This window comes from Drosophila takahashii, chromosome 3R (genome assembly GCF_030179915.1).
Source record: "Drosophila takahashii strain IR98-3 E-12201 chromosome 3R, DtakHiC1v2, whole genome shotgun sequence".
In the NCBI taxonomy this organism is placed as follows: domain Eukaryota; kingdom Metazoa; phylum Arthropoda; class Insecta; order Diptera; family Drosophilidae; genus Drosophila; species Drosophila takahashii.
The window spans coordinates 16,183,373-16,651,038 of NC_091681.1; the positions used below are offsets into that span (position 1 = coordinate 16,183,373).

A 467,666-nucleotide genomic window follows, 5' to 3' on the forward strand; every position below is an offset into this window, starting at 1 on the left:
GCTTGTTATGGCTGCAGCTGCTTTTTATTGCGCGGTAAAAGATTTACCAGCTGAAGTTTATTGGCTTGATTAAGTCGAGTTAAATCAGGTCTAAGGAAATAGATTGCTGTAAGTTGTAAGCACTTACTTTCGTCAACTTAGAATTTTAGCTAATTCAATTGATTGATTTCCATCTCAACTGCTCATATTTCATTTTTCAAACCTACTAATAAAGTTTTTTTTTATTTACTAGTTAGAAAATGCGCTAAAAGCACTAATCTTCGAATCGGTGTCCACATGAAGTGCAGTTGCTTGAATATTCATGACCCCGGCAACGCGTCGTATGCTTGATATTAACCGAAGCACGCACTCTCATGTAGAACTGCACTCAGCGGCTTTGCTTTTGTGTGGTCTGGACAAATCTTCGCCCGGGTATCAAGTAATTCCCATTAATTTCGCAGTCTGCATAATTTTTTTTCAATTAAGCCTCTCCATCTTACATCCGGCATCGCATCTCGGTTTTGCCGAGCTGCATCCTTTGGTGGTTTGGTTGGGTTTCGAATGTCTAGAGCAGCATGCAGGCGCAGACAAGGAGATGAGATTGCCTTTTCATTAAGATCCCAGTTCGGCCGCGGAATGTCTGCTCCCAAGTGCTTCATCTTTTTGTGCGTCTGCTACTCTGTTTCCGTCTCTTTCCGCCGGCCAATGTGCGTCTCTTTCTCGCCGTTGTTTGCTCGCTGGCAAAGTTTTTGCATGGCGTTGATGGAGTTGGTCTACGGCTTCTGCACTCGTCTTTGCTGATTGCCTCAAGAGCAGGCTCTTTATCATTTTTTTTTGTGACCCCTCACCAAACCCCCCTCTATGCACACACTTGATTATGTGCATTTACAGTGAAATTAATTTCTACTTTACAGTTGCTGGCAAACACGGCTCACACACAAAAAAAAGGAAGAGAGAAGAAAGTAACTCGCAAAAAGAGGGAAAACTTTTTATGCCGCTTGCGGCTTTGCACTGGCAATTAGCAAAACGAAAACAAAAGTTCGAAATGCACATGGAAAAGTTACTGTGCTACCAAAAAAAAAATATAGAAGGGAAAAGGGGGCGGTGGAAAATGGTCACAAATGCCCGTTTGTGACATCAGCTAAGGGGGCGTGTCGTAAGCGGCTTATCAAAATACTTTTTTACGTCCCGGGACCGCTCTCCGTTTTTATCATATTAGCTGTGCGTTCGAGTGCATAAAATTTATTTTCGAAAAACTTTTAACGAGATTTTATTTTATTTTTTGCAGGCTTTAATTTTTTCGGTCCAGTCCAGTGAGTCAATCTAATGCATTTATTTGATTTTCCCCTCGCAGATATTAATTACAAGTGAGATTTATCGAATTTCAGTGGCATGCAATTGAGACATCGAAGTCAAAACAATGAAACCGCGCTTGGTTGATCAGTTGATCCACTAAAATTTAACTCCCGTGACCTTTGAATGATGTATGTGAATGTATGCAGAGCAAATAAAGTCGAATGTAATACAAATTTCGGGCTTTTCTCCTTATTTACAACCTGTTACGGCGTCAATTCTAACACATACTTAAATGTAATTTCCCGTAAAACGGCCCAAAAACCGAAGGCCAAAAGCCAGAAACGATGGCCCGGCGCACTCAGATGAAATATAACCCCCGAGTTTGGCCAAAAGGATAAAGCGCGGTAGCAACAACAATGAGGCCGGCGATAAACAGAGTCGGAAAAAAGAAAATAATGGGGGTCGATGGGGGTGGGGCAATGATAGGGGGTTGGGGGGCGGAAAATAAACCAGCCCGAAACCTTTTTATTGATGCTTTTTACATGTCATAAAATATTTTTATAACATACTTTCGGGCGCAGGCGAAAAACATTTTGTAAATGCTCCGCACAGGAAGAGGCATTAAGCACACAAAACCCACACACAGCCATAGTGGCATTTACATTTACATGATGAAAGGCAACCACGAATGAAATTTAAACAATTTAAGCTCTGTTTTTTAGTTGTGCGAACGAAAAAAGAACTTCTGCCAACCCCCGCCTTCCATTAAATCAACTTGTCAATTTACAAAGCATAATTTCCAAGAGGGTTGGGGAGGGGAAAAAATGAATTTGTCTCAGGAAGGACTTTCTGGATTTTTGTTTAGCATACTTTGATGCCCTCATTTGTAGCATGTGTGCTGTACTAGAGAGAGATGTCAATGAATATGCTCTGCTGCGCCGGAAAATATGCAAAGGTAGGCAAGAATGAGGCAAAAAAAAGGTTGCCCAGATCCACAGATACATTTGTCGAATTCCGAATGCGGTAAAATGCAAATGTTTGTCAGACCTTTGACTTTTTCAACTTTCTCCCCCCATTTTTTGCCACAAAATGCTACTTTCGTTTATTATTGAAATTTGTTTAAATATTGTAGCATAGTTGGCAAGCCAGAGATTTGTGAAATTCATTCTTTGATGTGGAATATTTACGATTCGAAAAGCTCTTTATCCACCACTCCACCCATATATGGGTATTTAAAACTGGCATGGCATATGGCTTATGGAAACCTGAAGCTAAATTCTAAGCTTCTTTTCTTGCTTTGATTAAGCCTGTGGCCTCTGTCTTTCCGCCTTGCCGTATAATATTCTAATCTGCTTGTTCGCTCTCTCTGAGCCAGCTTTAATTTTTAGCATGGAGATTTTTTTTTTCGTAATACTTTAAGTGACTGACAGGAAACGTCAGACGACGGGGCGTATGCTTAATACGCAAAATACGTGAGCCTGCTCCGAAATAAGCATAATAAATGCCAGAGTGGTGGGCTTCCGTCAAAGGAGCCCAAAAGCCATGCGAAAGTTAAAGGGTTGCCATGCATCGTGCATCAAAATGCCATAAAGAACATGTTGGCCGGCCAATAAAGCGTAGACAGGAGGAGAAAAAACCGGGGGGTTGGGGTGACTTGAACATCTAAATGAACTTCGCAAGGGATGAAAAAGAATAGGGGCTTTCGGCTGTGGAAGGAGTCACGTTTCAGGAAGGACGACATGCGACATGCAAAAGGCCACAGGACGATCGAGCGATAGCACAACACACACTCGCACTCGCACACACACACACACGTTTGGCTACGTGAGGTCATTTGGTAAATGTTTTAACAATTTAGATAAAGTTAACACATTTCGGACTTTTTTCTTCTTCTGCTGCTGCTGTTGCCCCCGAAATTGTAAAGGGCTTATGCCGCAAGGCATCGCCCTGCAAATGGGCATAAAATTAGTTGGGTCAGTCGAGGGATGTGACCAGAGTCGAAGTCGAATGCCCTTGACACAGCCACACTCACACACACGCAGATTGTGAACTTGGCCTTCAGCTACCAGCGTTTATTATTCCGATAAGGAAAGTATAAAAAAATCAAAATAGTATAAAAATACAAAGGCAAAAAAACACTCAACTCATTTGCCCGAAATTTACTGCTCTAAGCTGTGACTGATAGCCGGAGGAAAAGAGATTTCCTTCTATTACTTGTCATGCAGATGGCTGATTTCAAATCATAATTTAGACAAATTTACACGAAATCCTTGACATCGACCAGCGTCCACTTAAAGCCTTGCTGAAAATTATAGTAAATCCCGTGTTTAATATTAGCAATTTGCATAATTCAAAGTGCTTAGCTTAGCCTGTTAAAGCAATAAGCAGCGAAAGCACGTTATTCTAGCAATTAGTGAAGATTTCGATGCCAAATGAAGGAAGTTACACTTAAAGAGACTGCCTGTATTTTTGGCAATTTCAATATTCTTAAATTTTTAAGAACTAAAACAACTAAAATATTTTAGTTGAAATGAAAGTAAATATTTTATTTGTTTTATTTTTATTTTATTATATTTCTAAGGTTCTACCAGTACACTTTTTCTGATTATCTCTTAAACCTAATTTTGGCCCTAAAATCCAGTGAATGGAATTTCCTTTACTAAAAGTATATCCGCATCTATCCTTCCTTCACGAAAGTGCCTTTCATGATGCTACCGAATAATGCTCGCCCACAATATGCCCACAAATTGCGCTTTTATTTCGCATTGTAATCAACATGGCGTGGGGGCCAAAAACAAGCAGTGTAAAACGCAGCAGTAGCTGAAAAGGAAAATTAAACTGCAAAAACAACCGCAGAGAGTTTGGCCGGGCGAAAAGGCTCTCAGACACATTCCCATTCATTATGCAGGCCATGTGCAAAGGGCAGAAGTCTTCGAGTGGGCCTGGCCAAGTGATTCCGGGCCAGAGGCAAGGATGCTGTGCATCGCAGCTCCGAAAATGGGAGCTGTCCGCTGCCCACCGACATTAGCATCCGAGCGATTTAGACAGGCGAATCCGGCATCGCTGTTTGGAGAGTGCTTAAAATATAATTTTATGCTTTCCTCTTTTTCAAACCCATCTCTGCCCGCCTGTTAACATTTCGATTATACTTTTTAATGAAATTTCCAGACACTCTGAATACTGCTGCTCCATAACTGCATTCAATTATTAAACAGGCAAAATATCCAGCAGCTCGTTCAATGACCCAGCTCTATAAAAAGGAACTCAGCACTTCTCGAGTATTCAACTTCGATTGTTCGGGTTTACTTTATTTCTCTGTAATTTTTTTGTTTTTGGAAAATGGGTTAAGTACATCGTCGGCCATTGAGCCACTCGATTCTGGTTGTTATTTTGCATTCCTCGGTTTTTGTTTTTCGGAAGTTTTTGTTATTCCTGCATCCGTCAGCAGGCTTTGGGGGCCCCTGGTCTCTGACGTCCTGTCCGGTTCGGCTCTTCCTTCATTTTGCATGAAGTGGCTGGCAGGTCGGGGGAAATAGAGAAACAGATATTGTGTGTGCGACTGGGAAAACTAACTGGCAAATCCAAAACAAAAAAAGTCCAGAATTTCTTGCTGTCCTGGTCCTATTTTTGTTTCGATTCGCACTTATATTCCAAATTTCCTACATTATCCCTACTTTATTCGTTGGCAAATCCAAGGTAACTGCAAATTAATACAGTAGATGGACGAGCAAATTATAAATTCATATGCAACCTTTTGACTTCCGGCATGGCCAACTCTTCTCGAATTCCTCCACTTGACTGGGCCTAATTCAAATTCAGTTAAGCTTGCAAGTCTGTTTACCAATAGGATTGCCCAGCCTGAGATACTGGGGCTCAAAATTTACATAGGTGGCCAGACTGACCAGCTGCATGGAGTAAACGATTCGAGGAAAAAGCGTTTACTCTCCATCGGACGCAATTTCCGTTTGGACGGCATCAAAATCAACCTAAGAGCTTAATTATTCATTTAACATTTGATTAGAAATTACGGATATGCTTGGATGGGAGTTAACTACCCCGATGTTGATTAGCAGCAAGTTTAGTCATCGGTAATAATAATAAGTCAACAGATTTTGAAGACACACTCTTCCTTTGACTAAGTTTATCTCGGAAACTTTAAAAGCTAAAAAGCTGAGATGAAACACGCAGATTCTTCGCCCACAGTCGCTTTAAACGACCGTAAAATGTGTCAAGCACCCACATCTTTAATAATTTTAAAAAAGTGTAAATGCAATTTTAATGTGTTTATTAATATCTATCGAAATATTAATGCAAAAATTCATCAATTTGCATGGACAGTCTACAAAACTCTCCTATTTGAAAGAATTTCTGTCGCAGTCACATATTGACTGCCTTCAATTTACTCGCTCGCAATTTGCGACCCGTGGCTCCGTGATATTCTTTGGCATGAAAATGAAACTGAAAATTCGCCACGCGCATTCAATTTGCGTTGTTTGACAAGTGGCGGCTGAGTTTTTGGGCCGCCGGGCCTAAGGCCGCAATTTTTGGATGCTAAATCACGGGACGGCAATTGGCGACGCGTGTCTCGGGCCTGTTGACATGGCATCATCATCGTTGTGATTCTGGCCTCCTCTGCCTCTATATCCTCCATCATTGGACACCCGCATGCTGTAGCCGTTTTTCGCATTTCATAAGCCGCAGGTCAAGTCATTATGCATGCCCTTTGCTGTGCGGGAGGTCCGATGGAAATGAAGCTAATTTCGTTGGTTTGATGGGTGGTTTGCATGGGCTTAGTGTCTGGCCAAACTACTTGAATTAATTTATCTTATCGCCGGCTGCAGTGGAACGGATGATGGGGATTCTGGGGAAAAATGGGTCCATGACGAGGGCCGGCCTCATGCATTGTTGACGCTCAAGTTCCACTTATCAGCATCAACAGCAATAAAAGCGAGAGCAACAGCAACAATGACTGGCAGCCATCACGAGCTTCATTTGAGGGCATACATTTTTATGCCATGCGCTTTTCACGCGACCCGTTTTTCTACGCCATTAGCCGCTCAAGTGGAGTCCTGGGAGGGGCAAAAAAAAAAGTGTTGCATACTTAGGCGCGCCGTTCGTCCTTCGCTGGAAATTCAATTTGCTCTCTTTAAGACTGCTGTGTGTGTTTGTGTGATGTGTCTGTGCGGCTAGCATGCCTCACATTGTGGCAAGTCAATTATTTTCTTGTTTAGCAAATTGCTACACATTCAGGTTTAGTGTAGACATTGTGGCCCCTTGCTTTGCTTAACTTTGTTTTACCCCCAGTGTATCTGTGTGTGTGTATCTGCCACATCCTTCCCTTCACTATCATCATCGTCATCATCTCGGTTTTGTTAAAGTTCCTTCATCTTCGCATGATGTTTTGGTTAACAGACACGTTTGTTAAGCATAGAAAAAAAGAAAAACCATCCATACAAAATTGTAAAACAAAAACTAAACTTTTGCTGAGGTTTCGGCACAGCATCGTCTGCAGTTTGACGTGCAACATGTTATCCCCAGTCAGATGTAAATCTGTGAACTTCCAATTAAAAGTGATATCAACACATTTAGTTGCTGCACATAAAAGTCCGGTATTAGAGAGGGATAACAAAGGACTAAGACCGACTAAAGGGGCTTATAAAGTTTGTTGGGACTAAGCTTGACTTTAATTTTTTGGTTATATTTAAAAGGCATAGCTACGGCTTGACCCCCAACTCATATGCAACGAGAAAATTAAAAATAAAGTTTTACTACACAAAGAAAAATCATAGTTTCGATATATTAATCTATTAAAATATTTATTAAAATTTGCTAACAAATGCTCTTTATTTTATACACACAAAAAAAACTCGCCGGAATCAAATCGATATGCGCATGGTAAATTTCTGTTTATATATGGACATATCGTTTTTACCATGCAATACCGATTTCTCTATCTCTATTTATCTAATAAATTGCTTATGTCAAAGAAACTTACTAATCTTAGCAATGACCCAATTTTCTTTAGATTTTTTCTCTGTACTCTAAAACATAATACATGCCTGGATTGAACTGAAGGAGATTTTGCCGAAAGCCGAACTCTAATGCCTGATAGATGTCCTTGGCAAGTGCTTTGCCAGCTTATTCCAGCCATCCCTTGCCATCCGACCAGTCAGAATGACAAAATGCATCTCGAACGCAACTCTGACAACTCGAACGCAACCCATGAAATGGAAAAGGTTCAGGTTCAGGCCACAGATTGAGCCTTAAAAATCGCTCAAGAATATCCCATTTTGGGTCGTCAATGGGGCTAAGAGAGGGCAGCAAAATTGACCAATTAAGGGAACTGGGGGTGGGGGGTCGAAATAGTTTTAGGTTGTTAAGCTTTGCATAATTTTTATGCAAGCATGCGTTGTTATTTGCCTTGTTAACAGCTGCGTCAGCAGGAGTCGGGTTCGGGTTTGGACTGGGAGTCCTGGAGTCCTGGCCCATGCATTCATGGCAACCTCAACGACAAAGTCAACGTCATTGTTCAAGTGCACCATGAAAAGGACACACACGCTGCCAGGAGGTGGAGAACGGAGCAGAAGGACCCGGGCAGCCAGGCAGCAGAGTCATAATGCAAATATGCCATAAACTCAAAATGTCAGAGCAAAGTGCAACAAGAACAGAGGAGCATGGAGCACACAAGGATACACATGCACATACGCAGGAGGCAGAACGCAGGACGGAGCACGAAGGATAAGGACAACAGCACTGGCAACATCTCAACATGATGTGCCTTTGTTGCTATTGCTACTCAGAGAGGACCAGGCTTGCAGGATGGCCAGGAAGCCGGGGTCCTGCGATTGATGGATGCCTGCTGCAAAGGACGAGAATGAGACGGAAGAAACGACCAAGGAGATGCCACAATCAACGTCATTATCCGTTGGCATTGAGCGTGCTTAAATTGTCACCTCAAGGAAGGAAGGCAGCAGGTTGATCAGACGAAGGACGAAGGAATTTCAATTAAACTCCCTGCAGCCGATGGAAATATTTGCACATTTATTTTAAGTGTTTAAGTAAATAACACCAAATCTGTTTAATGAAACACAAAGGAAGCCGCTTCGTCTAAATTAATCTTGCCAGCACAAGGACATGGACAACCTGGCCGAAGGGAAAGGACAACGGTCAGTTTGACAGTTTTCCGTGTGCGTGTCAGCCTTAATTGGCTTAATACATTAAAAATACCCATGTATATATGCATGTAAATTGAGCCAAGGACAAAAAGGATCAGACTGGAAATTTAATAAATCAAAGTAAATTGTGCATGAAAATGATGGCATGCTTGAGCTAATTTTTGCGTTTTGAAATTCCCGAGAAAGCAGAAGCTACATAATCAACGGCACTAAAACGAGTCGTTTCCTGAAATGAAAATGAAACATTTTATGATCCCTAATGAACCCAAAGCGAACCAGGGGATTACTTCGCCGAGGAGGAAAATGTGCTGGATAAACAAACACACGTTAATTATGAAAAATTATCTATTGATGTGACTGACCCGAGGGTCCAACTTCTGGCCAAATCACGTGGCGAAAGTTCATTTCCACAGCCATTAAAATGAGCAATGTGCCCCCTGACAGCTGGACACTGGCCACACGGGCATATGGTGCGTTCCTCCATCATTTTGTGGCTTTCACATAATTGCAGTTTATTAAGTGGCTTCAGAGAATACGGAAAATATTTTGTTACACTAAAACCAAGGCTGCTTATTTATTATTTGTTTATTATCCGATATGAAGATTTTTAGTTTAATTGGCGTTATTTTATTGAAGGAAATAAGTGAAAGCAATAGTAGTTAATAAATTTTATTTTTCCGCAAGTTACAATTGAAGTTGTATTTTACTTATGTTTTTTTAAAAACAAAAACTTTTAATTTAATTTACAAAACAAAATTCTTTCTATTGATAATAACAAAATTCAAGCAAACAAATTTTTCTCAATTTTTATCTGCATTCTATATTGAGCAATGAACGCCAACCAAGTTACTACTGCGGATAAAATCATTAAAAAAAGCTCGTTGGTTATTTCACAGAGGCCCAAAATGCTAACTCGGAACTGACAAAGGTTGAGATGGGTATAGAATATTTCCAGCTAAAAAAAATAAATATGGAAATTAATTATGAACAAATTCGTTTCATACAAATGAACTAACCATGCGGCGAAATTCCTTCAGATCTTCCGCTTTAGGGATCTCCAAATTCGGCCTTCGAATAATCCTAAATTGATTCAATGCACCCTGGACGGAAGTGGTTAGCAGTAGAAGATCTAATATGTGTTTTCCGATAAGTATCCAAAAAACGCAGCCGCAGAAGTTCAAATCGGTAATCATTTTAAGGCCAATCGTGACGACTAACAACACCTTATTTATCAGTGCCAAAAAAAGGGGCATCACAAAAAGCCTCTGAAAACCAGTGTTGATTTGATATATCTCTCTGTACAAATATGTGCACTTTTCCAGCCTATTTTTCAGTTTTCTTATTTGTTGTTCGCTGGCCGAAGTATCCAGATTCTGCAGTTGGGTTCGCAAATGGGTACGAACATATCTATTGACCTCCGAATAAAGAACTCCAATACTGAGAAAGGCCATAACATTTATGTGGATGAACATGTTGGTTCCTGTGACAACAAAAACGTCACACCACCAATAGATAGCAAAATGCCAGGTTGAAATGTTTTTCACAGTAATCCAGATATATGTTAACTCATGGAAAAGGCAAACCAAGTTGAGTAGGATCAAAATCAGTTCACGTCGGCCTCCAAAGCCAATGGTTTTCGGTTTAAACAAATGGCTCACTTGCCAGAAGAGTCGGAAAAACTTATTGAAAAGCTCAATAATTTCCGGGCCTCGCAAAACCTGATATCCCAATAGAAACAAAATGATTGGAATGCTCAGTAAAATCCGCAAAATATGAAGAACTTGCTCGCCGCGATGACTTGCTAATATTATATTCCATGAATATGAGTATAAGAAAATGCAGAATGTTATAAAACGATGGGTAACACCCATCCACTTGAGCCATTTGCAATTCGATACTTTTTCTCCTTCTTTACTCTTCTTTAGGCGAAAAAAGAAAACTCCAATAAACTGTGCGTATCGGAAAATGAAACGCAGAATTCCGGCGGAAAGTTTCGGAACACTCATCTTATGAAAGACCCCGAATATGACCGCTTTGGTTTTAACTCCGACTGGAATTGGGAATTAATTGCTCTAAGCACTTAAATGCGCAGAGCATTTGGTTAATGAAAACTTAAGCCAATGCGCGATGATATCATTGTATGGCAGGTGACAAGCGCAGACATCAAAATTATTGCTTTTAAGTATTCGAATCGAGATTAATTTTCTTAATGATTTGGAATCTAGATAAAGGCACTTCTGATCCCGTCAAACTCCCTGAATAAGAAAATAACACTAAAAGTATATTGAATGATTACATATGTAAAGATTATTTTATTTGGTGTCGGTCCTGAATAGGTTATAGTCAAAACAATAACATTTTCTTTGGAATACCATTGCAAATGTAATAATTAAATTAAAACAAGAGGGAACGTTATAGTCGGATGCCCCGACTATCAGATACCCGTTACTCAGGTAAAGGGAGTGCGAGGGAGATGGAGATAGAGATAGAAAACGTTGATCACGCATAACTTTTTAACGAATGGTCCGATTTGAAAAATTTCTTCTACATTTCGATAGGTATTGATAAACACAATAAAACTGCATTTTTACTTTTCCAAAATATTAAAATTTTTAAAATCGTATATAAGCGATGGTGGGCGTTAGAGGGGGCGTGGCACCATTTTGAAACAAACTTGCGCTGCGTAGGAATTCCTAGAATCTGCATGCAAAATGCCAATCTTCTAGCTTCTATAGTTTCCGAGATCTCAGCGTTCATACAGACAGACAGACAGACAGACGGACAGACGGACAGACGGACATGGCTAGATCGACTCGGCTAGTGATCCTGATCAAGAATATATATACTTTATGGGGTCGGAAACGCTTCCTTCTACCTGTTACATACTTTTGCACGAATACAATATACCCTTTTACTCTACGAGTAACGGGTATAAATATTAATTGGATCTTAACTGTATTACACATTGAATGATGAAAACCAGATAGCTTATGCTACCAGATACTATAATAATAAATAGCCTGTTAGAAATATTAAACAGGCCAAGGACAACAACCCTAAACTCATACAGATACAGATGAGTGATAAAAAGTTCCACCTAAGACGAAGAAAATTGTAATTTAAATACAATTGATTGAAATGTTATATTCACCCTTTTCTTCCAGTTATTAAACTCTGCAATAAAGAAAATCTCCAGATTGAGTTCGCGAATAAATATAAACTGTTTAAGTGATTCTTGAATAACCAAACAAAAACTAAGGAAGTCTAGAATAATTCTAGCGAACGCAAACCATATCCAAAAAGTACTAAATCGTAAGTCGATTATCATCTTGTAAAAGATCATGACTATGTATGCAAATGATTTAAGAAAGTTAAAAAACAGGTGAATGCCAGAAAGCTTTTGCAATGAGGCAACCACATAAGAAATCTCCGTAAAAATGGTCATATTTCTTCTTAATCTTCGGATTCGGACCGTCTTTTGATGCGAGGGATTGCAACTTTCGGTCAGTGCTTGAGATTGCACTTCGAAACATATATTTTCAATGAACTCCGAATAAAGAACATTTAAGCTGAGGTAGAAAATAAAAGTGGAACGCGTGATCGCACTACTGGTAATATTTACAAAGGCGAAGCTCACTAGACCGATAATATTTTCCTTATTGGCTTTCGGTGCAAGTACTGCCCAAAAGTGTACGATTTCCTGAACCTGGCAACCCAAGCAAATGAGAAGCATCAGTAACTCGCGTTTATTTCCAAATCCGTTATTTTTCCTGAAGGACAGGGATCTCACTCGACGAAAGAGTTCCAGATATTGTTTGAGCAACGTAATCACTTCCTTACTTTGGAAAATATTAAAGGTCACTGTAGACAGATAGCAGGGAAATAACAACAGAAGACATATCGAATGTAATATTTGTTCGACCAATACGTTCCTTCCCAGGATCCACGTGGCGTACGAAAAACATTGAATTCCAAAAGGCAAGAGTCGCAGGATCACCAAAAGCCACTTAAGACTGGAACTATTTCGGAAACTTTCCACAAAGACCAAATCACAATTATTTTGCTTTTTAAGTTGAAAGAAGATTGCGCCCACATATCTGCCGTAGATTAAAAATCCGCATAAAATTCCGACGGACACTTTTGATGCACTCATTTTCCGAAAATGCTGCTGGACTTGCTTGCGTTGAACCTTGATCAAAATGAAAACCTATTTGCTTTAATCGAGTTCCAACAAAATTAATTTTCCTAATGGCAAGTTAACTTCTGTTCAGATCTGTGGTCTCCGTGGCCCAGAATAAATAACCGTTGGTGTCAGGCAACGCTTCTTTTTACAAAGTACTGCGTAGTAATTTTATAAAAAAAATGAAACATTTTCATATTATTTTTAAACTTTTATTAAAGTTGTATTATATATTTCTAACATTTATGAGACAATTTAAAAAATTAAAGTCACTTATCTCTCTTAGTTAGTAGTAAAGATCCAAGCTTAAAATTATTTGAGCTAGAGACAGAATTAAAACAACATGAAAATAAATTTAAAAACTCCGTAAAAAAACTTGTTAACTTAATTTCTTTCCATTTCGTATTGTATGAAAAAGGTAAAATAGCAGGTCATTGTGGACAGGAATGCCAAGAAGAGTTCCTTGGATACAATAAAAAGGCCAAGCGGACGCACCCGAAACTCGTCCACACTAAGTTGCAAGTAGAACATTTCCATCTGTGTGAAAAAATTTGTAAAATAGTTTCTTATTTTGTATTTAATTTTCTTCACTTACGGTTTTGTTCCAGTTCGGGATTTTAGAAAGGGTGCAGTCATTCAGCATCAGCAGTCGAATTTCAGTCGATTTAACCACTGCTCTTTGTACTGACCATGTTAGGAGAAACATGTTCAAAATCTCAACCACAGTCTTTGAATATAAAAAAAGGAAACCATATCGGAGCCTGATAATGACTACGTATGCAAGAAGAACAACGCTCACGCTGCTTTCAAACATTCCACAAAGAAGTGGAAAATCATATATATTTTGGAATTTGGATGCCAAGGAATGAAGATCCCTGTGACAATCCAAGCACTTGTCCAATCTTTTTCGTATTTTTCTAAGTTTTCTGTTAGTGGGCTGTAAGTCCACGGACTTTAGTTGGGATCTAACAAAGTCGTTAAGATCGCTGTATAGAACGCCCAAACTTAAATACCACAAGCAGGCGATAAATGTAAGCATTTTAGAACCAAAGGAGATAAAGGCATCAGCAAACCAAAAAATAAAGTTAGAAGAGCTGGAATAAGGTTTTACTAATTTTAGCAGGAAGAGTTCCTCGTGAATCCAGTAGACTGGCACACAAAATAAAATAATTATTTCACTTTTTCCTCCAAAGCCATTTTGATTGCGGTTACAAAAGGCTTGAGCTCTTCGAAACAGTTGCAGTAAACTATTGACCAGCTGAGTGACCTCTACTCCTTGATAAAGCTGCAATTTCAGGATTGACATGCAACAGGAAAATTGCAGTAACGCACGGGAAATGTGTAGAAATGGTTCGGTCAGGTCAATGAACGACAAATTCCATTTTATGTACATGTAGGTAAAAGTAGATAAACATCCTAGGCGAATAATGGCAAAGCACCACTTCCACAAGAGAGGACTATCCTCCATCATCACTCGGTCATCAGAAGTTCTTTTGAATCTGAAGCCAACTGCACCCATAAATCTGGAGGTGTAGAAAGTCCAGCGCAGAATTCCGATAGATAGTTTTGGAATGCTTAACTGACGAAGTACCCCGAACATTATAGGAGAGGTTATAGCCACGATTGAACTGAAGAAAATTGTGGTACACCAAAATACCCAGTTCTAAGTGTTTTTCACTAATGAAAGCTTGAACCAAATAGATTGATAATATTTGTGGTGGCAAATACCTGTCAAGTTTATAGGTATCTTCATCTTTTAAAAGCAACAATGACTTACGTAGCTGTCGCTTTATAAAATTGTTTACCAAAAACAAAAGACAAAATGTTTATTTCCTCGAAAAAAACTACATTAACAATTTAACAATCTTAACTTAAAAAATAGGTAATTAGTTGTATTATACTAAAAGATCTTGTAAACATTAATACCAAAATATATATACAACCTTTTCTTCTAGTTAATAAACTCTCTCATGATTGATGAATTGATTGCGTTATTTCTGAGTAACCACATTTAAACAAACTGATACACAAATTATACTTAGTTATTAGTATTTATTAGGTTAAATATTTATTCTTGATACCACATTATGGTAAATTGATATGTTCTTAATGTACAACATAAACTTATTAAATATCTGCAAGTCAATATTTTCAACCTATTTCAACTGCATTCTGCATTGTATAAAGAAGATAAGATGGCAAACTATTGCCGAAAAGAACGCCAAGAAGAGTTCATTGGATACTTCAAAAAGGCCAAGCGGACGCACCCGAAACTCATCCACACTCAGTTGCATGTAGAACAATTCAGACTGTAAAAAACATATATTCTACAATGTTATTATATTTGATTGATATTTGTTTCTGTACTTACTGTTTTGTGCCAATTCCTGATATTACTGAGCTCGCTGTTATCTAGCATCAGGAATCGAGTTTCGCCGAACTTAACCACCGCTCTTCGAACCGACCAAGTCAAAAGAAACATGTTGAATACCTGAACCACAGTATTCGAATATAAAAGAAAAAAGTAAAATCGGATCCTGGTGATGACCAAATATGCAAAAAGGAGTATGCATACACTATTCTGGGCCATGGCAAAGAAAAGAGGAATTTCATAAACTTTTTGAAATTTCGCTGTCAAGGAATCAAGTTTCCGATAAAGTTCCAAGCACTTTTTTAAACGTTTTTGAATATTTCTTTTTTTTTCGTTAGTGGGTTGTACATCCAATGTTTCAAGTTCCGATCTAATATGATAGTTTAAGTTACTATACAGAAGGCCCAAAGTTAAATACCAAAAACAGGCCATGTATGTCATCATTTTTATGCCAAAGGAGATATAGATGTCAGCTAACCAACCAGCCAATTTGAGTGCGTTCCAGTGAGGTTTTATTAATCTCAGCAGGAAGATTTCCTCGTGAATCAAGCAGATCAGCATGAAAACTAAAAATATTAGGTCATCTTTTCCACCAAAGCCATTTTGATTGCGGTTGCAAATGCTTTGAACTCTTCGATATAGCTGAAGAAAACTATTGACCAGTTGTGTAACCTCTGGTCCTTGATAAAGATGCAATCTAACAATGGACATGCAACAGGCAGATTGAAGAAACGCACGGTTGAGCTGCAGAACTTTTTCGATCAAGTCACTGGAGGGCATTTTCCATTGTGTGTACATGTATAGATAGACAGATAGGCTTCCTAAGCGAATTATGGCAAAAAGCCACTTCCACATGAGAGGATTATCCTCCATCATTACTCTTTCGGTAGATGTGGTTTTATATCTGAAGCCAACGGCACCCATTAATCTGGAGGTGTAGAAAGTCCAGCGAAGTATTCCAGCAGAGAGTTTGGGAATGCTGAACTGACGAAGTTCCGCGAACATTACACGAGAGGTTATAACCACGATTGAACTGAAGAAAAATGGGTTACACTTCGAGTACCCAGTTCTAAGTGCATTTCACTAATGAAAGCTCGAACCTCAAGGATTGACATTAACTGTGGAATAAAATACGTGTCAAGTTTTTGGATATCTCCATCTTTCAAATTAATTACTCACTCAGGAACGTAGCCTCGAATTAAGAGGGTTATACGTGTTAAATCACCCCCTTTCAGTTAAAAGTCTAGGAAAAATATGGATCTAAAAATTTTATATTAGTACATGAATGTACACCCAGAAAAAAAAATGACCTAAAATGTCAAAAAATGGCCTAGAATTTAGGTAAAATTGGCCTAAAACTGGAGCTAAGTCCTTGAATGGCCTAAAATTTAGGATTGTATGACCTAAAATGTTAGGCCATTAATGGCCTAAAATGGGGTAATTTTTGGCCTAGATTTTAGGTAATTGGCTGCCTTAAAATATGAGAAAACCCCTATCCAAAATTTTAGGCTTTCTTTGGCCTAAAAATTTGTACTGAAAATGTTTCATATTATAAAGTAAATACAGATAAATTTATAGCTAACTCGAGGTCAATGTCGGCTTAGTCTTCAAGAAGTCGTCATTATTCCAACACACAAAAACGAGCGAAGAGGCTTCACTGTTCAGCAGTGAAATCGCTGTTTTATTCAACGATGGAAGTGGGTTACCATGCAAGCCGCGCTATAACTGGTTGGGAATTATAGAGTCGCTAGAACGGTATCAGAGTTCCGTGCAAATTTATTTAGGTAAAATGCATTAATTTTAAGGCCCACGATGACCTAAAATATTAGGCTATACGGGACCTAAATAGTAGGGCAAATATACCAAAAATTAAAATTTTTAGGCAGTACATGACCTAAAAAGGAACTTTTAGTCCATTTAAAATGTTTTAGGCTATGTATGACCTAAAATGTTGTCCATCATTTTTCTGGGTGTGTGTTTTTAAACTTGAAGCCGATTTCACCCATTATTGTGGATGAGTAGAAAGTCCAGCGCAGAATTCCGGCGGAGAGTTTCGGAATGCTTAACTGACGAAGAAAACCAAACATTATAGGAGAAGTTATGGTCGCGAATGAACTGAAGAAAAACGGGTTACACTTTGAATACCCAGTTCTAAGTGCATTTCACTATATTTAGCTTGTTAGGTTGGAGGGAGTATTATTTTATAATTGCAGATAGAATTCCTAATTAGTTCAAATTAATCCCATTTGCAATAGCTAGGAATACAATACCTTTATAGCATTTAAATTCCTGCGTGAAACTAACTGCGCCCTAATATATCAATTATTGCTATCAATTTCAACAATTAGTCAAATCAAGCAGATTTGCAATTTACAGTTATGCATGTCTATGTGAATTATTTATTCAATGAATGCGGCTTTAATGATAAATGTGATCAACGAAAACCGCTTAAATGCATTGCGTGTGTTTGTGAGGTTGGCTAGTCTGCCTGTTTCACATTAAGTGTAAAGTTATTTATGAGCGTTAATGCATATTCAACTAATGACCCTAAAACCCATACACATTCGATTTTAAGGCTCTTTACATTGTGTGCAAACATTGTCATTAAAACCATCTCACAAGTAAAATAGAAAGAAATTAAATGGAATAGTTTGCAGCCTAAGCGTTCATTGATTTAAGCAAATATTAGCTCAATACATACGCATCGAAAGTTTGTGGCATAATTGCCAATTGTTAATGAGCGTAGAGAGCCTGTGAAATTTCAACAACTGTCATAAACAGAAGGGGACCGTTGCGTCAAATGACTTGAAGGCGCCAAGGGGATCAAAGTGTCCCTGTCCTCCCCTCGACCTTTACCACCCTCTTTGCAACCGCTCACCACTTGCCCCATTATATGGTATGTCACTAATTTTATAATGCAAGCCGCAAGACATAAAATCTACAAGGCCAAAGTGCTTGAGAATACAAGTCAAGTATCTGAAGTGTGACAAACATACAGATATATGAGTACAGTGCGTTCCATGAATTCAAAATTAACAAAACATTTTTTAACAATATTCAAAAGAATATTAAAGCTGTCTTTATAGTGTAAAAATTAATTTTAAAATCCATAAATCATTTATGAAAAATATATAAATATTTGTAAAAAAGAAAACAAAAACTCATTTTGACTATTTACAATTAATAATGATGCGTTAGTAGGAGATTACTAAATATTTTGGGAATACTTCGATTTAGTCCAATTACATTTACATTTCTTGCGGCAATCTCAACATATGATTTCAGTTTATGATAATTTCTTGCACTGTACTATAGTTGTCCCATTCTAATCGTCTGTCTTGGTCAGCATTTAGCTTCGTTTTTGCGGTCTCTCCCTTCTCGTCTTTGTGGGAATGGATATATCTGGGCTTTTCAGTGCGGGTCCTGTCAAATTGCTGCGTTGACAACTGACATGTGCCTACTGTCACCCTCTCTCTCCGCCTTCTGCCTCCTCGAGAAACGTTAGCTTTATTATAGCCTTTAATTACTGTTGGCCAGTTAGCCAGTTTGCCAGTTGTCACGGCCAGCAAACTTAATACCGCTTTCACTTGCTTGAATTTCAAAACCTTTCGTGTTTACGGCATTTGCTTGTAATTTTATTACATTCCTTTCTCGCTCTCTCTCTCTGTCTCCCTGTCTCTCTTCCTCCCAAGCGGAGGGCTTCTATTTCAGCCTGTCTCTTCATAAATAATTAATGCCTTTGAGGTATGTAAACTAACAGGATACGGTTGTTCAACGGCATGTCCTTGCGCCTGTGTGTGTGTGTGTGTGCTGGCGAAAAGGAGTGTCTACTTTATGTCCTGTAAATAAATTTGAGTGCGTAAGTGTAATTGTGTTTGCTTTAGCTAACAAGTATGGCCTACCTTCCTGCATATGTATAATGGCTATAAAACCAAGACTTTTGGGTTAATGAGTGTATCTAGTTAACGGTTGTTAGTGGTCAAAATAGCACCAGGTTCATCAGACAGAGATAAGAATTTGATATGGGTCGAGCATAAAAAGTTTGATAGGTACTTTTTATACCCTTGTAGAGAGTATTATAATTTCAGTCAGATGTTTGCAACGCAGTGAAGGAGACGTTTCTTGATCAGCACCAATAGCCGAGTCTATCTAGCCATGTCCGTCTGTCCGTCTGTCCGTCTGTCTGTCTGTCCGTCTGTCCGTTTCTATGCGAACTAGTCTCTCAGTTTTAAAGCTATCGCGATGAAACTTTCCCGAAAGTCTTCTTTCTATTGCAGGTAGTACATATGTCGGAGCGAGCCGGATCGGACCACTATATCTTAAGGCTTCCATAGGAATATTCAAACAAATATAAGAAAATTCATTGTAACTTTGTAGGAAGTAGGCGTTTTGATTCTTGACTACTTAAAAACAAAATTGAAATAGAAACGCTGAATCTGGAATCGCTGGAATTGCACCGAGTGAGCATTACTTTATCTGCAATGGTATATAAGCTTCGGCTGGCCGAAGGTAGCTTCCTTTCTTGTTATTTTATGAGATTATAATATGTTTTGTACTTATAATAAAGCGTAAGCTTTGAGGTTATTAATTTTAAAAACTTTGTTTTTTTTTTTAATTAATAATCATTGATTTAAATTACTAACCCAGTTAGGCACATTTCAAGAGAATAATCACCTTTGCTCATTGAAGCATATTTCATACATTTATGTTTCTCAATTTAAGGACTGTAAATTTGCTAAATCCACTAACACCTAATCTCAGTTCAATAGAATCAATCGATAGAACATGACACTTCTCCAGTTTCAGCACTATTGAAATAATTGCATTTCAAAAGGCTCAGGCTATTGTGGAAGGCCAAGCATTCTCTTGTTTAGATGCAGGTAAACCGACATATGATATTTATGACAATGGTGTGGAATTTAAATACGCCAGCCAGCCTAAATGAAAAGCAAAATGTGCCGCCGGAGAGGAGAGGCCACATTGCAACATTGCAGCAGGCGTAAATTGGTGTCTAATAAACACATAATCAAGGTTCATTTGCTGCAGGAGGCACTAAATTGCATTAGCACAAAGGCTGACATGCCACCACCCTTTTGAGCACCACCCTGCCTCAAGCCACCCACTTGCCACCTTTCGCCCGCTTAGTTTGCCAACTTGTCGACAAATATGTGTGCAAGATATTTGGCCTACGGGCGTGTCGTGCGGCTGCTCGATTTTCCGCCCCGGCCCGAAAATCCGTGACAGTTTAGTTTATGGCCCAAAGCATGTTTGGGGCGTATCTCAGTTACATTCGAATGCATTGCCCCGGCTGCAAAGGCAACAACAAAGCCGGAGCATTGTAATGAGCTTATGGGCTCCTTTGACTCACGAAACACCAAGCTCCTAGAAGCTCCTGATCAAATTTCACCGGTTAAATGAGCAAACACAAGCCACAGCATTCAACCAAATAACGACTAAATGCATCGCTCAAATCAATAATGCTGAGCTAAAAATTAATTAATCCACTTTTCAGCTCAGATTTGGTTAAGATTAAAAGAGTGGTAAAGGTGGAAACATTGTAAAAGATTATTGGTACCACACACAACAAAAAACACGTTGCTGTCAAATTGATATGAGCATGGTAAATTTCTGGTATTGCAGACGCACATCGTTTCTACCGAAATCTATCTCTATTTCAGATTATCTGAATTCGAAAAATAGAGGAAGAAGCAATGTGGCGACCTAAATTACGTGAGTGGAAGCGAGAAGTACAAGCTCTCTCAATTCGAAAAAGAGCTAGATAGCGCTTAAAGTTACAGTGTGAGCATATCAAGACAAAATTGATACTAATCAACATCAAAAATTTTTTCATATCAAGTTTTTTTTAGGTGCACATAAACTCGAACTGTTCAAATCTTACCTCACTGTGAAAAGGTATTTTTGTAGGAAATTGAAACTGAGTGACCGAAAATATGCAACTGGTTTCGGAAGTTTGAATGGCTGTGATGCAGACAGACAGCTTTTGGGCCTTGACAAATATAAAGTTGCAATCAAAGAGCTGAATCCGACTGAGCCGTTGAGCCCCATGCAGCACCCCACCCAATTGCCACATAGTCCACCACCCACGAGTCCAATCTACCAAAAACACCAGGCAGCCAGTGCAATCCAGTGCACCTACCCACTAATTGCTTTGGGCGTTGGAATGCCGGCCAGTTTGGCAGTCGGACAATGGCATTTGGGTTAGAGTGCTCCTCTCGCTGCAATCACGACCCCATTGTGACCTTAAGCAATTTCTGTTCAGCTCTGCACGGGCTACTAATGTGTGCTACACTACACTGCTGCTGCCACGCCCACTAATTACGGCAATGGCCTTTTGCGCCCAGCGTGGGGGCGAGAAATTGTTAATTAATTATCAGCTGCAGCTACTCTTTGTAGTGGGCTGGCCTAATGCATTATGTTTATTGCAATTTCGTATACAACGGATATTAAATATTTTGTGTTTAATCGGGGCTTGAATAGACCAACTCCTTGGCCTTGCGTTTGGCATCTCTGATCTGGAGACCCTTGGAAGTGTTGCATCTGGGTTCATCGGACAATTCGGCGTCATTTCGATCGTCTTGGAATCTAAACGATTCATAAAATCCTCGCGAGCCTGTTCGTCCTTCAATTCATAGGACTTCAGAAGCTCTTTTTTTTGCGATGTAGTGGTCTCAAACGACAAACCGGTAATGACCAGAAAAAGGGGAAAGAAACATTTCTTTAACACGAATTGGACAGCAATTTATGCATTGTCATCTGACAACCAAGTTAGTGGACTGTTCTAATCGTTTACTCGCGCAGGGTTGTCACCTATGCTTTAAAAATCAGTATTGTTTGAGAAACAGACGTTGCAACTCTAGTAAACACTCTCGAATATAGTATTGCAAGCCTGGTAAAACAAAAAAATTAAATTTGAAACCGAAAGTAAGGGCCTTCTTATTTTGGTGAAATTCTGAAATTCGAGAATTCAAGCCATGACATAATGCCTCCAATTATAAAACACAAAAAATAAAAAGCAGTTTTAATTTAATATGACGCAGACAGCAAGGACCTCAGCGCTTTATGCCTTTTGCCCACTCATATACTCATATGGCATGCCAGGGCAATAAAACATGCATCGCCATTTCCCACTCGTCATCGACTCTTGACGATATGGCCCAGCCATTGCCATTGCCGTATCCCATATAAGCCCTGTGCTTTTTTCCATTTTAATATTTTTATGAGTTCTCGATTAATTAAAACTCAACAACAAGCACCTGCCTGGCGAATCGGCGGCGCCACGGAAATGCATATTGCATATTATCCGGCGAAGAGGTCATCAACTCGAAAGCAGGACAGCCACTGGCGAATGCGCGGGGATCAAATGATTTATTCATAAATTCCGCATACGCTAAGGGCACAAAAAATGCTTGTAAGCCGCAAATAATTATTTACAATAAGTCGACGGTAATGAGGTTGCCGTGGCAGCCGTAAAAACATGAACCTGTCGTTAAGGATTTTCAGCGTAAATTAATAAACGGCGAATTAAACGAATGTGCCGAGTAGTTGATGTCCTTATAAGGGTGCAATAATTGCCTGTCAACTGCTTAACGCTTAACTTGGCCAGAAGCACTGAAAGGTCAGTTGAATGGTAATCAAATTAAAAAGAGTGGTGGACTTAAAAATTTAATATTCGGTATTTCTCAAAATTTAGCCACGAAAAATATGTCAATTTCGCTCCAAAATTCTGTTTTAATAATTTCAAAATTAACAGAGTTTTTTTAAAATTACAACTTAAATTACAACATGGCTTACAACGGCGTCCGGCTACCGGGTATTTTTTGTCCAGATGTAAGATCACATTTTGTAGAGCTATTGCTTAAACAAATATAATTTATTTGGGTTTAACAGGAAAGCGTTGAGCAGTTTGCAAGACTTTACGGAAGTGATAATTTTAGCAAATTTATGATAATGTCCTCGAGCAGTCCTTATCCAAACTATCAACCGAGTAACGAGCACGCTCCAGTTCATAATCAGCCACCGGGAATGATGGAAGTCGGCCAGACCAGGTTTTATGGAAGTCCATCACCAACTGACGAGCGACATCTTAAAGTTAATCCTCGATATTGTGCTCAGTAAGTACTGCAAATATGGATTTGTTTATTTTATATTAATGTATTATTATTATTTAGTGCCGTTCAAGGATCTAGGCCCATTACGCATGGAGCCTGTGGTGATCATTATAGGTCCTCGCCAATTTTAAAAAACCATAAGCATGAATATCCCCAGCGGGGAGTTCAAAATCATCAAGAGATGCATTATCGGCAGTCTCATCACGCCCATCGAGGAGTTCAAAGTCAGCCAGGTAGGCAATATCATCACGCCCAACCAGGAATCCAAAATCATCGAGAGATGCAATATCACCCTGAGCAAAATCGGCACGCCCATCCTAGAATCCAAAATCATCCGGAGATGCAATATCATCATGAGCAGGCTCAGCAACTGAATTTTATGTATCCACCTCCACCTGGACCCAGATTTCCCTGGCTTTAAATCACGTTTTCCGGCTAAATCCATTTAAGCAATCGACTTCGCTTGTTTGTAAGTTTTTGTTGGTAACAGTACCGAAGCATGACGTGAATTTCTGTATCGAAAATCTTATTTTGTATTACAATTATGAATAAATCAATATTTAATTCCGTGTGGTAAGACTTTTTATTAAATCCAATAAAAAACCCGATTTTTCCACTAAATGAGATAAATGCACAAGAGGATAAATGAGAATAATGCAAAAAAATAAAAAGCTTTAACAGTTTAAAATAATTTTCACAAAAGTTTTCGCGCAAAACAAGGGGCAAACAAGGAGTGAAAAAAGCGAAAAAGAGCTGAAATCGTTTGTATTTTCTTGCTGTTTGTTTGGGAGCTCTCAACTGCGCCATTCAAGTTTGTTAAACATTAAAATGGAGCTGCAATAGAAAAACGCTAACTAAACGCGAGCAGACAGCAAACAAAGCATCCAACGTTTGAGCATGTGTGTGTGTATGTGGGTAAAATAAACACAAACACACTTCAACCCACACACTGGCATCGCCTTCCAGGCATAGTGCAAAATAAACCAACAGCAAAAATAAATATTAAAATTTGTGCAATAAAATGCCGAGCAATAAAACTAAAATAAGTGAGAGGGAAACCAAAAATAAAAAAAATAAATGGAAAGCAGTAGAAAAGTTTTATCCCCTCAGCGAGTGTGTTAGTGTTTTCTTATAGACCGCCAGCGGAAGTGGCAAGCGCCTCAAGTTGCGAAATACATACACATGCCGCCCCGCACACCAACCACTACTACAGCCACCCACTGCACCACTTACTGTCTGTCTGCCAGTGTTGAAAAGCACCCAGTGGGAGGTGAGGGGAGGGGGGTTCTGCCAGGCAGTTAGTTTATCGCTCTTACCAAATCTGAGGAACCGGCAGGATATGGCAGGCACAAGGGCGCGGCACCAGTATTACAAAGTATATGAAAATAAAGAATCCAGATTGGTGAGGAGCCCAAGCAATCGCCGAAAGAAATGCTGTAAAAATAAGTTTAATATATCCGCATTAAGATTGCCCAAGATTACCACTCTGCCGAGTTAACACACACTCACATACAGTGCTGCCAAATTTTTAGCTTGAAAAAGTGCATTCATTATAAAGATACAATTTTTATCAAGCCAACAACAACATTTTTCTGCGTTACTTTAATATTAATGTTTTCTTATGTTTTGAAACAAGAAATATACAAAAAGTCTTAATATTAGAAGGAACCAAAAATTTTATATTTTTTTAAATTATTTATTCATTTAAACTGAAATTATTTGTAAATATAAATGACCACTAATTTATAAAAAACAGACCGATATTTTTAGTGTTTTCTAATTTTTATTAACATACTAAAGTAAAATTCTAAAAATCTGAAAAACGGCCAAACTGGTCACACTTACTCCGACAAGATGGCGCTTGTCGATGGCGAAATTCACTTTGCGGTTGACTTTCGCCTTAAAGTATGCAACGTTCTTCTGCACTTTTTGGCCAAGCAAAGCAGGCAAACAACCGACATCACGAGGCAAGCAAGAAGCCAAAGCAAAGCAAGCATGTGATGTGTGGGAAAGAATAACAAGAGGAAAAAATCGAAGCGGAAAAAGCGCTTGGGGAAAATGCCAAGTGAAGGACACCGACGGGGAGGGATAAGTCGGCGAGGGGCCGAAGGGGAGGAAAAGCCAACACCTGCTAGCGGAAGGCGGAAGTGGGCGAGGCTTGTTGTGCGGGCTGTTTTCGGTTGCCGCTGCCGCTTGGAATTCAATAAAGTGCCGCAAATGATTACTGCATAAAAGAAATGTGCAATCCTGTTTGCCGGTGTTTTTGCAGCTTGTGCATCCGGCAGCATTTAGTCGATGAGAAATGGTGGAAGAAGATAAAAGTTATGTGAGCACAATTGCGGTTAAAACAATAGAGCTGCCAACAGAATAAAGAGTGCTTTCATAGTTTATTAAATGGTTAAATAAAGCTTACAAAGCAAACATAGAAATGTACTATTTAATTAAGGTAATATTTAATTATAAATTATAAATTATAATAAAACACTTAAAATTCAATAGATCACTTAAATGTCGTTTTATTTAAAACAAGTTTGCTTAAATATTTATATATAATATTAAATATATTACATATTTTTTGATTTTGTGAAAACATATCTATAATTTTCCCCACATCTGTGGTCGTGCTATGCAAAGGAATAAGCAAATGACGAATGGCTATGCAGCGGTAATAAAAATTAGATTATTCCATCGGGACTGAAATTGATTTTCCTCCTTCTTCCTTTCCTGGTCCAACTTAGAAATCGATTTAATGTGCACCGAGGTCTTTCGTTTCCCGTTTCCACTTTTCCGCCACCTAACCTATCCTCGATTCACCTTGAAGATTTTCCGCAGATAACCAAGCGGAACTGTGGCCGTTTTCCACTTTGCTTGGCGGCTGCTCGCCCAGTTAGATGGCCATCAACATCAACGCCCTCCACAGAAAGACAGACAGACAGAGGGAGTTGGGAGGATATATCGCATTGGCATTGGGACGAATGTCGCAGCAAATGCAACGGAAAAACGTCAACTTAATGGTCCACAACTGTTGTAATGTTCGCCACGTTGCTGATGTTGCCGATGTTGGCTGATGTTGCTGCTGGGTTCGTGTTGCCGTGGTGTCAGCATTAGTCAATGCTCGAGGGCTCGAGGGGTGGCACAAATGATTTTATGTATGGCTTGAAGCATTGCAGCAGCCGCGACAATAGGACGACACCGACAGCAACACGCAACAATAAAGTTTTATGAAACAACAGCAGCAACTACTGGAAAAGTGCTTTTTGCTTGTTGTTCTTGCTGCTTTCGTTGCTGTTGCTGCTGAAGTTGCTGCTGCTGTTGCAGTTGCTATAGTTGCTGTTGCTGTAGTTGCTGCTGCACCTGACGCTGCGTTGAACTCATCTCCGACGTTGCTGTCGCCGTTGTTGCTTTCGGCCATTTCCGTCAGCCAGCGCACTTAGTGCCACGCAGCGATACAGACATGAATACACAAATGCACTTAGCAAATAAATTTTAATTTTTACAAAGCACCTTTTTTATCCCCAGGTATTTTAAAAATTCTAATAAAAAAAAAAATCAAAGACAAAACAACAAAAAAAAACCTATAGAAGACACAGAAACTAACAAAAATAAAATTAATATTTTCAGTTGTGAACTCAAAAAATATAAAACCATTGCATATACTACAAAATGGAATGTAATAATAATTTTATATTCTCCTGTTCTTATTAACAATACTATTATAATTTTTAGAAATTAAAAGAGAGTAAGCTGTTAAAGCTAATCTTTATATTTATTGTAATTAGCCCAAGATACAATGTAACATTTCAGTGTACGGACTGCAAAACTGCAGACGAGAGGCGCATGCAAACTTCCCAGTTAATGACGCAACTGTGGCGTGTTTGTAAAGTGTTGAAATTGAAATTATACCTTTGGGGGCTTTTGGAGTTGTTGCTATTATTATTGTTGTTCTTACTGGCGGTGTTGTTGTAGCTGTTGCACAAAATGCATTCAAGTGTAGTTGCGTCAATGTTGGTTGTTGTTGCTAGACGAACAACAATAGCAACAATAATGTTAATGAAAACAAACATTACCGAGAACAGCAAAAGCAAGCAACAGTAGCAGCAGTAGGGAAATATAAAGGATCGCAGCTGAAAGGCAGCAACAATGCAGCGCCGTACAACAAAACAGCAAAACGCCCTTAGCCAAATTGCCAAAGCAAAGACATTAGACCTCACAGACTCGACAAAGTTTTAGCCAGCATCGGCAACTAATGCATATATGAAGGCAATTCCAGTTTCGTTGTTGCTTAATTAAGTTATGAAAAGTTCAATATTGAGTGAATAAAATATATACACCCGGTGCACTAGGAGAAACTTTATATACAAATGGAAACTAAAATGCTGATTAGAGATTTTATTAGATTAATCAATTGATCAATTCCTAAAATTAAATCATAATAACAATAAATTATTTAAATAGAGGTTTAAATATCAAGTTGAACAGTTTAATCATTAAACTTTAATGTGACCAGCCTGAGTTACTTTGCTTCTTTTTAATTAATGTGACCATGCTGTTACAATGCCGGTTAATTATTGCGACAACAGCTGCTGGAAACTTTATTTTACAAGCTTATTTGCCATTCCTAAGAAAAAAAAGTTCCGCCATTTAATTAAGTTCAAATAAAATTGGCATTCAATTTGCCTTCGCCTCGCGATTCGTATTCATTGTCTGCGCAATGCCGTGGACATCATTTAGGTACACTAATACCGATTTACGAGCCCACATCTATGCAGAACGCCTCGGCCATAAACACGCTCCACCTCATCTCTCAGACGGCACTCTCATTCGCATTCTCATTCTCATTTGCCATTGCCAACCAATAAACTAAAATAAAATGCCAACGCAGGACACTTAAAAGTCTGTAACTTTTTATGGCCAACGGACGAGCGCTGATGATGGCTGGCCACATCATTATCAACGTCAACGTAGCCTCGTCCTTCGTCCTTCTTCTCTTCATAGCCCACCATCACTCCACTCCACTCCAATCCAATCCTCTTCTATCCACGTTTTCCCGCTCGCATCTCATCTGCTGATGAACCGAAGCCGGAAAGACAAAGGCGACAGAAAAGAAAAAAACCTACTCAAAGTTAATCAAATTAAGTTTCGGCTGCTTTTGTAAATCTGGGCAAACAATGAGCCCGAGTCCCACTGAAGGAGAGCTACGGAGTCCCAGGAAAGGACAACGAATAGACCAATGGACGCGTAAATTAATCATCTTTTTTTGCCGCCCTTCTCGTTCTCCTACGTTTTTGTCTAGCCTAGAACTTTGGCTTTAGATGGCGGTTTTGTGGTTCGCTGACAGTTGAATGATATTTCCGCTTTCAGCTGCGAAAAATAAGGGAAAAGAGCAGACTAATCACTGCAGTACGCAGTTTCAAAATAGGTAAAAAGCTGGTAAATAAAGTTTTGATTAATATAATTCGCTGCCTTGCGTTTTCAGTAGGAAACAATTGGTAGAAAGCGGACTTCCCAAAACAAATATACTCCTTTTCTAGAGTATTTCCTTAACCCCTACTAATCAGTCTTCTTAAATTCCATTTGCACCACACTTTTTTAACCCGCTTTCTTGGGTTATTTATGCCCTTGCGGTTTGTGTTTATATCCTTGGACATCCTTTAGCCTGGCCGGCAACTTATTACGAAACTTATTAACAAAGTCAACAGGCTTTGAAGGCGGCAACAACAAAAGCTCCCCAAAAAAAGAAGCGGACAGTTTATTATGCCAAGCAGCGTTTCCCATTAGGAATAACCCCGAACAACCCTTTCCTGATAATCCCCGTTACTTGAGCGGAAATGTAATGGCGGACTAAAAGGGGTGGGGATGGCCAGACTTCCGCTCACTTCCGGTGCGACATTTATTCATTATGATTTGCTCATTTTTCGGTGGGTACTTTTCGGTTCTTAATTGCAAGACTTCGGACGCCTTTTATTTGCAAATAATTAAAAATGATTTTCCCCGGCTCCTCTCCCGTTGAGCTCTAATTTATTTACCCAAGGAATTGTACAAAGTTTTTGTGGCACAAATCGGAATGGAAATCTTGGGTCTGACCGACCCCGAAAAAACGTTGACCCGCATTCGCAATTGAATCAGCAATTTGGTCCGCTGATGTGGGTTTGGTGTACTCTGAGTTATGTGTGCCTAATTGAATGGGAAGTCTGCACCAAATCGGGTGAGTGAGGTCCCCTAGCAAACTTTGCTGTCATGGCAAGTATATATCTGTCTACATCTACTAACCAACAGCCCTGCTCCTGCTTTTGCTGCTGCAGCCTTTCCTATTCAATCTTCTGGTCCCCAACAAAATTGTAATAAATATTTATAGACACAGACAAACACAAAAACACACACGCACACAATCAAAATAAAAATGGTAAAATAATAGCCAAAGCCATAAAAACGGACTTTGTCGATGTGTTTGTGTGGTTTCCATACACACACTGCACTTTGCGTGAGAAGCCCACTCATTTTTAATAGAAAACCACAATTGCCCATTCAATTTACTATAAGTGTGTGTGTTTATATGGCCCAGGATTTCAGCGGACTCCACAACATTAGTGTATATATATTTGTAGTGGGCTCCGGTTCGGTTACAGTTAATATGTAATATAAATGTCTGGACGGAGCGAATAGTGTTTGCATTGCATAATGAAATAATTGAATCAATTGAATCAAAACAAATATTTGATAAATATGTGAGTAATAACTTGGCCCATATACATTTAATTTCAGGCCATGTATTTGGAAACGAAATGATAATTGAGAAACAAATATAGAAAAATTAATATAACAGTCCAGTTGGAAATTGTTAAAATAATTATAATGCATTTAATTAAATTGTTCAACCAACAATATTTAAATTTTTTTATTTTTATATACAACATAAAGGCAATTTTCGATGTTAGTTCAGAATGAATTTTTAAATAATATTAAATTGTAAAATTCTTGTTTTATACTCCACATATTGGAGTATTTAAAGTGTTAAAAGATGATGAAACTTAATTATATTATATTCTTACACAAATTGAGTATAGTGGTTTGCAGTACGGTTTGCTAGTTTCGTTTGAAGAATCCTGAATTGCTAAAAGAATTTCCTCAATGCTTTTAATTGTTTTTCCATGGCAGACAAGTAAAATATTTATATGAAAAGCCTTTTTATTACGGCCGCCACGCTTAGGCCCTTTTCCAATCCCTTTTCACACGCAACGTGTGTTCAAGCCGAGCCAAATTAAATTTTACATTAATTGTGAAAAGAATGCAAACGGAAAAGGCCAAAAACAAAGGGCAGGCAAACAGAGAGTCACTTAAAATTCATGACTCGGCACAGGATGGCATTGGAAAGTCTTTTCGGCTATAACACTTAAGTGGCGGAGCAATCTGTGTTTCTGCATGTGTATTGTTGTAGGTCATAAATTAACTCTACGCGGGCAGCAGGAACCAAAAACAAAAACCAAAAAAAATATTAGGATAGAGTCGCTGAGGGGATTTTATTTATAGGGGTAGGCAGTAGAATTCTTTTGCTGAGTGTGTGTAACGAGGCCAAGCTGTAAATGTATCTTTGCTGGTGCTGCTTCTGCTCCTTCTGTATCTGTATCTGTTTCGGATTTGGATGCTCTTGCTGTTGCTGTTGCTCTTACCACTTCCTGGCCTTTTTTACGGCCTTGCACATCTCTTACAGCTTCACTTTATGCTCCAATTATAAGCGGAGCACGAGCATATCCTGTTCAAACACAAGCACATGCCAAGTACTGAGATTTCAGCCTGTTTCGCAGCCTCCACTTTGCCCTTCCCTTCTACTCCCTTCTGCGGTTTACTGTTTCCCCGTTGATTTTGTTTGTTTATTTCCGCTAAATTAATGGCGTCCACTACTGACACTTCCGGCTCACTCACACAAGCATGAACACACTCTCTCACACATACACACACAAACGCACACAAGTGTGCTAAGAGAGAGCTTAAATGAAGTTGTGGCTTGCCTTCCTTGTTAATCAGCCTTTTGCCATTATCCTTTTACATGCCACTCCGATTATGAACATCATTAGTTACCGCTCGCTGATTCTCCAGGCTAGCACATTGAAGATTTATGGCCCGCCCGCAATGCTCCTTCCTTGTCTTCTATTACCCCCAGCTGATTCTATTACTTGGGCGTAGTTACACTTAATTTGACATGCATAATTGTGCGTGTGTTGGGTGATACACTTCTAACTAACTATGGCAAACAACTCAAATTGGGTTCTCAAGGTGGACTATATTTGTAGATAAGTTTATTATTTACGGGCTTAAATTAACAGATTAAATATTTTTAAAAAAATCTAGAAAAACAGAATAATCATTATATATTAATAAAAAAGTTTTTGTTACATTTTTAATATATTTTCCAACTTAGAGGAAAAAATAAATATTTTGTAAATTAATTACCAAACATAAAAATTTAATATTGTACTTGAACATTTGATCGGATGTTTTAATGGTTTAATAAATAAATAAAACCACCAACTGAGGTCCACCCTAGGGACCGTATGAGGACTGCCTTATCATCCTCATTATATACGCCATTATCGGAGATTTACTTCATTTACGAGTTGAGTCATCGCTGGGTAAGGGGTAATATTTTTCTGCAAACACAGCCGACAGCTAGTTAGAGGACAATAACTCTGTGGGGGAAAAGAAGAAAGTGGCCTGTCCATGTTAGCTGCAACTTGTTTTTATGTGCCGTCCACGGTACAATTGACCCCTGCACAATTCAACAACTTCTGGGCCACTCCTCACCGCCACTGCCCCACTGCCCCTCCCCCTGCCGCAGAACCATTGACCATTTTGGCCATTTCGTTCAGTCAATTGACGCCAACTGTGGCCTGGGCTACTACGCAACGTGTCGCTTAATTGATAACGACGTCAACAAAATGGATGCCATGGTCGCAATTGGGTCGAAAACAACAATAACAGCAGCAGCAGCATCAGCAGTAGGAGCTGAAAATAAGGCTCAAACCGAAACGAAACAGGGCTGAATCGAACAATCAAAAGGGAGGACAACAGAAATGCGTTGGCAGAAGCGAAAAAAAATCCCAAACACACACACATTTAGAGAAAATTGTTTTCAAGTAGACGGCCACTTGACATCAAAAACATGCACATGTCGAAAACAATATGGCGACCAATACGCTTGTGTGAGTGGTCAAACCGGAAGTAGCAAACACGAACGCACACACACACGGAGCCCTTTATTTCTCCCACGAGAGCAAAAAAAAGCAAAGAGTGAATGTATTTTTAAGAGCTACAATTTTCCAAACAATTATTACAATTTGTATTGGCCAAACTGCCCGAAAGGGAAGTCGATATATATATAGGGATGTATAAGTGGGGACAACGTGTAAATAGGCTATCTTCAACTGTTAAAGGTCACATTTTTATGGGGAAACACTTATGAGCCCATTTGGTCTATTGATTTCTGGCAGTTTAATAATAAAACCAAATACATTACTGGAGGATTTATAGCGAAAAGTAATTCTTAAAATTAAGCCAGTAAGGCAAAATTGTAATAAATTTTTAAATATTACTGCATTTTATCGAACATTAATTAATATTGTTAAACACTAGTCAAAAAAAGACAAGATGGATTGTTACTGAACGACAGTTAAATTTTTTTCAAGTAACAACTTTTGGCAATATTATTGTTTCATCAGCTGACTAGAAATGATAATATTTACGTAACACAAAACTGATTAATAAAAACACATTAATAAAAATATTTGTACAACCATAGTAAAAAATCAAAAACAAAACAATTTGGAATACCCTCCAGAAAGAATTAAAGTTTCGGTTTATAAGTCAAATTTTCCCTGGAATTTTCGCCATTTTTTCGCGCTCTCGTGTGAAATTTTAAAATGCCTCTTGTATGCCCACAGGCTTTCACTAGCCCAACGGAACGGAAAAATATTAAACAGAAATATATCCATGGCTCCTGTTTCATCGCCCACTGGCTGCCGCCCAGAATTTATCTGCATATATTGCAAAACCGTTAAAAAACGAAGGGAAGAGTACAAAAAGACTTGTTATATTTGAATGAAATTTCACCACAGGCGCTGAAAATTTATGATTTTAATTGGTTTGGTCAAGTGGAAATTTCAAAAAGCGTTTTTAATATGTTGGCCAAAAAGGGCCGGAGACTTTTTGGCTTTTGTAATATGCTTTTCAACAGCCGGCTCTCCATTTCCATTTTCCCTACCCTGCAGCCATATTTCTGCTGTTGTTCTTTATAATAATAATTTCTCGTGGCCATGCATTTCTATTGATTGCCTTGTTCAACTGGAAAATGCGTTACAAAGCAAATAAAAGAAAACTTTTTCGCCCCCAATTTTTCCTACATTTTTTTTCTGTTTGCCCAATTGGGTAGACAAATTTGCTCTCAGAGCAATGAAAAAGTTTGTTTGGAAAAACAATATTAAAAATGCATAAATACATTTGCATATGGGTATAAAACGCGATATCTGCATAATGCTGGATGATGGTGGGCTCCCGTTGGCGCAGAATTGGTTTAACTTCGTTTCGTTTTTACCCTTATTAAATTATTTACATTTTTATTTCATTATTCCGGCGAGTCATGACTGTCTGAAATGAAAATGTCATTCAGGGTTTTCGGAGCACTAACTGATAAATTGATCAGTCATATTGAATACCCCTCGGTGAGTTTTAAAGGAGTACCCCGTTAAATTTAACCAAAATAGCCACTGTTCATGCTTTTAGCAGGTATTATGTATTATGTTTCATAATGTGAATACAAATGCAGAATGAATGAATGACGTACACAAAAGGCAACTAACTTCCTTTGAACAAAGCCATAAACCTAAATAGAAAGCTCTCATAAATGAGAACAATGCGAAAAATCGAATGTAACAATTAGGTCTGTCATATGAGTACATTTAAAATCCGCTGATGTACAAACCAAATCCAGCCAAATTGGTTAGACCCGTTAATAAGAATACATCTATATTTTAAAAATCAATCCTTCTGCTAGATTTTAAAAATCTGTGTTCCCTATTACCCTGTAATAAGTTTATACCAAGTTTCGTCAATTTAAATATCCTGTAAAAAAGGTTAAAAATAAAAGGTAAGAAAATATTTGACCCACATATTCAAATATTATATTTAGCGTTTACAAGAACTTGATTAAACTTTAAATTTAAACACATTTCCCCTTTGGAATTCCATTGCCGATTTTTCTGTTGACCAACAAATAAAGCGTGCTTTAGTTTTTCTTTCCTTTTTTATATTTGGCAAAAAAACATACAATTTTGTTTTTAATCCTTATTTAATAGCGACATAAAGGGTAGGCTTGGTTATATCGGCGTTATTCCCAGTTTATTTGTTTTATTGGTTTTTGTTTTCCTTTGGCTTCTGCGTGGTGGGTGGGGGAAGCCCTTTATTTTATTTCTACAACCGCTGAACATGAAGCAATTGTTGGATATAACAATGCCATATAACTGACCATTAACAACAACAGCAACTGCAATAAAAGTCTTGCTGCGAACGAATATATGTGAAAAGTTTGAAGGAGTAGAGTGGGTAATGGGCTGGGGGTTTAAGGCCCACCCACACACACAAAAACACAGGAAAATTGCTTTCGTTTTCCGGCATTTTACAGAGAGCATTCGACTTTGTTCTTTTTCGGTTGCTTTAATTTCAAGTATGAGTATCTGTCCTTGGGCCTCTCGAATGGCGATTAATACGCCTTAACTTGTTGTGGCCCACACCACCGCCCACCCACAGATGACACGCCCAATGCCCCAGGCATTTCACGTTTGCTTGGACAAGGTCCTCAAATTAAATTACCCCTCGAGAAGAAGCAAGAAATAAAAATTGCTAGCAGATCAATTGATTTGCAGTCAGCGGCCAGTGGCAAATTCATTCAACCGGAATTAGTTATTCGTGTGGGCCAGGGGAATTTGGGTGTTTCAGTCCCAGGACAACTCCGCCTCACATTACCGCTCGCAATTAATCAAGCGAGTTGCGTGTCCTTCGAAGGATTGCGCTTCGGGCTCCACCGCTCCAACGGAAGCAGCCCGGGCATTAGGTTTCCTTCCTATCCGCCTGCGAATCGTGCAACATTTTGCGGTTCCGTTGACAACCAATTTGATGACGGCAATTTTACCCACATCCCACTCACTCGTTGTGATGTGATGTGATGTGATGTGTTGTGTGGGTGGATGGGTGGGTGTAACAATCTCCGCTGACCGAGCTCTGATTTGCGATACAATTGGAATAATTATGTGTTTACGGCATTTATATGTCGCCCGTTTGAATATGCTGCAAAATCGGTTTGTGGGTTATAATTTTGATGGGGACTCGGACTGCAAATAAGTAGCAATTATCACGGGATTTACAAGTAACCGGATATTGCATTCAATATATCAAGGGGATATTTAAGTATTTTCATGATTTTAATTGGACACAGAAAATGAGTAAACGTATAGGAGAAAAGCGTAGGAAAATTGTTAAATTAATTTGCTTTGCGTTAAATAACTTGATATGAAACGATGATCGATTTGATATTATGTGTTATCAATTTTGACTTGATATGCGGGCACCTTAACTTGATATGCTCGAAATGTAAGCAACAGGCCAGCTAGAATTTCGAGTGTGTGTTTCTCTCTCCCACTCATATAACTTTAAGCGCTATCTCCAATACAAATATCCAATAACAATACCAATTTACCATGCGCATATCAATTTGACCGCGTCGTGTATTTTTGTGAGAAGGATTTCATTAAATATACACACCTTTGTGCATTTCCCTTTCAACCATTCCAATCACGGAGAATTTAATGCTTACTCTGCTAAACACTAAAATCTTGGTCTAATTCGAACATCCTTTGACACCTCATGCGAGCAGCCTTAACCCCCCACTGCCTGCCAAATTGTCAAAGACAATTACAGAGCTATCGATGTGAGCTAAGCTCTACTCGGCATTTGGCTCTTCGGCAATGAAGGCGCTGATTGATTGTGTGGCAGCGATTCATATATCAAATCATCATGTAAATGCGTTGAGGACAGAAAACGGGAGTGAGAGATCGAGAGAGTGAAAGGGCGAAAGGGGTGAAGGGATGTATAGGACAGGCCAGACAGCCAAGACATCCGAGACAGACAGCTGGCTACACGCAAGCAATTTAAAAGGCCATTTGTCTGCATAAAGCGAGCGGCGTAGTGAAGGAGGATGGGGAAGCGGCCAGTCGAATCAGGGAAGTGCGAACCCTTTTTTCAACAATTTCATTTTTTAACACTCTTTCAAAGGGTTTTTAATTTTGTTCAGAGATCTGGCTTTTAAGAGGTTATAGAGGCCTCTTAGTCACTGTTCTCCTCATTCAAGTAACTTATATAGGGAATTCTTAAGGAGAATCATTGAACCAAAAAATTAAAATACTATATCATGAGAATAATAATTGCATTGATTTCTCTTAACTCGTAACCCGTCATTCCTAAAATCACCTATAATAATTAATAAATAAAATAATACCGTCTTGAAGAAATTGCAAATAAAAATAATAAAAATTACAATATCCAATATTAATAGTACCTATATTATTTAATGGTAATATTTATAAGCTTCTCTAAACATCAGATGGAAATGATCTTGATATTATTAAATATCTGTTTTAGCCAAGAAATTCTATTAATAGCTGTTCAGAATTTTCAAAAGCAGTGTATACCTCTATTCCATTTCGAATTTTAAAGATTTCCTCCAATTTTTATTCACAGTCGGACATGACCGTCACATGCTGGCGCGGAACGTGCTGGGGCCCAAGATAGTGAATTGTTTGCTGGCCCGCGGGCATAAAACATGGCGGACGACACGCCACATAACAAGATGGCGAACGGAATCCCGTCCAGACTCTGGGAGCCCGGTTCAGTCAGTGGGCCGCCAGTGGAAAAATGGCTGTGGCTCTGATTCAGAATCTGAATCTGAATCTGCTGCTGACGCAGTCGCTCCTGTGGCTTTTTGTGACTGGCTGCGTGTGAAACAACTTAATTTCCGCTTAGCCCCGCCTTTTGGCAGGCCACTGAAGTTGGTAGTGGGGAGTCGGGAAGTCGGGATGTCCGGAGTTTGCAGTCCGATGTCCTGGGAACCCAACACTCCTTCAGCTCTCGCCGTGTTCACATGCGTGTAACTATGCATGTCTGCGCTTGGGGAGGAGTCGTTGTGACTTGGTGTTAAAAATTCAATTTACACTATTTGGAACGCAATTAAATTGGAGCTATGCCCACGTTCTGCTTCTTCTGCAACCGACATCCTTTTGGGCTTCGCCGTTTAAGCCATGATGCACGCAACTTGCTTGCGGTTTTATTTTGGTTTATGGCATTTTTTCGCGAAACGCTGTGGCTCTCGACTGCGCACACACGGGCTTGGTAACTTTTTATGCTCATATTTTATGCATTAAGTGCTCTATTAAAATTTTTGTTGTTCTCCTCTGCCTCGCATGACCCATTCAGAGGATGTATGATATAACCAGTACTTTCCTTTCTGACCCTCGTCTGAAGTCTTGTTTATTGGACGTAGAAATGACAAAATTATATGGTTCTTGGCATGTCTGATGGCCACGCGACGTATGTGTGATATTTATTTGACTTTCATGATTCATAAGCGGATTGGGATCAAGAAGGGAATTTTAAAACTTTTATTATGCAAAATGTTTTAGCTCTGAATACTTAACCTACAAAAATTGGAATTAAACTACAAAATAAGAAAATATTTATATTGATAATTTATTAATTTAATGTTAAATATTATAAATGCTTGTAAAAAAATAGGGTTGGTAAACAAATCCACAATCGATGTTTTAACAACCCTAGTAAGGAATTCAATAACTTTAACTCTCTCTTTCGTTCAGTGTATTTCCTCGACCCCTGTCAATATTTTATAGAAAACTCTTCGATATCTTGCTTCTGCCTTCCTTTACTATAAACTTTGACCCCATAAACTTTGACAACAGGATCACGATATCTGTTTATTTGTTTGCCTTGTTATTGTGAACTTTATGACCGCAATGGCGTTGATGGCCAACATGCGACTCACACACATAGTATGGCTTTCGGCCATGTAGCGGAAATCGGCTTAAAATTTACTCCATCACACACACACAAGTGCAGACCAGCACCAAAAGGCAACGCGTGCATGATTTATGGTCTCCTTGCAGCCGAAAAATAAAGGAAAATCGGGGAAAGGCGAAAGCTGGTGAGAAATAGAGAAAGGGAGCCAAAAACCGGGCGGGTTTTGGCCAACACTTCGGAAAAGTCTAAGCCTGATCCTGGTTTATGCAGCTAATGCAACTGAGCGCCATTGTTGCTGTCCCGCTCCAAGTGGCAAAAGAAAGGAAAAAAGTTATTTACGGCAAACTTCCGCCAAGAGTGGCTGGCCGGGGTCATTGTTGACTTGAGGAGGCTCGTACCTAGTTTTTAAATCATTTCTCTTTTGCATTTGTAACTTTTTTTCCCGTTGAGCCTAACTTGGCCGCCATTTTAGCCATTTTGCCCTTTTGGCCAGGCCACTTTTGCAATTGCACAATGGCGGCCGCCATGGCGTTTTGGGTTCGCGTTCCCGTTATTTGCAAATTATGTTACTTTGGCCAACTCGAATAAATCTTGGCGTAAAGTCTGTGTGTGTGTGCAAGGAGCTGCCTCCCACACAAATCACAGGCAAATTAGTTGCCAACGCCCCTCTCGCTCGCTCTTTCCCTGGGGAAAACTTGTTGAGCTGCAAGTTTGCACTCTTCTAATATATATGACCGAAAACTTGCTGCTAATGAGTAAATGTGGGAAAAGTTTAAATTAATTTTTGAAATGTGTTCCACTCTAAAGATTTTCAATTTCCTCTATGGCCAAGCCGTGCAATCTCGGCCTCAGTTTAATAGCACTTTCTAATTATACTTTCGATACTTTCCGTTGACCCCGATACACTTTTATGTCCATACTTTGCAGAGCTCAAGAGCTCCGCTCTTTTCTCAGGTGGCAGTGCGTCCCCGGAAGTCCATTCAGATTGCCAAAGAATGAGGTGATAATCTAGAATGACGGGCAACGTTAGTGAAAGAATGACAATTTTTATAGGTAGCCATAAAAACAGATAGCTGTTTTTTATATTCCACCTATTTTACCTACTAAATATGTGCATATTTGATCCTTAAATTGTATGTTTAAAATATTTTTATATTATGGATAAATTTTTATGGAGCTTTGCATTTAAATTTGTAAAATATATTGATAAACCGAAGTGTTGAAAATTGTAAAACTATAATTGGCTCTTTATATTATTTTATTCCAATAATATTTTATAATCAATAAGTATACAAAACCTGTTGCTCTGCGAAATTTCCTAATTGGTTGTTTAAACTTATCTATAATTATTTTGTTTCATCTGTAAATGTAGATATGCTTAACTTATAGCCAAAAGCGAACTTTCATAACCAAGTGTAATTTATTAAATCAACTAATTTACTTTCGAAATTCTATTTGTACCATAAATTGCATCAATTCAGGCAATTGACCAAGATATTGATTCGAAGTGTCTTTCATAATAACTTGAATTTGCAGACTGGGCCGAGGCTGCTAGGTAATAACAATTTGCTTGAATCTATTTGTGCATTATTGAATATTAATTGCGTACGCTTCGATTGCGCTAACTTTTGCATTATGGCAACAGCAATCGAATTTCCCTCAAATTCTCCAACTTGGTTGGCTTGACTCCTTGACAAGCCCGTTGGGCATTTCGGCTCATGTGTCACCATTTTGTTTATGTTGCGAATTTCCGGCCTCTCTTCCTAGGTGCCTTTGTGTGTGAGTGTGAGTGTCCCTGCCGGATTTGTCTGTGTGTCTGTCTCTGTGTGAGTGTGTGTGTGCTTGTGGCTCGATGCCTCGCTTTAGCTGCCAATCACAACTGGTTGACAAATTGCTTTTGGACACGACTGACATGTTGACAGGCTTACTCAACTGTTCCGCTACCACCCCTTCCACCGCCGATTTCTTATCTCCCGAGTATCGTTCTTTACTTAAAGCTCAAAACAAATAGTTATTTGATACAGCTTGAGTAAAGATTCATTTAGAGCATTCGAGAAAAATCAATAGTAAGCCACTACACCAGGTTAAAGTTTCAATAAATTAAAGCTTTTCGAAAATCTACCCACATAATAATGATATTCAGCATTTTTAATTAAGTCACATTGCACAGAGAATTTACCTACACTGTTTTTATTGTCTTCATTGTCATCTTACCAACACTACAATTGATGCAATAATTTTCCTTAACCCTTTTTATTAAACATTTTCGAAGTTACTTTAGTACCTGAATAGGTGAAAGTATTAACATCCTTTTTTCCCCTTTTTATACCCTTGTAGAGGGTATTATAATTTCAGTCAGATGTTTGCAACGCAGTGAAGGAGACGTTTCCGACCACATAAAGTATATATATTCTTGATCAGCACCAATAGCCGAGTCTATCTAGCCATGTCCGTCTGTCCGTCTGTCCGTCTGTCCGTCTGTCCGTCTGTCCGTTTCTATGCGAACTAGTCTCTCAGTTTTAAAGCTATCGCGATGAAACTTTCCCGAAGGTCTTCTTTCTATTGCAGGTAGTACATATGTCGGAGCCAGCCGGATCGGACCACTATATCTTAAGGCTCCCAAACAAATATAAGAAAATTCATTGTAACTTTGTAGGAAGTAGGCGTTTTGATTCTTGACTACTTAAAAACAAAATTGAAATAAATCGAAACTCTGAATCTGGAATCCCTGGAACTGCACCGAGTGAGTATTATTTTATCTACAAGGGTATATAAGCTTCGGCTGGCCGAAGGTAGCTTCCTTTCTTGTTCATCATCATTAAGCTTACAAAAAATGTCAACCAGTATTTCACCGTTTTATATAGCACTAACCAACACTGGCACACCGAAGCGACCCACGTAATTCGGTTTCCCCCTTTACAGAAAACTTATCCAACCGCCAGCGGGCAACATTTTCAGTTTTCCAGCTGAGAAAACACAGACAAACGCGCAGCCGACCCAAGGTGCAAAAAAATACTCGTAGAAGATGAAGCAATTCACGTAAAATTTAATGTCACACGAACCCAAAAGTGAAAGTTGCATTTGGCCAAAGAAAAACCGGAGCGAAAGATAGACAGCAGAATGGAAAAAAGAAAGGATGGGTAAAAAATAGGAAAAAACAAGAAAGGAAGCTAGCTTCGGCCAGCCGAAGCTTATATACCCTTGCAGATCATTCCTATTAATTAACAAATCGCAAAAATGTTAATTTTCTAATATTTCTCATTAATTTTCCGATCGTTCCTATGGCAGCTATATGATATAGTCGTCCGATTTTGATCAAATTAAAATTGAAATTCGGAAATATTTAAAAAGAGTCATATCCTAGAGTAGAAGATAATACAATAAAAATCAAAGAAGCTAGAATTTATTTCCTATTACTTTTCCATTAATTTTCCGATCGTTCCTATGGCAGCTATATGATATAGTAGTCCGATTTTTTAAATAATTAATTCGAAATTCAGAAATATTTAAAAAATAACATCCCCAAAAGTAGAAGGTAATATTTCAAAAAACACCGAAGCTAGAATTTTTTAAAGTTTTTTTCTTCCGATCCTTCCTATGGGAGCTATAAGATATAGTTGTCCGATCCGGTCGGCTCCGACATATATACTACCTGCAATAGAAAGAAGACTTTTGCGAAAGTTTCGTCCCGATAGCTCAAAAACTGAGAGACTAGTTTGCGTAGAAACAGACAGACGGACAGACGGACAGACGGACAGACGGACAGACAGACAGACGGACAGACGGACAGACGGACATGGCTAGATCGACTCGTCTTGTGATGCTGATCAAGAATATATATACTTTATGGGGTCGGAAACGTCTCCTTCACTGCGTTGCAAACTTCTGACTGAAATCATAATACCCTCTGCAAGGGTATAAAAAGGAAAGTGGTGCAGTTAGAAAATTACTTTTACTTAATGTCATTGAAGGGTTCCCCAAGGATATTCGAGTGTTCTAAGTGCGACGTTTGCATTTCCTTCGCTGTTCCAACAATGTGAAATAGTTTCGCTCCGCCATTGTTTCGCTGTGAATTCGAATAGGAATACGAGTTCAAGGACCACTACTCCTACACCGAGAGCTGTGTGCTGTGTGCAATGGATATAGGACATGGTATATATTCCCATGTCAAGCGAAAGTTTTTCTTTCGTGAAAGTTTGTCATATGTGACAGTGTCGCAGCGAGTGCGCATTAGGAATGTACGAAATTTCGAATTCTCGAGCTGAATTTAAAGCGGAGTTTCATAAAAATGATGCCAAGTATGTATAAATGCTGCCAAGTATCTAAACAATGATGCCAAGTACGTTCCATTATCAATCAGTTAAAGATTAGCAAGCCTAGTAAAGTCCTCAAATTGAATTATATATTTTTCAGGGGCCCGATCTTTATGAAAATGTCAGGGCATATGCTTCAGCTATCTTGTCATATATCAAAAGACGTCATTATTTTTCAGGCAAAACTCCAGGTTCAGGGCGAGTTCAGTCTGGGTCAGAATGGCCTAGTGTGTCTCCTCGGACTGTTGCCAGCGAGAGGGAGAGTGACATAATGTGATAAATGATGATTTTATAATCGTTTGCATGACAAACACCAGCGGCGGACCAGCAGCGCTCTCCTCCCATACCATTCGAGCCCCTTTCGAAAGAGTGTCCGTTTTCCTTAGTCAACTATCCTTTGCAGACATGTTTGTGTCAGCCTCAGCTCAAGTGACAAGCCCCGAGGCTGAGCCAGTTTGCATGTAACGAGAATTTTCGGCTTTGCCCAGGCTCACGACGCAGGCCGAAGGACTCGGGACATGTCCTACACTTCCACCTGCTGGCAAAGCCTTTTTGCACATTTTCATTTGCGCTTCCAATTTCAAAATCCCGAAACTCGAGCCCCGAACCTCATGCCCGGCAATTGTATTTCCTGGTCCTGAAAATGATAAATTATCGTTTGTCTACGTTCTGATGCAATATGATGTCGTCTGCTGCTGCTGTGCTCGAAATCTTCATGGGCCCCGCCTCCACCTTTCGGCCCATCTAATTCACATTTTTGATTAATTGGATTTCACTTGGAGACAAATAGAAATTTCAAGTTTTCATTTCATTTTCTATTTGCTATTTGCTCTTGCAGGGCCGACTGTTTGTTGTGACAACTTTGTCGCTGTCGCTTTTTTGGGTGAGAAATATCAAATTGAATTATGGCCAGGGTAAAAATGTAGATTTAATATTCCAGATCGGATTGCCCATGAATACCCTACATCTTCATCTTGATGCTGAGAGAAATGGCAGAGAGTTAACTGCACATAAACCGAATATGTCTCTATACGAAGCCATTATCGTTGTCCTCGACTCGAATGCATTAAAGTGCATTTTAAAATAGAGCTATAAATATTTACTGGGGGCGGGTGTTGCGTGGAGGGGATGTCTGATTGCCAACCCATATCGTAATTGCAGATAAACTTTATGCCATTAACCTTAGCGTTGTCTAGTCAGCCTCACGTCCCCCTCGGTGCGCCGTAAAGTGCTTTAGAAACATTTCATGATAAGCATTTGGCCCCCATTCACATTCCCTTTCCCCGTTTTCCCCTTTTTGCCCTTTTGCGCCGTCAACAACTTTACATTTGCGGTCCTCTACTCTCCTTTCCTTTCTCGGGTGGCTAACGAAGAAATATTCAGAATGTCGGGGAGTTGGGCCATCCGTGCGCTTGCCATCATTAAACTTGTGCGCAAACATCGGCAAAATGCATTAAACTTGGCAAATATCATAAAAATTAACGACAACATTATGTGGCAGCCGGCGAACTTCGACTCTTGGGCTTTGCCAGTCGTCCTGGCCAAGTTCAAACTATAAATTTCACCAGTAACCGAGGCCAAAACAAGTTTAAAATACTTATATTCGGGACGGGGCTTGCAGTTGATTGGTACGAGTAATTGGTATTACGATTAGTTTCTGTGCGAAAATTGTTTTTCAAGTGGACTATTATGCAAATTGAAAGAATCATCTTCTGAGCTGTGCGAGCCAGCCCATCAAGATAGCCCGGCTTTTCGCACTTTTCCCGGCTTATCCGTGGAAAATCAGCACAGAGGCAAACACAATCCGTAACAAACTGAAAACAGTCCTGCAGGAAGTGACAGCAAAGCCATCGTTGGAGGGCTCCTCCTTCTCTATTTCCCAGTTCCCTGGGCTGAAATGCATTTGTGCACTTGCCTGTTGACATTCTCGCATGTGTAGTGGGCGCAAATTAAAGGAAATCCAGACAGGACAACAACAGATACTACTGAGCGCACATAGAAAAAAGCTTTGAAATATCTTTTAAATTTTTAGCTGATCTTCTACAAAAGAAATAATACTATCAAAACAATGTAAAGCTCTATATGGATATTGGTTCGAGTATATTACAAATATTATTTTTAAATTCGAAATCCAATTTTAAGCCTTTAATAATTTTTTTTAAAATGTGTAAACCCTACACTGTAAAAATTTTGTTAAGCCTTTAAATTATAAAATAAATTTATAATAACTTTATAGTTTTTACTCCTGTCCAAAAACTATAGGTATAAAAATCTTCAGAAAAAAACCTATTTCTCCCAATTAGGCATTTTAAAATAACTTTATAATAACTTTAATTCAGGGTACCTAATATTTCTTATATTCTATAATTTAATTAATATAATACTTTTAAAAGGTTTTAAATTTCTTTAAAATATTTGTTCTAATATTCTTACTTAATTCAATTTAATTATTTAAAAGTTTGTAAATATATTTAGGCGGTGAAGGGCAATTTATAATGTTGTATTTTTTTTACAACATCACAATCTTTTAAAATGAAAAACGAACTTTCCAGTGCTGCTGTCACTTTGTTGCTCTGTGTCCTTGGCCATGTGTGTGGGCGGCTATTTGGGCTGTTTGTTTAGCGCCAGCATAAACAGTTGTAACAGTTGGCCGTACAAGCCCGCCCGGTTTGAATCAGAATTCAGAATCCAGAGAACAGAGTACAGAATCCGAATCCGAATCAGAGTGCGAATCCAGGGCTCGTCCGCAGTGGTAATTACATAACAAAAGTGCACACACAAACAAACTGGCAGTGGACCAGTGAAACTGGGAAACAGTGAAACAGCATCAGCCTCCTAACCATGGTCATCTGCATCTGGGCCAGCACTTAAATGAGTTATACAAATAATTGTACCGTGATTATTCCACTGACCACGTACACACACGGGTACAAACAAGCCGGTCACAATGGTCATGTGATGAGTTGGCAAAGGGCACATAAACAAGCCGCAAAGAGGATGGAGCGAAAACATATTAAAGATACTTTGTGTAAATATGTAACAAAAATCAAAGGGGATATGGATATGCGAAAGGGACAAAGTTGAAGTTAATCATCTATTGACTCAGGGAAAAATCTCAATGCTGTACTTTAAGGATCATCATAAATCGCCCAATTCGTAATCGGATAAGCGGAGGTCATCTCGTCAAATGACGTATACGCCCCATGGGCCAGCACACAATTGTCTGTAAACATTGCAATTTGTTACAACTACAACACATCTAGAGTTCGAGGAATACAGTGGACCTTGGCTAGTGTTATTTTAAAAAACTTTAAAAATATTGTTTAAAATTTTTACTTATTCCGCTTAGTCTTCTATACACCCGAAAAAAAACGTGATATGAAACGACGACCAATTTGATCTCGACTTTTTTATTTGAGAATACTATTTAGGTATTGTAGGCTTAGCATTAAAATTAACATTAACATAAAGTGAAGAGATAATTATCTTAATTATTTAATAGGTCCTCTAGCGAATAAGTAATATATTTGAGGATAGCACACTGTATCTGCAAAATCATCTGTGGTACAATTTCAATTTCAGCGGACCGCATCGCCTTTGATGGGTCCATGGGTCCACTTGTCCATCGAGTGGAAAGCCATGACCAGAGGCGTGTGATTTATAACTAATTGATGAACACAATCATGCAGTTGATGGCCACATGGCGAAGAGCGGGGGGCTGCGTCGTGTCGTGTCCTTGTGGCCGCGTACAGTTGTGCTCAAGGTCACGAGCTGGAGTTGCCTCAAGGACTCGAGTGCTCGCTTGGAAAACTGATTCAATCAAGCGTTTCGCTTGAATAATTTGCGGCATAACCAAGTTTATTACGTTTTGGAAACGACGAACGAGGGGAAAGTTTTAGCCGGAGGCTCGCCTAAATGGCGTGCTCGCATTTCCGTTTCCGCTTTACGTAATCAATTCGAAATTCGCTTTTTATGTTCGCCCCTTTTGTTGTTTTTGTTATCCGCCGTTGCTTAGCTTTTATTTTTAATTGATGAATAAATTTAATTGAACTAAATGGATTTCGTTTTCCGTCATGTAACTGTTTGGTGTTCTGCCTAATGGCTTCCAAACAAACACACAAACACTTATATATATATAGGTTCAATACACACCCTCGCAACCCCCTCCCACTGGCCTAACCCTTAACCTTTTCGCATTTGTATTTGTGGGCTTTCTACAATATCTATAGCCAGCTGGCAACGTATTTTAATTGAATTTCAATTGATTGCAAAAATGTTCAATTTGGTGCCGCAGCCAAATTTCATTTTAATTAATTAGAATTGATAACAATAACGGGTTTCCATGCACTTTTTTTTTTTTGCCATTCCGCCCTTGCTAAATAATAGATGTCTTAATGGCTTTATTTCTGTATTAGCAGGCGGTGAAGGGAGGTTTTATTTTATGGACTCACCATCAAGATCCAACCGGAAAAGTTATTACTATTGGGAAAGCGCGGGGAGGGGCTCAGAAATGAATACCCACGAATGGCCGGGATAATTATTGATTGAAAGTGTCGAGATATAAAACTAATCGAATTGACATTGCAGCCATATTAAATGCTGACAAAATAGTAATTGTATCAAAGGCTGTGCGCAACTATATAATTAACCGTAAATTGCGTTAGCATGTTCTTGATTTTCTCATAAAAAATAAACAGAATATTAAATGGCAACTCTACATATGTATTTGCCTCGATTAATACAAGCAATGTTCAAAAATAAATTGGTTAAGCGTGTCCTTGATTTATTTCTGCAAATTTATAATGGCTGCTCATTTAATTTCAACTGGTTAGATAAAAAAAAATTGATAAATATTATACATTTTCAAATGGGAACGTGGAATAGAATTTAATGTTTAGTTTTAGCCTACACCCAAAAAAAAACACGCCGGGATCAAATCAATCTTTGCATGGTCATTTTCTGATATTTATAAATATTTCAAGTTTTTTTTGGTGTATGTTTTGAAATCCTTTATTATTTAAAACACAAATTAAATACTGTTAGGCCGTTAAAGAGTTTTGCTAATGCAGGAAACACTTATCAAAAGTTTTTCACATAAGCTTTCGCAAAGTGAATTCACATCTTTCGCTTTGCCGCTGCAGCACACACACCAAACACACACGCACTATAAAATATGTTCACCAAACTGCAATCAAAGCGACATAGCACAAATTTCACAGATTTTTGCACATTAAAAATATGTTCGCTACTCCAGCAGCAGCCGCCACACAAACACACACACATGAAGCCACGCCTCCCATGAGCCCATTTTTAGCATGCCAAAAAAAAAATGAAAATAGTGGAGTAAAGTTTTTATGCCAACGAGGGGGAAAAAAAATGTGAATGTGGAAATGTTATCGAGGAGCGGGAACCACAAGAAGCTGCCGGGCAAAAGGGGCAGAGGGACTTTATGGAAAATGCTGCATCTCAGACCCACCCCCTTCACCCCCTTGCAACCTTTTATGGCCCGGAGCCATGGCAAAATGCAACGCTGAATTTGATAATCAATTACCGTGCCATAGCCCGAAAGGATGGGTCCAACCAAAACCGAGGTCCTCTGGAGCCACACATATGGGCCACATTTAGTACGGACTGCAGACAGCCGCAAACACAAGTAAATGCCCTCGAATACACTCGACTTTGTACAACGTGGCGTATGAGTAATATGCGGAATTGTCTATGCATGAACGCGGCAAGTATGTGAGTTGCAGGTGGTAAGGCAAATAAATATTCAAATCCCTTTCAGATTTTCGGAAATTTTTCATTACAAACTGCAAATTGGTTTGTATCTGCTCAGCAGCTGCTCCCCGCTGGCCATGTTCATGTAAATATATTTACATGAAATCCTTGTCGTTGCATGTCTTAAACCAATTAATGGATTGCCAACCATAAATGCTAAAAATTCCACAAATCTTGTTCGCATTTGGAAAGCCAGAGATTTATTGCTGGCAGCAGTTTAAGCCAAAAATTGAAATTTTTGCCAATCTGATATGCAGGATTGAAATCCTCATAAAAAACACTTTACTTTTAATTTATTTATAAACTTACTTTAAGATACATTTTAATTTGATGTCTTTTTTAAGGATCATGCCGAGATTACTTTGGCTTTCGATTTGTAAAACATTTACTTGCTAGAGAAAATTATATTAATCACTTAATGATATGCAGGATTGCAATTTTTATAAAAAACACTTAACTTTGATTTTATTTTAAGATACATTTAACTTGTTGCCTTTTCAGGATATTTCCGAGATAACTTTGACTTTCGATTTGTAAAACATTTAATTTCTAGAGAAAATTATACAGCACCGAGCTGTCCTTTTGCCACTTCACTTTGCAATTACATTTTCTCCCCCGTTTTTTTTCAACAGCAACTTCTATTTCCGCTTGTCATTAATTGACGCCGTCTGCCCTGGCAGCAATCACTTAATGAAATCATTTAATCAGTGCCGGCGACAATCGACAAAGTGGGTAGTGGCAGCTCCACCTTTCGTTTGGCCAGGAACACATGTTCCATTTATGCTCCACACTAATCAACCCGGCACCGAGAGCTCAGTTCTATTTGGCTCCCCATCTCCGTTGGCTGCTCCAATGACACTAGGGAATTGTGGGCCGGCGACAGCTGTCCTTAATTACATGGAAATCCACAATAGATTCGTGCCCCTCACACCGAACTCCCAAACCGAAGTCCCCACAGAGTCATTCACCTTGCCACCAAATAAGAAAAAGGCAAACAACTAAAGCGAAAGTTCGATTGGAAGGCTAAGGAATACCCTAAAAGACCCATTTTCTGCTTTATATAGATCTATATTTTTTAAAGGTATTAAAAGATACCATTTAAAGTTAATCAACTAACTTTATCATACCTAAAAATATCCTACTTAAATAATATTAATATTAGAAAAACTAAAAACCTTATAGAACGAAAAAAATCTTGTAAAAACTTAATTAATACTAATCCAAAACACCTGCAAAAATAGTCTTATAGCTGAGAAAAACATTTCGCTATGCCTTTTGTAAAATCTTTTTATACCATAAATATTTATTATTATTAACACGATTAATACATGTAAACGATTTTACACGTAAGAAATAGAAATGGAAATTTTTGTATTAGCCTGGGCCACTTTTGATTGAACTAATAATACCCTTTGTTAGGGAATGGAAAAAATATAGCGGAAGGCAAAAGGCGCAGGCAAAAATCGAAATCAAGTGAATATAACATATTATTTCAACGGGCAACTCATTCAGCATATAATATTACCACCCATGGCGATGTATGCAGTTGATGTACGTAGACCATGAGGTTGATTTCGCGATGGGGGATCTGTGGATGGGGTTTGGGGTTTACAGGGGGTGTGGGTTGAACGTTTGAGGGTTTGGGGGCCTTTTCTATAGCATGGCATCGCATAGGCTTGCGGAATTGAGGTGAATAAGCGAGGAACACATTCACACACTAAAAGGCAAACAAAGGGAAATCAATCTTTGTACATACTTTTAGCATATGCACACGTATGATCCCCTCCACCACCACCACCCCTTTTTTACCACCCATGCCACATTCACACACACACACACCAGACACACAAACCCATATATGTCGGCTTGGCGGGGAATTGGGGAATATTTGCATGCCTTTGTGTACTTTTTCCATATGATTTATGACCTAAATTGTTGCTGCTCGCTCACATATAATTACACACACATCGGCTGTGTGTGTGCGAGTGTGAGTGTGTCGTCTTGGGACGCGCGCCAAAGTATGCTACACTTTTTGTTTTATGAGTTAATAAGTAGGCGTGGCCCCAGCCCAATTGCTACACTCTGATTATGGCGCCGGATACTGAACCGCCCATCCAGCAAAACCCACCCACTGTCAGATTGGGGAATATTCAAAACCTACATATACGTATGTTCAGATCAGATAGGATAGCACAAAACTTTTTCAAGTATACTTTTGGGGGCAGGCAATTTAGAAAATGTACCTCCGTGGCAGCGAAAATTATTTTTACACTCGACTGAGCTGCACTCGCTCATGGGATTGAAAGTGGTTTTGATATGGCAAAATCTTTGAGTTCAAGTTTAAACGAAACAGCTGACTACTTTTTATGGCAGTTTGAAGAAAGAACTGGTTTTCAGAAACTGTTAAACAAAAATTTTAAAGACCATGAGACAAAAAGTTAATTTTAAATTAAAAGTGATACTACATACCATCACAGAAAAGCCGAATAATAATATTAAAGTATAGGGGTGTGCCTCAGAGGCAGCTAGGTCTTTCAAATCCCTTCTAAATGTCAAAATATGTTGTTAAAAGTATGCAGTGAATAAACGATAGTCGTCTACCTGCATGAATTCAATCACTTTTGGGTTAAAAATATATTGTGGCATACTTTTAAACACCTCTTTGACATTCTTTAAGGAATTTAAAAATCCAGCTGTTTCTGTATCACACCTTTCATTAAAACTAAAATATAACCTTAAATGATAAAGACTTTTTTAAAACATTTGTTTTATTCAATCAACTGGTTCACAACAGTGACCTTCAGGTAAGCTGCACCCCCAATCGAGAATCAATGTAAATGCAGTGTTAGCGAAAATGTCAGCAAGGGATTAGGCCAATCCCGCAGTGGTTAATCCCTTTGGCTGCTAAGCTAATCCAATTCCATGGGGGCCTAGGCCCTATAAAAGCCGCTATCCGTGCTGGCTGTGATTTTGTCTTGGCCCAAAGGCCGGAGCATGGAGTCCTCCGCTAACGTGTCGTCGTCGCTGAGTCTTTTTGGCAACGTGTCCACCGCGCTGCGGCCGGAGGCGCGACTCTCGGCCGAATCGCGTCTGCTGGGCTGGAATGTTCCGCCGGAGGAGCTGCGTCACATCCCCGAGCACTGGCTCACCTACCCCGAGCCGCCCGAATCGATGAACTACCTGCTGGGCACCCTCTACATCTTCTTCACTCTGATGTCGATGCTGGGCAATGGACTGGTCATCTGGGTCTTCTCGGCAGCCAAATCGCTGCGCACTCCCTCCAATATACTGGTCATCAATCTGGCCTTCTGTGACTTCATGATGATGGTCAAGACGCCGATATTCATCTACAATAGCTTCCATCAGGGCTACGCTTTGGGTCATCTGGGCTGTCAGATCTTTGGGATCATTGGCTCCTACACGGGCATTGCTGCTGGGGCCACGAATGCCTTTATAGCCTACGATCGATTCAATGTGATTACCCGACCCATGGAGGGCAAGATGACGCATGGGAAGGCCATTGCCATGATTATATTCATCTACATGTACGCCACCCCCTGGGTGGTGGCCTGCTACACGGAAACCTGGGGTCGTTTTGTGCCCGAGGGTTACCTAACCTCCTGCACCTTTGACTATCTGACCGATAACTTCGATACCCGCCTGTTTGTCGGCTGCATCTTTTTCTTCAGCTTCGTGTGTCCCACTACGATGATCACCTATTACTATTCCCAGATTGTGGGCCATGTGTTTAGCCACGAGAAGGCTTTACGAGATCAGGCCAAGAAGATGAATGTGGAATCGCTGCGCTCGAATGTGGACAAAAGCAAGGAGACGGCCGAGATCCGGATAGCCAAGGCGGCCATAACCATCTGCTTTCTGTTCTTCTGCTCGTGGACGCCATACGGAGTGATGTCGCTCATCGGGGCCTTTGGGGATAAAACCCTTCTAACGCCCGGCGCCACCATGATCCCCGCCTGCGCCTGCAAAATGGTGGCCTGCATCGATCCGTTTGTGTACGCCATAAGTCATCCCAGATACCGCATGGAGCTGCAGAAACGATGCCCCTGGCTGGCGCTCAACGAGAAGGCGCCGGAATCGTCGGCAGTGGCGTCCACCAGCACCACCCAGGAACCGCAACAGACTACCGCCGCCTAGTGCCAGTCATCCAGATGTCCCGTTCCACCCCCCCGAAAATGCTGACAACGATGATGAACTGAAACGGCAATGAACGCGTAATACAAAATGCCAGGGAAAAATTCTATAAATACTTCAAGGAGTCAAAAGCCACGGTGCAAGAAGTAAAAAATGTTTTAGCATTATTATTTGTAGTCACTTTTTGTTTATAATCGAAATATAGTCAAATTATTGCAAGCAAAATGGAGAAAAACGTACTGAAAAGTGGTATTTTAATTGTATTTTTGGGAATTTTTGAAAATAATCTTTACAAAGAGAAAACTGGCATAATTTTAATTTTTCAAATGACAGCAAACGTCGCATTGTTAAGCAAAACTTTCTCTTTGTACAAGAAAATATTGTTGAAATATTTATTAAAGAGGTAAACAGAAAAAGGATTTTAATTTTAAATTTGACCCATTTTTTGAACGTAAACCGTCGCTATTTTATGCAATATTTTCTTTGTATACAAGAAAGTATTCTAGAAATATTTATTAAAGAGGTAAGCAAATAAAGAAAAAACCTAAAATATTATACAATTTTAGTTAATTAAACATAAATATTTGGATAAGTTGCTTTAATGGTCAATAACTCATAAATTTATTAAAATATTTTAAATACCACTAAACACACATAATATTCTATACTACTTTATATTTATTTATTTTACAAATTTAAAGGCATCCCGTCGAAATGTATCTTAACTTCAGTCTCATGCTTATGATAAAAATGTTCATTTATCCTGTGGGAAAGTAACATTTCCTCTGCGTACGCGGATGTAAGGGATATAAAGGATATAAGCCCAACCCCGTTTTGAACTCTGCTCCGTTGTCAGTTGTCAATCGGCCACTTGACGCGGCCATTGCAGGTCACTCAGACGAAGAAGCGAAGAAGCCGCCTTCGTGCTCCCAGAAGCGGAGATGGCCAACAACAAAAGAGTTGGCCAAGAACAATGGGTAAAAATGTGCTAGTTTCAATGCAATCCACATGTGGAATTTCCACTCTCTCTCTTACACTCTCTTACTTTCTCCGCGAGAGCGAAAGCTTTTTCAGCTGGAAGGATCCTGCGCAGTTTTTCGAAATGAAACGAAATGGAAATGAAACATAGAGAATTGAAAACTGTCGGAATATTACAGGAATTTTGATAAATAACAAAACTTGGCTTCCACACACACTTAAATACCTGCACGTGGCACCCGAGGGAATTTGCATTTATTTCCTGGCCATAAAAGTAAACAAAATGAGTGCCAACTCCATCCAAATGGAGTCCACTTGCGATCCAGCCTCATTAATCACGCTTCCTTGGGATTTTTAAGGTAGCAAGGGGCGGTAAATCAGCAGAGGCCCATGCCCCATGGCCACAAAGGATGCCTAGATTTGTTTGTGGTGGCGGCTCCTTTAGCTTCCACATGGCCTCCACTTTGGCTTATGCCCACCAACCATTCCCACCCAGAATGGCATTTAACAATTTGTTGGCCAAAGTGTTGCACCGTGTGTTTGTATGGCGCCTCATTATTATTGTTTTCCCAGCTACCCATTTCTTTCGCACTTTTCCCCGCCTTTCTTTCCTTGGCGCCTAGCACGCTTTTCCACTTATTGCCTGGCGGGCATTTGCCAGAGCCTTTTTCCTGCGTCGTTTTGCGGCGAACCCAAAAACCGCACACAGACAGCAAGCGCGAAAACGAGCTGGGGAAAACGCTGGATGGGAAAGCCAGTGGGGAAAATCGGGGGAAAAGCAAGGGAAAGCGGGCGAAAAACGCTGAGCCGGGTAGCGAGGCCATAAACCAAAATCGGCCGCAGCCACCGACGCTCGCAAATGGTAAAAACGAAGTAAAATTAATGAAAATCACACACATACACCATGCCCTATATATATAAATATATATGTATATACAGAAAAACAGACAGGCAGCCAGACGGAGCGGTTGGCGGGCAGAGACAATTAAAATGGCACCCACAGAACGTCCTTGCAACGCTGAGTGAATGCCGCCAGGCAGATCCACAGCCCCACAGAAACCACCAGAACCCAGAACCCGAAACCACCCACCGCTCGACAGCCTGACACATTTGTCTTCCACGAAATTCGCTTTGGCTCTCATTAATTAAGATAATTAGGCCTTTTCGACGCCTTCAAAGTTCAGCGTGCAAAAAAATGAAATAAAGGAAAAACGCACCGAGTACGAAAATACAACAAATTGTGGTCCGCATTTAGTGACAGTTCAAAGTTCACCATCGCATGTTGCATGGGATCCCACGAAAATTTTGGGCTCTGCAATTTACCCTCGCACACACACACACGCACACTCTCAACTCCCCTTAATGAGTGGTTAGCGGCATTCTTGCGTTTGATTGCCCCACATGGTCGCCAAACCACTCACTCAAGGACCTCCATCGTCCACATCCTTATTTTGAGGAACTCTCAACGGCCAACGGCGAATGGCGAATGGGGAATGCAACCGCAACAGAAACAGCGGCGATGGTGGTTACAATCCAAAAATATGTCATCGCCAGAGTTTTGGAGAACAGTGAAGCCAAAGTTCTTAAAAAGTTTGCAACTACAATTACTAATGCGGTTATTCCACTACATTGTTCGGGTCATTCATTAGTGCAATTTTTTCTCAGCATATACAATTTTACGTAGGTGCGAGCAAGACAGATATATGTCAGCTGCAATAAGCAATCAATGAGCAAATTGTAAAAACCGATGGGCACTTTTGGTATTTTTTTTTTGGTATTGTAAAATGCCTCAATACGGTACTACCTGAACCGATGAGCAATGAGCAAAATTGAATCTAAAAAGTACAATTTTGCTCATTTATTAGGGCTACTGTGAAATGGGATCAATAATAAAAATTGATTTGATTTTTTTTGGTTGAATTGCCAAACCTTTTGCGTCTAATAAGGTGCTATAAACAAATATGAACAATACAAAAATTATTTTAGTGGCCTAATTACTCCGTTGCCAACTAAAAATGACTCGCATATTTCTATATAAAGACATAACTGCATCTATAAATTTATATAAAATTGCCTTCCTAAAAATTAATGCCGGGTATGATAAAATTAAAAACAATTACACATGTACTTTAAACAGCCCAAAACAATTTAAAAACTTGGTAAAAGTGTCTGATTTTTTGGCAACACACACTATTAATTTTACAGCCTTCAACCTTAATGATTTAACCAGTCAAAGTTATTTGAATTATAAAGTTTAAATTTAACGTCTAAATTTTAAGTGACCATGCCATCTTATCCAAACAAATCCCAAAAATAGCATATATATTTGTCCCTTTCTAAGCCTCCAATGAATGCTCTAATGAATGAGCCAAACAATGTAGTGGAATAACCGCATAACGATTTTCTTGCAAAGGACTTAAGTTATATTTTTTTTTAACCCAAAATTTCGTCGAATATTGTAAAATATTGTATTGTAATGTAATTACATTAAAATATTTGTACAAAATTGTTTTATTGAATTCGAAAATAATTTTACATTTATAAGAATTGATTTATCTAATTATAATTAGTATCCTTAATTTCATGAAAATATAAATTCTCCTACTAGGTTCCTATAAAAAAAAATATAGAACCAATTTTAATCTTATATCGATAAGAATTATTTGTTTAAGATATTGCAAAAACCTGACTAATATTATAAAGTATTCCTACATTTAAATAACCAACTATTCCTTGGGGTATACAAAGTATTATGCATTATAAAATCGCCTGAAGTCGCCCAATTTGCATTGCATACTCTGCCATGTTTATATTTCTTACTCCTCTTTGATGAAGCGAAATTCGATTTCCTTTTGACTGGCAAAATGCAATTTCTTTTCATATTTTTGCATATTGCCCCGAACTGATTAAAATCACTTGCAGCTGTAGCTGCACTCTCGATGGCTCATAAAAATGTCAGCTAAATTAGTTATAAATCAGCGGGGAGCGCAGAGTCAACTTGAAATGCACAAGACACAAGGCGGCAGGCAGCTCACAACTTTGTGAGCCAAAATGAAGCCATAAATTATACGAACTAATAATTATATGCCATCAAATTGTTGTAAGCAGAAGCTAAAGGCAAAAGCCATAGCGAAAGCTCCGGCAGTCAGGAAGGCTAAAGTCAGCCAGCGAGTTTAACGGCCAACATAAATTATAGACATTTAAAAACGGGGTTTGCTGATGGTGGTGGCTGTTGGCTGGTGGGCCACGTTCATCTAGCGGCGGAAGAGCGGGCAATGCCGCGTGGAATATGCGATTTTTATCACAGTTTATGCACTGCACACACAAAGTCAACATAATAAGGTCAACACGCACAGGACGCTAAGGACGAGCGGTGGGTGGTGGGTGCTTGCTAGCTGGGTGTCGCTTTAATTAAATGGCAAACATCCCGCGCGTCAGAGAGCAAAGTTCGAGGTCAGCTGCCAGTCGTCGTCGCTACACGGCAATTTCGCCGAGCTACGAGCCATAGCTCACACCATCACATTTTTTACAGCCGAGCAATTTGCAACAAAATTAGCCCGAAAAATGTTACGCGGCCATGGCCGTGCCTCATTGAGAATCCACATAAACAAAAGATTGGGTTAAGCGTGGTCCTGGTTGGGAATTCTGTTACTGAAAATGGAGCATACGTCTAAGTGACTCTCCATGGGCCATCATGACAAATGCCTCGTTGCCACCTCTTTTTGCCGGCGCAACATCCCCATCCCTCGTCATCCAACCTCCTCTGCATTCTCATCCATATCTTGGCAGTCGTAAAGTTCCTGCGATGGCAACAAAAAAGAGCGTTTAAATTTTGTAATTTAAATGCAAATTGACAGGCAAATGACAAACATTGCAATTAACGAGGGACTAGCGGGCGTATACGCAATGTGGCCACAGACTCACAATGGCCGGACTCAACCAACTCAGCCAACAGCGAGACTCCACAACAGGACATAATTTAGGCCCTGCTACGTGGAGCTCTAAAATTGCCAGAGCCTCATCTGCGGATAAAGGGCAGCGGGATGCGGGTTGTGGGTGTTGGGCAGCAGGAGGAGTCGGTAATGGTCTGGACTCGAAATGGGAATATGCAAATCTTTCCACTGGTTAGCGCCTGCATTTGCAAGTCATACTTGAAGCACTGGGTCCGCTGGGGGAAGCGGTCCCTAACAATTGAATGACTCGCTGAACTGAGCCATTGTTGGAACATCGATTGGGGATGGTGGCGGTCTTAAATGGGGATATTAAAGGAAATTTCTGACATTAAAATCCATAAATAGAAAATATTTCTAAATAATTATAATTGCATCCAAATATTTATATTTTGGTAAAGATTAATTAAATGTAATGTAATGTGTAACTTTTCTTCATTTATGTTCTCCGAATTCCCATACATTTCCAATGCTTAACCCTCAGTTTAAATTTAACCAGCAGACGAGCAAACGTCCCTTAGTTTAATTTAGTTCACATAATTCATACCAAAAGTTTAATAACATGTTTTCTTATTTTCCTTCCTCTTCAAAATTTGTTTATTGGTTTATAGTACCAGCAGCGTAACTCAAACTTAGAGAAAATAACTTCATCAAAAGTGACGGAATTTCGTTTAATTTTCCTGGTGGACTGTTGCAAATTGGAATTGGAACCCTTTGCAAATGAAAAGAGTTCGTTGGCCCGCATGCAAATTATTTTGTAAAAGTTTACACGAAATTTGACCAGTGATGTCAGATTTTTAGAATGGAAAATGTAGAACAAGTATTGGAAAAAACGCAAATTATTATAAAATGTTAAATTTTCAAATAACTTAAAAAATGTACATTATTTAACACAAGCAACAACATTTTTTTAATCGAATAATAATTCCTTATAAATAAGAAAAGAAAAGCAAATCAAGCATTTTTATGATCTTTGAAACGAATATTTTGAGAGGTCAAAAAATGGCTAAATTGGCAACATTTGACATGACCTCATGGCTTCATTGCCTAACCTCTGCCACCAAGTTCATTTTTGGTTAGGAAGTTGAAATGACACAAACTGCATTGCGGCCCAGGCGCGTCAAAAAGTATTCGTTTGAGAACTTCTTATTCACAGTTTGTTTTCGTTCCGGGTTTTTCCTGTTGTTTTTCCTTGGGAAACTCGGCTTGCTGTTGCCGGGCAAACAATGAAGAAAAGTGTTGGCCTGTCTGAGGCAGGCACTTGGCTGGCGGCCAAGCAAATCCATGAGAGATACACATAAACACATCCATTTCCTGCGCTGCCAAGTAAGTCAGGGGAGCACGAGGTCTCGAGCTCGAGGACTCTATCGGGCCGAACTGTATGTCTTTAAAGTCAAAGTCCCCGGGAATGACGTCGCCAGGCATCATAAAAATGCCAACTATGCGCATTAATTATACGCAAATTGTTCATTGTTCGCCGCTGTCTCTAATCGCATTAACCATGGCAGCGAAAGCGGGCTAAACTTGTGGTAGACTTTTCTAATTTATGCGCCTAATTGACTCAAAGTAAAATTTGCTCTTGCTTGACATATTTTGCGTGGGCTCGGGGTTCGGTATTCGGGATCCGTTCGGGTGGTTGGTTCATCTGCCCCTCAGCGCTACGTTCCGCGTGTCATGTAAATGTCAAACTTTGAGCCAGATCCTTAGCGGGGGAAACTTTCGCTTTATAAATAAATTTACAAGTGGCAGAGAGCAGAGCAGATACAAGCTACTAATTTATGCAAATTGTTTTGTTTGACAAATTAAATGAACATTAAAATTATTTTCCCCTGCTTTTTAGGGCACAATATAAATATTTTTAATTAGCTAAATGTCGAAATTTTGCGTAGTCGGCAACTAATGAGTGACACGTCTTTCGGCCTTTGGATGATTTTAACCCATTTTGATAAGCTTTGAAACCCATTAGTTTACTAAATATAGAAATATGATATGTTATTTTTATAACTAGTCCTATAAAAAAATTCATAAAATATATTTACGGCATTTCTTTTTGTTCATAAGTTTTATATGGTAAAATAAATATATATGTTTGTTAATTAATATTTATTAAAGCATAAACTTAATTTTTCTAAGATAAAATATTTTACAAGTAAAACTAAAATAAATTTTAGATTTTTAATGCTTTTAATTTTATGTTTGTTTTCTTTAACGCAAAAAAACAATTTAGAAAGATTTTTAAAAAATGTAACAAAAGTAAAATACATTTCTTTAAAGATCTTAAACAGGTTAAATAAAAGGTCAAATGCAAGACACCCGAAAACCAAGTTGGAACTCCCTTCATATGAGGCAATTAACACACCTGAGTGATGGGAGATTAGCCCACACAAACACACAGTCATTGAGTTTGAGCCGGGTTACGCATACGCCCCGGTGTACGTGGCCCCAATGGTGATTGCCTACGTTTTGCTAGTCATATGGCTCATACGCCACGTTGTATTTATTTGTTCTACCCTGCAAACTGCAACTGAAACTCGTTAGCCAGCCTCGTAAAAATCAAATTGCCCGATCCAGAGTCAGCCAGGCTCAATCTGCTCGGCAGCTAGTTAGGCAGGAAGGCAGGATGGCTCCCAGCTCCCACGAGCGGTTGTTAAAAAGTTATACTTGGGCGGCAGTTTTACGAGCTCAAGTTGGTATGTAGTTGCCTGCCATTTTCTGCTTGTTAGCATCGAGTTTTAGTTGACAATGTTGGCAGCTGCATTAGGCAAACATCGGTGGCCCGAACGAGGAGGAGGAGGCTGAAGGAGGGGGTATCCTCAGTTACGGACCCGCATGTGGCTTCTGGTTCGGAGGATGGAGGTCTTTGATTTGCGTTTTGCCTTTTATGCTCACTCAACTTTCAAGCAGTTCGATTTCAAGTTCAAGTTGCACAGATGACACAGAAAACCTTTAGCTTGTTATATTCTTAATGCAGGAGGGTGGGCCGATTTCACCAAGTTTTTATTACTTTCCTTGGCTGCTGGTTTTGATCGAATATTTTTTTTTTGTTCGTTCGGGGAGTTTCCTTCGCCCTCGGGCACATTTCAATTTTCCATGCGTTGCAATCCCACAAACGAAAACAATATTTTATATATTTTAAGCGCCTTGTTATAGTTTGTGGCAACAATAACAGGAAGTTATTTCCTGGCCAAAAGCTTATTGGGACTGGATTGAGAGGACCCGAAGTCTAATGCGAAATTGATTTGTTATGCCAAAAAGTATAAAAACTTGGCCCCGAGCTACTCTCAAATCGAACGACAAAGGAAACTGAAACTTTTGCCCTGCGACTTACGAGTATTCCCCAAATTAGGAACAAAAACTTGGATCTGCTTGGTTTGCTCGGTCTAAAACAGGAAATGGCCGTTGTCTTTGAGCTGGCAAAGCAGATTTTCGGCTTTATATTTGCGAAACAATTGGCGATTTATTGATATCATGTAAGATATAACAATATGGATGTAAATATTCTATTGCAGCAATTGAATAAATATTATTTTTTAGCTCAAATTCCCTGGCCACACTAGCACAACTAATTTACAGAGCTTATAAAATCATATTTCCATAACAAAGCTCTGTACTCCCTGGCCTCCGACTATTTTGCATATTTTCTGCAAGGAAAACCAAAAAAACAAAAAGCGTACAAAGTGAAATACAAAATACTCTTACGTGCTACAAAAACCCAGATATCTACACATGCCAATTCCTAAATTCCCAGTACAGATACAATCAATAAATATGCAAAATCTCTGGTAAAAACATTTTCTTTTTAATCCCTTAAAATAGAAAATCAATATGCTGCAGTGCCATAGAGAAAGTTGGGGTAGTAATTTCCACAATGAGACATAGAGGGATGGGGGGGTTAGACACAATGCCTGCATGACAAGTAGCCCCACAAGTTACATATATGAGAATATATATATATTCCAATTCAGAGCACTGCATATGCTGGCAAGTGTTGCCAGAGTCGAGTAAAAACAATTTATTTTTATGTGTCTATGTATAAAATTAAAATTTGCATATAGCCCACCAGTGGCTGTGGCTCATGCCGGCTTTCCCTGTGGCTCAGCGTCTGGGCCATCATCTCCCAGTCTGGCTAGGGAAAAGTTCACAGAATCGTGACGGGAACTGAAATCGCTGTCTGTCTGCCAGTCTGTCATTTTGTCAGTCTGTCAGTAAGTCGCTTTGGCGACGCTTTTGCCGCTGAGTGTGTGACAACTGATCTGATGGTTCCCAACTACTCCTACTTCTTTTTTGCAGAAACGGTGGTGAGTTATGGGTAACGCAAAACCATTTAACGAAAAATTACTTGTTAGGCAATTTAAAAATACATTTTTAATAAATTAGGAATCAGCTTTAGATATATTGTTACAAACATTAGGGAGAAAATTATTCTTGATGTCAAAAAAGGCGCAGAATTAAAATGATAATAGTAACTAACGTCATTTAAGTTTCAAAAATATTTTAATAATTAAATTAGCATGAAATTATTAAAATGAATCTTTCGGATTCTGGACTGGTCCGCCTGTTAAGTTTCAAGGAAGCTTTAAACTCTGATTTCCCATACAATTTCAAGGTTCTAACCATACTTTAAATGTAACAAACGGACGAAAAAAGGGCCCTTAAAGTTATACACTTAATAAAATTTAGAACGAAATTAATATTGCAGACCATAAACCTTATAATATTAAGTATTAAATCAATACCAAATTTTTATACTAATGTTATGTTATTGTAATATTAAAAGTAAATTTTAAACCTAAACGATCTTTTTTATTTCTGAATAAAATTTTAAATTCAAATACAAATATTTCATTAAGTAAACTAATTTTTACAAACGTTTCAATTTTTTCAATTTACATTTACCATTCTTATCCACTTCTAGCCACTTAATCAAAGCTGTTATCTCGTTTTACACTATTCCAACCCACTGTGCACCTTAAATGCAGTTCTGTAAATGACTACGTGATGTCTACTAGGGATTGTAAAGCAGACAGTCTGAATGCTGGTCGGTCTAAAGTCAACGGATTTTGGTGACTATGCGTTGGCTTATGGCGCATTTAAATGATTTCAATAACTTGCCATTTAGTATCATTAGCTAAGCCGCCAGCCACTTGAGTGTGGCTTTGGGAGGTGGCCACATAGAGATACATGCTCTCACTCTCTCCCCCTTGTAAGTCAGACTCTGGTAACCGGATCTGGATTTGCTGTCATTCGAATGATAAAGCCATTTTACAAAGGCACAAAAAGCACACAAGCGGACAAGTTGAGACGCGAAAAAATCCCCTTCTCCCCATTCACCATTCCCCATTCCAACTTTCCCCTTGGAGCGATGCAGCAGCTCACAGGACTTGTCTGGGCGATAACAAAGAGCCAGCGGGGAAAGGAAACGGATGGTGGGACTGGGACTGGGAATGGTGGATTCCAAAAGGGAGCGAAACAAAGGCGACATATCAACAAATGTTGCCGGCATAGAAGACGCAGCTTCCGTTACAGCCGCACGCCTGTCAATGAAGCGACAACCACCAGGGGCACAAAAAATAGAAAGATACCGTGAATCCCAGACCTGGGGTTATCCGGTATTAAAAGAATTTATTTGCTTTTCTTGTAAATATTTTAATCCTTGATTTATTGAAGCTACTATGGCTTGAAACATCAAATATCGAACCATGCAACCTTAGGAAGGATAATTAATTTGAATATTTTTTGCTTTGATTTTTATTACATGTTGTTTTATTAACTTTAAATGTGAAAATGATAGTTCTAACAATCATATATAATATACATATTTATACCCGTTACTCATAGAGTAAAAGGGTATATTAGATTCGTGCAAAAGTATGTAACAGGTAGAAGGAAGCGTTTCCGACCCTATAAACCATATATATTCTTGATCAAGATCACCAGCCGAGTCGATCTAGCCATGTCCGTCTGTCCGTCTGTCTGACGATCGCACCTTCAACATACAAAAGTTCTGATATCAACACTTGTGACGAAAAATGATTACACTCGTCATTAAATAGACTTTCTAATATTTTCTCATTCGGCCCGCCCTAGCATACTATTTTAGCCTTTTTACCTTCATAGGCATTTTCTATTGCAGCGTGCCGAATGAGAAAATCTTAGAAAGTGTATTTAATGACGAGTGTAATCATTTTTCGTCACAAATGTTGATATCAGAACTTTTGTATGTTGAAGGTGCGATCGTCACTAGTTTTTTACCTCGTTAAGAGGTGTTTTTATTTGATATCAGAAGTTTTTGTTTGTTTATATTTGCTCTCATAGGAGGTAGTATATACATTTAAATTTAAATTGGTCAATCATAATTTGTAAACCATTGTATTTAAACAAATTAAGTTAAAAAGAAGTTTAAGTATTTCAAAATACCTTTTAAACGAGGTATAGCACATGTCTGTAGCTTCAGTAGTGTAGAACTTACGAACTAACGAAATTTAGCTATTTCTAGCTTTTTTTTCCGCTAAAGCAGCGGGTTTTTCCAAAAGTCGTAAAACAAAAGTTTCCTATTTGGAACTCCTTAAAACAATTGAAATGATTTAATGAGCCTAAAATACAGTTTGGATACCCACGCACAAAATTAGACACTCAGGAAGCGTTAGTTGTTCTGAGCTGGCAAAAGTGGCTCTTTTCGTTTCTGAATAACTTTTAAACGCGATTTTTTACATAAACATGATATATACCAAAATTTAAGGAATCTCAAGGGCTATACAGTTTAAAGTTGTAAGGAAAATCGTTAGAGCCGTTTTTGAGAAAATTAAAAAAAAGCTGAAAAAAAGGTTAATGAACGTCATATCAAATTTTCAGAACTTAAAAAACATATTTTGGACAAGTGGACAAGTGGACAAGTGGACAAACTGACAAACAGAATTAAATTTTCATTTTGGGAAGAAGAAGAAAATCTTATTTTGGCTATAACTTTTGAACGGAGCGATCATTCAATGCAATCATTTAAGTTTTTGCAATACCTTTCGATTGGTGTATTACTCATTACGATCGGACTATCACAGCAGATTTTCAATTTTGCGGCTATATAATAGTAGTCGCCTTCGCACACTCTCCTGGTGCGCTTCGTCACTACATGGACTGCCGTCCATAGTGATAATAAAATAAATGATGTACCTTTCCAACATGTAATCCTTTATTTATTTAAGCAACTAAACATTTTTTTTTTACATTTTTATTTCATTGAATTCAATTGTCTATGAAGACACAACTATGCATCTGATACGCTATACATGACTGTATAAACACACAAAACACACAAAGGTTGGAGGATAACAATTGAAGAACAGGACTCTGCTGGGGCATCAACCAAATGCAAATCACACGAATACGTTAGCCGAACGTGTTTAGTCCCCCAACATTTCATTTGGACCGAACGAATGGAGGGGAGTGCCAGAATGTCATGGACAAGCCCGAAAAAGGAGACTATAAATTTATTGTTAACGTGGCTCATGCAAATTGAATCCTTTCGCTTGTCCTTGTCGACTGTCCAGACCGGTTGCGGCACTCGTTTTGCATTTCTTAGTCGGCAAAGGGTGGAATAAAACTGTTTTGCTACTTAATAGGCCACGCTCGTCGTTATCTGGGCGCTTGGGATTAAATGGGACTGCTTAATGCGAGGCACCCAGCATAGCAATAATCGTATTTTAAGGATGAACAATTGACCGGGAATATATTATGGGGCTCTTGAAATTTGAATTATTAATTGGGGACTGTGTCCAACAAAATTATCAAACAGCTGTAATGTTTTGGTAAAATAGTTTAATTGTAGGATGTCGATTTGAATAATTTTATTTACAAATTAACATTTTAATTTACTAAAACATCAAAAACATTTAATTTTTTCAATTAATTGTTTTTATAAATCAACAAAAATAATAAATTATTAAATGAAATAAATCTCTAGTCCAATTCCTATTTTCTTCTCTTATTTAAATAATATTAAAATGCCATCTACCATCCTAAACCTTTTTCGGAATTACAATTACAATGTATTTCAATTAGAAAAAGTAAAGCTAACAGCAACTGAAACTAAGAAAAACAAATCCAGTATTGACCATAGAGCCACGTGTATGGAAAATACGAATAAAATTGAACTCCTAACCGCCCAAAAATAAACCAATAGATGTTACTTTGATTGCCTGATCAGAAATTCCGTACTGGCCTGGGCAATTGAATAAGATTTTTATATGACAACAACACGTGACCGAATAGAACATTTTTTTCCCCCGAAAATTGTGTTGTTATCCATCAAAAACGTGTCGATGATTCCCCAAAACGAAAAGAGTGCAAATCTCTAGAAACGTGGCCTGCCTCACATTATCCCAGAAATTAACATTCTATGTGGCCACGACGGCCCACAACAGTTGCCGTTTGCCATCCAGTAGCCAATTTTAATGGCAGTCGCAGCACAATTGAATTAAATTATCAATCGATGGCCCGGGCACAAGGGTCGAGAATGGGAGGACCAAAAAAAAGGACAGCACAATCAAATTGATTGTATTTACTTTGACACCAAAGCCAACAACATCCACAACGGTCACACCTCCAACCGATACCCCCCACATTCACTCTCCGAACATTTTTGGGACATGGGTTTGGTTTGGGTTTTGTTTTTTGCCGCCTCGATTTGACTTAAATACGGTTTTTGGCTCGTTAAGTGTAACTAACAAGTTGCTGGACGCCTTTATTGTTTGCCCTCTTGTTTCAGCCTCCTTTTTTCTTGTTTTTCCTCTTGTTTTGTTTTCCACCAACTTGAAATGTTCTACGCCAAAGGGGGGTGGCCATATTGATTGGCCTTCTGTTGGGCGCCAATCTTTAAAGCAGATGTTCGAATTTAAATGTGCCATTGGTGACATATGGTAAAGTCATAAAATTCGCCCTTAAATAAAATAATAATCGGGATTATTTTAGGAGATTTAAGTGAAATTAAAGCCTATTCAACAAGTTTAGGCCTATAAATGTAGAACTTGAAGTGAATTTGATACATTGTACATTTTAATAGATTAGCAAGTTCAAATTAATAGTTTTCCTTTCTTGTTGTTAAATAAATATTTTAATCTTCTTAAACCAAGTGTAATTATTTCTTGTCTCTACGGAAATATTTTAAAACAATTTTTTTGTAATACCAAAGATGTTTTTTAATAAATGGTCCCATTTCAGACTCCAGATTTAACCAGTATTTCCTTTTTTTGTTCGCCAGAATGTGACAGGCATCACGTTATGGTCGCAGACACTTTTTTTAAGCGGTACAAGAAAAACAAGCAAAAGGTATAGGAAAAATAAATAAAATAAAATAAAATGCATACACCATAAATAAATAAAAACATAAAATAATCATGTCACGTGCGAATTGATTGAATTTCTTCCTCGGGCGCCTTTTGTTGCGTTTCGTACGCACACTTTTTGGTCAACGTTGCCATAACCCTTGGCAAAAGCTCCGACCCAAACGGTGGACATATCCCCACCTCAAAAAAAAACCCACCCTTTGGAGCAAGACCAAAGTCGTTTCATTTAATGGCCACAGACAAAAGGTATTTAATTTAATGCCCGCGCCACTTGGCCAGGTAATTTGAGCTATGAACACTTCGCGTACACTGACAAAATGTTGCTAGAAAAAGCGGGTAAATCGACCTGGAAAAACGCTCAACGAAATTGAAAAGCCAAGAATGCCAATATTCATGCGAGTCACAACGCACAGCGGGCAATCGGAACAGAACCGCAGCTTAGATCGTGACAAAAAAGCCAAAATCCCCATGGCCATATACGGGCTCTTAAGTCATAAAAAAGAGGAATTGAAAGCTGCCATCAGCCTGACAGCAGCAAAATGTTTTCAGACGAAATTTTCGAAAAATTATCTTTCACTTTTTGTTCGGTTTTGGGTTTTGTTTGCGTTCGCTTCGAGAGAAATCTGGCCGTCAGTGCAGTGCAAAAATGTTCCAAGTCAGCGTGCACACAAAAGCCCCAAAAAAGGGGATTCCCCTGCACTCACATGCGCATACAAAATCACACAGAGACCCATTCGTACACACACAAACGCACAGCGGCATCCATTGTTTCACTTGCAATGAAGGTGTCATCATATTTTTTCAATTTCATGGGTATTTTTTCATTCATTCTTTGCCTTTACCGCTTGGCCATATCACTGAAATATTAGTAGTATGTGAAAATGAAAGTGTTTGGTTTTAAATCTTAGTTAGGGTCATCAAGAAAATGTTCTCAAACGATCCTGAAAACTGTGTCAAAGAACTCATCGTTATAAGCGGAAACTTTTAATATTTGAGTTGGCTTTATGTAAATTTCATAGGCTTTTATTTATTTATTTTTACATCATATCATTTTGTTTAGGAACAAAAAAATACATACAACAAATGTATAAGAATGGATTTTTATTACTGGTGTTAAATAAAAAAAAATTAAAAAATTGCAAAAAGAAAAAATAAAAAATAGTCGTTTTTAATCTACTATATATTTAAAAAAATTAAACTATAGACACAAATGTAAAAATGTGAAAAAGTATTACCTTTGGCCATCTCCAAAATAGCCTAATCGAAGGAGGAATAATCCTTATGCGACCGGAAAAAGAAGGGTATGGTGGTATGTTGGTTGGTTGAAAAATTCTCCCACTCATCGGCCCTAAAAAAAAATAGAAAAACGCAACCGAAAGTCAGCAAAAATATGCGCGCGTGTTTGTAAGGGCGGGAAAAAAGCGAAGCCGAAAGAATGATTGTTGCAGTTTATGGGAAAAACTCCAACCGAGCTTCAGTTTTCCGGGAGGCCTGGGAAAAGTGGCTGGATGTGTGGAAAAGAGAAAGTAGGCGACACTCACGCAGGGATAGAGAAACTAAAAATGCGCACACTTGCAGTATAAGCACGAAAAACTCGTTACAAAAACCGTTAGTTTTTCAATTATAGCGCGTAGATTAGTATTTGAAAGCAATGCCTGGGTGTCTGTGTGTGCGTAAATCCCCATTTCACTCGCTTTCCCTCTCTTTCTCTCTCTGAGCCATTATTGGATTTTGGCTCGCTACTGGCCATTTTCTGAAGGTGGGTGGAGAAAAAAAAGGGAAAACTTTCCTGACAGCAGCACAATAACTTTTGAATAAGAAAAACGTGCAACGCTTCAGAAAGAGGAGACGCAGGAAGTGTGGGCGGAATATTCGCATCAGGACCGGACTAAAGAGGTTCGAGGTTGATCCAATACAGTGACAACAAACGACAGAAAAGAACTTTTGCAGCTGCAATTTTCTATTCAACTTGAAGCTTTTGCCAACATCAAGGGAGGGGACAATCAGTTTAGGAAGTTAGCAGTTTTTATGAAATGCCCTCTGCCCCCAGCTTCCGCTTATTTTTGCCATCCTCCAACCCGTCGTCTTAGCTCCTTCCGTTTTGGGCTTGTGAGAGCTTTTGCTAATTTTACAACGCACATTACGTATACGACGTGGTGGAAGCTGCAAATTTTTGCCAGGAATAACAGTTAGCCAGGTGGCTCATAGTGATGCCAAGCTGGGATTTCTTATTTTTATAAAAACGGATTTTTAGAGCCATTTAAATACGTTTTTTAATCATTAATATTACAATTTTGTTACGAAAAATGTATAGTGTGAATGCTGATGAATATTTATAAAAACAAGAAAACACAAAATCAAACATCAATAGTTCCGTGTGAAAATTATCATTCGTATATCAGACATCTCTGTGGGATCTATTCAGTTTCTTGCCTTCTGCTGTGCGGGCTGGGTTTTGTAACTGGCAAAAAAATCAAAATATTTAATTAACAACTAGAAAAAATGGAACACCTTTTAAGGGAAGAAGACCCAGAGCCCCCGCGACGATTCGATTTAACCAAGATGAAACGAACAGTCTTGATCACTAAACTCCGCCAGGAGCAGAGGAGGACCCAGGCCATGGGCAAACGCAAGGACGAGATGAAGGCCGCTTTAGTGCAGTGCAACAAGTTGCTAACGGACACAAGGCAGTTGCACCAGCAACAGATTCAGGAACTGGCCAACGAGAGGGATAGCCTGCTGCAGCAACTTCAACAGGAGCTGGGCAAAAACGAGTCTCTCCGTCAACAGATTGAGGAGCAGGACCTGTCCAGGAATATCATCGTGGAAAGTACACTTCGCGAGAGGGAAGCCCAAGAATCGCACCTACATGTGCAGATCGGAGAACTCGAACTCCAGAAAAATAATTTAGAACAGAAAGTGAACGAGGTGAATGAAAAGTTAGGGAAGATACACGAGGAAAATTGCTGTTCGATTTGCCTCATGCCTTGGGAGACTGATGGCGCCCATCGCTTAGTTTCCTTGAACTGCGGCCACTTGTTCGGGGACAGCTGCATCCGCCAGCACTTGGAACGCTTAAGAGAATGCGCCGTCTGCAAGCAGACTGTTTATATGGAGGATCTTCGCTGTATCTTCGGGTTAAGCGTCCTAGTGGCTGTACAGGCTGCTCCTTCGAGATTGGCTGCTCCTCCGGGACAGACTGACCCTCTAGAACAGGGTGATCCTCTAGGACTTCGCTATCCTTATCCTTACCGTCACCATCTGGCAGGCTAGCAATAGACTACGTTATACTTTACAGTTAATTTCGTTTAAATGTTAATATTGATAATTATTTGTTGTAGCTTTTCACATTGAAACACAATTTATTTCGGCTCATTTATGTTACACCTAAAATAAAAATTTAAGTTCAATTTGGTTTATTTCATATTTTAAAGACAAAGGTTTGTGCACTTTTATGCACTACTTTACAGAACATTTTTTTTAAATAATCGGTTTGCATAAATGTTTCATAATTATACAACAAATTGAAAAAAAACATAAAATGGACGGCACTCTTTGATAAAAGTAAAAATTATACGGAAGCCTTGACAGCTACAAAAAAAGTGCTCGAACTACAAAGGCTCCTGAAAGGCTTCTCCATTCGCACGCCGGCACTCAGTATATCACATTGCCATCTCTGAGAATTCCCGACAAAGCCATCGCCTTGATTTTCTTTTATGGGTTTTCATTGTTGTTGGCCAACACCGGGACCCCTCTTTTTTTTGTAGCGTCTTTAGCGCTGCAGCAACGTCGTTTTATTGTTGAATGAACGGACTTCCGTGTGAACTAGTAGGCGACAACAACTTATGCCATTTCCGTTTCCGCTCGCATCGCCATTCAGCGCGCAAAAGCAAACCAATGGCAATGGGAATGGGAATGGCGGCTGAGGCAGAGCAGCCAAGGAACAGGAACACAATTGTGAGGTCATGTATGTGACAAACAATAAAGACGATAACTTAGTGCATGCAACACAACGGGGCGGAAACGGAACTGCAACTGCAACTGCCTTTGCCTTGCCTTTCCAAGCCTTCTCCATGGATTCCTGGCCTTCCTGTGTAGGTGTGTGTGAGAGTGTGTTGGTGCTTTAAAAATAGAATTAAGTTTTTCGTAAACTTGGACTTAATGCGCCCCTTTCTTGGCTTGGCTTGGTTTGAAAGTTTGAAAATATATTTGAAAAGCAAAGTTTATTCTTGTGTTGAAAGAAAATATGTCTGGCGTCTTTTGTATACATACAAGGTGTCCCGCCGGCAGCACAAAGCACCAGCTGCCAGTTGCATGGGTTCTGCTTTTGCTTCTGGTCCTTGGAAGTCCTGGAGGTCCTGGCACGGGACGAAATGGGACTCCCACGGAAAGTTTTGTTTGCCCTGACACTTAAAAAGTCGTAAAATGCACATTCAGCATAAAAACCACTGTTGGAAATTATGGCCACACTGCATCTAGTCGTACTCTCTCTGAACTCCCCCATTCTATATTCTATTGCTCACCCCACAACTCTGCTCTGCCATCCAGTGTTGCCTTTTGTATCATATTTTCCAGTTTGAAGTTGCCCGAGCTGCGGCGGCTTTTATCTTTAATGCATTCTACGTGCACTTTGCCCACTCGCAAAAGAACACACATACGATGGAGATGGAGTTGGGGCGTGTGGTTGTCCTGCTCAGTATTTATTGAATGAAAAGTTAAAACCATTCACTTGACACTGATTTTAAATTGGGATTTATGACTTCGCCAAGGGAGAATTGAAAGAAATCTATAAATTAATATTATCGTTGGCGTTCCTACAAGAAATCCGATGAATGTCATATTATTTGTTTAAACTATATGTTATTTAAACAATTAAAATTAATGGAGTAAAAGCAATATACGTATCAAAACACAAACAGCAAGAACAGAAGTCATTTATACAATACAACATACATACAATATTATACAACATTCCACAAAATAAATAATATACAAATTCAAAGATTACAGAATATAATATTTGTAATACATTACACTTAAAAAACCTATTTATATATACAATAATTTTATATGTACAACATTCCAATGAATAATATACATAATTAAAGATTAGAGAATATAGAACTGTTTATACATTCCAAGAATCGTTGAGCAATTAAAAATGAAATAAAGCCGACCCAAGCTTTCTTTAATTTCACTGATAAGCCATAAGCTTCAACTTATCATTGCTCTCGCTCTTTTGCTTATGAATATTTAGTCAGAGGCTGGCAGCTATGAGTCTCAGTTGTCGTCAAGAATCGGCCGCGAATAGAGCTTAATCAGAAAGGAATGTCACTCAAATCAGTAATATTAGTTTGCTTCTTTGTGGGCGTCACCGTGGCCGTAGTTTTTCCGGAACACAATTGCTCCGAATATTTTACATATGGCATAGAGGCCGACGGAAGTTTCATAGGCGTTTTTACGGCAAAGGAAACGGGCGTTAGAAAGTTAAATTTTACTGCTAAATTTGCTTGGAGGGGCTCTAGAAATGTGAGTGGAAAGTAAATCAAATATCCTAATATACTAAAAAAATATTTTCCATTTTTTGGCTCTCAGCAAATATCTAGTATCCGAGCGTATCCCAACGAAAACGAAAATTCAATTAATATTAACAGGGGACTTCGTGGCCAGGCGTTTGTTCGATTTTTTAATATCACCGATTCACTGCCTACACTTACTGAATTCTACCTAAATGATGAGTTACTATGCAACTCAATGATAAGTGAGTATAACTTGAGTTTCGACAAGGAATTTGTGACGTTGCATATTGCCATTATCTTTGCAGGGAATTCTTGGAAATTTCATTTTAAACAAACATTCGAATTAGTATTATTCAGACCACAATATATACGAAAAGTGGAAAACACTCGCCCGAAAATGCATCCAATCTTTCCGCAAATAAAACCCAAAATTGAAAATTATTACGATCCAATAAGAATTAGACACAATACAAACTATAATTTATACTAAAATATTTTTATTGTCATGGTTTGTCAAAAATGTATGTAAACTAAAAGGCAATTATTTGATAACTCTTATAATTGAAGCTTAAAAATTATTAATAAACTTAAAACTGGGTTTTTTTTGGCCTGATAACATTATGATAATAAGAATAATAGATGTAATAGTCTTTCAATCATATTTTATGCTTTACAAATAAGAATAAAAACCAAACCCGCTTTAGGAACCAGATAACCATGAAAAACACTTCCCGTTCATCAGAAAGTAGAGGGCAGTGAGCCAAGAGCAGGAAGGAGAAAACCTTTGGCCAAAAACAAGAAGGTAGAAGAACCGCAAAGAAAAAGAGACAACTGAGAAACACTGAGAGGGCCACTAGGAAACCACCTACTTTGTATCAACAGATAAAAGTAAAGTTTTTCAACATAATTTACTCAGAACCAGAATCGTGGCAGTCGTGGAGTTGGAGTCTGACTTAATTCCATGCTCGAGAGGTGAATTTCCTCGGAAACCTAAAACAAAATACATAAAAATGTCTTCTTATTTTGTTCGGGGGGTGTTCTTCGACTGCGGTTAAAAATGTTGTACGAGTACAACCTGTTGTCGGAGTTCAACTGGCAGCGGAAACTTTTTTAATACGTTACGAAACCTCGGCGCCCCCGCTGCTTCGTTTAGCGCCACCGAACTTATTTCACTTCGGGCTCCATTAAGGTAACGAAAACTTTACTTTCGACTGCTGTCTAACGGTAATGCCGGGGCATAAACCATGATTGAAAGGTGCAGACATATACACCCCGCCTTCGAAGACTCCCTCAGTTTTTTGTGGGGTGGTATAAATATTTTGACCGCGGGGTCACTGGGTTTCCTGTGCTTTCTTCCTTCTCAGTTACCTTCCTTCCTCCACCCTGCGGTTGTTATTGTTATTGCGCCCGATATTAGCAGGACATTATTGAAATTATTTACCTTTCCACCCCTCTCAGCACGTCCTATCACTTCCCGGCTCTTGTTTTCGCCCCCCCATCCTCGTTGAAAAAGTTGCATAAATTGTTTTGTTATTAATCCCAGGCCGGGCCATTGAACGCTGAAACGACTGACAGGTGTTTAAATTTCAAAACTTTTAATGGCAGCGGCAGCCACAGCAATGATTATTATTATAATTATAATGGATAACAATAAGTTTTGATTGGATGATTATTAAAATATCTTAGGGAGAGGAAATCAATGGGAAATTAAGCTAAAATGTGTAGACAATGTGACACAATGAACGCATTGAAGAAGATATAATTGGATTAAAGTAAATGAATTTATATTTAATTGACTAGTTTTTTCCATTTATTCTGGTAGCTAAAAAAAATAAACTTCTATTAATATAAATATTTGAGTGGATTCGATTAAGGAAAATTAACAAAATTAAACGTACAATAATTGAATTTATGTTGATCAATTTTTGGTATAAATATTTTTAATATATTTTAAACCTACTGTAAATTATATTTAATAGTTAGATATTGCGTTTTAATTAAAAAAGCTATAAACTAGTTTATAAACCTAATTAATAACCTCAAATTAAACAGAATGTTCCCGAAAACTATGAACTTCTTTTGGGTCAAGCAATTAATAATTTTAATTTGTCTTCGGGCTTTGTGACACTTTCTCACTATCAACTTTCAATGGACTCTTTAAGCTGCCCCTATCAACGCCCGGCACACTGTCAATTTGTCAAGTTCTCACTGTCTTGTCCACACATTCTCGCTTTCTCGGGCTTAGTGCCATTCCCATTCCCATTCTCATACCCATTCTCATTCCCGTTCTCATAATCGCACTCATCTGGGGGTTGAGTGGGAGTCAACTATCAACTATCAAGTTAGAGCCCGAAAGGAAGCATCGGTCACTTTGCACAAAGACCGGGAACATATTGTAGCACGATTTTTAAAATAAAATTAACTTGAATTTGCTCTCTTTCTCTCTGTGTGCTGGCTGGCGGACTGAAAGAAAGAAAGGCTGTCCCCTTTGGCATGTTGTCCTTGGCTGTCACACAATCACCCGCAGACAGAAGCACAATGTGGAGAAAAGTTCTCCTTTGGGCGGCGAAAGAAAAGTGCAAAAAGCCAAGTCAGTAAGTAGCAAAGAATTTTCAACACAAGAAAACTCACGTATATGTGAAAAAGGCACCGCAATAGACTGTCTGTTGTGGGTGGAAAGAAAAAAAAAATATGTATATATATATGCCACAAATGCAACATAACTTTGCAGCTTATTATTTTTTATTGCTGCTAATAAGCTTGACTTGCCAGTTAATGGCGCATTTCCGTTTCCGTTCACCGACACACACACATTTAGAGGGTAAAACCTGTCGCAAAGTTTATAATGAAAATATTTTCAGCTTAGCAACGGCCAAAGAAAGTCCGGAAAACGGAAAACGGCAAATGGCTACTTGTTGTTGTTGTTCGAAAACTCTCACAAAACTGTCAAAACCAAAAAACCCTTGTGACACACCCTAATACACACATTCGCTTAAAAACATTTTGCTTTTTGTCTTTGCCATTCTTGAGCTTATTAAAGTAACATTTTTTAGACACTTTTCATTTATTTTATTTGTCCATATTTCCTTATTGAAACTTTTTAGACCGGACAATGGTTTTCCTTCCTTTTCCACCGCCTCCGCCACTGGGCTTATCCCAGCAAAATGGCCTCATTTGCTTAGAGTGAAAAGGACATGGAGACCAGTCAAGCATTCTATTGTTGTCTTAGTGCCTCCTGCTCATTGCAGGCATTTTGTTATTGCTGTGGCTCTGCAAAAGTATTTTGTAGCTCATTTGTGTGTTTGGCCGGAAGTTGTAACTGTTCACAGGATACGTTGAGTGCCCCGATTTCACACGAGAATGGCCGGACCCACAACATTCGTGCTGGACATTCACGGGCAAGGTGCTAACATTACATGCGGACCTAGATTTTTAATGCTTCTGCTTTTAGGACAATTGCCTGTGGGGGCGGTCATTTAATTGACCGCAGTTTTCTACAAGCAGATTATCCATTTTACTGAATTTGTGTAGGTGCGCTTGCCTTTGTGTAGGTCTAATTATGCCTAACATCAACCTTTTCGCGCACTATGTAACAAGTACAATAGCCTATACAACATTTTATCTTTTGAATTACCTATCAGCACTCTTCCGTCTAATATTTTAAGTCACCTCGAATCGTTAGAATTGTAATAAGTTAGTGTATCCCTAGTCAAGCATATGTTAGCAGATAATTGTTAACCAACTAAATAAATAACAAATAACAAATTAGTTGGGTTTTTAAGAATGCAATAACTGGATTCTCTGGATTCCCCAAAAGAGTTAGTGTTATGAATTCCGAGAACATATATAGAACATATTAACATAACCGAAAATATCTTTAGAGATCCAGAGAATTGGAAGCTGTGCATACATATATGATATGTGGTGAACTTTCCAAAATAAAAATTTATATTTTACCGGAAGTAACGTGATTAAGAGCTATCCTAACCTTACTATTCATTTCACCCCGAAAGATTTCTGGGGAAATTTCATATTAGTAAGACCGCTGATAATACAAAAAATTCCCAAAAGAAAAAAGCTACAAAAAAGTTAGACTAATTTAAAAATTTAAAAAAATTAGCAATTTTGTATTTTATTTATGCTACTACAATCTTTTCGGGCTAACCACAACACAACTACATTATATCCCTTATAAGGATTATCACATTGCTTAGCCTGCAAGAATTTCAATTTGTTTTTTTACGATAAAGATCAATTTTTACACATCAATAAAGAAAGTATTGATTTTAGCTTTCTCTGCTGGCACTTGCAGCAACTTTTCACACAATTGAAAAAACGTCAGACGAAATGACAGAAACTTTTGTTACCTTCTTCTTATTATTTTTGTGTTGTTCCGTTCTTATTTTTTTGAATATATTTTTATACGTTACGAGTATAATAAACATCAATATGATGGGAACGGCAGACATAAGGCATCTGGTCCTTGGCTTCAATAAAGAAAAGGGCGACAAACAAACCGAAAGCCGAGCTGACAAAAGTTTGCGCAAAAATCATAAAGTGCAGGCAAAAGTTTCTGGCCAAAAGCGGGCAACTCTCGTAAAGTCGTAAACCAGAAAACCGGAGGGGGGAGGTTATCCCGGGACTTGGGATCCAAGAAATCGACCAACATCAATTCGAAAATGGCGCAAAAGTGGCAGCGATTTGTTTGCATGCTGCTGTAGCTGCTATTGTGGTTCTATCAAGCATCCTCGGTGGCCATCGGTGGTGCATTTGGCCAGTTTTTGCATTTTGCATTTTGCCCACTTTGCATTTTATCTTTATTTGCATTGCGGCTAACCAGCGACAAGCATTCTTGTGGCCGGACATGTCGAGTGGTTTTTGTTTTGAAGAAAACTTTCTTTTTCTGTTCGGGGGCCTTTGGATGAATGCCAGTTCGCAGTGCAAGTGTCAAAGATTCTTTGGGACATTGGAGCATTTCGGAACATCCAACAGAATGTTTGTTATAAATTAAAGCTGCGGTCGTGTCTGCAGGGGCATGTACTTTTATCAGAGCGCAGATTTGTGGGCCATAACTTGTGGTGCTCAGCTCAGAACACACACACATCGCATTTATTCGCTCGGGGCCATGTTTCCGCTTAGAAAATGGTTTTTCTTTTCAATTGCGGATTTTCATAAATTGTTATCTCTTTAAATTGGCTTTTAATTGGTCGGCAGGGGCCTCGTCGCCGTGCAATTGTTATGTTTAATTATTCGGGACTATTAAGTGAAAGATTAATGAGCCTGGGGTTTTTGCGGTGGCTTTATATTGTTGTTGTCTATTATTTATGGCCAGCAGTGTGGGGTTCATTTACACAATAATTACACAGCGTTATAGCGTGCTCTCTTAATTGTTCGATTTCAAACTAAAGTTAATCCTTAACTGCAACATAACTCCTGGTCCCAACGAGCGAAACGTAATATTCAATGGACAATAAATTAACGGGAGTGAAAGCATAAATACAGATGGTAAAGTTTGGAAAACTTTAAGAATGTCAGGACAACACACGGTGTTGCGTCCTCGATGTCCTGGCGATAGAACGCACAGGCAATAACAATTTATATGGCCGAGGGTGACATTTCAACATGGCCAGGACACGTACTGAAAGTTGGACGCAGCCCAGGGCGTAGCGGTATCATTCAAAAAGGTGCTACAACCTTGGTGCGGACAGGAGAGCATTTAGAAATTAATGATAATTGACACAATAAGCGACAAGTTGAGCTCGAGCCCTGCTGGCAAATCCAAGGGAAGGGCATCTCGGCCTGGACTCTCCTCTCCGGCCCGTGGGATAATAGTCAATGACATTAGAAGCCAATAAATAAAAGCGAATGAAAACAAACAGCGTGCAGCCCAGCAAAACGTGCAGACATCTGCCCTTGAGTAGACAAATACACAAGAAGAATATACCTAGAATTAAAAAAATGTAGATATACATGTTAACTTTAAGATATTTAGAAAAATTTTAAAAATATAGTAAATAAATTTTTAAAATTACAAGAAAATTCCTACGATTGTTATGTGAATTTTTCAGGGTGAAAAGGAAAATAAAATGCTTAATAGTAACCAAAATCCAGTTAATTTGGAAGGCGGCAAACACATTTAACGCTTAATTACTTTGAGGCAGAAAGGCAATCGTGTGAGCAACCGCACACAAATTTCTACTTCCTAATTAGGCGGAAAAATTAACAGCCCTTCTCCAAAAAGCCAGCCAAACCCACACCACTTATTGCGCTTTGGCAATCAAAGCCACTGACAGAAACTATAAAATTTCAGAGCTCACGTATGCCGCTCACTTTCGCATTTATGGAAATAATTAAAACTGATTTGGCGCCCGTTTTATTGGAGCCTTAGCTTTAAGCCGCAACAATCATTGCCGCCCCCTCAATTAAGTTGCGTTCATCATGCACGACTTTGTCATTCAATTAACTATTGCACTGCCAATAAGTGAGTGGCACATAAAATGTGAGAAAATGCGAACGTGACCGCGCGCCAAAGTTTGGTAATGTACTGGATTGCTATCTTTGAGTAAACCCTCAATTTTAGTGAAGTACTTATTAAGATAGCTTTCTTTTGACTGCAGTAATTAACAGCATCTAAACATCATTGTTTTCTGAAAATTATGTAAGTGTCAAAATCATCTGTAAAATAAATGAAATAAAAACCAGTTAAAAAGAAATCAACAAATTTAATTCAATTAAATTTTGTGAAATTAAAAAAAAAAATTTTGTTGGTTTGTTTTTTTAAAAACATATATAAAAAAATATCGGTAATTTTTGTTACCTATTTTTCTGATTAATAATGGTGGTAAAACAAATCAATATTATTAATACTTTTCTGGTTAATATTTAATAGATAATATAGGTACATATGTAATACTAAACTCTTATGTTCATTTAAAAATCAAAATAATCTCTTCTTTGAAATAGTAATTAAAATTTCACAACACTTTAGGTTTTATACATTTTCTATTGATCGAAAATGTGACCTTTTATCACAGGGAAACATTCAGAAACCCGGTAGCTTCCCTTGTGAATAATCCCTTTCGACTTTGCGGCATCCAAAGGCGATTTTTGGCCAGGAAAATGGTAGCTTCAACTTTTCGGCTCAGCCTGGGCAGCTGCTTTGTTTTTGGAAGCTTATGTGCTCATATTTTGCATGCCCCTGAACTGGGGGAAAGTCGGGGAAAAGGCTGGCGTGGCCAAAGAAGCCGGAATGGATTCTGGAATTTGTGGCTAAGCTTCGATTCGTTACAATTGGCCAATATTTCGGCTTTGTGCTGTGAAACAATGCGGCCTAGAAGTTTGGCAGGAGATTTTTGATTTTAGCGGTGCAAAGTCAAACGAATTCCCTTATGTACAAAGTTTTGCCCTCTCTATGCCTCTAAATTCCCTTTCTCCCCATCACACTTTCCTCTTACTTTCTTTTGTGCCTGTGCTTGTTGATGCGAACGAAACCGGAAATGAAAGTTCTGGCAATTGAGTTATGGATATAAAATTGCGCTTGACTTTCGCCGCTCCAGGGAGACGCTAGTTTTGGTTCAATTATATGATTGGCCTCACAGGAAAGGTCAGAGTTGGCTCTGCATCATTCGGAACGTCAAGCAGTACTCGATCGAAATCCCCAAGTTATTTCCCTCTCTCGTAAACACTAGCGAAACACTTTAAGTGGCTAGAAGCCACTGGGCATGGGAAGATATTTGGCGCGACTGCCAAGTGTGAGTGGTAGAAGTTCGTTTGTATATTCCATAACCGCGTTCACAAATCTTCCCAAGCGAGTCAGCGGAGTACTCAGTTTTGGCTACATCATGACAGAGGTGAGTATGATTTTAAGAATTATTACGAAAAAGATTCGTGAAACCACGTTTCCTTAAGCTAATCTTCAGAATATTTGAGTTTTTATTTCCTAAAGGTAATTCCTACATAATTGTTTTATTAGATTAAACATAAATTTACTTATACCTGGGGTGATTGCATCGTAACATCTAACCATAAAGGTTAAATCTAGATTTTCCTTATAACAGTCATTTTAAGACGCCATCTATCACTGGTGTGTATCCTACATTATTTTTACATGTAATATTAGAGGTAATGGAAAACATTGGTAATCATATAGGTAAATATAATCCCAGAGTTCCTAAAGTTTCTACAGTACGTGTAGAATTATTATTTTTTGTTTTAATTCTACTTTAGAGGAATTTCAAAAAAATATGCCCACCATTCATAGAAAAATATCATATAAAATATGTATAAAACGTTTAATAATCTTTGAAATATTCGCTTACCACAGAATCTCTCAAAGTTCTTTAAAAAGTTGGCAGTGGCGAACTGCAAAGCTGAAGCTCTTGAAACTGCATAAACTTGCTTTCAAATCAATTTTAATCACTATCACCGGAGGAAATCTCCTGAGCCTCCTCAGCTCCAGGTTTTTCCTCCCTTTCTTCCATTTGCTCCTCATCGCTATCAGAGTTTTCCATGGGATTTGACTTAAGTCGGGCTATCAGCTCCTTGGCGGGATTGAAAATGCCATTTGTTTGCTGCGAGCAGATGATGCAGCGCTGTGACTTTTTGTATTGGGCCAAAGCGCATTTTTCACAGAAATAGTGTTTGCACCTAAAAAAAAAATAGGAGGAAATGGTCAATGATTTCCTAGACTAACTGATTCTTAAGACTCTACTCACTTGGTTACTACGGGATTGACAAAGCTTTGTCGGCAGATGTGGCACTTGAAAGGCAGCGACTCCTCGTCCGAGTGAATCTCGTACTTGCCATCATCGCCATCTGAATCGGCATCTCCTCTCCGCTGATTCTCGTGATCCGCCTCCAGTTGCCAGCCTGCCTTGTAATCACTGCGATCGTGCAGAAACTTGCAGCTGTCGCCGAAGCCACAGTAGCCCGTCTCCTTGTAATCCTTGCAGATATCCGGCTGGTAATCCCACCTCACCGTGGCCCTGAGATGAGCAGGCGCCCTGATGGGACCGCTTCGCACCATTCCGGAGCTGGCATTTCCTGCCGCCGTGTCCTGCTTCTTGTAGTACTGCGCATAGTTGTTGATTCCGCGATAGATCTTGTCGTCCGCCTTGCCCTCCAGTTCCTCGTTGATTTTCAGGGATCGCGCATGGATCGCCTGGGCATCGCGATCCAGTTCCGTGTCCATTTGATTGACGGACGTGGCGCCCTGATCCTGTGGTCCACTGGGCAGAGCCTCGCGCTTGGATTTGTAGGCTATGCCCAGCTTATCATCGTCGGAGGCGGAGGATGTGGCATTCTCATCGGCTGCTCCCGCCTGGCGCTTCGCTTTACTTAGTGTCTTGGTGCTCTGGAAATTGGGATTCGTGCGCTTCCTGCGGTTTTCGGCTCGCACTAAAGCACTGGCCTTGCCTTGGGCCTCCTCATCGCTGCTTTTCGCTGGAATATTTAGAAATATTAACCAATTTTAAACAATTTCTTCCATTTGGCGGTAATATTTTTTGCACTCACCTGATTCGTTGCTGCTGCTTTCCTTTTTGCGGCGAATGGCGGCTCCTTTTTTGATGTTTCGTTTTTTGAAGCCAAAGGCCGAGGTGCTAGCGGGTTCTTCCGACATTCTCCGGCTTTTAATGAGGCGTACTTTTCTATTAATTTACGTTAAAAACAATAAACAATCTATTTCGCCAATTTGTCATCCGCGCTTCTTCTTCTTCAGGTAGCTAGCGACGGGAGTTTGGTAACTATCGTAATTAAAGTTAGTATTTTTGTGGTATATGCGGGCACACTGAAATGGTATTTGGCGGGTGGATTGAATTTTAAGAAGGAAAAAAACTGTTTATTCAGAAAATCAATTTATGTTGAAGTAAATGAGAATTTCACAAGCAAAATATATCTGAAATTCTTACATTACAAACAGTCTATAAACACAGGCACACAACTTAACAATCAAGTGCTAACTAATGGCAAAAGTCGAAAATCAAAGTTTCTACAATAAAAATATGAATAAATATAATTTGGGGGAATCAGAAATGTGAAGACCAAGCAAAGAAAAATGTTTTCAAAAACAAATATTTTCAAAACGCCGATACTATCGATAGATCCATCCAAGTTTTGAAAGCTCCACCAACAAGTAGGTTTATTTGGCGCTCTGCAAACGGTCACTCTGTTTATTATCGTTTATTTTTAGAAACCAAACCTCAAAAACACGTAAATTTAATGATTATTAATTATTATTATTATTATTTATTAATTCTTATTGTTTTACCCGCAGAACATGACTCTGGAACAGGTCTCATCCTCCAAGTGCTTCGAGGGCGAGCAGCGCGTGTATCGCCACCGATCCGGCACCTTGGACTGCGACATGACCTTTGGCGTCTTCCTGCCGCCGGCGGCTCTGGAGGGCAAACCCTGCCCGGTGCTCTTCTTCCTCAGCGGACTGACCTGCAGCCACGAGAACTTCATTCAGAAGAGCGGCTTCCAGCAGCACGCCGCGCGTCACAATCTGATTGTCGTCAATCCGGACACTTCGCCCAGGGGCGTCGAAATCGCCGGTCAGGATGACGCCTACGACTTTGGCAGCGGCGCCGGGTTCTATGTGGATGCCAAGCAGGAGCCGTGGTCCAAGCACTACAAGATGTACAGCTATGTGACCCAGGAGCTGGTGGATGTGGTCAATGCCAATCTGCCCGTGGTGCCCGGCAAGCGGGGCATCTTCGGGCACAGCATGGGCGGCCACGGAGCCCTGATCTGTGCCCTCAAGAATCCCGGATTGTACCAGTCCGTCTCGGCCTTCGCGCCCATAACCAATCCCACCGAGTGTCCGTGGGGCCAGAAGGCCTTCGCCGGCTATCTGGGCTCCAATACGGCTGATTGGGCCCAGTGGGATGCCACGCTTTTGGTGTCGCAGTACGAGAGTACGCCGCAGGAGCTCTTCATCGACCAGGGCGGAGCGGACAACTTCCTCGCCGGCAAGCAGCTGCTGCCGGAGAACCTTCTGGCCGCCGCCGATGGCAACGCGCACATCCAGACCATCTTTAAGCAGCGCGAGGGCTACGACCACAGCTACTTCTACATCGCCACCTTCGTCGCCGAGCACATCGCCTACCACGCCGCCCTGCTCACCGCGACTGCCTGAATGTCTCTTTTTGCTCGTTATTTTCCATCGGTTTGTATTGTACTAAAACGCTAATTCAGTCATAAATCAAGAGTAAATAAACTAATCTACACGGAGTTTCTAAAATGTGTATTTCGAAATGGTATAGAATATTTTTAAATAGGTATTGTAGTATTCTTATAAGGTTTTAAAATCGGGTACAAGAATTTATTATTTTTGTGTGCTAGTTCAAGGTCATTAATACGCAAAAATGAATGACATACCCCCATAGTTTCCATGATCGTTCCTATACCAGCAACTACTTTATTAATAGACTTCTTATAAGATTCTTAAACTATCTTTAAAATTGCAAGAAATAATTATATCTCGTGGAACAACTATGTTTTCTTAACAATTGAAATTCAAATAATTATTATCATTATATCATTATCATTAAGTATTCTTATAAGGCTTTTAAAAACGGGTTCAATAATTTATTATTTTTAAATGACAGTTCAAGGTCATTTATACCTAAAAATTAATTTTCTTTATTCATTTTTTTAAAATTTGTTTATTATTACATAGACGCATAGTTTTTATGGAAGCTATCTGATCGTACCTATAGCAGCTATGTATAATACTGATTTATTAATCAAATTTGTATTAAATTCTTAAACAATCTATGCAGGAAATAACTATATATCAGCGAACAACTATGTTTTCGTAACAATTTTCTAATAATTACACAATGCAACATAGAAAATTTACCTCGATGGATGCTATATTTTTGAATTCATTACGAATTCCCAAGTTAAACTGCGTTTTGCAAAAAAGTTCGTCAAGATTATTAGCACAAGAAATTGGCCAAGGTATCACAGGCAAAGGGTTTCATTATTTGTTTTGATGTTAAAGTTTTTTTAAAGTGACACTGTTTATCTTTCAAACCTCCTACTCAGAATAATTTTAGGATTTTTTGTAATAGTCAGGATATCATAAGACATTCAAGAATAGGTATCGCAAGTTCGTAGCATCGCTCCGGACTTTGGCTTCATCGCGGACTGGGGATGAAGGTAAAAGCTTGCATCGTAGTAAAAGCTCTCCGGCTGTTGGTCCACCGCATGCTGGGAACTTTCCGCATCCTGGCATCCTTCGAAGGATTCATTCATCAGTAGAACTAACGCCGTCAGATGGGACAGATGTGCTAGTGGCACACACAGGGAACCGAACCGAACGGAGGCTCCAAAAGGCGACATCCTCTCGACTCGTTTGGCGCCATATTTACTCGGACCAATCGGAGGCGGCTACTCCGTATTTACGTGACTGCGTGTGTGCGCCAGATAGTCCTGTTTTCGGGGTCCCCCGTTTGTTTGTGTAATTTCGCGCGCTTTTGTGTCGCCCGCTGGACGGAAGTCTTATATACCAACGGGTCGAAAAATCGGGTTCCAAAAAAAAGCAAGAAGGGATTTAAAAAGGCGTGAGATTTGCGGCCAACTGCTGGACGACTGCCAGCGGACTGAAATCTTAATTAGCCATTTAATGGCAGTTGGCAGACAACAAAGGCTGATGGTAAGCCTCACCCCCACCTCATCCATATGGCAAATATAAATCAATTATAGACCGCGCACAGATCTTGGCAGTCTGTCAGCCAGCGAAAGGTGTGTGGCATTGGAACCACCTTTCCTCGCTTTTATGAGCAACTGTACGGCTTGTTTTATGACCGTCGTTTTACTGCATGCTGGCGTTTTTACACTTCCATCAGCACTCCATTTTTCACAGTTCAGAGTCAAGTTCACGCTCGGTATACCACTCACCATTCATTAAGCTTGTCTATTTCTCCACGGGTCCTGGGCTTTAAACTTATTTAAATTATTTAAGCCCTGTTTTTCACTCGCCATCATTTGCATATTATGATTTAGCTATTGAATTTTATGGTTTTTATTATCAAATAAAACTTTGAAGAAGTGCTTGCTTTTGGGCCTTCTTGGAATTGTTATTCCACTCATTATAAATTGTCTTTTATCTTAAAAGTATTCGTCATTTTTGCGCTAGAATTCAGCCGAAAGAAAAACTTTCTGCTTCTGTTTGGTTTCTCATTACCAAAGCTTCATTTAAATTTTGAACAATTTGTTTTGGATTCGGATTGTTGGCATTTAATGACAAACAGCCATGAACTTGATCTTTCAAAAGAGTTTGCAAAATGTTCTTGGCAGCTACAAAAAGGTTCCTTCCTTGACTGTTAAGCAAACAGAGATTACTAAGAATTTTCCAGATTTCTTTGGCATGTCAACGTCAAATTGTTCAGCCAAAGCAAATTAAGTTCTTTGTTAAATTTATAAAATAGACTTGATGGACTGGAAACCATGAGAATATTTTAAGAAAGTTATCGAATTTGGCAAAAATTTTACGTTTCATGAAACAAATATAAAAGGCATTTAAAATCGAGTGAATCAAGATGATAAATAATATCCTGCACGAGCTGGACTTCCCCACTTAAAATTTGCATTAAAGAGCCATATTTCAAATTTTATTTGACCATAAAAAAAAGTACTCAAGCCAACCTAATCATCGCGTTACCATAAAATATCTTTCCATTATAACAAGTTTTTCTCCAAATGTTTTCTTTGTATGTATATAAACAGAGTTTTTAATTATTAAACACATGGATTTGACACGTTTCTTAATTGACATTCAGATAATAAAACTCAACAGAATAATAGAATAGATTGTGTTGTACGTGACATCTCTCATCAGTATGCTCTTTTCTTTTCCAATATCGTATTAAATTTCATTTTCGGTCTTTAATGTCTGTACTTTGACGTGTTTAAACTAAAACTTTTATAGTATAACCGCAGTTTAAAGCCTGCATAAAATGGTAATAAAAACAGCTTGTTCACGATGACTTACGTCTTAAAAATTTGCATTAAAGAGGAATATTTTACATTTGTTCCGACCATTAAAAAGTTTAACCAACTCCCATATTGTGCCAACATAAAACAGCTTTTAACTATTAATCGTTTTCTAGTTAAATCTTTTATTAGCATTTCCTACGCTCACTTAAGGTAGACAAGTATTCTTCCAATGTGGAGCATCATATAAAATGCAACCGACTTGTGCAATATTTCCATTTATATAGTGCTTACCGGTGCTTAAGGCACTCGAACCACTTTTTATTTCTCCATTTTTCAAGAAAAGCCCCAGCAAAAGCCGGCTAAGACATTGAAAGCGTCGATTTTCTTTCAACCTCCTTGCAGTTTGAAAAGCAGATGCGAAACGAGTGAAGCTGGGAAGTTTCTTGAAGCCGGGCTGGCTTAAATTTGTTGCCCACACATGTGCAATTAATAAACATCTTGGTTGGAAAGTTTTCCCCAGTCTAATTACAGGTAAGCCTGTTCGACCATCTTAGCAAATCCCCGGTGGATCAAAATATTGTGTACCGAGGTGGCCAAATGTGGTAGGTAAATAAAAGTGTTTACCTGTGCAGTTGAAGGGGAGAACTGATTTGTGTTTGGCAAGACAATACACGGGAAAATTCCAATAAAGTGAAGGGAAAATCAATAGAAGCCAATATAAGGAAAGTGAAAAGGAGAGCGTAGTCATTTATTTGCAAAACTCTGAGACCAGGCGAATACGATTTATCTATTTGAAGAATAATATCCGTTTATTTGTCAAAGTTGCGTCGCTTGATGAGAAACTTTTTTATTTGCCGACTCCGAAGTTGCGATTGAATTCTACTTAAGTGAAAGCCACATTTTTAATTAAAAATATTACAGTTTGGTTTACTCAACGTTTCCATCGGTCCCTGAATTTATCAATATATAGGGTATGCTGCAGCCTACCTTATACTGTTTGCAGTCCTATTCCAATTAAATGGCTTCGACACAATATAAATAAGAGCCGTTCTAAAATAAAGCATCCATTAGCACATCAATTAACTCTATGTACATATTGTACCTGGAAACCAACGCACACATAGCACGTGCCTGGTGGGGTGGACCTCAGTTATACGTTTATCACGCATACGCAGTGTTGACACATTTTATTAAATTCACTTCCATGCTGGGCCTTAAAATGTTACTGTCACAACGTAATAGGCGGCTTAGTTTTTGAGATAAATGTAATATTTATGAAGACCTAAATGTATGTGTCCCAAAAGGGCATTTATTATCTCATCTAAGAGGTTATTTCAAGAGGAAAGACAAATTAATTATTTAATATTTTCGACAATTGTAATAAAAACTGTTGATTTTTAGTGTTTGTGTTGTACACAGAATATGTGGTGGTCAATTATATATTTTTTAAAGATCAAGATCAATATATAAAAATGATATGAATTAAGATTCTGTTTATCTTATTTTACATCATTTGTTTAAAATATACTACATTTGATATTTTATATGACATGATAAAATATTAAGTTGATATGTTTGAATCCTAAGTTTGACATAAATAATATCGGCTTTTTAATAAAAGTTTTTATTGACATGAAATAAGGTAGAATTGACCCTATTTCATATCGATTTTTTTTCTGTGTAGAAATGTTTTGTAATAAAATATAAAATTAAATTTTTTCCATGAGGTAATTTTTTAAATAATGGTAATTAAACACTTAAGTAACTTTAGCCAAATATCTATTAAATTAAAAGCTTCAATGTAACTTTTAAAAGTCCATCCCAGAGCCACTCACTCACCCACTCAGTGTAAATATGTGTGCAAGTGCTTGATGTGTGAAGGGAAAATGGAAAGATCGAATCGGTTTTCCATTCATGGTAGTTGGGGAAGGGGATGGGGGCGTTTCTGACCTGACTGACAATTAGGCCAATCATGAGGAATCACTTGCCATGACAAACGCCTGGGCCACGTGCATACGTACAAATTGATGTATTGTTTTTGGGGCGTCGAGTGCCCCATCAGATGCCATCAGGGAGTTCTCCGGAGGCAGAAGAAGAGAAGTAGGATCCATGGACAGGTCCTCGGTGCAGGGCACGCAAATTCAACGGAAAATGTACGCCATCCAAATAATTTAGACAATGGCACTCGTGCGCACACGCCATGCCCAGGAAACAGGATGTCAACACACACACATTCAGAAACGCCATCATAAACACACGCACACCACTGAGAAAATACGCAGACAGACAAAGCCTGACTGAATGCAGAGAAACAGAGGCGACAATTTTAGTGCTATTTTCGGTCATCACTTGGCTTTACAGGAGGTCAGAGCCAGAAACGGAACCTATTGGGACCCCACATGGAAGCCATCACTCCGGACAGCCTCTGAACTCCTATCTCCTTCCGCCCTGCCCTCCCCATTTCCCCTTTATCGCTATCGCACTCCTATTATTTCTTATACGCTGGTGTGTATCTGCTGTCCAACATATGTTCTCACTTAGACTGCGGTCTTCTTCCTATGGCTTGTGTCCCAACAGCTGCAACTACACTTAAGGAAAAAGAGATATTAAACAAAAGGAAACAAAAAGGCAAAGAATGCGGCCACTGAGAGAAATTGTTTATTAAAACTAGAAGATTTATTCTGTAGAGTTTTAAAAAGTCTATTTCTTATCATAATACTTTAGTTTTATTTATTTTAAAACTTTAATAAGTGTATTAGTATTTATTGTATTTATTACTATAATATTTCTTTAATTTGTATGTCCTTATCCATTAATTTGTATGTCCTTTTAAAGAATTCCTTCAAAATATATAGATAGAACTTAAATAAAAATAGTTGAAAAATAAAATTGTAAAATTTCGAATAAAGGTAAATTTAATCAAGACCTTTTTAATTTCTAAGAATTTTATTCATTTTTTTTAATAATTTATTTTTTTAGATGAATTTGCTATTTTAAAGTACAAATATATTATGAAATGGTTCCTTAATTTATTTAAAGGAATTATATTTTATTTCATTTAAAATAACGACGCAGCTAACAATTAGATTCACACATAATCTTCTAATCTTTATAGCATTTTATTTCTTAGTGTGAGCCAACATTGCAATAGCAAATACAAAACACACAAACAGCAAAGCGGAAAAACTTCTATTATTTGTTTGCCACCTTGCTGAAAAGGAGGACCGACCAGGATGTTCGGTTTCGGGGGCGTAAGAGGAATTGCTCTTTCAACGTGTAATTGAGTTTTCACGCAGTACGTGCAAGAAATTTTTAAACCCGATCCAGTGAAAACTTTAGCTCATAATCAAATTTGGAGGCCCCCGAAAGTAGATGCAAAAGGATGTGTACTTTAATTTGAATAACTTTACGGCTGCAACATATTGTTGTGCGTGGGAGTCGATAAATTTCATTAGGCCAGGAAAATGGACCAACAGAAAAGTTTGCCAGACAAAAGTTCGTCTCGATTGGCAGAAATCTAATAGCTCAGCCTTAAATGGATTGTTTCTATGTGAGTGATGTGATATGGTACACAGATTAGCTGCTCTAGGAGTTTGGACTACGTTCCAACTTTCCCTAGCTATTTAGCCAGACGGCAAAACTTGCTTTGATTGATGGTGTTTCATGAGATAAGTTGGTAGTGGCAACCTGAGTGTATCAGATGGGGTTTCACAAAATTAATTTACATTTAACGAAATTAATAGAAAATCGCTTTTATCTCACTTAATAATAGGAAGCGACTGTTGAAAAATGTATGATTTTGTGATAAATATGTAAAAAATGGTTTGAAAAGTTATTTGTTGTTTAGCGACTTTTAATTGTATTAAATTGTATTTTCAGAGGATATTTTCTTTGCCCTTTTAATGGTTATTTAAGGTTTATGATGTTCCAAAAACTTAGTCCTGAATCAATTAGTTTACAGTTTACAAAATAAAATAAAATCACTTTTGTCTCACTTAAATATAGGATAATGGCCTTATAAATAAGTAACAGAAATGTATTGTCAAGTGAATTGTTGTTTACCGACTTTAAATTGGATTTCAGAATGTCCTTTCAGAGGATGTCTTTCCTTCCCCGTTAATGGTTATTTAAGGTTCATTATGTCCCACAAACTTGGTCCTAAATCAATTGTTCTGTCTTAACAGGCTTTTAAACTATCCGATAGCACCGTTCTGCCACTTGATTCCAACAGCTTTCGCTAAGTTTTTAATTAAGTTATAGCCACACTTTACATACAGCCCACAAAGGAGAACCAATTTGTGCTAAGCTCAGATTTTAACTGGAAATTTATCGTCAGCAAATTGCAATGGCAAATCGCAGAGCTCATTTGGCCAAATCCGCCCTGTTGCACGGGTGGGTCTCATCGAAAAAGGCCCCGAGCACAGTAAATGGAGCGGACTAACTAGAGAAATGCATCAGGCATCGGGCATAAACCAACCGCACAGCCTTTACATTTAACCCCCTGTGCGAATCCCTGTGCATGCAATTTCCAAATTGCTTTCTCTAAGCTGGGAAACAATTTATGTGTATGTGTGTAAATTGGCCTGCCCCTCCCACTAGCACACAATTGCACACAGTTAAACCACCCACCGCCCCCCATATTCACCTTTGGCTGGCAAAGCTTCTTACACTAATTACACAAATTGAACACAATTTATTGTTGCCATGGGAGCAAAACGCTCGATGGTTACTCCTGCTGTTGCCGTCGGCGACACGCTCCAAGTGGCAGCAATTTGGTTAATATTAAATAAGTACTTGCATATTAATTATATGCATAATTACACGACCAGACGAGGCGAGCTCTCCTGTTTGGGTGTTTGCTGTAATTAAAACATGCTGACGTTGCGTATACGTAACGTGACTAGCGGCTAAGCTAGCGTGTTCCCAGAAATGAATTCCATTAAAGCCGAAACAAAGGAAACGGATTTATTTTGCATATTTCAATGGCTTTAGACTTGGTTTTAATTACAAATTAGGTTTTTCGTCGCTGTGGGAAAATGTCAATTAGAAATGTCTGTTTAAAAATTTATTAATTTTGTTTTAGCTTGTTTAAAAATGTTTTTTTTTAAATCCTTGAGGTTTGTTTTATGGTTTAGTATATTTAGAATATTCCACAATTGTTTATTTTAAGGTTTAAAATATTTATTTGTATTTATTCACTTTTCGTAAGTCCTAAAAAAATATGAATCTTTCTTTGCCACACATTTGGCTCACTTAGGCTTATGCCAAACCCAGAACACTTTGCGACTTATTTCCATATCCTGTTTCCCTATGCCGTCGGCATGTGAGACTTCTGATTTCTGTTTCATACCCAAGTTGATTATATGCTTCTGACAGAGTCATTAACAATTTGTTGGTCTGGATTTACTCAGATTTTATTTGCATTCCTTTCTGCTTCTCTCTTCTCCATCAGTTGTTTTCCCGGAAGCATCCGAAGAAGCAGCAAAAGGAGGAACTTTAGCACAGCCAAAAGCCGATCAGCAGACCATCCAGCTTTGAGTGTTTTATGGTCCCGAAGTGGCAGCTACAGTCCCTAACAACTAACTAACAAGAACAACATCGGCTTAGGGCAGCAGGAAGTATCAACACGAGCCAAGGAAACAAAGCAATCTATAAAGATGGCCGGCGGGGGCAGGACAGCCGGCAAATACGGTTATTCGGACAACAATTATTACAGTGGTGAGTAGATAAAGATAGTGCGGATAGTGACGAAGAAATCCTGATAAGAATTTGACATTAATAAGGGCTTTGTGTCGGTCATATTTAATACTTATTTTATTGTTAGATCCTTATAACATTTTCCTTTACTTATTTATGGTTTGCATTTTTAATTTCAAAATATATGATTTAGTGATACACAGAAAACAAATTCGATATGAATAATGTTTATTTCTAATTAATTTCATATCAATAAAAATCCGATATGATTAATGCCAAATGATTATATGATATATTTATCAACTTGATATTTTATCATTTTGTAAAAGTTCTGAAAATACTTTTATAATTTAGTATGTTTGAAAAAAATATTGTTAAATAAGATAAACATAATCTTTATTCATATCAAAATGATTCGAATAACTTGATCTTAAAAAATATTAAATTAACTTGCACATATTATTCTGATCTTTTGTCAATTTTTTTTCTGTGTACTGTTTTTATTTTATCCATAAAGTCAAAGATCTACTGCTATTTTAATGGCCATCAAAAAACAAATAAGGTCGTGTAAACGTTATATTAGTTTTATTTTATTTCTGCCAAAAAAAGAACTGAATAAATAAAGATTAGAAAGGAAGGACATTAAGGTCCTTTCTCAATAAATAAATTACAAGACCCTGCCTATAACCAGCGGGCCTTGAAATTCCCTTGAATAATAAATACATTGCTGAAAAGCTTTAAATAATGCACGATATTTTTTCGGAAAGCTATTATTGTTAATATTTTTTGATAAATAATTCATTACTTCCATTCACCTGTCAGCGTGTCTGGCAGAGCTCCGAAACAAGCAGAAGTAAATGTCCAAATAATAAAAAATTATGTTTATTGAAATCTGTCATTATTATTGGTGTATGAATAAATGACAAGCCTCATTGTTGTTTCAACCCCCAAACCCACTGTACAGCATTCCATACCCAGCAGGCATTTCGGGATGGTTGAATGGGTGGATGGGTGGGTGGCTCGTTGTCCGCACTGTCGCCCATTTGGCGGGCTTATGTTGTGGCCCCCCCGACGGCATCGTCGTCGTCGTCCTGACGTCCTGCTGATGAAGTCCTGCCGCATGCCTCACCGTAATCAGTGTTGAAAAGCGTGTTTTTATTCGTGTCTTGATTACGTATGTATATTCCGCTTGTCAGGGTTTTTATTACATTTATTTCGGTGCGTTTCTTATACACATGAGTACTTACCGACTCGCATCGGAATTTTCCCTGAGCTTGTACATTATTTGTTTATGCGTGTGTCGGCTGGGGATTTGAGCGCTATAAATGGTTCCTCGGGTGCTCGGCATACAATACATATCATTTACGCATGGAACGCAATATAATTCAGTTCAGCTCAGAGTAATGATGTTTGGCTTGATTTTATATTGCCATATGAAGCGCTCTGCGAATGTGAATGAGTTCAGGTGAAGGACCAGCCGAAGGACATCTTGCTGTGTTTGCATAAAGTTTTTGTTTTCTCCTAAGTGAGTTGGAACTCCCCACCCGTAGGCTAGATTTCCGCCCCATCCCAAGTTATCAATTTGGCCATCGAGAAGGCTTTTGTACTTTTAAACAAGTTTCACGTACAGTTTTTATTGCCACAAATTGTGCGTTATGTATTTATTGGTCATTAAAACAAAAACTGAACATGTCTGGTATAAAAAGAGCAACAACTGTGCATTGTCATCTAAAACTAAAATGGGAAAATATAAATTAAATTGGGAAAATTCGGAAAATTGAAAGCGATTAATGTACTTACATTTTGCAAGGCTTCGGCATTCATGTCAACAATTTTGCTGCCAAAGCGAAAACACCATTCTTTTAACTTAAAGGGTACGAATATTTTGATTTGACAGGAAAATTATTGGGAATATCGGAAATTTCACAAATGTATTTTCCATTCTGATAATTTTGTTAGCATTCTATTCTGGTTGTTGTAATACTTTTGAGGATATGGATAAACCTTTGCGGAAAAGTTCTGAAAATTAGTTAGACAAATATATAACTCTGTCAAATTTAAAAATGTTCTGTGGAATAAATCAAATCTCAGTATTACATTCCATTTTTTCCATTTCTATTTTTTTATTGAGCCCATTTGGGGAAATCGGTGGTAGCTGGATAGATCACCATTGTCCACACGGTTCCAGTGAATAGCAGACAGAAGAAGGACCAAAATGTTGGCAAAATACCGGCAATAGCCATGTACTTGGTCTTCAATCCCGTATAGCCGGAGATAATTGCATTGGGTGGAGTGCTCACGGGCAGATGAAAGGCCAAGCTGCAGGCCAGAGCAGAGGGAAATGTCAATACAATGGGATGCACTTTGATGGCTATGGCCTAATAATATTAAAAATTTTATTAATAATAAAATTACAAAAATATATGAGATCAATAAAATTTTTACCATTTCCGAAAATATCGGAATCAGAATGTTGCAGATGGCCACGTTAGAAGCGAAGGCTGTACAAAATAGGGAAATGGCAATGCACATGGCCACAACCAGGACATAGTGCATACTTCCCGCGAATGCCAAGGACTGGCCCAGCATTTTGGCCATTCCGCTTACCCGACTGCCCTCGGCCAAAGCAAATCCTCCGCCTGTGAAAGAATTAATACTTAAAATATATTACTTCTTAATAAAAATAAAATATAATTTATGTGTTTACAGAGAAAAAAAGATCAAAAATAGTCATCAATCGGATATTTTTTTATTTTTGGTCAATTTTGGTCCGTTCTGTGTTCATATCAAAATGATATTTCCGAATATATGATTTTGTACCATATTAATATGAAATATTACCATTTACCAATTTTTTCATATTAATATGAAACAATATATATTTCATATTTTTTTGTTTTTTCTCTGTGTAATTATGAATGTTCTATTAACAGATATAGAATAGATATAGAATATACATTTATTTCATAGATATAAGTCTAGTGAAATCTAATTGATAGAAATAATCCTTATGAGCACTTACTTACCCAGCAAAAAGCACAAGCCAAAGGGCGTATACTTGTGGCAGTAGACCCACGAAAGGCAGGCATCCAGCGTTTGTCCCGGGAAAGGAGCCTTTCCGCAGCAGTACTTGAAGAAAGTATACTGAGTGGGCAGGGCGAAGAGCAAAAGGACAGCGAAAAATACCGGTGGCCCACTTCCTATGGGTCTATGGAAAGATCAATAAAAAATACGAGTAACTCGATACAACCGAAAGGTGTAAAAGAAACTCACTGAGCGTTCAAAAAGTCAGCCCATCCGGGAAAGAAGCCTGGCTTTCGAGTGAACAGTAGGAAAATCATGAGGATAAAGATCAGTCCCACTTGAATTTCATGGCAGCTCATCGATCCCAACTCCTTCTTGCGCTCCTTGATCACGGCCTTGACCACGTCCTTGCTCTCGGCGCCCTTCTTCACCTCCTGACCAACCTTGCTTTTGGGTCGAAAGAGACCCATGTGGGTGATTTGCAGCGATAAGAAGGTGAGAATTATTAGCACGACCACCACAAATGGAATGGCGTAGGCCATGAAGATGGGAAAGTCGATCTTCTCCTCGGAATTCGGAAAGCGCCTATGGGTTTTTTGATAAGATATATGACATCAGAACAATCGGAAATCCTTACGTATCGTATAGGCCCTTGTAGGTTAGATTTGTGCCAGTTCCGATCAGAGTCCCACATCCGCCGATTGACGAGGCATATGCGATTCCAAAATAGAAGGCCATCGATATGGTGGATGGATGCGGTGGGCTAAAAGTTAAAATGGTTTCGGCGTAAGATTTCGATTTCCCATCTCCCAGCATATTTCACTTACTCGCCCTCCTCCACTGGCTCCTCTTCCTGTGTCTTGTAAATGGCAAAAATATTTTGCTAAAAGTAAAGAACAGGTAAAAATGCGTATCAAGGAAGATAAAAATCCGGCTCGAAGGACCAACAAATATTTTGAAAGTAACTATTATAAGTGATTTAAGTTCGTGGCCAATTTTATATCACATTTAAAAATAAAGAAACATTTCTTACCGCTTCCATTTCGTTGAGAACGGCCTTAACTATGGGACACATCATGGCCGTGGCCGCCGAATTCGAGATCCAAAGCGATATGAAGCAAGTCACCATGACCAAACCGAAGTGCAAGCTGTCGAAAGGGGCCCTTATTATTTTTGAAAGGGCTTTTGGACAAAAACTTACCGCCTTGGACTACAGCCCACTACCAAAATGGTGGTGAGTGCGATGCGCTGATGGAGATTACTATATTCGATGGCCAGAGCGATCAGCAAACCGCCAAGGAACATAACCACGGTATCGCTGAAGTAAAAACTGCATACCTTATCCGAGGGCTAGAATATGTCAGAAATTAGTTGTAGTGCCAAATAATTAAGTGTACATACCAAAATCCCAAAAAGAGGCAAGAAAACGATCGGAAACAGAGCTGTCAAATACAGGGGAATGGCCTCCGTTATCCAAAAGAGCGCCATATTGGCCACCAAGTACATGCAAACCCATGGCTGCAGGTAGGAAAATTATTAGATTATCCACTGTGGAATGTGGTCTATCCAACTTACCAACAAGCCCGTCATTAATCCATGAACCAAGAGCGGCAATGTGACGAGAGGTATGATGATGGTCGCCTTGCCCCTCCAATGGAAACCGCAACAGCGCTTCATGGCCCTGCCACCTCCCAATCTATCCTCAGCACTGCAAGAGGGGATATAAAGTGAATTGGTTATTTAACATACCTTTTTTTTTTACTTACTCGGCCATTTTGTTTGTCCTTTAACTCATTTGTAAAATAAATGCTGTATTCAAAAGAACAATTTTTCCAAGGCTCACTCTTTGGCTGAAAATAAGTTTTGAATCAATCAATATGATCATCGTCCTTGCCTTTTAACCACGACTATACAGTGACTAAAAAATAACACAACACATAATATTTCTTCTCATAAAAAAAGAGTGATTATATTTACGCAAAACTTTTGTAAGATTCTTCGTATTTTATATTAAAGCAGCCTTATTTTGCATTTTACATTAATTAATACAATACATATTTTATATTCTTTAAAAAAGAAGAATTGGTTCCATTGTTAAATATTAGTCTGATTCTTGATATCCTTAGCCCAATCTGGAAAGCTACCGGCTTTCGGGAATATTACCATTCCCCATGTGTTCGTGTTCAAAATGGTCAGGAGAAATCCAATAATGGTGGGCAGTACGCCGCAACAGGCCTAGAAAATGTTTTCTTAAAAAAAGGGGGTCTTAATTATGTGGAAGGGATAAACTTACAATGTATTTGGTCTTAATGTGGGCATATTGGGCTACAATGGCATTTGGAGGCGTGCTGACTGGCAAAAAGTAGCACATACTGATTGCCAAACAAGATGGCAGAGTCAGGATCAAAGGATGGATTTCGAGAACGAGGGCCTAAGGAAACAGATCAATATTATTTGTTATACCCTTGAGAAGGTATTATAATTTAATTTAGACATTTTAGTAAATAAAAAATATAAAAAAAATAAATAAATATATATTTCTTACCATTTCGCATAAAATTGGTAGAACAATGTTTGCTACGACCACGTTTGAGTTGAAGATCGAGAAAAACATGGACAGAAGGATCGTGATTATCTGCACCACAAGACTAGGCAGTCCGATGAGGATTTGCATGGCCCGTGCTATCATTATATTAACACCAGTTCTTTGACTGGCCTCGGCCAAGGCGAAGCCCCCACCTGAAATTAAGTTTGGAGAAATAATATAATATCGAAGATAGTTTAAACCTTAGAAACCCTACCCAGTAGGAGCAATAGACCCCAGGCTATGTTGTCATGAACAAATCGCCAGGATAATAAAGCATCTAATGCCTGGCCGGGAAAAGGAGCTGTGATTTAAGTTATAAAAAGGAATTAAATTTTCATTAGGTTTTAAGTCACTCACGCTTGCCGCAGCAGTACTTGAAAAACACATATTGAGTGGGCAACGAAAACATTAGAAGAATTATGAAGATCATCGCAGCTGAACTTCGAGCTTGCCTAAAAAGTGTGAATCAAATTTGGTTTATAGAGGTCTATTTATAACTCTGTTAACTCAAACTCACACAGCGTTAAACAGATCGCTCCAACCGGGAAAGAAACCCGGTCTATGGGTGATTAGGAGTAGGATCATAATCGCAAATAATACGGAAATTTGGATCTCGTGACAGCTCATTGGACCCAAATCTTTATGACGCTGTCGCAGAACTTCCTCCAACAATTTCCGGTTTATATTGGCCTCCTTAATGAGCCGCCCGGTTTTACTTTTGGGTCGAAACAAACCCAAGTTGGTTATCATTAGAGCGATTATAACGAGCGTTATATTGCACACAACCATTATGGGGATCGAGTAGAACATGAAGTTGGCAAATGTGATCTCCTCCGTGGAAGTGGGAAATCGCCTGGGTAAGAAAATCAATTTGAATTTTTGTCTTAAGCTAGATTCACTATCTTACTGATCATAAATTCCCTTAAAAACCAGATTTGTTCCCGTGCCAATCAGAGTTCCCAGTCCGCCAATTGTGGAGGCGTATGCCACGCCCACGTAAAAGGCAATCGAAACCTTGGACGGATGAGGTGGGCTGCAGGTGTTTTAGAGAAGGAAAAAACCATATATTATAAAAATCACTATTACTTACTCTCCCTCCTCCACCGGCTCTTCCTCTTGCGTCATATATACCGGAAATATATTGTTCTGAAAATAATATGGTAACCCCAGAAAAATGGGTATTACAAATTCGAAATACTTACGACATCCATTTCATTGATGATCGCCTTGACTATGGGACACATCATGGCCGTTCCTGCCGAGTTCGATATCCACAGACCCATGAACACGCTTACACTTATCAATCCCACCAATAAACTGGAAAAAGAAATCCCTAACTCTATTTGAAAAATAACTTAAGGAATTAAACTTACCGTCTTGGACTTCCACCGACAATTCGGATAACTCTCAGGGCAATTCTGGTGTGGAGATTGCAGTACTCTATTCCCAAGGCCACAATAAGTCCGCCCAAGAACATGACAATCGTGTCGGTGAAGTACATTCTACACACATCTGCGGAATCCTAAAAATGTAATTTTAATGTAAAATATAATTTTTAGTTTTGATTAAAGAGATTTCTATATTATTGGATAAACTTTAGAAGACCAAGGTATACTCACCAAAAGACCAAATAGTGGACAAAAGACAATGGGCAACAATGCAGTTATGTAGATGGGTAATGATTCGGTCACCCACAGCAGAGCCATTGTGACTATGATGTACAAACACTTGTACTCCTAGAAGATCAGGTGGTTTTTAGTAGACTACAAATGGATTAAAAACACTTACATTCATGTCGTTCTTGAAGCCAAGAATAAGGAGCGGAGATGTGATTATGGGTATCATTATAGTGATCTTTCCTCGCCAGTGATATTTACAGCAGGGGCCAACTGCAAACTTCCTAGGAGAATCGTAGAATGTCAATTCCATGGGTTACTTTCCAATATCAACCAATCTCACCTTGGTTCCTCTGGCTCTGCCATCTTCTTTGGTCTTCAGGCCCCCAAATGAGATTATTAGCCCAACATCTGAGTCTTTTGTGTACTATGTGTATTAAGTGTGCGATAAAATAAAACATAAATAATCGGATCTAAGTATCAGGGAGTACTAAGTTATTCAAGCATATTCCAGGAAAATATCATCGCTGCTCCTTTGGTGTCCTCTTAGTTAAGGTTCGCCGGCAATCAGCGGCACTTCAGAAAGGGAAATTTAAATCTGAACGCACTTTGATGTCATCTAATTGATAATTTCCTCTCGCACCCCCACAGTTGTACAATCAGAGGAGGTCAAAACTGGAATTAAAGAAAGCCACATAGAGAAAATAAGGATATTAAGGACAAAATTCAACTGAAGTCTCTCATTTTCAAACAAAATCCAGGCAATTTTCTATTCCATTTTGTTTGTCAAAGCAATTAGTGTCCCAGAAAACGCTTTTAAATTCTATTCTACTCGATTCTCTATTGATTTTCAAATCAATTGTGTTTGTCAACACATTGAATGCTTTTTGCTAGTTTTTCTTCATTTTCTAAAGAGAACACATTTAGCAGTATCTAAAACAGTTCGCATTCTAGTCATGCTCTGCTGGTAATTTATTCGAAACTTAGAGGTCAAAAAATCTTTGGCTCAAAAATAATTATTAAATGTAAATTATACAACATTACTCTTAATAATGAAATCAGTGTCTAATCTTATGGTCCTAGTAAATTTTTAATAATTTTTAAGTGTATGCAATATAAAGATTTTAGTTCAAAGTTTGCCATTATATTTGTGGAACTTTTTTCCTGTGTAGCATTAAATATTTACTTCAAGCGGTCGCGTCCTTGTCGGAGTGTTCGAGAAGTCCTGCTTCAATCTGGCCCAAATGAAATTCCTTAATGTTGGCCCAATCCTTGTGGCCACAAAACATTTCGAAAGATGTCAGAGACAGGACAAACAGGACGCACACACACGCACTCGTGGAGGGTATTACATAATGCTAGATGAATGTGAGACCCAAACTTTCCTCCACGCTTTTATATTTTTTTTCTATAGTATTCTGTCTATTCACATAATCTGTCAAATGACTTTATTGACTGGATTTTCGGTCGGGAAGAGAACAATAAATGAAATTTAATACATACATATCGGCTGGCAGCAGGACATGTGTCCTTCGCCGGAGCCCCGAAAGCGGTTAGGCTCATCCAGTCGTGAACCTTAATAATTTACGCTCAGTTTAGCCCAGTTTTGTGCCCATGGGCCACGCCACCATTTTCCATTTCGTATTTCAATTTGCGGCTGAAGATGAGGCGTTCGTCTCCTGCATTCGCTTTGCATATTTCACGCTATCATAACTTACATTTTGACAGCCCGAACTGTGTGAATTATTGTTTGATATGCCAAACTTTTGTTGCGCTTTTGATGTTTTAAGCAACCGCAAATTCGTGGTCTTCAAATGAAACTTATAAATGCCCGAAGAATCCCAAAGAAGTGTGTACATGGCAAAGGCCACAAAACTTTGACCGCACTTGAATGTCACTTGAAACTTTTGCAGAATAGCCAAAGTGGCTAATGATACAATTGTCGGTTGAAAGTTCTCCTTAATTGGTATAATATGGCACTAAAACTCTTGCCAAATCCTATTAGCCATGGCCTTTTAAAGAGACGGGTCATTTTACATCAGCTAATTGAAGCAGATTTCGGTTCATTTAGAAGTAATAACACCTTTCATTGAAGATATATTTTAAATAGAATTTAACTGAAATTCATCCCCAGGTTTTGTGAACAGAAAAAGTTTTGTGAAAATTAAAATAAAATTGTTGTTTATGTTGTTATGTGAGCAACTAATTCTGGCATCTGGATGAAAATATGGGTCCCATATGTATGAAGCACTTTTATGCCGAAAGCCAAGAGAAATTCTTGTGTGCAAAACTAATTAACAATGGGGTCAACCGAAATGTGAACACCTCGCCTTTAAAGACGAGAAAATTACCCAAAAATCCTAGTTTAGAATCACCAACATGAAATAACAGAAAACATTAAGATAAGAAATGTTTTGGTAAAATTTTCAAGTAGTTTCGTTATTTGTTAGGATAAAGATGAGAAAATTTAAGATTTTAAAGATGAGAAAATTACCAACAGAAAGCAAAAGGATACACATATAAAATATTAAGATACGAAATCTCTTAGTGAAATATAGTAGTTTTGCATCTAAATATCTTGTGTTCATATGTTATGGGAATACATATCTCCCATAGGTCGTATTTTATCTTCCACCATTTTCCAAAACACTTTCTGCATCCTTTTGGATAAAGATGATACAATTTTAGATTTTAAAGATGAGAAAACAACCAACAGAAAACAAAAGAAAACACACATGATATATTAGATATGAAATTTCTTAGCCAAATATTTAAAGTAGTTTTGCATCTAAGTATCTTATATTCATATGTTTTGGGAATAGAAATCTCCCATAAATCGTATTTTATCTTCCGCCATTTTGCTGAACATTTTGCTGCATCCATTTGGATTTTATGGCCTGCACGGCAGGTAAGGCTTTTGGCCAAGGGAAAACAATCGAAATGATTGCCTATTTATCCGGGGGCCTAGTGACCGTGAACTGTGAGCCACGAAGAGCACTCAACGCCTCGATGCCGACAATCAAACACATTTAGCGCTCAAACCCTTATATGCATATGTACTACACACCAAACACCACATATAATATGTATTACACAGGAAAAGGAGATTTATGGTGAACCTTAGCTTTGGGACATGGGCCATTGGGCTTTGAGCCCTCGTAATGCGAGCCGTCTAATTAACAAATCTGTGACGGCGTCGCTTTGGCTGCCTGTAAACAGGATTTTAATTTGTTTGATGTGTGACGAGGAGCGAGCGCTAAAGGCGAGTTGTGAATGCTCGGCATCGATTATGTGTTAAATTACCCATAAAGCAAACATCTGGCCCAAATGGACCCGAACAATGAGAGCCTATTTGCAAAAAGGCGGCTGTGTGGAAATGGCTTTGGTTATGCCAAATTGAAATTATACCGACCGCGTTTAAATCGAATGATTTAAATTTGCAAATGCCGCATTTGCATATAATTAAAGTCAAACCCCTAACCGCATTTCATCCTTTTTTAACGAATTAAGCATGAATTGAGATTTAATTTGGCGGGATGGAAATTTATATGACCATAAAATAAAGCATTAAAAAATGCTTTATTTCATACAAAATTAATCCGAATTTGTGGTTTTTTTAAAGAAATAATATGAAAACTACAGAAAACATAAATTAACAATTTAAAAAATTAAATCATCAAATGTCTCTTGAATTAAATAAAACAAAAGTGCAAAATCTTTTTTCGTTAAATTTAAGCAGCTTTCATTTTACACAGAAAAAAGTTGTCAAAAAATAAGTTCGATATGTGCAGGTCTATTGAATATTTTTCAATTTATTTTATATTCGTCTAATTTTAAATTATATGTTCGAAAAATTATTAAATTGTACCTATTTTTTAAATAAATTATGAAATAACTGATATGATAAAATATGTTGATATATGTATGTATATATCACATTTTTTACTGTGTATAATTTGTACTTATCTTTTTTTGCCAAATCGTGAAGTCAAAATTTTTTTCTATAATTCAATCGTTAGTAAATCAAGCTTAAAAGTTAATCCCAGTCATGCTTTTTACAATACTGTTGGCCGATAATTGCGTTAATAATGCAAGGCCATATGTGGGGAGATCGTAAAATGTTGGAACATCTGCTGCTGTAAAAATTCGAATTGCAAATCCAATTTTCATATTATTTTTGTTTATTACGAGTTTTTATGTCTCCTTTTTCTGTGTGTGCGTGGGTTGTCATCCAGATTGCTTCTGGCATATGGCCATCGTTTATTCTTTACAACAGTGCATTTGTCATGGTCCGGCTAAATTTGTTTTTGTTTTCCGTATTGTTTGAATATGCATGGGTACTGAGCCCTTAAAAAAATCCCTATCCCAGATGTGTGGATTGTGGATTGGCAAACAACAGGGAGTCACCTTTTTTGTGGGTGGCACACCCACATTTCAACCACCTGACAAGAATAATTGCCTGTAATTTGTTAGCGAGGCCTCTAAATCTTGTTTCTTTCCCTCTGCTTTCTATTTTTTTTCAGGTCACTCGTACAAGAGCATCAACGATGAGATTATACTGGTCAGCATCATAATGGGGATTACCATACTGGTGCTCATCACCATCGCCCTGTGCTACATTGCGTATGAGAAATGCCAGAAGAAGCGGGAATATTATATCAACGCCTAAGGGATTTCGGTATCGAAGGATGAATGGGGCGACTTTCTTTCCTTTTGTCCTGCGTTTGTTTTCCTTTGCAGCGGTGCAGGCAGTGCAAGGCTAAATGTCAACACGGTCTGCGACAATGTTGACGTTGACGATTTAGTTGGCCAACAAAAATAACCCAGAGTGGCCTCCCCTTTTTTCCAACCCCACATACCACCCAACCCAACCAAAATCCCCCCCAGACACGTACACAAATCGGAAAGCAGTGGAATTTGTGCTGTTTAAACGTTGCCGCCATTCTCTGTTGGTTTTTTGCCACAGTTGCAGTTTTCTCAAGTGTCAGGAAGCATGGCTCTATTGTTTGGCCACTGTGCACAGTGGGTTCCTACCCTGGCACTTGACATTTGTCCAGCCAATTAGGCGTTTGTATTTTGCCATTTCGTATTTTTCTTACACCCCGGTCGTTAGAAAAAATAATCAACACAAGGAGGCTAAAGGATATGAAAGCGTAGAGAGCCTTTTAAATTTTTCACTATTCGCTCCAGACAATTTCAACTTTTTAAGACTTTCATAAATTCGAGTTTTTATGCCGCACCCTGGCATTTCAATTTAAAATGCAATTCACTCGAATTCCACCATGCAGCAGCCACCTTTTGTTTGTCAAACCGAGGAGGAATAATAAAAAAGAGCCAACCGAAACCTCACACCACGGAATAATGGCAGCGAAGGAAATATAAACGATACTTCTGCAAGTGCGCTGTGTCGATATTGTTGCCCCCAAACTGAAATGCTGGAAACATTGTGCATATGTACATGGTGGAAAAATGTTGCAAATAGTTAGAACAAAGGGTCGCAGATAGCAGTCATTGTTTTCAGAAACCATACAAATTTGACCAACATTTACTTTAACTTTTTTTGTCTTTTTTAAAACTACACAATTAAATGGTAATCGAATTTTTTGGTCAAATACCCATTTAAACAAAATTTAATTGGGCTGGATGATATTTGAAATATTAAAGCTACATCTATTGACGATAAATAATCTAGAAAAACATCTTAACTTTTTAGGTAATACAAACAGAAACAAATAGATACATAAAATTTATTTTACATTTTGCTACATTTTTATTAAATTCTCAAAGTAAAGAGACAAAGTGAAAAAAACTACATTTTTATTTATATTTTATATCATCATAAGTCATAGTCTACATTAATTCCCACAATTTTTTCTTCTTTGAAAGTTGGATTTAGATTATTGTTGATTTTATTTTTTGTTTATATATTTTTTTTCCATTGTAATATTTTTTTCTGTGTAATCTTACACACATATTCCAATTTCGAATATTGACAGCGCGGGAGCATTTAACCAACCAATGGACGGGGAGGCAGGGAGACATTCCCAGCTAGTGAGTGACTTTTCTTATATCCCTTTTTTGTGGCCCTTTTTGTCTGATTTTCTGGGTTTTTCCTGCTCTTTTTTTTTGGATGGGAGTTCAAGACCGTGGCTCGAGGCTGTAATAATAAAAACAGTAACGGAAACTGGATGCAGTGCACACGGACAAAGCGTAAAGGAACAATAAAGAAAATCGCCCAGCGATTCAGTGGTAGCAAAGCGATTCCGAGCCGGAGATAAAAGGCCAGAAAGAGTTGGTATTAAATTAGAGCAAAATGGACCGCATTTAAAGGATCTTTGGCCGAACTGAGCTGTTGTGTGAGCATAAATTAAAGCTTATGTCGTCGTCCGGAAGGCCCCACAAAAATATCTATTCCGGCTCACAACCCAAAAAAAAACAAAAAATTGGGGAAAACCAACACACATCCGCCTTTTTGCCAATGTGTCGGGAACTCAATGTTAATCAGCTTAGACAACCTCCGTCATCGGTTTCGAGGCATTTTGTTGTTTTTCCTGCTTTTTTAGGCACATCAAGAGGCCCAAGAGCAAACAAATAACTCGATTTTTTGGGTATGGGGCTGCCACTTTATCCCCTGGAAATGCTTTTAAAAATTAAACAACTGATAAATGACAAAGTTCGTTGGACCAGAAATTATCGTTTGACAAATTGGCAGGCCATGATGAGAGCTCATCAATTGCCTGGCAACCACGTGGAGACCGAGTCCTCTCAGATCCTGCGGCTACAGGGCACTTACGGCAAAGCCAGACGAATTACTTATGACCAAATGGGTCTATTGACATGGAAAATTAACTCGGCGAAGATTTTACGTTGAAGGATTTACGATGAAGAACGCTTCAGTTAAAATAATGTCTGGAAATTTATTTTTATTAGGAAAGTTTCTTATGTTTATTTGCTCATGTCATATTATTTTACAGCTTTAATAAATTTGTAAGTTTGACTAACAGTAGTATTAAATTATTATTAAATTAAATAAGTTAAAATTATTATATTTATTTTTTCAAGTTATGCCGATCTGAGAGTTGTTTTAAAGTTTTTAGAATTTATTATTCATAGAAGACATCTTGAACGCTTGTAAAAAATCCTCTTCTTTTCACAACACAAAACTTTGACCACAAACCGAACACAAAAGTTAACTTGACACTCAACCACCGAAATGTAGTTTAATATTGCATCATCAACAATAGCCATGCAAAGGAAAAATATGGAAAGGGCGAAAACTTTACTAATTATCCGTTAAGCAAGAAAAATCCCAGCATAAAAACGCAGACACGCTCAAAGAGCAACAATAAATTTTACGACGACCATAATAAAAAAGAAAAGATTGCAACACGCGGAGCACAAATTTTAGCACTTGTCGTGTGTCTGGGTTAGGAAAAAAAATTGAGTTTCGGGGGCACGGGGTTAGCCACTCAAAATGCATCCCTATCCTTTGAGGGGAAACTCACTTTCGCTGCGTGCGAAAAGAATGACTCGTTACTTTTTAAGCGGACTTTCAAATACACAGAGAAACCTCCCATAGCACACGTAGTGAACTTTACGTCCGGTTTTATAGTTTTTTTTTTATGTATGGCTGTCTCACTAATTGCCACATGACTTGGCCAAAGATGAAAGGACGCTCCAGGACGAAACGAAATTAATGAAATTACTTTAGTGTTGCCGGAAGGGAAGGGGGGCGGATGTATGGTGTATTGTATATGCATTTATCCAATTGCACTTCGAGCGTAGCATATAGATATCTATGTAACCAAGATAGATGTGACCACTTATACCTAGTAAACTATTGAATTTGTAGCTAATTCGAGGGCAGTGCATCCTTTTTTGTCATGAAAAGGGGGACCAAACGTACAATGAAACAAAGAATTCAATACGAAAAAAACGTGTACTTTATTTTAACTAATTAAATCTAACCTAAGTGAGATCTATAAATGTTAAAAGTAGTGTGAAAGTTGTTAAAACTATATACGATATACTTTATGTACAACAATACAATAAAGAAATGTTTATGCATGTTATTGAACTAAAACTGGGATTTTATTCAAACAATTGAAATAATAATGTTACTTTCAAAATTAGAAATAGAAACTGAAATATAAATTGAATTCTATAAAAAATGTAGTCTTTGTCTTGAATTTGAATTTGGCAATGGTTTTTGCTGGTAAGTTTGCTTACTTCCATAGTTTCTACCATTCAACAAATAAATAAGTTAATTGTAACTTGGTGCACATGGCGTATGAGTAATATTCTTCAATTGCTTTTACATGAGTTATTTCACTTCAAAATGTGTTGATTAATATTGATAGCGATTAAATAATCTAAAAACGTATGCATTTAAAACTGAAATCTCAAATAAAAAATCTAAACCAATTAAGTTTTTCAATTAAAAGATCTAAAAATAGTTTTTGATTTAATAAGTTTTATGATCTAACATTTTTTGTTCTAAAATACATACTGGGAACAACATTTTTAAGAATAATTTAAGGATTTTTAAAAAATAGGTTTAAAAATTGTTGAAAAAATTATAAATAGTTCAAAAGGATTAAGTATGTCAAAAAGTTTTTTAAATTTTACCTAAAGTACTCCTAAAGTTTTAAGATTTTACATTTTACAACAATTTTAAAAATAACACAGGCCGACAAAATGTGACATGGGTCGATGTCCAGGCCTGCCACCATTTTATTTCGATAAATTAGGCTTTTCTAAGCATAAGTTGCCACTACGCCTATAGTCCATCAGCTCTGGTATTTGGTATGCGGTATCTTTAATTTAAGAAAATCACAAATTTTCTTCGTCTTTTATGATATATCTTCAAGAGTGGTTAACCAATTTTGGTAATCTTTTCGGAATTAAATAGTTACATGTCTCTTTTATACGGTCGTTTTGGAAAATTCAATCTAACTCAACCACAAGAGGAGGTAGGCGCATTAAAAATTTTAAAGTCACAGCAAAGTTTAAAAATCTTCATTTGTGAACAGCGTTTAAAAATTAAATAAAAATATTTTCTTCTACAATGCATTCTTGATCCAAAGACACCCTATGTACTTAATTTTTAGGACACTCATCAGGTTTTTGTGAATTGTTTTGGAATTTTTAAAATTGTTTTTCTTCCTTCCTTCACAGTGACAATTCACAAACAGTGCCCAAACCTGTCACAATTTTAAATAACATATTTCTAAACGATCTAAGTAGTTTTGCTTTGAATATAAGCACATGAGCGTAGCCTACTAATCTTTGGGGGCTGAAATGACTGAAGTGTAATCCCCCTCCAGCTTTTAACTTACGCCCATGTATAAATATTTTCAAAGCAAGGGTCACTTGTGCTCAAAAATAGTTATGCCTTACGTAAAATAGTGACAGGATTGGGCACTGTTTGTGAATCGTCACTGTGAAGAAGGGAAGAAAAACAATTTTAAAATTTCCAAAACAATTCACAAAAACCTGATGAGTGTCCTAAAAATTAAGGACATAGGGTGTCTTTGGATCAAAATTGCATCGTAGAAGAAAATATTTTTATTTAATTTTTAAACGCTGTTCACAAATGAAGATTTTTAAACTTTGCTGTGACTTTAAAATTTTGAATGCGCCTACCTCCTCTTGTGGTTGAGTTAGATTGAATTTTCCAAAACGACCGTATAAAAGAGACATGTAACTATTTAATTCCGAAAAGATTACCAAAATTGGTTAACCACTCTTGAAGATATATCCCAAAAGACGAAGAAATTTTGTGATTTTCTTAAATTAAAGATACCGCAAATACCAGAGCTGATGGACTATAGGCGTAGTGACAACTTATGCTTAGAAAAGCCTAATTTATCGAAATAAAATGGTGGCAGGCCTGGACATCGACCCATGTCACATTTTGTCGGCCTGTGTAATTTAAGGATTTTTAAGATATACATATATGTAGGCTTAAAAATATATAAAAATATTAATATTATTTTAAATTTTACCGGTAATTCCTTACTTTAAAAATCCTATATAGGTTAGTTATAAATTAACTCCCTCGACAAACACTTGAAATATTTGCGAAACTAAATAAATGGCTCGCAAAATTTGAAAATCCTCAAGCCGCCATGTGACCAACTTTTGATTTCACAGCTTAGAGGTATTTTCCAACGCTCAGCCATCGGCCACACTGCCCACCAGCGAGCGCAACAAGAACAACAACAACACGGAAGTCTGTAAATGTAAATAGACGGAACTTGCTGCAGAGACAGCTAAAAATACAACGAATCGGAGTTGCGAAGCCCCAGAAGCGAGCAGCCGAAGGAAAGCCAGCCGCTGGTCAGTTAAATGCGCATCAAAATGAACTGTGAAGTGCAGGAGCAGCAAAAACATGAGCCACAGCAGCAGCAACAACAACAGCAGCAGCAGCAACAGCAACAACATCACAGCAGCAGCAGCAACAAGTTGCCAGTGAGAAAGCAGGAGAGCTGCTCCGACGACGATGATAATCCCAGCCGGACGACAACGACGGAGCGCCAGAATCTGGAGTTTGCCAAGAAGCTGGGCTACAGCGAACAGTCCATCCACTCGGCGTTGACGCGTCTCGGTTCGGAGGCCAAGCAGAATGAGCTGCTGGCGGAGCTGATCAAGCTGACGGCGGATGCACCACGACCCGCCCACAATCCATCATCAACCGCCACCATCTCCTCCTCCTCCTCCTCCCCTTTTGGTCTGCGCCACATCGTCATCGATGGCAGCAATGTTGCCTTGTCGCATGGCAACAACCTGATCTTCTCCTGCCGCGGCATCCGCATCTGCGTCGATTGGTTCCGGCAGCGTGGCCACCGCGACATCACCGCCTTCGTGCCCAACTGGCGCAAGGAGATGGCCAACAACAACATCGCCGACCAGGAGCTGCTCTACGAGTTGGAGCATGAGAGATATCTGGTCTTCACGCCATCGCGTCATTTGGATGGCAAGCGGGTTTCCTGCTACGATGATCGTTTCATACTCAAACTGGCCGTGGAAACGGATGGCATTGTCGTGTCCAACGATAACTACAGGGATCTGATCCTGGAGAGCAACGAGTTCCGGCGCGTCGTGCAGGAGCGCCTGTTGATGTACTCGTTTGTGAATGATATCTTCATGCCGCCCGACGATCCGCTGGGCAGATCGGGTCCAAATCTGGACTTGTTCCTTTGCTCGCAGACGCAGCAGAAGATGGCCGATGCCCAGCAGTTGTGTCCGTATGGTAAAAAGTGCACCTATGGGCAGAAGTGCAAGTTTCGTCATCATCCCGGTGCGCTGCTCCAGCGTCTGCCGCTCCAGGCTTCGCATAGTGCCCCCTTGCACACGAATGGTGGTCAGCAGATGATCAGTCCGGGTGGCAATAACAACAATGTCAAGATCAACTCACTGATTAGCAGGGAGCCACTGGGTCGCACCAAGTCCAATACCATTGAGCAGGTGTGCCAGGGCTTCTCGGAGGCTTCCTTGGAGTCCAGCCAGCCCAATCGCCACAAGAAGCTGCAACGCCAACAGCCGCCGCCCGCCTATCGCCTGCTGGTGCCCACCTACAGTGCTCCCCTTCAGCAGCAGCAGCAACAGCCTCTCCAGCAACCGCAGTCCAACTCCAACTATCACCACCAGTATCTGACGCGCACGCCATCCGCCCCGGTCACGGATCAGGGATTGGGTCTGCCACTGCCCGCTCACAACTTTGCCCATCTGTCCGCCTCCGATTCGCGCATCAACGAGGATGCGCACGCCTCGCAGCAGCTGCCGCGGGAGGAGCAGCGGCGATTGCTGCGCTATCATTTGGGTAGCCTCTTTCCGCCGCACCAGGTGCACGCCGTGCTGCAGCTCTATCCGGAGGAGACCGACGCCAAGACCATCTGCGCAGCTATACTTAATTTATTTCCGCATAATTAGGCTAGGCTTAAAGTTCATCAATATACTTAGATGTGTAATTACACGCGTGTGTCTGTTTTAATGTTTAAAGTGTCGCTTTGGGGACGACGAGGAGGAGTAATCCTCGCTTGAAATTTACATCTCCAGGCCCACAATGTTGGCCGTGTCGTAGGGCAGCAGACCGCCGACGGATTCCCGTGTGGACTGGCCGCGCCGCTCGTGGATGATCCGGTGGTTGCGCAGCTTGTACGCCTGCGGGAAGCCTTTGCCGCAAATTTCGCAACTGAAGGAGAACGGGGAAATTTAATAAATTACACTATGCAGCATCAAAAATTAACCTCGATGAATGCTATATTTTTGGATTCGTGACGAATTCCCAAGTTAAACTGCGTTTTCCAAAGAGTTCCCCGACGCAAGGATTCTTAGCAAAAGGACCTCAAAGTTCGAAAAATGCTGAAATTGACCAACTTTGCGGAGCTCTCAGAGGCAAATGGATGCATGGCTTGGTTCGAAGTTAAAGTTTTTTAAAAGATACACCCTTTATCTTTCAAACCCCATACATAAAATAATTTTAAGATTTTTTTTAAGGCAGAAATAAATTCCAAAAAACAACTGAAAAACATACAGCTGCGGTCAAAATAGTAGCAGTGTTGCCGCCTTGTGTTTTTAAAAGTTTCATGTTGTAATTTTTTCTTATCCAATTAGTCTAATAGTAAAATTATAATCAATACAATATTACCAGGAAAAGATCAACTACAACAACAAACTTTTAAATACACAGGGCGGCTACACTACTACCATTTTGACCGCAGTTGTATACTTTTATGTTTTTTGACTATGTTTTCTAGAATTTGTTTCTGCCTTAAAAAAAATCTTAAAAATTTTTTAATTATGGGGTTTAAAAGATAAAGGGTGTATCTTTTAAAAAACTTTAACATCGAATCAAACCATGCATCCATTTGCCTCTGAGAGCTCCGCAAAGTTGGCCAATTTCAGCATTTTTCGAACTTTGAGGTCCTTTTGCTAAGAATCCTTGCGTCGGGGAACTTTTTGGAAAACGCAGTTTAACTTGGGAATTCGTAACGAATCCAAAAATATAGCATCCATCGAGGTAAATTTAAAAAGCACTAAAAATGCTGCACAGTGTTATTTAGCCCACTGAATAAGAATTCATGAAATCTAGTTTAACCTTTTTTCTTAGTTAAATAAAAATAATATAATTATCTGAGATTCTCAACAAGCTTAGCTCTTTAAAAAAAAAAGTACTACTGTGAAGTTTAACATTTTAAGATTCAAATAAAATCTTTTAAAATAAATTTAGTTCAGAAAATCTACCTTTTTTCTTCGGTTTAATTAAATACTTCTTTTTGAAGTGAAATGTTATCTTTTAATTTAAATTTCTATAAATTTCTGTATGAATCTCATTTAATAATAGAGTTTATTAAAAAATTACCATTGAAAAAATATTACTACTTCAAAGCTTAACATTATTGGATTAAAATAAATCCCTTTTTCAACAAACTTAGTTCAGTAAATCTAGTTTTTTTGTTTGGTTTAATAAAATACCTCTTTTTGAAGTGAAATGCTATTAGAAATGTTCTATTTTAATTTAAAATTTCTATAAATTCCTGTGTGAAACTCATTGAATAATAGAGTTCATTAAAATTTCTTGAGTGAAGTAATTGAAATTCCTAAGCTTTTTGAAAGCAGACTGTACGCACAAAGAGTCTCAAATAGTGAAAGTTCGTGCTAGAGAAGTTCGACTGTATTTACTAGGGGAAAGCTCAACTTACACATGCGGCTTCTCGCCCGTATGAATCATCTTGTGGAACTTCAAGGTGTTGGTGTACGTGAATGTTTTGTGGCAAACATCGCACTCGTAGGGACGCTCGTTGGTGTGGATCCTGCAGGAGGTTTTTAAAGAATTTAATTCACATTTTGTTTAACCGATAAATCAACTCACCTGTGGTGCTTGTTTCGAGTGGAGAGATCCGCAAAGGCTGCCGGGCAGTAGCTGCATTTGTACGGCCGATTTCCCGTGTGGGTGTTCATGTGACGCGCCAATTGCTGCGCCTGGGCAAAGCAGTGCCCACAGATCCTGGAAAGAAATTTAGTTTAATAAGAGCTTTCTTTAAGGGGGAGATACATATAGAAAAAATACAAATTCAATTTTTGTTTTTTACTTAAATTGGTAGAATAACTCTTTAAAAATGTCAAAAAGTAATGCCTCGATCATCATGCTGCTTTTACAGAAATGTTTATAATAAAATTGGCCACTGTCTGAAATTTTAACGTTTAAGTATTTTTTGTTAGCCAAAAACAACAACAAAAAATTATGAAAAAAATAGATTTTTGACTTTGAAATAGTGCCACAACCATAGTGTTTGAGATATTCCTTGTAAGTTAGGTTCAGAAAGTTTATACATTATTTCCTAACAAAATATACTTGGTTTCATAAATAGCTTTATACTTTTTTTTTAATATAGCCTGACAAAAAAATTACCACGGATGCCATTTTAAAGGATAAAAACAAAAAAAAATGGTTAAAATTATAAAAGAACAATGTAATCAACATGACAAGTTGCGAAATTCCAGCGCAGTTCCTTATTGGTTAAAAAAAATAACGAAAAACTTGAAAAAATTACAGTTTTGTATGTATCTCCCCCTTAAAGAATATCTCAGAATATGTAGAAAATGGTCTGAGTTCTTAATCTTCTTTAGCAGCTTTAAAAGAAGGAACACATAACTTACTCGCACTCGTGCGGCTTCACGCCGGAGTGGACCTTGATGTGCTCGGTGAGGCGACTCTGGGAGGGATACATGTTGCCGCAGACGTCGCAGATGTACTTGAACTCCTTCTTGTCGCCGACGAGGATTTTGTGGCCGCCCTTGGTTTTAATGCCGGCATGCTTCCGCGCCAGCACCTCGCCAATGGAGATGCCCTCCTCGGAGTTGATGACGATTTTGGTGGCGGCCGCATTTGCCGCCTCACTGTTGCCCCGCCGGACTTTTAGGGGATTTCCGCGGGCCGCTGTTGTCTTGGAGGTTCCCGAAGCGGCGGCCACCGATGTCGTGGATGCAGCCGATCTGCGTGGATTCGCTCTCCGTTTGGTGGCCCCTCGGGCATTGATCGACGCTCGAACACTTTTGGTGGGCAGGAACTCCTCCTCGGTGGAGTTCATATCCCCGTCACCCTCGTCCTCGTGCGCACTTTCGGTCAATTGATCCTGATCGACCTGCTCCAAGTATTCGATGTCCGCTGAGAGTTCGGAGAGCGATTGATCGGCCATTTCCTGATCGTAGGCGCCCTGCTCGGCGAGAATGTCGCCCTCGTAGGTCTCGTACACGTCGTACACCTCCTCGATGATGCCGTCCTCCTCCACCTGCTCGCTCTTCACGTGCACAATGCGATCCTTTTCCAGTTCCACAATAATGCCCTCCTCCAGTTCGTCGTGGAAGACGCCGGGAGTGGACTCCTCGGCCTCCGCCTCGTTCTCGGCATACTGGCTCTCGTCCAGGTCCTCCTCCTCCTCCTCCTCCGCCTCGTCCTCCTCGTGTTCCGGCTGCTGCTCCGGCTCCTCCTCCTCGGCATCCTGCTCCTGTTTGGTGGCTGGCTCTGGGAGCTTCTTCTCCGGCGTTCGCTGCTCCACCTCCACGGGGCCCACGAACTGCCGCAGGTGGCCGTAGGAACGCTGGCAGGTCTCCCGGAACTTGAATGCCATCTTGAGCACCCTGAAGCATTTTTCGCATATCTTGTCCGGATAATGATCGAATTGCTTGATCTGCGGGGGGATTATAGATTACAGATTACAGATTACAGATTACGACTGGGGGCACTACACTTACGGGCACTCCGCCGCACTCGCGGATCATGTTGGTCAGATCCTTCTCGGAATCATCGTTGAAAATGCTCGCCATGGGCTCCTTGGGCTGCTGCAGGCAAACCCGGCAAACTATCCACTTCTGCGTGGCCGCTGGCGCCGCCGCCGGACTCGCTTGTGCCGCCGAGTCTCTCATTGTCGCTAATGGGGCCTTGATCTTCTCCTGGTTGGCTATAATCCGCCTTTATTTCTCAATGAACACGCTCGCTGGACGAAGACGACGCCAAAAAAATACAAGGTAGTCTGGAGCCAAGATGGTGGCGTTGCAACGCGAATGGCCGCGGCACAGGGTGACCACGGCATCGGCGCTTCTTGCATTAGGGGTGGTTCGTTCTCCAGGGAAATAAATAAAACATTAAATAAATATTGTTTTTAGAAGTTTAAATAATTAATTTAATTAATTATTTACTTAAATGTTCTTCTTTCTTGAATGTTATACAAGCACATGGCCTTTTTGGAGTCTGCATTCGGAGTAGTGAATTCATGGAATCAAACTGTGTTCACTGTATTAAAAGAAAGATTTAAATAAATATGTATTAATACTTATAGTTAATTATTTTATTAACTTCTTTATATAAAAAGCTAACTTTGAGGGCTTCCTACTAACCAGGTATATGGTCTTAAGTATTTTAAGTATTAACAAATAATATATTTTCCTAACTGAAATATTTAACAAACTTATATTACTATATTACTATACCCTTATAAGCATGACACAAACTATAAATGTTTAGTAAATATTGTTTACTATAAATTTTAAAGACCAATTTGTTATCCCTTTTAGCCGATACTCACCGTATCAACCAAAAAGACCGCGTTTCGCGGTGAATGCCCATTGACCGCGGACGCTTGCATTCAGCTGTTTGTATTTTTAGCGAGAACCAAAACTGCGTCCGAATAGTAGGAAATACCTCCGAATTAGCCATGAAAACGGAGTCCAACGAGAAGTGGGTGGTGTGCCGCGTCTGCCTGAACAATCCGGCCGAGGGCGATGAGCTGCTCCACGAGATATTCAGCCAAACGGCCAGCACGCGCCTGGATCAAATGCTGCACATATGCGCAGGCATACCCGTAAGTACGAATTCCGGATTAAAGGGGCTCCTTTAATGGTCAGAATTCCCAACCAATAGGTCAGCCTGGACGACAAGTTTCCGGACAAGATGTGCAGCAAGTGCGTGCGCTGCCTGCGGCTGTGCTACAAGTTCCGGCTGACCTGCCAGCGATCCCACCAGCACATCATGGACATGCTGCTCCGCGAGGCCAGCAATGCAAGTGCCGCCGGCGAGGAGGAAATCCTCAATCTCTCGGACGACCTGACGGTGGAGAGCGTGGTCAAGACCTGGGAGGATGACGCCAGCCAGATGGATGGCGGTTTCAAGGTGGAGGAAAGCGAGTTTCGAGCGAACGAGGAGGAGGAACAGGAGCAGCAGCAGCAGGTTATCACCTATGTAGTAGAGGACGGCGATGATGGCGATACCATTTTGTTCGAGGAAGAGAATACCAACCAGACGGTCTACGACGTGGAGCAGCAGACGGTGATCGAGGAGTCGGTGTACGAGGAATATGAATTGCTCACCAGCGAGAGCCAAGCGTCTGAAATTGTCCAGGAAAATCGCTCAAACAATAGTAAGCCGTGTCCCGATGACGACCTGAACGAAGATATACTCAGTTCCGACGAGGATTACGTGCCGGAGGGCAAGCCAGCTCCTATAAAGCCGGCCAGTCGTCAGCGATCGAGCAGAAAGCCCGCTCCAGTCCGACGAACCTCCGCAGAAGATGAGCCTGCCAAGAAGAAGTTGGGCCGGAAGCCGCGCAACAAGCTGAGCAGCTACATCTGCGACGTGTGCGGAAATATCTATCCCACTCAGGCTCGTCTCACCGAGCACATGAAGTTCCATTCCGGCGTAAAGCCGCACGAGTGCGAGTGAGTTTTGTTTTATAAAATAACACTAGTTTAGAGCCGAAATGATCCCCCAAATTCTGTTAGTGTTGGAGACCTAGATCACGAAAATACCCCTAATTGTTTTTTCGATGGCACAGTTTTTTTTAAGATTTTTTAAAGTTCGAAATGTTAAATTTCTGACTTTTTTCGAGTTTTTTCTTATCCCTCGGCAGCTCTCGTTTTAAAGTCAATAGATCAGAGCTTAACTTTGCCATACAGATCGATATGATTGGATAAGTAATGGCAGCGCAGCAGCTCGACAAAGATGAAAAATGTGTTTTTTGGTCGACTGTAAGTCGGCTGTATATATCGTAAAAACTCGAAATAAATCCGTTGCAAATTTGTAATGGATACAAACTTAAAGATTACATTCTACCAAATAAAACAAGCCGAATATGGTTAAAATCCATAAAAAATTCGATTTATGGTGAATTTTTAAAGTTCAGATTTTTCAACTTTTTTCGGTCAACAGAGTCTAAATTTAAGTTTTATCATGAGTGGTGACGGCAACGGGGTCAAAAAATAATTATAATATATAAATAATTATAATTAATATATTTATGCTTATATCCTTATTATTTATAGGATCTGCGGACGAGGCTTTGTCCAGAATCAGCAGCTGGTGCGGCACATGAACACGCACACCGGGAATCGGCCTTACAAATGCAACTACTGTCCAGCTGCCTTCGCCGACAGATCCACCAAAACCAAGCATCATAGGTACTACAATCATACATCTTACACTTGATTTAATCTAATAAAATATAAATCCCCGCCAGAATTCACACCAAGGAGCGGCCCTACGAGTGCGACGTTTGCTCCAGAACCTTTACCTACTCGGACAACCTGAAGTTCCACAAGATGATTCACACGGGCGAAAAGCCGCATGTGTAAGTTGTTCCCTCAATTAATAGTGAATCATTAAATAATTCCCATCCTTTTCCAGCTGTGATCTGTGTGGCAAGGGCTTTGTGAAGGCCTACAAGATGCGTTTGCATCGTGGAACGCACGAGAGACGTGGTGCTCCTGGTTCATGGAAACCTGATGTGGAGATAATCAACGAAAGCGAGGGAGTCAAGGAGGAGACGACAGAGATGGTCAGCTAACTCCCCTGCGAATACTTAACCAAATAAGGACATTTTCTTTTATGTTGATATGAATAAGACACTTTAATTTTAGGACTTAAAAGCCATTGTTATAGCTCTTCCATTAAACAGTGTAAACATGGATTTACATTAAAGCCACGACTGTAACAAAGAGTTTTACCGTTTGAAAAGGGGGTAATTTATTTAACTACATACTTAACAAATAATATAGTATACTTTATATTTTCTTTTTAATTTTGCAATTGTTTTTTATTTACACATTTAAAATCTATACGGCAAACAGAGTCAAAGTAAAGTTTAATTTACAATTTTGTATCAGGGACCGAAAATTATCATTTGAGATTTTTATTTTAAAAAGCCTACTTAGATGTTTTTTTATTTCTTATGAAATTGTCTGATTTTTTAATATTTTTTATTAAAAATAAAAGCAAACATTTTTTAAAAATGTAAAATTTTTATTTAAAAAACCTACTAAGTTATTTTTTATTTCTTATGAAATTGTCCGATTTGTTGATATTTTAAATTTAAAATCAAAGCAAATTTAAGATTTTTTTTTAAAAACCCCTAATTAGATATTTTTTATTTCTTATAAAATTGTCTTAATTTTTGATATTTTTTATTAAAAATCAAAGCAGTCTATTTAAAAATTTAAAATTTGTATTTAAAAAAGCCTACTTAGATATTTTTTTATTTCTTATGAAATTGTCTGATTTATTGATATTTTTAGTTAAAAATTAAAGCAGTCTTTTTAAAATAAAACTCACAAATAATGATTATTTTCGGTCACGGATTTGTACTATAAAATTAGGCTAAAATCACTTGAGCCACGTTTCCACTACGTCGGTCGTTTTGTGCGATTTCTCATGGGCGTTTTTGTGGTGCAGCTGGGAGAAGCTCTTCTGGCAGAACTGGCAGCTGAAGGGTCGCTCACCCGTGTGGGTCTTTAGATGAACTCTAAGGACATTCGAGTAGGCGAAGGATTTGCTGCAGAACTTGCATTTGTACGGTCGTTCGTTGGTGTGGATCCTGAAATGGGTTTCCAATGAGATTAGCATGTAATTTATAGATAATATAGATCCCAACCTCTGGTGCTTGATGCGCGTGGAGGGATCTGCGAAGCTGGAGTCGCAGTAATCGCATTTGTAGGGTCGATTTCCGGTATGCGTGTTCATGTGCCTCGCCAGCTGCGGCGTCTGCCGGAAGCGCTTGTGGCATATTCTGCAAAAAGAGTATATGAATGAGGATTCGAAGGATAAATAAACCTGGGATGTAGCTTACTCGCATTCGTGTGGCTTTTCCGAGCTGTGAACCTTCATGTGGTTGGCCAATTTGGCCCGCTCCGCGTAGACATTGCAGCAAATGGTGCAGGGAAAGCTGGGAGCCGCCTCGTCTTCCTCTCCCGTTTCCGGTTTGGGACTCAGCGAATAGACAGATTCCTCTGGCGCTGAGTTAATCGGTTCTATGCTAACCATTTCATCGGCACTGCAGGCCGCATCTTCGCTGCTCTCCAGCGTTACATCGTAGGACTCCAGGTACTCGTACTCCAACTCTCCGTCTGCAGGCTCCTTGCTGGGCGGATCCTTTGCCTCCTGGTCATCGGGCAGTATCTGTATGTGAATCTCCTGCAGCTCCATGTCCGCCTGCTCCAGCAGCTCCTTCTCTTCCAGCTCATACACGTCCTTCTCTTCCTGCAGCTTCTTCTCCGCCTCCTGGCAAAGGGATCGCAGCTTGAGCGCCGCCCGGAGGAGCAGGGCGCAGCTGGTGCAAATGCGATTGGCCCATTCGGGACTCTGTCTCAACTGGGAATAAGAAAACCCATCTTTACTAGATAAAGATCCATCATAACAAACCCACTTGGAAAACCCACCTCAATCCCCGTGCAGCGTTTGATTTGTTCCGGGAAGTCCGGCTCTGTGGGCATGAGGGACTCGTCCTTCGGCTGCAGCAAGCAGATACGGCATTGCAGGTCCTTGCCCTCCATTTCGGGATGCATCCTTCTGTTAGCAGGAGGTCAAAATTTATATTTTCCGACCAAAACGAAACAATTAAAATTTGTGCGGCTTCGGGGTGAATGGCAAACTAGCCTGCCGATAGATTGCGATGAATGGCAAATCGGCAAGAAGAAGAGCGTTATTTTGATCGTTAATTTTTGTCGGTGCATTTGTTTGATTTAAAATGGAGCTCAGATTGGACATGTTAACCCTCTGCAGGACCTGCCTGCAGGATGGAGAGACCCACATGGTGTCCATCTACGAGGCAGCGGATGATAAACAGCACGGTGGCATTTCCCTGTGCGAGAAAATCGAAAGTTTAAGCGGAATTCAGGTGGTGAACTATCTAAAATGCTCAAATCTTTATAATTAAAATACAATCTATTCCTACAGATAAAGCCCACGGCGGAGGAGGTGCTGCCCACCAGGATCTGTCTTAGATGCAAGGCATTCCTAACCCTGGCCCACAAATTCCGGCAGATTTGTCAACGCTCCAATGAATTTCTGAGGGAATATGTGGTTAAGGATGCACTGCAGCCAGTGGATGCTACACCGGAGTCCACACCTCCTCCACCTGTGGAAACGGAGCAGTATGAACCCGTGGAGGTGGAGGTGCTCGAGGAGGGGGCTTGGTCCACCGAAGATCTGATCGAGGAGGCAGAAACACCGGTGGCGGAGAAGGAGAAGTCCATGGTTCTGGCTGTGCAAATGATTCCTGGCCCTGATCCTGCTCCCTCGACCGCTCCTCCTGCAGTCCCGTCTAAGCTCCATGTGTGCGAGATGTGTGGCAATGGTTATCCCAGGAAAAGCACCCTGGACACCCACATGCGACGGCATAACGATGAACGACCCTACGAATGCGAGTAAGTGGAATCCTGGAATATTGTTTAATTCCATCACTGTATAAAATTCATCCTTTAAGGATCTGCCACAAGTGCTTCCATGTCAACTACCAGCTGAAGCGCCACATGCGTTATCACACAGGAGCAAAACCATACACCTGCCAATATTGCCAACGCAGCTTCGCAGATCGCACTTCCCTCGTTAAGCACGAAAGGTGAATACAGTTTATTAAATAAGCTAACTTATAACTTATAAGTTTACCTTAATTTTTTTAAAACCTCTAAAGTAATTTATTCTCCTAGAATTCCTATTTTCCCGGTCTAACATGATCAAATTCAACTTCGTTTCTCATTAATTTCTGGAGTAATCTATTATAATAACTAGACATTGGATTTTAGGTGAAATCGTTTTTTTTTAAATATGATTTAAAGCCACATTTGATTGGTTACAAATTTTATTTAATAAGTTATAATTAGATTTAGGCCAATCTTAATTGCGGATTTTGTAAAAAAAATTTTAACAAATCAAATGTGGCTTTAAATCATATTAAAAAAAAACCATTTCACCTAATATCCGATGTCTAATAATAACTCCTCTTGATACTTACTCATATATATTAATGATTGTCCTTTATAGAACCCATCGAAATGAGCGTCCCTATGCCTGCAAAACATGCGAAAAAACCTTTACTTACGCCAGTGTCCTTAAAATGCACTACAAAACGCACACGGGCGAGAAACCTCACACGTAAGTGGCTAGTATTATAAATAAATATATATTTCAAATAAAAACATTACTATATTCCATTAGATGTCGACTGTGCAGCAAAAACTTTGCTCGCACTCACAATTTGGTGGCCCATTTGCAGACCCAGCAGCATATAAATGATCCACGATTACCTGCCTATTTAAACACGTTTAAAGTGGGAAACCCAGCAAGTATTCCCTAAGGAATTTTTACCTATTTCTAATAATAATGATATAATATAAGATTTTGACAAACTAGAAAAGTAAGTAAATGTATGTAAAAGTAATTTTATGACAAAAGTATGTTAAATGTTTAATTGTTTAACCAATTTATGATTTTATTTAAATAACATGTTTACCCATAAGCCGTCTAAATAAAATAAAACATTTTATTTAAATTTTTTACAATTTCTTCTTTTATTTAACTTACTTGCAAGCGGTACGCAATCATTTTTTCTTTGTTTTTTGTCCTTTTTTTTTTAAACGTTTCTTTCACAAATTTTACAACTTGTTATTTGTTGTACGAGGGAAATGCCGAAAATTGATTGAAAAGTGCTAACTGGGCTCTTTTGTTCGAGTTAATTGTAGTAGTGCAGTTGGAGTAGGAGGTCGGTTGTATTCGTTAACAAAATTAAATAACAAACTATGAACTTGGATCGTGATTGACCGGACTGAACTGATGGCCTTTGCACAGCAAAGAAGCCTCTACTTGGCTACCATGCGTATCTTGTCCTTTAGCAGATTGCGCAGCTCGGTGACCATCAGCTCGTGGGAGTCCTTGAAAGTGGCCGAGACATCGCCGATGAGCGTGGCCTCCACCTCCGGCTTCAGCGACATGTCGGACATGAAGGAGCTGAGGTCGCGTGGCAGCACGGGCGCTTTCCAGGTGCCTGAGGATTAAGTATAAATTCATTATTATTTTATCTTCCAGAGATTTAGTAGAATAACTTACGTATGGCCGCATCGCAGGCCTCTAATTTGTGCTTCAGCTGTCGCATCAGCTCCTGCAACATCTGACTTCGCTCCTTCTCGCTAATCGGCTGCGGACCATCCACCTTGTTGTCCACTGGCCTCTTCTTGGTCTTGGCCTTTGAGCTGACCTGCAGCTTGTCGTTTAGCACGGAAAGCAGGAAGGCATAGAGGGAAAGCATCTGGAAAAGCAATGATTTATTTAATATTAAAGTAGGTGCTTTTTATTGTCTTATTTATAAGTTATAAATTATAACTTACCTCCAGACTGGCAGCCACTTTCTGCTGCTGCCCCCGCCGCTTCCACAGGCCATCCATGCCGTTCCACTCGTTGCTCTCGTTGATAGTCTGCACGCACAGCTCCATGACCGTAATGACGTTGTCGCCCACCCGTTTGCACTGCTCGGCCAGCTTGCCGGATCCGCTTTGCAGATCGAGGACCAACTGGGCCAGGTCGTCGAAGAAACGTTCGTACGGCAGATCGAGCAGCAGGTGCAGGCGTGTGGGCAGCAGGTTGACTAGAAACTTTTGCGCCAACGGCTTGTAGTTCATGAGACGCAATCGCTGGAATAATCCCGTCCAGGATTCCCGCAGGAGTTCCAGAGTGGCCGCCTCCGCTCCCGCTGGCAAATCTTTCGCGCCATTGCCATGATACAAGTCAATAAATGAGGCAAAGAGTCGAAGCATCAGCGAACGCACTTGTAGAACCTCAACTTCCTGGTCGAAGGACTCCTTGCGCTCCTCCGCCGAATCCACCTCGTGCAGGGGATCCCAGCGGATGACGGCCTCCAGGTCTCGATTGTCGCTCAACTCATGCCAGGCGATCCGATCCTCCGCCGGCTCAATGCTCATCGCGGAATAGGCCGTTAGATTCTGCAGGATGTTGCCATAACAACTGACCAGATCGCAGATCTGCGCCTCCACCGAACAGGCCACATACTGCAAGCTATTGGTCAGCCGCTCCTTGAAGTTCATGAACTCCTCCATCTTGGAAAACGTGCAGAAGCGATAGGTCAGAGCGATATACTCCAACCGCTCCTTGTAGCTGTTGGTGAAGAACTTCAGCGTGGCATCGTAGACATTCCGGGTGCCCGAGAAGCGACCGCCCAGCGGCAGCAGCTGGCAGTGCACATAGCCCATCGAGTCCAGCTGGATTTGCTTGATGTCCAGATACTCGTACATCTCCTGGGCACCCACCTGGCAGCCAAACAGATGATAGATCTTCAGGCTCAACAGCTTCACGTGGAAGTTACTCGTGCTGTTGCGCAGGACGTACTGCAGCAGGCACAGCGCCTCGAACAAATGATCCGACTTGTTCTCCCGCCTACTCAGATCGTACATCACATTTGCCGCCAGCAGGGCGTACGCATCCGATGGTCCCATCTCCGTGCTTAGAAGCTTCTTGCCGAAAGTACTTCTCCCATGCTCGTAGTGCAGCTTGAGGGCCGTGTAGAAGGCAAGCAGGTGGTCCACGGGCAGCTCCATGTGGGAGCCGCACATCCGAGAGATTTGCAGGGCGCACAGGTGCTTCTGCAGCTGCTCTTTCTGTGGGCAAACCAGTTAATTATAATTATAAGTTACAGGGACTCTCTGTCAGAGAAACCTTTATTATACCCTTGCAGAGGGTATTATGATTTCAGTCAGAAGTTTATAATATCTGTCCGTCTGTTTCTACGCAAACTAGTCTCTCAGTTTTGAAGCTTTCGGGTTGAAACTTTCCCAAAAGTCTTCTTTCTATTGCAAGTAATATATAAGTCGGAACCAACCGGATCGGACTACTATATCCAATAGCTCCCATAGGAATAATCGCAAAAATAATGGAAAAAGAATTCTAGCTTCGGTGTTTTTTAAAATATTACCTTCTACTCTTGGGAATATAATTTTTTTTATATATTTCTGAATTTTGAATTAAATATTTAAAAAATCGGATCACTATATCATATAGCTGCCATAGAAACGGTCGAAAAATTGAATGGAAATTAATAGGAAAAAAATTATATCTTTGTTGATTTTTATTACATTGTCTTCTACTATGGGATATGATTATTTTTAAATATTTCCGAATTTCGATTTTAATTTTAAAAAGATCGAACTACTATTTGCCATAGGAACGATCGAAAAATTAATGTGAAATATTAGGAAATTTAACATTTTTTCGATTTGTAAATTAATAGAATGATCTGCATGGGTATATAAGCTTCGGCTTCTATTCTTGTTTTACTTACATTCTTGGGAAGCGACGTGGAGGTGACTCCACTTTCCAGCAACAATTTGTTGGCCAGCGCCTGTCGCTGCTTCATGCTAATCGAGGGCAAGAACAAGGCGATATCATGGGTGCAGCATGATTTGTCGCCAAACAGACGGAAGTACTCTATGACCATTTCGTCAAAGTCGCCGATAAGCTTCTCCGCCGGCAGTTGGTCTGCTCGCATCCGCTTGTGGAGCTCCAAACGCGCCAGATAGGGACCACGTTTCTTGCGCTCCGACGAATCGATGATGCCCTGAAGGAACTCCTGACACCTGGCCAACGAATCCTTTTCCCCATTCTGCTCCGCCTGAGGCGGAAGCTTAAGTAACTCGAACGAACTCTGGATGTACTCCTTGTAAAAGTCCCAGCGATCGCGACTGAAAAAGGTAAGGAATTATAAGATATGTATTTATCCAATGTACTATTGGTAATTTAACCATTTTTTTTGGTCAAAACCCACTTTTTAAAAGTCGTTAAAAATTGGTTTTGTCAATCACAATGTAAAAAGTGCACTTTTGCGCACTTTCTTTGAAATAAATGTTTTAAGACCTTCATCAAAACATGAATATTTCACGTATTTTTGTATGGTGAATGTCAGTTACGGTGCAATCTTTGCAAAAGTGGTATGCAACTATCTTTGTTATTAAATATTAATTATTTAAAAATTATGTTACATCACTGTTTCATTGAAATAACTTTGTTATAAAGGTTTATAGTATTTTTGTTAAAAATTATAATGGTAATAATTATAAAAATAAAATTTCAATCCAAAAATAGAAAAATGGAAAACTTTGATAGGTAAATTTTTAAAAATTGAATACGTTGTTCCTATTAAAATAAATTAAAAAAATATAGTTTTTCCTTCACGTTTAGGCCTAGTACTCACTTCAATCAAAAAGGCAACGAAACGAAAATTTGTATACAAAAATGACACGCGAAAAATTTCGTAATCTAAATTTTGTATGGAGATGTTCATTTCGTAGACTTTTCAATTGAAGTAAGTAAGCCTTAGGAAAAAAAAAAATTTCCTAAAAAAAGGCGGGACTCCGCCTATTTTTCCAACAAAAATTCCTTTAAATTTAATATAGCAATATTAAAAAACCGAGTTGTTAATTATTGGGTCGTTTTTAAGTTATTAATAAATGCCACAAAAAGTGGTAAAATATCCCATAGTGCAATGGCAAATAAAACTCACTCTGCATCAAGAAGCTGCTGCAACAGCTCATTCAGTTCCCGCCAGTTACCCAGTTCCTTCAGCAGCTCGAACTTCATGCTGACCGGAGCACCCGGATAGAGCTTGGCGCACAGCTCGCCGGTGAGGAATTCCCACGCCTCCTGGTACTTGTTCTGCAGCTTGAGGATGTGCAGATAGAGGAAGGCCTCCTGCTCCGTCTCCAGCTTGCCCTCCTTGATGTGCTTGTCGACCATGCGCTGTGCCAGACCCAAATAGATTTTCCTCTTCTCTGGCAGCGCCGATTCGGGCCCCCGGATTCCCTGGAAGACCACGCTGATCACGGACCAAAAGTAGTAGGCATTCTTCGGCTGAGCCTTGTACAGCTGCAGGGCCACCGCCTGCTGCGCCTTGTAGTCCTCCACCCGCACGTGCGAGATGAAGAGGTGGGCGAGCAGCTCCTCGTTGCCCGGATTCTGCTTGACCGCATGCTGGTACAGCTCCACAATTTTGTCCACTGCAAAAGGAGGCAAAAGATGTATATATAATTAGCAATTGGCTTTGCAGGTACAGGTATCTATATATTCAGATCGTTGGCACGCACTTGCCGACCGTCGTCCGACTAAGAGAATGCGATTTTAATTAGTCGGCCGAGGTGCGCGTGCCAAGAAAATACGAAAATATGAATTGTGGGCACTTCGTGTGCGTGCCAGGGGCGTCGGGCGCCTCTGGGGGATAAACTCAGTGGATGCCATGTGGCGGATGTGGGAAAAAGTAGATGTGCGGATCCAGATGGTTTTGGTTTAAGAAATAAGAATTTGTATAAGTTAAAATTCTAAGTCTAAGACAAATTTAACCTTTGATCTGTCACAGTATTTTAATTACTTGACGGTTCATTTAAACTTTGGTCAGGCAAGTAAACAAAATTGAAATCGCACGACTTGTAATAAAATGTTAATTTAATTAGAAGCCATTTTGTATTAGAAATTTAAATTTGCAAAAAGTGTAACATCTGACTATTGACATTCTCTCTGGAAATTCCATGACTTCTTATAACAAATGCAATCTTTTAGCTAATCTATTGGTTTTATCTAAAAAATTAATATAAATTAAAAACTCCAGAATTTAAATATTTTATATAAAAGGGTTGAATTAAGATATTTTTTTAAAAATACCAATTATAAAAAGATGTATTTATCTCAGTAAGTAATCTCAGAAGTAAACAAAATTGATATCGTACGAGTTCTAATTAAATCTTAATTCAATTAGAAGCCATTATATTAGAAATTTAAATTTGCAAAGAGTGTAACTTTTAACTATTGACATTTTTTCTGAAATTTCTATGACTTTTTATAACAAATGTAATCTTTTAGCGGATCTTTTAATCTCACAGTAATTGGTTTCATCTAAAAATTTAATACAAATTAAAAAAACTCAAGAATTTAAGTTTTATTCATGGGTTTAATGAACATTTTTTCAAATAATGGAAATTTTAAAAGGATTTAATCTCAGTTTGATAGTTCCAACTTATCTTCTTGAACACATTAAAAAACTCAAGAATTGAAATATTTTATCCATGGGAAAATTTTAAAAAGATGTATTAGTTTTAGTTTGATAGTTTTAGCTTGACTTCTTTAGCACACTAAGGGCCGTTTGTTTAATTTAAAGTAGGGTTAAAACAATGATTTCCCATACGATTTAAGTTTAACAAACGGACGAGAAAGCGGCCAAAAAAGAAATAATAACTTATATGTTATAGCCCTTATCGACTATTTGTTCTGGAAATTCTTTCTCTTATCTCTTGTGATGTTTACACTTCCCTAAACTGACATTTTAAATGGTTAGATAAATTATTAATATTTTAAGACAGTTCTCTAAAATGAGGTTAAATTGGGCTCCCAGCATTGGATTTCAAGGCGATCCTAAAAGATTAGACAGTCCCCATTTAAAAAGCTATCTACTATCCATCAAAGCTATCTATCCTGGCCCCAATTGTATATGTTTCGTGCTGAATCTATCATTCAAATCCCCGATCCATACGTACGTTGTTCCATTTCGCGGTAGCAGAAGGACAGCACCTGCAGCGTGGAGTCATCCGTGGGCTTCTCCTCGGCGACGGTCTGGAGGCAGCCGTGGCTCTCGTCGTAGCGTCCCAGCCGGAGGAGCGAGAGGCCCTTGAGGGCACGGGCGCAGAGCAGGGTGGGATGTTTGCGGAGCAGCTTCTCGGACTCCTGCAGGGCCTTGCGGTTGTTGCCCACCTCCAGGTTGTCTGCGGAGGAGGAGGAGGAGGAGTTAGTCCAGTGGCCATTAGAACAACACGGAAAGCACTCACCGTAGACCGGCCGCAGTCGCCGCTCGAACAAGGCCGAGTCCATGCCCTGCTGCTGTGCCATGTTATGATGTTATGTGGTGCTGCTGTATGCTGCTAACCTAATTACAACGTGCTGCATGCACCTCGCACTCGGATTCCGCTCTCTTTTGTGGTTTGCGGCACGCTGTCGTCTTTTGAATTACTTCCTTCAACCTTTTGGGGCTCTCCTTGGGTTGCCCGCGGTGCTTGGGCGATCGGGGGACGGGCGGCTGGCTCTTGGGCACTCGAATCACTCGGTCAAAGGCTAATTAAATGCTTAATTTCATAGAAATTAGTGACTTTAAATTTGATTCAAAATAAAAAAAACCTCAGACTGCATATTTTGGAGAGGAGAGAGCGGTCTCCGGTATTTTCGGAGGTATTTTCTTGGTATTTTTCGAGGGGGAGCATGGCAGCATTAGGGGTGTTCACATCAGTTATAAAAATAAATAAAACATTTTAATGTTTCTTATTTTAGTTCTCTAAAAGTATATGCCCAGTTTGTATAATTCAGTTTTTAAATATTTTTATAATTATAAATTAGGCTTTTAATAGATTTTCAATTTATTTTTTAATGTTGACCTATCATTTGATTTTTTTCTCAATGAATAAGTCTTGAAACACGTAATAAGCCTCGAGTTTCTTTTACTGAAATTTCTGAAAGTTGACGTTGTATAAAACAGCTGATTAATCTCTGACCAAAATTCAACAATTCAGCAGTTTTGGGAATAACCAGACTATGTTTTTAGTATCATAATAAAGCGTATGGAAACATCTTATCAGAACAAAAGTATAAAGCTTTCTAGGGATGCCGGAATTGAAAAATATATTTTATGATCTTTAGGTAAAAACTATTTCGTATTTAAAACTCCCTAAAGTTAAAAAAAAAGTGACATGAGTACCCCTAACGCCTAGCACTATGTCAAACAGCTGACCGCTAGAGATGGACCAAACCCCACTCACGACGCGCAGTTTGCGAACGAACGATGAATGGCAGAAAAGAGTTTATCAATTTATTCGAGTGCTAATTGGATGATTGCACCTTTACAAATGCACGTCGCACCTGACACGCAAATAAAAAGCGTAGCGAAGAGCCCCGACGAATCGCCGTGAGTCACGCACCTGCCACGCACCACGCCAGTCGCCCATCTCTAGCTGCTGCCCCCGAAAGGCGAAAAACACGTAAAGTTTTCGATTAAAATGCAGAGATTAGCCGATTAAGCGGCGCGCGGGCTCGTAACCAGACGTTTTCAAGTATTAAACTACCGATTAAGCAACACCGCCACTTGGTGACATAGTTTAAGTAGCCGCCCGAGCACCGTTATCGCCGCTTTTCTCCGCTTTTCCTGGGCCCATTTGCTGCATGTCCATTTTTGGTGAAGAATTTCTCGCCAATATTCTCGCCCTTGGCCGGACGCAATGAGCGATGAGATTTAACTGGCTGAGCGAGTACGTGGCCAGCATATCAAGCATATCTCCGTGGCGCCAACTGCAGCAGCAGGTGCAGCAGCTCGTCCCCAATCCGCAGGCCATCTACTGCCGTCTCAGGTCCTCATCCGCCGAAGCACTGGAGCACGTACTGATCGCCTGTGCGGTGTACTTGCTAGTATGCCTGGGCCTCTACAAGCTCACCTTCTGGCTCTCGGAGTGCGCAGCAGGAGCACAAAGCCCCCGGGACGAGGACAGCAACAATGCCGGATCCGGCGACCAGGAGGAACTGAATCCCAGTCCGGATGGGAATCCCCCGCCCAGTGGCGGCCTAAAACAGGCCCTTCAATCGGGTCTCCGGCTGCGTAGCGTCCGGCTGCCCAAGACGGCGCACATGGAGCGCGTCCTTCTGATCACCGCCCATCCGGATGACGAGTGCATGTTCTTCGGACCGCTGATCTACTCGCTGACGCAGCGCCAAGGCTGCCAGGTGTACATACTCTGCCTGTCCAACGGTGAGACTCTACCAGCAGTGACATCATCTTATAAGTCACAATAGATATGCAACCATTAGGCGGAATTACACGTTTCGAAATCAGTAGCTTCTCCGTATTTAGCTTTAGTGCTTCCGTATGGGAAGAACCTTCTTTTTGTAGTACCCATCAATTGATTCCCTGCAATTTAATCTCTTAGGGAATATTTGTTTTCGTCCAAAATAATATATTGCAAATGGTAACAGAATATTATATTAGTCATTGAAAAGGTTTCAGCTGTTTTTTTTACCAGAAATTTACACTCGGTTATAGAGATTGTTCAAGTCCATTTCGTAGATTTTGTGATTGAAATTGCTGCATTTCAGTGATTGATGGAAATTGTATTCAGATAGTAGGTATCTAGTAGAAATTTTTGTATTAGGTAAAATTTTTTTTCTAGCTTCAAAATGCAATAAGGTATATTTAATAAATATTACAATAAGAAAATATTATTTATTTTGATCCAAAGTTTTAGGTATATTTATTTCGTTATAAAATACATTTTACTATATCCAATAATAATAGTTTTTAGAGACATAGGGTTAGTGAAGTTCCATTGTCTTTTTGAGAGTAAGAAAACATCTATTTATTTTACAAATATAAAGTCTAAAACATGCTTTTATTTATTAGCAAATAATATATTCCTTAACTAGTCATAATCCCATTAAGTCATAATACCATTGTCACAAAAATTAATTTTATTAGATATAAAAATTTAATAGATAGTTCTTTAATAGGTGTTTCTTAATACAATTACTAGGAAGCTCTGTAAAATGTATACTGAATATATATATTGCATGACATTATAGTCATTATAGATGTAATTGAAACGTTCATACTTAATAGCAAATCTCTTAAACAGGTCGTTTATGATGCTTTATAACTATCCCCTGATATAAGTATATCCCAATCAGAATTATTAATCAATTGCATTCCCCAAAACAGGCAACTTCGAGCACAAGGCGAAGGTGAGGCGGCAGGAACTGTGGCGCTCGTGCTCCAAACTGGGCATACCCGAGTCCAACATTGTGCTGATGAACGCCACCAACCTGCCGGACGACCCCTATGTAGACTGGCGCCCGGATGCGGTGGCCAGTTTGATACTCCACACCGTCGAGAGCCTCGACATCCAGGCGATATTCACGTTCGATCGCGATGGCGTCAGCTCGCATCCGAACCATTGTGCCGTGTATTACGCGGCCGCCTCGCTCTGTTTGGCCAACCTTTTGCCCAAAGGTGAGGAGGCGGCGTCTGAGTCACGCGGGCGGCGACGGATGCAAACAATGGGTGCACGTTAATTGGCGTGCCCATCGCTGCAGTTGTCGCTATTAATAGTTTTAGATATTATAGTATACAGCAATTTTTTACGTCTCTTCCCAAATGCAGATTGCAAGTTTTACACCTTGGACTCGATCAATGTGGTCAGAAAATATCTGTCGATCTTGGACCTGCTGTGCACGTGCTTTATGTCAACGCATTGGTATGAAATAGGGTCCAAAATCTAAATACAAACTCAAATTTTAATATTTTATTTAGGTGCATACTGAACTGGAAGGAGGCTGCAATTGTGAGGAGCGCCATGAAGGAGCATCAGTCGCAGATGAGATGGTTTCGTTGGCTGTACATCTACACTTCGCGTTACATGTTCATCAATTCGATGCGGCAGATAAATCTCTCGGATGTGGAACTGGAAATGCAGATACATGACAACTAGCTAAGGAAAAGGGGATACGATTGAACACCAAAAGACAAACTACCTTCACGATCGGATGCTCCGGGTGGCAGAGCGAGTGGTTTTTATTTTAGACTCTGACGATTCTACTAGTATATATATATGTATGTAACTACTGTTGGCCAAACGATCGATAGTAATTGGAAAGCTATAGAGTATATCCAAACCAACCAGGGAACAAAGAACCAGCAAAAGCGGCAGTACCATAGGCAACCGAAACCACAAAACAGTCCATTAATTAGTTCCACACTCACATACAAAATGGCATATCTTTAAATCTTATTAGTTAGCTCTAATTATTATTATTTATACTCAGTCCAAGCAATGTTCCAAAGTGTGCGATGTAGTCAAATGCTTAACAAATTAAAAATGTATGCGTTATTGATAATTGTTGTTAGCTTATGTTTTTCTCATTTTCGTTTTTTGTGTACATTGATTCCCTACTTACCCCCTTAGCATACACACCTTTAGTCAGTCACTTTCGTTCTTGTAAAATTGTAAAATAGTTTGTTGTAAGCAGCGAAGTACAATAATAATTTTATAAAATATATTTACATAAATATATAAATGAATGTATGTATACACATATACCGATGAGCCAGAGAGGATAGATTCTAGAATGCTGTTAAAGAATATTTATTTAAAGTATTTTAATGAGCGCACTTTCAAATTAATTGTTTTATGGGCCCACGCAGAACTTAGTAAAATGCGAAGCGATTTTTGTTGCAATACTTAAAATTTATTTGTTTTATTTTAAATCTAAATTTAAAATCGAAAACACACGAGAATTAACTTCAAGTATAAGGGAATTCATTGAAGTGGTTGTTTTCTTTTCTACACAGCTTTGACTACCATAATTTTCTACGATGCCGATTTGGAATTTCTCCGCAGATTCTCCTCGCTTTCCGCTTCCTCCGCACAGTTAACAATGATCTTCCCCAGCCCAATGTTGGACTCATGCTGGGCCGTTCGGAAGGCCTCCGCCGCCCGGCTCAAAGGATATGTGGCCGTGATGAACTTGTGCATGAGTGCTCGACCAGATCGCATGAGTTGGATGGCAGTGGGATACCTGAGGAGATACAAGATTAACTCTTTAAGCTTCACATTTAACCAGGGACCGTAAAAAAATCAGTTATTCTCTGATTTGTAAAGTAAAACTTAAAGAATAACTGTTATTTTTTTGAGTTTTATAATAAAAGTTGATCAAAAATAAAACTTAAACTTGATTTATGGCGATTCAGTGGGTGCGGTTGGCTTTTTTTTAAAGATTTTTAGTAAGTTATATAAAACACGGTTAGCAAGTTTTTTTTTTCAATTATTTCCTTTTTTCAAGAATGTCAAGGGAATAACTGTTACACATAAAAATCAACAAATAAGTTATTTTTTGAGTTTTATTATAAAAATCAAAGAATAAAAATCATTACGGATTTTTAAACTACAATGGCTAACAAAAATAGTGGTGTATTTAAAAAAATCTTAGGACTCTTCTATGTTCATGATTTTTTTTGTAAGAAAAATGTACAACAGTTATTATCGGTCCCTGATTTCAGTTTAATAGAATTGAATGAATGACATGAATTCCGAAATAATTCAAGCGACAATTTCTTTTGAAGAAGAAAGAGCTATAACTTTTTTTTTAAATCTGCCTGAATTTTATTTACTATTAATTTTATTTAACATTAATTTGTTAAAAATTGTCCACTTTTTGTTCTCAAAAGAAAGCGCAAAAAAACTGGCAAATTCAAAAAATGCAAAAAAATTATTCATTCATTAATTCAATTCCAAATGAATTAGAAAAATATAAAATAACAAAAATAAGTTATTTTCGGTCCCTGCATTTAACTCCCCGATAAACTCACATATTGGCGGACCGAAAGCTGGGCACCAGGCGAATGTTCTTCATCAGGACGTCCAGGGCATTGAAGCTGGCACACTCCGAATCGCACTCGGCCAGCACGCAAACGCCAGAAGGCTGCAGAGCCATCACCGCCAGATTCATGGTCATGGCCGAAATGGAGCAGTTGATCACGCAGTCTGGCCAGTCCTTGAACTTGCTGTAGATGGCCTCGAGGACCTCGCCGAACAGGGCATTGCTGTCGAACTCGATGGCCTGAAAACCAAAGTCGCGGGCAACCACATCCAGTGCGGGAGCCATGCATCCTGCGATGGCCACACGCTTCGCTCCGATGGCCTTGGCGCAAATGCCGGCGGCCACAGCCGTTGGGCAGGATCCCAGGATGAGGACATTGCTGGTGGGTGTGATGTTGCCCTTGAAGCAAGCCTGACATCCCAGCGCCAAGGTTTGGGTCAGCGATCCCTCCTCCATGCTGATGGACGGCGGGAGACGATGACACAGGTCGGCCGGATGCGTTTGGAAGGTGTTCAGAAAGCCATTGTATACCAAACCGGAGCACATGTTGTATTGGCCTCGCTTGCACAAGTCGCAGATGCCGCAGGACAACGCAGACTCTACGACAACACGGTCACCCACGTGCAGATGATGAACACAGCGACCCACTTCCTCCACGAAACCCGTGGCATCGTGGCCCAGGGACATGGCCTCCATGTTGCGACTGCCGTTCTCGAAGACATGGATGTCGGAGTTCGAGATGGCCACCGATCCCGTTCGAATAAGGACATCTGTTTTGAGGGAAGGAATTCATAAGGGGGTTATAACCCGGTTTACCGTTTGCCATCAAATAAACAATGAATAAAATAAGAAAAAAAAATTAAAATTGACTAAACGCCAGAGCATGTAAAAACAAATATTTAATAATATAACTTAAAAATAATATAACTTAAGGCACTCATTTTAGAAAAGGTGATACCAAAATATTTTATTGTTTTCATTTGCCTTTCTACTTTTCAGAAAATAATTTATAATTTTAAGGGAATTTTTCTACATTTTAGGGTTATTTTAGTTCATGGTAACCATTAATGGCACTCATTTTTAGAAAGGGTGATGCCGAAATATTTTATTGTTTTCCTTTGGGTTTGTTTTTCTACTTTTCAGAAAATAATTTCTAATTTTAAGGCAATTTTTCTAGTTTTCAGGGTTATTTTAGTTCATAACCATTTTCTACATTCAAGAAAAACTAGCTTGAAAATCTTTCTTGATTTTAGAAAAATTCTTATTTTTAGAAATAACTTTCGTGTATTTAGAAAAAAGAAATTTTAAGATGTTTTTTAAAATTTAGGTTAAAATTTATTTTGAGTGTAATTTATGAAGCAGTGTTTGTCTGCAGAAGCAGAAAAATTCTCTGCCGAATCTCTGCTTCTCCCAAATAAAAGCTATAATCTAAGGACTGATCAAAAGGAGAAGCTTACCGAAATCCTTGGGACGAGGTCTGGAAGCGGGAACCACCTGCACCTCGTAAGAATTTAAGATACGCAGCTCATATGCCTTATCCTCAAGGAGGCGCCTTTCTTCAGGTTTTGGTGAAGAAGACGATGGGTTACGACAGACCCGTGTGCTCAGCAATCTTCGTTGTGGCTGCAGCTGGACAAGGGTGTTCCGGGCCAAGAGACTGCCTATTCTGTCTTGGAAAGAGAGAGGATTGACCTGGAGAAACTGTTACCCAAAACAAATCTCAAACCTACGCACCATCCTTCTTTTTGTCCTTGCGTTCGCACTTCTTCTTGGGGAACTTGACCTTGGCGCACTTGCCGGTGCAGCTCTTCACCCCACAACCACCGTCGTCGTCGCTGAAGCAATCCTCTCGCAGACCCGTCCGCTCCTTGATGTCCTTGCCACGGCTTTTCGGGTACTTGGGCGCCATCTGGCCGCACTTGCCGCCGCTCTTGCCCTTCTTCTTGGCGTATCCTCGATAGCTGATCCTGCCCCCAAGGCCACCGAAGCGTCGTCGCAGGAGGGTCGAGTTGATTGTAAAGCGGGCAGGAGCAGCTGCCTCGACCGACAGACGACCCTTGCACAGGGAGCACTGGCAAGAGTTGGAGGTCCTCGGAACGGGGACACGATAGTGACGGCGCACCAGAGTGGAGTAGACTTGGAAGCGGGGAGCTTTTGGAAGGGAATCGGATTCCCGGAAGACTTGACTTAAGGCGGTGGACAGGTAGCGTTTGCTTGGATCCGGACGCCTAGAAAAGGTGGAGAACTTGCACTTATCCTTGCCATCCTTGCCGCCCTTCTTGAACTTGGCGCAGGGATCCTTCTTTTTCTTATCGCCCTTTCCGCCCTTGGCACAGGGATCCTTCTTTTTCTTGTCATCCTTCTTGGCACAGGGATCCTTTTTCTTGGCACAGGGATCCTTCTTTTTCTTGTCATCTTTCTTGGCGCAAGGGTCCTTCTTCTTGGCACAGGGATCCTTCTTTTTCTTGTCATCTTTCTTGGCACAAGGATCCTTCTTGGCACAAGGATCCTTCTTCTTGGCACAAGGATCCTTCTTGGCACAAGGATCTTTTTTCTTATCGTCCTTCTTAGCACAGGGATCCTTCTTCTTGGCACAGGGATCTTTCTTCTTATCATCTTTCTTGGCACAGGGATCCTTCTTCTTGGCACATGGGTCCTTTTTCTTATCGTCCTTCTTGGCACAAGGATCTTTCTTCTCGCCCGACTTGAACTTAGCACAAGGATCCTTCTTTTTCTTGTCATCCTTCTTGGCGCAAGGGTCCTTCTTCTTGTCCTTATCACAGCCGCCATCCTTCTTGCCACCATCTTTGCCACCCTTCTTGAACTTGGCACATGGGTCCTTCTTGTCCTTGCCCTTGCCGTCCTTTTTTCCACAAGAACTCTTTCCGCCTCCCTTGGCGGCCTGGGATGTTATCTCCGTGGTCTGAACGGCTTTCTTTTTGGGCGCCTTTTTCTTTTCCGGACGCTCGCAGGGATCGTCCTTGCAGGGATCTGTAATCAATGGACACTTGCCAGGACACTTGCGCTTGGGCTTCACGGGCGGATGCTTGCAGCCGTCCTTGTCCACGGGAACTGGTACCTCCACCTCCTGGAGGCCTGGCAAGGCGGATGCCTCCTCCGCCATCTTCTGCTGGGCCTCCCGCTGATGTCCTATTTGTGTAGCCGCCGACATATGGGACGCATCGATGATCCTGGTCTTGGAGGCCTCCTCATCCTTGGTCAGTTCCAGATCGGCTATGAAGGTTTCCGAAGATTTCGAATTGCCGGCGAAGCCCTTTTCCAAGGCGGTGCTGCAGAGATTGGCAGCCAGCGAAGTGAGATCATCGTTGAAGCCCGGCATCTTATCCTCGGTCAGCTGGGCGGGATTAAGCTTCTGGGTGTCGATTTCCACCACACCCGAGATTAAGGCGTTGAACCGGAGTGGGAGAGTTTGTCCCGCAGTTGCTGCCGCATCCAGTTCCACCTTGGTGTGCATACAGATCATGGGATCCTGCGGAGCCACAGCCTTGGAATCCTTACTTTCGAGCGCACCTTGCAGGCTGGTCATGTCCATTTCGAAGGACATCTCCATGGAGGCAACGGCCATCTCGTTTAGGCGATTGCTCAGATCCTGTGGGACATCCACTCGCACCTCCTCCACAAAGTCACCCTGTTGGTTGGCGAGCTCTTTGAGATTGGCATCCAGTTTGGAGTTCTGAATGGTTTCAGAGGGTAAAGCCATCGCCGACATGGACTTGGTGGTTTTCAGGGAGGAGCCTGGATTTCCCAGAGCATTCTGAAGGCAACTACTGACCGCCACCTGGCGATGCAAGGGAAGATTGGCACCCAGACCCGCATCCACAGCGGTTCCCACGGCATCGACGTCGGAGGAGTAGCTCTCCCAGATCTTCCGATCCTGCGACTGATCCTCCGATTCCACCTCCTGGATGGCTTCATTCAACGCGCCATATTCCTCGACCATGCTGCTCGAGAAGGTCTCGATGTAATTGGCATACAAACGCAACTGGTTGATGGTATCCAGTGTGTCCTTCAGCGCATTGGCATCCATGCCGGCAAGATCCAAGGGCACGATGACTATCTTCAGTTCCTTGCCATCTTTCGTTTCGGGAGTAATCAGCCCGATGGGCAGGATTTTGGGTGAATTACCGGATGAACCCGAGAAGCTGATCCGTTTGCGCAACATATCCACATTATCGCTGATCGAGAAGACATTGTTGCCCTTCTGCGAGTATTTCTGCACACGAGTATTTCGTCCCGATTGAGAGGTCCTTTGGGTTTGGGTTGTAGAGTTCGATCCCGAGGTGGCACTAATGCACAACTGCCTCAAACGGTTGGAGGAGAGCAGGCTGCGCGGTCGGAAGAGCGGAGCGTGGTAGCTAAGGCATCGGGATATCTGCAGGAGATGCGGCCCAAAGCGATTAGACGGGAACTTCCCGAATATTACAGGCATTTTTTTGTTAATTTTGTTTCACTTTTTCAAAAATACATAAGTCAAACACGGAAGAATTTCAATAAAAAAAAAAAGGAAGAAACCGAAATGGTGTATGGAGTGTTAAACGTATTGAAGGGAAATGAAGTACAAACCCTATCAAATGTTAACTTAAAAATAAGGAGCCTACTAATTTCTAAGTTTAATCGAAGAAGACCCACCTTAAAAAAGTTGTTTACTCTACCAAATAATCGCATAATACCAAATTTTTCACTTGTGTAGAAAAAGGTCCGGGAACTAAAATTTAGAAATTTAGAATTTTGTTAAAATTTTTTTGAGGTTTTAAAATTTTATGTGTGTGTGTTAGCTGTGGGCTAGGTCTAGAGAATGACCCAAAAACCAGACGAAATTATTAACTTAAGTCAAAAAGCCTACTGTTTTCTCGAAATTTCATTTCGTTTCGACATGGAAATCCTTGATAAAATAAGTGATACATTTTGATGCAGATATGAACTCATATCATCATCATCATATCTTTCCAGTCCCAGAGAACCGACTTTTTCGGGGCCTCTAAATGCATTTTGAATTTAATTTAGGTACTACAATTGCCCCTACCTTTGTTGCATATTAATTAACAGCCGATTGGACAACTGCCTTCAGCTGGGCTCCGGTCACCCAAGTATTTGTTGGTCATTCAATTGGGTTTAGTTCGATTTTTGCTTTTGCTCGCAGCGGTTTCTATTTCGGTTTCAGTTTCGATTTCTAGCCAAGAGCTAGATCCGTGTATTCCATTGAACATGTTGCGATTGGCCAGTTCCACATATAGTTCCATATGTTTAATTGTACTTTTGAATGTAAGCTTGATTAAAAGGGAACTTGATGATGGCTAAACTAATAGTGGGAATTTTTATTAGAAACATTAGTGACTCATAAAATAGTAAAGGAACTGACATTTTTATATTGGTGTAGGTCAAGTAACAAATTTGGTTGGAAATGAAGGCTAACCATCTTTAAGGTGATATTTATAAAGTGGAAATCGGAATATTTCAATGGGTTTCAATATTTAAATACAGTTAATAAGTTTGGATTTAAAAATAATAAGTTAATGTTGAATTAAGGTGATATTTATAAAGTGGAAATCGGAATATTTCAATTGGTTTCAATATTTAGATCCAGCTAATAAATTTCTATTTAATAAATATCAAGTTAATGTTGAATTAATGATCATACTTGTAGGTAAACCATATTAAATTTTCAGTCTATAACTATCATTCGTGAAATACTGTTTTAATTTTTTTATGAAATTTGCAAATCTATAGTAAGGTTTCGATCATTCTTTTTTTTATTTGGAACGCCACATATCACATCTCCAAAAAGGCATCTTTGATTTGCAGTATTGTCATAACTTATAGAACGATTTCAAGGTCCAGCGACGCGTGTGCGTTGGGATTTGAATATAGAAAGCCTCATTATCGATCGTAATCAATATTCATTAGCGTACGTGAAGCCGGTCATTAAGTGCCAATTAAAGCTACAATTTCTCCCGTATATATCCCTGCAGTTTTTGTGGCTGCTCCTGCTGACGACGACGTCCGCCAAGCCAACCGAATCCAGTGATTCCATTACCAAGAATGAAATGCAACATGTGACCAGCTTTGTGAACCAGAAACCCAAATCTGGAGTCCGAGAGGAGTTTGATTTCGAGCAGAATGAGGCTGAAGCGACCAACTCGGCGCATTTGCAGCAGCTCTTCGGCAGTTTGTTGCAGTTGCCCGGCAAGGGAAATATGAGTTTGGAGTTATCCCTGGAGACGGATGACGATCCAGTCAGTGAACGCAACAAGCTGGATGATGAGATGGAGGCCATTGGCGAGCAGCACGAGGGCTTCACCGAGTCATCCGATGAATGGCATCGCATTAAGTTGGCTATTCCTGTTTTGGAGCCGGTGAAGCACCTAATAAATGCAGTGGGAGGCGGTGGTGTTAATGATTCCCATGTCAAGAGCAATACCCACCGGCTGATTGGACACCATGGCGTCCACGAATCGCATCATGCTGCCAGCAACATCAGCTCTCCGGCCATCGAAACGGAGGAGGATCGGGAGACGGCCATCGACAGCACCAGCTTCGATCTGCTGGAGACATTGGGCACTGCCGGTACAGTGCTCATTGGCATCTTGACGAATCTACGGAAGCTCTTTGCCGCCAGCGCCGGAAATGCCAGCTCAGCTTCCTCCGGCGGCGGCGGTGGAGGAGGAAACTAGTTGGCTTCTTGCGAAGCTTGTGTTCTGTGATTAATATTAGCCCTATGTAAATTGGATTTCCCTCACTTTTTACTTTTACTAATTTAGGGGAGGTTGGGTCCTGCAAAAAAAAAAGACGATTTAAAAAAAAAAAATTTTTTTCTTGTAGATTAACATTCTAAGATTATACAAAAAAAGTTTTAAGTCAATCGAACAAATACTTCTGAAGTTTTGCTAAAACTAGTACCCTCGCCTCTTAAACTTTAGGTACATAAGTGCATCTTTAAGTGCGTTTTTCTGGAAACCACGTTTTGAATATCCGTGTTCATCGGCATTTCTAAACGGCTCAACCGATAGTTTTCAAATTTGTCGCATATTTTCCTGCATAAAAAAACCCGCCCCCTAGGAATGGTTTTTTTTATTTTTTAACTTTAAATATTTTTTTAAGCCGAAAATCAAATTTTTTTGGTGAAAAACGCATTTTTAGCTTTATAATATCGAAAAAAAATTTTCAAAAATAATAAAATAAAAAAAGGGCTTTCCCAGGGGCGGGTTTTTTTTTTAGTTCTTAAGCGAAATGTAAAAACAAAATGGAAATCCGATCACTTTTAACGGAGGTACAGTGAACACCGCAAAACGCCTTTTTTAATAGTGTTCCAGCAATCGCTATGCCACTGATATAATAGCCGATAGTATCGGCTATAAAAATTAGTGGATGATATTTAAATGACACTTAATAATATACAAAAGGTTTAAATTAAATCCATCCAACCACTTTTTATAGAATAAATCGCAAAATTAGTCGATTTTTTGGTGCTAAAGACCCTACACCCCCCTTTAAATAAACGAAATATGATGAAAATGTCGAAATAATTTTCGGTTTTATGTTTGAGTTTGGGTGAATAGGAAATAAAAAGCTTATGCATACATTTATGCAGGACATTTGCAGGACTTCTTAAGTAGAGACTTCGAGTTGGACTGTATAAAACTCTAGTTAGCTAAGCAATCTTTTGAAGGAGCCTACATAAACTCGTAGCTGCCGTCGTCAAAGTTGCGATTGCCGACCATCGGGCCGCCAGCTCCCATTTGGTTGGGATTCTGGCCGCCCATCTGCGGACGGAACTGGTTGCCCGGCGTGGTCTGGTGCTGCAGCAGCTGGCGAAGTCCCGGATTGTTGTTGCTCATCATGGGACGCACCATGCGCTGCTGCTGTTGCGCCTGCTGTTGCTGCTGTATGGCGGCCACATTGGGCGCCACCTGTTGCAACTGCTGCTGCAGATTGGGAACGCCACCGGGTCCAACGCCCACGCCCACGCCCAGTGGCATCCGCTGCTGCTGCTGCATCATGTTCATCTGCATCTGATTCTGCTGCATGCCGGGCATTCCGCCTGGACCAGGACCAGGTCCTCCGCCTGGACCTCCTCCGCCGCCCATCTGCATGTTCAGCTGGTACTGATTGTAGTGCTGCTGCTGCTGTGAGTTGTCCTGCTGCATCTGCTGCTGCTGTTGTTGCTGCTGCAGCTCCATGGGCGACTTGCCCTGCTGCTGCATCATTTGCTGCTGCTGCTGTTGCTGCTGCTGCTGCATGTTGCCGTGCTGCTTCTGCTGGATGACCTTCCGCAGACGCTCCACAAACATGGCCTGATTATTAGGAATAAAGCCCAGGAAGGCATTGCGATCGGGCGTGTAGAGCAGAATGAGTACCTTGAGATCGCAGGCGGGTGAGTTGGGAATGGAGGAGAAGTGGACGCAGCCAGCGTAGCCGGAGGTCATCATCTTGGCCAGCGAATCGAGTGCTTCTCCGGGAGTGGGTCGAAAAACGACCATCTTTGAGTCCTTTAGGAACTGACCGCCAATGTTGCCGACCAAATGCTTCGGCATTAGCTGCATCAACAGCTTGGGCGGCCAGTTCTCAGCCTTGATCTCCGGTTCGCCGTCTTTGATGTTGGTGCACACGGTGCACTGCAGTGTGTGTGGAATCTTCTGCTGATCCGATTTCGGCTTCTCTGACCACTCCAGCACTCCGGTCCAGATCTTTTCCCTCAGGGAGGCCTGCTCCTGCTGCGAGTTTGCCTGCTGCTGTTGCTGCTGCTGCGGATTTCCCTGCTGTTGCGGATTGGCCACCTGTCCCACTTGCTGCTGCTGTTGCTGCGGATTGCCAGCCGGCATCATGTTGTTGCCCGCATTGGGATTGCCCTGTTGCTGCTGCTGTCCCTGCTGCTGCTGCTGCTGTTGGGCGAGTTGCTGCTGCTGTTGTTGCAACTGTTGGTGGTTCAGCATCTGCTGCTGGTTGATCATCTGCATTCTCTGTTGCTGCTGCTGCGCCTGTTGCTGCTGTGCCTGCTGTTGTTGCTGCTGCTGCAGCGAGGTAACCGTTTGGTTCGGCGGCGGCGCATTAATGCGCGAGATTAGCGCCGAATTGGGATTCTGTTGCATGCCTTGGCCTTGGCCAACACCGCCCACATTGCCTGCTCCCTGCATAAAAGGCGGACGCGCCTGTCCCGGCTGATTGGGATACATCCAGCGGTTTTGTCCGGGTCCCACGTTCTGCTGGAAGTTCGGATTCTGCATCTGGTTGGGCACAAATTGATTCTGCTGCTGCTGCTGTTGTTGCTGCTGTTGCTGTTGCAGTAGCTGCTGTTGTTGCTGCGGATTGAGCAGGCCCGCCTGGGGATTTGGACCAGGCTGCTGCTGTTGCTGCATGGAATTCATGTTCATGACTTGCTGCTGGGGATTGCCCTGTTGCTGCTGCTGCTGTTGAGCTGGTGTGGTGTCCATTGGCATGCCCTGAACTGGCTGCTGCTGACCAGCGGGATTCTGTTGTTGCTGCTGCTGCACTGCAGCTTGTGCAGTATTTGGAGCAGCCATCTGCGCCGCCATGCTATTCGGACTGGGAGCTCGCTCCTTGAGACTGTAGCCCTTGAGCAGCACCAAATGCCGGATGTTCTTGGCATAGTTCTTGCTCGTTATCGGCTGATCGCCGTCGGCCTTCATGAAGAGCTTGAACAGCACCGGCATCTTGCGCGGCGCAATGATGGAGAGATTGATTTTTCGCTCGTTAAAGAGAGCCGCCAACTGCTCGCAGGATTTGCCCGGATACTTCCAGGACTCCGTGGTGGGCATCTGGTACGGCGGACTGTTGCAGATGAGGATGCAGTGCCGCTGGACGCTGGTCTGGTCGAGCAGCTGGCGCCGCTCGCTGATGTCGTCGAAGCAGCCGTGGGCCGCCGCAAATCCCTCGGCCATGTGGGCGCAGGACTCCATGCCGCCTCCAACCAAAGGCAACCTTTCGATCGTCTCCATTACTTTCTGGGGCTGCAGGAAGGGTCCGTAGGTGGCGCACACGGGTTCCAGCAGATTGGCCGCCGTGCGGTAGACCACAATGCCGTAGAGCGTGGCAAATCGCTCTGCAATCAGGTATTCCCGCTCGTCAATCGAGCCAGTGGTAAAGTGCTCCAGTGTCGGCAGGATGTAGTTGGTTTTCAACTCATTGATGTACGCCCCATTGATGGCGCTGCCCTCGATGATGAAGACCACGTCGGCCAGGGGCATCTGATCCACCTCCATGGTTAATACGGAAGGGGGAAATTGGCTTTAAATGGGGAAAACCTTTTGGAAAAATTCCAAACTTTTTCGCTGTAACCCGCTCTTCTTCTTCTCTGTCAGTTTGTTATGACTATCGGTAAGGGACTATCGATATGTCGATTTGTAACCATCGAATGGCGGTTAATAGGGCTGTCACTTGCTACAAAATTAAAAAAACTTTTAATTGGACTTCCCGACCAACGTAAAAAATGATTCTTTTCTGGATAATTAAAAATATTATCAAAAAATAATTAAAAATTTTGCAACTACGGTATATGATATGATTTTTTTTGAGATAATTGCATTATTTTTCTACTAACTGAAAAAGCTTCTAAATCTTTTTTAACTAAGACCATTTAAAAAACCTGTGGATTTTTTCTAACAGTTTAGAATGCATGAGAAATAAATTTTTTTTAAGGTTTAAATATAGGGAAGTACAGCTATTTCCCAAATAGAAGGTCAATTGGCCCAATATCTTTGGGTGGTAAAAAAAATTTGTTTAAAATATTAAAATTCGGCACACCACAATCAATTAAATCTATTTTCATTCTTAATTTTTTATTAGTTTTAAAAAGCGCGTATTTTTATATCGATAGTTTCAAGGGCTGCCAGATACAAGCAGCGAAGCACCTGCAGCTGTCTGGCAGCCCGATCAGCTGCTGCTGCTGCCCAACTTGCGCAGTTCCGTTTTGTTCAGTGATTCGCTCGCCGGATTTCGAAGAAGAAGGACGTTGCCTTAAACTCCGCGTTGTTTTTCCCCGAAAATTCGTCTAAAACTCACGCAAATCGCAATAAAAGTGGTAAATTCGCAAACAATTACCAGTGAACAGTGCAAGTGCATGGAAAACGATCCCAAAGATAGTAAAAAATAGACGCAAGTGCGAATTGCGGGCTTTTTTGTGTGGCCGTCGCAGAATGTGTGGCACAAAGCGGAAAGCGCGCTAAGTGAGCGTGCGAGCGCCCAAATCGCAGAGAAATGTAAATAAATAAACGTGTAAAGCCGCGACAATTGTGAAAAGTCAACAAACGCGCCAGTTGGCCAGTGAAAAGTGAGTGAAATCTGGTTTAAATTGCTCAAATTGGCAAATTCGCATTTGGCCAGCAGAACAGCTGTTGTTTTGCCTCTCGCTCTGTCTGGCTGTGCTGTGTCCCTTTCTCTCTTGCCTTCTCTCTGTTTTTGTTGCTCCTCTTTGTTCGTGTTCTTTTTACTGCAATGTTGCTAAATCGTTTGATTCTATTATTATAATTATTCTCTTTGCACTGACGTCACTGCGACGGAGAAACTGATAATTTGGTTTAGCAATTAGCAAGATTTAAGTATAGTTTGGAGCACAGCGAAGTGAATTAAACGACCATGTGTCCGCCGTTTGTTATTGTTGCCTGGCAACATGTTTCGCCACATCTGCTTTTTTGTTCCCCTCCAGTAGTTGTTCCCATTTGTTTACAACAATTGCAATCTAGCCAATAGCAAAGATCGCGAATTTAAAGCGCCTACATAAAAAAACAGCAGCCGCAGCGGTTTGGGCGTCACTCTGACTGCCGATCGCCGGTCGGTTGGGTGTTTCTACATTTAAATACACTTCCGGGAGAGGTTGGTGGCACAACTTTTAGAAAGCAGGTGTTAAACCCTCAATGTATTTATACCCACGCGGGAAATACCTATATCATATGTATATCATATAGTATGGGCCCTATTCCTATAGAATTATGGTCATAAAATGATTTTTGCACCTATCAAATTCTGATAATTTCATAGTATTGATAGTATTTTATATTAAGCTCTGTTATATGATCTTACATTTCAATATGATATATCTAATGGTATTTTTTAGTCATCCAAGGATGAAATCCACTCGAGAATTCTGAGTATTAGCTGATATAAATATGATCTATTTTAATAAAAGACTTGTGATATTTTAGGCTTTGTAAACCTTTACTTTGTGTACTGATTTTGTCTATAATTATGTTATTGCCAAAGTAACATTTCAATACATTTCCTCATCAAATTTCCTAGAAAGTCTTTTTCAAAAGCTATGTAATACCGAGATCGTAAAAAAATATTGTAGAATGTAGGTATTAGAAAATATATCTAACCCCGATAAAGCGATTCATAATAAACAAACAAACTGATATCTAGAGAACCATAAAATAAAGGGTGTTCACTATATGTTTGCTGTGTCCATATTGAAAGTAATAAATAAAAGGTATTTGCTATCGTATTGTTACCACTATTATTCTGATTTTAACGTACCATTTTTATTTCCTAAAAAAACGTGATTTGAGAAAACTATTATTAATTATAGCACAATTATTATCCCAATATGTTGTAGGGTATATTAAATGCATTGTTCTTTGGCTACCAGTTTTTCTTGTATATTTTACTATTTCTGGATCTTTTTTTGATTTATGTATTTAATCTTTTAGCCATATATTTTGCAGTTCGCATTTGTTTGTGCTGGTTATTTCAAGATTTCCCACACAAATAAAGATACTTTTTTATTGCTCCAACGCAAAATTCACGCCTTTCCTTAAATATTTACTTGTGGATTTGCCAATTAAAATAGATTCAGATTGCAAGAAATAAACAAATTTAAACTGCGTTTTAATTGTGAGCTTGTTATCAGTCAGTCCTATAATTAAAGTCTGTTGAATTATTTGTGTTTGATGTGAAAAGCTTTCACTTACCGAGTAAGTGGCTAGATAAGAGATAGACAAAACCCCCTTATCTGGCCGGTCAAGTGGTAACTAACCGGAATTAAGTGCTCCCAAAAAGTAATGCTTATTTAACAATTTTTCCCTCTACTTCACTTGCAGCTACTGGAAAACCAGAGACAAGGAAACCACCCATACGATGGTCGAAGGTGTTCCCATTTTCAGAATTCTTATCGGGCAACGACTGGAGTATGATTGAGTTGGCCTCGCCACCGATTCGCGTCTGGTTCTGGCTGCGGTACGGTAATACCAACACCCGGGTGGACCTGTGATGTTCTAGTGCGATCCCCACAATTCGCAGTTCGCTGGAGGACGGGGGAATGGAACATGCCCGTGGATATGCATAAGAACGTATCAGTTCAAGTCGATAGTGATTTTGCCTTATTGCTACCCAGTGGAGTTTATGAAATCAAGAAAATGGAACCGCGCTCCAAAATACGAACAATCATTGTATTTTGTCTCTTTCTGGCCATCGCCGGTATCATCGGATTCGGTTACTTTTGTCAAGATCAGGTAAGCCCCAAAGCCCCTAATTAATTCTCATTGCGTTAACCATAAATTACTTTTACCATGTTGAGTTTGTTGTGTTTTTTTTCTGCCCCTTGGCGCCAATGCAAATTAGCACACCCATTGGCAAAAAATTCGGAATTTCATAATTTATATTTGCCGTTTTGTGTTTTTATTGAAATTACCAGTCATTCTTTTTTTTTTGAGGGGGGACCAAACTTGTTTTTCTACGGCCCATCAATAAATTTATTAGCTCGTGGTTCGCATATATTCATATCAAAATATGCTTCGGAATTTGTTTCCCAGCGGATTACAGACAGCTCTCATAATATATAGAAAATCCTACCGACTGTTTATCTATTTTTGTGAGCTTTAATTAGACAAAACAAAATGTTTTGTTTACAGCCTTTCGGTTGGCGCCTTCGAAACTGGGAAATTGTTTACGCAAAGGTGCTAGAGAAATTCGCCCTGAATGAGATGTTCGTTCACTGTTGGGAAATCTGTAATATTATAAAGTTTAGTACTGAAGGATTGTGTAGACTTTTGATTTCACTTTTGAAAGAATCATTCATAAATCTTTGACACGCTCGCCCTTTAATTAAATTTGTCTAATCTTAAACATACAATTTTATGGGAAACTATTTTTGATTGGTATTTTTAGGTCACTGTTCATAATCAGTAGAGACCATAAATCTTTTACCAATGCGCTTGATTGAAATTTGTCTAATCTGTGGGACTAATATGGCTTCCTCCCCTCTCTTATTTAATGAATGATTTAATGGTCGAGGTGTAAAGTGCATTCGTGGGCCATAATAACAGAACCGAGGCAAAACAGCGCATAAAATTCCACCCTGGGGACACATAAAGCCAGACCAGACAGTATTAACTCAACTTTGCTATCTAGCGGTGTGCATATAGCTTCAGATATGTAGATTTAACAATTAATCCCGCTCGTGCCAGTCATCTCTAATATTAGCCTCGATAAATTCGTTAAAGGAGGCCATAAATTTCCAAATTGCAGCCGGAAAAATTCGATATATGTCTGTATTTGATGAGTTCTATGTATAAACTATATATGTAGCTGCTGAAATATGTTTCAATTTCAATTTTGGCGATCTTTAATTAAACAAGAAACAAATTCGTTCCTTCTCCAAAAACAAAAAACCAAGTGGGTGTGACTTTTAAATGAGTTCAATGTCGAATGACTCTGCTTATGATATAGATATATTTTTGAATGTTTATTCAGTATGTTTGTATAAAATATTTTCCAAATTGAAATAGCCTGCAATATGACATTAATTGAGCGCAGCTGCCTCGCCTTCTTTTTTTTTTGTTCCGCACGCGATCTTGGCAGACATAGTGACTAGTAGGGCGTGGCCACGCCCCATTTGCCGATGCTATGTTCGTGCGTTGGAAAATTCGCCTTCTTTTAAAAATAGCTTAATTAGTTGTACGCGCCATAACAGAAAAACATGCTTAAATGAATAGTGTGGCGAAAGCCAAACATGAAAATGAGTCTGATGCGTTGCGTGTCCAATGGAAAACAGACAGATTATTCTATTATTTCGGATGCGAGGGCGGCCCATTTTTGGGGGGATACTCAGATTTGTATTCTTCTTAATGGGCCAAGTTGAGCATAAATTACTCGGACTCGGTGGGAGTATTTTATTCCCGGAACACTTGAACTCTCTGGGCACTTAGTTTGATTAATTACAAGCGATTTTTAATTGTCCTGCCTTGGGAAATTTTTTGTCTCCTTTCGGATCATTAAGTCAGTTACTACTGTAACTTGGGTCTCTTTTTAAGGCTCTTTAGGGCTCGTAAATTTGTATTATCTCAAAGTGGTTTATTATTTTTGATTTATGAACTATAAATGTCTGAAAAATAATCTATTATTGAGAAATTTAATTTTTATGTACATATTTTAATGTTATTAAAATATTAAATGTTTTTAAATTCTATGATTTGTGATTATGTGTGTGCAATTAGAATTTCATATAAGTAGTCTCCTTAATAGTTCCCCTATATCTTCAAGTATTAAGGCTCTTTCCTAATCTCCTTTTTATACATCACAACTTTAAATCCCAGCTCGTAATTCAATAGCCTATGGCTTAAATAAAAATGCTAATAAATGTGTAAACTTTATCAACCACCGATATTTACAATTCCCTTGCCTTTCCTAAGGTAGCCACAAATGTGTAAGCCCTATCAGCCACTTTAACATAAACAAAATCGTTGACTTTTACTCTGAATATTCAATGCTTCGGCTTTTCGTGGCTGCCAGCAGCAGCTCTGGTTTTAATGCTGTATTTTTTTCTAATTTGGCTTTATTTATTTCAATTTATGCAAATTTTAAATCACTGAATATTTATTCGGTCTTGATAAAAAGCCATTAATTAAATGCCGCTGTTCGAGTGGCTCGATCTCGAGTTGTTTGAGTATGTTTGAGTTGTAAATAAATTGTGGTTGGAGGATTGGTGATTTTGTGATTGTTGTAACGTCCGGATCCGTAATTGTTTACGCAATATTCGAAATAGGGTCCAAAGTACAATTACAGGTGTGTGTTTTTGTTTATATAGCATAGTGTATTCTTCTTCGCCTCTTTGGTTTACCTGATTGAATAAACAAAATCAATGTTTATTATTTCGGTACGCTTGCATATATTCGCTTTCATATTTGTTGCAGTGCTGCTTGTTCGAATTTCGGAACAATTCACAAAGCGCAGCTAATGAAATGAAAACTATTTATCACTTTTTCGGTGTTGTCTGGCCAATTGTTTTCCCAAATTTATACTCGTGCCCGCAATCCACAATGAAAATGTTTTGTTTTTGGTTTTTATGGCGCCTTTTCCACATATCTACATAGTACGTTTGTGTTTTGTTCAACTTTTTTTTGTGGGCTTGGCTTTGGTTTATTTACCAAATTACAGGGGGAATGAACGAACAGTATATGAAATTCCTATATTTATAACAGTTTTTATGTCTCTATTAAAACTGCAAAACACTTGTCGTTACCGGCTAGATCGTGCCAAACTTTGGCTTCAGCTTTCGGGCCATAAAAAGTTTACTCCATGAATACATTTTTTGGGTTTTTGTTTATGCGTTTTATTAGCCAAGATTTGTTTGCTGCTGCCTGCATTTTATTGTCGTCTTTTTACGGCAGTGTTAATCAATTTAATTGAGTGTGGGATTTATGGATTCGAACAGAGTTTTATGGGGAATTTCGTAAAACATTTTATCAGATTTGTCACAAGATATCACAACATCTACAAGGTACTCAAAATCTTTCCGGGGAAATAGAGGCCCTGCTGTGTCTTAAATGTCTCAATTACCTTTAACTCTTCGCTTTTGATCGTGTAAACGATTTATTATGTGATTTAATACTGCCGTCTAAGAAATTTATTATTTTGATCTCTGTGTGTGGGTTTTCTTAATAATTTTCAGTGTTCTTTTGTGTCAAATGCCCATAAACCCCTCGGAGAATTCCCTTAATTGTTTGTGGCTGCACGATCAAGATAAGTTTCAGAGCTGCCTTAACTATTTGAGGAACTTTGGCATAATCAATTAGCATTAATATGCCTGCCATGTGACGTCTTCATTACACTCGAGTCAAAGACCAGTAGCTAATGGAGAACAAAACACAAAAAAACAAGAAAAAAGCATAAAAGCAGCCAAGAAATAAGAGGAAGGCAAACAAAAACCGCAAAACACATAAAGTCCAGACCAATTAAACTATCAGCCATCTGAAATATGTGCCGAAAGGAAGGGGAATAAAGAAATTCAAGCACCGCACATGCCGCAAAAAATCAAGAGCCGCTCATAACTCAAACCGCACATGTCATAAAGCTTGTCGAAGGGTAGGGGTACGGCAAATCCCGGGGGAAGTGTGTCAGGCGGCACTTTAATGTGGCCCCACTGCTTTTTTGGGGGCAAAATGAATTTCCAGATTCCCGAAAAACAAAAGACAAAAGATCAGCAGGGCATTATTCACGCCTGTTTGAAGTTAATTCGTGCGCAAAAGATCAAAAAAATGGTCAGCTTGCAAATCAGATGCTCAGATATCGCTTCTCTTTCCACCCAAAATAAGAAAAAGAAAAGACCTCTAAGGATGCAACGTCTCGAGTATCGAAACCCCTGGACAAATTAGCCAACAACAAAGGCCCAAAATAAAACCCGTTGACTGGTTTAGCTTTTCTTTGTGATAAAAGTTTTTTGATAGCCCCAGCTTGCTGTGTCGTTCCTCCTCTTATTCTCTGCCGTGAAACAGGTTTTATTTCTGTCTCGGCAACTTATAATTTGGTGTACGTGCTTGGGTTAGGTGCTTATAAGGAATACTTGGTTTTGGGAATTTCTTTTGAAAGAAATCTAAAAAAATGTAAATAAAAAAATTATTTCTTAAAGAAACCCAAAATATACTTTACAATTCTGATTGATAAAAATGCTGTTTTTTTCCAAATATATTTCTTTCCTTAGAACATTATAAAGTAAAGGTTCTAAAAACTTTAAAGAGCATTAGGTAGTCTTCATATAAGCATATTCTCTTGCACCTTTTATTGAGACTCTAAAGCAAGGTCTGATGTTTTGAAAGCGCTGTAAACTGATAGCCGTTTATGATCTTAAATGGCAATGCAGGTAGATATCAAACCGCCTATGTATAAGGTTTTAAGAGCCTTAAGGGCAGTTCATGAAAGCGGATCAAACGTTTGCATTCGGCATCATATTTATAATTATTTGTAATGATTCATTATGCAAAATCCGAGGTCTAGTAATGAACCATTTTAAATTTCCTACATTCCATTCGTGATGTCTGCAATCAAAAATAAATCCAAATTTATGATGCCCTAAACTGTGTTCATTGATTTTGTTCGAATGGAATCGCAACACCATATATTTTTGCCGAATTTGTTTCATCCGTGGTGGCAACAGATGTGCTCGGCGAGAAGAATTTTACAAAATTTCCATTCGTCTGCGTTTTTCCACTCTTGGCGTTTCGAAATCCATTTAGAATTATTCATTTATGTGCAAAATCATTGTGCCGCAGCAATTGGCAATTAGAAATTCAATTCAAACGTTTTGTAAAATGCAATTAGCGTTTTGTAATACTAATTGGAATCATTTCGTCGTTGCAACATCATGTGCATTTAAGTCCTGGCTAATTGGATTATTTTGGGCTCAGCATTATGCAATGCGAATGATAGGGAGGCGAAGGTGAATTATCATTTCGGTGCAGAAATTGCAGGCAACAATGAAATGTAAGTCGGATTTTGTTCGTGGCACTCTCAAAATTCTCTGGGCTAAAATGCTGTATGTTATTTAATAGAAGTTTTGTGGTAAATATACATTTAAATACTTCTAAAATATAATATTCTAATATTTTTATAGGCGATAACCCTATTGTTAGTTCTTACTTTAGTAAACTTCACTAACATCTCATTAATAAATAAATAAATATATAACTATATGATGATAATATGATGTTAATATTTAAATATGGTTACAGTTTATAGACGTTTTTTAGAACTTTATTGGGCTCAATAAAACATTAAAACTCACTTACTTTTCACTTTTTTTTTCTGCATATTTGGCTTCTAACTTGCAAATACAAATACCATGGCAAACAACAACAACAGCAGGGGAAAAAAATGTGTGGAGCAGAAAAGAAAACGAGCAAATTTGTGTAATAAGCATCCAATTAAAACTTTTTCACACAATGCAACCCAACCCAAGCAACTAAAAAGTCTACGGACTAACAATGAATGCAGAGTGTCTAAAAGCGGGAAAAAGAGGGGCAACTTTGCTCTCTCGACTGTCGCCTTATTTAACGAGCTGCAAAAATGTGAGTTGGCTGGAAAAGCCGGGAAAAACCGTTAGTATTTATTATATGATGGGTGAGGGGGTTTAGGTTTTGGGTGGCTTGAGGGAGGGGCCTGGGTAGGTTGATGAGTGAGCGGTGGGGCATAAAGGATTTCCGCTTGGTTGACTGAAATATGAGCAGATTTTCGACAATGCTATACTTTTCTAAGTACATCTATACCCAGGCGCTCAGTGGAAAAAGAAAAACCAACAATTCATTATTCTGTGTGAAATGCGGCTTTATATTTCATTCTACACACTAAACTCAATCATCGTCGTCATCATCGCCGTAATGACAGCGATAATTGCAATCATTGTTATTGTGTCTATGTCTACCCCGTATATGCATATATATAGATCAAGTTGTGCGACAATGTGAGAGGCGTGTTTGGGTTTCGCAATTGCAGAATGTTTCGCTTTATGGTTTCTATCTATGTTTCTCCCCCGTTGTTTTTTGTTTAACTTCTTCGTTTCGTTCTTTATGTGGGGGGCTGTTTGTGAGCTGTGATAAAAATAATCCATTGGCAGACGTTGGCTACAGAAGCCCAAAGATGAGAAACAATCTGAAGTTTTTGCACACTCTAAATGTTATGATGGTTGCCTCGTTTTTGTACACGGTAACATTCGAGGTATGATGTTTTTGTGCAGATCTATATTATATATTGTAGTATAAATACTTTAATTGCTTACTTAAAAATCTATAGAATAGTTTTAAGCTCTTATAGGATAAATAGAAATTTAGAATCGAGAAGTTTAAATTAAAACTTAAATTAGAATCTCTAGAAGGAACAAGGCACATTTTGATATTATCCATCTCATTTAGAAATAGAAATTTAGAATCTCTCGAAGAAAAGATTATTTCGTTATTATCCATCTAATTTAAAAATAGAAAATTCGAATCTCTAAAAGGTCATTTACAATAATCTGATAAATTCAAAATTATTTATTTGGGTGTTCAGAACTTTATAACAATGACTATGGGGTAGATCTTATTCGTGGCTTTCGTCTAAACTTTGCTTTTTTTTTTTGGTAACAATACAACACTTGAACATTGTTTTGCACTTGGCTAAGACGCCGTTTCTCTTTCTTTACGACTCCCCCTCAGCGGCACCCAATCCCCCACATCTTTGACATATTTTTCAGTTTGCTCACGTATTAATTGCTCAAGTGGAAGCGACAGGCAAAGTGAACACAAAAAAATGGTAGCAGTATAAAAAAAATGGGAATTGGTATTGACCGAAACATGTTTTTGATGTTTCCCAGCACTTGAACTCAAGAAAAAACCTTAGTATACACTCGTAAGTAATGTGGATATCCTTAATGGGGGTTTTTTCTTTATGATTTATGAAGGGTTTCTGTAGGTGATTAATTGGGTGTGCCGAGGGAGGGAGCATAGCAAATTAGCTGAAATTAATGACAGTATTGTGTCTGAAGTGTTGGAGTAATTTAATTAGTCGTGGTGTGCAAGGGAGAGGGTCTCGAGATAAGAGGTTTAATTATGAAATTTAATTTAGGGTTTTCTTATATTATTAAAATATTGTCCAATCATCCTGTACTCATACTTCCATTAAATCCACTGCCAACGTTTCGCTTTCCATATTCTTAAGCGACTTATTCCGCTTCAATCTTTAACATTCGTTTTCATTGGAATATCTTTCCCTTATCCTCTTTGAATTTTCTTTTCGCACAAAATCTATTTTCAGACTGATAAATCAGATTAGCTTCTCCTTGGACCTCCCATACGGATTTGAGTGGGTTTCCATCACCATCGCCACCACCACACTCCATCTCATATCCATCTCACCCCGCTTCTTTTTTTTTTAACCCAATGCCCTCCCCTAAACTTACAATTCCAATGTGCGAGAGTTGTTTGTGATATGTTTGAGGGAACAGTACTACTTCTGAGACTCAATCTGCTAGTTATACAGACTTCAATTTAGCTAGGTTTAAAAAATATAATACATTTTTTTAAATTTATAAATATGTATTTGTCAAGGAATATTTTTAAACACTTACAATCTTACAAATCTTACAAGTCTTACAAATTCTTGAAATTTTTAGGAATTGTTTTTTAATTTGTCATAGTCGATAGGATCCGAAATTTTCGATAAACATAATGTTTTAGCTTATAAACTTCTTCCAAAAAAACCTTTAATCTCTTAATTAAATTGAAGATGCATTTATTTAAACATAAATCCCATCCAGGAAGGCTTTACTGTATATTTCTCTGCCGTGTTGGATACTCCTTGCAATTTCCATCAATGCAGACATCCGAGACATGAACTGCATATCAAACACGCACAGGCTTCCAGACGTTTAGGTGTATGTCTGAGGATGAGGATTTGTATATTTAAATCGGAGGCACTCCGTGAATGCCGATTGCATACTACTGGCCACTGAAAGTGCTTCACGGAAGTCGTAAATCGTCCCAAGAAATCGAGCTGACCGAGAGGACTTCTTCTTCTTCTTCTTCTTCGAAGGGGGAGCGGTGCAAATGTCAATAGTGCGAAGCTAAGGCTATTTATATGGAAATATCAAACGATTCCCCAGATAGATACGATACCCAAGCGCAAGTGTATTTATAGGCCCAACCCATTAATGAATACCGAGAAACGGCCTTTCCCGCTCGGAAATCTGACTATCTGTTATGGTTCAATAGCATTTGCCACTCATCTTTTCATCTTGACCGACAGGCCATCAGCAGCTGCCGTCTGCCACTGCTTCAAACAATTCATCATCGCAACTTCAAAAAGTGCAGTCAACTTTCAACGCCCCATAACGAATGGGCCACTTAGGCAGCTTCGATGCGATGTGCCACACATTCAGCAGACTTTCCAAAGGGACTGCCGGAATTGTTAGAAAAATGTGTTTGCCTATTTAGCATAAGCCGCTCAAGTGGCCGAGAACAATACGAAAACAAAGAAGGCACTACAGAAAACCGAAAGAACCGAGAGATTCAATCCAACTCATCGAAACTCCTCAAATTAAATTCCAAATGCAGCAAATTGAATTTCGGCTCCCACTCCTTTGCCTCTCGAATTTGTTTCTTTTCATCTCCTTCGATGATGTTTGTGTTAAAGTAATACCCTAGCTTGTTTTTGATTATGTTGAACATATGTTGACAAAATCGGCGGCGAGGAGGGGGACACCCAAGCCAAAACCAAACATGGACCGCACATGAGAACAGAGAAATGCAATTGAGACCAAACGGAAGCAGCTTCTGTCCTTCTTTTTTGTCTTGCTTATGCTTTATTCTCTTATTTTTCCTTTGCAACTGAAGAATACATTATAGTTATGCGTATAGCATATCGTTCGTGGCTGCCAATGCAATGCAGTTTGAGGTAATGGGATCTAGGGATATTACTTATTGATATTTATTTCAAAATTTACATAAAAACCTCAAGCTTGAGAATTTCCTATGAGTTTCGTAGAATTTTGTGTTTAAAAATATTTGTATTTTGTTTTTTCCCAATAATTTATGATTCACAATATTAATTCCCGACTTCCTGCTATAATAATTTTTTTATACCCGTTACTCGTAGAGTAAAAGGGTATACTAGATTCGTGCAAAAGTATGTAACAGCTAGAAGGAAGCGTTTCCGACCCCATAAAGTATATATATTCTTGATCAGGGTCACTAGCCGAGTCGATCTAGCCATGTCCGTCTGTCCGTCTGTCTGTCTGTCTGTCTGTCTGTCTGTCTGTCTGTCTGTCTGTCTGTCTGTCTGTCTGTCCGTCTGTATGAACGCTGAGATCTCAGAAACTACAAAAGCTAGAAGGTTGAGATTTCCCACACATATTCTTTGGCTTCCTACGCAGCGCAAGTTTATTTTAGCCGAGCGCCACGCCCCCTCTAACGCCCACAATCGCCCACTAACGATTTTAAAATGGGTCCTGCGCCCACATCTTTAAAGATTTCCGAGAAGTATAAATGCAATTTTGTTGTGCATATTTATACCTATCGAAATGTAGAAGACATTTTTCAAATCGGACCATTCATTAAAAAGTTATACGCAATCAAAAATTATATATCTATCTCCCTCGCACTCCCTTTAGCTGAGTTACGATTATTAGTCGGGACACCAACCCGACACAGCGTTCGCACTCCCTTTAGCTGAGTGACGGGTATTAGATAGTCGGGACAACAACCCGACTATAGCGTTCTCTCTTGTTTTCTTATCAGTTAATTAATATTTCCAACAAAAATGTTGCTTCGATTATAAATATTTATAATTCTTGAAATAATCGGATTTCTTCTTAATCTGTCACAAACAATTCTAGTGTTTGTGCCAAAAAACTTTGCCCATTCAGCAAAGTTGTTTCTCCTCTTTCGTTGTATTTTTAAATGGGAACATAAATTAGAAAAAAATTGCTTTTTCAGCATAGGAGAAAAAAGTTCTATGGAGACTTCTACTCATATTATGGCCTCATTGTATCTCATGCAAATTGTCACATGAATATGAATGCAATTCCGCTGTGTTTGTTGTTGCTGCAGTTTTATAAATGCGTACTGGGGTTACTGGAACTGGAAATGGAGATGGAAATGGAATTGGGCTGGGGTTTTTTAGGGGGAACGGGGAACGTAGGAGACGGAGAGCTGGACAAATGGGCGGCCAACGAGGCGTTGAGGCCCCGCAGGAGACATGCAAAATATGTAAAATATATACAAAAACCAAGGGAAAAAGAAAGTTTGGTAAGATAGCGCGGGCTACAAATACCCTAAGGAAAGATTATTACATTTGATTATATATTAAAACATGGTACTTTGTTTTTACAGATATTATCTGGTAAAAAACCATTTAAAACCTCGAAAAAAAATCAAAATTTAGTAATTCCCTGGTTTTCAGTTTATTTTTCCTTTAAGTTATTCTTTCGGGACTTTTTTCTTTTATTTTAATTTATGAAAAATAGAAACCAAATGCTTTGAGAAACAAAATGTCAGACTGATAAGGGTGATGTATTTGTAAATTGATAACACTGAACTTTTGCTTAGTCTGTAGTCCGTGTTGACCAGAAATATTCCCCTTGATAGTGTATTCCAACGAGGGGCAGAAGAATTAAATCGTCTCTATGCGTCACGCGGCATTTGAGGCAGTTTAGTGGAACGAAGAGTGAAGCTGACTCCGTTGACTACGGCCTGGCATTTGGCATTCGGCATTCGGTCGTTTGTCGTCACTTGAGAGCTAAACGAATGCGGGTTCAGGGAAAATAAAAAATAAAAAAGTAAAAAAGAAATGAGACAACGCAACAACAGAGGCAGAGAAGAGGAATTAAAATTGGCATGGGCTGCCAATGAATTTAGCAATGTGGCAATGTCAATGCACTTTTGGTGGGCTACGAAAATAGACAACCCGGAGATGGCGATGTGGTAACGGGTTTTCAAGAGGAACTCCATTTAAGTGGCGCATTTTAAATTGAATAGCAGCCGAACCCAATTGAGAACTATCGGGCCAACTTATGCATAGCAATAGAAGTTCTAACCCTCTACTTTAATCGTTCTAAACCTTTTTTTCGGGAAGAAATTACGTATGCCAGACACATAAGGAAATGTTTAATAAAATTAACAACTTTGATTCAGTGAAAAAAAATCCGCAGGTTAATGTGCTTTGAAAATTTCGGGGGAACTGAAAAATAGTATTTACAAATTTCAGTCACGCCCCGATTTCCTGTCCTCAGAACAGGGACAACAACAAACAACCCGCCTAATATCTATTAACACGTTCTTTTCCGTTCCCCTACACTTGGCCTGAGTCTCGGATAAGATCTCCTGGCCGTGTCCTGTGGTACGTGGCCATTGTTTGCAGTCCCCACAAGTAGACCCTTACACTTGCACACACCCTTCCGGGGCTTAGGCATTGTTTCTATTGATTTTCCCGGACCTTCTTTGTGGTTATATCTTGTGTTTGTGCCCCCGACATTTGTGTGTGTGTGTGGAGTACATCTATCTACCTGAAAGTGCAACCAGAAAGGACATCAGCTGCCTGCCACAAAGACAACGGAAAGGTGTCAAATCAGGAAGGAAATATCGATTTCTATTTATCCATCACCGTTCAGGGACAAAAGACCCTTGTATATTTTCCTTAAAAGTATTAGAGCGTGTCCAAAACGTATAGGAAACATATAGGATATAAAATTCTATGCAATTAGCTTTATTAGTTAGAAAATGTTAATACTTTTTTTTACACAAATGATTTTATTTAATATAAATTTTATTAGCTTTTTACAAGGTTTATTTGTTTTATTTACTGTACATAGTGCTCTTATTAACCTGCATTAAATTGAACTAAATCTCAAATGAAGTGGAGGTAATTGCAATTGAAGTTCCTGTGGGCTGTAAAATCAGAGTCATGTCAAAGACAGCTTGAGTATTTGTGATTATAAATAGAATCAACTTGGGACTTACAATGCAGATAGTTTGCTGTTATTGACTTAAACAAAAAGTATCGTTAAATTTCATAAAATAAGTAACAATTCAATGATAATTATTATTGCATTTATTAAATAACATTTAAATTGCTAAACAGGTAATACAGAATTTTATGTACTTCATTTAACGAAATCCTAATCTTAAATGGTTGTAATATCAACAATTCCAATCAATCAACCATTATTGAGTACAATACACTTAGTTTGGCCACACATCCGTTAACTCTTGACTTTATTAATATTTATTCAATTTGCGTAGTTATGGCTGCTCTCCAAATTCACTTAACCCGCAGATCGTCAGGACTGGGAAATTGTATTATACAAATGTCGATTATCTTAATCTCGCACTCGTCGTCCAGGGCATCCATCAATCATGTTTGGCTGTCTGCCCGGGGCAAATGCCACTTCAGTGTGTCCCCATCTTGTTGTCGTCATCTAGTGGGTTCCAAATGGGGGTTATAGATATATGGGGGTTGCGGGATGATATATATACGCATATTACATATATCCGTCCCCAACTGAGTCGTCCGTCCCAGTGAACTCCGTCGAGTGATGGGTGGTGGATTGAGGTAGGAGGTTGGGAAACATTGTTCTCAGGCCGGACAGACGACGTTTGTCAACATTAACTACACTTAATTCAAATTGCCAGCAGACATGTCACATCACAACTACCCATTTTCCCCCGCCTTTCACCGCCGCCCCGTTAACGTTGCATAAATTATGCCATAAAGCTGCAAATTGTCGCCAACAATTGAAAAGTTGCGAGCTGTGCGTTAAATTGCATAAAAACTGCAACAATTATCGCATGTGTTGCATGCCCAAGGAGGCATTTTGTACAACAATTAATGGCCAGCAAGTGATTAGAGCTCCTCAACTGAACTCAACTCGGCAGAACTCAACCCAAGGGAACTGACCTGGGGCAAAAGTGAAGAAGTGAAGAGTTTGCATTTCCACAATTTGCATTTGCAACGCGGCTTCCGTGGGGCGCGTTTCTTTAATTGCCGATAAGCTTTTCTGTAATTGTTCTTTATGTTTGTTTGCTTTCCCTTCCTCCTCCTCTCGCTTTTCCCCATTTTCCACCGCTTTTCCTCCTGCCCAGTTCTTCTTGTTCGCTCCTTAGTTCTTTATTATTTGCATGCCTGGGAAGTGTTGAAGTGCAGCTGCAGCTGCTTCAGCTGACTTCTCTTCTCCAAGTGGTTCGAGTTGGAGGCGGGGAAAGTCTGGAATGGATCCAAGTAATTACCAAGTGGAGGAGCCCATCTCCGGCTCAATTGAGTGTTTTGCATAGTTTATAATGATTTTACACATTTTATTGGTATCGTTTAATAGCTCAAGCTATTTGTACTCGAAGACGTTTAATGTCGTTTAGGTGACATTTGAAATCTCTAATTTAGCACCTCTTTAGATAATATTTTTCCTTTATTATTTGAAAGGGCTTTATCTATTTACCATCATTAGAACGGAATGCTCAGATATGATATTATTATTATATCTTAAAGATTTTAACTCAATCTCTTAAAATAAAGTTAAAATATTAAAAATGTTTATTATTGTAAGATAGAAGCCTGTTTATATTGCCTTATCTAGAATCTTAAATCGATCTAGGAGTCCTTTAATATTGCTCTGTTTCGGCATATCACCACCATATCAACCAATTAAAATATTTAGACATTAAGAAGCAACATTTAACTTTCTTAATAGTACAATTTAACGAAATTCCCTACCTGGGAATTTCACGCACTTTCCCAAAATGTCGTATCAGTGGCACACGTGTCAGCGTCCGTGGGGCAATTCAATTAACCCGTACGACATCCAGTAATTTGCTTATACGACGACCTACCTTTTTCGTCAGTTGCGTTTCATTACAAAGAAAGGTGTGCGCTCCGTTCGCCTTTCACCTTTTCTGAAACATTTCACATTTCGCACATAAAACTAATTTTCTACGACTGAATATTAAAAGCAATTTTCAGCCTAAGATAAGATGGTTCGGCCTTTGTGGGGGGTTGGTGTGTAATCCCAAATGAGGCGAAAACCCAATCTTGGCAAGACGCTTTATTATGGAACAGTGGGCCGTCTAGGATTGGTTCACCTTTCTCGACCTTATCAATATTCATAACTTTTGCCAGTTGTGCAGGGGGTATATCTCTCAGACACTTTAGCCGTTGGAGTTGAGAAGAGCGGTACTAAAAGAGATTTATGCTTTAAGTTGTGCTGCTCCCCCGACGATTGATAAAATTTAACACAAATTGACTGCGGCGGCGGCACATAAGCCTCGAACAATTTCTGTCTTCTGCCCCAGCACACCGTGTCTTTAATTTAACGCCACGCCTAACTTCAATCTGGGGCACTCACTCACATACCGAAAAACCGAAAGAAATGAAGAAAACATTGAATCAGCATAAAATGTACATTATGAAAAGCTTTAGCTCTACGCTTCGAGTACGAAAATTTTATTAAAATTACCCACCCCATCTGGTGGGTGCCTGTAAAACGGCATGCGGCAGACCGATTTTGGTCCTGGACTTTTCTACCTGGCCCGGTGATAAAATTAATAGCCTACGCCTGGTTTACGACAGCCACACAGACGACGCCGGCGAACAAAAAAAAATAGCAATTGCCTCGAAAAATGTTCAAAAAGCTTTTTTGGGGAATAATTTTCAGTCCTCCAGTCTTTGTCAGGCTCAAACAGTCCCGCTCCCCTTCTCCCTTCATCCCTTTGATGGCAATCATTTTATGGCGAGGCAGACACGAAAATATTCTAAGTAATTTCGGCTAAAATATGTTCACGATAGCCACGGATAGGCCATGACTATGACTATGGCATTTGGCTAATTTAGTTGGCTGAAACGAAGGCAGCAACAAAAATGTTAACTGCCATCCCAGGCAAAGATTCTATTTAGGCGGTATGCTGCCTCCAGATTGTATCAATATAGGGCAACATCTAGGAAAGATGCCAAAGCTGGGCTTTAGTTTTGGGGTGACCCGAAATATTTGTAGATTTTACAGAGTCTAGTCAAGTTTTAAAGAAAAGCTAATAAATATTTTAATAAAATTATTTTTAAATATTTATAATGCTTTTTAAATATTATTTTTAAATTAAACTTTTTGATGTTTACAAAATTTATGGAAATGCAAGTGAATTTAATTTCGCTTTAAACCTAAAATTAAGTTTTTAAACGAAATCTGGATTTATAAAAAATATATTTTACTACATAATCCCTTAATACTAATTTCCGAATACAAGCCAATCTCTTGAGTATGAACAGATGAACGAAAAAACCAAAAAGCTTATCAATTTTTAAACAGAACTTGGCTATGCTAAAAAACGAAATACAAGAATAACCCATAGCACAAATATTTGTGTGGAAATGAAAACCGTTTTCAATATTATCCCTCTTTTTTAAAATGAAAGCGGCAATAAAAAATTCATCTTTTTTGATACAAGTCAGTGAATCCGGCAGTCAAACGGGAAGGCTGGCTGAAATGCGATGGGTTGTTTGCTTGTGGGAGAGAAAACAAATTGCAGTTGCATCACAGGCTTCAACCGTTCGTTCGCCCAGAGTTATTGCGGCAAGAGTTTCCATTTTTAATAATTTCCATTAACTAAATACTCGTTGAGGCCAGCAATTTGTTGTTTGGTTTCTTTTTAGTTTTTTTCTGATTTTACCCTGACCTCCATCGGGTTGGAAAATTCCAAATAAAAGAATGGCACCCCAGAACAAAAATAGGGAAAAAAGGAATTGCGTAAGGAAAATTTCGTTTTTGTAGGAAATGCGGGCTTCAAACTGAGGCATCGATGTAGGTCAGTGTGTGCAGTGTATGTGTATATGTATGTGTATATTGTTTGTTCACACTCACACACTGGGAAGCAAAGTCAACATGCACTTGCACCGCACGATATTACACATACGCCGCATGGTACGAAGGAAAAATGGGGCGACAGGCGGTCTTTGCCAAAGACCATTACCCACAAAAGTGTGTTCGGGTTTTTAGCGCCTTCGCCTTGCCCCAACAACAACTAAATTCGAGTGTTTGACTTGCCTCACTCACTTCTCCACTTTTCCACTCCTCACTCTTTTCACCCACTTTTTGGTTAATTTTTGTAGTCCATATTTCCCTTTTATTTTTATTTTTTTGGGGCCATGCCAGCGAAAGGGGCAAGTGCAAGTAATTGTTATAATGGCCCAGGAATATTCATGGGACTGTGTGTGTGTGTTCGCCGGTTATTTACCTACTTTACAATGCGCCACAGTTTCCGCATTGGGCTTTAATATTCCCTCGCAAACTGCGTCTGCTCCTCGGCTTTTTGCTTCAATTAGCAGCAGCCATAATTGCGGCTTATTTACATTCTTTTCGGGTGCAAATTTTAGTTGCGAGCTGAGTTAATTAGACGGCTCGTAAATTATGCAGTCGATAAATGTGCAAATTTGTCGGGGGCACAAACTCTAACTCAAGCGAAATTGGTAAGTGGTGTTCAGTTATTATCAGATAATTGGCCGCTCCATTAAAATGACAACACACACACAAAAAAAGTCGCGGTCAAATTGATCTGCGCATAGTAAATTTTTTGTATTGCATATCATTTTTACCGGAATTTCACTCCGTGATCAAGTGTTTTTTTTTGGGTGTATAATATATATACAGCAAGCCCATTCAAAACTCGAATGATGCAAGTAAGCCAACGAACTTCTCTTACCAATGGACATATTTGAACATTATAATTAAATTAGCCAAATAATAAAGCCTTGTTTGTTTATATAATTGACAGGCAAATAATATCCTTATTTAATGGTAAACACACAATATTGCTGCGCACTTGCCAATTGAAAGCATATTTAAATTTGATGATTAAATTAGACGAAAATATGAGGGTGGTTTGATAATATAATTGATAACCAAATTAGATACTTATTTTATGCTAAAGAGATGTAATCACAATTTTGTATTTTCCCATAGCCCGGCACAAAAGTTCTCTCACAAGTAGAAAACATATTTGAATAGCAATAGGATACACACTCCAATGGCCATTGAAAATCAGCAACAAAGCTTTTGTGTTTTTCATTCAATATTGTTGTGCAAATGGGCGCCAACTGCCTAAAACAATAATAAAACAAAAAGAGAGGGAAGGACAGAAAAATCAAATATCCGTGTACAATTTATGCTGGCGCCAGATTTTTCGCTTCCATTCGCGAGGCACTCATTAAAATCGAATAAAAGTTGGCTAGAAAATCTAAAAAAAACCGCAATCGCAAAGCGAAAATGTGTTAAGCATATGCAAACTGTTGGGGCGATAAAAACGTCACAACGACTAGACAGACAGAGAGTCAAACTGACGGGTTGACAAAGCCACAACAACAAAAAAAGGCAGTAATAAGATAACTAAACAAAACACCGAACTCAGAACATCGCCACAAAATGTCATTAATTATACGAGTATCTCATATTTACTTTAATATTTTTCGTTTTGCCCCGCCGATTGCAAATGATAATTTATCTCTGCGATATGCATTGATAGCATCGAGCCATCTATCCATATGTGAGATGATATAGGGGCGTGGGGACGCGTTAAGCGGCTTGTTGAGTTGAGTTGGTTTGGTTTCGGCTCTGATATCTCTCGCCTTCTCCGGCTAATAAATCATTTCGTTTATGACCGCCGACGTTGTCGTTGAATTATTGGCGACAATGTGGCAGCTTTTTTCTGATGATGGCGCCGACACTCCCGACTCTCCAGCTCCCATTCTGACAATGACGAAGGCTAACTGGAATCTTTAGCCCCTCTTTTTGTACATCTACATATGGCTGAGTTTATGCGATTGTGTTTAGGGTGTTGCCTGCCGATGACTTGCCATTTAGACGCTTTTATAAGGACGCACTCAATTAAGGAGTGTTCGGCTAGTATTAAAGAGTTAAAGCAGAAGAGGAAATAATTTTTTGCACTATAAAAAGTAGGAAAAAAATGCTATGAATATGTATGCTTGAATACGTAATTTATGCATTTAAGGAATAGAATTTCAATAAAACGTCTGAGGGTAATTTAATATTTAACATTTTATATAAGTATTTATGGATTTTTATAGGAATATTATTGTTTATGGTTAGAAATGACAAACTTTTAGAGTAGAACTATTAACTAGTCAGAATTAAAGGAAGTTTTAAAAACCTAATAAGCAACGGTGATCCCAGCCAATCATTAACTTAATTTTTCCATTTTATTTTCTAATTAAGGTTGTAAGCCTAAGCGAAAATACCTTTGAACTTGTTTTCTATACTAGCCTGGCCCAACAACCCTTTCAAGCCATTTGACAAAGCTGTGACCCAAAAAACGTAAATGGGAAGCAAAAACTGAAGACCCAAAAAAACTTTTTTACCTTAAGCTTTTAAGTACTTGGAAAAGTTAGACAAATCCCTATTTTTCTGGTCGGTGGGGTTAGGTGGGGATTGCGTACTTAAGTAAACTGAATTGAAATAAAACTAATTGCTAATTGAGCGGCGTGGAGGGAAGGGCGGGAGTGAATCAAAAACCCAAACCAAAATCCGACTAATGGCCCAGAGTCGTCGTCATCGTTGTGATGACGTGTAAGGGGTCAGTTCAGCATGGAGACACGTAATTACCATGTTCGGCGGAAACAGTTCCCAACTTTGGACTGTCCTGTCCGTCCGTCTGTCCGTTTGTCCGTCCGTCCGTTGCTGTGTCTTCCGCTCCCATTGCCTCTAGTTTGGTTATTGTTTCGACTTGGCCTGTCCTACTTCAACGTTTTAAATCCGTTTCTTCTTCCCCTAGTTGGCTGTGTTATTGCTCGTTGTTTTCGGGTACAACTCGTTCTTTTTTCTTCTCGGCCATGTTGTTCGTTTGGGGTTTTCTTGTAATTTAATTTTGCGGTCAACCGACATGACACAGGAAGCATGGAGGGCATAAAGTAGCTGGCAGCCCGGAGACCACAGGCCATCGCCACAGAGCATCCTTTTCTAGCTACTTTCCTCTAATTTCATGCCGTGCCTGCTTTGGCTGCTGATTTTCCTCCTGATGCACTCACAAGATATGTTTTCTTTGGGGAGTAACAGAACCTTTAATAGATAATAGAATTAAATAATAAATACAATTTAAAACACAAATATTTTTAAAACAATTCTGAACGAAAATACCCTTAGAATTTTAAGTGTTTGTGATTTTTTAATAGTTTATCAGCCTTATAATTTAAGTATTAGTTGCAAGTGCATAATTTTAGAATTAGTTACCTATTTTATTATCTTTAAGTTTTTATAAAATTTAAAAATTAAAAATAATTATTCAACAAACTACTTTAAACTACCTCTTATGATTTAAGGGTTTGTTGAATTCTGAGGTATTTTTGCATATACATTTTTTTTTTGTTTTTTTGTACATTGGCCAGAAGACCAATTGCAGCCATTTTACAGCTCTTGCCAAAATTCCGTCAAGTGCGTTGGCGTCGACGTCGATGTTCGCGTTGACGTTTCCGCTGATGTTGGCACGTGTAGCGGCAACATTTTGCTTTTCCTTCACGCTTTTCTTACCCAAGGGTTTTTGGGTTTCCCAGAGGGGGCGAAGGCTTAGGAAGGTCTTTGTGTGTTTTGACACTCTTTTCGCATTAATGACGTGGCACGAGCGACATTGTTGTCTACTTATGAGGTGAATTTAATTTATAAGCAGATAAAAACTTTTGATAGACATATTAAAAGCCTTATATTTAAAAATTAAAAGCTGTCTATAAATACTGTACACCCAAAAAAAACTCGATATGAATCGTAGGTCAATTTGACCTTTTTTAAGATCATTTTTAACTTGATATGGGGCCAGGTAAATGTGATATGTTCGAAATGTAAAAAATCTTATTTCTGACCAAAACGTACACTAGTGCGAGCGAGAAAACATGCTTGAAGTACGTCAGTTCGAATTTCGAATCAGTCTTTCTCCCTTCCACTCATGTCATTTTGCTCGCCATATTGATTCTTGCGCTCTTTTTCGAAGTTAGAGAATCTCCGAGAGAGAGAATTCGGCAAAATGATATTATTTAATGTAAATTTATGAATATTTCAGGTAAAAACGATATGAGTAGGAATAACCAGAAAATTACCTGGACTTATCGATTTTACGGCGACGTGCTTTTTTTTGTGTGTACTTATTTAGTTGTTACATAAATAATTAACTCGTTTCTACTAGTTACTAACTTATTTTATAATCTGAAACTTGCTTAGAAGTAATCAAAGTAGTCCAAAGGTTCCAAATAAAAGTAAATAAATTATTTTAGTAATTACCATATAATTAAAGAGAGACCCGAATAAGGTTTCTTTTTCTAACCCAAGGAATCGTTGGTACTTAAAATTTACTTTGTGGACTTAAATGAGTGGCGCCCCCTGGCGTTGTTTTTTTTCTTTTTGGGTAAACGTGTGCTAACGTTTTAGCGCCTGCTAAAAAAAGATGCATGAAAAATAATAAGGGTCTTCTTTGGGTCTTTCTCCCCAGTATTTGTTTCGCCAACTTTTTCTCAATCTCATTTTCTCTGTTTTCCTTTCCGGCCATCCTTTTTGTCCCTTTATGACTGTGTGTGTGTTGGTTTTAATAGGCTTTTCGCTTGGTCTCGGTTTGCTCGTCTTTGAGACAGGCCAAGCAAAATGACCCAGGCTGAATTTATTTTTTCGTTTATATATTTAGAATACATAAACCAGATTTGATGACCGAAAATATTTTTCTCTAATTTGTATTTTTTCTCTTATCTTTCTTTTCAGGTGAGCTATGAATAACATCTAAAAAGGGTGAGATCAAAATATGCATTAGTCTCAAAAAAAAAGCCTTTTAAGGGCTTTAGTTCTACACAGAGAGAATTTTTCATGAACGGTGCACTTAAATTGAGAATTTTCTACTCAAAATAAAACCAAGTACTCACTTTAAGTACAAAGTCCTTACTTTCAGTACCAATTTTTTAAATAAAATACCTTGGAATTGAGTCTTTTTAGAGATTTTTTTCTCAAAAAACGGGGACAAATAAGAGAGAAACAACATGGTGAAAGAAATAGGCTTCTTTTTTCAAAATTTGTCCACAAAATCAGTATTTCCTCAAATTGAGAATACAAATACTTAATTTGAGAACGTCAGTCTTCTTGCTTAATTTTCTCTGTGTAGAAGCTTAGTATTTTATTTTTGCGTGTATTATACATTTTTTTTATTAATATAAAAATAAGGAATATTTTCTCGAAAGTTAAGCCACCATCTAAGCACCTTAATGAAATTAAATTGCAATTCCCGTTAATGATTTCCCGCTGTGACTGTGGCTGAGCAAACGCGTCAACGCCCAATTCAATTTGAGCAGAGGAGACAAACCCAGTAATGTGCTTAAGTGCCAACACAATTAAGCAAATCATAAAATCAATTAGGCGAGCATTGCATTTCATCTTAATGTCCACTGACTTGACAAATAAAATGGCGAAGCCAAAGTCAAACAATTTGATATGGAGGCACGCACACCACGCCACAGACACCCCATTAAACACAAACACACACAGAGCACACGCACACACACGTGATAGAGCGGACAAACATCTGCCCAATTAGAGCATTAAACCTAATGCCAACACGATTGCAATTAATTACCGAAGAAATTAAATTCCATGTTCAACACGTAAATGGCGAATATAAAGCGCGCATCCCCCAATCTTCTTTTTCTTCCATTTTCACGATGAAATGGGCCACCATTATGTGCGGTTATTCCGTCGCCTCTAATGCCACGCCCCCTTTGCCACCTGCCTCTGGACCCACCCCACCCCCTCCCCCTCTTGTTCCGTCAAACAATAACGTGTTGCCACGTTAATGACGCCACATGGCAGTGGACTAGACGACCAATCCATGGTTGCACTTAACGTGTCCCGCGTTTTATGTCTTTTTTCCGCTTTTCTCGCGTTTTATCGGAAACTTGACGGCGCAAAAAAAGTTTTCATGAGTTTTGGTGGAGAGGCAGGTAAACGGGGAACGACTAGTCTATAGATTGGGTGGGTAAATCGAGGTATTCAGTGGCCAATCGAAAATATGACATGACCCTCGGAAGTTATTACGTGTGCTCGGTTACGGTTATGTTTGCCATTTGGAGCGCCATTTTATTACCATTAAGTGTTCAGAGAATCGTTTGTAAATACTTTGGGCAGTTGGCCGTTGCAATTTAGAATTGCATTGCCATTTCAAGGGCAATTGAATGTCAATCAAATTGCAATTGCCATTATAATTGCATAAGTTTAAAGAGGAAAAGTAGTTAAATTAGATTTAATACAAAAAAATGCGTAAATCATTTTGATATTAATATGTTTGTATATATTATATTAATATATACATAGTTATTTAAAGCAACTCCCAATTACTACTAGCCTACTACTTAGCCTACTACTATTTAGCCATCTCCCATTTACTCAAATTAGACTGCCTCTTAGTCTGATTACTATAATTACCCGCAATAAGGTTAGGACCTGTGTGTTTGAGTTCAAAGCCCTAATCTTGTAATTATGTCAAGTCCATGCTTCCATATTAGCAAAATCAAAGGAAGGGGTTTTCGTGATGTGTATATTTTGGCATTGACCACGCGATGGATGTGCTCGGTTCCCTGTTTGTTTTCTAAATATATACCCAAGCTGAAATTATTGGCTAATTGGTCAAATGCCAACTTGTCAACAAACTCGTCGAGTTAAGGGTGCATTAGAACCTTGGGTTTGCGGTCAGTGAACCCCAGGGGTCAACAACTGATGAATTCTTCGGCGGTTCGTGTTTAAGTGTTTTTTACAAGGCAGTTAAAAAAACTCAAATGTGAAAAAATATGTATCAGATATATTTATTTATTTATATACACAAGAAACCTTTTTAATTTCCCAAAAACCTTTTGTAATAATTACAATTACTATAAAATATTTTTCTGCTTTTATGGCAATTAATACCATTCACGTTTTGGTAATTTGAAACCTGAACAAGCCTATTGTCTGCCCTTAAGGGCAGATTACCAGGGTCCATTACAAATGATTAAGTTGATTGAAAACAAATAAATGGAGGATTATAAGCGAAATATGGGCTAGACATTTGGGGGCAGGAGGTAGACGCCGCAGACGGGTTGCGATAACATTTGAGGGCAGGTTCATATCTTTTGACAGGCTTTGCCTTTGCCTTTGCCTTTGCCGTCCATTTACAGTTCATTTACTAATGAGCCAATAAGGCCACGCGACCGAGAACGATTCAAGGCCTCAATACCTCAACCCTCTCTCCTTTCTTATTGCCCTTTGCCAAATGCGGCGGTGGGTGTCCGTTCAGTTATTTATGTTTTGGGAAAAGCTTTCCTTTTGTTCTTGTCCCCCGAAGGGTTGTGATTGCCGGTGGATGTGAATGGACGGTGGTTGTTTGCTGCCTTTTGTTTGTTACTGCTGCTGCATTGTGGGCACGTCTCATACTTTGCACTTGTTGTCGTGGCGCAAAAGTTTTCGGTGCAAGCAAATCTGCTGCGGTCACATCTGCAACCACGTTGCAAGAATTCAAGGAACAGTAACTTAAGCTGATGTCAAAATAAGTCCAAAGTGGAGACAACCAGAGTTTTTAAACAGATTCCCCCTCTATCAGGTTCAGATCGATCATTCTAATTAAAGAAAATCCAACTCAAGTTCAAGCAAAACATCTGAAATATATCCCCTTAAATTCATTTGCCTACAAATAATTATAAAATCATAAAAGCGACTATAATTGCCAAGAAATAAAATTGTTGTAAAAGCGAAATGTTGTCAAGCCTTTACCAAATTTCCAAACAAGTCAAACAAGAATCATAAGAAAGTTTTATGCTAATTGTAATTACAATTTCAATCAAGTTAATTGCACAATTTCCGTAAGCTGTGAGGGAGAAGCACAATTTCATGTTTTATTCAATTAAAATTGAGCCAGAAAAGGAAAGTCTTCAATAGGAATATTGGTTTACATACACACAAAAAAAAAACTTGGTAAAATCAACTGTAATAATTGTCAAACAGGCCCCAACCAGCAAAATTGTCAATTCTACTAAGTAAATAGTCATTTCACAACAACAAAATACACACAATTAGCAAAGACACAAACCCAAAGCAAAAACAAAATACACGTAACTATTTTAATAGTTACGTAACTATCTTTGTTGGTCAATTTTACCAAGCAAATTTTTTTGTGTGTAAGACAAGGGCAAACTAAGTTTAAAAGGACATCAAAGTCAGTCTTAAAGCAGATCAAATTAGACTTTAAATTAAGAAAAACAAGAGTTAAATTATTCCACCGGCAGTGTTTAACCCAATTATGAGAGGCTTAAAAAGTTTCGTTTGCTTTTCCGTTAAAGGGGGGATTTTATTAACTTCAGACTTTTATCCATATAATATGCATGTGTTCATGTTACACCAAGGCAGGTGTGCAGCTGACAGATGTAACAAGGCGCATTAAAAAAAATAAAAGAAAACATCGAGCGGAAAGTTTAATAATGGCGGGGGAAAATAGCAGCAGCCAAAAAGCAAGCAAGAGAGTGCCTCTTTTCCTCTTTTACCTTGGTTTTTTTGGGGTTCCCCGCCAAATCATGTGAAAACGCTTTAAGCTAAAAATTCGCTAAGCAGAAAGAATTTATCGTGCTTTTTTCTTGCCAATTTATGTGCGCCAAAAGAAGGGAGCAAGTGGAGCGTAATGAGGGATAGAAGGGAGGTGAAAGTACCTGTGCTGCATTCTTTAAAGTTTTCCAAACTGGAAAAGTTTCTGTGCAGACTTTATGTTGCCTACTTTGTAAGGCAACATTTTAGAATTCTTCGTACAACAAAAAATGGTTGCAATCTTGCAAACGGTTTTAGCTTGAACAATTTAGCTAGAAAAACTTTAATGAGCTTTAGATCGAGTGGGACCCTACAAAAAAGGTTTTAAAAACCATTTGAAATGTTAAATTGCTTAAAAGATTTAAATTAACATTTTTATTTAATTTATTTGTCTGTAATATTAATAGTTTTTAAATTAATTTTTAAGTTGTCTAAAAGAAAGCAATAAAATATTAAATACCGCTGTTCGTTTGTTTCTTTACTGCATACTTTTAGACACCTTTTTAAGTGATTTCAATTAAAACACAGTTGATGCGTAAAGTTTAACCGGTTCACTACCGACTGCCATTTCAAATGATTGGTGAATCCCAAAATGCACAGATGACAACTGACAGCACATGTGCATGGTAGTACCAATTTGCAAACAGATGCTAAAAGCGCATAATCACATGTCAAACCGAGAGTCTAGAAGTCGTGGTCTTTTCACCCCTCCTTCTCACTGTCTAACTCTCAGACACAAGTGTAATTAATTACTAAATACGTGTTTGCCATGCTTAACTGAGAACACTGACACTGAACAACACACACACTCACGAATGCGAATACGAATGCCTAAACTATTCGCACTTCAAACGGAATATCCCGTCGAGTACTCCGGAGTCCGGACTGTCTCAAGTGTCCGTGCATGTTGGACCATCTATCCTTTTCCACCTCCTCCATCTCCTCCTCTTGTATGTGCACTTCTATTCTATTATATATATCGCATATATATGTATTTTAACAGCTATGACCACGCCCAGTTGTCAGTTCGCCTCTCCTGAAAAGTGTTAAATAACAAGTTCAAGTCAAAGTTTCCCATTCCTCCGGCAGGCGGCAAGCCAAGAAAAAAAAACAACTTTTTGCCTTCCAGCCTTATAAATGACTCTCGAGGCTTTTGAGTTATGAAATGAGCTCCTGTTCTCCACATCTACCACCCACTAGTTTCGCCCACAGCTGGAGCGAAATGATAAATTGTGGCTCGGTGCACCCCGTGAGACATTCGAAATATGCTGGTAATTATTTTGTTGAATGTCGCTCAGGTTTTAGTGCGAGAATTTATTATCTTCATTCGCTTGCCGGACGACGACCATAGACTAGACCAAAATAAATTTGTACGGGTTAGTTGGCATTGCCCAGGATCGCAAATTATAAATGACTTTAAATAGTGTCTACGTAGTGAAGGTGAATTAGGTGAAGGTTCTTAGATCTTAGGAATATGAGAAGAGAGTAACTTAAAAGTTCACCCCATTAGCACGCGGGTCAAATTTGTTTCTGTAAAGTTATAAAGCATGCCTGCGGTTACACGCCTATTTTGCATTGGGCACACGTTGATTCTTCTTTGTGTCGTATTGACTGTCATAAGCCAATTTTGAGCATCCCTGTTCTAATATATTAACAGATTTCACAAATTCGATGGAAATTGAATTAAATTTTAAGAAGTTGATGTGAAACATCTGACTTATTTATTGCCTCTTTTGCGTGACAGAGTGAAAAAGGGAAGAACTTCCTGGGGTACCTGTCAAAACGCAATAACAATTAGAATATAGTGGTTTTGGCAGCTGGCTGTGGAACAAAATATGACAGCAAAACCAGGTTGAATCCAGTCGGCTGAAGTCAGGACAATTACAGGCGCTAGCCAGCTGTGAATAACGTCAAGTGCAGGCAGGCAGAAGAGTCAACAAAAGCCAACTGACAACGAAAAGAAAAAAAAACCGAAACTTGAGGTTGAAATTGTGTTTTCTTGTGACGGAAATTTGTACACTTTGGCCATAATAATATTGCGGTTTTCGCTGTCCATTTCTGTCACATTTCTTTTATATTGTCAGAAATCTGCTGTCCAATACAATTAAAAGTGTTTACTCGAAAGGATTCTTGTGCAGAGAAACAATCCCACACAATCCAATTTAAAATGCAACTTGGCTAACTGCCAATCGTTGAATTAATTAAGTAAATTAGCAAATTTAATAAAACATTTTGTGGCCAGGGCAATTTCATCATTGGCGGTTAAGTGAAACACTTTTTGTTGCCTACTTTTGGAATTTGCCACCTCCATGAACTGCTGAAATAAAAGTTTTTATTTGACCCCGTCCCATCCCGAGTTTAACAAACTAGTTTCTCCGCTTTTTTTACTCTACTAATTGCTTGTCCATTTTACGGGTTACGGATTGTGGGTGTACGGGCTTGGGATTGGGATTGGAAAGAGAACTGAGGAAAGCTGAAAGCTGGCTAAGAGCAACTTTGAACCAGGTTGCTATGTAGGTCGCCAATTGGATTTCAGGCAATTAAAAGCGGATTAAAACTGCTGTGCGTTACGGCAAATGAAAAAGAAAACTTGGCTCTTTTTGCATTGTTTTTTAATCTGATTGTGTTTTGTCGCTGACGGCAAAGCTGCTGCCTCATAGGGGATTCCCCAGCTAGCTGGGCTCAAAGTGGTATCCAGTCGCTTCTGTCTCGCTTGTTACCGCATTTTTATGCGTATTAACAAGGTAATTGCAGCAGCTTTGACGGGCTTAAAAGCCGGGGCGAGATATTTGCTTATATATACATAGGCGCTAAAGGATGGTGGAGGATAAGACCCTGCGTTGTTGACTTCTCGTTGTTGCTCATCATATAAGAGGACGTTGGTGGTGGAGGAGCTATGTATGGAACTGCCAGGAATTGAAAATTATAATACTTTTGAGTGTTTTTGCAAAGCTGCTTTAATGGAATAAATACCAACAATGGAATCCTTTCGCCCTCGCGCCATGCAAAAGGACTTAGACTTTTTATTATCTTTTGTATTTATATTTGTATTTATGGGAGGGCCTTTTAATGCGTATTTTGTGAGTTATTTGTTAATCTCTTGGAAATTATTTGCCTTTTAATTTCATGGTATATTTTGGTTAATAAAGAAATATTAAATTATATATTTTAACTAATTTAATTTACCTTGCTTTCTTTTTTCTAAATTAAAAAATACTTTTTATATTGAAACAAAAAATATTAAGCTTAACCCTTATTAAACGATTTTATTATAAACTGCATTCATAATTAAAAAAAAAAACCGACATTTCAAACTTTTCCGCCTACTTAAGCCACAACTGTTTAGGTGGTTTTTGCTCTGTGATGTTTCTCCCAGTAATTATTGAAAAGTTTTTCCAGCTCCCGAGTTATGCGAGCATTAAGTAAACGTCAGGCATAATGTTTATGCATTTATAATACATAATGTGGCAGCAGAACAGGACCGAATAGGGAAACTGCTCCATCGGGAGACTGTGCAACATGATCCGGGGACGAAACACGCTCGAAAGTATGCAACAAAGTTATGCAAAGTGCAGGAGGCAGCAGTCGTGAGAAAGGAAAGACAGCTCCGCTTGCCACTTGAGAAACAGAGCTGCGAAAATTCCCAAGCAACATGGAAACAAAAAAAAAAGAGTGGGGGAAAAAACTAGTGTCACAATGCATAATGGGCCAAAAAGGCAGGAGGGGGAGTGCGTCGTCTGGTCGGTCTGCGACATTTTGCCTGCCAACTGCAACAGGATGCAGGTTAAGTTCTTGACGCCAGTGCCACATCCACATAAAGTGGCAAAAGTTATGCATGCGCCCGTGCTAAAAAGCAGGGCGTGGCAAGTGTCAACTTGTTTGATTTAGCTTCCAAGTGGGAGAGCCCAAGCGTACGAAAATGGCGCAAAATAATCAGCACAGCGAACTGCAAGCAGCAATTTCTCAGGCACCAATCAGTGCCTCATTACATGCAACCTGGCTGGGCAACTCCTCCTGCTCCCAAGCATATCAGCTTCCGGTGCCATAACATGCTGACGTGTTTCCGGCACACACATACCCAAAGAACATTAGGGCAAAAACAAAGTAAAACGAACGAAAAAGCGTCGAGCGCATATATTTTCTGTGATTTATTATTTTATCCCGTCAAAAACAAAAAAGTTACTTCAAGTTCTTGGAGGTAGCAGAAAAAAAGAAAAGATTTCAAAATCTGCTGTACGCTGCTTGGAATACCCCTGTAAACCAATCATTCTTATGACTTATGACACCTTTATAATGTAGTGCGAGATTACGGGATTTATAGGGTCTAAAAGAGGTGTTGGAAACGATAATTTATTTGTATTGAAATAAATAAAATAAAAGAATCCTTTGTAACTTTTAAAGCATTCATTTTCATTATTCTTACATTTTGTTTTTTGTAATAAATTATAATTAATACTAAAGTTCTATAAAATACCATTTAAACAAGTAACTCATAATTAGGTTAAGAACTAAAAAAGTAAAGCTTTCTATAAAAATTTCTTAAAGCTTTAGGAATACGGTTTTAAACAACTTCTTGGCTTCTTTAAGTTGACTGCAATTAATTCTTTACTTCAAAACTCCTCCTTGCTTACCGTCCAAAAGCGAGATGGTAACAAGTTAATATATCAACATTACGCCGCACCGAAGAGTCAGCGCCTTGATTTTGCGCTCGACTAATTTTTGCTTTCGCTTTTGTTGCTTTTTCTCGACCATTTTCAGTTTTTTTTTGTTTTCTGTTTTTGATTTTCCCCATTCTCATTTTGTTTTGGAGAAAGTTTTGCGAACGAACTCGTGCTACTTTGCCTTGCGTAGTTGGGCATTTTCCGTTTCCGCGTTTCCTTGTAAAATTAGTATTTGCCATCGTTGTCGCTGGCTGCCCGGCTTTATCTTAAGCACCATTGCTTGCAGGCCAGCAACAATTTGTTTTTCGCTCCGGCAAACGCTAACTTGCCCAACACTTGATAAGCGGGAAACTTTCGACTTTCGGTTGCCATTTTTCAAAGTTCTCGCCAAAAAGTTGGACTTTAATTTAAGTTTGTTGTTTAAACTATTTTACTATGCACTGCTTCAATGGAACTAATCTGATATATTTTCTATGCTCTCTATTCTCGTTTCAGGTAATAACCTAAGGCTTTTCTACTTTAACTCATGGAAAATGTAAAGTACAGTTAATGGAAAAAATAGAGGGTACAATAGTAAAATCTCATAAAAAAGATTTTCCCCACAGCTTATTCTTTGGATAGGGGTTCCCCCAAGTTAAAACATCATTGCTTTGAAAACTGTCATGGCGAATTTTAAAATTATTAAATATCTCTACGAATTTTTACAAATTTACAATATTTACAAATTATATCCAGATGTGTAATTTTTAAACATCTGACACATAAACGGGCGCAACTGTTATTGTGGGACTCGTCCTTGGTTTTTTAGATGAGGCCTTCTCATCCTTAATTGCCCCGTTGTACGGTCCTTGGTGGTTTTCAGCTTGAGCTTCAATTTTCAGTTGAATTTTCCTCTGGGGTTGACGCGAAGGCATTTAAAATATGCAAGGCATTTGACATTTTAATCAACCATTGCCCTCGGAACGCAGCCAGGCACACCAAAAAGTCAAAGTGCAGGACCAAAGGATGAAGGCAAAAGAAATGGGGAAAAACTTGCGGAAATTCCTTAATGAATACAAATACGGCCGACTGCTCCGCTCCCAGACTTTTTGTCTCAGGGCTATGAAAGTCGAGGTGTGATATAATATAAATATTTCTTGTTCTTTTAAAAAAGTATAAAGACTTACAAAATTCCTTAGTGGTATGTTTCACATCGTAAGTTTAGAACCATTTCCTGGGCTTTTTACTATTATCTGAAACTGGTTCATCGCTATCAGTACTTGAAGAGGAAGTTGCTGGTCTTTTCTGAATATCCTTTCCTTTCTTTTTATTCCCTTTTGATTTTTTCTTCTGATCCTTTACTTTAAATTTATCCTTATCTAAAATACTCCTTGAACTTTGCTTTTTATTAATCGTAGATGTAGCTTCATCCTCGTGACTAACTTCAGATGATTCTGAGTCTGAGTCTAAGTCTACGAGCACCGAAAAATCTTCGTCATTTAGTTCCATATAAATTTCTTTCAGAGAAGCCTGAGTTATGGAGTAGTCTTCAATCTTTCCTTCGGTCCGTTTCAGTTCCATTTGGTAAAACAGGTTGGACAAAGGTATAGCATTCTTTTGTATGTGATATCTAAGATAATTTTCAAGTTTTTCCCTTAAAATAAACAAATTTTTTCGTTGAATTATAATTGCCCTGAAGAATATTAAGAATTATAGCTTACTGTAGTTTTGCCATTGGAAAAACTTTCGCCATTTCAGCTTTGAATTTACGCATTACTTTTTTTTGTCTGTAAGTAAATATCATTGGAGTTTAAAATCGTCGATAGTTTTATCTATCGATATTGGCAACCATCGATAGTATCGATACTAATAAAAATGGACTAAATTGAGGGAAGAAAAGGCATGATTTCTTAAATTTTAAAGCAATCGATAGTATCGATGGTGCTATCGATTATTTTACAAACCCTATTATATTAAATAATATAATAACTAATTTACTCACTCTTCCTGCTTAGTATTGACCTTAATTTTTATAACATTGATATTGGAAACTTCAGATCGCACTTGCTGCATTGTCCCGATGCAGCTCATCTCGCCGGCGACCAAGAAGCCAACCCTCGAACACGTGGCATTCACCGCCTCCATGCTGTTGGTAGTCAAAAGTACCGCCCTGCCACTCTTGCTTACGCTCTCAATCTTGTGACACAAAAAGTGGCGGGTCATCGGATCGATTCCACTATTGGCCTCATCCAGACAAATGACATTTCCGCTATTGACAGCTATAGCCACATTAAGTTTTCTTTTAGTTCCGCCACTATAAGTACTAATTTTCTCGTCCAGTTGGTTACTGAAACCATAATCGATGGCCAACTGTTCGGTTACCATTTTTATTTCATTCTTCGGCACTCCCATGAGTAGGCAATAGATCTTCAGGGTTTGCCGACCGGTCAGGAAGCCGTGGAGAGTATCGGACTGCGGACAGTACCCAATTTCCTTTTTGGCAGCATTACGGCGTTCGCGCAAGCTATTGCCTTTCACATAGATGTTGCCAGCTGATATACGGGTCTCACCCACGATCATCCGATAAATCGAAGACTTTCCCGATTCGTGGGAACCCAATAGGCCGAAAACCTCGCCACTGTTAAAGTTGCTTAAGAAATTAAATACTTAAATTATTGCAATACCTACGGTTTAATCGCGAACGACACACATTTAACTGCTTTGGTGCGACAATAATTCTTTTTGACCTGGTCAACAATTATGGCATATTCCTCAAGTTCGTAGTTGGGGATTTGAGCCACTCTCTTTTCCTCGTCCAGCACCCTGTTGTCTTTGTCGAAATAGTTCCAATCTCTGTTTGACTGGGTAGATGTAAATTTACTAATGATAACATGTCCCAGGGAGGAAATCCAAATGAGGAAAAACCAGACAAGGCCATGAACCATCAGTAACCAAACCTCAATCCAATTATTTTCCGCTAAGGGGAAAAAGCCTTATATTTAAATGGAGACTTCGAATTTTAGGGCCTTACGTTTGCACGCGCAAAATACATTACAGCTTCCAAAACTGCATTCAAGATCATCGATCGGTGGAAGTATTTCACGTTCGCAATATTCACGCCTTGAAAGACATTTAAATAGGCCAAAAGCACCCACGTACATAGGGAAAATTAAAAATGTAGCCCTTAAGCTATCGGATCTCGTCAATAAGAGAACGCAGAATAATAATCCACCTAGTCAAAGAGTAGAAATAATATTAGTAAGAGTATTTATTTATTCGTATTTACTTACCCGTAATCACTAAAATCGTGAAGTTCATACTAAACGCAGTACATGGCTTTTTGAAAAGCAAACTACATAGGTAGACGAATGGCAGGCAGGCAAAACCAATAAGTAGAAGAATTATTAGAACATTGTACCACATTGCTACTTTGTATAGGGCAAGACTGAGGGCCATCATAAATATAGTATAAATTAGTAGATCCCAAACGAAATGGGTTAACCAAAAGTCGGATCGCTTCAATCCTTGACTTTCTCGTACCAATTTTACTTGATTTTGACGATCCTCCGTTACAAACACCGTAAAAATGCTTAGGGCTAATGCGAGATATGCTGTTATCATGATAATCGCACGAAAGAATAGATACATTTTATCCCTTTCCTTAAATAATACTAATAAAGACTCTGAAATTGGCATCTGAGGAATTAAGTCCGGTTTATAAGCAGGGGGTCGTAAATCGTCCTCAGGATGAGGATTATCTGTTGTACTTTTACCAGCGATAAAACCATCATTTTCTTGTGTTTCAAAGTCTGAATAGTCTTCATAATCAGGATCATTCTGCCGTTTTGACCTGTGCTTTGTCTTATCTCTCACAACGAAATCTTCGATTTGACCTCTGGATACAGAAATGCTGAAACTGTGTCCCATCGCTGCCTTTCCCAAAGTATTATATATCATATTCATGGCAATGGGTGCGGAGTGCTCGAAGGCATCACTATTAAACCAAGCGGTGATAATCGAGGATTCATTGAAAGAGGCTCCACAAATATATTTACGCCTAATATCGCGGCGTCTCAATGGAGGTGCCTCGAATACGTACGAAAAAACCGATGATACTTTTTGAACCGTTGCAGCTTCTTTGACCGAGTGTTCATAGGGTATCTGTACCTCTTCGTTCTTATATAAATTTTTATTAACTTCAAGCAAGATGATCATGTCATCATAGTTATAATAGTCCAATGACAATGGGAACACTGTGGGTATTATTGGTACGGGTCTGTCTTTTTCGCCGGTTGCAATGACTAAGAGAAAATGTATGAGTGGTATGATCAGGATTATAAGAAATATGTAAACATGAAAGGCTGTGTAGTGGGCCTTCTTTATCATCATTGCCCGCCATCGGCTCATACAGGTCGCTTTCCTTCTGGGCATTACCCTTAAGTTTTCGATTGGTTTCGGCATTCTGGACTCTTTCTGCTTTTCCGGCTCTGGCTTCTTTTCCGGTTCTGGTTTTTGCTTCTTTTTCGGTTTTGTATCTTGACTTTTTATAATCGGTTCTGGCATTTGCTCTGGCTCTTGAGGTGCCCTTCCTCTTAGGGTCGATAAACTAGTTTGGGTTCCAAAATCTACTTTGTCTGGAAGGTAAAAAAACACAACATTTCCTTATCAATATATCAAGACAATTTAAAAACAAGAAAGGAAGCTACCTTCGGCCAGCCGAAGCTTATATACCCTTGTAGATAAAAGAATGCTCACTCGGTGCAGTTCCAGGGATTCCAGATTCAGCGTTTCTATTTATTTAAATTTTAAATCAAAGCGCCTACTTCCTACAAAGTTACAATGAATTTTCCTATGGGAGCCTTAAGATATAGTGGTCCGATCCTGCTGAAACTGGGCAGTGATTAGGTGCTGAAAGTAGGCAGTGATTTGGTGCTGAAAGTAGGCAGTGATTAGGTGCTGAAAGTATGCAGTGATTAGGTGCTGAAAGTAGGCAGTGATTAGGTGCTGAAAGAAGGCAGTGATTAGGTGCTGAAAGTAGGCAGTGATTAGGTGCTGAAAGAAGGCAGTGATTAGGTGCTGAAAGTATGCAGTGATTAGGTGTTGAAAGTAGGCAGTGATTAGGTGCTGAAACTGGGCAGTGATTAGGTGCTGAAACTGGGCAGTGATTAGGTGCTGAAACTGGGCAGTGATTAGGTGCTGAAAGAAGGCAGTGATTAGGTGCTGAAACTGGGCAGTGATTAGGTGCTGAAAGAAGGCAGTGATTAGGTGCTGAAAGAAGGCAGTGATTAGGTGCTGAAACTGGGCAGTGATTAGGTGCTGAAAGAAGGCAGTGATTAGGTGCTGAAAGTAGGCAGTGATTAGGTGCTGAAAGTATGCAGTGATTAGGTGCTGAAAGTAGGCAGTGATTAGGTGCTGAAAGTAGGCAGTGATTAGGTGCTGAAAGTATGCAGTGATTAGGTGCTGAAAGTATGCAGTGATTAGGTGCTGAAAGTAGGCAGTGATTAGGTGCTGAAAGTAGGCAGTGATTAGGTGCTGAAATTATGCAGTGATTAGGTGCTGAAAGAAGGCAGTGATTAGGTGCTGAAACTGGGCAGTGATTAGGTGCTGAAAGAAGGCAGTGATTAGGTGCTGAAAGTATGCAGTGATTAGGTGCTGAAAGTAGGCAGTGATTAGGTGCTCAAACTGGGCAGTGATTAGGTGCTGAAAGTATGCAGTGATTAGGTGCTGAAAGTAGGCAGTGATTAGGTGCTGAAAGTATGCAGTGATTAGGTGCTGAAAGTATGCAGTGATTAGGTGCTGAAAGTAGGCAGTGATTAGGTGCTGAAAGTATGCAGTGATTAGGTGCTGAAAGTAGGCAGTGATTAGGTGCTGAAAGTAGGCAGTGATTAGGTGCTGAAAGTAGGTAGTGATTATGTGCTGAAAGTAGGCAGTGATTAGGTGCTGAAAGTATGCATTGATTAGGTGCTGAAAGTAGGCAGTGATTAGGTGCTCAAACTGGGCAGTGATTAGGTGCTGAAAGTATGCAGTGATTAGGTGCTGAAAGTAGGCAGTGATTAGGTGCTGAAACTGGGCAGTGATTAGGTGCTGAAAGTAGGCAGTGATTAGGTGCTGAAAGAAGGCAGTGATTAGGTGCTAAAACTGGGCAGTGATTAGGTGCTGAAAGTAGGCAGTGATTAGGTGCTGAAAGTATGCAGTGATTAGGTGCTGAAAGTAGGCAGTGATTAGGTGCTGAAAGAAGGCAGTGATTAGGTGCTGAAAGTAGGCAGTGATTATGTGCTGAAACTGGGCAGTGATTAGGTGCTGAAAGTAGGCAGTGATTAGGTGCTGAAAGTAGGCAGTGATTAGGTGCTGAAAGAAGGCAGTGATTAGGTGCTGAAACTGGGCAGTGATTAGGTGCTGAAAGTAGGCAGTGATTAGGTGCTGAAAGTATGCAGTGATTAGGTGCTGAAAGTATGCAGTGATTAGGTGCTGAAATTGGGCAGTGATTAGGTGCTGAAAGTAGGCAGTGATTAGGTGCTGAAACTGGGCAGTGATTAGGTGCTGAAAGTAGGCAGTGATTAGGTGCTGAAAGTAGGCAGTGATTAGGTGCTGAAAGTATGCAGTGATTAGGTGCTGAAAGTATGCAGTGATTAGGTGCTGAAAGTATGCAGTGATTAGGTGCTGAAAGTATGCAGTGATTAGGTGCTGAAAGTAGGCAGTGATTAGGTGCTGAAAGTAGGCAGTGATTAGGTGCTGAAAGTATGCAGTGATTAGGTGCTAAAAGTATGCAGTGATTAGGTGCTGAAAGTAGGCAGTGATTAGGTGCTGAAAGTAGGCAGTGATTTGGTGCTGAAAGTAGGCAGTGGTTAGGTGCTGAAACTGGGCAGTGATTAGGTGCTGAAAGTAGGCAGTGATAAGGTGCTGAAAGAAGGCAGTGATTAGGTGCTGAAAGTAGGCAGTGATTAGGTGCTGAAAGTAGGCAGTGATTAGGTGCTGAAAGTATGCAGTGATTAGGTGCTGAAAGTAGGCAGTGATTAGGTGCTGAAAGAAGGCAGTGATTGGGTGCTGAAACTGGGCAGTGATTAGGTGCTGAAACTGGGCAGTGATTAGGTGCTGAAAGTAGGCAGTGATTAGGTGCTGAAAGTAGGCAGTGATTAGGTGCTGAAAGTAGGCAGTAAGTAGGTGATGAAACTGTGCAGTGATTAGGTGCTGAAACTGGGTGCTGAAAAATAAATATATAACAAGAAAGGAAGCTACCTACGGCCAGACGAAGCTTATATTCCCTTGTAGATAAAAGAATGCTCACTCGGTGCAGTTCCGGGGATTCCAGATTCAGCGTTCCTATTTATTTAAATTTGGTTTTTAAGTAGTCAAGGATCAAAACGCCTACTTCCTACAAAGTTACAATGAATTTTCTTATATTTGTTTGAATATTCCTATGGGAGCCTTAAGATATAGTGGTCCGATCCGGCTCTCTCCGACATATGTACTACCTGCAATAGAAAGAAGACTTTCGGGAAAGTTTCATCGCGATAGCTTTAAAACTGAGAGACTAGTTCGCATAGAAACGGACAGACGGACAGACAGACAGACGGACAGACAGACAGTCGGACAGACGGACATGGCTAGATAGACTCGGCTATTGGTGCTGATCAAGAATATATATACTTTATGTGGTCAGAAACGTCTCCTTCACTGCGTTGCAAACATCTGAGTGAAATTATAATACCCTCTACAAGGGTATAATAAACAAAGAAGTTAGCTTAAGCAAAACACAACAAAAAACGTGATATGAAACAATGGTCGATTTTATATGCGGGCATTTCGTTTCGATATGCTCGAAATGTAATGAACAGGCCAGTTCGAATTTCGAAATTCCCACTTTAACTTTAAATTTACCAAATCGTGTACGTTTTTTGATAACGATTAAAAAATTAATGCAATAATCTTACCATTATCGCCTGGATCAGCACCGCCTCTGGAGCGTATCTCTTGGTTCGCTTCCAGATTCAAGAAAATCTCATCCAGAACCGAATCGCTCAAGCCAAAGCTGATGACATCGAAGATCTTCTTATTGTTCTCCAGTTGTCGAAACATATCCGAGAATTTGTCGCTCCTGCTCCGAGGCAGCTTGTACATGACATCCAAACCACGGATTACCGGTGTGACTGTGTGCATATAGCGATTTATCATTTCGGTCAGCATGTCCACCCTGACAATGGAGCCCATCACGCAGGAGAGTGTGTAGCAGGTGCTATGCGACTGCTTCAGGAATGCCAGGGTGCCAAAGCACCTTAGCTGTCCATCGCTCATGATGGCGATGCGATCGCCAAGGATCTCGCCCTCCTCCATGAGATGGGTGGTCAGCAGGACGGTGCGACCGCGCTTTTCCTTCTGTAACAGTCGAAAAAGATCGTGGCGTCCGCGCGGATCCAAACCGGATGCGGGCTCGTCGCAGAGAATGACCTTGGAGCCGCCACAGAGGGCGCATGCCAGGGACAATCGCCGCTGACTGCTGCCGGATAGCTTTAGGGCATCGCGCTTCCGGTGGCTGACCAAGTCTAGTTTGCTCACGTACAAATTCGATTCTATCGTGGCCTCTATTTTCGAGTAACCCTTCACGCGACTAAAGAAGTAGATGTGATCCTTAACGCTCAGTCCTCTGAATAACACACTGTGTTGCGGACAGATGCCCAAACTAGATTTCGCTAATTTCGGATCCGACGTAATGTCATAGCCATTGATAAATGCCGTTCCATTAGTGGGTGGCAACATACCGCAGAGCATCAGTATTGTGGTCGTCTTCCCAGCACCTTTGTGCCCCAGCAGAGCGGTGATCTCATTCTCGTACATTTTGAAGGATAAATTCTTTACTACCTCGCGATGTCCGAATTTCTTCGAGAGATTTTTAATATCGACGCCAGTTTGAAGGCTTGTCGGTACCTTCTGATTTTCAATTTGTCTGTGTGAACTGGTATTTCCCCAGAATGATTTCGATGGACTTGAAAAAGGGAAACTCCCATTGGACGACGGCCTTGAGATGGGCAGAAGCGGTTCGTCGTAGAAAACGGAGCGTACAAATCGCCGTGGACACCAATATTGCTTTTGGCATGGATAGTACCATGATTTGGGCACTCCAAACTCGCCGGGTCGCACCTCCTCGATATACAAACAGATGATCAGTTCGATCCAACTGATGGCAAACATTATCATCATGTAAGCCACAATGCTCAGCTTATGGCCATACGACGCTGTTTTGGCCATAGTGTACCACTGAATGCCCACCGACTGCAGTTCCATTGTGGCCACGGAGTCCAAAATGTAGAACAGGGCAGAGTTTAAGCCAAAAGAGGCAGCCACCTGGGAAGCAAGACTCGATTTTTCCGTTCCGACAATCGCAAAAGGAATCCCTGTGGCCGCGTAGAGCAAAAGTGTGGTCAAAACGGCCGGAAAGCTTTTCGTGCAAAATGAGCTTACGAAGAAGGCGAAAAATACCAGAGAATGGATGTATACAAGAAGTACCAGGATGAGGCAAATAAGGTTGCTGAATTTATAAACCGCTCCAATGGCAAACATAAGTATCATAATTAACAGGCATAGCACTAGAAGTACCATCGATTTCGTATACCAGGCCAACCAATGAATACTGTTCTTAAATCCCATTGTATTCAAAATAGCCTTTTGCTGACGCTCCTTTTCGGCAACGATGTTCTTTGGAAAGTTATCAAAAATAAAAAACAGAAAAATTAAGAACTTGAGTTCTCAGTAATAGAACTTGAAAAAATCGACATTTCGATACTTTTCGATATAAATATATATATATTTATCAAGCGTTTGAAACTTTTCGATAATTATCGATATTTTTCAAGCTCTACTAAGAAAGCTAATCGTACCTTGGCTATTGTAATACAGGGAAAGAAAAAAGATACCAACATCAAGTAGGTCATGATTTTTGCTGACTCCGCATAATGATTTGGCACATATCTGGGGTAGGGAAAATGATTCATCTGGACCTTTGTTAAATTGGTTCTACTCTTAGAGTCAATGAATATCCGTGACACCTGTTCTTGGATCAATAGAAAGCCTGATTCGAAATATTTAAAATTTCTTCTTTTGATATATGCCGGTGTGTATATTGTAAAATTTAGGCTGTCCGGATAGTTAATTATAGTATACCAGTCATTGGGGAACGCAACTCCCACTGCTTTTTTGTTTTGAAACATATGCACTTGCATTTCACGCAGAGTGGTAAAACCTTCGGTACTTTTGCAGTTGATGGCCCGTGCAAGATCAGAAATAATTGTATCAACTATCCCATTGAGAGGTGTAAAATAGATATCCTCAAAACTAAAACATAATAAAAACTATTTAAAGTCGAACTAAACTTAAGATTGCTGATAAAAATTATTTACTTACTAACTCATGTTGACACTTTTCGGACCGGAGGCTTTTTCCATTACTATATCGCCTGGAAACATTGACTTCGCAATCCTTGTGCCAATGGCAATCAACAAGGGCATTAGGGCACTAAGTAAAATGATCAGAGCCAATTCTACGCGATTTCCGAGCTGTAGTTTTATGTCCTTCCATAGTAGCAACCGATACTTTTGACAAAACGTCAAGTTACGTCTCGATCCCAAATGCCTTTGCATTCCACAGCCGCTGCATCGACCGTGTTTAGTGTATTTTTTTGATTTTGAAAATATTTAGTATATCATTTGTTTATTTATTTTGACTTATTGAGGCTGGCTTGCCAGACGAGATATCGGAAGAAGCCTTTTATAGTTTCGAGTCCTTTTAGATTAAAATTACATTTTCTGGGTACAGTAAAGAAATGTAGCATACTTTTCTACGCTCTCTGCAAAATTTTCGTTTCCACAGGACGAATATTTTTGTGCGCTTTAACCACACGACACACGCACACACCACTCTCTTTTTCCGCAAAAAGGGAGACACATTAATTGCGGAATTTTGTGGGTGGCAACATAACTAACGGTAATTAGCTACTTTATGCCACGAACCACACATTGCCACACGCCCACGATCGTTTGTCAAAGGCCACAGTCCCCAGTTTATGTTGCAAATTCCGTGGCTCGTTCTCGTTTTGTGGTCAATTGGGAATTGCAATTAACGCATAGTTTCATTTTTATTGCCATCCGAGTTTTGGGATTCGACTACGTTTACCCAACATCAAAACGAAATCCACTCACTTATTTGCCCATGAAAACGAATGAATAAATTGTCCTGGGAACTTAAGTATCTTTTATGTGTTTTTGGCTTGAGTTTATTGTTGCCATTTAACCAAAACCGCAAGGGACTAGGCTCATAATATGCAAAAATATTTTCCTTTTGGTAGTTAGCGATTATAAGGAGTATGCCAAGACTAGCATATAGTTCCACGGTTATGCAAGCATGGTTTAAATCCATGCATTACAGCCAGTTTTATGTAGAAATATATCACGTTTTATTTAAATATTTTATGTTAAACTAACTAATAATTTTTCTAAGTTTAATATTTATATTTTGTCGGTAACAGACTAGACCAAAAATCAGACAATTTTTTAAATTTTCTTTGGAAAAGCTTATTTATAAATTCAAGCTCAATTAAATATAATTACATTTAGTTCAACTACATTAATTTCTTTTATTGCTGGATTTAAATGGTATGAACATTGCCAGCGAAACTAATTTTCGGATTGCTTTTTGTTCTGCACTTTTAAACCATGTTTTTTTTGCCAACCTCAATTCAATTAATTTGAAAACTAAATAAAAAGTACTTCCATGGCTGGCTAGGTGTATTAGTCGGGTAGTTTTATTACCTTCAATGACCATTAAATGTGGTGCCGAAGTGGTATTGCTGCCTAACCTGTGTATAGGTGAAGCCATGAAATGAGGAAAAATTCGTGCAGGTTTATAATTAAAACAAAATATTTTACTTTCCTGCTTTTAATTAGAATTTAAAGTGTAGAATAAGCAAGAGGAATCCGCAAACTGGACGGCAAAGCCAATTATCTTGCATCTGCCTGCGGGCCACTTCATTTGCAGTATAGTTAATACATTTCGTGAAAGCTCTTTAAAGAACAATTTTAATGGCCGTTTGATATTTCATTAAATGAAAAATCAAGTGTTTATATACTTATGATTTATGGTAATAAGTTGTTAGCTTGTTAAAAATAAGGACAAAATTGATTCTCATAACTTGTGCAGAAAATTTATTTTCCTCTCTGTTCCTTTGCCTGTCTGGTGTAAATTCTTAGAGAAATAGAAAAAAAATCGTTTGCATTTTAATAGCATCATTTGCGTTTTTTCCATTGCCTGGGAAATAATTTTTCCATTTGCATTTAAATTCTATGCAGGCTTATGATCTTGTCAGCCCTTTGGAAATAATCGTACACAAATTTACAACCTGAAAAGGAGCAGCAAATATGATAAGCAACGATTCACTGGAAATTCGATTTATATTTGCAGACGAATCCCACTATTTTGAGTGACTGTAATTTCCTTAGCCTTGCCAGGGTCTTTTGCATTTTAATTCAATATGTCAAAACGAGTCGTTAACAACAGCATGCGGTCGTCAGCGCTCCGGCAGTCAACAGCTGTCACTCAAAGTCAGAGTAGGCGCGTTGTGGTTTCTTCTAAAAGGTGGCAGACCAATCCTCCGAGTTCCACCGCAAGGTTCTTGGGACAGGATGGCTGTGTGTGGTCGTCAGTGCCAGGCAGTCAGTCAGTTAGCCATGCAGTCAGTCAATCAGCCTGCTAGTGTCTGTTGTCTACTCATCCAACCATTTAGTTAGTTAGTTGGCCGCGCCACAAAACGCGACTTCAGACATGGCCCCCAGCTTACAGGCGGAGTGTGTGTCTGCCACTCATAGTCTGTCTGTCCTTCAAGCTGAAGCTTAATTATCTAACTTATTCAAAGGTTTCTGTTGAATAGGTCCCATACCCGGCCATAGCATAAATTATTCAAAATGTGCTGTGGGAAATATTAATTAATTAAAAGCATGAAAAATATTTAAATTTTAATTAAATTTCCGGATACTAAGGTATGACATCCATTTTTAACGAAGTATTTTTTAAGTCCAAAGCAGAAGAACATGGAAAACCTTGGACATTTTATCATTATACGTTAATTTAAGAATTAAATGTATAAAAGGCCAAGGCTACAAAATCAAATGCCTTTGGTTTTCTGATATTTTGCCACCTAAAACCAATATGTCAGTGATTTTAGTGCTTACCACTTTTGCCTTCATTTTGGTTTTTGCGGTCATCGTCGTGATTATTTTCTGCGGTTTTCATTCATAGAGAATGTTGCAAATTTTCTTAAGCCCATAAAAACTTTAAAAATTTAACAATAAATGTGTTTTGATAGAGACGTTCACTTTTAATAAATTTAATAAAAAGTTCTATGAGTAAAGGCTTGTCAAAAGAAGTATTAAATATTTAAATTGCTAATTAAACATATTTTACTTTCCAAGTTTACTGACGCACTTTTAGTTTTAAGTTATTTATCAACAACATGGCGTATGCTTAATGCTAGCATTGTATTGTTTACATTTCAATTGAAACGGCTAATTTATCTTGTTCTACTTTGCGATATTCACCATCTCTCCTCCTTCAATGCTCTCTGCCTGCGCTTGGAATAAAAATTTCAAGCAATTTCGGTGCGGTGGAAGTACAATTTATCACATTGACGCTGATGAATTGTTCGCTTTACACTATGACAACTTTATCGTTGACTCTGGTTGGTTGGTTGGTGATGGGGTTTCCTCCTCTATATAACCAAACCCAACCCCACAACCCCCCATTGTTACTAGCACTTTCTGCTCTTGTCTCTGGGTTGTTGTTTCTGTTGAATTGCTTGTAAAATGTTTTGTAACTGTCACGGCTTGCGTACTTCGACACCTCCTTTTCAGCTGCTGCTTCCGTGTTTTCCGATAATGATTAAATATCGTTTATCTCGTTGCATATTTTATAAAATACTATAACTTTCCAGGGAATTTTATCAGGCTTTGTTTTTATTGTAATAAATTCAAACTTTAATCAAAGGATTCTTTAAGAATCAGCGATGAGTACCAACCAGTACTTTTTCCAGTAGGTCGAGCAACACTTTAAGATGATTTAGCTTTATGAATAATTCAGTGCAAAATAACCACCCGTTTTTTGTTTCGCAGGGGATGCCACAGCGAGTGAAAAATCACAATCTTCCAAACTTCAATCAGGCGTACATTTTTATTGTCAGGCATATGTGTTTCCCTGCAGCTGTTCCTTCCTCTCGACACACATATAGAGTATAGAGCACAGACCTCCCGATGAGGTAAAAGTACTGAAGAGCTGGTTGTTTCTGGCGATGTAACGGCTGCTGCTGCTGTTATAACTGTCACTTGTCCTCGATACACTTGTCTGCCTGTCTGCCATGATGCCGCTTCTACTGCTTCTGGGTGGTGATGTCACTTCTGCCAAAGTCCTACGGCTCCCCCTCGTTTCCGGCAGCCACGTTAAAGATTTAAATTTATGCGCGGGAAACCAAAAACTGTAGACGAAAAATTGATATTTTATGGTTATGAATTATTACCAGCGATTATCTGGCAGATCAGAGTTCTCTAGATAAAAGAGTTTCCCTTCTTTTGTTGGGATGAAAGCACTGGGATAGGAACTCATGCCCATATTTCGGTAGTAAAATGGCAGCCATCAATAGGAAGCACTTTTCAAACTCTCCGAAGGGTGAAGTCAACTTATGTACAATGGGGATTGTGTTAAAAAGTTTTCAAACACAATAAATAAACTCAAAATGCCAGAGGATGCGTTACCGAGAGTCATCGAGAAATTGCATTACCCACTGTTGAGTATTTGAGAATTGAAATAATATTGCTGAACGGCGCAATATTGGCTTAGAATGGATATTGTGCACTCGTCGGTAAACAAATAACTTTATGTATGCATATGAAATGCGATTATAGTGCACTTACTTGCTATCTGAGCTCAGGGGAATTTTGTAGTGTTTTTAAATTGGATTTATTTGAAATAGATAACTGACAACCGATATGCTGGTGCATAAAACAATTGAAGTGCTCAAATGGCGAGTTTGACCATGTGTTCTATATATATTTACGATTGCAATTTGAACATTTCCCGTTTGTCCTCATTGGCTTTGACTTGTTTAATATCAAATTGATGTCGAAACATTTTTGCGGAGGAACACTTGACTTGCTCCACTTAAAATTCCTCAACTTTGTGCGGTGCTTGGGCCATTTGGGCGAATGGCTTTTTGAAATGAAGCCAACTACTTGTCACACCCACTGGAGAGCACATGAGCCAAAACGAAAAGGAGGCCAAAGGAGACACTTAACTTAGCCTGGCACATTCCTCCGCACTCTTCAGAGCTTCAATTGTTTGCCCACTACGTTCTCTTTGACATGTGGCGAACCAAAAGCATTATCTAAGGATGGTCTCAAAGGAGTCGGCGACCCGTCAAGTCTACATATCTACAAGGTGGATAGGCATCAAGAAGTTCGGTTATATGTTTAAGTAATTAAAATTAAAACTAACTAATAATAATTTGATCCAGCAATTAAAATAATTTGAAAACTTATTAAAACAAATTTTCTAATTATTTTAGGTACTAAAATGTATAATGTACAATAATTTTCTAATTACTTATTCTTTGACAAATGAAATTGCACAAATTTTGTAGGCAGTCGTTTGTTGATATATTTTCTATAAATTTCTTTTACATAACATAAAAAACACGAACCTTAAAAATAAACAAATTACATGACACATAATGATGTTAAATAAATAATTTATATTTTGTAAAATAGGATTTTTACCAAATTATCAAGTATTTCTTTATGTGTACTTACATACTTATGTTTTAATTATATTTATGTCAAACAACTTGGACAGTTTAATAGGATCATATCCTTTTTTGGCGACGCCTATTGCTCATCTCCACTGCACTCCACGTCCGACTGAAGTTGCCTGTCCTGTCGAGAGCTCCATTCACTTCCTGCAACTCCAAGTGCAGCGGCAGTGGCAACAGCAATGGCGTCGGAGAATTGCAACTGCCCCTTTTCCCGAGGAGGCGCCATTGAAGTGTCTGACATTCACGTGTGAGTAGCAGCAGCGGCAGCTGACAGTTGACATGCTGACAGAGTCGAATTCGTCCTGCAACACAGACAAGCCCTGCTGCAAGTGATGGGAAGTTGGCTTCTTTTAGGGCAGCCCAAATATTTTATTTTAGTTTAAGTTTTCCGTTTACTTTTATGATAATTTAATAATCAACTTAATTGTTGTATTGAGAATTAATTGATTTGTAAATTATATTCATATACCTACAAATGAGAAATGGCAATTAAATATTGTTTTTTGTGTGATTGAAAAACCCTGTCCATAGATGAGTATATAAAAAATGTACTTTGAATAATTAATTACCAACACCGAATAATAATTATTTATTTAAATTTTTTTCTACTTTCGTCATCACTGTCCTTCGTATTATAAATGCCTCCCCTAAATTACGATGAGTATGCGAGTGCCGTATTACTTTTAATAGCTGCTCTCCCTCAAACTCTTCGGGCATTCAATTTATGTCCTCTTTCACGAAACATCTTATACACACGTTGTTGTGTCGTGCTTTTTGAATTTTTCATACATATCCTCCCTTCTTCCCTTACGACTGACTCGCTTACATAATTGCTTTCAGGGCTCTTCGCTGCTATGACTTTTTGTTGCGATTTGCTGAAAGCCATGATTTCATTTTAAATGAGTTTTTGATTTATGCATTAAACACATAATTGTAGCACATTTCATATTTCTCTTTCGCCTTTCGCGTTGGCTTTCTTTCCTTTGTCCTCGGATCCTGCCGGAGGATTTGTCTGCCGTTTGGTGTGCATAATTTAATGTTTGGCTTGATTTATGCGGAGACGCTAAGGCAGCCAAACTCTGAATAAAAGGTTTTAATATAACAAATAAGTTGGGGATTTACTGAGATGGGTTCTCGAGGCATTTGATCTCTGCAGAGGATGATAAAGAGAAAGTGGCAATTGAAGGCAAATTTTAGATGAGAAAGGTGCTTAAAGGATAATCCTTTTTATTCTTTAACAATTATGAAGCTCCTAGAATACACATTTTTTTGATAACTATGAAGCTAGTCCTTGGGCTAATTGTTCATTAAACGTTGACTAAGTTTTTCAACCAACGCCTCTAAGGAAATTACTTTGTAACTTTCTAGAAAGTAGAATATTTAGCATTTTCCACTTAGAATCAGTTTTTGCCCCTAAGCTCATAATTCCATTAAATGGAACCACCCTCTCAAAATCTCTCGCACAGAGCACAGTTCTCAAATCCTTTACCACTTTCAGTACACAAACACAAACCCACACACAGATAGACTAGACAAGTCCCAAAAAGGGGCGTCCTTACAGCAATTAAACTAAAAGCAATTAGATGCACTGGCAATAAAAATTTAAATATTCATATTTTCACTGCAAATTAAATGGGGCATGTGGCATGGCAGCCAACAGCCAGCAGGAGGATAAAATAAAGCACACTCAGATTACTTACTGCAAAATGATGTCAAATTATTGAGAGCTCGTTAAACTGCTCGTTCTGGCATCCGCCGCCCACTCAATTATCCTCCAACGCGCTAAATGGAGTGTAAAGTTTTGAATATTTTTCCAAAAATAAATAAGGTTGAGCGGGGGATCTTGTTTACGAGCTCGTTACTCCGGATGATGTGGCTAATAAAAAAGTTGACCAAAAGGTGTTTACTTTCGGGTCAACATGTAAAACTTAATTATTTTCAAGTTAAGAGTGTTGAGTTGAGGGTTTTACTGGAGTACAAAAAATCTAGTGCTAATGGAACAGCAGTTTAACACGATTATGACTACTGACTGGCTACGTAAATCAATAAGGTTGAAAGGTCAGGCCAGAGCATTGCCAATTTCATTAGGTTCGGACTCTCGTTTCATCCTGCCATCTACGCATGCAGGCAAAAGTGTTTGAAACATTTATACTTTATTGCTATTTTGCATGCATAAATAGTCATCGAAGGATGTGGATGTGGATGTGTGGATGTGTGGATGTGCTTCCCGGTATCAATACTCCTCTGCAGAGCTTGCCAAGTGGGTCACGTATCGTTGGTAGTATCTGTATCTGCATGGCCCCTTTATTGAGGATGGCTTTAACTGAACAACTTTTGGAAGTTATGCAGCATGCTTTTCGGCTCTTATATACGTACGAATAATACCCCCTTTCGTTTTTCTTGTTCATTGAATCGAATTTCGTTCTTCTTCGTTTCTCTAGCGCTTTTCAGCCATGTTTTTTCATTCCTTGTTTTGTTCTGCAGGAGATAAAAATTCAATTATGGCTTTTTTTTGGTCTACTGACTCTTCCTGCAGACTTCAAGCATTCGCTAATGTTTTTTTTCTCTCGCTGTAAAACAATTGTCAGATATTTATTTAAATGCAAAACACGTCACATTAATTAACACGTACCAATTGATTTACGTCGCATTAATTGCCATGTCACACATTCTCTACCCATAAACTGCAATTCATTTAATTAATGGCAAAGGTGAAAAATTGCCAAGTATTCGTTTTAAAAATACCCTGTTTTTTAATTTTATTTTCACAGAAATCATGCAAGCATCAAATGTAAAACACATGATGCAGTGAAATTAATAAGGTTAAATACAATTCACATTTACCACCTGGCATCAAATTAACGAATCAACTGCCTGTCATGCGTAACTTCTTTCAATTATAATACTCCCTTTATTGTTGAAAAAAATTACCAATTTGCATAATTATAATTGACGGCCAATGTATGTACAACATATGTCTGCTCAAATATTAACCATAAATCATTATGAATATTGAATTAAAATATTAAATGGTGTAGAGCAAATAAAAGCGAAAAGGCAAGTGAAATATATAAATGAAATCAAAGGAGATCTCTAACAGGAGAAGGAAAAGTTGCCTTGACAGTCAAGTGTGGGCCAAGTGCCACTAGAATAATGTGTCAATAATGTGCGATTATATCGACTACAATCAACCCAACCCGGTTGCCACCCAACTTCTAAGACCCTTAACGTCAGTCAGCCAGCCAACATATTGCGGATAGAAAAAAAAGCGAGGAGCACGAGCAAATTGTGTGAAGTTAATAAAAAAGAAGGGAGGCGCTCCTTGAATGGGGTTCAATGGCGAAGTGGTTCGACTTTGCCCTTTTTTATTTCTCCTATTTGCTGCCGCTGCTCATTATACCCGTTACTCGTATAGTAAAAGGGTATACTAGATTCGTGCAAAAATATGTAACAGCTAGAAGGAAGCGTTTCCGACCCTATAAAGTATATATATTCTTGATCAGGGTTACTAGCCGAGTCGATATAGCCATGTCCGTCTGTCCGTCTGTCCGTCTGTCCGTCTGTCTGTCTGTCCGTCTGTATGAACGCTGAGATCTCAGAAACTACAACAGCTAGAAGGTTGAGATTTCCCACACGTATTCTTTGGCTTCCTATGCAGCGCAAGTTTATTTTAGCCGAGCGCCACGCCCACTCTAACGCCCACAATCGCCCACTAACGATTTTAAAATGTGTCCTGCGCCCACATCTTTAAAGATTTCCGAGAAGTATAAATGCAATTTTGTTGTGTATATTTATACCTATCGAAATGTAGAAGACATTTCTCAAATCGGACCATTCATTTAAAAGTTATACGCAATCAAAATTTATCTATCTATCTCCCTTGCACTCCCTTTAGCTGAGTTACGATTATTAGTCGGGACAACAACCCGAGTACAGCGTTCGCACTCCCTTTAGCTGAGTGACGGGTATTAGATAGTCGGGACACCAACCCGACTATAGCGTTCTCTCTTGTTTTATACTTTTGATATCCCTAAAAGTCACGTATTTATTTTTATTTCATTTTTTTCTGCCTGCCGCCTGGTTTGTTGTTTTTTTGCGAGAGCTAAAGGAAAAAATCAATTGCGCGCAAATTGAGTAAGTGTCATTTAGACATCCGCTTCCCCCAACGAAAAAAAACACGCCTAAAGAACATAAGCAAACGATTGTCAAACACAAAACCCCACACACCCCCGTACTCCTGCCGCAAAGTATGCGACAATGTGGCGTGTGTAAGTTGACAATTTCCAAGGCTTGAAATGAATGTATACATACGGAATCTATAGGGGGACCAAAGATTCAAATTTATATGGTCTTTTAAGTTACGTTGTTCATTTCAACGGTTGTGTTGAAACATTATTTTCCTAAAATTCTTTAGGTCTTTAAAAAACTCTTCTGCGGGTGCCAAAAAAAAGTAGTAGTGGTCTAATATTACTTATGAATGTGTTAAAAAAAAAGGCAATAAATCTACTTCTAAGTTAGAAGTTCTATTTTTTTTTTTTTTTTTTTTTTGGTGTAACTTATATAAATTTACATTGATCAGCCAACTTAATGGCTATAAAACGTATAGTACAAATAGGAACAAATAACATGAATACATTACTGCTTCAGGACACGTGAGACGTGAGAAGTTCTAAAACTTTGATTGGTTGATTCTGAGTATGTTGGAGTTCTCAAGAAAAATATGCTATCTAAAAAGTTATAAGATAAAAATGATATATAAATTATTTAAAATTTTCAGGAAACATAATTAAAACTATTCAGGTTAATATGAAAATGTAAGAAAAATATTTTAATATTTCTTCATATTAACTCCATATTTTACTCCTTAGTGACTCACCCTAATGCTTATGTGTGTACTTTACCACTTTAAACACAATCTAATGTCAACAGGACAGACACTGTGAGACTCCTTCAGCGGCAGGCATTGCACTATGTCCTCCGTCTGTGCCGACTTATAAATGCGGTTTAACTTCCATCTGGTTTTGTCATAAGTGAGCAGGCTGTATTTGTGTGTGGGCGGATGTGTCAGTGTCTGCGGCTTGTGCGTATCAATGAAGCAGTTAGTCGAGTGGCACTCCATGCATCTCGTTAACTTTATTGGATTACCAGGCAAATTTTATAGTATTCCTCGGACTCGTATCAATCCCACCTCCCCATGCGAAAGCATATTGAATATCCCTGTCCCCTTTTGAACTCCCTTCGAAAATGGCTTTACTTTGGCAATGAGTTTTTTGAAGCATATTTACTCTGAATGGATATGGGACTCAGGGTGGATAATGGCTGAAAAGTAAATATGGCGAATTCAAATTGAGAAAGTTTGAAGCACGTAGAAATGCCAGCTGAGCACTTGAGTTTCTAATATATACGTCTAAAAGTTATTAAAAATTTGTTTATACTGATTCCTTTTATTTTTATAAAATGTGGTTTTTCTAAAAGAAAAATGCTTGCAATTTACTTCACAGAAATCAGCACTCGAGGTGACAATCTTAAAACCCATCCAATCGATTTCAGTGATTGAAAAGTTCTCTCGCCTTATTTTCCTCTTGTGAGTGCATTAAAAAAATTGCACATCGAGTGACTTGGGGCTCCTTTCCTTGCAATATTTCTAATTCCCCTTAGCCTCTGATGGCTGCCAGGAATGTAGTTGACGCACAGCTGCGCTTCTGTTTTTCTCCGCACTTTTCATCATATAGAACCAGAAAAAAATACAAAAAAATATCCAGAGCAAAGAGAAAGAACAACAAGCTCACATTTCGTACAGATTCACACGTACACATGGGTAAATACCCGACAAACCCACGACAACTAGGAAAACCATCTGAGGGAGGCGGTTGGAATGGGGCAGAAAACGCTTCGTTTTAATTGTTGAACCACACAAGTGCTTACACAAGGTCTGAGAGGACTGGCTGGGGAACTGGGCACATCTACCAATGAGCAATGGGAACATTTCCATTTCATTTCAGCTCCAGTTGAGGGCAGACTTTGCCTAACCCAAATAGAGATGGCGAAATCAACTTGAGTTGCATTTTAATTTACACACCAAAATTTTTACTACACCCAAATACGTCGAGCAGCAGCCGAGGGACATAAATAAATAAAACTTGGGGCTAAAACTAAAGCAAATACTTTCGGCATGGTCGAGGGGAGACGTCGAGAGGAGAACCCAATTTGCAAGGAGCAGAGCAAATTCGTTAGAATCCAGGTGCAGAACGGTCAGGGAGGCAAGGCAAGCCTGGTAGTCCTGCTAAATCGGCCGAAAAACAAGCGGCAGGAAGCGAACAGCATGCAAATCAGTTCGGCATGCGGCAAAAAGGTGTAACGGCAGCACAAAAACCGAACAAAATCGCCAATCGAAGTTTGGGTAATCGAACAGTTGAGTTTCCCAACGAGCGGGGGTAAAGCGGAATTAAGGATACACGTGCCTCAGTTGCCGTATTCTTGTGCTTTTCTTGCCCTCCATTAGGACCTTAGTTTCACGTGAAATGGCATTCAACTGCTACCTGAGAAGTTCCTTGAGCTGAGCTCCTTTTAATTTGGACTTTTACCAAGGAAAACAATGAACTTGGAACTTGAACACGAAAATATCTGGAATAACAGACGCTTATGCGACTATAAAACTGCAAAAAAACTTTAAATATTTTGAGAAAAAGTCGCGACAAAAAAGGACGACGGAAATAAAAGCATTATATTGAAAATTTAGTAACTTGTTTGTAAAACAAAGAATTTTTAATTCGAAAAAGCTGTTATAATATTTTAAAACATGAAAAATAAAAGTTTTTCAAAAACAGAACTCTTTAAGATTCTTTAAAAAATAACATAAAAACAAATGTTATTACTTAAAGGTTCGAATTCCATACAGAGCAGTCACTAGAAAAAATAACCGCTTTTAGAAAACCAAGTTCCATAGTCAAAATTCCCACCGCAAACCGTTTCCCTGCCCATAAACCTTAAAAAGGGGCCACTGGAGGATTGAAGTGAATGCAAATAGTGCAGGTTGGCGCAATAAATTTGAAACGTTTTCACGTTGCAGTTTGACTTTCTGCAGTTTGCCATTTATTTGTGCTAACAATTTTGTCGCTTGCAAACCGAAGTTCCCTTCCCCATTCCTCATACATACATATAGATATTTTTTTTTGAACATTTGCCATGACAATTTGCTGCTCAATTGAACTCGCACGGATTGCAGCCTCACCTGCTGCCGCCGGCTCTATCTTGCTCACTTTGTCAGTGGCTGCTCACCTGTCCCTCTGCCCTGTTTTGCATAAGTTTGACAGCTTTCTCTGCTCGGTAACAGTGTGTGTGTTTGTGCATGTGCCGCTAACGAAGTCATTCAGCGTTTGTGTCACAGGCGTTTCGTGGGGCGGTTCCATGAAGCAGCAGCCCAACAGGATTGCGGGGGCAGTGAGGTACAAGCTACCCACCTCCACTTCCACCTGGTTGCAACTGCAAGTTGCCCAAAAAGCGCGTCACGAAGCTGCGTTCATTATGTTGCCACTCTGCCACGTCGATGTGGCATGTGTGCGTGGAGGAGAGTTGTGCTCCGGTACAGCATGTTGTTATACACTTCCAAAAGGTATTGCCATATTATTTGGTAGTGGTCCATTTCGGATTTTTAAATCTACTTAATTTAAATCATATAAATTTAATGATATATATACTTGTACTACTTTTAAATTTAATCATTTAAAATAAATTTGAATTTTTTATAAAGTAGGATACCCTGAATTCTTACCGCACCATTATTTTATAACTATTTTTGCTGCGTTTTTAGTTTTAAATATGGATTAATTTTAATTAAACCATTTTTGTTAATTTAGGGATTTAAAACTTCGATTTTAGTATGAAAACTTTTTTAATTTAATTAAAAATTTTAACTTATTTCATATATTTTAAAATTAAATCAAGGATTTTTATATACCTTGTATTAAAACACTATTTTTTATTCCGTTTTTTCTTTTCTATTCCGTCAGTGTAAATATAATATTTTATTTTTATTTATCAAGAATAAAAAGTTGGATGTTAAAAGATAACTTTATTTGTCCTTTAGGTCATGTCATATCATAAATTATATCATGTAGTTGGGAGGGTATTTCATATTTTGGTATGCCCATCTTCCTTTTATGTTTTTTTTTTTTTTTGTTTTCTGTTGTTTTTTTTTGGGTACTATTTTGCGGCCATTGCAACTGTCGGAACTGTCAGGCGGATTGGGGCGTAACGAAAAAGGGGGAGGCGGGGCAGGTGTTGTGGCTGCGGCTGCGGCGCTGCCTGTCCTCTCTGATTTATGTTGCCAATCAGGCATTTTGCTTGCGGTTGCACTCTGTACTGCTCCGCTGCCGTGTGCTCCTCGCCTCCTCGCTCCGTTGATTTGTTACCCATACGCAGCGTAAACAAGGTTGCAAATGGATTTGGTGCGACGCCCGCAAAGTTTATGAGCTCCACTTGGCCGTACATCATCCCATTTGCTGTTTTCCGGATAAGCCGCTTACTCGGAATCAAATGGGTCGAGTGGACAAGTGGAGTGGAGTCTCCTCTTACTCTCTCTCAAGAGAGAGAGATTATCCCGAGACGAGCATGCTGTCGATTTATCCTCGACATCTATAAATGAATGCATTTCGCCCCAGCTGCTCATCGGATAATGGCAAATATATAGCCTACTTTGTGCGATATATTGGCGAAAAGGTCTTAGCTATGTGTTACCTATAAAATATTAAATGCATTTGCAAACGCACAGATATCCCACACCCAGAAAAATGATGGACAACATTTTAGGTCATGCATAGCCTAAAACATTTTAAATGGACTAAAAGTTCCTTTTTAGGTCATGTACTGCCTAAAAATTTAAATTTTTGGTATATTTGCCCTACTATTTAGGTCCCGTATAGCCTAATATTTTAGGTCATCGTGGGCCTTAAAATTAATGCATTTTACCTAAATAAATTTGCACGGAACTCTGATACCGTTCTAGCGACGCTATAATTCCCAACCAGTTATAGCGCGGCTTGCATGGTATCCCACTTCGATCGTTGAATAAAACAGCGATTTCACTGCTGAACAGTGAAGCCTCTTCGCTCGTTTTTGTGTGTTGGAATAATGACGACTTCTTGAAGACTAAGCCGACATTGACCTAGAGTTAGCTATAAATTTCTCTGTATTTACTTTATAATATGAAACATTTTTCAGTACAAATTTGTAGGCCAAAGAAGGCCTAAAATTTTGGAAAGTTGTTTTCTCATATTTTAAGGCAGCCAATTACCTAAAATCTAGGCCAAAAATTACCCCATTTTAGGCCATTAATGGCCTAACATTTTAGGTCATACAATCCTAAATTTTAGGCCATTCAAGGACTTAGCTCCAGTTTTAGGCCAATTTTACCTAAATTCTAGGCCATTTTTTGACATTTTAGGTCATTTTTTTTTCTGGGTGCAGGGAACCAAAAAAGAACCAAGTCCTTGTCCCATAATTCAACGTTTGAGTCGAGAAACTTGCCAAGTTATCTAAATGCTAGCAGGAGCCATCTTCTCCTGAACACCTCTTCTTCCCATTTCCACTTTTCTGGCAAGCAACTGGGCCAAAATCTTTCCACTCTGCTAGCCAGCCACCCGTTTTATTTCATTTCTTCTCTTTGTCCTTAGACTTTTTCCCAAAAAGATTGAACAGGGAAAACGCATTACGATATCTACCCAGACTAAAGGGGAATTATAATCCTTTTGGTGGATATTTTAAAGAGAATCTTTATCTCTTAGCAAAAACCAAGAATGGCTTTTCCCTATTTTCCCTCCAATTTCGATTAAACTCCTTGTACACATAAATGGCCCGGCATCTGTCACGTTTGCTCGCATGGACGCACGTGTGATGAATACTTGGCAATTAGGGAGTCCGGCGAATCCCTGTTGACATAACCAGGAAGAAATCATTTAGGAAACGTTCTTGTCAATTCCGGCTGACGTTTGATACCGGGTGCTGCGAGGGGTGAGGGTTGGAGGGGCAATGGCAAAATGCCCTTACGTATATAAATATTTTATTTATTTACTCTCCTGATTTCGGCTGTCAGCTACGTGCTGCAAATGCCTAAAATCATGTTGGGAGATAAATTTTGTGCATTTTGGTTGACATATGTGTGTGGGGCTTTGATTGATCACTTATTGTTGGTGTGCTAGAAATCTTGTATTTATCAATTTATTTTGTGTATTTTAGTTGGCTGGCAATTGTGATAAATATTTAACAAAATATCTAGAAGAAATTATGGAGACTTTAGATAAATATGACTGCTTTTATTATTAAGATAGTTTGTATTGATAAGAAGGTTTTTTTTCATTTCCAACAAAAAACAAAAAAATTACATGTCTAAACAGAAACCATATTTTAAATTTTTTATTTTAATTTAATCAATTTCAATATTGAGTTTCATTTAATCAATTCAATTCAAATATAAAACTCAATATTTATTTGTTGAACTGCATTTATTTGTGTGACAACTATGTAATAAAATGTATTCTATTATTTTTCATTGCAGGTATGCTTCCAGTTCGATGCTTTGGGTAAACAAATCCATGTTTATGCTTCAGTTACCAGTGCTTACAAAAATATTTTGCCACAAGATCTCTCTTTAACCTGTGGAATTGAAGGGTATAATTTGTGGGAGAGTTATCCACTCGCAGGGGATTTTATGCAGCACGCAGTTGTAAATTGTCAGATAATTTAATTTGTGGCTAAACGCAAGCTAGACGCTTGGCAAAGCCGCAGAAAACATAGAGCGGCTAAAGGGGAGGCGAAAATCAAGAAGTTGTCCCGGCAACGGGTGTAATTGGGGAATAGGAATAATGCCAAGCCAGCAAGGAAAACCAGAATCGCACAGAAACTGCACGATATCCCGAAATCCCTGCGGGAAAATTGGAGAATGGGAATGGGAGTGGGAGGATCTCTGATCCACTTGCCAATCCCCCAAACATACGTGCTCTCGTTTGTTTTTGCGCCCTGGCGCTTTAGTTGCTTTTTATGAATTTTGTATGTTTGTGCGAGTAAATTCCCTTTTGCCGGTGCCACATGACGTATGAGTAATGGCCTTAGCCTGCCCTGCTTTTGTCTCGCACTGTCGGTATTTTTGTTGCAGCTTCTGTTCTTGTTTATTCTGCGGTCGCGTTTACCGCCGGTTCCCCTCCCACTCACCACCCCCTCAGCGGCGCCTGTCCGCAATCGCATATGCATGGATTTTATCCGAAACTATATAGTACATATATCTGTGCTGCGTCGGCGAGGCTTTTGTTTCTGGTGTTGCTGCTGCCGCTGCTGGTATTACTGTCTGTCTCTTTCCTGCATTGTCAAATTGGTTTGTTTAAATTGAATACGTTGTAGCGTTTTGTTAAAGGAAAAACTGCATTTTTTCCACAAGTGCATAAAAACTGAATTGTTGTTCAATTTCAGACGATAAAAAAGGTAAAACATAAACAGCAAAGTGGTTCAAAGTCTGATCAAAGAGTAAAATTGATTTTTTAATTAAACTGGTGTATTAAGTATTTTTTATGAAATACAAAATAATCCTTTAAGTAATCCCCAAGAGATTTATTTGGCATTAATTTTTTTGAGCTCTCTAATGAACCCTTCAACACAATTCAAAAATTTCATAACCATTCATCATTTTTCGCCGAAAGATTTCTTTGGTTTTGCGGGGCTAAATAAACTGAGAAGGCATGCACTTGGGACTTAATCTGCCGCATAATTCAAAAGCCTCTGCATCATGGCAGCCTGACAGACCCAAACCGAAGAACCCACAGAATCGGGGGAAAAAAAATTCCGAACCCAAACTCAAACCCAAAACCGAAACCAGCGAAAAGGGAAAGAAAGTTTCCTTCGAGGCAGAAAAGTTTTTCCGCCCCCCTTTAGCTGTTCCACCCACGCCACGCCCCTTTTTTGCTGTTGGTAACTTCATATTTATATAATAACTTTATGTTTATGTTGTAGATTTTCGTCCCTTTCGTCGGGGAAATTTACAATAGCAGCGAAGGGGAAGCAAGCCAAGGACAAAGGACTAAGACAGCAAACAAAGTGCAAAGACACACATACTGTAGCTGTAGCTTTTGCTGTAGCCATAACAAAAGGCGCGTTGGCGTCTAAAGTTGATTTCTTAATGTCTTCCAAGCATCCAACAACTGTTTGTTTGTCTTCATGAAGAAAATGGCAGAGCCCAGCGATGATGATACTTCGTACACCCACAACATATATAGTCAAGTCAAAAGCCGCTGCCCGAGGCAATTTACACTGAAGTTGTTTATATTGAAACACTTGCCGGTTGCGAAAGGCGAAAAGCGCGCAGAGCCAATATTGAGTGAGAGCCACTATGACAAAGGCTGCCTTCCCCATTCGACATTTTCGCAGCGGAAGCGGAAATGTGCATTATTTGATACGACTCTGTTTTCTTTTTTACTTGTTGGGCTTTTGCCCACACACTCGACTGATTTGGCAGCCAGACAAAAAAGGCTCTTTGACAATTCGAACCGAGTTGTGTTGAAGAGTAATTTAATTGAATTTCCTTGACCACCAAGAATGTTCAGTGGCATATGGAAAATTACAAATTGGCCAAGCATGAAAAGGCAGATTGCTCTTAAAACTAAATCAATATTGATCACAAAAAGAATTCATTTCAACTTCATTGAGCCCTAAGATTTAATTAAAGTATAGAAATTTTGTATTCAAGACAAAAAACTTCCATTCAATTTGAAATTTTAATAACCCTTGGAATTTTCCGCTTCGTCTGCTACAAGAAAAGAAGTAAAATCATTTTCGTTTACCTTTCGTGAAAGAAAAAAAGTTTTTCCAACTAGCTTGGCTTTTCTCCCAACTCTTCTGCACTCTTGGGCATTTTATTATCATATTTATTAATTTCCTTGAGACCCTTCAACCATTTTAAGTCAATATATAATGCAATTCAGATTTTGCTCCTCAACAAGTTTTGAACAATGAGAAAACAATTTTTTCTTCATTCTCCGTCATAAATTTGCTTTGCTTTTATAGTTGTGCAACTTTCACTGCCTTTTTGGGCGGCGTAATAAAGGGTGATTGGGGTGCTGCATCTGACAGAATTTGAATTTTTGGTGTAGTTCACCTTCCATCTCCACTTATTTATTGTAACCGGAATTCAGAGTGTGTGTGCTTCATTCAACCGCAGGCGCTGATATTCAAAAGCGCACAAAACTTTTTTTCGAGGACATAACGGGAAATTCGAAGCACCTTTAGTTGGGCCGAAAAGTTTCCAAGCGCCAAATAATGCAAAAAATAGCCCAAAAAAACTAAACTTACACAAACAGCTGAGCAGGCTAGACGGAAAACCAATATTCAAAGCCTAGAAAAAAAAATAAGAAAAAACCACTGCCGAAATGGAGAGAAAATATGCAGAACAAACTTTTTGGCTACGCCAGTCGCTCTCTGTGGTAAATGAAATTTTAATAAACCCAAAATGGTCTTTGGCCAAATCGCTTTTTCCCCGTTTGTGGGCGTGCGGCGATGTTACGCATACGCCGTGTAAGCCGCCTTGTGGTAAATTTTAATTGGCTTGTCGCGAGTTTTTGCTTTTTCCACTGCAGCCGCTTGATTTTGATTTTGAATTTGCCCGCTGGCCTACGGGAGGCATCATGATTAAAAACTTTCCATAGTTTCGCGATGGTTTGGGTTTCGGGTTTCGGTTCTGGTTTCGGTTTCTGTTTCCCATTTGTTTTTGGCATTATTGCAAGCAGAACTTTTGTATGAGAAACTTGCCTTCAAATTGGCCACGCCCACCCATCAAGGGAAAGTTGGCCCGTTGTCGTTCGTTCGTCGGTTAGCATGGCAGCGATTTTATATAAGAATAGTTGGCCCATAGTCATGGGGAGCCCAGGTAAAGTTTAGGATTTTAATTAGTTTCGTTCGTCGCTTAGTGCCAAAGCAATTTGTTAGATAAGGCTAACTCGCTTTAATATAAATCTCCGCGTTTAATATTGTCTGCGGCTGAAGGTAGATTTCTTTGGCTACAACTAATTGCTTGAAACCCCCTCTGAGGAAAGATTAGTTAACCAATTTGTAGAAAGCATTTGTCTACGAATAGTTGAGGACATAATTCCTTTACCTAAACTCAAACCAGGGCATTTACATAAGCAATTAATCTATAAATTCTCTACTAATGAAGCTCTTATTGATTACGTGTTGGTGAATTGTGTATTTGGAATACAAGTTACACTAATGAATTTCGGATACTTCAAAAGACAGATTTATGTAATTCCTCTTATTTAATCTCAACCAAAGTCAGCCATTGTTATTCCTAATTAATCATTTGCCTTGACATATATTGGTGTCAACATTATCTTTCACCAACCACTCACATTTCGTTCACAAAAAAGCTTCACATTTTAATTACATTTATTCACACCAAAGTCTAAGCTCTGCAGGTGGCAAAAACCATTTTAATATGTGCCACAGACGTTGCGCCCCTGGGTTTCCGTTTCCATTAATTTGTTGCTCTTGTTTCGTATTCCCCGGGCTTATTATTATGACTTTTCATTGGCTTCTTCACACATGCCGTCCTGGCAAAGCATTTCCCTCCAGTCTGTTCTTATTTATTGGATTTGGGATTTGCTGATGCTGCTCATGCAGTATTGGGATTTATTTTTTTCTGCGCGTCCCATCCCGCTTTCCTTGTTTTTCGCCAGCAGCTTGTATAATTAAGTTTGCCTTTTGATATATATTCTCCCACCTGTCTCCCATCGGACTGCCATCAGTCACTTCTTATGCAAATGCTGTTGGCCGTCGTCCTGTTCACCCAACCACACGTGTGAAATGGCTGAAAAAATAAAAAAACATCGACCTTTGGATATGCTATCTGCCATTTTATATTTTTCATTTTCTTAAAATATGGTTATGATATTATAAAAAATATTTTTTAAACATAAAAGTCTTATAGAAAGCGTTTCTTTTTTTTACAAAAAACTTCTTGAAAGATTTGTTTCGTCAATATGGTATCGAAATCACTTTTAAATATGCTTGAAAATGAGCTACAAATATAGTTAAAATTCGTATGGATTCTCTTCGAATCAAGGTGTTTTTTTTTTACACATCCTATATTTAGACACATTTTTAAGTGAATACGAAACCCTATTAATTTAGGAAAAATCTTCTTTTAAAGATAACAATACATATGTTTCTTTAAAAACCCTAATAAATACAATTTAAAAGTATTTCATCATTACCCACCAAAAAAGTTAACCAAATGAGCGCAAGTATCTATGATCGGAGCTACCTGGAATACCCTTCCTTGCCACGAATATATATCGTTTACTTTCTTATTCAAAATGGCTCCCAAATGTGAAATTCCCTGCCGTTGCACAAGGGCGAAATAAATGTCGAGAACTGAGACGTGGGGTCACGTGCGTGAAAAGTTGTGTGTGTTGTCTGTCGGCGGTCTCCATGGGCAGCTGCCAGGAGGTCCTTTCCCGTGAAGCTCCTTCATTTGCTGCTGAGCCAGCAGCATATTCAAATGCATATTGATTCTGCGGTCCATCAGCTGTCACACTGGTCTCAGTGGCCCTCAGTGTGCCCCTCAGTGTTCCCCCGTGCTGCCCTGTGTTGCTTGTTTACAAGTGCCGCAATCATGATACGCATCAGCAAACGAGCCACCACGAGCCAAGGGTCCACCTGATGGCATCAGCCAAAAACCAAGAAACAGCTTTTGGAGCAAAAGGAAGAAGAATGAACCATACATATATAGATTGCTGCCTGCTAGAAGGCCAGAGAGCTAAACATATCCCCCAGACAAGTAGACAAAAGCTGGGAAAAATTTGCATATCTTCCTGGCATCCCTGAGTGTGTTGTGTTTGCACTTCTCTCCCATTTCTCCGTCTACTTTTGCACTTTCCAGCTCCTTGCTTTCTTCTTGCCATCCCCCACATCCCACATATTGCTGGCCATTTTGAACCTAAATGGTAAATAGACCTTTCGGTTTGTTAATGACAACCAGGTATTGGTTCCCCTTCCTCCCCAGTGGGTGAATTAAACTCAGGGCCACACAAAATCAAAGCAAAAACCCCAAAGTCCCAGGGGGCTCTGACAATTTCTGACACATCCTGTGGTTTTCTTCAGCTAACTATTGTTTAGTGAATTAATTCGAAATTTACATTCGAGATTGTAGCTCTGGGTTAATTGCAGGTTGCCCATTCAGTTGTGAACTTGATAGTATTTCTTAAACTCCTAACTTGCAAAAATAACTTTAAAAAGTCAAGTCGATATGCGCATGGTAAATTTCTGGCATTGCATACGCAAATCGTTTTTACCGAAATCTCTCTCGGAGATTTTCTGACTTCGAAAAGGAGAGGAGCAGTGTGGCGACTTAAATTACATGAGTGGTTGAGAGAAAAACACATTCGTATTCGAACTGGCCTGTTGATTACATTTCGAGCATATCAAATTGATTTGCCCTCTTATCAAGTCAAATTGATACCACTTAACATCGAATCGATCATCGTTTCAAATCAAGTTGTATTTGGGTATACTATCCCTTATTTGTTTGCCTATCGTTTAACCGTTTCCCCAAAGAACTTAAGCTTCACTAATTTCCTGCTCGAATTCCTTCACTTTGGTTTTTAAATTGAACACTAGCCCTTTCCCCCTTCTAATTGCTTGTTTTACGTCCTTCTCTTCAGCACAGCACCGAATTTGTAGCTGTTTTGCTTGTCTCAGAAGGGAGAGGTGAGGGGTAAAAAAAACGAGGAAAACAGAGGATAAATTTGCATGAAACAGCAGCAACATCCCCGATTCGAAATTCTGCTGCAACGTGCGTTGCGATAAATCAAAATTCTGCAGCCAAGGCAAGAGAGTTACCCTAACCACTACGTCGGCTTCATCCTTTTCAAAGAGGCGAACAAGGGAAATGCATTGGCCATGCAAACACTGCTGATTGTGTAAACAGCAGTGAGAAGCAGAAGTCTGAAGAATTCGAGGGAATGGGGAATGGGTAGCGGGTGCTACCACTTTCTGCACAACAATGAAATTGAATTTCAATGCCATCTCATCTGCCTTATTGTTGTCAGGCTTGGCAATAATTGTTCGGGCTCTCGGCACGTCTGCATGTGTGTACTGCTCCTGCTGCTTGAGACTCCTCACAGCATTCCACGCTATTTGCCATCGATTGCATCTTTTTACCAGCCACCCGAAACAGGGAACAACAGGGAAAACAGTCGCATCCTGGAAACCATTATCGCCGAAAGCAGCGACAGCGACAGCCCGCTCCCAATTCCCATTTGCAGTTGCCATTGCATTTGGCATACGTGTAAATCGTAAATTTCCGTCCACAAAACGAATGGTAACCGGACAGGAGGAGCACGAAGGAGCTCCTTTCCCCAGTTCACAGGGCAATAGCTCATTGTGGACAGAACCAGGCGACAGCGGCGGCAACAGAAAACAAAAGTCACTTCCCCGGTAATGGAATAAATATCCGTGAGGACCATCTTTCTGCTGTGCCTCTGTGACCAACATGGGGTATATATGTGGGGATTGTCCAACATTTTGCGGCTATTTATGGGACGAACTTTATGGTTGGCAATTGAAAATGAAAATAAAGGTACGGAGACGGAATGCATTGTTGGGAGATTTATTTTCCAGCAGAGATAAAATTTTAATTTCGGTATGCGCAGTTTTTGTGGTTCGAGTCAAGTGTCTTTTATTATTGAAATTAATTAAACGCAACTATTCTGCAGTGTTAACATTACATTACAACTATTAAGTGCTTGGTGCGTACAATATTTTCCATTGTTTTGTATTTTATAAGCGGAAATCTGTTGAAATTTTAATATTTAAATTCAGAATTTAAAGCTATATATTTTTAGACTTACATTTGAATTTTTTTGCTCAATTAGGTAGTCCAATTTATTTACTTGTTTATTATTTATTATTGAAATTAATGAAACGCAACTATTTTGCAATGCTTGCATTTCATTACAACTATTGTGTTCCTTGTCAATAGAATATTTTCCTTTGTTTTGTATTTTTAAGCAAAAAGTTTGTTTAAATTTTTATACTCAAATTCAGAATTTAAAACTATAGATTTTTAAATTAAATTGTATTTTAGCTTTGGCTCATATCAATTTCGGTTTGCAACATATCATGTTCTTAAGAAAGAATCCTTGACTTAATAGAATTTCAATTTGAATGGTTCGAATTTCGCTTACTGATTTCCCAGAAATTGTTATTCAAAAATCCAATTTCTCTGCATCAATGCACAAGAAATCCCCCAGCTCATCGCCATTTTTGTATATTTTGCATATTTGTCACATTGAGGATGACCAGCTGTGAGTTGAGAGCTCCCCAGCATCCTGCTCCTGGTTGGTTACCTGTATTCACTGCTCCTATTCCCGTGTTCGATTGAGCCAAGAAGGAAGTGCGAGACATGGAAGCTTTTATGACATTGCACTCAGTGATGCGGATGCCGTGGAGTGGATGCTGGCTGTCTTTTATTGTCGGCGGTGTATAATTTTCACACTCCTGGTGCGGATGCGGATGCAGATGCGGATGCGGATGGCAGGGTTGGTTGTTTGTGCTACTATTGGACCTCCGGCGGTTTTCCCACCCCATCGCGGCTGATTTGATTGCACTGAGCTTTGGTTCTTGGTTCTCTGTTATTTTTGTCCTCCCTATCTTTTTTTTTTGCTTTTCCTCCGTTCAGCATTTTGATTATGTTGCAGCATTTTTGCATCATAATACTCATAAATATTTATGAGGCAAGTTGTCTAAACAGAAAACGGACGTAAAACACCACTTGCACAATCTTTCTCATGCATTTAAAGCAAAGCCAATATCAAATACAATCAGGCAAATGTCTGGGCCGAAGCTTAGGCAAATGAGAGCCTATGATATGTGGTCGGAATTGAAATGAAAAATGAAAACACAAAATCACTTTGGCCGCACAGAGAGAGCTATTGATTGCTGCTAAAATACATTTAAACGAACTGTTTTAATATGCGGAAAGTCATTTCGTGCACCGAAAAAACTGTCGAAATAAATTGAAAACGTTGGCCAGCAAAATATTTGAAATATACGACCGACATACGGCAACGATATCAATTTGCCTTCAATGTGTGCTCACAAAAAAGAAAGTAAAAACAGAGATTATTTAGCACTTTGTTTTTGAACGAATGACCCCAAGGAATATTCGATTTTTTGCTGATAAAATATGTTTTGATTTGCAGACATTTAGTTGGCAGTTAGTTTTCCCTGTTGGACCAAGTTTTTTAAACCAGAATGACAATTTGATTAGTTTGGAATAAGTTTTAGTTATTTTTTATTTTTTTGCTGCAAAACTTTGCTGCGACAGGTTTGTGGAAAATTCCGTGCAGTTTTAATGACAAGTTTTGTGGGTAAAACTTTGCCAATGATTATGCTTCCTGTGCTAAAGTCAATTAGTTGGGGGAATATTTGCCACCAAATGGTTTATTAATATTCAATATGGACAATCCAATGTAATTCGCTATTAATAACATTTCATTTGTATAATTGATTATAATTATAAAATAATTGCCTGTCGCTGCTATTAAGTTTTAATACAATTGGCCCGCATGGCGTATGTGTGATGTCGGAAAACGTTGCATACTTTCGGGATCCGCATAAGTCTTGCGAATCCACACAATTCACGCATAATATCTTCTGCCGAGACAAGTGATGCATTTAAACATAACAAGCAACAGCATGCTCAAGTCTCAAAATTTCTGAAACAGCTCGCCGACTTCTTAGTTTTCTTTGGCTCAACTGTTGGCTTGGATTTTGGGGGATTGTCGGAAACTTGTCTTCACTTTTGACTTGGTTCTTTGTGCGAACTGAAACTGCAACTACAACAAATGACTCATTTTCCACGCACTTCATTCTACTGTTGCAAAAGTTTTCGCTAGTCAGTCGTCGTCTCTGCGAAAACCAAACAATGCCGACGCGGGAAAGGATGAGCAATCAAACTCGTTTCCACTTCTGACTTCCTGATACAAACATACATATACACTCGTAGTTTTGGGATATAGTCTGGATATTTATCATAAATTTGACTGCGCAATGCTTTTGCTTTGATGCGGCTTCCTTTGGCTCAGTCCGCCTTCTCATATCTCTGGCAATCGCCTTGATTCATAAATTATTTCATATTTCATTTCCTCTGCGTGATGCAACAAAAAGAAATGCTAAAAAAAATAAATGCACACTGACAACTGGGAAACACGCAAATACAGAATGTACAGAATCACTGTTCGCCTCTCCAAAAGGACTATATTTCAGTCTCTGCCCCCCGGCGATGCAATAAAATGTCTGCTTCTGCTGATTTTGTCTGCTGTTCTTGTCCAAGCATTGGCCAAAGTAAACATAATAATAATAATTCCAACTGCAACTTCAATTTTCCTCTCTAGGATACTTAAACATGGGTGCAGAGGGTGTAAAAAAATAGAAAGTGATAAAATGAGGGCAATTGAGGAAACTCAGTGGAGAATGCGCAAAAAGTCAGAAGTAAGAAAAGCTGTATATTAACCAAAATTATGAACTATCATATTACTTATTTTATAAAGTCACAAGTTATTAAAGTACAAGGTAATAGTAATTGTAATACCACTAAAATGTTTTAAAAAAGGTTAATAGAAATTTGTATATAAAATCTTTATTATTTTATATTTAGTTCGTACTCATCTATTTTTTTCTACATTTAACAATTTTAATCAAATTTAACTTAAATAAAATGAATTATTTTTTGTGTTGTTACTTCATTTTACTGTTGTGAGTAACTATTATTTACTTACAATTTATAAATACAGGTTAGTTGAGAATTGTTAAACTGCGTTATATTTTTTAGCTTCGGCACTCAAACAGATTCTTAATTGGTTTAAATTGTTTCCAATTTTTGAAAGATAAGATTTCATTTACCTAATTGGCATGCTAGCGCCACTTAATGTAAACATAAGTTTCTACTTGACATTAAATCATTTATTCAAATAAAATATAAATTAATTAACTGCTTTATTTCTTAGAAGAACAGTAAATATTTTTACATTTTTCCTCAATGCTTAAATTATGTATAAATGTTTTTTAATACAAATATCCCACATCTTTTTTTGAAATTGCACTAAAAAGTAATTGTTTTCGTGACCTAGCACAAAATTATGCCGACACTTACAATTCAAGAGCAAACAATTCACAGTTTTCAGTTCTTGACGAATAATGTTTATTTTTCTAGGTAATCAAGATAACACACTTCACGTGTATTTTTACAACTAGGGCGTTCACATGATTAATAAAGATTATTGTTATTTAAGGGCAAGTAAACTTTACGCAGATAAATACTATTTTTGATTTTGTTTTTAATAAACCGTTGGTGTTTCTTTTTTTGTGTCAAGCAATTTACTCCTCTATTGTAACGCCAGTTTTGCAGAAGAACCAAACGTCTGTATAGCAAACACCTCCTTTGGTCCGGGAAGCCCAATAGGCGTCCTGAACATTCTCGGAAACATACTTGGGCCTGCCAGTTGGCACGAAAAACCAAAATTCATAGGTGGGATTGTACGACAACACCTTGCGTTCCAAAGCCTCCGAGCTTAAGGCAAAGTAATTAAATTTATTAAGGCGAGAATGAATATATATATTGAATATTAAAAAGGGTTACCTTTGCTGGCTGGCTGGCAGCAGCAGGATAATTGCAATTATTATTGCAGCCGAGTAGTTCATGTCGTAGGTGTCGGGCTGACTGATTGCGAATGTGAGTTATTTGTGCTTCCACCTGCTATTATTTACGAGCCACTCGAGGTTATCGCCTCGGTTGGCTGTTGAGTGTGCGATAAGGTAGTGTGAAGTCGGAATGGCAGCTACAAAAAAAGGAAATAAAACCGAAAGTTGCATGCAATGCCAAGCCAAAACGGAATAGAAATGAATTAGAGCTCACCTCCGGCTTTGCCAGCCAGCATGTTTTGGCCAAAAGTGAAGGATAAAGCCGGCTAAAAAACCCCCAAGTGTGATTTTTAGTTTTATCTTCTGGGGTTTTAAACCCGTAGAAGAATTTTTTAAATCGGAGCATTTATTGAAAAGTTATAAGCCAATAATGGAATTCAAGCAGTGGCTACATGCTTATTCGATAGTCGAGGTACTCTCTCTCTCTCTCTCTCCTATTTTAAGGGTATTCTGCAGTCAAATTAGCCATTCCTAGTCAACTGTTTTTAGTTTGTTTCTTGTGTCTACCCTTTTTTCCGGCCAAGAAGGTACAATTTATTATACAAACACTACGAATAAACACATTATGAGCGTAGGGACAGCAACAAAAGGGTGATGTCTTCCCATTTTCTTCTCCGGAATTGGGTAAATAAATAAACAAAGGCAAAAATGGGAGCAAGTCAAATAATGACCAGGAAAAGACATAGTCTATAGTGTGTATGTATGTGCGGTATATGAATGGGCAAACAATTGAGCCAAAACCAACAAGAGTCCAAACAATAACATCAAATGCAATCGTAGACAATGGCAGGCACGTTTTGTAAATTTTTGTGCAAGCAAATATGTGAATATTTATCTTTGTCCGACAGTCACGCCCACAAAAGCTATCGCTGCCCACAAAGAAAGTCAAGTGAAATTCATAGTTTCCCTTGCAGTTTATTATTTCCAGTAAAGTTTACCCTTACCTGTTCTTTTCAAGGTATTCTGCTGCTCTTATTTTTGTTTTAAAGCGGTCAGAAGATGGTTTACTTTACTTTCTGGGACAATGGGTTGTCTGTCATTCGTCATGATTTGGTGCGGCCTTGCATGCAATAGCATAATAAGCCAAGCGAACAGCTCCACACTTCTCCACTCCACACCACTCCGCCCACACTTTATCCTTCATCCTTCTCGTGCGGCAGTCAACACTCATACGCCTCGTTGCACGAGTTGCTGCACGACTCGCTTCATTGTTGTGGCATATTGTTTCACATTTTGAAGCCGCCCAACCACAGGCAACAGGCAACTATGCACGCAGAATAAAAGATGATCTTAAATTAGGATCATCAATAAGAATGCATTAAATAAGGGAGATTTATATTGAAGATTTAATTTTATTATTTATCAAAATGTAAATGGAAAGTTATAATAAATATGTTAAAAATTAAAATAAAATATTCCTTGGTTAAAAAAGATATGTATTTATATGTTAAATATATTGTTCTATTATATTAAAATTATAAATGAATTTAATATTGTTTTGAAAATATCAAACTAAAAAAACTTTAAACTTAAAAAAATAAAAAACCATGTTTCATATTAAAATGATAATAATTTTCGATGATTATATCGTAGAATGATTAAATTCAATTAAATTAAATTAAGTTACAATACAATTATTTTATCTAAATCCATTATTCTCCGAGTGGAGCCACCATGGATATCTGAGAGAATTTCGCAGCGAGTGCACACATATTCAAAAACGAACAAACGTGCCCGGCATGTGCCCAGAGTCCAGAGTCCCGGAGTCTGCAATCCAGAGACCCGACCGACCACTGACACGACTCCGGCGTGGAGTTTTGAGATGCCAGACAGGATGGTATGTGTTGGGCCGGCCAACTGCCGAAAATAGTTGCATATAAAGTGCTTCGAATTTAATTAAATTATAATTGGACACTGTGTGCAGCTGATGGCCAGACAATGTGTAGTTTAGTTTTCAGTTTCAATTACAAACAAAATCCCAATTAAGTTACATTTTCGGTGTCCGGTTATGACAACACCCAGACGGCAGAGAGACTCCTTGGCCCTCGAAACACTATCCTATGGCATATGGGTAATACGTTAAGTGCTTCGCCTGAATCCACGGCAATATTAACAACAAGGAGAACGGAGATCCCCAAGGGGCACACAGAACGCTTAGCAGATTAGCCGGGGCCATTCTTTTCCTTTTTGATTAAAGTGCGAACATTTACCAACAAAAAGCAGAGCTGGCTGACCAGGACAATGGCCGAAAGCCAAATCAAATCAGCTGAAAACACGAAACAAAACGGACCCAGAAACGGGAATAAAATAAAAGCATACAAACAAATAGAAAAAATGCTGATGGAAAAATACAAAAAAAAGGACAAATCCGATGTTTTCCCTTCTTTTTTTTGACATTTCAATCAGCATTTTTCAAGCGACACATAAACACAAACACATAAAAGAAAACGTTAAGGAAATCGCATTATAGGAAAACATTTGACCATTTTTCATGTCCTGCCAAAACAAATGTCAAACGAAAATTGAATTGCGGCAAAAAGATGACAGCGCCAGAACGGGCAGTAAATGTTCCAAGCTGGAATATCCGCATTAAATTGTATTTACCGGGCGTATGAGTAATTTCATTGGAAATCCACTTTTTGCCCAGCATGATGTTCGCGACGGAAAAGCTGCGAAAAAAAATTAAATAATATTATTAGTCAATTAAAAAAGAGCAACAGAATTTGATTACAGGTTGCGGTCGCATGAATGTCAAAGCGGGTGAATTTTTTTGTATTCCGCTCAGTTGATCCTGTTTGCCTTAAATAAATTCTCTCCTCACCTATCCTGTTCCAGTTTAATATTTAAATTCCTCTGACAAACCGCAGACAGACAGCTTTACCTTATCTGTCAGCCTCAGACCTTTGATGCCTGGGCATTACCTATGATTCCCGGGACTTCCGCTTAAAGCTTTATGCAAATCCCGACCGGAAATACATGAAAAATGGCCAAGGTCCGCGGAAATGCTTAGCATGCAACCACCATCCACCCACGAAACAGTAAATGTTGGGGGCGCAAAAAAATGGTCTTTCATTTAAATTTACGCGCCAACTTGAGTACAATAAAAGCAAATGTGAAACTGTTGCCCCGTAACGAACAGCAGCGCCAGCAAGTAAAATGTAAAGTCCAAAAGTCCACTTAACAAGAAAATTGTTTCCATGAGCTCGCTTTTTTTGTGATTTTTTTTTTGCTCTGTGTCCTATGCATTAAAACCATTTCCAGGCCCTCGCTTATTATTAGCTCTCTGTGTGTGTGGGTGAAGGTAGAGCCATACAAAATACTTTGCACATTTTTATGACCGTGACAGTGCGACGGAGGAGCCAAGGAACCCACGGAAACCCCTCGCCATTTCCCATTTTCCATTTCCAGCCTGCCTGCCAGCCACCTCCATTATGTCACACCACTCACCCTCACCTCCTGGAAAACCCAAACAATTTTCCCCAGAGTTTATGAGCGTGAAAAAATGTTTACTGGTTAGAGCTTCATGCTTTTTGTTTCGCTTCCTATTTTGCCTCGCTTTTTTTTTGTATTTTGCGAAATAAAGTCACTGTTTTATGCTGCAGGAAAAAAAGGTAATTAAAATGTTTTTTTTCGTAGACCAAAAGCGAAGCATGTCACGGTGAGATAAAGTTCTTCATTTTACGCCACAAAGTTTGCACCTCTTTCAGGGGATAACACATTACATAATATTAATGATCAGAGTTATATAGTTGTGATGTTGCTATCTTCCGTCGAGAAATTTCTTTTACATTTCGCTACTTTCTATTTTGTAAATTCATAACTCAATGTCAAGGTGGAAAAGTGTAAAAATAAGAACATGGACATTGATTTCCTTCTTATCACTCGTTTCAAGCCATTTCACTTGATTTACTTCGTTTGAGTCCCAGACTGATTTCGTTTGCGGTCTGTGTTTCAGTTTTGGTTTTGGGTTTGGAATTGGGTTCGAGTTCGGGTGGGATTTGGGTCTTTCCTTTCGCATTAGGCATCATCAAGGTCCCCCCATTCGAATGACCGTTTCACCGCATCCTCATCAGTTGCGCTTCATTGTGTTTTATTCGTTGCCGCTGTTATCGCATGTTAACACTTCATGGCAAATCCTAGCCAGCCTGATGTCCTTTCGCATCATCATTGGAATGACCTTTCGTTTTCGGGGGGCGTGTAGAACATATAGAAGGACTGTGTGAATCCCGCACACGCTTAGTTAGTTTCTGCCACACGCTTTGCGTGCAAAATGTCAAAATACATTTTACTCGGATTTATGGTCACTGGACGGCCACCAACTCCTCCGCATCCTCGTCATATGTATTTCTATATATGCTTGTGGGATTTGTGCTTGTCTTTGGCTATTTTTGGGGATTTACACGCTTATCACACAGAAACAGAACACACAAACACATTCTCTGGATGAAATGAAAATATTATGCTACATTTCATTAAAGGAGCACACATCCCTCCATTCAAACATCCTTGAATGCTTTACAGCCACTTAAAATAGATTAGCTTTCAACGTTTCGGGCTCTTAGGCAAAACAAAACTGACTAAAAAAAGGCAAAACGAATGAGGAAAATAATAAAACGCCCAACCATAATTCAAGTCGGGCTTTCCTTCGTCCGCAGATGTAATAGAAAAGCGATTGAAAACATAAGCAAGCGTCAATGATATAATGTCGGAAATCAGAAATAGTTATACGTGACAGGTCTCGGGATGACAAGTTCGAGGACCCTGAAGAAGAAAACGACACTTTGATAAATGAAATGGCAAACATTTGAAAGCCAACAACTTCTCAAACCAGAAAAAAGTGGATACCAGTGGAATGAAGACATCTCAAAAGAAGTAGAAAGTGCGAAAGGAAAGCCATGATAAGAGAGTACTTGCTTTTCGAAGGGAATCAATTTATTTCCCTTTTTGAAGCCGGAAATCTTTAAGTCCCAGCGATTATGGGCCCTGAAAGTGAGAGACCTATCTGTTCACTTCATGGCCAATCCACAACCGTCCATAATTCATTTCATTCGCCATGGCTTCTTCAGAGTTATAGCAGCGTTTGGCCCCTTTTTTTTCGAGAGCCTGAGCCTGAGCCTTCATCATCATCTCACATCGCAGTCTACGAAAAGGCCAAACTAAAAATGCTCTTTCGCTCCATGTGGCCCCATCATCGCAATCTGTGTCCTGCTGTTGCCGCAGCTTCCACAGCTATTATTGTTCCTTCAGCTGGCTGTTGTTGAGCCATCTCGGTGCTCAAACAAAAAAAGGGGCAAAAATATTAGCTGCCTCTCAATCGTTCAGCTGAAGAGAAAAAAAAACCCTTGGAAAAAAACCAAGAAAAGGGGTCAGTGGTGGGACGAGCAACAAAAAAAAAAAGAATATAAAATGGTTTATTTATGCAAATTGTCAATGGTTTTTGCTCTTCAAAAGATAGACGACGAGCCGTGAGGCCCGGCTGCTTTTAAGCGAATTGCCTGCCAACTTAGTGATAGACCTTTTTCGTGGCAGAAACAGCAGCAGCAGCTAAGCCTATAATTGAAATGTATTGGATCTGCCGAACTGGACCCATTGTGTCCACCGGTTGAAAACCAAACCAAACAAGTGCCTTAGGGAGGCAATTGGCCTGGGCAAATGAGCAGCGCACAAAAGCAGGCCATAAAATATTTACATTGCTCGGTAATAGCGTGACTTGGCCTAAAACCAAACCCACACACGCACAAACAATCGGGTTGCGAAGGGGTTTTGGCATGCCAAAACTTCATAAACCTTGCGTTCAACGCAATCTACACAATTTTCATTGTAAATTTCAAAACGCCACCGCAATTTCTGCTGCATATTTGTTTAAACGATAATCAAATGCAGAACTCTACCTCCATTTATCACCTATGTGTGTGGATAATATTTTTTACCTTTTTCCATTTTTCAAACGCCGTTTCGGGTCCTAGTACAGCTTTATCTACATCCCACAAGGGGGCTTTGGGTTTTCTATTTACCTCTGCCCTGGCCCGAATGACAGTTTGAATAGCCCTTTGGCACAGGACATTTTCTATATCTGTCTGCGGATATTTGTATGTCCGAGTGCCTGTTGACCACCGGAATGGTCCAGCCATCGTCAAAGCGGATGCCCTCAGCATTTATAGCTGCTAGCCAATGACGGTCTGAACCATTAAATGCAGCCAAATGTGGTTTCTGAGCGCATTTAGACGATAATAATTGCTGTCAGATGGTGTCTGTCTCTGGTTTTGGTTATAAAAATAACCAATTAAATATTTATTATTATTATTTGCTTTTATTATGATTAATTGGTATTTAGTAAATTAAATACGATTTTTAGGAAGCGAAGAATAATAGCTTTTAGGACCGTTTGCCAAAAGAAAACTAAAAGAAGAGGGTATGACTTAGTCGAGTTACTCTTTTCTTTCATAAAACTTATGTAGAAAATCTTATAAGTTTTACCCGCTCATTAAGCCGTTGCTAATTTTCCCTTGCAAGCGATTCGTTTTGCCTAATGACTCTAAGCGCTTGGGCCTTAGTTTTGTTTTGAGAACACAACCAGCAGTTCACACACATTCTCCATGTTGGATCGTCAAATAACTTGGAGTCTTTTGCAGCTGTTTTTGCTGCTGGGTTTTTCCTCAGGAAGTTCCCTAAGTGGTCGTGGGTGAGCGAATCAAATAGCTACCAAAACAAGTTTAAAAACGGTGTTTCTTCCTGTTTTTATTCCATCAGCTTGTGGGGAACACGAAGAGCGAGCCTGTTTACCCTGCACCGAACCTAAATGTTCACATCCCTATATGAATGAACCGCAATGCATTTTCTTCAAAAAGTGCAAATTGGGATGTGGCTGCAAGTTTGGATACGTGCGCGATGACCTGAGTTATAAATGTATTCCCTACATGAAATGCAAAATTCCAGTGCGACAGATAAATATTCCAATTTTATAAAGAGGTAAATTATTAAAATAGTAAAACTAACTAACTAACTTATGGTCCTAAAGTTACTTACTTTTCAACAAAATTCTTTAAATTTTTTCTGTCCAAAATACAGTCATATGTACTGATAAATTATAAAATAAAAGAGTGAATGTTTTAAAATATATCTTTTTGGTGTTACAAGACTTCAATTAATTTAAAATGTGTTTACACTAAATAAGAAATAAAGAAAACTCTAAGATCTTCGAAGTTTATAGCTGATGCCCAAGCTCTCCAGTATTATTGTCCTTGTCAATTTACATGCGACGAGATTTTTATGGCCCTGTACTTTGTGTTTCGTTTCTATTGCTGTTTCATCCACTCCATTTTCAGCTCTCTTTCACTTTATGACAACAACAACAACAACAATACGAAATTGTATCTTGGGAATTCTATGTTTTTAGCAGCGAAAGTTTTATTGTTGATTTTTACGGTGCTCGAGATTTACGACTCTGTCGGTGTCCTGACCCCATTTCAAGCGAACTTTGCTTGGTTTTCGTGGAGCTGCCGCCGCCAGTTCATAAAGCATACAATCTTAAATCTGTGCCCCCAGATTTTACTTCTTCTTCTACCACATAAATATTAATTTAGCCGCAGTTACTTTCGTTCTTTTATTTTTTTTTACGTTTCTTTCACTTTAGCTCTTGCTTTTTTTGATATGTGACATTTGTTTGCTTGCACTTTACTTTATGAATGGAAATTATTGCTCTGCATTTTTATTTTTGAGCTTGTTTTTATTGCTGGCTGTCGTTATGTTCATGCCGAAGTTAAATGGCTTCTTTGTTGACTTTTATGAATGTAATCAGCAGCAAAGTGATTGCAAAACATGCATAAATAGGGCAAAAGTAATTGACATTTTATGAAGACAACCTGTTTCGTTCTCCTTAACTTATAATGTAATTGTGTAAAACCAAACTGGCAATGTCCCCAAAAGAATAAAATAGAAAATTATAATAATTAATTATAATCATTTTGTTGATTAATGTAATCATATTTCGAGATACACATCGGAACTGAATGTTGTAATCTTTCAACTAGGGACTTACATCCTTTTGGTTAGCTGCAAAAATGCATTTCCGATTTATTTCGTCATTATTAACTAGTTTTAAATCCAAACTCAGTGAATATTTGGACATGTAGTGCCCATCAATAATTTAGCATATTTTATAAATTTCTATTGGCTCACAATATGATTCCCAATAGAATTGACCGAAAAAGCATGGACAACATTTTGCATTTCCGGTAAGCTGAATTAAATGTTAATACTTCCGCCGTGTGTGTGCGTTCAAATGCGCATAAATATCTAACAAATTTAGCACAAAATGGCTGTTATTATATTATTTCACAAGACTGGTCACGGGTTTTCGGGGAAAATTTGGTGGAGAAGCATAAAAGCAATTAAAGCCCAGGCAAAGTGCTCACACATTGGCGGCAGGCATAAAACTGTTATTATTATTATATTTTGTTTTTTTTTTGTGGTGGCTGCTGTGGGTTTTTTGGGTGAATTCCATTTAAGTTTCGTCGCCGAAGCACCGAAAATAAAATTAAATTACCCATTAGTGGTAGATTTTCGTCTCATTTTTTTGCCGCCCGAAATGGTATTTAATGCGAATTTACGTGCTTCATATAAATTTATTATGTTTTAATTTATGGCTCGTCATTAAGCCGGTGTTTCGCTCGCCTTTGCTAGCAGAAATATTTCAACGTGATGAAATAACAAGTTTTTTTTTTAAAGCTTACTTGAAGTGCCAGTAACAGACTTAAGCCACTAAACAACTCGACTACAATTTATCAGAAACAAACAAATCGAACAAGAGTCGCAAAGGGGATTACAGGAAAGAGTGCTTGAGGTTGTCTTGTCCTTTTTGCCCTCCCCCATATAATCGAATCGTTGCTCAGTGGTGGCCACAATAAATTCAAAACTTTTCGCCCCCCAGGGGAGCACACCTCTTTTTTTACATCTCTCGCTTTTCTGGCCATTTAAATGGCCAACTTTTATGGAAACAAGCTTACACGCATTCTGGCTCCCACACACACACAGTTTACTGGGGAAAGGACTTACTGATAAGAAGGAGAGAAGAGAGGACCATGACAACAAACCCATGGAGCTCTTAATTCCTTATGGCCAACAACGATTCCGCCCGCCTGCCAATTGTTTAATGAGCTGAGTTTTCCTCGCTTGCTTTTCCCCACTTTTCTTGTTGTTGCGTGTTTTGCTCATTTCGGTTCTACTAAGCAGCGGAAATTGTCAGATAAGAGAATTTCACAAAAGTTGCTCATTTTAATCGAGAAACTTTTGTCTAGTTTGATTGCCAAGAACTATGTATCCCTGACTTGTGGACAGCTGAGGTCTCGTTTTATCTTTTATTGAGGCCTGGCTGTCGAGAAAATTGACAAATAATGATAACAACACGGAGAAGCTGCTGGGCGCAAAACTTATTCTAATTATAAAGTTTGCCAATGCAAAATAGTCGGCTGTCTAAAAATGTTTTTAATATTTCTGCAAAAGTGATAACAGCTGTGGGTAGCAACTTGCTACTAGCAAGGTTACAAGTTTAATAACTGCCTTATTATTAGACATCGGATTTTAGGTGAAATCGTTTTTTGTAAATACGATTTAAAGCCACATTTGATTAGTTACAAATTTTATTTATTAAGTTATAATTAGATTTAGGTCAAACTTAATTGAGATTTTTGTAAAAAATTTTTAACTACTCAAATGTGGCTTTAAATCATGTTTAAAAAAAACGATTTCACCTAAAATCCGATGTCTACTTATTATATATTTTCACCACATGATTTAACAGATGTCGCTTGTTTAGTCAAGATTTTTATATGGAAGAAAACCTACCATGAATCTAGTTAGAAACATCCTTAAACCAATAAGAATTTTTTATACTTCAAAATCTTCCCCTAAATCATATCCTTCCGAATTTCTAGCAATAACTTTCTCAGCCGCAAAATATGCTACAAAATATTTAATATCCTTTAAGCTTCTGTGTATATAATGTAGGTTTACACATTCTTTTTACCGCCATTAATATTGCGGCAAGTATATATTAAATATCTGCAAACATCTCATATCCAATTTAATTGTTGTGAGTGCAATGAAAAGGGGATAAACCCTTGTTCGATATTAATAAGCCTTGAGTACGTGCCATAAATAAAAGTGCACATTCCGGCGAGCAAATAAAGTGCTGCCGACAAAGAAAATGCGAAGTGAGTGGGAAAATTTCACAAGCCTTCACTCTGCATTAAATGAAGTTGCGAGTAGTTGGAGCGCCCACCTGTGCGGGACCAAAAATATGCATTTAATCCTGATGTGCATTTAATTAATGCCGATGGTAAACACTTCTGCACACACTCGAACCTTTTTTTCAGCCAATAAATTTACTTTAAGGCCTTTGGCGGTATTAAAAATTAAAGATGATATGGCGTAAAACATTTTTCAACTCTGGGTTCATTGCAACGAATATAAAATGGACTTACTCCTTTATATGGAAGCTTGGGTATTAAGGGCTTAATTTAATGGGCATACACCGTGTCGATATTCCTACGCTTTCAACTGCATGTAATATTTAATGTTTTCACCTCTCCTCTTTAACCGCAGGTATGCGCCCTATCCAAACGCGCCGTGATACTGCAATCCTCGGATATCCTTGCCTATAATGAGCTCCCACTCCATCAGGCCAACAGCATTAATGGCAACAATGTGGGAGGCGGCATTACGGCCATGGCCTCCAAGTCCTCGGTCTCCGCGCCGCAGAACATCATCGCCAATGCAGGGCTGAGCTACGAGGATGTGCTGAACGATGATTTCCAGTTCGATATGGATGGCCACGATGTGATGGTCTTTCTGCACATCCAGAAGACGGGCGGCACCTCGTTTGGCCGCCATTTGGTCAGGGATTTGGATCTGAAGGTGAGTTGGCTAGCTATCCTTTGAAGAATCCTTGTAACTGATACCTTTTCTATATTTATTACCAGCGTCCTTGTGAATGCCAGCGGCAGAGAAAGCGTTGCTACTGCTTCCGGCCGCATCGCAACGAGAACTGGCTATTCTCCCGCTACTCGACGGGCTGGAAGTGCGGCCTGCACGCCGACTGGACCGAGCTGACCAGCTGCGTGGACGTGGAGCTGGACAAGAACGAGGGCGAGACGGCCAAGCGGCGTTACTTCTACATCTCGCTGCTCCGCCAGCCCATTGCCCGCTACATGTCCGAGTACCGGCATGTGCGGCGAGGGGCCACCTGGAAGGGATCGCGCCACTGGTGCCTGGGTCGCCAGGCCACCGCCGCCGAACTGCCCGCCTGCTACAAGGGCAAGGATTGGCTGGACGTGGATCTCGATCAGTTCGCCGGTTGTGAGTCCAATTTGGCAGCCAACCGGCAGACCCGCATGCTGGCGGATCTGGCTTTAGTGGGCTGCTACAACAAATCCTCGATGCCCGCCCACGAACGGGATCGCGTGATGCTGGCCAGCGCAAAGCGCAATCTGGCCGCCATGGCCTACTTTGGACTGACTGAATATCAAAAGGTGCGGTTTTCATATGGTGTTTTCTTAGGATACCTTGATTTTAATTCATATTTCTCTACCAGATGTCCCAGTACATATTTGAGGAGACCTTCAACCTGCGCTTCGCCATACCCTTCGAGCAGCACAACACCACAATCTCGGCGACTGCTGTCCAGAATCTTCGAAGCGACCAAAAGCGTCGCATCGAGAAGCTCAACGGGCTGGACATCGAGCTGTATGCCTTTGCCAAGACTTTGCTCTTTCAGCGGTGAGTTGCAGGATCTTTCTTTGTTCCTTCGACCTATGTATTGATATTTATAACACTCAACTTAATTGGCTTATGTGCCGATAGAACATGGCTTTAGTGTGCGCCCCTTGTTAGTTACAGTCTGCAGATAGCAAGTTTGTCTGGTCTGTCCGGTTCTCTGTAGATCCTTTCTTCCTAGCAAAGCATCATCGGGACGTCTGGTCGAAGGTCGATGACTCAGGTCCACGGCCTTTGTAGCGCTTTGTATCCCATGAGGGTGCGAAACCCTTTTGATCATCAGGGGCCAAGCCAGTCGACGAAGAGTCGTCCTTTGTTGCCTTCACTTTGTGTTGTGTTGACATTGGCTCTGGCTCTGCCAAAGGATAATGGATCCCAGGGAACCATCATTAGATCGCGTTACTTTTTAGCGCGCTCAATGTGCAGCGGTTATGCATGAACAGGCATGGGAAAATTATATTGAAGGTGTCTCAGCGCAGGAATATTGTCATTAACATCATTTATATTACTTTGGGCTTGATACATCAAAGGATCAGCCAATTGTGAAACCCTTTTACCATTTTATTGTCCTATTTTTATGGAAAGAGCTGTGGGAGATTCATAAAACATGAGTCCTTGGTATAAAATTTAAATATTTTGTAATGGAATTTTAATATAATATAATGTAATGGGAAGTTTATGCAAGGACAACTATTAAATTATAAAAAGTTTATTGACATTATAAACCAATATAAAATACTTTTGGGGAGTGAATTATTTTTTCTTGATATTTTATTAATTTGTGAAAGATTTCACTTAATAAAATACAAATATTTTGTATGGAAATTTTAATATAATTTAATGGGAAATTTATATAAGGCCAAATATGAAATTATAAATAGTTTATTTACATTATAAACCAATATAAAAGTCTTTTAGGGAGTTAATCATTTTTTCTTGATATTTTATTGGTTTGGGATAGATTTCACTTAGTTACTTTATGTGTTATAAGAAAATGCCAGGAATATGAAACCCCCTAGCTTATAAATCTTTTGCACAGCTGTGTGTGGTTGACCCACCCAGAATTTCATGCCTGCCTGATTTAACCTAGAATTATCACCTCCCAGTTGCTAGAATCTTCCATCCATTGTTTGCCATCAAAGAAACAACCAGCTGAGCAGTCGGCAGTTGTGACAATCTCACCGGAGAGGAAGAAGGGAAAAAAGAGCAGGGGACACAGGGAGCTACCGCAGGATCAGCAGGATCTCATGAGGGTCTCCTGCCAGATTAGCGATGGCCGATTGCCCAACTGCCTGATCACAGAAATACTAGATTTCCCCGACGCATTTCCATTTTCCATGCAATTCAATTCGCCACAATTCAATTCAACTCATTGCGCAGGCGCAACTCTCGCCCATTTCCGACACATTTTCCTTCCAATTATGCGGGCTTCGGATTTCGTATCAAATTAACAACTTATGCTGGCTGCCAGCTGGGTTGGAGCTAACGGATAAAGCAGTCCATTCAGCCATCAAGTCCTATTCCTATCCCTGTACTCCTCGTAGTCGCAATCCTCGAGAGCAATCGCATTTATTTGTAGACGTCTCGAAGGGAAGGAGAGAATGCCAGACAGATGTGAGTGTGTCTCTGCTCTTCGGCTACGCCACATTTCCTATATCTGAGCAGCCAGGGAATGCGGAACCCCGTCGTCATATGTATCTCCACCCCTACCCATCGTTCTCCTACCCCCACCCCGATTTTGAACCCTCCTCGTGCTGTCTTGAACTACAATTGCAACATTTGCGCGCGCTAAAATGAAAACATTTCTTCTTTACGTATACACGAGGCCGACGTCTTGACAAACACACAGATAAGACGGCTAGGGATAAAGAATTGTGGCACGAACTACCACCAAGTAAAGCAGGAAGAAGTACATGGTATTCCGGTTATGTAGAATTTTAAACACCCTTAAATGTATGTTTATATAGAAATTGTTAAAAATTTAAATGGTTTTTATAAAACTAAAAATTACAAATTGCAAAAATAATAACACTTATGATTATTGTATCTTTAGAAACATAGAACAAAATACACATCTTACTTTTAGTTGAAGTAAACTTATAATGGTGAAAGAATAACTAATAAATTAGATCTCTCTAAATTTTACAGTCTAAATCAGGGATTGAATAACCCATATGTTTAAAGAAAATTCCTTTAAAATTAAATATGAATAAAAATATATGGAATTTTTCTAAAAACGCAGAAGTGTTTTTTATGCTCTCTTTAGACTCGAAGAACCGTTTTCTTGTCCTTTCTTTAAATTTAAAGTAGAGTTAAAGCCTTAAAATTTGTATTTATTTAAAAAATATATTTTTGCATAGGTTTTTATCTGTTATGTAAAATCATTCAGTGATCCTATTTAAATTGATTTCTTATTTATAAGAAAAATCTTAACCGATATAAGGGAAGTACCCAGCCTGACATATAGGGTATACCGGATCATATAGGTGAGACAACGCCGGATCGTTGCAGCGACCCTTTTGCACGAGGGTTGTTTTCTTCGTTACCCCTCGCTCTATCTCGGTCCCGCTCTACCTATCCACCCATCACGCTCCCTCTCGCTGCGCCAGCTGAGGACAATGTTTGCCTCAGCGATCTTGGACAGAAGGTGATCTCAGTTAGGTTTTGACAGCGGAACGCGTAGGTACAGCGAAACGGGTAGCAACGGGAAAGCGGGTTTAGTGTAGAACAGAACAGACTACGAAGTACAGAACAAAAATTTTATAAAACGAACTACAGACGATTTGTTAAACAGTTTACCTTAAAGAAAAACCAAAAGTTAAAGTTGTGTTTATGTTTGATCATCGTTGAGTTATTGTTATTTCGAAAGTTAAACGAGCGTTATTTATGAGACACTGAGAAATCCAAAGAAATCGTAACAAAGTTAAAAGATAAATCCAAAAAGAAACAAATCGAAAATGTCTTTCTCCAAGGCCAAGTTGAAGCGTTTCAATGACGTTGATGTGGCCATCTGTGGCTCGCCGGCTGCCTCCAACAGCTCGGCGGGATCGGCGGGAAGTGCCACGCCCACTCCAGCAGCAGCAGCAACAACAACAACAGCTGCTACTGCTGCTCCTCCCACCGTTCAGCCGGAGAGGAAGGAGCAGATTGAGAAGTTCTTCAAGGACGCCGTTCGCTTTGCGTCCAGCTCTAAGGAGGCCAAGGAGTTTGCCATTCCCAAGGAGGACAAGAAGTCGAAGGGATTGCGCCTCTTTCGCACTCCCTCGTTGCCGCAGCGCCTGCGTTTCCGTCCTGCGCCCAGTCACACGGATGCGGCGGCCAGCGGCAGTGGAAGTGGTGCCTCCACGGCGGCCTCAACTCCGCTGCATTCGGCAGCCACCACTCCCGTGAAGGAGGCCAAGTCCGCCAGCCGGCTGAAGGGCAAGGAGGCGCTGCAGTACGAGATCAGGCACAAGAACGAGCTGATCGAGAGCCAGCTGAGCCAGCTGGACGTGCTGCGTCGCCATGTGGAGCAGCTGAAGGAGGCCGAACTCAAATTAAGGGAAGAGCACGAGCTAGCCACCGCCAAGACGGATCAGCTTATCGAGGCTCTGACCAGTGAGAACCTCTCGCACAAGACTCTCAACGAGCAGATGGGTCAGGAGCACGCCGATCTCCTGGAGCGTCTGGCCGCCATGGAGCAGCAGTTGCAGCAGCAGCGCGAGGAGCACGAGAGCCAAGTGGAGACGCTGATTGCCGAGAGCGAGGCACTGCGTCTGGCCAACGAGCTGCTGCAGGCGGCCAACGAGGAGCGTCAGGTGGTGGAGCAGCAGCTGCAGTCGCAGCTCTCTGCCCTCCAGTCGGATGTGGCCCAGGCCCGTGAGCATTGCGCTGTGGAGCAGGCCAAGACCGCCGAGAATATCGAGCTGGTGGAGAATCTGCAGAAGAACAATGCCTCCCTCCTGGCCGATGTGGTCCAGTTGAAGCAGCAGATCGAGCAGGATGCCCTGTCCTACGGACAGGAGGCCAAGAGCTGTCAGGCTGAGTTGGAGTGCCTGAAGGTGGAGCGCAATACCCTGAAGAACGATCTGGCCAACAAGTGCACTCTGATCCGATCGCTGCAGGATGAGCTGCTGGATAAGAACTGCGAGATTGATGCACACTGCGATACCATTCGGCAGCTGTGCCGGGAGCAGGCTCGTCACACCGAGCAGCAGCAGGCGGTGGCCAAGGTGCAGCAGCAGGTGGAGAGCGACCTCGAGGGCGCCGTGGAGCGCGAGAAGAGCTACTGGCGGGCGGAGCTGGACAAGCGCCAGAAGCTGGCCGAAAACGAGCTTATCAAGATCGAGCTGGAGAAGCAGGACGTGATGGTGCTGCTGGAGACCACCAACGATATGCTGCGGCTGCGCGACGAGAAGCTGCAGAAGTGCGAGGAGCAGCTGCGCAATGGCATCGACTACTACATCCAGCTGAGCGATGCACTGCAGCAGCAGTTGGTGCAGCTCAAGCAGGACATGGCCAAGACGATCACCGAGAAGTACAACTACCAGTTGACTTTGACCAACACTCGGGCCACCGTTAATATCCTAATGGAGCGTCTGAAGAAATCCGATGCTGATGTGGAGCAATTCCGTGCCGAACTGGAGTCGGTGCAGCTGGCCAAGGGAGCACTGGAGCAGAGCTATCTGGTGCTGCAGTCGGATGCGGAGCAGCTGCGTCAGCAACTCAACGAGAGCCAGGAGGCACTCTCTGCACTCAGATCCTCCTCACAGACGCTGCAGGGCGAGGTATCGTTGAAGGAGTCCTTGCTCCACGAACTGCTTGCCGGCGAGGCGGAGACATTGGCTAAATTCAATCAGATTGCAAACTCGTTCCAGGAGCGCATCGATGGCGACGCCCAGCTGGCCCACTACCACGAGCTGCGCCGCAAGGATGAGACACGCGAGGCCTACATGGTGGACATGAAGAAGGCCCTGGATGAGTTCGCCACCGTGCTGCAGTTCGCCCAGTTGGAGCTGGACAACAAGGAGCAGATGCTGGTGAAGGTGCGCGAGGAGTGCGAGCAGCTGAAGCTGGAGAATATCGCCTTGAAGTCCAAGCAGCCGGCCTCGGCCTCCCTGATGGGAACACCGGGCAAGGCCAACCGATCGAACACCACCGATCTGGAGAAGATCGAGGATCTGCTGTGCGACCCAGAGCTGCGTTCCGACTGCGACAAGATCACCTCGTGGCTGCTGAACACCTCGGAGAAGTGTGTGCGCCAGGACAGCACCAGCGAGATCAACGAGCTTCTGCTCGCCGGCAAGTCCTCGCCCCGTCCCGCCCCCCGAACGCCCAAGGCCACGCCGCACAGTCCGCGCACTCCCCGCACTCCGCGAACACCGCGCTCGGGATCGGCGGCCAGCACGCCCAAGAAGACCGTCCTGTTCGCCGGCAAGGAGAACGTGCCCAGTCCGCCCCAGAAGCAGGTGCTCAAGGCACGCAACATCTAGGCTATTTCTCTTACTATTATAAATTGTACTACTATAAATTATATACCTTAGCTAAGATCTGATTTGAAATATATTCAATACACACGTTGCACACAACATAGCCAAAAGGGGTTTTTGAAATCGATAATCTCTGGTGTTTATTCTGGAAATTTGATATGTTGAAGGTGTTTTCTTAATATATATTGAGACCTTCTTCCAATCAAAACATATTTGGCAAAGTGCTTGGAAATTTGATATGCTTATATTACTCTGTTTACAAAGATGTCATACAAATCTGTATAGGTTGATCTTAATTCCCTCCTGTTATTCAAAGAAATTTGATATTAATAAATACTTTTTTAAATGCTAAGAAAATGATTTATGTGTATTTCCATTTTTCCACATTTTCGATCAGTTCAAAAATAAAAGTAATTTTTAATCTTCAAGCACGTTTTCTTCTCCTCAAACTGTACAGTTTCATAATTGTATGAAAAGTAAACTTAATTTTTTAAAGTCGTCATTTCATTTTTGTACCTTTGTAAAAGGCTGTACTCTAAAAACAATGAGAAAATTGTTTACGCTTTTCTTGGCAACCCCGAGGAACTCGTTTTGATTTCGATCTGCTGTCGACCGTGTTGGCATTTTCTCAGGCTGAACCTCCTCCGGGAAGTAAGGGAGTCGAAGGGGTGGCAGCCATGCAATCCGATGGATTCTTGCGACGCTGATTACGCAGTGCACACGTGGCCCTCGAGGCAAAGGCACCGCCCCATTCCCCTGGTTACTCGATGGGAACGGACTCGCAGTTCCTTAGTTCCTCGAGCGAAACGGAACAGCTGCGCCTGCGCTTCCTCCTCAAGGGTGGTTTAACCGTCTTTGAAAACAACAAGAAGAAGGGAAATACCCATGCACCACCGACGACGACAACAACAACCACTGGTAGCTGCAAGTTCGCTTCATTAATTGTGACTTAAGCCTGTTGACGGGGTTTTCCCTTCACCTTTTTTGTTTTTCCGCTCCTTTTCTCCTACCCCCTAAAAATCTCTGGCCTTTTGTCTTGGGCCGCACACACATAATGGCCGCTTATGACCTTTGACATTTTCTGCAATGCTCACAATGCCCCGGGCAAGGTAAGTGAAGACTTGCCCAAGACGTGGATTTATTCATCATTGTGCATACAAGCTATACAGCTGTACGAAAAACCGTACCTCGGGCAGCTGCATCAACAATTGAGGGTTCCCTTTTTTTATGGTGGGGTGCTGCACATAAGAAAACAATCTATTGCGCAGAAGTAAATTGAGCAGCTTTTGTTTGGAAGAGCGACAATGCAGAGTGTCGGTTTGGGTGGAAAAATGGTTAAGGAAAACGGGAAGGAAATGCCAACACAAGTTGGCATCGGAAATCCCCGAAGAAAGTAGATTACGCATTCAGACCAGCGGTGATTAAGGTTTAGGCCTACCTGAGTTAATGCGCAGAAAAAGAATGATTTTCGGAAAGGTTCACAAGTCCAGAAGGTCTGGTTCCATGAAAAATTAGCATAATTGCAGATCCAGGATTTTATGACATATGCAGAAATATTCTATGGGTAAAAGTAGTTGGTTTTTAACGTTTATTTGTTTATATCTACAGAAAGTTTATTTGATATCCATAGTGTTCGACTTTGAATAAATGTATATTAAAAGTTACTTATTACACTTTGAACTTATACATGCAAATATATATTCATATTGATATTTATCCATCCTCATTAATATTTGCCTTTCTCCTTGCAGTTTCGAACATCTGAAGGCAAAGGACACAAACTTTGAGCAGCGCTATGCCAACCTGGGCAACATCTACTTCAAGCAGGGCGTCACGGAATTCAACTGGGACAGCAATGTGGAGGATGGGCTCAGCACGGATCATTGAACTCGAAACCAAATATTACCGTTTAGAAACTAGATTGTAGGACACACACCAACTCATAATTATGTAGCTGGGCAGGGCAGAATAGGAGGGGTGGTCACCGAGGTTACCGAAACGCAGAAACGCAAAAGCATCAGCATAAAAATCAACCGAAGGACTTTAAACTACCGTCTAAGCAATAATGTTAATTAAGCAGATAAAAAACATCTAGCAGACTTGGCTTGTTTCATTCATACATAAGTAACAACACACAACTAAAGGACAGATGAGCGAAATCTCAGAGCGCGTAATATCTCTAAACCTAAACCTAAGCACAACTATGAAATCTATGACCATAACTGTACTCCCCATGCTGATACGCGTAGCACCCCCCAGAAAATCTTAGAAATTGTAAATACTTTGCATAATATGTGTATTTTATAAAAGCGCGGGATCCCCTTCGAAACATTGTAAACTCGAACTCGAATTCAATTTTCACCTTCACAGCGCACCCACCCACTCCACACAGCCATAAATTAGATTAGTTGATTAATTTGTAATATGTAGACTTTCGTTTATTGTTACGCCAAGTCTCTGCAAAGCCAAATCCACACTTAGTCTAAGTGCATAGTGCTTGGGAAATGTTTTCGATCCAACAACGCATTTATTTTACTTTACTACCTAGACATCACTGTAAATACTGCAGAATAAAGTTAAGCACAAAACGATTTAAGTAAGAGCATACAAATGCAATTAGTTTCGTCTATTTTACTCTTATTGTTTTTTGCCAGTTAAAGTGAACATATGTAGAGTTGTTAGCAGACATCATTATTTCAGACAATAATTAATTGGAAATTGATACCAAGCGAAACAGCAAAATTTGATCAAACAACAAAGCCAACGAAATACACACAAAGCCAATTGCCTAAATCATTAGAGAGCATAAACACATTGCCCATAACGTAAAAGTAATGTAATATATTTCAAATATTAATTAATTGCATAATAATCTATGGGGCGTGTGCCATTTTATATAGCAACCATAACTGAACTATGGAATTGCAAATTTCAAGCAGGTTCACAGAAACAATTTTATTTGCATTTTCATGATTTTGAGAAAGAAAAAACATTTTGTAGCGAACACACATTGAGAATAACAAAGAAAATGCGAACACAACAAATAAAAGCAGGTAAAATTGAATAAAACAAATGAATTATTGAATACCTGTTTTATTAAATCTCTGGATAGTGGTGTGGTTGGTTAGCACATGCTAAAATCGGAATAAAACATTCGGCTTCCTGCTGGGGCTTATATTTTAACAGAGTTACGACGAAAAAACACGGACACAAATTCAAGTTGTTGTTATAAATCCTTAGCTCAAAACTTCCTCCAAAGCTGAATTTTGGCCAAAACTAAGCAACAAATTGGCCAAATATCAAATGTCATACCCCGTTGAGTTCGTAATTAAATTCCAAATCGCTTGGCGTTCAAATCTAAAAACTTTAATTTTCGACGATTTTTTGGAAAAAATCGTGATGTAACCCCTTATTAAAAATGCTAAAATTGGCCAACAAGCTAATTTTTTTTAATCTACCCAAAAGTGATGGGGGTCGTTCCCATATGTTATAAGCTTCTCAAAACAGTCATCCTTTTAGCTGGGGCACCTATTTTAACCGAATTATGACGAAAAAACGCATTCAGCGTGAATACTATTTGTCTCAATTTTTTTGACAGGACTACTTTTTATAAATGTATAGTATACTTTCGGGGATTTTTAAAAAGTACTCCGAAAATAATGTTGCATTTTTTAGGCGTACTTTCGAATTAAAAATGAAGTAGCTTGTTTGTAGGCATTACTATAAATTTAAATTTATTATAAATATAAGTTAAAATTAAAATCTTTTATTAATATTTGTTTCTTCTATTATTTATATTTTTATTTATTATTTGTTTCTATTACTTATTGCCGTTACAAAATATTCCACTTCCTACCGGTCCCAAAAAGTATCAAATTAATTCGTCAAATCTTTGTTTATACTCAAAATAAACAAATCAGGTCATCAATATAATTAGGACCATTTTAATAGTTCCACGTAAGAGTGGAAAATTTAGTTGTCCATTTTAAAGACAATAAATATTTATTAGGCTCTAAATGGATCTTCCTCATTTTTCAACACCCCCTACGTCATAGATGTTATAAAAGCGAAGAAAACAAACCTAATAATAAGACATCACCCAGACGGAGCAGAAAATCTCCGACTAATTTGCACCAATTTGAGGGAACAACTAAACGGAAGAGCAAACATCGTTTTCGCTACCGTAATTCTGAGCCCATGGGGATCGATGAAAAATTAGCAAACTCAGTGCGCGTACGTACGCCGAGGTGTAAGCTTCATTGGATAACTCGGATATGTCGGAATCGCAGTCGACGGCGGGTAGCTATCCGGGGAAGTCCTCCTCCCCGGAACTGGACGTTGTGGAGCAGGTGAACGGCAGCTTTGGTCGCTGGCAGCTGCGCACCATCCTGCTGATATTCCTCTGCAAGATTCCCAGTGCCTGGTTCACAGCCATCATTATCTATACGGCTCCGTATCCCTGGAAGGGTGAGCTGGTCTGCCATCCGGCGGAGTGGAATGTTAGCCGTTCACGGGCGGATCATGTCAGCCAGATCCATCCCCTGTGGCAGGATGCACGCAGCACGGATCGGCTGTTCAATGTGGACGTGTGCAATGCTTATTCGGATTCCCTGGCCCGAGGATTCGTTCGCAGTCATGGTCGCGAATGGAATGCCTCCGAGTCCAAGGAGCCGGATGCCCAATCCTCGCTGCCCTGCGAGCATGTGGAGCATCGGACGGACTATAGATCCCTGATTATTCAGTTCGATTTGATATGCTCCCGTCGCGTTCTAGTGGCGGTGACGCAATCTTTTCATGCTCTCGGCGCCCTGATTGGCGGTCTCATGGCCTACTCGGCTCTAAAGATGTTTGTATTTGCTTAAGATGTATATTTTAACCCGGTATGATAATTTGGATTGCTTTTTCTTTAGCATCAGTCCGCGACGCTTGATGTTGCTGGGCATGATTGGGCAGATATTTTGCGGTAATCTTACGGGATTGGTGGACACCTACCAGTTGCACATCTACTTCCGGTGCCTCACTTCCATTTTTTGTGCCCTGATGTATACTTCCGGCCAGTTTATATGTAAGTAATTCATTTATTTGCTAATTTCCCATTTGAACTATTAAATAAAAACAAATTATAATTATAAAAAAACTATATATATTATAGAAAAACAAGAAAGGAAGCTAACTTCGGACAGCCGAAGCTTATATACCCTTGCAGATAAAGTAATGCTCACTCGGTGCAGTTCCAGGTATTCCAGCAAAGATATTATAAACAGTGTTTATATTCCCTTTGGATTCCAGATTCAGCGTTTCTGTTTTAATTTTGTTTATACATAAGTAGTCAAGAATCAAAACGCCTACTTCCTACAAAGTCACAATGAATTTTCTTATATTTGTTTGAATATTCCTATGGAAGCCTTAAGATATAGTGGTCCGATCCGGCTCGCTCCGACATATGTACTACCTGCAATAGAAAGAAGACTTTCGGGAAAGTTTCATCGCGATAGCATTAAAACTGAGAGACAAGTTCGCACAGACGGACAGACGGACAGACAGACAGACGGACAGACGGACATGGCTAGATAGACTCGGCTATTGGTCCTGATCAAGAATATATATACTTTATGTGGTCGGAAACGTCTCGTTCACTGCGTTGCAAACATCTGACTGAAATTCTAATACCCTCTACAAGGGTATAAATATAATTAGACTTAAAAACGTAAGAAAATATTTTTTTTAATTTGTTTAGTAACTTTAGTTTTTGGAAATGCAAATCAAAAGACCCAAGAAACGAACTTATTTTAACTTTTTCTTTTAGTAAACGACATCACCTCGGGACAGGCCCGCATCATTGTGATCACTCTATCGGAGCTTTTTTGGTCCATGGGCCTCGTCCTGCTGCCCGCCATATCGATATACTTTGACGACTGGAGCTACCTGTACGTGGCCATCTCCTCCTCCCTGATTGTGCTCGTCTGGCTACATCGCTGGATAGCGGATGCTCCTCGCTGGCTGCTCCAACACCAGCGTGTGGAGGCTGCACTGCGTCAGCTATTGGAATCGGCCACTTACAACAACCGGAAGGTGCCACTCACCCTCGATGTTCAGCTGACCGTTTACGCCAATGATCTGGAGCAAATGGCCAAAAAGAAGCCAGGTTACTGCCAAATCTGGGACGGCGAGACGAAACGTAGCCAACTGTTGTATATTCACTGGATCTGGGGCGGAGCTATGGTGCTATATAATATCATTCTGCTGATGATCCGGAACTTGGGCACCCAGCAAGTGCATGTGAACACAGCGGCCTTGGGATTCGCCGAGATGGTGGGCGTTTTTGTGGGTCTTTACTTGATCCTATACACTCGTCGTCATTGGCGGTGGGCAGGAAATCTGATGATTATAGCCGGGCTCAGCACCTATCTCATCTGGCTGTTGCCAGAAACTGGTGAGATTTGTTTAAATAATTAAATATTTACTGGCTAAAAGTTTTAATTTTCCTACAGAACGAAATACAAGACGCGTGGGGTTGGAGCTGGTGTTTTGGTTTATTTTAAAAGTGGCCAACTCCGCCTCGATTGCTGTCTTGACCACCTGCACCAGTGAAATTGTGTCGAAAGAGAAAAGGGTTCTCTTGATGTTGTCTGTGATTTCATTCAGTCGGATGTGCCTGGTCTTTTGCCCTTTGCTCAGCTGCCTCACGGTCATCCATCACCTGGTTCCCATTACCATCTTGGCCACCATTGGCTGGATTTATGGATTGGCTCTGCGTCGCTTGAATCGATATTATTGGAACACGGAGCAGCCGCAGATGAGTCAGGTGCCCACGCCCAACACTTATCGTCGCCAGACGGCCATCATAATGCGCCGATGCAGCACCGCCAGCTCCGAATGCAGTGCCTATAGCAACGAGCTGTTGAGCAACTTTGAACGGAATATGGCAGTTAGTATAGCCGATATTTGGCACATCAATTTCCATCCCTCCAGCGAGATCGAAATGGAGATGGAGCAGCCGAGACCGGAAGCTTGTAGATCGCACAGCTCGGAGACGATTTGAAGAGAGCTTTTGTGGTGCCCAAAAGTAGGCTTTGGTGGATTAGATTCTTATCAAATTTAAGACTCCCTTCTTGTTGTTATTAATAATTTTGTTTATATTTAATTTTAATTATATAATATAATAAAATACTGAAGCATGTATAAAAACACACCCACTTTTCAAAGAATTTCTAATAGTACAATTTTCCAATGTCACACCCATGAATTTCGCCACAACATTTAAGCCGGGTATCAACCCAAAATCAGAGCACTCAACGTCATATTTTGCTAATTAAATTAAACATCATCTTTTGTTTGGAGTTGGCATTATGGTCTCAATTAGCGAATGGTGCGTTACGAATTATACCAAATTAAACGAGTTTAAATGATAAATTTATGATAATTAAGTGGTGACGGTGTAAAGACATCCTGGAAAGTATGTGGCACTATGGGTTAAGATTAAGAGGATTAAGAGGTATCAGCCATCAAGATCGCAAAATTAATGTAGGTCAATGCATCAAATGAAGACCACCGCAATCGATGTGTCATTAAGAGCGCTAAAAAAAGCGCCCGATACAATAAAGATTAAAATAGAAATCCGCAAGGAAGGCGAATAAGAATTTGAACAAGCCCGAAAGGCAAACGCTGATAACGTAAAGTAATAATGTTATGGCTCCCAAGCTATAAACCCCCCATTGGAGGGGAGTTGCTGCCCACCTTTTGAGCGGCCAAGATAATGCACACTCGATAGGGGTAAACTCGGGCGAAAACTAATAACATAAAGAGCATTGAAAGACACTCAATCGATCCGTCAGCTATTCAATAAAATTAAATATTTAATGGGCAAACAAACGGAAAATGACTCAAAGCCCAAACTTAAATTTCCGTTGTCTCTGGTTATTCAAATAATTTATAATTTAAAAAATTGCTAAAAAGTTAAAGAAAAATGTTCGGTAAAACTCAACCGCCTAATAAGTTTTTATTATTTGAGCAAATTCATTAAGTAAATTAACGCTTCGAGTCGCCGAGTGGACAGCCGGTCGGCTCATAGCTCCCCATGAGACATTGGCGTCAGTTGCCATTTGATTCTCGGCCGATTGAGACGCGAGTGCTCCAAGGAGAAAATCGGACTGGGACGTGCGAATTGGAAAGCTGCCTTTTACGAATCGGATCCGCCGTAAACCGAACCGCGTGCATAATTTTTATGGTCGCTTAATTAATTTATATTAATTCGTATGCAATCAAATGAACAAACAGCAAAGAGATATCGCGAGAAATCAATTGTACTGTGAATGAGAGACTAATCAGCGGAAATATTTGGATGTTTGTGGTTTCATAAATAGTGATCGTGGAAATAATTGTGATCTTGCTAAGCTAAGGTCGGTTTATCTTAAATTAATAATAGATTTTATATCAAACACTTATTAATTACCCCACGAAAGTGCATTTATTGAATAAAATGTGGACAGTGCACTTAATTATACGCTTGTCAAAAACTCGAGCATTCCATTAATTTGATGCGAGTACGCCTTCCCAGTGGCTCAATGTTTCTGCCTCATAAGCAATTATTAATTTGCATTTGGGTTCGCAACAAGTCGTTCAACTAATTCATATTACCTAGATATATATCACATATCGAATAGGAAATTCAAATATTCAGCACCGGCACGACCAGTTTTCTGCAATTAGCACTAGCCGGAAAATTAGAAATTAAAATATTTGCGTTACCAATAGGTGGACAGAATGGACAGACGACTGAATTGGATGGAGGTGGGACCGCTTGTAAGCCAGACAATAGCAAATTAGCACCTGTGAAATTGAAGCGTAAAGAGTCTGTCAATACAGATGATCCAACAAAGCGACGACAGGCGAATCTGTCGCGAATTAACAACTAAATCCTATGACTGCCAACCTTTCGCCATGTTTGCCCTCGCTAAATAAGGGCTAGCAAACAGATAAAAGGAGGTGATACGAAATGATACCCATTATCTGCCTTTAATCAACCAACCGCCTGCTGACTTATTGATAAAACAATAATCAGACGTGATTTGTGATATGATATCAGTGGAAGAGTAAGGCAATCAAGAACTTCGAACATGAGTTAAACAAAATCCAAGAGCTTAGCTAATTTATTAATGAATGAAATTATAGATTGTAGATTATAGATTACAGAGATGTTGTAAGTGGAAAATCAACTTGATTTGTGGTAAAGCAAAGCTTGTAAAAAAATATAAGTCAAGTTTATAGATTAGTAAATGGAAAAAATAATGTAAGTGCTTTAGGTTAACTAACAAAAGCTTCCTGCATTCTCTTTTTATAAAGATTGAAGTAGGTTCTAACTTATGTCCCCATGTTTATTTATGACAATCCCATATGTAATAATGAAAGTCAATCAAATGAATAGTAACCGCAGACATTTCATGAATCTCGCGTGATATTCAATGCCTTTGATCGACTGATTTCAGCTGTAGGCCGCTCTCAATTTATATCAATTGGAAGAAATATAAATAAATAGAAATAGGGGGTATTGAAATAGAAGAAAAAAAAACATAACATACGTTTGCCACTCTCCGCCCACAGAATGTTCCACTAGAATAAAGTAACTGGAGCAATGGTCAATCCGTCGCCAGCCCGAGGTGGCGAACCCACTTCACCCCACATCCTGCCCAATGAGATGGAGAATGATCTGGACAAGAGGATGGCTTCACCACCTCCACTACCTCCTCCAAGTAGCGATGTAATTGCTGATGTTGTGGGCGACTTTGGCATCTGGCAGCTAAGGACCATCCTCATCATCTTCCTGTGCAAAATCCCCGCCGCCTGGTTCATGGCTTGCATCATCTTCACCGGACCGGAGCTTTATCCCGGCTCGGAGTTCACCTGCGATACCAGCTATCTCACCAGCAGCAGTAACTCCAACTTCAGTGTTTCTGATAACCAGTGTTATGTTACGGATGATTCAACCGGCGGGAGAAGCGAATGCGAGCAGTTCACCTACGTCTCCAGCTTCGACTCCCTGATCATGGCCTTCAATCTCGTCTGCCTGCGGGACATCTTCGTGGCCTGGACTCAGTACTGGCATCTGTTCGGTGTCCTTGTGGGCGGCGTAATGGGCACCAAGATGATGCTGGGCATCAGTCCGAGGAGCACCTATTGCGTTGGAGCCGTGGCGCAGATCGTTTGCGGAGTGGTCACTGGCTATGCCAGGGATTTCAGCCTGCACTGCGCCTTCCGTTGTCTATCTGCTGTTTGCTGTGCAATCATGTTTACAGCGGGTCAAGCGATATGTAGGTTTGGAATATTTATAATTAAATATTGATTAAATTTTCACCTTTTTCCAGTTGCCGACATCACGGCGGGAATGCATCGCATTGGTGCCATTATTTTATACGATACCTTCTGGTCCATTGGCGTCATTCTGCTGCCCGGTCTTTCGTCGTTCTTCAACAGCTGGTCCTTGATCTATGTGGGCATCACATTCCCCACCATTATGCTGATATTGTTGCTCTATTGGACTCCGGATTCACCTCGCTGGCTGCTCCGTCATGCTGCAGATCGCTTTGCCATCGACAACGTGGAGGAGATCGTGCGTGAGGGGGCGGCGATCAATGATCGCAGCTTTAAGATCCCACCGGACTTTAGACTTCAGCTAGAGCAACTGAGTGAGCGGCTAAAGGCTCAACCGCCACCGGCTCCTTGGCGGGAACTGTGGAAGGGGAAGCGGGCCAAGACGCACATGGTGGCCGCCCATTTGGCACTGGCCTTCTTTGTCATCAACTTCATGGGCATGCTGCTCAACATAAGATCGTTCGGAAGGGACTATCTGGTGCCTAATACCATTGCCATGGGTGAGTAGACGAACAGGAAATTAATTTAAGATGAAGATTTTTTTTTTAAATATTCTAATATTTTTCGGGGAGCCTATAAAAGTTATTGCTTATGTATGTTGTTTAACCCACGTGTTTTCCTTAAAAGTTAATGCAACTAAGTATATCTAAACTCATATCATAAAATAAATTTATATGTATATTAACACATTTTATTTGTTTTATAAAACGTTAGATGATCGTAATCAACAGTAACTTGTCAGATAAGGATATAAATCTAAGGATTTATTAAAAAGTGAATTTTATTGAAATATTATCTGAGAGTGTAATTGCGATCTATAGTTAATTTCTAGATACGGATATCTTCCAAAAATAATATTTTAATCTCTCTTTAGAGCACAATACGATCTGTAGTTTCTAGTTAGGTATTCCATAAATAATTTATAAAAACTTTCTTTAAAAAAACTTTATTCCCTTTCCATCCTCAGGATTTTCGGAAATTATTGGCTGCTTCCTGGCGCTTCACTTTGCCCTTAAGCACAACAAGTGGAAGTGGCAATGCGCCGGAGTCTTTAATATACTAGCTGGAATCCTTGGCTGCATGGGCTGGATATTCACAAATGCTGACTCGAGTAAGTTAATCTATACAACTACATTTGAGGTTTCATTATAATAATATAATTATGTTCTTTTTTTTCTCTCCCAGTGGATGCTGATCTGAAGGTCAGTCTGTGGATGATCATCGCCACCATTCCCAAGGCGGCTGTTTCCTGTGCCCAGTCGATGATCCTGGCCTGCATGAACGAACTGATGCCGGCGAACAAGAAGCAATTGTTTGTCTTCTCCGTGGTCACCTGGGCGCGAGTGTGGCTCCTCTCCGCGCCGTTCTTCAATGTCCTCAAGAAGATCGATACGGCCATGTCGCTGACCTCGTACTGTGTGTTTAGTATTTTGGGTGGAATCTGCACCAGCCTTCTCCTGACGCCCAGGACGAGTGTTGCCCCGATTGTGCCGCAAGTGGAGCCGAGTGACAAGAAGGAGCAATCCCCTCTGAACGCCCCCGTTTGGACCGTGGAAGCCGATGTAAACAATACTCGTTTGTAGGCCGAGAAGATCGCTTTTGTTTGCCAATTAATATTTTACAATAATTTTAATAGTCAGCTAATGAAATGACATTCTTCTGTGATTAGGTTAAGTGAATTGTTGTTTTAAATGCTTACAGTTTTACTACAGAATATTGATTGTTTCTTTTTTTTGTGCTTTGCACGAAAACTGGGGGAATATCTTATTAAACCTGTCAGCCTGAACACTCCACTATTCAAAGGAAAAGCTTTTAAAATATTTTTTTAACTGGCGGTAAACGAAAATAATTAGTTCGTTTTTACTGAACTTCAACTTGACCCAATAAATTTACTTGCTCTTTTTTTTAATTTATTAGTTGTTTATTTATATCCATTTCAGAGTCTACGATTTACTGTAGAGCTTTCAGCTTTTTAGTTCTTATCAGGTGATGAAGGTTCCTCCTTCGCCACACGAGTCTTGCGAGGATTGAGTTTCGGTGGGTCTGGCATCCGGAACTTGTACGTTAGGGCTTTGCGGGAATCCGAGTCCGGGTCGCTCAGAGGAGCAATTGATTCCTTAGTAATCATTTGCAGGCCAAGACTGCGCATCATGTCCACCTGGCTCATCGCATCCTGTTTGGCGGGCTTCTCCCGTTTCTCTTTATTCTCCTCCAGTTTCTTGGGATTATCCATTGTCGAATATTTATTGCCTTTGCAAATATCAGTCAACAAATAATGTTGTTAGGAAGAAAGGAATAGGGTCCAATGTCAAATGTCAAATGGACAAATAGATATTAGTGTTGGGCTGCTTATGAGTAGGGAACAAAAAAGTGTTGCTCATTTCATTTCTTTATTTTTGCTCACTTTCACCTTTTTCTCCACTTCTTCATTTCACATTTGTTCACACTTACATTTGTGTTTTTAGAAACATATTTATGTTTTTGTACCCAAATGAAACATATTTTTTAGTCACAAAAGTTGAAGAAGTTTTACGTTGTTCCTCCAAGCCGTTTCCGATTTTAAGGTTTGGCAAAGTTCTAAACTTAACAAATTCATAGCGACGTTAAATGGTTGAAAAAATGTAAGATGATAACCAAGGCAAGGTTTATAAGATACACGAGCTTTAAAGAAAATCAAATTTTTCCATATGTGCGGTGCAGAAGTTCTTACCCAGATTTAACAGCTAAAGAAAAACTAAGTAGGCTGTAAACAACTAACAGCTAAGACGAAACGAAGTAGGCTTTAAATAGGTTGTGTCAAGGCGTGTCAAGCAGAACTAAAATTTCTAATCATTACTCATTAATCATTAATCTTTGTCGTCCTGGTCGGTTCTTTTATTCTCAAAATAGGTTGCCTATCAGGTGCGCTCTTCGGGACAAGTAAAACCAAAATTGTATTTCAGTTTTTATTTTTCCACACCTTCCAGACAGCAAAATATTTACCATACTGGGAATGGCTGCGACAAAAATCGTAGTTCTTTCATCTTGATGGATTGTGCTTGATCATCTCGTTGTACAAATCGTTTCCCTTGCATTTGCGCTCACCGACTCCAGCGAAAAGGGAGTATCACAGTGGACACTTCTTTTTTACCGGAGACGGCGAGCGTACGTGTTAGGGAAACGACTTGCAGAACAAGACATCGTTCAACAAGCCTTGTTTCGCTTTTGGAGAACCAGGATATCGACTTCTACTCTATGGACATCTCAAAGATAAATTAGGTACGTTCCGAATGTTCTCTGTCTTTAAACCAAGCACTCAATTTCATTTTACCCTCTGTGATTTAAACATTGACTCCAAAGCGTTGAAGATCGTCAAACTGCTTGTTTTCGGAAACACCAATGACGTCCACAATTTTTCCAAGGGAGGCTTTGCTGCCAAAACGCCAACATTTTTCTCGAACATCTTTTAAATAAATTTCTAAACCATTTTTAAATACATTTCTGAAACTAATTTTATTACACTTTCATTAATTAAATCAAAACCATAAGCCTAATGCACTTGCTTAACATGGAAAACTTATAATACATTTGACTAAAATATTATAAAGGCAAGCGTCAAGTAGAAAAACAAATGCAGGAAAATCCAGAACCAGTAAACTCTGTAAGGTAAATAATATTTTTTGTAACTTTATTACAATGGAATATAGTTTTTGCTATCAATTTAAGGTCTATATTAACTATTTCACTATTTTACTTGTACAAAAAAATATTCAAGTAGTGGTCGTTAGTAAAAATAATTTCTTAGAAGACTTAATAGTTCTTATTGCAAATTAAGTTAAAAAGACGAACTCACCTGGTCACCATGAACTTGTTGGAGTCAACGGTGAACTTCTCGCGGTGCAGGTATTTATTGATTCCAATCATGTGACGCCGCACATAGTCATCGTAGTCGAGCTCCTCCAGATTCCAATAAAGCGTCGGATAGGTACCATTATCAATCATTTCCTTGAAATAGAAGCGACTCCTGTTCTTGAATATCCATTCGTTCAGCGAAAAGAAGCTGCCTTTAAACAGAAATACTACCCATTAAAAAATTTAATAATTTATAAATATATTCCTTAATATTACCTGCTAGACAAGCCTGGCGGAATTTCTTGGCTATGGGCGTGACTAGGCGCTTTTTTTGGGCCAACAGAAGGGTTTGTAAATCCATCAGCAGGGCGGGCACAAAGTGCAGTAGCCACACGGCCAACTCATGTTTGAGGGCACTGCATCTGTACTTGAAATTCGGGAACATGATCATCCGCCTGGTGGGATAAATTCTGGACCACTTCATAGTTAAGTCCCCCAGGTGCTGCCAGGTGATAGGATTGGTCACTCCCGAGGTGGCGTTACAGATGCTCAAGCTAAAGATTAAGTTAAAACGTTATAAATAATTAACCAAACTGTAAGTGTAACTATACCTCCCCAACTTCGCCTTGCCGACCATCATGATCATGGCATTGACCACAAAGTCCACGGGGATGATGTCGCATATCAGATCCTTGTTCCCCAGAATGCTGCTGATGCCGCCCTTGCCAATCTCCATCATTATACCGCTGATCGCCTGGATATTGTCGATCCAACCGGGATAGGGCTCTCTATACGCAGCTGTGACTATCGAGGGTCGCACAATCACAATGGGAATCACATTCTTATAGGCATTCACTATCTGCTCGGCAATCGACTTGGTAAAGGTGTAGGTGTTGACATGCGGACCCTTTATATAATCGGCCAGGCGATTCAGGTAATCATCGGGTATTTTCTGGGTGGCGGCCAGGAACTGACGCCAATCCACCGGCGGCATGGTGGGATACACCTGCTCATCCACATACTTGCGACCAGGATTGCAGTAAGCCGTCGAAACATACAGAAAGCTCTGGAATAAATAGTTGTCATTAAGTAAAGTAGTAGCAATAAAGGGTTATATCTTACCCTTAATTGAGTCATTTCCCTGCAAAGCTCTAGAAGATTGTAGGTGGCCTGGGAATTGACTCGGGCGGACACTTTCAAGCACTCATTAAAGCGTACCTGCAATTTAAACGTACCTTTAATATGAGTGGAAAAATCTACGGTGGATTTCCCACTCGCACTAACCGTTGCTGCACTGTGAAAAATAATGTTCACCTCGGCACACAAGACCGCGCGGTCGCACTCATTTAAACCTGTTGGTGGAAGCCTCTAGTAAAGACATGTGTTTCCATTGCAGTTTTCTCCACAAAAAAAAAACAAACCATACCAAAGTTGTCATCCTCGATGTTGCCAGAGAAGTGAAAGATTTTCTTCAGCCTGTCCGGATGTTCGGCCCTCAGGCGTTCAAAGATGGGATTCTGGAGGAATCCCCGGAAACGTTCCGCCACTGTGACCCCGTTCTTGGGTCGGATGAGCATGTAGATGCGTTTGATCTGCGGAAAACTCCAGAGCAGCTTTTCCAACAGGGTTTTGCCCACAAATCCAGTGGCACCTACGAGATCAAAGTTGTCTTGTCTTTGAAGAGTCTTTTTCAGAGAACTCCCTGTTATTACCCGTTATGAAGACCACCGCATCTTGGTAGATATCCGCCTGGTGCTCCACAATTTCCACTTTTCCGTTTTCCATGATGTGGCCACTTTGAAGCCACAATTGCTACTGATCTGCGCACTTTCCACACACAACTCGCTTGGCGAAAAGAAATGCCTTGGTCCTCTTGGAACAAGTTTTCCATGAAAATGCAAGTGGAAAACGCAATTGACCAACGAAAGTTGCCACTGAGACGTAACATTTGTGCACAAACATATTACATCATATTAGATGTGGCTGGGTCTTTGGTACACGATCATTGATCAGCATTCGAGTTCATTCAAGAAATTGCAAGTGGAAATTGACCTATAAATAGTTAAGAGCTTTTGGGAAGTAAATAAGTTAATTGAAAAAGTAGGAATAAAAGAAAAGGATTTGTATAACTTTAGATCACTTTTAAAAGTTTTGAATAAGGCTTAAGATAATATTTTATTTAATTCCATAAATAAATATAAAAAGAAAGGAATATAATATAACTTTTTAAAGCAATATCATCTATCAAATATATATATTGCCCAATTTATACTAAAGCATTGCTCTTGAAAACTGAATAATATAATATTTAGTTATGCCATTTATTACGGTCGAGGAATTTCCCCACCCTAAACGAGCTTTCTAAATACGCATTCCTCTGTTGTTTACCTGGCCAATTCATTAGCTTCAATCATCTCAAGTGCCTGACTCCCCGGAAAGTGATCTTCACTTGAAGATCCGTACGGATCAACAGCAAAAATAGATCGCATCGTCGCAGTTCGATGTTTGCAGAATCATTTAGGAACTCTGCTCGGCTTATTTGGAATGATTTGATTAGCGACGATGTCGTAGGCAGGCACCGCAAACCGAATCGATGGAGTTTACCTGGCCAAGTGAGGTGCTAAGCGAAGTCGCAGTCATGCTGGAGGGTTGTTACCAGCAAGACGTGGTTACTAAATTTTGCTAAATTTTCTAACGAAGGATGAAGAAGGAGGAGAATCATTTTCAAGGCCTGGATTTGGGCCACATCTTTACCTGCAGCGAGTCAAAGGCTACTACAGAACCACCCTCAAAAACAAATAGTATTACCGATAAGGAGAACAATGATGTGATTACTCATATCCTGGGGGACTTTGGTCCCTGGCAGCTGCGCTCGCTGCTCATCCTGTTCCTCTGCAAGATCCCCGCCGCCTGGTTCATGGCCTGCATCCTGTTCACAGCCCCCGATCTTTATCCCGAGGAGGAGTACAAGTGCGATACGACTGCTTTGGGGCCGGTGGACAATTGCACAGTCTCCCTGGATCACTGCTATGTGATGGTCAACTATGGTGACTCCGGCTACGCCATGCGACAGTGTAGAAAGTTCCTCTACACCACCGGCTTCCACTCGCTGACCATGGAGTTCGACCTGGTCTGCCTGTGCGACTTCTTCGTGGCCTGGTCGCAGTACTGGCATCTCTTTGGCCTGCTCATCGGAGGAGTGGCGGCCACCAAGCTGATGCGTGTCCTGAGTCCCCGGCAGATCTATGGCACTGGCATCTGGTGCCTGCTCATGTGCAGCCTGCTGATGGGTCTGGTCAAGGACTTTAGTCTCCACTGCGGCCTGCGCTGCCTGGCTGCCGTATCCTGCTGCTTTATGATCACCTCGGGGCATTCGATATGTAAGTTAAGAGGTGGAAAAATATTTTATAATATTTTTAAACTATTTTAAAAACTTTTTAGTTAGCGACATAACAGCGGGCAAATATCGCTTGGGAGCCCTCCTGCTCTACGACTGCTTCTGGGCTCTGGGATTGATCCTGCTCCCGGGATTGGCTTCTGGTGCTCCCAGCTGGCAGCATATATACCTGGGTGTCACCCTCTCCCTGCTGGTCATTGTCTTCCTGCTGCCCTGGACCCCGGATTCACCTCGCTGGCAGCTGCTGCACACCAAGGAAAACCAACTGGCCGTCGAGCGAACGGTGACTATACTTTTGGAAGCAGCCCGCTCCAATGGAACCGCACACAGGGTGTCCAAGGAGTTGCCCCAGGAGTTGGGACAACTCAGGGAGAAGATGCTGGAACCAAGGCCACCAGTTTATTGGATGCAACTGTGGATGGGTCAGCGGAGGAGCACCTTCCACCTGCTTTCCCTGCACATGGCACTGGCCACCTTCATGGTGGTGAACACAGGGTTGCTGCTCCATGTGCGATCCTTTGGAAGGGAGCACCTGGTGTCCAACACTTTGGCCATGGGTCTGGCCGAGATGCTGGGCTGTTTTTTGGCCCTGCATCTCACCTTCAACCAGGCGGCTAGCAAGTGGCAGTGGGCCGGCGGTTTTGCCATGGTGGTCGGCTGCATCGGTAGCGTCTGCTGGTTCCTGGCCGAGGAGGATATGCCCGAGGTGTACGGACTAACACTGGGATTGCTGATGGCCTCACTGCCCCAGGCGGCCGTGGCCTGTGCCCAGTCCATGATCCTCGCCTGCCTGGGTGAGCTGGTGCCGTCGGAGCAGCGTGATTGCCTCGCCTTCTCCGCCGTCACGTGGGCAAGGGTGTGGCAGCTCTCCGCCTCTTTTCTCACCCTGCTGCGGCAGGTAAGCCCCGCCCTCTCGCTGTCCGCCTTCTGCCTGCTGGTCATCCTGGGCGGCCTCTGCACCTGTTGCCTGGTCACTCCTGGGAAGGAGGATCAGGATCAGGATCAGGAACAGGAACAGCAGGGAGCTGCAGTGAATAAGAAGCAGCACTTGATAGCGTATAGTTAATCACGTATACGTAGGGTGAACCATATGCTAAGTTAGTTTTAGTGTCTGCCAAGTATTTGCGATCAGTATTCGAATTTAGATTGTTACAAATTTATATTGAGTTGCATACTTTTGGGAATAAATCAAAAGTTAAGCACTTACTTAAAGTATTTTACTTTACTCTTTTTTTAAGACCAAGAAATATTTTATTTTCCTAGTACTAATATATATTCAAAATTTAAATTGAATATGGATAGAGATTATGGAAAAACAGGGTTTATTTAAGATAAAGTGTTCAAGTGTTCATAATACAATATAGAATGTATAAAGCTTTGATATTAAAATATATAAAAGTAATGGAAAAACAATGTATGTTGTTAAAATGAAATCTTTAAGTTATAATTAAATATGAAATGTATGGCTAAGCTTTGATATTAAAAGAATGAGCTTAGATGGCACTTCTTTTCTGCCAATCCCATTATTTCTTACAGGAACCCGAACCCAAGCCACTTGGGACCAATGTTCACCCACAACACAGCACATTCATCCACTAAGTTGACACACATTCGTGTAATACGTATAATAAGCACACATGCCTGGCTAAATATCCAAGCGCATTGCTCTACTAACAGCATATTTCTATTTGGCCACTGGACCCGCCCCCAATATTCCACTATTCCCAACCAGCCATTCAAAGCGACAAATCAATAAAATAGAAGCCATAAAATTGCCCCAAGCGGCGCCACTACAATCGGCCCTCCGCAATGAGTGTGTCATTTGCGAAGCAGCAGTTGGCGAGGAAGGACCAGCAGACCAGGAGGAGCAGCTTTAAGCAATCCATCAAATAAATCCAGTGGTCCTGGTTGGCCGGCTGACCAACTGCTGCGATCTGGATGCCATGAAACCGAAGAAATCGGCTTTTGCCAACACATCCACTGGATACGGCAGGCACAAACACAGCGGACACGGCAAGGGACACGGCCACACTCAAGGACATTCCGGCAAGGATAAAGCCGAGGGGGGCGGCAAGGCCAAGACCCAAAAGCCAAAGGATCAGCATGAACAAAAGGAGGAGGACAAGGATCTGAACTCCGGTTTCGGCGACTATCTTCGCACACCGGAGGGTCTGTAATTTAGTCTGCCTTAGAAAGTATTTCTTTTAATTAATTAATATTTTTCCCTAATTCTATTTAGCATTTGAGATGATGAAACTCTTCGTCTTTGCCAATACAATAATGCTAATTGTCACCATGGCCTGGCCGCATATCAAGGAACAATTCTTCATGATCAATCAGTGGCTAGAAAGTTTTCGCGAAGAGCATCGGCAGTAAAGTCAGAGGATCTATTAAACTTTAAAATAAAACGAGTTAAAAGCGAGGGTACAAAATGGTGGGTCCCTTTATGCAGGGCCTCTTCTTGATAGGCATTATCTACTGGTATTCCAAGGGCATGATGTCCATGATCAACGACTACTATAGAAGTGAGTTCCAGCGAAAGCTGCAAACGGAACCAGCGAAGGCAAAAACTGAGGTGCCCATCAATGTGGACAACTTTATGGATTATGTTAGGGAGTTGGACTCCCCGGATGAGGTGGTCCAGTGCCCAGCGGAAGGAGCTGGAGCTACAACTCCACCTATAAGAAAGCCCTACTACAGCCACACACTCTTGCGATTTCTGGAAATCACCGGCACGCTTCCAGCCTTAGATATTTGTCTTGCTACGAGCAACATAAGATAGCTTATCCTGTAAAACTTATATCTAACATATTTTATATGACTTTCGTAGAATAAAGCATAATAATTTAAAACATAATTGCATACTTATAGGTTTCAATAGAGGTGTACTTTTGAATAACATATTTTAAAACAATATATTCCAAAATAAATGTAAGAAAATCAATTTTTCTCCCACTTGGAGTTTTCAGCTTTTTTATTTAAACTTTAGCAGAATATATTCGTGTATTTCCAGCTCACTTACTAACCTATTCACAAAACTGTATAAACATTCTAATTTCTATAAATACCATGGAATATATATCGATTTGGTCTGTCCTATGCAGTATTATATTGCACTCTCATTAGTAAGCTCTCTTCCCATTTAAATCTGGTCATTGCTAGTTGTACCTTTGAAGCAAGTTGTGAAAATAGTTATTTGCAGATATGATAGAAATTTGTAGGTAGTTGATTTGAAAGTTATAATAATTGTAGGTCTTTAATAGGTGCTGTTTTCAGGTATTCTGGCACAATTTTTTGAGTTTAAAGAATAACTTTATAAAATATCTTTTGATTTAAGAAGGTCTGAGTGTGATTACTATTTAGTTATTACCAATTTCATAAGAGAAACACTTTCTAATGTATAATACGCCCACCTACTCTTTAACCAATGCCTAAAAGTAACTTAACAAACAATAACGAACAAAGACAAATACTTTTCTGGTAAAATCATATTCATCTTTTTTAATGTATATTTTATATACACAACAGTTCATCATACATAATTTTATTATAAAATAAAAATAATAATAGTTGCATTACAAATTAATAAAGCAAAAATACAAAATATAGTACATCATACATCGAAATGATAATTCATGCAAAATGTACTTGTTGATTTGAATAAATCAAATGAATACATTGGAATTAGTTCTGTACTAGCCCGAATTCAGAATGGAGCAATAGCAATCATGCTTTAATCGAAATCATAATTTTAATAAAAGGAAATCACAATGTCTTTCGTTGGAAAAGGAAACAAAATTGACTCGGGAGCAATGCAAAAAATTAAGGAAACACAAAACCTTTCTGATGTATCACAACCTTTCAAACAAGGATTAACAATTGAGAGCTCGCTTGGGCTAACAAATCAAATTTCGACAATTGAGTTATGGTGGCCTACTACAGACTATATATACGCATACGTAAATGGATATCGCTTGATATTGTTATATGGCTAAACACGTACAAATTAGATTGCTTATGAACAAGGCAAAAATACAAATGCAGAATACGCAGAGACTCTTCTCTCTATAATGCACAAAGTCTCCTTGCCGCAAGGATCATTTCAAATATATAAATATAGATATATATATTACTGTGCGTTCAAGTCTTAACGAGTAAACAGTAACACCTAATGACTCTGATTCCGTTCCCACTGCACGGCTGCATATATTTCCTTTATTCCGCGGGCTTCCAATTTGTGGGAGGTGGCGGCGCTGGCACCGTTGGCCTCTTGGGCGTTTGAAATGAGTTCGGGGAAATAGGTGTCGTGGCTTGGGGCTGCTGCGCCTGCTGCTGATTTTGCTCTGCAGCCGTCGGAGGCTGGTCGTGGTTGTGATTGCTTTCCTTGGCCGCTGGCGGCTCCTCCCGCGTTCCGTTCGTTTCAGTTGTGTTCTCCTGACGAAGCTTTTCCAGGAAGTGTTCCGTTTTAAATCGCACACTCCCGTTGCCATTATCAATTGTCGCCTGAGTGGGAGTTGCGCCGCCCTCGTCGTCGCTCTTTCCATCCACCTTGGGCCCTCCGACGCCCAGCACAGTGGGCCGCTTGGGCAGCAAAGGCTTCTGCGGCACATCTGGCTTTAATTTAAAGCTACCAATGCTATCGGTGCTCTTGCGATCGGCCGTTGGAGAGGGCAGGTTGTCCAGCCCGAAGAACTGCGTCCGCGTCATCGGAACTGGCTTGGCTGGCGTTACTGGAGGCGGGGGCAGTGGTTCCAGCTGCGTAAGCGTTGTCTGGCCAGCGGCTGGCGATTGAAACTGCGGCAGATTTGGTAGCGGCGGCTTGGCGGGCTTCTCCTGCTTGTCTGGCGTCTGCTGGGGAAACAGCTCCTTCGCATGCGGCCGGTGCGAGGTCTGTGATGTGGTCATAATAGTGCCGTTTCCGTTGGTGGTAGGCGGCGAAGGAGCATTAGCCTTCTGCCTGCGCAATGTTCCGTAGCGTGGACTCTCCATGACTTCTACAAATGAAAATGAAGGAGTATAAGATAAGAGCTTTAAATGTACAGCAGTTAAAATTAGAAAACTACATCTTATCTAGAAAACAAAATTCTGTACTTTTTTCTGCTGTTTGAGCATTTTTTAAATCTGAATTTAGAACTTGAGTTAGACAATTTTAAGTTTTGTAAATATTTTTTTAAAGTAACTTATTAAATATAACCCAACGACACCATTCACTTCTGTACTTTAAGTCAATTTAATAGATTTTTCCTGCTGTTAACGCATTTGTTTAAATCTGCATTTTTTTAGAACTTGAGTTAGACAATTTTAAATTTTGTAAATATTATTTTTAAGTAACTAGTTAAAAATACCCCAACGACACCATTCACCTCCATAGTCCGAATTTTAAATTTCGATCCAATCAATTTTATTGCACAAAAATATAACGACTAATAAGAAACTAACTTTAACAACTTCTTGATATATAAAAAAAAATGTTTTAAAAATAGCATGGGGCACAGGAAAATATTAACAGTGGAATTCTCGAATGTTTCGTTGTTGAAAATATAATAAAAATGTCGTCATAAGTCGAATACTGTATAGTGGCCCGTTTCATAGAATTCCGACTGTCCAGCATGCTTACCACTATCGTTCCTATCCAGGTTCTCGTTGGAGGAGTTCGATTTGCTCTTGCCCTCGACGAAAAGCTTTTGCTTCTGCAGCGTCAAATAGAACTCGACTTCGCCGGTGAAGAAGTAGTCCCACTGACTGATTAGCAGCTCAACGATGATATTGGCCGCAGATGAGCTGTTCACCTGACCAATATAATCAGCCGGGGCATTGCTGCTCTTGTCGATCCGAGGCCACAGCATATTGGGCGACATTACGATGGCCAGATTCTGCGAGCTCATCTTGTTCAGCGCCGAACGCTGCTGCACGATGGCCAGAAAGCGGGTGAGGTATCGAAGGTTTGCGTAGTTCTCCTTGGGCAGCTTGCTCAGGCTGGCCTTGATCTCTGTCTTACGCTCCGCTTCGCTGTGCCTCTCGGCGATCCGTATGAAGTCCTTGTACAGGCCGTAGGTGAGCAAGGGCTCGGGCAACTCGCGCAAGTAGAGCTTAAGTATGGAGCCAATGACATGGGGATCCTGGTAGTCCAGCGGCAGCGGTGTCTTAACGTGCTGCGCCTCCAGGGCGTGCTTCATCCGGCGCAGTTTGGTGCTGGCGCAGCCCACGCGCAGCAGACCCTCCTCCTCGAGACCGTGCTCCAGCAGGCAGCAACAGCAGAGCTCCACGATGTAAGAGATCTCGCGGTTCGTTGATGTCAGGTGCTCCTTTAACGAGGTGCCAAAGCGAGACTTCTCCGTGCCCTGGATGGTGTCCTGTATGCGGGCCAGCGAGGCGTTCACGTGCTGCAGCGCCCGCTCGTGATAGTTTCTTTGGTTGAGCACATAGTCGCGGATGCAGCTAACGATCTCGTCCTCTTTGGCAATCAGCTCCAGCATCTGGGCCGCCCAGGCATCCCGCTCCTTCTCCAGCTTCAGCTCGCACTCCTCCTGCTGGCTCTTGATGTGGTTCACCTTGGCCGCTGGCTCTTCCAGCCGGATAGCCGCCTGTGGGAGTAGAACAGAGCTTTGATTAGTAGAGGCCTGATAAGAAACAATGTCAGGGAAATCGTCACATTCCGCAAAAGGAACAAAGTTCAAGCACGCAAAATATCTTATCTGCTGAAAATAGTTTTTCGCGTGACTAATGGCAGATGCCTGTGTAGCAGGAAAAGTTTGCGGCCCATATATAAAAATAGATCGACCTCAACCGCAGCCCGCCCGCAGCTGTTACCGCTCTCTCATCAAGGTCTTTGTTTGAAACCGGACAATGGGTTTAATATGGGTTATAGCGCACATGCGCCACTGCATTGGGGCCACTGACTGAGGTGACTGAATCATAAAGTAGCTTATAAAAAGGAGGGCTGATAAGATATGCAATTGAACTTAGTGGAAAAATATCAAAGTACATGAAAGGGAAAGGGGTTCCTAAAACAATAGTATTTTCATAAACCATTCTATAGATTAAAAAACTTTTATATTCATAGGTAGAGAGGTAATACATTCAAAGTTTCGACGATATGAACGTATTATAATTATTTCCTTCAGATAATTTATAATCACAAGGCCACTTTGGAATTTTTGACGACTAAACTTTGATAGAAAGAAAATATATCAAAAATAGAATAGAAAATATCAAAATAAATGAAAGGGAAATGGTTTCCTAAAACAATACTATTTTCAGGTCTGTTTCAAACCATTCTATAGATTAAAAGACTTGTGTATTCATAAGTAGAGAGATAATTCAAAGTTTCGACTATATGAACCTATTTTTCCTTCAAATAATTCATAATCACAAGCCCACTTTGGAATTTTTGGCGATATAAAGAATTTTAAAGTATAGTATTACAGATTCAGCTTTCAAAATAAATATACAACAAAGTTCCCGCTTTGTGATGTAAGTTTTGCCTACAACAGCATTACCCATTGTGTGTAAACAAACTGGTGGTGGCATTCATCACCCTATCCCGTATCATAACGCTGCTAAAAATAAACAAATCGTGACAAATTGCCGTAAGTACGCTATCTGCAGCCAGAAGACAATGGCATCCACCTAACTATCAATCTGTGTGCCTGCCTTCGCCCCCACCTTCGAATCGAATCATTTGCACCGACCGAGTGTGACTGTCGCATTTCCATGAGCCGCAACCTCTCGACGACCTACATCCCAGTTGGCACCACAAGTTACGCATTCCGGGCTCCAAAGTTAGCACTTCCAAAGGCAGTCGTGTAAGCTTTTTCGGATCGGATCTGTGTCAGGGAGTGCAATTAGAACAGCACCGGGTCGTTGAGCGTCTGATTAGCGAATTATGGCAAGCCGACGGGCGTTTATATGGGACGATAAGATTACCGGGGAGTGTAAATAACTTCGGTTTCGAGTTTTCTGATAGTATAACCAATGGTCAGTGGCGTGGCGTCCATTTCAATTATGATGTCACTGCCGCCAAGTCAATGAACGTCTTCCGACACCTTAAACAGACAAGATACATCAACAAATACGGCGGCTAGTCATCTTGATATGGCAAACGGCGTCGTGATTTGTACAAAATAAAAAGCGGAAAGAAAAAACGGGCAAAAAATAAAGAAAACAGAAAACAATGAAACTCAAAAAGTAACTTTTTGTGTCCAGATAGCCGGCCATAACTGTTCGGTTCCACACTTGTAGAACCAATCGGGTGTCAAGAAATTGGAACACCAAAAAGCCGTTCATCCCGGCCCCCAACTCTCATACCACTCCAGATTCCCCCGCCATCCCTCACTCGGCGATAAGTCAACAACGACAAGTATCGGATTCGTATCATAAGAACGTAAACGACAAAAGCGAAACGCACGGCAAACAAACAATACAATACAATAGAAACTGGCGTGAGATAGAGTCAGAATGAAAGAAAGAAAGACCAACCAGCAAAACAGCAACAACAATGGTAATAATAATAAATGGAAATTAAAAATTGATTGCTTCTTTTGCCGGCGCTTCTTGGCATCCGGCCCAGTACAGTGGTAATGCATTGATTGAAAACCGAGGGCTCGGTTTTGCCTGGTAGTTTTATGACTTTTCATTCGGGGAACGGCCAACCGATCGACTGGTTTAATTCCGGGAATTCCAATTGAAGCTTTTTAAGTTAAGTCCGTTTCTTGTTTTCATTTCACCGAACTTGAACTTGTGCTACACATAAAATAACCGAACCACAGTGCAATTTCGCTGAGAGGGATATACACTACCGGCAATCGTTGTTATTGTTCGTTAATCAGAGACAACCTCGCGATTGGATTTCGTTGGGGGAAAAACTAAAAAGCGAAAAAACACCCGAATCACTTGACCAGCTGAGGTAACTTTTGGCGGCCCATTACTGCCAACGAGCAGATTTCTTAATTAATTTAACAATCTCCCATTGTCATCGCGCGCAGTTTCGTGAAAACGGAAATCCAACATTATTCACTCTCGCTCTGGCCCGTTTCTCTGTGGCCTCCTAATGCCCAATCCGAGTTAGATTTATGATCGGCATCGGCACACTCACCTCATGACTGCGCTTCAGCGAGGTGTACTCCTGCAGAGTGCGCGATACGTTGCGCTTGAGCGTCGAGATCTCCTGGATCTCCTTGTCCAAGATGTTCTTCAGCCGCCGCACCACCTTGGTCTCCGTCTCCAGTTCGCTCTCGATAATGCACTCGGCCATCGTCTTCTCCAGCTCGCCTGCAATTGGGGAACATATAGAGAAATTAGTATCCAATTATGGAATAGCATATACCAGAAATTTACAAAATAATATCCAACATTCAAGAGGATGTCTTGTTTTATCTACCCGTAAACTTTTTGTCAAAATCAGCATGATCTATATCTTCTTTCGGAAATGATTCACCTCTTATGAACAACAACTAGATCAATTATGGTTATTTATATTTTAAATACTCATACCATTTCTGTAAGGAATATATCTTGAACAATATATAGCTAGTTTTCTGTGTGTATCTTGAAGACTCTTGCTATTCCGCCCGCAAGTGAGGAAGTCAATGCTTATTTAAGACCTTATCGCCAAGCGGTAGCTGCAAAGATGTTGGCGTGCCGGTTTCCAGTTGCCGGAGTGGCTCCGATGCTTTGATGCGGGGCAAGATTCGGGCTTTACGAGGGGGAGGTGGCTGGCGAATAGGTTGACGAGCTGAGTAAGCAAAATTGTGATAATTGTGTTGAGTGCCCCGAGACTCGAGCCTCAGCAGCTGAACCCGCTATGAAGGCAGAGGCAAAGAGGTCGCTCCACAGAAACAAGAGCGAGTCCAAAACGAAGACGACGTCGGCACTGGAGTATAACATTCGAGATACGCTTGCCTTTCGCTCCCCCAGCTGAATGGCTTGAATTGAAGCGCATCGTGGCTAACAATAAAAGTTGCAAAGGGCGCACAGTGGGTTAAAGTGAGATGATATCGCCCTGTGATTACCGACACAACATGGGCGACAAAAAGCTAATTTTAGTGCGGTAATTTTGTGTTTTTGTGTGTCTGGAGCTGTTTTTAATCGAGACACTTAGGTGATTCCCTCTGTTGGGGCAGAGAAAATATTACAGAGACTTAGAAACAGTATTAACAAGTTAAAATCGTTATTTGAAAAGGGAAGTTTAGATGAGGTTTGCAATAAAATTAAGCTTGTTTACAAACGTAACGTAGCATAGACCGAAAAAACCAAAATATTTTTAAAGCGTTAACGTTTCCAGTCTAAGCTATTTTCTCTGAAATTTAAGATGGTAATGGAGGTTATATTACTTCATGTTTTTTTAAAAAGTTAAAGATGAAAGTGAACTTATAAAGCTTTAACTGGGAGCTCTGAACATTCAATACCATTTTATACTTATGTCATCTGCTGACAAACAATCTCTGCCTTAAACTTGATTTTATAATATATACTTTTGATCAATCAGATTTGCAAAAAATTTGCGAATCAAAAAACTTAACAAACAATAATAGAATGACAATCCCCCATATTTCTTTTCCCTATAGAAAGGGAAATGGTAAGTTTTGCGGCAAATGGCGATTGATTTCCTCAATGCGACCTAATTACGATTCGCGTGGAGCTTTTACTTAACCCATGGACACACGTTCACTGTGGCTACGATATGATGCATGCGGCAACGTTCGTGTCTAATCAGGAACGTGGGGAAAACTGGGGAAGGGGTTTTTGGAAGATCCCTGACCGTTACACAACCGACGATGGTCTTGAACCACTGCGAGGTTGCAGCTGCAACTGCCACAGAAACTGCAGTCCAAATTGCAATTGACGCACACACGCATCTGCGGATATGCGGAATGCAAAGAGGGGAAACAGCGCGACTAAAAACAATACAGAAAATAACACTCGGAATGAGTAATACGGCCTAGGGGGAGCGCCCACAAAAAATAAATGAGCAGCGAAGAGCAGATCATGACGATACGATGATGTATGAATTTCGGCTGAGACTTTTACTTTTACTAGCCAGCTAGGCAGCATAATTAACGCGCTTTGTTAACCCTCTTCGTTGAGCGATGTGTAACAAATTTAAATGAAAAAGCTTAGTAAGTCCTATAGAAAAAGGGCAATAAAAGCGGGCGCATGTGGGGGCGGGCTAACTTGGCTGGCAGCAATAACAGAAAACAGAAAACAAAAAAAGGGGGTATAAATAGATAATGCCGAAACCGCAAATAATAACCAATACTGCGGGCGAACGGCGAATGGGTTGCAAAGAAAGCAGCGAAAAAAGTCATAATAAAAATTATAATAATGATTAAAAAAAAGCCGTCGATGTTGATGTTGCCGTTTGCAGTTGAGAAATGTAAATGCCACAAGGCCAACCGACAAGGCGAGGCCGCCAATACACACACACAGACGAAGCGAAGCCCGTGACACAGTCATCCGCGAGCATTCTCCACTTCTCCACATTCCCCCCTGTGGCCCAAAAGTGCCCATACGTGTGCCATTGTGCATGTCTGGCGGCGATTATCGGATTTGGAACGAACGACAACCACTGTGCGCGTTATCAGCAGCGCCAATTTGACTTCGGGCAGGGGCGTAGGAAGGGGGTTGATCCCGCTCGAGGATTTATTTTAGAAAATAATCTTGAAGAGAATAATACTTGATTTTTCAAGCAAGAAAAACAAGTAAAACATTAATCACGAAAAAGATAAACCTTGTAAAAACCCAACCATTTGGGTTGTTTACTACATTTTGAATAAAATAAAAACGGAAATGATAACACTCAAACGAACCCCCTCAAATTCCCGCCTACGCCACTGTCACTCCGACACAGAAGCGATATCCCGATAGCCCTTCCCGATAACTAACCGCAATTGGCGAGGACCTTCTGCAGCGGCATGTCCTTGGGCAGCTCCTTGGCGGACTCGTCCAGCGCCTGGGCGATTTTGTAGTGACTGTTCTTCTTGGTCCGCTTGTCCTGCTCCTCGGTGCTCCCGCTGCCGCTGCCGCCGCCGCCGCTCAGCGCCGGCAGCTTGCGGACGATCTTCTCGATGGTGTCCCGATATCTGTCCACCTGCCGCTCGATCGTCTCCAGCTCGGAGTCCTTGCAGTCCGATTTGGTGGATCTGATAAGGGGGGTGGGAAAAGAGGGGGGTTGACATGGGTTAGCCACGGGTTAGGTCATCATCAGTCGTTGTTGTTGTTGTTGTTGACATCGGGTTTTTTGTTATAGCTGCAGTTGCTTGTTTTGTTTTTCGGTTTTTTTTCGGATGAGGCAACACCTGTCTGTCGTCTGTCCACCTGGAGCGCACTCACACACACCTACAGACGCAGACAGACAGACGGCCACCTCCATTGGCTGGCCTTTGAACTTACCTTGACAGATTCTCGGCTGCTATTTTGATTTTCGCAAACTGCCTCTTCATCTTGGCTGCTTCGCTATTTCGCCGCTCGCGTCTCCAACTTGAACTGAACTTCTGTGTGTTTGTTTGCGATGTGTAATTAGCTAGGCATTGAGTAAATACTTAAAACTGGCAAATTAGTCATTCTTCAACGATGTTTTACGAAAAAGTGAGACGAGCCGAGTGTGACCACAGCGGGAGCGCTAAGAAATGCCGAAAGTCGGGCGAGGGCGTCTTTTGAACTTCAAGATCTGGTCACCTAGTGTCTTTAATTGTTTAAAGGAATTTCCTTAAGTTTTACCTAGAATTAGTAAGCTAAACTAAAAGAAATTAGGTTTAAATATTTTTAACATTTTAAAATGACAAATAAAGTTCGAAATTAATCGAATATGTAATTAGAGGAATACCCCTTATTTACTTTTAGCGTTGCCAGACTGCTGTTTTTACCCACCACCGCCTTGCTGCACGTGTGCCATCCGTAAATAATAGTTTTATTTTTGTTTTACTGACCAACATGACCCAGGCGGAGATTGTAAAGCGTCTCCGGGAGGAGTACGAAATCGGGAAGAGCCAGGAGCAGAAGCCGACGAAGAAGGAGGACCTGCTGGCCCTCACCAAAAAGTTCCACCAGCGTGTTTTGGACCTGTTGACCACTCACAAAGTTCCCTACTCCCAGAAAGAAGGTAAAACCATCAATATAAGGTCTTGAATTAGTAACTAAACCTAACTTACAGATGAAGACACCTACGAGGACTACCTGCTGTCGGACACTGAAGAATCGGGCAACAAAAAGAGCAAAAAACAGAAGAAGCTGGGAAAACAGGGAGGCCAGGACTCGGACGACGAGGATGTGGACGCCCGCATTGCCTCCATCAAGAACAAGCTGCGCCAGAAGAAGGGTCCCACCACGGAGCGCCAGCAGAAGCGACGTGAGTCCAAAAAGCTGAAGCGCAGCAAGGGCGTCCAGAAACTGCTCCTCTCCTCGGCCAAAAACCTCAAGAACGAGAACGTCAAGCACCAGAAGCTGAAGAACGGAGTGGTGAAGACGGAACAGGACGCGGAGGACAGCAAGGAACAGATCAAACCGGTTAAGGTGCAGCCGGTGTACAACCAGGAGGCCAAGATTGTCTACTCCAAGGTGGACTTTGCCGCCAATCCGGGCGGCAAGGTGAAGAAGTCGCACCAGAACCCCAAGGAGATCCTGAAGAAGCTGCGCGACACCAAGAAGCAACTCACCGAGCTGCGCGAACAGGGCGAAACGGACAAGGCGGCCGAGATGCAGACGGACATCGCCTGGCGCAACGCCTTCGACAAGGTCGAGGGCAAGAAGGTCAAGGACGACGCCAAGCTCCTGCAGAAGGCCATCAAGAAGCGGCGCGTGGAGAAGAAGAAGTCGAAGACCAAGTGGACGGAACGCAAACAGAAGGTGGACTACGACAAGGAGAAGCGGCAGAAGAAGCGACAGGAGAATCTGGACAAGCGCAGCAAGGACAAAAAGAACAGGAAGCTGAAGACGGCCAGCAAGAAGGGCCGCATCATACCAGGCTATTAAGCCAGGCCTTAGCTCTAAGTACAAAGTAATATAAATGTATGCACCATTGAAATTCAACTCAGAATGCTGTAGAAAAAAAAGAGTAATCGTTGGAAAAATCTCGTTCTTATAGTTTCGTGTTAGAAATTTACTTTTTCGGCCTCGACACAGTCCAAATTCTCCTAAAAAGCTAAATTCCAAGTTTCCAAGCTCCCAGTTTTGGCGCCTCGTTTTTGTCCACTTTATGTTATTTTGTGTTCCACTGTGCGTTGCGCGGCCACCGAAGAGGAAGAGCGGCGAACAGCTGTGGCCGATAGCAACAATCGATTGTTATCGTTATCGCTTCGTTGAATAGCTGCGATTTTTCCAGATTTTCCAAGTACTTACAAGAGACCCAAAGTGGATTAGATATAGTTTAAAGACCCTAAGAATTGGAGGCTATCGAAAACAGCGCGACTGCCGATGTAAGAAGAAGAAGCACAGCGAGTGGGGCAGCCAAAGCAACGAGAGTCACACGCACGCACACAGCCACACAAATTACGTGCAGAGCGCAATCTATTCCCCCATTTTCCACCGAAAATAAAGCACGGCAGGCGGAAAAGCAGCCAAATTGCGACGCATTTTGCAGAGCAGAGCAACACTAACCGTTGGAAATTGAAAAGAAAACTCCGGAAGAAGAAGAACGTCGAAGGGGAGCCACACAACAATAACTTTGCAGATCAGCAGAGCAAGAAGAAGCAGCGGCAGGCCAGCTGAGAAGTGAAGCGAAGAGGCAGGGGCGCGCGCAGAGGGAGATCAGATCAGGAGCAGCGGCTGCAGGGGGCGAGGAAGCGGAAGGAACAGAGACGTAGAGGCGGCGGGGAGCAGCCACCATGAGCATGGTGCGGCGGATTATCCTGCTGGGCCCCAAATACAGTGTCTGGGCAAAGGGTAAGTGCTTGTTGTTGTTACTTCTGCCGCTGCTGCGCCAATCGCATACGTAACTGCGTCATTAGCCGTGAATAAACAACAAAAACAAAAGCAACAACCCAATCAGAACTGGCAAAAACAGCGCCTGCAGTTTACCAATCCCAATTGCCCCCCCATTTGGCTTATCACAATTTTCTAGCTGCGCTCGCTGAATTTTTCTTGTCTAGTGTCAAACAACCAAAACACAGAGTGAAGGTCGTCTTCTTTTGATATCAAAAAGCTGCTCGCGGTCAACGGGCGAGCAGTGGCGTCGCTTCCAAGGGGGGTTTCCCCTCAATCTGATTTTACATTCACCAAACACACATCCAATTGGAAGGCCAGAGCGCTCCCCCCGCAATCGTTTCCAATCAGACGAGGAGGGTCTTGCTTTTGGACCAACTGAACTTGAATTGTTTTATAAGGCCCGAATGGCCAGGTAGCTTAATTATTGCTATTGCCGCTCTGACGCAATGATTTTCTTTATTATTTCATGTCTTCAGCGGAGCAATTTCTTACACATTTTTAATGGCCCACAGTTGGTTGTTATTACATTTGTTGGTCTGCAGATTAGGAAAGTCGAGAGCCGGAAGTTTACCCAACCGTTTTCACTGAGAGAAACTATGTGGTAGTTGTCAGAAGAGAGATTATTTTATTTACAACACCTGTGGATTCCGAGATAAGCCCATATCTAGGCCCTGTTCGATTGGCAATACTGCGAAAAAGTTGCGAGTCATCTGCCATATCGGAAGATGCTAATTGCCCTTGGCCTCCACTTGTTAGTTTCTTTTTTTGTTTGGTCAATCTAGAGATTCTCTTCCTCGGATTCCCTTTGTTGTTATCAATTGTCTGTGCTTTAGGAGGTATTAACCCCGCACTTGGGGTCGATGCTACTGATTTTTCTTCTTTGTGACCAAGAGGCGATATATGTAAATCTTTCATCTATACAAAGCAGAAAGAAAATTGCAACAAAATTTAATCAATTTCATTGAATTTTCTAAAGAGTTAAAATAAAATCTAAAAAATGTTAAACACATATTTAAAATTATTCTTTTTTTATTTTATTAAATATTTCAAAGTTTACTGTACAATATTATATAGTAAACTAAATCCATTATTTTTGATATATTAAAAAAAAAAATAATTTTGTTAAGAGTTAAAAATAAATGTAAAAAATATTAAGTAGATCATTAGTAAATTCTTGATTCTGCCTTAATTTATTTATGTAATTAAAATAATTCTTTGTTATTGGACTATAATTACATATTTTAAAATTTACTGTACAATATTATATAGTATACCAAATCCCTTATTAATCTTGATATCTTTTTTAAAAAAACCTTATCAATTTGAGTTAATTTTGTTGAGAGGTAAAATAAAATGTAAAAAATTTTTAACACATCATTAGAAAACTCTTGATTTTGCCTTTATTTATTTAATTAATTAATTGAATTTTTAAAAGAATTCTTTGTTACTTTATTATAATTAAATATTTTAAAATTTACTGTTCAATATTATAAAGTAAACCAAATGCCTTATTAATCTTGATATCTTTCCTCTATTTTTTCAGGAAGCGGAGTTGGTCAAACACAGCGCTCGGCAAGATGCGTTATCCTGAGCGCAGACAATGCGGAGGACAGCAACTGGGGCGTCCGACGCTTTCACCTGGCCACGCGGAACTGTGCGGCCAATCGACTGATGAGACTAGAGCCCGCGATGGCCATCCCGGCGTACATTGACATCACCAACGCCACGTCAAGAACGCCAGAGGACTCCAGCGACAGCGGCAGTGGAGCCAGTTCGTCGGGGGGCAGTGGAGCCAAGAGTCCCGGCGGCGGCGGTGGAGCAGGATCTGGAGCAAGCACGACCAGTGGCGCCGATCCGCCGGGCGGCGGCAGTGACAAGTTCCTCTCGTGCCCCAAATGCGGCAGCGCCTGCACCCAGGTGGAGACCTTTGTGAGCTCCACGCGGTTCGTCAAGTGTGCCAAGTGCAACTACTTCTTTGTGGTGCTGTCCGAGGTGGAGACCAAGCAGCGCACCAAGGACGAGCCCAAGAACCAGCGCAAGCCACCTCCGCCGCCGCAAAAGATCATGGAGTATCTGGACAAGCATGTGGTGGGCCAGGACTTTGCCAAGAAGGTGCTGGCGGTGGCTGTGTACAATCACTACAAGCGCATCCACCACAATCTGCCGCAGCTGCAACAGCAGGGCGGAGGAGCAGGTGGTGGCTCCGGAGGCGGCCTGGACGGCGTTCCCCGTCCCGATCTGCTACACATTACAGGGATCGGTCACACGCTGAACAGCTCGCCGGGCAATGAACTCCCTCCCAAATCCCCTGCCCAAATGGGCCTAGGTGGCGGCATGGGCGGTCCCGGACTTGGCGGCGGACTCACCGGCGGAGCATCCAGCAATTCCCGTGGCGGTGGCGACCACAGAACCGGATCGGAAATACTTGACCGGCAGTCCACGGATGTCAAGCTGGAGAAGAGCAACATCATCATGCTGGGCCCAACGGGATCCGGCAAAACGCTGATCGCCCAGACGATCGCCAAGTGCCTGGACGTGCCCTTCGCCATCTGTGACTGCACCACGCTCACTCAGGCGGGCTACGTGGGCGAGGACATCGAGAGCGTCATCTCAAAGCTGCTCCAGGATGCCAACTACAACGTGGAGCGCGCTCAGACAGGCATTGTCTTCCTCGACGAGGTGGACAAGATCGGTGCCGTGCCTGGAATCCACCAGCTGCGCGACGTTGGCGGCGAGGGCGTCCAGCAGGGCATGCTGAAGATGCTCGAGGGCACAGTGGTCAACGTCCCAGAGCGCAACTCCCCGCGCAAGCTTCGTGGCGAGACGGTCCAGGTGGACACCACAAACATCCTGTTCGTAGCCTCTGGTGCTTACACGGGACTGGATAGGCTAATCGCACGTCGCCTTAACGAGAAGGTAATGAAGAGGTCTTCCTTTTTTACTTCCCTTATCAATAAACTATTAAATTTCCTAGTATTTGGGTTTCGGCATGCCTTCGACCAGCGGATCCGGCCGTCGTGCAGCTCAATCTGCCGCCAGTCCCATGGACAACGATCAGGAGGAGCGTGATAAATGCCTGACCAAAGTGCAGGCTCGTGATCTCGTAGAGTTCGGCATGATACCGGTAAGTAATGGATTTATTGGGTACAGTTAACTTACGATCTAGTAAATCATCAAATGAATCAAGTTCAATATGGTTAGAAAAATTAGCTTATCTATTAGAGCCCTGCGTGAATCATTCAATTTTTGTTTTATTATAGTTTGCCATGAAATTTCTAATTTGTTTAATTCAATTCTATGTGAAATGAATTGAATGTTTTTCTAATTCTTTTCGAAATGAATGAATGAATCAATAATTTTTAAGAATTTTTTGAAATTGGCAGATTTTTTTGAGCTTTCTTTTGAGAACAAAAAGTAGAAAATTTTTAACAAATCAACGTTAGCTGCTTAGTAAATAAAATTCAGGCAGATTTAATCTCAAAATAATGGCTCTTTCTTCTTCAAAAGAAATGGTCGTTTGAATTATTTCAATTCTATTAAACTTAAAATTCAAATTCATTTAATTCTATTAAACTCAAAATTCTAATTAAATCATATAAAACAAAAAATTTAAAATAATTCATTGAATTTATTCATGCAGGGCTCTATTATCTATTTAAACCTTATCTGTAATTAATACCACGTTTGTTCTTTAGGAATTCGTTGGCCGTTTCCCGGTTATCGTGCCCTTCCACAGTTTGAACGTCAGCATGTTGGTGCGCATCCTCACCGAACCACGAAACGCTCTAGTGCCGCAGTACAAGGCACTGCTGGGCCTGGATGAGGTGGATCTTACCTTCACCGAGGATGCGGTCAAGTCGATTGCCCAGCTGGCGATGGAGAGGCATACGGGAGCTCGTGGACTGCGCTCAATAATGGTAAGTAGTGAAATTTACGAAACATTTAGAGCGATATTTTTCATACTTTTCTTTTTAATCCCTTTCAGGAGCAACTGCTGCTGGATCCCATGTTCATAGTGCCCGGTTCAGACATTCGGGGGGTGCACATAACCGCCGATTATGTCAAGGGCAGCTCCTCACCCGAATACAGCCGTGATGCGGACGCCCCGGCATCCGGAAGCGTTGCCACGGACTCCGATACCACAACCGATAATGATAAGAACTTTGAGAATAGTGAGAAAGTACGACTAAAACAGTAAATCAGACGAGTACCCACATCCTTAGCCAACCAAAACAGCAATTGAGACAAACTTAAACAAATCAACGCTTTCCGAATTGTTGGTTCTTTCTCAGCTCTTTTGTCTTCTCTTCTCTATTCAGCTTGTTAAATATTTCCAATTGCTTGATTTCGAATCGTCAGCGCGTAACATCTGCAAACACAATTTAATGTTGAACCCTAAGATACTTTCGTTTCTCCTACTATAACATGTATATTTAATAGTCTGGTTTGAATGATAAATTGGTTGGTTCGTCCTAGATCCCCACCTCGAACCCCATCACTCTGTAAAATATGACCCGCTGAGGAGTGAACGAAGGCTCCCGAATATATTTATAATGAATATCCTCAATCCCATATGCATCTGTGATTCATAATCGACGAGCAGCGCAATCTATAGAGCCCGAAGCAATTGTAAGTGGAATAACACGTCCTAATGAGAATGTTAGAATGAATAAAAAGCCACACTTTTTTAAACATAAGATCGGAAATCTGCAATGTTGGCAGCGATGTGGTCAAGGTCTGTACCTATTGGCGCTAGGATCCTCTCTTGCATATACCAATTATATATACAAACGTAAACATATATTTAGGCAAATTTTGCGTAGTCTAAACTGAGTTTCTAAATGAGTTCTGGTAGCGTTGTAAAGATGACAAACGAGAAGCACGTTCTACTTTTAACTAATTTAAGTTGAAAAATCAAATTTTTAAAATACAAAATTAATAAAAAAAATGAAACAAATTTATAAGGTACTGCTTTTAATTTAATGTTAATCAGAATCATCCGACTCCAAGTTTCCCACCTAGGTTCATCAATCCATTTTTAGAATATTTCTAATTTCCCAATTACATAACCAACTTTTAATTAAATGGTGAACAGCATACTTGTACTTTTTAGTTTTTATTAATTTTATTTTAATCATCATTAAAATTCAACTAAATCTGCAGAACTCATAATAAATAATTTGAATTTATTGCACATATGGACTAATAGTAGTTCCTTCTTTTTGTTTGTTTTTCTGTTTCATTTTCATTTCGTAGTGTATAAATTTGTATAAAAATTTGTAAGTTAATAAATATCTTTTGGCGACCCTCAATCGTTTTCCTCGGATATGAGCAGCTCGTATTCCTGTGCCGCAAAGCGATCCCAATCGGAGGTCTATATAGTAGAAAAGAGTGTTAAAGTAAATCCAAAAATATCTTAAAAGATAACTTACATATTCGTCACGTTGCGAGGCAAAGGGATCTCGTTGTTCGTGATCCAGATACTTCTCCAGGTTGAAGAAGGTATCGAAGAAGACGTGAGTCATTTTGCAACGTTTCAAATCGCCCAGGGTGATGCAGTCGCGATTCGCCGGCTTGATCATATCCAGCATCTATTTAAAAAATGTTGTTAATCCAAATTCAGATAGGTTATTCCACCATTCCCCACCTGGCACAGACAGTCCTCGAATGGCAGGCACTCGATACCGATTCCCTCCATCCTCTGCTGCTGCTCCTCGTAGAAGTATTCCAGTTCGTACATGGACAGCACACCATCTCCGTCGACATCCATACATCGGAACCAGTACTCGATGGCCGTGGGCGTCCGCTTGTCCTCCTCCGACAGAATGAACCACACAAAGTCCGTGTACGACATCTTCGCCTCGTCCTCGGGAGCCTTTTTGTTGTCGCTGCGCGTCACACAGCCCGAGAAGATTCGCTCCACGATTCGCGATGACAGGGCATGGTCACTGTGCTTGGCGAGATCCTCCTGGTTGACCAGCAGGTCGTGATCCTTGTCCAGTTCCCAGAACTTGCAGTAGATCACGTAGAAGTGCTCGTAGCTAAAGAAGGCCATTATCTGATTGATGTCCTCCTCCTCCTCCAGCAGACTGATCATCTGTGGGCGGGTTTAGAATCATGTTTTTCATTCCAATTATTAGTTTGACCATTTCACAATTTTCACACACATATTTATAGATCATTAAAGAATGTATTCGTATCTCACCTCCAGCAGGTCGGAGCGCTTTAGCTCGGCTATTGAAATCTTGCCGCTCCAACTGCGGTTCACCGAATAGAAAATGCGCGCGATGACTGTGTGCACGTATCTGGAATGGAACTCGGTGGCTTCCTTGAGAAAGGCCAGGCCGGGGTGTGTGTCCACCACATCCTGCACCATTGGCACCAGGTCCTCGGGCACGATGTACGAACGGAATCTCTGGCCACGCGACAGAATGTACACGAATCTCGAGGCCGCCTCATGGCAATAAACATTCATTCTGCAAGTTACAGAGGTGTTAATGGAATTGAATAAAAATGTATTCAGAATATTACTTAATCTATAAATGGTTCGTCTGCTTTCATTTGTACGAAAGGCATATAAATAAGTAGTGTTTTTCCAAGTAAATAAAAAATAATACAAATTTGTACCTTGGTTTTTCGAAACTTGTTTTCCTACATTAAAAACTAAAACACAATAAAGAGAAAAATATTTTAAAATTTGATATGCTCGCTATCATTTTGAAATGCGTAGGTCAAAATACTCAGATATTTACATTGATCATTTAGGTTTGATATGTGAATAAATTTTCAACAAGATAAGGTCATCATTATATAGCATCTGCTTTCTGGGAAAAATGCGAGGGCGCACATCTTAATGCCCATGGATGAGCTTTTACATTCTTTAAGTTAATTTAAAGGTATTTACTTGTGTAAATATTAATTTTCTCAAAAAAATCATAAAAATTCTTTGACTAAAATGTAGATACTCGGGAATCGGACCAATTAAATTATATTTTAATATGGAAATATACATTATTTAATTCGGAATAACTTACTGTTTCCAGAACTCGACGAACCGCTGCCGCTCGACGAGACCCGAGCTGGCCGACTGGCAGAAGACCATCACCGGCATGCGCCAGTAGAAGGGCAGGCCGCAGATCTTCAGGATGCGCGGCAGCTCGTCCTTGGTCACCTGGTTGTTGGGAAAGCTGTCGAAGGCGGAGAGGATGCCCCGCACCACCCGCTCCATGGCGATATTGGGTTGCGGCTTGCCGTGTGGAAAGTAGAATCTGCCGGGGGCGATAATGCAATGTAATATACACCTTTGGGAAACCACATCAAGGGACTTGAGTCGCGGATCCGCTCACCTGGGTATGTAGACGCTCTTGGTGGAACGTATCTCCTTCTGCAGCAGATTCTGCTCCTGGGGCGGCGGTGGCGGGGTGGCGTGCAGCTTGACCTGCCGACGAATATGAATGCGAAAATTAATTTCACTCACTAATTGTTTACATTCCCTTGTTGTTGCGCCTGCCAAAGCGCCACTCAATAAAATTTGCAATTTATTCTCGAAGAATTTCATTTGTTTACGTTTTAGCGGAAATTTTCTCTCACTTTTCGCCTTAAAAGCCGCAGACAGCCACGCCCCAATCGACGTATATTCGCCCTTTACCTTTGAATTTATTATTAAATGTTTGCCATTCAAATAAACATCAACGGATTTTTGTCTAATTTAAGCGGTGAGTGGAGGAGGCGCAAAAACAAATACTTTTTGTTTAAATTAACTTTTCGCCTTTTGGTAAATAATGGAAACATATTTGGTCCGTGGGATTTTTATGTTGCGAATTTTTGGAATACTAAACAAAGTGAAATGTTTTTATGGAAAAAATGCATAGAATATTTGTATTCAGGGAGGGATAGAAATAGAGGAAGCCAGAAATCATGAGCTATAATTTTCTATTTGGCAGCTGTGAAACAAAAGCAATTGCTTCTATGTGGGTAGGTTAAAGAAACTTGAATAATTTATTTAGCTGTGCTGATCAGTTTAATATAAAAGCGTAGGGAAACAAACTTATAAGTAAATTCGCTTTTTTAATTTTTCCCACCCAGCATTATATGACTTTATTTGGTTTTTATACGTGTGAGGACGTTTCATCGATTATAATCCAAGCACGGGCCCATTCATGATTTTAAAACTGTCAACGGCGACATAAATATTAATCTCCTCACTCGACCACATCGAGAGGCCCCTGCGAAAGAGCAAACAATTCATTGGCATGTGCGCATATTACGTATACGCCCGGCTACACATCGTTTATAGTCAAATATTACGCATACGCATTGTTGCCTAATTTATAGACAAAAAGCAAAGAGCACGAAGAACTCTCGAGGATCGAACGCCAACTACATTCAAATTGTGTCTGCCCCTGCCCAAAAACTTGATTGCAAAAAATAGTTTTTGTTTTCTCATTTGAGGATTATATTTTTAGCCGTTTTGTTTGCTTTGATCAGACGCTTGGTCCGAAGTGAGGAATTTCACAAGCAATCGTAGTAAAGCAAAGTTCAATTGGATTGGAGAGATTTTTGGCTTGGTAAGTCATTCATAAAAAGGAAAATAAAAAAACAGAATATGCCGTGCCCGCCCGCACATGTAATTAAGCAATTAAACAATTCTAAAACAAAAACCCCCAAACCAAAGCAACAATCAGCACCAAAGGCAACAAAACAACAGCAAATTGCATTTCGAAGTGCTCAAAAGTGATGATGATCATGTGCTTGGGTTGTATTGAATTCGGTTTCGTTGTTGTTTGGTTTATTTTTGTTGTTTTGCCTTTGCACGATTGTGCTGATCGTAAATGCTTGATTTGATTGTTTATATACGAAAATATGCACACAAAACTGGGAGCTTGCGATGTGGGTAAGTGAGACCAGTACGAATACCCAGTAGTCCCTGCAGAGAAGGTGAGTAGTCAACAGGTTCTTGAACGACTCTAAGCAAATTCTAATGTGATTTGAATATATTAATCCAGTGCGTTACAGTACTACAATATAAGGAATAGCTCTTGAGATATTATGATTGATAGCATTCAATGCAAACTAATTATTCCCCAAAACTGGTTTTGATTTTTATTATATTACAATTATAAAATTCGATTTTATATTGGTATTAAGTTCTTAAAAAAAGTATATTTTGAATTCTACTAAGTATTGGCTTTAAAGTAATTTCAATTCCAAGAAGAATATAATTTCTGTTTATCATTATTTTTTGCTGATCTATGAACTTTTTGAATTGATTTCAAGTTCCGAGAATAATTTAATTTGTGTTTATCATTATTTTTAGCAGATCTTTAAAAAAATATTCTATAAAAAAACTAATATTATAAGACTAAACTTTACAAAATTAATTAAACTTAAAAAAAAGCGAATATAAATGATGATCCTAAATTTTTTCCAGACCTTCCAAACTTTTCCACCTGCAATTATTTATTTAACTTTTTTTTAAGTTTGCTGGTTAAGACTATGATAATGTTTTCAAGACTCAGTGCTTGGTTGAACCTTTTTAAATCGTACTCTTTCGGTGCCACCGATCTTTCCCCGGCCATTTGGCAAGTGTTTCTCTTGTGGCGTCTTGGGGCAACCTTAAATCAATCAATGATGCAGTATGCAGTGTGCTCGCACCGATAAGAGCAGCCCACGAAAAAAGTCGAAAGAAAACAAATGGGCAATTGCAATTGGTTCGATCGACGGGGAGAGAGGGGTAAGTTTCTTCTTTTTTTTTGCTCATTGTCTTCTGGCATTTTCAACTATTAGATAACACCGCACGAGCACTCGATTTTCGGCCCTCTTCAAAAAAGTGATTTAAGGCGATTTGTTCATAACTCACCTTCATGAGGCTCTTGGGCGGAGGGTCCGTCTGGGGTCGCTTGATGTTGAGGAAGGCGTGCCGCACATCCGGACACTTCTCGAACATGAGAACGCGCTCGGCCACGGAGCCGCGGGTGAGGAGATTCACTGGAAGTAGAGACCGAGACCTGAGTTCTGGAGTTCTGGCGGGGAATCTCAATGAATTGCGAACGTATATTACTTTTATCCTGGCCATTGGTGAGGGCCGCCCGCGCCCCGCTGGTCGGTTTGACTTTATTCAACGTTGGCATCGTTGTGCTGGCCGATGTTGCTGGCGTTGCATCTACTGATGTTGCTGTTGCCGCCGTTGGTGTCGCCGATGTTTCCGATGCTGCTGCTGCTGTCGCCATGTTGCCGGCGTTATCAGTGGCGATTTGGCGACTTGTTGATTTGCGTGAGGCTGCGATGACAGAGGCCACTACTGTGGGCTTTTCTTTGGTTGCCGGCTTCGAATCGGCGCTATTTTCTTTGGTTTTGCTCGACTTGCGACTTGTGGCCGCTGGCTCGCCGTTTTTATCACTCACTGCCATGCTGTTGGCCATTCTCGCCGCCGATGGCCCATCGACGACATCTAGACTAACAGCAATCGATCCGTTCCTTGTGCTGCTATTGGCCTTGCTCTGTTTTTTGGTGGGTTGCTCTGAGGCTGTTAACTTGTTGCTGCTAGCCGAATTGCTCGTATTGCTGGTATTGCTCGCTGTGGCCTTGCTGCTCTGTCGCTTTTTGCCCACTGTGCTGGGGGCATCCTTCTGCTGCTGCTGCTGGATGAGCTCGCTGATCTTGAGCAGGTTCTGGGTTTGCTGCGAGGATAGGTTGTTCACATCCAGATCCAGGCTGATGTCGTAGTTGAGATTCACGTCGGGCAGGGCGGAGGTTTTGATGGCGGCCACCTTTTTAGGGGACTGGAGAGCCTGATCGGGCACAGGATTAAAGCTGGAGGCCACTGATTTCTTCACCTTGCCATTGGAGGTGGCTGTGTTGCTGATGTCGGTGGATTTCTTCAGGCTGTTCGTCTTGCCGCGCTGCTCCTTGTCCTTGTTCACGAAGCTGGTGACCATCTTCTGCAGCCCCTCGGCATCGGCGGTGGGTGAGGTCACATCGGAGAGATCCCCGGAAGCGGCGGCATTTGTGTACATCTGCAGGAGTTCCGGCGGCGGGATGCCCTGGCTCTTCCACGTGTGATAGATGGCATCGGCGTGCTCGTTGATCTTCTTGGTCAGCTCAGCGATCTCGGCATTGGAATCGCTGGCGGTCGATGGGACTGACTGGGTCTTCGGTGACTTGGGACTGGCTCCTCCCGAGCCCGCTGGCTTCCGAGTCGTGGTGGTGGTCTTAATCGCACTGGTCACCGCCACCGAGCTGATCATGTTGCTCCCCGGCCCGCTGCTCAGCTTCTTGGTCTTGGTGGTCGTCGTAGTCGTCGTGGTGCTCGAATTGGCTTGCATTTTGCTGTGGTATCTTGGAAAATGTGTTCTTTTCTCAGTTTTTTGCGACTCTCTCTCTCTGTTTTGGATATTCACATTTTCACTGCTCACATTTTTATTTCAATAATTTATTGAAATCTTAATTGGGTTTCTTATTCAATTTGCTTCCCGGCTTTGCTTGGCACCGCGAGTTTCACATGCGTTTCATTCACTTTTCACATTTTCAGCGCTTTCAACTTTTTCTCCGTAGACTGCGTATGGCGAAATCTATTTATATAAAGGAAAATACCAAAATTTCCTATTTCGTTTATTTCAGACGCCGAAACCGAAACACAACCAAACACACACTCGAAACACAGACGCACCACACGAAAAAGAAAATGAAAATATACGGATACGGATTCGGGACCAGGCATCGCAGCAGCATCAGAACCAGCGGAATATCGAGCAGATACGTAAGACGCGTACACGGCGGGCACAGTGGTCGCAGTACCACTAAAAGCACTCAAAACTAGATGCTCAGCTGCCAAGAGCAATTATCATATCGTGGGCTTAATTAATGGCCTCACACCTTTGGCGCCCGAAACGTGAACGATTATCGTGTCACGCTGAATCATCTCGACATTCCATCTGGTTACGTTTGCGCAAAAACAAACAATTAATCAATTGAATTAATTGAATGAAATTTGACGGGTCAAAAATAACCTATAGCCCACTGTGCATGCGTAAGAAACCGACAGGTGCGGTCAAAATAATAGATCTACCTACTATAGTACTTTATGGACTATTCGAGTGGATAAGGTAGTGTTTTTACAATTATAACAAAAATTATATTAAATTGAGCTTAATTTAACATTTAAAAATCATACTTTATTTTAAATTGAAGAAAAATAAACCATTTTAGTTTAGTTTAAATGTAGTGATTTCTGTTTCTCAAAATAAATGTCGCAAGCATTAATCATTGCTATACAGAACTGACCTACAATCGTATGTACTTATTTGCTTGAAGAATGAGCTGTCGGAATACTTTTCGAAATATTTTGATAAGCCTTTATGTTTTCATCGAATTTCAGTAAATAACAGTAAATAGCAAAAATCAACATTTGGGTAAACAATGTTCCCCACAGTTATTTGATGACGAAAAGCAGTGCAAATTCAATTAGCGTTGCTACTATCTTGACCGCAACTGTCGGTTGTACTATTTCGCCGATTTTACGTGGGGTTGCGATGGGATGGGGATCGAGATGGGATGGTATGGGGGATGAGATGAAACCGGGAGCTGCGTTTGCGACTGCGGCTGCTGCTTCTTCAACTTTGTACTATTTATTCGAAAATAAATTTCGAAGTAGTTGCGGCTCACAGACACACGTGCACGCACACTCGCCCAATGCACTTTACATATGTTTTATATCCCCACGAGTGTGTGCGTGTGTGTTTTTGGTGGGGTGTATAATGTATGACGTACATATAGTTTGATATTTGTCTGCCTTTATTAATGATTTAATTGCATTTAGGCCCGGAGGCGCGCGTGCTGACGACAACGGCGACACCGAGAGATTCCGTCATTAATTAATTTAACCAAGCCAAACCGAAACCGACCAGAGGTTAATCGACATTTTCGCGGCACGACATTTTTACCCTTTCGTTTTTCTTTTCTTTTTTTTTTGCTAGGAAATTGAATTTGCAAATTATTAACGAATCGCAGGAAAACACACGCGGCCGCGGGATATTTTGGAAAACTCTGGCAAGCTTCCGCTTGGCGAGTCTAAAATTAACAGCAAACAGAGCAGAATTCACAGATCAGAAACCGAAAACAGAAATCGGAAAACAGTCGAATGTATATCCGAGCGAATAGCGGTGCACGCGATGCTGCTAAGGTCCGTGTTGTTACTGTAAATCTGCGGCCGCTGAAAATAACATCAGCCTCCGCCGTTCTGCGAGAGCCAACGGAGCGGATGAGCGAGATCGAGAGTGCGCGGTGATCTCAGCTGTTGCTGCTGCTGCTGCCGTGCTGCTTCTATTGCTGCTGCAACTACGCTAATGACACTCGCAGCCCCCAAGAACGAGCGCTTCCACACACTCGCGTCGCGACCTGCGATCGTATCAGAGGTGATACAATCGACGAAAAGTAAGACTATGACAAATCAAGTTGAATTTACAAAAACTAATATAAAAGGTAGGGTGGTGCCCTTCAGTGACAAAGGATAACTTGAAGAGGGAGGAGCAAAGAAGATCCTTCCAATGCTAAGAAACTTTAATGGATAAAAAGTTTATATATTTCTACAATTTATAATTTAATTGTTTGATTTTTTGCATAATCCTTGCTTACAAAAATATTTTATTTTGTATTTATAAACAACGAATTTTATATGATTTAAATTATTTTTTATTTATTTTGTATTATTTTTACGAATATTTCAAAAGCCCCCACAGTAAATTACTAGAATGCCAATATTAAAAAAAAAATTCTAAAGCTTGGTTTAAAAATTCTAACAAATTAATAAAGAAATGGAAATATATTACACGTACACGTATTCGTAATTAAATATATTTTTAGATTTAATTTTCCTTTTTAAAATGACTTTAAATAGCCATAAACAAGCTAAAATATCAACTCAATCGCAGCGAGAGAGAGAAAGAGCGGCGCCCGAAAAGATCATTACTTTGGCGTTCTTTGAGCAGCTGCTCCACCGACAATGCGCTCTCACTTACCTCACTACCCCCACACGACGGCGCTGCAGCAGCGACGCCGGCAGAACACTTGCCGTCGTTTACCCACTCACACACACACTCGCTCACACTGGCGAGCGCCAATCCATTGTCGAACATAAAAAATACAAAAATCAAATCATAGGTGTTTGTTAATTATACACTGTGCCCTGGAGGCAGGGTGTCACGGTTCGTTTAAGAGGTTAAAAAAGTCACGTTAATACTATGCCAATAAAAAATGTTATTAACGGTATACAACTTTCAAATGTAAGGATATTTGAGTAGGAAAATAATACATTATTTATGAAGTACTTACCTTTATATCCTAAGTTTTAAGTCTAGAGTTTTTAGTTTTTAACTTTAACCAAACAATATCTAAATAAATAAATAAATAAGTCTAGTTTTTGTTCTAGTAATATAACCTTTACTGTTTGAATCTAAAGTTTTATTTAATAAATACATATTAACAACGGTACTTGTCTTTTGAAAAAAAAAACAGCATACTTAAAGGCGAGATACCTTTAAAACAGCGGTCGGCAGCGCCCTATTAAGTGAGCATAGGGGTTTGTTCTGCCGACGCGCTGCTCGCACATGTATAACGTAAAACAGCGGTCTGCACACACACATCGATGAGCTGCCCAGTGAAACCCAGCGGGAACATTCCTCTGGAAAATAACATATTTTCAAGAGGTTTCTCCATACAAGCGGAAGGGACAAAACCTCATTCACCCCTTACATTTCTTCCGTCTCTGGTTTCAAAATACACGGGGGTGACACAAAAAGTAAGGGGGAAATGAGGTTTCTATGTGGTTTTCCTAGGGAATTTACATTTTCCCTACACCGTCGCCTGCTGAAAGAAACAGGATTTCCAACACTTTCTGCTAAAAGGAACAGGATTTTCAGCACACAAAGAACCACCTTCTCACTTTCCCGGTGGGAAATTACTCACACAAATATAAAACAAAATGTCAACGTATGTGTGTGCCGACCGCTGCTTTAAAACTAATAAAAATCATTTTTAATGGATTTGGTCTTTTTTATCCATAATTCGTAACTTACAGAGCATTCAAAGTTCCATCCAACCTTTGATATTCTTCTCCAGTTTCAAATTTGTCTGCCTCATTGAGCAGGAAAAAAACAACAACAAAAACGACTACGGATCGAAGCATTTATCTCGCTTATTTGCTAATGCTAAATGATTGTCTTCTTCTTTGCCTTCGCCTTCGGCTGCCTTCTTCCTCCTCACATCGCAATGTTTGTTGCAGTTAGCTGTCTTTATGTCTTCATTGTTGCTGTACCCATTTTGTTTCTTGGCTTTTTATGTTTTGGCCATTTAGCAGGTGGGCGGGTGACTTTTGTTTGTTTAAAGCAGCCCGAAAATGTTGAATAAATTGAAATGCGATTCATGTTTTAGTTTATACAGCGATATTTTTTATACATTTTAATGTGTGCAGATATATACATAGAAGTATATGTAGGTACAAAAGTAAATACGTAAATATCAGAACCGCAAGTGCGGCTAACGATGACGCCGATAATGATCATAACGATAATGCCGATCCGAGCAGAGCTTCCGGTTTTGCGCTTTGGTATGTTTGCACGCTTTTTTCGCAGGCTAACTTCATTGTAAATATTTATTACCAGCTTTTGTTGTTCTTTCTATTATTTTGCGGTGTGTAATTGATTTAAACCGAAAGATCTGCCAGACCCAACATGTGTCGACTGTCACACCGAGTGACAGTTATTTCGGTTTAGTTCCATATTAGGGTTAGGCATCAGGCATTAAGCGTGACATCCCATCTGGATTAGCCAAAAAACTTGACCCAATTCAAGCGAACGTGTTGAGCGAGCGCACAAAGGCGAACAAAAGGCTTTTAAGCCAAAGTTGAATTGACAAAATAAAATCCAAACTGCCCACACAAACAGCACACATGTGCGGAAAATTCAATGGAGGTGCGAATAGATCAATTGCCATAGCTAAATCCATAATCAGCTTAGCGCTTGGGAAGGGTGAATACATTTTTGGTAATTTAAAGAGATTATTTAATGGTTCCTGACAGTCGGGGTTCCTCTATTAATTCCTCCATCATCCGCGCACACGCTGCGTATACTTGATTGCGCATACGCACTGGTGTCTGCATCTTGGCTTTTCTATATTATTTTTTCATATTTTCCCATCGCTTGCTTGACCATTATTTCCACACCCCCTTTCAGCACAATGTCAGGCCAAAACTAAAGCTCGGCCAGAACCCTTCTTGGAAGCCTTTGAAATGTCTTTAACTATTGACATTGGCCCATTGCGATGTGCACTCGCTTTTGTTATGGCTATTATGATTATAAGCCGTCGACACTTTTCACTGCACATTTTGCATATATTTTTAGCCTTGGCTAATTGAATTTGAAGAGCAAAAAGTTCTAACAGTTCGGGAAAAACTATAAAAGCCAGGTCGCCAAAGGTAAGCAATGCAGGTTTCCAATGACCAATCGCCGCGAATAGTCCGCCCCAGTGAAATATTCAGAAACCAGAAGTCCTTTATGTAAAAAGTGTTAGAAATATTGCTAGTGAATTTGCAGCTTTTTATGTAAACAGTGTGATATATAGGCGGGATATAGTGACGCAGCCAGTAAACAAAACACAATGGAGAGGTACGATCACGAGGAGATAAATAGATCCAGAGATCTATTCGGAATTATAAACACGAGGGTGCCCAAAAATTAAAAAGATGTTTAAAAGAATGCAACAAAATAATGAGAATTCTCTCTTTCCTTTGCATACTTTTAGGCTCATTAAAAAGAGTTTTCAAAACTTTCGTGAATTCTTTAGCACCCCTTACTATTTTCTCAATTATAATACTTTAATTTTAATTTGCTGTTGCAGCTTTGCAGTAGCAGCCGCGCAACTGGGGCCGCACTTTGCCCCCCTGTCCAATGGATCGGTGGTGGACAAGGTAACGCCCGACATGGCCCACCTGATTAGTCCGTACTGGAACCAGTTCCCCGCGATGGACCCCATCTGGGCCAAGATCCTGACCGCCTACATGATCATGATCGGCATGATTTCCTGGTGCGGAAATGGCGTGGTGATCTACATATTCGCCACCACCAAGTCGTTGCGCACGCCCGCAAACCTGCTGGTCATTAACCTGGCCATCTCCGACTTTGGCATCATGATCACCAACACCCCCATGATGGGTATCAATCTGTACTTCGAGACCTGGGTGCTCGGCCCGATGATGTGCGACATCTACGCCGGACTGGGCTCGGCCTTCGGCTGCAGCTCCATCTGGTCCATGTGCATGATCTCGCTGGATCGCTACCAAGTGATCGTCAAGGGCATGGCCGGCCGGCCGATGACCATTCCGTTGGCCCTGGGCAAGATAGCCTACATCTGGTTCATGTCGAGCATTTGGTGCCTGGCACCCGCCTTCGGCTGGAGCAGGTGAGTCCTTCAACTGGAGAATCTTTGATAAATATATATATTTGTACTTGTTTAGTTACATAATTGGGTTCTTGTAAACTTGAAAGTTTTGATAAGATCAAAGAGTTGGAAAATATCATTTTCCTGTTTTAGGAAACTAGAAAAGTAGACAAGAGAGAACGCTATAGTCGGGTGCCCCGACTATCAGATACCCGTTACTCAGCTAAAGGAAGTGCGAAAGAGATGGAGAAAAACTTTGATCCGCCGCAACTTTTTAACGAATGGTCCGATTTAAAAAATTTCTTCTACATTTCGATAGGTATTGATAAACACAATAAAACTGCATTTTTACTTTTCCAAAATATTGAAATTTTTAAAATCGTATGTAAGCGATTGTGGGCGTTAGAGGGGGCGTGGCACCCTTTTGAAACAAACTTGCGCTGCGTAGGAACTCCTAGAATCTGCATGCAAAATGTCAATCTTCTAGCTTTTATAGTTTCCGAGATCTCAGCGTTCATACAGACAGACAGACAGACAGACAGACAGACAGACAGACAGACGGACAGACAGACGGACAGACGGACATGGCTAGATCGACTCGGCTAGTGATCCCGATCAAGAATATATATAGTTTATAGGGTCGGAAACGCTTCCTTCTACCTGTTACATACTTTTGCACGAATCTAATATACCCTTTTACTCTACGAGTAACGGGTATAAAAAGAAAATGTCCAAACTAACTTAATTAAATGTATAAAACCCATACATAGTTAAATAGGTTGCAGTTCCTTAACAATTTCAAATTTGTTTGTGTTTAACACTTGAAAAATTTTATATTTTTATATAGGTACAACTTGGAAAATGTACAAATTCATTTAATTAAATGTATAATGCCCACACCCAAAAAATCGACATGAAACGTAGATCGATTTTACATTATTCAAGATCAATTTTAATTTCATATGAGGCCAGGTAAATTTGACCTGGTCGAAAAGAGTATTTCATGTAAAAACGACATAAACATATCGATTTTACGGGAAAATGTTTTTTTTGTGTGTGCTTATAAAACCATTAGTTAAAGGTGTTATACAAAGTTCCTTAAAGATTTTAAATTTTTTGCGTACTTAACACTTGAAAAATATTTTGTTTTTGCTGAATAACTTTTCAAAATAATTTCAATTTTTTTCAAAATAGCTTTTAAAAATCAGGGTTTTAGTTAGAAACCCTAAAAAAACGCAATTCCCAAATAAAATCCCATTTATTTTTTAGGTATGTGCCGGAGGGTAACCTGACATCGTGCGGTATTGACTACTTGGAACGCGACTGGAATCCACGTTCATACCTGATCTTCTACTCCATCTTCGTGTACTATATCCCGCTGTTCTTGATCTGCTACTCTTACTGGTTCATCATTGCTGTAAGTGGAGGAGAGATAACTGACTTCTCCCAGTGATTAATCCCGATCTATGGCATCCTCCCACAGGCTGTGTCCGCCCACGAGAAGGCCATGCGCGAGCAGGCCAAGAAGATGAACGTCAAGTCCCTCCGCTCCTCTGAGGATGCCGAGAAGAGCGCCGAGGGCAAGCTGGCCAAGGTGGCCCTGGTGACCATCACCCTGTGGTTCATGGCGTGGACTCCATACCTGGTCATCAACTGCATGGGACTGTTCAAGTTCGAGGGTCTCACACCACTGAACACCATTTGGGGAGCCTGCTTCGCCAAGTCGGCTGCCTGCTACAATCCAATTGTATATGGCATCAGGTAAAGATCAATTGTAAAGATAAATCCTCTAGTTCTTTAACAATTTCTTGACTCTTCATTTTAGCCATCCCAAATACCGTTTGGCCCTCAAGGAGAAGTGCCCTTGCTGCGTCTTTGGCAAGGTCGACGATGGCAAATCGAGCGATGCCCAATCCCAGGCCACCGCCAGCGAGGCCGAGTCCAAGGCATAAATACTTTGGCGCAACAACCAGAACAGCAACAACAACAACAACAACATCTAACTACTTACAACAGCAACAACAACAGCAACAAAAACAACAACAACAGCAAGAACAACTGCAGCAACAGAACGAAACGCTTTCGAATAACATCAAAAACAACAATAATGAAAAAATTATGCAAATTTCTTACATAACAAAAAGCAATGTAAACTCAACTATTAATTCTTCTGCAATGTCACTTAAAGACAACAAAAAACTAGACAAAAAAAATAAATGCAAACGAACTAGAAAAGTTATAAACAATTTGCTGTTTTTCCTCGTATTTTAAATCTTTCCAAAAGTGATTAAAAAATTCCATTTCTTGCAAAGCACTTCACAATATATTTTTCAGTTTCAGTTTTTTTTAAATTAAAGGCACTTAAATTCCATTTGTTTTATAAATTAACATGCAATGGCAAAAGTTCGACACACACAGACCGATTTCTTTTCCAACTCAAAGTTCTAAAAAGCACCAGTCGATCTGCTCGAATTTCACCCAGGGTGGCTGGAAACTCACTGAGCTGAGCTTCACAGCGGTTAGTAGCACATGGACAACATTAACAATTAATCTGTATCAGTAATCAGTAGTATCGGTTAAGGCACAACTTAAAGAGCTTCCAACTCCAGTCACTCGCTGCAGGAATCGTATTCGCTTTCGCTTTTTTTGATTTTCGTTTTGATTCCAGGCGTTCCGGGAGTTGTTGTTGTGGGTGATGGTAGCGTATTATTGTTGTCGATCAGCGCCAAGGTGCAATTGCCTCCAATGGGTTTGTGGTAGGTGCTCGGCGGACTGTCCACGCAGTCGGATGAAGTGCACGCTCGTTCCTGTATAATGAGTTTCCACAAGCGCACTTCGACGCCAACACTGTAAAATATAAACGGTAGTTTAGTAAAGATCTATGGCTATAGATTTCTTTTGTAGTTTTCTACGCACCGCAATCCCAGCCTCATGAGGTCCAGCTTTTCCATGTTGTAGATGAAATCCTCAAACGTGAAACCTTCATTCAGAATGAGCGTCTTTGAGAACTCGTCTATATCCTGCTGGGTCAGCCACTGCTCCAACTGCTCGTCTACTTCATGCAGACCAAAGTGATGCTTGTTTAGCTGCCTCCGGGGATTGCCCGCTAGAGACGGACGGACTCCGGACATTCCGCCCACACTGGGACTCATTCTATGGCACTTTTTGTTAAATCCGTTGATGGTGCGCCTGCAAAAAAGTATAATTTATATTAAGATCAAACTTCTTTAATGGTTAACCCACCTTAATCTCTTCCTGCCGCCCATATAGATGTGGGCCAGCTCCTGACTGATGTTGTGCAGGGCTCGCATGCTCTGGCGCTGCTGCTCCAGCAGCTGACGTTGTAGCTTCTGCTGGTTCTCCCGGATGTCTCTCAGTATGCGGGCGCACTCCACCGAACTGGCCAGGGCATCGCCCGTGGACTCTGCTGGCGCCAGTCCGACACCTCCTCCTGTGCTGCTCGTGGGCAGCACCTTCTCCAAGCTCTGCTGATGCCTCTCCTGGCTGTCGGTGGAACCCTGCTGCATCAGACTGGCGTGCACACTCTCATCATCATTGCCAGACAGATCCTTGTCCGCCAAATTGGCGCCCAGTTCAGGTGAGAAAATGGTGACTGCCGCCTGAACGGCCCGCTTGACGAGATTATCCAAGGCAAACATCCAATGCGGCTTAATGCAGTGATAGCGCAGCACACAGACCACGGCGTCCTGGAAGGAATACAGGGCCAAATGCAGATGGTCCAAAGCCACTGCGTCGTTGTTTAGCTTTGTTTTCAGTTCGTTGATAGTCGCCTCCAAATGCTTCTCGTTCTCGTTCATAATGTAGTCCCGAAGGCCCCGAATCAACACCTCCAAATCGCTCTTTCGAATCGCAATCGCATTCTGGTCGGCCTCGACCTTTTTCAGCCAAATATCGCAGATCTTTGATTCATCCAGTGCCAGCACTTTGGATAGCGTTGTTCGTCTCTGGGAATCCTTCTTCAGCCGATAGAAACCGTCAGTTTCGCTCGTCTCACTGATGCTTGTGCGTAGGGACGGAGTGGAGGGTTCGATTTCCGGCGAGAGCAGAAATCCAGAAGAATTGCGTCGCTCCAGCAGAAACTGGTTGCTGTGCGGCTCGTCAATGTCCACCGAGGATGTGTGAGTGATGCTGAAGTGGGGAAGAAATAGCAGCGATTAATTATTTCTTTTAGACAGGGATTAAAATTTTTTGAGATTTTCATTAAAAAAATTTTTCTTTTAAACGTCAAAAATAACGTTTGTTTTACTCTTGTCCACAAACCTGAAGAGCAAATTAACTGTTATTTGTCCATGTCTAAAAAGTGCATAAAAACCAGTTAAATTGTTGATTAAAATTTGTACAAATCTCAGTAGGCCTTTTAAAATAAAAATCTCAAATAACGATTAATTACGGTCCCTGCTTTTAGTAGTACATATTATTGCCCTTTTCAGTGGCAAATTCCGATTGCGCATTTTGCCAATCATTGAAGATGCACTTAATTGATAACACTAATCAATATGTAAACTAAACGATAATTACAAGTGGTTATACTAATAGACGAAATAGGGAAAACCTAAGATACAAAGAAAGATTTTCATTCGCTACATTCAAATAAACAACAAGCCTTTCACTGATAAGATAACCTAGTATAGTAACGCGACAAGGTCAAACTTAATATTCAAGGTCCCAGTGATAAACTTACTCCAATTCCGGCGTGGTGGGCGTATTGCAGGTTGTGTTGTAGCTCAGCGGCGGTGTGGTTTTGTGCACAAAACGATCAGCAGGCACCGAAATGCTACGACCAAACTCGGTATTAATGGGCAAAGCCGGACGCATCTTGCGAGGTTTACTGAATGGGAAAATAAAAAGAGAAATAAGAGCGGGAATCCCTTGACCGCTATAAAAACTCACTCTTGTAAGAAAGGATCGTCGAGCAGTTGTGAGGCAGAAGGTCGGTCCAGCACGCTAATGGCAAAGCAACGCAATATGAAATTCTTGGCATTGGCGGACAGCTCCTCGGGTATGTTGGGATGCTTCTTGTAGTAGCCCACCTTAAACATGGCCGCCTGGGCGCAGCCCAACTCGATGAATGGCGGCTTGCCGGTAGCCATCTCAACGTTTGTGCAGCCAAAAGACCAGATATCAGCAGCAGGACCATAACCGCGTACTCCCTGATCGATGACCTCCGGTGCCATGTACTGCAAGGTGCCCGTAAAGGTCTCCGTCATCGGATTGATGCGGGCCAGCCTCTTGGAGGTGCCAAAATCTGAGATTTTCACCACGCCACTGTAGGTGTTAACCAACACGTTGTCGCCCTTGATATCGCGATGCACAATGTCCTGCTCGTGGAGGTACTTTAGGCCCTCGAGAATCTGCTTGGAGTAGAAGGCCATGGTGGACTCGTTATCCTTGAGCGGACCCCACTTGGTCTCCAGGAGATCGGAGAGCGAGCCTCCCGGCACCTGCTCCATAAAGATCTTGAAGAAGCCATCCTCCGAGCGGGAGCCCAAATAGCGAACGATGTTGCGGTGGCGCAGCTGAGAGTGCAGCTTGATCTCCTCGTGCAGCGGCTGCACATCCTGAGAGTTCTTCTCCGGCACTTCCTTAATAGCAATTCGCACCTGCGTCTGTTTGTCACGGGCGGCGTACACCGTTCCATAGGTGCCCTTGCCCAGCACCATTTTGCGGTTCTGCTCATCGTAGTCGTACTCGTACTGCAATTTAGGATAATAAGTCATATGTTGTCGGGTTAAAGTAATTTGAAAGGACCCACTTCGATTTGAGCGTCATCATTGCTGAGATTGACAAACACCACCTGATCGGCGGTCATCTCCAGGATCAGATCATAGAACTTTTGCCGGCGTTCGGTGGACGGAAAGTATATTTGAAAGTCATCCGAGTTGTGATGGACATACAAATAGGCGCAGCGATCATCTCGCTTATAAAGACTGACGGATTTGATCTTGGACGCAACGAAAAGGAAGTCATGGAGTTTCTTGCAAGCATTCTTTGCGTGCGCCAGACAATTGTTCACAATCTGAATGGACTTTTCATCCGCATCCATGTTGATGGTCACATAACTGGGCATATAGATTTTCTGCGGCTCGAGGATCTAGAAATTAAATATAAAATTTTATAACAAAGTTAAAGATAACTTAAAATCGCTTTACACATAAGTTCAAATAATAACAATAAAACAAAATAATAATATATAACAAAAATAATAATAAAAGCATAAATAACTATAAAACTATTAAAAAAAAAAAAAAAAAAAAAATAAAAAAAAAATAATAGTAATTACAAAACTACAAAATATTTGATGTTAGTTATTAAGCAGGTAAGTGAGGATAATTGTTTAAATATTTTTAAAATAATAATTAGTTAAAAATATCAACTCAATGTGACTAGCGCGGTAATTATAAGTGTGCACTTGTAGCGCTGGGATATTAAATAAATAAATAAAAAAAATTAAAAATAATATAATAGTAATTGAAAACTACAAAATATTTGATGTTAGTAATTAAGTAAGTAAGTGAGGAAAATTGTTTAAATATTTTAAAATAATAGTTATTTAAAAGTATCAACTCAATCTGACTAATAATAAATAAATAACAAAAAAAGTTAACCATAATATTTAAGGTACAGAGATCAGGAATACCAACCAGTATGGGAAAGCGTATGCTGTTCTTCACCTCCTCGGTGTTGGTGGCCTCCAAGAAGAAGTCCATCCAGAACTGGAAGACCTGCTCCTCGATGGCGGGCAGGCGTTCCTCGGGCTTCTTGCGAAACCGGTGAATAAGAGAGATATTGCCGATGGTGGACTTGAGATACCAGTTGGGCGGCTTCAGCTTGAACATGCACTCGGCGGCCTGAATCGCTTTGGCATAGTCCTTGGCCAAAACGGAGATCTCGAAGAAGGTGGCCACGTCCCAGTATTCGCTTAATGAAGATAGACTGCCCTTTTTGCCAATCAAATTGTTCAGGGTCATGCCAATGTGCTGCAGCTCCTCCGTATTGGTGAACTCCTTACCCTCGATGACCAGCAAGGTGGCCAGATTGATGCCCGCGTATTCGTTTGGCTGCACCTCGAAGCTTTCGCGGTACCACTTGATGGCGTGCGCCAGACTGGTGGCATCCGTGTAGTCAGACTCCACGAAAATGTCCTTGTAGATGCGACCGCACAGGCAGAGCATGTCCGGAAAGCGATTCTCCTTCTTCTCGAGCGCTTTTAGGGAGGACTCCAGTGCCTTCTCCCGATCGCCCTTTCGATTCCTTCGGTTTAAAGCGAAGGCGTACAGGAAACTCATGTTGCCCGTCTCCACGTACTTCCGCGTGTTGGGTATGTTCTTCAAATCGTTCACCAGTCGCACCATCGCATCGTAGTCCTGCACATCCCTCAGCGAACACATAAAGCTGTGCACCACCTCGCCGGACAGGACATGCGGATCGTCCAGCCGCTTCCGCATCTCGTGCAAGATGCTCTGAAGCTTGACGGCATTGGTGGCGTACGTGTCCCGCGCCGTTCGCATGTCGCTGAGAAATTTCTCACGCATGTGGGCTCTGTAAGTAACCGAAAATAGCTTGGTTTAATTTGTGGGTACATAAATAAGGGAACAAGAAAACATTATCTATGTTCTGGGGGAAGAACTAATTGATTTTGTTTTTCTGGCAAACATAAAGAGTAAAACAATAATTACTTTCTTGATAAATTAGCTATTTTTAATATTATTAAATATAATTATTTTGATATTACCATTATAATCAAGGCCAATACTTTCATGATAAATTAGCATTTTTATATATTAAACTTAATTAAATTGGATTTAATAAAGGGTAAACAATCAATACTTTCTTGATAAATTAGCAATTTTTTTATTATTAAATTTAATTATTTTGAAATTACCATTATAATCAGGGCCAACACTTTCATGATAAATTCCCAATTTGTATATTATTAAACTTAGTTAAATTGGATTTATCACTATAATCAGGGCAATACAATTTATTAGAAAAACGTCAATTATAAAGCCAATTTTTCTCTTTAAAATAAATAGAATTTCCGATCGGTGTTGCCTATCAAGAAATTATTATAATTATATGCACTTTTTTCCTACAACCAATATATTAAATCGAAATGATTCATTTTACATGCAAATCGTGACTTATTGAGCCAATCTCTTGCAGGGAAAATGTAAAAATAGAGTAATCTGAATGGGGTCAGATGACTTGAAAAGGGGACTCACTTCGACTGGATCTCCACATCCTGCAGCTTCCTCTTGAGGCGCCACTGCAGGGTGGGCACCCGTCCCTCGGCTGCGGGCTCCTTGTTGCTGTTGGGCTGGTTGGTCAGGTGGCAGGAATTGCTCTCCGCATTCAGTTTGTAGCTGAGGAACAGGTAGTTGGCACACGAGAGCTGCAAGGGCGAAGAGGTGAATCTAATTTACTGACCGCCACTGTGAATGCAGGCCACACTGCGTTGGTGTACGCCGCCGTTGCGCGTGTGTGCGTGCGCCTCTTTGAGTGTTTGCGTGGGCGTGCTCGCATTTGTTATTGTTATTGCTTCGGCCGACGCTTTTGTTGTTTTATGGCCGCGGCCAAAACAAAAATAACGAAAGCGTTTCGACGGAAATACAGTCGAACTTCTATGGTTTGAATTTCGAAATATGGTATACAAGAAATTTAAAAAACTTTCGGAATAAATTTGAAGAAAATAATAAAATATTATCTTAAAAACTTTTTTTTTTAAATTTGTAGTAGTTGCATAAATAAAGCTGAGTTAAAATTTTTTTTTTTATATATATCTATTAGTTTTTAAGTACTATAAAACTTTTCATACAAATTTTCCGATGATAAAAACACTAACGAAAAAAAGTTAAAACAAAAACAGAAATTCTGTATTACTTCAAAAGTGCATCCTATACTCAAAAAATTATCTTTAAAACTGTTTTTTGAAATTTGACTTTTTGGATCCCAGAATTTTAAAGTAGTTGCCTAAATAAAGCTAAGAGTTAAGACTCTTTTTTTTAAATATATCTATTAGTTTTGAGGTACTGTAAAACTTTTCATACAAATTTTCGGATGATCAAAACACTGCAAAACGTTTGAAAAAAAAATTAAAGCGAAAACCGAAATTCTGTATTACTTCAAAAGTGCGTACTATACTAAAAAAACGATTCTAGAACATCGAGGCTTGACTTTAAGTTATTTCTTGATCAAAAAAGAAATATCAAAACTTGATAGAAATTTCTAGCAAACGAAGTTCACCATACAGAGGCTTGACTGTCGAAAGATCGGCAACAACAACTAGTCCAGGAGTCCGTTAGACTGCCGTTTCTCCCCACTCGCTGGTCATGGCGTTTATCTTATCGGAAGCGGAGTCCCGATCACGCCCGCAGATGTTTGACCAGGCACACCTGGTGGTCACACCAAACACACCTTGAGACTGAGTGTCTGCTTGGACTCGACGTCGTTGTAGATGAGGATGTTCTCCTTCATGCCGAAGCTCTCGCGGACGCCGTAGTGATAGGAGAGCGGTCGCTGCTGGGTGAGGATGCTCAGATCGATGACGGCCACATCGGCGTTGTAGAACTTGTCCAGCACATTCGTCTCCCCGAAGTCCAGGCGCTCGAACTGCAAGGATGGCACACAATATACATATACCATATTTCCCATTGTATAACCCATCTGGCGCACCTGAACCCGCTGAAAATTGGCGCCAGCCGACTGCACCGCCTGCTTGATCTCCTCCAGCGCGCAGATGCGATCCTCCAGATGGTCGCCCACCGCCGTATCGATTACACACACCACATCCATCGCTGCTGCCTGCGATCCCATTGGAAATCGGATTTGGATTCGCTTCGATCGCAGCTATTCTTGGCACTAACTAATCTGTTTTTGGACGGATTTCCACACTCTACGCTCGTTCTGCCAGGCGGACGCGCACCTCAGTGGCACAGGGGCTCATTACCACGTACTTGCTGCAACTGCATCGCGTTAATTGCCGCGTAACGAATAATTATCAATAAATAAAGAAACTTGTGGAAATGTGCAGTGCGGTATGACCGTGCGAGGACTGCCGGAAAAATACCAAAGGAAGCCTGAAAAATACCAGATTGAGGGGCTAGCGGAAGACTTTGCTGGAACTTGGGCGCCAACTCCAACTCTCTTTTAAAAATTCACAGCTGTAATCAAAAATTTTAAAACGGATATTTTGATATTTTTGAAATTTTAAAAACATTTTTTACCTTCGTCAAGTTAATACTATACAAAAATACTAAAAAACAAAATATAAAAATGACTATTAATTTAAAAAACTATGTTTTAAAAATGTTTTACGTTTTTAGACCTTAAATCATTTTGAATATACAAAAAAAATACTCAATTTGGTAAAATCTAATTACAAATGACTTTTATTAAACGCAAATATTATTTTTACACTTCTTTCATTCAAAAATTCACAGCTGTAATCAAAAATTTTTAAACAGATATTTTCGAAACAATTTTAAAAACATTGTGTTATATTCGTCCAGTCAATAATTATACAAGTGCTCAAAAAGCCAAATATAAAAATTACTATAAACTTAAAAAACTATTTTAAAAACATGTATAGCGTTTATAGACCTTAAATCGTTTTGAATATATAAAAAAGTACTCATTAAGGTAACATCTAATTACAAATGACTTTTATTAAACGCAAATATTATTTTTACAATTCTTTCATTACAGTTTTTAAAAACTTTTTGCTTAACCTTAGGTAAAAACTGTGATCTTAACTAGCGTACTCCTTGAGTATCGAGCCCGCGATGACCAGCCGCTGGATTTCGGAGGTGCCCTCGTAGATCTCGGTGATGCGCGCGTCCCTGTAATGCCGCTCGGCTGCCATATCGGTGACATAGCCCATTCCGCCCAGGATCTGGATGCACTGATGCGAGCACATGGTGGCCGCTTCCGAGGCAGCCAGTTTGGCCATGGCCGCCTCCTTGGTGTATGGCTGCTTGTTGTCCTTCAGCCAGGCGGCGCGCCAGGTGAGCAGACGAGCCGATTCCATGGCCAGCGACATGTCGGCGATCTTCTGCTGGATGGACTGCAGCTTGGCGATGGGTTTGCCAAAGGCCTGTCGCTTCTGAGCGTAATCCACGGCCAGTTCCAAGGCTGCCTGGCCAATGCCCAGTGCCTGGCCAGCGATTCCAATGCGTCCGGCGTCCAAAGTTTGCATGGCTATCTTGAAACCGAAACCAGGCTGGCCCAGAATATTCTCCTTGGGCACTGCGCAATCCTCGAAGATCAGCTGGCAGGTGGAGGAGCCACGGATGCCCAGCTTGTCCTCCTTCTTGCCCAGCGAGAATCCCTTGGTGCCCTTGGGCACTATGAAAGCGGAGATGCCCTTGTGCTTCAGCTGCTTGTCGGTGGTGGCAAACACGATGGCTGCCTCCGCCTCGAAGGCGTTGGTGATCCAGGCCTTGGTCCCGTTGAGCACCCAGTGATCGCCCTTGTCGGTGGCCATCGTGGACGCAGCTCCGGCATCCGAACCGTTTCCAGGCTCCGAAAGGGCAAAGCAACCCACTCGTTCGCCGCTGGCAAAGGGCGTGATGTAGTCTGCCTTCTGGGCGTCGTTGCCGAAGGAGAGAAGGGGTCCCAGGTAAAGGGAGTTGTTCACCGACATGATGACGCCAGCAGAGGCGCATCCCCGAGAGATTTCCTCCATGGCAATGGCGTAGGCCACATAATCCAGACCGGTGCCGCCTGTAAGAATCAGTAAGGGATATAAGGCAATGCTGGGTGATTATTAGACCTCGGATTTTGCATATTTGCATGTTTTTATAGGATAAAGTTAGTTCAATTCCGAAAATACCAAAGTTCGTTTCAAGAAAAATATAGTTTAAAACTAATGGCATATTTTATTTTTTTTGCATAAAATGCATATGGGCACTTCCAAAATGTCGCTCGGGACATTTGCACAACTTTAAAGTTGAAAAAAAATTGTAAAACTATGGATTTTAATTTGAATTATGGGCTTTTCTTTTCACTCTTCCCAAGCTCTATTTTTGGTAAAAATCTTGATTTTGTACCACTTTTAGTTTTTGAGATATCGGTAAAAAACTGCCGTATTCGCTCGGGACAAAAATAGAAGTGGATTTCGGGGAAGTTCATTTAACACTAGATATTAGCGAATTCTGATGGAATATTTGAATGCGATTTTTTTAGAATGTTGTTCAAACATGTCGCTGTGAAATGCTTTTGGTTTTACTCAAAAATTCTTTGCCGTTTTTTTTTATGCAGTTTCAACCACATTCGCTCGGGACATGTCGCTCGGGACATTTTTTCCGACTGTTTTGTAAAGCGGATTTCTTTACCTCTATCTCTCAATTGCTGGATGTTTTGCTTTTAACTTAATAGTTCAACATGTGAATGAAGCATTCAGTACAGAAAAATGTCACATATTAGCATTCCTATAGGATAAATTAACAACAGAAGACAGGTCCAAAAAATAACAAAAAAATAGCCAAAAACTGATTTTTGCGTATATTGGTGGAGTTTGTCATAAAAATAATCAAACTATACTCCAAATTTGTAGTTAAGCTCAGTATCCAACTAATTAGAAACTAATATCGGGGCAAAATCATGTGGAAATATGTTTTATTCAAGTTTCAAGGTTTTTGGCTTGGTGGACTTTTTTTTGGAAGTGCCCATATGCATAAAATATGCCAAATATATGCAAAATATAAAATAAGCTTAACTATTCAAAATTGACCATTTCATAGCCAAACTAATTTACCCGAAGAAAATTGTTTGTTCCTTTTCGTCCTTTCTGAGGTATCTAATTTTTCCAGAATTTAAGGAAACCCTATTTATATTTCCAACGAGTAGGCGAGAAGGGGCAAAAATAGTAAAAGGGGCAGAATGCTCCTTTAAATTGCTCGCCGTGTTTACTGAAGGTTCATTAAAAATGTGAGCCTCCAGTTGTTCGCATATATTTTGCATATTTTATGCATATATTTTTTGCATATATTTTGCATATTTCCGATATGCATCCGAATTTATTACATTTGAAAAATAAGACACCTACCTAGAAATTTTGGTAAAAACCGGACCAAAAATGGACAAATATGCAAAATTCGAGGTCTAGTGATTTAGTGATATTAGTTACCCAACTCCTCGGGAATCGCCACCGCCATCACGCCCAGTTCGCCCATCTGGCGGATCTGCTTTTCCGGATACAGGTGCTCCCGATCGAACTTGGCCGCATTTCCACTCAGCTCGTTGTTGGCGAAATCCCGGCAGGACTTCTGCAGCATCTGGTGGGTTTCGGAGAGGGCCGATAACGAAGCAATTTGCCGCACATTCAAAGATCTGCGGGCTAAACAGGATTATCAATTTTAGGGATCTTACTTATATTTTGTTAGGTGGGGCTCAAAGTCCACCGGCTGTTTTCTCTTACCAATGTTTAACGAGCGGGTGACTACGGACTGCATGGTAGCTTGGTTTCGTTTATTACTTAAATATATTAAAGATATTGCAACAAAGACGGATAAAATTAAGTTTTAAAATAAATTCGATTTTATAAAAAATTAAAAACTGCCAGTGTGACCAGAGGCAAGCACCGGCTTTGTTATGTGCGTCTGTATGTAACAAGTGGTTTCTACAGGGTGACTATTGTTATGGTAGATTTATTCAAGAAAAATACTAAATCAACAACCGTTGATTGTTTACCACTTACGGTCCTACTTATTTTGGACTAACAATTGTTGATTTGTTTTGTTTTGTTAATATTGCTAAAACATTTCAAGGATGTCGCGGAACTACGAGTATACGGAAACCCTTAAGATAGAGCCCCTTGATCTTATTTACGAGGATGACATGGAATGTGAGTACCAACGGAATTCAATAGTAAGTTAACTAAACATTCCTGGTTTTTTAGTTTTGGACATCGAACCACCGCCTGAAAAAGAGGAAAACGAAGAGCCGGTAAAATTAAAGCGACTGGTTTGCAATCGAAATGGCTGCACTTACTCCACCGACAGACGCAGGGATTTGAAACGCCACAGGCGCTCCGGAAAGCACGAGCACGAGGATTACCAATCCGACTCCGAATCCGATGTCGATCGATCCCTGTTCACCTGCAAGGTGTGCGATTACAAGACGGCCAAGCGATTCTGCTTTCAGCGGCACAAGGAATCCCGACGCCACCTCATGAAGGAACTGGAGGCCTGCGAACAGCTGATGGACGAGGCGGATAGGGCGGAAATTCACAGGAAGCGCAGGAAAAGAAGGGAGGAGATGGAACCAGAGGCTTCCGATTCTGATGTATCTCAGGAAAATTACACAACCCCGTTAAAATCCTTCCAGAACAAGAAGGAGGCACCACAGAGCCTCCTGGAGCCCAGCGACTACATAGAGTATTTATCCCAGGATGCGGAACACTTAGTGGAGGAGACAGAGGATGAATATCCCACCTTCAAGCCAAGCAACTCCACCTTGGAGTGCGACGTCTGTGAGTACAAAACAGCCAGGAAATTCGCCTTTGTTCGCCACCTGCAATCATCGAGGCACCTGGCCAAAATGGAAGAGCGGGATAATGGCTATGAGGCGGAAAACCAGCTGGAGGAGATCGATGGCGATTTGGAGGAGTTCGACGAGCAGGATATTCATCATGAGCTGGAGGAGGATATAAATGCCATGACACATCAAAATAGTATAGAGGAGATAAATACCCTGAAAGAGGAGAACGTAATGGTGGAGATTGATGCCCTGGAGGGGCAAAATGGTCTAGGGGAGATTGGATCCCTGGTGGAGATCGATGGGCTGGACCAAACAGAACCCAGATTCGATGTGATTGAATATGCAGCTGCAGAAGAAAATGTTTACGAGGAGATCGTTTACCTGCCCACCGAAGAGCATCAGGAGGATATCTGTTACTTTATAGCGCTCGAACAATGACTAGTCGTACGAATTTCCTATTAAATAGTTCTATTTATTTTCTTGACCAGATTTCGCATCTTCTATTACTTTTATCTTTGTACAATGTACATGATTCCTTGACTCTCGTTTTGGAGTCAATAGTTTCTGAGGCAATTGAATGCCAAACAGATTTGTTAACGTGTTATTATTAATAATACATATATGTAAGTACATAAACCTTTTTCGAAAAAAACGTAGTTTTACAAAAAGAGGGTAATGAGGAACAAAGACAGTGTTGGGAAAAAATTTTTTGAGTTATCTAGGGAAAAAATTTACATTCAGAATCGTTTCTATTTTGCTTTTTACATTTTTTTAATATTCTTAAAACATTAAATTTATGTAGTTTATCTGATTTCTTGAACACCATACTTTTAACTCCTAAAATATACCATGTAAAATCAGCCACTTATTATTTTTGTTTGGTTTTCTAGCTTTACCAACCAGTTCCCAAATTTAATTACTATTCACTATTTTCTATATTTTTCTTTAATTAAAATTGATTTGTTGCAAAAAAATTAAGAATATTCCTGATAGCTTGTACGATTTGTTAAACCAAGTAGGCTTTCAGTAAATTTATTTAAATCGAAATTTGACCTTAAATATAGGGAAAACATTTATTTTTTTAATGTTTAGCCAAGAGAAGATTACAAATATATTTATAAGTTCATTTACAGTTTATTTAAAATGCTTGAGTTAACAAGAAAATCCTGCACAAACTTGTGACTGTACGAATCCTTTCGTGAGCGACTGTGTATCTGCCAGTTTTCCGTTCTGGTTTTGACAGCCCGCTTTTCATCTCTGCGCACATTCGACGCGCACGCACTGGAACTTGTTTAACGTTTTTTATGTTTTTCACTGCACAACTTTGTAAATTCAGCACACAGCAAATAGAACAGCGCACTATTATTTTCGAGTGTCCTGTGGGGCACTTTCAATTCCACGAGCACGGAGAACAGGAAAAGCACCGCCGCAGGAGTCCCGTTTGTTGTCCTATTGATTTGCCCCCACTTTTGGAGCCTTTCGTTTCACCCTGCACACCGTTTTCCGCATCCACCGCCTGCTGCGCCCGCGAAAGAGAGGTAAAAACAAAATGCAAGTGCTCCCTGGGCAAATATAAACAAAAAAGAAGCAGTGATAACAGCAGCAGGAGCAAAAAGAGAGTGGGGAGAGAGCGAGAACCGCTCTTCCGATCCCAACCTGTTAATGTGTGGGTGTAGTGTGAGCATCCGCGTTCTTATCTCCTCCCGACTCTCTCGCTCTCCGGCGATCTTTTGATAATAATTCGTGCACTGGTGTGCGTGGGAGTCTATTCAGGGGCCTATAAAAGAGCCGTTCATTCACTACGAGCCCCACAAAGTGTTAACGAGAAGCTGCCGCCGGATCTGCCAGGTGGAAAAGCACCGTGAGTCTTCGACCAGCAGGATTTTCCCATTACTAAAGTGTTTCGTGCCTGGAAACTGAGTGTTCAATTACTAGAACTTGTAAAAAAACGGTTAAAGAAAGTGATCTAATCCAATAGAAATTTTAAACCATATCTAAAGGCTCAACAAAAATATATAAAGAATATCCTGTTAAAAAAAAATCCAACTTTTTACCAAAAATAGTGAACTAATAGTGATTAGACATAAAATTAAATTGACGCAGACACAAATCTTAATGGACTTTGACTAATTTAAAAATTTTTAAATTGAATAATGTTTTATAACTGATTTAAATTTAAAAAAAAAACCTTACACATTTTCTTTATTTTCTAAGTTTTAGCTGGAAAATGTAAAATTTACTAAATTTAAATTTTGAACGTAAAGGTTAAATACTTTAAACTAATTAAAATTTCTAAATGTACTGCAACTGACGAACAGAACAAGTTCATTAATTCAATGAAAATTTGTGTGCATCCACTGGATTTTAAACAAACTATATAGGCCATGTTATGTTTACCACACCGCTTTTATCGCGAGCCAAACAAACCGTTAATAAAAATAGCTGAAATAATAAAAGAACCAAAAAGAGCGCAATCATCGTGCGTCCACAATCTTTAGATTGGGAATATTAAGTGGGAACTGATTGGGATAGGAACGAATCTGACCACTTTCCAGTAATATATTTTCTTTATGACGTTTGTAATCCATTGTAATCCCTTTACAGCGGCACCTGTACAGGAAATAGACCCCGACCAATGTTAGGAAACCGGTAGAATTAGAAAACGACCAAAATGCAGTCAATGAAAGCCGATGAACTGCCGGAGAATCCGCGCGAGACGTCGAATATTTTCTCATCCTTGATGTTCTGGTAAGTTATCGTACTTAAATTCTAGAAATTCTATTATAAATCATAACTTTATCCCTAGCTTTGCCATGCCCACATTCTTCAAGGGGCGCAAAAAGACCCTGGACGAAAATGATTTATACCGCGCCTTACAGGAACACAGATCAGGTGAGTTTTGCTAGGACTTGGTCAAAGCTCTCCAGTGCGACAGCACTCAAGAAGACCTCGGCATAATTAATGGGCTCGGATTCAGCCCAAGATTATCTATGGCTATATCGATAATCAAATTAATTGAATTATTAAATGGAAATCGCTGTGCGACTGTGATAAGCTGATTTGCCCTCAAGGAGTTTTGAAAGAGAGAAGAATTTCCTTATCAGCACGTATGCCAGATTAAGCCATACGTGACGTCATGTAGCAATAGATTTTACTATGTGACTATATCCCATTTATTAGTCACCTAGTAAGAACACCTGATACCATGCCCTCTTCAATTCGTGGGTGCAATGATCATTCGAGTTTCGATTTCATCGCCCTTTGCCCGGTTTTCGAGTGGTTCCTGAAGATGGACATTAGTCGCGTGTGAAATCCCTGATACCCGACGTGTCTAGAACGCTTCCTTGCCGTCCCAACTCTATATAGTCTATATAGTTTATATAATCAACTAAACCGCATATTTAGCGCACTATCTTTCGCATTCAGACACTCCCCAAATGAAGTGCCGGGGAGACACTTCAAGGCACCCGACGATTACGATTAGATAGGGCTTAGCATGCGCCCACTTTTTGTGGTTGTAAAGCCTTTCGGTTATTCCGTGAGTTCGAAGGATCAGCGCACAACATTGAAGGGCTCTTCTTTTAAAGGGGAAATCGCGATTAGATTTCCCTGCATATCACGTCTCGGTTATTGCTATTTGCACCATATACAACTATTTCATTGAGATCATTTAGCGGAACTATAGGTGCGTCTAATCCGGACGATAAGATAGCCCTTGGATACGAGCATTCTGCACCATCATCCGTTCTCATTGAATTATACGATCGCCATAGATAGCGGTATCCAATCTGGGACTTTTAGACCTTTGATTTCCTCATTCAAAAACTTTGGAAGTGCCCCGAAAAGTGACAAATGAGATATCTCTGACAACGTCCGCTGGCCACAATTAATTGAATTTACTGCCCAAAATATTTGATAACACTTCTCGAACACCCCCGATATTGTATACGCAATTAGGTGCTCTGGCTTATTTACTTACTTATGATAAATGGGCCCCTAGAGATACTCTATTGAGTGGATTGTGCTTATGCAATGCTAACAATAATGGCACATATTTGGGCAAATATGTACAGATTCAAGCAATATCAAATGTCAAGCTCGAGCTTTTGTTTTTCGTTGCTAATCGGTGTGCAATCTAAGGCCCCTAGAAGCTGATACTTATAAGCCTTGCGGAAGTGCCGGAATCAGAGTGCCCATTTGGGGAGGGTAGTGGCCTGGGGAATCTCCCAGTCGATAAGATCGATAGTAGGTAATGCAGCTGGTCGGGATTTGCTTTTGTTGCCAGCCATAACTCACAGTTAAACCAAAGCACAAGAAATGACTATTTACTGGATTTATTACCCTCGGTTACGGTGGAGATGATAGCAATAGGTACTATTATAACCCTCAGATATAGTAGCTAGCTATAACAACAATCGTTTATTTCCGGACATGACATTCCTATTAACGCTAATCCTTTGTTTGTTAACCTTTGTATTGCTTACTTTCCTATGAAATAAAAGAATGTTGTAGAGCCTTTATTTCTACCAAAACTATGACGAGAAAATGTCTATCTCTGAAAGATGCCTATCACCAGCAAGATAACATTAATTTTACGCTTTTCATGACATGAACCGTCATACAAATCTGTATATTATCTCTAATATTTTCGCAACTTGACAATTTGAAGGGTTTGTACAATGATAAGTGTCATAACATAGTCAATTTGAATGATGATAAGCTCAAAAATAGATCGCGCATATATTTCTGGGTGCGAATACAAACAATAAAGTATTCAATAAATATATTTATTATATCTATTTTGTTTACGCATTCCTTTTTGAGAACTTTTAGTAATAAAATAAATTTTAATACAAAACATAATACTTAGAATACTTTCACTTAGAAGCTTTTGGTTATTAGAGCTAAAATAATTGTAGGTAGAATAATTTATAGGTAGTAAAAGCTTGTTTATTTTGGTAGCCTCTTTAAACACTGCAGTATCATCTGCCAATTACATGCCAACATGCCTTGTTGTTCCGTCAGGGTGAATTTATTATCTGGACATGGACTGGGTGCACCTGGTTGATATCTCAATCTCTTTACCTTCCAGATCACCTGGGCAGCAAGCTGAGCGAGGCGTGGGAGAAGGAGGTGGAGAAGAAGCGCAAAAAGAAGAAGACCCCCAGCCTGCTGAAGGCCTCGATGAACGTGTTTGGCTGGCGCCTGGCAGGTCTAGGCCTGGTCCTCTTCATCTTGGAGATCGGTTTCCGGTGAGTCCACGCCCACCCCCTGACATCTGGCTGATTTATAAGCCATTTCTTATAACCCTACCCCTTTCAGAGTTACCCAACCGCTGTTCCTGGGCGGTCTGGTGGCCTACTATGCGGACGCGAGCAACCAGGAAGGCGATAACCAGACGAAGGCATATCTCTACGCCCTGGGCGTGATCTTGACGAGCGCCTGCAACGTGCTCTTCATGCATCCCTACATGCTGGGCATGTTCCATGTCGGCATGAAGGCCAGAATAGCCATGACCAGTAAGTTTGGCTGTGGGGATTCTGTTCCCTTTGTGACACATGAATAATGATCTCTCGCCCTGCAGGCATGATATATCGGAAGGCTTTGCGCCTCAGCCGAGTGGCGCTGGGCGATACCACAATTGGTCAGGTGGTCAATCTCATCTCGAACGATGTGGGCCGGCTGGATGTCTCCGTCATTCACATGAATTATTTATGGTTGGGTCCCGTCGAGATTGGCATTATCACTTATCTTATGTACAGGGAGGTAAGTGTAATCTCAGATAATTACTAGTTGATAGAATCGTTGGAGATTTTTAAAATAAAAGTGATATTTATAAGAATATTTTAAGTTCTAACACTTTAATGTTAGCCAATGCGGTAGGTCATTCAACAAATATTTTTTAATAGGCTTATCTTCTTAAAATATTGTTGGGGAAGGTCTAAAAAAGCTCTTTACTGAAAGAAAGATTAATGCTTAATAAAAACTTTTAGGATTTCGTAGGAAAAGGCTAAAAAAAAAGTAAAAATCCGTAGTTTATAATACAGTGCATCTGATTTTTATTGATTCTACTCTAATAATACTATATTATATATAGATTGGTATCTATGGAATCTTTTAGGAAAAGGTTAAAAAAAAGTAAAAATCCGTAGTTTATAATTCAGTACATCTCATTTAAATTAGTTCTACTTTAATAATATTATTTATTGATTGGTATCTATGGAATCTTTTAGGATTAGGATTTAGGTATCTAAAAAAAAAGTAAAAATCCGTAGTTTTTAATACAGTACATCTGATTAATTTTAGTTCCTCTCTAATACTACTATTATTTTTTACAGATTGGTATCTCCGCCTTCTTTGGCGTGGCCGTGATGTTGCTGTTTATACCCCTGCAAGCTTATCTGGGCAAGAAGACATCGGTGCTGCGATTGAAAACGGCTCTGCGGACGGATGAACGCGTGCGCATGATGAACGAGATCATCTCGGGCATCCAAGTGATCAAGATGTACGCGTGGGAGATTCCCTTCAGCAAGATGATCAACTATGTGCGCACCAAGGAGATGAACGCCATTCGCAATGTGAATTACATCAGAGGAACACTCCAAAGTTTCATTATGTTCGTGACGAGAATATCGGTTTTTGTGAGCCTGGTGGGATTCGTGCTGCTCGGCAAGCTTTTGACCGCCGAGAAGGCCTTCGTGATCACCGCCTACTACAACATCCTGCGCAACACCATGACCGTCTACTTCCCCATGGGCATCTCGCAGTTTGCCGAGCTCCTGGTCTCGATCCGCCGCATTCAGACCTTCATGCTGCACGAGGAGACGAAGGTGCGCGACAAGTCGGAGGATCTGGACGAGCAGAAGCTGGGCAAGGCGGGTCTGATCGCCGAGCCCGCGGTGGCCCAGACCACTGGTGTCCTGAAGCCCAACAGCAGGCGCAGCAGTGAAGCAGAGCATGGTGTTATTATCAGCAAACTGAAGGCCAAGTGGGATCAGAAGAGCACGGAAAACACGCTGGACAACGTTTCGCTGAAGTTCAAGCCCCGCCAACTGGTGGCGGTCATTGGGCCCGTGGGTTCCGGTAAATCTAGCTTGATTCAGGCCGTGCTGGGTGAACTCAGCCCGGACTCGGGTTCGGTGAAGGTCAACGGAACCCTCTCGTACGCCTCCCAGGAGCCGTGGCTCTTCACCGGCACCGTGCGCCAGAATATTCTCTTTGGCCTGCCCATGGACAAGCATCGCTACCGCACGGTGGTCAAGAAGTGCGCCTTGGAGCGGGATTTCGAGCTGCTGCCGTATGCTGACAAGACGATTGTGGGCGAGCGGGGAGCTTCTCTATCCGGCGGACAAAAGGCTCGCATCAGTTTGGCCCGAGCTGTTTACCGGAAGGCCGACATCTATCTGCTGGACGATCCCTTAAGTGCCGTGGACACCCACGTAGGACGTCATCTATTCGATCAGTGCATGCGTGGATTCCTGCGCGAGGAGATCGTACTGCTGGTCACCCATCAACTGCAGTTCCTGGAACAGGCCGATGTGATTGTGATCATGGACAAGGGCAAGATCAGCGCCATGGGCTCCTACGAGTCGATGACCAAGAGCGGCCTGGACTTTGCCCAGATGCTGACGGATCCCAGCAAGAAGGACGAGGGTGCCGCCGGCGATGCGGCGGAGAAGAAGAGCCTCTCGCGGCAGAACAGCAAGCTGCGCGACCGACACGGCAGCATCTCCTCCATGGAATCGGCCGCCGAGTCTGTGGCCGCGGAGTCGCCCATGCAAACGCAGGAGGGTCGCGTGGAGGGACGGATCGGCATGAAGCTGTACAAGAAGTACTTTGGAGCGAATGGCTACGGACTGTTTATCGTGTTTGCCTTCTTCTGCATCGGTGCCCAGGTGCTGGCCTCTGGTGGTGATATCTTCCTGTCCTACTGGTAAGTCTATTCACGCTTAAAACAAGAGAGAACGCTATAGTCGGGTTGGTGTCCCGACTTTCTAATACCCGTCACTCAGCTAAAGGTAGTGGGAGGGAAATTAACATTTTGATTGCGCATAACTTTTTAATGAATGATCCGATTTGAAAAATGTCTTCTTCTTTTCGATAGGTATTTATAAACACTATAAAATTGCATTTATACTTCTCGGAAATCTTTAAAGGTGTGGGCGCCAGACTTTGTGGGCGTTAGAATGGGCGTGGCGCTCGGCTGAAATAAACTTGCGCTGCGTAGGAAGCCCAAGAATATGTGTGGGAAATCTCAGCCTTCTCGCTTTCGTAGTTTCCAAGATCTTAGCGTTCATAACCTTTAACCTAACCTTTAACATTTAATTTCAGGGTGAACAAGAATGGTGAAGCCGAGCGTGACACATTTATGGCCCGACTGAGGCGCGCCTTCCCCGAAACCCGCATTAACGCCGACACTGACCCTGTGGACATCTACTACTTCACCGGCATCAACGTGTCCGTGATCGTCTTCTCGCTGGTGCGGAGCATGCTCTTCTTCTACCTGGCCATGCGCAGCTCCACGACGCTGCACAACACCATGTTCCAAGGTGTCACCCGGGCAGCGATGCATTTCTTCAACACGAACCCCTCCGGCCGCATCCTCAATCGCTTCTCCAAGGATTTGGGTCAGGTGGATGAGATTTTGCCCTCTGTGATGATGGACGTGATGCAGATCTTCCTCGCCATCGTTGGTATCGTCGTCGTCCTGTGTATCGTCAATGTGTGGTACATCCTGGCAACGGTTTTCCTAGTGATCATCTTCTACATCCTACGCGTTTTCTATCTGAGCACATCCCGAGATGTTAAGCGCCTCGAAGCTGTCAGTAAGTGGATATTAAGAAGCCTATACCAGTGGCCTGCAGAAGCAGCGTGCGTGAGCGTCGAAACGCTGGCATCGCAGCGGCAGAGAAATTGCCTATTCCGTGTTCCCTGCGCGCTGCCTCTGCTGGCCACCACTGGTCTACACTCTTTTCTTGCAATATTTAATTCTATAACTCCAATTATACAGCCCGATCACCCATTTACTCCCACCTGAGTGCTTCCCTTAACGGCCTGCCCACCATCCGAGCATTTGGCGCCCAAAAGGAACTAATTGCCGAGTTCGACAACTACCAGGATATGCACAGCTCCGGCTACTACATGTTCCTGGCCACGAGTCGAGCCTTTGGCTATTGGCTGGACTGTGTGTGCGTCGTCTACATAGCTGTCATCACCCTGAGCTTCTTCCTGTTCTCCCCCGAGAACGGTGGCGATGTGGGTCTGGCCATTACCCAGGCGATGGGCATGACCGGCATGGTGCAGTGGGGAATGCGACAGTCCGCGGAGCTGGAGAACACGATGACGGCGGTGGAACGAGTGGTGGAGTATGAGGATCTGGAGCCCGAGGGTGACTTTGAGTCCAAGCCGAACAAGAAGCCGCCAAAGGATTGGCCAGAGGATGGAAAGATCGTGTTCGACGACCTGTCGCTGAAATACTTCCCCGACAAGGCGGCCGACTATGTGCTGCGTTCGCTGAACATTGCTATCGAGGGCTGCGAAAAGGTTGGCATTGTGGGACGCACTGGTGCCGGCAAATCCTCGCTGATCAACGCTCTGTTCCGGCTGTCCTACAACGAGGGCGCCATTCTGATCGACAGGCGCGACACCAACGATCTGGGACTGCACGATCTGCGCAGCAAGATCTCGATTATTCCCCAGGAACCGGTACTCTTCTCGGGCACCATGCGCTACAATCTGGATCCCTTCGACGAGTACAGCGACGCCAAGCTGTGGGAATCCCTGGAGGAGGTTAAGCTCAAGCATGTGGTGGCCGATCTGCCCAGCGGTCTGCAGAGCAAGATATCCGAGGGTGGCACCAACTTCAGTGTGGGCCAGCGACAGTTGGTGTGCTTGGCTAGGGCCATTCTTCGCGAGAATCGCATTCTGGTGATGGACGAGGCAACGGCTAATGTGGACCCCCAAACGGATGCTCTCATCCAGACGACAATTAGGAACAAATTCAAGGACTGCACGGTGCTCACAATTGCCCATCGTTTGCACACTGTTATGGATTCTGACAAGGTGCTGGTCATGGATGCCGGAAAGGCGGTGGAGTTCGGCTCGCCGTTCGAGTTGCTCACAACCAGCGAGAAGAAGGTGTTCCACAGCATGGTGAAGCAGACGGGAGACTCGACTTTCGATGCCCTGCTGAAGGTGGCCCAGAAGGTGGGTATACTTTTTAATATATTATATTATATTTATTCTAATTATGCCCCTTTTTCTTACAGGCCCATGATGACAACCTAAGACTCAAGAAGGATTCTTGACATTTCGCCGTTCCGAAGGCTTTTAAAGACTACATACTTAAGATACTGGAACCAATTACGAATCATCCGGCGGCCAATGCGGGCATTCAGAAGACCTTCCTCTTTGCGGAGGCCTCCAAGCAGAAGTTATTAGGATAGCACAGCATCGGCGGCACCAGCAGACATCCACACTGAGCGGCCGCTGAGGAACTTTTTTTTACAATACGTGTACAAATCAAAAAATAATTGTTAGTCAGGTGTATAAAACTAGGATGAAACTGATGGTAAATCAAAACAGCAAGACAATAATAAGCTGATGTTAGTGGAGCGTAGAGAGTAAATGTTTTTATACCTTAAACAGAAAGATTGATATGAAATGCAAATTGTGCAATAATTAATTTTAGCTGAACTTTGTGCATTGGCCTTCAAAAGGTCGCATTGCATTTGTATTATGTGTTCCAGTAAAACGACAATAACAACCTTAAACAAAAAAAAATCCCCAAAAAAAGGAAAAAACTAAAAGAGAATTCTATGAAGTGTTACGCCTAGTATTAATATATATGTGTGTTTTTTATAGTAATTTATTAATGTACAGGTATACAATAAATGTAACAGCTCGGTTGGTTCTTTTGTTAACACATTTTTATTTTTATTTTGTTTATTTCGTTTTAGCGATTTACATTTGGCTAACTGCTATATACTCTAAGAAATTGTACGCATTTAACTCAAACTCAAACGTATCTTCCATTAGCTGCAAGGCCCTCCTAGAGTTCACTTTAAAACTAACTATAATTATTGAAATTTACTGCCCGTCGCGGTTAGAGAAACACAGACACGAGATTCATTTTTAGCTGATGTTGTATGTTAAACTTGGCTTAGCTTTAGTTGCCTCTCTGACTACATAACTGTTCAGAATGTGCTATATAAGATATACATAAGTAGCCTTCCTCCTTCCTCCGCTCATCCTAGAGGACCAGCGACAGCCACGCGGCCATCAGGCAGAATCCTCCGACGGTCGCGTACGGCTGCAGCCCCTTTTCGCCAGTGAGAGCGCGGTAGTACATGCAGCCGCTGAATAGCATCGTGCCCGTAATCATCAAAGTCCCAGTCTGCGGGAGAAAACGAGTCACTTTACTCAAAGTAATCAATGTCATGGATGCGGGCCTGTTCCAATAACTCAATAAATCAATCGACTATTGTAACCAATCGATTTTAGGATACCAAACTGTTCTTGAGTTGCCTCAAGAAAAAGAATTTATAGGATTTAAATGTCCACAGTAAGGAATCAAACTAAATAACAAATAATACAATATGTAAGAAAAGGAAAAATAACTCTTATTTACCAGAACCGATAAAAAATACTCTTTAACCACAAATTCAATTCATCACCCTATCTAAGAGTGCATTTCCTTTTAAAAATACGGAACAGGCCCCATAGTCACAGTTTATTATCTAAGATTAGAAGTTAGCGAAGGTGGCGCGAGTTTTGTGTGCATATTTTTGATGTTAGCTTTAGTTGTTGGCTTTAACCTGAACAAAACGGAGCACGAGCAAGCTCCAAATTTTACTTATCAAATAAGGCTGATGACAACAAAACCCAATTACAGAATAACAGCAAAAAAAAAAAGAATCAAGAGAATCTATGCCTTTTTGGTACATTTTTAAAATACAATTGTAATATTGAAATAAATTAACAAATTCCTACCAAAGACCCCGAACCCATATCAGCTATGAACCTGCTCATATCACAAAACTAAGAATTATCCGAATTAATCCAATTATACAAGTATCGTGTGTGGTATTGAAAATTACTTTGTAAGCTGCAATTAGTGGTTGTTGAACATTTAGCTTTAGCTTTGGAAACATTTCATATACAACATGAATATACATATGCATACCTATTATATAGAGAGTACGAAGGAGAAGAAGTATCTTGGAATAAGCGCTTGGCCGAATTCAATATTCATTCATAGCTCAATTTTTGTAATGTCAATCAGCGCATTAGACTAGCTAAGCAGAGTGTCAATTATACGAGTATCAGTGTTGGAGTTTCGATTCGAGAGTAACGCGAGTTGTTATAAATTCCGTTCAGAGATCTAACTTTACACAGAGTGTTTATGTAAACGACAAAAACCGACAAAGAAAAGCTTTACAAATAAACCAAATACGATCGATTTGGGAAAGTGGTGATATACTTGGGGTTTTGGGATGTCCTAAAAACAAATCCTGGAAAAAATAAAAAAACTGAAGAGCCAACTCAATAATTGGGATATTATCTTGTAGATGTTATTATAGAAGAAAGTACAATAACTAAACAGGTAAATATCTTCCGTCTTTCGAAATTAGTAAGCACGGTAAGGAGAACCAGATGAAAACTGAAGAGTAGTTCTAATTACAAAAATCCCATTTTATCTTTAAGCATGGAGCTGGTCTTATAGAAGATAATCTAAATGAGATATACAACAAGAAAACTAATGGCTGTTCTTCATAGGAATCATAACTAAACACGTAAATATCTTCATTCTTCAGGAGTTTCTGGGACCTTCCCTGTATTTTGGGCCAGTTGAAATTTATTTTCTAAATTACGAACATAACGTGATATTATCTTTCAGCTAATATAGCTGGTATTATAGACGAATATCTAAATGAGATATACAACCAAACAACTAATGGCTGTTCTTCATAAGAACTAAACTAAACACGTAAATATCTTCATTTTTCAGGCGTAGTAAGTAGATTTCTGTGACCTTCTCTGTTTTTTGGGGCAGTTGGAATCTATTTTCTAAATTACGAACATAATAGCTGATATTATAGAAGAAAAAAAGGGAAAATATGGAACTGATATTGTTTCATATCAATTTTCCATAACAAAATGGTATGATTTCATATCAATATGGTACATTTTTATGTTTATCATATGTTCGGAAATATCATTTTGATATGAATATAGATGGGACCAAAATTGATATGAAAAAATACCCGATCGATGACTATTTTTGGTCTTTTTTTCTCTGTGTATACAACAAGGCACTTAATGGCTTAAGAACCACTACTTAACAGGTAATTATCTTCTGGGACTTCCCCCAATCTAAACTTACGAGCACGGGATAGTGGGCCAGCGGCATGGCCATCATGGCGAAGGAGTGCAGGAAGTGGATGCGATTGGCCACATCGGCGAATGCCTGCGAGTCCACCTGCTCCTTGGGATCGCTGACGTCCTTGAGGACGTACTTGCAGTAGGCACCCATAAAGATGGCCGACGCTCCGCCGATCCCGGCTAGCCGCACAAAGTGGTAGTGGCTGCCGGCGAGGCAATATAGCGATCCGTGGGGATGCACGTAGCTGTGCGCGGACGGAAGCAAAGCCATGTTCGTGTCCTGCACCGTCACCTTCTTGGGGCGCAAACCCTGCGGGGAAAAACAAAGCATAATCAGTACTGAACACCCGGAACTTCGGCGGGGAAAATTCGATTATTACTAGGGTGCGGAGCAGTGCGGATGCGGATGAAGCCACCATTTTGCTGACAGGATTGCCCAGGGTCACGTATTCAATGGTGTCGGCGACTGACATTGTGTACTAATGCTCAAACTTTGTTTGGCGCTAGGAAATGGAGAATCAGCTGCAGCTACTAACAATTTTGACGCAAAATGCCCGGGCGTTGCCGGACTGGCGTATTAGTCGATGTTTCTAATCGATTGGATTCTGGAAATCTGAATTCAGAATTTATTCACGTCTGATTTAAAACGAAATGGTGATTTTTTTTGGAGAAAGGCCCAAAAATAGAGCAATAAATATCAGGGACCGTAAATAACAGTTATTTGTGATTTTTATTTTAAAAAGACTACTTTGATATTTGGTTTTAAACATCAAAAATAACGTTCTTTTTACTCTTGTCCACAAAGTATATGCATTTCAACAAATCTGGAAAGCAAATTAGCTGTTATTTGTTCATGTCTATAAAGTGCATAAAAACCAGTTAAATTGTTGATTAAAACTTGTAAAAACCTCAGTAGGCCTTTTAAAATAAAAATCTCAAATAATGATTATTTACGGTCCCTGATAATAAACTCAAAAATATACGTTTTAGGGCCCCGGTTTTTATTGGTTCCCTGGTACTAACAGACTGAATTGGGGGATTCCCAAATCTCTTTTAATATTCAGTGTGGCATAATATGAAGATAAATGTAGCAAGTTTAAAGCTTTTTTTTTTTTTAAATATAATTCATGTTAAAAAATCTTAGAAATTAAAATTTTATCAAAAACAGTGGCATAATAATATTTTGTTTTGATTTTGAAGATCAATAGAACTTGATCATTTTTTACTGGTGATGTATATATATTTTCATTGCAAATTCTATTAAAATGTAAATATATTGAAATTAAATAGCTTTAACTAGTTTAACCAATCCTTATCTGTTTATAGAATCCCCTACAGAAAATCACAGCTGATCATACATATATTTAAAAAACGCGGCAACCCTACAATTCGACCGCTACGACTACACTGAAAGATATTTAGAAAGTTTTTTTTGCCGGCTGTGCGAAAAGGGAAGCAAGGCAGAGTGCAAGAACTGATTAATATATAACCCATTATCGGCCGATCGGTGAGTAGGTCGGGCCGTAAACAGCTATGGGAAGCCGAAACAAAGCAGCCACTGACAATTCCGTATCTTTTTTCCAGTCGAAGCAGCGCAGTCGAACAATGAGAACTGCAACTCATTGCGCATTTCTAATTATCGCGACGATAATAGTCGCCATATGTGGAGCCCAAGGAAGGAAGGAGGCGGAACGCCCCTATAGGCGGAGCTTCATCAATCCGTATCCCCGTTTCCAGTTCTTCGAGGATGGCGTCGATCCTGGGGAGCCCCTGTTCCTAACGCCCCTGATCAACAATGCCTCCATTGACAACGCAGAAGTGCAGAAACTGGCCCGAGTCACGGGTTCCCAGTTCCATGGAGTGGAGAGCTACTCGGGCTACCTGACCGTGGATGAGGGCTTCAATTCCAACATGTTCTTCTGGTACTTCCCTGCCGAGAAGGAACCTGAGTATGCTCCAGTGGTCCTGTGGCTACAGGGCGGCCCAGGAGCCTCCTCCCTGTTCGGTTTGTTCACGGAAAATGGTCCCCTGGAGCTGGATGAGCACGCAAAACTGCAAAAGCGTAACTACACCTGGAGCAAGACCCACAACCTCATCTTCATCGACAATCCCGTGGGCACTGGCTTTAGTTTCACGGATAACGATGCGGGTTATGCCAAAAACGAAAAGGACGTGGGTCGCAATCTTCACGAGGCTGTGATGCAGCTGTACGAGCTGTTCGAGTGGCGCAACTCTTCTGGATTCTGGGTCACCGGGGAGTCCTATGCGGGCAAGTATGTGCCTGCGTTGGCCTACCACATTCACAAGGTGCAGAATGCCATCGAAACGCGCGTCTATGTGCCGCTCAAGGGCGTGGCCATCGGAAATGGTCTCTCGGATCCACTGCATCAGCTGAAGTATGGTGACTACCTGTATCAGCTGGGCCTGATTGATGAGCACGGTCTGCAGAGCTTCCACGATGCCGAAGCAAAGGGAGCCGCCTGCATTGAAAAGCGCGACATGGAGTGCGCCTTCGACGTTTTCGATTCCCTGATCAATGGAGATCTGACCAATGGTTCGCTGTTCAGCAATCTGACGGGCTACAATTGGTACTACAACTACCTGAAGACGCACGACGATGATGGCGCCAACTTGGGCAACTTCCTGCAGTCGGGAGCCACCCGTCGAGCAATTCATGTGGGCAACAAGCCATTCCATGACCTGGACAAGGAGAACAAGGTGGAACTTCACCTGAAGAAGGACGTGATGGACAGCGTGGCTCCGTGGATAGCCGAACTGCTGGCCCACTACACGGTTTGCATCTACAGCGGGCAGCTGGACATTATTGTGGCCTATCCGCTGACTCGCAACTACCTGAACCATCTCAAGTTTCCCGGCTCGGAAAAGTACAAGGTGGCTCCGCGTGAGATCTGGCGCATCGATGGCGAGGTGGCCGGCTATGTGAAGCACGCTGGTCATCTGGTGGAGATCATGGTGCGCAATGCCGGGCATATGGCTCCCCATGATCAACCCAAGTGGCTGTACGAGATGATCAACCACCTTACTCACTACAAGCACTAATGCATACTCAAAATACAAGTTGGTCTCCTTTTTAATGATCTATATTTTTATGTAATCTATCTTGAATAAATGTGGTTGAGTTTTTAAATAAATACCTATGCGACTGTTACTTAAATTCAAATACTCCCCTTAAATTCTATTATCTAATGTGATCTAGAGATTACATGGTTTTACAATAAATTGTTTAATGACAACTCCCCTTTAGTATTGTCTTAATTAAAAGTGAAGACAATGTTTTTAAAAATATTATACTCATTTTTATTTATCTATATTTTTATGAAATCTATCTGGAATAAAGGGGGTTAAGTTTTTAAACTGTTACCTAAATTCAAAAACTCCCCTTTAATTTTCTTATCTTATATGATCTAGAGATTACATGGTTTTACAATAAATTGTTTAATGACAACTCCCCTTTATTATTGTCTTAATTGAAAGTAAAGATCATGTTTTTTACAATACTATACTCCTTTTTAATGATCTATATTTTTATGAAATCTATCTAAAATAAATGGTGTTGAGTTTTTTAATAAATCTCTTTGCTACTGTTACAAAAAATTCAAAAACTCCCCTTTAATTTTTTATCTAATGTGATCTAGAGATTATATGGTTTTACAATAAATTGTTTAATAACAACTCCCCTTTATTATTGTCTTAATTGAAAGTGAAGTGGTTGAAAGTGGTTTTAACAATAACGTTTTATTAAAACAAATGACTTTACAGGCTAGATACAATTTAGGCTTATTTCTAAAGATCTTTAGGGAACACTCCCCTTTATTTATCTTGAGGGCTAGTACTCAACCCAACAAAAAGTCCTCCGAAACAAAAAACTTCATATGAAATAAAATTTCTTTACGTTTTTTTTATATGACGTTTTGGACGACTTTTTGTTGGGTTGAGTACAAGCCCTAAAGATTTAACAACATTTTAATAAAACAAATGACTATCAACAAGTTAAGGCTATAATTAATCAACTATCCGGTGCTCCCTTAAAGTTCCTGGCCACCAGGAAGTGTTCAGCCGAATCCCCGCGACTGGCGCGCGGTTTCACGCGCTTAACCTTCTCGTAAAACCTAAGCATGTCCCGCTCCAGCTTGGGCACATCCCCATTGTCCCACACCTTGACCACCAGATGGGCCTGCGGGGCGGACATGGCCAAAGCAAAGCGGAGCACCTCGTAGCAGAGGTTCGTGATGCTCTCCTGGTCCAGCATCCTCACTCCGGTGGCATTGGGCGCCATGTCGGAGAGCACGCAGTTGACCCTTCTGTCCTTCAAGGACTCCCTCAATCGTTTCTGTGCTAGGGAGGAGGTGAAATCCATGCCGCCGAAGATTGTGGCACCCGGCACAGCATGGAAATGCAACAGGTCGATGCTAAAGACGGCTCCCTGTGCCGCTCGCTCCTGCTTTCCATTGGCATTGGTCCGCTCCACGGCCACTTGGGTCCAGCTACCAGGAGCTGCTCCGCAGTCCAGAACTGTGTCGCCTGGCCGCAGGATTCCGTACTTGTCATCAATCTCCATCAGTTTGAAGGCGCTGCGGCAGCGATAGTTCATCATGCGGGCCTTCTCCACATACGGATCCGCCAGCTGCCGCGTGAGCCACTCCTGGGAGCTCTTGCTCCGGCCCTTGAGGTTCCGCGGCTGCTGCTTGGCATACTTTCCGGCAATTTCCGTGTGCAGCAGGCGTTTAAAAACGGAATTAGCCGTAAAAACAAGCCGCATTGTGTAATTTATCGAAGTGTTTAGCAGACGTTCACACAGGCGACGCAGTTGCACTTACAGCTACATTTAACATGGTTAATGAATTTATTCTAAGTGAAGAATACAGGAAATCCAAATAGTTTTTAAAGTTCAAAAATTGAGAATCTCGAGAATAGTAACATATTTTTTAATAAGTAACGCAGGAACATCCTTATCTACCACAACAGCGACCTGTGTGAACGGCCTGCAACATGATCTGACATTCTGCAGACTGCGCGATATGGTCACACTGAAACCCTGGTCTTTTCCAACTATCCGCCCACTGTCACTCTACTCCGCTCACTCGACAAATTCTCAACTCAACAATGGCGAATGTAATTGGAAAATATTGAACGCGAGTGCGATGAAAATGTAAAGTTAACCCCGGCAAGGCTGACAAACAGTGTTTAAGGATTGAAAAGCCATCAAGAAGGGGCGATAATATGCCAGAAACAACAAACCAAAAGTGACTGCAAGTGCAAACTGAAAACGGATCGGAAATCGCAGAAATTAGTGCTCCCTCTCTCTCGCTCTTTCTTAATTTCCCCCCACCCCCCGACCGGCTGTAGAAGCCGATTGTGTTTTGCAAAATGAGATTCTGCGTTGTGGTTTGTTGCGTGTTATTTTTGCTGGCCAGCGGGCCTATTGCATCAGCTATAGCCAAAGCCAAACAGGCCGACTCGGCAGAAGTCGTCAGCAGCGGCGAGGATGAGAAGACGGTGAGTGGAGACACGGCACGGTGACCCACTAAGGGTTAACATTGGGCGCCCCGTCAATTAATATTTCATCACCCGCCTTCGATATGTTGGTCATAACTTTACCCGGTCTCTCCAACCGCAGGACTGCACGGATTTGGCCCGCGACGAGGAGGCGCTGATGGTGTTCTCCACTCTGGGCGGCGGACTGACGGCCATCGATCCGGTGACCAGCGAAATACGCTGGACAATAGCAGATGGTAATTACGCGGGCACTCCACTTTCCCACTTCCCACTTTCACGGCACCCCCATTTGACGGACCTAAGTGTGGGATTCGAAACATATGATGGCTCATAGGGGTCCTTCTTATCAAATACTGGGTTTTGAGGAAAAGAAAATATTATTAAGGAATACTCCCACCCTTATTCTGAAAATTGTTAGGAATTTAAACTTTCTAAAAAATTTAGACGAAACATAAGACGGCACATAAGGGTCCTTCTTATCAAAAATGGGTTTTTAGGAGAGGAAAAGATTATTAAGGAATACTCACACCCTTATTCTAAAAATTGATAGGAATTTAAACTTTCTAAAAAATGTAGACATAATAAAAAATGTAGATATAATATACATAATATTTATTTCCCTGTTTTTTTAAAGAAATTTATTGCCGGATGAAAATAACGTAAGCTAAAACAGTGAATCACGAAATAAAAAATAAGTTGATAAGAGCTAAAAAATGCTATAAAAAAGTTATCAAAAAAAAACAAGAGAGAACGCTATAGTCGGGTGCCCCGACTATCAGATACCCGTTACTCAGCTAAAGGGAGTGCGAAGTCTCCTTCCTTCCTTTGATCCGCCGTAACTTTTTAACGAATGGTCCGATTTAAAAAATTTCTTCTACATTTCGTTAGGTATTGATAAACACAATAAAACTGCATTTTTACTTTTCCGAAATATTGAAATTTTTAAAATCGTATATAAGCGATTGTGGCGTTAGAGGGGGCGTGGTACCCTTTTGAAACAAACTTGCGCTGCGTAGGAACTCCTAGAATCTGCATGCAAAATGTCAATCTTCTAGCTTTTATAGTCTCCGAGATCTCAGCGTTCATACAGACAGACAGACGGACAGACAGACGGACAGACGGACAGACGGACAGACGGACAGACGGACATGGCTAGATCGACTCGGCTAGTGATCCTGATCAAGAATATATATAGTTTATAGGGTCGGAAACGCTTCCTTCTACCTGTTACATACTTTTGCACGAATCTAATATACCCTTTTACTCTACGAGTAACGGATATAAATAGATTTATGAATTGATTACTTACTTCCATTACTTAAAAAACTTAAAAAAAAAAACTAAAACTTTTCAAAAGACTATGTTATGGTGAACTTTCTCACTCAAGTTTTTTTAAACTTATATACAATTTGTTTTTGGTAGGATTTGTAATACTTTTTGAATTAAATTAACGTGAATCACGAACTCCAAAAATATGGGAAGATTAAAGTTTTGATAAAAAAAATTTGTGTGGTTAATTTTAGGTGTTTATTACAAAGTAAAACAGGGGAATCTTACTTTAAACTTCTTCAAAACCAAGATTTTATTTTTTTTAGTAGTTTAATTAATACTTATTATTTCTATTGTCACAATATGTAGTAAGACTTTAATTTACAGAAATTCACGCAGTATTTCCATAGTAAAGTTTTCATTTACATTTTTTTTTAAGATTTAAAATAGCTATCTGTTCATATACTATCTCATTTCCCTCCTGGAAAATTACCACTTCCCCAGGGTGTTGCACTCGCCATTTGAAGTGCAAAATGTGTTGCACAAATATGCGCTCGATGAGCTCATCGCGTTGTTTCGTATCGCACAGAAGATGTAATTGCCTAGGATAGATCTTTCTCCCGCCATTCGTGCTCTATTATTTTCACTCTCGCTGCGTTATGTTTTGTATTGTGCCTGTGGCCTGATAAGAGTCTCACGTATATACGCAATCTCGACAAGCGTTCTCGGCACACAATTCCTCCAATTAAGTTGCCAGCCAGTCGTATCACCAGTTGCTGTATGCCCATACCCTTCACGTTGTGGGTGGTTGGGACTTTGGGCCGTTTCCCTTTCGGCTCATTGAATATTCCTACGATTTATCAATACGTGACGTATTGATTTTCGATGGCTCAAACACGTTAATCTTTCCGTCATTTGCCTGTTTCGCATTAACCTCTAAGATTCGATGGGAATCGGTGAAGCTAGATGAGTCATAATGGCAAAGAAATACAAAGTTTGTAAACACGGCGGTTTGTTAATACGATTAAAGGGGTTGATGGACCTTGTCCATAGATAAGTGCATTTGTAGGTTACTATTATTATAATGTTTACTCAATTACGTAATTACCAAAATGCTTTTTTATTTGAAAACTAAAGAAAGGGTAGTCCCAATTCGATTTATTGAATTCCATCGGGTATTTCTTATTAACTTGGTCCCAGTTGACTTGGGCTCTTGCTATTTATAGCACCCACGGGCTTTGTGATTGTTTTTCCACTTCAAACCATTTACTTTTCGATAAGTACGGCCCGAATAACTCTCTTTTATTACCCCAAAACTAAATTATTGGAGTTATGCCAAATGATTCCCTGGACAATACGCCCTCCACATGTTTGCTTAAATGTTTTTAGAAATAAAAAACCCACGCCCCGTAAAGATTGTTTTATGTGATAGCTGCAATACACATGTATGTCCATTCGTATTATTAGAAATTTCATGCTGGCCGCTTGTCGTTTGGCTTCGTGGAACTGCAAATGATTGAAAATTCAGGGGGACAAACATGTGGACAGCATCTGACCTGGGGTTTCCAAATAAAGCGCAGTATTTATTTGATATTTCTGTGAGTTATTCAAGCCAATAATTTGTTTTTGATTCGCGGTAATTACCTACATACATACCGCGATTCGCCGGGTCTAACACGGCAGATCAGTGTTGCGATATAGGCTTCGTTCTATTACCTCATCACGAGACGGAATCAGGTTTTGTCTACGTCTACCGTTGGCCAATTAGAATGCCAATGCTAATGAAAGTGCCGCTCCGGGTTAAATGACCTGCCCCAGAAGTTGTGGCAACACTCGATTAATGCCGGGAATCTTTTTGTATACCCAGCCATGTGTTTGGGGTTGAAACTAATTACTGATAACGATGGGCACTACACTAAATATGTTTGCTTTCATTACTCGATATTGGTTGACGGCTCTGCCTGGTAATAATTCAATTTTGTTTAAATTATTCCGTCATTTTTCGTGCAAGGCGGTGGCCATTTGCATTCATTGCAAAGTCAGAATTTAACGCTGTTGCCTTAAGCGAATTGTTGGCGATAACAGAAATTGCCAACACGGCTGGCATAAACACTTTGGAAACGATCAGCCGTGGCTCCCCAGGTCTATTTCGTATTTACCCAACTGTTGTTTGGTTTGACTTTGTCTCTTGCGCCAAAAACCCGCTTAATTTATTCGGCCATTTTTGTGGAAAATACTCATGTTCTTTAATGTGCACCAGAAAATGCGCGCCTCGTGTTTTCTGAGAGGGGTTATTATAGATTACACTTTCGTTCTCTTCCCTTATAATAAGTACACCGAGATAAGCGTTATCGGGAACAGGTTCTGGTTAATATTTATTACATTTACTTTACTTTAGCGCTTCATGTTAGTTGCAGCGATATCAGGAAATCAAATGGAAATGCTCACTTGAAATTGTTTACTATAAAGGGGGTTCACCATAAAAAACATGTTGATTTTATAGATTAAACAGATGACAATGTAAAAAAATTGATACCTTTTAAAAAGGAAAATTGATTGAAGCTGTTAAAATTTATATAATGAAAGAAACAATCATTAACTTAACGCGACGGAATTATCAGTTCTTAAATTACGAATTCAAAAGGTTTCTTCTCTTGAATAAAAGAGTATAAAAAATTCCACGATGTTAAATTTCAATTCATAACAAAAGTTCTGGGAAAACATTAAAGTTTTCATTTATTATCATTTATTTTGAAATTCATTAAACATCAACGTTAAACTTTTATTACTCGGTAATCATAAGACTAAGTAACATTTTTAGAAAACTTCATTTTTCGCATTAATGGGAAGATACTCTTATCGTTCATAAATATTATTAGGAGCTGTGTTTCTTGCCGGAAAAAATACAAGTTACTGGTTGTAGACAAAACATTTTAATGAATTCGATGCAGTCTACGATTTACAATTCAAATAGTACATGGACTATTTTAAAGCTATTTCGTATCTACTCTACATGCAGGTGCATAAAAATAAATAATTTTTTTTCAATGTTAAATTTTAGAGCATTATCATAAAATGTTTATAGCTTTGAAAATTTTTTAACGAAATGCATCAGTTATTATTTGTAATTTTATTAAAAGCTGAGCACCGATTGAAATGACTACCTTAAAATTTGTAATATTTAACTAACAACATAATTTTCTATTTCAGATCCTCCCATTGTAGCAGAGCCCCAGGAGAATGTGCAGGTTCCCCACTTTCTGCCCGATCCTCGAGATGGCAGCATTTACCAGTTGGGCCAGATGGGCAGTCTCAAAAAACTACCGTATACAATTCCCCAACTGGTGGCCAATGCCCCCTGTCGTTCCTCCGATGGAATCCTGTACTCTGGTAAGAAGAGCGACACATGGTATATGGTGGATCCCAAGACGGGTAGACGGGAGAAGGTCATGGGATTCGGAGATGCCAGCATGGATGGCAAGGAGGGCGAGCAAATTGGCTGGGCCACATCGCGGGCCATTTATCTCGGTCGGACTCAGTACACGGTTATGATGTACGATAGCCTGACCAAGAACAAGAATGCCAAGCCATGGAATATCACTTTCTACGACTACAATGCTGTCAGCGCTCCTCCAGAATTGGCGAAGGAATATGGTGAGAGCTTTTAGAATATATGATGTTTCTATGCAGTTACTAATAATTTTCCCCCTTTTTACAGAATATATCCATCTGACCACAACCACCAATGGGCAAATAGTAACACTGGATCGCAAACATGGTAAATTTTTGTGGCAGCGGGATCTGAGCAGTCCAGTGGTGGCCGCTTTTCTCCTGGGACCCGATGGCCTACTCAGCGTGCCCTTTACCACGGTCTCCGATGAGGCTTACCAGGCCATTCTGGAGGAGTCGAAGACTGGGAATGTGAATACCGTGAAGCTATTGTAAGCGAGGATATTTCTCTATGTGCTATTCCCTACTAAATTGTTCTTCATTTACCAGCCAATCCTTGTATGTGGGCGAGCACCAAAAGGGCTTGTACGCCCTACCGTCGCTGGTGGACAAGAACACGCCTCGCATCTCCACAGCGCCACCCATTAAACTGCTCGACGGACCTACAGGAGAGCAGTCCAGCAACCAGGAGACCGATCCCCGTACCATTTACATTAACGATGTGCTGCAAGAGCATCCAGGCATTATGTTGGGACACTACAATATGCCCAACGAGGGCAATGGCAACCTGCAGCTCTCACCAACGCCATCTACCACCAAGGGAGTCCAGAGCCTGGCTACCATTCACAACTACAACGATGGCTACGGTCTGTTGGCCAACAATGAAAAGAATGCCGCCGACATTGGCGTGCAAACGGATCCGGAGCTAGTCGAAATTGGCATTGATCAGCGGACAAATGGAAACACCATTAATCGGACAAAGACAATAATTCTGCAAAACAGTAATAAGGTGCAGGCCTTTATCAACGAGTGGTTTATGGAACACCCGAGCGGAAAGGTGCATCAAATTCTGATAGTCATCGTTCTGGGAATGATTGCCCTGTTCTGGTACACCTGCAGCACCATGAGGGAATTGCAAAAGCAGAGCGAGAATGGCTCCAAAACCTTTGCCATAGCCCAGAATGGTTCCAATGGCAGCACCGGCAGCAATGGCAGCAATGCGAGTGCCGAGGACCTAGTGGATTTGGGTAACGGACAGGTGCGCGTGGGCAAGATCAGCTTCAGCACAAACGAGGTGCTGGGCAAGGGCTGCGAGGGAACGTTCGTCTTTAAGGGAACCTTTGAGGAGCGTTTCGTAGCCGTAAAAAGGCTGCTGCCCGAGTGCTTCACCTTTGCTGACCGCGAGGTGGCCCTGCTGCGGGAATCGGATGCGCATGAAAATGTGGTGCGTTACTTTTGCACCGAACAGGATCGCCAGTTCCGCTACATAGCCGTCGAATTGTGTGCGGCCACTTTGCAGGATTATACCGAAGGAGATCGCTCGCTGGAACTGCAAAATCACATCGATGTCTGGCAAGTGCTGAGCCAGGCTTCAGCCGGTTTGAGTCATCTCCACTCCCTTGACATTGTACATCGCGACATCAAGCCACAGAATGTTTTAATTTCGCTACCAGACGCTAAGGGCAAAGTCCGTGTAATGATTTCCGATTTTGGACTTTGCAAGAAGCTCAATTTTGGCAAGACCAGTTTCTCCCGCCGTTCAGGTGTAACTGGCACCGATGGATGGATAGCCCCCGAAATGATGCGATCCCAGAGAACGGTAGGCTTTTATTATAGATTTTTACATATTTTTTAACCATATTATTTTTATGACAACTTTAGAACTTACAAATATTAATATCCTTTTTTTATTTGCAGACAACTGCTGTGGATATCTTCTCACTGGGTTGCGTCTATTATTATGTCCTGAGTGGAGGTCACCACGCCTTTGGGGACAATCTGAAGCGCCAGGCCAACATACTCTCGCACGAGTTCAATCTGGCCAAGCTGCGCACAGAAGACGACAGCGAGGTTAGCCGTATTGTAAGTAACTAAAAAATAAGTAATTATTATTTATATTATATTTATCATAATTTATTTTCAAGATCCTTGCTGAACAATTAATATCGGACATGATACACAAGGATCCGCAAGCACGTCCTCCAGCCCGCTGTATTGGCAACCATCCACTCTTCTGGGATGAGCCCAAGATGCTCTCGTTCCTGCAGGATGTCAGTGATCGTGTGGAAAAGCTGCAATTCCATGCCGAGCCGCTCAAGTCGTTGGAGAAGAACGGCAGGATAGTCGTGCTAGAAGATTGGAATGTCCATTTGGACCCGATGATCACGGATGATTTGAGAAAGTATCGCGGTTACATGGGCGCCAGTGTGAGAGACTTGCTGCGTGCTCTGCGCAACAAGAAGCATCACTATCACGAGCTAACGCCGGCCGCCCAGGAGATGCTGGGCTGCATACCGCACGAGTTCACCAACTACTGGGTGGACCGCTTTCCGCAGCTCATATCACATGCCTACCATGCGTTCAGTATTTGCTCAAACGAGCCCATCTTCAAGCCGTACTACAGTGCCGGCTATCACTTTTCCCGCCCGTGGTACTTCGATGCGGATGACGCGTTGTTCCCCATGCTGATGCGGGATCCCAAGCCGCTGCCGAAGATTGGTAGCCCGAAGAGGACACCACCACCCGCAAGCAGCCAAGCTCAGCAGCTGAAGCAGCGGAAGGGGCTTTACAACTTCCGTAAGCCCAGCGATGATCTGCCGATTGCCGGCGTTGGGCTGCAGCGAAATCTGGAGCTAGATGGACAATCACTGGATCCCGACGGCAAGCGTGATGTGTTTGCAAATTTCAAGTTCCGGCGATATTCGAAGCCGGGAAACAATCGCAATTACAACGGTGGCCACAAGGACACACAGGACAAGGAGAAGTACGTAAGCTGGACGCTGCCGCCTTCAACACAGGATTAGGGCAATGAAAAACCCAGAAGATCAGAATAGACAAGATTTAGTTTTAGTCATTTATTAATTTTATTATTAATATTTAATTGTGCAATTTGTGTATATGCAACTATTCCAAAACGATTCCCAATTCAGTTCTTAGCAAAAATATTCAACGATAATTAACAAAAAATGAAACTATTTTGTATACCACATAAGAATAATGTAGTGTGTCGTCTGTCGAATGCACGCAATTTAACTGTGATAATTTTTGATTTTTGTTTAATGCCCAAGTGCATATTGATCTAGACAAATAGTTCGAGTTTAATATATATAGTACTTAGACTTATTGTATATTTATGCATTAGTTAAGAGACCTACCCCAACAATCCTCCCATTCGCGGAGATCCTCGACAAGCAGAAGGTTTTTAGTTTTTATACCTATTATAAAAGCACTTAGTTTTAAAGTTAAAGAATGAAATATTTCAGTTGATGGACAACTTAATGCTTGACAACGAGCCGCATTTTCTAAGAATTCTTAAGCTTAATCAAAATGAAAACTAAATAAAAATGTAATACAAATTTTACAAAACAATTTTATTTTCGCTACACATGTATAACAAGGTGGCACTTGACTGCCAATTTTAAACAATTTCTCAGAATTTTGGCTATAAGAGATGGGTGCTTAGTTCAATAACAAATTCATAAATAGTTCAAGGGATCAACAAATATAAAAACTATTACTATACACGAGATTTTGGTTCTTTAGAAGAAAAGTTTTGTAACTAGAATTTGTTTCACTTTGGCATTGTTTACTCGTTGTTTGTGTGATTCAATTGGCGGACTTCATCATGTTCTTCATCTCGTTGCGTACGCAGTATCTAAAGGCATCCCAGCCCTCCGATTTGGCCACGGACTGTAAGGCAATATAATTAGGATTAGTTTTAGGCGACGAGATAGAGTAGAACATTGAAGAAATGAAATGGGAGACACAAAAGTGATTGATAAGCAGCAAGAGAGAAAAAGAAACAGTTTGTGGGTTCCTCTGCCCACTAACCTCATCACCTTTTGGCGTGACTACCTCAATGGAAACCTTTAGACGCTCATCGGGGTCTACAACATCTTGCTAGGGAAAGAAAACACAACTCATTGCTAATCAGCTGGAGCTTGGACTTTTAACCTGGACAATATAAACGCGGCACAGGCACAGTTCATTGTTAGGCGCGTAGTGAGTCACAAATGACAGACCTCCGACAAGCAATTCGATGAAAATGGAAATGATAACAAGTGGGTGTAAAAATAAACAGCAATTTCTAGATACTAAAAGTAAATTTAAACAGTTCAAAGGTTTGTCCCTTGCATTTCAAAAATGTTTTTCTAAGGACAAACAAAGGTGCAACAAATAAAAAACCAATTCTGTGTCAATATCAGTTTTTAATGGTTAAATGGCCAATTCAAAATAAGAATAATATTAATAATATGTAAAATAAATGTCATAGAGCTGAGTTAATATCTTAAAAAATAAACTAAAAGTAAGGGAAGTCAAACATTAAGCTTAAAGCGAGACAATAACTAGACAAACACACACATTCAATGCTGGTCAACGAGATTAGGACAAAAGCGGCAAACAAAACGAGGTATATAATAGTTAAATTAAATTAAACTAAAAAAATCAGTGCCAAAGTGCATCGCTGTCGATGAAGTAATCCAGGTGCCTGCACACCCGATGTCGCCAGGCCACAAACAGGGGATAAGCGGGCTCGTCATAGGCGTCCAGAGCTTCGTTGTAATCAAAGAAACGACCACTTACTTTAAAGCCGCGATGCAGGCGATCCTTCATGATGGCTATGAACTCCTTGTAGGACAACAGGCCATCGCCATCCGCATCGAAGATGGCAAACACGGTGTCGATCAAGTGGGGACTGAGCTTGTAGCCAGTGCAGATCTTCACAGCGCGTGAGAATTCATCTAAAAAAAATATATATAATTAAAATCTGAAATCCTTAAACCTTAAATTAATTTACCCTTCGAAATGGCCCGATCGGCCAGAGTGTACATGCGCATGGCGATCGTAAAGTCATCCAAATTGTTTAGGAAGTGGCAAAAGTCGCGGAAGTCATGGAACGATATGCCCTTCTCATCTTTGACCCGCTCCAGCAGGCGTTCTAGGAAGACATCATACTCATCCGTGGCCAAATACGTGTAACGCAGCAGGATTTTGGCAAAGTCCAGCTCGCTAATGACGCTGTTGCCCTTGGAGAACTCGTGGAACTCCAGCTCGAGCACCTCCGTCTGCAGGTTGTCCATGAAGCGGTAGAAGTTGTCATAGTTGATGACCCCAGTGCCCCGTTTCCCGAAGAAGTGCAGCTGCAGGGTGGTGGCCACCATGTGGCGTCGCTGCAGACCCTCGCCATCGTTCACATAGCTCTGCTGGAAAAGATGTTAGGTAAAGAGGATTAGCAGTGGTCTGGAGAGGATTACCCTTCAGTTAGTCACACCAGGCGGCTCATGCTTGGGACTCTCGGGAAGACCTTACCTCCAGGGGAGTGGGCGTTGAGGACTCGTTTTCCTCCTCCGACTCTTGCTCGCCGTGCTTCTCTTTCCAAGCACCGCTGAAAATGCGCTCCATCTGGGATTATATGTACATGCCGGTTTTGTTTGGGGATATAATTTTGTTTGTGCAGGATTTTTGGGGTTAGGTTGGAGAGAAGAAAAGTTAGGTGGTTTAGTACGGGTCAACACAGTGGTGGAGTGGCGTTTCTAGGGTGTAGGCCTGTTTTTGGTATACAAAACGAAAAGCGCAAGTAACAAAACTTAACATAACAAAAGCTTCTAACGTAACAAAAACTGAAAATTCAAAAAATCTTCAACAAAATCTTTATAAGAACATAAAGATAACTCCAAGCAAAGCAAGTACAAAAACTTATTTTTTCTAAAAAATAACAAAACACAACGGAACTAAACTTAGCTTCTATATACCGCGAGTTCTGTACAATTTGAGCGGAGTTTTCGCGAAGCAAAGCCAATACTTTTTTGGGAACTCTGGTGGCTAACACTTACTAGACCCCTCTTCGCTTGAGGCACTGCCATGGGTTTCGTCATTTGACTTTGTTCATCGTAGGAAACTAAACGCGAGAGCTGCCATCGAAATCGATTTTAGGGAGGGTATCAAATAAAATAAATTATATAAAAAATCACAAGGTAAAAATAAACTAAGGCTAAAGTGTAAGTGATGTGCAGCTTACTTCAGCGCCCTTGGGCCAGCTATTTCGAATGGGTTTTCATTATTCATAAATTATACCATTAAATTATAGCTTAACTTAATAAATGAAATGCTTACAATTTGCTTGGTTTGTGGATCGACATTTTGAGTGTCTTTTAAAGCGCCGGCCAAAATGGAAATTATCTAATGATAAACATTTTTCAAAAATGATATTAAATAATAAGTAAATAAAATCAATTCGAGGAACCCATAGGAATTATGAGTACACGATGGGGATAGTGATTTCCTATTTACCACTAGAAATTCGTCCTTGTCCACCCGCTGATTTCCGTCGGTGTCGAACATGTTGAAGGCAATGCGGAAGCCAGATTTTGGTTCTATAATAGGTATAGAATTTAGAAATACCTTACTTAATGAATTTCAGATACCACTTACTTGTTAAAATGGAGAGCAAAAACAAGTATTCCGTGTAGGAGACAATGCCTGCAAAATAAATATTTTAGAATATTTTATTACTTACTTAACAAAATGCTTGGTTGTGGCACAGATTCTTATCGAGTGTAAAAATGTATTGGAATATACAAAATAGTACTTAAGCATTTGTAATAGAACACCAATCCATAAATTAACTTAATGTGCTGTTTTTATCAGATCTTGTTTGCTAATTGAATTTATTGAATTGGCCAGTTTAATAAACGAACCTGCTTGGCAATTCTAATTTAATCAAAATAGTAAGGTAGCTGACTAGACTGCATGTGAAAAACAAGTATTTTTACTGCAACTGTAAGGCTTTCTTAAAGAAATATTATTAGACTAACTAACTGCTTAGAATATCTACTTTGCCTCTAAATATTACCTTTATCTCTAAGATTGCGAAATAGACGTGTTGAACCCTTTTTCAAAGCTGGTGTGTTTTCCTTGTACTTATCCACCTCATCGTTGGACAGCTGACGCCGTTTAAGACGAGCTGTAAGATAAATAAAATATAAATAAAATATTAAATAAATTCAGAGTTTAATTACGCCTGGGTTCCTGCTCCACAACAGAGTCCAGAAAGTCCTGCGGGGTCATGTAGAGCTGATCGTCGAACTCCACCGAGGCAAACTTGATGAACCGGCGTTCCCTGGCCGTCAGCTTCACATTCTCCAGCTCGCTATCGTCGCGCTGCGGGAACGGAGAGATAGAGATTAATCAGGCCATCGATGGATGGTAACTTAATATGCCGTTGTGCGTATTTGGTGGGGAATATAATTGAAATAAATCAGCGAACGATTGGATCGCATCGAGGCGAATTTCCGCCGGTTGGTCACAAAGGCGGTGTCAGCCGACATGGACAAAAGCTGGGACTGCAATCTGAACGCTTTTGATCTGGTGACGTTTTGATTAATGCCCCAGCAGTGGCACCTCAATCGCGCTCAGAAATATTAATTTGATCCGGTTTGCCGTTTACTCCCCCTGGCATCGGGAATTACATGTATGATCTGCATTTAATGCGAAACTCAGATTTTGACGAGCCGCCGGACAGGATTCCCACGTTGGTCGTTTGGCAAATAAAGTGTCAAATTGATTTGAGAACATGTTGCGACCGTCGATCCTCCATAAATCTGACATTTAATGCCACCCACAACAAGTAATCATTTTTCCCGCATACTCGTAGACAGGGCGAATGACTCAATTGTATTTTATTTGTGGTGCAAAGACAACTCCCAGGCCATAACTCTCGCTCGGGGGACACCAGAAAACCCTGTCTGCCGCCTGTCCCCAAAAGCCGAAAAAAAACTGATCCGAACAAAGGCCACTTTGAATGTTAGACATGTGCAGCAAACACTTCGCGGCCACGCCCACGCCCCCAAGAAACCACAAGGGGCCAGGGACAATTCCTCATAAAACTGAAGCTGACATCATTTCGATTGCAGCAGAGGCAACAGTAGTTCTGTTTTTAGAAATTAAATTTGAATATTTCAATAGTCCTCAAGGGGTAAAGGGATTACAGCTCACTATTAATTTAAATAACTTTTTAAATTTGAAAAAATATTTATAAGATCCTTTTTCTTAAGTTGTAGTAATATGTTTAGAAGTCGTATTTATGGAACTAATCTTCTGAATATGTATAATTAAATTAGTATAGATTTCCTTACTATAGCGTAGGAAATTAATAGATTGTTTAAGCTCGTTGTAATTTTTTCAAGAACTTCAACATCATTTTATTTCTACACAAATTTACCAAATACTTGCTACACAAATTAAAATTTTTTTAGGCAATAAAATACAATTTAAGGTAAATACTTATTTAAACTCTAATAATATTTAACCACTGTAGCAGAACCCTGCGCCAAGAACAAAGAGATTCGAAATGGCTGCAGGCGCTGGATTTATAGGCAACAATTAAAACTCATTCATCATCATCAGGCGCAGTTGTCATAACACATGTCAGGGCCAGGCCGAAACCAAAACCAAAGCCATATCAAAATCCAAAGCCAAAACTCAAGTCCCAAACTCCGGCTCAAAATGCAACTGAAAAGCGAAGCCACGCCTGCGTCTGGCATTGGGCATTATTGTTGATGTTGATATGGATATTGGTGGGTGTATCAAATCGGCAACCAGATCGATTGATAGATAAATTTTCAGTAACTGGCATTCTGTCAGCATTCGGGGGAGTTGCACTACGTACTATGTATTTGGCGCCTGCAGGTGCGTGGGCGTATCGGACTAACTACTTTGCCACTTCATCATGCATTTTTCAAGGTGTGTGGCATTACCGCTGGAATTAATTCCAAAAGGTTGCAGCCTTGGGAGTTTTAAATATTTTCGATGGCAAGATATGGTAGTCTTGAAGGAAGATTCGAGATCTGGCGAGAGGATACCTCTGAGAAAATGTGATATCTAAGCTCCATTAAAAAGTAAGTATACAATGTAGCATTTTAATTAGTTAAAAATTTATTAAAAAGCATTTTATTATTTTATCGATTGTTGTCAAATCTAAGAAAAGTCACTTTTTATTTGGGACTGAAGATTTTTAGGATATCACAAAGATCATACAAAGTTTTGAGATCATACAATTTATAATAATGTTATTGAGTTTCAAGCCTTTAAAAATAATTCCTTAAAGCTCAAATATTGCTGTTTTCAAATAAATTAATAAATTTTATATTAAAAATTTAAAACACATTTTTATGTTTTTTTTAGAACATTTTAAACGGTTCAGATCTTAAAATACCCTTTTTCACAGTGTAGTTCGGAGGGTATTCCCAGCCCTATAAGCTAATCCCTGATAAGCAATTGCCGAAATGCCTCATGTAAATATTTAAACTTCACACCCTGAATCTCACTCAACAAAAAAGCTTATCAAAGTGCCACTCACGTCAACATGTTATTCGTTATATTTTTCCAGGTCTACCCCAGAGACAATGTCAACAGGTTGACAAATAGTTGTTGTAGCTGTTGCTATTTTATTGAACTTGGACACGCACAACAACAACAACAATCAATTTACATCATGATAACGACCCTGAGCTAAATTTTTGAGAGCTTTTGTTTTGTTGTTGTCTTTTGATCGATCGGAATGCATTTATATATACATATACGTATTAAATCAATTTAATAGGCTAATTAAACGGCGTTTCGGTAGTAAAAACAAACATAGTGCAGCGAATGAGCAGATCAAAACAAAACATTCGAAAACAGCTGATAAGAAAACACTTCCGTTGCGTTACGTAGAACGTAACGTATCGAAACGTAAGGCACTGACATGCCACAAGCTAAAAATAGCTGCGCAGGTCTATTTCATCCAATTATTGACTTTTCCACACCAAACACTTGGCACACTTGTTAGCGCTTTTCAGGCTTTTCATTTACCATGCGTCTTTTGAGGCTGACTGCATTGACGGGATTTTCCGCGGATCGAAGCTTAATGAAAGCCGCCAGGGCGGCCAGGGAAACGGCACTCCCGCCCACAAAAGTTAGCAGACGTCGCGATTTGTGACCCCGAATTCCGCTCGATTGCGACGCACTGCTGGCAAATCTGACCGATCGACCAACGGCCACGCCCACACTGGGTCTTTGGGCAATTATAGCGCCACTTTTAACCGTTAATCTAGCCACCGCACTGGCCATTATGTCTAAATTTTAAAGAGCAAAAAAACTAAGCTAGTGACAAATAGAAAGACGTGATGTGCGTAACGTAGTTGAGAGATGCGTAGCGTAACTAGGGTTGCCAGGTGGAGTGCATGGTAATATACATCGCTGTGATTTATTCGATAGTTATTGTGGTTTTAAATAATTTATTTATTTAATCAATTTAAATCTCTCTTTTATAATCTAATTGTTTACTTATTTTTGCATACTATTCTCTATTACATTTTTTACTAAAATAAAATAAATCAAAATATATATAGCAAAACGTAAAAAGTCAAAACTAGTCACGTAGCTAATAGAGAGTTGCCAGATCAACACATTATTGCCTGCGGGCAAGTTGGCGGGCATTTGAAATAGAGTTGAATGCCTAACTCTCTATTGATTGAACAAAACTGATCCTATCAGCTTAAAATAATTTAATTATCGTTTTAAATTTTATATTTAAATTGTAGCATTAAAAAGTATTATTAAAAAATACAGAGCTTTTTTAAACTATTTAATACAGATATGATGATAATATAATAACCTTACTTGTATCTGAAAATCAATTGTATCATAAATTTGCATGGTTATTGAAATATGACTAGATACTGACACACCTGAGTGGACTTTCCCGAAAATATTATTTCCGCATAAGTGACAATATGATTGGAATTATTGACCATTGCCAATTTTGAGTCACTCAAAAGGGGGACTACGTGCCTAAGTTCACACAGATCCGTGGCAAACATTTCCAGAAACTAATTAAAAATCCTGCCGACGTGAATTTCTGCGGTTCGCTCTTGACGCAAAAGTACATATTTGGCCCCAAACTATTGGGGATTTTTATTGGGCATGCCCAAAGTCCGCTTGTGACGCGTCTCGGTCTACGCAAAAATCGAAAACAAATAAACTTATTGACCGTCAAACTTCCCGAATTCCAGTGACTCACTTGGCTGCAGCGACGGGCAAGAATGAAATATGACAAAAATGCAACTAGAAATCAATAAAAATGTCGAAATATTTTATGGGAAAACAAATGTCCCCATTGATAGACGATAAAATGATCTAACGAAACCTGTTGCCCTCCCCCACATCCCATGGAAATTCGATAGAAATGTTCTCTGTTTCCCCGGCAGTTCCAATTCTTTTCGAAACGGAAAATATCAATTTCACTTGATTTTCCGCTGTCGCGCGAAACCCAAGACGAAGTCTATCCTTTCTACCCATTTCCTCAGTTCGATTCAGGTGAAGTTCATAACCCAGGATAGTTGACACTTTGGGGTTTTGCTCCACTAATTCGATCTTGGGGCCGCCAAAGAGTCGCCCCTTTTTCAGCTGGCTTTCGTTCACTCGCCAGTTATGAGCTCGTAAATTATTAGTTTCAATTTTAAGCGGCGCATTGTGTTTCCCTTTTCCAATCCATTTCCTGCGAAAGTTGTAAAAGAACTGACCGTCGTCCAAGCGATTCGAAAGAGGATCCGATCGTCCAAAAGATCCGTTGGCACATAAAAATGTTTGTGTTGACGCCTTCGCCGTTTCTTGCCTTGTAAAATTCCCCAAGGGCAAACCAGAAAACCCACAGAACGATCGATATAATAAATACACAATATTTTGGTCTTCTTTTCGGTAGTAATAAAGTCGTTTAAATCGCAATGCGTATTTGGTTTTCTCTGCCGTTCCACCTTTCTTCTGGTAGTAATAAAGTCGTTTCAATTAGTGTCCGCAAGTCCCGAAAAAAAACGCTGTTGCTTTTTTTTTTTTTAATTTCAGTTAGCGCCAGGCCTCAGGCTTCTTTCATAATTCATGCGGTGGTTTCCCTTTGCTGCTTAATTAGTCTGGCATTTAAAGTGTTTTCGCAGGAACTGGAAATGCACAATGAAAAATTTAAAAAAATATATCAGCATCTTAAAAAATGTCTAAATTTAATATATTATATAGTTAAGTTGTTTGTAATCATAATAATATAACCATAATATTTTATTTGTAATAAAAAAAATCAAAAAATCAAGAACAGTTTATGTCATTGTTTATTTTTCTCCGTGATTCGAAAAATGCCTTCGATTCCTATCCGATTTGGGTTCGGCCTGTAGTCTTTAGGCCGTGCGATTAGGTAATATTTTCAAGGGGGTTGGGTTGCCACAGAGCGCATTCTTTGGGCTTGCCGCATCATTTAACGGTAAAATTGAAATTGATATACGAGCCGACATCCCAAAAAAATAAAACAAAAATCCCTGAGAGAGGGTCCAGATCAGAAATCAGTTTTTTGATTTCGCTGGAATCTTGTTGATGATATCACTGGCTGAACAAATATAAAAAGTTCAATGTCAATGCTTGATGGGCGGCTCAATCAGTTTAAGAACACTTTGTGTCAGGTGAGAGAAAGGGGCCCACCTGTTGCGCCGGTTCACTCGAAGTTCATTGAGTTGTAATTAAAAAGAGTAAACAGAACGGCGAACAGAACCCCAAATAATGGAATAATACAGAAATATTAAGGGGACGGGGCGACCACACGCAATTCGTTCTCGAGGCGCTGGCCTGTCACACATAAATCTCAATGGCACATGCGGGACTTTCGGGGGAATGGGGATCGCAACTTCTGATGCATCACTTGAATCTCACCTCCGGAAAAGAAGAAAAGGGTGCCAAGGGGTCTTGGTCTTGGCCAAGGATGCTCTTTTCCAATCCAATCCGGTTTGTGTCCATATGCCATATAGCAAGTTCGTAGGCCCCTGCAACATGGTGATTTATGAGAGCCCAGGAAACCGGGAAACAAGGCAACCAGGCAACTGGCCAACTGGCAGCGGTCACAAATAGAAGCCGCTCCAATTACATCACTCAAACTACAGTTAAGGTGACCAAAAAACACTCCCCGAGGAACTGGAACTCCGCGCGGCTGTCACATTAGGCCCCTCTAATCAGACAGAGATCCAAGTTTATCGCCGGACAAGATCTCCGCAGGATTACCAGTCTAGACTTGGGATCTGCCTAGATCTTCGATCAGGCTCTCTCTCTCTTTGTCTCTTTAAGATCTTGGCTGTGTGTTAACGGTCTGTAAACCATCTGTTGGCCAACGGCCGGTTTGGCCAACTTTACGAGCGGCGCTAGATGCTTCCTAACCCACCGAAAATCAAAATAAAGTGAGTGAAAAACAAGGGAAATGGGCACTGGATCTTTTATAGATTTCGATAACAAAAATTTGTTTTTTTTTTTTCCAAAAAAAGAACTAAAATATTTAGGAAATATTATGATTTTAGAGATTATTTTTTAAAAATATTGTAGTTCAAAAAATATATTTTTTTATTTACGGTCCCTGGTTTTAAAGGATTGTTCTTTTAATAATGCTATAAATTTACATATTAATTCTTGATTCTAAGGCTTTTTCCCAGTGCCTTTATTATAAGAGAACTTCTCAATGCTCTTTTGTTGTCTCTGCTTTGATTAAGTTCTGATAACAAAGTGTCGAGGATGGGGGATTTAGAGAGTAACCCGAGCTCTGGCCACCAACTTTGGACCACAACGAGTCTTTCTTTTAATTTTATTAATTGTTATTGCCGCAAAGTTACATAAATTTCTCTCAGGCATGGCGATAGATAGCCGTTCCACTGATTTGGTTAATAGCCGCGATATCGATATCGATTTCGTTGGCAGGCACAATAAAAATTGCTCACATTAAAGTAGATTCTGGAAGAAAGCGATCTATTGAGTGTCTCCGACATTCTTATGAGACAGCTTGACTGATTGTGGAAGAGACGGTGGAAGAATCTCCTCCAGCAGCCTAAAGACAAGAAGCTTTTCGAAATTTGAAATCAGTAAGATAAGATGGAAATGTTGGTTTTCTGAAAAGGTGGATAGGTATCGAGGAAATCTGAGTGACCATCTCTTTAATGGTTCTATACGCTTTAGAAAATCGAACTTTTTCTTTTATCACAGTAGAAATCTTAGTTCATGTTAATATGGGAAATTTTATTAAATTAGTTCAAGAATTGTATACCATTGATTATAAAACTCGTCAAGGCAATTAATTTATATTTTCTATATCTAAATTATGTATGAAGTATCCCTACTTATTCTACCTACAGATGATATCTTCAAAGTTGTATGTAATTTAATTCTTATAGTACACTTCTGTAGAGAAAAGTCCTATGTTTTCGGTGATTTAAAGGTAACACCCCTAGTCTGGTTCCAAAAATACTTCTACCCCAAAGCACCCCAAAAATTCATTACCTAGTTCAGGGTCCCGCGTGTGCTCAAGGTGCCCTTCACTGAAGCCCAGACCAGATGATACCATCAATTGCTCAACACTTCTCCAGCCGAACCGAACCCAATTAAAATCAGGCAGCAAATTTATTAAATTGCCATCGATGGCTGCCAAATTAAAATGTCAACGGCTTGCCGAAACCAAAACAAGAGGGCGGGGCCACGGGGGTGGGCGCAAAAAAGTGTCATAAACTTGTTTGACAGATTTCTTTTGATTCATGGAACCCATAAATAAAGCTCGCCAAATCTCTGGGCGTGGCCCAAAATCCAAAAGCCGAAAGCCCGAAAGAAACTGCAGCGAAATCAAAGTCAATGCGAACGATGCATAAATATTTTGGCAAACCAAATGAGATTCATTTGCCTGTCATCGTCATGTGGTAAGCACCCGCGCCAAGGAATGCAGAGCATAACCACTGCGATTCCGATCTCGATCTCGATTCCGATCCAGATCCCGGCCAGATTCAGATCCGCCGACGACCATTGCATGTGTCGCCCCCATAATTCTTCACCGATTCGGGCCACTTGATGATGACATTCATTGCCTCGATCGAAGGCGCCATCCAATTGACTCATGAATCTTTGGCTTACCACAATCGAAAAGTGGAAACTATACGATGGGCGGATAAAACCAACAGTCCAAGCACCTGCCTCCAATATAGAGTACGGATTTAGTGCCTATCGCGCAGATCATAACTTGTAACTGGTTCTTCCCGGTGATTCCATCTATCAGCCAGGTCCTGAACAGACTTCTTTATGTGGCTAGCCACACCTTGCTAACTAAGTGTCTACTAAATTCAAAGTGCATTGGCAAAGCGAAATCTGCACTGAAACGAAATGGAATGAGAGCGTTTGATCTTGATTTTGAAATTAAGATTTATTGGTGATAATTCGACTGTCTTTATTTAGTAAGCTATTGTTAAAAATAAGGTTTAAAAATATAAAATTATATAAATTATTATTAAAATATTTTTAATGATTAAAAAGATCTCTAATAAGTTTTTTCGTTTGCTTTAGATTATTTAATAACTAAAATATATTTTCTCAAAGAGTGTATAAAGGCAAAACCAGATTTTTTTTAAGTTTATGGTGCCTATCAAATCATAACTTTTTTTTTTTAGGAATTTCCAAGTTATTCTATTCGCCAATAGATATCTCGGAATCAGCGACCCTGAGGAGATAGTCTACCAGGGCATTGTTGATTTGCTGAAAAAAGTCGCGAATGTCGATCAACTCCATGGCGGCTGAGGTGGTTATGTAGGTGGGCCCATGACCATTACTGCAAATGGCCAGATCTGCCTGCTTGCAAAGCTAAAGAATAGAATAGATATTAAGAATAATATTTCAGTTGACTTATAGAGGTAGTTAACCCACTTTTTTAAGAGCCTGCCCGAAGTAGCACATGAGCACCACGATTGGTGGATCCGATTCCTCGTCATCATACAAACCCAACAGCGAATGACAAAGCACCGAGGATCCGCAACTCATCTGTAAGATGATTGGGATTAAAGCTCCTAAAATATTGTAAAAAATATAGATATTATTTACCTGCATACTGGCTGCCACAAGAGTGGGCCAACTCCTCTGCCACCAACATCCCCACTGAACTTGAAAAACCTGGCGGGCATTTAGAATCAGCGGACGATTTTGGAGTCGCCGGCGATTTAGCAGATCTAGCGAAGGGTTTATATCTGGTTCACGGCCTAAGGTAATTGAGGCAGGAAATTTTCCCCTGGTAAAATATTCCTTTAGTTCTAGTGAGTTAGCCACACTCTCTTCGCTTTTCTCGTAGGTCGGAAAATTATTTCTTCGCGAATGTCGCGAACTCCGTTTGTTATTTAATATCCTGCGACGGCGTTTGCTCAATTTTTTTATCGTATTATTTGCTGGCAACTTGGTCCCTCGAGTCGGTCTATAAGAAGGAAAAACTTTAACATCTCAAGAACTGAACTCAAAATTAATTACTTTTCGGGTCCAAAGCAACGTCGAAATCCATGATAGACGTTGTCCATAACAGTAAACAATTCCAGGACTGGCATTTTTATAAAACGCTTTACTAACAATTTTGTCTTTAAAATTTAAGTGTAAGATTCAAAATAAAGAAATGTTTAGGAGCCCAAAAGAGAGTGTTAAAATTTAGTTTCATTAGTTTCCCACCATTTTTTTTAGAACTGACAAGTGTCAACGCCTGCCAAGAATTATAGATCTGCCACAAAAGGGACAATTCCTTTGGTCAACTGGTTTCGAGTTTACTTCGCTTATTCCGTCCTGTAACGTATTCTCTCTATAATAAGGAGTTCTCCACAACTGCGATACGATTGCCATGACGGGCAGGAAGAAATGATAGTAGAAAAACACCAGGATGGGATAGAAAATTGGCAGTGACAGGCACAGAAGGCACATAATGACGTCTGGTGTTTTTATTTTTTTTAACGCCAACAACTTTTTGCCGAAACAAAGAGCCGTGCGTATTTCTATATTTCCGTGAGCGGCGGGAACTATGATTAATTTCTGTTCCGATAGATCTGCGTGGAGACTCAAGGCCCACTCGGATAGTGCACTCATAATTTATGGCGGCAGTGGCTGCCATCATAATTAGCATTGCAATCTAAATCAAAATATTTACAAATCAATTATTGTGATTAGCGACCGCCGCCGTAACTTCCACCATAATCGATCACCCAGCTGGTGCATTTCTCGGTCTCAGGTCTCCATTCCATAATCTATACCCCCAATCGACTTGGTGGCGACGACAGCATTTCACAGTAATCACAATTTGCATTGGCCTCTTAACCCGTTGGAAGATATATGCATATTCCTAGGATATATTGTGACAGAAAAAGTCTTAAAATCCATCATGATCTGTTCATTAATCTATTGCTCAGCATGTAATAGTTAATTATTTATTTATTTTACAATTAACAACTTGGAAAAGAGTTTATCAATCAATTTCTTTAATTTTTTATAGTTCATAGCTTTTTTGTAGAGTCCATTAGTATCCATGAAATATTTTCTATCCAGTAAATTATTGAATTTGGAGATATTTTTCATTCCTTCGTTAAATATCAAACACTAAAATATGTACATTATCGGTTATCTATATTATCGAGATGTTTTTAATTTTCATACACTTTTAATAAAAATTAATTCTATCTCTTTTCAAATTAAAGAGTCTAAAATCAAGGTTATTTTCTTCAAAAGGGAATGAATCCTAGAATTTCCTATTTCTAAACAAATAAAAAATTATTTGACAAACGTTATAACTACCCTAACATAATAAGACTTTTTTATATCTGCGGGTTAATATGTTTTCGTATCAGCAGGCGACTTGTAGCTGGTCACTTGGCTAAAGACAAAAGACAGCCTTTGGCGACACAATCAGTTTTAGATTTGTTTTTAATTGATTCGAATCGATTCGATTCGAATTGAATTGACTTTCTGTCAGTCTGTGTGTCGGCTGCTGGCTGTATGTTCGTCGCCATTTGCTGACAGGCGGCTATTACAATTTTATTAACATAAATTATTGCGTCCAGATCGATTCATTCGCGATATAAGTCGCCTACAACTAATGGAAGCTTAATGGTTGTTAATGCTTCGCGGTGACGGAATTCCTCACCGAAATAACTTTATTGACCCAATGTGCGTTTGATTGGCGATCTGCCATCAATTAATACTCATATCATCATATCATATCAGCGAAATAACTTCGGATTTTATTCGCTACCACACTGAGAAATCATGTTGGCTGACAGTGGACATGACAATATATATTCAGTAATTGAATATCTCACTGATAGCAATCTAAATACGATTCTGTCTGTGATCTGTGAACATGGAAAAGCCGCCAGCCTTGAGGCGAATCGCCGGCGCGTTTTTAATCGCTCGGAAAACGCGTGCGATCGGCTCAAGGTGTAAAAGACTGGAAGTCAGGTTTTCGAGGATCCCCGGAGCGGTGGGGGTTACCCCGAACCAGCTGCTATAGATTAGGCTATTTAAACACCTTAACGGGCTTCACTTGCCACATTTTCGGTCGGCCACGGTTTTTAATTAATCTAACATCTTGCCCCCAGCAACTTATACTTGTAGGGTTTTCGCGGAAAAAGGGTCAGAGGTCGTTGAGGCGAGCACATTAGGCTGGAACACTCGACTGCCGGGTTAATTAAGTCATTAGCCCGAAAATGTCCTGCTGCTGCCGCTGCTCCTGCGCATAATTAATCATTTTAATTGTCTGACTGCATACCGAAGGATAATGGGGAAAGTAGAAAGAGCAAAGGGCAGATCGACATTCAAAAGGTTGCTTTGGAAAACTGCGGGGGAGTTTTTCCTGCTCTATGTTATTTATAGGGATAAGGATATTTGGCATGTGCTTCCCTGTTTCACAGGCGTCAAATTCTCCGGCACACAAAATGTTGTCATTCCGCTTAATTGAGTTAATTGTTTTGGGGGCAGCCTGCTTTTGTGGCCTGGCGAAATCACTTAGACCACTTACGAGCAAGCGTTTCAAAATAAATTTAAAGTTTTAAGTTTTCTCAAAAGGGGTAAGGCGGGGTCTAAACCACTGTGATATTTTTGTAGATTATATCAATACGAATTTTAATTCTTACTTACTTTGGGGATACAATATTTTACCAACACAACATTTTAATCATTTAAAATTGAAGCTTTACATTTTCTGTGCTTATATTCTGTACCTGTAAAATATAAATAATAATATGACCTGATAAAAAATCATAAATTTTTTTAACCACAAAATCCATATTGGTAGTAAAGATAATGAATTTTTAACAAATATGCATTGGGAAAAATAATTTCTTAAAAAGGTAATCTGATTAACATGGTTTAAAATCCCTAACACTACCAAATAATATTTTATGACTTTATAAACGAGCATTCTCGAAACTGAAATTTTGTATCAACAAAGTTTGCTTTTCATCGTGAAATACAGTCCAAGTATTTACTATATGACTGTGCTAATCAGTAGCCGACGACCTGTGTTTCCCACCTGCAACGCCCACTTAATGACGCGGTCATCAAGAATGACGTTGGCGACTCCCCCGGAATATTTCTGCAATTTCTAAAGTCCCTCAGACACTGTCAAGTTTATTGTACAAACAAATATATTTTTTTTGCACCATGTGATTTTTTTTATAAGCTCTATCTAAATAGATAAGATAAATGGTATTCAAAGAAATTCGCGCATAGCTGATTTGACTTTCCTTTGACGTGGGCTGTATTTTTGGGGCCACACTCAAAATAAATTTAACCCTAAATTTTAGAAAATCGCCATTAAAATTTCTTTTTTCTAAATACAAGAAAGTTATTTCTAAATCTAAGGAAATTTTTCTTAAGTCAAGAAAGTTTTCCTTAAATCCAGGAAGTATTTCTTAAATGTAGAAAATGGTTACCATGAACTAAAATCACCCTAAAATATAGAAAAAATGCCCTTAAAATTAGAAATAATTTTCTGAAAAATAGAAAGGCAAACGAAAAAAATAAAATATTTTGGCAACACTTTTTCTAAAAATGAGTGCCCTAACCCTAAAATTAAGCTAACCCTAAATAATAGAAACATTTTCTAAAAAGTAGAAAGTTTTTCTAAAAAATAGAAATAGTTGTTTTCACATGCTCTGGCACACCAAAATGGTCAATGCCAGAACTTGTCAGCTGCCGGGCGGCTGTACTCGTAGCGCAGACGGTTAAAGCGCTTGGTTAGAAATCGAATCGACCCTGGTTCGAGTCCCAGAGCAAACTATTTTTTACTTTTTTTTAAAGTTTTTTTTGTATTTTTTTTTTTTGTATTTTTTTTTAAATTTCTTTTTTTACTCTTTTTTTTATTCCTTTTTTTTATTGATGGCAAGCGGTAAACCGAAAATAATTTGGTTTATATTCAGCTATTTACTATATACTACACATAATATAAATTGCGATAGCATAAATATATACATAAGTATATATGTATGTAAATGAGTAAAACGCGAATGGTCAAAATTATGCAATTAGTATTCAAATGTGTTCTCCGCTTGACCCTTTACATACAATGCTCGGTTTGCCACAGCAAATTTAAGTGCTACAATGGCCCAGTATGTAGGCCGTTCGCTCCTCGCGCGGGAGACCCGGGTTCGATTCTCACCGACGGACAAGTAAAAATGTAAGTTTTTTTCATGAAGATAAAATGTTAACTAATCATAATTTCTACATTCCCAATCTTCCGCAGTCCCGTAGTCCACATTTACAACCACATTTGGCTTTGGTTAGATAAGAAATCCAAGCGCAAATACATAATAATAAATACATAACCTTTAACATTCACAATATACAAGACACACAACGCCTGCATATGTATATAGGGAGGAGTACATAATATAAACGTATATACAAAAAAAAATCATGATTGAACATGTTTTTTTGTTTTGTTTTTAATTTCTATTTTTTAGGAAAATTTCCTACTTTTTAGAAATTTTTGCCCTTAAATTTAGTAAAATTACCCTAAAATTTAGAAATATGACGTCAAAAAAAATCAAAAATATAGAAAAATGTGACCCTAAAATTTAGGGCGAGCTTGTCTTGAAGACAAAAGTAGGGCGATTTCCTTGACTTTAGGGTTAATTTTATTTTGAGTGCATAAGTTTATGCCAATTTTGGTCAACATCTAAAATTAGTTAAAGGTTCCGGCGACCAGAAATAGATTTAGATTTAGATTTAGATTTAGCGATAGGCAAATTAACTGGTCAAAGTTTAGAGAGCTCTTATCAATGTCCCGATAATCGATTTGAAATGAGTTCGCCTCTCCCACGCGACTGATTCACGGCGAGAATTGCCTCCACAATGCAGGGCATTGTTGTGACGTTATTCGCTGCACTTTGGGCCGTTAGTTAATGGGTATTTGTGCAAATCAACAGCTAGCTGGCGAAATACGACACTGGAAAATGTCTACGCGCCAAAAAGCACAAACGCCACCCCAGCCACCAAAAACAATCCGCACAAATACAATCAGGAAAAAGTGACTGCAATCTCAACGCTCACACTGTCAGGTTGAAAAATGGCACGTGATGGGGGATCTATCGCTGGGACTGTTGGTTTGGGGGCGCGGAATAACCGAATAAAAATTAGCATATATTTAATTTTTTTAGTAATCATGGGGGTTAGTTAGTTATACTTAGTTATACTTAGGTTGGGCTAGAATGATATTTCTTTTAATTTGGTAAAAAAATTTACAAGTCTTCAATGTATTGTTTAATTGTATTGCAGTTTTCCGATGTTATACAACTTGTAGCCTACCTTCTAGGGCTGATTTTATTGGCATCTATTGGCTGATTTCAAAAAAAGTTTAATTTTACAGCAGTTTCAGTTTGTTGCCAAGAATTATTATAATGCAATATCTGTGCTAAAAAATTATTTTTTATATTTGACCAATAATCAAATGTTTATTACAAAGTTTATTTCCAAAAACAAGGTTTATTTTTATGCTTTTACAAATTACATAATTGTTGTTCATTTAAAAATAACACTTTTCTGGCTAGTGTTGTCTTCTTATATTTTATTTTGTGCTAATTAAAAGTGCTTAGACTCAAAAGTAAAAAACAACATGCATAGAAATCACCATTAGGTGAAAAATAAGTTTCAAAACATACAAAAAATAAAATGTTTTAAAAAGCATTAATAAAACAAAATTAGTTTAACGTTAGCTAGTTTTTATTTTTATTATTATTTTTTTATTATTTCAAAGTACTTTCAAAATTTTGGTTTATCATAAGTAAAAAAAATTTTAAACGTCTAATCAGTATATATTTTTAGAACTTGCATTAAAATGGTTAAAAATTATTTTACTATTAATTTAAGAATGGTTAAACGAAAAAACTCTTAGCAACATAACATAATTTTATCAATGAACGAACTAAGTTCAAGTCCTCTACAGAGTCTCTTTATGCTCGTATTTTGGATGTTATTCGGGGTATCGCTAATAGATGAATCATAGATTTAGCACCCTTTCATTGACTTGTTCCGCAATTTCGTCAGATCAGAAGGATGAATTGGGAATCACGGATAAACCGAACATCGAGTCCGGTCCCCATCATACAGTTCCATTAACTACGAGTATGGTGGACCATTCTTTCTTTTACCTGATTCGCCCACAACTCGCTCTCACTCACTCTCTCCCTCCCGCCGCACTCTCTCTCTCGTTCGCTCCGCAGCACAGCAAACGTGCTCGGCATGAACTGAACGGAACGCACGAAGCGTCGCCTCATCGACAGGGTCTTTTTGCTCATGGTTTCAGTCTCTGACTAGCACGCTTTGGGAACACACTCAGTGAGCGGAGCGTCCGCAGTCGCAGTAGCACTCGAAGTCCGCTTATCCGCAGTCGCAGCGTTTTCGAATACGTTTTTCAAATACACCCGATCCATCTGGCACATCCCAACCAACCATCTATCTATCCCAATCGAGCCCATTACCGTGATCGCGTCCGTAATCGCGTCTTTTTGCCGTTCTCGATGTTCCGGTCTTATGTGAAATCGTGTCCCAAGGAGATCGAAACAATAATCTCATCGGATTGGAAGTTTGAAACGGAAAAGTTCGTTTCGAAATCCAAGTATTGCTGGCCAAGAGAGTCGTTACAATTTGAAAAGGCCGCTAAAATCGTTTAAAATACGAGCAATTCGAAGAGCAGAAAATATATATCAAAAGAATATATTTGGTTAGTGCTGTGTTTGAAAAAGAAATTTATGAAAATGTTGAATTGTTGTTGCCATAGGTTTTAAAGTGTGCAAAGTGCAACTCTCTTTAAATCAACGAAAAATACAACGCGTCCAAAAAAAGAATCGTAAAACTGAAAAAAGCAAACAAACATAAAAATAAGGTGCGTAATTTTTCCGTTTCAATGCTGTTACATAAGTTCTTTTTTAGTAAGTTTGTTGTTCCCCAGAAATATTTCTTCGAATGTTGCTAAATATTTCTCTGGCTTTTCGTCTTCAGTGCCTCTGTTCCTAAGCCAACAATTAATAAACGTTTTCAAGTTGGTCGAAAGAAAAAAAATATTTTTCTATATTATTAGATTAGTTGTTTGGAAATACTAAAATTCATAAATAGTACCAGTTGTGCTAAAGCATTTTATTAAAATATATTCGTGCCTTGAGTTTGTGGAATTGTGGTGAAATATTTGGTATCTTTTAAAATAAATTGAAATCATTTTCCACTTGGCAGCGGGCCGAGTAATGAGTGTATTTAAATGTCCCTCGAGGGAAAGTAATTAAATAATAAGTTGTGTAAATACGAATCAAAAGCATTTCAAACAAACAAATAGCGAGCTAAAGCAAACGGGGAATAAAAACGTATTTTCTATTAGTCGGATGCTAATTGACATTAATTTAATTCATATTCGATTAGATTTCCACACCTACGAAATATATTACTAGAACCGTAATCTGAATGCATTTAGCTATAAACAGTTTAAATGTGATTTACGGCTAAATAGCAAACAAGTTTTTCCCCAAGTACTTTTCCGCCTTAATCTGGCCCAAATAAACAATAAGTAAGACAAACAAAAATGGCAAAATATTTTTTTGCAAACCGGCGAAAGCAAACGACCTTAGGAGAACCTACTCTATAAAAGCGAAATTTATATAAATTTAATCACACACTCTTGGGGGATTATTTATAGTTTTTGCAAAAAGCATCCACATTTGCGAATCTTTATCGCCGTCTGCAGATGTATCTGTATCTGTTGTTGTATCTGTATCTGCGAATTGTGCGTATCTCTATTTGCAAACGCACGCAGGCGCTTTTAATCTCATTTCGCAAAACTTTTTTCCTATAATTTTCTTTTTTTTACGTCTGCTCTGCGCGTGCAGTTTTTTGTCCTATAAATTGGCGGCGTCGACTATTATCTAACATTGTGCGCTATTATCTAAGCTGAGTTGTTGTTCCTGCTGCTGATTTGTGCGGCGTATCTGTGTGTGCGAATTTGCGTTATTGTCGCCTCAAATGGCAGGCATGTGTGCGTCGGGTTCAACAACTGCTAATCACACGGCGGATCATAGTTTGGACAGCCGACCGAAAGACAAACTGCGAAATATGGGGATCGCGATAAAGAATAAAACTGAATGAATTGTAGAGAGAGTGGGTGCTGAAGGTGATATCCTTCATAATTAATGGCACCACCGAGTGCTTAACTCAAATCGGCCGGATTATTTATAGAACCTATTAACTGTTTGGCATTTCTGAGATATTTTCGAGAGCATTTTTGACATTCATTGTGGGTCTAAGGAAAATGTTTAGTATTTTTCAAATTCGCCTATTATAATAATTTGTACTTCAATTGAATTTTAATTTTGATTGAATTTGATTTATGATTGAATATAGTTTTAATATTACATAACTTAATATAACGTTAAATATTTTGGATTTTATATTTTTGATTTTATTTACTATAAGAATTCGTACTTAAATTTGCTAAGTTAAATGCCCTAGAAAAACATTTTCTTATGAACAATTTAATAGATTTTCTAAAGGCTTCAATTAATCAAGTTAATAATGCTATCGTACATTTTTTGTATCCCGATCAAAGTCTATTGTTTTTCCCATTCAAGTTCTCACGTCACAATTTCATTAACTAAAAAATAAAGACCCCTCAAGGGCAAAGAAAATAATTGATTGAATTGTTTAGTACCCCCCACGAAACTGTTTCTGGCAACGTCAATGATAATTCAATAAGTTAAAAGCCAAACCTAACAAAAAGCCATTAATATGTTCACTTAGAAAAAGCCGAAATGATTAAACAAATAGTATGGAAAGTCCCGAATTAATTGAAATGGAAATCTAATTTTCGGCAGTAAAAAAATCGTTTGCTTTGGAATATTTTATACCTTTTGGACCCCAGAGACTGGCATGTTTTTCCATCGGACTTGAGATGTCATAAAGCCAGCCAATTATCAAGTTTAGTTCTGAAACGCGTGAGTTGGGTAACATTTCGCTTGGGCCTGTGACACATTTACAAATTGTGCTTGATTGATGGGCCAGTGGCGTTGGTGGTAGGAGGCAAGAAGTTTGAAATACAACGATCATAATTCGTAGATAAAGCTTATCGCATGCGAAAAGTTTTACGGCCATGCGTAAATAGTTGTGCGCTTTGTTTTCCCTTTTGGCCAAAAGTGGCGCATAATACTCGGAATGAAATGTCGACCATAACAGCGAAAAAAGGGAAATAAAATAAACTGAAGCCGGGTACAGAAGAAAGAAAAATGCGGGAAACTCAGTAAAAATGCAGCGTTTGTTTTAATGAAGCGTGAACACTAGACCACATAATGTGCGGCATACATTTAGAGACACACACACACGATCGCACATGGCAACAACTTTAGGTACACCCCTCAGTTAAAAAAGGTGAGCAACAAAAAACCGAAATGAAAACGAGAAAATCGTCGCGTATTTTACTCTGGTTTGTTGTTGCCTTTTTTTTGGTTTTGGCGATTTGCTTTTTTCTTCTCTTTTTTTTTTTGGTTGTTTGACGCATTTTAAAAATATCCTAGACGCAATTGTTGCTTTTGTTTGGCTGTCTGTTTGTCACATTACTAATACGTCGCGTTGTCTTTGATTTTCGTCGTCTTGTGTTGATTTTATTTTTAAGCGACGTCTTTCCTTTTAATTTTCGCACGTAAAGTGCGTGACTTTTAATTAGACTACAATAAATGTGCGAAATTGTGTGGGTGATGAGTCTGCCACTGGGCTAGTGTGTTGGTTAAGAACTACAATTTTAAGTGAGATACATGGGTGTGAAAGTGGCCGATACTGACTAGAATTCCTTAGGTACTTCCGCTAAGATTGAGATGTTGAAAGATGGAATTTTAATTATGAAGAATTTTAAAATTAAATTATTTAAAACATTTCCGCTAAAAGTTTGCAGGTTTACAGAATTTTAAAATCAAATTACCGAGAATTGAAACATTCAACATTTCTTAAAAATTTCTTTCTTGGAGTATTAAACTATAAAATAAATTTTTGCACAGCTCACAACTTTATAAGTCGTTTTGACGTTTCTTATCTTTGTGTTTTTTATTTTTCAGTTATTACTTACATTTCAGTAATAAAATTGTAATAGTTAAATATCTTAAAAATATTATCTTTTTATTTTTCTTTTCCCGATGATTGTGTGCAAATCGCTGATATCTCTGCCTTCTATATGTTGTCAATAGATCTGGCGACCGATATTTGCTTTGTTGTTAACATCGCCGCATGTGATTGGATCGTATTCAGCTTGTGTGCGTATATATTCACTGATTTTGCCTTCGCCTGTCTCGTGCACTAAATATTTAAAATAGCTGCATCTTGAGAGGATTTTTCCCGCTGCCGATGAGACTGCGGCAAATGCAGCGGCAACCCAATTGCTTCCGGTTCAAATCGATTACACAAAAGCGCTGCCTTTGAGCGCTCAGGTTTTCTACTCGTACTTTTCCTTTTCCCCAGCGGCAGTGCTTTCCCCGCAGATTGTTGGCAAGTATCTAACAGTGATGCCTTCAAGTATCTTATGCCTCTGTTTCCATACAAATGAAGTGCACATCGATTAGTGCATTCGGCTGGCTGCCTGAGTTATGTTTCGGTATCTTTTTCATTTCCCCCGTTCGCCGCTTTTCTTGTTTTTCCAAAGAAAATTAATTGTTTTGTAAACACGGGAGTTGAATTGGAGGGGGCTGAATAGTTGGGGAAAGGGGTCTTTGAGAGAGAGATCCAGATCAGCGACAATAATCCAGAGCCAAATGCATCGCATCGCCTTGTTTGCATTCTGATAGATATTCATCTATAAGGCGAGTTGTCAAGGAACGCCACCGCACATCAATCTTGCGCTAAGCATTCCATAATACACAAATAGTACGTATGAAAACAAGTATATTTATTCTCGTTCAATCTTGTGACAAGTGTCAACACGATAATGAACGTCAGACACTTAGCGGGGAAAATAAATACAAATTTATCTTCTCTTGAACTAGAATTTCATTGTTAAACTCATACATTTCCTTGCGTATTTGTTAAATTCTTTTCGCTTTCCGTTTGGCATTGAAATAGTTTTGTTCGTAGTAGGGAAAATAATTAACTCAAATAGTTGCAACACAACATTGTGTTTTGTTTATTCTTGGGCCCAATTTATTTTATTGCCCAAACCTAAAGTTGGGCAAAAGCCATAACCGCAAAAGCCATGAATAAATTGCACAAGTAAGTGAAGAGTCTGGGAATTTGTGGTTTTGGCACTGTTTTTTACTACCAACCGCAAGAAGAATGAGATACGACATAACTAAATGGTTTTCTGGGTAATGGATGCTGGTAATAAATATCGCGAATTAGCTTAACTACTGAAAACAAACAAATAAATCAAACGAAAAATAAATAAAAAATATTTAATATAATGAAATTGGCAAAAACGCATAAATATAATTAAGAACAGGAAACCTTCACTTTCAAACGCTTAATCCGGTTATTGTATTTGTTTTCCTTTTTCCTACCAAAATTAATACTTATAAAACATAAACTTTATGCTAATTTCATCGCGTATTTATTTTATTAGGCTATTAAAATTTTTATTCACCTGTTATAAATAAATTATTTGAGCTTTTTGTTGGTCAGCCGAACTACGTGAGTCATTTGCATATTAGCAAAAACCTAAACCGAGTCTAATAAAATTTACATATGTCCAACATTTCGGGGTGTAATAAATGTCCAAAGAGCGTTTCTGGCTTTTGTCTTTATATTGGGGGTAGCCGAGCGTCTGACATGAACTAATTAAGTTGCGCAGCTCGGCTTAGATTTATCGCCGTTCAGGCGATCCGCCAGATACTTTCCAAATGCCTCAAAGCCCATCTGTCAGCGCCGCCATTAAAACAGCGGCTAGCGCAAATGTCAAACGCATTTCAAACGCATAAATTTTGGCGTCGTTCGTGAAAACGGCAGGAAAAACAAAAGCAAAACAAAGTATAACGAAACTTACTAATCAGTTTGTGGAGCGACTGCCATTTCAGTTCAATGACTAGGCCTAGGCTTCGGTTTCAGTGGCTTCCCAAAACCATCATGCAAACTCAAAGCAAGAGACACTAATTTAAATATTTTTCTGGGCGTTTTTGCTTTGCGACTTTGCTGACTTGTTGTCAAGCTGTTGGCGGCGACAAGCTGCACAGATTATATTTTTTAATGTATCAGGGAAGGTGCCATTCATTTCGGACAATGGTCTGCTTTTGGGAAATATTTAAGATTTTCTTACGGCAAATACATACCATTTAGCCATAATTTTTTTTGAGATTTTTTTATCCGCGTGTAAATTTTAGGTGTTTTTAAAAATTTTTTAATTAAATTTTTTAACCTATTTTTATTAAAAGAATTTATTTTCTTTAACTTACAGACTTATACCTACTCCAAATATTTTATTTATACTTTTGGTTTAACATTTCTAAAAATTTGTATACATTTTATTTTATTTTTCGACAAAAAAAAAACGCTGAAACTTCTCATTTTCACCCATTGTACAGTATTCAAGATTATTTTATTATAAAATTAATTCATTCGCTGACCAAAGATGCCGCCACACGTCTCTGGCCATTCATTATTATACATTTTCTTTGAGTTTTTTTGGGCATTGGTTGTCGCGGTTTTTTTGTGCTTTGGACATTAATTTGATTAGATGACTGCCACCGAAGATTGCCACTTAAATTTGGGTTAAGTAAATTTCAAGTTTTATAACGGAACCGCATTTGCCCGTACGACAAGTGTTAAGTTCTTTGGATTTCCCGTACTCGTAAATTTAGGAGTTCAGTGATCAGTGATTGGACTTTCGCTTTCGTTTTTCAGGGCAGCAATTTGCAAGAACAATCACCGTAATCAAGTTTGGGCTCTGATTAAATATTGCGTTCGATTATATGTATATTGCCTTTTGGGGAATTAAACGCATAAAAGATTTCATTATTTTTTTATGCTCCTCATAATTTGTTGAATTGTGGAGGCTTATGAATGACATACGAGCCGATGGGCTCAGGTCGTAAAAAGCAGATACATTTGTATTTTTGGCCCTGCCAACCATAGGTGTAATTTTTATATACCATCCACATTTTTAGGTATTTCTTTTTAGTTGTCCAGGGCTATTTTTACTACTTTCGGCATGTGTCAAGACACGCTTCCCTTTTGGGGGTTTTATCTTCTTTTTTTTTTCGGCGCTTTTGTTGATGTGGTCGCTGAGGCTGGAATTTTTGTTGCCCTTACAGAATTCTACATAAATTCTACTACTGAAAAAACAACTTATATAAACAACGCCTTGAGACCGAATCTGCGGCTGGCTTGGCACACATTTTGCCTGCTGTGGCACACATATATTTTTTATACACACTCGTATTTGGGTGAAAGGCATTAAACCCGAGAGTGGCAAAAATATTTCTTGATCTGCTGAAGGATGATGAAAACTCGAAGAATTTCGCTGATTTTTATATTACACATATAATATTGGGTTTCTCTGATTCATCGGATTTCGTCGGCAGCTGGCATGCAAATGCCGTTTTTACGATCTGGAGGGTTTAGGGTTTTCGTAACAAACTAAGTATATCATAAATTCATCTCAAAGTCAACGCATTGCATAACTTTGCCGGCAGTTTGGACAGAAGGACGCAAAAGCAATTAACATTTTGATGGCACAGAAGTCGTGTGTTTTTCTAATTTTTTTCGTTCAAGTTGTCTCTGTGTTTTGTCGCCAATTGGATTTGTGGCTCTTCCTGCTGTTTTTGTTGTTTATGGTAATTAAAACGGGGTGCACTTAAATGTTGCATAAAAAATGCTTCTGCGTAGGCTTGCTGAACACGTGCCAAAAAGACAGCGAAGCCGAGTGAGTGGAAGTGCAGCGGCAACGTCACTCAGCCGCCCCGTTGCCCTGCGAATATCTTATAGATACACTTGTACTTACATAGATACTCTGCCGGCGCAGTTAGTGCGTGATTATTTTCAAATTCGACACAGTTTTCTGCGCGAATTGTTTTTGTTGCCTATTTTATTTTTAAACAATTTGCCTGTCCACCAGTCTTGAGGGGCTTTCCCTCTCCATTTCTCTCTATCTTCCTCTCTCCGTTTGGGAAAGTCATTTTCGATGTTTTCACCGAGTTTTTCCTTTGCGTAACTGCTCCCTTTGGGCAAAAGTTTTTATGTAACCTCTTGCCGATCAGTTGTCGGCTCTTATAGACACAATTGTTGATGGACCGTTGGCTAAAAATAAAATGTGCCACTTTGTCGTCTGTCGTTGTTGTCTCTTTATATAGCCGAACGCTAATTAAAATGTCAAAAATTGCGTTAAAAACGCTTAGCTGAAGAATTTATGTACAATTTGGCTTAGTCCGAATTTGTGCTGCAAATGTTCGCTATGGAATTTTCAAAGCCAATTCAAAGATGCCATAAATTTGTATTCTGCGCAAGTGAATGTCACGTGATAATTATAATCTCTTACTTAATGATAAGTCTTCATGTCAAGCATAATCAACTAAATTCTCACCCCACATCTCTTCTCATTGCAGCTCTTCAACTATGTTAGCCAATCCAAGTTTGGCCAAATAAACAACAGGCTGAGATTGCTTCATTCCTCGCTCCCCAAAAATTGTATCGCGGGAATATCTGACATGACAAAAAAGTCGTTGGCGTTGATAAGATGCATTATCAGCGGGGAAGACGAAGATGAAGATCCGCAACAGCAACAGCAGCAATTGAAAAGTGTTGAACAAGTCTACGATATGATAACCTAATTTCCTGCCAGGAAAAAGGCGAAAAAAAGGTTTTAACAAAAGAGAGAGACTCTTACATACAAAGCAAAGTCAGTGAAAAAAGTAAACCCAATCGAAACGAAAGTAAAAGATTTCTTAAACGGGGCGTTCATATGTTTCAACGACATTCGAGGGCGTGGCGAAGTCGAAGGCCCAATAAACTGGCAAACAAACTATAAACAACAGCGGATACAAGAGCGAAGACTTGCTCAAAAATTATAAACATTCGGATTCGGGCGGAAAACAACGGCTCGAAAAACCCCTGCGAACCGAAAGTGGTGATCTTTGATGCGAAGAAACCTGCGCCTGGACTGGAGGGCCCTGGCGCTGCTGGGCGCCCTCCTCTCGTTCATCATCGCCTGGCCGGGCCTTGTCTTTGCGATGCCCCTCATGGCCATGGATAACTCGACAGACTCTTCTCTATCCATAACCAGCTCTATATCCACATTCAAATCCAGCACATCCAGCGGCACGAACAATAGCAATCTGTTTAGTAATAGTTATCTACAAAGTGATCATAGTCGTAGTAGTTTAGTGCCGAGCGCAGTGAGTGAACGTAGTGTAAATCAAACAACCGCAAATCAAAGTATTAATGCTGAATTTAATCAGAGCCTAAGGACACCACAATACCAATCGCGATCCCAGGAGGAGGACTCCGATCAGCTGGAGGAGCCGCTGGGTTTCGTCATCTCAGCGGTGCCGAAAGAGCACCTCGCCGTTTTGTCGCGTACCGAACGCAGCATTCGTCACCAGAATCAGCAGCATCACCATCAGCAGCAGCAGCAGAAGAAGCACCACCACCCACAAAATCATCATCATCAACAGTCGCCCGCTGACAATAATTTCATTGGTTCGAAATCGAAAAGACTGAGCAACCCTAGAAGTAATCTAAACATAAATAGCAGTAGCAGTAGCAACACTCCCATCAGCAATCTGGACCGCAACGAGCGCTCCACGGTGCCCCAGTCCCATTTGGCCTGGACATCCCGCAAGATCCAGTTGTACATCAAAAATCGCATCCTTCAGATAATGCGAGATGGCATTGTCAACGGGACACAGGACGAGAATAGTGAATTCAGTAAGTAATCTTGAAAATATGCTAATTTTAAAATGATTACTTTTAGTATTTTTTGGTATTTGTAGTATTTTTCCCACCATATTCTTATAATTCCCAAGTTGTTTTTTGTTTCCAAAAATATGTAAATATTTTTCTATATTAGGGATCATCTTAAAATCATATGTCTCCATTTCTGAATGATGTTATTTGTTTTGGTGCCACTCCCCACCTATTATGAACTTCAAAGTAAACGCCTCCCACCCCCTCATTACTCACTTATTTCTTTTTGGTTCGCTTTGAATATGTTTTATGTTCAATTTCTTTGGGTGTTCTCTTGTTTGGTTGTTTTTTTTCCAACCCGAACCACCCATTCCACTTGGACTGCATAAACAACCAAATAAACTAATGCCTATGGCCATATGAAATATTTAGAATATCAGAAATAATACACGCCCACGCACACCAGCACAGGGATGTATATATATCCGATCCTCCACCTATATAGAGCACCCAGCACAAGTTGAAAGTTCTCATAAAATGCTGCGTAACACACGCACTGAGATCCGCCAAAGAAATCGTATTTTCCGCGGCTCTCGTCTGTTTATGTTGGGCATCATTAAGTTAGACACTTGATTTGGCAATGCTGCGGCCTGAGCATTGTATTATTTGGCATATAAATTCTTTAGTGGGCTAAGGGCATAAATCTTGCCTTAATTAACCGCTCGCCCTGATTAGCCGGGCTCCCTGTGGGAAATGAATGAGTCAGATGAATTTAGTCTGATGAAGATGAAGATCATCATGAAGCAGCAGCAGCATTTGCATAACTTTTTTGTTGCCCCAGTCGAATTAATTTACAGCTTCATTTTCATTGACTTCCTTCCCTCCAGTTGGCCAGCAATTTGCAGCACTGATAATAAAGCCACCGAAAAACTTGTTGTACAACTTGGGTCCGGTTTTTATTTTCTTATCGGGCGAGTGCATCATCGCCATTGAGGAACAAACATCGTGAGCTCTCCAGATGCCGCATAGATAGCGGGGATTTTGTTTCGCCGGGGTACTGTTTTTACTTTACATACATGTCTCACGGGGCTGCCTGGGCCTCAGGTGTTAATTTGATTTTGGACTCGATCAGGCGGCGATAATGCGAGTGGAGTGCGATAAGATTGAAATTGCCGTATAAAAGAGCTTTTTATAAGACTCCTCTGATGGAGTGCGTGCGGTTGTGATTCGATAGTGGGTGTCGGGTGTTGGTAGAGATTTTTATAGTCAACCCTCCCACTGCCCACTTTTCGGGTACTCTCACCCTCAAACTTGGGACTTTCACAGGCCAAATCAGTGGCAACTAACAAAGCAATTTGTGTTTATTAGTGACTGAGTGAGTCTTTTATGGGCTGTAAATTGTACAAAGTGCACCAAAAATCACGTTCCGGATATTGTGCTAAACTTCTGTTGGAGTGGTAAAGCTTTATCGCCTATCTTTCGCACTTTATATTGTTGGATAATGTAAGATAATGAGAATTTTTAAAAGTTTTTACGACATTAGAGGGATTTTTAAGTTGACAAAAAGATCAGAAGGTGATATAGCAAAATGAATCATTTTTGCTTAAAGATTTAAACAGATTATTTTATCTTTATAAGTTCTACGAATAATTGTGCATATAAAAGTACTGAAAATTTTTTTTGTCTGAAATACAAACTTTAATTATTTTGGTTACATTTGTCCCTTTCTTACACTTCATAAATCGCTGGAAAATGTCGACAGACAGCGACAACTGCATCGAAATAAAGCTGTCCAAACAAAATGAAGACGGCCAAATTTTGAGCATTTTCCACTCCGTCAGCTTGCATCTTCAGTGGCATTTCGCGAGGCTCATCAACCAGTTGACCTCCAAAAGTCGGGTGAAGCTCAACGCCAGTTGCAGTGGCAGTTTCCCGCAAATTGCAGCGGCGACTAACGGTGTTCGAAGCAGACTATATACCCTCACTGAACCTGAACTGAACCCCAGCCCGATCCGAACCCAGGTCCGGGCTGGAAGATACAAAAATATACCTCTGCACTGGGGGCGTGCATACCATATTTTTGAGATGATATATGGAGAGTACTTGGCCCGGCGGGCAGACGGCAATTATGCGACTGATTTAGTGCGTGGAGCGAGGTGTGAAGTTGAGTGAAGCTGAAGCTCAAGTCAAGTCAAGTCGCCCGAAATCCCAGAAAGAAACTGAAAAACTGGAGCCGGTGGATGCTAAAAGCTTCCGACAGCATCTTTTGATAACTTAATTTACGGCACGTCTTTCGCGGCCTGTGAAGTTGATGAAGTTGCTCCGACAGTTTGGCCAACATTGCATCGATCCAACTGCAGTTACTTTCACTGTCACTCGCCTCTCGACTCCGGCATGTTAATTGTCTTTTTAAATACTAAACCTTCTATGTTATTATTTATTTATGAGGTTTTTTTCCGGGCCAAGCCTTTGAAAGTGGCGGGTGTTCTAGAAACTTGAAAAAATGTCTTTGTTAAATTTTTAGTGCGTAAAAAGTCAACAAACGCTGGCTTTGTTGGAATATTTTTTGGGAAAGTGAACTCGTTAAAATTGGTCTAGTTTACAACGCATTTCTCGATTAAGATGCCATTCCAACTTTCCAGAGTTTTTTATGTCTTGCTTAGAATTTTCGTAAATTTAGATAATTGCATCAATTTTAATCCCCCGAGATCATGATAAATAGATTCGGCACGGCAATCAGGCATAAAAAGAATAAAGGAAGTTTCAACACCGCTAATTCCTAAGCATACCAAATGGCCGGACTATTATATCACTTTCGGCACATAATACGATAAATTAATTTTACACAAACATTTTGCCCCTGGCTACGTCACGGATCCGATCCAAAGCAATCTATTGAGCGATCTCGTTTTTTTTCTGGCTAGACGGCGGCCAAACATTTATTGTTGGAATTTTTCTGCTTGGACAAAGTTGTAGGGGAATTGGAAGATGTTTATATGGGGGGAAAATCAAACAGAATTTTAAATACTCTACACATTTAAAAACATTTTAAATTTTAGAATCTGAAAGATTTAATTTAGAAATTCTCCATTAACATTTTATAAAGATTTAAGTAAATAAACTCGAGAGATATTGAAATGAGTGGCATTCCAATTTAAATAATATATGATTATAAAAATTTTAAAGTTGATTTCTGCTAAATATGAATTTATTTATCTACGGTAGACTTTTCCATCCACCGGTGGATGAAAATCTTTTGGAAATCCGACTTTCGGTGGATATATCCGCGTGTAAGTGAGTGGGTGGCGGGAAGATGAGGAGACAACACTTGACAAGCTATTGTCAGCGATGTGGCTCATCATCAGTCAGCGATGGCAGCGGTGGTGCCGGTAGTGCCGGTAGTGGTGCTGATTTATGCGCCGGCCAACATGGGGACTTGAAAATACCGCGAAAGTGTTTTGTTTTAGATAAGATTATGTCCCATAGTTTCTCGGGGGAGCAAGCGGGATGGCGAATGGGCGAGCGAACGACGCAATATGTCAAATGGATTTACCAGCAAGTTGGCGTGGGTTAGATTTTCGGATGGAAAATCTCTTCCTCTGCAAATGTTTTTCCGGCAGCCGCTCGACTTTTCGGCTTCTGCTGACTTCTTTATTTTTAGCCAGGTGGCAATGAACTGTTTTGGTCTCTGGTCTGTGGTCTTTGGTCTCCTCTCCACTTGTCGGTTACATAAAAAGGTCTAGGCCATATAAGTTGGTCAATAAAAATAACATCGTTGATATGTCCATTACCCCTATATTGTCAATGGGACAATGTTAAATTATGCGTAAATTCGTAAGACCGCAAACATTTTGTAAACGGCCCCCGAAGACGTCGATGTCGATGGTTTATGAAGCTGGCCCCGCTATATAAATTACAATGATTAATGACATTTTGCACGCAGTTCTCGGCGGCTGTTGCTGCCGTGGTTATTGGCGTTGTTTTACAATCATTTTTACGGGCAATTCATTTTCACCCAGGTCGATTCACATTCAGGTCCGACCAGCAGATATTCAAGCTCTGCCCGGTGGCACAGAAACCACTCGAAACATAACCATATTTTTGGCAGTGAATTAAAAGTGAAGGCTGCAAGGGAAAATGGGGCGTATGAGTAATACGATACTATAACTCTCATTTAATATGATTCCATTTACTTTGTTACTTATTTCCTTTTTAAAGGTAATTAAATTTGTGAGCATATTTTTAGGATAAAGGCGATATCTATCTGAGATATAATTTTAATAACGTATTTATTTCTTAAAATATTTTGATATTTATTGTAAATGTAAATATTGTAAATTTATATCATATTGAGTAAAGATCATAATTATCTTATTTTACATTTACAAAAAAATACTAATTTTGGTATTTCGAAATAGTACATTTATAATTTCTTTGAAATAACTGATATGAAACATACCTTGATATGAAATAAGAAGAATTTATCCCTATCTCATATTAAATTTTCTTTCTGTGCATAAAGAAATTTTACTTCAGTGCATTTACTGCACTTTTAGTAGAGTTTTCTTTGCATTCGGTTTGGCTTTGCGGTTCGCATAGCAAAGCGATAATTTTACCAGATACTTACTCGTCTATATAGACATTTCCATACCGACACGTTCATGGTCATTTGAGTCGTAAATCTGTGGGCCCAGACATGCGTTTCGCGGAGTTGGAAAAATTTGGGTTGGCACGAAATCGGATGGGTATCCAAAAAGCGGCCAACTTCACAGAGTCCATTGAACAAGTGGTAAACAGTCAAAACACGGCCACCTACAAGTTGCAAATAAAATCGGGGAAAAAAAACTCAGTCCAAAACTGGATCAATGTATTAATGCACTTTGCGTTGGCGATGCAAATGCATTTTTTCCACGATTTGGGTTTTCCTCTGTAACTCGAAGCCTTTTTGGCCAACCGGATTTCGTGCAAATAAAGTGATTAATTCGAACCGAAATTGCTCACCGATAGCGCAGATAATTTGACTCATTGCCCAACACCTAAAATCCCAAACCATTCGCAATATTTCTCATGAAAATTCCTCGGGCGCCAAGAAAAGATTTTCCCCCCGGCTCCGAAGTTCAACAATCATAAATATCATATCGGAAAGCTTAAGTGTGTTATCTTCGGAATTGCCCCATAAAATGTTTGGACCTAAGTGTGTCACCTACTCTGCGACTAAGTAGGTCTCTAGTAGTTGTGCCCCCGGGGATTATAAATTAATTGCACTGTAATTGCCAATTGCCCGTGCTATCGTAAATCTAAAGTTGAGGAAAATAAAAGTGAACGTTGCGTTGGAAGTTGATAAGAAAGTGTTGAGCATGGGCATCGCGGAGTTCCAAGAATTATTTGAGTAAACTGCAGTTACACCTTCGAAATCTCTGGCGTTTAACAAACTTCCTCGAGAGATGTGAGAAACTGTTGTTTACTCAAGCCAAACATTTGGGTTAAGAAAAGCGAAAGTTCTCTCTTTTTTCGTTCACGGGTGCTGAGTGATTATGATCGAAAGCGAAATTGACGGATGGGTTTGGGAAATTACAGACCTATTTTTACATTCAATCAAAGGTGAGCTACTCAAAGGCTTCGAAATAAATTTTGAAAATCAAATAGAAAGGTCTTGACTTGGATGCCTGAGGAAATTATTTCCAAACAATTTATTAGCGACAATTTGCCGACTTGTAAATGACATATTAATGATCGTTTCACTGCAGCGAATCCAACGCCACTATTAGCAGACCAAAAAGCAAACAACCATCATTGACAACCGCACACGCGCTGAAAATAACAAAATTTCAATTTACAAGAGGCGTTTGCTCGTTATGAATCCGGTTTAAACGAAAGCCGACTCTCCTTGGGATCGGATTGGATACACCATATACACCTCCTTCTCAAATATGTTCGCACTTAATAGCTCAAGTTTACAGAGCCAATCATCGACAAATTGCCGCACTAATCTACCCGGCGAAACAATTTTCGGGGCGGTGAATAAATTTTTCGCATGCAAAGAGTGTACGGACACCAAACCCCCTTTTCAAAGGGGGGTCTCCTTAATATGCACGACTATGGTCGGGCCATAAAAAATGTGGCAAGGGGTCTGTGGAGAGACCCGCGTGCCGCGGATCCCGCTCTATATTAGCTATTTCAGCTACTGGAAGCGGGTTAAGTGCGTGTGCAATTTGCGTAGATAAAACGCGGCTTCATTCCCGATGGTGTCTCGAAAATATATCCACATATCCCAGTCGAAAATGACTTCCGTTGGAAAAAAAGAAGTGAAAAAAGCGAAATGCGACTAATGGTGGCCGGGACTCTGGCGCATCTTGCAGATACATTTCGTGATCGCTGCTCGTGTCTGCATCTTGCAAGTAGGAAGTGAACCCAATTGAGGTGATGACACACACAGCGAGTCCCAGTGCGTTCTGATGTTGTGCAGTGTATACAAAATTCTAATGACCATGCTGGGGGTTGCAGGGGCAGAAAGAAGGGGGAAAAGGGTGGCGTGTGTCTGGGAGAAGGTCTGAGCCAGCACTCAAAAAACTAATTATAATTTTGATTTTTAATTTCCAAAAATAGTTATGAAAAAAAATATTTTTGAAGGTTTGTCACTGATATAGATTTTTATTAAACATTTTTATAATTTTTTCAACAATTTTTAATGGAATATAATGGAAATAAATAAATCAATAAAATTCAGCCGCAAGTAATTTGTATTTTAATCGAATATTATATATTTAAAATATTTTGAATTCCAGTTTTTAAATGAAAGAAGTGAAATATAGTGAAATATTGTTAAACATTATTTAAACACAAATTTTAAATTTAGTACATATTTAAGAATTTTATTTTATTAAATTTCGATATTTAATGAATATCTAGGAATCTTTTTTTGGAGTGTGGGCCATTGACTCGAACCCGTTCTCTGTGTATACACGCTTTATTTAAACTAATTGACGCCAGCGGCATGAGTGCAAGGTGTGCGGGTTCCCCTGGCATCTGCCGCCCCCCAAAGACCCCATCCCACCCCCTGGCAACCACGATTTTCCCATTTCCCCCGCTCCACCCAACCATATGTGTGTGCGAAGGTGCAATTGGAAAAGTGTCAATTGTTTGGTCTGGTCGAAGAAGAGGGCAGCATCGTCATCGCTTCGCCGGCCAATTGATGGGCGTCAAAAGTGAACAATGAGTTTCAATTAGTATCTATGACTGCCCGCTGGATTATCCAGGGCAATGAGGAAGTCTGAAGTCTGCCTGAATGGGCAGCTGATTGAGCCAACTCCCCAACCTATCCCCTAGTCTTTTTCTCCTCCCAGAATGACATAACATTCTGCGCAGAATTCCTTTGGAGAGTGCTTCCGCATCGGTGGCAATTCTTTTGCATTTGCATTTCATTCACTTTCCTGCTCACATTACGGCCCATTCACAGGCCGAGTATTCATTATCCAATTTGATGGCCCGCCGCTGATCGAGGGGCTTTATGAGCCCATTTTCGTGGTAGATCAAACACTTTCCTCAGACGGCGGCCAAACGCTTCCGTGGCAGGTCAATTTTATGAGCGCCACTAAAGTGTCTGGAGTAGTTTTAAGAGCTGCAATCTGTTTGTTTTCAATGGCATTTTTTGGCCAATAGGAAAAGCCAGCAGCCTCAGTGGCTTCTTAACGAGCTTGCTAATTTGCCAAACAGCTAGAGTCTCAGAGGACCGATGATATTGGTATTCCGCAATATTTACAGCGGGCAAACAGAAGATCTGCGGAGGAGATCATGGATGAATGCACTTACCACGGCGAGTAATTGAAGTGCAGGATGGACGCTTGATTTTATGACCGGATTTAATGGCCAACGAGGAGGCCAATGCAGTTGCATAATGAGGCTGGCTCCAGTGACCCACTAACTTCGGTCCCTCGACATCCATTCTGGGCTTTCGAAAAAAGGGAAAATGAAAATGACCACCCACGTGGGCAGTCCAGCCTGCCTGGTTGACTGACAATAAATTTTAAACGTTCAATTTACCGAGGGCCCCCGACAATTGAAAGTGCTCAGCTGCCCAGGGGCAAACAACTTGTTAACTTGTTCAACAGTTTTTCTTCTGTTTCTCTTATTTTCTGGTCTTGTTCTGGCTTTCTTCCTCTCGTCTCGTCTCGATTACTTCACTTGATTGACCCATTTATCTTCAGTAGTTCGTGCATTTATGAATGATAATTTTCGGCGGCTGGCAAAGGCCAGTTCCATTAGCATTCTACAATGTAAGTAATACCGGTAAGCTACTGGCCTTTGTCTGGTGCTCACTCGCCCACTGGAATCGTGCCCGTCTAATTGACCATTCCACCATTCCAACGGTGGTGATATCGCATATCAGCCATATAAAATATAAAATTGCCTAAACCCAAAAGCGGCCAATAGGCATTGCATTAAATTTATGGCCGTCGCCGCCGCGGCCTTTGTTGCATTTTATTTTGACATATTGTTGACAAATGTCACCGGAGTTCGTATTGTGGGGTGCCATGCTAATTACCTTTGCAACGTCTCTGACAGTCCGTGACAGTCCGCCCCCCGACTACCCGACACTCCCACGCGATATACGCGATCCCCGATCTCCAGATCTCTCGAGGTCCGCGCCCCAGTCTCTCTGGTGATCTATGGGAAATGTCGCCACTGGACTCGCGGACTTGAGTTGTTGAATTGTTGCCGAGTGCCAAATTAGCAGCGCACCCACTTGGAGTGAATTGGACACAGATGCTAATAAATGTTTGGCCGCCTGGGAATGTGGCTGAATGTGATCAGTCAATCGGTTTAGTGGAAAAAAAATATGGTCTTGTGTTGATATTGAAACCTGAAGAGTGTAAACAATTTACTAATAGTTTGGAGATTAAATACAACAAATTGTAAAAATTTTATAAAATTAATTTGAATAGTATGAGAATTATATCTTCTTCAAATGTTTGATTTAAGATATTTTATTTATAAGCTTTAAATTTTTTGTAGATTTGTCTCATATATTTTTTGGGAAATTTTTTCGGTTACATACTTTTTGAATACCACATTTTCCTCACTTTTATGAAATCTTTATTAAAGTGATTCCAAGGACAAGATGAATGTACATGTTTCCATTTTTAGATTATAATAGGGTAGTGCTTCCTGAAAATGTAACATAGAAAAACGAAAAGAGTTTGAAACACACGGCGGATTAAACTATTAAGTGGCTGCACTGCTTGCTGCCTAAACTCGAAAATCCGCAGCACTTAATCATTGGGACGGGGAACCACCGGGAATCAACGCTGCTTGACACTAGCACGAGTCACAGCGCCAGCCCGCATCCCAAAAAAAGGGCTTTCATAATCGGTCCTAAGTACTTTCCACTCTGTGCGAGTATCTATGAATTTCTATATATGTATAGCTGGGTATCTGGAAATACTGCTCTGCCTTTTTAGCCGTGGGTGGCAGCTGCTGCTCTGTTGTAACACCGAAATTGATGTACTTACGGCATGATCAATTAAAGTATTAACTCCATTTGAATGCGAGCGCCGTGGGTGTCGATTGAGGCAGCAGCTGATCGGACAACCCCGACAACTGCAGTTTGTTTGGCCAGTTCCTTCGGTGGGGAGCCAGGTGCCGAAAGGTGGAGCATCCGTCATGGGGCTGCCTTTTAATTGCTTTGAAATTTGAAATTCTTCGGACGGCTACCGATTAGATACCGATCTTGGGGATTTCGGATAGCCTAACGGTGCCTTGATTAGATTCATTTCAATTCAATTCAGCAACCTCCGATTCGGATTTCCCCGCTGGCACCCGCTTTCAATTCATTTCAGATACAATTTTACTTTGATTGAGATTGAGATTGAGCGAGGTGAGATGCCCCACTACCAGTTTGTCCAGTGTGTGGCGCCCCGTTCAACCTGTTGATTTGCCTATCAGGCCGGCAGGCTGGCAGGCTTTCCACACCATTGCCACACACCGCAGTTGTCTTGGCCAAAAGGAAAACTCACTGGGCCTGCCTATCCGACTATCGGCGGCATTACATCAGCGATCCATCGATATTTACATATAGCATAGTATAGTATCTCCACCCTCGATGCTCGCCGGCATTTGGCAGATTGATTTGCATCTCGGCGGTCTAATGAAGATAAATGCCCTCGGATTGGCCCATGATCAATAGCTGGGCGGTCTCTCCCTCTCGCTTAATTTATATGTGTGTGTGAGCCAAAGTTAATGACATTCATTTACTTTCTTTCGGCAGACAGTCTGTAGTTGAGGGCGTGATTGTCAAATAGTTTACCTTGTCTGCCGCCTGACGTGTGCGCATTTTGCGTCATTTTAATGGCTTTTTAATGGATCTGAATAGCATAAGCTTTTAATTAACCACTTGTCGGGGAGGATTTATAGGGGAAATAAATTGTTAGACAAATAAATAAAATATAATCGCCCTGTAATAATCAATTCTATTCAATTTGAGCTCTTAATAACATAGGAAAAATATGTAAAAGGTGAGGAAGATTTATGTGTAATTTTATTTAACCTTTTAAATTTAAAAACAAACAAGTACATAAAATAAAACCTTTAAAAATTCCACCATAAATCATTTTAGACAAACTATTCCCATTTTCAATGCCAATCTTTGGAATTCCGAACAAAATAAACATGAAAAACGTTCAAGTTTTCGCACCTGGCCAAGCCATGTGCTCCACATAATCTATCAAATCAGCGGGGAATCTTAGGCAGCATACCCGTTACTCTGGCCATTCAACGAAATTTGTTTCCCATGAAAAGTGATTTCATGTTGACCACAAATCAGGGAAAAGTGCCGATCACATGTGGGCTGGCCCAGCCTCCAATTCAAATCGATGGCTACGATTCAAGAGCCAGTTTAAAGATGCTAATAGAAAGAACTCATATGGAAAACACTATAAAAACAAAAAAACAGCGTTACAATTCAGAGGTGTGAAAATCACAGTCTACGGATAGTTTGCCATAGCTTTTCAGCACTCTTTTTCGCGCAAAAAAACCTCGGGGACAAGAAATTGCAATTGAAATGCCATAAATTAAAAGGAAAAGCGAAGATAGAGTCCACAAGCATACACATAAATAATGCCCTAGGGCCGAGGAATTGACGCGGCCTGCAAGTGAAATGAAAATTGAAATCGTAACGCGGTCGCGAGTTGAAGGCGGTTTTTATCGCTGAGCTGGAAATCGGGAATTGGCCTGCAAGTCGCCGACGGGGTGATAAATCTTTCTATTAGCCAAACTGCGGGTAGGAAGGAGTAGGAAAGAAAGAAGTAAGGAGTACAGGGCCCAAAGGCAAAATGGCAATGGCTAAGGAAATATCTTTTGGTAGCGCCGCCGACGCGACTGTTGAGGCGATTTTAATCGCGCCGCTGCATAATTTATAAATCCATTTTAATCAGCCAGTGCCCGGCAATTACTTTGTCTGCATTTAAATGTGGAGGATGAGGTTTGGGTATGGGTATGGGGATGGGTTTGCGGATGGAGCACTTGAACTTGGCCCAGCGGGGCAGGTGTTGTCTCCGCTCCAATGGCATCTGCTACGTGGCCTAGGTGTGTTAATTCGAGCTCGGCGATTGCGTAGTTTGCTCATTGAGTTGTCAGCCGACTCCACAGTTCAACTGGCCATGATAAATAGCCTGCAATTATGTCCATGTCATCGCCGGGCTTCTTTGCCGGCGGATCTTCCGCTGAAGCAACTATATCTTGAAGTTACCCTAGCCGCTCTTCGGGTTGCCAAATAGCCGGGCAAAAATGGGAAAAAAAATAAATGCTAATTGAATAAACACGCCGACACACAATCCGGCGCGAGAAAGCAACCCACAGTGGCCATAACCATATGCGCACATAAGGCTGTGTACTTATAGTTATGCTCTGCACAAATTGACACTAATCGCTTGACTAAATAGCTGGAAAAAACAAAGCAAAATCGGCCATTTACTAGGATAGTATGGAGCTCTTTTGAAGAGCGCGCGCGATTTTTTCCAAGAAATCTGTGCTAAGTATTTGGATCATTGAAAGTTGGTGAGTAAGAAGGGAAATGGCATGCAAATGATGGAAAAATTATTGATGGAAATTTTACTGATCGGTTATGTGAGAGCATTAGCATAAATTTGAGCGCCTCTTTATGGCGATTTAGTAACATTTATTACGTTATTTGCTGTGAAGCTTATGGGATGTTTTCCTTTTGAGTACCTCGACTATCGGGTACTCATTACTCAGGTAAAGGAAGTGCGAGGGAGAAGGAGATAAGCATGCGGCAAAGCAACTGCTTGTACTACTTGGCTCATAACTTTTTAAAAATGGTCCGATTTGAAAAATTTCTTCTACATTTCGATAAATTCTGTCGAATACAATATATCTTTTTTTAATGGTGATTCACAACCTTCTCTATTTCTATCGTTTTTTCAGTCTTTTCTCTTTGCATTTCCCACTCGCGATTTTCCTTGATCGATTTCAATTGAATGGATATTGATCTTGGGAGTTCCTCGAACTGCACTAGGTCACTCAGTCACCCCGTCAATCGGCAGACCAATAAAGCCACTCAACCGCCAAAGTTCAGCTGGCATTTGTGTGTTAGGAGCGTGTGCCTTGAATTGATATAAATTTCTGTGCCGATGGTTTGCCTACTAACTTACTGAAAGGCCATTGATCTGTAGAAAAAATCAATGCAAAATCTATGCAAAAATATGTAGGGAGAGAGTGAGTGGGCAGGGTCATTAACTGAGCTTTTTCGCAAATGGTTCGGCGGTCAAATTCATAAATCAGTGAGACAAGAATGCAGTTCTATCCCAGCCCATAGAGTATTTTGCAGATAAATTGATGATAGCAGCTGGCAGCTGGGGCGATCCAAAGGCGATCCATTGACTAATAGTGTTAGATTCAGCTATGGCCGATAAGCGTTTTGTTACGACACAACGCACCGGAAAGTACGAACGGCAATTGTCATCAATTATGTTGATTAATAGAGGGCCCAAAGCGCAAACTTGTGTTAATAGTTAATAGCGGTGGTCGGTGCGTTAAGAGGGCGGCTCGTTTGGCGGTTATAAAAATAAAAAAAATAAAATATGGAGCCTTATCGGCTATTGCCCTGGAATTTCGCGATAGCAATCAAATTCGCCGTCAGCTGAAAACTTTTGATGGAATTTGCCGGGGATATTTTAGTATGTTTACTCCAAGAATGGCAGGTCATGCGGAGAGTCTTAAGCCGCTTTCTGCATTCTGAATTTGAATTCTGCAGGAGTTCTTCTTTCCCACACAAACACACTCTGAAATCTTGTGTGATCGGCTTATCGGCATCTCCATTAGATGGTCAAACATATCGGGGCCCCACCTCGAAAAGAAGTCAGCATAATTGATTTGTCTAATGCAGCTTGTTTGTTGATGCACATGCCGAGATACCAAAGATTCGAAAAAGATACATTTCTGCTCGCTTAATTGCAGGCTACCCAGCATGGGAGCTCCTCCGCTGATTAGCTGTTGAGTTATTAGCAAACATAGACGCAGATATAGCCGTGAGAGAAATCCGTAATGGATCCCCGATTCCCATATCTGAACTGAACTGGGGGCAATCATTCATTTGTTTCTTGTTTGGCAATCAGCGGCATTCGCTGCATCATTCAGAATTATGCAAACAAAGGTGCTCCAGTGGAGGGGAAGGTGATCTCTGGACAGGATTGACGTACTGTAGTGGACTACAGACTACAGACCGACAGCGGCGACAGCCCACTTGACAAAGACAAAGCCAAACAGAGCTCAAAAGGTTTCATTGCTTAATGTCACGGGGGTCCCGGACTTAAACTGATTTATAATTGCGATACGTCTTTGCAACGCGATACCTTGAGATTCTTATAAGCCATTGCAAATAAATAAGCGCCTTATTCCAGGCGATGACAAGACTCCCGAGACTCGCCAGTGCTCCAATGTGGGCAAAAGGAACTGGCGACAAGTGTGTAAATTGAAACCCATTTGGGTACACCGATCCAATACGATCCCATCCGATCCAGAACTCGGGATGGGTGTTAAAAACAAGCCGAGCACTAGATGTGGCTGCGAAAAAAATCGAAGAGACCACCGACTGTGTCCGCGCCATTTAGCAGCTACTAAAAACTAAAAACCCATCCCCAGCCTCTCCTCAAGACAATGCTCTTGCCATGCTAAATGGAGTGTAGGGAAATAATATTAAAACTTCGGCGGCGCATTTTTATTGAGGCGCCGAAGTTTTCATGCCCTTGTGCATTATTTTCCTATGCCCACTTGTGTAAACTATCAATGATAGGGGTCAAGAATAACAAGATGACTAAAAATAGGTTTATTAGATGGAGAACTAATTGCCTTAATGGTCGATTTAGAGGAAAACATGAGGAGAAAATCGGATAAATGGAGGAGGAATCGTTTATCTATTGCTAAAAAAATAAATTATCTTAAAAAAGAATACAAATAGAATTTGACCTTTGAAATGTATTAATTTGGTATTAAATTTAGACTAATTTTTAACAATCCTTTCAATTAAAATATTGTTCAAGAGAAGATCTTTCATTCCTGTTCTCAAAAACCTAGTAACTGAAATTACACCCATTAACTGAGAATTAATTGTCTTAATTGGTTCATTTGGAAGCCATTTTTCTTGACAGCTGCACTAAGAGTTACACTAGTTTGTAGCTCCGATTATGAGGCTTTTACATTTTAAACTCCTCATAAAAGAGGAAATTTATCTGCTGATAGGCAGTTCTCTTGCCTAGCCAAGCGGGCTTTTCATACTCTCACCAACCGGACTGCATAAAATTGAATAAAAATAAAAAGGCAGCGTCAAAACAGGCAACAAAATATGCGTAATTATCGAGTAGTATTGGTAGCCCCATTCAGTTTCAGTCGGGCGCAACAGACTCAGACAAGTCTTGAACTAAAAAAAAAAGAGTTGGAGCGCTTGAAGATTGGAGACTGAAGAATGGAGACCGAAGACGGGGCCCAAGGGCCTTTGTGTCTGGGTTGGCCGATCGGACTTAGCGGCATCCTGGCGCTAAACGAAACCTGCAAAGAGCCAACAATGCGATAAATTACCCGGCAGCTAATTTAAATGGCATCGAATGGAGCCGAATGGCAGCAGAGCGCAGCGAGCCGTAAAAACCCAATCGAAACTAGATCTGATTAACTTTGATTTATCGTAGGTGGCAAGCCGTTGGACCTAGCCGGCTAAATTTAGCCAGACTTTGGAGATCTGAGATCCCCTGTTGCCCTGGGATATGCTTCAACTTCATTAGCTGGCTGCGACCCCGGGCGGACCTTTTGGATTGAATTGTATTCAGAGGCGTGAGCTTGAGTAATGTGGAGGCGTCGGGTGGCCACATATTTGCACTTTGACTCGCTGACTCCGCGACTCTTCGACTCTGGCAACTGGGATTCTGAACAGCAGGGCATCGGCATCAGAATCGAAATCTCACTCAGCCTGGGCCAAGTTTAACGGCCTTAACGGCCTTGTTAGCGGCAACTTCCGCGTGCAATTTGCATGCAAATCGGTGACATTTATTTGGTAGGCAGTCCCAACTCATCAACTTGGTCTATGACTCCCTCACGACTTTAGCTCGAGCTTGAGCCTCGGGCCCACACTCAAAGTACACATCATTTGCATGGGTGAACGTGCACTGAGAAAATTAGGGGGTTTTTTAGAAAAAGAAATTTGATTAATTAGAGATGATATATCTCATGAGATGATATATGCTATGATGTTTTATACCAATAGTCCATAAAAAAAAAAAAAAAAATATAAACCTTTTAAAAAACGTTGTATTATATTTACAAACAAGAATCATTCCTACAGGAATCATTCGTCAGGAAACAAATTCCTTTTTTTTATTCTTAAAATTAATTTTCTTTATAATGGAATATTTATTTGGTATTTATTGATATAAAGTTAAGACCCTCATACTGATTTTAAAGTGTGTTTTTCAAGCCTGCATATTTTAATTAATAAGTCCATATCAAGACTTTTTTTGTTCTGTGTGGCTAATGGGTGTAGTGGGTGTGTCATTCTGAACGACATTGTGCAGTGCATAAATCCTCCGGCAAGCAAACTTCATTCGGTGGCTTAAAAGTCGACAGAAAAATCAGGGAACTCGATGAAGACATCCCTTGAAAGTTCAATGCCATGGATAATTTCGCATGCCTCTCATAAATGGCATGCAAAATGAGCATAATTCGCGGATCGGATTTATTATGGCGAAAATTCCGTAATGCGACTGCAATTTGTCAGCTGGCGAAGTGCAATTAAGGCAAACAAGTCGTCTGAGAAGGGAATAAATTAATTTTCGGTAGCTGGCATAAGTATATTGGTTTTTGAGGCAAAGTATCTGTAAGATACGCACGCCACCGTGGCGCCGCCGACATTGATCTTGGCACATGTTCGCCTTAATTAGACTCAAAATCGAAAGCCAAGAGCTAAGGCTAAAAGCCAATCGCTGGGAGTCACCATTAAAATGACAGAATGTCCGCCAACTAGCCAGTTTTCGTTTTCAGGATTCCCCATTCCCGATTACCGATCCTCATTCGTTTTCCGTTTCATTGGCAATCCTCGCTCGCTGGGGCGGCAGTAACAACTTGTTTTTCAACACTTTTTAATCAGGCTGACAACACACAGTTAAGGTCAGTCGGCGGATCACATTAATTACAAAAGAGCAGGCACCGAAACACGTAGCGACCATTAAGGAACAGAAGCGGAGCAGATATCGCTGCGATCTGCATTTGCATGCTAATGAAAGCGACACCGATGGTCGGGGAGTCGGGAGTCGAGATTCGAGTCACTCTGTCCAATTAGCTGATTGTGGGACGTGTTTTGGCAAACGGTTTCGCAATCGCATTGAATCGCTGACAATCCTGCGTAAAATCCCGCGACGAGTTATGCGATCGGTGCCTGATAGCCAAAAGGGGGCCAAAGCAGTCATTGGAGCAAGTACATCCATCCATCCATTAACATTACCATTATACCATCACCATAGTCTGTCCAACAAGTGTATGTGTGGGATCCTCGGATCGAGGCGGTCTTATCGCCCAGTTCCGCCTCCGCATCCGACAAATGAAAAGCCATAAAATTAATGAGCGATCATAAAAATGCACTCGAGTGGGGACAACAGCCAGAATGCCGCACAGTAGCCACACACACACTCGAAGACTCAACGGATTATTAAGTGGCGTTCCACTCATCATTTACTCCTTTTTTTAATCCCCTCATTATTTACGCACTTCAGCGTTTTGAATATATGATTTATGCAATGCTATTCATTTGTATAACGTACTACATGTATATAGTGTTGCTAGCTCAGAGCAAACAAACATTGAAGAGCAGAACTGAAACAAAACACAATTGTGTGTGGAACATGGCCTACAAAAATCCAGCGAAAATTATGGCACAGACATTCATCCAAAAACGGAGAATTTCAGGTGTTTCATTGGGCAACAAAGTTGCCTCAGTGGAGCAGATGGAGGAGATGAGATGTTGAGAAATTCAGCAAGCGAAAGGAATGCAATTGGAATGAGAATTATGTTAGGAGCATCCTCATTTTCATCATAAAATAGTTTAATTACCTATTCAAATATCTCAAGACTTAACTTCCGTTAAAAATGAATTCGGGTAAATAAATATATTATTACCTACCAAGTGAACCTTCTGCAAAGCCAATTGGCAGACTCACAGCAAACTGGCAACCTGGCGAATTTCTCACTCCATCTGGTTAAACATTTAACGAGCCGATTCACACATCATGAAATCAGAGCACGCATAAACTAGCACCAACACCTATTGCCAATTGCACTTGCCACACATATTTGGCGCAGGAAAGTGGTTAGAAGAGACGCCTGTTGCCGGGGCCCCAGAGATAAGATACTAGATACCAGATACCGCAGATCGGAGCCCCTCCACCTAACCGCTTTTATTGCCCACTTTTGCCTGAGAGCTCATAAAAATACAGGAAAAGCATCTTCATCATCCGAGAGCTAAGGATTTACTCAATCGCATCGATCGATTCGGAATGGGGTTATTGACGCATGTTCCGGCCTCCCCACACACACTGAAAACCCATCTGCAGATATTTTGGCCACGATTGGCTATTTACATTTCGGTCGGCAAAAACACAGGCACTATGCAAACAGAACTACTTGGATTGCCGATTTCGGTTTCGGTTTGGCTTTTCCGACTGATTAATGCCTGTCCGTGGTGCAGTGTGCGATTTTTTATGGGGTGCAACAATCATTTTCCAACGAAAATATTAATAGAAATCAAAACAAGCCGAGGGAGCTCAGTTCGTGTGGGTTCCAGCTTCAGCTATCCAACTATCCAACCAATTATTTTGTTTTGCAGACCAAGTCAATAAACAGTTTCGAGATGGCCAAGCATAATAAGCAAATCTCCTTCCTTTCCGCGGAGAAAGAAGAAAGTCCGTCGAGAATTGGGAGGTGGTCAGATTTAATGTAAATGCATAAATTCGCCAAAAGGTGTCGAGCATGGCAATCACAATTACATTGTCAGTCGATAAACGATCGTCGATCGTTGGGGGAGAAGTTGTTGAGTGGCCAGTTGAGTCGAGTCGAGTTGAGTTTGAGTTCCACCTGAAGTCGGGGGCTATCTGCATCTACAAGTGGCACACAGAGTACCAGGTATGACAAATGTTGTTAAGAGTTTTTTTTTTATACAAAAGACACTGGCTGTCAACCGTCGATGGAAGTCGCGTGCTATGGAAATGCAGGTGGTCCGCTGACAATGCAATTTGCTGGATAATGGACGCGATAAATGGATCCATTGGCGATCCATTCGATCATCTAGAGCATGGCAGCCAACACTTGGGCAATCATTTATTCGGCGTATTATTCAGCCAACCGTTTAGCCACACACCACTTATATTCAAGTGTAATCCAATTTCATGGCGCATTTTGAGGTCGAATTAATGCAAACACACTTTGGACCAAATTGAGTCAAAGGCAGAGCCGAAAATAGAGCCCCCAGGAGTATGTAAATATCTTTAATAGTCTAGCACATCGTAAAAATTTTCAGGCATAGGCAGATGGCAGCGCTGAAAGCTGAAATTTCCTATAGCTTTTTGGGATCGTATCGAATCGGATTGGAACGCATTGAATGATGCATGGCGGCGACAATAAAGCGAAACATGCTATCTAAGATATCTCCTCTCGCTTATCTAAATTTGTGCTTGTAGTCGGCTGTTTATAATGGCCATGAGTTTTTGTTGAATAACATTTTAGTTAACAATTTTTATGCTGATTTCTGTTTTTGAACCAGAGCGTCACTTTCACTCTCTCTCTCTCGGGGCTACGAAATATTTATTAGCTGGGCGCGCTTTTATTGTCTTGTCGTCAAGCACTGACAGATTTCTAATGGCTCTATTATATTCTGGAATTTTTATTGCTCGTTTTCCATGTCCATGGAGCAAGATTCCTTGTCCAATAATAATAATAATATCTTTATGATTATCTAATTAATGAGCATTTAAACGGACATTACTTGGCGAAGAACTTAAATTCCCAGAATAGTCTTCGAAACATTTCTCATGAAGATTGACGCGACCAATAAAACTTAACTGCGGACTGGTCAATAATTTGGAGTTTTCCAGTTTCGTCTCTCGATTTTCCAAGTAACTTGATAGTGGCATACGGGTTATGCTATGGTATGTTGAACCGTAACTCAATATTCCGAAGGAGTTCTTGTGAATTCCGATGGCAACCTTGATCGGCTGATATATCGGTCTGGTCTATAACTTATGCCATCCCTCGATGAGGTAATATTTTCTGTTGTTTGCCTTTAAATTTAACTGCTCACAAGGCGTCTGGCGTCAGGTTTGTTTATCACATTTTGCCAGCTACTTGCAGTCGTCTTGTATCTTGCAGATACACAGACAGCCGTACATTTAAGCATTTCTACACTTATACATTTAGACACATGCACGTCAGGGTGTGAAGTGCGAATTACCGAGCGGCAACAACAATTTGCATTTGCGTTCAATGAGCCACTGACCTAAGTCAATATATTTTGCATTGTGGCTGGCAAACAAACGTAGTATTAAGTGTATCCGTATCTGTGCGCCCTGTATCTGTATCAGTATCTGTATTTGTATCTGTATCTGCTCACTTGTTCACTGGCGGCCCACTCAGCTATCCCCGATAATTATGACGTTTTCCGATGGGGTTTTTCAGCCCGGCTCTGACTCACCGAAATCGTCATACTCTCTATAAATCTTATAAATTAAAAAAATATTCAATACAATGCCCAGAAAAATGTTCCCAAAAAAATCTTTGTTAGATGAATATTTCTAAATATTTCTCAAAGTCAATATATTACACATTTGTTTTAAACAAAAATATCTTAGGCTTCTAATATTCCAGAGATCATGAGCAAAAATTAAACATAATCTAAAGAATTTTTCAGATGGTAAACTATTCACTTTCCGATACTTTTTAATTGGTGTTTAGAACTTTAAATATTATTTTGTGTAAGTGTAGTCAAGTGTATAAAGAATTTAATTACACTAAAATGTGTTAAAAATTTTCGCATACCCTTCCTACTAATGGGAATTCGAAAACCGAAACGAATCGCAAGACTTTCAACGTTGGCAGCCAAAGTCGATGTTAGCAGGCGATAAGCAAACTGACTGTGTCGCATGCGGCTTCAATTGCATTTTATGCGGCTCAGACTCGATTTTGTCGTTGTTTTCACTTGCAGATACTTTTTTGTCGCTGCTAATTTATTTGCAACATTTGCTGTTTACTGTGAATTAATTGCGGACGCAACTAAGCGCGCTCTGTACTATTTACGCCCCGCACAAACACAGCTGCAGATGCATTTACATGGGGTGTATGGTGGGTATATGGTGTATCTGATAGATACGGAATTACACTTTGCGATATCGCACAAATACCCACACATTAGCACGTGCTATCTGGATCAGTTGCAAATGTGTCCGGAGTTCAATATTTGAGAAGGCATTAGCTCTTGGCTATTAGAAAACCGCATTCCTCGCTCCCTTTTGGGACTTTTTCCGCTGCTTCTCCTCTTCTCGATGGCAATTTGCCTCAAATCGAGCATTGGATCAACTAATTGAAATGTTATTTCTCATGTCAAATGTCTCGGAGGGCTGGTGACAGCTAAAAATACACAAAGTCTGCTCCCAGGCCCATTTTTAGTCCCATTTTCATTCCCATTTCCAATCCTCCCAAGTTGACAGGCGACAGTTTGGCTGCGGGACCCTGCCGCATTCGCTACGCTCCAGTTTAGAGATTTCCGTTTTGGCTCACTACATATATTTTGGGGAACTGCATAATATGTGTGTCAGCGAGGCGGGAACTAACGAATCGTTTGCCATGTCAAATGTCGTCGAAGGGGGAAAACTCTTTGAACTTTGACTGCGGCTTAATTTATCTGGTCACGGCTGGGTTGAAAACTTTTTTGCTTGGGGACCTAATAGCAGATACACTAGAAAATATTTAAAGGAACGGAAAAAAGTTATAAAATGATAAAAAGGTTTAAAAGTACCATGAAATGAGATCCGAATTTTTTAAATTATTTAAAAATTTGTAGGGTTAACTTGGAAATTTTTAAAAATATCTAATGGAAATGTTTGAACACCGAGTTCGATACCAGTTACAAATATATCTTTCCTATTTTTTTGCGTGTCTTGGACTAATTTGTTCCTTCAAACTCCCAATGCTCGATGGACCATCATCATCTCCGAGACCATAAAATGCGAAAACCTCAAACCATTGACACGACCAGATCATCAGCCCGCATCTGTCGCCTCGGCGGCAGTGAATAATTTTAAAAGCCGCCAGTCTGCACATGCTAAAAATGTTTTATGGACTTCTGTTTTTTTGTGACTGTGGCCCGCAAAAAATGCCGTCTAACCAGACACTGGAATACTGGCTGACTAGCTGACTGGCCAACTGGCTGACAGTCCGGGCAACTTGGCCCCAACGTCCAACGGTTAACAATTTGACAACCACGGCTTTGACAGGCAACGCCAGCTAAATAATATATATGCGACTTATAACAGTTTAAGTTTGATTTTCCTTGCCCCGCGCTCCTGTCGAATAATTAAGAGTTTCCATTTGTTGGATTGCATAAATCAGCAAAGCGTATCTTACAAAATTTATGTTTTTCCCCATCTCGTCTCGGCTAATTGATTCGTGATAGTCTGTTGAGGCCACAAAACAAGATAGCCGAAATGGGTGAGGATCATTCTGGGAATTCGAATGATTGATTCTGTGTGCAAAAGGGTCGTAAATTTACAGAATTTACGCCTCCGGCGATAGGCAAATATGAATGCGAGTTTCTCGCACAATGAGGCGCGCTTGTTGTATGAGGGCGGATCGGAGGCGGGGACACGCCCACCCGGCTAGGCTCTCGGGCTGATAATGGATTATGCTTATCTCTCGGCCACGGCGACAATGTTGACAACCCACTCTCTTTTTTTTCGCCGGGTGACACAGAATCGCAATCGAGCGGAACGGGCTTTAAGTAGACTGCTCGGGTCTAAAATTTATGATTGACTTAATGCCAAATGCAAATATTTGGCACAGAGGTCAGAGATCTAAGGCAGTGGAGATAGTTGCAACACGTTTGGTTGGCTGTGGGTTCCTTAATATGACCATGAAATGGGAGGAAGATGATCCAAAAAATAGTGCTAAGATTGGATTGAAATTTTGGAAATTTATATCTGTAAGAAAGATAATAAATAAATCGAAGGATTACAAAAAATATTTTAAAAATCTCCAGAAATCGCGATCTGATGAAAATGACAATTATCTTTATGAAGACGGTTTAATTAGCTAATATAATTTACCAATAACAAATCCAGTGATCAACCTTTCCAGGGCTTTCAAAGTCGATCGCCTCGTGCCACTCGATCAATGATAGGTGATCAATGGGGACTCTAATGGCCAGTCAACCAAATGACTCAACACCTGCCAAAGAGCAGGTACCTCCTCAGACTAGATTCATGGCCTAAAAAGCGAGGATCTGGAGGGGATTGGGGGATCTGGACCGGCAGGAGGCGGCGGAAGAGGCAGACAGCGCTGTCGCAGACGCAGCCACAGACGACGCCACTTGTCTTGTCGTGTCTCAAATTAATTAAAGACTCATCTACATATTTCATTTCCCCTCCTTGTTTAGTGGACAAGAAAAAGCCGCGGCCACAATATCCACCATCCACCTCAGAAAATGCGGAAAAACAAAACCTGGAATGGGATTGAGGAACTTTGGGTCCGGAGAACGGGGATCTCTGCGGGCGCCCCTGGTCGAAATTGGCCTGTCACTAGTCACGCACTAGAAGGCGGACCAAGGGGGCGTGGTCGAGCTTGTTTTTTGTTTTCTTTTTCATGCAAAACATTTTACAGTTTTTAACATCTTGCTCAAGTTATTTTTCCGACATAATTTCAGGCATACTTTACATATGTTTGTTTTTACATTTTACAACGCTTTTTTTTTGTCCGCTTACCTTTTCTAACATAATTTTTAACGTTTGTTTTTCCCAGCTTGTATTAATTTGTAAGAACGCACATTTGGGTGTTATTCAAATGTCGTAAACTTTCACTGGAAAACTTTTACCTAATCGGCTTTAATTTCTTGGCTCTCCTTTGGTGGGCCAGGCCACTCGATGAGACAATGCCTTTCGATGGGGAACTGCCCATACTTTACACGTTATTAGTCTAATTTAATCAAATGAAGGCATTCTCAATAGCCGCATTCATTTTTCATTAATGAATTGGGTACCCAGATGGAAGCCCCGCGATATGAAGCCTCTGGTTTTCTGGACCGAAAACGGTAGCGTTGATAAATCTAATTTATCCCAGGGAGAAAGCCAGAATCCCCACACGTGTGGAATGGCCAGAAAAGAAATTCCAATCCAAAGTGGTCGTGACAAATCCCGACAGCTCGAATAGATCTCATTCCGTAGATATTGCACAGTTTTCCATTATGATTTGCCAATATCCGGAGATATTGCAACATTTCCCATTCCCATTATGATTCGCCATATGCAGCAAAATGAATTTTAGTGGGCGTTCTCGGGGTAAACAACCCCTGGAGTGAAGAACGCTCTCTCCTGTCAACGCGATTGTAATTTATTCTTTTGCGCATTTGCTTTTATCGGAAATTGGCCAATAAGGTTTTCGGTTGCAGGATATCCTTTCCCTCCCGAATCGCATCTCATCGCATATAAATGCATTTCGATTGCCCAAGAAGAAGACACAAAAGATGCGGAGAGGGTGCGAGGTTTAGCCAACTGTGAATTGAATTTGGCACTCAGGCGATTGTTTGTGGATGGGTGCTAATTTGAGATGCGAATACCGGAATAGATACGGATTGCAATTTCTCCAGCCGAGCATGAAATGCCGCAGATTTAGGGTGAGAAACTGCTTCCCTGCTTTCCCATCGCTCGCATAAGTAGCTGTATGTTTTTTATTTCGATTTCCCATCGAAAAAGCAATCACCTGCAAATGCTAAATAGATCGGCTTATCGTACCGCCCACGGTTTGATTTATCGCCGTTTATCTAGGCAAGAAGTGCAGGCAGCAGGCGGCACAGACTCATGGCAAAGATTTATGGCCCGGCCAAACGACAACTCAATAATGTGCCACTAATTGGGCTTTAATAGACAGCGACTGTTAACTCTTCATTGTCATCTGGATCTTGGAATGGGTATGGGGATATGGGGAATCGAGTGAAGCCTCCATTGATTGATATGCTCGCCTCCAATTCAAATCAAATTGTCAAAATACGCTGCCCACGATCATAAATTAGAGGAGCCACAAAAGACGGCGTGGCACAGTAGTGGCAACGAAAATTGGGGGTGTGGGGTCCGAACAAAGCGGATAATGCCTCGCTTAGATATTCCCAGAGATATTTTTTACGACCATTGATGGCTGGCATACCATATTATGTTAAATAACCACAAAAGTGATCGTAAATCTTAATAAAATGTCACGCCAAAACGTCACACTTTTTTCTGTAAGCATAATTAAAAATATAATAAAAGGCAATTCCATACATATATGCATGGATTTTGTTTAAAATATCCGACTATATCATTTTTTCATTGTCAACTTCAAGTTTTATTGAGGGCCTGCACATAAATTTCGACATTACCAATGATGTCTGTCGTCTGCTGTGGAAAATTAAGGCCTCATTTGCATAAATCGAGCGCCTGCCCCTTTAGCGTTAATCGAAAGGTTCCAGTGATCCAACGATGGTAAGGGAAAAGAACCAACCAATCCCAATCCCAACATAACTCAATCGAGCACCTTCCGAAACTCCGTTTTGACAGGCATATTTTTTGACATTTTAATTATTGTCAGAGCGTGACATCCATTGGAGTCGATTTTATTATTGTGGTTTTCGGCGACCAAAGACCGGGACCTCTCTCCTCCCCATCCCCACACTCGACCGACTACGTGCTTAATATGTGGGTAATTTAAAGCAGCTCAGAAGCGTGCCAGGAATTTGGATACATTAACTTTTGGAGTTCGAACTTTGGGTTTCCCCATTTTTAGTTCAATGAACTGCACTCAACGCCTGATTGAACTTCCACACGCCCGCTGATTGATTAATAAAAGATCATTTGATTATCAATATGCACTTATTTCACACCTTCAGCCATTCCGTATTGTTATTGTTGCGCCTGCAATAACACACATAATAATGAGCTGAGCAAATCGTTTAGATTTCTATGACTATTACTGGCGAAAAATGGGTTTATTGGGCGAAGGCGTAAATGTACCATTTTCTTTCATGAAAAATTAAAATCGTTGTTATTTATTTAAACATATAATTTAATATAATAAAGAATGATGGTTTTGGGTAGATTGTATAAATACATTTTAAAAACCATTTCTTATTGATAAACAGTTCTAAAAACTCTTTACATTTTTATATTATCTATACTTTTAAAATACAAATTGAATTACAAGTTTAAAAGCTTTTTATTAGACCATATACAAAATTTACGCATTAATAATACATTGAACAAAATATAAAGAAAATCTTAAAAAAACATTTTATAAAAGAAATAATAAAAAAAAAAAAAAGTAAATGCTTGCAGAAGCATAGGCCCCGGCGAGATTCGAACTCACGATCTCCTGTTTACTAGACAGGCGCTTTAACCAACTAAGCCACGGCGCCACATGTCGTGTGTGTGGCCAGAGTTCAGTCACAAGCAGAGAGAGCGACCATCCCTCTCGCGCTCTCACTGCTTGTTGTTGTTCTCTTCTCCGAGCTAAATTTAGCACAGTGCGGGAAAGAGACGGAAAGATGGCCAGAGAAAACTTTCCCACAAGAACAAACAAAATATAAATTATTCTTTTTAACAATTTAATACGCTAAAAGTTGTCGCTGTCCGAACGCACACATGCAAAGACATACGTATAACCGAAAAGATAAAAAGAAGAAAAATTACTTTTGTTAACTCGAGCAAAACAAATCGTTTTTTAAATGAGCCTCGGAGAAAAAAAGTCACACCACGACAAACACGACGCAAGTGAAATGCAACACCACATGGCATTCGAAGTGAAAGGCTGTCACTGGGTCTCCAACCCCCCACCCCCTCTCCAACCCCACCCACTGCCCCCTTGGACGACCTCTTCGATTTTAACAAATGAACTGACGCGCCTAGCATGTCATTTGTTTAGTTTATATATATATTTTTTTTGGACTTACAGAAGAGTCGGAAAAGCGGAAAAGCCACTAAAATCTACCAAAAGGCAATTACCAAAGACTCCAGAAAAATGGAGCAATTACATGTGCACTTCAAAAAATATATTGCTGGGTTTTAGATTTATTTTGACATTATAAATGATATAAGAAATTTTAAAGGAAATTATTTGGTTCCTAATAAAGACAAAATTTAATTACGTAAAACTTTTAAAATGTCGTTAAAAATCCAAACCAAGCCTAATAATTTTTTCGCGTGGCTGTGGGAAATTTCTGTGGGAGGGAAATGGTAAATCCATCGGGAAAACGGGAAAAGTATCGGGTAAGCAATGGCATTCAAGACTCTTCCTTTTTTTTGTGTTTCAATTACAGTATTTATGCGTTTTTCCTTTTCGCTGAAACTTTACAATTTCCGTATTTGAAGGGGGGATGGGATGGGCGATTGATGCCCTGTAAATAAAAACGCATGCCTTTCCGAATAGTTCGCTCGTTTATAGCCCAAGATGCAGTTGCAATAAAAGTTGCATATACGGGATAAGCATGTGGGCCATAAATTGCCCACCTATTGACAGCAATATTTTATGATATTTTTGGGCCTGTGTGTTTATGTGCTGGCATAATTTCCAGGGAGATGAGATAATTATTCAAGTATTGGCTAAGCATTAAATCACCAGCATACCAGCATTTCCAGATGCCTTTTTTTAGTTTCAAGGATTTCAGCTGCCATTAAAGGGCACGTAAATAAAGAGTGGTTAAGGATTTAATTACTTGTTCATATCATATCGTCAGGAAATCATATCGCTTCCCCCACTCAAGTGGCCATAATCTCTAATAATAATTTTTATTAGGAACAGCCATTTCCCTGGCACAGCAGCAGCTGGCTAAGATTTCAATTTCCAATTGCTCCCGTAACAAGCTGCGTATTTATAAATTGATGTTTATTATGCACAAAGTGCGTAAAGTTCATTGAACGAGTGCGTAGCCGTTGCCTCAAAGTGCTGACACACTTTGGCCAGCCAACTGCAACTGCAACTGCCAACTGACAAAGTGGCAGGCGGTATATAGCATCGTATCGTATCGGTATTTTCAGTTTGAGTCCCGGGTCCGGAGACCACACAAGTGGTTTGACCTTAAACGATGCTGAACTTGAATTTGGTGTGGCTGCGCGTCTTTTATGTTCGTTTCTCAAGTGCAAGGCGGCAATTTCAATTAACCCGCCGCGGTACTCGCCATAAATAATTTCCGCCATAATCTCACTTAAGGCATCTTCGATTCGGTACAGTTGACAAATTTGCCCGGCAATGGAATCTATGATTTAGTGGGTTCCCAGCTGGTTATACCTACTATTTAAGTATTTTTTCTTATTTATACATATTTCTTCACCCATGGCCAAATCACTCTTTTGGGCTGACGGCTCTCCAGGTGTCGGGATATGTAATTAAACACTTTCTGGTCGGGCCTTTTGGGTTCTCTTGCCGGTTCTCTTGACATCCTGACACCTGAGCCCAGATTGTGGGTCAGGCCGTAATCAGGTCTCCTCTTCTGGCACTCGTGATTGATAATTAATTAATGTGCTTTCTCCATTTCATTTGCAGCGATCCTCCAGCGCTCCACGGTGGATGTGGGACGCATCAAGCTGCAGAGTGTGGCCACTTGCCTGTATCTGTGCATGGACGCGTGTGGTGTTCCCTACGGCTCGGTAAGTAAGCTTTAGATGGTATATTGTATTAAAGAACATATTTTAACATAAAGAAAATATTTTGAAACGGTGGTAGAGGTTTTGACGGGAAGAATAGGTTTCTAAACAGATTTTTAATTGGGAATTTAAGAAATACAAAATAATGGATACAATTAAAATGTTTTTTCTATATATTAAAAAATTATAAAATTAAAAATAAAATATTAATTTTTTAGTTTCCATCCCTAATTATAATTCCTTGAATTTTGTAAAAGATTATTTACTTAAATCCCAAAACTGAACACAGAAACTCAAAATGCTCAACCGTAAAAGGAAGATATATCACAAAATCAGGCATCCTTACTTTCCTTATATTCTCTGAACCGCAAAATCGATTTCGTATTACAATTTGACGCTCTCAGATAACTATATTTGATATTTGGAGCGGTCTATATCTAGTCCATTGATGGCACCCCTCTAACGAAAACAAAAACAAACAAAGGCCTGTGAAAAGATTGAGGTAAACCGAAATAGAAACCCAAAAGGGATACTCCCATAAATGAAAGAGCGGCCGAAGGGCTCGGGCAATAAATAAAAAATTAAATGTGAACAAAAACAAAGCAACACGATCAGCAGCAACAAAGCGAGTCCTTTTGTAGGGTTTCTTTCTGCCCTTTTGGAATGTGTCCTTATGCGCGGTCAGGTCGTCAAGTGGCAACTGATGTCGGTTCGACTGGGATGTCCTTGGGTTCCGTTCCCCCACCCCCCTTCTGAAATTAAGGCGACACTTTATCCCGCTGCGTTTCGAGATCCACAAACCTCGGGTTGCCTTTTTTGGGCTGGCGCCATGTGAACGCTTCATTGGTCCGTCGGACATTAGTTTTCTTTTTTCTCTCTTTTCTTTTTTAATTTATTTGATTTCATTTCTTTCCGCCGTCGCAGGCACTTTGACCTTTCCGCATCCGAAATAGCAGCGAGTGTGCCAATTCTGTCAGCCGAGGCGTGCCCGCTCGTCCACATAGGCTTTTCGTATCTCGCGGATACAGCAGATCCAACAGATACTTGCTGATTGATGCGCTTCACCAGCGGCCACTTTGTAGGCGGCCCTTTGAAGGCGCCGCATGCCTATAACATAGCCAAGATATCTGTAAGTTGGTCAAGTGGGCGGTTATATTGGGCCGTCTTGTTTATTTTGGCGACCAAGGCGTCCGGTGCTCGCAGCTTGAATGCATTCTAAACTTACCCGCTAGTTATGGTCCCTGATTTACTGGCACTTTTAACACTTTCCGTCGTCGGTTTTTGGGCTATTCTTAGTGCCTCTTACCTTGTGACTGATTTTCAGAAATTTCACCATAATATTTTAAATATTTTGTGTCTTGTGACCAACGAGGCAGGTGACTTCGGGCTTCGGCTAATTGACCAAGGGAAGAAATAAACCCCAAAACGCTTGCCAATTCATAAATTCTCAAGCCCAAAAACCGAACCCCGCGTGAGTCAGCGTCTCGTCCAATTAAAATGTCATAGCCATAAATGTTCACATTACGGTTTGCGCTTATTAATTTGCATAATTTGTTCCCCGGCGAATGGAATGGACCGCCCGCGGAGGCCACGAACTTAAGGTTTGGTCAATTAATGCCGACCGGGTCGAAAATAAATATGTCGCCTCATCATTATCATCGTTATTGTCCTGTTCAGGGGCGATAAGTGGTTTTGGTTGGTTTTTGGCCATAGATTGTGTACCCTAAGTGGTTCCGTTTCCCTAGGTGTTCCCAGTAATCTCGACTACAGGTTGGTCGACCCTTTCTCTGGCCTGGCGCCACTCGATAAGCTCCGATAGGGAGGCCACGCAGAGCTAATGGTTCTGGGACCCCTCGTTCTTCGGTGTTTTCCCTTATCCAAGTACAACTTCATTTCCCTTTGGTGTCTGCCAATTTTCACTTGCAAGCCATTAAAGACTAAAAATAGAGGAAAATGCCTGGAAATACATGTGTATCATAAAAGAGTTTTCTGGATAGGGAAGCGCTGCGAGCCACATTGTTGTCACATATGTCAAAAAGTTGTAGACTCGACCCCGAATGGCGTCAACATACTCCACCGATGCTCCTGGCCTGGCCCTCACCCATTTGATGGCTCATTGCAGTTCGCCTGATTAATTTCTAAATTTAAGCGGCGACATTTTCCCGGGTAAATCAGGCAGGGAATTGCCTCAGGCCGCCGATTTATTTACGAAACAATTTTAATTGCCTGACAAGCGAATTAATTCAGTGTTTGTTAATTGAATTTGATCTGCAGATGTCTGCCGGTCGGCGCAACTAGAAAGGCCACTGAAAATCCTTTCTCTCGATCTCCGATTTACATTTTTTACCTAACTTACGAATGTAGCCCACAATTTCTCATTCTCAGCCGGGTAATTCTTTCAACTTGGCTGCTTGGTCCTTTTGTTCGGCTGTCATGAGGTGTTCATAAAGTAGAAGTGTTTATGGTTAGTGCGCCGTCCCGAGGTCGGGGGCCTCCTAATCGATGGCCAACACCGATAGGAGCACATCCTGTGATAATGAGCGCATTTATCCATCTGATTTCTTAGCTGATAGACAAAAGAAACAGACGCCGCCCCTGGACGGCAAAAAATTCAAAGAAGTTTGGTTGCGTTGGGAAATGTTTAAGATCTTCGGGGGTATACGGTTCTGAAGAAGTTGGTTAATGCTAGGAACCCCTTTGAAGTGATCTAAAAGGTACTTTTCAAGTTGTACTTAAAGGGTTTTAGTTTTTCCGAACATGGCTACCGGTAAATTACCTTAAAAGGCTTTTTTAATGGTTAACATCTTCCGTAGACACAAAAAAAACACGTTGCGGTCAAATCGATATGCACATGGTAAATTTCTGGCATATCGTTTTTACCGTGCAATAATGATTTCTCTATCATTTGAACATATGAAGTCAAAATTGATACCACATAACGTAAAATCGATCATCCTTTTTTGGGTGTAATTAGAAAATCTCAAGTAACAAGAACACCAACTATTTTCTTTACCATACCCCCAATTACCCATTTCCGCCGCCATTGGTTTTGCCAAATCATTTAATCATAGCCCTTGATTGTTGCAGAAAGACTTCACCGACGACTGCGTCTTCAACGAGAACATGGGTCTGCAGAACTACAACACGTACTCCTCCACGTACCACTCGCAGGCGCGGCGGGTCTTCTACTTGGCCCTGAATGGCAGTGGTCAGCCGAGGCGGACCCAGATCCCCGCCAGCCGATCGCTGGGCAAGCTGAGCACCTATACGAACGCCATCACGGAGACGGTGCCGCAGGAGAGGGTCGAGCAGCTGATCGCCAAGAATTTTGGGGCCAATCGCGTTAAGCACGGCGTGCGGCAACTCTGTGATACGGGCAAGCCGCTGATCGAGCTGATCGATGTGGCCAAGTTTAAGGGGCCGCCACATTGTAATAGTAACACAAGTGGCAGTGGCAGCAGCAGTAGTAAAAGTAGCAGTAGCAGTTACGTTCCTGTGCCTGCGATCAGCAGCCTGAGTAGTATTAGTAACAGTAGTCAAAGCGAGAGCGGCCATATTAGCAGTAGCCTTAGCAGTAGCAGTAATATCAGTAGCAGTAGCAGTAGCAGTAGCCCTAGCAGTAGTGGTAATAAGAAGGCCAATAGAAAGAAGAAGCCCAGGTGCAAGCCGCACGAGCAGGAGGACACTCACAATTGCCAAAAGCGAGGAGGCGGAGGAGGGGGAGGTGGACCAGGAGCCATGCGAAAACTGGGGCCCAAGGCGCAGAGGTGCAAGGACCTGCGCGAAAAGGCGGCCGCCGAGAAGCGAGCTCCGCCCAATTGTGGCAAGAAGAATGGGGCCAAGAAAAATCCCGTGGAGTTGGCCAAAGCGGTGCAGCAGCGAGCCAAGGGCAATTTGCAGCCGGGTGGCAAGAAGAGGCCAAATAAATCCGGAAAACAGCGTCCAAATGGTGGGAAAAAGCAGTCACAACAGCAGCCACATCAGGCCAAGGCTGTTTCCGGTGGCAAGCGGAAGCACCGGAAGTTGGACGCTAGCTCCTCCACCACCACCACCATGGCCACCAGCCTGGCCACGCCCCCCGGCAGCCACTGGGAGAGCAGCTCGCCCCTGCCCGCCCTCGCACTCAGCGAAACGAGCGATCGGGTGGAGCGCAATGTGCGCATGAGCAGCGGCGAGGATCAGGATCACGAGGATCACGATCAGGAGCAGGACGAGGAGGAGGAGGAGACTGGCGAGGGTGACGTCGGGGGATCCCTGGAGGATGCCAGCTACGAGGACTCCAGCTCCGAGGCCCAAGGACGCAGTGGGGCAGCCGGCGACGATTCGCTCTACTACGATTTGTGAGTTTTCCCTTTGAGCAAATTCTTAGCTAACCCTTCATCTATCTCTCACAAACAAACGATAATTAAGTAGAGATTTTACGAAATTTTATTACGATTTTCTAAATTTAAACAAATAACTTTTTTAATATTTTTATGGATTGGAAGTTTGATTACTCTAAATTTTTCTAAAATTATTAAATATTTACCCTTTGGCATTAACATTGATTGAATATTTCTAGAACTTAAAAGTATTTTCCAAATTTATTTCACACATTTTGTTCTTTTTGGTTTCTTTTTATTTGGTTGTTGTGCTTTTTTATTTACTATTATCATTTTTTCCAAATTTAAATTATTTTCCGGGCTTATAAAATCAAAACGTTCAAAATGTGCAAAAAATCAGTTGAAATCAGTGTGAGACTGTTGAAAAAGAAAAGAAGAGAAAAGATAAGGGAGGACCCAAAAATGATGTAAAAAGTCTGGCTTGAGTATGCAAGAGATATTGTAATTGCAAGTTTCCACAACACATCCACACACACGATCAGACACCAACAGACACCCACCTTATACACTGCACATTCAGCGCACCAGATCAACACCACATTCAAATATCATCCGCCAGTGTGTAAATATTTGATATATCACATACCCTACATACGACTGTGGTTCACTAAAGTATTTTTGATGCAGCGGACTGTTGTCCCCCCGGCGATGATCCACGATCCCTGATCCGAGATCCAGGTCAATGCCAGCCCCACTAAAGACGATGAATATCAATGTATTACGACGGAGTCTCGAGTATTTTATAAGAACCTCTCAAGCCAACAATTTGGAGTATAACCATCATCGAAATGTATAATAAACGCACGCCCATCCAATCAGATAGATGTAAATTCGAAGCCATAACCTTACGCAACACGAACGACCCGAAAGAGTCTATTGAAATACTTGAGTCTCTGTGGCGGAACTTTCACGTTCGGTTGACGATGAAAATACTCAAAAATACGACCACACCGATAAGTCTACCAGAATCAAACTGAAAACTTGCAAAACGCTTTCCCAATATTGTAGAAATTAAATATTGTGAAAAATCGAATATGTCGAGGGAATCCATTTGTAAATAGATACGCGGTTTAGTCGTAAGATCCAATTTTTTTGTCTCCGCATTGTCGAACCTCGCTGCCTCTCAGTGCGTATTTAGCTTAAGCTCTGTAAATCAATTATGAATGCAAATTTCACCACTTGGCAACTCGAGTTAGAAATCCGAATGCGAAACAATAAAGCCAACGACACATCGAAAACTATTAAAAGTAAAATAAATGAAAAACGGAATGCAAAACTCACAAATCACAAGATTGTATTTTAATTTACCAATACTTATGAAACTAACATGTAATATTAATTTATTTGATCAACGAGAGATAAGCGTGAAATTATAGTTTGTAGCTTTAAAGATGGAGTTATTTATTTATTTGAAAATATTTATTTATAAACTACTTTTAAGACGCTTAGGCCCTAGACTAACAAAACTTTGTTATAACTTAATGCATTAAACAAACATTTTCCAGATAAAAGAGTAAATGATCCATGAAAAAAGCATGAGAAAAACGTGAAAAGCTAAACTAAAAAAATAAAATTAAAAGTACATTAATATCAAATTGAGAATGTGTTTTAGTCGAAATGGTAAGGTCTATATCCAATATACTGGGTTTTCTGCATGAAATTGAACTATATTTAGCATTTTGCACGTTGCCCGAGTTAAATCGAATAAATTTACAAAATTGTCACAATTCACTCACTTAATTTTTGGCATGGTTTTCTGTAATGCAGTTTCATCCCCAAACCCCCTCTATAATATTCTGTGCCCTTTACAGCCTATGCCTGCAGCTGATCGCCCTGGCTTTGCTCCAGACTCGTGTCATCCTGTAAGGGGATCCTTCGAAATAACGCCGAAACCTATTTGGACCACCGATCCACACAACAAAGCTAAAGTTCCTGATCTTTAAGAATAAGAGTTCTACATTTAAAACTACAAGTAGCTTTTAATAATTCGCATTTACCATTTAAGACTGAAGAAAGAACACAAACTACTGTAAATAAATTAAAGTATTCTTAAAGCTAATTCAGCACCTTGTTATCTTGTGATTTATTGTCTTGCCGAACCACTTGGAAATTCATTGCGAGGGGAATATTTCTTTATGTTGATTAAATCCCGCTGTCATCATTATGGCACACATTGATAGTACAGGTGAGCAGATAATGCTGATTGCTCTGTGAGAGGAGAGCAGGTCGCACCTCGGCGGAAAGCTCTCGCCAATATGCTGATATCAGCTGACTACAGTCAAAGACCTTTTCTAGAGGTGCCAGCACGTGCTGAAAACGTATGGATCATGTGGTTGCGACCAGAACGAGAGAGATCGCAGATCGCAGATCAGAGAGCGGCGACGATTTCAGAAATTACAGTCAAACATCCATAAATCAAAATTTAACGAGCCCCATTTTTTGTGGAATTTGGGTTAAGTCGAGTGGTTCTGCTTTAGGGGTCGAAAACTATTGCACCATATATGGAATTTTAGTTAATAATGTAAGCTAAACTTAAAAGCCTAGATTTTAATTTTATTAAAAAAAGTCTATAGCATAAAAATTGCAATAAAAAAATAACTGGCTGAAATTCTTTTTTTCTTTTGTAGACTTTCAAAGGTTAAAATTTTAGCAAAAAAACTAAATGTTCAAAAGGCTTTTGAACTAATGATTTTTAAAATATTTAAAGTATTTTTTAGATATTTTATAATTTCAAAATTTCCAAAATATTCGCCTATTTTCTCATTGAAAGTTATTTAGCCATATTTTCGAGTTGCACTTGCTCCCCTGTAAATGGATAATAGAACAAAGTTGAGCTAACTACGCTCGGATTACGGCGAGGAGACCCAGACCCTGTACCCCTGTCCGCCTGCCGGAACCGCAATAGCAGTACCCGGTTCAAATCGTTCCGATTTCCCTGTGTGAGACAAGTCACGTAGGCCTTGAAATGGCGAAATTGCTGCTCGCGGTCGCTCATGTTCCCGGCACTCGCGTTCATTCAAACGCTGCTGAATTTTTCGCATGAATAGGCGAAACACGAGGCACAACCAGCCCCCACAGCAGCCCAAAACCAAAAAGCAGCAAAAACGAGTTGAGGGGAATGAAAAGAACACCGCTCGCCCACCCGAAACCGATCTGAAAAAATAAAGAGACCCGCCAGAGACCCCGGACAATCCAAGAAGCCGAGACCATCCAAGTTCTCTTGGCAACATAAAATTGTACGAAAGTCCCCCGATCGTAAAGTAAAGCCAACGTAAGCATAAAAGAGCGGGTGACGTCGAGCGCTCGTCGCACGCTCTCCACGCACATTTCCGGGGCTTATCAGCTGCTTCGGCGATGATCACCATTATCATATGGCTATATAGCCAGCCATATGGCATAGCCCCACCGGCTATAACCTGCTGCTATCAAAGTCAGCTGTCTGAGAGCGTTAATTGGGCGGCTGATTAAAAGAGTTCAATTGGGAGAAGCCAGCGAACAGTCGTCGATTACGTATAAATATACTCGTGTGGGAAGCTTTTTGCCATCTGGAAATGTCACAATCGATCGTTTATTCTGTTTACCTTTCTATTTTGCCGTCATTTGCTTATGACCGCTATAATTTCTATCTGGAACCTGCCCCCAAAAATGTATATTGCATAGTTTTTCAAGGGTTTTCCAAACCTAGTCCCCAGTTGATAATAATGAAGTTTAATAATAATATAATGCATCAATATAAATGATACATGGAAAATTTAATTAATGTCAATGAACTGGGTTATTAAATAAAAAAATTAATATAAACACATTATTTATTAATTCTATTATATTTTATGCTGTTTATAAAAGGGTATCGAAATTTCGACTTGCCAACGGCAGACACTATTTCTCGTTTTGCTCTTATTCAAATTTTGATTTCGCTGATATTGGCACAAACATCACAACCAGAGAGTCAAAATCTGCCAAGTGGGCCACCCCTGTTCCGAAGGTCCGATTTTCATCGAACTTTTTTACTTTTCCGGTTCACAACGAAAATATAAGAACTTCATTTGAACGGTTTTGCGAAATTTTGAGTTTTACCGGAGTTATAGGGGTCAAAACATGGCATTTTTGACACTTTTTCGAAAAAGTTGCACTCAGTCAAAAATTCATAACTTCGGAACGGTAAGAGATATCTTTATGATGTTTTCACTAATCGCTCAAGAATTATTATGGCTTTCCATAAAAAAATTTAAAAAAAAATTAAAAATTTTTTTTCTTAAAAATAAATCAACATTTTTTTTTAGTTTTTATTTTTTTCAGTGTTCTTCACCAGCTATAGAGTTTAAAACCATTTGAAAATGAAGTTTGATTCATTACGAAAAAGATAAAAAAAAAAAAAAGAGGGGCCCGGACAAAGGTTTTTCGCAATATCGATTTGAAGAAGGGCGCACAGCGGTTTCCCATACAAAAACGGCTTGCTCGTGAAAACTGGCTGGTCAACACATGCCGTAGCGAGCGTAGCGTCAGCTGTCAATGGGGGACTTTTTGCCGTTTTGTATGGGAAACCGCTGTGCGCCCTTCTTCAAATCGATATTGCGAAAAACCTTTGGCCGGGCCACTCTTTTTTTTTTTTGGATCTTTTTTGTAATGAATCAAACTTTATTTTCAAATGGTTTTAAACTCTATAGCTGGTGAAGAACACTGAAAAAAATAAAAACTAAAAAAAAAATGTTGATTTATTTTTAAGAACAAAAATTTTTAATTTTTTTTTACATTTTTTTATGGAAAGCCATAATAATTCTTGAGCGATTAGTGAAAACATCTTAAAGATATCTCTAACCGTTCCGAAGTTATGAATTAATGACTGAGTGCAACTTTTTCGAAAAACTGTCAAAAATGCCATGTTTTGACCCCTATAACTCCGGTAAAACTCAAAATTTCGCAAAACCGTTCAAATGAAGTTCTTATATTTTCGTTGTGAACCGGAAAAGTAAAAAAGTTCGATGAAAATCGGACCTTCGGAACAGGGGTGGCCCACTTGGCAGATTTTGACTCAGAATGACATTTAAATTTGGCAGATTGCAGCTAAAACTTGTACGATTTTGAGGTCTACGTGACGTATGGAGAATACACCCGTGGTGATTCACAGCGATCCAATTTAGTGTGGGCATGCCCCAAACAGCTCCTCCGTCCAATCAACTGCACCTGCTCAATGCCAATGCCATTGCCATTGGGTGTACAGCAAATTCAAGTGGCAGATTAGATAGATTTATTAATGAACACCCACACGGTACCGGTGATAATAATTCAGTTTCATGACATCTAACAACTGTTTACTATCGTCTTGTGTGGGATGCAGGCGAGGAATCTAAAACGTAAGTAAGTCCATTTATGGGCAAATTTATAGAAAAAAAGCTAGGATATATTCGAAACACAACTAATCGAAGGTCAAAACAATTGAAATTTATAAAAAATGCACATTTAAGAATGTAAGAAGTTTCCAACTGCTGCTTGCAAATTTGTTTAACAAAATTAAGTTTAAATTTCAATTATTAAAAAATCAGGAAACATAAAAACAAACATAAAAATGTATGAATAGAACATTTTGTATTTGTATTTTATTATTTCGTGTCATCCTAACGCTACAAGTTTGGAACTTATAAATTAATGCGCTAGTCACAGATAGGTGCAAATATTTACTTATAATACGACTTAAAACTTATAATTTGACTTTAAAAAAGAAAAAAATGATTAGATCAAGGACTAACTTAAAAAATAGTATCTAGTTCAAAGCTAAGCTACAAATTGTCCGAATGGAAGCTCATACCTCGTTTAGTTGGTAATACAATTAAAACAAGAGAGAACGCTATAGTCGGGTGCCCCGACTATCAGATACCCGTTACTCAGCTAAAGGGAGTGCGAAAGAGATGGAGAAAAACTTTGATCCGCCGTAACTTTTTAACGAATGGTCCGATTTAAAAAATTTCTTCTACATTTCGATAGGTATTGATAAACACAATAAAACTGCATTTTTACTTTTCCAAAATATTGAAATTTTTTAAATCGTATATAAGCGATTGTGGGCGTTAGAGGGGGCGTGGCACCCTTTTGAAACAAACTTGCGCTGCGTAGGAACTCCTAGAATCTGCATGCAAAATGTCAATCTTCTAGCTTTTATAGTTTCCGAGATCTCAGCGTTCATACAGACAGACAGACAGACAGACAGACAGACAGACAGACAGACAGACAGACGGACAGACAGACGGACAGACGGACATGGCTAGATCGACTCGGCTAGTGATCCCGATCAAGAATACCTGTTACATACTTTTGCACGAATCTAATATACCCTTTTACTCTACGAGTAACGGGTATAAATAGATTGGCGTCCAATAAAAATACAATTTTTTTTTTAAGCAAATAATGTTAAAGGAAAATTATAAAAAAATTAATTATAAAGAAAGAAAATGTAAAGCCAACGTATTGGGTTGTAAACCATTTAGCCACTTAAAATTATAATATTATGACTCAAGAAAAATCGACGAAAAATATGAAGAGCAGCGAAATGCATTCCAAAGTTGAATTCAATTAAACAGATTTCAATCATCCGGACATGACGGAAATGTCAGAATCTTCGCCATACCCGTTGCCCTCCGCTGCAGTCTCCCCTACCCTAGAGCCACCCTCTGCGAAGTCCGGTTTAGCTGCATTTCTAGTTCATGGCCTGCATTGCGTGAATATGATGAGTACGCTTAATTGGATTAGCTGCGATGTCTGCCGGGAAATGGAAATGGAAACGGAGACGGGCTAAAGAGCCAAAGTCACTGAGCGGTTGCATAACAAGCCGGTTCGGCCAGTCGTTTGGAAAAGCGTGTGAAATGGAGTTGTAACCGGCATGATATTCTATTTACTAAATAATTGGACACAAATGTCGCCGACGATGGGAGAGCATGTCCATCAAAGTGCCAAGTAACTTATGCAAATGTTTTCTATGCTAAAAAAAAAGAAAAATTGGTGAAAAAAAAATCCAACTTGGAGATGCGGGGCATCGATCCCCGTACCTCTCACATGCTAAGCGAGCGCTCTACCATCTGAGCTACATCCCCTGATGTATGTTGAGTGTCGTATTGCCTACCTGAATGCTCTCGCCTCTTTTCGTGGTGGTAGTTTTTGATAGGCCCTTTATGTGTATAGGAAAAAGCTTTCAGCATGAGCTTTTTGTTTAAAATACGAATAATAGTTTTAATAAATACAAATTAAATTTTAAAAAATTTCAAGTTAAAAAATGTTTAAAAAATATTTAGAATAAAATAAAATTAAAAAAAAAAAAATTAATAATCGTCGATCTGTTTCCGCCCGGGTTCGAACCGGGGACCTTGTGCGTGTGAAGCACACGTGATAACCACTACACTACGGAAACCTATGATTAAAACTCGTCTAATACTCAAATAGTCTGTTCAAAAATCGATTTTGCAACTGCTCTGATAACAAAACAAATAATAAAAGTAAATAATACCCATTAATTGCAGTATGCATGTGGAGAGCTCGAAAGGGAAAGTAAACTTCGACCCAGTTATTCTCCTTTTCCTAGTTTCTTTGCCAAGTTCAAAGCAACAATAATGATGCACGCTCTGTCAACGAAAGACATAAAAATCCCAGGGTGCAACATATTTAGGCCATAACAGCACTTTCTTTAATGGGACTGCGTCGTATTTCCAGACCACCAACCTTTCGCCTTGGGTGGCTCTCGGCAAGGGCTGCAACAAATTGAAGTCGTAAAAGTGTCCGGGAGTTCGAGTCATACTCGGGATGTTGACATTGCAGGCGAGTCGTTAAACAGTTGAAATTCGGTGCGTGCTGAGGGTCGGCGTGTTTATAAATACAACACACCTGAAATGATCGTAAAGGCAGTCTCATTAAAATGATATAAAAATGAATGTGGTTGAGAGAAAATGTATTGAATAAACTTCAATATCACAGCGGAAACGAGCAGGTGGGGGGTCAATTGACATTGAAAGCAAATAGCACGCACAAAAAAAAAACAAAAAATCATTCGACTTGTTCCCGCCCGGGTTCGAACCGGGGACCTTGTGCGTGTGAAGCACACGTGATAACCGCTACACTACGGAAACAGCTGAAGATCCGGCGGCAGAAAAGCCAACTAGAGTTTAGTGCTCTGCTGTTGATACGCCAAAATTTAATATTACACAGAAAAAAAACTAATACAACATTTTACAAATCGAAACTCATTTTATTCCTCCTTGGAGTAGGAAATTGATCTTTAATAACAGTAAATAACAAAAATTTTTACGGTAATATTAAAATATTTAAAAAACACATAATTAACAATTAAAAAAGAAAAAAAAAAAAAATTAACGATTTGTTCCCGCCCGGGTTCGAACCGGGGACCTTGTGCGTGTGAAGCACACGTGATAACCGCTACACTACGGAAACAGTTGAAGATCCGGCGGCAAAAAACACAACTGGGCTTAGGTGCGTACCGTCGATAAAGAAAACCCTCCACAGTTTCAAGGTTGAAAAGATCTTTTATTTGTAACATACAATACTAGCTGCTAAATAAAATGATTTATTTATTTATTAATAAAAGCTTTCGTAGTATTTTTAAATTAAGATTAAACACTAACTAACTTTATTTTCATCAACTTTTCCCATTTTGGTATTTGTTAAACTATCAGCGCTTAACGAACAGATTTCACTAAGTAGCAGCCTTTCTCTTTTCTGGTACCGAACGTAAAGCACTACAAAAATACGGCAGACCCTCAATATTCAAGCTAAGTCAAGTAAATAGATGTACTTGCTAAACAAGTTTTTTCGAAATAATCACTAGAAATAAGAAATGTCTGTAGAATTAACACTTTAGTTTTTGTACATCAAAGAAAAAGTCATAGTAATTTATAATTCGTTAGAAAAAAGAAAAAATGAAAAAAAAATTATAGCAATGTTCCCGCCCGGGTTCGAACCGGGGACCTTGTGCGTGTGAAGCACACGTGATAACCGCTACACTACGGAAACAGTTGAAAATTTAGCGGCAAAAAACCCAAGTCGGTTAAGCTGCTTTGCCATCGATAAGAAAAACACTCTTAACGTTTCCAAGCCCATATATCAGTGTTCGATTTGCATAATTTCCATGCGGGAAAACGCAAGAATTTGTCGACTGAAAACACTGATTTATGGGCATTTCGATAAGCGAGTAAAAGTGTTTTTAACTGCGCTGGCGGTGATAATTTTTTCGATCTTGGTGCTTAAACGTGAACTAGTTGGGAATTGGCTTGGGTCTTAGCGAGTTTCCCTTTTTTCCGATATGAACTATCAACTTTGCTGTGGCCAACCGCTGAAAAAGGAAAACTCTTATATTATTTAGTCAGACGGTGCGTGCGGCGTCTCTATAAATAAACAGCAAATGCAATTAGGTGGCTTCTTGCCAAAATTGATTGCAAATTGTGCTGGGATGCGGCATTGGCTTTGCAGGGGCTCTTCGGCGACTGATAAGGGCAATCGGTCGGATGCGGATTCTAAGTGGAATGGACACCCGCAATGGCCGGGCAAACGGGTTCAACTGGCCAATGGCGATACAAGTGACAAGTGAACATGGAAAACTAATTTATGTGGCGCATGCGACAGGAAATGCAGCGGGCCACTCCACTCGATTCGATTCGATGAATCGGAATGCAATATCCAATATGCAATGCAAACCCGTCGACGCGTCGCTGCAGTTGCTCAATGAAAGTCGGTTTTTGGTTCTTGGTTCTTCGTTCTTGGGGACACTTGGCACCTAGACACCAGGGAGAGAGACCTTGACCGGGTTGTCCCGGCTGTCCCGGCAACGGTAATACGAAACCACCGCTAGGACGCAACAACCGGCGAACAAGTGAAGAACATATAACCGCCTAACAACACTTTGCTCTTAACAACACCAGAGACAGGCACTTTTGGCCCCGCCGGCTCCTCAATCGAAGACGTGTTAAGGAAGCATATCTATCGCTGGGATCAGCATTACTTACTGCACAGAGAGGAAAAGTTCGTATTCCTCTAAAACTATCCAGGACACCAACCTCTTTTGTAACTGCTTTCCATTAATCCAGATCAAATAATGTTATAGGTAATGCTGTAAAAATAAGTAGTAGGATTTTGAGTGGTATATCATTAGCCAGCTTTTTTATATAAACTTTGTTATAATACTTAAAAATATTTACGTTACCAAAAAATGTTCTTCTTAAAAAAACTAATACTGGTTTTCAGTAACACAATTTTCTGACATTCAAAAAGATTTTGAAATTAATTAATAATCGTGTGAGAGAGTATTTTCCAGTCTTGAGGTCAAAAATGTCTTATTTATAAGGACTAATCCTCACAGTGCTCTCGGCAGCCGGTTCCAGCTGCGTTTGGCTGCAGGCTGATCCATCGCCTCCATCATCATCATCATCGGCAACTGGCCGCATCTCAACATCATCGCTTGTTAACCAAGTTATGCTACGCGAACAACGATGTGTCATGTCGCTCCGCCAGCCCCGGGATGTGCAAGATGGGGCCAAGTTGCTGGAGTTGCTAATGCAGGAGATTGGACTGCCGCGGCCGTTCTTCACACCTCCCACAACGGGCGGGCAGAAATTCGCACGCTCGGGGCGCCAGTCGATCCTAACCAGCTGGGCTGGCCAAGAACTCCAGATTCCCGGTTTCGATCGGACCTAGACCCCAAAAACACTGCTGCGGGCCATCAACAGGCGCATTGATCTTCCTTACAACCCGTCCGCGGTTGCATCTTCATCTTTTATTAATCGCCCCATTTATTTGATTATCTTCGCGGGCCAGCGGACTGGCTTGGGATTTAGATTTATGCCCCGGCGGTGTAATTTACTCGCTAATCATGCAACACTTTTCATTTTGACACGTTCGGGCGGCTCTCACCAAAGCACCGCCAGCGGTAATTATGTAAATTTCCCCACCGCGATCCCAGTCGATCCAAACCGAAACGTTTCGATCCTCTGCGATCCGTCGGCTGCCGGGGGGTGCCATTTTATGATCTATGCCTGCTTCGTGCTTAGAAGCAAACTTAACACAAATTGATAAAAGCAACATCAACAACATGGGGCGCTCGACAGCGGCCCATAGACTATTTTTACGATCATCGATCCCGCGTTCCTCTTGTTTCTCGATTCACTGGCGAGCGAACACATCGCTTACATAAATTACGGCCAAGGACCCGGGCACCAGGTCCGGTATAGAATTCCAGGGAAAACACATCGTGTTTTGACACCAAACATCCGCTCTAAGCCGCAGCCGCCGTTGCAGCGATGGGGTTAGGGCTAGCCATTCTGATCCGAACCAGGATCGGGCGGGGGATCAACATCTGATCTTGTTAGCCGTTGCCGCTCAAGCGCATGACTGCAATTTAAGCGCCATAAATTCTGTTCTCAGCTCCCCATGTCGAAGGCAATATGTCAAAGTTGTTATGCCCTTGCACTAGTTAGGGTATCAGGGGTATGCCCGTCTACAGATTATAGATTTCGGAAATTGAAATACATTAATATTTATTTTTATAATAATAATAAATATCAAAAGGGATTCAAAATAGAACAGGCCTTTTTTAGATTGTCCTAACAGGATTAGACCATTAGAAATACATCCATATTATTATATCAAAACTTAATGGACAAAATCCGAAATATTCTAGTATTTATTTGACTACAATAAATTTAAATACAAATTATTAGTTTGTGGAGATGGGAATGAGCTAATATTTAATTCTTCCTTGGGCAATTTAATTAGCAATTAGTAGATATCTTATAGTCGAACCCTTAATTTAAGTTGAAGATTTAGGATAGAGACTTACTCGAGCATGATGCCCTTCAAAGCACTTTTCCATAATGTGAGGTTGCATTAGATGACTTAATACGATTTTCGTTGAGCATTTCGTTGGGGTTCGGTTAGGCAGCTGGATTGGATCCGCTTTCGAGCAGTTCTCCAAGGGAACGGGGCATTAGCGGAAATATTGCTGTGACATATGCAAATGGTAAAAGTAATTAAACAATCCTTCAAGCCGTAACTTCGCGAGACATAAATTAGTGCTTAGCATTATAAATAAGCACAAACAATTTCAGCATTTTCTACACGATTAATAACGCCAATTAATCGCAGCAATGGCGACTGGCAACAGTCATTGCCATGTAACTGACAAACTGGTCGACAGTTGCTAATGAATTAATCAGCGTGGAGATTAGATCGCAGATTGGCGATTCTGGATCTGCGATCAGAAACCATTCAGGCAATCGCATAAAGAGCGTAGGCATTTAATTGCGCCAGCACACAATAATATTAGCGGCGCTACTGACAAATTATAATTGGTATTTGCATGACAATTAGAATCGCCGTCCGATCGCTGCCAAGATCGGATCAGATGGGCGCCAGGCGTCTTTGAGAAGCTGCCTCGGAGTCCAATTGGTCACGCCGAGCACTTCCTGCATATTTGAGCCGGTTTAAGAGCCAGTCGGTCCATGATGAATGGTTAAGAGCCCGCCGGATGGATGGATGGTACCCACTAATGCCCCCGAAAATGCGCCACAGGGATCGTATTTCTTGAACTTGACATTGAAAACAACAAGGCGGCAGATGATGAAGACGCTCCTCGATGCTCCTCGGGCCTGTCAATCCGCTTAGCGGGCGAAGAATGGTGCGATCATTATCACTGATCCCCAGCCAAATTAATTCCCCATCCTAAGTGGCTCTTAATTGTTGCAGTTTATTTCGGGAGTGCACCCAAGCATCGATTCAGTCAAAGGGGCATGTCACTCAGTTTGTATGTTGATGTGCTGCAGAGGGGCGGGGTCATAAAGTATCCAGTTGCAATGCTGACAAGATCACGTACAAAGTGCAACTTTGCTCGGCTGTCAATCAAATAATGATGTTCCTCCGTTCGCCCATCACCAAAGGGTTTGTTCAACTGGAATGTGCAGCATTTAGTACTCGATAAGTCGCTGCGAGGGCGGTTTGATATTTTTGACATCTTCAGCTGTTGGCCTTAAGGTGATCTTCTAATCTGTCTTTGTGCAAAGTGATGGTATTTGAAAAATCAGAAAATCGGATAGGTAATGCACTAAGGTGTCTAATCCTTTTGGAGCAGATTCAAAAAGTGGAGTAGATAAAAAATATTTTTAACTTTATTTTTAAGCTGATAAAGGATTTGTAGAGTATTTTGTAGAGTATATAATGAGTTATTGGAATAATTTCAATAACATCCCAGATTTTTAACTTCATTTATAACAGTGCCAGTTTTAATTAAATGTAATCTTGACATTGACTAAGGTTCTTCATCAACAGATGATCTTAAGTAATCTGTTTCAACTTGTTTTTACTCAAGAAGCTTGTCTTTACACATGAATAACCCCTTATCGTTATCCGATATTTACTAAGGAATGCCGACCTCTAACGGTGCCATTACCTTGAACCAAATGCCGTGGTTCGTAAGCCTAACCCCCCTCGCGTTCAATGATCAATGAGCGCCAGTACGCAAGTATCGCACCTGGAACGCAATCACCAATCACCGGGAGATAAGCCGGCGATATCAAACAATGGCCCAACACGAATGTGTCGGCCATTGGAACACACACAATTTTGTCTGCTTATGTTTGGGTTTATATTTTTATTTTTCGGCAGTACTTGAACGCTGACTCGATGAGTCACCCATCGTTGGTAATAACTAATTGTCTTTAAGCCTAACAGAATTACGTCTATCGAAAGATTAGTGTCCATTGCCGTAGTCGGCCCATTTTTTGCCCAATGCCTGATCGCGTGCCTGCTGCCGGAGGACCTTGCCGCTTCCGGTTTTCGGCAGCTCGGTGAGGAAGAAGACGCCGCAGTGGAGCTGCTTGTGCTGCACCACCAGCCGCTTGGCCACATACTCCACAATGTCCATTTCGGTGAGACGACTTCCTGGGATTTTCACCACCGCCGCCGCCGCAGGATCGCCATCCACCTCGTTCCACAGCCCGAAGACGCAGGCCTCAATCACATCGGGCAGCTCGGCGATGACCTGCTCCAGTTCGTGGGGACAATACTGGGCGCCATGGAAGCGCAGAAGATCTCCCTTCCTCTCCACAATATGCAGATAGTTCTCGTCGTCGAAGTAGCCCATGTCGCCGGTGTGGAACCAGCCCTGGTAGTCTTGCATGCGCTTCGATTCGTTGGGATTGGCATAGTAGCCGTTCCAGAGCTTGCCATTGTGCACCAGGATCTCGCCCGTCTCGCCATGTCCCAAACTTCGTCCAGCATCGTCGAGGATCTTCACCCGAACTCCCGGCACAATCCTGCCCACCGCCGATGGCTTCGACACTCCCATATTGGCCGCCACTCCGCCGCACTCGGTCAGAGCATAACCGTAGGATATCTGCCCGGTGATGAGGAAGTCCTGCAACTTCAGGAGATTGGCCACGTAGCAGGAGCCACCGCCAACGCTCACAAACCGGATGCTCGCCAGTCGCTGCTTGCTGAGTGTTGGAGCCTTAAGGAGCAAGGCCACCTGCTGCGGCACCACCGTCAACAGGGTCACCTTGTACTTCTCCACCAACTGCAGCATGTACTCCGGGGTGTAGGCCCGATCCGTGATTATCCGCGTGGAGCCGTGGCAGCAGCTGAAGAGCATGTTGAACATACCCGCCGACCAGTCGATGGTGCTGAAGGAGAGCAGCACATCCTGGCCAGTCACAAAGCTGAAAGGAAGTGAGTGGTTTGAATGTGTCATGAAAGGGTTTAAATAAATTAAATTATTAAAAACAAGAAAGGAAGCTACCTTCGGCCAGCCGAAGCTTATATACCCTTGCAGATACAGTAATGCTCACTCGGTGCAGTTCCAGGGATTCCAGATTCAGCGTTTCTATTTTTGAATTTTGTTTTTAAGTAGTCAAGAATCAAGACGCCTACTTCCTACAAAGTTACAATGAATTTTCTTATATTTGTTTGAATATGAACACTGAACACTGAAATTATAATACCCTCTACAAGGGTATTAGTATATTATTATGGTATGGTTGATATATTATTATACTAACGTTTAGAAAACATAAAATATTTTAGTAGATGTTTTTATAGAATTTTATACTGGAGATTTAAAATCTAGAAAAATAGTTTATCTTTTTAATCTAAATGCACCTTTTTGACATAATATTTTATCACTGTTTTTTATATCTCAACTTGTCAAACCCTTGAGCTAATAAAACTTTAAAATGCTGCCAAGATCTTACCCGAAATCAAAGAGGCAAGCTGAGTTGCTAATGCAAACGGCTTTTGGTAGACCCGTTGTTCCCGAGGTGCAGAGAATGGCCACAGTATGATCGCCGCCCAGGAGAAGAGTTTCGGGTCTGTGGAGAACACAAGTCTTAAGATAGTTCCTTTATGTCTCAAAATAAATCCCTACACATAGTACAGCTCGGCTTTGGTGGGTTCCAGGAGATCTTCAACGCGCGGCATGCCCAGTCGGTGGTCCTTCAGCGTGTAGACATGGCTCTTGAGTATCCTCGCAATGATGCTCAGTCGCTGGTAGACATAGCCATCACAAAAAATGATCCTCGGCCGCGTGATGGAGAACAGATGCTTCATGGTGTCCTCATCATGCCAGGGACTAACCGCATGAAAGGGCGTTCCATTGAGAAGACATCCCAGAACTACTGGCATGAGGTATGTGGTGTTGGTTCCAGCGATGCCCACCACATCGTCCTGTTTCAGTCCCAAAGCCTTCAGTTGCTGGGCAATGCGAATGGCAAAGGTTATAGCCTCGCCATTGGTGAGAGCTGTGCCCTCCGTGTCTGAAATCTAAAAAGTAATCACTAATTATAAGTAATTTTATGGATTATCCAAAGCATCTACCCACCTGACAAATGCTGGACGGATGATTCCGCATAAAGGCGAACAGAATTTTACCAATCGAACAGTCCACATCGAAGAAATTCGCCGGCCTTGGTCCACTCCAAATTTTAGTGTATTTATCGAATTGCGTGCTCGAGCGTTCCATTGTGGCGACTGATAAGACTAGCCGGGTCTTGGGTCTCAGCAAACGGGTTTCTCTCCGGTCGTGAATCCGGGTCCGGTTCCAATAACGGTTCTTCGGCGACTGCCGACTGGCGACCGCCCGTAATGTTACGGGCATTTGCAGTCCAGGTGGAGTCTTATCGCCTTCCAATCGGTTTACTACGTCACCGATTTGAGGGCGAAGCTCGAAAAGCTCACTGATAAACGCTTCCAGCCAGATAAGCCAAAGTCGAAAGAGGTTTGAGATATTTTCCCCGATAGTTCGCACTTATTTGAGTGAGTTAGAAATATATAAAAGAACAGATATTGACCCGGCAATCGATTTATTTATCATTTATCTTCCTCTCTGTTAAGCTTGAATATCTGGAATAAAATAAATGGTGTTAAATTTAATCGTACAAAAAAAAAGCTTGACAATAAACTAAATCAATTTAAATTGAATTTCAACTATTTAAATTTTTAACTAATAAATAGAATTCACATATTTTTGAGAAAACTGCACCCCATAAAGTTAGATTGTAATTTTATTGGTTTCTCTAGCAACTTTGTGACAATTCTTTGATACAAAAAATATATTTTGAGATTTTCTGTTTAGCTAGCATTCTTGGCCTCCAAGAAGAAGGCTTTGGTGGCCATGCGGTTGGTCTTGCCATTGGGACTGCGCACCAGATCCTCCATGATGATGGCTCCTCCATTCAACTGTTTGTACTTGGCATCGATATGTGTGGCTACGTAATCGACGACATCCTGGGCTGTGAGTCCACTGCCCACCCTTTTAACCACGGCGGCAGTGGCCTCGTCCCCGGAGATCTGATTCCACACCCCGAAGACACAGACCTCGGCCACGTCCGGCATCTCTGAGATGACACTCTCGATCTCATTTGGATAGTACATGATGTTCTGGTACTTGAGCATGTCCTTCTTGCGCTCCACAATGTAAATGAAGCCATCGTCATCCACGAATCCGAGGTCTCCGCTGTGGAACCACATCTGAGGATCTCGCATCTTGTGCGTTTCCTCCGGATTGCCGTAATACCCGGCCCAGTATTGATCGTTGCAGAGGCACAGCTCGCCCACTTCGTCGGGTCCCAGGGACTCGCCCTTTTCGCAGATTACCTTCAGCTTCATGCCCGTCACCAATCGACCCACCGAATTGGGCTTCTCGTCGAAGTGAAAGTTCATGGAGGCCATGCTGCCCAGCTCAGTAAACCCGTAGGCAAAGTGCAGGCAGTCCTTGCTGAGGCGATTTCTTATCAAATGCTGCGTCTCCACCGAAGCCCGAGATCCTCCAAAAAGGTAGAACCGCAGGCTTGACAAGTCGGAGGTGCCGAAAGCCGGTGAGTTGGCCATCATGGCCATGTGGGCAGGTGCCTGGATAATCCACGTGATCTGGTGCTCCTCGACGAGTCGCATAAAGAAAGCCGGATCGAAGACATTGTCGGCTATGATTCGTTTGGTGCTAAAGACACCCGATGTGACGGTGGTCAGAAGTCCGGTGATCCAGTCGAGCGTACTGTGGGTGTACTGAACGTCGTTGGTGGTCAGAACGCTAGGGAAAGATCGATTACTTCAGGATCTCTAGCTACAAGGACCTTACTTACTGGCTATTATTGAGGATCTGTCGACTATTGGTAATGGTCACAGCCTTTGGAATTCCCGTTGTGCCCGAGGAGCAGAGAATGGCCAGAGTCTGATCGTTACCCTGTTCCAGGCGAGCTGGCCGGAAGTCCACCTCAATGGGAGTAGCCAGTACTTCATCTATCCGGATGGAATCCCTATGATGATTGCGCATGGTGATGATCTTCACATCCAGTTGAGAGGTGGCAGCTCGAACCTTCTCGAACTCATCGCCATCGCAGAAAATAAGTCGGGGCTTGGTGATCTCGAATAACTTTTCGATGGTACTCTGTTCGTACGAAATGTTGAGCGAGTGAAAGGCGATGCCATTGAAGAAGCAGGCGTAGGCAACGGCGGACATGTGGGTGGTATTCCTGCCAATAATCCCCACCACATCGGATTGAAGAAGTCCCTCGGATCGCATAAAGCTGGCCACATGCATCGAGTTGGCGTGGAGCTCCGCTCTGGTGAGTATCGTGTTCTCAGTAGCCGAGATCTAAATAGTTAGTTTGAATGATCACTTTAGTTCTTTGGGAAACCTTGAGGTCTACCCACCTGAGCTATGAGCTGCGGATGCCGCCGCATCTCCTGAAAGATTATCTCTCCGATGGACAGATGTGGGTCAAAGTAGTATTCCAATTTGCCACCGCTCCAGACTTTGAGATCAGCATCGTAGAAGTTCGCTGGTCTGTACGGCATTCTGTGTCACTGTCTTAATAACGTTTAAATTCGCGACTGAATGCAAAGTGCAGCGGCAGCCCTCCTTTTATAGAGCCGAGCGATCTATTCGCAAACTGTTTTAGATAACTTTCGGGGCGTACGAGTAGCAGGTTTGCACTGATTACACCGACACGCGATTACAGCAGCACTTGTGATCAAAGTAGTCGAGCAAGTGAGCAATCTCCATAACAAAACACTCGCCTTCTGTTCGAGAAATTGGCGGTAGGCAGACCCCCAACATTTGAGGCTGTGCCTCTCGCAATGACTCGGCATATTCTCGATTGAGACTGGTGAGTATATATTGCATTGCATGTGCCTTGTAAATATTGGCATATCGATTAGAAGTTAAAGCTATTAACTGAGATAGAGATATAGAAGAAGCTTTCCGGAAGCTTTGTATATACCTCTGAAATAATAGCTTGTATTAGCTTAGAAATTATTAGAAAAGACTACTCACTTTTACTGACTATTATCTCTAATTAAATCTTAAACGTTAATTAAGAGGTTGATTTTATTTATTTGTTTTTTGCAGTTTTGCAGTTAAATAATGTGACGCTTATCAGACAGCTGTAATACTGGTTCCTGCTACCTTTATCTAATACTTTCCAAACTAACAAGCTTGTCTCACCAAAGCAAACCATTTAACTATTACAATGGAAAATATATTTGTTTAATACTTTTTATATTTAGTATATCTTGTGTTCACTGAATTTCTTACTCTTTTTGTGCCTCGTCATCGCTTACATTTTAACAAAGTTTATGCTTGGTAATTGTTGATGGTGTTGTTATCAATAGATTCTAGGACTGGGTCACATCCCTCAAGTAGGCCGCTTTGACGGCATGTCGATTGACCTTGCCATTGGCGCTCTTCGCCAGCTGCGGAACAATCTGGACTCCGCCGTGGAGATGCTTGAACTGCACGGATACGTTTTTGCGAACAAACTGCTCGACTTGTTTGGGATCCAATTTACTACCGGATCGTAGGACTACAGACGCAGCGGCGGCATCGCCCTCCGTCTCCCGCCAGATGCCAAAGACACAGACCTCTGCCACTTCGGGAATCTGGGCGATCACCTCCTCCACCTCATGGGGATAGTACATCATGCCCAGGTACTTCAGCATATCCTTCTTGCGCTCCACAATGTGCAGGCAGTGATCCTCGTCGAAGTAGCCCACATCGCCGGTGTGATACCATCCAGCCGAATCTCTCATCTCCGCCGTGGCCTGGGGATTTCCCACATAACCGCTCCAGGGTTGTCCATTGTGGCAGAGCACCTCACCCAATCCTTTGGGGCCCTGCAACTGCCCCGAGGAGTCCACAATCTTTACCCGAATATTGGCCATTAAACGACCCACTGAAGTGGGCTTAGATTGGGTGTCGTAGTTGTAGGATATCAGGGTTCCCACCTCCGTTAGGCCATAGGCATTTCTTAGTATTCCCGATCCACGAAGGAATGATTGCATCTTCTTCAAAGTGGCCACCAGGCAATGACCTCCAGCAAAGAGCAAATGCCTCAGACTTCTTAGCCTTTGTGCTTTGGTGTTATGGCAATTGGCCAACATGGCCACATGGGAGTTGGCCATGATGGTCCAGGAGATCTCGTGCTGCTCACAAATGTCCAAGAAGTGGGCGGTACTGAACATTTCACTCGAAATCAGACGAACTGTGCCAAAAACTCCAGCCGTGACCAGGGTAATGAGTCCTGTGAGCCAATCCAAGGTGCTGGGCGCGTATTGCACGTCATCGGAACCCAGGTAGCTGGAAAAAAAGGAAAAATAAGAAGCTATGTTGCTTGTTACCTCCTTTAAAGGTAAAGCTTATTTTAAATACTTGTGGCTTAATACCAATCAAATAAACAATGAACTGCTTGTGAATGGATACAAATCTCCTGGATTTCCTACTTGGTGACCCTAATCTGTTATTTGGTGACCCCAATTTGTTATTTTTTGTGACCCGAACCACCAAAATAACGCAAGTTTAAGTAAGAGATGTATATCTTTGAAAAACCTACCTGTGAATCTCGAATAGCTTGCGACTATTTGAGAGGGTCACCGCCTTGGGAGTCCCGGTGGTGCCCGAGGAGCAGAGGATGGCCATGGTGCGATCGACACCACGCTGGAACTTCGCGGGCTCGTAGTCCTCGGGCAGGGGATTCTGCAGCAGATCTGCGACACTCATCACACCCTGTATCTTCCCATTGACAGTCATGATCAGAGCTCCTAGCGTGGCTCCTATGTCCTTGATCTTTTCATAGTCCCCAATGTCGCAGCAAAGGATGCGGGGCTTGGTGATCTTGTAAAGACTGGCGATGGTCTTCTGCTCCAGATTGGGATTCACGGCGTGAAAGGGAGTCCCGTTGAACAGACAGCCGTAGGCCAAAGCTCCCACATGCGTGGAGTTACGGGCCATTAGTCCTACCAGGTCCGTTTCCTTTTTGAATCCTTGATCCCGCAGATAGCAGCCAATCTTGGCCGCATTTTGCAGCATCTGCGATCGGGTTAGCCGCGTATTATCCGTGTGCGATATCTGGAATATCCTTTGGGACTGCCGCTGCAGCTGGCGGAAGATGATCTGGCCCACAGTCAGCTCGTCGTTGTAGAGACTTTGCTGGCTGGAACCACTCCACACCTTCTGTTCCGGATCGTAGGTGGTCGCGGGATTGCCGTTTAGGTCCAACATCGTGATGCACGCGCGGTTTGCAACTGTTGCACACTCGCCTGCCGACGGCTCTATTTAAAGGTCAACGAAATTGCAAAAATTAGCCGGCAATTTAGCAGTTAAAGTGTCCGGATATTTAATTTCACCTATTGATTGCCCAGAGTTTCGCTTGACACGACATCGCTGTGGAAAACCGTTTGGCGAATCAGATGATTATCAAGCTGACCCCTCCGTCAACAGTTATTTGCTGTTTAATAAAGCATCTTTTAAAATGTGGCGCAGGTTAACTATTCATAATCTTAAGTTATTCTTAATTAATTTATAAAGCTATTGAAAAGCAAAACTTTCGTTGCACAGGAAACCAAAGAATCTGCATGGTTAATCGCATTATTTTAGCTTTTATAGACGGTAAGACATGGCTTAATCGACTCGGCTAATGATCCTGATCAAGAATATAACTTTATAGGGTCGGAAACCCTTTTACTCTACGAGTAACAGGTATAAAAATATTTTAGAATGAATGTTCCAATAAATACCAATTATACCAAATACCATACGTTTAATTGTGTAACGGGTATTTTGTCTTATGCAACGTGCCACCTATGAGTGTATAAAGAGAACTACGTGTAATTATATCTACATGTAAAGTTATCTACTATACATATATTTCTTTACTTCTACATTTACAAGTTGACATTTAATGTTATCTACATGTTATATACCCGATACAGGTTAGTCAATAACTGGATGATTCAAAATCCGAAAAGGTACAAAATGTACGTTTTTTAAATGTATTAAAATTTTAATGTAACCTTTAAAAAATTAATTTTAAAAAAAATTTCACGTGATTAATTTTGGCAGTCGAAATTCGCATTTGCTATGTAATTCCAGATAAACGCTTCATTACCACGGTCAGATAAGCACAGATCGGAACCAATCTTACGGCGTCCAACCAGCAAGGAAGATAAGACGGTAAACTAAGCTGATATGTAATGAAATCTTTTCGTAACTGATAATACCTGGCAGAAAAGTTATCAGCTAAACAACATATCCCTTGACACAGTGGCGGATCTAAGATTTTGTTGTGGGGGTAATATTATAACAATTTTTTGTTGCATAGTTTCGGAATACAAAAGTTCCTTTAATTTTTCACTCGAGTGGCCAATACATTTTTCAGCAATTTATACCACGATTGATGATTAAATGCTCAAGATTCGCTCATAATTTAAGTTAATTCAGTTCTCTTTAGAAGTAGTAATTAAGCGATGGACTAATTTGTGCTATAAGAAGAGTTTCTGCGATTGAAATGTAGATAACCTACTATCACCTACCACGATATTGGGATCATATCTTGTAGACATGACCCTGCAAAGCGCGTTATCTTTAGTTACACTTTTTAAACAGCTCCTGCTGCTAGACGATATGCTATTGTATTTCTGTTTGCCGTCCCTTCCATACTTGTAATCTAAATGTGATAGGCCTATGTGAACGGTGCTATGTATAAAAGGGAGTCTGCAGTGTGGAAACATCAACAGTTAATATTTCACATTACCAGCAAGACAAAGTAAATCTTAAAGAAAATGCCTTACATCTCTGACAATTCCTACGATGAAGATCAAAAAATCTGGAGTGGTGAGGAAGCTACGAGATATTTTGACCCGCACTTGTCCATTGGAGAGATAATTTTCCAAGAGATGCGGCGGCATCCACAGCTTGTAGCTCAGGTGGGTACTTCTCAAGGTCTTTCAGCGGAAAGAAAGTGCAATTTGAATTCTTCTAGATCTCGGCTACGGAGAACACAGTGCTGTCCAGAAGCGAACTCCTTGCCAATTCGATGCGCGTGGCCTGCTTTTTCCGATCAGAGGGACTTCTTCAATCCGATGTTGTGGGGATTATTGGTAGGAATACCACCCATATGTTGGCTGTGGCATACGCCTGCTTCTTCAATGGCATCGCCTTCCATTCGCTCAATACTTTATATGATCGCGATACAATCGAAATGGTATATAACATTACAAAGCCCCGTATTATATTCTGCGATGGCGATGAGTTCCAGAAGGTACGAGATGCCACCTCTAAACTGGATGTGAAGATCGTTACCATGCGTAATCATCCCACGGATTCCATTCGAATCGAAGAAGTTCTGGCTACTCCCATTGAAGAAGACTTCCAGCCAGCACAACTGGAACATGGCAACGATCAGAATCTGGCCATTCTCTGCTCCTCGGGGACAAGCGGAACTCCAAAGGCTGTAACCATTTCCAATAGTCGTCATATCTTAGCGGGCAACTAGTAAGACCTTGTTATATAAGTTTTCCATTGAACTATCCTAACTTTTTCAATATATTATATCCGCAGCCATCTGACCACCGCTGATGTTCAGTACTCCCACAACACCCTCGACTGGCTTACCGGCCTGGTCACCACAATAACCTCTGGAGTGTTCAGCACAACTCGTATTATTGCGGATAATGCTTTCGAACCCGTATTTGCAATGCGAGTCATTGAGGAGTACAAGGTTACGTGGACTATACAGTCGCCCACCGCAATGGCTTTGATGATTAACTGTGCAGAGTTTGAGACTTGCGACCTGTCCAGCCTTCGAAGCTTCATGTTTTGGGGGATCAAGGGCGGCCATTGAGGTACAAAAAAGAATTCGAAGTCGCCTGAGCAAGAATTGCCTTCAGTTCGCTTACGGATTCACAGAACTGGGTGCCAAGGCCACCGTAAACTGTCACTTTGACGAGAAACCCGGATCGGTGGGTCAGTTGGTCAACGGGTTAAAGTTGAAGATAGTCAACGATAAGGGTGAATCGCTGGGACCCGACGAATTGGGAGAGGTGTGCATTATGAACAATCAGCACTGGTCGGGATACTACGGAAACGAAGTTGAGTCACGTGCCGTTCGCGATCCACAGCAATGGTTTCACTCTGGCGACATGGGCTATATGGATCGAGATGGTTTCCTGTACATTGTGGACCGCAAGAAGGATATGCTCAAGTACCAGGGTATCATGTACTATCCCAACGAAATTGAGAGTGTCATCTCCGAGATGTCCGATGTTGCCGAGGTCTGTGTCTTCGGGGTGTGGAGTGATATCTACGGAGATGAGGCTGCAGCCGCTGTTGTAAAGAAACTCGGAAACGATCTTACATCCCAGGATGTTGTGGACTATGTAAGCAGCCGGACGGATTCCAAATACAAGCAGTTGAACGGTGGAGCGATCATCGTGGAGGATCTGAAGCGAAGTGCCAACGGGAAAACCAATAGAATGGCCAACAGAGCTCACTTTCTGCACATAGGACATGATAGCTCTAGAGGATTATAAATAAATAATAGAATTAAAAGTGCTAGTTTAAGTTTGAAAATTTTTAATTTTTACTAATTAAATTTAAAAACGAAAATATATTAGTTTGTTTTAATGAGGGCGTTTAAGTAGTAGATTTACTTTACAATTTACTTTATAGTTTGTTGATGATTCTGCCACCAGTTAAGATATCCACCGGATGTGTACTTTTTTGAGGCTCATGAAAAATTGTATTTACGATATACCTTTGCTAGACTGGTTTCGAATGAACTCTTAGGATCTACAAGTATGTTAAATGTTAACTTAGGATCTACAAGTACTTCTCGTGTTTACATCGCAATATTTTATTTACTCTACTTGTAATTTTGTCTCTTTACATTTACAGATAATCTACATGTTTTTACTACAAAACAAGAGAGAACGCTATAGTCGGGTGCCCCGACTATCAGATACCCGTTACTCAGCTAAAGGGAGTGCGAAAGAGATGGAGAAAAACTTTGATCCGCCGTAACTTTTTAACGAATGGTCCGATTTAAAAAATTTCTTCTACATTTCGATAGGTATTGATAAACACAATAAAACTGCATTTTTACTTTTCCAAAATATTGCAATTTTTAAAATCGTATATAAGCGATTGTGGGCGTTAGAGGGGGCGTGGCACCCTTTTGAAACAAACTTGCGCTGCGTAGGAACTCCTAGAATCTGCATGCAAAATGTCAATCTTCTAGCTTTTATAGTTTCCGAGATCTCAGCGTTCATACAGACAGACAGACAGACAGACAGACAGACAGACGGACAGACAGACGGACAGACGGACATGGCTAGATCGACTCGGCTAGTGATCCCGATCAAGAATATATATAGTTTATAGGGTCGGAAACGCTTCCTTCTACCTGTTACATACTTTTGCACGAATCTAATATACCCTTTTACTCTACGAGTAACGGGTATAATTAAATGTTATCTACGTGCACTCTTTTTCTTCACTTAGTTTTGGGTCATTAGACTTTATACCTTTTAAAATAAGGGACATTTTTATTTATTTTACTTGGTTTCGTCTTTTTAGCTTGGTAATTTTATAATATTCAAGGTCTTAAATATATTAAACTAGCTTTTATTTAAAAAGTAGTAACGCGCGCTGCATTTATTTTTATTAAACAAAAATGAATCTTGTGATGTTGGAGAAAATATGGCTTTTGGTTTTTATGTTTGGGTAAATTGCATTATTTTTATTATACACTAAAAAAAATGTATTGAAAGATTTAATGTGACCTATTTTGGCATTATCTAGCGCAAAAATCGAAAATCGCACTTGCTATGTAATCTAAGATAAGAGTGTCATTCCCACGGTCAGATAAGCACAGATCGGAACCAAGAAGCTGGCGTAGTCACTCTACCATACATTGCCATAAACTTAAGAGGTCCAACGAACAACGATGATACGACAGAAAGTGGATGTGATATGTAATGAAATCTCTTCGCGGACTTTACTGATAATCATCTGGCAAAGAAGTTACCTCCTAAACAACATGTCCCGTGACATTTATGAGAGCAAAGTAATTGTTCCACATATGTGAGATCTGCAGGCAAATATTGTAAAATTCTAGACGTAAGCTTATAATTTCACCAGGAAGATTTCATTTACATGATTTCGTTAAAAAAGTTAGGTAATTCCTTTTTAGATGTAATAAATAACAAATTGTCCTCATTGCGTGATTAGATGAGATATTTTACGACTGCAAATATAGATAACCCCCTTAACAATTACTATTGTGATCAAATCTTAATAACACGATCCAAGTGAAACACGTTATCTTTTATTACACTTTCTTAACAGCTACTGCCAGAATACCTTGTTTCACCAAGTTTGACCAGTATTTGTTTGACTTCGCTTCACAATTTGTTATCTGAATATGATAAGGGCATGTGAACGCTCCGATCTATAAAAGAGATCTTGCAGCGGGGAATCTCCACCAGTTGATATCTAACTTTACAAGCTAGACAAAGTGAATTAAAGAAAAATGCCTTACACTCCGGCGAGTTCCTACGATGGAGATCAAAAGATCTGGACTGGTGAGGAGACTACGAAATATTTTGACCCGCATTTGTCTATTGGAGAGATCATTTTTCATGAGATGCAGCGGCATCCACAGCTTGTAGCTCAGGTGGGTATTTCTCAAGGTCATTTGCTAGAAAGAAAGTGACATTTGAATTCTTCTAGATCTCGGCAACGGAGAACACAGTGCTGACGAGAGCGGAACTCCTTGCCAACTCAATGCGAGTGGCCAGTTTTATGCGATCCGAAGGACTTCTTCAATCCGATGTTGTGGGGATTATTGGTAGGAATACCACCCACATGTTGGCTGTGGCATACGCCTGCTTCTTCAATGGCATCGCCTTCCATTCGCTCAATACTTCATATGATCGCGATACAATCGAAAAAGTATACAACATTACAAAGCCACGACTTATTTTCTGCGATGGCGATGAGTTCGAGAAGGTACGAGATGCCACCTCTAAACTGGATGTGAAGATTGTAACCATGCGCAATCATCCTTCGGATTCCATTCGTATCGATGAAGTTCTGGCCACTTCCGTTGAAGTAGACTTCCAGCCAGCTCAACTGGAACAGGGCAACGATCAGACTCTAGCAATTCTCTGCTCCTCGGGAACAACGGGAACTCCAAAGGCTGTGACCATTACCAATAGTCGTCATATTCTAACGGGCAACTAGTAAGAAGACATTTAGAATTTCCATTGACCTCCTTAAACTTTTTTTTTATTTTATATCTGTAGCCATCTAACCACCGCTGATGTCCAGTACTCCCACAACACCCTCGACTGGATCACCGGCCTGCTGACCACCATAACCTCTGGAGTATTTAGCACAACTCGTATTATTGCGGATAATGCCTTTGATCCTGCCTTCGCCATGAGAATCATTAAGGAGTACAAGGTTACGTGGACCATTCAGCCTCCCTCCAGTATGGCTTTAATGACTAATTGTCCAGATTTCGAATCTTGCGACCTATCAAGCCTTCGATGCTACATGTTCGGAGGATCTCGGGCTGCGATTGAGATCCAGAAAAGCATCCGAAGTCGCCTGAGCGTGGACTGCCTTCAGTTCGTATATGGATTTACTGAACTGGGCGCAATGGCCACCATCAACCCTAACTTTGATGGGAAACCCGGATCGGTGGGGCGACTAGTCAACGGTCTGAGGTTGAAGATAGTGAACGAAGAGGGTGTGTCGCTGGGACCCGACGAAGTTGGAGAGGTGTGCATCATGAATAATCAGCACTGGTCGGGATACTACGGAAACGAAGTCGAGTCACGAGCTATTCGCGATCACCAGCAATGGTTTCACTCTGGCGACCTGGGCTACATGGATCGAGATGGCTTCCTGTACATTGTGGACCGCAAGAAGGAGATGCTCAAGTACCAGAACATCATGTACTATCCCAACGACATTGAAAGTGTCATATCCGAAATGCCCGACGTTGCCGAGGTCTGTGTCTTCGGGGTGTGGAGTGATATATACGGAGATGAGGCTGCAGCGGCTGTTGTGAAGAAACTGGGCAGCGATCTTACTTCTCAGGATGTTGTCGATTACGTTAGCACTAGGACGGATTCAAAATACAAGCAGTTAAACGGAGGAGCGATCATCGTGGAGGATCTAAAGCGAAGTGCCAATGGGAAGACCAATCGATTGGCCAACCAAGCTCACTTCTTGCATGTGAGGGACAGGAGATGAATGCCAAGGCCCATGAGCCTCTCCCTTTTTTACTCAAACTCGTTTGTCCCGCAAACTGTGTAAAGATTAGTTTCGTTTTGATTTGTGTGTATATAATATATATTAAACTTGATTGAATTTATACAAAAATTCATGGGACCTATATTTATTTTGCGGAAAAATCAAAAGTCGTTCGACATTATGCTATGTTATTATAGATAGGAGTGACATTCCCACGGTCAGATAAGCACAGATCGGAACCAAGACATTAGTCTTGCAGGATGAATTGCCATAAACTTAAGGCGTCCAACAAACAACAACATTGATAAGATAGTTAAGTCTACATATCAGCTTAACTTTCTAAGAGCCATCTGGTTAAGAAGTTACCTCCGAAACAACTTGTCCCGAGACATTTTTGAGGGCCAAGTAATTTTTGCTGAGATGGTTTCCGAATTTATCCCCATGGGCTACACTTAGATGAAAATATTGTAAAACTTATTTTAACGTAAGATCACATAATAAACTAGGGATGGACTACACTTTGCGATTAGAAGAGATACTGTGATCAAATCTTATTGACACGATCCAAACAAATTGCGTTATTTTTAGTTACACTTTTTGAAAAGCTGCTGCCAGATGATATGCTATTTTATATCTCCCAAATTTGCTATCTGAATATGATAAGCGAATGTGAGCGATCTATAAAAGAGAGTCTGCCGCGGGGAATCTACACCAGTTCAAATCTAACTTTACCAGAGTGACTTTAAAAAAATGCGTAACACTCCGGCGAATTCCTACGATGAAGATCAAAAGATCTGGACTGGTGAGGAGACTACGAAATATTTTCACCCGCTTCTATCTATTGGAGAGATCATTTTTAATGAGATGCGGCGGCATCCACAACTTGTAGCTCAGGTAGGTACTTCTTAAGTTCATTTACTTGAATGAATGTGACATTTGAATTCTTCTAGATTTCGGCTACGGAGAATACAGTGTTAACGAGGGCGGAACTCCTTGCCAACTCGATTCGAGTGGCCAGCTTTATGCGCTCCGAAGGACTTCTTTAATCCGATGTTGTGGGGATTATTGGTAGAAATACCACCCACATCTTCGCCGTTACCTACGCCTGCTTCTTCAATGGCATCGCCTTCCACTCGCTCAATACTTCTTATGATCGCGATACAATTGAAAAGGTCTACAACATTACAAAGCCACGACTTATTTTCTGCGATGGCGATGAGTTCGAGAAGGTACGAGATGCCACTTCTAAACTGGATGTAAAGATCGTTACCATGCGTAATCATGCCAGGGATTCCATTCGGATCGATGAAGTTCTGGCCACTCCCGTTGAAGTAGACTTCCAGCCAGCTAAACTGGAACACGGCAACGATCAGACTCTAGCAATTCTCTGCTCCTCTGGAACCACCGGAACTCCAAAGGCTGTAACCATTACCAATAGTCATCATATCTTCGTAGGAAACTAGTAAGATGTTAGATGGGATATGCATTGACCTCTTTAAACTTTTTTTTATTATTTTATACCTTAAGTCATCTGACAACTGCTGATGTCCAGTACTCTCACAACACCCTCGACTGGATGACCGGTCTACTGACCACAATAACTTCTGGAGTGTTCAGCACAACCCGTATTATTGGGGATAATGCCTTTGATCCCGCCTTTGCCATGAGAGTCATTGAGGAGTACAAGGTTACGTGGACCATTCAGCCTCCCTCCTGCATGGCCTTGATGGCTAATTCTCCAGAATTTGAGACTTGCGATCTGTCCAGTCTTCGACGCTACTATTATGGAGGATCACGGGCTGCGATTGAGATCCAGAAAAGCATCCGAAGTCGCCTGAGAGCGGGTTGCCTTCAGTTCGCTTATGGATTCACGGAACTGGGTGCAGTGGCTACAATTAACCCTATCTTTGACGAGAAGCCCGGATCGGTGGGTCGATTGGTGAACGGTTTGAGGTTGAAGATAGTCAGCGATGAGGGTGAAGCGCTGGGACCTGAGGAAGTTGGAGAGGTGTGGATCCTGAGCAATCAGCACTGGTCGGGATACTACGGAAACGAAGTCGAGTCACGAGCTATTCGAGATCCCGACCAATGGTTTCACTCTGGCGACCTGGGCTACATGGATCGAGATGGCTTCCTGTACATTGTAGACCGCAAGAAGGAGATGCTGAAGTACCAGAACATCATGTACTATCCAAACGATATTGAGATTATCATCTCCGAAATGTCCGACGTGGCCGAGGTCTGTGTTTTCGGGGTGTGGAGTGATATCTACGGAGATGAGGCTGCAGCCGCTGTTGTGAAGAAACTGGGCAGCCATCTTACTTCTCAGGATGTCGTGGATTACGTTAGCACTAGGACGGATTCAAAGTACAAGCAGTTGAACGGAGGAGCCATCATCGTGGAGGATCTGAAGCGAAGTGCCAATGGAAAGACCAATCGAATGGCCAACCAAGCTCACTTCTTGCTCGTGAAGAATAGGAACTGAATGCTCTAAGAAAAAAATAAATAATAGAATTCAAAGTCTCGACCTTGTGTATTCTTTCATTTTGTTTTGCATCATTTATTTATAAACATTTCACAAACATCATTATTCTGGGGGTTTTACACAATTATTTCGTTTTTCATGGTTTCCATTTTAGGATTTCGTTCCTTTCGGGTGACAACAATTATTTCAACTATTTTGTAAAATTATGCTACTAATCTTTCACTTGGGCATTTGATTTGCTGTTTTAATTTCTCACCAACGGCTTTGATGTGTTATTGCCGGGTCTATATGTTCGTTTAGAATTTCTTTTGTTTGTGGCTTTTGGCGTCGTTTCTTATTTGGATTGGATTGGATTGCACTACAGTGAAATTCATGCGATGTTCTTTTCCGAATCGGTTCGGTCTTAAGACTAATGTGTGATCTTTGCTAAATCTTCTCCTGTCTGGGGATTTCGGTTTGCTTTTCTTTTTGATTTTGTGAGTGTGCATGTCCTGACTTAGCTCTATAAAGTAAGGTGATTTGCAGTGTTTATTGATTCGCTCTTCGATTTTGCAACTTCAATTCGAATGATTTGGTTGTTTGTATTTCGCTTGTATTTACACATCTTTCTTTTAGAAATTATAGTTTGAGTTGCTTGATTGTTATAAATGGGCCATGAGCCGCCCCCTTTTGGAAGATATGTGTTATGATTTATCTAAATTTTAACTTGCATTACTCAAACTCGTTTGCTCCCACAAACTGTGCAAAGATTAGTTTCGTTTTCGATTTCGATTTCGATTTGGGTGTCGTTTTGATTTCTTTTGTGTCGTTAGCAAAGATTAAACATCGAGTGAGTGGTGAGAGTTGTGAGTGAGTAGACTAGTGAGTTAGTGAGTTCAGATAGTGGGTGGTGAATGCAATTTGCCGTGGCGCTTAGTAGCTTAGTTATGTGAATGCTTTAACTAGCCAGGTTTTCAAAACTGCCTCTTAGGATATACACATACGTTAACTTAGGATCTACTCGTTCGCATAGTTCTTCTGCTTCTCGTGTTTACATCGCATTGGTAAATGATTCGTAATCTCTATGCTTCTCTTTGTTAATCAAAACCTGTAAGTCTTTTTGGAACGCATCTATATATATATATAAAGTTGTGCACATTTCGTGTTACGATTTCCCGTAGTTGTGTTTCTCGTTAGCCTAACCATTAAATGGCATTTACATGCTCTGACCCAAACTATTTACATTGAACTGGACTGCCGCTGCTAGACGATTTGCCGGGAAAATGATAATTGACCGAATTGGAGAACGGCAAACGAAGAGCAGCACACAACCTAAGTATGTTTTTCCACTAAAAATAAATGCCGAAATCAGTGTTTCGCCCTCCCCATTGTATGTATGACCTAATTTAATTGTTTTTTCCACCTTCATCGGGATTATTTTTTCTTCTAGTACATCAATCAACGCTTTTCAATCAATCAGCCCATTTACGGCTGCCATCTACTTTTATTTTCGATCTTCTTCTGGTTCATCAACTATATGCTCACATTTAAAAACCCTGTATGTTCAATAGCTTCATATACAATACAACTATAGCTAGAGTTATAGTTATAATTCGCGATCTCTTTCGGTATTCTTTGACTAGTTTTTTGGTTTCTCTTTGCTTGGCACAACTTTTACAACATGAAAGTATCTATAAATATTTTCCGTTTTCGGTTTTCGGTTTTCTTACTGTTCTGATCGTACTTATGACGCTTGTTTAATGACAACAATTATTATGCAGGGTGCCTTGTGTAGTGTCTATATATTATAATAAGTTTCAATTGATTTTTGATTTCATTTTACGATTAATTTCTTACCTTTAGGTTTTAAATGATAGCAAACGAAAAGCATTTCCGAAACCAAAGAAAAGGTTAAAAGAAACATGAGAGTAAAACAGGCTTTAAGTTAATAAAAACATTAAAAACTACTAAAATATTTTATTTGATTTTATCGAAGGATTTAAGTTCTTATTGTGGTTCTGGTTCTGTTTCTGTTGTTGCTATGTAGAATTCACTTTAGTTATAATTCTAAAATTAGAGCTGCATAGTTTATGGTGTCGGTTAGTGCATTTCTCTAATTGGGTTTAGGGAAGAAGTTTTCAGAGTGTGAAAGGATTATAGTTAGTTAAAAGAGAGGAAGAGAGCTGGAGAAGGGAAGAAAGTGGGGAGAAATCTCCTTGGCATACAAAAGGCACTTAATAACCAAAGATATTTTGGATATGAAAAGAACCGTATAAATCTCGATCTAATTTATGGCTTATAATACTGATTTCAATAATTTTATGTGTAGTATTCATTAAGTTTTTAAGGGTCGTTTCTTCTTACTACATGTTAAAATATTTTGTATTGTCTGTTAATTGGTTTATGGTTTTGCATGTTGTATATTTTTATTTTATAAGACTAATTAAGGAAATTAACTAGCTAAGTGGTCTCAGCGACCCAATACATAATTAGGTAAATGTAAATTTATTATAATACTCTACGGAGTCAAATCAAACAGGAATCAGAATTTTTGGGGCTTTATTTCCCGTGAGTACAAGAACAATTTAACTACTTTAAAAATTGAACTCTAAAATCAAAAGCAAGCCGTATATAAATAATGAATAAAGTTTAAAGACTCTAATAAAATTTAGTGTAAAATAACTTGCAGATACCCACCAGTTTTAGTTGAACTTATCATTTAGGAGTAGTTTTGGGCAAACAATGCGAAAATAAAATTCTGTTTTTGTTTCTGGGTGCTTTGAAGGATTCTTCGATATTTTCGATTCGATTCAATTTTTATTTACTTCCATGGTGAACATAATTAATTTGAATTTACCTATTTTTTTCGCTTCGGTTAGTTGTTTGTTTATCGACTAAACTTAAATTTATCTACACGCTTTTTACAATTAGAATTCATTTAAACTAATGCGCTTAAAACTTATTGTATGACATATTTACAAACGTCGAATTGTCTACGACCTCCACTTGCTTTTTGCGGCTTAACTAACTTAACGCATTTAAGTACAAATCAATTGCAATTTCATTTTTAACTTTTTTAGAGCTAAGCTAAAGTCCGGAACAAAACTCGATTATCGTCGATTACCAGCTAAAATAATTCATCAATTCGTAACAATTTGGAGCATCCTCGGAAAACAAATCAAGTCAAACAAGTGTTGTGGTGTGTGTCAGTGTGTGTTTCGTATAATTATTCATAACATTATCTACTACGCAGTCACTCTTGATCAATTTAGCTTACAATTAACTATAATTTTGTCATTCATCGAACATTATATTGTTTTAGTGGAAGTGCCTTGGAGCCTTGCCGGATACCGATCCTAACTATTCTGCACTTTTCCGAGACATAACCATACGTATAGCATTTCGCATTTAGCACTCGGCCATATATCATAATCGTAACGTATCCGGTACAATTAGTTAATTTCTTATTAGATTCTACATAGCCACTGGATTTCAGAGACGCGCCTTAGAAGGTCCTTTAGTGGTTTAGTTTAAACCATTCAATCAGGGTGTCAATCAAGAAATCAATTCAAGTCAAATTGGAAATGAAGCCAGAACAAAGCCATAAGCAACACAAAGCATGAAATGAGGACAACCGAAATGGAAAAGAATGAAAGAATAGGTTAGTACATTCGTGTTGGCCAACAGCGCCAACTCTTCTATAAAGTAATTGGTGTATTTGGCAATAGGTAACGGCATTTACTCATCCTCCTCCTCCCTGAAGAGATATGTGCTCCAGTAGACCAGGTTGAACAGGGCGAAGACCAGCGGGAAGGTGATCCGCGATATAACATCGATTCTCTTGGATCTAGAACATTGTCTTTGGATATTAAACATGAACGAAAATGCAAATTAATTGATCATCTAAAGATTGGCTTTTTGATTTTTGTGATTACTTGATTGGTTGTTCTTTGTTTTTTTTTTATCATCGTTTTTTGAAAAGTTCCAAATTCGGCAAAATAATTTGTTTGTTTTAAAAGGGGGATTAAACACTACGTGCGGGAAACGAAAAGTGCGCTTTCTGGGGAGTAAATATCTACAGAGGGGAAAAAGCTAGCATCATCGGTGGGTCCAGGATGCCGGGACAACTATTACTTGGGTCTATTCGGGCAAATCGAATCTCAAGGTCTACAACTAAATAGTTACGTATTTTAAAACAAACAAATCACACTCAAAATGACTGAAAGGCAAAGCATAATCCATCGAGCGGCTGCTCGACGCACGGGGTTCAATTTCAACACGAATCAACTCAATTAAAAACATATAGAAATTCAGTTTCATATTTCACATTTACGAGTACTCGGCTCGGAGTTCGGCAAGCAATTAAACCACGTCATTTTACTCATTTTCAGTTTCATTTTCATTATTGTTATTTGATTTGGCAACAAAAGAGACAGCGGGCAAACAGAATCGAACGAACGGCAAGCAAGCGGCAGATATCGGGTTTGGTATTCTTTGGTTATTCGTTTCGGTATCTTTCACAGGTTTTTTCAATGACTGTAGAGTTATGTGATAGCAAAAAGTCAACAAGAGTTAGTGAAAGAGATATAAAGAGTAGAATAGTACATGTTCACAACATCAAAAAGTAAATCCATCAACTACTACGGAACACATATGGAACTAAACGAGGTCGCTACATGGTAGGATCGAGTGGTTCGGGATTTGGAATCCCTTGCGTTACCTTGTTGGGAACTTGGACAGCCAGGTCTTGCAGCAGTTGGGTCGCTTCGGGGCCTGCATGTGCACCTCGCACTGGAGCCGCTTCTCGAGGGCCAAAGGATCGCCGGGATGGCGAACTAGCGGTTTCTGTTGGCCACCACCGCGCGCAAATTGCGACGCCGTTTGACATGAAAGTTGCGATTGTAGTCGGATGTAAATGAGGGTCGCAGGTGGTTGAGTTGAGTTGAGTTGGGTGGTTCGGTTTCGGTTTTGTTTGGTGATTCGATTGTTCGATGGATCGGTGAATCGGGGTGGGGCAAAGTGCATTGGCATGTGCGTAATTTGATTTAATTTCGTCGCAATTTTTCAATTCAATTCCGGTCGAGTGGTTTGTTTTGGTTGCCAGCGATGTTCGGTGATGGTTGGTTGGTTGGTGGAAGGTTGTTTCAGGTTTTTTTTTTGCATTTTCAGGTTTTATTTTCAGTTTATTTGTGGTTGGTTGTTGATGTTGGGGTGGTTTTTGGTTGTTGTTGTTATTGTAGTTGTAGTTGTAGTTGGGATGAGCACGTTTGAAAAAAGTTGTTGAATTTTGCATTTGTTTTTGGTTGGGTTTTGTTTTTTTGTGGTAATAAAAAAGAGGCAAATATAAAAGGAAATAGTTGTTTTAATAGTTTTATCATAACAATTTTGTTTTAGCCAATTATGGTTTGTATATTGTTTTAAAAACCAAAACGAGCTGTTAAGGTTCCCCTGTTCAAAGACAGCTCAAAGGTCAAAATAAAAAAGAGAGAGTGAGGCTGATAAAGAACTATCTTCCCACCCTCAGCTAAGACCCCCCATAAAACCATAAGCTGTTTTTGGATTTTAAAGAGATATATCAAGAGGTAAGTACCATTGCGAACGTTGCATTGCTATCTGTATCGAGCAGATCTGAAGCGGCATCTAAACTGGCCTGCTCCAGATCGCGGCGCTTCTTTTTCATATTCTCCTTATGCATGTCTGCGGCCCGATCCGTATATATCATAGATATATGTTGCATGTGATGGAAGATGTTTGACAAGAATTTATTTGTTCCACGGCAGTTGGGTGATTTGGTGTTAATTTTGTTTTGGTTTTTGAATTTTTTACAGGTTTTATTGGGTGTGTTAGTTTAGTTAGACAGTTAAACACGGTTAATACAGTTTACAGTTAGACAGCGATAGAGTTTAGGCGAGACAGAGATAGAGACAGTCAGAAAGAGAAAGACAGAGAGAGAGTCACACATACAGAAAACGTCAAACAATTCGAAATGTTAAACGGAAAAATGGGAAATAAAAACAAAAAAAAAAAATTATTCGAGTGCAAATATATCGATGGGGTCAGGGGGTACGCAAAACATAGTTCGATTACCACACAGATCGGTGGATACACACACAGTTTGTAGTTATTTACAAGCAATGTTTTACAACAGCAAGGAACCGAACAGAATTCGTAGTAATTCAAAAGGAAATTCGACCAATTTGTTTACAATTTTTTGGTTTTTTCAAACGCGTTTTAAAGTTCGTGGGGTAGTTCGTATTGGTTGGTTTTTGTGTGGATAGTGCATGTCAGTGTGTGGGTGTGAGTGGGTGGTGTGTTCGTATGCATGTCGATGAATGGTGGGCGCACAATGAAATAAGAGAGTAAAACAAAAAGTTGGATTAGTTTGATACACACGATGGACCCATTTAGTGGTTAGATATCAAAGTGAAAAGTAAATAAGGTAACAAATCGGTTAAAGAACACTACTACTAAATCGTTGGGCTTTCGCTTAAGAGACATATAGATAGGTACGTTGGGGGTACGTCTATATGGATATATAGATCGATATAGCCCGAAACAGGTTCTGGTTGTTCTGGTTGTTGTGTGCCACGCCGGTCCTGCGTGTGTGAGTGTTCTGATATAACGGTCCACAGTGAGTACTCGAGAGTGTGTGTGTGATATTGAGTGTGGCGTTGTTCAGAGTTTCGTTGTTGTATGTACAGTATGCGTAGACATTTATATATGGCTACTATATAGATATGTACGTATATTCGTTATCACTCAGTACAATAAAACAACAGAAAAAAGATAAACACCATCGATTAATTAACATTTATATGTGGTTAAGAAGCATATAAAATTTCAATTACTAGCTTTATTCGAACCTGAACGGGATGCATAGTTCACCAGGGCGAACTCGAGCAGGGCCCCGAACACGAACGTCAGACACACGCCTGTCCACACATCGATGGCCTTCGTATAGGAAACGGGCGGCAGGGAGGCGTTGATGCCCGACGTCTGGGTGGCCATGGTCAGTAGGGTGGTGACACCTGCAAAAAGAGTTGGGTAGGGGTGTGAGCTACGAAGGGTCAAGTCCCTAAAACAAAGTTATATATATATCACTCGATATATGAGATTAGTTCTTATCAAAGTCTACTCTTCCTAAATATTTATTTATATCTTATTATTATTAACATTAATACTATGGGTAAATTTTAGATATAGATCTGAAACAATTGAAGATAGGTTTAGTCAAGACCAATGTGTTCTTAATATAATTATTTTATCACTTCAGATAACAGTACTGAAATAACTTGGCAATTTCATAAAGTATTCATTGGAAATTACATTATGTTAATCATTTTAAAGTGAATTCCCTAAAGGTGATTTTATGAGTGGTAAAAAGTTTTTAATGGATATCTTTATTTTTAGTTAACCACTTAATTGTTTATCAATAGTTTGTTCTTATAAATTCGATTCAAAAATACGATTTAAGTAATGTAAAATTTATGGAATAACAAACATTCATTAAAAATCTTGGACTTACCCAGTGACACACGCGCCGGCACTGCTCCTTGATCCAGCCAGAATGATACCCATGATACAATGACCAACATACAGCATGGTATATAAATTTGTATTAAGTAATATGAGAATTCTCGCTTGAATAGTAGATCGACTTTGAGGCAACTGTATTCACCTATGAGTATACAAGGTATATAAAATGTGTCAAACTCAAAATGTACGGGAGGATGTCTTAAGAGAGGCTTTCGATTTTGCAGCTCTTGGCTTTCGTTTGCTTAAATTTCACGCACACACAGTTTTAGTAGGTATATACACACAGAGAGATATCCAATACATGGTACAAATAAATGCCATCCAATAAAGAGGGAACATAAAAAGTGTCTTGCTCGGAAATTTTGCCAAGAAAAGAAATTAAAACACATTTACAGACGATTTTTTCGGGTCGAGACTTTTCGGGTATGTACAAAAAGTGGGTTTTCCGAAACAAAAGGAAATAAAACCGAAAAGAAAAAAGTGGGTAAAACATATCTTACAAAGAGGGGGTGGGGTGTTTGGCGGTAGGCGGGCTTAAGAAGACATAATGTATTTACAGAAAAACACAAAAAAAAAAACAAATAAAAACTCAGTGGGGGAGGGGGGAGGTGGAGGTGGTGGCACACAGAAAGTGGAAAATTATAAAATCAAATGAAAAATTGCATCATAGGCAAAAAGTATCAACATGAATTCAATTTCTGACTTTTGCAACAAAAATCTTAACGGAAATGAAGTTCGACGGCTTTTGTGTGCTGGTTCTTGTTGTAGGTTCTGATTCTCATTCCGTTCACTTCCGCTCGGAAGCTGCCACGCCCCCGGCCCCCGTTCCGCCCCCCGGCGACGGCCCACGCCCCTTTCTTGTGCTTCATTTCCGTTAATTTGTTGGCAAAGCGTTCCATACTCTTCAAGACAAAGTTGTTTATTATTTTACATTCTCATATTTTTGTTTTTGGTTTGGTTTTTCCCATTTTCAATTTCGGCGATTTGATTTGGTACGTTGAGCGTATGCTGTTCGTGGAGAATTTCTCTCAGTGTCTGCATGTTTGAGCAGGGACTCTCATTTGCCCTGTTTGCATTCCACTGCCGCGTGTGTGGTTTATTTGCTCGGCTCTTTGGTCTGGGTTTTGGGTCTGGGTCTTTGGTCTTTGGTCTGGGTTTGAATCTGGGTCTGAATCTGGCTCTGGCTCTCTGGCTTTGCAGCTGGCCATCATCATCATCAATCAAGCGATGACTCTCTCTCTTGGCCGAGATTCGCATTCGCATTGGACACTTGAGCTCGTTTCTAGAGTTCTTTGGCTTCGCTCTTTAATTCCGTTCAACGTTCAACGCTCATAGAAGATATGAAATTAATAAACTTTATGTGAGCAACTAAGTTCAAGGCGAGAGTTCTAAATTGCAACAACTACGCAACGTCTAGGTGGAAAAAGTCATATTTAGTTGAGATTAAATATAGTTGAGCTAAAAATGAGATTGGTATTTGATATCTGAATTTTTTTTTAACGGGAGTGATGAAGATTTCAGGCTCATGCTAACTTATTTGTGGATGGATGATGGGGATGATGGCCCTATTTTCGTTTCCATTCGCTAATTGGTAAACAAACAAACTTCGTGTCAGCAGATTTCAGCTTGATTCAGGTGGAGCTCTACCCGCTAGATAAATACGCGATTCTGTTTGCTCTGGCTGCCGTAAACTATCCTAATATGCTGACACACAATTTGCCAACTTGTAGAAAAATCTGGCCCTCTTGTTTGCCTCCATTTCCACTTCCTCTGCTGTTCTGTGCTGTGGCAACATCCACATCCTTGTCATCCTTGCCGCCATACCATCATCATCATCTTTGGTGCAGCAGCGTCTTTGTGCAAGTTTAAACAACGTCGCAGACAATTTCCTCGATTAATTTACTTTCCGTACGGCTTTTGCCATTTTTGCCTTCATTTTCCGTTTCGCATTCGATGGGGAATCCCCTCGATGCCCCCGACTTCGTCTTCCTCTCGGCTGAATAGTTGTTCGCCAAGGTAAACATTTACTTAAAGCGCGCAGATTTCAAAGTGCTCATAAAAAACGGCAAGGTAAACGATGTGTATGGGTGTGGGTGTATCTATATATATATATATTGGAGGACGCACGTGTGTGCAAGTGTGCGAATTACATCGTAAAAAGTTGGTTCTATGCGTTTCGGGCATTGATAACGGCCCAAAACGATATGCTCATTGAAATGGCGCATGTGTAAACGGCATCTTATGAAATTCGCTACGTCTATATATAAATGAATATGTGTGTGTGTTCGGTTCAGGGTGTGGGTAATTGCGGGTGTATGTGTGTGCAATGAAGTGGTTATGGGTCCGTTTATAATATTTTCCAGTTGGGACCCAACGTTTACGATATGGCTAGAGCTAAAGTTAAACCACTTGGCATGCAATCTCAAGGGAACACTTATTACAAATGCAAACAAAGTACGCAACGCAGCGGGGAAACGAAACAAGCCGAGTAAGAATATATGCGAGAGAAGATTGTAGGTACTAGGAAAATAGTTAATAATATTATGTTTTATATATATAGGTGGCAAAAATCGGCTGAAGGAACACTGTGAAACACACACAATCTGAACGCACGTACCAGTGTTGGTTTTACTATTGCAGTAATCAGTCAGAAACTTCTCCAGTGTGAAGCGAGGTAGGTGTAAGTTCTTTACCACCTGCACGGGATCGCCCGACTTCCACAGGAAGACCAAGTCGTCTGTGGTCCAGCCATCTAGAAGATAAATTATTCGATTAATTTCTTGAATAAGGTAATAGAAAGAGCTATTATATATATAAAAGTGTGCCACAATTTTAGGAATAGAACTGTGGAGGATCTGGAACCTATCATTAGTTAAAATTAAGTAGTTTGGCCTATTGTCTTTCACTTAATCCCCATTCAACCAGTCGACTGGACTGCAGTCCACCTTATAGGAAGACAAAGGCATCGATTCTAATGTGCAGCCTGCACCGTACATGATATCCTCGTAATTAATTTTAGACAATGCAGCTTAAGTTCCGAACCAGTGCTTCCTGTATGCAAGCGCTCCCACCACTTTTCAGCCATTTTATCGTTGAAGTGGGTATAGGTAATTTTAAGTTTCAATTTTCAAAAGCTAACAATTTTAGTGAATATGTTGGTCCTAAACAAATATTTGGTTGCACACTCTTTGAATACCATATTTTCTTTCACTTTTTACCCAAAAGGGTAGCCTTGATTTATCTATTTGGAAATTCTTGTTAAGTCATTTATTAGAGTCCTGCATGAGTGTACTTGGAAGTCAATTTTTTAAAATCAGTTAACTTGGATCACATTTTTTCATTTGATTTTTTCATAAGGAAAAACAAGTGATTTAATATAAAATAAATAGATATGAAATAATTTCGAATCCCCTAAATAATTTGCTTAGTAATTTTATCACTCCCACTCACTTTTATTCTGTGCTTGTATCACTTGTTTTTTTTTTATGAGTGATCAAGTGAAACAAGTGATCCAAGTTAACTCACTTGAACTCACTCACTCTATTTTCAAAAAATTGACTTGTTTGTCAATTCAAGTGCACTCATGCAGGACTCTATCATTTATTCCTGCATCTAATAACTAACTTATCTGTTAATTGTCACTTACAGCTGGCCATTCGTAGTGAGCAGATCTGTCTATCCAGCGGGTACAGCTTCAGGTTCATTGGACAGGCCAATGTCAGCGAGATACGTATACTATATAGCACAGATCCGTTGGGGAAGATGCGGATATACACATTGGGCATGATGATGTTGTGGAAGTGTCCCTCCTTCTCGTTCGAGAAGAAAAGATCGGGCATCCACACGCGGTTCGCCTCCGTCAGGGTGAGATATTTCAGGCGTCCTGTGGGTGAGAAAGGAATTTAGGTTACCGCAGATCTACCCCCAATCGACTTCAACTAACCCTGGATATCGTCGAACTTGAGGCGTTCATCCGTCCACTGTTCACGGAAGGTTAACTGCACACTGTACTCCTGTGGACGTCGAAGTCGGTGGGCGGCGGGTGGTGAGTGGGCGATGGTTGGGTGGCCAGAGGAAAATTCTCATTAGTAGACGAAGTAAATTGGGGCTTTTTGGGGGAATTCAATCTCAACTACAATGCAAATTTCGCTTTGTCGAATTGAAAAGGGAGTTTCTTTCAAGTTTTCTTTCTTTCTCAATTTTTTTTTTTATTTTTAGATTGTGTGTTAAGAGGACTTTTCAATGGGGGGTGGCTTGCAGTTCGATTTATTTAATTGAATTCGATTTTTGGTTTTGGACGGGGCTTTGGCTTTACGTTTGCAAAGATTGTTTTTGTTGGAATATGAAAGAGCGAGCAAGGCGAGGCGAAGTAGCTGGTATTTGTATAACTGAGTGGTATATATTGATATTCGTATATATAGGTATATATTGAGAGTATGGTGGTTAACTGTCGTTTGGCTTGGGTTTCTGCTGGCTTAGAATGTACTCGGCATTGTTCGGGTTGATGGTATACAAGTATTTTGTCATGGCTAATAAATATTTCATATTGCACAAAATGCAACCAAATGCCGCATGCGACGTGTTGCACACTCAAACTTCAAAACGGGCAAGCAGGTTAAAAGCAGGCAAAAAGCACGTCAAGAAAAAGCAAAACGAGCAGGCGGAGTGGAGAAAAGCAAGGCGTCTTATACATACATAAAGAACTTTGAATAAACTTTGTTTTCTCTCAAACAAAAGCTGAAAAACATAGTTTAGTTTAACTTAAAAGTATCTTAATAGTTCTTAAATGTGCTTCAAGAACTTACGGAAAATGAAGTGGTTAAAACGTATTTTCTTCTTCCAAAAATAATATGTATTTTAATGACTTAAAGGAAACTAAGTTTAGATTTTTAATGATTTCCATCAGCTAAGCCTCTGGTTAGTGAAATAATATAAAATGTCAGATTATTATTAAGCCCTCAATGGAACCTCATTAAACATTAATTAACTAAGAAAAATCGCTAACAAGCATGCTTACAAAACTAGTTGGTTAGTTAGTTCGTTAAAACTCATGCCATTCCACAAGAGATGGGACTCAAAAAAAGTAAATAGGATTTTAATTAAAATATCAACCAAATCCAACTAAAATCGCATGGAAACACTGTTAGTTCACTAACATGTTGTTCGATATTTTTCTCGTGATTTAATGAATCCCAGAAACGGGGGAAGTGTTATTGTAAACACTTGCCAATTAAGCAGAGTGAAAACAAATAAATTTGAATAATTATTACAAATAATTGCTTTTTATTTATGACTCGTTTCTTTTATGCATTTTAACATGGCGCAAATTAAATGTGTTGTGAGTTTTTTGTGCCAGCCGCTGGCTGTCGGAGCTGTCCGCTTTTTACCAGCGTTTTTCCTGACAGCGGAAACCGAACTGGACAAATGGAGATTGTGAATGGTGGTTTCCCCATTTTTGTTTTTTTCTTAGTTGCTTCCTGTCGGCACTGGCATGATATCTCTTAGCTTTGTACTTACAGTTAGCCCTGTCTTAGTCCCTAAATGGAGCTGATACACTCTCGTTTTTATTGGTGTGTGGTAAGCATTTTCAATAGGTTTTATTGAGCCCAAAGCTGGCTGGAACAAGGTGGCTTAAAATGATGAAGTTAGGTGAAAGAACAAAATGGAATCGAGAAAACCGAACGGAACGGAACGCAACAGAACTGAATGGCGTAGGTGTGGGCTGTGGTTTGAATGTTGGTTTATGGTGGTTTAATGCTGAGGTGGTGGCGTCTGTTTTTGTCGTGCGGAGGTGGTTCCGACCTAAGCCTTAAGTCTAGCCTAAGTTAAAACTAAAACTTAGTTCATAGCATCGTGGTTTCGATTAGTTTCACTTGGCTGGCTGGCAGTGACATCGGTTGGCGGTGGAGAGACAAAGCTATAAGCAGGTGTTTTGCCTTTGAGTTCGAAAATAATAAAGAAAAGGACATAAAATAATATTAAGTTATTTTACACAATTTCCGGTACAGGGAATATATTTATAAATATTTGTATGATACAAGTACACTGATATTGTTAACATATTTAGCTTGCTTAAGTTGTACAAGTTGCAGATACAAAGAAAATTTACAGATTCCACTGACACACGCAGGACCCCAAGAATCGTCGCAAGTAGGCTAAAGTAATGTATTTTACACCCATTTACGCCCGACACAGACACACTGAAGGACAGATATGTATTATTAATGCAATTATTTTATAGGCCCAAATTACTGGATTGGATTAACTTTTGTAGACACACACACGCACGCACAATTAGAGCAAAGTGAGAGTAAGCACTTGGGATTTAATCGTTTGTATCTGTAGTTGTGGTCGGAGTGGTCGTAGTAGTGTTGTTCTTGTTCTTGCTGTGCTCGATCCAGAACGGAACTCACCATTTTGTAATCGTCGATTTTGGAAATGGAGCGCAGGAACATGTTCACTTGCACAGTGGTGGGCGTATTTTCTAAAATCAATCATCAAAATTGGTTTTTATCTGTTTTTCATGCTTCCGCCTTCCTCACGTCGAACTGTCCTTAGCCTAGTTGCACTTACTAGCTAACTAACATAGCGTACGCTGGCTTAAATACTATATTTTTGATGAATTTTATGTGTGAACGAAATGTATGTTTTTACATAAATAACCAAAAAAAAGTAATATAAATACGAAACACGAATTGAAAAATCGAATGTATAGAGAAAAATGTCTGCATGGATCTCATTGAAGAATGAAATTGGTTTTTAGTTTCAGTTTGTTCTGTTCAATATTTATTTTTGTCTCAATTAAGTTCTAAAAATGTATTTGGTTATTGTGCCAATGGGATTTATTTATTTCTCGATTTTTCTGTGTAATATTTATATACAAATATTTTTAAAAAATGCATGCCACACATTTTCAATTAGTTTTCCTCTTGTTGACTGGAACGGATTTATTAAATTTTGCTTCCAAATCTAAACTCATCGTAGAATTTTTGTTGTTAGCGTTGTTTTTGTTGAAGGGCGTAAAGTAAAATGACCATTTCCAAATGGATTAACTTGTTTGAAACGAATTTTCATTGGGCTGAATATTAAATTGTTTTTTTCTTTTTTTTTTTGGGAGGTGGGCTGGGAAAACAATGGTTGGGGACACACACATACAAAGCACACGATAAAAATGAACAGTTCACAATTGAATTTATTATTTCACTAAGTACATAGAGTAGCATAAATTAAACAACATTGTTCATTTCACAGATAGGTTTTGTTAATAAGCAAATGGCGTAATTAAAAATAAATTTGTAAATAATTGTTAGACCGAGGCTAAATAGATGGCTTGCACCACTTATCACAGTTATAAATATTTCGATATGAGGTTTATTAGTTAATTTATAATAATTATTAGGAGAAATTCATAAATTTATACAGAAAGGTAAAGAGAGAGATAGAGTAGGAAAATCAATCTAAGTTGGATTATTTTATGTTTGGAAAGAAGGGGTTAGAGGCGATAGACGGTGAGAGAATGACAGATAGAGACTGTGTGGGAAAGAGATCCAAAAAGACATTTTTTCACAATGTTTTGTATATCTTTGATTTTGACTACAAAACAGCAAACTGAATGGTTTATTTTACAAATTGTTGATATGAGAAAAATAAAAGTTAAATGCAGTGAGTTAATTCGATTTACCAATGCAAATCTAATTTTAAAAATGCAATTGTCAACTTAAAAACGAACCAATTAGGCAATTTCGCTTTCGTTTTCTAAGAACCCAAAACAAAGGCAAATCGTATACAAAACATATAACTCAGGTACGAAATCAAATCACATCGATAGTCAAACAAAGTGTTATGTATTATAGATACCAATATCAGATAAAGTATAGTACGTTAGCATATATAATAATTTCCATGTTTATACATATAGTTTTGTATCATTTCGAGTGTCTTGGTTGCTTTCCCGACGCCTAACAGCAGTAATACGAGATTGCGAGTGGAGGAGCGGAACACAGATCTCAGAACAGAGTGCCTATCACAGAGAAGGGTCAACGGTTGGGGTTACGACTTGAGCATCCACTTGCGGTCAGGGGTTCGGGGGGTCTGATTTACTATCGGGTGTTTTGAATTTGGATTTGATAGTTTGCGGAGGCGCCGACTTACCATGGTTACATCATCGATTTTCGATATACTCCTAATATATATGTTGACGAAAACGACAGCTGGTCCATCTGCTGGCGATACATGATAGATAGACAGATTCACCGTTTTGCACAATACTTTCAATGTAATATACTACAAATTTTAACAGCTGCCGCAGGGTTCAACCCCCAAAAACAAACTTAAAATGACCATCGGAGGGGGAGGAGGCGAAGGGCACCTCCCCCATATTTGGCAGAGGCAGTCCTTATGCCTTTATGCCGCTCTCTCTCTGTAATAAAGTTTTATTTTATAGCCATCCTCCCGGTTGTTGTTTTCCTTTAGCTTTTCCTTTTTGCTTTTGCTTACTTGCTAGGATACAAAAGTTGCTAAGCAAGTTCGCTTCCAGTTTTGCTTACAAAGCTAAGCTAAGTCAAAGAATATTTTCTTCTCGATTTTTGTTTCGTTTTGTTTGCGTTTTTTATATACCTAAGTTAAGCTAGAATTTATGTACGTTACTAAAGTTGCGTTGTTTGTCTATGAGTTGTTTTTGTGACCTTCGAGGGTGGCTTTTAGGGGGTGGTGAGCTGGGGGGGTTTGTACGTATGTGTGGTATGAACAAAATACAACGGAATCTGTGTGAATTGCTTCCAAATGCCGAAGGGCAACGTGGCTTGTGCTAATTGATATGCCTTAATAGTTAATATTTATCGAACTGGCAAATATATGGAGTATATATTTACAAGCTTATGTGTCGTTTTTAATGGTCATTCGCAGTCGTTGTGATTCAGGACTATAAGTATGTGGCTGTGATTGTGTTCAAGCTATTTTTAAATATTTATGCTGCCTTTACATTATTAATGATGTCATTGCTGCGGCAAAAGTCAACATGACAACAACGAAATTAACTGCGAGTGAAATCAAAACTTTATTGTTAATTAAACTGTAAAAATCGTTTCGAAAAAATATGAATTTTGCTCTCAGTTATCCATTTTGAATGCCTTTTATTTGTTATATAACCATTTACTTATTTAATTGGCACTTCAAAAATCAATATAACTTTGGGGACGTCAAACAAGCTAATGGCATTTTATAGAAATATTTATTGGGAATTTTAATTTATATAATTTCGATATTTCTTTGTTTTACTTTCATTTCATATGTTTTATTAGTAATTCGTTATTAGTAATTAGTAATAGATTTAAAAAAATGTCAATGTTTTAGGATCCCAGAATTTATATTTGAACCTCAGCTTTCAAAGTGTGTCAGCAATTAAAAAATAAAATAACAAAAAAAAAGAAAAATATAAGAACGCCTAAAGTAGTTTAAGTTCCTACAATAGTTTCATATTTGTTTTGATTACGTATTACTAATTTATAAGGCAAGAGATTTAAGTTAATTTTTATTTTCAGAAAATGGAGTAGCCACATTCCAAAGAAGGCCAATTGAAAGGAGGCCCGGAAAAGTAGGCAACGCTTTCTTCTTTTCTTGAACTTGGGTGTGTATATGGTGAACTTGGCCGGTTTATTTGCTGTTTATCTTAAATGAAACACAACGAACGCTGTTTATTGAAACGAACGGAAACGGAAACTGAAATGTACAAACAGGAGGGACAGGTACTGGTACAAACTGCCAAAATGTGGCAAAAAACAAACGCAAATACTTAGCATCGGATGTATATACGCATTATATATATGGTAGCTATGTATCGAGAGAATTAGAGAGAACGAGTCAACGCAAAACGCAAAAACAAGTGTGTGTGTGGATGTGTTACAAGTGAATAGTGTTGGCTATGTGTAATTTTCAGTGTACGTGTGTGTTGCAAGAGCTACCAAGACATCTTTCGTGTTTTCTAATTTCTTGATGAGGAGGCAGAGTGAGATAGCAAGAGACAGAGCAAGAGAATCGGAGCGAGGGGGTGGTGGTGGGGGGAGAATCTATCGATTTCGAGTGCCGATATCGAGTTTACTGGCTCCGTTGCAGTGCGACTTACCATTTTAATATCACTAATCGTCATAATACTGCGTACGAATAGATTGATTCTGACTATTGCGGGACCATCTGGCGTAAAGTTTGGTTTAAAAGTAAGTTTTTCGACATAAATGTGAAACGGTAAACTTATCGAGCTGATCTAACTAAGCTAAATATTGCTTTGCTCGGATCGGCACACTAAGCTAAGTTAGAGATGATTCGATATTGGATATTGGATTTCGATTAACTTAGGCAGAGGCTTAAATTAGCTAAAATTTCGGAATTTTGTTACATAGCTATCCTAACGATAGCTTTCACCAATAATTTTATATCTTATTTATCGAAAACAGAAAGTCAAAGGAAAAACCATTAATATAAACAAACAATAGTTATTAAAAAATTGAAACAATTATTGATTATGGCGGCAGGTTAAGTTCGATATGGGAAACTTTGAATTATTCTTACCTGTGCCATTTATTCCAGATGGTCGTATTCGGGCGTCGTATTTGCCTGCACCTAAAATTTGATCTAAGACTTTTTTCTCCTTTTCTCGGAAATTTATTTTGGCATTATTTGCTCTGAAATCAGGATACGGATAGGTACGCATGTATAATTTAATAAAACGTTTGCTTCAGTTATTTTGGGCAAATTTGAAAATATTGAATTATTTAAATGGTATTGAAGTTTTGGAAAAACATTAGCTGAGCAAATTGTTGGTAATTTGTGGTTTGAAAAATCGCATAAAAGAAAAGTTTTGCATACAATTTACAGCAAGTTATTGTTTGTTTGTTTTTAAGATAAAAATATATACAAATTAATTGGAGGTGTGGGATAGTGTTTGCTTTTATCGTTATCGTTGGTATTATACACTGTCGCACTTATCAAAAGCCAAGGCAAAGTCACATAGCTGCGGACTCTGACCTCGACTTGAGCGTAAATAATTCCAAAATTTATGCTCCGACAAAAAATTACACGAAAATTAATTACATTTTAATGATGTGTCCTGGTGGAGTGTTTCTGTGAGTGTGTGTGAGACAGGATATGGAAATTAAAGTGGATGAAAGCGGCTAAATGGTGGGCGTGTGTTTTAAAATAAGCAAGAACCGAGAAGCAAACTACAGCTCACAACTACACTGCTAATTTGGCGGGAAAGCAGATCAACCAATATTAAAATAAGCACAAAACAATATTATAAATTTTAAGCTTTTTATTTATCTTTGAAAAACTTGATGGTATTTATTTCTATAATGTTCTTTGCGACCTATTTAATGGTTTGAATATTTTTATACCTGTAACTCGTAGAGTGGTGTTTATTAATACCTAACGAAATGAAGAAGACATTTTTCAAATCGGACCATTTATCTTCTTTGCACTTCCTTTAGCTGACTAATCGACTACGAGGTTCTTTCTTTTTCAAATTATTATTTTAATTTCTCAGTGTATATACGTATGTACTTATGCATTTGTTAAAATATATCGGAATCGCTGCCTCACAGCGAGGCGTGGCTTGGCCAAATTAACGACAATTGTATGTAAATCGCATTATGAACGCCACTTCCCGGCCAAGTGCTGTGTGAAACACGCGAAACGAGGACCGCGCGGCAAAAAAATCAGTACAAAATAAGTGTAAAATAAATGGTAAGTGGAGCGTGAGACAAAATTATGAAGCGGTTTACATTTTGCAGCTACTGTTTGCGAGTGGCGTGTACTTGTGTGAGTCACTGGAATACAATGGATTGCGAGTAAAGTGGAGTGCGGGGTACTTACAGTGAAGCACTGCACAGGCTGGCAAAGTATAAGATCGCCCAGAAATAGTGTCCGCTGCCCATGTTGGGAGTGGTGATGTGGTGTGCCGTGCGTCCTGCTTCCTGGAGGGGGGCGGGGGCGTGGCAGCCTCCTCTGTGGGTTCAGTGGGCGGTGGTGGTGGTGGGCGTGGCGACCTGAAATGCATAAGTAATGAACAATTAGTATTGAAGTACTGAACTGATTCGATAATCATATATCGATGTCATTGCCGCAAAATCAAAGTGTCCATTGATCCATTTTGTGCAGCCCGAAAATTTCACTGATTTAACCCACTTCACGATAGTCACTGTGTGTGTGTGTGCGGTGTTAAATTGAATTGGCCATCGAATTAGGCCAATTAACATGCCATTTGGCTATCTGTGCCAGTGCATCAAATACATATGCATCTCAATCTATGCACATCTCCTCGGTTTCTGCCTTTGCCGGTGTGTTAATGCGTTTTGCGAAATACGAAATGCAAAATGCAGCCATAAATGCAATTAAATTTGCAATATCCTCCTGACCCAACACCGAAGGTGGGAAATTGAAAATTTAAAAGGTCTTGACACCGTAATGCTGCTTTAATCTGTTGCCCAGGGAATCCATTACGTTGGCTGGCATTCATGAAAAATGCAAATTGCAATCGCAGCTCAACACATTCAACGAGCAGCTACAAAAGACTATGGCAAGGATTTTTCTCGGTATGTTAGTTGTGAAGTGCGAATGCTCTTTCGAATATTTAATATTTCTTATAAATATTATTAATAACCATGAAAATATAGGATAATCATAGGTGCAATATTCACTGCCCATGTGATTATTTAAGTGCAGATAATGAGTTTGAAGTACTAGGAATTTAGCCAATTAAGATTTCCTCCTTTGTTTATTTAATTGGAAATTCCAGGCAGTCAATTTGAATTAAGTTCACCTAATTCCCAGGCTTTCTAAAGCTTAACTGCGAATATTTCGTTAATTAAAGCAGTTAATACTTTTATCTCTCGTTTGCAGAATGCATCACACTTGCCAGCTGCCTTTCGCATACCCTTTCAATGCCAAACGAAGCTCTCTGTTGCTCGCTTTCATTTTGCAACAATCATTATGGTCGGGGCATTTAAAACAATGCCAACAATGACCGGCAATATCCCTGATATATCTGCTGACCAGCTTTCAGAAGGCCGGAGACGCAAAATGCCGAATGCGAAATGCGAAATGCAAAATGCGTTTGCGTATGCGAATATTGGAATCGAATTAATCCTTTATAAGCATTTTTCTCCACTTCAATGGACGACGTGCTGTGCATGGGCGATAAGTGCGTTGTGGTGACCGAAATGCCACGCCCACAGCCGCCCATCGCTCGTCGGGCCAAGGAAGGCCACAAAATATACACGCAAGCCGAGAGACCAGAACACCAGGACATCGGAACATTGGCGTGGCCATGACCGAGTCGGGGCTTTCACAGTTGTTGCCATGTGGAAGCCCCATGCAAATAATCAATTGGTCGAAATGGGAATGGGCTTTGGAATGGTAATCGGAATGGGAGTGGGAATCGGAATGGCAACAGGCTGGCTCAGGCCGCTCCAAATTTGCATTCGTGCTGTGTTAATTTGCCGCTGCTGTGCCTGCAATTTTGTGCCATAAATACACGCATCTACAGCTGCAGTTGCATCTGCATTGAGCAAAATAGCAGCAACATTGGCGCTGAGTTGAGGACATGGACCCGGGCGGTCCTTCCTGGGAGGCTCCCCCTCCTACCATTTCACCCATTTTATTTTTTGGCCCGCTGTCAAAGAAAGTTAACAATGCGACTGCGACTGCCAAATGTCCCACATTTGCAGCTTGCCAAGCAGTTGGCGCCAATCCTCCTTCCAAACCCCCTCAAAAGCAGGGGAAAAAACACGAAAAATAAAAGGACTACCAACTGTGTGTGTGGTGTAAATGGGTTTACTTTTATTTCATTTGTTTGTGCGTGTGTGTGTGTGTGTGTGTGTATGTTTCTGACGAGTCGACACACTTTTGAGCTTGGCAATGTTTTTACTGTTCGCCACCGACAATAAAAACAACAACACTCGGGCGCTTGTCTACCTCAGCGAAAGCTTTGAGCTGTTTTGGCCGCTTGTTGTTGCCAAGCTGCGAGTTGAATGAACGTTCAAAACTGCGAAAAATATTCGCAACTTGTTTGGGAAAAACAACTATAGATGCCAGTTGTATTTGTTCCGTTAAAATTGGTTCCGTTCTTAATCACAGTATTTGAGAATATTTTAATTCTATAATGTCCAACTCTGAATCTTTAATATATTGTCTGATTAAAATGCATATTTCAAATTCTTGGCCCTTTGTCAATTATCATTAAAATATGATCTTAAAGAAAATAAGCAGACACTACACGTTTAATTAATTAATTCTAATTAGAAGAAGAATGTCGATTTTATTTTAATGTACTTATTATTTTTTACAATTAATTTATTTATATGAAAAAAAATTATCAAACGAAATTTGTTCAATTGCTTGTTTGATTTTTCTTTAAATCTGCGTAGATATAATTGTGTTTACAATTTTAAAAATTAAAAAAAAAATTTTGTTTATTTAAGCTTGAATTTTTACATCTCCGGCGGGCCCTTGTAAGGGGTTTAGGTCTGCATATAAATCCAATAAGGACTTATAAACAGGGAAAAATTTTTCCCGCATACCGAACCCCTAATGAGATTAAATATTTCTGTTAAAAGGCGATTCGACACTTCCAGATTTGTATTCTTTATTCATTTCTGGCTTCTGGCTGGCATTTGAGAGGAGATTTATTTGGCTTTGAGTCTGGTGCCGACTTATGGCTTTATCTTTATCCCCAGCCAGATCCACATTATTTCTAGCAGTGTTCTGGCCAAAAGAGCGTGCTGTGTGTGTGCAATCTCAACACGCACACACACGCACACCATCATACAATCACATCCCGCACAGAGTCGTATATATTTTTTGCGTTTTATGCCGCTCAGCGGCGCTTGTAGCTCGTTATGTTGATTGGATTTTGTGCCGCCCGCACCAGAAAGTAGTCCACACACACACATGTGGGCGAAAACCCCATGGATGATGTACAGATATACGGATACACACACTATTAAGGCACTTGCCATCGCTGCTGAATAAAGTCAAGTGCCGTGTGTGTGCGATATGTGCGCCTGTGTGGGTGCGTGCCATAAAGCTGGATTCATTTTGTTGTTGTTTTATCTGCTGCCCTTACGCTTTGCTCCTCGTTTTATGTATGCAAAAAATTTTACACTCTCGTTTTCGCCATATGATTTTGTTCCTCTCTTCCTGTCTCTCGCTTGCCTTATTTTTTTGCTAAATTGTAAGTAAGTGGGCTTAGTAGCATTTTGCCATTTAGGATTCGCCCGTCTGTGTCTGTGTCTGTGTGTGTGTGTGAGCGGGTGCGTATGAGTGATATTCTGCAGCCCGGATTTGGATAAGGCTCACCTCAGACGGGGGCCTTAACTTTAACATTTAGGAGACAGTTTGATAAACACCGAAATCGCTGTGTGGATGAGGTGCAAATAAAAGTTCACCAGCAGGCGGTGGCAACAGCTGATGACACGTTTGGGTGGCCGAAATGAGAGGCTGGATAAACAACAGCAACGGGGGAGCGAGATCGAAAGGTCAAAGGGCGCTGCATACGTGAGTGGCTCGAACAGATTGCGAAAAGCCCACCAACCGCAAGAGGCCCACTTCATAGCTTTAACAAAGATTTCCCCTTTACATCCATTTCGAGCTAAAGCCTGTGAGGTTGCGAGATTAATCAATGTGTAATATTTTAAACTGCCTTTAATTTCTATTAAATCACGCATTTTAAAAATAATATATTCTCTTTTAATTTTAATTATTTATAAAATTCAATATTTTTATCGTTAATTGTGTTTTATTACAATTTGTAATTCAAATAAGTTATTTACCTAATTATTTAGATAAGCTGTTGTACTAAACAAAATATGAAAATATTTATAATATATTAATTATTAATATTAATATACTAATATTTATGAACTATTTTGTTTTATGATGCTTTTGGGCAACACATAAAATCCTGTGCAGGTATAAATAAATTCCAAAATGTGGGTTTATAATTCCATACTAATAAATATTAACGTTTTTAGTGCATTAAAACTAGACTATTAGTTAGTAGGGATTTAACTAGAACGAAAAAGAAAGGAAATAATTTTCCTTCCATTCAGTATTTTACATTAAGTTCAATTTACTTATGAAGCATTACCGAATATTCTAGAAACCATTATTTTTACTCGTTTTTATTTTTTTAAATATACTCTTTATACCTTATATTTGTGTGATACATAAGGAAAATCCTGAAGGAAAACTTTTGCTAACTTTGCACTCGCATCTCGCAAATGTCAAGCCAGGATTTCATATCACTCGGCTGACAGGTCCAAAAGGTCACAGCTTGCGTCCAGCCGCTTTTCTTCGGCCCCTCCCCTTCGCCCTTCCCCTGCTCACTCATAATTAATTGAAATGTCAATACATTGTTTGTGCGACCCAGCAAAAATATTAATGAAAGCCGAAGAGAATTCCTAGCAGGGGGCGTGGATTAAGGAGACTGGGGCCCCAAAATTGTGTGTGTGCCCTATTATTAGCTTCGAAGGAGGCGGAATCATCTATCAAGCGGAGGCCTACGCATACATGTCTGCGCTATTTATAGGATGTTCGGGCGAAATCTGAACTTTAACTGGAAATTAACTCGCATGAAAATTGGCCAATAATTTGCTGGATTTATTGCCGCCAACAAATTGCCACCCTCGTTCACCTAGTCAAATGGGTCAATAAACTAAACAGCACCCCGAAGGCGATAAAATTGATGGACAGGGGCGTTGTGAGTCGCGAGATAAGCGCGATTAGAAGTTCGTACCCCTCTTTGCCTATTTGGGACCCTTTTAAAAATGCACACGCACGCAGAAAACCCCGCCCCTCTTCTCACCTAAACTCCCGTATATTCACATACATAAATCACATATTCCAGCGCTTTGCGGCCATTTAATGGCTGTCAAGATAAGCTTTCGGGGCTCTGTATTTAGGGCTTCATGTCAGCCCCATACACTCACTCTGTATCTGTGTGTGTTCGCGGCAACCAAAGTAAATAATTGCCTAAACATTGTGCAAAATAGAGGGCAGCCAGCGGGCAATCCGATGTCTGTCAAAGTGCATTTTAATGTCAGTAAATGTGCAGCTTGCACGTCAGCTGAAATAGAAAATGCCAGAAAATCACCCAGGGGTTGGGTTGGGTCAATTAAATTCAGTGCGAGTGGAAAAAACGGTAATATGTACGAACTTTAACTTTTTGGCAAACTTACTTTGTGCCAAACTTGCAACTGACTTCTTGGAAAAACATGTACAAGTATATTGATTGGTAACGAAATCAGGGAGAAAATTCGAAATACTCGAACTCGGGCCCCTTAATCATTTATTGGCCATTGATCATCTTTGGCAAAACTTTTCTATACGTAACTGAGCGAGCCTTTCACTTTAGTTGATGGGTAATCGGAGTTATCCATAATAACTTTTTCCACAGCACTGAAATGTTTCTTATTCGCATTTCAATTAAGTTGGCCAAGAGTTTCGCCTAAGATTGAAGGTTCCGTTGGGCGCCAAACTTTTTGCCCTAAATGTCCCAGGCCACGAGAAATAGTTCACATTGCGCATACGCCCCATGCGCCCACCATGATATCTCGATAGGTGGCGGATGGAAGTGCTTGGCCAAATGGCCAAATCGTTAACCGAAAGCAGACTCACTTACTAGGGCGGGGATTTTATGTCTTGCTGACTCACAGAGTGACTTGCAGAGAGGATAGAGGCGAAGCCCCATGCCATCGCATTTCGGTTTCATTGTCAATTGACACTTTTTGTTGCCGTTTGCCTCCTCTGGTGTCGCCGGCGATTTAAGCTGCATCTGCAGCTGCAGCATCACCGACTTGATTGCATTTTCACAGACTGAAGAGTGGATTGGATGGGGTGGCAATGGGCGTTGGGTTAAGATCTACTGACCCCCCTCATCGCCTGGCTGTTTGTTTTATGGCCCAGTGGCAACTGCTTATTGCTTTCGGTTTGCTCCAATGATGGCTACGTGTGCGAGGACCTCCTCATTTTCCAGCGGAACGGGAACGTCAACAACTCTTTGTTGTTTACGGGCAAAGTTTTTGAGCGCTCCGCTTGCTGCAAGTTAAGGCTGCAAATTGAAATTGTTGCAACTTGCTTCGATTTATGTGTGTTTGCCTTTTCCCAGCTGGTTTGCAGGTTCGGGCAAATATTCACGGCACCGCAGATCCACTTCCACTTCCGCTAATTAATTGCCATAGGAAATTAATATCAACTTAAATGTATTTAGTGTTGATTAATGCATAATTGATGCGAAGCCCCGACGCCGACTTTCGACCAGGTGCAAAAACTTCGCCTCACCTTTTGCGCTGCGAATGCCGATGGTTGGGGGCGGGAAAAAGCTGACATTTTTAGCTTCATTAATCATTCAGGTGGGTCGAGCAGAGGGGGTTGGGGGGTGGAAGGTCGTTATTAATTACAGAAATGGCAGCGAGCTCAACTGAGCAAACATTCAAGTCAATTACGAGAGCAAGGTAAATAAAGTACGGCAAGAGAGAGAAAGAAATTGAAGAGGGTATAAAATAAAATCAGGAGAATAGAGCAAAACTTTTTCACTCCCCGGAAATGGCCATAAATCGGGAAACAGAATTCAATTCATGTTGATTAAAAAATCCCTAACGCGCAGCTCATTTAAATTAATTTACCCGCAGTCGAAATGGCAGCAAATAGTTTTCATAATCCGCAAAGCGAATGCATTTGCAGGCCACACACGTTTGTGAATTGCAATTAAAATGCATGAGCCGCAAATATTTAAAATCATTTCTCGCCACTTGAATGCAGGATGTGACCAAATCATCACAGCTCTTTCCCCCTCCCCCTTTTGCCACTTTAAAATGTGATACAGCATCAACAACATGGCACAAGCTGTGGCCAAAGTTTGTCCAGCTTCCTTCCACTCCTCCTTCTTTTGTGGAGTTTGCTATGCTGCCTTTGTCCGCTTGGCCATAACCAGAAAATGACAAAAGCCATGTCAACAGCATGTTTAAGGGTTCGGGGGTTCGAGTTCCAGTTAAGACAATGCCCTGGATCCTGTGAGCCAGGGATTTTCCCTCTCAGTGTTGGTGTGCCCTCTTATCCGTGTTGCTTGTGGCCAAAGTCTTAGGAGTAAAACAAAACTTGCCCAATTTGGTTACTTTTCCCAGTTCGGCAAACAATGGACACGATAATTTATTCATATTCGGCCACACACACTATCCCCATCTCACCGTGCTATATGGGATATATGGAGGATGTGTGGGGATGAATTTTTAAATAACCATAAATTTCTAAATTTACACAAGAGACACGGAAGACACTGAAGACACATTGCACTTGCGATAAGCCACATACCAAACAAAGGGACACACCCATGGAAAAAAAGTGAAAAATCTGCCAGCAAACAATGGAAATTTTAATGAATATTTTCGGGTCGAAGCTTTTGCTCCCTTCAGAGTGTTGATAATTGCCACATAAATTTGGACAGCAAAAAAGAGAGGAGAAGATGTGCGAAAACTACAAGATATTTTATTATAAACATGGTGTCAGCACTAGCCAAACAATTTGCTAAATATTTATGCATTTGCATAATGCATGCAATCAAATTTTCTCACACAAGACACAACCGAACACATGGGAAAATGGGAAAGTGGGCGTTGAGATAAATATGGGGCGTCAACTGAAGGTCGCCGCTGGCAAACTATAAATATTCAACGAATTATTTGCCAGGAATTTAGCTAAATATAGTAAATACCATGTGCACACGGGAATTCTAAATTCGGAAAATGATAGATTAATGTCTTTAGGTTTGTTTAATAACCTTAATTTTAATAATTAAATAATCGAATTCATTTAAAAGCTAGAAAATTCTAATAATTGATAGAATTTTATATTTAGCCATTTTCTAATTATCAATCTAAGCCTGACGATTTTTTTAAAAGCAAATATTAAGCCCTCTAAAAACCTCTATTCCCCATTAAATGCTAAAACCCCCAAAAAAAACCTAATATTTTATTTATTGCTCAAAACGACGATGGCAATCGGAAAATCGCTTTTGGTGTGTAATCTGTAATAAGCTTTTGTGGTTTATTATAAATATCATTGAATTCGAGAGTGTTTACCCATGGGTCTCATCAATTGCATCACGCACACAGGCACAACCGAGTGTAAGCACACACGCGCACATACACACACACACTGGGGTGTCTGGCTGCCTTTGGTTTTGGCATTAGTGCCAAGAAATTTTGCGGAGGGGCAAGGCCAACTAATTGCGGCGACATAACTTGTTGCGCCCCTTAGAGCCACGCCCTTGCCCCCGCCCCCTTTACCCCCTCCCCTACAACGGGGGTGTTCGCCACATGCATTTGTGTGTGTGTAATAAACGCCGCAGATAGACGGATAGTCGGTATATATATGGTCGCATAGCGGCTGTCGTCTGTCTAAGAACTATTGCCAACAACAACAGCAACCACTGCGAATTGCATTAGCTGACATGTGTGTGTGTGAGGGCGTAGCTTCCTGTGTGTGGGCAAGGGGGCGGGGCACGAGGTCACATCGCTTGTCGCCTGCTCACAATAAACAAAGTCAAATGTCTCCTGGTTGGCAGGCAGCTTGACAAGCATTTTTGTTTGATTTGCCAGGCTAATGAAATAAATATATAGCTAGTGCATGTATATCAATTGACAGCTAGAGAACAACAATCTAGCCAAAACTATAAAAAGTAAATGGCAAAATTCATTTGAGTGAGTATCAAAGGTAAAAAATTTCTAGTGAAAATATTGTAAACTGCAGAACGCAAAAGGAAAATTAATTAAATGAAGAGGATTTTCGAAACTCCTGGAAGCGAAAGCAAACGGAAACCTGAACTCTTGCGGCAATTAAAAGTATGCAAATGAAAACTTTGAACAAATTTATGGAAACTAAATCCTCGTTACTGCCAATCGAAATTTTAGAGAAATGCTCGCTGAAAAAAGATATTATTTTTGGCAGCTAATGTAATTAAATAACAGTAGTCAGGGGAAAGCTCCATCGCTCAAATCAATTAAAAGAATGCAAACAAAAACTTTGTATAAAATTTAAAACGCAAATTTGGAAGGCAAAATTAATGAAATAAAAGGATTTATCCTCAGGGATAATATGTAATGTATGTTAGACATGAAAGCAATCTGATATGATATTAAATAATGATATTAAATAATCAAATCTTATCTAAGTTTGGCTGTCAAGCTTCTCACTGGAATTTTCGAAATGGATCGTTAATATCCTCTCACTTTGACACTCGTCGCTTTAGGGTCCCTCTATAAAATCGTAATATCGGTATAAACAGTTTGGCAGCCCAAAGCATCTTGCAAAGTTATTCGAAACCTCTTGATGGGCAATAACCGGCAGCATGTGGCCAACCGCAGAATGGGAACCGAAAACCGGAAGAGGCGCTGGAAGAGCGGTAAAAGCGGCGAAAGGGCTATTGGACTCCAAACGTCGATGTCTGGGCCAAGAGCTTAATAAAATTATGTGACGATGATTGCCGGCGGAGAGAGCAACCAGAAGCCAGAAGCCAGGATCCCACTATCCACCATCCATTCGGCAGAAACTGTGCTGCTGCTGCTTGGCTGGCACTTGAAAAACGCATTAAGGCTGCAGTTTTGTGTGGCATTTGTATATTATATGTATAAATATATTATATATAGGCAGGTAGGTGGGTCGGTGGGTGGGTACAGGCCATAATACGCTCTTGTACGGCTGCCCTACACTCAAAATAAATTTAACCCTAAATTTTAGAAAATCGCCATTAAAATTTCTTTTTTCTAAATACAAGAAAGTTATTTCTAAATCTAAGGAAATTTTTCTTAAGTCAAGAAAGTTTTCCTTAAATCCAGGAAGTTTTTCTTAAATGTAGAAAATGGTTACCATGAACTAAAATCACCCTAAAATCTAGAAAAAATGCCTTTAAAATTAGAAATTATTTTCTAAAAAATAGAAAGGCAAACGAAAATAATAAAATATATTGGCAACACCTTTTCTAAAAATGAGTGCCCTAACCCAAAAATTAAGCTAACCCTAAATAATAGAAACATTTCCTAAAAAGTAGAAAGTTTTTCTAAAAAATAGAAATAGTTGTTTTCACATGCTCTGGCACACCAAAATGTTCAATGCCAGAACTTGTCAGCTGCCGGCCAGCTGTACTCGTGGCGCAGACCGTTAAAGCACTTGGTTAGCAATCGAATCGACGCGGGTTCGAGTCCCAGAGCAAAATTTTTTAACTTTTTTTCTTAATGTTATTTTATTTTTTTTAATTTATTTTATTTTATTTTTATTTATTTTTTTACTTTTTTTTATTCCTTTTTTTATTGATGGCAAGCAGTAAACTAAAAATAATTAGGTTTATATTCAGTTATTTACTATATACTACACATAATATAAATTGCGTTAGCATAAATATATACATATGTATATACGTATGTAAATAAGTAAAACGCGAATGGTCAAAATTATGCAATTAGTATTCAAATGTGTTGTCCGCTTCACCCTTTACATACATTGCTCGGTTTGCCACAGCAAGTTTAAGTGCTACAATGGCCCAGTATGTAGGCCATTCGCTCCTCGCGCGGGAGACCCGGGTTCGATTCTCACGACGGACAAGTAAAAAATTGTAAGTTTTTTTCATGAACATAAAATATTAACTAATCATAATTTCTACATTCCCAATCTTCCGCAGTCCCGTAGTGCACATTTACAACCACATTTGGCTTTGGTTAGATAAGAAATCCAAGCGCAAATACATAATAATAAATACATAACCTTTAACATTCACAATATACAAGACACACAACGCCTGCATATGTATATAGGGAGGAGTACATAATATAAACGTATATACAAAAAAAAATCATGATTGAACATGTTTTTTTGTTTTGTTTTTAATTTCTATTTTTTAGGAAAATTTCCTACTTTTTAGAAATTTTTGCCCTTAAATTTAGTAAAATTACCCTAAAATTTAGAAATATGACGTAAAAAAAAATCAAAAATATAGAAAAATTTGACCCTAAAATTTAGGGCGAGCTTGTCTTGAAGACAAAAGTAGGGCGATTTCCTTGACTTTAGGGTTAATTTTATTTTGAGTGTATATGCATGCCAGAGTGGTTTGCTGATTGCATGTTAAAAGGCCTTCGCCTGCGACTCTTCTGCAGCTGCTGCTGCTCCTGAAGCTCTTTTTGCCATGAAATTTAATTAAAAACTTGTGTGCCATGAAATTACATTTCAACGTGAGTTTCCTCTCCGAAACTGCTGTGTGCGAATGGGCTGCTTCTGCCACTGCCGCCTCAAAGGTAGGAAAGGAAGCTCTTGCACACGCCGAGAGTTGATTTTTATGTAAAAATGTTCATAAGGTTTTCCATTGCGAAAAGCAGGGGGGTTGGACGACTTCCGTTCGTTCATCGTTCGAGATGAAGTCGTTTGTGGCCGCCGCACCCAACATGATCTGCTGCCTCCTCCTCCTTCCCGGAAGCTCAGAGTTCGGAGTCAAGAGTCCGCAGCCGGGGCGAAAAAGAAATCCCTGGCCAATTATTAAATTGATTTACCAGCCATTAAGCGGGTAAATTAAACGGGAAATACATTTTTATCGATCTGCAGTCGCAGCCCTGAATTATTGAGTATTCCGGATTCCGTATTCCACTTGTTAATTTTCGCAAAAATATTGACAGCAGAAATCAATTTATCCATTGACATTTTATTTGCAGACCAACAGATTTCCGGCTTCCATTTTTCAGGGAGAAATGGCTGGAAAAAGGAAATATTATCCTGAACCATCTTAGCCACTTGGCCAATTTAACGAAGCTCAATTCATAAATTGTTTAAACAAGCAACAGGGCATTATGAATGCAAATCTGGCTCGTAGTTCGTGCCTCGTGGGTTTTGCAATCAAATTGCAACACCTTTGTTCACCTGCTGCCGTTGGCTGTTATTTTTGTTATGCAAAATCGCTGAGCTCGCCGCTTTGGCTTGGCTTTTGCATATTTCAATTAAGCTTTACACACACGCTCCTTGCAACCAAAGGAAAATATAAAAAAGACGAAGGAGGAACAGCTGTCTGCTGGCGCTGGGGAAACGCTCTTGAAAATCCGCTTAAAACTTATTCAATTAAAGTTGCCGCCCGGAGGGGCAAAGGCGACCCAACAGACGACAAATTCAAGTCGTAAAATGGGAAAGCAAATGGCGACCAGCAAACGAGCAAACAACAATGGCAAATGCCATAACTACGAAGCAGGCCGCATAAAAATATGCACATAAAGTGTGTATAATATTGGAGCTCAGGTCCGTGGAGTGCAGCTGTAGAGCTGTAAAGTATAAAAAAGTATAAAAGTAGTGAGACCAACTGGGGCAACACACAAATGTGGCAAATAAATCAGCAGTCACTAGCGAGAGTGTGGGCGCTTGTATACCATTTGCTGGGTTTATTTGCGTGACTTTTGTGGGGCGGCGATGGGCAAAGCGGAAAACATACGGAAAGGGACAGCTGTCTAGTGCCGAAATTCTTGGGAAAACTTTCTAATTTCAGGAAATGCAGCCAGCCGGACAAGTTTTCGGTTAGTCTGTTCCAGGAACTCTAATAATAGTTTTATAAAGCCCCGATTTAACCGAAGTCATTTCATTTGATGTACCAATCATTTTCCGCTTTTAGTGAATTTATTTTTGGATTTCTCTATAGGGCAGTTAAACGGTTTATAGCTGACTGAGATTCTAAGAAACTCAATTCCATTAAATGTAATTGGAAAAAGCAGTTCCAGGAGTTAGCATTTAGCAAAGAAGGTGCCAAACTTCCTGGAAACTTGTTTATTTTTGTAATCTCTTGGAATTAATCATAAAACTTTTATATATGACATTATTTTATTATTTACTCATGCCGTTTAGTGGTTAGTTTTATGACCATTTTTTTACAGTTGTTGACTGACAATAATTTGCGAAATCAGCATTAAAATGAATGCTGAGCACTCAACTACTGTGCAACTTTCGAATCAAAAAAGTTTCACGAAAATAAAAATTAAAAGTTAAAGCGCCAGAGAGGGGAGAGAGGGGAGTCGCTGGCAAACTAAGCTAAACAGGCAAAAATATTTTGTTCGATTTAGTTCCATTTTATTTTCGGCAAAGGCAAAGGCGTGGCACTATACCATTTATTTTTTATTTATTTGCCGTTGGCCGCAGACGCCACAACAAAGCAAATTTTTAGACGCCATGCAGGCAAGTGTGTGTGTGTGTGTGTTAGGGATTGTGTCTCTGTATGCGTGCTGGGGCACTATGCCGGAAACGTGACTTATTTGAAATTTATGTACTTTTTAGCCAAGCGCTTGGCAAAAAGCAGGCTATACGAAAAAGGAAAACAGAGCAAACAGAGAGCCCCGAAAAAAAGGGCAAACATCGCGATTTATAGAGCAAATTCTACCCTTATCTGGGTTTCACTGAACGAACACCCTATACCCCCGCCCCACCATCCCTTGCTGTTTTCGGGGATTTTTAATTATTTTTTATTTGTTAGCTGGGGCTTAATTAGAAAAACATACAAGGCAACATGGCGTATGTGCAATATGCAAATGCAAATGCATTCGCCAAAGAACAACAATTCACAAATTGAAATCAACGAGCATACAACTTGATAGGTTTTTGTTTGTTCCATTTTAGCCCTCCTCTATGGCCCTCTGTACCCTATGGCCTTCCTATATCCCACCCCCTATACCAACCCCTCCTCTATTTATCCTCTATTCTACGTCCTGTGTGCTCTCCTTTCTGGCTCGTTCGTTTCGTTTTTCAGCTCGTGTCACACACGCCATTCACTTGTTGTTGGCTTTGTTGCTGCTGTTCGACATGCATCGATTACATAAATGCGGGGGGGAGGGGGAGGTAGGATGTCCTGGGTGAGGAGGAGCAGGAGGAGCAGGAGGAGCAGGGGCAGAGGTCGGACGAGCAGCGACACAAGTCACGAAGCTTTTGCTAATGATGAGGGCCTTGATGCTTTTTCAATTAACCAAATGTGTGACATACAGATTTCTGTGTGTGACAGTGAGAACAACAACTTGGGCCCCGGCATAAATCAAAGTGAAAGCAACTAGCAAGTTGGGTTTTTGTTTCCTTTCCAATTGCCCTGATTATGTGGTATGATCAGCCTAAAATCGAGATCTTTCCTGCCTTTGAAAATGAGCCCAAGTGCTTAACGCAGCACTTGACTCCTGATGAATGTGCAGCCAATAAATCCATTCAAGCCACTTGCATAATTATTATTATTATAATCCCCCCAGCTGGAAGCCATCCCTATATACACACTCGTGAACATCTAACCCTAATTTGCATTTATGTGGGGCTGGAGGCTGAGGTCTGAGGCCAGTTGTGATTACCTGGCAGAGCTCTTTTGTATCATTCGTCGTCGTCGGCTCCTCCGCAAAATGGCAATAAAAGCAATTCGCAAAAAAAATGCGAATGTGTATGCTCACCGACCCGCAGATATACACACCCACATCCACAATCACATTCGCACAGAGGGCTACTTATAAACTCACCTTAATTAAACGTGATTAAGTAGATTTCCTCGTTTTTCTGCTCGACGAACTGTTTAGTTGTCGATGGTCTGTGTATGTGTGAGTGCTTAAGGGTGTGGGTATTTGTGACCTGTGCTTATTAGTTGCCATTTATTGTTGTTCTTGCAACTGGGCTTCTGGGGAAGGGTATAATAACTTGCCCGTCGAACTTGCCGAGAAATTAGCAGGAATACAAAGAGCAGAATCTAATTTATTAATAAAAGATTTAGTCGAATGAACTGCCAGCAAGAGATTTTGGGATTCTGGGAATTTTATATACAGTGTAGCTTTGTGGAATACAAACTAAACTTTGAGTTTGAGAAAATTTATTTATTTATTTTTGGGGCTATTTTAAATATTTCATAGTTTTATGAACTGCCTAAGTAGTCTTAATCATTTGTAGTTAGTTTCATTTAAATATAGACGTAAGTTAATTAAAATGAAAAGGATAAAATAAAACTGAATTACACAATTTAGTTTGTTTCATAGTTAGGACAGATTAAAATCAAATTACACAAAAACTTCGGACTCATATTTTCCATTGCTTAGGGGCTTTTGTGAAATAGAAACACAAGATGATTAGGCCACAAAAATAATAGAATAATAATGCAAATAATAGAACAGAAATGCAAGCAAAAGAGATTATAATCGTGTGCATTTTCAGGACTCCTCCATGCATTAAGCTCGAGGATTTCTTAGGAAACTCGAAACCACACACTCGATTTAAATTACTTCTCCTCCTCCTCCTGAGTTGGCTGCGCCACAAAAGGTTCAATTAAAGCAAAATCTTCAGCATGCTTAATTTGCCCAAAGAACATGGCCCGAAAAATACCCAGGAGGGTATTCAAGTTTTCGGCTCAACCCAAATTAGCATTCAATTTCCATGCTTTTCCATGCTTTTGCCTCGCATTGTTGGCTGCTTGGGTTGGGTTCGCTTGGCTCACGTTGTTGTAATTTAGTTTCATTTGTGCACGAAAATGAATTTGTATTATTGTTTGCATTAATTTGCCTTATTAATTACGTTTATGCTTCTGACTATTATGTTTCTTTTTTGCTCTGCTTTCCCTGGCTGGGTTTTCCCCCCAGTTTTTCCCAGGGGGTAATTCGAGCATTGGCTGTGCGGGCAATCAAATAAATAATGAGACGGCGACTGCGGCTGCCGCTGTGTGAGTTCTCAGTTCACAATTCTCCGTTTGGAGAACTGGGAAGCTGGGGAAGCTGGGGAAACGGAGTCTGGAGAACTCGAACTCGGTCCGGAGTTCTCGGTTTGCTGGCCACTGCCGGCGTCGCTGTCGTCAACTTTGTTTAATATGCGCAAAACGTCGCAGAACTTTTGCAGCTACTTGTCGTCAACATCGTTCTGGGCCCACCCCCTCCCCTAAAACCCCTCCCCCAATCTCACCATCTTAGCCCCGTGGTTGTTGTGATTGTCTATGGCAACTTGCTTTTATTATTTGTTGCCGCTCGTCTGTATTTCTATAATTGCCTTTTTGCCTTTGTCTAGCCCAACGTCAAGTGTCTGTATCTGTATCTGTGTGTATCTGTGTATCAGTCCAACCAAGAGAGAGTATCTCAACATTTTCAGTTGTCCTGTCCTGTTTATGAAATTCTGACTGCGGCTTGTTGAGTTGTTGCTGGTGAATCAGGCTCGCTGACAGCTTTCAATTTTCCCCGAGTTCGAGGAAAATGGTTTTGGGTGCGAGGAGGGGAGAGGAGAGGAAAGGAAAGTGCAATTCACAATTTTCAATTTACAATTTTCCTTCGGCTGCCTGCCACGTGCACTGCAATTTGGCCACCGAGCTTAATTCAATTGATTGGCGATAGTTGTGGCTTTCAGCCTGACAGAGCGACGTAGACGTGTTCACGGGGCGTATGCGCCATGGATTGCAATTCCTCATACGCCCCGTGTACGCTGTTCGCTGGCAGGGGGAACTTTGCTGACTTGGCTGACTTTTGAACTTTCCCACACACACACACACTCACACCCGCAGTCGCACTCTTGAATGACAGGAAAGAAACAACTTAAATGTCAACCCGATGAAGCCGAGCAGCCACTCCGCCATAAAACTCGCATTTCACGGCACAAAAGCACCAACCTCAAGCAGCGCACTAGGCCACGCTGATTTGTACATAGTCGGGTGTAGGAAAAGCACCAGCACACCAACACAACGGCTCAGAAACAACAAACAGCCAACAAAACAACAGAAAACAGGAGGAAAAACAACAAAAAAAAAACAAGGAGAGTAGTGAGGAAGAACGAGGAATCTGCTTCCGTGTTGATTGTTTCGTTTTGCCCGGCTTTGGTTGAGCAAGAAGAACTGCAAAAGACGACAGGACGACGCCCATAAAAAGCGACTATGTCTGCGGGAATCGCTTTAAAAACAAGTGAAAGGAGCGAGGAGCTGGGAGCTGGGAAAACCTGTCCATCAGCAGAACTATTGCAACAATAAGCAAGAGCAATTTGACAATTGAAGTGCTTCTTCACGAGTTCCCGAAAGAAAGGAGACTCCTTGGCGAAAGACGAAAGTAGCCTCATCGCTTGCCAGGGAGCACTTGAGCACAGTTTCCGGTCATTTACACGTACACACACTCACTCGATCTGTGTATTTGTGTGACACAGTATCCTACATTTTTATTGGCATCCTTTTGGCTAGAAGGCAGGCAAGTGCAAGTGTGTGTGCGTTGCATTACCAGCTTGTAATTGCCGAGGCAGCGGAATCTCGGAATCCCAGATGGAATTCCACCAATCCAATTCAAAGCAATCCAAATCCAAATCCAATCCCATCCAATCCAATCCAAAAACCGGAGCAAGGTCAGGCTGGCGTGGAAATTGAATTTTCCGCAGCTTTGTTTACACATTGTGTCAATTTAAAGCAATTACTCGGGCAGCTCCTTGCGATCCCGCGGGCCAAAAAACCAAGTAACCAAGTAACGTGGCCCACAAAAGCGGGCTATGAAAAATCACCAAAGACAATTGGACCCAACTTTCATAACTTTTTTGTGTATGTTTTTTTCTTCTACATTTACTGCGTGTGTGTGTGTGTGTGGTGAGGGGAGGGGGTGGGCTGCTCTGGGGGGAAGGTCCTGTTTGGATGGATGGATGGATGGCAATTTCTGTGCACAGACTCCACGTGAAAAGCATCGCTAATCTGGCGCTCTCTCTCTCCGTTCTCTCTGTGCTCTCTCTTATCTCGGTGGGAAATCTCTCTCGGAAAATGCTTTCTCTGTCTCTTCTCGGAGGAAAATCTCTGCGCAGCTGCTGGTCCTGCAGGATCAGGGTGTGGTGAGTTATGCTGCTGTGCTGTTATGCTGCCATGCTGTGGAAACTGTGGAAAAACAAGAAAATGTCCTGGCCCTACCTTCTGCTGGCGTCTCTGCTGCTGCGCTGCTTCCTCCGCTGCCTCTGCCTCTGCCGCTGCTCTGCCGACTTGCTTTACAAATTTTCCTGCTTGGCTGCGCGCTTTTCCACTGAACTTCTGCTGCTGCTGCCTCTGATTTTTCCTCTGCTGCTGCTGCTGCTGCTGATATGTGACACGCACTCACACTGGCACAGATACAAAACACTCACACACTTGCACTCGCGCTCTTTCGCTCCCTCTCTCTCTCGCTCACACACTCACACACACACGCACGCACGGGGACACGGACACACAGGCGCTCGTTGTTGTTGTTCGTCTTTAATATTTGCTATTTGCCAGTAGTTGTCGCCTTTATTTTGCACATTTTTCGCTATCATTTATCTAGTTTGCGCTGGCATCACTGCTCTTTGTTGTTTTCTGTCTGGCTATCTGCTCTCTCTCTCTTTCGCTTTCGCTCGCCCGCTGCTTGCTGTCCTGCTCACTCAGGCGCTCTTGTGTGTGTCAGTTGATTTTTGTAGTTAACCAAATAGACTAGTGCACGTTTCCGCTTTGTCAACCGAACACGTCAACTGTCTGCACCTGACTGACGGACCTCGCAGTTCCCAAGTTCCCAAGTTCCCAGTTCTCGATTCTCAGTTCAAAGGCGTCGCTGCGCGAGAGAAAGCAGAGCGAGAGAATCCCATGTGGATGCTGTTCGCCCGACCATCTCTCTTCTGCTCTTCCGCTCTTACATCTCCAAACGGCCTTTGTTTTGATTTATTTTTGTGGTAGGTTCTTGCCGAGATTCCCTGGTCCCGAAGAGCGGATGCGGATGCTAAGAGCGGAGCCAAAAGCGGCCACAGCCTCAATCGTGGGCGCCCAACTAAAAATAATACTTGTAGCTTAACCTTTTTGCAACCCAACAGGGCAACCCCCCAACCCCCCTTCCCCCGTCAAACCCCAAACCCCTCGGCAATCAGCATTCAAAATCCAACTCGCAAAAGTATTCGAAGCGCAAAAATTTGCGCTGCCGGGGCAAACAAAATACCAGCCCCAAAAATAAATATCATAAAAATATGAAAAATAAATAAATGAGCTGGGGAGTTAAGGGAGGGGTAAAGAAAGGCGGAATAAATATAAATATTTGGCCAGCTACAGTTACGTCCCGGCTTAACAAAAGGGCTGCTGTCCAATCGGGTTTACAGAAAGGGGGTTGGGGTGCTCTTGTTGATTTTTTTAAGCGGCCTCTGCTGCTCTTTATGCAAACTGCCGCCGCTCCACTTTTACCTCCACCCCCCTCAGCTCCGCCCACTCCTTCCTGCTGTTGTTGTTGTTGCTGCTGTTTGCGGGTCGGGCGTCTCATGAATATGTAAATTGTTATTATTGCATATTGTTAGGCGCCAGCAGCAGCAGCAGCCGCGGAACAGGATAAAAGCGCCAGCAAGGACTTTTTCCTAAGCGCAGCTCAGGTAGCCGGCAAAGAAAGTAGAGAGAGAGAGGAGGTAGAGAGGAGAGTGCGACGAACTTCCGCCGGAAATAGTAATTCCCATAGATTTGACAAATGTCGCTCAGCGTATTAAATAATGAATACGAAATTTCCTACTCGTGCTTTCGCTTAAGTTTGCTGTATAATAAGAATACTTACTTCGGAATTTCTGCTATTGTAGCTTCTATTAGTAAATGAAAAAACTCAGAGTAAGAATTTTTAGTGAATTAATAATCCATTGAATAATATTATTTGTAAATTTAGAACTTTTTGGTATAAGAAAAATAAATTTATTTAATTGGATTGCTGAATAATATTCTTTTATTTTAGCTATTTATGATTTTAGCATCTGAACTTAGCTTGGAATTTACTAGCAATGATTAAAAATGGAAAACACTTAAATTTTATTTATTTTAAAAATAAAAAACCGCTTTAGATGGCAATGAAAACCAGATATTTCTAGGCTTATTTCGCCGCCCGAGAATCTGTTTCGAGCGAATTAAATTCCAGGCGGATCGGGCGCCTTTAAGCCAAGGCAAATCATTGTCAATGGCGACGGCAACACCTAGGCAACAAAGTAATGGCTGTCAAACGAAGACACTCATAGTGAAAGGACACGGACACACATACACACGCATGTACTTGGGGAGCCTTGACAACCTGAACAAGCCAAAGAACAAGACATTTGCCGCGGCGACTTTGATTGGCAGCCTTCTTGGTAAAAGGACGGGGGTTTGCCCCGGTCCAGGAGTGGGGACCAAATCATCCTGGCTGCGAGGATGAGGATGTGTGCTTTGTGTTTGTGTGCGAGAGGCGCGCTGTCGTCACCGCCATCATCATCGTCATCGTCATCTATAATAACATCAAACACAGCCCGCTGTCCGGAGACCAGAGGCCCACCAGATTCCAGTTCGCCGGCTCTCAGATCTCTCAGTTCCGCGTACCGCTTCGGCCCATTTTCCCTCCCCATCTGCCATTTGCCACGCCCCCGCGTCCTTCGGCACCTTAGGACAATTCCGGCCACCAGCCTCCCCGCTTGTTATCACGCGCAATAAAAAGCTTGCCAGCATTTCGCTTTTTTCCCATCTTCAATACTCTGCTCAAAAAGGGTATGGCGCGTTTGCCGAGATTCTCCAGGGGAAACACGGTGCTCGCAGATTCCCGCTTCTGTTTGCTCTGTGTTCTGGGAAAATTTTTAAAGACAACATAAGGAGCAGCTTTTGAAGAGGCAGCGAAAGGGCTTTAAATAATGTACATTTCGTGTTAAGTAATTATTATTTTTAATACCAAAGCTAAGTACATTTACTATTTTTGAAAGTATTTAAAATTAATTAAACTAAACTATTTTACATAACTTTCATTCCATATATTATCTATTAATGGTTTAAAATATTTCCATATATCCCTAAAAAATTTGTAAACATTTTTCATACAAAGCTTTGTAATCTTACCAGCAAGAACAAATTCTACAAAGGATTTATAGCTATTTGTACTGATTTCTCCTGCAGAATCGGTTATCATCCTTTTTAAAATCCCCCCAGAGCATCAGGGCTTCGTCATCCCCCATCGATGCTTTACTTTTTTCTACAGATGCTTACTTGATTTTTCCTTCCTTGCGATTTTCAAACATTTACTTTCGCTTTTCGCAAAGGAAAACCTAGACAAACACACACGCACAAAGGGAAGGGGTGGGGTAAAAAGGCACGTATTCAAATTGTGGGTGGCAATTGAAGTCCCCCTTCCCCTTCCCCCTTTCCCCTTTTCGGTTTTTCCCCCCAACGCCCAGATGGTCATAGGGAAAAACAGCAACGGCAACGTGGAAAAATACGCCCCGTGTTCGCAGGCGAAAATTGTTGTTGGTGGGTGTGGCAGGCAGCGACGTCGACTGAGGCAGCGGCAGCGGCGTTGCCTGAATGCGCGTTTAGTTTCAAGTGTTATTTTTGTACTAGAAGGCAGCAGCCGAAGAGATTGAGGGGGTGGATGGGGTGGTTGGGGGTGGGGGGGTTGGGCGGGTCGAAGGACTCGTTCTGCGTCTTCTTCTTCTTCGTTGCTGGGCTGCCTTCTTCTTCTTCTTATTCTTCTCGTTCTCGTCCTCGTCGCCTATTTCGGCTGAAGTGCGTAATTGATGTGAAAAGTGGCAACAAACTGTTTTTTATTTGCGCTTGCTTTCAATTTGTTTAAATTGCTGGGCGCTGTCTTTCCACTTTCCACTTGCCACACTCACACAGGGACACACACACTCGCACACTCATCGACACACCCCCACACACACACACATTTTTAAACGCTGATTGAAGTTTTATTGAATTTTAAATTGCACTGGCCTTGGTTTGAGTTCGTTTTCCTTCTGCTGCTTATTTTCACTTTCCACTTTGTACTTGTGCTTATTTGCTGCCAACTCCCTATATACACATTGGAAAAAATTAGAAAAAACGTTTATTTTTTAAGTGTTTAGATAAGTTTTGTAACAATACAACTACTTTATAAAGACTATTATTCATTTATTGGCTAATGTTCCGGGGTTTGCTAAATAAAGTCTGACTTTAACACAAAGAAATAAAAAATTGACATAGTTAAGTGCTGGATTTTAATTTCTGAATTAAAATAAATAATTTGTTAAAATTAAAATCAAAATTCAAAATCAAATCAAAAATACTTATTTTGCTTCTCACTTTAATATTTATTTATTGATAAGAAATATTTTATGACGTTTACATTTCTTTGATTTTTAATTAATATATTGAAAAGTAGGTATATTTCGATTTTATTTGTAATATATTCATAGAAAAATCATTTAAATTTTCCTTTCTTTTGCTATAAACCTCTACTTATCAATATTATATTTTATGTATCACCTTATTTAACACATCGTTTTTTCTCCCTGTGCACTTACACTTTTTTCTCTCGCTTACCGTCTTCATCTTGCTCTTGCTGCTTGAGTGTTTTATTGTTGACACAAATAATGTCACTCAAAATGTCAAAAAGAGGCCGCTGGAATTTTTTACCATTCTTATTTGTGTTTTTTGTTATTTCTTATTTTTCTTCCAGCCAGTTGCCAAGTGCTGAGGTTTGACATACATTAAAGTGAGTTGTCAGGTGCGTGTTTTTATAGGTAACAAGAATATAAATGGCGAATAAATGCCAACTCCCAATTGGCGTAAATCCAGAGCATTTTGCCACTCATTTTCCGCTATTTTTCCCGGCTGGCAACAATTTAGCGAAACTCCCTTCCCCACCCCGCAACTAATTGTAATCAGCTGCCTCTGCGGCACGCCCCTCCGCCGGGAGTTCGGAGCGTCAATTACTTAGCCTTCATTGAGAGAAGCAGCTGCCGCAAGTCAAATAAAACATATTACAAATGACTCTGGCACCCCCGATTTCCCCGACTTTCCCCCGACTTTTCCCCCACTTTCCCCGATTCCCGGGCATTACTCAGCCTTAAGAGCTCGTCCGCTCGACGCTGTGGCAGCAATCTGACAAATTTCGCACAAATTATGCGTTGGCCACAAAAATGATGACGACAACGATGGCACGAATGGGCGACGGGGATGCCCGGCGCCCAGGCTTCATCCAGGCTTCTCGTTCCGAGTCCGATTCCAATCCTGGGGCCGGCAACAAAAGGCGACGAAATTATTATTGCATTAAGTGGAATTATTAAATTTCATCGACGACGCCGACGACGACGGCTCAGCGAAAATAAAAATAAATAAATCTAATCAAAAATAAGCACACAAATAAAATGGCAAATGATAAAAAAGGAATGCGGCAGGAAGAGGACACACACCAAATAAATCAATAAAAGGAGACAATAACACGAAATTCGGTTCCAGTGCCTGAGTGGAGGGAAAAGTACAGAGCAAAGAATTTTATAACAAAGTCCATAAAATGATAAAAAGTGTTTTTTGACCATTTTTGGCCAAGTAAAATTAAATTTAAAAAAAAAAACATTAAAAACTAACAAAAAATTATATTCTTAACATAAACCCAGATCATAATCTATCATACAAAAACAATACTCCAAATAGGAAATTTCGAACCTTGCTAAGCTCGAAATAAAATTCCCAATCGATTTGCAATCAAACATAATATTAATTGTTGGTCAATTTTGGATAAAAAATCCTAATGTATCAAAATAATAAATATTGGGGAAAATATTTATTTTCTAAAAATTAGGTGAAATATGACGTGAATCTATTAATTACAAACCGATTTTTTTCTTTTTCTTGAGTTTTTTACACAAACAAATTAATATTGCGACCGAAACAAATAAAATTGTCGTCCAAGTATAGAATATCATATCTCGCTAAGCTCGTAATAAAAGTCCCAATTGATTGACATCAATCCTGAATTTAATTTAATTTAATTTTTGGATGATAAAACTCACAGACTATCGAGAAAACTGTGAAAATTGAAAATTATACATTCATTTATTTTATTGTTAGCTGTTAAAACAGAAAGAGCTATTTCTCATTCCTTAAAATAAATCAATAATCAATTAAATGTATCAATAACAAATACTATTGAAACACTTATCAGTTAAAAAATGTATTTAAAATATACTACATTTTGCTCTGTGTGTCCTTTTTTTCGGGCCCAAAAGTTTGCTGCGCCACTCAAATCAACATAAACTTTGATATATTGTGTGCGGCAATAGGCGCAGTGTCCTGCCAGGCATGTCCTGCGTTGATTTAATGGCCGCCACCCCTGAGGGTCAGGGCCAGGGGCGGCGAGGGGCGTCGAACGGGGGGCCGCAGCAGCCAAACTACTTATTACGAACGCCGCTTGTCGCCATTGTTGTCAATTTGGTCCTGTCTCTGACAGCACAAGCGAGGACGAAGAGGAGGCTGAGGAGGAGGTTTCGAGGAATCGGCGGCTAGGCATTCAAATTGTAGTCGCATCATCATCTTTATGGCTATTGTGATTTTGGAATTAATTGCCAGCACACACAAACAGAGGCGGATATTTGTCGGCGCCACACAGCAGAAGTGCTTAAAGGATTTCGTGTCCTGTCCTATCGTGTCCCCGAGTTCAGTGGAGTTAAGTTGGGTTCGGGATCAACAGCAGCAACAGTTTTCGCCAGCCAAAGGACAAGGATGCTCCTGCTTTTGGTTACTTGATTGCCCTCAAAAGTATGCAATGCTAATAAATTCAGTTTTATGTGGCCAACGCTCAATTTTCGCCCCAAACCCACTGCCCACTTTTATGACAGATCATTAAAAATTTTTCGGGTCTCATTTTAAGTAGCCTGTTTGTCTTGCTTTTATGGCGCTTGATTCCCGGCTAACTCCTCCCGGCGGCCCGGTCAAAGTCAAAGGGTGCATTAATATTGAACTTTATTGTCTTTTAGCGGGTCAGTTTCTGGGGGCTCCGGTTGCCAATGGTTTAACTGGCCTCAGCAAAATGTGTTAATGGCGGTCGCGGCGGCAAGTGTTTACTGGGCGGCCCGAGATGCTGGATAAATGGATATGGTATATGGGATAAATATTGAAAAGAGGCCCGGCTAATTATGGGGGCCATAATAAATGGGGGAAAGAAGGCAAATGCTCGGCCATGAATGCGTAATGTTTGGAGCGGATCCAATTATTATTCGGCAGCCAAAAAGCGGGCTTCTCCCAACTGCAAATCCCATTTCCCAAAGTCTCAATCCGCTGGAGTGAACTCCCAAACAAATACAAGCAGACTTCAATCGAGTTACTCCACTTACAACATCATATGGTCTCTGACCTCACATTACGTATACGCCCCAGCTGTTTTTCTCCGCTCACTCTCTTTTCGGCAGCAATTGTCTGAATGGTGGTGGTGCACCACCCACCGAAAAAAAGGGCAAATCTCTTGGCAAACATTACGTATACGCAATACTTGTAATAAATGCTGTGGCATGCTTGCTTGGGACGTCGTCATCGGCGACACTTTATTATTGAATATGTCACTCGTCCCCATTTTCACGAGCATCCCCCTTTCCAGCCCCGCCCCTGCCCAATCCCATTTGCATAATTGATCGGCAACGGAGCGCGAATAGCAAGCGAGAATTGTAATCGCCAGCCAGCCAGGGTTCCTCTGGCATTTCCATCTGGAGTTAGCGTACTAGATGAAAACTTCACAGCCGCACGCACTGCCCCCTCTTTTTGTTGGGAAGTGGATGAGAGGCCCTGTCTGCTTTCCGTATTTCCTTTTTTGCGGCATCAAATATTGATGCACAGCTACGTTGACGACGAGCGCTCCATAATTGATGCATGTGTGATTTATGTGCGTCCTCGCCACCACGTTCAATTGTGCAAATCAATTTCAATAATCGACAACCAGTTGGCGGCAATGATCGAAATGAAATAATAGATACATGTGTGTGTGTGTGTGTCTGTCCGCCCACCAATGTCCCCGGAGAGCTCTTCAGCCCAAATTTGCGGTTCCATAAAATGTTCTTGATGCGGAAATTGATGGCACTGGCAGCCCTGAGGAAGGACACAATTCGAGATGCTTTGTGTCTCGACGGAGAAGAAGTCGGGGTCGTGCACACATTAGTCATAAAGTATCCGATTCTCGATATTTTCCTTTTTCAATTGTAAGCGGAAAAAGGCGTTTTTACCAAAGATATGTTCTCTAGTTCCTGTTTATAACTTCCGCTACTTTTTTTTTTTAAAGTGACAGTCCATAACCATTAATAAATTATTTGGATCACTTTTTATTTTAAAATATGTCAAATTATAAAAAATGTTAAAATTTTAGTCATTTTACCTTTTTTAAGTATTATTTCCGTAGTTTACTAGCAAATTCCTTTGTTCCTTTGTTTTTGTAACTTAAATCATTGACGGCTTTCATGACAATTCAATTTTTACCCAGAGAATGCGATTTTATAAAGCTTTTTATTTCATTGACATTTTATTTTTTTTGGGATGCAAAAGTTATGTACTGCTGCATTTCATTTGCAAACTTTTCAGATTTGTGAAAGGTTTTTTTGTTAAATGATATTAACTTTTACGTTTATTTAAGTGGATGCAACTGAAATAAGCAATACAAAAAAAGGTATTTCACCTGAAAAATACCTCTAATAACTTCTCTTTAATTCTCTTTTTTTATTGGCTACTGGCATCGCTTTTTTATCCACAAAGTCATGTTCTCCTTGGTTTGGCCAACAAGTAGTGATCAAAAGCCAACGGCGCGTGTAAACTTCGATGTAGGTAACTTCAGGGTCCACAGAACAAGGCACTCACACCACGGGCAATCAGTCGGCCTCAAATTGTTTCTAATTAAGACTCCCACTTCGATGGCCCGAATGTCCTGGCTAGTCCCGAGTCCTGAATCCTGGCTGCCGCACACAGAATACACAGAGTAGAGACGCCCCAGAAAGTGGGCTTGTCTTCCATCACCTCTATCCTCTCTCCTGGCCGTGCACTCAAGTGTTTTCTATGGCAACGGCTGGCAAATGTGTGCGGACACAGGTCCCCAGGCCTGTTTACAAGCTCAGTTTGCCGCACACACACACAGACTCACATTCGCAGGACTCACAGGATGATATAACGAGCGGCCTTCAGGACTCACATGCATCCAAAGGAATTTAATTATAACTTCTGTAACTAATTTCCGTTTTCGGGCTAACGGATGGGCGGGAAATATGCAAAGTGGCCGAAACGACTGGCCGAAAATGCTGCACAAATTAATATTTAATGCATCCGAAATTGGCAGACAGCTGTTCATTGAATATTACGCATACGCCCGATACGCCGCTGGCCCCCGGCAAAAGTTTTGGCCGCGCTGTCACAGAAATTAACACGTATCCAGAACATAGACATCATCATCACGGTCGTCCTCCTGTTCGCCTCATAATCACCGGGCTCATTTACGTGACTCGCAGTGTCCATTAGGACAACAGGCACACGGACAAGACGGCCCAAAGGATTACAGCATCCCAGGGAGTTATTAGACCTATCAGCATTAGCCGGCGCCACCGGAGAGAGTGGGCCGGAAAAAATGAGTGAGGAGCCCGGGATCCGGCAAACTTTTTTGTGCCGCAACTTTGGCCTTGGCTTAACCCACCAACACCGATACAGCCACCGACCGCCACGCAGCTTAACCCCACTTATGCACAAGGGGATCGTCCTCGTCGTCGGTGGCGTCTCGGGCTAATTTAAAGTTTGTTTTATTTAGAATAAAATAAAATATTAAACAAGCATAAACGAAAAGGGACAGTGAGCCAGAAGGAGAGCCAGAAAAAGAGATGGCGAAAGCAATTTTCATTTGCACTTTTGATAAATTAATTAAATGCGATAGAGAGAGTGAATGAGAGGGATAGCGAAAAAAAGGACGAAAATCTTTAAAATAATTAATTAAATAAACGGACGCCCGCCGAAGGCTGAAGTAGAGAGCAGGGCATCAAGCCAAAGCAAAGCGGCAAAACCGAAAACAAAACCGAACTGAATGCCAAATGATGAATGCGCGTCAAAGCAGCCCAAGCAAATGAATGGAAATGGATCGGACGAGGGAGAGGGGCGGGGGAAAAATCGAGGAAAAGCCTGGGAAAGCCGAAAGCGAAGCAAGCTGAAATTATGGCAACCAACTGACACAGAAATCCATTTTTCATTTTCAGTCACACGACTGGCCCCCGCCACGCCCCCTTTTCGCCTCGACCACGGGCCTTTGCCTACTTATTTATGAGCTTGTATGTTGTAGTTGGTCAAACACACCATATAACAACAACAGCAAATACAACGGGGAAAACTGCAGGGCAAAGAAAAGCAGACGAGATGGAACAAAAAAGGGGTAGAGATTACAAACGAAATATAAATAAAAATAAAAAGCAACAGCAACAGCAGTAACATGCTGCTTACTGATTCTCCTTACTGATTGTTGCTGCCTTTGCCACTGGCAGGCCAAAAAAAATCAACAGAATGAGAAAAAATGAAAAAGAAAATCGGCAAAGGGAAAACAAAACGAAACAATGCCCGGCGAACTGATGAACGAAGTTTGGATTCCCTTGAGCCTCCGCAGCCGGAAAATGTATTCAAGTGGAGTCATTTTTCCAGTTTGTATGAAATACTTGGCATAACTTTTGGGTCGGGTATTCAAAAGTTTTTCGCCGTACTTTCCGTACTTACGACAACTGAGGCATTCAATCTTGTTTAATTGTAGGAATATTCAATGCCACAATCCAAAAGTGCCGAAATCTCTTCATTATTTAGGCATTCTACGGCAACTCCCCCAGTTATCCTAGGCTTTGCATAATCAACCCCGTTGATTACGATGTTGTTCCTGTTGGGTATACACAATATTTAACACTGACATGGGTTCCAACCTACGGCCTGGAAAACCGCGGAAATCTTTGTCAAATATTTGCCTGTATCATATGGAAATTTATTTAAATATATTGTAAACTTTTGCAAAATTGTATTTATATTGTTTATTTTTATAACTTTATTTTTAGAAATTATTAACTTTCCTTGAAGATCTCCCCAAAACTATCCCATCCAAACCATTCCTTCAACCAGGGCATCTCGAATCGCCTCAGTCAAAGACCTTTCCTGCTTTTTTATCCACCTTTTTTCCGTTGTTTTGTTTGGTGAAGCGCCTTTCCTTCGCATTGGTCTTTCGTCTTCGCTTTGGCATTGTCTGTTAAATTACGTATACGCCTCGCAGCGCACAACTTCCAACCGTTGGCTGATGTGAGTGTGTGTGGCATGCAAACAAAAGCCGCTTGTCTGTCAGAGTCGAACTTGAAAACTTTCTTGCGTTGAGATTTCTTCTATTTTTTTTTGGTTTGGGTTTTTGGGTTGGGCGAATAACACAAGAACAACAACAAAAATGAGTTGTAAATGTCAAAAGCGTTCGGAGGATGCCGTAGACAATTTTCAAATGCTGGCAATCTGCAAAGCAATTTGAAAAGAAATGAAAATATGCGCAATAATTTACACCCTAGGCAATTTTTTCCCGCTATGCCACGGCTCCATACTATTATCTATTCTTGTTTGGATTCTGTCGTTATTTTTATACCCGTTACCCGTGGCGCAGACGGGTATACATAATATTTGATTGTCTTTCGGCACTTTGACATCACATGTGATTTTGCATAATTTTTGAACTCTTCTTTTGTCGAGGTTGCAAGTATATATATTTTAGGTTAAGGCCTAGTACTCACTTCAATCGAAAAGCCTACGAAATGAAAATCTCCATACAAAATTTTGAACACGAAATTTTCCGCCTGTCATTTTTGTATAGAAATTTTCGTTTCGTTGTCTTTTTGATTGAAGTGAGTACTAGGCCTTAAGGTGATAAAAACTCATTTTGTGTACTTAATAAAAAACAAGAAAGGAAGTTAACTTCGGCCATGTACTACCTACAATACTTACAAGACTTTTGTGAAAGTTTCATCGCGTAGCAAACTTTTGACTGCAATTATAATAGCCTCTGCAATGGTATAAAAATACCTTTGTAATTAAGAGCCCATTTTCATAAATAGTTTTATAATTTAAATTTTATAATATGAAGTAAAATGAAGTGTATAAAATGTGTTCTTCAAATAAATACAGTTTTTTGTTTGTCTATTTTTATTAGGTTTGGATGCCTAAAAAAAAAACTAATGGTAAAATTCGGTCAATTAAATATATTAGTGACTTACAATTAAATGCAATTGCAATTGGACTTCAGTAAATTATAAATGTCTGAACAATTTAATTTTAAATGCAGCAACACAAAAAATATGAATGATTTCTAGATTAATAATATAATTCAGTAATTTTATATTGCTCTGCCCGCGAAATTAAACAAAGTATTGGGTATCACAAAGTCCTAAATCTGAACCATGCGTTCCCAACTCGCTTTTGGTCCTTGTTGCTTGTGGCATGACAACTCTTCAGCAGGCGAATGACGATTCTGATGGCCACCCATGTCCTCCATGTCCTCCGCTTTCCAGCATGTGTGTGTGTGTGTTTCTGTGTATGTGTTTGGCTGTAAGCAGCTGTCAGTGATTTCTGACAAATTGATTTGACAGTCGACAGGCGACCAAGGGGAACCGAAATGCGGGGCGGTACGAACTTTTGGGCCAGGCAGCAAGTCGGGCGCGTGTGCTAAAAAAAGATGAAAGCCGCCGTTCGCCGTTGCCGTTGCTACCACTACCAGTACCACTCTTGTTGCCATGTCTATGCGTGAGAGAGACGGCACGAGAGAGGCTGGGCCGCTCTTTTTGCCAAAAGAGAAAGCAGCCAAGCAGAAGCAGAAAAGCAAAAGCAAAAGCAGCAGCATCGCCAAAGAGTTGTTGCCCCAAAGAGCAGAGCGTGGTGAATTTTTTTATGCTGCCTGTGTGTATATGGATTTGTTATTGTTATACCCTGCAGGCCAAAAGGGTCTTCGGGGGTATATGCTACACAGGAAAAAAAGGGAGAAAATGGGGATTTTTACCTGGCTCATGAAAATTTGGCCACAATACATTTGGTATACCACTTCCCTTTAGATGCACTTTCATCTCATAATTCTGAATACTATAGTATTGTATTCCAGCGTTATAATGATGAAAAGAACGTCTTTTTTTATTATATATATTTTATATTTATATCGGCCCAAGAATTTGTGTTACAATTTCCTCAAATTAAATTAAATTATTTTTAACGTTATAGTGTTGAAAAAACTATGTTCAATCCATTTAAAGATTTTTTCCATCATAAACAGGTGATTATTACTAATCATACATATTTATATCGTCGCAAGGAATTATATTAAAATTTACTTAAATTAAAATACCAACTTTATTTAAAAAATGTGATTAAGGCATAAGTATGTTTTAATGTTTAAAAGGATTATCATAGAAATTTAAATCCAATTAATTTATCAAATGTGACCTAGTAAAATCTAACTTATTAGCTTCAAGTGCTCTGCATCATATAAATAACATATAAATCGAATCCTGGTTTGTTATTAAGCCTAAGAATCTGTTAGTTTTTTTCCCAGTGCCAAAATCAAAAGATTAAAGTCACGGGGGGTTAATAGAATAAAAGCAGTTGCTTTAAAATATTTCCCCGTTAATGTTTTTGTTTGCGTTTTGTTCGCTTTCTGCTGCCAGTTAGTTACAGCTAGTTACCTGCTGCGCTAAGCTCAGCGCAGTAACTTTAGCTCCTGCTTGATTGACGTTCCAACTGATTGACTAGACTAGTGACTGACGGACTGGACTGAAATCGGAGGGGTGGCTGAGGGATGGGTGATGAGAAACCCCCTGCAGCATAACAAATGGCTGCGGTGGGGTGGTTGTGGGCTGTGGGCTGTGGGGCGGGGGTGTTGGGCTATGGGAGTCGACTTTAAACAGGCATGGGAAAATGCCATTAGATGAGCAGCTGCCAACGTCAGTGAACGGCGTCTCTCACTTGACAGTTTTATTTATAAACTGTGCAAATAAAACTGTAAATCACTAGGGACATAGCCAGCGAAAGACTAGGGGAAAAGTGACCTACATAGATGGCAGGCCCTACCAAAAAAAAAACCAAAAAAAAAACGAAACAGAAATAAAATATATAGAACTCGGCACACTGGGAAAACGAACGATGCCGCCACAAATCAAACAATTAATTTCACTGTCTGAAATTCCAGCACTAAATCAACAGCCAAACAATTGAACCATTTAACTATGTAAATAAAATTAATGCTCCCTGAAAGTGGAAGCTGGCTAGAAATGGGAATGGTAACAGGGGGAGAATTGGGGATACGGATGGTAATGGGGGGATAACACCGGACAGTTCCACCTTATGCCACCGCGCCAGCAAAGCAAAATATCCATTAAAAAGCAATCAATATATGGAAAATAAATGCCAGTCACCCGGGCCACCCAGCCCCATTCGTCCTCATCTCATTTCATCTAGTTAAGAGCCTCTGCCAGCCGCATAATCTGAATTTAATTTACCCCGCAAACACAGCAGCAGCACGAAACGAGAATGAAAATGAAAATAAGGCAAACAAAAACTGAAAAATGTCAAAAACGAAAATGAACTTTCTACAGGGGGTTGTTGGGTTGTTGGGCTGTTTTGGGGCTGTAGAGCCTAGTGTTAGTGAATGGCCATTAAGTAGCACACCTATAGAAAAAGGACCCAAGGAGCTCAAGCTCAAGGTGAGTTTGCCAGAAAGAGAGGGAAAATGCAGAGAGCGCTAGCCGGCCGAAAATATTCCACAGTGAGTTGCCATTTTGCTGCTCCAACATAATTTGTATGCCCCAGCCTCCCAGATTTTCCGCCCGCCCCGCCTTAGTTGACCTGATTCTGGTGACGTCATTCGCAGGGTACACTCATAGAAATTTTTACCCTAAATCACCCTAAAAAACTGACTTTTCGCCCGTGGATTTAGAA

At 40.3% G+C, this 467,666-nt stretch overlaps 51 protein-coding genes, 4 long non-coding RNA genes, 6 other non-coding genes and 2 pseudogenes across 111 annotated transcripts; 30 read left to right on the forward strand and 33 right to left on the reverse strand.

Moving 5' to 3' along the window:
* Positions 1-9,231: 9,231 nt before the first annotated feature.
* Gr92a (Gustatory receptor 92a) lies at positions 9,232-16,006 on the reverse strand. The gene is made up of 3 exons (XM_044394121.2): positions 15,484-16,006; positions 9,467-10,500; positions 9,232-9,405 (listed from the first exon to the last, which is right to left on the reverse strand). Exons 1-3 carry the CDS (start codon positions 16,004-16,006, stop codon positions 9,232-9,234), a joined length of 1,731 nt encoding a protein of 576 aa, XP_044250056.2.
* Positions 16,007-22,721: 6,715 nt separating this feature from the next.
* Positions 22,722-23,701, forward strand: LOC108057542 (G-box-binding factor). Its single transcript, XM_017141834.3, has 3 exons — positions 22,722-22,849; positions 22,910-23,133; positions 23,191-23,701. Exons 1-3 carry the CDS (start codon positions 22,805-22,807, stop codon positions 23,549-23,551), a joined length of 630 nt encoding a protein of 209 aa, XP_016997323.2. The 5' UTR covers positions 22,722-22,804; the 3' UTR covers positions 23,552-23,701.
* A 27,561-nt stretch (positions 23,702-51,262) lies between these two features.
* Rh3 (Rhodopsin 3) lies at positions 51,263-52,448 on the forward strand. The gene has a single exon (XM_017141836.3). It carries the CDS (start codon positions 51,288-51,290, stop codon positions 52,446-52,448), a length of 1,161 nt encoding a protein of 386 aa, XP_016997325.1. The 5' UTR covers positions 51,263-51,287.
* A 16,765-nt stretch (positions 52,449-69,213) lies between these two features.
* LOC138913310 (E3 ubiquitin-protein ligase RNF8-like) lies at positions 69,214-69,984 on the forward strand. The gene has a single exon (XM_070216568.1). It carries the CDS (start codon positions 69,214-69,216, stop codon positions 69,982-69,984), a length of 771 nt encoding a protein of 256 aa, XP_070072669.1.
* Positions 69,985-79,846: 9,862 nt separating this feature from the next.
* LOC108056852 (S-formylglutathione hydrolase) lies at positions 79,847-83,463 on the forward strand. 2 transcript variants are annotated; one of them, XM_044394049.2, is made up of 2 exons: positions 79,847-80,080; positions 82,504-83,463. In XM_044394049.2, the coding sequence occupies exons 1-2, from the start codon at positions 79,952-79,954 to the stop codon at positions 83,365-83,367; spliced, it is 993 nt and encodes a 330-aa protein (XP_044249984.1). In that variant the 5' UTR covers positions 79,847-79,951; the 3' UTR covers positions 83,368-83,463. The 2 variants fall into 2 exon arrangements, with proteins under 2 accessions (XP_044249984.1, XP_070072509.1); XM_070216408.1 differs by lacking the exon at positions 79,847-80,080 and adding an exon at positions 82,352-82,439.
* On the reverse strand, positions 80,503-81,965 carry mdlc (RING finger protein mdlc). The gene is made up of 3 exons (XM_017141832.3): positions 81,744-81,965; positions 80,945-81,671; positions 80,503-80,876 (listed from the first exon to the last, which is right to left on the reverse strand). Exons 1-3 carry the CDS (start codon positions 81,847-81,849, stop codon positions 80,642-80,644), a joined length of 1,068 nt encoding a protein of 355 aa, XP_016997321.2. The 5' UTR covers positions 81,850-81,965; the 3' UTR covers positions 80,503-80,641.
* A 1,223-nt stretch (positions 83,464-84,686) lies between the features above and the next one.
* LOC108056847 (uncharacterized) lies at positions 84,687-104,211 on the forward strand. Its single transcript, XM_017140866.3, has 3 exons — positions 84,687-84,891; positions 91,627-91,892; positions 103,622-104,211. The coding sequence occupies exons 2-3, from the start codon at positions 91,832-91,834 to the stop codon at positions 103,765-103,767; spliced, it is 207 nt and encodes a 68-aa protein (XP_016996355.1). The 5' UTR covers positions 84,687-84,891; positions 91,627-91,831; the 3' UTR covers positions 103,768-104,211.
* LOC108056846 (protein I'm not dead yet 2) lies at positions 93,497-96,813 on the reverse strand. 2 transcript variants are annotated; one of them, XM_070216901.1, is made up of 13 exons: positions 96,662-96,813; positions 96,471-96,603; positions 96,297-96,413; positions 96,097-96,233; positions 95,929-96,043; positions 95,723-95,778; positions 95,533-95,658; positions 95,145-95,480; positions 94,898-95,079; positions 94,317-94,510; positions 93,969-94,249; positions 93,672-93,890; positions 93,497-93,605 (listed from the first exon to the last, which is right to left on the reverse strand). In XM_070216901.1, exons 1-11 carry the CDS (start codon positions 96,667-96,669, stop codon positions 93,995-93,997), a joined length of 1,659 nt encoding a protein of 552 aa, XP_070073002.1. In that variant the 5' UTR covers positions 96,670-96,813; the 3' UTR covers positions 93,497-93,605; positions 93,672-93,890; positions 93,969-93,994. The 2 variants fall into 2 exon arrangements, with proteins under 2 accessions (XP_070073002.1, XP_016996354.2); XM_017140865.3 differs by having other exon boundaries at positions 96,097-96,245.
* Indy-2 (I'm not dead yet 2) lies at positions 96,880-99,597 on the reverse strand. 2 transcript variants are annotated; one of them, XM_070216899.1, is made up of 13 exons: positions 99,442-99,597; positions 99,271-99,382; positions 99,102-99,218; positions 98,856-99,004; positions 98,685-98,799; positions 98,573-98,628; positions 98,390-98,515; positions 98,000-98,335; positions 97,840-97,934; positions 97,697-97,783; positions 97,441-97,634; positions 97,189-97,326; positions 96,880-97,130 (listed from the first exon to the last, which is right to left on the reverse strand). In XM_070216899.1, the coding sequence occupies exons 1-13, from the start codon at positions 99,462-99,464 to the stop codon at positions 96,990-96,992; spliced, it is 1,689 nt and encodes a 562-aa protein (XP_070073000.1). In that variant the 5' UTR covers positions 99,465-99,597; the 3' UTR covers positions 96,880-96,989. The 2 variants fall into 2 exon arrangements, with proteins under 2 accessions (XP_070073000.1, XP_070073001.1); XM_070216900.1 differs by having other exon boundaries at positions 99,271-99,378; positions 99,442-99,590.
* A 417-nt stretch (positions 104,212-104,628) lies between the features above and the next one.
* On the reverse strand, positions 104,629-187,521 carry LOC108056851 (phospholipid-transporting ATPase ABCA3). Of its 4 annotated transcripts, none has more exons than XM_070216104.1 (10): positions 187,186-187,521; positions 186,663-187,116; positions 184,722-186,480; positions 180,081-181,424; positions 179,822-180,022; positions 179,479-179,767; positions 178,793-179,428; positions 178,512-178,577; positions 177,978-178,444; positions 177,467-177,910 (listed from the first exon to the last, which is right to left on the reverse strand). In XM_070216104.1, the coding sequence occupies exons 1-9, from the start codon at positions 187,419-187,421 to the stop codon at positions 178,012-178,014; spliced, it is 5,418 nt and encodes a 1,805-aa protein (XP_070072205.1). In that variant the 5' UTR covers positions 187,422-187,521; the 3' UTR covers positions 177,467-177,910; positions 177,978-178,011. The 4 variants fall into 4 exon arrangements, with proteins under 4 accessions (XP_070072208.1, XP_070072205.1, XP_070072206.1 ...); XM_070216105.1 differs by having other exon boundaries at positions 186,663-187,133; positions 187,186-187,320; XM_070216107.1 differs by lacking the exons at positions 177,467-177,910; positions 177,978-178,444; positions 178,512-178,577 and adding an exon at positions 104,629-104,662.
* Regnase-1 (Regnase 1) lies at positions 109,276-111,032 on the forward strand. The gene has a single exon (XM_017140868.3). It carries the CDS (start codon positions 109,449-109,451, stop codon positions 111,030-111,032), a length of 1,584 nt encoding a protein of 527 aa, XP_016996357.2. The 5' UTR covers positions 109,276-109,448.
* Positions 110,997-115,824, reverse strand: idc (identity crisis). The gene is made up of 7 exons (XM_017140870.3): positions 115,688-115,824; positions 115,302-115,395; positions 114,858-115,225; positions 113,763-114,793; positions 112,975-113,109; positions 112,805-112,915; positions 110,997-111,294 (listed from the first exon to the last, which is right to left on the reverse strand). Exons 3-7 carry the CDS (start codon positions 115,026-115,028, stop codon positions 111,147-111,149), a joined length of 1,596 nt encoding a protein of 531 aa, XP_016996359.2. The 5' UTR covers positions 115,029-115,225; positions 115,302-115,395; positions 115,688-115,824; the 3' UTR covers positions 110,997-111,146.
* On the forward strand, positions 115,721-118,081 carry trem (trade embargo). Its single transcript, XM_017140851.3, has 5 exons — positions 115,721-115,963; positions 116,023-116,816; positions 117,420-117,554; positions 117,614-117,724; positions 117,781-118,081. The coding sequence occupies exons 1-5, from the start codon at positions 115,721-115,723 to the stop codon at positions 117,938-117,940; spliced, it is 1,443 nt and encodes a 480-aa protein (XP_016996340.3). The 3' UTR covers positions 117,941-118,081.
* LOC138913288 (uncharacterized) lies at positions 116,387-118,236 on the reverse strand. The gene is made up of 2 exons (XR_011418962.1): positions 118,136-118,236; positions 116,387-116,889 (listed from the first exon to the last, which is right to left on the reverse strand). It is a non-coding gene; the product is annotated as an uncharacterized lncRNA (long non-coding RNA).
* LOC108056839 (zinc finger and SCAN domain-containing protein 5B) lies at positions 118,442-120,028 on the reverse strand. Its single transcript, XM_070216436.1, has 4 exons — positions 119,808-120,028; positions 119,219-119,739; positions 119,024-119,158; positions 118,442-118,966 (listed from the first exon to the last, which is right to left on the reverse strand). The coding sequence occupies exons 1-4, from the start codon at positions 119,931-119,933 to the stop codon at positions 118,756-118,758; spliced, it is 993 nt and encodes a 330-aa protein (XP_070072537.1). The 5' UTR covers positions 119,934-120,028; the 3' UTR covers positions 118,442-118,755.
* On the forward strand, positions 120,052-121,749 carry LOC108056843 (transcription factor Ouib). Its single transcript, XM_017140860.3, has 5 exons — positions 120,052-120,265; positions 120,325-120,794; positions 120,854-120,988; positions 121,411-121,521; positions 121,585-121,749. Exons 1-5 carry the CDS (start codon positions 120,116-120,118, stop codon positions 121,721-121,723), a joined length of 1,005 nt encoding a protein of 334 aa, XP_016996349.2. The 5' UTR covers positions 120,052-120,115; the 3' UTR covers positions 121,724-121,749.
* psidin (phagocyte signaling impaired) lies at positions 121,954-128,617 on the reverse strand. Its single transcript, XM_017140859.3, has 7 exons — positions 128,241-128,617; positions 127,953-128,177; positions 125,933-126,425; positions 124,715-125,114; positions 122,751-124,034; positions 122,473-122,671; positions 121,954-122,410 (listed from the first exon to the last, which is right to left on the reverse strand). The coding sequence occupies exons 1-7, from the start codon at positions 128,299-128,301 to the stop codon at positions 122,226-122,228; spliced, it is 2,847 nt and encodes a 948-aa protein (XP_016996348.2). The 5' UTR covers positions 128,302-128,617; the 3' UTR covers positions 121,954-122,225.
* Positions 129,263-132,689, forward strand: PIG-L (phosphatidylinositol glycan anchor biosynthesis class L). The gene is made up of 4 exons (XM_017140858.3): positions 129,263-130,201; positions 131,165-131,455; positions 131,606-131,699; positions 131,756-132,689. Exons 1-4 carry the CDS (start codon positions 129,685-129,687, stop codon positions 131,931-131,933), a joined length of 1,080 nt encoding a protein of 359 aa, XP_016996347.2. The 5' UTR covers positions 129,263-129,684; the 3' UTR covers positions 131,934-132,689.
* LOC108056840 (axoneme-associated protein mst101(2)) lies at positions 132,669-138,638 on the reverse strand. Of its 3 annotated transcripts, XM_070217141.1 has the most exons (5): positions 138,472-138,638; positions 135,556-138,214; positions 135,279-135,491; positions 133,811-134,591; positions 132,669-133,020 (listed from the first exon to the last, which is right to left on the reverse strand). In XM_070217141.1, the coding sequence occupies exons 1-5, from the start codon at positions 138,505-138,507 to the stop codon at positions 132,813-132,815; spliced, it is 3,897 nt and encodes a 1,298-aa protein (XP_070073242.1). In that variant the 5' UTR covers positions 138,508-138,638; the 3' UTR covers positions 132,669-132,812. The 3 variants fall into 3 exon arrangements, with proteins under 3 accessions (XP_070073242.1, XP_070073240.1, XP_070073243.1); XM_070217139.1 differs by lacking the exon at positions 138,472-138,638 and having other exon boundaries at positions 135,556-138,286; XM_070217142.1 differs by lacking the exons at positions 132,669-133,020; positions 133,811-134,591; positions 138,472-138,638 and having other exon boundaries at positions 135,430-135,487; positions 135,556-138,286.
* On the forward strand, positions 138,707-141,347 carry LOC108056838 (uncharacterized). Of its 3 annotated transcripts, none has more exons than XM_070217144.1 (2): positions 138,707-138,846; positions 139,812-141,347. In XM_070217144.1, the coding sequence occupies exon 2, from the start codon at positions 139,887-139,889 to the stop codon at positions 140,511-140,513; it is 627 nt and encodes a 208-aa protein (XP_070073245.1). In that variant the 5' UTR covers positions 138,707-138,846; positions 139,812-139,886; the 3' UTR covers positions 140,514-141,347. The 3 variants fall into 3 exon arrangements, with proteins under 3 accessions (XP_070073245.1, XP_016996341.2, XP_070073244.1); XM_017140852.3 differs by lacking the exon at positions 138,707-138,846 and adding an exon at positions 138,914-139,104 and having other exon boundaries at positions 139,812-141,346; XM_070217143.1 differs by lacking the exon at positions 138,707-138,846 and adding an exon at positions 139,545-139,747.
* Positions 141,357-144,163, reverse strand: MED25 (Mediator complex subunit 25). Its single transcript, XM_017140871.3, has one exon. The coding sequence runs from the start codon at positions 144,057-144,059 to the stop codon at positions 141,513-141,515; it is 2,547 nt and encodes an 848-aa protein (XP_016996360.2). The 5' UTR covers positions 144,060-144,163; the 3' UTR covers positions 141,357-141,512.
* Hs6st (heparan sulfate 6-O-sulfotransferase) lies at positions 144,763-234,697 on the forward strand. The gene is made up of 6 exons (XM_044394241.2): positions 144,763-145,126; positions 146,892-147,302; positions 224,975-225,286; positions 225,352-225,900; positions 225,963-226,147; positions 233,364-234,697. The coding sequence occupies exons 2-6, from the start codon at positions 147,117-147,119 to the stop codon at positions 233,497-233,499; spliced, it is 1,368 nt and encodes a 455-aa protein (XP_044250176.1). The 5' UTR covers positions 144,763-145,126; positions 146,892-147,116; the 3' UTR covers positions 233,500-234,697.
* Positions 193,250-195,959, reverse strand: LOC138913494 (uncharacterized). The gene is made up of 3 exons (XR_011419260.1): positions 195,264-195,959; positions 195,008-195,201; positions 193,250-193,710 (listed from the first exon to the last, which is right to left on the reverse strand). It is a non-coding gene; the product is annotated as an uncharacterized lncRNA (long non-coding RNA).
* Positions 213,849-214,402, reverse strand: LOC108064325 (uncharacterized). Its single transcript, XM_017151821.3, has 2 exons — positions 214,311-214,402; positions 213,849-214,241 (listed from the first exon to the last, which is right to left on the reverse strand). The coding sequence occupies exons 1-2, from the start codon at positions 214,370-214,372 to the stop codon at positions 214,049-214,051; spliced, it is 255 nt and encodes an 84-aa protein (XP_017007310.2). The 5' UTR covers positions 214,373-214,402; the 3' UTR covers positions 213,849-214,048.
* On the forward strand, positions 220,847-221,489 carry LOC108064308 (uncharacterized). 2 transcript variants are annotated; one of them, XR_011419218.1, is made up of 2 exons: positions 220,847-221,054; positions 221,123-221,263. XR_011419218.1 is itself a non-coding variant. In XM_044394321.2 (2 exons), exons 1-2 carry the CDS (start codon positions 220,969-220,971, stop codon positions 221,335-221,337), a joined length of 297 nt encoding a protein of 98 aa, XP_044250256.1. In that variant the 5' UTR covers positions 220,919-220,968; the 3' UTR covers positions 221,338-221,489. The 2 variants fall into 2 exon arrangements, 1 of the variants encoding a protein (XP_044250256.1); XM_044394321.2 differs by having other exon boundaries at positions 220,919-221,050; positions 221,123-221,489.
* On the forward strand, positions 228,786-231,969 carry mira (miranda). 3 transcript variants are annotated; one of them, XM_017151796.3, is made up of 2 exons: positions 228,786-230,910; positions 230,983-231,969. In XM_017151796.3, the coding sequence occupies exons 1-2, from the start codon at positions 229,102-229,104 to the stop codon at positions 231,613-231,615; spliced, it is 2,442 nt and encodes an 813-aa protein (XP_017007285.2). In that variant the 5' UTR covers positions 228,786-229,101; the 3' UTR covers positions 231,616-231,969. The 3 variants fall into 3 exon arrangements, with proteins under 3 accessions (XP_017007285.2, XP_070073490.1, XP_017007284.2); XM_070217389.1 differs by having other exon boundaries at positions 231,001-231,969; XM_017151795.3 differs by having other exon boundaries at positions 228,786-231,969.
* A 1,174-nt stretch (positions 234,698-235,871) lies between the features above and the next one.
* Positions 235,872-238,667, forward strand: LOC108064277 (solute carrier family 22 member 7). Its single transcript, XM_017151729.3, has 4 exons — positions 235,872-236,458; positions 236,523-236,677; positions 237,419-238,045; positions 238,104-238,667. Exons 1-4 carry the CDS (start codon positions 235,887-235,889, stop codon positions 238,652-238,654), a joined length of 1,905 nt encoding a protein of 634 aa, XP_017007218.2. The 5' UTR covers positions 235,872-235,886; the 3' UTR covers positions 238,655-238,667.
* A 1,051-nt stretch (positions 238,668-239,718) lies between these two features.
* Positions 239,719-243,694, forward strand: LOC108064334 (organic cation transporter protein). Its single transcript, XM_017151828.3, has 5 exons — positions 239,719-240,011; positions 241,213-241,919; positions 241,974-242,480; positions 242,948-243,091; positions 243,166-243,694. Exons 2-5 carry the CDS (start codon positions 241,244-241,246, stop codon positions 243,561-243,563), a joined length of 1,725 nt encoding a protein of 574 aa, XP_017007317.2. The 5' UTR covers positions 239,719-240,011; positions 241,213-241,243; the 3' UTR covers positions 243,564-243,694.
* A 1,053-nt stretch (positions 243,695-244,747) lies between these two features.
* Positions 244,748-246,042, forward strand: LOC138913417 (uncharacterized). 2 transcript variants are annotated; one of them, XR_011419157.1, is made up of 5 exons: positions 244,748-244,881; positions 244,947-245,238; positions 245,320-245,625; positions 245,686-245,862; positions 245,923-246,042. It is a non-coding gene; the product is annotated as an uncharacterized lncRNA (long non-coding RNA). The 2 variants fall into 2 exon arrangements; XR_011419156.1 differs by lacking the exon at positions 245,923-246,042 and having other exon boundaries at positions 245,686-245,891.
* On the reverse strand, positions 245,552-247,597 carry LOC108064263 (putative fatty acyl-CoA reductase CG5065). The gene is made up of 8 exons (XM_017151693.3): positions 247,524-247,597; positions 247,238-247,462; positions 247,096-247,163; positions 246,934-247,029; positions 246,423-246,877; positions 246,088-246,365; positions 245,813-246,023; positions 245,552-245,618 (listed from the first exon to the last, which is right to left on the reverse strand). Exons 1-8 carry the CDS (start codon positions 247,594-247,596, stop codon positions 245,552-245,554), a joined length of 1,473 nt encoding a protein of 490 aa, XP_017007182.2. The 5' UTR covers position 247,597.
* An 899-nt stretch (positions 247,598-248,496) lies between these two features.
* LOC108064279 (solute carrier family 22 member 20) lies at positions 248,497-250,274 on the forward strand. Its single transcript, XM_017151731.3, has 2 exons — positions 248,497-249,191; positions 249,253-250,274. The coding sequence occupies exons 1-2, from the start codon at positions 248,513-248,515 to the stop codon at positions 250,272-250,274; spliced, it is 1,701 nt and encodes a 566-aa protein (XP_017007220.2). The 5' UTR covers positions 248,497-248,512.
* A 744-nt stretch (positions 250,275-251,018) lies between these two features.
* On the forward strand, positions 251,019-251,584 carry Xport-A (exit protein of rhodopsin and TRP A). Its single transcript, XM_017151800.3, has 2 exons — positions 251,019-251,377; positions 251,448-251,584. The coding sequence occupies exons 1-2, from the start codon at positions 251,152-251,154 to the stop codon at positions 251,582-251,584; spliced, it is 363 nt and encodes a 120-aa protein (XP_017007289.2). The 5' UTR covers positions 251,019-251,151.
* A 55-nt stretch (positions 251,585-251,639) lies between these two features.
* Positions 251,640-251,990, forward strand: Xport-B (exit protein of rhodopsin and TRP B). The gene has a single exon (XM_017151801.2). The coding sequence runs from the start codon at positions 251,640-251,642 to the stop codon at positions 251,988-251,990; it is 351 nt and encodes a 116-aa protein (XP_017007290.2).
* Positions 251,991-252,681: 691 nt separating this feature from the next.
* RhoGAP92B (Rho GTPase activating protein at 92B) lies at positions 252,682-261,816 on the reverse strand. The gene is made up of 5 exons (XM_017151799.3): positions 261,599-261,816; positions 261,092-261,348; positions 258,303-258,478; positions 254,826-255,792; positions 252,682-254,202 (listed from the first exon to the last, which is right to left on the reverse strand). Exons 1-5 carry the CDS (start codon positions 261,646-261,648, stop codon positions 253,424-253,426), a joined length of 2,229 nt encoding a protein of 742 aa, XP_017007288.2. The 5' UTR covers positions 261,649-261,816; the 3' UTR covers positions 252,682-253,423.
* A 234-nt stretch (positions 261,817-262,050) lies between these two features.
* On the forward strand, positions 262,051-263,274 carry Surf6 (Surfeit locus protein 6). The gene is made up of 2 exons (XM_017151749.3): positions 262,051-262,307; positions 262,359-263,274. Exons 1-2 carry the CDS (start codon positions 262,139-262,141, stop codon positions 263,174-263,176), a joined length of 987 nt encoding a protein of 328 aa, XP_017007238.2. The 5' UTR covers positions 262,051-262,138; the 3' UTR covers positions 263,177-263,274.
* Positions 263,273-270,662, forward strand: ClpX (Caseinolytic protease chaperone subunit). 5 transcript variants are annotated; one of them, XR_001770253.3, is made up of 7 exons: positions 263,274-264,085; positions 265,671-267,043; positions 267,102-267,251; positions 267,823-268,044; positions 268,113-268,307; positions 268,604-268,756; positions 270,339-270,662. XR_001770253.3 is itself a non-coding variant. In XM_070217078.1 (6 exons), exons 1-6 carry the CDS (start codon positions 264,028-264,030, stop codon positions 268,601-268,603), a joined length of 2,034 nt encoding a protein of 677 aa, XP_070073179.1. In that variant the 5' UTR covers positions 263,273-264,027; the 3' UTR covers positions 268,604-268,824. The 5 variants fall into 5 exon arrangements, 2 of the variants coding, with proteins under 2 accessions (XP_070073179.1, XP_017007236.2); XR_011419131.1 differs by having other exon boundaries at positions 270,342-270,662; XR_011419132.1 differs by lacking the exon at positions 270,339-270,662 and adding an exon at positions 268,826-269,091.
* LOC108064292 (uncharacterized) lies at positions 269,228-277,394 on the reverse strand. 3 transcript variants are annotated; one of them, XM_017151744.3, is made up of 9 exons: positions 276,896-277,394; positions 274,188-275,681; positions 273,987-274,114; positions 271,474-271,565; positions 271,162-271,395; positions 270,333-270,603; positions 269,775-270,224; positions 269,560-269,718; positions 269,228-269,501 (listed from the first exon to the last, which is right to left on the reverse strand). In XM_017151744.3, the coding sequence occupies exons 2-9, from the start codon at positions 275,449-275,451 to the stop codon at positions 269,436-269,438; spliced, it is 2,664 nt and encodes an 887-aa protein (XP_017007233.2). In that variant the 5' UTR covers positions 275,452-275,681; positions 276,896-277,394; the 3' UTR covers positions 269,228-269,435. The 3 variants fall into 3 exon arrangements, with proteins under 3 accessions (XP_017007233.2, XP_017007232.2, XP_044250161.1); XM_017151743.3 differs by having other exon boundaries at positions 274,188-275,697; XM_044394226.2 differs by lacking the exon at positions 276,896-277,394 and having other exon boundaries at positions 274,188-275,920.
* Positions 277,395-280,599: 3,205 nt separating this feature from the next.
* ninaE (neither inactivation nor afterpotential E) lies at positions 280,600-283,803 on the forward strand. The gene is made up of 5 exons (XM_017151748.3): positions 280,600-280,785; positions 281,018-281,578; positions 282,827-282,974; positions 283,041-283,318; positions 283,383-283,803. Exons 1-5 carry the CDS (start codon positions 280,778-280,780, stop codon positions 283,507-283,509), a joined length of 1,122 nt encoding a protein of 373 aa, XP_017007237.1. The 5' UTR covers positions 280,600-280,777; the 3' UTR covers positions 283,510-283,803.
* Positions 283,804-283,865: 62 nt separating this feature from the next.
* On the reverse strand, positions 283,866-291,640 carry Ask1 (apoptotic signal-regulating kinase 1). The gene is made up of 10 exons (XM_017151742.3): positions 291,251-291,640; positions 290,993-291,187; positions 289,801-289,970; positions 288,220-289,117; positions 287,331-287,669; positions 286,469-287,271; positions 286,260-286,406; positions 284,801-285,706; positions 284,474-284,746; positions 283,866-284,404 (listed from the first exon to the last, which is right to left on the reverse strand). Exons 1-10 carry the CDS (start codon positions 291,389-291,391, stop codon positions 284,167-284,169), a joined length of 4,110 nt encoding a protein of 1,369 aa, XP_017007231.2. The 5' UTR covers positions 291,392-291,640; the 3' UTR covers positions 283,866-284,166.
* A 581-nt stretch (positions 291,641-292,221) lies between these two features.
* Positions 292,222-295,169, reverse strand: Arc42 (Activator-recruited cofactor subunit 42). The gene is made up of 3 exons (XM_017151825.3): positions 294,996-295,169; positions 294,705-294,914; positions 292,222-293,299 (listed from the first exon to the last, which is right to left on the reverse strand). The coding sequence occupies exons 1-3, from the start codon at positions 295,027-295,029 to the stop codon at positions 292,326-292,328; spliced, it is 1,218 nt and encodes a 405-aa protein (XP_017007314.2). The 5' UTR covers positions 295,030-295,169; the 3' UTR covers positions 292,222-292,325.
* A 48-nt stretch (positions 295,170-295,217) lies between these two features.
* Positions 295,218-296,545, forward strand: LOC108064331 (uncharacterized). Its single transcript, XM_017151826.3, has 2 exons — positions 295,218-295,421; positions 295,476-296,545. The coding sequence occupies exons 1-2, from the start codon at positions 295,346-295,348 to the stop codon at positions 296,492-296,494; spliced, it is 1,095 nt and encodes a 364-aa protein (XP_017007315.2). The 5' UTR covers positions 295,218-295,345; the 3' UTR covers positions 296,495-296,545.
* A 1,222-nt stretch (positions 296,546-297,767) lies between these two features.
* Positions 297,768-306,978, forward strand: Mrp5 (Multidrug resistance protein 5). 2 transcript variants are annotated; one of them, XM_070217813.1, is made up of 10 exons: positions 297,768-297,917; positions 298,661-298,804; positions 298,863-298,948; positions 301,149-301,308; positions 301,379-301,575; positions 301,641-301,822; positions 302,395-303,989; positions 304,388-304,881; positions 305,067-306,262; positions 306,325-306,978. In XM_070217813.1, exons 2-10 carry the CDS (start codon positions 298,728-298,730, stop codon positions 306,361-306,363), a joined length of 4,026 nt encoding a protein of 1,341 aa, XP_070073914.1. In that variant the 5' UTR covers positions 297,768-297,917; positions 298,661-298,727; the 3' UTR covers positions 306,364-306,978. The 2 variants fall into 2 exon arrangements, with proteins under 2 accessions (XP_070073914.1, XP_070073913.1); XM_070217812.1 differs by having other exon boundaries at positions 305,067-306,978.
* Positions 306,979-307,186: 208 nt separating this feature from the next.
* Positions 307,187-310,040, reverse strand: LOC108064302 (transmembrane protein 256 homolog). The gene is made up of 3 exons (XM_017151769.3): positions 309,820-310,040; positions 309,441-309,749; positions 307,187-307,451 (listed from the first exon to the last, which is right to left on the reverse strand). The coding sequence occupies exons 1-3, from the start codon at positions 309,910-309,912 to the stop codon at positions 307,308-307,310; spliced, it is 546 nt and encodes a 181-aa protein (XP_017007258.1). The 5' UTR covers positions 309,913-310,040; the 3' UTR covers positions 307,187-307,307.
* A 758-nt stretch (positions 310,041-310,798) lies between these two features.
* LOC108064300 (venom serine carboxypeptidase) lies at positions 310,799-312,591 on the forward strand. The gene is made up of 2 exons (XM_017151766.3): positions 310,799-310,946; positions 311,024-312,591. The coding sequence occupies exon 2, from the start codon at positions 311,045-311,047 to the stop codon at positions 312,497-312,499; it is 1,455 nt and encodes a 484-aa protein (XP_017007255.2). The 5' UTR covers positions 310,799-310,946; positions 311,024-311,044; the 3' UTR covers positions 312,500-312,591.
* A 712-nt stretch (positions 312,592-313,303) lies between these two features.
* Positions 313,304-314,255, reverse strand: Mrm2 (Mitochondrial rRNA methyltransferase 2). Its single transcript, XM_017151767.3, has one exon. The coding sequence runs from the start codon at positions 314,217-314,219 to the stop codon at positions 313,467-313,469; it is 753 nt and encodes a 250-aa protein (XP_017007256.2). The 5' UTR covers positions 314,220-314,255; the 3' UTR covers positions 313,304-313,466.
* A 242-nt stretch (positions 314,256-314,497) lies between these two features.
* Ire1 (serine/threonine-protein kinase/endoribonuclease Ire1) lies at positions 314,498-323,263 on the forward strand. Of its 3 annotated transcripts, XM_017151752.3 has the most exons (7): positions 314,498-314,956; positions 315,078-315,192; positions 319,436-319,879; positions 319,944-320,166; positions 320,225-321,494; positions 321,593-321,757; positions 321,820-323,263. In XM_017151752.3, the coding sequence occupies exons 1-7, from the start codon at positions 314,828-314,830 to the stop codon at positions 322,696-322,698; spliced, it is 3,225 nt and encodes a 1,074-aa protein (XP_017007241.2). In that variant the 5' UTR covers positions 314,498-314,827; the 3' UTR covers positions 322,699-323,263. The 3 variants fall into 3 exon arrangements, with proteins under 3 accessions (XP_017007241.2, XP_070073894.1, XP_070073895.1); XM_070217793.1 differs by lacking the exons at positions 314,498-314,956; positions 315,078-315,192 and adding an exon at positions 317,699-317,823; XM_070217794.1 differs by lacking the exons at positions 314,498-314,956; positions 315,078-315,192 and adding an exon at positions 319,108-319,244.
* Positions 323,240-330,072, reverse strand: MICU3 (Mitochondrial calcium uptake 3). Of its 13 annotated transcripts, none has more exons than XM_017151757.3 (11): positions 329,747-330,070; positions 326,914-327,055; positions 326,748-326,858; positions 326,327-326,374; positions 326,186-326,268; positions 326,009-326,074; positions 325,729-325,806; positions 325,205-325,297; positions 324,693-325,095; positions 324,479-324,636; positions 323,240-323,584 (listed from the first exon to the last, which is right to left on the reverse strand). In XM_017151757.3, exons 1-11 carry the CDS (start codon positions 330,002-330,004, stop codon positions 323,501-323,503), a joined length of 1,524 nt encoding a protein of 507 aa, XP_017007246.2. In that variant the 5' UTR covers positions 330,005-330,070; the 3' UTR covers positions 323,240-323,500. The 13 variants fall into 13 exon arrangements, with proteins under 13 accessions (XP_017007246.2, XP_070073897.1, XP_017007254.2 ...); XM_070217796.1 differs by having other exon boundaries at positions 324,693-325,098; XM_017151765.3 differs by lacking the exon at positions 325,205-325,297.
* Positions 330,073-335,305: 5,233 nt separating this feature from the next.
* On the reverse strand, positions 335,306-336,442 carry LOC108064284 (uncharacterized). The gene is made up of 4 exons (XM_017151736.3): positions 336,227-336,442; positions 335,810-336,173; positions 335,636-335,749; positions 335,306-335,572 (listed from the first exon to the last, which is right to left on the reverse strand). Exons 1-4 carry the CDS (start codon positions 336,298-336,300, stop codon positions 335,399-335,401), a joined length of 726 nt encoding a protein of 241 aa, XP_017007225.2. The 5' UTR covers positions 336,301-336,442; the 3' UTR covers positions 335,306-335,398.
* Positions 336,443-342,552: 6,110 nt separating this feature from the next.
* On the forward strand, positions 342,553-387,180 carry bnl (fibroblast growth factor branchless). Of its 2 annotated transcripts, none has more exons than XM_017151808.3 (5): positions 342,553-343,115; positions 350,785-352,105; positions 380,405-380,508; positions 383,593-384,845; positions 386,699-387,180. In XM_017151808.3, exons 2-5 carry the CDS (start codon positions 351,316-351,318, stop codon positions 386,751-386,753), a joined length of 2,202 nt encoding a protein of 733 aa, XP_017007297.2. In that variant the 5' UTR covers positions 342,553-343,115; positions 350,785-351,315; the 3' UTR covers positions 386,754-387,180. The 2 variants fall into 2 exon arrangements, with proteins under 2 accessions (XP_017007297.2, XP_017007298.2); XM_017151809.3 differs by lacking the exon at positions 386,699-387,180 and adding an exon at positions 385,515-386,482.
* On the reverse strand, positions 378,208-378,281 carry TRNAT-AGU (transfer RNA threonine (anticodon AGU)). The gene has a single exon. It is a non-coding gene; the product is annotated as a tRNA-Thr (tRNA).
* A 4,375-nt stretch (positions 387,181-391,555) lies between the features above and the next one.
* On the reverse strand, positions 391,556-394,991 carry LOC138913544 (uncharacterized). Its single transcript, XR_011419317.1, has 3 exons — positions 394,889-394,991; positions 392,383-392,756; positions 391,556-391,860 (listed from the first exon to the last, which is right to left on the reverse strand). It is a non-coding gene; the product is annotated as an uncharacterized lncRNA (long non-coding RNA).
* TRNAA-AGC (transfer RNA alanine (anticodon AGC)) lies at positions 391,900-391,972 on the reverse strand. The gene has a single exon. It is a non-coding gene; the product is annotated as a tRNA-Ala (tRNA).
* Positions 392,214-392,286, reverse strand: TRNAV-CAC (transfer RNA valine (anticodon CAC)). Its single transcript has one exon. It is a non-coding gene; the product is annotated as a tRNA-Val (tRNA).
* Positions 392,926-392,998, reverse strand: TRNAV-CAC (transfer RNA valine (anticodon CAC)). Its single transcript has one exon. It is a non-coding gene; the product is annotated as a tRNA-Val (tRNA).
* Positions 393,248-393,320, reverse strand: TRNAV-CAC (transfer RNA valine (anticodon CAC)). Its single transcript has one exon. It is a non-coding gene; the product is annotated as a tRNA-Val (tRNA).
* On the reverse strand, positions 393,827-393,899 carry TRNAV-CAC (transfer RNA valine (anticodon CAC)). Its single transcript has one exon. It is a non-coding gene; the product is annotated as a tRNA-Val (tRNA).
* Positions 394,992-398,504: 3,513 nt separating the features above from the next.
* On the reverse strand, positions 398,505-400,968 carry Acsx4 (Acyl-CoA synthetase X4). Of its 2 annotated transcripts, XM_017151697.3 has the most exons (4): positions 400,747-400,968; positions 400,294-400,688; positions 400,121-400,237; positions 398,505-399,589 (listed from the first exon to the last, which is right to left on the reverse strand). In XM_017151697.3, exons 1-4 carry the CDS (start codon positions 400,885-400,887, stop codon positions 398,623-398,625), a joined length of 1,620 nt encoding a protein of 539 aa, XP_017007186.2. In that variant the 5' UTR covers positions 400,888-400,968; the 3' UTR covers positions 398,505-398,622. The 2 variants fall into 2 exon arrangements, with proteins under 2 accessions (XP_017007186.2, XP_070073079.1); XM_070216978.1 differs by lacking the exons at positions 400,121-400,237; positions 400,294-400,688; positions 400,747-400,968 and adding an exon at positions 399,719-399,762.
* A 442-nt stretch (positions 400,969-401,410) lies between these two features.
* Acsx3 (Acyl-CoA synthetase X3) lies at positions 401,411-403,367 on the reverse strand. The gene is made up of 3 exons (XM_017151823.3): positions 403,077-403,367; positions 402,506-403,017; positions 401,411-402,453 (listed from the first exon to the last, which is right to left on the reverse strand). The coding sequence occupies exons 1-3, from the start codon at positions 403,218-403,220 to the stop codon at positions 401,496-401,498; spliced, it is 1,614 nt and encodes a 537-aa protein (XP_017007312.2). The 5' UTR covers positions 403,221-403,367; the 3' UTR covers positions 401,411-401,495.
* A 620-nt stretch (positions 403,368-403,987) lies between these two features.
* On the reverse strand, positions 403,988-405,930 carry Acsx2 (Acyl-CoA synthetase X2). The gene is made up of 2 exons (XM_017151822.2): positions 405,254-405,930; positions 403,988-405,000 (listed from the first exon to the last, which is right to left on the reverse strand). Exons 1-2 carry the CDS (start codon positions 405,919-405,921, stop codon positions 404,040-404,042), a joined length of 1,629 nt encoding a protein of 542 aa, XP_017007311.2. The 5' UTR covers positions 405,922-405,930; the 3' UTR covers positions 403,988-404,039.
* A 1,517-nt stretch (positions 405,931-407,447) lies between these two features.
* LOC108064278 (luciferin 4-monooxygenase-like) lies at positions 407,448-409,305 on the forward strand (annotated as a pseudogene).
* Positions 409,306-411,197: 1,892 nt separating this feature from the next.
* On the forward strand, positions 411,198-413,111 carry LOC108064269 (luciferin 4-monooxygenase-like). The gene is made up of 3 exons (XM_017151699.3): positions 411,198-411,373; positions 411,430-411,941; positions 412,005-413,111. Exons 1-3 carry the CDS (start codon positions 411,230-411,232, stop codon positions 412,960-412,962), a joined length of 1,614 nt encoding a protein of 537 aa, XP_017007188.2. The 5' UTR covers positions 411,198-411,229; the 3' UTR covers positions 412,963-413,111.
* Positions 413,112-413,712: 601 nt separating this feature from the next.
* On the forward strand, positions 413,713-415,447 carry LOC108064281 (luciferin 4-monooxygenase-like; annotated as a pseudogene).
* A 57-nt stretch (positions 415,448-415,504) lies between these two features.
* On the reverse strand, positions 415,505-453,457 carry GluClalpha (glycine receptor alpha 1). 14 transcript variants are annotated; one of them, XM_070216445.1, is made up of 13 exons: positions 452,889-453,457; positions 434,828-435,000; positions 433,526-433,638; positions 429,376-429,446; positions 426,906-426,975; positions 426,609-426,845; positions 425,580-425,714; positions 422,952-423,104; positions 422,290-422,454; positions 421,017-421,123; positions 420,147-420,271; positions 419,169-419,285; positions 415,506-418,941 (listed from the first exon to the last, which is right to left on the reverse strand). In XM_070216445.1, the coding sequence occupies exons 2-13, from the start codon at positions 434,887-434,889 to the stop codon at positions 418,932-418,934; spliced, it is 1,365 nt and encodes a 454-aa protein (XP_070072546.1). In that variant the 5' UTR covers positions 434,890-435,000; positions 452,889-453,457; the 3' UTR covers positions 415,506-418,931. The 14 variants fall into 14 exon arrangements, with proteins under 14 accessions (XP_070072548.1, XP_070072549.1, XP_017007277.1 ...); XM_070216446.1 differs by lacking the exon at positions 429,376-429,446 and adding an exon at positions 431,114-431,181; XM_070216442.1 differs by lacking the exon at positions 429,376-429,446 and adding an exon at positions 431,114-431,181 and having other exon boundaries at positions 422,275-422,454.
* Between the last annotated feature and the right edge of the window lie 14,209 nt (positions 453,458-467,666).

Coding starts and splice junctions, on each gene's coding strand:
- Gr92a (XM_044394121.2), bottom strand. CDS start 16,006: ATGTTCGCGGAACTTCGTCAGTTCAGCATTCCCAAACTCTCTGCTGGA. Junction 10,501..15,483: donor GAACGCACTCAAATTGGCTG/GTTGGTTAGCTG, acceptor TCCCAATTCCAG/TCGGAGTTAAAACCAAAGCG. Junction 9,406..9,466: donor TGAAGGAATTTCGCCGCATG/GTTAGTTCATTT, acceptor TATTTTTTTTAG/CTGGAAATATTCTATACCCA.
- LOC108057542 (XM_017141834.3), top strand. CDS start 22,805: ATGGCTTACAACGGCGTCCGGCTACCGGGTATTTTTTGTCCAGAT. Junction 22,850..22,909: donor CGGGTATTTTTTGTCCAGAT/GTAAGATCACAT, acceptor TGGGTTTAACAG/GAAAGCGTTGAGCAGTTTGC. Junction 23,134..23,190: donor AATCCTCGATATTGTGCTCA/GTAAGTACTGCA, acceptor ATTATTATTTAG/TGCCGTTCAAGGATCTAGGC.
- Rh3 (XM_017141836.3), top strand. CDS start 51,288: ATGGAGTCCTCCGCTAACGTGTCGTCGTCGCTGAGTCTTTTTGGCAAC.
- LOC138913310 (XM_070216568.1), top strand. CDS start 69,214: ATGGAACACCTTTTAAGGGAAGAAGACCCAGAGCCCCCGCGACGATTC.
- LOC108056852 (XM_044394049.2), top strand. CDS start 79,952: ATGGGAAGATATTTGGCGCGACTGCCAAGTGTGAGTGGTAGAAGTTCG. Junction 80,081..82,503: donor TTGGCTACATCATGACAGAG/GTGAGTATGATT, acceptor TTTTACCCGCAG/AACATGACTCTGGAACAGGT.
- mdlc (XM_017141832.3), bottom strand. CDS start 81,849: ATGTCGGAAGAACCCGCTAGCACCTCGGCCTTTGGCTTCAAAAAACGA. Junction 81,672..81,743: donor AAGCAGCAGCAACGAATCAG/GTGAGTGCAAAA, acceptor TAAATATTCCAG/CGAAAAGCAGCGATGAGGAG. Junction 80,877..80,944: donor GTCAATCCCGTAGTAACCAA/GTGAGTAGAGTC, acceptor TTTTTTTTTTAG/GTGCAAACACTATTTCTGTG.
- LOC108056847 (XM_017140866.3), top strand. CDS start 91,832: ATGGCCGGCGGGGGCAGGACAGCCGGCAAATACGGTTATTCGGACAAC. Junction 91,893..103,621: donor GGACAACAATTATTACAGTG/GTGAGTAGATAA, acceptor ATTTTTTTTCAG/GTCACTCGTACAAGAGCATC.
- LOC108056846 (XM_017140865.3), bottom strand. Junction 96,414..96,470: donor GATTAATGACGGGCTTGTTG/GTAAGTTGGATA, acceptor TCCTACCTGCAG/CCATGGGTTTGCATGTACTT. Junction 94,250..94,316: donor TTCCGATATTTTCGGAAATG/GTAAAAATTTTA, acceptor TAATATTATTAG/GCCATAGCCATCAAAGTGCA.
- Indy-2 (XM_070216899.1), bottom strand. CDS start 99,464: ATGGCAGAGCCAGAGGAACCAAG. Junction 99,383..99,441: donor GCAGAGCCAGAGGAACCAAG/GTGAGATTGGTT, acceptor CGATTCTCCTAG/GAAGTTTGCAGTTGGCCCCT. Junction 99,219..99,270: donor GCTTCAAGAACGACATGAAT/GTAAGTGTTTTT, acceptor CTGATCTTCTAG/GAGTACAAGTGTTTGTACAT.
- Regnase-1 (XM_017140868.3), top strand. CDS start 109,449: ATGCGCATCAAAATGAACTGTGAAGTGCAGGAGCAGCAAAAACATGAG.
- idc (XM_017140870.3), bottom strand. CDS start 115,028: ATGAGAGACTCGGCGGCACAAGCGAGTCCGGCGGCGGCGCCAGCGGCC. Junction 112,916..112,974: donor ACTCGAAACAAGCACCACAG/GTGAGTTGATTT, acceptor AACCTCCTGCAG/GATCCACACCAACGAGCGTC. Junction 111,295..112,804: donor ACGGGCGAGAAGCCGCATGT/GTAAGTTGAGCT, acceptor GTTCTCCTTCAG/TTGCGAAATTTGCGGCAAAG.
- trem (XM_017140851.3), top strand. CDS start 115,721: ATGCCCATTGACCGCGGACGCTTGCATTCAGCTGTTTGTATTTTTAGC. Junction 115,964..116,022: donor ACATATGCGCAGGCATACCC/GTAAGTACGAAT, acceptor CCCAACCAATAG/GTCAGCCTGGACGACAAGTT. Junction 116,817..117,419: donor GTAAAGCCGCACGAGTGCGA/GTGAGTTTTGTT, acceptor TATTATTTATAG/GATCTGCGGACGAGGCTTTG.
- LOC108056839 (XM_070216436.1), bottom strand. CDS start 119,933: ATGCATCCCGAAATGGAGGGCAAGGACCTGCAATGCCGTATCTGCTTG. Junction 119,740..119,807: donor AACGCTGCACGGGGATTGAG/GTGGGTTTTCCA, acceptor TCTTATTCCCAG/TTGAGACAGAGTCCCGAATG. Junction 118,967..119,023: donor ACGCGCATCAAGCACCAGAG/GTTGGGATCTAT, acceptor AACCCATTTCAG/GATCCACACCAACGAACGAC.
- LOC108056843 (XM_017140860.3), top strand. CDS start 120,116: ATGGAGCTCAGATTGGACATGTTAACCCTCTGCAGGACCTGCCTGCAG. Junction 120,266..120,324: donor AAAGTTTAAGCGGAATTCAG/GTGGTGAACTAT, acceptor CTATTCCTACAG/ATAAAGCCCACGGCGGAGGA. Junction 121,522..121,584: donor ACGGGCGAGAAACCTCACAC/GTAAGTGGCTAG, acceptor ATATTCCATTAG/ATGTCGACTGTGCAGCAAAA.
- psidin (XM_017140859.3), bottom strand. CDS start 128,301: ATGGCACAGCAGCAGGGCATGGACTCGGCCTTGTTCGAGCGGCGACTG. Junction 124,035..124,714: donor CCACGTCGCTTCCCAAGAAT/GTAAGTAAAACA, acceptor GTTTGCCCACAG/AAAGAGCAGCTGCAGAAGCA. Junction 122,672..122,750: donor AAGTGGCTGCCAGTCTGGAG/GTAAGTTATAAT, acceptor TTGCTTTTCCAG/ATGCTTTCCCTCTATGCCTT.
- PIG-L (XM_017140858.3), top strand. CDS start 129,685: ATGAGATTTAACTGGCTGAGCGAGTACGTGGCCAGCATATCAAGCATA. Junction 131,456..131,605: donor GGCCAACCTTTTGCCCAAAG/GTGAGGAGGCGG, acceptor TCCCAAATGCAG/ATTGCAAGTTTTACACCTTG. Junction 131,700..131,755: donor TGCTTTATGTCAACGCATTG/GTATGAAATAGG, acceptor TATTTTATTTAG/GTGCATACTGAACTGGAAGG.
- LOC108056840 (XM_070217139.1), bottom strand. CDS start 138,271: ATGCCTGTAATATTCGGGAAGTTCCCGTCTAATCGCTTTGGGCCGCAT. Junction 135,492..135,555: donor CAAGGACAAAAAGAAGGATG/GTGCGTAGGTTT, acceptor TCTCTTTCCAAG/ACAGAATAGGCAGTCTCTTG. Junction 133,021..133,810: donor AGCTTTCGGTCCGCCAATAT/GTGAGTTTATCG, acceptor GTATCTCCTCAG/GTATCCCACTGCCATCCAAC.
- LOC108056838 (XM_017140852.3), top strand. CDS start 139,048: ATGTTGCGATTGGCCAGTTCCACATATAGTTCCATATGTTTAATTGTA. Junction 139,105..139,811: donor GTTTAATTGTACTTTTGAAT/GTAAGCTTGATT, acceptor ATATCCCTGCAG/TTTTTGTGGCTGCTCCTGCT.
- MED25 (XM_017140871.3), bottom strand. CDS start 144,059: ATGGAGGTGGATCAGATGCCCCTGGCCGACGTGGTCTTCATCATCGAG.
- Hs6st (XM_044394241.2), top strand. CDS start 147,117: ATGCCCGTGGATATGCATAAGAACGTATCAGTTCAAGTCGATAGTGAT. Junction 225,287..225,351: donor TCAGGGATTTGGATCTGAAG/GTGAGTTGGCTA, acceptor ATTTATTACCAG/CGTCCTTGTGAATGCCAGCG. Junction 226,148..233,363: donor AAGACTTTGCTCTTTCAGCG/GTGAGTTGCAGG, acceptor TTCTCCTTGCAG/TTTCGAACATCTGAAGGCAA.
- LOC108056851 (XM_070216104.1), bottom strand. CDS start 187,421: ATGCAAAGGCATTTGGGATCGAGACGTAACTTGACGTTTTGTCAAAAG. Junction 187,117..187,185: donor AAAAGTGTCAACATGAGTTA/GTAAGTAAATAA, acceptor ATTATGTTTTAG/TTTTGAGGATATCTATTTTA. Junction 179,768..179,821: donor TGTATTTTGCGCGTGCAAAC/GTAAGGCCCTAA, acceptor TTTTCCCCTTAG/CGGAAAATAATTGGATTGAG.
- LOC108064325 (XM_017151821.3), bottom strand. CDS start 214,372: ATGAACTACTCGGCTGCAATAATAATTGCAATTATCCTGCTGCTGCCA. Junction 214,242..214,310: donor CTGCCAGCCAGCCAGCAAAG/GTAACCCTTTTT, acceptor CTTTGCCTTAAG/CTCGGAGGCTTTGGAACGCA.
- LOC108064308 (XM_044394321.2), top strand. CDS start 220,969: ATGTTGGATCGTCAAATAACTTGGAGTCTTTTGCAGCTGTTTTTGCTG. Junction 221,051..221,122: donor AGGAAGTTCCCTAAGTGGTC/GTGGGTGAGCGA, acceptor TTATTCCATCAG/CTTGTGGGGAACACGAAGAG.
- mira (XM_017151795.3), top strand. CDS start 229,102: ATGTCTTTCTCCAAGGCCAAGTTGAAGCGTTTCAATGACGTTGATGTG.
- LOC108064277 (XM_017151729.3), top strand. CDS start 235,887: ATGTCGGAATCGCAGTCGACGGCGGGTAGCTATCCGGGGAAGTCCTCC. Junction 236,678..237,418: donor TACTTCCGGCCAGTTTATAT/GTAAGTAATTCA, acceptor TTTTTCTTTTAG/TAAACGACATCACCTCGGGA. Junction 238,046..238,103: donor CTGGCTGTTGCCAGAAACTG/GTGAGATTTGTT, acceptor ATTTTCCTACAG/AACGAAATACAAGACGCGTG.
- LOC108064334 (XM_017151828.3), top strand. CDS start 241,244: ATGGTCAATCCGTCGCCAGCCCGAGGTGGCGAACCCACTTCACCCCAC. Junction 242,481..242,947: donor GCCTAATACCATTGCCATGG/GTGAGTAGACGA, acceptor TTCCATCCTCAG/GATTTTCGGAAATTATTGGC. Junction 243,092..243,165: donor ATTCACAAATGCTGACTCGA/GTAAGTTAATCT, acceptor TTTCTCTCCCAG/TGGATGCTGATCTGAAGGTC.
- LOC108064263 (XM_017151693.3), bottom strand. CDS start 247,596: ATGGAAAACGGAAAAGTGGAAATTGTGGAGCACCAGGCGGATATCTAC. Junction 247,030..247,095: donor TTTTTCACAGTGCAGCAACG/GTTAGTGCGAGT, acceptor TTTAAATTGCAG/GTACGCTTTAATGAGTGCTT. Junction 246,366..246,422: donor GGCAAGGCGAAGTTGGGGAG/GTATAGTTACAC, acceptor CTTAATCTTTAG/CTTGAGCATCTGTAACGCCA.
- LOC108064279 (XM_017151731.3), top strand. CDS start 248,513: ATGAAGAAGGAGGAGAATCATTTTCAAGGCCTGGATTTGGGCCACATC. Junction 249,192..249,252: donor CACCTCGGGGCATTCGATAT/GTAAGTTAAGAG, acceptor AAAACTTTTTAG/TTAGCGACATAACAGCGGGC.
- Xport-A (XM_017151800.3), top strand. CDS start 251,152: ATGAAACCGAAGAAATCGGCTTTTGCCAACACATCCACTGGATACGGC. Junction 251,378..251,447: donor CTATCTTCGCACACCGGAGG/GTCTGTAATTTA, acceptor AATTCTATTTAG/CATTTGAGATGATGAAACTC.
- Xport-B (XM_017151801.2), top strand. CDS start 251,640: ATGGTGGGTCCCTTTATGCAGGGCCTCTTCTTGATAGGCATTATCTAC.
- RhoGAP92B (XM_017151799.3), bottom strand. CDS start 261,648: ATGAAGAGGCAGTTTGCGAAAATCAAAATAGCAGCCGAGAATCTGTCA. Junction 261,349..261,598: donor GCAGCCGAGAATCTGTCAAG/GTAAGTTCAAAG, acceptor CCCCCTTATCAG/ATCCACCAAATCGGACTGCA. Junction 254,203..254,825: donor CCTGGATAGGAACGATAGTG/GTAAGCATGCTG, acceptor TTTCATTTGTAG/AAGTCATGGAGAGTCCACGC.
- Surf6 (XM_017151749.3), top strand. CDS start 262,139: ATGACCCAGGCGGAGATTGTAAAGCGTCTCCGGGAGGAGTACGAAATC. Junction 262,308..262,358: donor TCCCTACTCCCAGAAAGAAG/GTAAAACCATCA, acceptor CCTAACTTACAG/ATGAAGACACCTACGAGGAC.
- ClpX (XM_070217078.1), top strand. CDS start 264,028: ATGAGCATGGTGCGGCGGATTATCCTGCTGGGCCCCAAATACAGTGTC. Junction 264,086..265,670: donor ATACAGTGTCTGGGCAAAGG/GTAAGTGCTTGT, acceptor CTATTTTTTCAG/GAAGCGGAGTTGGTCAAACA. Junction 268,308..268,567: donor ACTTTGAGAATAGTGAGAAA/GTACGACTAAAA, acceptor TATATTTAATAG/TCTGGTTTGAATGATAAATT.
- LOC108064292 (XM_017151744.3), bottom strand. CDS start 275,451: ATGCAAGCCAATTCGAGCACCACGACGACTACGACGACCACCAAGACC. Junction 271,566..273,986: donor CGCCCAAGAGCCTCATGAAG/GTGAGTTATGAA, acceptor ATTCGTCGGCAG/GTCAAGCTGCACGCCACCCC. Junction 269,502..269,559: donor CCTCGCAACGTGACGAATAT/GTAAGTTATCTT, acceptor TCTACTATATAG/ACCTCCGATTGGGATCGCTT.
- ninaE (XM_017151748.3), top strand. Junction 281,579..282,826: donor CCCGCCTTCGGCTGGAGCAG/GTGAGTCCTTCA, acceptor TTTATTTTTTAG/GTATGTGCCGGAGGGTAACC. Junction 283,319..283,382: donor CCAATTGTATATGGCATCAG/GTAAAGATCAAT, acceptor TCTTCATTTTAG/CCATCCCAAATACCGTTTGG.
- Ask1 (XM_017151742.3), bottom strand. CDS start 291,391: ATGGGATCGCAGGCAGCAGCGATGGATGTGGTGTGTGTAATCGATACG. Junction 289,971..290,992: donor AGCAGACACTCAGTCTCAAG/GTGTGTTTGGTG, acceptor TCGCCCTTGCAG/CTCTCGTGTGCCAACTACCT. Junction 286,407..286,468: donor GACGATCCTTTCTTACAAGA/GTGAGTTTTTAT, acceptor TTTCCCATTCAG/TAAACCTCGCAAGATGCGTC.
- Arc42 (XM_017151825.3), bottom strand. CDS start 295,029: ATGCAGTCCGTAGTCACCCGCTCGTTAAACATTG. Junction 294,915..294,995: donor CACCCGCTCGTTAAACATTG/GTAAGAGAAAAC, acceptor AATCCTGTTTAG/CCCGCAGATCTTTGAATGTG. Junction 293,300..294,704: donor GGCGATTCCCGAGGAGTTGG/GTAACTAATATC, acceptor TGATTCTTACAG/GCGGCACCGGTCTGGATTAT.
- LOC108064331 (XM_017151826.3), top strand. CDS start 295,346: ATGTCGCGGAACTACGAGTATACGGAAACCCTTAAGATAGAGCCCCTT. Junction 295,422..295,475: donor TTACGAGGATGACATGGAAT/GTGAGTACCAAC, acceptor CTGGTTTTTTAG/TTTTGGACATCGAACCACCG.
- Mrp5 (XM_070217812.1), top strand. CDS start 298,728: ATGCAGTCAATGAAAGCCGATGAACTGCCGGAGAATCCGCGCGAGACG. Junction 301,823..302,394: donor CTTATCTTATGTACAGGGAG/GTAAGTGTAATC, acceptor TATTTTTTACAG/ATTGGTATCTCCGCCTTCTT. Junction 304,882..305,066: donor TAAGCGCCTCGAAGCTGTCA/GTAAGTGGATAT, acceptor CCAATTATACAG/CCCGATCACCCATTTACTCC.
- LOC108064302 (XM_017151769.3), bottom strand. CDS start 309,912: ATGTCAGTCGCCGACACCATTGAATACGTGACCCTGGGCAATCCTGTC. Junction 309,750..309,819: donor CCGCACTGCTCCGCACCCTA/GTAATAATCGAA, acceptor TTTTCCCCGCAG/GGTTTGCGCCCCAAGAAGGT. Junction 307,452..309,440: donor TGGCCCACTATCCCGTGCTC/GTAAGTTTAGAT, acceptor TTTCTCCCGCAG/ACTGGGACTTTGATGATTAC.
- LOC108064300 (XM_017151766.3), top strand. CDS start 311,045: ATGAGAACTGCAACTCATTGCGCATTTCTAATTATCGCGACGATAATA.
- Mrm2 (XM_017151767.3), bottom strand. CDS start 314,219: ATGCGGCTTGTTTTTACGGCTAATTCCGTTTTTAAACGCCTGCTGCAC.
- Ire1 (XM_017151752.3), top strand. CDS start 314,828: ATGAGATTCTGCGTTGTGGTTTGTTGCGTGTTATTTTTGCTGGCCAGC. Junction 319,880..319,943: donor AGAATTGGCGAAGGAATATG/GTGAGAGCTTTT, acceptor CCCTTTTTACAG/AATATATCCATCTGACCACA. Junction 321,495..321,592: donor TGATGCGATCCCAGAGAACG/GTAGGCTTTTAT, acceptor TTTTATTTGCAG/ACAACTGCTGTGGATATCTT.
- MICU3 (XM_017151753.3), bottom strand. CDS start 330,004: ATGGCCAGTGCGGTGGCTAGATTAACGGTTAAAAGTGGCGCTATAATT. Junction 325,298..325,728: donor CTCAAGCGAAGAGGGGTCTA/GTAAGTGTTAGC, acceptor ATATAATCCCAG/ATGGAGCGCATTTTCAGCGG. Junction 325,099..325,204: donor CAACGCCCACTCCCCTGGAG/GTAAGGTCTTCC, acceptor CATCTTTTCCAG/CAGAGCTATGTGAACGATGG.
- LOC108064284 (XM_017151736.3), bottom strand. CDS start 336,300: ATGCCAGTCCTGGAATTGTTTACTGTTATGGACAACGTCTATCATGGA. Junction 336,174..336,226: donor CGTTGCTTTGGACCCGAAAA/GTAATTAATTTT, acceptor TCCTTCTTATAG/ACCGACTCGAGGGACCAAGT. Junction 335,573..335,635: donor TCGGGCAGGCTCTTAAAAAA/GTGGGTTAACTA, acceptor TCTATTCTTTAG/CTTTGCAAGCAGGCAGATCT.
- bnl (XM_017151808.3), top strand. CDS start 351,316: ATGCGAAGAAACCTGCGCCTGGACTGGAGGGCCCTGGCGCTGCTGGGC. Junction 380,509..383,592: donor GTGGTGTTCCCTACGGCTCG/GTAAGTAAGCTT, acceptor TGATTGTTGCAG/AAAGACTTCACCGACGACTG. Junction 384,846..386,698: donor GATTCGCTCTACTACGATTT/GTGAGTTTTCCC, acceptor TGCCCTTTACAG/CCTATGCCTGCAGCTGATCG.
- Acsx4 (XM_017151697.3), bottom strand. CDS start 400,887: ATGGAACGCTCGAGCACGCAATTCGATAAATACACTAAAATTTGGAGT. Junction 400,689..400,746: donor ATCCGTCCAGCATTTGTCAG/GTGGGTAGATGC, acceptor ATTACTTTTTAG/ATTTCAGACACGGAGGGCAC. Junction 399,590..400,120: donor GCTTGCCTCTTTGATTTCGG/GTAAGATCTTGG, acceptor ACTTCCTTTCAG/CTTTGTGACTGGCCAGGATG.
- Acsx3 (XM_017151823.3), bottom strand. CDS start 403,220: ATGCCGTACAGACCAGCGAACTTCTACGATGCTGATCTCAAAGTCTGG. Junction 403,018..403,076: donor ATCCGCAGCTCATAGCTCAG/GTGGGTAGACCT, acceptor CTAACTATTTAG/ATCTCGGCTACTGAGAACAC. Junction 402,454..402,505: donor CAGATCCTCAATAATAGCCA/GTAAGTAAGGTC, acceptor ATCTTTCCCTAG/CGTTCTGACCACCAACGACG.
- Acsx2 (XM_017151822.2), bottom strand. CDS start 405,921: ATGTTGGACCTAAACGGCAATCCCGCGACCACCTACGATCCGGAACAG. Junction 405,001..405,253: donor AAGCTATTCGAGATTCACAG/GTAGGTTTTTCA, acceptor CTTTTTTTCCAG/CTACCTGGGTTCCGATGACG.
- LOC108064269 (XM_017151699.3), top strand. CDS start 411,230: ATGCCTTACACTCCGGCGAGTTCCTACGATGGAGATCAAAAGATCTGG. Junction 411,374..411,429: donor ATCCACAGCTTGTAGCTCAG/GTGGGTATTTCT, acceptor GAATTCTTCTAG/ATCTCGGCAACGGAGAACAC. Junction 411,942..412,004: donor CATATTCTAACGGGCAACTA/GTAAGAAGACAT, acceptor TTATATCTGTAG/CCATCTAACCACCGCTGATG.
- GluClalpha (XM_070216441.1), bottom strand. CDS start 434,889: ATGGGCAGCGGACACTATTTCTGGGCGATCTTATACTTTGCCAGCCTG. Junction 425,715..426,608: donor CTCACTACGAATGGCCAGCT/GTAAGTGACAAT, acceptor TTTATCTTCTAG/ATGGCTGGACCACAGACGAC. Junction 423,105..425,579: donor CAATAGTAAAACCAACACTG/GTACGTGCGTTC, acceptor GTATACTCATAG/GTGAATACAGTTGCCTCAAA.